This window comes from Elephas maximus, chromosome 19 (genome assembly GCF_024166365.1).
Source record: "Elephas maximus indicus isolate mEleMax1 chromosome 19, mEleMax1 primary haplotype, whole genome shotgun sequence".
NCBI classification, from domain to species: Eukaryota; Metazoa; Chordata; class Mammalia; order Proboscidea; family Elephantidae; genus Elephas; species Elephas maximus.
The window spans coordinates 36,351,239-36,927,954 of NC_064837.1; the positions used below are offsets into that span (position 1 = coordinate 36,351,239).

At 45.7% G+C, this 576,716-nt stretch overlaps 1 protein-coding gene and 1 non-coding gene across 7 annotated transcripts; both read right to left on the bottom strand.

Moving 5' to 3' along the window:
• Nucleotides 1–1,527: 1,527 nt before the first annotated feature.
• Nucleotides 1,528–472,971, bottom strand: MSI2 (musashi RNA binding protein 2). Of its 6 annotated transcripts, none has more exons than XM_049861312.1 (15): nt 472,875–472,971; nt 472,537–472,577; nt 472,143–472,224; nt 471,353–471,437; nt 467,364–467,405; nt 314,438–314,530; nt 168,804–168,852; nt 88,971–89,053; nt 68,243–68,357; nt 59,784–59,858; nt 35,940–35,963; nt 34,511–34,573; nt 11,906–12,114; nt 9,085–9,157; nt 1,528–6,673 (listed from the first exon to the last, which is right to left on the bottom strand). In XM_049861312.1, exons 1-14 carry the CDS (start codon nt 472,934–472,936, stop codon nt 9,116–9,118), a joined length of 1,065 nt encoding a protein of 354 aa, XP_049717269.1. In that variant the 5' UTR covers nt 472,937–472,971; the 3' UTR covers nt 1,528–6,673; nt 9,085–9,115. The 6 variants fall into 6 exon arrangements, with proteins under 6 accessions (XP_049717269.1, XP_049717273.1, XP_049717270.1 ...); XM_049861316.1 differs by having other exon boundaries at nt 11,906–12,060; nt 472,875–472,970; XM_049861313.1 differs by lacking the exon at nt 9,085–9,157.
• On the bottom strand, nt 139,370–139,440 carry TRNAE-UUC (transfer RNA glutamic acid (anticodon UUC)). The gene has a single exon. It is a non-coding gene; the product is annotated as a tRNA-Glu (tRNA).
• Nucleotides 472,972–576,716: the final 103,745 nt, after the last annotated feature.

Below are 576,716 nucleotides of genomic sequence, written 5' to 3' on the forward strand. Positions count from 1 at the left end.
ACTTAGGTAAGAGGCCATCTTGGACATCCTCCCCTCAACACTTCCCCAAGCATACCCAAGGCTGATAATTATGTTTGTCACTGGGCTTGAACCCTGGGGAAACATGGTGTCTTAGAAATGAGGTCTCAATTCTGCTATTCAGCAGCCATTTGACCCTGGGCAAAGTACTTACCCTCTCTGAGCATTAAAATGCAGATATTTTCACAGCTCACAAAATTAGACCTGTGCGATTTACCTGGCTTGCAGTTGGCACTCATGTTCTCCTTCTTGGAGTTAGTTGACCAATCAGAAGGAGGAGATGGGCTTTTTCAAGTTTCTGGAGAGGGATTTCTCAAGTCATCTCTCATTGGTCTTTCATTAGGGGGTGGAGTATAACAGTGATTCCCTTCTCCTCAAAAAATGTGACGGAGACACCAGACAGTGTCCATGCTTTGCCTGTGGACACACAAGAGGTGGGCCTGGAACCCAGTTCCAACCTCAGAGAAAGAGGGGTATCTTCCACTTTCTTGATGAGGCCCTTAGAATAGCAGGAATGCCTTTAAATAACGCTGGAATCAGGAGCCAGGAATTTGGAGGGGCCCAAACAAAGCTATATCCTGGGGACTACAACTTTTCCTACGACCTTGAGCAAGGTGCAAGGATAGCCCTCAGGCCCACACTTCATCCCTCACAAACCTCTTGGCCTGGCTGCTTATCTTCTGGGCTTAAAAACTCAGGAATCCCACTGACTCAGGTTGTGTCTCAGCTGTTCCTGCTACCAACACGTCTTTAGACTTATCCTCACCAAACTGTGTCTCAGTTCTTCTGTTTTCTCTGTTATTTCATGGAGAAGGTGGAAAGTATAGAAAGTGATCTATTTCTACAGCTTAAATTTTATGATTCTACAAAATTCTTTCCATTAGGCAAAACTCTGAACTCCAGAGGCCAGGCCTCCTGTTGCCACTTTCAGACCTTTCCCTTCCTCAAGGGTTATGGAATTTGGTTCGTTGTCTCCTGATCACAGGCCGAGACCGAACCTGGGGAAGCCACTTATTTCCTTCGGCACACTTTCACATCTGGTGTCTATGATCTCACAGCGCATGTGGGTTCTGAGACGCCTTCCACTGTTAATCCACCCCTTTCTTTGGCCTACTTCTCCACCTCAGTGTTGTCACTTCATAAAAAATGGTTCTGCAAGTTTCCTGGGGACAGAGAAAGGGCTTCCTTTCTGCTGGAGGCCCTGAGACCAATGCTCAGGATGAGTGGTGACAGGAGGCAGGTATGATGTGGTGATCCCCCCTAAAGCCAACAACAAAAAAAAACCAAACCCATTGCCAAGTGGAGTTGATTCCGACTCATAGCGACCCTACAGGACAGAGTCGATATGCCCCATAGCATTCCCAAGGAGTGGCTGGCGGATTTGAACTGCTGACCTTTTAGTTAGCAGTCAAGGTCTTAACCACTGTGCTAGCAGGGCTCCAATTCCAGTCTTCCCCCGCGAGTAGAAGAAAACCAAACAACTCTGTTCAAAACAGTTTATTTTATTTTATTATTATTATTTTTTTTTTTGTCAGACAAACACATTGATTTCTGGACCACAGTAGAGGATGGAAACCTTTCACAAACTTATTTATTTGAAAATACAAATATAAAATTATACTTTCCACATCTGTGATGTGAGAGACTGCCATCCACATAGTAATTTTTTACAACAGGGCTTTAAGAAAGCCACACACAAAGACCTGAAAGATGCTTGAGAGATATATATATATATAGATACATATATATGTATATATATAAAAAAAATACTCACTACCAAAGTTCTCATCAGTTTCATACTAAAGTATAAAAGTAAGGGTGAGGTCAGCCACAGTGCTAGGGAAAGTTTTACTTAGATACATTTATATCCACATGAAACGCTTAGACTTGCATCCTATTACATATGGAATTCCGAGTTTACAATACACCATGAACGGCAGATTGGCTAGCCCACGCTACGCAAGAGGACACTCACAGATTCCACACGGGATGGTACAGTATGTACAGAATACAGTAGCAGAGAGCCTTCCAGGGAGGCTCTGGAACTTTTGTCTCTCAGTCCCCATCCCCCCGCCCCTCACACCCATGGCTCCCGGAAATGAAATCCTGTCCAAGACAATACATTCTGATTATATGATAGCTGAGTGTTTGGATTAAGGTTGCACCCCCAGAGGGGTGGGTTTTATTTCTGGTTTTTTTTGTGTGTTTTAGTTTACCTAAATTTTTTTTTTTTGGTAAAAAGGAAAAAGAAAACAAACATATTACAGTATTAAAGTATTGCTTAAATTACAGTATCTCCTGTGTAGTGTCTGTGCCCAGGACTGGGCTGAGCTGATGTCTGCTTGTTTTCTGCTTAGGGTGAGGGCGAGGAAACCGCCAGGTTCTCTCTTCAGTGTGCTCGCCTGCAGCGTGCCCCTTTTCTCCACCCGCTGCCCCCCTTGCTTCCACCTTGCAAGATAGCCAGACTTATGAAGCACATTCAAGGGGAAAAAAAAGAAAAAGATCCTCCCTTCCCTCACCCGCCCCCATTTTCCTCTGTCCCTGTGTGCCATTTCCAACCGATAAAGATAAGTATGAGTTAGTGTTTCTTTTGTAAACAATTTCATATGCAATATAATACAGAAAGCATGGCTGACCCTCAATAAAAAATGTAGTAAACTATATTGCTTTATTCTTGATTATGCTGCAGTGAGTGAATGGCAGAATGAAGCAGTGTGGTGGTGGTGGTGGAGGCTAAGTCCCTAGCCCTCGTTTGCACTAAGATCAAAATAGGTTTTGTTTTTCTATTTGGAACAAAAAAAAATTTTTTTTCCCAAAATCCCCAAGTGAAAAAAAAAAAAACCCAAACAAACAAGAAAAACCCAAACAAAAACAAACCCAAAAATTGAACACCTTTCAGGTCATTAAACCAACAATTACCCAATGATTTTTATACTAGTCTAGCAAGATGTGTGTAACATTCACTGGCTGTGAACTGCTGCGTGGTGAAACGTCAGGTTGACAGCAATAGAGCCATGCTACCTTAAAGTCCAAGCTACGAGTTCAAATTAAGATGAAGATTATGAAGGATAGAAACACAAAGGCCAGTTGGGACTTCGTTTGAATCAAGCCAATGAGCGACAGGGATAGAGCGCGAGGCTGTTTGGTTTTCCCTGTGGGTGTGAGGAAGGCCACAAACCATGTCTGCGAAAGCTCCCGAGGAGGAGGCCAAAAGCTTGGTCATCTCCATTAGCTCCGCGCCCAGGTAGAACCAGGAACGGGTCCAGGAGCTAATGCCACTCACTCTCCTTTGCTTGGGAGGAGAGGAGTTCGGGGGTCCCAGGCAGATGGATCTGGAAGTCAGAAAAGTCACCCGGTGGCTATTTTATAATTCCGGGAAAAAGCCATCAGCCAGGAGGGTTTCTCCCCCAGGTGGAAGGCAAGGGTGGTTCCCATGTTCGCCATTGAGCTTAACTGAAACAAAAGACGAGGCTGAACATCAATGCTAAAATAATTTACAAAAATCTTTCAAAATGGATTTCTAGATGAGTGGGGGGACTAACGTGAACCTTAACCTAGGTAGCCACATTAAAGCATATCAGATTTCCACGAGATTTGTGCTATGGGCTACTGGGTCTCTTCAAAATGTATATAAACATCTAAAACATATTCACACAGATTATCAATTTCTTCTGAGCATTCTTAAAAAAATATTTTTTTCTCTTAGTAAAATCATTTTAATATACCATGCCTCCCTCTTTTAAAAAATAAATTAAAAAAATCCAGTTTTGCATATCTAGCGTTAGCATTTAAGGTAGTATGGCACACCCCTTCACAGTTGGGGGGGGCGGGGGATCTACATAATGCCATAGAGGAGTCTGCCGGCATTTTAACATTGTGAGACCTTGGGTTAGTTGAAACCACATCAGATCAGCGAAAAACAAAATTAAACTTGAAATTGGAAAAAAAAAAAAAAAAAAGAAAAATCAAAGGAAAAAACTGCCCCAAAATTATTAGCATTTTTTTTTTTCCATAAATAAGAGAAAGTTCTATCCTTACTGGTCCTAAATCTGAATAACTATGTCTAATTTTTTAAAACCTTAATTACATTATACCTATCAATATGTACTAGAAGAAAGAGGAGAAAAAAAGTCACTAACACTAGTACCAGGACAGCACACTTACAAGATAGCCATTTTATACATTATTAACAATGACCAACAAAGAATATTCTATGAGGTGATGGGGATGCGGAGAAAGCAAAAGGCTACTACAGTACGTCACCAATATGGACAAAACGGTAACTAAATCCCCTAGTCTAGACACTGAATTTCTGGGAATTTACTGTCTCTTTTTTATTTTTATATGTGTGTGTGTGTGTGTGTTTTTAAATAAAACTTCTATTTTGTTATTTTTTGATTCCTCGAACAAGTTTTGATATTTTAAAAGCGCCCAGCATTTTACTCAAACTGGTTGTTTGGAAATTAAAAAGAAAGAAACCTGACCAAACAACCTAACAGTTTCTTGGAAAAAAACAAAGAACACGATTTTTTTTTTTTTAATAAAATGTCATTGTGGTTTAATTAGAATGGAAAAAGGCTTTTTTTCTTTCTTTCTGAGTTAGCATTCTGGAGCCTTTTGTTTGAAGATGCTTTTTGCCCTACCATGTCTGTGAAGGTCTACATTAGTCTACTTTGTTAGTAAAATTTATAAAAATAAGAGTGCAGCAGCTCTTTATGATAAATGTCGCATTCAGTGTCTCATACTGGCTGTGCCTTAAGTACCAAATTTATAAACGTAACAATTTAAAAAATATTAAGAAAATGTCAATATCACATTTTAAAAAAGAAAAAAATATATATCCACACTACAATATGTTTTAATGCCATCTATTGAGTTGTACTTCTACAGTTGCTGTTGTCGACCTATTACCGATATTAAAAAAAAAAAAAAAGTTAAATTAAAAAATATCCTTCATCATAAGTATCTTTCCCCAACTGAGGACCATATATTATAACAGCCAATGTCAAAACATGTGCAAACAGGAAACTGTCAGTTTTTCCCACCAGTCACAGTGCAGTGATGTTTATACTTTTTATTTTTAAAATTCTGTTTACATCTATAATAAATTAAAAAAAACAAAATCTCCCATAGCCTCTCTGGTGATACTTGCAGCACTGAGGTATTAAAAAAAAAAAAGGAATATAAACCAAAAGGTTGCTTTTCTAATTTGTCAATAAAAGTGGATGGAGAAAAGATTTCATTAATGCAGGCTTATCCGCTCCTGGCCCTTGGGCCCCCAGAGCTGGGGGGTTGGGTGGGGGCTGGGGGGCAGGGGGAGAAGAGAGGCCAAGTGTCCTAGGGACCTTTGGAGGTGCTGAAATGATTGGACAATAGAAAATGATCAAATATTTAAAAATTAAGACTGACAAGAGAATGTCCCCCCACCCACCCCCACCCAAGCCAAACAGGTGTGCTTTGAAACTTTAAATATGTTAAATATTAAAATTGTAGCTTTGTCTTTTAAAAAACATCTTGGGAAAAGCAGTTTTTCATATTTTAAATAAAAATCTAACTAGACGGTAACATTTGAAGCTGTGCACAGACGAGAGGTTAATATGCTGGTATGACACGAATACAGTTCTTAGGTCTATCACACAGACAAAAGGAGCTAAACAGTGTTCTAACTTCTCCTGGGGTCGTCCTGGCAGCTGGGTGTTCTTCAGTCTCAATAACTGACCGGGTCATCGTCCCTTCCCCTCCTCCTTCCACAGAGCATCAAACTGCCTGGGACGGACTCCCTCACAAAAATATTTTTGATTCTCTCTTTCTTAATAGTTTCTATGTAGTTAATGGAATTGTATTTACAACATTTCTTTTTTAGAATTCACAATTTCAAAAAACCTTATAATATCACCTCTTTCAACAGAAAAAAAGCACTTATAGAAAAGGAGGACACTCAAAACGTTGTCGTCCTTACCTTATTGCCGAAAATAGATATACTTAGGTTAACAAAGAGACATCACAAAAAGAACTGCTAGAGAGCCTGTTAATGAGCCTACTACATCTCACTTCTTCTAAAACGCAAAATAGAAAGTTTATGCCTGCCTCCCGCTCCACGCTTCTCAACTTCAATTCAGTGTGTGCTAAAGTTCCACCTGAAAATTCATACAGTTTCAGAACTGGTACCAAAATATTGAGAGTAATATTACCATCTCAGCATCCTTTAAAAGTGAGAACAGAATCAAACAAGCGAAAAAAAAAAATATATTTTTTAAAAGAAAAAAATAACTCCTTAATATAACAGTTATACTATGGTTAGCTAGATATTAAAGCTATATGACTACTGGACTAAGTCAAAATCACTACCAAATGTGATTCAAAGAGATTTAAAAGGAGAAGGGGAAGAGAGAGGGGAGAGGGGAACCATCAAGAAAAATAAAACAAAAACAAAATGAAAACCAAAATCATGGGTTATATACACATTTAAAAGCTGTTGTCTTATATTACAGCAGATTCGTGAGATGATGAGATGGAGTCCACCCTTGATCCGAAGTGAGCCATCTCTGGTTGGGATGGGGAGTGAGGCTGGTGGGGGTCCAGGTCTGATGACATCACCTAAACAAAGGGCCACTCAGAAACTTCGCCCAGTCTTGCCTGGACATCCAGGTATGCTCTGCGTGGTGGAGAAGGTCAGGTACACCCAGAAGAGGAACACAAAGTGGGGTGGGAGGAGAAAGAAGAAGTGTTAGGCCAGTATGTGATTTATTCCAACTGTTCAACTAGAGCTTTCAAAGAATGACAACGCTGGGCTGAAATCACAGCTTGGGAAATATGACAGGTAAGCCTGATTGCTGTGGACAGGGCAGCTTCCTATCTCCATGTCCACTACTTTGCTGACTTGATATAGTAACTGTGGAACTCATGATAATGGCCAGAAATGAGGTCAACAACTGGGGTTGTCCTGGGCTTTGATCACTACATTGGTGAATTGCATATTGATCGGTGATATTTTTCCTGTTTAAATTGTTTCCAAAACTTCTGCCTTTATTGGGCACCCATCAATGGCTATTAAGAACTGAAAATGTAAATTTATTAAAAAAAATCTTATTTCAAAAAATGCCAAGGATTCAAGATCCGGACTCTTAAAAACATAAGCAATTAATAATCAGCTTTGATTGTTGAAAATATAAACAAGTCTAGGACTCAGACTTGCTAACTACATCTCCATGAGTTGACTGCAAGCCTAAACACTTTCTTTATGGGTGGCACTAAATGCTGGAGGGTCACCTCTGTCGGGGACACAGTGTGTGTTTGAAGAGTCTCTTTTAATTGCTACAGTGCTGCCATGTGACTCCATTAACGCACTTAACCCGCTTTGGAAGGGGCGATGTAGCTACTTGGCCATTCTGTGGAAATTGGGTCCCAGAGTTGGATGAGGGAGGACAGGTTGCGTGCAGTCCCCTGCCCAGGAGAAGGCTGCAGTGACCTTGGAGGGGCGTGGGACTGTGGGGCGGGAAGCCCTCCATCACTCATCTTGTTCTGGGGAAAGCAGGGAGGGAGCACTGGCCGGCCCAGCCTCTAGCCTTTCTGGGGATCTGCTGCATCTGCTGATGGGTTAATCCCTCTTCATCTGGCTCCGCCAAGGAGCCATCTTTAATTCCGAGGTTCTTGGCTATACCAGTGCCCTCTTTGCAACTCAGAGGGTTCCTACTTCCCTGGGGACCCCCAAACAGAGCTTAATTAGTAGTGAGTAGCTCTCCTTCAAACCATTAGTGGCCTCTGGCTTCGGCCAGTGATCGCTGAAGTCAGTGCTCAAAGGGAAGTGGAGGTGAGGGGTGGGGACACTTTGCACGTGGTTTATTTGGTTAAGAGAGGCAGTTTTGTTAGTTGACATGATTCCTTAGCAGCAACATTAGAGAAATCTGAAAGATTTATGGAGCTCAACCCAACTGGGCTCCCTGACTGGTCCTACAGAGTCCTGGCTGACTCAGGACCTGCAGTGATCCCCCTCTATAAAAGTGGCCCCCTGTTAACTGCAAATATGAAGTGGCAAATCCATCTCTAGCCTTGCTTCTCCTATAGCCTCCTCCAACTCTCATGCCTCCACTGGGATTTGCCTAGGGTGCCACATACCCAGGCCTCAGTTGCAGCCCCTCTCTCCCAAAAAGACAGACCCATATTTCAACCCCCCAAACTCACATGAAACACAGTATGCATTTAGTGCTTTCACAATGACAATTCCCTCTCCCTTCTTGGTGTTCTTCTCAAGAATGACAGGTATCATTTTCAAATGAGAATGTGGGAAGAGGCTTCCTCACTGACTGCCCCAACCTCCTCTCTCTACTCCATCCCACCCCCTCCATATCCCCATCGAAGTGATTTAAAAAATGTTTAATTAACTTGAGCTCAGTGAAAAAGGTTAGGAAACTGGCAGGGATCCAAATCCATGTTACACAGGTGATGTCGTTAATTTAATTTGCTTTTCGTGCCGTAATCTGGATAATTGCGCAGTAGTTACAGGCAAAATGTTTTCTTTTCACTAAAAGATGGAGCCTGGCTGTTTGACAGTACAGACCCCACTGGATGAGCATCTGCAAGCCCTGGAGAGCCGAAGGAGTACAGCGACCCACTAGGTCAGCGCTCAGGATTTGTGGGGGCAGCCTGGCCCCTTCCCAGGCCTGGTGGATGCAAAACATTTCCCTGCCTCTGTCCCCCGGGGGATGGGCACAGCATGAGATCTCCTTCCAGTTTCCCACACTCCTGATTGTATTTCAAGACAGAGAAAGATGAGGGGTGAGGAAGTTAAAGAAAAAAGAATCAAAAGAACCAAATCAAGGAACAAAAAGAGAGAGAGTAACAAAAGGAGGGGGTGTTGTGATTAAAGCTGGAGAAAGGGATCAGACTAAAAGACTGGATATTTGTTTTGCTCCCATCCCCCGCAGAAGGGGTCCAGAAAGAAGAGACAGAGAGAGAAAGAGATGTCGACGTGATGAGAGAAGGACGTGTGCTTAAATGTATGACCAGTGCACATACATGTACGGACACGCCCGGCAGGGCGGAGACACACGGCAGAGACGGTAATACCTCAGAGTGAGATGGCAACGAAAGCACCTGCTCAATGGTATCCATTTGTAAAGGCCGTTGCAATCAAAGGTCCCTAAAATTGCACAATTGTTAAGGTCATCAGTGTGCTATACATGGGAACAGATTGTCATATTCTGGGAAAGGAAATTATCTCTAGGACTAGTCTGTGGTTGCCAGCATGAATATGTAATTCTGAGACACCGTGCAGTGGGGGTCAAGGACGACATCCTCCTCAGCTCCTCCCTCTCTAGTCCCTGCTTCCTCTTCCACCCCTGCCCCAAGCCTGTTGGCTTACCCAGGGGGTAAATCAAGAGCCAGATTTTGGCAGGGGGAGTGGTTGGTGGGAAAAGGAAGCTCATGCCCAAAATGATGGGGGCTGTTGCCCTGAACCCCAGATAGCAAAGATAACAAATGTCTGTGTTCACAGTCCCAACGGCTCCAGCTGGGGAGAAAGTCCTGTGCAGATACAATGTGATGTTCTGTGGTTATTTCAGAAAACCAGGACAGCGCATAGGTCAAAAGACCCAGGTTTTCAAGAACAAACAGGGTCTGTGTTTCTGCATGCTGAAAATGGAAATGAGTCGTGTTCTAAGTGATGATAGATGGTCCCCCAAATTGATGTAGCTGTAAGCTGCATGATAATACTCTGGATTTGGTACTACAGCTGATCTGAGGGGATTTGACTGGCTTAAGTGATACTGGTTTGGGAATGGAATTGAACAAGGACCCAGATTACATGAGCCAGGGCTGGCAGAAGTGTGTGTAAGTGTGGTGTGTGAGTGTGTGTGAATGTATGTGAGAATATGTATATATATGTGTTGTGTACGTATGTCAGAAAGAGAATTTATGTACATGAGAATGCGTATGTGTGTGTGTGGGTGGTGTGTGAGTGTGTATCTGTGGTGTATGTGCGGTATGTATGTGTGTTAGTGTGTATATGAGAGTATGGGGTGTGTGAATGCGAGTGTGTCAGTATGTAGTGTGAGTGTGTGTGGTTTGTGTGTGGTGTTTGTATGTGTATATATGAGAGAGGGAAAGTGTATCTGACAGTGTGTGGTATGTGTGAATGTGTGGTGTGAATTTGATGTGTGGTGTGGTATATGCACACACGTGTGTGTGTGCTGTTTGTGAGTATGTGTGTGGTTTGTGTGGGGTGTTTGGTGTGTGTATATGTGAGAGAGAGAATGTAGTGTGTTTAAGTGTGTGGTGTGTGAGTGTATGTGTGATGTGAGTGTGGTGTGTGCAGTGTATGTGTGGTATGTATGGCTGTGGTGTGTGTGATTGTGTGGTGTGTAAGCGTGGTGTGTGTGAGTGTATGCGTGGTGCGTGTGGGTGTATGCGTGGGGCGTGTGAGTGTATGCGTGGGGCGTGTGGGTGTATGCGTGGGGCGTGTGGGTGTATGCGTGGGGCGTGTGGGTGTATGCGTGGGGCGTGTGGGTGTATGCGTGGGGTGTGTGTGTGGTGTGTGGGTGCAGTGCGTGTGTATGTGTGGTGTGTGTGAGCGTGCGGTGTCTGAGTGTATGTGTGGGGTGTGTGAGTGGTGTGTGAGTGTATGTGTGAGGTGTGTGAGTGTGTGGTGTGAGTGTGTGGTGTGTGAGTGTATGTGTGGGTATAGTGTGTATGTGTGGTGTGTGAGAGTGTGTGGTGTGTGTGTGTGTGTGTGTGTGGTGTGTGGGTGTAGTGTGTGTGTATGTGTGGTGTGTGTGAGTGTGTGGTGTGTGTGAGTGTATGTGTGGTGTGCGCTTCCTACGCCAGGGCCAGGAGTCAGGCCTGGTGCCCAGCCTGTGTCTGCACTTGTTCTGTTCTCCCCAGCGCAGCCCCTAAGGCAGGCTGCCTGCTTTCTCCCAGAAGTCAACTCTGACAGGGACATGACCTGGGACAGCAGACACCCCATCTTAGCTCAAAAACAAACTGCCTCCAAAATGCTGTGTTGGGCTGGGGCAGAGGGTGCCCAATTTTCTGTTTCCAAAATGGAAGGGACAGCAAGTCAGTGGGCTCAGGCACATTCATGCTCACACACACTGGGAGGGAGAAGAACAATACAATCTGAAAACAGCATGCAAATCTGTTAAGCAAATTTCCATTGCCTGGATTAGTCAGATTATAGAACCACAGAGCATTACAAATATCAAATGCATCTGGCCTTCGGGAGGCCGCAGCTAAAGAACTCAAGTGGGAACTTACTTGGAACCTGGAAACTGTAAGAAACATTAGCAAAGGAAACCATCTGGGACAGGGCCTGTGCCCCCCTCCCCCGCCCGCCCAACCATGCATCAACACTGCCACTGGGACCCTACCGATGACGGCTGCTACCACAAGGTGGAGGGTCCCCGCTCTGAGGAAAACCACACGACAGTCTCCAGAAAGCAGGGATCAAGGAAGGGGGCTAACACTGACGACCTACTATGTGTCGGGCATATGACACATACTTTCCGTTCATGCTCACACATGAGGGAGGCATAACTATCCTCATTTTACAGCCAGGCAGGGACATGAGGTTCAGATGGGTTACTTAAGTCGGGTCACAGTCACAAGGCTGAAGGTGATGGGGTGGTGATTTGATCCCTGACCTGCCCACGTTCCTTCCACCTCATCACAAGCCCCGTGCACAGTGCCTGGCCCACAGGAGGTGCTCCGGAGATGTCTAACGGAGGAGCTAAGCTTCAGCCCCAGATGGCATAAGGAGAGCCCACTAGCTGAAGTGCTGTTGATGGGGACCCCTCACCTGCCCCCACCTGGGCATTCTTGGCACACTCGCCCCATGGGCTACCAGGAGTTGGTCGGGAAGGAGGCAGGAAGGCAGGAGAAGGCAGGTACTTACAGCTATGCCGTGGCCGAAGCCCGAGCCCGGCTGTGGGCTGGCCGCACTTATGTAATTCCCCACTCCGGAGTCCTGGCTGGCAGGGCCATAGAGATCGGCGACAGGTCCTGGGCTGTTGGCCCCCGGGAAGCCTCCGGGCCGCGCGGGGTTGGAGCCTGCCGGGGAAGCGGGCGCGCCAAAATTCGGTTGAGCACTGTAGCTATTCAGGACTGGTGTGCAGAGAATAGAGCTGGGTATGAGGCCAGAAGCCAGGCATGCACCGGTCATCACAAGCCAAACACTTGAGAAAAACAGCTGAGGCCCAACTTCTAACACTCAACCAAGGCCATGCGAGAACATCAGCAGGGACTCAAGAAGACTCAGCCCAGGCTACTACTAAGAAGCTTGGAGCTCCAAAAATAGAGAGAATAAAAAAACAATCATTCAACACACTACGGCAACCAACCGGGGGTGCTTCACTGCCCACCAAATTATCACAATAAAAATAGAGATATATATATATATATGGAAGAGAGAGAGAAAGAGAGAGTTTTTTTTTTTTTTTCACGTCTGAATTGATGCTCATGCAGTCTTTTCTAGATCTGGGCACGTTGAGACAGCATTCACATCCCATGCAAACTACAAAGGAACTAGTTTTAGACTACACATTGTGTTAATATTGATATTAAAACGAGACAGGAAACAAAGCAGTTTGTGTCCAGGAAAAAAAAAAATTCTTTGGGGAGGGGATTTTTTTTGTTTTGCTTTTTCTTTTTGGTTTGTTTTTGGATCCATTAAACGACAAATTTGTTTGGGAAGAAAGAAAAAAAGATAAAAAAGATCTCCATTCTCCACCCCCCCAAACCATTCCCCCCTCCCCTCCTGCTCTGCCCGCCCTTCCCGCCCCTCCCATTCGTTCACACCCTGCATGGAAGTCGTCAATACTGAACGTGGTCGTGGTCGGAGGATGGGATATGTCATGGAAAGTCTGGGCATCTCGACATAACAGTAATGATGGCGGCAGAGGATTCCCTTTTGGGGTGGAGCGCAGGGGATGGAGGGAGGGGATGGGGTGGGGATGGTACACCTGGAGGCTGGGGCCGAAGCTGAGGTGGAAGCCAGTGACTCTATAGGACACCCACACACTCACCTCCTGCAGTAGAAGGGAAGGGGGATTTAAACCTTTTTTTCCTTTTGTTTAAAAAAAAAAAAAAAGACAAAGAAGTATGAATGCAGAGCATACTGACTGAACCAATTCATAGCTGAAGCATACCTGACCTAAAGGTCTGCTTTCTGTTAGTCATCCTCAGAGATAAAATCCAGACTGAGAAAAAGAAAGCACGGAATACACCTTTGCTACAGAGAGATGGGACTTCATGCCCATGGATCCAGAGAGTGATGGTTTTGGGTATTGGGGGGTAGCAGGAGGAGACGCTGCTTCCTGCCCCCTCCTTCAGCCTCCCTCATAGCCCATTATCACCCCCCACCCCAAGTGAGGGTCACAACCCACCAACCAGGTGAATTCTGTCTCATTTTTTAATTTCCCCTTGGTAGCGTAGCTTTATTTTCTTCTCCAAAATGGAAAAAAAAAAGTTTTTCTTTTTTTTAATTGTCAAAGTAAATTGTTAAAGCTCGAGGTGAGTCTGGAAGCCGGCCACTTCTAGGCTACAGCTCAAGGGTCCTGAATAGCCAGACAGATAGATACATTTCCACTTCTTTGGCTCTAGGGGGCTGCTCCTCACAACAATCATTTCTCTCTTTTACCTTCCTTGGCATCTCCCCTCTGTCCTCTGACCACCTGCCTTCAAAAATGGCAGAAGGAAAGAACATCCACCAACTCCTCTCAGCTTTGGCCTTGCCCAGGGAGGGGCCTGTAGTTGGAGGCCCCAATTCCAGTGAAGCTTGAGGAGCCTTAGTGGGCTTTTACCCACCTGACACTGGGATAGGAAGGGATGGATGATGCACGCAAGCCAGGCCAAAAGAAGACTGAGACTGGGACCTGAAGATACAGAGGAGACCAAACCAAACTGTGCTTGGCTCCTGACTCAGCACAGAAAACCCAAACTCTTGTCTCTGATGTCCCTTGGGGCATGAAGCCCCAAGGTGAGACTCCTTTGAAGCTATGGCCGAAAAATGAATAAATTGGCCAACGGAAAGAGCAAGCTAAATAGAAAAAAAAAAAATTACAGCAGCCTAGAGCAAGTGAATGGCTTATTTGGGAATGTGCTGGCAGACAAAGAGGACGGGGATTTTTGAATACAGAGGATTAAACTTGTAGATAACATTTGGCCCTTTCTCACTCACGAAGGCAAATATCAAGCTGAGATATTCAAAAGGCGGTATTATCTTGGCTTCACACACTTTTTCTTCTGGGCTTGGGGAAATGGAAAGAACTCAGACAGCAGACTCCCGGTCTACTCAGGCAGCTGTACCTCCTCCCTGCATGAAATAACTAACTTGTCTGTTCCGTTTTAGGGTAATAGGGTGTGTGGGCAGTAGAAGATGGAAAGAAGTTTTTTTTTTTTTTCTCCTCTGGCTAGATAAGAATAAGGGCCTGTTGGGCAGGTCCATCTATTCAAGGGGTGGGGAGAGGGGAGGTTTTGGTCTTGGCCCCGTCTAGCAGGAAAAGCTGTCTAGACTAATCCAGCCAACAGAAGCAACCTTGGAGACAGGACCCTGTGGAAGGATGCTGACCACAGATGGTCCTGCCATAGGCTCAGTAGACAGGAGGGCTGGCAATATCACGCCCATCACTGGCAACCTCTCCCAGGCCTGTAGCTAAGAGTTGGCGAGAAGGGAATTTCATAATAAGCAGCTCCTCTTAGGGCTTTATCACCCCTTCCTGCTCGGTCATCTTCCATCAAATGACACCAAAATCACTGTGAAGAAGGCACTGTATTAGAATGTGGCTTTAAAACCCCCGAGTCTGGTTTTATTTTACGCTTGCTTGTACCAACGCCTTGAGCATCAGCTCAAAGTCACCTTGCAAATGTCTCCAAGCCACGGTGAAAGGGCAGGCAGCAGGGTACCCACTAGAGGGTGCAGTAGGCAGGTACTCAGCCCCTTGTCCCCTTTCTCAACTTCCGGGCAGTGACCCTACAGGCTCCAGGGCTGGAGCGCTGAGGAGAGGCACCTCTGGGACCCACCGTCAACACGCCTCCCTCCCTCTCTCTGTGGGCAGGAGACTCAGGCACCAGGAAGCATGGTGAAGCCCCCAAACAAGCTATCTGGAAACCCGTGCATCTTTGGGCAGACCCATAAAGAGCAACCGGCGCTGCCTGCTTAGGAAAAGGACTGGGAAAACCATTCCCCACACAAGCTTGTCAGTGGCTGTTCCTGCTGTCCAGCGGTGCGAAGGCATTAGAGACAAAGTAATTTTCTTCTCTCAGGATATCAGAGTAGCTCCACATACTGAACTCTGGCTAGCTGCACAGAGAAGGGAGTCACTGACGAAGCCCTCTCCCTCCAGGCCGGGACCTCAAGAAGAGCAGCAGGGAGAAAGCTAGAACACTCACTCTCCAGAGCCCAGTCCCTGCCCTGAGGGTGCTTTCTGTGGACACTCACCCTGCAGTTAATTCGCGATTACCTGGCCTAGTAGAGGGCACCTTCCCCCAAGGTACCCAGGCTCACTGAGAGAGGCCAGAAACGGCTCCACACTCTGGAATCAGGTCAGGAAGAGGGGAGGGGACATGGTTCTTAACAGGCAGTGGCACCCTTGCTGGAGTGTGTGGAGGGTGGGTTCTCAGCAAATGTTGTTGAATAAACGGTGCTGGATTTATAAGTTGGATATTATGATTCCAGTTCCTGAAGAGGACAATGTCTCGCAAACACCTTGAAATGTCTGCCGCAGAAACTATGAGCGTTAAGTGGCCTGGGGAGAACACTGCACTGGGGTAGCAGTTTGACGGCTCCCTGTGGTGAGCAGGCTCCCTTTATGGTCTGCTCTGGGGAGGGCCCACAGCACAGTTTAATCCTGAGCACTTTCCTCATCACCCCTCATCCTCTCCTGTCCCTGGGCATCCTCTGGGCCTTGCTGGTCCAGGCGGTGCCCAGGAAGGCAGCTGTGGTGTAGAGAAAGAGAGCACTGGACTTGGAGTCAGAAGACATGGGTGTGACCCTGGCCCCATCTGTAAAACATGAGCGATGCCATCCTTATTTAATCTGACTCCAAAGGCTGCTGGGAGAATGAAAAAAGAGCAAGTGCTCTGTAACTTGTCAAGTTCAAAACAAATACATGTGACTATTTTCGAGATCTTTGTGTATGCAAAGCCCAGCAAGGAGGTACCATATGCAGATTTAAGAAAATCTGATATAGGAAAATGCAATTCACTCGCCATTCAAATCAGCAGGTGATTTACACAAGGATCCAATTCATTTACCAGGTGCATCTAATCCTCTTGGACCTGAAGAAATGACTCCTGGGAAGGGGGGGAGGGTAAGAAAGCAAGTGTCTTCAAAGGTCACTAAGAACAGCAAGAGGAAATGCATTTGAATTAAAGTTGGAGGAATTTTAGGTTGGATAAAAGGAGGAACTTCCTGCCCATCAAGGGAATAAAATACCTGCATGGCTGACCAAAAAAAGCCAGGGAATCTTATCCTGGAGACCTTAAGAAAGGGCTGTGCCGCAAACTTAGACCTTACCTGCAGGGGCTGGACCCAAATTCAGGCACCTTCCCCCTTGGGGGTTCTCAGGACAGCCAGGTGAGTGGTCTGCCTTCTGCATACAGTGGCACATGACTCTGTCCAGCTGTGGTCAGATGGGACTGGGTTGAGATTGGGATTAGTCAATGGGGACAGGGAAGTGGTAGGAAGGGGCAGTGAGAGTCCCAACAGCCTCACTGCGGGTCTAGAAAGGTACAAAAGCCCAGAAGCTGGAAGTGACTGCTGGCAAGGACATTTCTGTATTGTCCTTAAGTGATGCCACTGAACCTGAGGCCAGGACTGTGAATGGGAGCACCCCTCAGTAGGCACCTCTGGCTCTGAGGCCTGAAAATTGGGTGTTATAAGTACTGATCCAGAGAATGGAACTGTTTACAAAATCGCTTCCAGATGAGTTCAGCCCCCCTATATGGGAGAGGCCAGGGGCTCGCTAAGTTCCAGCCCTCAACCCAACCTTTGGCTTGGTGGGTCTCACATCTTCCCAAAGGGCAGGACAGCCCTCAAGTCAATTTCAGTCACCCTCTTTGTGAACTACCCATTGCTGTCAGGTTCAACCTCAGGCTGGAGAGCCTGGTTCTTGAGAACTTCCAGGACAAAGCCTCTTCCCAGGCCAGCCAGCAAGTACTGCTCAGGAATAGGCAAACACAATGAAGGGCCCCGCCTGTCCTCCCAAAGTCCAATTCAGAAGGCAACGTGCTACCAAAACTGAATTAATTACGCCCTGAATTTCCAAGCCTAGTAGAAGGAGTTTCAGCTGATTGTTGTCATGGCCGCCGATCCCTACCCCCAGCACCTGACAGAATGGAGAGCTGAGATCTGGCAGGATCATAAGCCTCTGCAATCGCCTTTGAGGGCAGGGGCTGTGCTAATCCTTAACACTGTTTTTTTTAAAGAAACTAACTGAAAGAGAAAATTAGAGGGACTATATTGATTAGCAGGCTGATGCCAGAGAAAAAAAAAGAGGCCATGTCATTGCCCCCTAACCCTCACATCTCCTTGTCTTTATCATGCTTCTACTGCCTCGATTAAAAACTCCACAGTAGCAGAGCTTTTTCCCCATTAGCAAGGGGCTCCTCAAGGTGGGTGTGTGGATGGGCGGGGGCTCTCAGGCTTTCTGTAGAACCCTATGCTCTTGATCACATGGCCTGTTCTCAGAGCAAAGGTAACTGTCCTCTATCCCCTTCGACACTGGATGCTGCTCCACTGATGCTGGGTGCGTGATGCCCGCTGGCTGTCCACTGGGGAAAGCTGCATGGATCACTTTTAACAGCCAGTCACTCCTTGCCTCGGGGCTTGAAGACTGGCAGCTGGGCCACCAGGCTCTTCCTGGGTAACAGAGTTGGGGACTCTACTCAGAAGCCTCCTTCCTTGTGTCCTCTGAAGGTAGTGACCACTGTACATTAATGCGGATGGTCATCGGAGAAAGGTCAGCATGAGGAGAGAAACCTGTTTATGAGAAGGGAAGGAGAAACCCTCAGCTGTGACTTATTAGGGCATGCCTTGAGGATAGCAAGGTGGGATTATACTCAGATCCCTGGCTCGTGCTTTCCTTCTAGAGTTTAGCCTAAAGGTGGGAGAGACAGAGTGGGCCAGCAATTATGTCCAGCCTGGGAAAATTGTATGACACACTAAATTAAAATCAAATCAGTTCAGAGACCCAGGTGCAGGGACAATCGATTTTATATACAATGATTTTTTTTTTTTTTTTGGTAAACTCTGCTGAATTTCAGTCTATTTCAGAAAGGAAGGAGAAAAAGTACTTTAAAACTGGGGGAGGGTTAGAAAAGCAATGCAAAAGTTTCTTTTTCACGGTTTTTGTACACAAACAAATATACTATTGAAAGGCACAAACTTAGCGTAGTATCAACGTTGGCTGGCCAGTCTTCACAATATCCAGAGATGCTAACCAGAAAAAAACCAAAAAACCAAACCATTGCTGTTGAGTTCATTCTGACTCACAGCAACCCTGTAAGACAGAGTAAAACTGTCCCATAGGGTTTCCAAGGAGCGGCTGGTGGATTTGAACTGCCACCCTTTATTGGTTAGCAGCCAAGGTCTTAACCACTGCACCACCAGGGCTCCTCCAGAGATGCTGGCTCATCGTGAATACTGCATAGGACACGCAGAGAGTGTCTGCTCATTCCCTCGGCTGACACGGGAGTCAGCACCACACCAACACTTCAAATGCTGGCTATGATGGCGCTGGTCTTTTAAGATTGCAGTATCTGCTTGTTCTCTCAAAATTTAACCTGATTCAGACAGCTGTGGTTGATGCTGATGATGTCTGCTGGTTAATGCTGGGGTGTCTCAAGGAGGGAACTAACAAACAGTAGAAACTAAGACTTGTGATTATTTGTCAGAACTGTCTAAGCTTCTGGTCAAACCCTACTCTCCCAAACAAATTGCCCTCACTATTGGCCAGCTCTAACACTACCACATAATTTGTTCATGGTAAACCTGAGGATTCCAGGGCTTTGAACCGGTTCGTCCCGGTTCAAACCCCTGGAGGATTCACACTGTCATTCAAATTGTGCAAGGAAGAAGCCTCAGCACCCAGAACGGAACCATCTGAGAAATGCTTTGGGACCAGAACTATTGTTCTTTGTGTTGAGATGCAACTCCAACAGAAAACAGCTCTTTCTCTTTACATTTTGATGGTCTTTTCCTATGGGCCCTGATTTGGGCCTGTGCGGGGTGCGACTCTTCCTTATAAAGGGCCAAGTGGTTGAGTTCTTGGTTGGTTGGCTGGTTGATTCTCACCTCCTCTAGGTGGAAATTCTAGGGATGGGCCTTGAATGGGCCTGGGCCTAGTGGCCCAAGAAACTAGGCCTTTGCCACAAGGGCAAAAAAGCAACTTTTTCTGGAGCCAAGGTCAGGTTTCCATTCCTCCTAAACCCCAGAGCCCTGAGGGAACAACATTATTTGTTTTTAAGGAGGGCAGAGGACAGGGGTTCCAGGAAGGGAAAATGCCTGACCAGAGTCACTGCAGCTCTGCTCAGTGACTGGGGGTCATGGGGACTCTTGGTTGGCACTGGCGAAGGTGCCTGTCCTGTCAGTGTCAACTGTCTGCCAGGCTGCAACAGCATCACCAACAAGGTACTTCAGCAGCGGTGTTCCTTATCCGGCCCCAACGTGCATAGGCAGTTCCACAGTACCTCAGCCCTGAGCTGCCAAAATGCTTCAGAGAAGGTGAGAGGAAAACCAACTAGGGAAAGGAATGTTTCTGGCCTGGCTGAGGCAGGCGGTGTTTTAACCCTAACTTTTCCTGCTACCTCTTCCCTAAATTCATTGGTTTCAGACTCCAGGCCAACACAGGTTAGAACTAGCAAGGAGAAGCAGAGGAGGAAATCCAGAAACCACCAGAACTCAGGAAATGCTGTGCTGAACGAACCAGTAGCTGTGTACAGTGTCTCCGGTACCACTTGCCTACCTACAGGTGGGGAGGTGGGCCACCCTGGGGTGATGTCAGAGCCTTGCGACCTCAACTAGCCCTTCCCCACCTGAGAAGCCAAAGGAAGACAGGGCCTCTGAATGGCTCCCTCTTCTCTTTTGAACAGTTTGGTTGCTCCAGATTTCACGAATTTGGATCTTTCTTTGCCTCAGAGAGACCGCAAATTCAAGGAAAAGGAACCAACTGTCCAACTTTGGAGTGGACCTGTTACCCTTTCCAAATTGGGAGCTCCCTGGTAGTGAAGATATCTCTCCATCAGACTGGGGGCTCCCTGGGGGCCTGCCTTTCCCAAGGACTCTCTTGCCACACCCCAAAGAACAAGACTGTGCACAAAGCAGGTGTGTAGTATGGGTAGGGGCGGATTACCCAACAGGCAAGGTAAGCAAAGTGCTTGCCTTGTTTACCAAATTACTCACGGCAGATTAATAAGTAAGCCTGTGCTTACTTTGCTTACTGGGTCATCTGCTCCTGTCAGGGATTATAAACTTGAAAAGAGGCTTTGATTCTATAGGAAGGTGCTGTGGGGTTGGGTGAGAGATATATCCCAGCCATATCTGGAAGCAGAATATTTGATGTAAAAAAAATATGATATTGTTCACTACAGATGACTTGGTAAGCAAGGTAAGAACTGTGCTTACCTTGACTATTGGATAATCTGCCCCTGGGGGCGGGGAGGAAGCCCTGCCAACCCTGGGCCATCACTGGGGCCCCTCCAGGAAGTGCCCAGACTCAGCAGGGCACTGAGAGGACTTACCTCAATTCCGAAAGACCACTCCGTTCTATTGAGGGCTGGTCCTTAGGCAACTCGAATTCCCAAGGACCCATCAGAATTTACTGCCCAATAACATCTAATGGACAGCCTGGGGTTCCAGCATGAGGGCATAGGGTGGGGAGGATGCCCAAGGGGCAGTCCCTTGAGAACCTTACAAAAGGCTTTCTACTCCTGCAGCTAGTCTTTAGTGATTATAAAGGCACAGGAGTTTAATCCATTTTTGATGTAGGCACTAATAGCTGTGTCCTTGAAGTTCAAAGCAGGCACAGAGATGTCACTAATTAGCCAAGCACAGAGCCATTCAGTTCCCTCTCATGTTTCTAATTAGGTCTTTAATAACAAACACACTGCGACCTTAACAAAAGGCCCCCATTCGTCAGACAGGACAGGCAGGAGAGGAAGGCAGCCAGTTCCTTGTTTATGGCTGCTCCAGGCTGCTGGTTCTGTGTGCGCATGCTCTCAATCTCAGCCAGGACGGGCTGCTGAGGAGGGCGCCAGGAGAGTTGTCCATGAGGACAAAGACCCATCAGCTGGCCCTGGAAGGTGGACTGCTTGGGGTTGCTGGCTGAAGACCACGGACCAGCTCTGCCTCCACTTGTCTAAGAGGTTGGGGTGAGCTGCCTGGCTTGGCTCTATTTATCCATTTCTGAGATAGTGGAGTTGGTGACCAAGTCACAGCGATGGTGTCAGGAGCTACATCCAGAAAGAACCTGGTGGTACTTAAGTCGGTGGTTATACACTGGAATCACCTGGGGAGTCTTAAATACCATTGAGGCCTGGGTTCCACCTTCATAGATTCTGATTTGATCGGTCTGCAGCGTAGCCTGAGCCCTGGGAATTTTACATACTCCCCAGGTGATTCTGATATCAGCCAAGTTTGAGAACCACTGTGTTGGCCCCAATCTCAGGCAGATTTATCATTGATAGCAACTATTAACAGGTCCACCCTTATTAATGAATATCATCCATCAAGAAGTCAAGCCCTACAAGGTTTATTCAACCACACCCAAGGATGGGAATCTGACTGCAGATTTTAAGAATGATACATAATTCTGAAAATACATCCAACTCTATCACTGTTTTCATGCATTAAAATATGCATTTCTGACTGTTTTCAAATGTGTTCCCACCAAGTTTCCTTACCATTTGGAAGCCCTCAGCTTTCTCTTCGCTAGTTCCTCTCAGATCTTAAGGCCCTGTCATTGTTGTTCTCTTCATCTCCAAAGACAAAGGACCCAGTGCTTTGGAAATAGCAGCAATACAGAGTTTTAGAGCTAAAATGGCCCCCAAGGCCCCTCTAGCCCAAAATCCTCATTTTATAAAGGTGGAAGCTGGTCTGGAGAGGTTAAGTGCTTTGCCCCAAATCCATTCAGACCAATGTCAGACAAAGGAGGCCCAATAGAACGGAGTGGTCTTTCGGGATTGAGGTAAATCCTCTCAGTGCCCTGCTGAGTCTGGGCACTTCCTGGAGGGGTCCCACTGATGGCCCAGGGTTGGCAGGGCTTCCTCCCCTCCCCCAGGGGCAGATTATCCAATAGTCAAGATAAGCACAGCTCTTACCTTGCTTACCAAGTCATCTGTAGTGAACAATATCATATTTTTTTAATATCCACACTGACAGGCTGTGTGATTTGGGGCAAAGTCTTCTGATTCCCTACTCTTCATTCTACCCTCTTATGCAGCTTCTCTCTCTCTCTAAGATGCTTACTGTTTTTACTGGATTAATCCACAAGGCAACCCCAGCCTCACCCCCTTAAGGGGTAAGATTTATAAGGGAAGTCTCAGGATTTTCAACACTGAAGGCCAGGGAATGTGGCCTGGTAGGAGCAATCCCTGAATGCTGTCATTGCCCAGATTGTGCCCTTCAAGTCAGGTATGTGGTGAAGGAGGGCACTGAAATTGGGTCTACCTCAGTTGAAGATGGCTCAGGACCAGGCAACATTTCACTCTGTCAGTTATACATAAGGTCGCCATGAGTTGCAGTTAGCGTGATGGCAACTAACAACCACCATCATTTCAGTTGAAGGTATACAGACTAGCAAGTGCACCTGGAGCTGAACAATCAAGACTAGAAAAGTCCAACAACTTGGCCAAGGATACACAGCAAAACTAGACGACCGGTTTCCTCCAACACTGGTCATATTTTCTGGTTTTGTTGCTGTGTTCCGGTTGTTGACACTGACTAGACTATTCCGCTTGGGTCGGTGTCTAAATAACCCCTGAATCCAGGGCATTCTGGGTCCTGTGAGTGTCTGCAATGCCGAGACCCTTCCCCCTGCTAAGGCCAGGCAACCCAGCCTCTCCAGGTTACAGTCAGAAATAACTTCAGAAAAGACTGGGGAAAGCGGGGTGGGCAGCCTTTCCCTTCCCGAGGCCTCTACCACAGGCACACAGGTTTGCGTTGTTTACCACAGACCTGGACAGGCCATTTTATTAATAAGTAACCAGGAACAAAGGGCCCCTTTATTTTTAGCCTTCTCTAATTGCGTAGTAATTACTTATCTACAAAACAAATGAGCCCGGCTCAGAGTTGCCATGGTACCGGGAGCCCAGCCTCCCTGCAAGATGATTGGCTGAGGACTCGCCGCTCCCGGTTGTGGCCCCGCCCCAACCCAGCCATTGGCCCAAAGCAAAGCCCCAGCAACTGGGCGGCCAATCTCCTTTCAGACCTAGGGCGTGGTTGTGCGTCCCAGCGACCTTCCAGATGCCGTCCTCACAGCCCACAGAAAGCACTGTTGACTCACTCCAACGGAGATCTTCTGTCTTTCCCATAGAAACTCTCCCTGGCCCCACCCGCCTAGTTTCTTTTTGGCTGTGGCTAACTTCCTTCAGCTTTCTTTTAGCTAAAGGTTCCCTTGAAATAACCACCTTCAGGCTGGCTCCCTCTTACCCAGCCATCCCTCCTCTGGGCCTCCTTTGTCTGACATTGGTCTGAATGGATTCAGGGACCAGAAGCCACATCAGAAATGTCAGCCAAAGCCAGACAGGGCCATTATGTGAAGTCTGCAACAGCAGAAGCAGATGCTAAAATACATATAATGCCTCCTGAGGCTTGTGGTAAATGATTTTGGGTTATCTTCTCCCTCAAGGATCTGGGCAATAGAGCTGATAGCAGCTGGGGCTTTTTGTGGAGTGTGTGTTTTAAAGATGCAGAGCCTTGCTCAGGAGTTGCTAGGCTAGTGTGATGGAGTATCCACTACTGATAGTGATTGCGAGCGCCGACTCTGATGAGACAGACTTGGGCTCAGATCCTGTCTCTGCCACTTTAGGCAAGCTACTATCCTCTTCTGGGGATCAGTTTTTAAATCTTTAAAATGAGAATGATAATGCCCACTTCATAAGGTTGCTATGAGAGTTAAGTGGGATAAAGGATATGGACTTAGCCCAGTACTTGGCTCACATTAAGCAATAAATGTTAGCTATTATTATTAACAGAGTTCCTGGGTCATGCGGCTGCTAACCAAAGGATTGGAGGTTTGAGTCTACCCAGAGGCACCTTGGAAGAAAGGCCTGGTGATCTACTTCCAAAAAATCAGCCATTAGAAACTCTGTGGAGTATACGGTTCTATTCTGAAACACATGGGGTCGCCATGAGTCAGAATTGACTTGATGGCAATTGTTTCTTTAAATTATTATTAAAATGGAAACCCTGGTGGCATAGTGGTTAAGAGCTACAGCTGCTAACCAAAAGGTCCAGTTTGAATCCACCAGGCGCTCCTTGGAAACCCTATGGGGGCAGTTCTACTCTGTCCTATAGGGTCGCTATGAGTCGGCATTGACTTGACGACAACGTTTTTTTTTAAATTAATATATCACTATTATCACTATATTATTAAAGTTGGCTGGGAAGTGTCTCTAGCACTCTATCAACCTCTGCAAGATATCCTTTTCTTAAGGGACCTCCTAGGTGGATCTGAATTTGGAGATGCTAGTTGGAACCCTCCTATCCGTGCCATGGAGTAGCTTTCGTGGTGGCCCTCTCATCCTCTGGCAGATTGATTTCCACCAGCCAGTCAGCTGTCCAAAGGGATTATTTCCCTGCCTCCTGTTTGCAGAATCCCATGCTGGAAAGGGGAGACCTCTTAATTAATATTAATAAGTATCCAGACACAAAGGGCCCCTTTATTTTCTGCTTTCTCTAATTGCATAGTAATTACTCATCTATACAAATAATGAGGACCAGGCCGACTTTGCCTCCTGGAAGACTGACAGTATGCTGTTGTGGAAGGCAGGTGGCTCCCTGAGATATATACAAAATATCTCCCCAGGACTCACAACCCCACCTTTCATTCAGGAACATGGACCAGTCCGGAAGGGGACCGAAGACACAAGATGGTGCTGAGGACACAGGAGCCAAGGTGGGGACACCTCAGGTGGGATTAATCAGGTGTGCCTTCCTGGCAGTCTGGAGCCAGATTTTAACAGAGGAGCAAAGACAAGGACAGAGGGAAAGGGACTGGCAGAAAGGATGGGGACAATGGCTACCAGTAGCTCCAAGCTGAGGATGAATAACAGCTTGCTGGCAGAAACAAAGGGAAGTCACAGGAAAGTAATGGGTAAAACTGAAGGAGAAAAGGTAGGGTCCAGTGATGGAAAGCTTTTCTGTGTCTGGCTTCATGCTCCCCTCCCCTTGCTCCAGATCACAAACCCAGCTTCAGTCCCAAACAGGGTGTATTCTGTGGGGCCGCTGCCAGGATGACCTTGTTTAGATGTTTCTGTCCTTACTGAGCTCCGCTGCCGTAAAGAAGATGAACCTTCCAAAAATCTGACTATTATGGACCTGGCTTTCCAGGTCCCCCAGAATCTAGTCTACCTCTACCTCTTCAAACCTAGACCTCTACCACTGGCCTGTTCATTCCATTGCTGAGCTTTTATCCAAGTTCTCTCCCCTGAAATATCTTCCCACCTCCCACTGTAAGTCCTTCAAAGCCCCACTGATATCTTGTCTCCTCCACTGAGGCTCCCTGCTTGCTGAGCGCTCTCTGACGCTGAAGGAATCTAGTCCTTATCAAAGACTAGCTCTTACTTACCTGGATTAAGGTTATGTTCTATGTTCTCCCAATGAGACTGGAAGCCTGTTGAAAGGGACCATGCCATGCAGTTCTTTGGCATCTCAACCCGGCCCTCAGCATGATGCTGAGCCCAGAGTTACTGAGCTAATGGGTAAAAGTGAGGAGTCCCTGGGTGGTGCAAAGTTAATGTGCTTGGCTGCTAACAGAAAGGTTGGTGGTTTGAGTTCACCCAGAGGTGCCTTGGAAGAAAAGCCTGGTAATCTACTTCTAAAAAATCTGCCACCGAAAACCCTGTGGAGTACAGTTCTATTCTGACACACATGGGGTCACCATGAGTCGGAGTTTTTTCTTTTTTTGCGGGGGTTGGAGGGGAATGGAGGGAGGTAAGAGTGAAAGGCTCACAGCATCCCTCACTGGGCAGCTACGTATTTACATTTATTGAGTATGTACAATGTACATGAATTATTCATAACTTGACCCCCTGCTTCCAGCCCCTCCTCTCTAACCCACTCTTGACACTAGAGTCAAGGCCTGTCTTATATACAAATCTGATGTCAGTTCCTGGTTTCAGGCCTTTCAAAGGCTCCCAGTGCCCATGTGAATCCATGGTCCTTAGCATGGCACCCAAGGCCCCATGCTCGGCTCTGCCCAGCACTCCAGCTTCCTCTGCTGCTGCTCTCCCGTCACATTTTATTCTCCAGCCAGAGTGAACTGTTGGCAGGACTTCAAATTTACTGTTCTGTGATTCGGTGGCTTTGTGCATGTTGTTTCCCGGACCCCCTGGGAAGCTCCTACTTGTCCTTTAAAAGTTGAGATATTCACTCCTCTGTAAAACATTCCCTGACTTCCCAAAGCTAATCCGTCCCTCCTCTGTGCTACTTCTGTACATCGACAGGCTTCTGTTATTGTGCTTGTCACCTCATACTGTAGTTACCTGTTAGTCTCCACACAAGGCTGGGAGGTCAAGGACATGGATTATACTTGGTATTCATCTATGGCCTTCTGGGCTGCAGTGGGCATGGACATTTACTAGTTTATCACCTAGCATCATGTCCCCTCTCCCCTCTTATCAGCAGCCAGGTTTTCCTGTGGGAATACATCTTTACCCCACCATGTAAATCCATTGCACTTAGAGGGGGGACAGTCTCCCACCCTCAGTGGCTGGTTCTTGTAACCAGGCCTTAGCCAAGCAGCACAAAGCTCTGGACTTTAGCTAGAATTCTTGATTCTATGACCCACTCTTCTTCTAGACAAGGTGTTATGAGGCTGGAAGCTGTTGTAGCCATTTTTTGCCTCCATGAAGAAAACCAACATAAATAAAACATTGAAATGAGGAGGGCAGACCTAAGAGAACCATAGAAAAAGAGCCTGAACAGACCAGACACGAAGCCTAGTCTTCTATGGAGTCTCTAGTATGTGAGGCAATAAATCCCCTATAATATTAAGCGATGCTTGGAGCTGGGTTTTCTGATAGAGTCAAAAGCTCCTGATTCAAAGGCCTAGGGTACTGCCTGACACCATTAATAATAATAATAACCTGGTTAGACACTTAATAAATATCTGCTGAATTAAACTGTGGCAGATGTGTCCTGAGCCCAGCCCTGAACTCTGCATCTGAATGAGTGTGAGGTCTCCACCAGAGCCTGAGTCCTTGGCCAACACAGAGCCAGATCCTGGGGCTGCTTGGTTTCTCTCAACACATCTTCCTTCCTGCTTGTGCTGGGTGTCCAGGAGGCAGGGGATTCCTTCACAAGCAAACTGGGCTCTCCCATAGGGCTAAGCGAGGAGGCCGAACCTGGGTTCAAGTCCAGGGCTCTTCACACTTGACCAAAGCCCTGCTCCCCAGGTAACCAGCTGGGTGACTGTGGATAAGTCATGTAACCATTCTGCAGCCCAGTTCTCCCATTTAAAAACAAAACAAAAATCAAACATGTCAAATCAGGCCAAAAACTTCTGCCTTCCTGCCTGCCAGCCTCATGGCATGGGGTAGCCAATAATATATATGACAGTGTTTGAAATGTCAAAGCTCTGCAGAAATATAATGAGCCATGGTGCCCTGGCACATGCTCTTTTGATGATTTTCAGCCACATGTGGGCTCACAAGTGTTGGGGGGTTTCCCAGGCCCCACAGTGTCCCCACCCAGCCCAGTGTACAATGGGGGTCTCTCTGTTCTCCTCTCTTGTGGTCCACCTGCTCTTACAGAACGACCCAGGGCACCCCCAGACTTTCCGCTCCTACTCCAGACGGCTGAGCCTGGGCTCTGGAGCCAGGGGCAGGCTGGGATGTGTCACCCGCTGCAGAGAATTTCACTGATTTAAAAGCCCATTAACACTTCCCCACTGCATTTGCTTTAGGATTAACTTCTACTTAAATCTGGGCTTCACAGCTAGTCACTAATTGTACTAGAGTTGATTTATCAAGTACACAGTATTTCTATTACAAAATTATTGATTAGAGCTGATGTGTTTTATTCTCAACAGGGTTGGTCCAAAAGCCCTTGGAAAATGAATGAAGCTGAGGTCAGCGGCAGGCAGCTCTGTGCATTATTATAAATTTACCAGGGTGACTGAAATTCATGCAAGGCTCTTTGTGGTAAAAATCCTGGCTCTCCCAGAAGTGAAAAACTTAACGACAAACTGGAAAACAGGGTGTCCATGTCCAGAACACAAGGCAGTGGACTGAGGGATGTGTGCTCATGGAAGGTCCTTCTGGTAAGTCTGGCTGGTTGCAGCAGCTGGTTTTAACGGGTCCCAGATTTGCTCACACTCTGGGCTACTGTGCTGACTTTAGACTATGACTACAGATGTGCTGTAAACCCAGCTAGAGGGTGTTCCCATGATTGTGCCCACAGATGACTCAAGCTTTGGGTCACAGCCCCACAGGATGCTTGCTGCTGGCCCATGGGAGGCTGGCAGGGGGAAGGGGGTGAGTAGAGATGGCTGTGCTGCAGCCCTCCCCACTCTGGACGATGGATCCTGCTGGTAGAGGTCCAGGAAAGCCATCTTCAGAAACAAAAGCCAGCACACTGATCCATCTTCCTTTTTGAGCGAAGCTGACAGAGGTCATTTTCAGGCCTGAAAGCAATGCATTGTGGGAAATAGGGGCATTCAGGGGTGAAAATAGATTCTCAGGCCACTGAAGGCCACAAGTGTGATCTGCTCTTATATTCCTTGGTGCCTGGTACAAAACAAACCCTCCATAAATGATTGTTGAAAGGACCATGTGGGAACCCTAAAGGTTATGCTACAACTGACCCAAACAGCCCAAGACCCCTCCACCTTCCACCCTCCTAACACAGCCCCTAACAGAGGACCCTGGAGGCGAGGCTGGCAATATGGCCGTGGAAAGTACCTTGAAGTGGAGCAGAGAGGGCAGGCTGCTAGTCTCCTCCCCAAACATTTTCTCTTCTGGCTCAAGTGAAACGATTTATCCTCTTGCCGGATTTGAATTTTACTTTTGCTCGTTGCACCTATGGGAACTGGCGTCCTTAGGAATTCATTTTCCTAGCAGAGCCAGACCCAGGATATAGGCCAGAGGGATGTGATTTCCTGTGCTCTCTGCCTTCTTTCCCCCCTCCCTCCCCCAGCCTACAGTCAGTATGCGAGCCTGAAGCCTGACAGTTCCAGCCATTTCCCTCAGCCACTCCCCCGCCCCCTGCCCCAGAGGCCCAAGCCAGGGAGGTAGGGCTCCTCCAGAGGTGCCCTCATTCTGTCATGGCAGACTGAACTCTGCTGAGATTCACTTTGGGTGTTTCCTCATGGTGCCATGGGCTTCTGCAGCACCGAAGCTTCTCTCAGTTGAGCTACCATTTCGTTCCATCACTACGCACTCACTGGGGCCTTTATGGACTCTGTGACTTTTTCCTGGGCTCTGCCTCTCATGATAAGTAACCTACACCCTGAAGGTTCAGATCACCCTGGTCTTCTCCAGCAGCTCAAAGGGCCTGCCTGCCATGTTGGGTCAGAGAACAACCAACCACCTGACTACTTAAAGAGCAGGTTGAGGAGGTGATACCATCCCACCTGACATCAACCTTTAAAGATTAGAGACATCTCCAAAAGCTCTAAGCAGCCTCTGGCACTCCCTTATAGCTTATTGCCATGAATGTCGGGAAGGCAGTCTGTCCAAAGATGAATGACTGACCACACATGCCTCTGAGCTGAGGACAGAGGCTGTGGGACCACTCCTCCCCTGCCCTCAGAAGCCGGCCTTCCTGGAGAGATGGAGGGAAGCTGTGACCTCCTCTGTGGATGCTCTAGACCCCACTTCTCTCCCTCTCCCTTCCCCAAGAAGCAGTGCCAGTAATCTCCAGACCAGGAATGTCACCATGCTCACCTGCTCACCCCACACCCTTGGAGAGCTCTTCTAAAAGCTTCTCCTTTTCTTTCACCAGCCATAGGAACAAATGTCAGCATTCACTAGGACTAAATACATTCCCTGTCTACAGACTGAAGACCTTAGGATCTCAGTCTCACACTATGTCTCATACCCCCCTCCACCCCAAGGAGCGGACTGTATAGGCAGGGATGCTACCTGGACCTGTGAGCTGACAAAGGACTCAAGGAGGAGAGGGGCTTGGAGGAGCCATGCTGCTAGGTCTTAAGAAATAAGGAAAGATCTGCTCTGTTCAAGAACAATATGAGGAAGATAAGAACAAGGAAGAACTCTAAGACTCCTTTCAACCCCGGTTCCATTCTCTTTCATGTTGGGTGCTATCGACAGAGATCTCAGTTGGTGAGGCTACGGCTGAGGGTGGTGACCCAGTTCTGGACTGGGGGAGCAGGGAGTGTGAGAGGAGGTGGTGGTGACTGATGGCGAGAACATGGATCCAAGCCCCTTGGCAACATTGAAAACATGGAGTCCCTTCTCTTCCTGCCCCCCCCATGCTATCCTCCAGACAGCCGTGCCGAGCCATCGGAGCCCCTGTAATATCAACTCAACAATGCATGTTCTACAACTACAGCTACAGCTACCGGTACATCTACTACGTGCATGCATTTAGTTCAGTCCCACAGATACATACAATCTAAGAACAGGCAGGGAGGTGTGAAATGTTTTACTGGACAACAGGTGTTTTGGAGTTGTAACTAATAATAATAATAAAAAAAAAATCGAAAACGAAAGTGTACAAAAAGACATTTCTCGAGAGTTGGATATGAGTTTGTTTCTTGAACTGTTTCATCTGAACAAGCAAAAACATGCAAACCAGCTGGTACTAACAGGAAGCTGGACACTGAGAGAGGATTAATAGGTGTGGACAAACCTTCCCGCTGAGCGTGCTCAGAAGAGTGTTTGAGAGGAGGTGTGCAGATCCTAGTGTAAGAGAGGCGGGAAAGTATGCCTCAGAGACACTCTCACCGCAGCCCCAACCAAGCAAGAGAAAAGACAACAGAAACATAACTGCTCACACTCACCGCCACCATCAGGGAGCTCACGTTACTATACAGGAATAAAGCTGGCAAGTATAAAGTACAGTAAGGGGTCCTGGCTAGGGCTGGAGATGGGGCTAGGGGGTGGCAGGGGGCTCCAAAGCTCTAAGATTGCTACACCGACCCACCCAGAATGTCACCCAGAAATCAAATAGCCTGCAAATTCAAACCACTTCCCTCACCTCGGGGGGGATGTAGGGGGAGGCATTTGCCAAACTGGAGTTAGGTTTGGGTGAGACGTGATGGCGCTACTGGAGCTGAATGAATACGATCAAAATAAACAAACTTCTAGACTGAGCACAAGAAAAGATGGCATTTCAAACTACCAAGGTGAAGGTAAACGAAAAGTGACCACTGATAGTGAAGTTATCTAGGAGTCGGCAGGGACCTCCCCTGGTGGGGTCACCTGAGCCCTGCTCACCTCAGGTCATGGGTGAATTAGGAAAGAGTAGGCAGGCTGGCCTGGAGGAGTTGGCTGAGGTAGGTGCAGAGCTCAAGGCTCCCCTGGACCCCCTACCCTGACACCAGAGCCCTGACGCATACACGTTGCCAACCTGAGCAAAACCGAAGCTGCTTCCCACTCCTGCCCTCAGCAGGTGCTTCCTACCTCAGGAAGTGCTCCCAATAAGTAATAATGGAAGGAAAGTAAAACAAGTGGAGCCAGACAAAAATGAAAGACGAAAAAATGGCCTTCCATAGGCTGTGAACCCTAAACCAAGCCTGAGAGCCCCCAGGGGGCAGAGGCCACCCTGCATCTCTTACTTTTTGGAATCACCTACTGGGTTTATCACGGTACCAAGCCTAAGGGAGGCACTCTGCTGACTCCTTGCACCATGCGTCTCCCTGTGGGAATGCAACTGAGCTCCCATCGGCCTCCAGCGAGGCTGCTGGAGGGCATCCTTATCCCCTATAGGGGAGCTGGGGTGGGTGGGGCAGGGTGGCAGGAGTTGGTAACGGTGGAACTGGGAAGCCAGCCCTCTGATCCTTCATGGGCTGCAAGGGCAGCTGAGCTGATGCACAAATCCAAATGTGCCTGGGTGGCCCCTCTCACATACACATCAAAGAGCTCTTGCCACAGAAGGGCTACTACACAGGTCAAGAATTGGCCAGCCTGCCAGGCTCAGGAGTCCACATCGTTTTCTAGAGGGAGGGGATAGACCCTACAGGCCAAAATGGGTTAAAAGAAAGGCAAGGGTCCTCCTTCCCCAACCTGGTAACCCTGTCAAGGTCCAAAGGCAGGGAACCGTGGGGGCCGGGGTACCCTGTTTATACGAGGCAAGTATTTTCCAGCCCCGCAGTATTGTGACTTTGGGGGTCATGGTCTTGTCACTGCCCTGAGACCGAGCCGGAGCCCTCACCCCGAGGCAGCCCTGTAGCTGCAGGACTGTTTCCTTCCTGAGCCTGCACCCTGGGGGTGGGCATGTCGGAGTTGAGGATTCGCCCCTCGCACTAACCAGGCTGGTGTGGGCAGGTGGTCTGGGGAACGCTCCTGAATACAATTCACTAACAGTGCAGCGATGAGCATGGCTGACCTAAAATGGCCTGAGGGAGGCTTTGCCCTGGATGGAAATGGCTACAAATAAAACACCACTGATCCTGAAAAAAAAAAAATGTGTGGTTGAAAATGGGTCTGACCTTTGGCAGTTAGGAGTTAGAAAGGGGGGGACTCCCACCTGTCTCTGGGGTCTGGAAGGGGTCAGGGGTGGCAGGAGGGGGTACTGGTACTGAAGGTGGGGAGACTGCTCTGAGACTCGCGAAGAACCCCATGCTGCCCTTTAAACTTGCCATGACGTCAGGGAGAACCAGGGATGGGGAGAGAGGCAGGGTTAATTTCGGGTTAAAGTTTAGTTTCATAATTCAAGTTATAAAAAGAAAGAAACTGGACGGAGAAAACAACCAACAACACTCAGCAAATCTCAAGATTTTTCTTTTTATCCTTCCCCCCACCAGGCACAGGACCAAGGCTCATTGATAAGGATTCCAAAAAAGCACTCAAGTTAAAAAAACTCAACGGAACAGGGAAACACAAGGCAGCGGTGCCCCTCCCCCACCCCAGGACCTTGGAGTTCCAAGGGGCCCTGGCCAGAGGGCAGGTGGGGCCTTGGAGACTGGAGGGAAGCCAAGAATGGGCCCCCAGCTAACTGGACCCTCCTGCCAGGCTGCCCCCTCAGCTCTCTGGCAAGCTGCCCCTCAGCAGCCCACTGAGAATTCCCTGACCCCCTCCAAATAAAACCCAATGGCCGATTCAGGGAGGTGGATCCTTTGTAGCTCCAAGGCAGTGCCAGTTTGCATGGAACGGATTTTTACTGATGTTTTCTAATGGGCCTTGCTGTGCCAGTTTCTCATCACTGTGGGTCTGGGTTTTTGGCATTTGCCCTCCGGGCTTTTTATGCCCCATTTCCTGGTACCTCACCAGCAGCTCCCCCAACCCCAGCTCATCACACTAAGCTCTTCCCTGGGTGCTCTAGTGCCCTGACCACAGGGTGTGGGGAGAGCTGCAGACCATCGCCACTCAGTTTCCGGAGGAGGGGAGGCCAGAGTGGGGAGGGAGCCCAGCCTCAGCAGAAGCCCTGTTTGCCTGGGAAGGCAGAGGGTATTGGGGGGAGAGGGACCAAAGGCCTCCCTTGAGCCTGCATCCTGGGTGTGTCCCAGCTCAGTCAGACCTCACAGTGCCCTTGAGAGGTTCCACAACTCCGACAACGAGTTTGGATGTGGAGACTGAAGGACTGGGCAGCTGCCTGGGAGAGAAAGCCTCAATTCCCTTGGCAGCTGGAGGCCAGGAGCTCACTGGTTTCTGTTCAGAGAATCCTGGGGTGTGACAGGGGCTTGGGGGACAGTAGCTCATTCGCTGAGGTCAAGGGTTTGGCCAGATCAACTCAGCCACCTGGCAGAGAGGGCCTGAGGGGGCTGGCTGCTCCAAGGCCCCGGGCCTGTGGGATGGGCTTTGGGCTTCCCTCTCACCACCTCGAACCAATCTGGCTGGGTCAGGCCCATGGAAGGGGGCCTTATGAACCAGAACAAGCCAAGGAGAGAAAGGACCCCAAGTGTCCCGAAGCTGGATATCCAGTGAAGGGAAGGTCCTGAGTCAAAAGGAAATTCCGTTTTCTTTTTTAAATGAGAGATCATCTCTCTGCCTTTGGTTTGCAGCCCCACGCTGACCCCGCTAGGCACTGCCCTAGGTGCCCCGGGCTGTGGTGAGAGTAGTGCTGGACAGACGCAGCCACACAGATCCGACAGGGCCTTTACCTTCCCCTGCACACTGGGGCATGCCTGGGAGCCGCCTGGCCCGTACACCTTCCTACCTGATCCTCTTGCCGCTGCCACTGCTGCTGCCGCCACTGGTCCATAAGCTGCTGCTGGGAAGCCTGGTGAGAGAGAGAAGAGCTGGCATCAAGGTGCCATCCTCCAAAGGACCAGGCCAGACCTGTCTGCCAGGACCCCCTACACCCGCCATCCCTCCACACAAAAGACAAGAGCGGGAAGGGAGTTTCACAAGCCAGCTTTGAGGAGGGACACACATCAGTGGCTCTCAGGCTTCCGGAAGGCACAGCATCCTTAGGCATGCTGGATTCCAACTCCCTCGTCACCCCTAGAAACTGGGTCTAGAAGGCACACAAAAGCAATTTAAGATTGCCAGGAGGAGCCTTCTCTCGAGAACTGGGGCCCAGCTCCTTGCTGACCCTGCGCTGACATATGAGGATTCCCCAGGTGTTGTCCAAGGCTGGGCTGGCCTGCTGCATCCTGCAGGGGTCCCGGCTGAGTGATCAGGCCTGAGCGACAGGCAAAAAGACATGAGATGGCTTCATGACAAGGACGGGTACCCTGGCCAAGAGGTGCTCAACTCCAGCTGTTCTCCAAAGACCCTGGAGGTTTGCTTGGCCATTTGAACTCCAGGCTTTGTCAAAACTTCATGTTAAGGGCCCCAAGCCTAAGATTGAAGCATTTTGGGGGTCCTGGGTCAACACGTACACATGAAGTCAGCTATTGGGAGGGGCTGCGGGGCTAGGGGGGGATTTATGTGGGGTGAGCCCTGTGGCTTTGTTCTCTCTCCCGAGGCACAATTATGGGATTTAGATTTAGTTCTTCTACCTGAGCCCCACAGCCCAGATGAAGCCAGCTCTGGAGGGAGGGTCTTCTAGATCAAGGTTGTGCTGTCTAAGAAAACACCAGGCAGCAAGCAACGGGACAGTCAGGAGAACAAAGAAGGCTAATGAGGCTGCAGGGCATTCAGGTGGAAGAAAAGATGGGTTGTCCCTTCCTCACTTTTCTTGGCCACTAGCATGGATGTGCACACACAGACACCCCTGCATAGAGAGACAAGCACCCTCTGCTGTCCAGGCAGACACTTGGAGGACTGACCCCAAGACCTATTTCCAGTGACTGTTGTTTTAAACGATGTGCCAGAGCCAGCTGCGAACTCAAGAAACAGCCCCCAACAGAGCTGCCCAACTTCAGCCATTGAGCCTTTCAAATAAGGAATTTCTACAAGTGGGAGGAGGACATGAAGCATCAAGGGCAAGGTGCAGAGGAGGAAAGAAAGGAGAAACAGAGACAGAGAGACAGATGCAGAGAGATCCCCAAGCCCCAAACAGAGCAAACTAGAAGCCCACTAAACTATAAGACTATTGTCCTAGCTACACCAACTACTAGGGGAAAGAAGTTCAAAAGGGAATAAGCTACTCTAAAAAGGTCAGGCTAAGCTACTTAAAATGCCAATGAAAAGAGACATACTTGCATTTAAATATGGTAATAGGGCTGTTGAAGGGGGAAAAAAAGATCCAGGTGAAATCAATGTACAGGTTGTCCCTGGCTGTGGGACTTTATCTTCCCGCTCCCATGAAGCCACTCCCTTCCCCCAGGGAGCAGCAGTGAGTCCTGAGGTAGACCAAAAGAAGGGACCCCACCACCAAGTCCTCGCCCCGTTTCTTCCAGGCAGGTTCTAGGTTTCTGAAGATGTGGGTGCTGGCTGAACCGGCTAAAGAAAATAAGGAAGAAGTACAGTTATTTCTCACTGTCCCAACCCTCAGCACACCTGGCCTTCCCCCTCCAGGCACAAAGCTCAGGAGATATTTGAGGGAGGAGGAAGGCGGGGTAGGGGAAGAGGGAAGGCCAAATTATTCTTTTGTACTCTCCTGTTGTTGTTAGGTGCTGCCTAGTTGGTTCCCACTCATAACGACCCTATGCACAAAGGAACAAAAATCCTACATACAACAGAACAAAACACTGCCCAGTCCTGTGCCGTCCTCACAATCATTGCTATGTTTGAGCCCACTGTTGTAGCCACTGTGTCAATCTACCTCGTTGAGGGTCTTTCTCTTTTTTGCTGACCCTCTCCTTTACCAAGCATGATGTCCTTCTCCAGGGACTGGTCCCTCCTGATAACATACCCAAAGTACATGAGACGAAGTCTCGCCGCTTCCCTTCTAAGGAGCATTCTGGCTGTACATTTTCCAACACGGACTTGTTTGTTCTTCTGGCAGTCCATGGTGTATTCAATATTCTTCACCAAGACTTAATTCAAGGGCATCAATTCTTCAGTTTTCCTCACTGTCCAGCTTTCACGTGCATACAAGGCAACTGAAAATACTATTTATGGCTTGGATCAGGTGCACCTTAGTCCTCAAAGTGACATTTTTGCTTTTTAACACTTTAAAGAGGTCTTTTGCAGCAGGTTTGCCCAATACCATATGTAATTTTTTTTTTTTATTGTGCTTTAGACGGAAGTTTACAGAACAAATTAGTTTCTCATTAAACAATTTAGGCACATATTGTTTTGTGACATTGGTTGCCAACTCTGCGACCTGTCAACACTTTCTCCTTCTCAACCTTGGGTTCCCCGTTTCCATTCATCCAGTTTTCCTGTCCCCTCCTACCTTCTTGTCCTTGCCCCTGGGCTGGTGCGTCCACTTAGTCTTGTATATGTAGTTCAGCTATGTGTATTACTGTTTGTTTTATGCGCCTGTCTAATCTTGGCTGAAAGGTGAACCTCAAGAGTGACTTCAGTATTGAATTAAAAGGATGTCTGGGGTGTCATATGATTTCTTGACTGCTGCTTCCATGGGCCTTGATTGTGGATCCAAGTAAAATGAAATCCTTGACTTCAGTCTTTTCCATGATGTTGCTTATCAGTCCAGTTGTGAGGATTTTTGTCTTCTTTATGCTGAGGTGTAATCCGTACTGAAGGCTGCGGTCTTTGATCTTCATCAGTAAGTGCTTCGAGTCCTCTTCCTTTTCAGCAAGCAAGGTTGTGTCATCTGCCTACTGCAGGTTGTCAATGAGTTTTCCTTCAATCCTGATGCCCCATTCTTCTTCATATAGTCCAGCTTCTGAGATTATTTGCTCAGCATACAGATTGAATAAGTATGGTGAAAGGTTACAACCCTAACGCACACCTTCCCTGATTTTAAACCACGCAATATCCCCTTATTCTCTTCTAATGACCACCTCTGGGTCTATGTACGAGTTCCTCATGAGCACAATTAAGTGTTCTGGAATTTCCATTCTTTTCAATGTTATTCATAATTTGTTATGATCCACACAGTCGGATGCCTTTACATAGTCAATAAAACATAGATATACATCTTTGTGGTGTTCTCTTTCAGCCAAGATCCATCTGACATCAACAATGATAACCCTCATTGCACGTCCTCTCCTGAATCTGGCTTGAATTTCTGGCAATTCCCTGTGGAAGTACTGCTGCAACTGTTTTTGAGACGGTTGAGAGCAGTGGTTAAAGTGCTCAGCTGCTAACTGAAAGGTCTGAGGTTTGAACCCATCAGCCGCTCCATGGGAGAAAGATGTGGCAGTCTGCTTCTGTGAAGATTTACAGCCTAGGAAACCCTATGAGGCAGTTCTACTCTGACCTATAGGTTTGCTGTGAGTCGGAATTGACTCGACAGCAACGGGTGCACTCTCTTACCAGGTACTTAAAACAGGCCTCCTCGGAAGCATGGAAAGGTGGTGGTGATGGGGGAGAGGGTGATAGAACTGGGGGAGGGGGATTTAGTCAAATAAAAAAGCTCGTTAACAAAAGGTCTAATTTCTGGACAAAAAGTCTGAAAAAAACAGGAAGGAAGAAAAAAAAAAAAACAAAAAAAACACCTTATCCAAGAAGGGAAATCCATTATCCTTCATCTCAGATAAAGGCTTCTGCTGGAGACTGGGCATCAGATGCTGCCAAGGGCTGGAATTTAATCTCATCCATTACAGCGGAGGGTAAGCCTAAGCGGAGTGATGAGTATGAGGGGAGGGGACCAGGAGGACAAGGCTCACCCATCTGCACCTTACAAAGGGGATCAAGCCATCGGCCCTCACAGCAGAGGTCCCCCCAAACTGCCATCTGTGCCCCCTCCTCGGAGACATCAGGGCCACTGGCCCCAATGACCCCACCTACCTACCGGGTGTCTCCAGAGCACTTGGACATCTGGGGGGAGGGGACAGTGCTGCACTACCCTGACTCCTGATCCAGCAATTCCTGATCCCTGATCCTGACCCTGATCTCCTCCTGGTCCTCCCCAGCTCCCTGCCACCCCCTTCTGTCCTGCTAGGCCTTCCAGCCTCACTGGTCACCCAAGTATGTTCTTCTTGTGATCTGGCAGAGAGGCCCTGAGGCTTGGCTTCCCAGGGCCAGGGCCTTTTCTTGGTGGCTGGGTTTGTGGGATCTAGGAGAGGGGTGTAGGTAGGGTTGCCCCAGCTGGAGGTTGTCAGAGGCCAAAGAATCCTGGCTGTGGCTTAAAGCTGTCCTGTTTCCAGACAGACCCTTCACCAGGATGGAAGGAGGGGCCTGAGGTCAGGAGGCCCAGCACTCAAGATGCTGGTGGCAACCACCCCTCCCAGGGCTGGGCCTGGAAGGGCTGGGGTGGGCAGGGAGAAGCCTTGCAGTTTCATCCTGTGGTCCTGTTTTCAGCACTTATCCCCAGACCCAGGGGAGGTTGGGGGCCCCTGTGGCAGGCTTCCCAGCATCTGGGATCTGGGCTGCCAGGGTGAGAACACAACTGCCCCGGCAGGAGGTATGAGGAGAGAATGCAGGGAATTAGGCAGAAGGCCTGGCAGAGCTTCTTGTGGGGCTGAGGCCCAACTCCCTGGACCACGAGCGCCTGCAGCCACTCCAGCACCCACCTCCTGGTGAGGGAGATGACCATCCACCCTCTGTTGCCGGGAATGTCCCTCCTAAGCACAGCTGTCTGGCCAACACTCGGAGGAGGCAACCAGGCTCCTCCTTGTGAGGCAGTTTAACACAGTAGCTAAGCACACAAACTCTGGAGCCTGTTTGGGCTCAAATCCTGCCTCAGCTACTTACTAGCTGTGTGACTCTGAACAAACTGCTTAACCTCTCTGTGCCTTGATGTCCACATCTGTAAAGGGATGACTACACTAATACTGGATGAATATATGCAAAGTGCTCAGAGGAATACCAGGCAGTGAGTAAATGTGTGTTAGCGGTCATGTGGAGGCCTGTGAAGGCTCTGTCCGGCCACCAGCTTTGCCTTCAGGGCAGGAATCTCCCTACGAGTGGGTGCCCTGCTTCCTCCATGATGGGCCACATGGTCTGACAGCTATAAGCACACTGGTGGCCTGAATTCCTTACGGGTAACAGTGATCCATAATCCTTCATAATGTCCCAACTTCATGATATCCGTTTAGAGGTGGTAAATTGATATAGCTCAAAATCAGAACACGTGCTCTGCTCTAACAACGACTGGACCAAGTGGGCCAGCACGGCCCTGGTGGCCTACTACCTCCAGATGTTTGCAGTAAATCTGGCAGAAAGGAGACAACAAGGTTTGCTGATAAAATCTCAGTGGGTCCCCCAGCTATGGGTTGGGTCTTAGGAACTCAGCCATCAGGAAGGTATATGTTCCTCCTGTTAGGGAACCTTACATTTAAAAAGAGGGTGCCTGGGTACAAAAGAATGAAGCACTAGCAGTGGAATTCCAGGCATGCGAATTTAGTGGGGTCAGATCCAAACACCTGTTCTCAGTAGTCTGAGGCTCCTCTGCCCTTTGAGCTGGAAAACAGAAGGATCACAGGACTTGGCATTAAAGCATGGTTTGGCCCTGGGTGACCCTTGCCTCACTGTGTGACCCAGACATGGCGCTTCACTTCTCTGGGCCCTGAGTAACCCGTCTCTACTTCAAGGAGATTAGGCCAGATGATCTCCAAAGTCCCTTCGTCGCTGGCCCTGCATGAGCTGGTCTTCTTGTTGTAAGAGGAGGAGAAACCTAAGTCCCTCCATTACAGGAAGTTCCCTGCTTCTGAGGCTGGTGCTAATACAAACACAGGGTTAGTAATTGGTCCCAGTGAAAGCTGTTACCATCCCACTGACAGTGACGAGACAGGTCTCTGAGCTTTCTGGAACTGTGATACTCTATTGCTAATTAGGAGTGAATGGTGTTTTTGTGAATTATGTGATACCACACCTAGTTGCTACTGCTTTGGTGGCATATACCAGCTCCTTTCTGCCTTATCTCAGCACAGTTGTTTGTATGTACACATTTTTTTTGTCTTGCTAGATACCAAATTCTAGGGCAGGGACTCAGTCACATGTCCACTTAGGATCTAGCCGCACTGAAGATTGTCAAGGAGCATCAGCTGATGGTGGTCGGATGCCCTGGTGCAGCAGCTGAGAGCCAGGGCTGGGAGTCCCTGCTCTGGGTAAACTGCAGCTGGAAGATGTGCCCACAGGCCTAGCAGCCTCTCCATTCCCAAGATCCTCCACCCCAGGGATGGTAAACTCAAATGCCCATAGGAGTCAGGCCGGGAGCACGAATAATCCAGTGGAATGTACCAGAGCTATGGCAAGTGGGGGGACCCTGCTCTGGTTCTAACACACTGGTTCTTTACCCTGGTTGCTCACTGGAATTACCCCGAGAGGTTTAAAAAATGCTGATGTCTGGATCCCACTCCCAGGCATTCTGATTTATTTGGTCTGGAGTGCAGCCTGTGAGTTGGGACCTTTAAAAAGCACCTCAAGTGATCCCAATGAGCAGCCAGGCTGGAGGACCTCGGGTCTAAAGGCATTCATTCACATTTTAAAGAAATAAAATCGTGGTACATGTCAGCACAATCTGTAGCTCGACTAACTTGAGGAAAGAAAGGTCCTCCTGAAATACGTTGGTGAATCTCATTCTTGGGATCAGTCCCTTTGAGATTCACTCCACTGATTCAAGTCAGAGCAACCTACCCCTGCCCTGGCCCCAGCGCTGACCAACCAAATCAGGTGGGGCCCAGGTCCCTGTATCTTCAAGATCCAAACAAACCATTGCCCTTGAGTCAGTTCTGACTCATGGCAACCCCATGTGTTTCAGAGTAGAACTGTGCTCCATAGGGTTTTCAATGGCTGTGCCCTTTTGGAAGTAGATCACTAGGCTTTTCTTCCAAGGTGCCTCTGGGTGGATTCGAACTGCCAACCTTTCAGTAATAGTTGCGTGTTTAACTATTGGTGCCACCCAGGGATTGTGATATGCAGTGTGGGCAGAGAACCCCTGACTCAGAGGAATCTCTGGGGGTCTTCTCTGTTTGTAGTAAATACTGAAACGGTACTGCCCCTGGTCCTGCCTGCTATGGAGAATTCGGAGAATTGGAATCTTCTTTTGCTCCCTTTCCTTCCTGGTCAGAAGATGCTGGCCTAGGAATGGACAGCTGGGGGTGGCTCTGGCTCAGTCACTCTTGTTTCTGTCACCTTGCATGAGTCAGGGGCCCCTCTGTGCCTCTCTCAAAACAAGAGGATGGGAGGATTCTGAGGTCCCTTATGGCTCCACCAGGCTGTGATTTGGAGGGAATCTCTGTAATGTGTGTTACCAGACCTGAATGACCCATTAGGAAAGACAGTTTTCCCCGTATTGTGCCTGCTTCACAGGCTCTCTGTCCCTTCCCCAGCACGCCCTGTACCTCCCCCACCAGCAGTTTCTATAGATGGTTCAGACACTCTTGGCTCAACCCAAGTGTTGCTTTACTGAATCCAAACACTACAAAATAGAGATCCGAAAGAAGAAATTGTCACCCACAATGTAGGAAACACGTCCTAAAAGAGTTTGGAAACGCTGCCATCTGTCATTCTGGCTGGTCCAGGGCCCTCCCCGCCTCCCTAGCATGCCTGCCTGGTGGAGAGGGCTGGCTCTTTTAAAGGAAACACATAGCTCTGACTTCTGTGCAGAGAAAGAGAAGGCCACAATGGGATGCCAGTAGAAAAAGCTGGATGGCGCATTTTAGGAGTGGAAGGAAATACCCATTGCCATCGACTGGATTCTGACTCGTAGCAACCTTACAGGACAGGGCAGTACTGCCACATAGGGTTTCTAAGGCTGTAAATCTTTATGGAAGCAGACTGCCACATCTTTCTCCCACGTAGAGGCTGGTGGGTTCGAACTGCTGACCTTTTGGTTAGCAGCTGAGCACTTAACCACTGAGCCACCAGAGGGCCTAAAGAGGAAGAAAAATTGATAACCAAAGGGATGCACTTATATGATCAAACTGTAAAACTTTCCTCTGAAGGAAGCTGATGTACATCATTTGAAAAAAACCCTGAGTTCCTGGCATTCAAAACAGGTATCATATTTACGCACACCTTTTCAGGAGCAAGCTGGACATTCCCTGAGAATTCCAATAGAGACAAGCCCATGGAGACCTCCCTTACTGAGTAGAGGGCTGGAGCTGCTGTTGGCAGAGGGGAGGACTGATAAAGTGTAGGCCAGAAACTCCTCGGCCTGGGCTGCTACTGGGAAAATGACCGTCATTTGGAACCTGGCAAATATCCCTCCTGAATGGAAGACAGAGGGGCCAAATGCAAAGGTCAGGCCTGCCTGCTGGGAGGAGTAAGGGGTAGCAACTTCCAGGCCTGGCTTTTGGATCCTTCTAGTTGCTTAAGAGAGGAGAAGAGTTAGGGGTCAAGAGCCCGAAGGGTGCTATCACCTACAGCAGAGGCATGGCAGAAAAACTGCCCAAGATAATTTTTAACACAATTGCTGTGCAGCTTAATTTTTAAAAATATATGTAGCTCTTTAGACATTTCAATGGGGACAAAGGGACGGTACGCTGCACCATCAAACCTTTGTGAGTTTTTTTAAAGTTTTGTTGCCAGAGATCCTCTGTTCAGATGAAAGGGTTTGTGGAAGCATGAAAATAGAAGTCAGGGAGCACCTTTGGAAACAAGAAAACTCCCAGAAGAGGCAAGTGTAGACCCCGGGTGGGAGGCCAGGAATGGACGGTGTGCACTTTGCTGCAGGTTCCTTCTGACTACAAAGAAAGCACCCTGGGAACCAAGCAGAGCGCCAGCTGCCACCAAGTCCCTGAGGACCAGGAGTGGGTGAGGCCTGACTCCCCTCCACCCCGAGGCACTCTGCAGCTTCTGATCCTTTTCCTTATAAAGAATGGCGCCCCAGCATGAGAGTGGTCCTTGGTGTCAACCCAGCCTGTCTCCCCAGCTCAGAACGTGGGGCTGCTGGCTGTGGAAAGACTGCGGGCAGAAAGGATCCCTCTGGGAGTGGCCCCTTTCATCCACCTGCAGCCTCTCCAGGCTCACAGTTGACATTCCACAGGAATTCCCCCTGCCTTCCCTCTCTCATCAGGCATGGTTCTCCACCCAGGCTGTGCACTGAAATCCCCTGGGGAGCTTGAAAAAATACTGATGTCTGGGCCCAAACCCTAGAGATCCTCATAGAATTGGTCTGGGGTACAGTCTTGACAATGGGAACTTTAGAAGCTCCACAGAGATGGTCGAGACTGGAGGACTCCCCAAGACTGCTGCCCTGAGATACACTTCAAACTGCAGACTGAAATTAACTCCTGAGGTCATCCCGTAGTTAAACAACAGACTAGCTCACAAAATAATGTGTAACACCCCTAAGTACTGTACTCCTTTAAAAAAATCACCTATATGAGATCAAATGGTCAACAATTACTTTAAAACGAAGATGAAAATGTAAGGGGGCAGGGAAACTAGATTAATGGAAATGGAGCAACCAGAATGGAAACAATGAGAATGTTCACACATTGTGAAGAATGTAACCAATGTCACTGAACAATCTGTGTAGAAATTTGTTGAATGGGAACCTGAACTTCTGCAGTGTACTGCATTCAAGCCCTCAAGAACTTGAGACCCTTGCCCTTTCAATATTTATTGAGCACTTCCTACATGCCAAACACTGTTCTAGGCACTGGAACCAGAGCAGTGACCAAAGCACACAGTCTCTGCTCTCATGGAGCTGACATTTGCTGGCCCATGATGGGAAAGAAGCCCCATCTGTAGGACTGGGGCCCCAGGAGTCAGGCTGCATAAAAACCAACTCCTTGGAAGGAGAGAAAATAGGCGAAAGATATGGTGAACACTGGGCTAATGGGGGCTATGGCTCACTCTGCCAGGGAGAAGATGGGGAGGATTGTACCTCAGACCCCTTTAGCTTGGAGCCCCTTGCCTGTGTTTGCTTCCGGGTCTCCTCATAGCTGAGCTCAAGGGACCTGGGCCTGCTTGAAGTGGGGGGCAGCAATCAGAAGATTCAGTCCCCAGGGAACGTAGGAGGGGTCATGCTAACTACGTAATTCTTTTCTCCAAGATCAGGGAGACAAGAGCAGAGGGGACAGGTATTTCCACGACCATGATCTTAACCCAGCTCCCAGACGTCTTACCACTTCAGTTCCATTCAATTGAATTCAAATCAATTTTAAAAAATTACTGAGCTTGGCACGGGACACAGATGACTAAGACACAGGTCTTTAAAAGTCTTTTCAGTGATGATCTACCACCAGGCTGAGGGCAGGGGACAAATCCTTGCCTTTCAGGGCTCTCGAGAGTCCCACCCTTCTCTTCATCCTTGGCCCAACCATCCAAGGTGGTAGAGGCTGGGATGGCCAGGGGATCCACATCAGGAATGAATGGCTGAGGGCAGGGGACAAATTCTTGCCTTTCAGGGCTCTTGAGAGTCCCACCCTTCTCTTCATCCTTGGCCCAACCATCCAAGGTGGTGGGGGCTGGGATGGCCAGGGGATCCACATCAGGAATGAATGGCACATGGCAAGGGCATTGGATCCTGGCCCAAGGAGGACTCTGATCAGCATCATTCTCTCTCCAGCAAGACTTCAAGAGGAAGAATGGCCACATGGAGCTCATTCCTAATCCAGCCCTCACTGCCCTGGGCCAGCAGTTTGTGGTTCCTGGACAGACCAGGGACACCCATTGCACAAAGAACCAACACCTGCCTGTCTCTCTGAGACAAAGATCTTCAAAGCTAAGCAAGTCCAGACCATAGTTTCTAAGGAGATGTCAGCGAGCTACTTTAAGAGTTTCTCTTTCCATACCCCCAACTCAACTACTTCTTATAAAAACAATCGCTATTTCTGCCTTTGAGACGCCCTCCCACCTCCCACCACCGGGCATCAGGACAAACCACTGGTCTGACCTTCTGGTCCTTCTAGAGCTCACTGTTCAGATGACTTTTTACACTTCTCTCACAGCTTCAGATGTCTAATCGCCAGAGAAAGAGTCAAAATTCTGCTTCCTCCCAACAGTGTCTTGCTGAGCCATTCAAACCCTACTTTCTTTGGGCCTCTGCATATGTCGGGCCTCTGCATATGTCTGCCCTCTTCCTCAGTTTTGTTCTGTATAGGCTTTTTCAATAGCTCTGCTGCAGCAAGATTCAAAACGCCAGTTCTATGGTGTGCCCTCTCCGCGGACCAGGAAAGGAAACGCTCAAGCCTTGAGCACTCCAAGACTTTGTGCTGAAAGAGTCCAGGTTCCCGCCTTGGCACTGTCAGTAGCTCAGGGGTAAGCTAACATCTGTGAATCTCAAGTTCCCACCTCTAGAAAATGGGGCAACTCTCTCCCCTTTTGTCTCCTGAGAGGCTGTCTTGAATATTGAATGGCCAACCTCTACTGTACTGGGCACTGGCCCTTCTGCTGGTGGACCGTGGGCTGGTCAAGGAGTCTTGGGAGAGACCCCAGGCTATTACGAAAGCACTCGGGGGGCTTGACGGAACGAGTTAAAATTTTTCAACAGCTGCTGGATCATACCACTGCATGCCAGCCCTAGTTGAAAGGGTGGATGGGAGAACAGCCTTCTCTGTGCCTTAGTTTCCTCACCTATAAAAGAGCTTGGTCTAGACACTGAGAAAAATAATCATTGCCTGAACGATAATAATACCAGCTGCCATTTGGGCACTTCCCTGGCCAAGAAGCTTCCATGTACCATCTCAATGAATCCTCACTACAACACTATAAGAAAGACATTACTAGTCCATTTAACAGATAAGGAAGTCAAGGCCCAGAAATGTTTAAGGAAACAGTACGTGGCGGCGGTTTTAAGCCACAAACCCAAGTTCAAATCTCACCTCTGACACTTACTACTTGTATGACCCAAGATAAGTTACTTAACTTCTCTCTCAGCCTCATTTCCTTCCTTGTGAAAGGCACGTAGTGATACCTCCTCACAGGGCTGCTGTGAAGATTCCATGAGATGATGGTGTTGGGTTATCTGCCACTCGGTAAGTGCTCAGTAAGTAGAGTAATAACTTTTATTTCTACTTTTATTATTACTGCCCAAGGTAATATAATAACGGTCGTGGAGCTGAGAAATCCCTTTGGGGCCTTCCTATTCTAAAATCCTATTAATTTACATAACATTTCACATCCAAAGGGCTTTCAAAGATAACATTTGTAATTTGCTTGTGAGTGATAAGGGGGAGTTTTATTTGAAGTGCAAGCCCTAACTTTGGTGGGACCACATGACAACAGGAAGCAGAGGGCATGCAGGGGCACAGGGATGGCCTGGCTAGGGTGGCCAGGGCCCTGTGGCTTGGTCACCATGGGTGCAGATGCAGGTCCCCGGGGCCCTGGTGATTGGTGCTTTTTGGCTTGGCTGAGAATCTCCACGGCCCTCCTGCCCTGCTGCGCTGCCCTTGGAATCGTCCAGCTCCTCTAGGAGTGAATGGACTAGAGAGGCCTCTCTGGGCCCTTCCATCCAAGGGGAATCATGTTTGCTCCTTGGCTCCCCAAGGGTACTGTGTAAAGGCAGGGGCACATCTTTGTCATTCACCACTCTGTCCCAAGAATCTAGGGCAGGGCCAGTGACATGGCAGGTGCTTAATAACTAAGTGATGAGTGCAAAAGGGTGCAAACAGTTAAGCACTCAACTACTAACTGAAGGATTGGCAGTTCGAACCCACTCAGGGGCACCTTGGAAGAAAGGTCTGGCGATTTGCTTCTGAAAAATCACAGCCTTGAAAACCCTGTGCACTGCAGTTTTACTCTCCAACACAAGGTGTTGCCATGAGTCAGAACTGCCTTGACGGCAGCTGGTGTTTTTGGAATGCGTGAGGAATGGATAGGTGGGTGGAGGAGAGACAGACAGATACAAGAGTTGGAGGGACAAGGTGCCTCTTCCTGCTCCTGGCCTTACCTGAATCCCAGCACAGTCAAGGCTGGTACTGGAGGTCAGATGAAGAAAGCCTGGAGAGGCCCTAAGCAGGCACCACTAAGAAAGCTGCAGGGCTGGCCACAGACCCGCCCCTGCAAGACCCGGGCCAGCCGAACATTGGCTCAGACTCAGAGCGGGCAGCCAGGCCCCTGTGGGGAACAGCAGGCTGCGGTCACCCCTCCCGCTATGAGTAGGTGTGTCTGAGTAAGGTTTTCCACCTTAAATGGAGCCAGCCCTGGCCAGCTAGCGTCCAGAGCCCACTGGATCGGCTGAGAAGTATCCACCAAGTCCCATGTCAGGGAATAGCCTTCTATGGCAAGGGTGGGGTCAGCCTCCCAGGGTCACAGTGTCTGTCCAGAGCCCACTGGATTGGCTGAGCAGTATCCACCAAGACCCACGTCAGGGGCCAGCCTTCTATGGCAATGGTGGGGTCAACCTCCCAGGGTCACAGTGTCTGCCAGTGATTCCCTGGGTCTGGGAAGAAGTGGTACCGGCTTCCCAATGCCAAACCGTTGTCCAGCTGTCCTGGGCCAGGCAATGGGACAGCACCTGCCCACAGGGGACACAGAATCAACTGAGGCAGGAATGCTTGGTAAGAAAGGCAGGTGATGCTCTCGTGCCTTTACATCTGTTGTTCCTTCAACGTGGAATGCCCTTCCCTCCTCGTCTGCCTGGTGGACTTCTATTTGTACTTCAAAACCCAACTCAGATGTCACCCTTTTCTGAAAGCTCTCCTGGCTGAGTCAGTAACTTCCTCCCCTGTGCTCACTCATACTACAATGATCACACTGTCAAACCACACAGCTGTACATCTGGCTACATGGTGAATGGCCCTCCAGGTTCGGAACTCCTGGCTCACTTGCTTACATACATCCCTACGCCAGGGCAGGTCCTGCTAGCGTTCTCCATCACTGCAGAGAATGTACCCTCCCGCCTCCGAGTGAAGGAACAAGGAGCAGATGGGGTAATGCTGTTGGCTGGGGTCTCTTGAAGCCAGGGCAGCCAAACCGAGCTGGACTCCAGGAAAACGTCTCTGGGCAGGACTCTGCTCCAGCTTTTCAGACTGGCGAGGAGGAGGGTGGGAGGCACAGCTTTGCCTTCTGGTTTGTTCTGAGGGCATGAGCTGCTCCATGGGCCTGGCACTGCTTTTGCCTACAATTTCACACTCCATGAGCAATGTATGGGGCCTTTTTTTTTTTTTTTTTTTGAAGCTGCAGCCTCTGTCACTTGCTTTTGCTGATGGAAATTAAAACTGAAGGGCTTGAAGATGAGTGATTAAGCTCCTGCTGGCAGACTTAATGGGCCTTTGTGAGCCCGGTGGTGCCAGGTCCCTAAGAAAGTGTGTGTATGGGGGGTGGCGGGGGCGGGGGGAAGGACAGCAGCCCTGGGGGACTTGGGGTCTGGTGGGCACTGGGCCTCTCAGTCCACAGAGAATGAGATGCAGAAGCCACACCACAGCCTTCCTCCTGCCGCCCCGGAAGAAGCTGGCTGGGTGCCCTGCTCATTGTATGGGATCTTTCTCCTTGGACACAAATCTAGATCATGCCTGGTCTCATCTGCCCCTCTCAACAACCTGTGAGGAAGGGGAACAGGGCAAGAGTCAATAGCGCCGTTTGACAGATGGGAAGACTGAGGCTCAGAGATGGCCTTACTCTCCCCACAAGCTAGATGCAAGAGCTGTTCTCCGACTTCCAGCCCAAGAGCACAGCGTTGTGGCTTTACCAGGGGGAGCCGAGTGCTCATTTAGTCATATTCCCCTTTATTTATGCAGAGCAGCTTCAAGAGGCACAGAAAGCTGATGGAATGTGAAACCTGCAATTCCAGTCAATTCAGATTGCTCCAATTCATTTCCGCAAACATTTAGTAACTGCCTATTAGGCCCCACACTCTGCTTTCATCTGGGAACACAGCTCCTGGTTTCCACGCCGAGGGAGGCGCACGACAGGCCAGCCCGTCCAGAGCCAACTGTCGTCACTCTGTGCCCGTCTGCATGTGGGATGTGCTGCTGAATTTTACTTCTCCATCTTTTTGCAGAGCAGCAGACATGCTTTCCTGACTAAACTTGCCTTTAATATGCAAATGAGAGCATAAGCCCCTAGTACGCAGGGGCCAGGTGGTGCAGAAGTGGGCCGGCTACAGGGAGAGCTGGTTTGTGATTGAAAATCTGACTGTGGATCCAATCTGTGAGGGGGTAATCCCCAGAGACAAGGCTGAAGGGACGTTCGATTAGAGGGCTGAGGTGTGGGATGGAACAGATGTGCGGAGGGCGGGGGAGGGGTGGGAAGGGTACTGTGTGGGGAGGGACTTTCCCTTACAAGGGAGTGTTTCTATTTATAAGGCTTCAGCAGATAACTGTGGGTGCCCCTCCACATGGGTCTGCCTAATGTCCACATACCTGGGAAGCCAACCATCCTGCCTTGATATTCGGGATCAGCTTCCCTACTAGCGAGGAATAAGTCATCAGTCACTGGTTGGGCTCCATTCTAGAACCAACTGGAAGCAACTAGATGCAATGAGGACAGACAGTGCTGGTAGAGACAGAGGGTCCACCAAGCAGGAGTGTCAGGATTCCCAGCAAGGGCATTGCTGCGGCAGAGAGGTAAGGAAAGAGCCCCTTAAAAACTTAAAACCCGGAAAAAACACCATTGCCGTCAAGTCGATTCCAACTTATAGCCACCCAAAGGACACAGCAGAACTGTGCGATAGAGTTTCCAAGGGGTGCCTGGTGGATTCGAACTCTCGAACTTTTGGTTAGCAGCCGTAGGCACTTAGGCACTATGCCATCAGGCCTTCCTCAAAAACTTAGGCAGGAGTTAATAAGTAAAGAATGTCTGCCTTGAGCATTGTGCTCTTTTAAATCGCTATCTATGAGGGATCAAATTCATGACAGTAACTCGAAAGATTAGATGGGAAACTAAGGGGGCAGTGAGCTTAAGTTAACAGAAGAGGAAGAATTCAGAAAAGGAGGGTGAGAATGGTTGCACACCTTGAAGAATATAATCAATGTCACTGAATTGTACATGTAGAAATTATTGAATGGGTATATATTCTGCTGTGTATATTCTCATCATCAACAACAAAGAAAGTAAATTATTAAAACAGGAAAAAAAAGGTGGGGGAGAATTAAGCAGGAGGAAGGAGTTCTGGAATTTTAACCTCCACCCAGACAAGGGTTCGTCCTAAGCCACTGGTCCTATGATTCCACAGCAGCCCTGGAATTGCCCCTCCTGACAAGTCCACAGAGGCGGGGTAGGGGAGGCTCTTTTCTCTCTCAGAACTAGTTCAGAAAAAGCAGGATGCAGGAGAGACTAAGGCGGACGTGGTTCCTGAGTTGCACACCCAGGTCTCACCTTCCCTAAATGGGGGGCCTGACCACAAGGGTCACCGCCCCTTGGGTAGACTGGTATTCTCTGGAGGAGGGGTGGGCTAAGGGGCCCTGGAGTCATTCCTCGTGGTGGCCTAGGCTACCACTCCCACAGAACCTGAAGCCTTTAATGAGGTAGCTTTGTTGCATTTTTGAACACTTGGCAAACTGTCATAAACTGACAGAACTGCCATGTTGGGAGTGAGCTGGTTTAGCTCCTTCCCATCCAAGGCTGATTTCCTCAGTTGCCTGTTTAAGGTAAACTCCTTGAACCTCCTAAAATACTTGGGCTCTCTTCATTTTGCTTTCCACATTCAAGCGATACCCCTCAGGCTCTCTTCATTTTGCTTTCCATGTTTAAGCCATACCCCTCAGGACAAGACAATCACTAAGCCTTTGTCCTCAAGGAACAGACGCTATGACCAGAGCTTACCTTGCACCATCCCCGACTGATGATGGGCTGGCTGCACGGGTTCTCCTCCAGAGGGGACAACCGATGTCCCTGAGTTATGCCACCTCTCCTCACACTCTCCCACGTGAAACACAGAATGGTTGTCTTGTAGAGTGACTGAAAATCACCCAGCACCACAGAACCATCATCACACTGGAGCCCGAAGGGAAAACACGTGGTGCCAGCTGTAAGTCCCTGATCCAGCATCCTGGCAGGCACAGCTAATCAACCACGGCCCTCTGTTCTGCTGAGCCGGGACTTGGCCCCAAGATCATCCTTGTCAGTACCAATCGGTTAACATTAGCACCTGAGAGAAAACCTGTTTTCCATCTTGGAAGAGGCAGGAGCTCAAATTGGCGCTTCTGGAATCAGAATCCAAGCCCAGCTGGTCAGGGAAGGGTCTTCCCACCTTGGGCCCTGCAGGACCTGTAGTTTATACACACACAGCGTCCTTGAGGGTAGAGTGAGCAATGGGCCGGGGTGTGCTGGCCTGCTTCTCCTGGCTGCCCGAGTGCCCCAGGCTCAGAGATGACACTTTAGCCCAGGTTAGTGGCAGGGCAGCATTAACCCTGCTGCTCCCAGTAGAGCTGAAAAACCCCAAAGGGCTACTAGCTAGCATGAGGCAAGGGGAGAGGAATGGAGTCAAGAGAGGGTAAGACAAGAAGGAGAGGAGGTGGGTGTGATGAAAGAAGCAAACACTCTTCCGAGCTCATCCTTCCTCACTGACCCAAGCTCTATATGCCCGTTTAGATTCACTTTGGAAATCTGACTACATTGCTCCTCTACTTAAAATCCTCTAAGGGCTTATCATTATGCTTTGAGGATCAGATCGAAACTCCAAACCAGACTCACAAGGCCCACTGTGACTCGGCCCTGCCGAACTCACCAGCTTGTCCGCCCCCCCAACCCTAAGATGCTCCTGCGAGCTCTCCATATACTCAATGACTCAGAATTCCTAGGATCTGCAGTGCTCCCCTTCTCAGGCTTGTAGCAGAGATTGCTAACTGTCCCCTAATATCTGTTCTACTCTCCTTCTTTAGTATTAGAACCCATTTTTTACCTGGGCACAAGGTTACCTGAAAAAAAGACGTTTCTGAGGCTCCTTTGTACCTGAAACTGGCCACATGACTAAGTTCTGACAAATGGGATCCAAGCAGTATGTCAAATAGAACTTGTGAGAAGTGTTCTTAAAGGGAAGTGTTATCATCACCCTTTCTACCTTCCTGATGGCTGGAGCTGAAGTGGCCTTTTTTGACCATGAGGCAGAAGTCTTATGCTGAGAGGGTAGAACAAGCTAGAAGAAATTAAGACCCCCTAATACTGTGGAGCCACATCCAGGCTTCTTTTATGAGATAACAAATTCTTATTTTGTTCAGGCTGTTATTATTTTGTGTTTTCTTGCAGCCAAATTTGAAAGTACTCGATTCAGTGTCTAAACATGTCACTCCTCTACCTGGAATATGCTTCCTTCCTTTCTTCACCTAGCTAATTCTATTTGATTTTTTGAGACACAGTCTGGCTTTGCCTTCTGTAGGAAGCCATTCCTGACTGCCCCACAAGCAGGACAAGTAGCCCACCTTTGTCACTCCATAACATGGACAGCTTCCCTCCCTCTAGCTGAGCACCTGTCCCATGATGTTCAATGGGTCTGAAAATTTGTTCTTTCTCCTTCAGGTGGACTATTAGCATCTTGAAAGACTGAGTCTGATTCACGTCCAGGTATCTGGTACCTGACTCTGTGCCTTATGATCAGTAAACGAGGTGGGATGGAAGAGGAAGGATGGAGTAAGAAGTCCCAGAAACTCTCTGGCTTCACTTGTGGATCCTTTATCATTCCTTTCTCAGATAAACAGATCTACCAATAAGCAGCTCTACCAGGGTGCTGGGGAAGGAAAAACTGTTCTGGAATTCCCTTCTGAAGTAACAAGAATATCAATCCCCACCATTTCTATAATTTCTGATTTTATGTTGTTGTTGTTAGGTGTCATTGAGTCAGTTCTGACTCATAGCGACCCTATGTACAACAGAATGAAACGCTGCCTGGTCCTGTGCCATCCTCACAATTGTTGTTATGCTGGAGCCCATTGTTGCAGCCACTGTGCCAAGCCGTCTCGTTGAGGGTCTTCCTCTTTTTCACTGACCTCTAATTTCATAGCATTTAACCAATTTACAAGGCACTTTCGCATACACACATCATCCCACTTAATTCTAACAACCTGACTGTTGTTGTTAGGTGCCAGTTGATTTTCAACTCATAGTAAGCCCATGTGACAAAGTAGAACTGCCCCATAGAGCTTTCTAGGCTGTAATCTTTATGGGAGCAGATTGCCAAGTCTTTCTCCCATGGAACTGCTGAGTGGGCTCTAACCACCAACCTCTTGGTTAGCAGCCAAGTGCTTAACCACTGTGCCACCAAGGCTCCTTAACAACCCTACCAGCTAGGCACTATTACTATTCCCAGGGCTTAGAGAGGTATGTCACTTGCTCGAGGTCAAAGAGCTACTAAGTGGCCAAGTGGGACCTAGAAACAAGGTCTTCTAGCATCATGTCCTGCACCATTTCCATTATATACAGATGACTCGTCCAACCTGCACTGCTCTGGGGAGTCAGGAAAGGAAGCCACGTGCACAACCACGTCAGCCCACGTGTACGAGCATGTGCATGAGCACCCACACAGCCGGCACACAGATGTGAGGGCTCCAGATGTTCCAGTGACGTTTTCACTTGCGGGTAGGCGTGATGGTAGAGAACGGGGCATCAGGGCGACACTGCACAGCTGCTGCATGCAGATGCTCCCACTCTGCTCAAGGACAGGCCACCCCGGGCAAGTGCAGGGGATGTGAGGAAGCAGGGAGGGCTGGTGACAGGCGGCAGCCGGGGGAGTGGGCATGCTTTTAGAAACCGTGCCAGGCTGTCATTGGTCCTGGTTGTTTAGTGCGTTCACCTCCCCCGGAGCGAGAACAGGACACTGAAAGGCTAAGAGACGGCAGCACACAGCATGTCCGTGGTAAACAATTTATTTTTCTACCTCAGTTGCTTACAGGGGAAAAAATAAAACGTCATTAGGGAGAAGCACAGATGAACTATTTACAGAGATGAAGAAAATTCACAATGGCAACGACGTTGGCGAGTCAAGCATTGCTAGGATGAGTCACCAAAGCAAAGCAATTCATAGCAAAACAAAATATGCATTGGGGAGGGAGGGAGGCCATACAGAGTTTTTGAAAAAATAATACCCATGAAGAAGCCTACAGGAAAACAGAAGGAAACTAACTGGTGATTACATCAAGCATCTTTAATAAGATGGGCAAAATGGTGTACGTTGTGTCTCGAGGACAATGACATTCAAATGTATGGATTAGCTCATGTCAGATGCACCAAAGGGGGGCACGCAGGTCACTTCTCACAAACTACAGCACTGAGAAAGGAGTGACTCTTGAGGAGCCAACTGATCTGAATTCATTAATCAAAGGGAGCAGGGTGGGGGTGTTTCCAACAGGGAGTTGGGGGGTCAGGGTCATGGCTGACTGTCAGGGGTGCCAGCCCTGAGCTGAGGCTGGTCCTGGGTGGTCTGTGTTTGACTCCCATCTTACCCTGGGTGCCAAGGCCAGCGTGGGCAGGGAGGTGAGGCTGGGAAGCTGGGGACAGAGGAGGCAGCATGGATAGGTGCCCATGGCACCTGAGACGTCGTGGTGCTTCAGTGTCTCTGCCATCCCTTTCCCAAGATAGACGGGATTATTATTATGCCAACAGTTACTGAGCGACTGGCCTCAGCAGACAAAGATGATTGGTTAATGTTTATACAGTTCTCTTTCAGGTGTTTTTCGGATTAGTTTTTTAGAACAGTTTGCATGTAGGTGTATGTGTATTCATTCTGGGGACTGTCCACCCTAAGACACAAATCCCTCGAGTCATGCTTCAGCAACTGCTCTGGGCCACCAGCACTTAAAATCTTGGAGTCCCCTGAGGAAGTTCTACAAAGTTTGTGAGAAGTTTCCCTCTAGCCCGTTACATTCTGGGGACGGGGAAGGTGTTCACAATAGGTACAAGAAGCAAAATGGGGAAAGGACTTGAGAACAAAATTAAAAAAAAAAAAACAAAAAAACTGTAGGGCGAAGCAATGAGGACGTGAAGTCTTTTCCGAAAATTAAAACTGAGAAAGAACACTCATTTGAACAGGCAGCTAGACAGAGTTTCAGTGACAGTGACAGCAGCTGGGTGACCCAGGCCTGGACTGTGTTCTCTCTCTAGTAATGGTAGCAAACCCCAATTTTTTATGCCTCTCTTAAGAGCTAGTTGATAAAAATTATGTCTTGGGAAATCGGCAAATAGTCTGCAAAGTGAAATAAGAACAGAAATTAACAGATTAAACCAAAATGAGAAGTCCAGGGAGTGGGAAAAAAGAGAGGAGATAGGGGAGACCCTTGATCATGGCCATAACAATTCAAGTCCACATATGATATGGATCTGCAGGGGAGCCAGGCTGGGGTGGTGGCCCACGGTGGACTCGAAGATGGGGAGAAGGAACCATCTCCAAAGAGGCTGGTTATCCCTCAGGCTTTCTAGGAAAGAACTACCCCCTGCTTTGATGATTATCCAGAGCTATCTAGCCCTCGTTCTCAGAACAACTCATTTGTGTCACAGAATCCTGAAGGTGGGCAGAGGTGGGCATTGCTTCACATCAGAAAGGTTAGCTACAACCCCCACGTCACACAAGTTAAATGGGGATCCACTAAAAATGATGTCTGGGCTCCCAACCAGATATTCACACAGAAAGGCTATGGTGGGTGCAAAGGGGGACCCTTGAAAAGGGATCAGCCTGCATCCTCCTAAAGGGTGCCCAGGACACAAGGCTTGTGAGTGACGACAGTTAGGATGAAGTCTCGGCAGCTCTCTAAGAGCGTGGGCATTGCTCCTTTCTCTTAACTAGCTCCCTGGCACTGACCTACTGGGATGGAATCAGGAAGAGTCTGGGAGGGATGTGGGATCCACAGACATAAGAGGGACCGGAGGTGGGGAAGTGGGAGAAGTGGGCACAGTGATGACATCGAGAAGAAACACCACAGAGAAAAAGCATCAGGTGCGCTTGGTGGTGACAGGACAGCTGCGCCAATGCCATGGACTCATAAGATCCCCAGGGTGTGGGGAGAGGGAAGCGGCATGGTAATAGGAGGGATCAACGCAATCAGCCTGACAGGGATGAGGAAAGGATGTGGGCTGCACCACCTCTGGGTCCCCCCTCTGCACTCCAACTCGCTTGGCCAGATCCACACCTTACTGACATGAGACGATGTAAGAACATTACAAAGCTTCCCTGACATAATGGTCCGGTTCCTACGGCCAAAACTCCAGAAGGAGTCGGGTTTGGTTCTAGAGGGGGCATCCACTTCATGAAATCTTGACTGGAGAACTACATGGGCGTAAGCTTTATGGTCTAGAACTACTAGGCTGCTTGGGGAGTCCTCTGGAAGTCTGGGACTCCAGACCAAGCCAACGCACAAGAGACTCCTTTAGGTGGTGGGGTTGGGAGTGAGCTGGACTCTGAAACCAACCTGGCTCTTCACTAAGGGAAGTGGGAGGCTAGTTCCAGCCACTGGGCTATCCCTCCCCGACTCGAGGTCCATCCATACCCTCCGGAGAGCAGGCAGCTTCACTCTTGTGGCCACCAGTGGTCCCTTTCTGATCATCAGCGGGGACAAAGAAAAGGCTTCCAGGGTGTGAATGGGAAGGATGGGGAAATGGGAAGTTGGATGGCTGAGAGAAAACAAGATAGCTAACTCTTACGGGTCAGGGAGCCACTGTCTATAAATCTTAATGCCTGACTTCTGCCCCATTCAAACCCAGCTGATTGAGTTAGGCTGCAGGAACTGCTGATAGTGAACACAGCTGGGCCCTTGGCATGGCTACTCCATCTTGGCCCCTATTCCCAAAGCCTCAGCTTATGGCGAAGAGCCGGCATCCATGGGACTCTCTCTCATTCTGCCTAGCCTTGGCTTGGTCACTATTGAATGAGTATCTGTCTGGGGCAAACCCAGGGGCAGAGATCACTGAGACAGAACTCTCTCAGAAGATTCCTAAGCCTGCTCACGGGGCACCAAGGATAAGCTCTCAGGTGAAACAGGGGCCCTAGTGTGAGGTCCCCTTTATTGCCCCAAAATGACTCCACATAAGACCCCCCAACTCTGCCCTCCTGGGATTAGCGCCATATGAGGGAACAATGGCTAGCTGGCACTCTCAGCTGAGAGTTTTAAGTCCCTACATCTTTTGTCCCCTGGGAAGGAAGCCAGGGGTGGAAGGGACAGAAAAGCTTCCTCCCAAATTGTCACCGGCTTCTAGGTTGAGTAGGACAGGCAAGCAATGGGGGACAGGGGTGATGACACTATAGCTCTCCCAGGATGGGCAGTGCGTGCACGTGTATGTGCCCGTAAGCACGGGCCGTGCCACCACCACAATGCACCTCTCCCTTCATGCTCTAGAACAGCGCCCTCCAATGGAACTTTCCGTGATGATGGAAACTTTCTATTCTGTGCTGCCCAGTGTGGTAGCTACTAGCCACATGTGGCTACTGAGTCATTGAGATGTGGCTCACGTGACTGAGGAACTGAACTTTTAATTTTATTTCATGTTAATATAAATCTAACTTTAAGCAGCCACAGGTGGCTAGTGTTGTCCTGGGCAGCATACACTAGAGAGACAGTGGAGAGTGGTGGTTGAGAACCAGGTTGCCTGAGTCCAAATCCTGGCTCTGAACCCTGAACAGCGCTCTTAGCCTGTCTGCGTTGGGGTTCCCATATGTAAATGTGGATAATCAAATGGAGGCAATAGATTCAGCAAACTCTGAACAGTGCTTGTCAAGCTCCCATCTTTCCTTCAGTTTGAGGTGCCCACAGCCACCCCATAGCAGTCATCTGTGGGGAAGTCTTCCTGAGGGAGGCCAAGGATCCGTGCTAAGGGTCCCACCCAGGTGGAGAGACTGCCTTGGCCCCAGGGGACATGCTCATGGGAGGTCTGCCACCTACTCCTCCACCTTGACCTTCTGCTGCTGTACCTGACTTCTCATCCACACTTTCAGGAAGGTGCACAGACCCGAGACCACCCGACCTGATCCCACCCTTCACAGAAGAGAAGGCTGAGGCCCAGATGAGCTGCTGACCTGCCATGGTCACTCAGCCAGTTGGTGTTGGAGCCAGGACAAGAGCCCAGGGATTCCTTTGCTGGTTGAGATATCTGTCCCCCATAGGACATGGCTCTAAGAGTCCCGAATGCTCTGACAAACCCCAGCCAACACCTTTCCCCGCCCCAAAGCTTGGTCTGAGGGAAGTCTGGGCTACAGCTCCTCACACAACCATCACTGCCCTGCTGCTCACTAACTTCACAGCGCCCTCCTTCTAGGGCCACCTCTCTGCTCCCTCTCCTTCCTAGTTCATCTCAGACCCTGATGTTCCAGATTCCCCAGTCTAGGCATGATGACCAGCCAGGAGTGAAACTCTGCCCAAAGCTCAGCTTCCTTACAGAGCCTCCTCCCTCAGCAGAGAACCCACAGAGGATAAAACTCTGCTCCTAATGCCTCTTCTAGGAACCTTGGCTGTGCCTACCCACAAAGACCCCGATATACTCTCATCTGCACTCCAGGTCTGGTAGACCTCCTCAGGGGAACAGCAAAACCCCACAAATTGCCACTTCACACAGCATCCCTCTGCCTATCCCTACAAATCACACTCCCTTGCTGCTCTTCCAGGTGGGGCCCCAGGCCTGCCAGCTCCATTGGAGCTGGAGCAGACCAGGAGTGCAGAGCAGACCGGGAGTGAGCTGGCATCACTGTGGCTCTGCCTCAAGTTTCTGGAGCCCACACAGAGGGAGGGAGGAGCTAACACCACCCCCTGGGATGGACAGCAAACAAAACCCCAACAACATGACACCAACACACACCAGAAGGGGGTGAGAGTTGTTAGGAAGGAGCTGGAGGAGGACAGGTGGAAAGGAAGGACGGGAGACGTTAGACATCAGGCACACTGACGGAGGCGGGCAAGGGGGAGGCAGACGGTGAGAGAAAACCCTAGTTCTAGAGTCCAGTCTCCAGCGAGAAGGAACCTGTCGCGGGAAGATACGCATGAGCAGAGGGAGGCCTCCTCTTTGTGCTTTCCCTTTCCTTTAAAAGCTGCCCCTCTCAAATCCTCAGCACCGATAAATACTGCTGTTAATTGGAAACTCTAAGCTGCCCCCTGACTCTGGCGTAAGTGGAGTTGAAAGTGAGCACATAGTTGTTTCAGAAATGAATGTGTGTATGCGTTGCGTTCTATTCAGGGGACCCCCACCTCCCGTGTTTCCAAAGCCCCTGAGATAAAGACACTTACCTGGGAACTGATAGCCATAGCTGGGAGCAAATCCGGGGTAGCCGCGGCCGTAGGTTGCCACAAAGTTGGGGTAGCCTTGAACAGAGGGAGAACAGAGGGAGAAAGATCAGAGTCCCGTTAGCACAGCTGCCTCAAGTCTGGGTAACCTCCCAAGGAGGGTGGGAATGGGGAATAACTGAGTTATTTCCCATCACAAAATTGACTTGTCTCCCATGAGGGTCTTTACCCAGGGCTGTGTCACCTTCCTCCTGGGACTGGGGGCACTGCTGTCAGCTTACTGGTAATTAACCCATATTTGGGCATCCAGACCCCAAAGCCCACACACCTCCTTGAACCCACAGAGTAAATGCCACACATTAGCTCCAAACACAGGGCTGGTGCCTGGCTCTGACATTTGGAGAGCTTAGCCTGAATGTACTTTACCTTAAAGCTGTTGACAGTAGGAGATTAAAGTCCTTGTAATGCCCCCTCCCAAGGCAGGGGGACAGCAGTGCCAGTACCAGACACAGCAGGAGGTACTCAGGGGTTGCTGATTAGTGGCCAAGAAAACTTGTAGCTACCCTGTGCCCTTGGAAGACGCCCAGCCTAATGAGCCTAATGTGGCCCAGGGAAGGGAGGTCCCAGGAGCCCACGTCCACAGGGAGGACACTCTATAGGGCTGCCAGTACCTTCACAAGGCCCTCTGACAAAGGTGAGGGACTGGGTGCGTTAAAATGTGCTAAACGTGTACAATGGAGCATGGCCCAGGAGCTTTGTGCCACGTGTCTCAATGGCGCATTTCACAGCAAGCACATTTTTTCCGGGAGGCCCTGAGTACTGCAAACGGTTAATGTATTTGTGCACAAATGAACAACACCTGACCCAGTCCTATGCCCTGGTCCTGGTCCACGCCCGTGATTTGCTGCAGATCCGACTGCTGTGATCCACAGGGTTTTCAATGACCGATGTTTCAAAAGTAGATCAACAGGCCTTTCTTCCTAGTCCATCTTAGTCTGGTATCTCCACTGAAAGCTGTTCAGCATTATGGCAACACGCAAGCCTCCACTGATGGACGGGGTGGTGGTTGTGCGTGAGGTGCACTGGTTGGGAATTGAACCCAGGTCTCCTGCATGGAACGTGAGAGCCTTACCACTGAACCACCATTGCCCCCTGATGTAAACTACAGACTTCAGTTAGTAATGTATCCGTATTGGCTCATCAATTGTAACAAACCTACCTCACAAATGCAAGCTATTATAGGTGAAACAGTGTGAACAGGAACTCTACTTTCTGCACAATTGTTCTGTAAACCTAAAACTGCTCTAAAAAATAAAAGCCTATTTAAAAAAAAAAAAAAAGAATCCCACAGCCAACCTTCCAGCCCTACCACTAGTCTGACTTTCCTTTTACCACCCAGGTAGACGTTTGTGGTTGTGTTTTGCTGCTCACCATCTAATCACCCTGCTCTGTGTGTGAGTCTTGGAGATAAGCCCCTTTCCACTGTGGAGGCTGAAAAGGTCCCTCTCCTCTCTCCCTGAGCCTGGCAGCTGAGAGGCAGGCTGGGGAGCCTGAGCTTGGCCAACTGGATACCTTCCTGGGATCTGCACATGGAACCAGTGAGGCAGGAGGAGGGATGGTTTAGAATTCATTTGGAGTCATCAGCAGAGTCCAGCATCCAGCAGCAACAGTGGCCCTGACCAGGCTGTTCCTGGGCTGTCCCCTTGGCTGTGGCTGTGACCACCCAGCTCCCCTGGTTCCTGCCTGTTTTCTAAGTCTGGTTCTCCATTCTTCCTGCCAGTTCTGTGCGTTGCCCAAGACGCTTCCCATAATCTCCTTTGCTGCTTACAGTTAGCAGTCAGAGTTGTTTCCGTTGCTTGCCACCAAGAACACCGGTGGCAAGCTTCTTCCATCAGTTGATTTATGACAGTCTCCACACCTTCCAGTGGTGAGGGCGATAGCGACCTCTTTCCACACGTGCCTCTGGAGTTCTATGTTGTTGTTAGCTGCCATCCAGTCATTTGACTGACAGCAGCCCCATGTGGAACAGAATGAAGTGTTCCCCAGTCCAGCACCATCTTCATGATGGCTGGTAGGTTCAAGTTCACTGCTGTGACCACTGTGTATTTTGAGCATCTTCCAACCTAGGGGGCTCATCTTTCAGCACTATATTAGACAACATTCTGTTGTGATCCATAGGGTTTTCACTGGCTAATTTTTGGAAGTAGACTGCCAGGCCTTTCATCCTAGTCTATCTCAGCCTGGAAGCTCCGCTGAAACCTGTCCACCATGGGTGAACCTGCTGGTATTTGAAATACCGGTAACAGCTTCCAGCATCAAAGCAACATGCAAGCCACCACAGTATGACAAAATGACAGACGGGTGGGGGGGTTCTATTCCACCCCTTAAAAATGCCCCTAAACACAAGCTCTTGGGGTCTTGTCATCTCCCTACCCAGTGGATCCTCACAAGTTACCAAGCATTTTTGACGCTGTAAGTAAGGGCTAAGGAAGAGAATCATTCCTAAATTCTATCTTCAGAGTGCTCCAGTGGCATGACTCACAGCTTGCTGGTTTTCCTGCTGCCTCTTTGAAGCTCTCATGCCCCAGCGGCCCAGAGACAGGAACCCTTTCCTCACCTCCCTGTGGTTGGTGGTGCCGTGGCCTCTGCCTGTGAACAGTGGATCTGCCAGCAGACCCAGACCAGAAGCTGGCTGGACTGGCAGCCAGAAGACTTGGGTTCCAGTCCTGCCTCCGGCCCAAGGCCATGCCTATGTGGCCTCTCTCTTCTGTCTGAGGTTGAGTCTTGCCCCCTGTAGAAAGCCTAAAGGTTCCCTGCAGCACCAGCCTGCCCAGGTTCTTAACTGAGACCAGCTATGGCTCCTTTCTCTTGCTTCAGGAAAAAAAAAAAAAGCTGCCGTGGAATCTGACCTTATGTGTGTCAGTGTACAACTGCACTCCACAGAGTTTTCAGCAGCAGATTTTTCAGAAGTGGATCACCAGGCCTTTCTTCCAAGCTGCCCATGGGTGAACTCGAACCTCTCACCTTTCAATTAGCAGCTGAAATTTGCAGTCATAACGCACTGGCCAATTGAAATGTTTCCACCTCAAAAGGGTCTTGCCGCCTGCCCTCACCTGCTCCTCTGTGTGTTCATTTTCCGGCAGAGAGGAGCCTCGTTGGCAGAAGATGCCCGGGCATGACAAAATGACCCAGTGGCTTTCCAGTAACTACTAACTGAGGAGCAGGACCCAAGTGGGACACTGAGCTCCTGGGAGAAAAAAGGGAGGGAAGAGGGGCAAAGACCAGGACTCAGATGCCTTAAATGGACACACACATTGACTACTTCCTTGGGATTTATTTAAATGGTAGGGGCAGCTCAATTCTTCAAATTAATCACTTGCTATCAAATCAGATTTTTCAGAGCTAGATTTCTTATACTACTATTTCAGCAACATGGATAAGCAGATCATATGCAAACAGCCACATCACTACTGCCTATGGGGTCTTCCTAATGAAAAATGCCTCCGTTGCTTCTATTGTCAGCACTGAGGAGTCTTAAATATTTTAGTGTCAATCTGACAGCTGAAGTGTATGCCCTGGTGTCACCTTTAAGACTCTCTTGGAGATAGCCACAGGGTGGAACTCCGAGTTCCTCCCTACACTAGGGCCATCAGTGCAATGCCATTTTATCTGTTTTCTTGCTGGCATACCCGAAACCTTCCTCTTTGACAAGAAGACAGAAAAGCACGACCAAGTTCACCCCAACTTGGGGCCTCATCCCAATCTTCCTGGATGTGTCAATGTCATCTCCTGTACAACAAAGATGAGAGCATGGCCTCTGCAGGGTGGGGGATCTTATCTTCACCCCCACGCCCCCATCACTGAATATCCTCTAGGTCAGGCAGATGAAATCATAAATTTATAATACAACATTACTTCAATTTTCCTCTTCATTTACTGCTGTGAAGCCTAGCTCTGCTCTAGCGGCTCACAGCCCCAGCCACACAGGGGAAATTGGCTGGCTGCATATCAATAGCACATTATGGCAGACCCATGTGGATGCTCCATCAAGCCACATTACGGCGGGATGACCTCGCCACCACTTCCATTAGCAGCTGGGCCCCTCCCGCACTGGCCACTGCACAATTTATTTGCTCCAGTACTCTGGATGCCTGATCAATCCCACAGTAATTATCTCTTGTCACTAAGGTAAAAAACCAAGCCTCCTGCCTGGATAACCACTTTCCTTGCAGATCAGTTTTTCATCATGGGAACAAAAATCAGAATCCACAACAGAGTTTAGATTTGCCAGTCAGCTCATTTTGGGGCCCTATTTTGGTGATGCTGGTGGAACCTCAGAACTGTGGTTCTAGATCTTTGCTCTGACTTTAGAAGATGTTTGGATTCTAGATGGGTACTTGACTCATCTTTTCCCAGGCTCTGTCCTCAGCTACCCAGAGTCATGGAAATCTGCTCCCACCAGGCTCCTGACTTGAAAGAGACAAAGACTGGATCCAGGGAACTATCAGAGTGTGAACTGTCTGTTGCATGCTGAGTGAAGCAGGAAGACCACATTGGCACCACAGGGTCTGCGTCCAGATGCAATACCAAGTTGCCAAGAGCCCTCCCTAAGCAAGGATGTGAAGACCCAAGTTGACATCCTGAGTCACTGGGGCTCCTTTAGACCTCTGCTGTCCAATTCAGTAGCCACTAGCCACACGCGGCCATTTAAGTTTAGTTAAATAAAGTGAAAACTTCAGTCCTTCAGTCACATAAGCCATACCTCAAGTGCACAACAGTCACAGGTGGCTAGTGGCTGCCATATTGGCAGCACAGATATAGCATATTTCCACCAGAGCAGGAAGTTCTATTGGACTGTGCTGTTCTAGAAGGAAAATGAAGAGCTGAATTCTGAGTTTCCTCTGTCCACCAGGGAATAGTTGAACAAATGGAAACCTAGTTGGGAAAGACCCAAACAGATCTCTTGGGAAGAGAAAAATCTCAGCTGAAACTACAAATGAGTCTAGACTCATAGCTGTATGTTCCAGCTAAACTCCTTTCCATCAGCTAGTGAATGCCAACAGATGACTGTTCTAAATAGTTAATTTATTTATTGCTTTTGTTTCAGAGGGGCTTAAAGTTGGAGAACACTAGGCCATGATTTCACAGGGGGCTTCTCAGGACAAAAGGAGCCCTGGTGGTGCAACGGTTAAGTGCTCAGCTGCTAATTCAATAGTCGACAGTTCAAACCCACCAGCAACTCCGAGAGAGAAAAGGCCTGGTAATCGGCTCCTGTAAAGATTACAGTCTAGAAAACCCTATGGGGCAGTTCTACTCTGTCATATAGGGTTGCTATGAGTCGGAATCGACTCGCGGGCACACCACCACAACATCTCAGGACCAGTGTTGGTAAGAATGCCTTTAGCTGGGTAAAGAGCTTCATCTGGTCAACAGCACCTTTCCATTTCCAGGTCTGCAAGGTGAAGCTTTTCTTTTTTTTCCCCTAAATTTTGTTTATTTTGTTGTTGTTGAGAATATACATAGCAAACCATACACCAATTCAACAGTTTCTGCATGTACAATTTAGTGGCATTGACTACATTCTTTAATTTGTGTAACCAGTCTCACATTCCTTTTCTGAGCTGAGGGTGAAGCTATTCTTCCAGGCCTCAGCAATGCACTAATTCTCTACCACCGGTCTCAAACACCTGGGTAGAGCAAACGGTTTGTGCTTAACTACTCATCCGAAGGTTGGCGGTTTGAATCACCCTGTGGCACCATGAAAGAAAGGCCTGGCAATCTACTGCCATATGATTACTGCCATTGAAAACCCTATGGAGTGAACTTCTACTCTGAAACATGTGGAAATGCCATGAATTAAAATCAACTTGATAGCAAAAGAATTTTTTTTTCTTTTATATATATATAAAAAAAAATTTTTTTTATATAAAAAACTAGTTTTTACTATATAAAAAAAGCATTGTTAAATGGGTACTTAATTTTCTGTGTAAACTTTCACCAAAAATACAATAAAAAAATTAGGCAATAATAATATAAAAAAAAAACTACCAATACTAAACATTTAGATCAAGGATTCTATAGAAGAATCCTGATCAAAAGGGGAAAATTTGGAACAGAATTTGATAGTCACATGGAATCCAGACTTTTTAGAGCCACTGAGGCCGGATGACTTTCTGAAACTATTACCTTGAAGAAATCTTTAAACCTGAACCAAAACTATTCCCTGAAGTCATCTTTGAACCAAATAATTGTTTGGCCTAATTAGAAAAGAATGTCTGTATTAAGCATTATACTCCTTGAAAGAATTATCTACACGTCGTCAAACTGATAACAGTAACTCAAAAAGATAGATGAGAAGCTTAGAGGGGGCAGTGAGTTTGTATTAGTGATGGTCGAATAGTTTGGAAAAGGGTGTCAAGAAAAGTAGCACAACTTGAAGAATGTAACCAATGTCACAGAACTATACATGTGGAAGCTGTAGAAGTGATGTATGTTTTGTTGTGTATATTTTCACCTCCCCCCCCCCAAAATATAAATAAACGGGACTATTAAATTTGGAGTTTATTTTGGTATGCAACATAAGGTAAGGCCCAAACAATAATTATCTTTCAAGCAAGAGGTGATTGTCTTATAGTCAACCAGGAAATAATTCTCCTTTCTCACTGATTCTGTAATCATTCCTTTAAAATGACTATACTCTTACATATAAATATATATCTAGTTAGGCTTTTTCATCTTTACTATAAACAGGGTATATTTATACTTACCACACTGTTTTAATTACTGCACCTTTGGACTATGTTCTGATATTTGGTTAAACTAGTCTCTTCTTGTTCCTCTTTTTAAAACATTTTCTTATTTATTCTCTTGTGTTTCTTCTTTTGGGTAAGTTTTAGAATCGTTTGACCAATTTTTAAGGAACTACAATGGGATTTTTATTTGAAGCTCTGTTAAACCTAAAAAAAAATCTGAGAAAAACTAACATCTTGCCCATTTTGTAAGTATTCTCAAGGCATCTCTTTCCATTTCTTAAAGTTCCTCAAAATAACTTTACCTGCCCTTGTGATTTCCTCAGACAAGTAGATACCGTTTTTTTTAAGACCAAGAAAAGTGTTATAAATTTAAAACTAAGCCAGAAATGATTTAAACAGCAGCAAATTTGAAAATCTATAAAGAGCTTATCAAACAATATACAAGAGGGACTCTTGGCCAAACCAAATGAAAACCTATTAAAACTAGACAGATCATGTGCCTGAAAGGAATTTTACCATTAACTACCATTTATCCCATTTAATTAGTATTTTCCGGACACACAATAACTTGCACTAAAATACTGTTCTCGCCCCTTGAAATTTCTAATTATTGTTGCGACCCACACCATTACGCATCACCACTGCTTTCTCCATCTTTCATGCCATTTAAGCCGTAAGATTTTCAATTATCTACGCAGGAAGGACACAGATACCTTTAAGGAAAGGGGCATAATATGCAACTCAATTTCTTTAAAAGCCAGGAGAGATCATTTTTAGTCAGAACAAACACACTTTGTCTTTTATCATTTTTTTTCTTTGCAAATAAAGAGTAAAACAGGCTATTTAAAACATCCATTTAAATGCAAATTTTGATATCCCAAAAGAAAAATGTTAAATCATTTAAATACAGGACTACCACCCACCTTACCATTTCCTCTCCTCTCCCAAGTTTTAGAAAACGTAGCCTCAGCCCACAGGAGCTAAGCCACCAGGCATTCTTGGGTCTTGAAGAACTCCCACTCAGCAGAGAGGGGAGGCAGGGGAGTGACTTTTCCTTCTTTTGAATTGTCCAGCTGCCATCGAATGGACCCCGGGTAACAGTAACCCCATGTGTGTCAGAGTAGAACTGTACTCCATAGGGTTTTCTTGAAAACAGACCACCAAGCCTTTCTTCCGAGGCACCTCCAGCTGGCCTCAAACTGCCAACCTTTCTCTTAGCAGCCAAGTGCATTAAGCGTTTGCATCACCCAGGGACTCTTCTTTTGAATTAAAAAAATCCCAGTTGATGTTAAGTCAATTCCGACTTACGGTGACCCTACGTGTATAAGGTAGAACTGTGCTCCATGGGGTTTTCAAGGCTGTTGTCCTTTCAGAAGCAGATTACTCAGGCTTTTCTTCCAACTGCCAACTTTTCAATTAGCAGCCAAGTACCTTCACCATATCCACCACCTCTTGAACAAGAGGGTGGAACGGAGGGAAATAACATCCAGCGCCTCCTAGGAGCTAGGCACAGGATAAGATGCTCACCCAACTGGCACAACTATCTTGCAAGTGGGGATTACATCCTCATTTCCTGATGAGAAAACTGAGGCTCGGGGAGACAAGGCAGTTTGCCTGACTCGTGGGTGGCCCAGCTGGGTGTAGAGGCCTCCACAGCCCTCCCTGGCCCATGGTGACCCTGCTGTGGCCTCAGGTCTTGCCGGGACTCACCCAACATCCCCATGCCGAGCATGAATGCATCCATGGTGTAAGGCAGTCCCCGGGCCCGGCCTCTTGTCCCAGGTGGGAACATGACTTCTTTCGGCTGAGCTTTCTTACATTCTACCTGTTAAACAGAAAGGCGAACAAATGAGATGCAAATGAATTCCACGAAAATGTCAGATGCAGAACCGATCTGGTTACCGGCAAAGTTATTTTTAACCTTGCTCCTTACTCATTGTAAAAATAGCCGTGCCGAGTAAATGGTCTGCAAAATAAATATTTAAGAAAACATGCCGCTTGTGCAAATCCTGCTTTGAAAAAACCTACAAGGATGAAATTGGGTTACTGTCGAGGCCCGGGGGCGTTAGCTCAAGATAGACACACTTGGGCTAGAGCTCAGATGGAAGCTTGCGGAGAAGGCAGGAGAGTTAGGGAGGCAGACCACAACTGTTTGATGTGTCTGGAATAATAACAACAATAGCAGTAATAATAACAATAAATCCTTGGCCCTTTGCCATTGTCATGAGCTGTTGTCGAGCTGGCCCCTGATTCAGGATGATCCCAAGTACAACCGAAGGAAACAATGCCAGGCCTGCACCATCCCCATGACTGGTTGTCGATCAGATCGGTGTCATACATGGGGTTTTCACTGGCTGGTTTTGGGAGGCAGATCACCAGGCCTTTCTTCCTAGTCTGTTTTAGTCTGGGAGCTCTGCTTGCAACATGCAAGGCCCCGATGACAGACGGGTGGTGGCTGCACATGAGGTGTACTCATTGGGAATCAAACCAGGGTCTCCGGCATGGAAGGTGGGAATTCTGCCCCTGAGCCATCAAGGCTCACAAGTTACTTTCAGTTTCCTTCAGGTAATCACGTTCCTCACTTCAGGTCATCTGATTCTCTTATGAAACAGGCTGGCCAGTTAATCTTACAGACGAGAAAAGTGAGTGTCAGAGGCTTGTGCAATGTGCCTAAGGCCACAGCCCAGCAGGTCCAGGCCTAGAAACCAGACTTTTAAAATTTCTAGTCAGTGATGCTGCCACTTACACAAAACCTATACCAGCGCAGTGCTGGGTGAAGTCACCAGATTAAACACTGACTCTGTTCACCTGGATGACTGGTTTCTCATGTTGGAGCTACATCCTCAAGTGGTTGCCAATTTTCCCTGATTCCCTTCTGCCTCTAAAACGTCTTAATCTTGCTCTGCTCACACACCCTGAACTACATGAAATGCAAAACCAAAAAACCAAACGAAACCCGTTGCCATCAAATCGATTGTGACTTTTGATGACCCCATGTGTTACAGAGTAGAACTGCTCCATAGGGTTTTGTTGGCTATAATCTTTAAGGAAACAGAGCACCAGGCCTTTCTTCTGCAGTAACGACGGGTGGGTTTGAACTGCCAACCTTTATGTTAGTAGACGGATGCAAACTGTTTGCAACCATCCAGGAAAATAGTTGCTTGCTGAAGTTCCTACTCTGTTTCAGACTCTTGCTCAGGACTCACATGCTGGTACTTTGCAGATAAATTGAACAAGCATGGTTACCCAGCAATCAAGTGCATTGCTGATAAAGAGAGGATGTTGTAGGGTGAGGCAGGGATGCTTACAGCAGCAAAAAAAAAAAAAAAGGTATAAGAGTATGACAGCCTGTGATGGAGCAAAGAGAGGAATTAGGTGTCTTACTTAAAAAGCAGAGTGGGGCCATATGGTATAGAGGCAAAAACTTCACTTAGCTCAGCAGCTGCTGAGGGTATCACTATAACACAGAAAATTACCATCGTTCACGGCAAGTCTGAGATACCAAGACAAAGCTAGACTGTGTTCGGATATATACTGTTTAAAAAGGGATGTATCTGGGTTACCCATTTTGGAGATACTCTTGTCCCAGGTAGTTCAATTGAAAAATATGTTAGTGCTTAAGGTTGGTTAGTGCTTAAGCTTTAATTATCTAAAATATTAACTCCCCCTTCTTCAAAGACACCAAATAACTCCGAGAATGATAATCACAAATGCTTTTAAAAAATGGACAGATGGCACAACATTCACGACCGACAGGCTTAAAGCAAAGAGTTTTTACAGCTTATAAGGAAAGGGTGGGCACCCTGACAGAGAATGGGTAAAGGACACAAACAGGCAATTCACAAACGGCGAATAAGGAAGACATGTTTCACCCATCAGATGGGCAGTGATAAAGGACTGTCTGATGTCAGGGTTCCTGAGGGTGTGGGGAGAAGGGGTGGAAACTGGCATATATTTTTCTGGAGGGCAATCTAACAATATTTCAAAAGCTGTAAATGTATACAACCTTTGACCTAGTAATCCTACTTTTAAGAATTTACCCTGCAATGACATGTAGACAGAGCCCTGGTGGTGTAGTGGTTAAGAACTCCACTGCTAACTAAAAGGTCAGGAGTTTGAATCCACTAGCTGGTCCGTGGAAACCCTATGGGGCAGTTCTACTCTGTTCTACAGGGTCGCTATGAGTCAGAATCACTCACGAGCAATGAGTTTGTTTTTTTTTTTTTTTAGTTCAACATTACTACTTATAATAATAAAAAAAAGGAAACACCCTAAATGTCCAGGAACTGGGGACTGGCTAAGCCAAGTGTGGCTCACCCACACTGATCAGATGTTACTCAGCTATGGAAAAGCATGCTGTGTGGTTAAGGTGCTTGGCTGCAAACCAAAAGGTTGGAGGGTCGAGTCCACCCAGAAGCACCTTGGAAGAAGGGCCTGGCGATCTACTTCTGAAAAGTCTGCTACTGAAAACCCTATGAAACACAGCTCTAGTCAGAAACATTCTGGGTCACCATGAGTTGAAGTCGGCTCAATGGCAACTGGCTGGTACAAGCAAAATCTTCAGTCCCGGGCAAAACAGGACGCCTGGTCACCCTAAGCACGCTAGGGAAAAAGGCAAATCGCAGCAACTTCGTGGAAACTAAACAAGTATCTATATGGCAGGACAAAAAAAATACTAAAAAGATACAACGAGTTGTCTCAGAGTGACTTTGTTTTTTAATTTTCACCATGCATTTTGCTGTTATTGCCGTTAATTTTCCAAGTTTTCTGCTTTGAGTATTACTGCTGCAAGTAGGGAGGAAAGGTGATTTAAAAAAAAAAAAACACATTCATCAACACTGGGTCTTTTAGATTTCTCTCCTAAGCCAAGGGTGACAACTTGCTCCTGGCCTCCTGTCCCCTTGGGCCCCACTTCGGGGACTCTGAGAGCAGCCGGTGAGAAACCTCATTTGCATGGACCTGCCCAGAGCCCGGGAAGATGGGCGTGCTCTGCTCAGGCAGACAGATAATTACGGACCGCCAACACCGGGCTCCAGGATAATACTGCTAACCAGCTCACTTGCTAATAGCCCTATCGGTGACAATCTATTGCATTGTCTTATGAAAACCTGCTGCCTGTTCCTAGGCAACCTGATCAACGAAAATTTCAGGTTTATACAATTTTCATTTAGGGAACATAAAGGTTAACTGACTGTAATGGGAGTATTTTAAACAAACCCACCTACTCTTCCTCTCACTGAGCAGGGCTGGCAGCTCCTTTTCATTCTGCTCTGTCTTTGCTGCTAGTGTTTTGGGCAGCACCAACTGCGTGGGTTCTGTCAGCCACCCGCTGTGTCAACTGTGAGCGCTCCCCGAGGCCAGAGGCCATGGCGTACGCACTCTCTGGGGGACCCCAGCACATCCTGGGCACTTGAATGACAGCGGAAGGCAGCAGTCACAGCAGGGAATCTGGCTTGGAAAGGTTTCTCAGGATCGGGAGGCCTGCCCATCCAGCCCCCTGCTCCTTTAATGTCTTAGACAAAGAGAACATACAAAGGGAAAAAGAACATAGCTATTCTTGGCCTGTATCCTGAGTTCTTGCAGTGGGTCAAGGGCTTGCTGAAGATGAAAGCTATGTCCGTCACTTCATCACCCATCTGACTGGCAGGGGCCACGTCTTCCCCATCAAACTGAGTTCCCAGTGCGGGGATCAGGGACTGTCTCCACTTTGCCAGGCCCTCTATGCAGAGCGTGCGCTGACTTACATGCTCACTGGGGCCAAGGAGACCCAGTCTACTTAATTCAACAGAAGTATGCAGAGAGAAGTGCCAGGCTTTGGGGCACACGAAGATAAACAAGGCAAGCCTCTACCTCCGAGAGCTCTCCATCTATTGGAAAAGGGCAGGCTCTGACAGTCTTGTTCTTCTAACATTAGCAGAAGTACTCAAACATCAGCCTGCCCCTCATCTCTTCCGGGCCTTTTAGCCTCTGGGGCCTCTTGAGTTAGTCCACGTTTGGGTCAACCTCCCCCGCTATCCTCTCACTGGGCCCTGTGCAAGCTGGAGAGCTTGGTATGACCAACAGAGTTGGAACTAGAGCAGGTGAAAAACCAGGCTATCTTCTCAGTTCCAATCACGTATTCCAGTCATCTGGCCAGATGTGATGTTCCAGTTATCTACTACTGTGCAACAAACTACTCCAAAGCTTAGTAGCTTAGAATAATCATTTATTATTCTTTCTCATGGTCCTGTGAATTGACTGGGCTCAGCTGGGTTCTCGCTCCAGGTCTCTTATGTAGTTGCAGTCAGATGGCAGCTGAGGCTGGAGCCATTGAAAGGCTTGTCTAGCCTGGGGGTCCAAGGTGGCTTCTTAGCTCACATGGCAGTCAATGGTAGTTTGGCTGGGACTGTTGATGAGGGTGCCTCCATATAATTTCTCCATGTGGCCTGGTCTTCTTACAGCATGGTGGTTGTGTTCCAACCATGAGTATCTCAAGTAAAAAACACATCAGGGCACCAAGAAAGCGGCAAGGCTTCTTATAAGCTGGAAGTCACACGGTGTTACTTCTGCCTTATTCTAGAGGTCTAGATTCAGTGTGGGAAGGGAGCACACAAGGGCCTGCATACTGGGAGGTACGGATCACTGGGGGCCATCTTTGGAGACTAGCTAACACGTGTGACCAACGAACAGCTGTAAACTGACAGGACAGCAGAAGGGTCTCCTCCCACCCTTGGTGTTTGGCAGGCTGGGTTGTTAAGGCAGTGGGCACTGAAGGCTGTTTTCACCAGGAACAGAGGATGGGGCATGGGAACTCCCTCCCAATGCAGCCTAAGAGACTTGTCTGGTTCCCTATGGCCAACAGAAACAAAATAGAGATGGTGCTCATGGTAAACAGGCCTCTTGCTCCAGCTGTATTTCAGAACAGCCCCCTAGAAGCCCTATTTATGGTAAATACTCCCCACCACACCACCTACCCCCAAAGAAGCTCGTTCTCAAACCATTCTCCATAGGGCAGCCCTGGGTGGGGGCAGAGTTTGGAGGAAGGAACCAATCCTTGAGTCTCCTCAGTCAACAGCTCAGCAGCTTCCCACAATGACTGTCACTGCCACTGACTCAAATGGCAACTGAAAAAAGGCAGTCTGAATGGAGGGGTGAGAGATTTATCAGCAAATTCCACTTGGATTCATGCCTGTAAGAAGCCCCAGAGGCAACTCATGACCAACTGCTCATATCAGGAAGACTAAGTCTCCATTTTCAAATTTCACAGCTGGCAAAGCCACCTAGTGACCCCATTAGCAGCAAACCCACACCAGGAGTGAATGCCAAGGACATGCCAACCCTACGAGGGACTCTGGAATTTATTTGGAAACTTCATTCTTCAAATATGTTGCTTTGCTTGGCCAACAGGCCTTGGAGAAGAAGGTATGGCCCCCTTCGAAAGCCCCACAGGTATGAGGTCAGAACACTGACCTAACTGAGCCCTCTGCAACGACAGGATAATTAAGGCAGCAACATGTCCTTCAGGGAGCAAACCAGAGGGTGCTGGAGCCTGCACTGTAGCTTCTAGTGCTCTTGTGTCTGCTGCTCTTTAGGGTGGGAGGTGCATCTTCCCATCAGCCTTGGGAAGCACTTCAGCAAGGAGGTTTGGTGGTGTTCCTAACTTCCTATTTAAAAACAATTTCAAACTTACAGAGAAATTGCAAGGATAGCACAAATAACACCAGTATAGCCTTTACTCAGATTCACCTACCATTCATATTTTTTCCATTTGCTTTATCATGCGCATGTTCTCTCTCTCTGTCTATGCCTATAGGTGTATTTTTTTTTCTGAACCATCTGAAAGTTAGCTGCATCCATCATGGTATGGATTTTCTAAGAATAAGGACATTCTCTTAAATAACCTCAGTACAGTTATCAACCTCAGGACATTTTATAATGATGCAATACTTTTATCTAACCTATCTTTCATATTCCTATTTTGTTGATTGACTCAATAGCGTGCTTTATAGCATTTTATTCATCCATCCATCCACCCACCCACCCCATAGAACAGAAAACTGAGGCCAGAGACATCAGACACCCAGTCTGTGGCTGTGGACCCTGTACCTGCATGGTAGGGCTGGGACTTTAGCCACAGCACATGCCAGGGGAGTGGGTTCTGCTCTAAACCCTCTCTTGGGAGAAGAAGAAATGGGGAGCACTTGACATCAGGCGATGGGACATCTGTGGGAATGGCTTACCACTACTGGCCAGAAAACCTTGTGGCGGTAAGCACCCTGGCCATTGAGGAGAACACCACACTGGGAAACCTGAGAAGTGAAAAGGCTTTTGTTTTCCCCTGGTCTCTACACAAAGGCCCCAGTCAGCGTGCTGCCCTGGGGGCCGGATGGGAAACCAGGCCTGCCTCAGTCTGGGAAACCCGAGCCATGCTCCTCGGCCTAGATTTCCCGCCCAGGACAAGGAAACTCTGTTTGGCCTGAAGAGGCCAGTGTTGGCAGCTTCATTTCTCATCCCAAGCAGGTCATGTTAGTGACAACTGACTCCTCCAGGGCGGAGGCACCCATTCAAAGGATAACCACCCCCCCACTGTACATAGAGTAACCTTGACTGTCTGGCTGGTGGGAAGAGTGAGGGGAATGGGGGCCAGGCTTCTCAGGGCAGCCAATGCTGGGGGGAAGGCAGCCTGTGGCTTCCACAGTGAGCATCGTCCTTCCGCAGAACTTCCTTAAAGGAACAGAGGCTTTTTTGCCATGAGACGAGAAGAATTAGACGATGCCTGGCTGCTATTACTGAACATTTTGATCAAAGATTCTGTAGAAGAATTCTGATCAAAAGGGGGAAAATGTAGAACAGAACTTCAAATTCTCATGGAATCCAGGCTTTTCGGGAGTCATTGAAGCTGGATGAACCCCCGAAACTACTGCCCTAAGATAATCTTTAAACTCTAAACCAAAAATATTCCCTGAAGTCTTCTTTAAACCAAACAATAATTTGGCTTAATTAGTAAAAAAAATGTCTGTCTTGAGCATTATTCTCCTTTAAGAACTATCTTTATGGGATCAGGAGCCCTGGTGGCATAGTGGTTAAGAACTCGGCTGATAACCAAATGGTCAGCAGTTCGAATCTACCTTCTGGGGTGGTTCTACTCTGTCCTATAGGGTCACCACGAGTCTGAAATGACTAAGATGGCAAAGGGTTTGGTTTGATTTATATGGAATCAAATTGACGATAGCAACTCTAAAGATTAGATAGGAAGCTTAGGGGGCAATGAGTTTATGTTAATGGAGGAGTGACAATTTGGAAAAGGAGGGTGAGAATGGTTGCACAACTTGAAGAATGTAATCAATGTCACTGAGTTGTACATGCAGACATTGTTGAATTGGTATATTTTCAACAACAAAAATAAAATCCATTATTTAAAAAAAAAAAAAGACGACGACGACACAGAGGCCCCACCTGGTCTGTCCTGAGATCAGCATGGCCTCATTCCCTTGTCTCCAAGCAGCTCCTCCCCAACCAGGCTCTGGTGGATTCCAACCACACTGCACCTCCAGAACTCCAAGCTGATCGCCTTCTCCCGCCAGTAGGCCCTGAGTGCCTTCCCAGGAGAGGCAGTGGGGAGCTAACACACAAGTCTCAAGCTTCAGGGTCCAGAGCCCAACAGCTTCACAGACCTCTTCCCTGAGGCGGGAGGGACCTCATCTCCAGAAACCACTCTACCTCCAGCAAGGCTACGTGTCCAGTAGCCACAGCCGACTCCCTCCTCGTCAGTCCTCCCTCTGCCTCTATGTCAGTCACAGCCTCTCTGGAAACCCCGAGGGCAGGATGCCACACTGAGCTCTTGCAGGTTCAAAACCAAGCCTGAGAGGGAATGTGCCCTCAAGGAACTTGCAGGCAAACAAAAGAGCAAGAAATACAAACACAAGCAAGCTCTGTAGGGCAGGAACCGAGTCTTGATTCTACTACTCTACCTTTAGCACTGCACCTGGCACAGAGTCGAGAGGAGGACCCAGAGCAAAATGAGAATCAGGGGCCCTTGTTCAATGATTAAGAGTTTCAATACCACCACAGCAAAGCATTAAACTCAGCATGGGTCCCTTCTAAGCATAGGGCCCTGGGTGGCTGCTCAAGACAGCCGTGCGGTGAAAGTTGAGTCAAGAGGCCTGTGGAGTGATAAGGTGAGGGGATGGCAAGGACATAATCCAGCTAAGCAGAGGCGGAGGAGAGGCCTCGAGGGCCCAGTGGAGGGGGACAGAAACAGCCTCCTCGAGGCAGAACCGGACCTGTGCATTACTCTGTGTGACCTGTAGAGTCAGACAGCCCCTCCTCGGTTCTAATGTTCGTTCCGGTTCTAACGTTTCAGTTCCCTTGGCCACACAGGTCCTGCCCTCACAGCTCTTCCTGACCACCCTCTACCCAGCCCCCAAGGCCCACTCAGATGTTGTTTCTTCCACAAAGCCATCTCTGGGTCTAGCCTCTACAATTAATTGCCCCACGACTTCCAGAATTAATTTCATCCGCTGTTTCCTCTTCTCAGCATTTTGTTATAACCAATGACAGCAAAGTGGAGGAGGTCATAAACCAATAATATTAACTAAACTAATATATTAACATAAATTAATAATATTAAGCACCTACCGTATATGAGGCAAAAAGTAGCCCTGGTGGCACAATGGTTAAGTGCTCAGCTGCTAAGAGAAAGGTTAGTGGTTTGAACCCACCAGTGGCTCCATGGGAGAAAGACTTGGCAATTTGCTCCCATAAAGATTACAGCCTAGAAAACCCTATAGGGCAGTTTTATCTGTTACATGGGGTTGCTATGAGTAGAAATCAACTTCATGGCACACGGCAACAATCTTTACGGAAGCAGACTGCCACATCTTTCTCCCACGGAGCAGCTAGTGGGTTTGAACTGCTGACCTTTTGGTTAGCGGCTGAGTGCTTAACCACTGCACCACCAGGACTCTTTCCTGTAAAGATTACAGCCTAGGAAACTCTATGGGGCAGTTCTACTGTCTTATAGGGTTCTATGCGTCAGAATCAACTCAACAGCACACAACAACAATGTTAATGAGGTGGAGTCCTGGGTGGCACACATTAATGCTCTTGGCTGCTAACCAAAAGATTGGAGGTTCAAGTCCATCCTGAGGCACCTTGGAAGAAAGTCCTGGCAACCTACTTGTGAAAAATCAGCCATTGAAAGCCCTGTGGAGCACAGCTCTACTCTGACACATGTGGGGTCACCATGAGTTGGAATCGACTCAACAGCAATTGGTTTGGCTTTGGCTTATACATGAGGCAGGGGTTGGGTGTGGACACAAAATGAATATAAAAATGAATGTGAGTAGCGTGATGTAGCTCTTCCCTTTGAGGTGTTCAGAGTCTGAGCGAGGGGTGGCAAGGAGCTGGTCCCCAATACTCTCCCAGAATGTGCCCCATAAACACAGCCTTCCACCCTGCCCAGATCTAAGAGCAGGACCTTGTCTGTTACATAGAGGCCTAGCCTAGGAGCTAAGGGTCCAGGTTTAAATCCTGCTCTGCTTGCTGGCTCTCTGAGTGAGAATCAGCTGCCTAGCTCCTTGGCACCTCAGTCTTTTTATCTGTAAGAAAAGAGTTCACAGCAGTCACTCCTTTCCTTATAGGACTATACCGGAAAACTAAACCACCCGTCCTACAAAGTACTTGCCCTGGACAAAGTTCACTGAACTAAGCTGAGTCACGCCTCACCCTCCTCCATGCTGAGCCTAGGTGAGTGCATCTGCAGGTGATAAAGCCAGCTCATGCCTGTGTTGACTGAAATCCTCCTGTGTTGACTGAAATCCGGAAGACCAGGGAGCAGACAGGAGGACAGAAAGCGGCCACTTCCTGCCCTGCACACTCTTTGCAAACTGCTGCACCCTTTCTCCTTCACCTCTCCTGCCTGGTAGAGCCCCATCTCCCTGCTTTCAACAGCAAGGCGCACAGAGGGAGTGTCACAGGCTGCACTATTTGGGGAAAAAGCTGATGGTGGCAGCAGTAGCTGTTCTTTTTCTTTCTGAGAACGTGCAAGGGCATTTCAAAGTGAAATGAAATCCCAGCCTTAAGCAGGTGCCTGAGTTCTGCCCAAGGCTGGAGGCACAGTCCCAGTTTACAGTGGGCTTCACCAGAGACCCTGCCCATGGCCAATATATTCTCTCCATTTACAAGAAAGAAGGAAAAATAAAAGACACAAATTGAACATTAGCTTGGACCTTCCTGGGAAGTCAGGGCAAAGCAGCTGAGAGATGGGGTAAAAGGAAGACCCGTAAACCACCTTGAGTCCTGGCGACCCCATGGCTCTCAGAGTAGAACTGTGCTCCGTAGGATTTTCAACAGCTGATTTTTCAGAGGAAGACTGCCAGGCCTTTCTTCCAAGATGCCTTTTGATTAAAAGCCGAGAGTGTTAACTGCACCACCCAGGAATCAGGAGAATGTTCCAGGCCTCTGAAGAGTGGCAAAGAGAGCAGGGAACAGCCTCTTCAACTGGTCTCCTGTGCTCCTGCCTCGTGACCTGCACCCCAGGTGTATTTAGGGGTGCCGGTGGCAGCACGTGTGGAAAAGCCCAGGGGTGCTGGGCCCCGAGATACTGGTAGGACACTCTGCCTTCCTGATCCTCCTGCAATGATGCTGCCCAAGGGCAGATAAAGGGCAAACAAGCCAGAACCCAGGCAACTGGGGCACTGGCATGGCCAAGGCCACTTCCCCGCAGGCCAGATTACTTCGGCTCAAAGAGCTGCAGACACTCACCATCCAGTCACCCCAGGCTCCCCGCTCCACATCTACGGCCTACCCCATATACCCATCACTCGCTCCTCATTAGCAGTCTGTACACAAACGGCGGTACGTGCATGTGTGACGTGTGGGGGGCCAGGATCACTCCCTCCTCACATAAACACTAGGTTCATTTATTAAATGCCTCTCTGGCATTTCCTTTTTTGCCTTTATCCTGCTTGTTTAATATTGCATTTGACATTCTCATTTTATAAATGGCAACAGAAGCAGAATGGATGGCTAAAATTAGCTTACGAGTGAGAACGATGCTACAAATAGGATCGTGAACACAGAAGCGTAGTTAATTCCACCCACATTACACGCCCCCATGCTCTGAGCTGGCTCCTGACCCAGCTTTCTGTCTGTGGGGCTGAACAGGAGGAGCCAGAGGGAGGGTCTTTGTGCCCAGTCTTTGCGGTACCTTGCAAGGGGGCAGCGCCTACATGGTTACCCTCATCTGGGGCTGCCTCTCGGGACGGCTTGGCCCCAGCACCACAGCCCCGAGTCCCATCTCAGGCCACTCCTGCCTCCTCCCACCCAGAGGCCTCCAATAAGGGGATCAACCCCAGGTGGGTCCTGGGCTGAAGCGTGGCAGCCTCAGATTCCATCAGCATCTGCTTTTAGAAGTGGGCTTTTCAGAACCTCCCAAAAGGATGGGCGGGGGCAGATTACCCTATTAGCAAGGTAAGCATGGGCTTACACGTGATGAAACTCATGTGATTAGGAAGTAAGCATAAACAAGCCCTTGCTTACCTTGCTGAGTGGGTCACTCACCTGTCAGAGACTGTAAATCTGAATAGAGGCTCTGATTCTGTAGGAAGGTGCTGTGGGGTTGAGAGAGAGACAGATGCCAGCCAAACTAGAAGCAGAATCTTTGACATGGTGAAAAAATGTGAATTGTTCACTACAGATGACCTGGTAAGCACTGTGCTTACCTTGCCTATTGGATAATCCACCCCTGAGAGTGGGTCAGCTGAAAGAAAGGTCTGACTCAGCTTCCCTGGGGCCTAGAAAATCGAAGCTCTCGCTCCTCCTGCCCTGCTCTGGGGGTGGGAGCCTGGGTGCCTTCTCTCCTTCAGGACCAGCCAGCAGCGCTGAGAGGGCTCACCTCATACACATCCCTCCCTGTCCAGGAGACAGGGGTCCCCTCCTGCCCAGGACCTGCTCCCCTGCATGGTACAGCCTTGCCTTTCAAGCAGGCCCTTACCTTACCTTGTGATTACGTATTTGTTCAACAAAGTAATTCTAGGGATAATGCTAACTATGATGAGAATAATAATAAAAAAAAATGCTAACTATGATGAGAATAGTCAAAGTAAAAACACTGCTTCATAGAGTGTGCTATGGCCTGGCTCTGCTCCAACCCTTTTCAAGTCTTAATTCTCTTGAGGTAGGTGCCCTCGTTACCCTGTTTTACAGAAGAGGGAGCCACAGAGAAGTAACTTGCCGAAGGTCACAAAGCTAGTAAGTGGTGGGGCAGGAGCATATGCAACCTCGTAGCAGATGAGCTGCATGTGGCCCCCACTGCCAGGAAGGTCTCCCGGGTTGATACCACCCCGCTCTGACTGTCCTCTTACCCCTCCACCCTCCCACCCCCTGCCCCGCTCAGTGCTTGGGGCTCCTCCTAAGAATGAAGCAGATATACCAGAAGAATAAAGCACTGAGACCTCTGGAGGCTGCTACCCCAAAGCCCAGTGTCTGTGTGGGGCACACTCCCCGCCCCACTCTGTCTCTTCCTGACTAATAAAATGCTAGCTTAATAGTGAGCCTCTCTGATCACATGGCTAAAAGCCTTTTCTTGGCCCCTTGAGACAAGAAGTACCCTTATAGTGCCTACCTGGAGCTGGATTAGTTTAGGTCAGGAGTCTACAAACTACAGCCTGTGGGCCAAATCCTGCTTGCTGCCTTTTTTGTAAAATAAAGTTTTATTTGAACACAGCCCCAACCTTAAATACTGACGATGGCTGTGTTCACGCCACAGTGGCAGAGCTGAGTAGGTGAGTAGTTGTAACAGTAAAATTTTTACTGCCGGGCTCTTCGCAGCTTGCTGATCCTTTGTTCAGGCCAAATGGAAGTAACTAGCAGTTACCAAGAGAGTTTTCAGGAGTTCTTATTCCTTCAGGGCTATCGGATTACATGCTCTACAACGGAACAGGCAAAGACCAAAAGACCACCCAGGGCCAGGAACCAAATCAGAGCTTTATATCAGCTTCCCATTTTACAGAGGAGGAAACAGGTGCAGGTAGGTGGGGTGCTTGCTCATGGTCACAGGTAACAGGTGGTGGACCTGGGAACCAGGCTTGGGCCTGCGTGTTCCGAAGCCCACGGTGCTGCTAAACAATCCAGAGGTCCTGGCTTGGGATGAGGGCTTATACACGTCGTTCAGAGGGGTCTAGCCTTAACCAGATAGATGCTCCTCACATGTTCTTCGCTAGGGTGCCAGCGGCACCATCTATCATCCATGCTCCAAGTCCGTGCTCAGAAGGACTGGCATCCCAGCAGGGGGCATTCCTTGGCACCAGAGCTTTCTCCAGGAGACCTGATCTCTCTCTGATCACACAGGCAGCGTGCGGTGGTGCTGAGAGCACCAGACTGGTCTGGGATCTGGGGGCCAGACCACCTCGTCCAGCTCCACGCTCTCAGGCCCTCAGTCTCCTCACTCTCAGGTCCCTTCCTAACGACATCGGGTGGATGATTTATGACCCTCAACTCCCACCTTATCTATCATTCACAGTGATGCCAGGTGAGGACTTCTCAGACTCTAATGTGCTCGCAGATCCTGGGGATTTGTTAAAATGCAGATTCTGATTCAAGAGTCCGGGGTGGGATCGGAGACTCTACGTTTCTAACAAGCTCTCGGGTGATACCAGGGCTCTGGTCCATGGACCACATCTTGATTACCAAGGGTCTAGACCTCCTCTTCATTCCAATGCAATGGGAAGCCAAACTGGCACGGTTGCTTTACCCACAAGTCGCTTAGCAAATTTTTGCAAATCAGATCACCTTAAAGGAATAAGAAAAAAAGACATTCTGAAAGAAATCCTATAGTACCAGTTGCCCTTGGCTCCATTCTGACTCACAGCGACCACTTGTGTGTCGGAATAGAACTGTGCTGCATAGAGATTTTGATCGTTGATTTTTTGGAAGTAGATCACCAGGCCTTTCTTCCAAGGCATCTCTGGGTAGCTTTGAACCTCTAACCTTTTGGTTAGCAGTTGAGTGTGTTAATCATTTGCACCACCCAGGGACTCTCCCAGTCCTATAGTAGTCGTTGTATAAAGCAAATAGAAACCCTTTTGTCTTAGTCATCTACTGTTGCCATAACAGAAATACCACAAGTGGATGGCTTCAACAAACAGAAGTTTATTCTCTCACAGTCTAGTAGGCTGGAAGTCGAAATTCAGGACATCAGCTCCAGGGGAAGGCTTTCTCTGTTGGCTCTGGAGGAAGGTCCTTGTCATCAATCCTCCCTTGGTCTAGGAGCTTCTCCACGAAGGAGCTCCGGGTCCAAAAGACGCACTCTGCTCCTGGCGCTGCTTTCTTGGTGGTATGAACTCTCCCTTCTCTGCTTGCTTCCCTCTCCTTTTCTCTCTTATAAGATGAAAGGTGGTGCAGGCCCCACCCCAGGGAAACTCCCCTTACATTGGGGATCAGGGAAGGGAACTGGTAAGGGTGTTACATCCCACCCTAATCCTCCTTAACATAATTTAATCTTGCCTCATTAACCCCAGGCAGAGATTAGGATTTACAACACACAGGAAAATCACATCAGATGACAAAATGGTGGACAATCACACAATACTGGGAATCATGGCCTAGCCAAATTGATACACATATTTTGGGGGACACAATTCAATCCATGACACCTTTCTTATACTCACCAGTCATAAATCCAGATTTTTCATAAAGAGGTTTGCTTAAGTTGACAAGAGGGTAGAGTGTAAAGAATACAAGTTCAAATCCTGGCTCTGCCACTTAGAACTAACTGTCCACTGTGGCAAGTCCCTCCCCTCTCTGAGCTCTAGTGTCCTTATCCATAAAATGGGAATAAGGACCCCATGATGATGACAGAAGACCACATGTATGGTGAACAACAATTTCCTTCCGCTGAATCAGGCGTGGAGAAAGGCTCTGCTCGAGACACCCTTCCATCTGTACCCCAAGTTCTCACCCAATGAAGGTGGCACTGAGCCAGGCCTCCGAAGACACTAGAGCCGGCTCTTTGTTAATTCCCACCTCCTTTCCCCCTGGCTGCCTAGCACCAGGAGGCTGCTTTGAGATTGAGCTCCGGCGATTAATCAAGCCTATGTCCCTGCTGCTTGGGGGCTGCTGCAATCAGAGGACGCTGCAGGAGGAGTTATTAGCTGCCTCCCACACTGGGGCTCAAAAATGACCACAGAGGAGCCTCTCTCCCAAGGGCCAGGAGAGGCTCCGTGTAAGCGTTTATATGTGTTTACTGACAAAGAGCCACGCCTGCATTCCACTCTGACCTGTGCGAAGCCAGGACAGGACTGAGTCTCGGGTCGTGGGTTCAGGCCTGGGCTTGGCTGGTGTCCAGCTGCCCCCTCTGCCCCTTGCCCAACTGCCTCAGAGGCAGGGAAGGAAAAGGCTTGGAGATCCTCAGCTGACCGGGACCACTTAAGCCCAAGATTGGCCCTTCTCCCCAGCTGGGGCATCTGGTCCTGGGTGGCCTGTCTCTTCTATTAGGAGAACACGGAACCACATGGCCCCAATATGGCCGACTGGGAGTGGGGGGTAGTCGATGGCCTGGAAAGGCCTGTAGCCGGCTAGGTAACCTTTAATAAAGTCCCTTGCAGCCTGGAGAAGGGGTGTGCTGTTGTTGTTGTTAGGTGCCATCGAGGTGATTTCGACTCATAGTGACCCCCTGTGACAGAGCAGAACTGCCCCACAGGGTTTTCTAGATTGTAATCTATTTAGGGGAACAGATCGCCAGGTCTTTCTCCTGTGGAGCAGCTCAGTGGCTTTGAATCACCAACCTCTTGGTTAGCAGCTGAGTGCTTAATTGTTGTGCCACCGGGGATCCTTGGAGCAGGGGTTTAGCTCTGTGGCTATAAACATCACGTCTGGAGTATAGCTTTCCGGGCTGGAGTGCTGGTGCTGCATTTGCTGACCATGGGACCTTAGGCGATCTCCCTCTGCCTCACTATGGTTATCTCTAAAAGGGGGTTAACAGTGAGTACCCCCATCACAGTGGGTGCGGTGTGACAATCAAATGAAATGAGAGGTATAAAGTGGTTAGCAGAGTATGTAGCTACCCACTGCCACCCACTGCTGTGGAGTCGATTCTGACTCATAGTGACCCTATGGGACAGAGTAGAACTGCCCCACACAATTTCCAAGGAGCGCCTGGTGGATTCAAACTCGTCAGCCTTTTGGATAGCAGCCATAGCTCTTAACCACTATGCCACCAGAGTTTCCGGGACATTGCTAGCACTGAAAAAACGTTAGCTACTGGGGGAGAGAGAGTATGTGTGTGTGTGTGTGTGTGTATGTGGAGGGGGAGGCGTCAGGTGAGGTCTTTCTGATCATCCCGCTGCTACCACCTTGGAGGAGACCTCCTTAAGGCAGGGCCTGTATGGGGTGGGATGGGGGTTCCTATGCTCCCAGGCCCCCGAAAGCAGCTCTCCTGGTCCTCTGTCCTACTGCTGGCTCTCCTGGGTAGCAGAGAAGGATCCTTACATTTTACAAATGCCCTGGAGTTTCACCAACCAAATTCGATGGGAAATAGCTTTGGAAACTGTGATGTGCTTCACGGTCACATGGTTCCTCATTTCATCCTGTATTTGGTTCAGAAATATTTATGAAGGGCCTGCTAAGTGCCTAGCACATGAGTACTAGATTAAGAATCAGAGCCTTGGATTCAAGTCCTTCGCCACGGCTGATCAGTGGTGAGGTCTTATCTGCGCACAGGAAGAAACTGGAGCTCTGGGCACATTTGGAGGGGCACGGGCATCTGCCTGTTCCTGCCACGTGCACAGAGAGATGGCAACAGTTAAATGAGATCTGTCTTTACAGCTTCACACGCAGTCCAGTTTACAAAACACGCCTCCGTACATTCTAACAACCGTCCGGGCTCCTACTTGGCAGTCTTGGAGTTCTCAGAGTTCCGGATCTCCAATTTGAATTCTGTCCATCGCTCAGTTTAAATTCGTTTCCTTTTCTTTGGACCGCAGAAGTAGAAACCAGCACAAGAGAATCCAAAGGAATTCACAATTCAGGCTTCTCTACCAACACCCGTTAAATTCCAGCCTGCTTCAGATGGCAGGGGAAGCTGGATGTTGACGACAAGAGCTAACGTTCATTAAGCCTGTACCCTGTGCCAGGCACTGTGCCAAGCCCTTCGCTCACAGTATTTCTGTCATCCAGTCCTCAACAACCCCATGAGGTGGTACCATCACCCCATTTTACTGGATCTCAATGGGGTTCAGTGACCCACCCCAAGGTCCTCTTCCAATAACTCAAAATTCCCCCTTAGAGTGATAACTGGTGGGGCTGAGCTGGGAACCTGGACTGAACTCTCCAAAGCTGTGATCCTAACCACTATACCGCCCCCGCCCCCTGCCACCTCTTCTTTGTCTCCTTCCATTTTTGTATATTCTCTTAAAGAGCAAGCACTAGACTCAAAAGACAACAGAAACCCTCACACTATGGCAGTTACCCTTGCTGGTTACCTGCACCTGCACAGCCAACCTCCATCTGGATGGTAGAGAAGGTGGTAAACTTAAAGGGATTGGGCGAAATGGCTTCAACCTCTCTGGCTTCAAGCCAGCCCACATGTCAGCTTTCTGGGGCTAAAACTCTACCTCAACTCCCCCTGGGTCATCTGAGGGTGCATTCTCTGACCCTCTAAGCTCCAATACTTGTCGACACAGTTTATCTGACAGCCAGTAAGTTCCAGACCCATGCTCTACACTCTCCGGGCAGCCTTCGGGCATATCCCTTGGGCTCAGTTTTCCCACTGGAGCCATGAGGAGAATAAAGCCCTTCCTCACCCACCTCTCTGGCTCGTTTCAAAGCTAGTCAGTAGTGAAGGCCCCACTCCTGGGACGGAGTACTATCACCACCAGCTGCTATGGAGTCACTCCGGCTCTTGGAGACCCTGTGTGTGTCAGGATAGAACTGCGCTCTGTAGGGTTTTCAATAGCTGGCTCTTCAGAAGTAGGTCACCAGGCCTTTCTTCCGAGGTGCCTGTGGGTGAACTAAAGCCTTCAACCTTCAGTTAGTCGCTGAGTGTGTTCATCGTTTGTACCACCCAGGGATTCCCCTTGGTATATACCCCAAAAGAGTGAAAAACTACTATTTAAAAACTTCCACACAAACGTTCATAGCACCACTATTCACAATAGCCAAAAGTTGGAAACAACCCAAATGCCCATCAACAGATGAAGAGATAAATGAATTGCGGTATATCCATACAATGGAGTATTATTCAGCCATAATATTGTAGCACTGATACATGTGATAACATGGATGAACCTCAGAAACACGCTGAGTGAAAGAAACCAGACACAGAGTGTCACATACTGCGTGAATCCATTTATATGAAATGTCCACATGAGGCAAGCTGACCCCGACAGAACACAGACTAGTGGCTGCTTAGGGCTAGGGGGAGAGGAGGCAGGAGAGTAGTTACTTAATGGGTAAAAAAAAAAAAAAGAAGAAAAAAACCAAACCCAGTGCCGTCGAGTTGATTCCGACTCATAGCGACCCTAAAGGACAGAGTAGAACCGCCCCACAGAGTTTCCAAGGAGCGCCTGGAGGATTCGAACTGCTGACCATTTGGTTAGTAGCTATAGCACTTAACCACTGCACCACCAGGGTTTCGCCATTTAATGGGTAAGGGGTTTTATTTTGGGGTGATGCAAATATTTTCCAACTAGATAGAGGTGGTGGCTATACAACACTGTGAATGTACTACACACCACTGAATTGTTCACTTTAAGGTGGTTAAGTTTTACGCTCTGTGAATTTCACCTCAATTTGGGCGGGGCGGGGCAGGGGACAAAAAGCACTGATTTAAGAGGAAAAAAATGAGTGAAGGGCCACAGGTATGCATTCCAGACAACACACAGCACGGTCTCTTGCCAGTCTGCACCAGGCCTTTCCTGATGAACCGTTAAGTCCCCGCAGGACAGGAATGGTGTTTGCCAGCATCTATGCCGCCCAGGCAGTCTTCCCTGGAGTCTGTCAATAGCAGGCCTCTGGAGGCAGACTTCCTTTCACGCTCCCTGTCTCTCTGCTTTTAAACAATAACAAGCAGTAACCTACCCAAAGAGACAGGTGCCAACTGGAAGGCACCTGTATTTGGGGGCAGAAAAAGCCTAGGAGGTGACCTGGGGGATTCCTATATGCTTAAACTCCCCTGTGCCATTTTAACGCCTGAGCTGACATCTCCAACATACTGCATGCAAAGAAACAGTATTTCCATTTCAGATGCATATGACGGTGAGGAACAATATGAACAATATTATTTTTGTGCCCTGGGAAAAAATTAGCAAGTCAAATGTTGAATCAGGCCCGTAGCACCACACGCTAAGCAGATTGCTTTGATCTTATCTACACTAAAAGCTCTATTATTGAATTTAAAGTCGGTGAACACATATCAGACCAGTATACAATGCACATCTGAATGCATATTTCAGAAGCAAGGAGTGTTTTGACAAAAGGAAGAAAATATCAAAGTTAGGGCTTCGATTGAAACGCAAATTTCCCCTCCCTCTTCCCTTGGGGCTGGAGGTTCTGTTGGCCAACGAAAATGTTTTGGCTCCAAATGACCTGGCGGTGGTTCCAAAAACATCTGTTGAGCTCCCATTTTCTGGAACCAACAAGGAAGTGGTTTGTCACCCCTTACTCAATTAGAAGAAAGGAGTTTGAGGCTTCCAGGGCGGTGTGTATGTTCTAGACATGGTATGGCGCCCTCTGGTGGTCATTTTTCTAAGCCTCCTCCCTCACTCCAAACTTCAGATAATCCAACAGCCATCTCTCCTGAGGCTGCTGGCGCAGGAAATGGAACTTTAAAGAGGCAAAGGAACTTTAAAGGGCCGCTGATCATGAGGGTAGAAACTATCTACCTTCATGGCAAAGGGGACTGTTAATTATCCAGCAGGGCACAAAGATAGAAATAATTTAGTGCCACAAACTTCACATCTAGGATGCCCCTCAAAAGCCAAACACCAAAAGCATACCCTAAGCCAGGGGTCAGCCAATGATGACATACAGACAAACCTACCTCTCCCCCTACCATCTATTTATGTACAGCCGTGAGCTGAGAATGGTTTTTACATTCTTAAGTGGTTGAAATCACAAGAAAATACTTTGTGACAAGTGAAAATTATATGAAGTCTAAATTACAGTGTCCATAAATAAAGTTTTATTGAAACACAGCACCATTTGTGTCTGTATTGAATTGAGAAGTTGCAATCGGTTGTATGGCCCACAACGCGGAAAATATTTACCTTTAGAGAAAAAGTTTGCCAACCCCTGTCCTTAACGGCTACCGTTCATGGCGTTGGACCCTCACAGCCTAGCCCCCGTGCCCACCCCTGTCCACCTTCAAGTACCATGACAGTGGTGGCAACAGTCTGCAAGACAAAGATGTGGGGGGCGGGGAGGGGAACATCCCATTTCAGTGCACAAGCCACCAACTTACCATTTTATTATTGATTTCATGGAAATGAATCTCACAGACTTTCTCCACAACGTCTTCATTCTCAAAAGTGACAAAGCCAAACCCTAAAGGGAAAAGGGGGGGAGGAACAGAGAGAAGAGGGGTGAGTTTAGTTCTGGCATGTCTGTGCGTTTCTCTTTTATGTCCTGAAGTCCCGACAGGCTGCTGATTTGGGCGTAGGTGGAGCAGACCCCCAGGGAAGGGCCTTGAGGTCCAGGCAATGATTTCTAATTTGTCCGAGCACCCTTCCAACAGAGAGGAGAAGTTAATGATTTCACCCACATGCAGCGGGCCCTGTGTGGTTTCCATGTGCCCCGAAGCAAACAAGAAATTTACTTGTCTGTTATTTCCAAGGGTCAGAGCCCTGTGGCACCCTCGGCAGAGGCGGGCCTGTGGGCTAATGGGGGCTGCAGGGATGGCTGCGGGCCGTGCTTGCCCTTTCTGCATGCTGGCCCAGCCAGCCCCCGGGTCAGCCTTCAGACGGAGGTGGTTATTTGTCCTTTTCTTCCTGAATTACTTCCTCTAATACCTCATCAGGACATCCTGAGGCCGGGAAGAAACTATTAAAAGTTTCAGGCCTCTGTAGTGCATAGGCATCCTTTTTCTACCGCTGCTTCAAAAGTGCTGCGGATTTGGGGCAGTTTAGGACTGTTTGATGCCTGCTGTCAGCCCGGCAGCTATCCACTGTATTTACTCGGCTGGAGGCCGGCTTTGCTAGACAAGGCGTACTGAAGAATTTTGGCAGGCAACCGCTACTCACCAACCTGAGTTCCTCTCCCTACCCTCCTGCCCCTTTCTTTCTTCTCCTTCCACCCCCGACAGGGTTTCCAGCAGGCTGCCCCATCTGTGACACCACTCAATAAGCCCTGCTTATTACTGCACAGATCCAAACGCAGGACCCCCCATCCCCCACCCTTCGGATGGACTCCAACCACAATTTCAGTGCTAAGAACGCACAGAACGCAAGCAGTGGTTGCAGACACCCTGACGGGGAGGTGGGAGGCCTGGGTTCAAGTTCTGCCGCTGCCTCTGACTTACGTGGAGTCCTGAGAAGTCCCTTCCCCTTTCTGAGCCTCGGGTTTTGCACCTGGAAATTAAGTGGTGAGCCTGGACGCTGGCGACCCTAAGGTCACCAGCACAATGCACGTTAGGATTCCTGAGACTCTCCTCTGCCAAGATAGGAACCTGGACAAGCACAAAGCCAGGTACGCCAAATCGGGAAATTGGAATGGCTGTTTCTGTACTGTGATAATCAGTGTTTCCTGTTCCTGGGTAAAATAGAGGTGTTGCTTCTTAAAGATTCCATGTCTAGTTCGGATCCCAGCAACCCAAGGTAAAGAGAGAGGATTCTCTCAGGTCCTTTCTGGCCCTCGGATCTCTAATTCTAATACCACAATTTCTAAGGAAACTCAGGGACCAGGCAGCAGAGATACTGAGCACCTCCAGGGCCTAGAAGATTCCTCTGAAAAGAATGTATTCATTAAAAAAGAATGCATTCGTGCGATTTCCAGTAACACAAAGGGCCAGGAGAGTCCTTGGGTGGTAAAAAATGGTTAATGTGCTCGGCTGCTAACTAAAAGGTTGGCAGTTTGAGTCCACCCAGAGACATCCTGGAAGAAAGCCCTGGCCATCTACTTCCCCAAAACCAGCCATTGAGAATGCTATGGAGCACAGTTCTGCTCTGGCACACACGGGGTCACCATGAGTCACCACTGACTCGATGGTAACTGGTTTGGTTTTGGTTTAGGGGCACCACACAAATGGTAACCGTGATACTTACTAGATGCTTACCACACACCAGATATCGGGCCAGGGTTCCACAGTATAAACACACCACAACCCAGCCCAACCCATTATAGACACATATGGTGGAATGTCAGGCTATAGGGTTAAAACTGGCAAGCTTCTCCCAGCATTATCTGGTGAAAGCTAGGTCCTAAGTTGCCTCTGTGGCCCAAAGCAGCCATCAGACCTGGTAAGATTTTGTTTGAAGTGAGGCCCAACACAAACATTTCGTCAGGTTTATATGCCTGTGACACTAGGTCCCTAAAGAGAAAGCCATCAGGCTATCCTCAGGGTCATCTCCAGCAAGGACACCGGTTCCCTCTGATGGACATTGCTGTTTCCTCGGCTCTTGGTCCCATTTATCACGTGCAGAGTTGGACAAATGCCACATCCAGAGGCAGTCCCCAGATTATTTGTCTTTAGGTTTTGGTGTGTTTGCTCCCATCTCTACCTCCAAACAGTTTTAGTTTCCCAAAGACGTCCTGGAACCTGGGGTTGGGAGGGGCCTTAAAAGCCATCAGGTGAAACCTCCCACCAGGCAGAGACCCCTGGAGCACACAGAGGGGTTAATCCCCTTCTTCCTGTTCACCTTCCAAGAGCCGGGAGCCTGACGTGCTCCTAACTGGCCCCACAAGAAGGGATTGAGATGCAGAGTCCTTCAAAGGGTCCTCAGGCAGCAGAGCAGGGAACTCATCAATACTGGCTCCAGACCCGAGCACCCAGTAGCCCTGTGGCCTTATGCACTATGGGTTCCCAGGATGAAACAGAGCTCCTGACACATAGTAGGAGTCCCTGGATGCTGCTCAGCTGCTAACCAAAAGCTTAGAAGCTTGAGCCTACCCAGAGGCACCCTGGAAGAAAGGCCTGGCAATCTCCTTCCAAAAAATCAGCCACTGAAAACCCTAAGGAGCACAGTCCTACTCCAGCACCCATGGGGTCACCAAGATTCGGAGTCGACTTGATGGCAACTGGTTAACACATAGTAGGCTGAGTAACTGTGGTTGAATATCCATATCTGTTCCTCCTGGGCGTAAGCATCTTTGCTCACCCACGTGAGTCGCTGCCTCCCCTCAAGCCTGGTTCAGTCCTTCACTTGGCATTTACAGCCTCCGCAGACGGTGCCTCTGTGCCAGGCACTGCCGGGGACACAAAGATGAACACCATGCCCTCTGCTTATTAAGCCATTCACTCTCTAACAGGCACAAGTCAGAGGGGCCCACTCAGGGACACCTAACCTCTCCATTCTCACTCCCAGCTTTGGGGACCACTCTGTGGCTTATTTGTCTCTGAAGGTTGCCCCTCTAGCCTGGGCCCAAACCCAGATACCATGCAAATCCCTAAAGAAGCCAGGACAGATAGTTTTAAGAGGGACCTCACTGCTATCTTGGAGTGTGGTCACACGCTCCTTCCTCCAGCCAGGCTGATTGCTGTGGCCAAACATGTGGCTTTGGAGAGAAGGCAAGAGAGTGTGACGGATGAGCAAAACTCAACCCTGTGATTCCAAGAGAGCATGAAACAGGTGCCAGGCCAGCAGAAGACGGCCTATTTTAAAGCCACCTTGCTGCTGAGCACATGTACTTGATCCTGGCATAGAGACCAGGGTAAGTCAAGTCAAGTCACCATGGGTGCTAAGGGGTCAGTTTACTGCCATGGAAGATGCTTTTCTGCAGCAACCCAGCTCCTGCCTAGTCAACTGTGCAAATCATTGTTGCTCCAGGCCCAGTACCATTTGGAACTCACTGCTGCCTCATTTCCCACCCTGCACCACATTCAGAAAAAGGAAGAAGGGTGACCGAGCTGCGAGACAGGAATTAAAATGCAGACTGTGGCACCAGGAAGGGCGGGGGTAGGACTCCCCGCATCATTTCAAATTCTGACTCCGACACTCTCCCTGCTGGCCCCGTCCCTAACCCCACAGGACTCAAAATGCAAGTATCACAAAAATGATTTTCCTGATTAAAGGAGATAGCCTGGGTTTCAAGCCTACGTACCCTGGATGCATAACACTTTGCAATGTCAAGGCTCATTTTCAGTATTTTAAAGAATCTATATCGTTTCAACATCCCTGTCTGTTTGGTCTGAATTGGGAAAACAAACTTGATTATGTCTAAAACATTTATTTATTCCACTTGGGGAACGCAAAGAAGCAATGACACACTTAATTACCAATAAGGGTTATTCCTTAACGTATAATCATTTTTATCTCACAGGTGCATTATCATTTATAATGAATTAGGAACTCAGTGGCAAACAACCCCAAAATAAGTTAAAAGGAGGCATGAAGGACAAAAACAACAAGGTCAGAAATTTGGGAGGGACAAAGTAATGGGTGGGAAAAGTCCTTTTTGGCATCATAGTCTTTTGAACAGCATGCTGGACCTCGAGATTCTATATGAGCCTGGAAGGCTGGGGGGCTGGAAGGGCTGATCACTTCCCTCCTCCTTTCCCAACAGGCAATCAGCAACAGAGCTCAGGAAGGCCATTAAACTGAGGTGAAGCAGTTAGGTAAGCAAAACGCACAATCAGCCTCACTTAGAATCAAGGGCCAAATGATCTCACTTACATGAAATATCTTTTGGAAACGGACAGTGGTGATGGCAGCATAACATGGGGAATGATGTCACCGAATTGTACACTTAAAAATGGTTAAAATGGCAATTTTTTGTTATATATATTTTTGACAATAAAATTAAAAAAAAAAAATGCAAGGGCCAAAAAGCGAGCTGTGTAGCCCTGGAGAGTCCCTTTACCTCTCTGGGCCTCTGTAAAAGTAGCTGGCAAAAACACAACTCACTCAGAAAATGGGCAAAGGACTTGAATAGACACTTCTCCATAGAAGATAGACAAATGGCCACAAAGCACATGAAAAGATGCTCAACATCATTAGCCATTAGGGAAATGCAAATCAGACCACAACAAGGTAGTGCTTCACACCCACTGGCTATTGGAGTCCCTGGGTAGCACAAACAGTTAAGGGCTCGACCACTAGCCCAAAGGTTGGCAGTTCGAACCCACCCAGAGATGCTAAAAGATCACAGTCTTGAGAATCGTAACAGTGCAGTTCTACTCTGCAGCCATGGGGTCACCATGAGTCACAATGCCCTCAGCAACTAACAACAGGATGGGTATTATCAGAAAAATGGAAAATAACATTGGCGAGGATGTAGAAAAATTGCAGAACTCCTGCATTGCTGGTGGGAAGGTAAAATGGTACAGTTGTGATAGAAAACAGTTTGGTAGTTCCTCAAAAAGTCAAACACAGAATTGCCATATGATCCAGCAATTCTGCTCCTAGGTATATACCCAAAAGAGGCTTGAAAGCAAGGACTCAAACAGATATTTGTACACCAATGTCCACTGCATCATTATTCACAATAGCCAAAAGGTGGAAACAACTCAAGTGTCTATCAGATGAATGGATACAATTCTACTGTATAATCATACAATGGAATATTATTCAGTCATAAAGAGAAATGAAGTTCTGATACATGCTATGACATGGATAAACCTTGAAGACATTACCCACCACCCACTGCCGTCGAGTCGATTCCAGCTCATAGCTACCCTATAGGACGGAGTAGAGCTGCCCCACAGAGTTTCCAAGGAGTGCCTGGTGGATTCGAACTGCCGAACTCTTGGTTAGCAGCCATAGCACTTAGCCACTATGTCACCAGGGTTTCCCTTGAAGACATTATGATGAGTGAAATAAGCCAGACACAAAAAGACAAATATTACATGGTCCCACTTATACGAAATATCCAGACTAGGCAAATGCATAGATACAGAAAGGAGATTAGTGGTTACCAGGGGGTGGCTGTAAGGGAGTTGGAGAGTAATTACTTAATGGATACAAAGTTTTCTGTTTGGATAATGAATGTAATTCATGCCACTGAACTGTACACTTAGTTAATGGTTAAAACAGCAAATTTTATGTTATACGTATTTTGTTATTATTGTTAAATGCCGTCAGGTTGATTTTCAACTTATAGCAACCCCGTGTGACAGAGCAGAACTGCCTCATAGGGTTTTCCAGGCTGTAACTTTACAGGAACAGATCACCAGATCTTTCTCCCTTGGAGCTGCTGGGTGGGTTCAAACCACCAACCTTTCGGTTAGCAGCCGAGCACTTAGCTGTTGTGCCACTAGGGCTCTTTATATTTTGCCACAATAAAAAATAAAGAAGCAGCAGAAGCAGGGAGAAATAGTTGGTCCTTGTCTGGTCCCTGCCGGGGCTTAGGTCTTTGACCCCAGCAGGTCCACAAGGGCTTGCACTCCATCCAGGCCCTCTGGGATGACCCTGTGACCACCCTCTTGCTCAGCTTCTCCACTTTCCCTTGGCCCTCAGGCACTACCCTGGAGCCTGAGAACTCCAGCGTTTAAACTCACTCTAGCCGGCCACTGGAAACCCTGGTGGCATAGTGGTTAAGTGCAACAGCTGCTAACCAAAAGATCAGCAGTTTGAATCCACCAGGTGCTCCTTGGAAACTCTATGGGGTGGCTCTACTCTGTCCAATAGGGTCGCTATGAGTTGGAATCGACTTGATGGCAATGGGGTTTTTTTTTTTTTGGTTTAGCCAGCCATAGAGAATGGAGAGGAACCCCAGGAACTGATAGCTGAGGAGTCACTGGGCCAAAAGTTGGGAGACAACAGCCTAGCTCCCATATGAAACCCTGCTCACCTGTCATGAGCAAAATGGCAACTGCATGGGCCCTCATAAAAGCCCCCACCTTACCTGCACCTCATGCTTCTCGAGGGTGCTGGGAGTCAGCAAAGGAGGTGCTGGGAAGGTCAGCCCCACACAAAAACGAATTCTAAAATGGCCATACCTAGGGTAGCAGTTGACAGGGAGCATGCAAAAATGATATTCTATAGCATCCTCCTGAATGAGGCTATTACTGGAAACTAGCAAGTAAGCTCTGTTTAGGAGATAAGCATTTAATAGTCAAACCTTCTTTCCCTTTTATTCAAATGAATAAAACTGAATATTCATGTGAATAATACAAGACTATAGAACACACACACAGAAGAAGAGAATAGAATTCTGAAATTCAAATACCTCAAAATTAAAATGACCTGCTTCAACAGCAGGTACTGAGGAACATCTGACAGTTAAGTTGCTAAGTTTTGTTTTTTAAGATTAGGGAGAGGGAGATGGGAATAGCCTCCTTCTAGCCTCAAACATAGTTTTCTTCTCTTACCATATAGGTCAGTGAACACTAATGGGCAGTCGCAGAGTCTAACAAGTCCTCAGTAAAAATCAATGGAAGTCACGAGTTAACACACTTGGTTAATGGGGCGGGGGGCGGGTAGGGCAGAAAAAAAACCCAGATTGTCAAATTTATTCTGAGTATCCCATGAGGAATTTAAGGTATGTGTATGCAAGTGTATTTATAACTCACACAACTTTCTTGCTAATAACCCAGTGTTGGGCGAAGCAGCAATATTCGTGGGTTTGGGCAAGGAGAACACTTTCTGGTTTCAAAATGCTTCCTCATACATCATCCTACCTGGTCCCTGAGGTAACCCCGTGAGAGGTGGTGCAGGATCCGCTGTTCTTGCTTTGCTCAACTGCTCAGCCAAGGTGAGTAAGTGACTTGTCCGCAGTGATGTGGCCCCGAAAGCAGAGCAGGGGGTGAACCCAGGAGCCATAACTCCAAACTCCTATCATGACCCCACTGCTTCTCTGCAGCAGATCGTCACGACGTGGTAAGTGTTCAAAGACTGGTGTGGTGGCCATATGACTCAGAGAGAACAAAAGGGGACCAGCCTGGGCCAGGAGGCACATGTGGTCTTCATGCTTCATCCTAAGGAGTCAACGCCAGTTAGCTGTCTGTTATCGACATTTCATCTTGGGCCACCCCCCACCCCCAATTCAGAACATTTCTGGGCTGCCTTTATGGGCTACTTGGACAGTGCAAATGATTAATGCGATTGGCTGCTAAGTGAAAGATGGGAGGTTTGAATCTCTACAGAGATGCACTGGAACAAATGCCTGGTGATCTACTTCTCAAAAAATGAGTCACTGGAAACCCCATGGAGCACAGTTCTATTCTGACATACATGGGGTTGCCATGAGTTGAAATCAACTCAATGGCAACTTGTGTTTTGGTTTCTATGGGCCACAACAGATGTGTCAAATCGGTTTCAACTGCCTGGAAGGATTTTCCTGCAAGCCTGAACGGAGAGGGCCTGAGGCCTGACCCAGGTCCACTGGCCAGAAGAGCAGAAGAGATGAGCAGTAAGCATATACTCCCGTCAGGGGATGGGGGTGGTTTCACATGCCCTGGGTTTGCCCTAAGGAAAATATAATTTGGAAGATCGATCTCTTCTAAGAAAAAACAAGCTGCCTTTCCAAAAGAAACGGCACGTTTCTGATTATTGATTGCCACTTTGGGATACTCACTGCACAATTCCCTGACATTAGTGAAATCCAGTCTGAGTTGCCGTTATTTTCCTGAGCATTTTCAGATGTTGGGTGCTGGGCAAGGAATAGGCCAACAGTCCCAGCTGTGTCTGGCTTCAGCCCTGAGGAACACCTGACAGTTAGCTTAGCTTACTGTTTAGGGCTTTAGTTACAAGTAATTTTTTCAAATGATGACGTGGACTTTGGTAAGGTAGGAATGCCACTGCCCATCTAGCTAGGGATGGGACTCCTTCAGTTATACCTAGTGTCTGGCATCCTAAAGGTGGGTATTTATTATCAGTCCACATTCTAATAACAGAAGAGTATGTTTATCCACACTTACTAAGCGCCATTTCTTTAACTCAGTCTTCGCTCTCCCTCTCTCATAGAGTATGAATGATGGAATGATTATTCCCATTTTACAGATGAAGAACTGAGGCCCAAAGGAGCCTGTGTTCCATCCACCGCAGCCCCCTTTTCCTCTGAAGGTGGACTATTCCAAATTCCATCTTTCCTGCATTCTAAGCCTGGCTCTAGAACCCTGTCACGTTTCCCTGTAAGAATATCTACAAAGTGGGAAGGAACCCCTTGTCCTAACAACCCAGCAGGCGAAGGACAAAGAGGTAACGTGGGAAAGATGTGACCGTCCATTTCAGTTCAATGCTTCCTTCCCCTGGTGCCTGATGTACTCCATTCCTTCCATATAAAGTCAGGTAAGGGGATACTGAGGCTTTTCAGTGGTAAACAATACAGGTGACATTTATAAAGAAACAGCTAGTCTGCCATGATCTATCTTTATGGGATCAAATTGATAACAGCACTCGAAAGATCAGATAGGAAACTTAGGGGGCAGTGAATTTATGGTAATGGGGGAAGAACAACTCAGAAAAGGAGGGAGAGAATGGTTGCACAACTCAAAGAATGTAATCAACGTCATTGAACTGTACATGCAGACACTATTGAATTGGTATATGTTTTGCTGTCTATATTCTCAACATCAATAATAAAGAAAAAAGAAAGAAAGAAAGAAATACAACTGGAATCTCCCCTAGTCCAGCCTTCCTAGAATGGGCACAGGGGTAGGTGACCTTTCTGAACATGTCCAGGCTCCAGCCACAGACCCGCCTGAAAGTCACCAAGCCTGATGTTAGAGACTTCTGGCAGCAAACTAGCTTTCAAATGAGTCAGCTGCCTGGAGGGATAAACAGAAGCACTCGCTTCCCTGACTTTATTAAGAACAGAGCAGGGACAGGGACACTGACCCAGGCGGTACTCAGCCCTCAGCCAGTCAGAACAAAGACTTTTGGGCTAGGGCACAGATCCACAGCAGAGACTCCCCCAGGAGCAACAAACAAGCCCATTAAGGATGCAAGCGGTCTTTGGGCACATGCTCTTAGCATGGCCTCCTTTCCTCCCCCATAGCCTTCTTCCTTTCCACCCCCAAACCGACGCACTGTCTCGTTTGGGGGGGGCCCCCTACCATGTCCCTTCCACGGTAGCATCCTAGCCCCTCCACTCTGGGATCATTCCTGCACCTGCTTCCTCGTTTACACCAGCATGTTGGCAGCTGGTTGCTGTAAACTATAATAAAATGCCTTTCCAAAAAATGAAGGAATGTGACCAGACACGCCAGACATCATGATATTAAAGCCATGTCAATTAATTTCTCCCCCTCCTTGATAAACGAGCCCCATTCCATCTCTTAATAATGAGGAGAGAAACAAGAAAAGTTGACACTTAGTTTAATTTATTTTCTCAACTTGCCTGGTCATATTTCTTTCTGCCTTGCAGAGCGCGCTGGGGCTGTGGGGAATTACAAGTGGCTCTTGCACAGCCGAGGCGCAGATCGGTGTGAATCGACATGGGCCTCTTTATTCCCACACACCACTTAATCAGGAGGGGGAAAGTGACTTCCTAAGCCAGCTCACACCTGCGCCTCTCCAGCCACACAGGGGACGAGCGGGTGGGGGGCGGGGAGGGGAGCGATCTAAGGTGTGTGGGGAATCAGATAACAGAAATGGTACTATCCGATTTCCAATCTAGTCCCGAGTAATTGCAAAAATCTGAATTCCCTAAATTAATATTAAGCTACATTGGTGGCATTTGCCAGAGGGGAGCCAATTTCTCAACTGGAAAGATGCTTTTCTCTCTGTTTCAGCCTGAGGATGCTCTGGCCAGCACCCGACCTTGAAATGTGAGGATAAACACGCTAAAAGTCAGAAGCCAACTGCGAACCAGCAAGTGTTTCATTAAGGCTTCAGTTACAAGTAATTTTTTCATATGGCCACCATAACCTCAGGATCATTTATGGAGGCTCCAACATCACAAAAATCCCTGAATGGCACAGATGGTCAAGTGCTCAACTACCAACAGAAAGGTTGCAGGTTCAGATCCACCCAGAGGTGCCTCAGAAGGCCGGCTGATCTGCTTCCAGAGAGCCACAACCTTGAAAATCCTATGGAATGCAGTTCTACTCGGCAATACATGGGGCCGCCATAAGTTGGAAATCAACTCTACAGCAACTGGATTGGTTTTCGACACCATAAAGTCTGGGGGTGAAAGCAAAGGGTGCTCTAAACCGTGTTTCCTGGTGTGGTCCTGTGGCAGAATCTTCTGGTGCACGACATACGGCTACAGAAGCAGATCTGTGGGCTCTGCCCCATCATCTCCCATTGCAGTCTCCGTGGGTGTGGCCCAGGAATCTGCATTTCTAACCAGTTGAGTTTCTGATGTTTCCCAAATGAGGAGGAGCCAAGCAGAAACCATTTAGTAAAAGAGTCTAGTAATCAATGCTGCTGAATTATACACTTAAAAATAGTTAAGATGGCAAATTTTACATTTACATGCGTTTTACCAAGAGTCCCCAGGTGGTACGAAATGGTTAAGTGCTCAGCTACTAACTGAAAAGTTGGTGGTTTGAACCCACTCCGAGGCACCCTGGAAGAAAGGCCTGGCAATCTGCTTCCAAAAGGTCATAGCCATGAAAACCCTGGGGAGCCGTTCTACTCTGACACACATGGGGTCCCCATGAGTCAGAATCGATTCAGTGGTAGCTGGTTTGTTTGTTTTGTTTTGTTTTAAATATGTTCTACCACAATTAAAAAGAGACAGAGTCTAGAATTTTTCATAGGAAGGAGAATTTCCAGGCCCCCCCTCACATGAAAGGGAAACTAAAGCAGTTTTTAAGGCGTTTCTAACACCCCTTTCTTGGAGCGCTGTAACTCTCAGCCCCAGGGATAGCCCTCATGCAAGACAGAACTAGAAGACCAGGGGCAAGACAAAGCTTCTCTCCTAGGCACAGGAAAGGATCAGAAGCCCATTCATACTAAAGTGTAAAAGATAGATCTTGCTTCCACCCCCAAAGTTATCTGTGCTTTACCAGAATAAAATCTTTATGTGAAAGCAATTAAGTGGTACTTTAAAATTCCAAACAGGCATTCAGGCAGTGGGAGAGAGGTTTTTTTTTAATTGGTGGGGGCCGCTCCTTGAGCCCATGAAATTACCTGAGTGTGTGAAGAGTCTTACAATGTAAAAGTGAGGACAGAAGAGAAGAAGACTTGATAAAACCACCTAGAAAGGAAGGTGTGGGGAGGAGGGCGGGGGGGAAAAGGAAAAGAGAGAAAGAGAAGTAGAGAGAGTAGGAGAAAGAAAGAGAGTAGTGGGGGGAGCAAAAGAGACAGAACCCTCCAGCCATCCTCAAATCATTTCTCTGAGAGAGGAATCTGCCGTGAATACTGATAGCGTGATTTGAAAGTGCCTGCGGCTGCAGGGAGACAGTATCTCATCCCAGACTCTTGTTAACCGAGAGGGAAAAAGCACCTGTGATCCAGGCCAGACAAGCCCAACCTCATTTAATTCCAAGTGCGCTCCGTAGCAGTGATTCTGTGAATGACACTTGTCAGGGCAGCAGATTAGTTCACAAACCTATTTTTTGTGTGTGGTGTTCCATCTTGGTCAGGAAAATAGTCAGTTCTTGGCGAGAGAGACACATATTACTGCTGTTAAGTGCCAATATAAACTCTGGGACGCAGTGATAAATTCACCAAATTAAATCGCTAGACAACTGGCTCGGATCAGGACCCCGGCAGAAGGTGCCAGGACTGCAGCGCACGCCCAGCGAGGGGAAGGAGCTGAGGTCGTGCGCGCAGCTGGAGCAAGGGCATGAGGACGCGCCGCATCCACGTCTGGTGTGGAAACCACGGAGCCCAGGGAGGCTTCGGCAGACTCCACCGGCAAGAGCGTGTCCATCAAGGCTTCTAAACCCCGGGGCTTTCTGAGCTCAGGGGTGATGGGGTACCAACTGGAGGCTCTTCCCAAAGAAGAAAGTATCTGGGCTGGTGCCCCTAGTCTCTCCCCTAAACAGTGGGTTTTGAATCTGTCATTTTTTTTTTTAATTCAGTTCATCCTCCCTTAGCCCCATCCATGCAGAGAGCAACTTGGAAGGTCTGAGGGAGTTTCAATCTACCTTAATGCCCCTGCTGAGGTGAGCTGGAAAAGGCTTGGACTTTGGAGCCAGGTAGGTTTGGGCTCAAATCCTGGCTCTTGCAATGACTGTGTGAGTCTGAACAGGATATTCAGCCACTCTGACCCTCAGTATCCTACTCTGTGAGACATAAATAATAAAATCTGCGTCACCAAACAGGGGAGTCCCTGAGTGACGCAACAGTTAATGTGCTTGGCTGCTAACCAAAAGGTTGGAGGCTCAAGTCCACCCAGATGTACCTCAGAAGAAAGGCCTGGCAACTTCCAAAAAGCAGCCACAGGAAACCCTATGGAGCACAGTTTGTTCTACTCTGACAAACACGGGGTCACTGTAAGTGGAAACTGACTTGATGGCAAGTGTTTCCCCTCCCCCACCAGCCAGGAGGATTTTTCTTTTCCACCAGCCAGGAGGATTGATTAAAAACATGTATCAGTGAGGGGTTCCCTAACCCCTCCAACAGATCACATTAGACTTTTAATGGTTTCTCCCCAGTCCTAACCTCTATCTGGAAACATACTTACCTTTGCCTTCTGCCCCAAGCCTCACTTATGAAAATTCCTTTGTCAGGGAGGGAAACCTCCGTGGTGCTTTATCAACAATCCCAGTGGGAACAAGATTTAGGAAAAACAGAGGTAAAATGAGTCACGTGGTCAATTCCGAAGCAATCTTGCTCCTTAAAAAGGACCCTACCGTGCACCCCTTTAGGTAAGGAAAATCATCTACAAATCCTTGAGTGCCTGCAAAATCTGAGTGTCAGACCCCACTGTGGCTGGGCAGGGTGTGGCCACAGGGGGCCCATCGCCTAGATCACAGATGCTCCCATGAGCAGCTGTCTTGTAGTCTGGGTGTGCATCTCCTCACATGAGACCTCACTGAGACTCTTGCAGCACCCACCAAGGACTGCTGACGAAAATGCAAGGACCTCTCTTCTTGAAATGCATTGGTATCCTCTGAAGAGGGGTACATAAAGGAGACAGAAGGGAAACAAACAGAAGGTGTGTTGGGCAGACACAACAAACCTGCTCCCCAAAGACAGGTGGGCAGTAGCCCTGCACCCTCACTATAGAGAGAAGACCCCCTGAAAGGCCTCAGCCTCCCCAGCAGCCTCCGCCAGCAGCCATCTCAAGATGGTTCCCCTCTAATTAAGTTCGCAGGGAACAGTTACTGGCCTCAGATAAGGTTCCAAAACTACTACTCCTTCTAAAAACCACTACTTGGAAGCAGGTTTTCAGCACTGCCACAAATTATATGACTTTTATTATGAGATACGGTTTCAGAAGAGTCCCAACTGACAGCACCCTGGCTGGGTGCCCGCTGCACCCGCCACCCTTCCATACCCCCTGCAGAGGGGTCATTTCTGCCGGCAGCAGCTCCGTGACCCCAGACAGCTGGCGGTGCTGCCAGCTCCCCTCCGTGCAGTTTGTGGGCAGGTGGCTGCCAATCGCGGTTCCTCTGCCGAGTGGTTTGCACAACACGTGCACGCTTATTCATCATGGGGTGGGGTCTGGCCTACTTTATTGTATTTTCCTGGCTATAAAGGACACACGCTGAACTGTGCTTAACATCTGGAGGCCAGATCTCTCCGAGAAGCCGACATCAGCAGCACAAGTGCCTGGGTGGGGTGGCTGAAGTCAGCCAGGAGCAGGCAGAGAGCTGGTCCCTGGCTCCCCGCAGACAAACGGCCTGGCGTGGGGAGAGGGAGAAGGAGCAAGTTCGCTCCTCAGAGAGGCCCACACACCAGCAGCATAAACGTCACCTGGGGGAGCCTGCTGGAAATGCAGAGCCTCAGGCCCCACCCCAGACCCACTGAATCTGTGTTTTGACAAGATCCTCAGGGACATTTCTCGGCAAGTTAAAATTTAAAATTTAAGTTCTGGAGCAGTGTTTCTTAACCAAGCATGCAAATCCAAATCACCTGGGGAGCTTTAACAGAACACAGATGCCCAGGCCCCATCCCCAGCATCCTGAGTTAGGTCTGGGGTAGCATCTCAGCACCTGTATTTTTAAAAATCTCTCACGTGATTCAGATGTGCAGTTAGGGCTAAGAAGCACTGGGAAAAGGGGAAAAAAAAGTACACGGTCTAATTTTTTATTTTACATCTAAAAATAATTTAAGCTCTGTTAAACCTATGGGTGAGATGATCCTGGTGCCCTCACGTGTTCATACGTCCGAGAGAGGCTTGCCTGAGAGGGTACTTTATATACTGAAGAAGGAAAAGAGAAAATGTGATGACAGGGACGTGGCCAGAGTGGCACCTCCACTTACCTGCTGCCAGCATACCACCTAGTGCCCTTTATGTGTGACCCACAAATGAAGGTACAGATTAGGTCATGTAGTTTTCAGTAAAAGAACCATCATAAAATGGAAAACTGCAAAGAAAACGTGGATGGGAGATAAACCATACCAGTTGCTGCCGAGTTGATGACAACTCACAGCAACCCCCTATGTTGGAGAAGAGAACTGTGCTCCATACCTAGGGTTTTGGAAGCCAAGATCACCAGGACTTTCTTCCAAAGTGCCTCTGGGTGGGTCTGAGCCACCAGCCTCTCGGTTAGTAGTCAAGCACTTAAGCGTTTGTGTCATCCAGGGATCCTTGACTGGGGACAATACTAATAACGTAAGCACCTGCCACCAGCAAGAAAATGGTTGAGTTGACCCTTCGTTTACTCTTAGTGAGACCCAGCCCTTCCCCATCCTGATCAGAGGGACAAGAAGCAGTCAAGCGAGTGAGAAAGAAACCACTTTTCAACAGATACTTGTGCTATAGAGAAAGTACTTGAAAACAAATGTTTGGAAAATACTTCTATCATATGTGATTTTAAGCTCTGTTAATGTGATTTTGTTGTTCAAAGGCATGTAACTGGGTCATCTACAAAAGTTCTCGTATCTGCATACTTTTAAAACCCGGAAACAGAACTGTAAAACTTGTCTTGAAAAACCCTTAAGTGAACATTTCAGAGATTTTGAACCCATTTGTTAAAAATATAAAAATGTAACACTTGATTAGTTTGCATGAAAAACTGATTGACATCAGGGAAGATGGAAATTTACCAGCTGAATTTCAACAAAATCCTTTGCATAATTGGAGGATGGGATGGAAAAATTAGTGTCATGATTTAGTCAGCACGGGAGATGAGCTTCATTCCATTGGGATCTGGTTATCTTTGGGAGGTATATTTTTCAATTATGACAGGCTTTAAAACCAGGTATCAAAATAAACTAAACTTAGAATGAAACCTTTAGAGCAGTATCACAAAGTCTTAAATCAAGAGCCTATAAGAAAAGCAGATTCAATCATATTGCTCTCAGTAAAAAATATTACTTTAACGATTAATAACTAAAACTCTAAATATTGCTTATTTCAAGTGTATCTTATCCTGTTATATTTCTACTAATGTAATGTAGGTTTTATAATTGTTGTTGTTAGGTGCCGTTGAGTCGGTTCCGACTCATAGCGACCCTATGCACAACAGAACGAAACAACCGCCCAGTCCTGCACCATCCTCAAAATCGTTGTTATGCTTGAGCTCACTGTTGCAGCCACTGTGTCAATCCACCTCGTTGAGGGTTTTATAATACCCATGATATATTAACATAGCAGCGTTACTGTCGTTGTTAGTTGTCGTGGCTTGGACTCACGGAGACCGTATGTATGTATAACCAACAGAATGAAACGTTGCCAGATGCTGCAGTATTGCCATGATCTTTGAAATGTTTGAGCCCATTGCTGCGGCTACTGTGTCAATCAACTTCAGTGAGGCTTTTCCTCATTTTTGCTGATTCTCTATTTTACAGAACATAGTAATACATGGATATCATTGAAAATTAAATAAGCTATATTGGGGAGGTGTGTGCTATTTTTTTTTCCTGAACAGTTAAAAAATTTTGGAGACTCCTGCTCTAGAGGGAGAAGGTGGGGCCATATGGCATGAATTCTAGTTCTGATATCCTTTAGCCAGAGTCTGCTAAAAGCCAGGGGATAGGGTCTCCGAGAGACGGAATCTACTCGACAGCAATGAGTTTAATTTTTCTGTTTTAGAGTGGCGTAGTAGGTACCTGGCTGATAAACCACCACCGGTGGCTGTCTGCTGGTGTAGTCCCCCTCCCTGTGCCCAAGGAAGGGCCTCTGGATGAAACGGTTATGGGAATCAAGAACTGGCCACTTTCGGAGTTTCCTGGATCCCCCAGCTTGGAAGCCCAGAGCACTTGGAAGGCATTTTGGGAAGTTCACCCTTCAAACTGAGACCCTGCCTCCTCCACGTCAATCACAGCAATACCAGACGTCTTCTCGATACATTTTTCATACTATTGTATCCTCATTAAAATTTTATTCTATTAGCATTCCGAATCCAAACCACTAAGTACATAATTGCTAAAACATGTGTTAAGCGACAACTTATGAAATGCCGGTTTTATCATATTGTTAATTAATGGAAAGTAGGATTAATCCATTCACAGATCGTTAGGAACTTTCACCAGCTCTTCAGCTGTCAGTGGGCAACCCTGGATGGAGAGCAAGGGCCGAAGTGTTCTTTGTGCTTCACCCTCAGCCCCTCTGTGTGTTTGGGAGAAACCCAAGAGACAGTGACTCAAGGTCTATTTTTCCCAAAGCAAATTATTGTAAGAGCTGATGTCATTCGGTGAAACCTGCTCAAAAGGACCGATACGGAAGGGATCTGGGTGAGGAGGAAGAGAAAAACAACATAGTCTTTTAAGGGCAACCAGTAAGACTCAGGTGGCCACTAGATGAGTGAAACGAATGCGAGAAGGCGGTTAAAATCCTGATTCTGCTGCATCCTGGCTGTGTGATCTGGGGCAAGCCATTAACCTCCTTGACCTGGTTTCTCCACCTATAAAATAGAAGTGGAGATGCCGCCCTCAGGGTTGGCGTGAGGATTAAATGAGGTAATGCAAGCTCCTGTTATCATTACTACACGAGCTTGTAGTTTTTATATAAGGATTTCGTACCCAGTATTGCTCGGAATAAGTAGCCCACCAGCTGAGACTCAAAAATAACTTAGTTATCAATAAATATTGACTGCAGAGTCATGGGCTCTAGTGGGGTCTACCCCATGGTGCCAAAGCCAAGTGACTTGGACTCACATTGCTCCCATCTCAAAAGGAAACCTGGGCACACAATCCCTAGGCCACAGGGGTTTATTCAAATCTCTTCCCAGCCTATCCTGGGAATTACAGAGGTATCCAGGCATGAAATGGACTAAATTTCTTCTCCTTTCCCAGTCATCCAAGCTGCTTTGGCTTGGCCCAATGGTGGTACTCCCAATTCTTCATGCTTAATAATGAAATACTTCGCTTGGCTGGGCAGCAAGCACAACCAGAGCTGGAAGCCAGGACTGGAAGAACCATAGCAGGCTGGAGGGGGAGGGGAAGGGGGGCACCAGGCCTGGGTGGTGGGGCCACATCTGGGGTTCCTGGAAGCTGGGGGGTCCAGGTAGGGCCAGTGGTCAGAAATACAGAAATAGTGGGGGCAGGAAGTCAGGAAATGCAAACACCCAGCCTCAGCCCGCAATAAACTTTTGACTGCAGCATGAGCCCTGCCCAGAGGGTGGCTGGGACAGGGCAAGGCAGATTGTTAGGGTGATAATAAATGGGTCCACCTAGGCTATAAAACCAGAGCTAAAGGAAAATCCAAAAAATAATAAATGCAGACCAGCCTCTGCCAGGCCCAAGTGGGAATAGAGAGAGTCACCTGATGGTACTTTTTTTCTGGAATATTCCTTCAAGGCCCTAAAAACCAGTTGCCACGGAGTTGATTCCAACTCATGGCGACTCAACGTGTTTCACGGCAGGACTGTGCTCCAGAGGGTTTTCAAGGGCTGATTTTTCAGAAGTAAATCACCAGGCATTTCTTCTGAGGTGCCTGTGGGTAGACTTGAACCTCCAACCTTTTGGTTAGTAGATGAGCGTGTTAACTGTAGTTGGTAACGTAAAGGTTTCCTATCGTGAGGCCTTCTGACATGTCATTCTCTCATTTTTGGTTGTGACTAGAATGAACCTGGGCCTTGAGTTTAGACATGGGCTACAATTCCGGTTCCACAACTGATCAGCTGTGTGATGTCCCTCGGTGCCTCAGTTTTCTCAGTCATAAAATGGGGATAAATAATATCCACCTCATAGGGTTGTGGAGAATTTAAATGGCACGATGCATGCGAAGCTTAGCACAGTTCCTAGCCCTAACCAGGTGCTCAAGCATTACTGCCCCCTAGAGATCTGTTTTTCTTATACTGACTTACACCACTCACTTAATAAGGAGCCCTGATGGTGTAGCGGTTAAGAACTAAGGCCGCTAACTAAAAGGACAGCAGTTCGAATCCACCAGGCGCTCCTTAGAAACTCTATGGGGCAGTTCTACTCTGTCTTATAGGGTCCCTATGAGTCAGAATAGACTCGGTGGCAGTGGGTTTTGGTTTGGTGGTACAGTGGTGTGGTTTGGTTTGGTTAAGTGGGGCAGTTCTACTCTGTCACACAGGGTCACTACGAGTCGAAATTGACTCCACGGCACCTAACTGACTTAATAATTTGACCCTGTAGGATGAGAGCTCCTGAAGATGGCTGCTGCCCAGCGGAAGCTGCGAGTATTCCTGTAACTCTAGCAACACCTTCCTCACTGATCAACATGGAGGAGAAGGATCCTTGGGAGGGGTTGGCCTGACACCTGGCACAACACTGCCCAGAGTGGGCGCTGGGCATATGTCAAGGATGGGCAAGGAGGCAAGGCCTGGATCTTCACAGGAGAAACCGCCTCTTCTTTCATCAGATGAGGTCCAGGTCCTCTCCGTGTGCTCTGGAGAAGGCAGCTGAGAGACCATGGAGCTTCCCCCGACTCAAGAATCAGTGCACAGTGAGGCTGTGGCCGTTCAGCTGCTTGGCTGTGGAGACCAGCGCCTTCAATTTATTTGTGTCTGGGGCCTTAAGGAACCTCAGCTGTCATCCCTTCCTTAGTTTATTACCAGATTTCTAAAATATTACATTCTTTATTATATCCAAATTCACTTTATTGCACTTGACAATACAGATAATCACATACCATATGCCCTAATGTTTTGAAACCAATGCATGTTGACAGCGGTTTTTATTCGTGATGCATAATTCCATCCCGCGCTCACAATAAGGCATCTGAACACCCAGGCTGGTGTTAAGACTTTTGCCAAATAACAGATGAACAATGCAGCAAGTTTCCCAGACACTGTCCCTTTCTTGCCATTCTCCACTGACAATGGGAAAAAAATGCACCTGAGCTGAAAAGACGGGTTTATCGAAGAGGAGCAAAAAAGCCGCCACCGCCACCACCCACCATTCACCGGAGGGTTTATAACGACTTATTGTGTTCCACGCTTATGAAACTTGATACTGAAAAGAAGGCTTGGTCTTGAGCCAAACAGCAACTAATCATGCCAACCCATACTGAGAACAGCACAAAATGCCCCAAAGCTCTCATCAGGGGTCTCTCTTGTTGTTCCTCTTGTTTTGCTACAAGCAAATATTTGTCACTTCTCTATCTTGGTGAGACCCTCCCTCTCTTGTCCCCTCTCCTCATCCCCTGGGCATCCTCTCTGTTTCCAATTAGCCCCAAGCTCCTGGCAACATGAACACAGCCGGGGAGGATTCCGGAGCGAAGTCTTCTGCCCTTTCTCAAGCAGAAAGGCCAGGAGGGCAGGAAGCGGCTCCGCAGCTCCTTCACGGAGTTCCGGGGGAGGCTGCCGCCAGAAGAGCCCCGCGCTGTGCGGGCGGCAGAAGCAAAGGGTGGATAATGCAAAGATGATCCTCCAGCTTGGCAGAGGTGCCTGGAACAAAACAAAGCCATTTCACACGTCCCCTACCTTAGCGCTTTCACTCGCTTCAGAGAAGCACTCAAACAACTGTAAACCCATTAGATCATGTCAGACGCGGTGGGAGAGAATCAGCTCAGATTTACAGATGCTTAAAGCTTTAATGTATAGATATTCGTCTTCCCTGAAGACAGACGAGGGGACCAGGGTAGTGGTGTAGGACGGAAGAGGAAGAGACCACAGCTTTTTCACAATCATTCTCCCAGATAATGGGATTTCTCAACAATGGGAGGAGAGTGGAGGGAAGGAAAGCCATGCCTTAACTTGGCTGAACACTTGGCTATTTTTCCAAAGCTTTGCTTGGGGGTCACATGGTGGGGGGGGGATGTAATCATCAACAATGCCCCTGGAGTAGCCTGCTGGGAGCAGAAGCAATGGGGACCTACCAAGAACAGGCAGGAACATAAGATGCAGAAACACTCACCTACCTACAAAAGAGGCCAAATGAATCGAGGCATCTTATTTCATGTAACTGCTGTGCTCCTGAGCAGCTTAAATTATAACTCTTTTTCATAAATAAAAAACTACTTTCTCTCCAGGCTTACATTATGACTCCAAGAAGGGCTTTCTCATTATTTCTTAATCACCTTTAGCAGGCAGGGTCTCCTCCTACTATCTTCAAAGGTTCTTCCCCCTTTTTTTTCCTTTTCCCTTGCATGTCTATCATGTATCAAGTACCCAAAAAAACCCAAAAACCAAACCTAGTGCCATTGAGTTGATTCCGACTCATAGCGACCCTAGAGGACAGAGTAGAACTGCCCCATAGAGTTTCCAAGGAGTACCTGGCAGATTTGAACTGCCGACCCTTTGGTTAGCAGCTGTAGCACTTAACCACTATGCCACCGGGGTTTCCATGTATCAAGTACAGTAGTAAATAATTGATAACTAAACCAAGATATGGAGTCCCTGGGTGGTGTAAACAGTTAACCTGCTTGGCTGCTAACAGAAAGGTTGGCGGTTCAAGCCCACACAGTGGTGCCTTGAAAGCAAGCCTTGGAGATCCACTTCCAAAAAATTAGCCATTGAAAACCCTATGGAGCACAACTGTACCTGACATATATGAGGTTGCCATGAGTGGGAATCAACTTGACACAACTGGTTTTTTTTTTTAAACCAGGGAGACCAGATTACAAATATATATTCATAAAGAATCCTCCTGAAATACTGGTTGGTCTCCAAAGGGTCAACTCTGGAAATAAGATGCTCTGGGCTAGGCTGGGCTTTCATAAAGGAGCCCTGTGGCACAGTAGTTAAAGCAATCGGCTGCTACCTGAAAGCCCGGCAGTTCCAAAAACCACCAGCGGCTCCTGGGGAGAAAGATGTGGTAGTCTGCTTCCACAGAGATTTATAGCCTCCGAAAACCTGTGGGGTCACTGTAAGTCAGAATCAACTTGATGGCAGTGGGTTTGGTGTTTTGGGCTTTCTACAAGTGGACCCACCTGTGTTTTACAAAGTGCCCACCACGCACCCTATTCCCTGGTCCCATCTCCCGGCTGCACCAATGCCATTCTCCTGGGGAAAGGGACAGGACCCCTCATGAGGGCATAACAGTTGGGTAGCTCTTGGTGTCACTAAGTTCTTCCTCATCTAAGGATCAATTTTTCTCTTAGTAACTTCACGCATGGCCATTTACAGGCAGAGAGGAACCAGTCCTGCCCCTGCTCCCAGGGGCAGACCTTCAAGATCTAATGGCTGCCATCTTGTTCCTCCTCAATTTAGTCTCTTCTGGTTCCTCCTAAATTTCTTCCATAATGCTATTTGCAATCTCCTCTGATATAATTTACCCTGCCAACGTCCCTCCTAAAATGGGACGCCTGGAATGGAGTAAGTCTTCCACATGTAGTCTGAGCAATGCAGAGTACTACCACAGAACTGCACTCCTATTTATGCAGTCCAAGGTGGCTGGCTTTCTTTCCCCGCTCCTTTACTCCATTGCTCAAAGAAAGCTTTCGGTCAATAAAAACCCAGGACTTTGTGTAAACCATTATCAGAATCTCTCCCCTCAGCCTTCACTTGTTTTCCTTTCTTTAAAATACATACTTTGATTGTAATCTTCTGAGTACAGTATAAAAATAATAGAGATGCGTTTTAAATCCTCAGAAACCTGTGGTGCAATGGATAGCTTTTGTGTGCCCTTTCTCGCCATGGTCTTGTAACTCCCACCCCAGTGATTAGGTGGAATGGTACGAATAGGGTAATTGTGGCCCACTAAGGGGATTGGTCAGTTTTGCCACCCTGCTGGGCTTGAAATGAGCCACCCCAGAGGTGGGAAAGAGAGAATCCCACCATTAACAAGGAAGGACAGCCAAGAGTGGAGCGTGTCTTTTGGACCTGGGATTCCTGCGCCGAGAAGCTCCTGGAACCAGGAGACAGAGAGGGAGAAAGAGAGCAGTAAAACTGAAGGCAATGAGAACCGGTGGTGGAGACCTGGCCCGTGCAGCAAGAAAGCTGAGTGCCTTTGGGCAGAGGCTGAAGGCCAGGGAGATAAACCGCACAATTGTGAGTATTGTCTGTGAGTTGTGTGTGGCCAATGCAATGAATTCTTGAACTCAGCAGAGAAGTAGAGAGTACCGTGGGAGGGACGGCTGGTGTTAGAATTTGTAAAGAAGGTGGAGAGAGGGGGCATGTTGACCTCCACCTCATAGGATTCAGCCTTGGGCTTTTGATCTTGATTCTCCTTCCCTCTGGTGAAGTTAGAGAGGGTCAGATACTGCCCCTTCGCTGTTGTTACAAAAAACACTTACTCCCACAATAAACATTTATTGGACATCTGCTACATGGAAGCAGTGGAGCCTTTAGGATACAGGGGTGAATAAGACCCAGCCTCTGCCCTTAAGGGGTGAGAGAAACACACAATCCATAATCTTCTGGGTGGTCCAAACGGTTATCACACTTAGCTTCTAAATTGGCTGTTCAAGTCCACTCAGAGGCTGCTGAGAGGAAAGGCCTGGCGATCTGCTCCTGAAAAACCTGCCACTGAAAACCTTGTGGCGTACAGTTCTACTCTGATACACATGGGTCCCCATGAGTTGGAAATGAACTTGACGGCAACTGGTTTTTAAAAAATAATCTCCACAGCCAATGAGCAAAGAATGGAGGTGTTATGGCATACACTCCAAGATTGCTGTTGCCTTGTCCACCACTGCATTCCCATCTCCTTGGTTAGCGCCCAGCACACAGTAGGTGCTCAATAAATAAATTAATGTCACAGAAATGACTGGCTTTGGAAGCTGGCCTTCCAGTCAGTCTCTGCACATATAAAATGATTTTTTTTTTTTTTTTTTTTGGCAAAGACCAAATTAGTCATGACCAGAGGCAGTCAGTGCCAGCCCAAGTGTGAAGTAAAGAAAAGGTGCCTCAGGCTCCTTCCTCAGTCAGCCAGAGCCTCCATTTCCAACAGGCGTCCAGAGGCTGGTCCCGGAGAGTAGGACCCACTTAGCTGAAGGTCTGAGATGGAAAGGAGCAAGAGAACAGAAGAGGCAGGAAGCCAATTCCAGGATCCCTAGGCCTAGCCAAACAAAGCCAGCTCCCTTCTCTGGAAAAGCCCACTTGGAAAGGCTTTGATAGAAGTTCCTATTTCTCTGGGCAGCTGGCAGCTTGGCAGAGCCGTGTGGTGATTTAGAAAGGAAACTGGAGATGTGGAGTGTATGGTTTGCTCCCGCTGAACGGCCACTCAGCCAAGTCAAATTTGGTTCTCCCGCATCTACCAACAAGGCGGTGTGTTTGAGCATCTAGGGTAAATGGTGCCATGGAAACTCCAAGCCAGACAGAGTGCTGGGCTGTATCTCAAAATCACCGTCTCCCCACGAAGGAGCTATAGTTCCCTAGGGCTGCGTGGAGGAGACAGAAGCAGCCAGTAGGCAGCCAGGACAGATCTACTCCAGCTGTGATTTTCTTTTTTAAGCAGCATTTCTTTAAGGAGTTCCCGTGTGGTGCAAACAGTTAACAAACTCAGCTCCTATCTGAAAGACTGGAGTCTGAGTCCACCCAGAGGTGCCTCGGAAGAAAGGCCTGGATATTTGCTTCCAGAAAAGCAGCCATTGAAAACCTGTGGAGCACAGTTCTACTCTGACACACATGGGATCGCCGTGAGTTGGAATCACTTTGACAGCAACTTTTTTTTTTTTCCTGTCTTCGAAGGACTAGAGAGCTGTCTGCTCCATTCATCCCATAAGATTGTTAAGCCAGAAGCTCAGCTGCACTTGGTAGATGAGAGAAGACGGCAGCTAGGACAGAACTCAAGCCCAGAAAGAGACCGCCTGCTACTGCTGAGCCCAGAACATTGTGCCCTTAAAAGCACCTAGCCTCTTTCCAGTATAGCAACCTTCCAGGGGAGGTGGGATTGGACACTGGAGGCTCAAACCTGGGGAGAGGACTCAGAACAGCGTTCTCAACCTGGGAGCTGTGGACTGGTCCATGGGCTGTCCTCTTGGCCCCACCCAGCCCCATAACCATCCCGTCACCACCTCCCATCCCTCCAAAGGAAGATGTTCCTATCCAATGATATACGCCCTGGACTCACGAGGGCTTTGCCTTCTGGTTCTTAGTTCCTGGATTTCTGACAGCTAGCAGGTATAATGGACCTGCTTATTTTACTGCATTGGCTTGTAAAGCGACATAACCAAATAGTGATGGAGAAAGAAGCTAGCAGTGGTGGAGGCCTCAGCAGGGGCTGGGAACAGGGCAGCAGTTAAGTAATGCCTTGGCCATTCACTCTCTCCAGGGCACCAGCAGCCCAGCACTGCTGGGGCTGACGGAAATGGTATGAGTGCTGGGGGCTAGGGAAGCACAGACAGGCCGGGGCTGGAGATTCACGTCCCAACCTGGGATCAAAAACCCCTAGCCCACTGAGGCAGAGGCAGAGCTGCCTCCTGATGTGTTTCTTCGAGGACAAACCACTCTGCTTTCCCACCTGTGCTTCTTCATTTTATTGGGTCCTCATCATTACCATCACTGCAACCCCCATTTATCGAGCACAAACACTGAACTCAAAGTAATATACATCACCTCTAATCCTTCTAGCATGCCCTGAAGATAGGTAACATCATCCCAATTTGACAAACAAAGGAGCTGGAGGCTTGGCAAAGTGAAGTTACTTGCCCATGGCCTCTCGCTAAGTGAGAAGTCAGGCTGGGATTCAAACCCAGGTCGGTCTGTCACTAGTACCTGGACTTTCCTCTCCATCAGCCCCTGGAAGGGAAACCAGAATAAATGGAAGGCTGAGCGCTAACACAGCTCTGGATAAGCCACCATACGTCGAGGCTAAGCGACTGAGGAGTTATCTTTGTTAATGAATGTGGTGGTCTGGGATCCTCAGAGGGTCTGCAGTGAGTGACGGGTGATCAATTCCTCCCTTCACCCTTACCAGCTGTATCACCCTGGGGAACTCCCATGAGCTCCACAGGCTCAGCTTCCTCACTGAGGACGGAGATTTCATTCTGCACTGTTCGCTGCTGCTTTCCCAGTGCCCAGAACTTGTGCTGGATAAAAAGTAGTCAAATAAATGAATGAATCTAAAAAATGCAGGTCCCAACGACATCCTTCCTACCACTCTTATTAATGAGATAACGTAGTTGAGCACTTTGCACAGAGTATGGCACACACTAAGGAGCCCTAGTAGTGCAAACGGTTAAGTGCTTGGCTGCTAACCAAAAGGTTCACAGTTCAAACCCATGCAGCAGCTCCATGGGAGAGAGACCTGGTGATCTGCCTGTATAAAGATTACAGTCAAGAAAATTCCACGGGGCAGTTCTACTCTGTCACAGGGGGTTGTTATGAGCTGGAATTGACTCAACAGCACCCAACAACAACAATGGCACACACTAAGGGATCAATGAGCAGAAGTTGTTGGTTATTGTTAATATTATTCTTATTGTTAATATCATTGCTTCACAAGTTTGTTATGATGATCAGTGCATTTGTGAGTTACATTAAAAAAAAAAAAACAGTTGGCATCAAGTCAGCTCCAACTCATGGCGACCCCATGTGTGACAGAGTAGCACTGTGCGCCACAGAGTTTTCAATGGCTGGTTACTGGGAATTAGATCACCAGGTGAACTATAAAGAGTTATAGACACATAAGCCAGTGGCTTTACAGTAACTGGCAACCAATGTTGAAAAATAAGGGCAGACATTGACAAATGGTCATCGTTCACGGAGAGCCCAGCAAGAGGCCTCCCAGGAGGCTGCCCCTCATGGTTCCATTGGATAAGCGTGTCTGGGGCCTGGTCGGGGGAGCCCTTTCCATGCTCTGCCCCAGGTCACTGTGACCATTTGGGATCCTCAGGCCAAGTGGCCGGGCATGTCCATACTTGCACAGTGATTCTGGCGAGAATGCCTTCTGCTCAGGTCACTCAATGCCCGTAAGTTACAACCACCTCGGCCAGGTCCCTGCTCAGCTCTGAAAACTCTAAAAATAGAGTTCATGACAGAAACCTAAATCCAGACTCCTCTAAATCAGGGCAGTGGGGAGCAGGTGGTACCCTGACTGTGGCGCCGTGCAGACGTGAAGAGACCAGTGAGGTTCGCTCTCACCTCCAGCAAGGAGGGTTCTTTGCACAGAAGGTACCTCTTTCCCTCCAAAGTGTCAGTCTCTTTTGAGTCAATCAGCACTGGTTTAGTACCCACTTATGTGCTCCGAAGGACCTGAGGCCAAATCAGCCATGCCTCAAGGTGATAAAATGGACAGAGATAAGCACGCAGGCAAATAACTCTAATTCAGGACAGATTTCCTGAAGGAAAAGGGTAAATGATAGATTGATCTTTTTATTTTTTTTAAATTTGATTGTGGTAAAATATATGTAACATAAACTTGCCATCTTAACCGTTAAAAAATTTACTGTGGTAAAATATATATAACATAAAATGTGCCATTTTAACCATTTAAAAAAAAAGTTTATTGTAATGAGAAACTAATTTGCTCTGTAAACTTTCACCTGAAGCACGATAAAAAAATTTAATTAAGTAAAAGAATAGTTTATTGTGGTAAAACATATATAAAAAGTTTGCTAGTCTTTTTTTGTTATGTGACCCTAGTTGTTATCCCTGAAAGCACACTTCCCCTTTCCACCCTGGATTTCCCGTGTCCATTTAACCCACTCCTGTCCCTTTCTGCCTTTTCATCTCGCCTCTGGACAGGAGTCGCCCATTTAGTCTGTGTTTCTACTGGAACTAGGAAGCACACTCTTCACAAGTATCATTTTATGTCTTATAGTCCAGCCTAATCTTTGTTTGAAGAGAGTTGGCTTTGGGAATGGTTTTAGTTCTGGGTACAGAGTCTGGAGGCCACAGCTTCTAGGGTTCCGCCAGTCTAGTCAGACCATTAAGTCTAGTCTTTTAAGTGAATTTGAGTTCTGCACCACACTTTTCTCCTCATCCATCAGGGACTCTCTGTTGTGTTCCTTGTCAGGGTGGTCATTGGTGGTAGCTGGGCACCATCTAGTTCTTTGGGATTCAGGCTGAAGGAGTCTCTGGTTTATGTGGCCCTTTTTGTCTCTTGGGCTAATTTCCCTTGTGTCTTTGGTATTCTTTATTTTCCTTTGCTCCAGGTGGGTTGGGACCAACTGATGCATCTTAGCTGGCCTCTCACAAGTTTTAAGACCCCAGATGCCAGTCACCAAAGTGGGATGCAGAACATTTTGCTAATTTTTTTATGCCCATTGACCCAGATGTCCCCCAAAACCATGGTCCCCAGACCCCTGCCCCTGCTACTCTGTCCCTCAAAGTATCTGGCTGTGTTTAGGAAACTTCTTAGCTTTTGGTGTAGTCCAGTTGACTTCCCCTGTATTGTGTGTTATCCTTCCCCTCACCTAAGATAATTCTTGTCTGCTACCTAGTTAGTGAATTCCCCTCTCCCTCCCACCCCACCCTCATAACCATCAAAGGACGTCTTTTTCTGTGTTTAAACCTTTTCTGAGTTCTTTAACAGTGGTCTCATACAATTTTTCTCCTTTGCAACTGAATAGTTTCACTAAGCATAATGCCTTCCAGATTTATCCACGTTATCAGATGTTTTGCAGATTCATCGTTGTTCTTTATCGGTGTGTAGTATTCCATTGTGTGAATATACCATAATTTGTTTATCCATTCTTGCACTAATGGGTGCCTAGGTTATTCCTATCTTTTCGCTATTGTGCTGCAATGAACATGGGTGTGCATATATCTATTCGTGCGACAGCTCTTATTTCTCTTATATTCCAAGGAGTGGGATTGCTGGATCATATGGTACTTTTATTTCTAGCTTTTTAGGGTAGTGCCAAATCGATTTTCAAAGTGGTTGCACCATTTTACATTCCCACTAGCAATCTGTAAGTGTTCCAGTCTCTTCACAACCTCTCCAACATTTATTATTTTGTGTTTTTTGGATTAATGCCAGTCTTGTTGGGGTGAGATGGTATCTCACTGTAGTTTTGATTAGTATTTCTCTAATGGCTGATGATCATGAGCGTTTCCTCATGTATCTGTTAGCTGCCTGAATGTCTTCTTTGGTGAAGTGCCTGTTCATATCCTTTGCTCATTTTTAAATTGGGTTATCTTTTTGTTGTTGAAGTTTTTTTTAGTAGATTTCAGGAATTAGACCCTGATCAGATTATGTTGTAGCAACAAAAATTTTTTCGCAGTCTGTAGGTTGTCTTTTTACTCTTTTGGTGAAGTCCTTTGATGAGCGTAAGTGTTTGATTTTTAGGAGCTCCCAGTTATCTAGTTTCTCTTCTGGTGTTTGTGCATTGTTAGTTATGTTTTGTATTCTGTTTATGCCATGTATTAGGGCTCCTAGTATTGTCCCTATTTTTTTCTTCCATGATCTTCATAGTTTAAGATTTCATATTTAGGTCTTTGATTCATTTTGAGTTAGTTTTTGTGCATGGTGTGAGGTATGGGTCTTGTTTCATTTTTTGCAGATGAATATTCAGTTATATCAGCACCATTTGTTAAAGAGACTGTCTTTCCCCCACTAAATGGACTTTGGGCCTTTGTCAAATATTAGCTGTTTATAGGTGGATGAATTTATGTCTGGATTCTCAGTTCTGTTCCATTGGCCTATGTATCTGTTGTACCAGTACCAGGCTGTTTTGACTACCAGATCAGTATAATAGATTCTAAAACCAGGTAGTGTTAGGCCTCCCAATTTGTTCTTCCTCAGTAATGTTTTACTTATCCAGGGCCTCTCACTTTCCATATGAAGTTGGTGATTTGTTTCTCCAACTAAATGTCATTGGGATATGGATCGGGACTGCATTGTTATCTGTAGATGGCTTCGGTAGAACTGACATTTTCACAATGTTGAATCTTCCTATCCATGAGCAAAGTATGTTTATCCACTTATGTAGGTCTCTTTTGGTTTCTTGCAGTAGTGTTTTGTAGTTTTCTTTGTATAGGTTTTTTACGTTTCTGGTTTTTATTCCTAAATATTTTATCTTCTTGGGGACTATTGTAAATGGTATTGATTTGGTGATTTCCTCTTTGAAGTTCTCTTTGTTGGTATAAAGGAATCCAAGTGATTTTTTTTATGTTTATCTTGTATCCTGATACTTTGCTGAAATCTTCTATCAGTTTCAGTAGTTTCCTTGTGGATTCTTTGGGGTTTTCTGTGTACGAGACTATATCATCTTCGAATAGGGATACTTTTACTTCTTCCTTGCCAATTTGGATGCCTTTTATTTCTTTTTATTGCCTTATTTCTCTGGCTAGGACTTTCAGCACAATGTTAAATAAGAGTGGTGATAAAGGGCATCCTTGTCTGGTTTCCGTTCTCAAGGGGAATGTTTTCAGACTCTCTTCACATTTAGGATGATGTTGACTATTGGCTTTGTATAAAAGCTCTTTATTATGTTTAGGAATTTCCCTTATATTCCTATTTTGCTGAGAGTTTTATTATGAGTGGGTGTTAGACTTTGTCAAATGCCTTTTCTGCATCAGTTGATAAGATCACATGGTTCTTGTTTTTTGTTTCTTTTAGTCATTTTTTAAATGTACGATTCACTGACAATAATTACATTCACAATGTTGTGCAACCAACACTACTACTGATTTCCAAAACTTTTTCATCACCCCAAACAGAAACTCAGAATGGTTGCTAAAAAGCAACTCCTCAGAAGCTAGAGTCCAGAGACGGTGCCCCACAGCCCAAGGCTCCAGGCTATGCAAATTCCCCTAATCCTGGGGCTTCTGTGGCAAGTCCTCCCTCTTTTCCAGGCTGCTCATGCTGAATACCATCTTGCTTAGTGAACCCAACATTTCCGGAATAGGGTGAGGCTCAAAATAATTCTCACAGTGAGACTCACTGGGACCTAAATAGCTTTGCTGATTAAACCTCTGAGTCCTTATCTGAACCTGCCACATTCTGCCCCGGTGATGCCAAATCCTTCCCTGCTTCCCAGCAAGTTCAGAACCAAGGGTCTGATTCTGCCACACACACCTGTTAGGGTCACCTGTTCTTACTTAACTGGCTACAACCCCACTGATTTCCATTTTGGAATGGCTGATCAGCTTTCCAGCTCCCCACCACACACACCAAAGCAGAGAGGAACCCCGGTGGCTCAGTGGTTAAGTGCTCTGCTGCTAACGGAAAGGTCAGTGGTTCAAACCCACCAGTGGCTCTGTATGAGAAAAGACCTGGCAATCTGTTCTCGTAAAGATTTACAGCCTAAAGTGCAATTAAAAAAAAAAAAAAAAAGATTTACAGCCTAGGAGACCCTATGGGGCAGCTCTACTCTGTCCTATAAGGTTGCTATGCATCAGAATCAACTAGACAGCATACAACAACAACACTTATACAGATCCCTCTCTGGGGGCCTGGAGAACAAGAGCGGTCAAGGAAAGGCTGAGATGAAACGGGGGAAATGGTCACTTGCAGAGAGACGGTTTGAAATCTCCTGATTTCAGGGAATTAGAGGCACATGGTCAGCCAGGGGTGTCACTGGAGTTGGTGTCACCCAGAGCGGTAACTCATTGTGTCACCCCCCTATGCTAATTACCACAATATTGTGGCTAAAACACAAGAAAATGGAACAAAATCAGTGGCTATAAAAACACCCGCAGCCACGAAAACAACAGCATGTGCCTGCAGCCCAAGCAGACGAAATCACATGATTCAAAGCCTCATGGCAACTGAGTAATAAGGACAGTCTGACTGGTGAGCATTAGAAGGTTCAAAAAGTAAATTAGCATAGAGTTTTAGCCTTGTAGGTATATTGATACATGCAAGCTGGGCTTACAAAAAACATTTTTGTTGTTGTAACTAACTACAAAGATATTTTCATAAAAAATAATAAATTTCTGCTAAAGCACTGCACAAAGATTTTGTAGACAGTCATTTTGCTGTCACCGCCTCTGACAGTGTCACTGGTGTGGTCCGCACTCCCTGATCTCCCCTAGTGGCACCACTGTGGTCAGCTGTATAAAACATCAACTCTTCTATTTTGTAACCTACTCAGCTGGAAACAGCAAAGAAAGAGCTGACGACTATGTGTCTGGATTCACTCACAATGTATCATTATAGTAATTATTGTTATTTCACCACTGTCTTTTCGAACCATTCCCACAGGTTATTTCACTTTATCCTCACAATCATACAATGAGGCTATCTCAAAAGGGATTATTATCCCCACTTTAACCCAAGAGGAAACTGAGGTATAGGCTGTGGCCTTTGACCCTGGCCATACTGCATATCGAATGAAAATGACAAGAGAACTGGAGCATCGCCAGTCTTGCCTCTGACCAGATATCCAGAGTCCAGGGGTTTCTGAGGTAAAGGCAGGTAAACTACCACCAGGTTGAACAGAAGCAGGTCTCCCCAGGATCAGGCAGGCCACAGAGGCAGGCACCTCAGGCCCTGGGTCGGGGAGGCGCCTGCTCCCTCAGAGCAGCAACTCTCTCCTGCACAGCCTCCTTTCCTTGCCTGTGTCCTTCCCTCTCATGGTCCCGTGGCCAGGCCACTCTGTTCAGAATGTGAGAGGAGAAGGTTTAACAAGCGACAACAGCTCATCCTGGATTGATTCTCCCCTTGCTGGGGCTGGGGCAGGAAGGGAGGGCAGCAGCCTCCTTCTCCTCTTTAACGGTGACAAGCAGTAAAAGATTAGCGGCACGCTCTCAGCCTCTAGGTTCCTCAGAGATAAATGATGTCAGGACTGGGCGAAAGCTTGGTTCCTAGTTAAAGCCGCCGCCGTGGCTCTAGAAATGAAACACCGTTCAACATCCTGCCCTTGGCTCAAAAGCTCTGTGCTAGACCTGATACCTCAGAGAGGCAGGCAATTATAGCTGATGGCATGGTCCTTGCTTGGTCTTCTACAGCAAGACAGCAGACAGACACTGGCCACAGCAGGTGACAGGCCCTGAACCCACCCCGTGGCTCATGCTTTCCCCAAATCTGCAGGGGAAACCTCTACAGAGGCCGTAATTGCTACCTCAACTGCCTGTTCCCTGCCTGACCTTACCCCAGAAACCCAGCCCAGCTAACCCAGCCAAGCCTCATCTACCTGCCCACCAGACTAGCTTGTCAGGGACCCCCACCTCAGAGAGGGCCCAGCTTGGGCAGCAGTGAGGAGTGGTTTAACTCTGGCAACCTGGACACACCCATCTGAACAAAGGCAGCGGGGACTACGCTGAGTTTCCTTCTTTGCCTCAGATAGATGGTTTTTGTTTTCTTGATAAATACTCCAACCAGCAGTATGGCCTCATAATTGAGAGCACGAGAATAAATTCTCAAATCAACAGAACCCCAAGGACCATGGATGAGAGGGAGGGGAAGGGAGCTACACAGAAGGGCTTGACCTTGAGTCTCCAGCACTATCCATTTTTACCAGCCAGTGGGGGCCTAAGGCAAGGCCCCAGTTCCCCATTCGAATCCTGGCTCCCATGCTCCCTGGGAAAACTCAGAAATGATGAAAGCACAGCCTCAGAACTCACCCATAACTCTTCCACCAAAGAGAACCACTGTTAACAGTTTGGAGAATTTCTCTCCTTCCACAAATACTGCTTGACCGCCATGCCTCTCAGCCCTGGCTGCATCTCGGAATCAATTGGGGAGCCTTAAGACTGATCTCCAGGCCTCACATGCAGAGACTCTGATGTACTTGGTCTGAGGTGGGGCCTAGGAATTGGTATTCTATAAAAGCTCCCCAGGTGATTCTAACTCTAATGTGATTCATCGTGTATATAAATTTTACAGCTTTTCAGGTAATATTATATCATCAGCATTTCCATATGTCATTTGAAAACTCTCTGTAAACACCATTTTAATGGATGTGCAATAAACTACCATATGAATGTACCATAATTTCCTCTCCATTTGCACTCTGTGTTTTCCTGAGTGTGTGTCGGCACGTGGGCTGTGTCCAGACCTTTCCCCAATTCTCAAAGTAGGTCCATTTCACCCCTTTCCCAGTGGCTCCCAAAGAGTTGGGTCCCCAGAGGTTGGGCAATGAGCCCGTCCTGCTAGCAGGCTGGCTGGTGGCACACAAAGCTCAGGGATACGTGGGTTGGGCCCCTGCACTGTCATCTTGGGATCCTGTACTGCACCCGGGAATTCTTTACCAACTGGCTAACTGACCACCTCTGCCAGGAGGACCACCATGGAGAAGATACACCCAGATGGCCCTGGGTGAAAACCCACACGGCAAGACGGGCTCTGTGTTAATTAACCAGGCTCCATTTTCTCTCCTGAGATCCCCATGGAGCTCCCACAGGCTCGCTGGTTTAGGATTAAAAGTTAACCAGTTGCCGTCAAATCAGTTCTGACTCATGGCGGCCCCATACGTGTCAGGGTAGAACTGTGTTCCACAGGGTTTTCAATGGCTGATTTTTCAGAAGTAGATCACCAGGCCTTTCTTCCAAGGGACCTCTGGGTGGACTCAAACCTCCAATCTTTCAGTTAGCAGCTCAGCATATTAACCATTTGTGCCACCCAGGGACTCCTGGTTTAGGACAGTCGCTACCTTAACAGGCATTTTGAATCTTCTCATTTTGGACCAGAAACCCAGTCAGGAGCTGATTCTTCATCTTCCTATACCTGCTTCTCTTGCTTCTTCCTCAGAGATTCTTGAACTTCCTGCATCTCTCCAGAAACAGGGACCTCATCAGCCCAGGCATGCAAGGTGCATTGTCTTGGAGCCTCAGGCTCAGGTCCTAGAAGTTCAAACACTGAGATGGATCAGGTCCTGGATACAGGGGGTCATTCTAGAGGGTTCTCATGGCTCCTTTCACCACCAGAATGTTCAGCTTTTAGAGGATCTGCCAGCAAGACAGTTGACCCCAACACTGGGACAAAGATGCTTCTTTTATCAGCCTCCTTCCAGATGTTCTAGGAAGGAGCAAACACCTGGCAAGCAAACTGGAGCCCATTTCCAATTTGAAGCTACTTGTTCCCCATCAGGAAGCATCAGTCAAGGCCCCTCCATTTCCCACTCGGGTAACATCTGGCAAGTCTATGATTAGAAGCACATGCTAGCAGTTACTAACATACTTTCCAGCGAAATCTAAGCTTAGTCTCTGGAGTCCCATCTTCCCTCCTCTCTCTAATCCGATGTCCCACCCCATTCACCTCCCCATCCTAGCTTTGCCGAGCTATACTTTGAAACAGATGTTGCACCTGACCGAAGATCGCCCAGGCATGTGGCCAAAAATCTAAAAAAAAAAAAAAGAAAAAAGGCTGCACATGGAACAGTCTTCCCAAGTCCAAGATAGCTCAGTAAATATCACCCTCAGTTCCCCTTTCTCCTCCATTACCAGCCAGGCCCAGGTGTGCTCAGGTCTACCATCCTGACCTTTCCGCTCGTCAATAAACATCATCATAGCCTGTCATTCCCACTCAGCAGGCATTACAAAAACCAGGCCACAGGTATGCCCATTTTGGTTAAAATTCTAAGTCAGTTAACATGGAGGAATGTGCTGAACAGGGCCACTAGGAGTTTAACATCTCTCCTTTCCAGTAAACCTGGTTTAGTTTGAAGGCCCCTATTGGGTGAGTTTGAAGGCCCCTATTGGGTGTGTGTCGGGGGGTGGCGGGGGAATCAACTGGGCAGAAGGGAGATCAGCGGCTGGAACGAGAAGGTGTTAACCGTTAGGAGCTAAGCCATTAAGAGCCACTAAGAAAGCTCTAGAATCAGGATAATTTAACCACCTTTTTCTGGGAGGCCCTTGGGAGTCTACCTGTTACAGGCTTCTTACCCTAAATTACTAATAGCAATAGGGAGTCTTCATTATGAGTGGGGTAGGATTTGGGGCCAAGAAAGCACCCAAGAAAGGGGGCCTGAGGACCCTGTTTACTGGATTATGTCACAGTTAACATTTCCCTGGAAACTTCTCTTTACCCTTCAATAAGTTTTTTTTTTTTTTAAATACTGATTATATATATATATATATTTAATATAATCTTTATTTTGGGTGGTAATATACACAACCAAACACATATCAAACATTTACAATTTCTGCATGAACAGTTCAGTAACATTGGTCACGTACTTCGCCTTGTGTCACCATCCTAACTTTCTCTATCCATATTGTCTCCTCACTATCAATTTAGGCTCTCTGCCTTTTAAAGTTCTCATCTGTGCTTTAGACCAACTGTTGTCAGTTCACCCTCATGTAGATATTTCTTTATAAAAGCGCTATGCTCAAGTAAGTCAAACATCCTTTATTAACTAGGCTAAACTGTTGTTTAGTGATGGTTTCATGGGATAGTTTCAGTCCTCGGTAGGTTCTTAACATCAACCTCGGGTGACTGTCTCGAATCTTGTACCCACATTATAGATCATCCAACTCATACTCAAATGTCCAAAGGAGTAGGAATGTACTGAAATAATGGTTTGGAAAAAATGCCTACAGCATGGTTCATTTTACATACAACATCCGTCTGTGAACCCGAAGGCGTCCTTCTATAGTGGGAGGGCTCAGGATCTCACCCCCATCACAGGAGCAACTGAGCTCACACCACACTCCTGTATCCAGCTCCCATCCAGGTTCCTTGCCTTCATTTCAGTCTGTCTTCCATTACACTACGCTGCTGCCAGCATGGAAACATTCAGAGAAGATAGGTTTTAGAGTTAGATAAACTCAGGTCCCATCCACAGAGCCACCACTTACAGGAAGTTACTGACACTCAAGGTGGCTTGGGGTCCTTATCTATAAAATGGGGTAACAATACTTCTCTTGCAGGGTGAGAGTTAAGATTTGAAAAAAGTATTTATTGTAATGCTAAGCACATTGCAGGTGCCCGAGATTTCTTCTATCTCTTCTCTCCCCTTTCCATGATCTATTATAACTATAGACAGAGAAGACTGAGTGGCCAAACAAAAGAAGGACAAATTCATTCCACACTTTCCTGGGGGACAGCCAAGTGGATCATCTTTGAGGGGCTGGCTTCATCGATCAGGAAGACGCTCAACTTTTCAGTGCCTGAGCAGGCCATGGGAGGCGGAATCCACTTTCTGACATCTCTGTAGCCACTCTGTCATGTGAGGCATGTACAACCCGTTTGAGAGCGGGGACTAGCGGTTGCTGGTTTACTGCTGGTTAAGGCAGCTACACTTTACAGTAACCCAGCATGGACAATATTATGAATGACACTTGCAAGCTGCCAGCCTGGGGACTCATTACAGTCAAGGTACAACATGGCGGCCTGCCAAGCCCCCAGCTTTCACACTCACTATGCCAGAACATCCACACACAATTTAATTGCATTATAATTTCAAAAGTGCTTTTCAAACTGGAAAAAGGCATTCACTGATTAACCAGCGAAGAGCAAAATTGTTTATGAAATTGAATACAAAAAGCTACAGAAATGTAATTGGGTCGTTCTAGCACCTAATTTTCAAGCCATTTTCCCCACTTATTTAATCACGAGATACAAAAGGAGCGACTGAATTGACTTCATACTAATTAGATTACTCCCTGCGATACTCCGGGCCCATATTCCAACTGGTTGATAGCAATGTTTTAAACGGAAACAAAACTGCTGTGGCAGCTTGTCTGCGGACAGAACTGGTTGTTCTGAATAGACCCTTCCCTTGGTTACATGAACAAGCATTTGCCCCCCAAGATCCCAAGCTCCCTCCTACATGTAACTGTCCTTGAAGAAACACCCCCTTCCATGGTATCAATACCCTTCCATGGTATCAATAGAAGAATCCTTGGGTCCTTCTCCAACACGCTCTGGAAAAATGGGTTTGAGCATGTCCCTTCTATTAAATCCTGCCACATTGCCAGCAGGGAGCAGCTGCTACACAGGCAGGCAGAGAAAGCCACGGTGCGGCTCTCCTAATTGGCTCTACAAGGCCCTTGGTGCACCTCTTAACACTTTTCCTTTCATTGTTTCATAAGCCAACTAGTGGCCCCAGCCTGATCGGTGGCAGCCCTGTGCGCAGGCCGGGCTCCTCGGAGTTTTTTTCATGCTTCTGCCCTGAGCTTTGGGAGGGGCAGCTGTGAGATGGGCCAGATTCTACGACCTCAGTCACTGAGTGAATGAGCCATTTTTGTCTTGGAAAGCAACGCTGTACTCCATTTCAGTGCCTTGGAGTGATACCTCATTTTGCCCTTGCGTTCTGTAAACATGGGTGACTTCTGCACAGGTAAACACAGCACATATCCGGCCCCGGCCCCCGGGGCACCGCCAGCCTCCTCAAGGTGTGTTATGGACTCCCTTACACCCATCCGGAGACTTTTTTTTTTGGATACATGGCACAGCCTTCTCCTGGCTTTTTAGCTCGTTTTGAATTTTATTAGGAGAAACATAATTGATTATATAATCAAATGTAAAACGTACATTATCAAGATATCTCAGCACTTCACAGGCCATTTAATCAAGGTATCTGGGGCTGTGCCAAAAGGAATTAACTTACATTAAGCCTCAAGTACGCACTGCTCTGCGTATTTGCTTCCCCATTTAAGAAGGGTCTTGCTCCCGGAGAACGGGAGATCAGCCTCCAAGGACTGAGCCATCCACAAGCTCTGGGTCTGAAGGTTTTCTGTGCCACTTATCAACTTCTCCAAAGAGGAGAAGACCCAAAAGGCCTTATCTGCCAATGCTACAACTTCACACAGCCTCCAATCTCTCCAGTCTGTGAGAACGTCTTTGGGTGTCTGCCCACGTGTCCCAGAAACAAGCAGGCAGCAAAGGGAGGAGGAGAGGAGTTTTCGTTTCTGTTCGCTCATCATAAATTGCTACTCTCCCTGGGAAAGTAAACAGATGCTGTTTAGGAGGCAACAGGGGTGTCTCATGACTACAGCTAATTTTCACCAAACCCAGGGAGCCTGAGAGAGGAGCATGGCAAGGAGGGGGCTTCTGTCGGAACACCTCCTCCCCTTGCCACCTCTCCCCCTGCCACTCTCAAAGCCTACACAGATAAAGCCTGCTCCGTGAAGCTGCTCAAATGAACCCGCTCAACTGTCACTGCGCTTGGCCAAGGTGCCAGGCACAGTGCTAGGTCTGGGGGTATAACATGAATCACCGCCTGTCTTCAGAGACATCCCCGGGCAGACAATCCCAACAGGAAGCAAACAAGGTGGGGTGGGGCAGGAGATGACTCTGCCTGCAAGGAGGCAGGAGGCTCCCAGACAGGTACATCTCTGTGTGCGGGATGATCCCAGGAACCAAAAGGGCAGGGGGTGCATTCCAGCCAGAGATAATGGCAGGCACCCAGGCAAGGAGTTCTGCGGGAACATGGTGTGCTGTGACCTGTGGGCAAACAGCAGGCAGAATGATGTGGCTAAAGACCTGGGAGCAGTACTAAATGGCACATCAGATGCTCTGACTGCCCTGCTAAAAAATTCAGCCCTACAGAAAATGGGAACTCCATCATCATCTCTTCTCCAGAAGCATCGATCGTACCCAGGTACAGTGCCAGGCACTGCGAAGTGTCCAAGGAATCCTAACACAGCCTGGAGTATATTTTCAGGCTCTGGGTGTGTGGTCCTCAGCAAGGAACCACCTCTCTGAGTCTCAGTTTTCTCATCTGTAAAAGAGGAACACTGTGAGTGTTAAATAAGGCAATGTGTGTGACGTGCTTCAGGACAGTGCCTGGCTCCACTGGGTGCTGCATAGTTGCTGTTAAAGAACTTGGCAAAACAAGACATCCACACGTGGAATGGTAACAAACAACCCAAGGCTCCATGTTTGGCCCCAAGAGATATTTGCTCAATGACTAGAAGGCCAGGGATAAGTGCTGGGTGAGGAGGCAAGAGGGCAGCAGGGCTTCAGAACAGCATTGCTATGTGCTCGCACCATTAACTGAATGAATAAGCAAATGGAATGCCATACAGCTCAGCATCTAATCGTATACTTGAGACTACCAGTTCTTGAGATGAAGACCACACTTTATACACCTGTACACCATGCTGTGCACAGGGTGTATGCTCTATAAACATGCTAAGTGATCTCCTGTTACAACAGGGGCTCCCCAGCAATGTGGCCCCCCAGAATCCCTCCTATCTCCCAAACCAAACTTGCAAATTAGAACTCAGAGGCCAGCATGGACTTTCAATTCCCATAAGGCTCTAACCTCAGGCCTCTGACACCACATTCATCATCACCATGGCCTCCTGTGCTTACTGGCAGTTTCCAGGCCACCCTACTTATACTCACTGAGGCCCAGAAACTGGTATTAGAACTGCCCCAAGCAGTGAAAAAGCCTCTATGTCCAGAAATTCCCCAAGAGGAAGAAAAGCATCTGAGGGTCCAAAGGGCAAAGGACACAAGCCAAAGGCTGTAACAAACCATGACTTGATCATAGGTGTCTCATGATTCCTGGTCTCAAGGTGACCTTCTGGGTTGTCCCAGGTCAATGCTCCTAAGTAAATTCGCTCCTGGGCAATTCTTAATTACGGCTGCACTCAAACTCAGCCACCTGTGCCTCTCTGTTCCAGCAAGAGGCCCACATGCACGTGGCGAGGATGGCATCCAGTGGCACAGGCATCTTTGTGTTTTGGGCACGATGATATCAGCTGCACAGCAAGAGACCCGCACGGGGGGCCTGGCCATAAAGGACGTCCTATTCATTGGGCTGTGCTCAGGAAACGTGACCCATGTCTGAGGCTCATCCAGACCTGCTCTGGCTCAGGTAGGCTGCTCAGCGGAGCATAACAGGCCAGACAATGGGATCTTTGCGAACCCCTTAATCACAGCATCCTTGGGGAGGGCACAGGCCTGGGGCCTAGGAGGTGCGGGATGAAAAGAACACACAAAGCCTCCATTGTGGGGATGGGGGCCATCTGCACAGAGCAGACTTTCTCTGTGTGTGTGTGCACATATGTGTGAGGGAGAGACGCGCTAACATGTGGCTGTTACTGAGACATTCGATGCTGGAAGACCACAGTCCACGTTAGGGAGGACTAGAGATGACCTGACGTGGGTTGAACTTTATTCAGTGACACACTACTTATCAAAGCTGTGTGGTGCAGTGTGAGGGGCATGGACTTTGAGACTGGGGGTCCTGAGCTCTGTTTCCAGCTCTCCCACTGCCTGGCCTAATTGTCCTCGCGCTGACTGTCTATCTGTAAGAGGGGTCCCTGCCTCACAGGGCTGGGGCAAGCCTGGCTGAGTGGAGGTCTGTGAAGGGCCCAGCACCGTGTAAATGCTCCACAAGGGCCGGGCTGGAGGGGAAGAGAACTTTCCATGGGAATCAGCAGGAAGAACAATTAACTCACTAAAGAGAACAAGCCTGTAAGGCCTGCAGCCCCTGGTATGAGAACAGTCACTGGAATTGCACAGCAAGACTGATTTATCCATTAGTGCAGGCCCTCGGGAGCGACTCGTTAGCCACCACTTTGCCTGTCAGAGTTGGAAGGGACTACATTTCTTTAAGTTGGTGACATGAGAACAGAAGTTTTCTTTTTTTTTATGTTTTATATTTTTTAAAGATGGCCCTTCTCCACCCTCCGGACAGTTGGCCAACAACACGTGCAATACAGGATCCATTCGGGGGACCCTGGAGGTACAGGGATTCTGGGCATCACACTGGTGGGCATCATTGTCATCTGCTGTGATGGCACAGGTCTAAGCAAGGGCCGTGTCACGCAGCTCTGTATGTTCCACTCACCTAGAAAAGGGAAATCCCTGGTCCCAGGCCACAGGCAAAGTCAGGGAGGATGCGCAACTTCCCCTAGGCCAGTGCCCAGGGTGGAGGCTGGCTTGGGACCAGCAAGTGATGCCCTCTGCCAAGAGAAGACCGTTTCCTCTGGGTATAAAGAATCCATGAGAAGAGAATGTACAGGCCGGGGCTGTGTAACCTTAGCAATGTCACTAGACCGTAAGCCCTGAGGACAGGACCCACCGCTGAATCCACCACTTCTTGGGGTGCCACAGCACTTGACATACAAAAAGGGGCTCAGTTTAGTGGATGAAATAGAGAGAGAGAGAAAGAAAAAAGGAGAGAAAGGAAGGAAGGACAACAGCTGCCATTTACTGGACACTCCTATGTATCAGGCTCTCTCTATATGTTCCCTCATTTCATCCACAGCACCCACCATCTGAAGAGGATATTCTTATCCCCATTTTACAGAGGAAGAAACTAAGGCTCAGAGAGGTTAGGAAGCTTACACAGACAATAACTGGAGGGAACCAGAATTTGAATCCAAGCCTGTTAGGCTCCAAAGCTGCAAATTCAAACAATGGATGAGTAGGGGGAGGCACTGCCATCAGCTGGTGCCTAGAGGGGAACCTTCCGCTCTCTAAAATTCTGATGAATGTGATCACTCAACGAACAATAAAGCATGCAGACCCTACCCTTCTCTCAGTAATGAAACACTGTCCAGCCAGGGGCAGCAAAGGCTGCTCTCCAGGACCCCACTTTCCATAGTACCAGGTGCAGATGGCCTGTCTCTGGCCTCCCCACAGCTCTCTCCCTCCGCCTTCTGGCCCAGGCCTACTCCTAGCACAGCCTCCTACACGGGAAGGGGCCCAAGAAGATAAAAGCAGCAACTGGGCAAACAGTTCCTATTGCTTCTTGTTTGCAGGAAAGGTTTGGAGGAAAGGTCAGGTGGGGGTGGGGCGCAGGTGGGGGAGACTCTGGCCCACTGGTTCAAGGCCAGCCCACGTGGGATTTCTCAGAGTAAACTGCACAGAAATGGAAGTGCTGGGGATGGAAAACAGCAAGACCCGCCAGCAAGCGCAGAGATTTATGTGATATCTGGGGCCTGTCTAGGGTTGACAGGCCTCCGGGAACTGAGACATGGGTAAAGCAGCCACAGAAACATTTCGTTCAGGGCAGATGGGCCAGAATATCAAATTCCCCCACCTGCCACTTTGGTGGAGCCCTCCCAGAGTGCCCAGCCCCACCCATGCTGCCATCTCTCAGCTCGGGGCTGTGGTTTTCTTTCCTTGCTTGATGTCTTCTAAGTCAAGGGGTCTCTTTGTCATCACTGAAGAACAGACAGTGGATCCGTACCTGACCCCAAGATGTGCAGGTTCACCAGGCAGAGGGTGCTCATGGGGAGACCAAGGCCCCCACCACCATCTGCTTCCTCAGCCAGGTGGGCCCAGAACGTTCCACCCACACCAGCAGGGCCCAGGTGCCTCGCAGGACAGCAACTCCTGTGTTCCTCCCAGGAGGGCCTTCCCAGGAGCATGGTGGGTTTTTCTTCTTTACACCTCTTGACTCCCAGCCCACCCCGTGCCCACTGAGTTTCTCCTGCCACATTTCTACCGAGTTGCCTCCTTTTTGGGGATGCTCACAAAACTGAACCCCACAACCCATTACCTGCAGATCAGGCCACCAAAACCCACCTGCAAGGCCTGCACATGTCAGTGACAGCCACTAACTACTGAGCTCTTACCCTGCCCGTTAAGAACTGTAGAGACATCGTCTTAATTGCTCCTCACAATAACACTAGACGGTAGATGCTACTATTAGCCCATTTTACAGATGAGGAATCTGAGGTTCAGAGGAGTTAGGTAACTTGCCTAAGGTGGCTCAGCTAATAAGTGTTTGGAAGCTGGGGGTCTCTGAAGTCAGGCAGTCTTATCAGAATTCTTCTTCCCAATCACTCTTCTCCCAAAACGTGGTAGTTTGGAGTAGGTGGGAGGAAGCAGTACAGAAAGAAGTGCTTTGGACACCTTCCGTGAAGCAGAACCTCCATGAAGCAGACCGTGCAAATCCCCACTTAAGAGTCCTCCCTCGCCCCCAGCAGTTCAACGGAGGGGCTCAGGATGCCAAGGGCCCTCGTCCTCCCAAGAGTTTGGTAGAGGGGCCCAGGATACTGAAAGTCCCCCTACTCCCCAGATTTCAGTGGAAGGGCTGGGGATAATGGGAAGTACCCCACCCGCAAGAGTTCAATGGAGGGGCTCAGGGCCCTGAAAGTCTTTTCCCCTATCTCCAACCAGAGTTCAGTGGAGGGGTTCAGCACATTTCAAGTCTTCCTCCACCAGACCCCACCACCTCTAGAAAATATTTAAAAAGAGCAAAATTTCCCCTCAAAGACTACGAGAAAAGCCAGCTGGCAAGGCAAGTTATGAAGATGTCATTACGCAATGGACCGTTTCCATGTACCATAATAGGTTTTCTCATTTGCTGCTGGACCGAGAGATACCAAACAGCAATTTTAAACTATCTCCTCTGTTGTCCCATCACTAGTCTTCCAGAATCACACATGTTTCTACTTTAAAACTCGTTAACACAGTGTATTCAGAACACAAATCCAGATGGTTGAGGGGCTCTCAAAAAACCCACGGCATTTTGCAGAACTGATTTTACGACTCCACCTTTTTGTCTTCCCAGCAACCAATCATGGCTAAGGAGTTACATTGAAAAGGTAGATCGGCACAGGTCTGAGCTGCCTGCTGGCTCCTGCTTTATGAAGTCCCACCTCTACAGGGACATGGTACAGCCCGTGGAGATGCTGACCACTGGGCCATTGTGGCCAAACTCTTTCCAGAAGGCCAGGGCTTTGGGCCCTCCAGCAGACACAGGCTGGCACTGAGTGGACGCAGGAAAGGTGCACCTGGATTGAGCTGCCCGAAGAGCAGGTGCAAGAACAAAGACGGGTTCAGGGTAAGGTTTCCTTTGGGCTGCAAGGTCAACGCCTCTTTGCTTCCAACCCTGTGACAGATACAGGCCTCCCACCCCAGGTCCACTGCATTGCCTCTTTTCCTGGCATGCTCCCAAGATCTCTACAACCCATTACTTGGCAGATTAAAAAAAAAACAAAAACAAGTTGTCATTGAGTTGACTCTGACTCATGGTGATCTCATGTGCGTCAGAGAGAACTGTGCTTCACAGGGTTTTCAATGGCTGATTTTTTGGAAATAGATTGCCAGGCCTTTCTTCCCAGATGCGTGGACTCAAACTACCAACCTTTGGTCAGCAGCTAAGCACATTAACCATTTGTACTAGCCAGGGGCTCCCAGGCAACCAAGATCAGGCAACCAAAACCCACCTGCAAGGCTGGATATATCAATAACAGCCACCACCTCACTGATGACAGCACAGTTGGTCTCGCGTGGTCCCTTCAGCTTCCTTTATCCTGGATGTCAGCCTTGCCAGTGGCACTCAGTAGTCTTACATATGCACCACTGGAGTCACCTATGGCTACAGACAGGGCTGAGGTAAGCCCTGGGGACAGGAGCCAGAAATGCCCTGCTACCTGTGTGTGTCATCACCCTCCACCAAGACCTGCCCCTTCCAGCCAAGCCCCAACCTAGGGAAGCCTGTGTAAATGGGGCTGCAGCCAGTCTGGGAGGTGAGTCTGGGGGAATGACCTCATCCCAAAGGGAGGAGGGCTGGAGGGGAGGGGAGAATAAACAGTACACTGGGGCGCGTCTTCTTTTACACAACCATCCTTCTCGTTTCCTTAGCTTTACTTTCCAAACGCTGTCCTCACATGAGTGACTTGTAGCCACAAACTTTCCCACAAGGGTAGGCAGAGCAGGTAACGTCCCATTGTGCAGCTGTTGCTGATGGACGTGTCCGTCTCAGACAGTAAATAATGTCCCTTTTGTGGTGCTGACTGAGAGAGTGGGTAAAAGTTAAAATGGTGTCAAAGAAGCTCTGAGATTCTGATACATGTGAGGCAAATGAAGAAGTACCTGGAGAGTCCCGTAACTCAGGAAGCCCCAAAGAGATAGGAATCCAGCAGACTTGCCTTTGCTCACAGCAGGGTTAGTGGTTTAGAACTGGCTGAAAGCTAGTCTGGGATTTAGAAAAGTCAGGCAGAAGGGGCAAGTGACTTACAGGGGTGGCTTTCTATGGTTATGCCCCAGGAAAGATAGCTCAAGCCAGCAAGGGTCTTGTTCACCTCCATGCCACAGGCTGGGTCTCACAGGAAGGCTGGGAGTCTCTAGGCTCTCAAAGGTTTTGGGGGAGGCACAAACGCTCCTGCCCCAGCCCACTTTCTCCAGGATACGGGGCCACAACAGCAGAGCCCAAAAGGGGAAAGGACAATCTTTGCTATTTGTTGAAAAGACACTATTTATAGCTCCGATTGTTAACCGCCTTTTTAAAAAGACTGCTCTGGGGCCATTTTCAGAGTGCTGTCTTCCCTCAGATGGCTGCGTGGTGACTGGAAACAGCAGCGCTGCAGAGGCGTAATTACAGAGACGCGAAACACGCCAAGACCGCGACTGCGAGGTGGCAATGAGTTTCTCTCCTTAATCTAAGCATGTCCTTTTCCCCAGAGCCTTTATTTAAATATTTTGTCAGCTCCCCATGCCAGCAGCAGGCAAGCTCCATTTCTGAATACTCGTGGAAAAGGCGGGGGGGGGGGGGGGGGGGGGCGGGGGGGGCGGGAAGGAAGTGGGTACTAGGAGAAATGCCACTCCCCTTCCCTCAGAATAAATCATGAAACTCAGAAAGTGGGGTGGGGGAAGGCGAAGTCAGATGTAGGCCTGGAAGACACTATAGCCCTATGGGAGATGGTACTTTCGGGACGGCTGACAATCCGCTGACTTAGCTGCCTTGGCTATGGGTCTGAACATTTAGAAGAAATTTTCAGCTCCCAGGAAGAACAACTCTGCTGTTTTACCCCATTAACGCAGACCAAAGTTGGGGCTGCTTCTCCCTTATCAACAGTGCTCAGGAATCAGGGACTCTGCATTCCCAAGAGACGCCCTGTATCTCCTTGGCTCCCCTGGAGCCACTGCAAAGGTCAAGCTTGCAGTGGGAGCACACAGCTGAGGGCTGCAGGAACCAGCTGACAGCCCTGTGAGCCGGTTCCTCACCACAGGCCCTCCTGGCTGGGTTCTCCTTTGGCTAAACCGGCTCAGAGATTCCACGGGGGGCAGAAAGTGACCCAAAAGTGAGTTGGGTGGTGCTGCTGGCATTACCAAATTCATTCCAAAGCAGGTATTCGTTAGAGTCAGGAAGGAGAAGGAAATGGGGCTTGGCCCTGAGGGCAGGCACCTTAGGACTCCCTCATCAAGTCTTGGGAAAAGTCTCTAACTCCTGTTCTGTATCACTCCTGGCTTCATCTTATCCCTAAAGAGGTAGTGTGATCAAGCTCTGAAAAAATATCGGGAAGAATAAGCTGGGGGCAACTCCTTATCCCTCTCTGGAGGTGACCTCCTGCAGAGACATAAGTTCCCCTGGGCTCCCCTTGCCCAAAGTCAGCCCACAGCCAACATGGGAGGCCCACCCAGCCCAGCTTCACCCACGACTGTGGGAGTCTCCCCAATGCTGGGGTTCAGCCAGCATGCCCATTAATGAACACAGATTACAGCCTTGGAAACCCTATGGGGCAGTTCTACTCTGTCCTGTGGGGTTGCTATGAGTCAGAATTGACTCAATGGCCCACAACAACAATTTATTTCAATAGTGGGCTCCATACTCCACTTACAGAACCATGTCTGGCAAGTCCTTGCACCATTTCAAGCCTTGGTCTATCCATTGATGAAATGGCCGGACAGCTATTCTAGAAACAGCGTATGACAATGTACACTGCTGTTGTTTTGTTAGCTGCGGTGGAGTTGCCTGCTCGACTCATGGAGACCCCATGCACAACAGAACAAAACAGTGCCCAGTCCTGCACCATCCCCATGATGGGTTGCTGAGTGGACCATTGTGAGCCATATGGTTTTCATTTTTGAAAGTAGATTGCCAGGCCTTTCTTCTTAGTCCATCTTAGTCTGGAAGCACCACTGAAACCTGCTCAGCATTGTAGTAACACACAAGTCTCCACTGCAGATGGGCGGTGCCTGCGTTGGGATGTATTGGCCAGGAATCAAACCTGGGACTCCTGCATGGAAGGTGAGAATTCTACCACTGAACCATACAATGTACATTACTGAACACTAAGGGCCAGGCAGTGTACACATATAATTTGGTAGAGTAACTCTGGAAGCTAATTTAATCTCTTTTTCCCTTAATAGCACTACTGAGAGGTCCTCAAGCTATCACAACTGGACAGGTGAAAGGATTTTGTAGATGGTAAGATACCTTAAAAGATATAAGCTCAACAAATAAAAACTAAGCCCTGAATATAATGGTGTGAACCTACCCACAGGAACACATGCCTCTGCGTAGCTTTCCTCCCAGTAGTGAGTGCCGATAACAGGCCACCAGCCAGTGGGACCACGTGGGAAATCAATCCCATGGCCTTTGCCCCAGGAGGACCACATGAGCTCTAACCGACTCCAGTGACCAGCAGGCTGTGATGTTACCTGACGCCTTGACCTCCCTGCCAATACCCGCAAGGGGACGTTGTGTTCTGCTTCACAGCCCCGCATCTCTCGTCTGTCCACCTCAAGGAAGACGTACTCTTGCATTTCTAACTGATGTCTTAGGCAAATAATTAGATGTCACTGCTCCAAAGTTACATTACAACTTCCCTGCAGATCCTGGAGGAAGGGGAAATGAGTTACTGCGAACAAACCAAGCTAAATACAGTTGGTAATTGAAGAAGTGACCAAGGAAATCAGGAGGGGTAAAAAGCCAGCCAGCTAGCCCTAAATGGATTATCAATCATTTCCTTTTAGGGCAAGCTCCACTGCAACTTAATCAATTGCTATTGCTTCCCAAATTCAATAAGAAAACTGATACAGTGGGGAAGGAGGAGGAAAAACCGTTAAATGTTTACCATTACCTTCTTGATGGATACTGGACAGCATCCCACATTCAATTCCAATCCAGTTTCAAGTTTATCAGCATAAAAGAAATTTACAAGCAACAAAACTCAGAGAATGTGATACCATTACTACTAAGAGTGTAAAGCATCTAAGGTAGGGTCTCCGGGCTACACTGGGACGGGGGTATAACTGTCACCACAGGAAGTGGTGGGTCTGAGGCTGGGCAGCCTGCTCTGGCTGCAGAGAGAGGGATTCCTGGCTGGACTTAGGGATTCCAGTGGTGTGACCTTGGGCAAGTCACCTGACCTCCAGAAGCCTCAGTGTTTATTACCATAGCAATCTAGCCAAGATAAACACCATCATTCTTCCAGTTAACAAAGGCTTATCAAGTACCTATTATGTCCTAGGAATCCCTGGGTGGTGCACAGTTAAGTGCTTAGCTGCTAACCCAAAAGTTGGAGGCCATCTACTTCCAAAAGGTCACACAGCCATTGAAAACCCTATAACCTAGAGCACAGTTTTATATGGGGTCGCCATGAGTTGGAATTGACTTGATGGTAACTGGTTTGACAACAGGTACTAGGGACACCAAGATGAACAGAACATGGTCAGCTACTCTTGAGGCCCTCATAGTTACTGGGGGGTCAGGACGAGTAAACAACAGAGGTATGCTCAGAGCGTTCAGGAAGGAGGATGAGACAGCCATCTAGACTGGGGTGGGTCTATGCAGAGTCCTGGAGGGCATCAGGAGTCACTCAAAGGAAAGGTGGAGGGATTAATATGGGTGGCAGTTGAGAGAGAACTGGGTGGTCAAGACCCTGCTGGGGCACAGGAGACCCTGAGCAGATAGCCAGGTAGAGGAGGGAGTGAAAGGGTAGGCAGGGCTGGATCAAGCAGAACCTTGGAGGTCCCGTGAAGGCACCTGGATAGGAAGCCACCAAGCCTGGCACGATCGGAATCACAACTCGAAGAGATCCTTCTGGAGAGGAATGGATGAAAGTGGAGCAGGCCTGGAGGCAGGAGACCCCTCCAAGAGCTGCTACAGCTGCCAGGGAGAGTTGTGGTGGGTGCCTGAAGGAGGCATGGAGGGGGTGCAGAGGGCAGGGCAATCTAGAGCCAGCCTGTACAGCCTAGACTCTGCGGATGTGTGGGAGGCCAGCATGAGGCCCCAGATGGCTTGAGCAGCTGGTGCCATTACCCAGGAGGGGGCCGCAAGTCAGTGGGGCCTCCCTAGTGACCCCATCCTGCCTACCCACACTGCCCTGCTTCTCCCCCACCATCCACAGGATTTTAAAACACAGACCAGAAGCATAAACCTTTCCAACTTGCTCAGCAGTCGTGCCAAATCCAATGTAGGGAGGGAATATGAGATCAGAGTCCCAGGCTCACTGGGAAGTCTCAGCATGTTTGGGTAGAAGATCCCAGCAGGGGCCACAGGAGCTGCTCAGGACTCAAGAATGAAAATGACAGCGGCAGGAGGTGACGGTTTTCAGAAGGTCTCAGATGGCATGGTCCAGGGGCAACAGCCCAGGCTTTCCAAGCTTTATAGCTTGGGTTCAAATCTCAGCTCTGCCAGTTGCTAGCTATGTCCCCGCAGTCCAGTCCCCAACCATTGTTGTTGCTGTTGGCTACCACGGAGTTAGCTCTCGACTCATGGTGACCTCACGCACAGTGGAAAGACATGCTGTGCCAGCCCCGCAATCGGTTGTGGATTGGACCATTGTCATCCACAGGACTTTCACTGGCTGATTTTTGGAAGCACACTGCCAGGCCTTTCTGGTAGTCCAACTTAGCCTGGAAATGCTGCCGAAACCTCTTCAGCATCATAGCAACACACTAGCCTCCACTGATAGATGGGTGGTGGCTGTGTATAAACTGCACTGGCTGGGGATCGAACCCAGGCCTCCTTCATGGAAAGTGAGAATTCTACCACTGAACCACCAATGCCCCCGTCCCCAGACATAGGGAGTGCTTCTGGTAAGAGTTAGCTGTCGCTGTCCTCCATAGCAATAACATCCCAGCTGTAAGGCAGGCGTAGAACATTCCCTCATGCCTTTCAACACCAAGAAGGCAGGAAATAGAGCTTCTTAACACTTTGCAACCATGTGAAGACGCATGGTGACTACTTGCTGAGGAGAAGGAGAGAAGAGGAAGCAAAATCTCCAAGAAGGTGTCTCGGGACGCACACCCCCAGCCTCACCGGAGCCACTGGCAACAGATGCTGGCGGCTCTCGGTGATTACGCTGTTGCTCCTACTTGATGGCGGCGACTTCGCCAGCAGCGAGGCAGTCTCTAATGCTCCGTAAAACTATAAATTTACTTCGAGAGCACCAAGTCTAATTACCTCGCCAAGACTCTCTGCATTTTTAAGAACCATTTTTTTTTACTCCCTCCTTAAACTCTTAATCATAAGGACTCTTGTTAGCAATACTCCGCCACAGTCTTGTTTCGCCTGTTGCCATGGCAACAAAGCAGTGTTTACCAGCCTTTCCAAGCTGGTACATCTTTATTAGCACCCGGATCCCAGGAGGAGCAGGAAGCAGTGCAGAGGTTTAAAGAGCATTAATCCCCTTAAGCTTTGCAAACCTCTCTAGTTAGGGAGCACACAAGGAGGGGGGAAATTGAGGTCTCTGCCATTTTCAGGGCCCTTCTAGAATCGTTAAGCCGACATGAAGCACCAGACTGAAAAAAAAACAACAAAAAAAACCAACTTATCTCTCTGGAGCTTCACTTTAAATTTCTCCTCCACTTGAAAAAGACAAACTTGTGGCTGCTTTTGCTTCACAGGATAAGTTTGCCGTCCATCCAACACAGACAGGCCGCTGGCTGATTCTTTGCTGCCTCTCTGGCCACCTTGCTCCCTCCTGATACACACAGGACTTTGAATACCTGTTATCTCTTGGCCAGGAGGAGGGACAGCCACAAAGGCCCACCGGCTGGGCTGCCCTTGCACCCTCATCTGCTTCTCTGCGATGAGGACTCACAGACAATCCAGAGCCGATACATGTCCACTGAGTCTCAAAAACCATCTCTCGGCCTCAGCCTACCTAGGAAGGTTTTTCAAAGCTCAGCACCAGGGCAGAAGTGGGAAAGGATGAGAGAAGAAAGGCTTTCTTTGTGTGATGATTTAAAAGCAGTTCAATGTCCCGTTCCCCCTCCTACCAAATAAACGTCTCTTTCGTCTTTCATCCCAGCCTAGAAAATCAAAACCCAGGTAGAGGTCCATGAAGACCTGTGGCTGAATCTTGAAAAACTGCACAAGCGAAAGATGATACTAACATTCGTTCTGGCTTCCCAAGCAGCTTTCAACTGGGTAATCTGGAGCTGGCCAAGGCTTGGCATACTCCACCGCCCCTGGTTCAGCCCTCTGTGGTCAGGAGTCCAGTTCAATCAGGGCTGCTCAACTGACGCTCAGGAGCCATTAACAGCTGGGCCTTGTGGGGCCTCGTGCTGGAGTGGGCATGTAGACACACACAATGAGGGGCTTCATTTCCAACCCGGCAATTTCTGATCTCACTTTTGAACATACCAGACATGTTCCATTATTCCCACTGGTGTTCAAAATTCTTTAAACAACAGAAAAATTTTTTTAAGTTATTTGGATTCCCCCCTTTTTTGGGGGGGGAGTGAAGAGTTCATTCAAAAACAGTATCAACCACTCAGAAGAGAAGACTCTCCAACCCATCAGTACTAACTCGGGACAGTTTGGTCTCCTGACTCTACAAATTTGAGGCAGCCCAGCAGTCACAGGATTCCTGAGTTATTGATACTTGATGTTCCCACCTATCTTCTAAAAAGTATTTGAGGTGCTGCAGTGGTTAAGCACTTGGCTGCTAACTAGAAGGTTGGAGATTTGAACCTACCAGCTGCTCTGCTAGAGAAAGATGTGGCTGTCTGCTCCCGCCAAGATATACAGTCTTAGAAACTCTGTGGGCAGTCTACTCTGGGTCGCTATGAGTCAGGATAGATTAGATGGCAGTGGGTTTGGTTTTGGTAGGATCGTGGTCAAATACATATGAAATTGGACAATTAAAATACGAACCAGGACTGTAAAAGGTGAGCACTCACAGAAAAAAGAGAACAGTCACCCACGGCAGGGGCTCACCACAGTTGGGGAGGAAGAGGAGTGGGAGGGTGGTGCTCAGGGGGCCAGAGAATCTGAAAGCCAGTGATTGTTTCTGGTTGCGGAAAAACTGAAAACACCAAGTTTCTCTATGAACCCAAGGAAATACCAGAGATGGTCTAATCCAGGGAGCTGTAGCTGGGTGATAAGGGGTGGGACAGACACACAAGGCCAGCAAAGCCCAGCAGAGTCTCAAAAGCCAACTCCTCTGGAGATGTAGGCAAGGCCAGATTGGCGACACCTAGTGTTTGGCCTTATTACTTCAGGCCGAGGCTAGGGAGCACAATATGACAGACAAGACCAGGGCATGGATGCAGCACGGCCCCGAGCTGGAGGGTTAGGATGGAGAGCGTTGGCTGACCTCCATGCTCAGAGACAAGAAGCACGCAGAAAGTCAAGCTCAGTTTCCCAGGACCCTCTTAGAAAAGGAGTTAGGAATTACAGACCAGTGAACATGACTCTGAACTTTTTATTACACGGCCGAAACTCCCCAACATGGGTTATGTGCATTACTCCGTGGCACTGGCAGTAAAAATCTCATGACCAGAAGGTGTGAGTATCGGTCTGAGTGTCCATTGAGGAAGTGGGGGTACAGCTCCCCAGTGTGTAGCCAGTCCTGGGGTAGCACAGGGAAAGACCCGATGAAGGTCACAGGCCTGGGTCCTTGGGCCCAGGACTCAGGGCTCTTGGTCCAGGGCATTCTCCATTGCGGCACAACCCCTCTGTCTAGCAAGTGGAGTAGTGCAGTCAACCCTTATGGAAGAAGCTGAAGGATCTAAGCAAGTCAGGTTGTTGGCCTAGTCTGGGGGCCACAGCCAAATGGTGAGAGCCACCTCCCAGCCAACCCTTTCCCCCAGCAGTGGATACCAGACCTTCTAGCTTGACATCTACAGTCCCTTTAAATTCTTTCATTTCCACCTTCAGAGCCTCTCAAACAAAGGCCAACTGGGAAACGACTTGCTATTAACCTCAAAACCTGCACTTGAAAGCTAAGATTGCCATAGCAGGTGGGCGAGAGGGAGGCCAAGTTGGGTGGGGGTCGAGGGGAGGGGCTTGGTAATGTGCTTGTGTGTACAAAAGTGACCCACGGGTGCACTGGGAGACAGACTTTAAGCAGCAACCAGTTTGCTTCATGCACCTGATTTCTACCCTTGGCTGAACATCAATTTCCAATCCAATTGCTACCTCATCCCAGTCTACAGCCAATATGCCCTCTCCACCCACCTGAATGTCGCTGCTCCTCACCCAGGCCTCTCCCCTCCCCAGCAGGAGCCAGAAAGCTCACACCAGGGTAAGAGTCAGTGGTCAAGCTGATTCTCCAGCCAGGCGAGTCTGATGAGGGCCTGCCTCTCAATCAGCAGACAAATTAGGAGGAAGAATTCAGGAAGTGGCTGGGACAGGAAAGGTGAACCCTTGTATACCCAGGTTCGGCCTCAAATAAGAAGACTTTATTTAGTCTGAAAGATAATATTGCTCCCTGTGCCCCCATACCCGTTTTCAAACAGGCACCGAAATAAGGGACCTTCATTCATCTCAGTTCATGGCTTAATTGAGGAAGCTCTTGGTGCTGCACAGAAGTAAGCCATTAGGTGAGTTCCAAACCACTGTGAATAAGCCAACAAAAAATCCTTTAAAAAAATTACAGGGAGAAGGTCATTCATGTGAATAATAACCATTCTTTCTCTTTAATCAGTATAATAAACAAATTTTAATTATATCTTCCAAGACCACCTCCCTCCCACCCCATCAATTCCTACTCTTTGGTTTAATAGAAAAGTGGCTCCTAAAAATTTCTCCTGTGAGGTGAGGCCGGGGGTGGAAGACACCAGCACAGTACACTCATTCAAAACAGACTCTGAAGTGTGGATTTAATCAAGCAAGAGACAGAGGGTGTTTGTACATGTGTAGATCTCGGATGTGCAAACTGTCTGATCATGCTCTGAGTTTTCTTAAGAAAAGGAAACATCGCCTGAATCTCCTCCTTTACCAGGTTAAAATTTTTCAGTTTTCAAATATAATCAGATAAAGAGATAAAGACAAGGGGAGAGAGAGGTATTATGAAGAAAAAAGGACAGAGAATGAATTTGGATTTCTGCCTAACTTTTGATTTGGTCCCAAAAATTCCTTTTGGAAAAGAAAAGGTAAAAAGAGACTGAAACTATTTTTTTTTTCCTTAGAAAAGAGACGTCGTGTTCCTTCCCTATGACCCGCTCCCGCCCCCCCCCCCCAAATCCAAACCTTGCTATTTTAAACAATGAAAAAGCACAGTGTGTGGGGAACAGCTTGCATACAGCTGAAGCCGGCATTATTTACCTCAGGTTTCCTATATGAACTCAACTTTTCCTTCTTAAGCACTTTTACAACAAACGAGAAGAAAAAAAATAAAGGCCCAAAGGCATGCGAATCAAGGAGATCTGTGCTCTAATTGATCCTGAAGGTGATCCGGGACAATCTCCCCTAGGGGCTAGCCTTGAGGCCCATGGCTTCCCAGGGCCCTGCTGCCAGCCAAAGGCACCCCAAATCCCGGCGTTAAAACACAATTGTTGACCTCCCTCCTCCGCACTGGTAGCGCTTATTAAGTGGCACTTGTCTGTGGCATTTACTCTCAATCCTATTGAGTTTTCTCCTAATTGGCTTAGAAAAGACAACTGAGGCGGGGTGAGGGCGGGGCAGGGAGAGGAGGCCTTGTGGCTTCTTCTCATTCTGGGTGACCATGGATAGTGAAGGTGCTTCTCCTGCTCCAGTGTAAGCCGAATACTTTGATGTCAGTCAAAGGTCTCAACTAAGGGATAGTCTCCACTCTCTCTTTAAGCCCCTTTCTCTACCCAGGAGGGTCTTGGGCATTAGCTAAAATACCTCTGCCTTAGTGGTGAAGTGGTTAAGCGCTATGGCTGCTAACTAAAGGGTCGGCAGTTCGAATCCGCCAGGTGCTCCTTGGAAACTCTATGGGGCAGTTCTACTCTGTCCTACCTAAGGTCGCTATGAGTCGGAATCGACTCGATGGCACTAGGTTTGGTTTGGTTTGGACCTCCGATGCCTCACTCCCAAATGGAATTCCTGGGTTCAAATCCTGGTCTTCACCTCACACTGGCTTTGTGACCTCAGTCAAGTCACTTAACCTCCCTGAATATCAGTCACTTATTAGGTAAATTAAATGAGAAAATATTGGCAGGAGGCTCAGCAGTGCCTAAAAATGACTATTACCCATTCACTCAATTTAAAAATAGTATTCACCCAGCCCTTAATTTTTAAAGGGGAATAGTTTTACTGCTGAGGATAGGGGTGAAGGTAAAGGACAAAGAGCCATCACAACTGGGGCCACAACGGTGAAGGTCAGAAATGAAGGGAAAACAGTACCCTTTCCACACACACCCAGCCAAGACTTTCTCTCCCAGATGGCAGCCCTGCCGGGTACTGTGCAATCATATCCACTTGTTGCAAAAAGGGAGATGAGCTTGTTTTCCTACATCGTAACTCCTCCAGGGTAGGGATCAGGTGCTCATAACTGGCCAAGTCTTAGGTGGTGCCATGCACAATTAGATACTATATCCTCTTTCACATGCTGTCTCTGGAAAAGTCAGAAGCTTGGAGGCTGTGCAATGGCAGACAACTTCTAGGGCTGCAGAGAGTACCTACTATGAAGTCTAAAGACTGCTGCGGTGGGAGGTGGCCTTTTTTTTTTTTGTTTAAGGAACAGTGAGAAGAAAGCGGGGTGAAGAGGTGAACACACACAAAAACTGCTGAGTGCCTCCATGCTTCTCATTAAAAGCAACTCTTCCCTCGGGGTTAGCTTGTCTGACTCCTCCAGGTGAAGCAAATGTCATCTGACCCAGGAAACTCAGGCCTCTGCTTTGTGCTGAATTGGAGACTCATCACTTCCCCATCCCCCATACCACACCAACTCCCCGCTTCCCACACCTGAACTTATTCAGCCCTAGTGTTTACAGCTCACTACACCACAAATCTTTATTTCCTGTCACCCACTGGCCCTAGCTGTCCCCACTCCCTGTTTCTCCTAGACAAGTTAATAAGACGGAAGGCTCCCTAGAGGCCCAGAGCCAGCAAACATTATCACTTGGGAGCAAGGCAGAAATCCTGACACACCGGAAATGACTTCAAGCCTATTAATTACCCTTTCTTCTTTGGCAGATCTTTTGAAAGAAAGCTTGACAAATTGAAAGGAAGGTTAGTACTGCCTCTCTGCCCCAGTTAAGCCCCCACACCCAACCCAATAATAAATATCTGATTTCTGCTTTTTTTTTTTAACCAATTAATTTGTCAGAGTTGCAGCCACCCCAGGGAGCCCCACCTATGATTTGCACGTTTAGGGACACAAAGAGTAAGCCCCTCCTTATAGGCCAAGCCATTTAATCTGAGAGACCTGGGGAGCTGGGAGAAGCAGGGAGTGATCAGGGCCAGGGCACCCAGTGCGTATCATCCTAGGACATTCCTGACACTCCTGATGAACCCAGGCCCCGCTGCATATGCTTCCTATGCTTCCGAGTGTCAAGCACTGTAAAGTCAACCACTAAAGAACACCCTCAGGGTCTCTCCCCCATCAGGGGCATATGCAATGACAGCCCCACCCAGGCATGCCCCATGCTTGTCTCCTGGATGCAACATATTTCACAAAACCCTCTGAATGAATCGAAACCAAAAAGCACAGGGGAACTCTTCATGATGCAAAAACTCGAGCTGTTTGGGGACCAATCACTCCATCTCCAAGTTTCACTGTCTGCCAACACTGACAAATAAAATCTACTCAGGGTACCCCTGCAACATCCCCTTCCTTAATGGGGTTTATGCAAAAACAATGGGGTGGGTTCTTTGCATTCTTCAGAGATACTTATTTTTTTTGTATATCCATCTACTCCACAGAGCCACCTGAATTCTGATAGGAATTTCAAGCAGAACAACTGATTCTCTTCCTAAAATGTGTCCCCTTCACCAACACGGTCCCCCATGTTATTAGATGGCACCACTAACCCCTCAGCTGCTCAACCTGAGCAACCCAGAGTCAGCCCTAATTCTCTTTTCCATAAACCAATCTATCAGAAGAGGGAATTGGTGCTTCGGTGGTAGAACTCTCGTCTTCTGTGTCAGAGACCCAGGATCGATTCCTGATCAACGCACCTCATGTGCAGCCGCCATCCCGACTGTCGGTGGAGGCTTGTGTGTTGCTAGGATTCTGAACAGGTTTCAGGGGAGTTGCCAGGCTAAAGAAGACTAGAAAGAAAGGCCTGGCGATCTGTTTTCAGCCAGTGAAAACCCTATGGATCACAACTGTCTCATCTACATCTACAGCCGATCATGGGGATGGCACAGGACAGAGGAGCATTTCCTTCCATCATGCACGGGGTCGCTGTCAATCAGGGCTGATTCAACAGCAGCTAATAACAACAACAGTATCCTGCTGTATTGCTAGAACAGTGTCTGGAACACTGGCAAAGCCCAGTACATAGCAGCTGGGTGACTACAGCATGAAGCCCAAGAGCCTCAAGCCACAGGGTGGTCCTCCACTCATACAGTAGGGTTCACTCTGCCCCCTAGGTAGAGGCCGCATCCGTTGCCTGGGGTAACCCACAGAAAACACACAGATGGCTCAGTGCAACCCAGTCCCCACTCCCAGAAATACCAATGACTTCAAGCCAGGATCAATCCATGCTCTGACCATCTGTGGCAATGTGGGAGAAGAAGGCTTTTATGGCTATTGTCTCCTGCAGGTTCCAGGGACTTCCTTAGGGCATCCTGGATTTGAATTCCAATGCCTGGGTTTGACAGAAACAAGGCCACCCACCAGGGCCCTATTTATCTGGTGCGTTTCCACCATATCTCATTTTAAACTCTAACAAAATCCTTAAGCCATTACCCAGGAAATCATCATTAAATCATTTGTTCTTTTTTTTTTTTTTTATTAGCGTCACTGTAATTAAAGAGAATCATATTTCAGAAATCTTCAGCTGCACTTATCAAAACCCACCCTCCAACCAATCAATTAGTATTACAATAACCAAGTTCCCTTGTTGCTGCCGCTATTAGCATTTTGATTGACTGCCTGTTGAAAAGTGACTGGTAACAGAAGATTGTGTTCAGAAAGTAATGTTTCTTTATTCGTTTCCACCGAACCTTGTCTGGTTGTCTCCAGTCTCGACTCAAAAGAGACAAGACAGTTTCCAAAAGCAGTCATTTTGGTAGCAGATTATATTTTCATGAGGTGGGTGATAAATTGGGCATAATCGCCCCAGAATCACCAGCTACACCCAGGAGCCTCCTGCTGGCTGTGACCTCAGCACCCAGCAGCTACACCTTGGCTGTCAGAGCATGATGGGATGCCCGCTCCCCCCCATCATCTAGGACCATAAACACCAGGTCTTCACAAATGGCACTTCAGATGACTCAAGTAGAATAATGTCTGTGCCAGAGAAGCCAGTGGCACTGTTATTCTCAAGAAAGATCATCATTATTCCATACTCCCTTCTCTGCCAAGCACTTTGGAAACCTGTTATTCTAACATTCAGAGTTAAGTTCTCCAGTCATCATAATAATAACGAAAGCACCAGTCAGTACAGAGATGGGTTAACGAGCTCCATTATAGGGAGAGAGTGGCTGTCTTCTCTGAGTCACAGGAATTAAAGACGAGAGTTCATTAAATCACTATATTAGAATTTAAAGGACCTGCTGCTTCAGACAGCTATATTTACGGATGCCCCCCCATCACTGATGCCCTCTGCAGATGAACGGAGATCTTCAGACATACAACATAGCTGAAGTTTCAATTCTAGTCCACACTTTTACTCTAGCAAGTCAGCCAGCCTTGATGCCACCACTAAAGTGGCTTCTGCTTTGATTGTCTGGAACAGAACAGGATAGGGGGTTGGGGATGTCCACAGCTGGGAAGGGCAGTGCTCCAGGACATGAATAGGACTGTTGCTGTTGTTCGGTGCTGTTGAGTCAATACTGACTCAGGACGACCCCGTAAGACAGACTGGAACTGCCTCATATGGTTTCCTAGGTTGTAATCTTTACAGCAGCAGATAGCCAGGTCCTTTTCTCCCTTAGAGCCACTGGGTAGGTTTGAGCCTTTCCTTCAGCAACTTAACTTTTGTGCCATCAGGGCTCCTTATAAATATGATAACCAAAAATCAAACCAAACCCAGTGCCATAGAGTTGATTCTGACTCACAGGGACCCTATAGGACAGAGTAGAACTGCCCCATAGAGTTTCCAAGGAGCGCCTGGCAGATTTGAACTGCTGACCGTTTGGTTAGCAGCTGTAGCACTTAACCACTACGCCACCAGGGTTTCCATAAATATGACAGGTGGTTAAATTCCTTCCTCCCTCCCTCCCTCCCTTCCTTTCTTCCACACACCCACCCACCCATCCATCCATCCAAACCTATAGGGTCGCTATGAGTCAGAATCAACTTAACAGCAACAGGTTTGGTTTCTGGATCCACCCCAAGGCATACTCCCTGAGTGACATCTTCACTGCATGAAACATACGTTACTTTTTGCCGAACGAATGTTTCTCTGTTCCACTCGCCCACTCCCCACCCCATGGCTCAGTACACAATAGCCAGGGGCATCAAAAAGGCTACATTAGTGCTCCGTTTAAAAAATAATAAAAGCCTTCTACAATATAGGAAAAAAAATTGTGCTATACCATTCCTTTAAAATTTTTCCTTTCTCAGAACTCAGGCTCCCTTTTCTCCCCTCCCAACTCTTGTTTCTACCCTGGCTGCCAGCCAGGATTTTGTAATAGTGTCAGGTAGCAATTTCATTTTTAAAATGCTCTTATCAAGGATTTAAGGTGAAAGATAAGAACAGCACAGTAAATCATCATAAAGGAGTGCAGCGTGAGGCATAGTATTTTACAAATCAAAACAGTTAACACAATGAAAAGGCAAGGACAGGGAAACAAAGTGAGTTTCACAGTCCTCTGAAAGGGGAAGGGTAGAGGCCAAATTAACTACAAAGATCATTCTCCAGATTTCCAAGCCCTCTTCGGTAATTGCCTTGGCATATTCGCTAAGAATTCCAAGCAAAGTCCAATTTCCATTTTAAAACAGGATGTTTTTAGAAGGCACATAACGTTGTCAAACCATTACACACACTTAACTGGGGGCTTTCATCAAAGTCATCTGACCTGCAAGCATGTGTTGCTAATATCACTGCTTTATTATTTATCAAATCAATTTCTTCATGGAATGACTAATAACATAGCCACAGCTGCTCTCCTCTTTCCACCCCAGCTGCTACCGCCCTGGCAGTAGCCATATCTGCTTGGCTACCTGCAGGGCCTTACCCCCACATTTGTTAAAGAACCTTATTTTAAAAAAAGGCAAAGAGAAATGAAGCAAGGAGGCGCCATTTATGATTCAAACCACTTTGTAGAAGCTGCTTATGACCCGTTGCAGTTGAGTCAACTCGGAAACTCACAGCAACCCTAAAGGGCAGAGGAGAACTGCTCTACCGGGTTTCCAAGGAGCGGCTGGTGGGTTTGAACTGCCGACCTTTTTGTTTACAGCAGAGTTCTTAACCACGGCACAACCAGGGCTCCAGAAGCTGCTCAGACTGGAAAAAGTTATCATCACTGCTAATGACCAGTCTGTGGCACTATTTATTTTGCCAGGGCGTTTAATATGTCCTGCAATAAAGGAACCAGAAAACTAAAATAGGCAGAGGTATCAGCATTTTTGAAAGGGACCTGGTGGCACGACAGTGAAGCACTCAGCTGCTAATGAAAAGGTTGGAGGTTTAAACCCACACAGCGGCTTCGCAGAAGACAGACCTGGTGATCTGCTCCCATAAAGCTTATGCCTAGGTAACCCTATGGGGCAGTTCTACTCTGTCACATGGGGTCACTGTGAGTCAAAATCAACTCCATAGCACTTAACAACGTTTTTGACTTTATTTTTTTAAAACCAACCTAAGGCCAAGTTCACTTTAAATGTTACATACAACACATACCCACCCAACACACCCATCCGGAGCAGTGATGCAACACAAGAATAGCAACAAAGCTTGTAACGTCTGAAAACAAAGGCATTAGGATGCTGTTTATTCTAACTTTTTATATACGCTCACCATCTCTTCTGGGGCCTACCTGCAAATTCATAATAAATAAAAACATGCAATTAGATGATTTCTTATTTGCCAAGGAATGATCCAATTGTCCATTAAAAGCTAGAGTTCTAAAAATACCAAGGGGAAATTATTAGGTATTGTTGATACATGTATCTGTGTTGTAAAACAGGATTCATATGCTGGGCAAAGCACAAAGCCTCTTTTGTAAAGCTTACCTATTTCTGAAAAGGTAAGACAGCATTGGGGAGAGAGCAAATTAAACCATAATTTTCAGACCACGTTTCCTCATTGTCACTCAGAAAAATTGCCAGGTGTTTCCAGAGCAGTTTATACATAAATATACTAGCTGAATCAGGAAATCTCTTTCCAGGGCAAATGAATCAACTTAATTAAAGGGAGACTTAAGATGCCAAACCTAGTGGTTGTGAACGTGGGGAGGAAGTCTGGAAATCTATCTGCAAGTAGCACAGACCTTTCCACCTGGCCAATGAGAGGGAAATGCATAAGCATTGTAAGCACCAATACAGTTGTTGTTAGGTGCCACTGAGCTGATTTTCAACTATAACCACCCCATGTGAACTGCCCCATAGGGTGTTCTAGGCTGTAATCTCTACAGGAGCAGATCACCAGTTCTTTCTCCAGGGCAATCACTGGATGAGTTAGAGCTGCCAAACTTTTGGTTAGCAACCGAGCTGGCTAAAACACACCTTTACCTCAGTCTACAGGGCAGCTATAGGCTATAGTGCCTATAGAGCCCTGGTCGCAGAGTGGTTAAGAGCTCTGCTGCTAACCAAAAAGGTCGACAGTTTGAATCTACCAGCTGTTCCTTGGAAATTCTATGGGGCAGTTCTGCTCTGCCCTGTGGGGGTGCTATGAGTCGGAATTGACTTGATGGCAACAAGTTTGGACTTTTTTTTTTTTATATAGGGCAGTTACAAGTTTTTTTTTTTTTTTGAGGGAGAAAGAACTCATTATTTGCCAAGGAGAAAGTATAGAGCGAACGGAGCCAGGATGCTCAGTCCAAAGAGTGGAGAGCTAGGTGAGCGGACAGGGACAATTCCTTTTCCTGTAACTCTGCAACAGTTCTCTGACTAAACCCATCCACCGGTCTGCCCACCCACCCTCTCATCAAGTATGAATCAAACACCTACTATTGGCTAGCAACCTACAACAATCACCAAGAACTGACTAGTGCCTTAAAGGAAAGTTACGAGGAGCCACGTGAGCGGACAACAGATGGCACAGACCGAATCTGGGGCTCAGGAGGATCTCCCCAGGAAAGGACATTTAAGCCCTGGCCTGAAAGAGGAGTGGGAATTGGACAGGAGTGGGAGAACGCCTGATCCTGCAGCATAAGGAACAGTATGCTTGAGGCCCTGGTTGGACATTCAGAGAAATGTCTAGAGGGGGGTCGGTGTGGCTGCAGGGAGTGAGGTCAGAACAAAAGATGGAAAGGAGGCAGGGCCAGGCCTCAAAGGCTCCTGCAGACCAGAGTCGATGTTTTAGAACCGATCCTGAACAGTGATGGGAAGCCAGCAAAGCATTTTCGGTAGGGGTGACTAGATTCACAACCAGCATAACTGAATGGTGGTTATTCATGCCTCCCACTCCCCACATGGACCATGGAGGGCCACACACCCAAAGGAGACACCCCTGTCCTCCCAGAGCTAATACACCAGAGCCCACCCCAAGAAGGGGTATCCTCCACCCCACTGCTGGAGCTGCCCAGCTGAAGGTCAGGGTCAAAGACTGTGCTCCACGGGCAGTCTGCTTGCATGGGTTTTAACACTGGATGGTCCTTGGAGATCATCTAACCTAGGCACTCCCAGGCCTGGCTGCACGTCAGCATCAGCTGGGGAGCTTTTACAACTAGCAGCCGGGAGCCATTCTTCTGGTCTCCCTGGATCGATCTGGGGTGGGACCCCGGCACTGGTATGGTTCAGAAACTCCCCCAGGTGATTCTAACATGTAACCAGGGTTTAGAACCACTGATCTAGTCACAACCTCTGATGTGAAAGCAATCATTCATCCTATGGAGCGTCTAACTTATCCAGATCCTTCCTAACCAACCCTGTCTCTAAATGTGGAAACCCAAGTTGACCACAGAAGGCGAGCAGCTCTTTGGTTATGAGTAAAATCTAAATTCCAACTGGAAGAAAATACGGGGAAGAGGTGAACTTTGGGGACAGTCGCCTCTCTGGGTTACTACGCGGCTACCAACAGCATGGAAACATATTTATGGCCTAAACAGATATGGGGACATTGCAGGTTCAGTGGAGGAATTCTCACCTTCCACATGGGTGACCCAGGTTTGATTCCTGGCCAATGCACCTCGTGTGCAGCCACCACCCATCTGTAGTGGAGGCTTGCCATTTTGCTATGATGCTGAACACGTTTCGGTGGAGCTTCCAGACTAAGACCAACTAGGAAGAAAGGCTTGGTGATCTACTTCTAAAAATCAGCCGGTGAAAACCCTATAGATCACAACAGCTCAATTTACAACCAATTATGGGGATGATTATTCCGTTGTGCATGGGGTCGCCATGAGCCGGGGGCCAACTTGACGGCAGCTCACAGCAACAACAACTACGGAGATATTTCCGATGGGTTCCTGGGTCCCCCATTCCTACTCAGTGGACACAACACAGCAGCTGGTGTAGGGTGGGAGGGGGCCCTGGGTTGAGTGGTGAGAGACACACAAAACGGGGGGGCCACTGTTTCCTCTGTGTCTATTCTGGGCCCAGAATAGATGATGTCACCTCTAGCGGCAGTGCAAAGCAGAGTCATGAATCATCCATGAAGCAGCCCAGCCCTCAGAGATAATAAATCGGATGTCAGCTCTGCGTCTATTGCAGATCTGGGGCGCAGCGCCGGCTTTGCCCAGAGTCCTGGAACACAGGCACCAACGCTGAGAACATCCATGGAGAAAGAGGGCTTTCAATTATCTCCTGATATCAAGACGGGGTGGCAAGTTGAGGAAGAGATTTCGAATTTGGAGGGAGTGCTCAAAGGCACACAACTTTGATCACTCTAAAATCATGGCAGTTATTTTTATACACTGCTGGGTTTGCCAGGCAAGAGACACACATCCACACGAGTGCTGTAATTATTAATTACTGCGGTGCCCATCGGCGGCCTTACAACCAGAAACTTGCAGGGGTTACCATTTTGACCCTCAGCGGCATCAATCTAGCTCAGAAACTTACTCTAGGACTGAATTTGGCAAATGATCCTGCCTGAAAGGGTTTCTAGGACAACATAAAAGAACTGAGAAGTGTGTTTGGCAGCTTTTGAAGTTTGGTGTTGTCTTGCTATGTTTCCTTTTTTTTTTTCCAGGGTGGAGGTGGGGACGGGTATGTAAACATGGCAGGATTTGTGTTGCTATACATACGCACACTACTGATTTGGTCTCTTTTTCTTTCCTTCCTTCTTTTTCACCTGATTTTTACTTCCCTAAACAGCAGAGTTGAATGAACCAGTTGGAAACACCAAGTTCAGTGAGCATGGTTTGCATTCTTGGAGCATCCGGGGTTCAGACAGCTCCTAAGAGTGTTGGTTATTCCTCAGCTTATAAAGAAATGACTGAACCCCATAAGGCCACTGAACTAAAAATTAAACCTTAGAAAGTTTCAAGTGGCTCCGTCTACCAAAAAAATAAGAACTTTAACACCCTAAAATCACTGTTTCTGCGTAATTTCAGGGTCTTTGGCTAAACGAGACTTGGGCAAGGCATGAGCTGTGTCAGGATTTGAGGGCTGTGTTTTCAGTGCGGTAAAAAAACTCTAATTTCTCTTACACATCATTTTGCAGAGGGAGCAGCTGTGACATGGATAGGAACACGCAGAAAGAAAAGGCTATGCTCAGCTGCCTGGACTACAGGTCAACAGTGAGCAAAGGGTGACGTCCAACAGGAAGTGCTGCTTTGCCCTCCCTCCATCTCGGAAAACTTGATGTCTGCCAACAGAAGCCTGGGGCGGGGGGAGCCGCACAGGTAGGGCACCGCTTGAGGCAGGGTACCAATTAGCAGTTCCCATTGGCCATCAGTTTCCATCGCCAGCTGTGAGAGATCATTCAGCAATTTAACACCAACTGCCCTAGACGCTATTTCGCATAGATAGGCCCTGTCTGCCAATGGCCCACTCAAATGTTAACATTGTTCCTAGAGGCCAGCCTAGCCTGCACTCCCCAAGTAGTGGTAGAACAGTGTTTTTATTAGTAATAAAATAACAATAGTTATTATGATAATCATCTCATAGAGACCCTACAGGGCAGAGTAGAACTGTAATCTTTACAGAAGCAGACTGCTACATCTTTCTCCCACAGGGCGGTTGGTGGGTTTGAACCATCAACCTTTCCGTTAGCAGCTAAGGGCTTAACCACAGAGCCTCTATGGCTACTTCCTGTAAAGATTTACAGCCTGGGAAACCCTATGGGGCAGTTCTTCTCTGTCCTATAGGGTTGCTGAGTCGGAATTGACTCAAGGGCAATGGGTTTGGTTTGGTTCGATTATGACAATGATAAAACTAACATTTACACAGTCTCCCAAGGGTCAGATGCTTCACATAGATTAAACCTTACAAGTCCATCAGTTAATAACACTGACCCTATTTAACTGATGAGAAAACAGAGGTTCAGAGACATTTAATAATGTGCCCAAGATCACACCGCTGGTAAGTGGTACCGCTGGAATTTGAACCCAGCCGTGTGGCTTTATTGTTAAGCTCTCATGTCTTTGCTTCATGTCCCAGACACCTCATGAGCTTCATTAACTATGTGTTTGCCTTGACTCTTAAGCTATAAGCAATGGGGACGCAGAGGAGGGAGCTATATGTGCCAGGTCCCTCATGTTTATTAATTCCAACTTGGGTTAAGAAAATGCTTTCAGTTTTTTTTTTTTTAATTAAAAAGCACTTTGAACTCCTGAGAGGGAGGGTGGCTCTGCCTCTCAAGGCCTCCCCTTTTTGACCTCTCTCCCTTCCTGTATGAGATGAACTCTGGAAAACCAGGTTTCTTTTCAGATGGGGCCAGTTTGGCTATTCTAATTATAGCACCTTGTCTGGGAAGGGCAGAACCAACTGAGAAAATCCTAATCCATCTATTGGACTCTGTTTATGGAAAGAAAAAGACAGAGGAGACTCAGAGGTGAAGGATCCTTGGCTGCGTGTTTGTTGGTCTGCAGCTCCTCAGACCCTCTCCGAAAGGACAGAAAACCCAGACTAGGCAGGGACCACACCTCATTTGACAGAGCACTGAAGACTCCACACAAGGTACACATGCTTCTAACCCTGAGGACCCATAAAGACAACCAACTTTAAACACACTTACACATGTCTGGTGGTGACAAGAGTCATCGTGTCAGGGTGCTGGGACTGGGAGGAATTTTTTTCTTTTGAAAATTCTCTTTCATGTTTTATTATTGCTCCATTTACAATTCAAACTGGAATGAATTTTTGAAACTTTCACTAAAAAAAAAAGTAAATGTTTGAATAGGTAATAAATGCACATAGCAAAAAATTCAAAAGGTAAGAGTATGTAGTAAAAGGTTCCACCCTATTTCTGAACCTCCAGTCATATAATCCTCTTCCCAGAAGCAAGCACTCTTTTTACTTACGTATGTTTGTACCAGTGAGTATAGATAATATGTATATAAAACATTCCAGTGTTTACTTTGACCAGAGACTGTTCTCAGCTCTTTATACTAATTAACTGATTTAAGTCAGGCTAACCCGTTGTCATTATTCCTACTTTTACAGATTAAGAATCTGAGTCACAGAGAGGTTAAGTAACTTGCCCAAGGTCACACAGCAATTAAGTGGCAGAATTTAGATTCAAATTCCAGCTGTCTGGCTCCAGAAATGTGCTCTGAACCACTATGCCATTCTGCCTCTTTGCTGCCAGATTTGTGGGCTTCTTACAGGAATACTTATGTACACATAAGCATATGCATTACATGTGGAGAGGAGAGGGGGAAAATACCCACAAAACTAAATTCACTGTTTTTGGTTTGTTTGCCTGAAGAAGTTAAACCAATGGTCTTAATTAAGGGGAAGGAACAGGACTAAGGTCAGTGGAACACTCAGCAGTTGCATCTCATTTAACTCTCAGAGAGGGGGTGCATAACCTCCACAAAAACCAAACCAAACCCAACTCAAAGCGACCCTATAGAACACAGTAGAACTGCCCCACAGAGTTTCCAAGGAGTGCCTGGTGGATTCGAACTGCCGACCTTTTAGTTAGCAGCCATAGTGCTTAACTACTACACCACCAGGGTTTCCATAGCCTCCACAGGTGAGCTAAATGGGGCTCAAAGCCCTTCAGTAACTTGCCTGAAATCACACCGATGGGAAAGCCAGAATTTGAAACCAAGTATGTCCAACTATGGAAGGTCCCTGGATGGCGCAAATGCTAAAGTGCTTGACTAATAGCCGAAAGGTTTGTGGTTCAAACGCACCTAGTGGTGCCTTGGAAGAAAGTCTTGGTGATCTGCTTCCAAAAAATCAGTCACTGAAAACCCTACGGAGCACAGCCCACTTTGACGCACATGAGGTTACCATCAGTCAGAACCAACTTGATGGCAACTGGTTTCCTTACGTCTAACTCTAAAACTCAGGTTCCTTCCAATACACTGTGTAGTATACAAAGGTACAGATGGGCGAGCGTATGCCCCTGCCACCCCGATCAGCAGGGCTTGAAACAGAAGCTGAGGTCCAGAGATGCAGAAGAACTGGGGCCCTTCTAGGACCCTCACTCCCAACACGGTGGCAGCTGCCCCTAGCTTTTGGTTACCCCTGGCCCAGGCCTGGAGGCCCTCTATGGCCTCTCCCAGCTCCGTGATGCTACGAAAGGGGGTGGTTTCAATCAAGTCACCAAGCTAAAGGCTCCTTTCTCTTCAGGCCTCCGCACTCTGCCCTCACAGAGATCTTAAAACATGTTGTGAGAACCCAGAGCCTGGCCCTCTGTAGAGAATAGGGCAGAATAAAAGCCTCATTGTCCCTCTCTACAAAAGCCATTTCTGGGTCAATGAAGTTGCTGACCCTGAGCCCACTCCCTTTTTGCTTCTGAGAGTCACAGCCGGAAGGGAGGCAGGAAAGCCTATTAGCTCACTTTTGGTGCCAGGGCTTTTATTCCAAAGGAAAGAAGTTTAAGATTTATACTTTGGCTAAAGAAAATGCAGCTTATCCATGTGATCCAAATTCCCCTGGCTTTGCAGGCTCCCTCTTGCCCCGGGCGCCCCTGTCCCGCAGCCCTGTTGCTAGGGAGTTGAGAGCTTTGTATTACCCTGTGTCTACAAAGAAAGGCAGGTGAACAGAAACCAAGCTACTGTGTTGATTAATATCTCAAGAGACAGCGCCGGAATGGGCGCTTCCGGAATTTAGTTAGCTCAGGGGGAAAAAAAGAAAAAATAAAGCGCACTTCTTGCTTTCCTGTCAGAAATAAAATTAAGGCCTTGGATAGATGTTGCCAGTGCTGGGGTATCTACGGGAATCTTTAATGGCCTTGTCTACATGTTTTCAAATTCACATTCCCCTTCAACCCTGCCCTTTTAATTGGTTATTTGCGAGGTCATGTTTGCACCAATTTCTCGGGAAGGCTAATGGTGTTTATTTAACGAGAAAATAAAATGTGCAGACAGCTCTGGTGCTGGCCTCTGGAAAATGGCTCCGGGTGGCTGCAGAAGCTGGTTACCATGTGCAGCATCTCCTTCACCCTCTGTTATAGACTGAATTATGTTCCCCAAAAAAGATACGTTGAAGTCCTAACCCCTGGTGCCTGTGAATGTGCAACTTGTTTGAAAATAGGGCCTTTGAGATGTTATCAGTTAGGTTAACATCAGGCCATAAACAGTAGGGTGGACCCTAACCCCATCTGAATGGTGTTTTATGAAAGAGGTGAACAGACACAAAGACTCCACGTGACGGCACATTTACATCCCAAGAAGGCCAAGGTTTGCAGGGAGCGACAGAAGCTGGGAGAGAGACATGAACAGTTCGTATCTCAGAGCCCTCAGGAAGAATCAACATGGCCAATACCCTGATTTGGACTTCTAGCCTCCAGAACTGTGAGACAACACATTTCTGGCACAAAGCCACTCACTCTGTGGTATATGTTATAGTAGTCCTAGGAAACTAAGATACCCTCCATTGCTGTACTTGTTCCCTGCAGGCTCTGGAAGAGGTCCAGAGATGGGTAAGGTGATGGCCAAGCTTTAAAGGGAATCTGCTGGGGGGGATAGAAAGGGGATAGGTCACACAGCCTATGGGCAAAGCACAGGAAGGGAGTGAAGAGGATGGAGGCAGGTGTGCCCAGTAGTGGGTGCACACTCACCGCTTTGGAGCTAAAACACACAAGCAAGCCCATACCCCTTACAAAGCCTCAGTTTTAAAACGAGCTCAGCTAGAAGCAGAGAACCTTGAGTTCTGAGAATCCACGTTCTTCCCCACGAGGCGAGTGGCTGTCCATTTATGCCACTGTTGGACTTGGTACTTCTTCCTCACAGTAAACTGAAGCCTGCCCAACTTCAAGCGTGTGCATAACTCTTTTCCAAAGGAATCTCTTTAAGTACCCAAAGGCAGCAATTAACGTCCCTCCCCAATCCCATGCCTCTCCTCCCTCCTCTTTTATCCAGGCTGGACTGGAGGAGGCTCAATCCTAGTGAGTTTCTCCCCATCCTGGCCATTCTCTCCTGCAGCCCTGAGATGTCAATCAATGCCTTTCTTAAACAGCTGCCCCCACACCAGAGAACAGAGACTAGGATTACCACCATACCTGATCCAAACCCTCTACTTACATAACAGAGCTCAAGGGGCATGGTTGGTGACCACATGGTACTACTGACTAGCCTGGAAGCTCTGTGAGGCCAAAACCACCGGTTGCTGTTGGCGGTCTCTGACAGCTTTCATGTCAACTGGCTTCCAGGTGCATCAGGTGCAGAATTCGGATCAATACCAATAATCATCATCTCTCTCTTTACAGGTTTCCAATAAACCCCTTAACACCATCTCAGACTTGGGGGAGGGTGTGATGGGCACTTCACACCATTATCAACTATCACAAGGGCTGAGGGAGCAGACTTGAGAAGTGGGGAAAAGACAAAGGGCTTAACTCCAGCAGGGAGGACCACAGCCCATCTTGCTCCAGACCCCAAACCTGAGCAATGATATTCTGCAAGGTGCCCTCTTATCACATCAGCAGCTGGGATTCCATATACTCCTATCATGCTTCCTATCCCATCCAGCAAGCCTACCCTCCTTGCCAAACACACTTCCTCCTCCATCCCACAAAGTCACATTTACCAAATGTCAAGTCCCAACTTTCTTCCCTAGGTACACACAGAAGGCTGGAAGCTGATTAGGAGGAAGACCCATACATTATCTTTGACATCGCCTACCTACAAATGAAGCAATGCCTTTTCTCTGTCTTTTTCTTTTTTAATTTCACTTATGCCTTTGCGAAATGCTGGGAGAACAAAACGAAACTCTTTTACATGCCCTTTCTTTTTGGAAAATAGGCGCCGATAAACAAATAATTGCCGTGCAATTCTTAATCATCTTTATGTAGCGTACATAAAAAAGGCAAGCTGGACTTCGGAGGTCAATTTCAAAAGTGTCTGGCAGGTATTCAGGACGTTAAGGGCTGTTTTTTTTCTCAGAAAAGTATTATGCTCCGTCATAGCTTCAGCTATACCTTACTGGCACCACTTTAATAAATAAACTGATTGCACAAATTACTGAGACCTCAAACTTGTGCCAACCACTTTTTGGGGAATGGAGATACTGTGCAAAACTCACAGAAGCCAAACTCTTATCCCACTTGCCTCACGGGGAGTTGCCAAAAGTGCCTCTGTCTGGCTGGATCCCCACCACCACCACCCTGCCACTCCAGTCCACCAAAAAAACTCAAACCCGTTGCTGTGGGGTCAATTCTGACTCACAGAGACCCTATAGGACAAAGTAGAACTGCTCCATAGGGTTTCCAAGAAGCGGCTGGAGGATTCAAACTGCTGACCTTTTGGTTAGCAGCTGTGGCTCTTAACCACTGCGCCACCAGGGCTCCCATTCCAGCCCCATAGCTCCCAGTAAGACATAGCTACCCTATAGAGGGCTTTTGCACAGGGGGCCTGCTGGTGATGGTGCTCTCTGAAGTTCAGGAAGCCATCTGATGATGGGGTTGGTATGCAGGAGAGGTCTGTTCAGGGTCCAGGTCCTTTGGGTGGCTGTATCTCAGAGCTGTTATTCCCCTCCAAAGCCATTAGCGTTGCACTTAATAAGCGGCTGGGAACAGTTGGGCGAGGAGCCATCCATCACACTAATCTTTATTTTTCTCTCAGTGTATCCTGTTCCTTTGCCTCTGGCAATGTTCCGGAGCAAACAGGCCTGCTGGGTAATGGCAGCCACAGGGAGTAGGGAAGGAGGTGCCTCCAAGTCGCCTCCTCTGTACTCTGCCAGAAGCCATTCACTCTCCAGCTGACCCTCACACCAGGCTATCCAATGAGCTTCAAAGACACCTGACTCATTTTCCATTGGGCCCCCAACCGTCCAGCTGTCCCCCTGATGGGCCAGTTTGGATGGGACCCTGCAGTGCAGGGTTCATGAACCTGGGACCCTGGGGTCAGAGGGAGGGATAGCTGAGGTTCCCCTAGAGTGACGCCCTTTGGGGGGCTCCCTTCCCCCATAAGGAAGTGAGTGTAAGATGTATTTCTGCAGCTAACACCCACACATTCTACTTTCTCACAGAGGGCTGGAGGTTGTGGGGAGAATGGAGAGACCCCAGCAAGTCTACCCTTGCCCTCTCCCTTTGGCTCTCAACTCCCAGCCTCCAGCCAACAAAAGACAGCAAATTAGAAGGACAGCACCTTGTTGCTCTTTCCCTTCCCCTACCTCCCCAGCCCAACTCGAGGATCAATACCTAAAGCTGAATTCAAGATCTTATCAGACTTTTTTGCAAGGATACGGCAACCAACTTTTCCCCAATGATTAAATCCTTTGATGATCAACCCAATATTTTTCAGGCCACCTCTAACAACTAGCAAATGAAAAGACCAAGAAAATTGGAAGCCAGCATTCTCTCTCTTCCCTCGGGCACAAGTCATTTCATGGAAGCCATGAAATGAGATGCAGGGCAGGGCCAAGGCAGGCCCTAGTTTCTACTAGTTCAGTTCCTTGCCTGACTGTGGGAATATGCCATGAGGCACTTCAGAACCGTGTGCCTTAGCTTCTCCATCTGAAATTGGGGGCGCACTATAGTCCAGCAAGAAGGGAGAGTGTGAAGAACTAATCGTGATAAGGTGCTCAAGCCCATTAAGATCAGACTCCCCCACTTTAAACTGCTACTTAGCACTCAGCTTGCACAAGGGCTGAGAGACTGGGCTCTGGGTCAGACAGGGTGGGTTCCATCCAAACTCTCCCTGACTGGTGTGACTCTGAGCAGCTCCGTTCACCCATGACTGTTTGTCATAAAGACTGCGCAGTATGTGCAGGCACTGAGCCAAGCATTTTGTATATAAATGCTCAGAAAGTCTTGGCTGTTTCTACTTTGAGTGTTAGCATGACCTGGTTAGACAGCAACAGAACCCACCCATGGTGGGTGCTGTGATAGAATGCCCAGGTTCCCCTTCAGGAATGAAGGATTTATTCCCTAGCTGTTGGGAGAGCTGCCCAAAGATGCTCCCCCCTGCCCAGTCGGTCCCCTCCTGGATTTGCTCAGCGGAAGGGAGCAGCCTTGTCCGAGGCCACACCCCTTTCCTGGGGTGGACTGCTTGTGATGACTAATGAACACATATGTGTAAAGGCCCGCCCTCTGGCCCCAAGTGGACACTGCTCTGAAGGACCATCCTGTCTTCAGAGCCTCCCCATGGCATCACAGGTGGACTTCTCTCTCTGCCCACCCCTGCCCAGGGCACTCCCTAACAAACCTGCATCCGGAGTCTGCTGCCCAGGCAACCCCATCTGCAACAACTGCCCTTCTGCACCACTAGTTAGAAAAAAAAAAAAATAGGGACTCGATCTTGGACACCCTCTCAGATAAAAAGCTAAAAGGCAGAAACACACTTCAGGCCCTGGAGCTCATGAACTCCAGCCCCCCTTATTTCACAGAGGGGAAACCAGAGACATTCTGAGAGGTTAGAAATGATGTCCTGGGTGAGGGCTTCCATCCAGTTTGTTCTGGTTCAAACCCCTGCAGAGAATTTGCATTTCTAACAAGTTCCCAGGCAACGCTAATGGTGCTAGTTAGGGACCAATTCTGAGAACCACTAGTAGAGCAGTGGTTCTCAAATTTTATTATACATAAGAAACACTTAGGGGTCTTGTTAAAATGTAGATTCTGATTCAGTATATCTGGGATGGAAAGGCAAATTCTCAGCAGAGGTTCGAACCAGAACAAACTGGTTCAAAGCCCTGCTCGGAAGCCCTAGCCCCAGGACAAATTCCAAGGAGCAGCAGAAGCTGTCCATGGACTAGGGAGAAAGGTGGCAAGATGCCACAGGTCTCCAGTTCTACCCACTGTGAGTCAGAGACTGAATGGGGAGGACACGGATATGCCACAGACAGTAGTCCTTGGAGGGTTCACTGTTTGCTGTCCCCTGGATTCTTTCCTATGGCACTAATGAGGCCACAGTAAACCAAAACCATCAGTTGCCGGCAAGTCAACTCCAACTCATGGTGACCCCATGTGTGTCGAAGTAGAGCTGTGCTCCACAGGGTTTCCAATGGTTGATTTTTCAGAAGTAGATTTTCTGAGGCACCTCTGGGTGGACTCAAACCTCTAACCTTCTGGTCAGCAGTCGAGCGTATTAACCAATGTACCACCCAGGCACTCCACAGTGGTATCAAAGTACAGAAGCACTACGAGAAGAAGCACAGGCCGGCACTGCTGTGAACAGGAAAACAGATGTGCCGTGCAGATGCACCTGAGGACCACCCTTGTCACTATGGGGACCAGTGAGGTGCAACGGCAGGAAGTGGTCACTGAGGGGCCAGGAGCAAGAATTCTGCTCTGACCTCTGGCTTACAAGGGAAGTATGGCCAGAGGACCCTCCATGGCGGAGGAGTGGGTCCTTGAACCTGGCTGATCTGACTCTCAGAAGGCTAGGCCCAGTCCCAGGTTCCTTTTCTTCAAATATTGGCTGTCATAGCACCAAGCACAAGGAGACAGTTCTCAAAATGCCTGTGGTGAGGATGGAGTCAGCCCCCAGGCTGCCCAAAAGGGCTGGTGGAGAAGCTGGATGAGAAGTGCTGAACATGAACTTGATGACGCCTGGGGGTTAATGGCAGGGCCTCTTTAAGAAGACAGAGGGAGGCCGTGCCAGCCAGAGAGGTGTCCTCAACTTCTGCTGCTGCAGCGCTTTCCTCCTGATACGATAATGGAAAACAGGAAGCTGAGGAGGTGAGGGTAAGGTTGGGGCAAGGTGGCTGCAGGAGGATTTTATTTTCTTGTGCTTATCACCTGATTCCAAATGCACACTTCCATCAGGCCACGGATGTGTGGGCTGCTTTCTCCATATATATGATTTGTGCTTCTGTTGTGATATGTTCTTTAAAAAGAAAGTTTATGCGTCGAAATGCTCTGAATCACTGAAGTATTACCCCTGCTTAAGCACCCAGCTCAAAAAAGAAATACCTCCTCAGCTGTTTTGAAGGGTTGAAAAACATGTAGGGGCTAAAGCCCCCCACTTACACAGAAAGAAAACTGGAAGCAGGAGATTCTTGAGGCAAGAAGTCCGAGAGGAAAGGGGAGGCGGGTGTCAGGTCCTTCTGGGTGAAGCATCTTGGTAAACTTCCCTCCCGTCTTCTCTTGCCCACCCCATAAGCATCAGGCAGGGGCCCTGCAGGCTGTGTCCACTCCGGGCTGGCTTCCTGGGCGTGCACGTGTCCGGTCACACATGGCCCTATGCCTGGGTTAATGCTCTGGTGTTGCCACCTTAAAGTTCTTAAAATTTTTTTAATCACTGTGTTGTTAGGTGCCATCAAGTCAATTTCAACTCATAGCGGTCCAGCGTGAAAGAGTAGAAGTGCCCCATAGGGTTTTCTAAGCTGTAATCTTTACGGTGAAGCCTGGGTGGCACGGTGGTTAAAGCGCAAGGCTGTGAACCCAAAGGTCGACAGTTCAAACGTACCAGCTGCTCGATGGAGGAAGATGTGGCAGTCTGCCTCTGTAAAAATTTATAGCCTTGAAAACCCTACGTGGCAGTTCTACCCTGTACTGTAGGGTCACTGTGAGTCAGAATAGACTTGACAGCAATGGATTTGGTTTACTCTTTTTTCTTTTTTTTAGTTTTACTTTAGATGAAGGTTTACAGAACAAACTAGTTTCTCATTAAACAATTAGTACACACATTGTTTTATGACATTGGTTAACCACCCCACACACATCAACACTCTCCCTTCTCAACCTTGAGTTCCCTATTACCAGCTTTCCTCCTCCCTCCTGCCCTTGCCCTAGGGCTAGCGTGTCCCTTTAGTCTCCTTTTCTTTTATGGGCCTGTCCCATCTTTGGCTGAAGGGTAAACCTCAGGAATGACTTCAGTACTGAGCTGAAAGGGTGTCCGGGAGCCATACTCTCAGGGTTTCTCCAGTTTCTGGCACGCCAGCAAGTCTGGTCTTTCTTTTTGAGTTAGAATTTTGTTCTACATTTTTCTCCAACTCTGTCCGGGACCCTCTATTGTGATCCCTGTCAGAGCAGTCAGTGGTGGTAGCCGGGCACCATCTTGTTGTACTGGACTCTCAGTCTGGTGTAGGCCGTGGTAGATCCGGTCCATTAGTCCTTTGGACTAATCTTTCCCTTGTATCTTTAGTTTTCTTCATTCTTCCTTGCTCCCAAAGGGGTGAGACCAGTGGAGGATCCTAGACGGCCTCTCACAGGCTTTTAAGACCTCAGATGCTACTCAGGTTTTGGTTTAATCTTTGCGGAAGCAGGTCGCCACGTTTTTTTCCTGCTGAGCTGCTGGGTGGGTTCGAACCACCAACCTTTAGGTTAGCAGCTGAGCGCTTAACCACTGCACCTCCTTTTTTGAATGAGGGGTCCAGCATTTTCATCTTACTCTGAGTCCTGCAAATTAGGTAGCTGCTCCTGCATCCACTACAGATATCTGAACTGTGGCTGGGCAGAAGGATGAGGGCAGGCCCTGCCCGGGACTCTTCCCACTCTCCACCCCTACAATGCCCCCCAGAAATCCCAACCTGGAAGAGCGTGTGATGGTGTCCCTGCAGCCACACTGAGCACTGAGTTGTGGGATGGCCCTTCTGCACCTGACTCCAGCAATGCTTCCCTCACCCCGTTGCAGAGGGGCTGCTGCCCCATGGCTACACCCAGGGCCTCTTGGCCTTTGTCCCCTTTGGAAAAAAAGGAAGAAGCCTCACCCATAGCAAGATGAGGAAGCGTTCTTACTAACACCCTGCCTCCCCTTCCCCCTCCCACCCAGGGCTATGCCTGGTTGGCCAACATCCTGAGTTTGATCCTGGCCCTGCCTATTACTAGCTGTGTAACCCTGGAGAAGTCACCGACCCTCTCAGATTCCTTAGATGCCAAACAAACCTCTTTCCAGGCGCAGCTGTGAGGGTGAAATGTGATGATATGAGAGGAAGCTCCTAGCCCAGGCCCTGATGCAGAGCAGGTGATCAAAAACCATCTTTCATTCATTGATGTTCAAAAAGAATGACAACGGCATGGCCTGGAGCCTGCTTGGCAATCTACAGGATTATGAATTGGAACAGGGGACCCAAGGAGAGTCACTGATGCCACGTTCAAATGGGCCCAGCACGCTCTGAAAATGTTCTTTAACAAGCCCCTCCCCATCTGGAGACAGGAGAAAAAGGGCAGGATCTGAAATCACCAGTCCCTGCCCTGACCTTGGATGTTGTCAGTTACCCTTTCTGAGCTCAGGTTATCTCACTGGCAAAATGAAGGAGATGATAAAAGTAAGAGCTAATATTTATTCAAGGAGCCCTGGTGATCCAATGGTTAGGCGCTTGGGTGCTAACCCAAAGGCTAGTGGTTCAAATCCACCAGCCACTCCTTGGGAGAAAGATGTGGCAGCCTGCTTTGGTAAGGATTACAGCCTTGTCTTATAGGGCTGATATGAGTCAGAATCAATGGGACGGCAATGGGTTGACACTGATTCACAGTTGATGGTATTTTAAATGTCTCAAAGCATTGTACTCTCCGAACAAGCCTATAGGGAGGTACTACTATGATTTCCATTTTGCAGATGAATAAACTGAAAAAAAAAAAAAAAAAAAAATTTTTTTTTTTTTTGGAGGCATAAAAAAGTTAATTGACACTCCCAAAGTCACAACAACTCTCCTGGAGCTGCCCTGAAGATCAAATTAGACCGCTGCATATGGAAGCAATGCTTTGGAGACCACAAAGTCAGACCCACACAACGCAGATGATGCTCACGGATAATCACGAATTGCCTTCCACCATCACTTTTCACGACAAATACAATTGTTGTTCTACCACCCGGTTCTACTACCACAGGCATGTTCTCCTCTCCCTTCCTGACTCCCCCACTCTCCACACACACCCCCACCCCACCTCTCCTCTTTGCAACATAAACGCCACGGGATGCCATGGTTTTCCAGCAAAGTCTCAATTTCCCCATTTTGAGGATTTTAGTAAGATGGATGCATGAGAGGTCGGATTATCACCCACACTCCGGAAGACAACCCCCTCTTCTCCCACCCCTGCAAGCAAGCACACCCCCTCGGCTCCTGCTTCCCTTTCAGTCAGCCTGCCTTCTCCAAACAGGAGAGACAGACAAGTCAGCACTGGTAACTGCTTCTAATCACAGGTGACAGCAGGAATGTAAACAACACAAGAAACATCTAAATGCAATTCAAAAGGCAAGGAAACACTGCTTGCTCTCTGCCCCCTCCTCTGGGAATACCCGCTCATCACTTCCTGCCACCCTCCCCCTTTGGAAGCTTTACTCATCAACACCCCATCATTAGGAACCCCAGAAACCATGAGATTCCAGAGCCACCTCCTTTTACTCTACTACCTCCAGGGAGAATTTTCTAGATTCTTCCAATTTTTCTCAGTTTAAAGGAATAGTGGGAAATTAGACTCCTTTGGGAATCTATTGGAAGTTAGGGCTTCCTCTCCCAAGAAAAGCAAAAACATAAAACTATTTGCGTATCATTTCAGGGAGTTCACAGATCCCCAGGCTAAGACCCACTTCCAAAACGTAGATAGGAGAATATGGAATGGGGAAAATACAAAGGGGTGCAGATTTCCTCGAAACATTTAAGAGTCACCAAGGGCATTTCCGAGTCTGTCATGTCTACAATGGTTAAATGCTCGGCTGCTGACTGAAAGGCTGACAGTTCAAACCCACCAACTTGCTCGAGGAAGAAAGACCTGGTAATCTGCTTCCATAAGATTAACCAAAAAAAAAAAAAAACCAAGCTCACTGCCGTAGAGCTGATTCCAACTGACAGGGTCTCTATAGCTATACGACAGTGTAGAACTGCCCATAGAGTTTCTAAGACTAATCTTCATGAAAGCAGACTGCCATATCTTTCTCCCACAGAGTAGCTGGTGGGTCTGAACCGCTGACCTTTTGGTTAGCAGCTGAGCACTTAGTCACTGGGCCACCAAAGAAAACCCTATGGGGCAGTTCTACTCTGTCACACGGGGTTGCTATGAATTGAAATCCACTTCATGGCACCCAACAACAACATCTGTATATTTTGCACAGGCCTACAAGGCTCCTCCCCCTACCCCTTTCACTCTCTAGATTGACAATGTGCTTCTAAACCACCTCCTTCAATGCAAATTGAGAACTCAATTGAGTAATTGCTATGAATAAATTCCACCTGGATTACTAAACGCTGAAGTTACCGAGGGACTAAGAAAGCCAGGATTAGACAAAGGTATATTGGAATGTATGTGTTGGGCATAGCTGCAAAAAGGGAATGGTATTGATTGTCTAGTATTTGGATTCTCTGTGCCATGTGGCCCTCTAAGAATACAGACCTTCAGCACCTGGTCGACTCTACCTGCTTGATTCTGGAATACTCATTCTATCTTTTCTGAGTGTAACTGGGGATGGTGAAGGCAAGGAGAGGTGAAGGGGCACCCTTCATCACTGGGGTTCTTACCTCTGTGCCTGTTGGTCGTCTTATCAAACATCAGCATGGCATCCTCCACCTGCAAAACAAACCCAGGACAGAGCCTGCTTTAGGACCTTTGAGAAGATATGCAAACCATTATATGTTTGGGGGTTTCTATTATAGAAGTAAAAATGGCTCCCTAAAGAAAATCTGGAAATACAAAAATGAAGGAAAAAAACATCACTTTTCTTTCCACCTAGCACAACTACAGCTCACATCTGGCAGAGTGCCTGGGTGATGCCAACGGCTAAGTGCTGGAAAAGTTGGCAGTTCAACCCCACCCAGAGGCACCGTGGAAGAAAGGCCTGGCGATCTGCTTCCAAAAGGTCACAGCCTTGAAAACCTATGAAGCACAGTTCTACTCAGACATGCCATGGGTCGGAATCAACTTGAGGGTAACTGGTTTGGGTTTCTTTTTTTTTTTTTTTAATCTATGACTATTTTAATAGTTTATGTCATTTTGCATAAGGAATTTTTTCCTTGCCTCCCTTTTTTCCCCATATAATATTACAATATCACAAACAATTCCCAGGTTACTCCATGTGCATCCTGAATGCCATCTTGATTGCTGCAGAATTTTTCAGAGTGAGAAGTCATAGGTCACTTAATTATTCCCCTTCTGATGGATAATTTGTTCCCAGTTACAAACAATGGAACTTTAAGATCTTGATGCTAGGATCTTTTCAAAAATATCAAAAGGAGAAAATACCAAAGGCTTCCTCTCTGTCCTTCCTTCCCCAACCCCATGCTCCTAATCTTGCAACCCTTTGGGAGATATTCTAGCAATGGGAAGATTTCAGGAACCACACTCAACTCTCATGTAGCTCTCAAGAAGCTCACACTCAATGAGCCAGAACTGGCTTTGGCTGCCACTCTCTTATTTATGACCCAACTCTTTATTTGTTACACATCTTCAGTGCAGGTGTTTGTCCTAATCAGTGAGCCACTCACCTGGAGAGAGGACCAAGCTTGGCCAGGTGAGCAGCCTGGTCTTGCCATTCATTTTGTGCCCAAGGTTGGCCATAAAAATATAACCCACCCCGTGTGGTTGTGGATAGATAAAACCATCAGTCAGAGGGCTCTGGGCTTGAAGCGATTTTTGTGTGTCTGTGTAGCTGGGAAGGACAGAGCACCGTTCATTTGAGCTCAAAGGCTCACAAATGAACTCGGGGGCCTGAGCTAAGCCAGCCGAGAAAAGGAATCATAAGCTATTCATTCCTTACTCTTCCCAGACTACAATCTCAGATGGAGAGGAGGGAACAGGGAGACGCAATAAAACTAGGTTTAAAATGGGGCCTCCAGACAAATCAAATCTATTTTTCTAGATGCCATCAAATATAATAGGGGGAGAAGCAAAGTCAAGGTGAGAATGGAAAAGGGGGGTAGGCAAGCCAGACAGAAACCTCGAAGGGACTGGCAGAGCTTTAAAATTCCTTCTCAAGCCAGGGCCCCCTTTTGTTGCTAAGCAACTGAGACTGAACAAACAGGCTCCTGGGGCCGTCCCCTTCTGGTCCCCACTTCTGAAGTCAGTTACTGGCGGGGGGGTCTTGCATGGTGGCTGCTCCTCCAGCAGACGGCTGCCCTCTCTCTCCCAGGCATCAGGCTGCCAGGAGTAGGTGATGCTTGCTGGAGATGACTAGGACTGGGGTTCCTTCGTCAGGCCCCTCCCTGGATGCCCATCCCAGGACAAACCCCAGCCAGTGGGGCTTGAGAGTCCCCAGTGCACCTGCTGAGGCCACACACACAACAGCTGTTCCGCCAGTTTTGCACTAGCAAAACCACCATAAGATCAACTGGTTTGTTTGTACACAGAGTAGTCACACTTGAGCATATGGCATCTCAGAGTCAGACCCTGAGATTCGATAAGACTCAGAATGCCTGGGGTGTGTGTGGGTGGGAGAGTAAAGCGTGCTGGGTACCGTGCAGGTAAGTGTGACATCTATTTCGCACCCATCTCCACATTTTCCAAGACGTTTGCCAAGTCCTTGTTTTGAGCTGAAAATGCCTAACAGTAAGGAAAACAGCCTCCCTTCTGCATTGGCCACGCTTTGGTACTGAAACTTTAGGAAATAAATGTTTTGAACTTAAAAATTGTATTTTTTTAAAACCCCCTTTCAATGGTGCAGCACCGTCTCCCTCTTTTCTTTTCCTAAGTTTGAATGTTTTCAATATACACTCCACCCTGGTGGGCGTGGGGGAAGATCTATATATGTTTTTTTAGGGCAACCATTGTTGTAACGAATAGAACTCTTTCCACTATAGTCGGGTTGTACAATGGGACTCGCAGAGACCTCCTGAACAGACAAAGTATCAGGGCGAAAGAAAAATTCTATTAACACTTTACAAAATAAAACATCTCAGAAGTGGCTAGAGAGGAAAGAGAAAGGAAAAAAAAAAAAAAATCAATATGGATAAGTCCCGGTGCTCGGGGCGGGGGGAAACTTTTCAGTGATTGCAAAACACTTATTAATTCAGAGAAGCCACCAATCCGCTGGAAATCCGGCAGAGCAGCAAAAGCTGAAACTAGAAGAATCTGAATATACAAAGAGTGAATAGAATGAAAAACACGGCCTCACATACGGGACTGTTTCTCACGGTTCTGTGGGAATCAAACAGAAGAGGCCTGTGTGAGCCTCCATCGGGGGAAATAAGGGGCACAGTCAAGGTAACTGGCATTCAACCCCAGAGTGAGCGAACTGATAACTCACCCCCTCACTCCCTTTCTCTGTCTCTGTTTCTCTCTCTCTCGCTCACACACACACACCCACACACACACACACACCCACACGAAACCCAATTAGTTTAGCTGGCTGTGCGGAGTCACGAACTTTACGCAAGCTAGGCCTCAATCAAGGAGCCTTGGTGGCACCAAAGGTTAAGTGCTTGGCTGCTAACCAAAAGGCTGGTGGTTCAAACCCACCCAGTGGCTCTGTGGAAGAAAGACCTGGCAATCTGCTTCATAAAGATTACAGCTATGAAAACCCTATGGGGCAGTTCTACTACAGGGTCGCTATGAGCTGGAATCCATTCAAGGACACCTAACAACAACAAGGTGTCATTTTTGGTTCTGGAAGAACCCAAGGGGTTAGGGGAGCTGGAAACATGAGTTTTTCTGGTCTCAGGTAGAAAACACTATGGTGGTTGTTGTTGTTAGCTGACATCAAGCTAATTCCAACTCATGGCACCGCCATGTGTACAGAGTAGAATTACCCACAATAGGGTTTTCAAGAAACAGATCGCCAGGCCTTACTTCCAAGGTGCCTCTGAGTGGTTTGAACCACCCCTTTTCAGTTAGTAGTTCAGCGCTTAATAATTTATGCCACACAGGGACTCCAGAAAACACCATTAACCCTCATGAAATGTATCAACGAGGGATACAAATCAATACAAATAAGAGACAAATTATTTAGATTTCTAATTTAGGTCTCAAATTACATAGGTCCATGGAAGATTTACTGCATTAATGGCCCCACACCCTCCACCCTGTAACTTTACAGTTCTTCTCCCCAAAGAGCCAGAGTCTATTTTCCCACCCCCCTTTTTGAATCTAGACTTGACTTGCTATGGCCACTAAAATGAGGTGGAGAGAATAGTGCATCCATCACCAGGAGAAGGACATGCCCAGACTAGCCTGCTAGAAGATAGGAGACATGTGGAACAGAGCCAAGCTGGCAGCTAGACAACTGCAAACACATCAGCAGAGCCACTCACGGTGGACTCCAGATATGTGAAATAAACACTTATTGTATGCTACTGGGGTATCACGATATTTTGTTACACAGCATTCTGTAGCAATAGGTAACTGGTACACAGTCCCTGTTCTCAAAAAAAAAAAAAGGTTACAAATATCTCAGACATTACACATTCTCAAATAATAATAATAGTGAACAAAGGCAAGAAAAGAGCTGAAAGCAGAAAAAGTGCTGAATGTGGGCTATTAAACCATCAGGCTTCCCATTCCAAATGGAACATAGGTATTAGCGTGTGGAGGGATCTCTCCTAAATCTCATCCCAGCAGCAAGGCTGCAGACAGAGATGCTAGAAGCGCCAAGAGAAGCTGGCAACACGTTCCTCACTAAATGAGCACCACGAAGTTCAGCAATAATGAGCACTCAAGTCAGTGGGTGATGCCTCTCTAATCCTAATTTGTTTAATGAATGAGTGAACCCTCTTTATAATGAGTCAAAAGATCTATTGTGAGCCAGACATTCTTGCTGGGTGATTTTGGAAGTAGCCAGATGGTGCTGACCGTATCCAGGGGTTAGACTTTAGCCAGCACACGTCATGTGCTGGCTGAACAGGAAACCTTTAAAGCCACAATGTACCGTCGCTGGGATAAAGCGAGGTCAAGCGTTCTGTTTGTCAAGTTGACTGAAAGGGTAGGACTCCAGAGTATGCCCCAGACCACTGCCTCTTCTGCTCAGAGTTTTGCCAGTTGGGCTCCTCAAGTAATAACAGCAGGTGAATGAAGCCAAACCAATTTGGGAATGCAGAAAACTTGCTCCCAGGGAAACAAGGGAAGAGGGAAAAAGAGTTGCTGGTAATAACTCAGCAGGAGCTGGGAGGCAGCTGAGCAGGGCAGGCAGAGCCACACAAAGCCTAGGGAGGAGCAGCGGTTTTCATCCCAGGTCTGCCATACTTAAGGATCTCAGTGAGGACAAGCCACTTCCCTTCTCTAATCCCCATTTCTCATTTGCAAAAGAAGGGAATGGTATGAGATGCCATCTAAGCTCCATTTGAAAAGACTGTCTGCCTGGAATGCTAAAACGGACTCAGAGGCTACTGGGAAAACATCTGGAAGTGTCAAAGTGGCTGCTGGTCCTCTGCAAACTGTGTCCTGTGAAGATGTTCCAGGGCTTTGCTGTGGCCAACACACACCCTGAGAAATTTCCTACTCCTCCTGGGACACAACTACACACACCCACACACTAAACATAGGAAGAACAAAGCAGAAAATGGCACTTCAAAAGATTCTTCAATTATCTGGTCAAATACAGGGGGAGGGGAAAGGGAAATGCAGGAACCCAGCTCTTCAAACTCCCTCAGAACAAATGCCCTTGAATTTCTCTTCCTGCACCCACACAAACACTTCAAGTGTTAGTTTAAATAAACACCCGCAAATGCAATATCATGATACTACAGTGTGCAGGGCTTAACTGGCCTCATTATGCTCTATAAATTCGAGTCATTAAAGACACAGAGTGTGGACATGCATGATGTAGCAGGACAGCCCAGAACAGAGGAGCCCAGAGCCCCTGCTGGAGCCGAGGGCTCCCTTATCATGAGATTACCTCAGTGCAGGGATGTCACTGCTCTTCCCTCTCCTGCTGCCAGCCTGGACAAAAACAAAGCCTGCACCTGCCATAAAGCTCAACAGGGAGTCCCGGGGTGGCACAAACGGTTAGGCGCTGGACTACTAACTGAAAGGTCGGCGGTTCAAACCGACCCACAGGTGCCTCAGCAGACAGGCCTGGCAATCTGTTTCCCAAAGGTCACAGCCTTGAAAATTCTACGGAGCACAGTTCTACTCTGCACACATGTGGTCACCATGAGTCAGAATCAATGCTACGGCAACTAATAGCAACAGTGACGTCTAGCTTATCGAGAAAGAAATTTTCAGCATGTTTTCGCCTTGCAAAAAGGTGGGGCTGGTCTACCTTGAATCATTGCCCACAAAGAAGGCTGGAGGAGGGAGCGGGCTGGAAAATCCTATTAGTTCATACTAGAATCTAGATCAGTGGTTTTCAACCTTGGCTGCTCACTGGAAGCATCTGAAGAGCTTTTAGAATCCCTGATGCGGAGGCCACACCCCAGACCTGTTAAGTCAGCATTTCTGGAGATGGGAACCCAACAGAGGGTTTCTTAAAACTCCCAAGTGCAGCCAAGGCTGAGAACCACTGTTCTAAATGGCTGAATATCTCTTTCTGACTTGAGCCTTAATCACAGCATGTGTGTGTGTGTGTGTGGATGGGCCCTAAATAAACCCAGCATTAATCAGGCCTCTGGCTCTCTGAAAATCGGATGTTAATTCCCCATCAAAAGTCAAGACCCACAGGCTCCTTGCTGCATGCCTCTTTCTTGGGGCCTCCTTAGCCCTCGATACCTACAAGGGAGCCAACGTTCTCCCCTGGAAGTAGTTCAGACGGGCCAAAAACTAAACACGGGATATTCTTATGGCTGAGAAAACCGAACAAAACCATTGTTTTTCTCCCTCACCATGTTTTTCACATATATTACTATCGCTTTGATCCTCACGCCAAATCCATGAGACAAGGATTCTTATCAATTCTCTGAGCCTTACTTTCCTCATTGGTGGCTCTAGAGTTGGCAGGGGCCAGGGCCAAGACTCAGAAGCTGGTTTCAGGAATCTAAATCTCACCTTGCACAGTCCTTACCTTCCTACCTTAATCTCACGTTCTTTTCACCTCACCCCCTTCCTGCAGGAATACCAGTTTCTGAGTCACCCCCACCGCTGTCCATTGGTTCCTGGAAGATTTCAACAATGGATGCACCATTCTCCTACCTTCTCCTGTAGCTTGGCCTGCCAGGTGTCTTCTCCTTCCCTCCTAAGTCAAATTCTTCTAGTTCACATCCACCTGCAAGCTTCCTTATTTTAACACCCACCTTTACTGAACAACAACAGAAATAAATAAGGAGTTGGCTTAATTTCTCCTGAACTCTTCATAAGGAGCCCTGGTGGCACAAAAGCACAAATGGTTAAGAGCTCAGCTGCTAACCGAAAGGCTGGCGGTTTGAACCCACCCAACAGCTCTGGGGGTGGAAGAGCTGGTGATCTGCTCCTGTAAAGGTAACACCTTAGGACACCCTATGGGGGCAGTTCTGCTCTGTCACATGGGGTTGCTATGAGTTGAAATAGACTCGATGGCCCCATCATCAACAACAAACTCTTTGTAGAAGACTCCCAAGCCTTCTTATGGACAGAATATTCTACCTCCGTTGGCAGGAACCTTCTTCGTCAGCCCTATTTTTCCAACTTTAATTTTTACGGGGGTGGTCACTCCTTTTTCCCATTTAACTTAAAAAACAAAACAGTGTTTATCAGACAATAGTTATTAATTGAACAAATGAACACCTGTCCATGGGAACTGAAAGGAGTGGAGTGTCTGAACAATTCTATCCTGGAGATTTAGACATTTCACTTACATACAGGCAAAAGCATCCTGCTCAAGAGATTTTGATTTCACAAGCAAACATCAGACTCTTATGAAATGTTTACCAAATAAATGATGGTTTTAATAGCTACCATTTACCAGAGCCTAACGGGCAATTTGCAAACCTCATTTAATCATCACCTCATTTAGTGACTCTGAGGTAGATAACATCATACCCATTTTACAGATGAGGAAACTGTGGCTCAGTGAGACTAAGTGCCTTGCCTAGGATTACACAAGTAGTAAATGGTGGAACCAGGATTCAAAACCAGACGTGTCACTACGTCTTCCTACTGGTCCTCCTTAACTGTGTTATGTTTTATTTTTGAATCCCTGGGGCTTAGGATAGTGCCATTGAACCAAAAACTTGCCTTAAAATCTTACAAAAAGTTAAGAGGGGTGATTGGGTAACCAAGACGATGTATATATATTGCCTCTGGTAGGCTCAAAAGAGAACGATCTAAGAGGCAAAGGAAACAAAAGGATGTAGGGCTCTCTCCTTTTAGGTGGGTGAATTCTAGAAGCCCAGTGTTCCCCTGGCTTGTCCATGGTCACAGAGCAAGCTGGCAGCAGAGCAGGAACTGGTGGAGAGGTCCTGAAACTCAACCAAGGGCACAGCCCACGCAAGTGTTCACCCTGCAGTGAGTGCTAAGAACACGGAGTGTGTCTCCCTTCTAGAGTGTTCCGAAGGCCTAAGTGGTGCTTACGGAGTGCCTAATACACAGAACACTCTCATCCTAACAGATACTGGCACAATTCAATGGCCCCATTCCTGGCAACCCTTTGCTGAGCACACATGTACACACCCACACATCACATATGCTTGCATACACACACCAACACCTACCCACAACCCCTCTATCCCCCCACACACAATTAAACCAGGAGCCACACCCAAGGTTGTGCAATTTTCCACTGCAAATGGTCACCCCAAGGGACAGGCAGCACAGAGCTAAAGAAACAGTATGCCCTTGGGGGACAGACCCAGGAAGTCCTATTTCCAGAGTGTGGGAAGTAAGAGTCTGCCTGAGTAAGGAGTGGCTGGGGTGCGTGCTCCATGCTGGCTGTGCTCATACTTGAGCTGTGGCCAAGCCCTGGGCCCCAGCACCTCTTTGGGCCTGGAGGGTGGGGCAAGGGGCTCCCTCTGGGGATATCTGAGCTGGGGCCCAGAAAGGAGGAGTGAAGGAAGGGAGGTGGTGGGAGAGGGACATGGAGAGAGGCCAGCACACACTGTTTGAGGAGAAGCAGTTGGTTCTGGCAGGCTTGACAGCTGTCACACGGAAATGGCATCTGGCCTAACGGCCTCTTGTGTGAGGCTGCTTCGAGTGACGGCTGCTGCGCTCTGGAAACCCAGCGCCCCTTCACAGCACTGCTTGTGAGTGTGTTCGTGCGTGCATGCGTGCATGCAGTGTGCTCTGGGGGAGGGGGAGCCCAGGCAGGCTGCCTAATGCTCCCCCTAGCCTCTCCCCATCAGGCCTCACCCACCGTGAAAAAGGCCCAAACCTGCCAGTTCCAGAGGAGACAGGCAAATCATTAGTGAAGCACTGATGTGCCGTAACACTCTCTTGCGTTCCCATTAAACAAATACTAAACTGCTAATTGCCAAAATAGATCTCCATGACTCTGACCGAACGGGGGAAGGGTTTATAATTACCAAGTGTGAAAATGCACAGCCTGTAAATAACCACCTCATCTGTCCTAATGTGGGCTGATATTGATGGGCATGAAATAAACATCAGGACCAAATGGAAAAATCATCCACATCTCCTGTGGCCAATGCAATCTCGGATGGTGACAAGCGTAGCTGCAGCCATGAGCTCAGGGAAGGGAGAGGGGAGAGGGGAGAGGGGAGAAGGGAGAGGGGAGAGGGGAGAGGGGAGAGGGGAGAGGGGAGAGGGGAGAGGGGAGAGGGGAGAGGGGAGAGGGGAGAGGGGAGAGGGGAGTTTTGTAGGCTTGGAAAGTCTAGGTTCCAACTGTAATCCCTCGGGCCATGTGCATCTTCCTTCTGCCTGGAAAACAACACTGCTTGATGGTGGGACAGGGCTGGTGTACTCCACAAAAAGGCTGGAGATCTGGACTAGGGAATGTCTCACATTCATTCACTAAACTGATATTTATTAAAACCAGTTGCCATTGAGTCAACTCTGACTTATGGCGACCCCATGTGTGGCAGAGCAGAACTATACTTCACAGGGTTTTCAATGGTTGTGATCTTTTAAAAGCAGATCACCAGGCTTTTCTTGCGAGGTGCCTCTGGGTAGACTTGAACCACCAACATATTTTGGTTGGTAGCCAAGAACTTAACCATTTAGAATTTGGGTTCGGAATGACCCTCAGTTTTTCGGATACCTCCATGACACCGTGCCTCCCTTCCCACACTGGTCCCTGCTAAAATAACCGTCCCCTCTCCCCCCCAACCCCCGAACTTTGGGTGGTCAGATTCCAGAGCCTCTTTCCTCCACTGCACCTGATGGGTGGGGGGGGGGGCGGTAAGGGGACGTGCCAAGGTCACTAGGACCGTCACCACAGGCCTCCTGAGCTCCAGACCCTCTCTCTTCACCAGCCTTTGAAGGCTCCAGGCTGTGATTCTGACAAACTCAGCCGAGTCTGGGAATGAATGTCAGTCACTGGAGGAGAGAGGAAGTTCCATTTGTCTCAGAATCACACACAGATGCGGGAGTTAGAAGTGACCCCAGGATCACCTCTCCACTTCCCACCCAGTGCAGGAGTCCCTTCTCCAAGCAAGCTCCTTTGAACCCTCCCTGGAGCTTCAAAGACACAGAGCGGTTCTGCATACCACCCCCCCTCAGTGAACTGCTCAGGCCTGAATTAAGCAGCGGTAGCACTTAGATGCCGGAAATAGCAGCTTCCTCTGATCCTCAGCCCAATTCCAGTACACTGCAGAATCCTGTGAACTGTAATAGCGCCAGGCACCTGAATCGGAGTGCCAAGCATCCCCTCACCCCCAAAGTTTCTTAATGAAACTTTAATAGCATCTGAAGAAGTTCCTGCTCCTTCCCCTTCAGCAGGGCTGAGAGCCAATTTCCTCTGCCTTCTTGTCCCCAGAGTCACCCCAGCAGACCGGGGTCAAAGATCCCCAAGGGTTGCTCAGTCCTAGCCCTGACACAAAGACTGGGGCGAATTAACCAGTAAGCATAGTATGCATCTGCTTACAGTAGGCAAGGTACTAGCAGGCTTAATTGTGCCTACTTAATAATCTTACTTACTAACCTGGTTGAAGTTGTGCACTCCAGGTTAGTAAGTAAGCACAATTAAGTCCGTGAGTACCTTGCTTATTGGGTAATCCGTCCCTGTCCAAAAACCCTGTCAAAAATCAGCAAAATGAAGGAAGTTCTGAATCGAGCTATTCTTAAAGGAATTCTTCTTGGTTACTTTTAAAGTCCCAACCCACACCCACTGCTGTTGAGTCAATTCCAACTCATAGCGACCCTACAAGGTTTCCAAGGCTATAAATCTTTTTAAGCAGACTGCCACAAAATAAAACAAACAAACCCATTGCCATCGAGTCAATTCTGACTCATAGCGACCCTATAGGACAAAGTAGAACTGCCCCATAGAGTTTCCAAGGAGCACCTGGTGGATTTGAACTGCCAACCTTTTGGTTAGCAGTCATAGCTCTTAACCACTATGCCACCAGGGTTTCCAGACTGCCACAAGCATCTTCAAATACTGGCTAACAAAATGCCGCTAAGAAAAAAGTCAAAGTGTAGCAACAAGCTGAAGGATTCAGCCACTTGGCAAAGTTGTTTCTTGACGAGAAAAGATCAAAAAATCTTTGAGCTGGAAAGGACCAGGGAGGTAGAAGTACAAACCATCCACTCATTTTCCAGAGGAGTAAACTGGCTCTAAGAAATTCGATGGCTACAGGAACAGCCAGAGTGGTGGAGTAGAAAGAGCCTGGTAGTACATGTCCCAGGTTCAAATCCCAGCTCCAACATTTCTATCTACGCAGGATTTCGGGCAGAGCTTTCTGAGGCAGCGGTTTCCTTGTCTGTAAAAGGAGTGATGATCCTTTTACCAGCGCGTATCTCAGTCCCTAGCACACACTTATGCTCAACAAATGCTGTTAAAAGAGGGCTGGATGATGGAATAACAGACTTTGTATCCTTCTCTGATTGCCACAAATTCTAATTCAATGCAATCCGCTTAGGTGAGAGAGGTTTTACTTGTGTGCGTACCATTGCTGTATCTACTGTGTTGCAATGAATCGTATGCAAATAAACCATATTTTAAAAACACAAAGGGAATGGATAAACAAACCGTGGTACATCCTAGAACGGAATATTAAAAAACAAAAAACAAAAAACCAAACCCTTTGTCATCAAGTCGATTCTGACCCATTGCAACCCCACAGGACTGTGTAGAACTGCCCCATTGGGTTTCTAAGGCTGTAGTCTTTATGGAAGCAGACTGCCACATCTTTCTTGGCTGGTGGGTTCGAACCTCCAACCTCTCGGTTAGCAGGTGAATACTTAACCACTGCGCCGGCCAGGGGCCCTCTGAATGGAATACTATTTTCAATAAAAAGAAATGAACTATTGATATATACATCTTGGATGGATCTCAAGGAAATTACGCTGAGTGGAAAAAAAGTCCATCTCAAAAGGTTACAGAGAGTACAATTCCATTTTTATAACATTCTTGAAATGAGAAAATGATAATGATGAAGAACAGATCGGTGGTAGCCAGAGGTCAGGGGTGGGTGACTATTACGGGGGTAAAGTGAAGGAGCTTCTCTGTGGTGGAATAGTTTTCTATCTGATTGTGGTGATGGTTCTCGTGAATCCATACACATGATCAATTTCAAAGAAGTACATGTACACACACTCACAAACACACGTGCCTGTTAACACTGGTGCTGTACCAACATCAGCTTCCTGGCTTTAACCATATATCGGGGTTATGGAAGATCCTACCATTGTGGGAAGCTAGATGAAGGGTGTGCTGGAGCTTTCTGGGCTATTTTCATAACTTCTGTGAGTTCTAAACTATTAAAAATACACATTTTTTAATACGAAAAGAAAAGCCCACAAAGGGACTCACTATTTCAAGAAACTGTGGCAGATCAGTCTACATTTCAAACAATTATGCTGTCCCCTAATTTCTCTTGATTTGGATAAAGTGGGTTTGGATAAAGTGGGGATTAAGTAAGGTATGCTTATCCTAGAAAGGTGTGCCCTTTACCTGTCTCTTCTATGTGGCAATGACATACACTACTTTGAAATATTATTTTGCCACATAAGTATCTGTGTTGGCAGCCCCACTATCCCCATCTCTTTCCCTTCCCTGGTCCTCAAGAAATATTGTATTCAGCCCGGCATACCCACAGCACCTACGAGAACAACTAATACAAACACCCATGCTCAGTAAGTGCCTGCTGACTGGGTTTCAGATTCTGTAGGACAAAAAAAAAAAATTTGAATAGAAAAGAGTCTCAAATCCAGTGGTTTCCTTTTTTTTTTTTTTTGGTTAAGCCATTAAGGTTCCCTTTTCATTTCATTTTCAAAACCTAGATCTTACATGTTTTGAAATTATTTCCTACAGCAAACTACTCATCGATACTTTTGTGGTGCAGGAACATATTTATGAACACGTCATAACTGCCCATCAGGGCTTTGGTAAGCATGAAGTGACCAGGTGCAGAGTGAGTTGGGGTCCTCTGTCCAAAGCAAGCATACCTGGCATTTAAGTTGGCCCTTTTTTCATGATATTTGGGGGTAGGAGGGCAGGGTAACTCCAATGCCTGACAGACTTTTTGAAGCAATGAAGCCAACTTGAGATCCCTCCATTGCTTCCATAGACCCCTAGGTTGGAAACCTCTGGGTGGCTCCTTAAATCCAAATCATGACTCAGATCTGTGCAAATGTGTACTGACGGAATAACCAACACTCCTTTTGCTTCCTGGGCCACACAACTCCCTAAAGGGAAAAAAAGAAAGAGGGAAAACCCTCCTCTTAAAAAAAAAGAAAAAGTACCAATTCAAGCTGCTTCAAGACCCAGCAAGCATGTTTTCTTTCATTTATTTCTACATCAACACTCTGAAGGATAAAGATCTTTCTCATTTCAAGAGCTGTCAATTTGTTTTAGTACCATGTTTTTCATCTGTTTGAGGTAGAGAGGAATTACAAAGCAGGCAAATGAAATAATGCACTGCAATCTAACATATTTTGGCAATTCAAATTGGGACCAGGGAAAAAGGAAATTAAACAAGGATGACATGCCACAGAACACACCTGTGTATACCCCACCAGCCCACCCTGCCTTCCCTCCGCTTGCGAACTTTCCAACTTGATGAAGCCTTTGAGTCTTTACTGAAAACTGTACTATTTGCTGCACCCTAATTCTCCAAATCATTTATACATGTTGCACAACTCAACGATATTTTGCTTTCTGAAGCAGAAAAACCTCTTAGCTGCTGGTAAACTGTCAGGTGCTGTTACTTTAAATACCCTTGAGAAATAACACAGGAGCCGGCAGCATGATCCCGCAGATTTACTATCCTTCCTCATATAAATTAACAAAGACAAATGCCTGCCACATGCCAGACTGTGTGAAAAATCCTTCCCCCATCAAGCTCAAGGGTTCCATGACAATAGAACTGAAAAATAAATAAAGGAAGCCTTCATCACTTTCTCTTCGCAGTCCTCCTCTGCCAATAGTGGTGCCCAGTGAAGATTTTTGGCTCAATTACTCACATTTCTGTTTTGTTTTTAATTAAATTACCCCACAACTGCTCAGATTCATAATTTTCCCTCTTTGGGTCCAAGCTTAAAAGCCAAACCAGTTGCCGTTGATTCCAACTCACAGTGACCCCACGTGTGTCAGAATAGGACTGTGCTCCATAGGGTTGCCAATGGCTGATACTTCAGAAGTAGATCACCAGGCCTTTCTTCCAAGGTGCCTCTAAGTGGATTCAAATCTCCAAACTTTTGGTTGGCAGCCAAGTGCATTAACTGTTGCCTCACCCAGGGATTCCTCTTTGGCTTCAGGGCTGGGGATTTTCTAAGAGAATCACGGGAACCTCCAGGACCAAGATGTCTCAGCCCACCTCAGGCTGCTGTGTGGCACCCAGGAAACCGCCCTGAGCCATCACAGGTGAACCACAAGGACCTGGTCAGAAGCTCTAAGAGCCCAGAGGATCAGGTTCCTTTGAACTATTAAAGGAGTCCCACCCCAAGTTGGACTCCAACGTGTACTGTCTTTTGCAGAATCCCATCTGCTTGTGGACACTGTTGGACTCTAGATTGATCAAGGGCATCACCGTTCTTCAGCCAATAACCCATGTGTCTACAAGTACTTTTTGCCAGGCAGTGACAAATTACTCAATAAGCAAGGTACACACAGGCTTACTTGTGTTTACTTACTAATCTAGAGCACAATTTCGCCTGTTTTACACCTTGGACGTAGTGAAACTTATGTGAAACGGGGCACTACAGGTTAGTAAATAAGCACAAGCAAGCCCGTGGTACTTTGCTTACTGGTTATTCTACTCCTGTTGTCAGGGCACCTGGACCTAGGGCTGGCTTTGCTCATGAGGTACATCTAGGCAGTACTGAAGAGTGGAAAAGGCTGGACGTTCTCGAGCCAGCCTCTCTGGACTCAGATTCTGCTCTACCACTGACTAGCCTTGTGACCTTGCTCGGGTAACTCAACCTCTCTGTGTGTGCCTCAGTTCTTTACCTCTAGGTTGGTACCTACCTCACAGTGCTGCTATGACCATTACCAGCTGCTGCAGAGTCGATTCCAACTCTTGGTGACCCCACGTGTGTCAGAGTACAACTATGTTCCATAGGGTTTACAATGGCCGTTTTTTCAGAAGTAGATTGTCAGGCCTTTCTTCCGAGGTGCCTCTGGGTGGACTGAACCACCAACCTTTTAGTTAGCAGCTGAGTGTGTTAACTATCTGCACCCCCTGCCCCCAGGGGTGCTGGTACAAGGGAAGTTAACTTATTGCAGCATCCTGGCACCTACAAAGACCTAAATACTTGTCATCCATTATTATTATCACCTCAGTGAGTTGGTACGGAGAAAGGTCTAGTATTGTTCATTAGACTCAAGACCATCCCTGTATCTATGGTGAGGGTGTCGACACCAAGTGAAATTACAGCTGGCAGAGAGGTTGGCTTTACCTGAGCAACAGTACCAAGGATGAGGTGACACGCTTGTGCTGGCCACTTTCCCTAATATCCTTCCCCACACATGGCCATGGCCATGTTCTGCCATGAGACTTCAGAAACACAGAAGTCCAGCCAACAGAGATAAAGACCAGGCTCATTCTAGTATGAGATGGTTTCTGCTACTTGTAATCAAGTCTTAACTAATATTGTTCTGCCTCTAAGTTCTGTGGTGAGGTCTTCCTTTGGGCCTGAGTCTGAATTCCAACACTGGTGCCGACCCCTCTTTGCTGCCTGCACAGGAAGGAGCTCTAGCCCTCACTGAAGAGGCTGCTTTAGCCAGATATCAGCAGGTGACACCTGCCAATCTCCCATCCTAGGCCAGTTACTGTCCTAACAACTAGGCTGAATGAACTCCTTTCATTCGACAAATGCAGAGCCCCCGATTTAAAAAGAAATGTTTGTTAGAGCCAGTGGTACTCCGCTTAGGATAAATAAATTCATTTAAAACAATCATTTAATCAACACATATGCACTAAATGTCTGCCATATGAGGCACAAAGATTTTAAAAGTAAGGAAGACTTGATTCCGGCTCTTGAGGTCCACGGGGACAGAGAGGCAGTCTCCGCACACTATGTGAAGACGGCTGCAGAGCGAGGCACACGCTGCAGGGCACACGGCACTCTTGTAAAGCTGGCTTTACTCATTCATTCATCTACTCAAGGGCTCTGAAAATGCACAGAAGACAGTAACTCTGCTAGGGGGGCAGAACATTCCTTGTGGAAATGGCAAAAGGGCGCCACGGGAAAGCCGTCAGACAGGCAGACAGCAGACCCAGACAGTTCTGGGTCAAATGTAAGCCAAGGGCTGTTGTTCTTGTTGTTGTTGTGTGCCACTGATTGGATTCCAACTCACAGCGGCCCATTAGGACAGAGCATAAATACCCCATAGGGTTCCCTAGGCTGTAATCTTTATGGGAGCAGATCACCAGGGTTTTTCTCCACAGACCTGCTGGTGGGTTTGAACCACCAACCTTTCAGTCAGCAGCTGAGTGCTGAACCACTGCATCACCAGGGCTCCTTAAGCAAAGGGCACAATGCAGGGAAAGTCTAAGCTGACACCTGTGTGGCCCAGCACAGGCGAGCCCTGAGGGGTGGGCCTCTCCTGAAGGTGAGGTCCTGGCTTTTCAGAAAGGAAGCACAGGAAGGACACAGGAGGAAGTCAGAGACACCCACATTTCAGGTCTTTGCTGAAATCCCTCTCTGCAAATAGGATGGGGAGACCCACCATTGCCGGGCTGAGTGGAGGGATCATGGCCTTAATCCCCTGCTGTCCACGGTCACACAGCCTGTCAGAGGCACAGCTGGGGTTGGGAGGCTTCCCCAGCTTAGGAAATAGCATCAGCACAGAGGAGAGAACAAGGCAGAAAGGAGCTTGTGTCCTCAAGGCCAAGCCAGACTCAAGGAGCAGCCATCACCGAGTAAATGACAGTGGTTCTGAGCAGACAAGACTCTGTCCCAGGGTCTGGAAGCTGAGGACCCCAAATAGAGAGGCACGCTGGGAGGAGGGTTGACTATTCCAGTTTCATGAGCTTCTCCTCAGTCTCTGGGTGGTGGGTATGGGGGGGTTGGGTCTACTCAATATATTTGACTGGATGGATTACCTCTTATTTTATTATATTCACCTTTCATTATAGTCCCTTCTCATTTGAGCTTAACTTATGTTCTCTGCTCCGGGTATCATTACCTTCATGCCTATGTGACCAGGGTGTGTTCCTGTTGGAAGGTAAGCTCCCTGAGGGCCGGGGTCACATCTTCTCCACCCTTCGGAGCTTGGGGATTCAGTGGGCCATGCTGGCCCACCGACTTCTGCAACTAGAATGGGGGTCGATGGGAAATCACAAGTAGTTCCACCCCTGCCTGGACATGGTGGAGACGTCCTCCAAAGGGTCAAGGCTGATCAATATCCCAGAGCCTCTGGTCATGGAACACAAATGGAATCCCAAGGACAAAAGCATCCAACTACTGGATGCAACGGCATCACTGCCCCCCCAGCCCCCCCGCCCCCGCTCCCAGAGTGAGATGGAGAGAGGCTGAAGCAGGAAGAGAGCTGACCCTGGGGGATCCACGCTGCCTGCTCCTAATCCCAGTTTATGGGCTGAGCGCTAAAGCCAGAAAGCACGAATGTGCCATAAACCTATTTTCTAAAGGTATTTCCGGATGCATGTTACCCATCCCAGTCAAATCTAGCAGCCTTCAGAAATTGGATGGCCTTTAAAATCAATAAGCAGGACATGGGAGCTCACATTATTTATGACCTCATACCAATGGAGCCAAGTGCTTATTAGCATCTTGCTATGAAATTTCAGGGTAGCAAGAAAAAAGACATACGCAACAATGAAGAACAGTGGTGAATCTGCGAAACATCTCACAACATGGATAAATCTGGAGGGCATTATGCTGAAGTGAAATAAGTCAGTCACACAATGACAAATATTGTATGAGACCACTATTTTAAGAATTCAAGAAAAGGTTTACACAAAGAAAAAAAAAAAACGCTTTGATGGTTATGAGGGTGAGGAGGGAGAGGGATGCAAAATCACTTACTGGATAGAAGACAAGTGTCAACCTTGGTGAAAGGAAACACAATGCACAATACAGGGGAAATCAGCACAATTGGACCAAAGCAAAAGCACAGAAGTTTCCTAGACACAACCAAACACCTGAGGGATCAAGGTGCTGGGGCTGGGGACCGGGGCTGGAGGCTGGGGACCAGAGTCTTGGACGACATCTAGGTCAACTGGCATAATATAGTTCGTAAAGAAAATATTCTACATCCTACTTTGGTAAGTAATATCTGGAGTCTTAAAAGCTTGAAAGTGGTCACCTAAAATACATCTCTTGGTCCCATCCCATCAGGAGCAAAGGCAAGTGAAAACCAAAGCACAAGAAAAATACTAGACCAAAGGACTAAATGACCACATGAACCAGAGACTCCACCAGCCTGAACTAGGTGCTACCAGCACTGACTGCTCAGACAGGGATCCCAACAGAAAGTCCTGGACAGAATGGAAGAAAAATGTAGAACAGAATTTAAATTCACAAGAAAAGACCAGACTTACTGGTCTGACAGAGACCGGAGGAAGCCCCGAGACTATGGCTCCCAGACACTCTGCTATCTCAGAACTGAAAGCACTCCTGAAGCCTACTTCTCGGACAAAGATTAAACAGGCCTATGAAACAAAAAATAACACATATAGGGAACCGGCTTCTTAGTTCAATCAAATATATGAGAACAAATGGGCAACTCCTGCCCAAAAGCAAGACGAGAAGGCAAGAAGAGACAGTGAGTGGATGAATGGACACAGGAAACCCCAGGTAGAAAGGGGGAGTGTGCTGTCACCTTGTGAGGACTGCAATCGATATCACAAAACAATATATGTATAAATTTTTTTTTTTTTTTTTTACTGTGCTTTTGATGAAGGTTTACAGAGAAAATTAGCTTCTCATTAAACAATTTATATACATATTGTTTTGTGACATTGGTTGCCAATCCCACAACGTGTTGATGCTCCCCCCTTCTCCACTTTGGGCTCCCCATTACCAGCTTTATTGTCCCCTCCTGTCTTCTAGTCCTTATCCCTGGACTGGTGTGCCCATTTAATCTCGTTTTGTTTTATGGGCCTGTCTAATCTTTGGCTGAAGGGTGAACCTCAAGAGTGACCTCAGTACTGAGTTAAAAGGGTGTCTGAGGGCCATACTCTCAGGGTTTCTCCAGTGTCTGTCAAGCCAGTAAATCTGATCTTTTTCTTTAAGTTAGAATTTTGCTCTGTCCGGGACCCTCTATTGTGACATCTGTCGGAGCAGTCAGTGGTGGTAGCTGGGCACCATCTACTTGTGCTGGACTCATTCCGGTGGAGGCTGTGGTAGTTGTGGTCCATTAGTATGTACATAAATTTTTGAATGAGAGATTAACTTGAGCCACCTAAAGCACAATAAAATTAGAAGGAAAAAAAAAAAAGATACAATGGAGAATACACAATAATATAAAAATCCTTAAAAGCACTTTGTACCTACAGGAACATCCTTAATGACGAAGAGAGAGGTAAATGTAAAAAAAAAAAAAGGAAAGGAGAAATGTTCGAGGATGGGGCCACCATTCCCAGCATTCCCCCCACGTTGCCTCATCAACAGGGTGCCCCAGGGGTCCAGTCACCCTCCCCAGCCAAGGCAACCTGGCCAGCCCCCAGAAGACAGCCCCCAGAAGAGGCTGCAAGTCTCACGGGACTGAGAACGAGGAGGGAAATGATAGAGAAGCCACATGGGACAGAGTGGCAGTGTGACAAACAGCCCAATTTAAGAATGAATCAACAAACACGGGCCAGGCCCAGTGCATGCCATGGACGCACTGTCTCTGCCTGCTCCCATGTACCACAATCCAGTTGAAGGGGCAAGAAGAAATAGAATTGAAACCCCAATGCCGTTGAGTCGATTCTGACTCAAAGTGACCCTCTAGGGCACAGCAGAACTGCCCCATAGGGTTTCCAAGGCTGTAGATCTTTACGGAAATACTCTGCCCTATCTTTCCCCTGGGGATCAGTTGGTGGGTTTCAACTGCCAACCCTTCAGTTAGCAGCCAAGCACTTAACCACGGTGCCACCAGGGCTCCTCAGAAATTTAAAACCAAATGACAAAATGTGTACATCTGTACAATGGAGTATTACTCAGCCATAAAGAGAAATGAAGTCCTGATACATGTTACAACACGGATGAACACTGAAAACACCACGCTGAGTGAAATAAGTCAGACATACAAGCACAGATATTGTATGATTCGTCTTATGTGAAATATCAAGAACAGGCAAGTGTATAGAGACCAAAGTTTATTAGTGGTTACCAGGAGCAGGAGGCAGGGGGGAAAGAGAGAGTCATTGCTTAGAAGGCACTGAGCTTCTGTGAAGGGTGATGTACAAATCTGGAAACGGACAGTGGTGATGGATGCACAACATGGTGAATGTAATTAATGTCACTGAATTACACATGTAAAAAAGGTTGAAATGCCAAATGGTTTGTTACATATACATTTTGCTACAGTTAAAAAAAGAAAATACCAAATGGCAAAAACAGTGGTTGATCATGGCCAAATGAGGTGCTGAGACAACAGAAGTGGAGAAATTGTCATCTGGCCAAAAATATGCAGGCACTGCTTCCCAGCAGAAGACAGAATGAAGCCAGGCCTTGATGGATGGGAAAGTTTTGAGAAAGCAGAGAGGACCTTGGGAAGGTGTTCCCACGGTGGGGACAACTGAATTAACGTTGGTGGGACTGCATGTGGCTGGCAATACCTTGGGTCTAGGGGTAAAGGAGCAGCAAGAGAAAGCAACCCCAGGGCAGCAAGGCTGCCCAGCTTCACGTCCGTACGACTCAATATTCCTTCCTTTGTGGGCTGGATAATGCCAGCAGAAGAGTGATCCTACACAGCCCTCTCCCCTCACTCCTCCTTTCCGCTCGAGAGAGAAATATTGAAGAGAAACACTCTCCAGACAGCTGAAGTTTCCCCCTCGCTAGCCTGATTTAGTTATTTATCAGAACACTTCAGAGAGGTTATTTTCAGACTTCCCCATGAAGTAGAAATACTTAGCACTTCCAATTCATCTCCCAAGCAGTTTTCAAATGTCAGCTCATTAATCCTCCACACCCCCCAAAAGCCAGGGTTTGCCCCACCTCCTAGAATGGGAAGACAGAGGCAGGGCTTCCCTAGGATCTGACCAAGTCGATGTCTGGTTCAGACTCAGGTGTACCTCTCACCCAGACTCCCTGAGCTGTTTTCCATGAAAGGCAATGGCTCTGTGCTAAGGGGCCCAGGGACGGCCCTGGGGCCTCTGACCAATGCCATGTGTTCCAGAACACAGAGAACTCTTCTCCTTCAGCACTTAGCCAGCCAGGTGTGGACAGACCCCTCACAGAACATCAGCTGTCCTCAGCAGGTGCCCTGCATCCCTGTTCAGTCTCCTCGCTCACCACTCCTGCTGGCTCATTGGCATATCTGTACACTGGGGACTGTACTCTGTATTCTGTGGCACAAAAATCCTACAGGTCTGGCACCAAAAACATCACTTTCTGGAACAAAAACAGTCTATTGAAGAAGCCTTAAGAAGAGCCTGTGTCCCCTGGTGTGGTTTTTCTTCTCTCCCTAAAGGAAGCATCTCCGGACTTCTCCGCCAGCAGCATCAAACCCTTCAACCTCTACTGAGGATCTTGAACTTTGGCCCTCAAATGGATTTTGCATTCATCACTTTTAAATGAGATTTAAAGTTTCTGTCATTGGAATCTTCATGTTAGTAGTCACTCACGTAACAAACGGGTTGATTTTCCTGGGGGCAGGGCAAGGAAGAATGGACTGTCAGGGCTGAGACCTTGCATTCCGTGCACTGCAGGGGCTTGAAGCCTGGGGTGGCGTCAGTGACTGGGGAGAGGCAGCAGATGACAGCCTGGGCAGTAGGCTGACTCAAATCCATGCAGAATTGCCTGCCCAGCCCACCAGACGTTCCCTTCCCAGAGCTGCTGGCCAGTAACTGTCCACAGGGGAGGGAATTGGGGATGACACACTCAGGGTGGCTCTTCCTTCATGTTCACACCCCCCCACCCCACCCCACTCCTATATATAGCCACTGCCTCCCAGCTGAAGGAGTTCCAAAGGGCAATTCCCACTCCAACGATGCTAGATATTCCATAACCCATAAATGACCCTTTATCTGGTGTCAGCTAGAGTTTAAAGGGTGTGGTGGTTTAATTACCTTTGTGTGTGGCCTTTCTAGCCATGGTCTTGTAACTGCTACCCAGGTGACTGGACAGGACTGTATGATACAGTAGTTGTGGCCCACCAAGGGGATTGGTCAGTTTTGCTTTAAAACAGAGCCTATTTCACATCAGAGAGGAGGTTCCTACCACTGCCAAGGAAGAACAGCCAGGAGCCGAGAGTGCATCCTTTGGGATCCCTGTTCTGAGAAGCTGCTGGAAGCAGGAGAGAGAGAGAGAAAGAAAGAGCAAGCTGTAACCCTGAGGATGGTGTAAAGCAGTAGCAGGAGAGACCCAGCAGCAGGAGACGGTGGAGTGGGCTTCCTGGACTTCGGGGAGAGGCCGAGGGCCAGGGAGAGGCATGCTTGTGAGCACAGCTGGGAAGAGGCTGTCCTGATGTAAGAACTGTATCCTGAGTGTTCCTGAGCCTCTTCCTTAGTGTTGTTGGTCAGATGCTGTAGAGTCGGTTCTGACTCAGCAACCCTACACAACGACAGAACAAAACACTGCCCGGGCCTACGCCACCCTTACAATCGTTATGCTTGAGCTCATTGGTGCATCCACTGTGTCAATCCACATCGTTGAGGGTCTTCCTCTTTTCCGCTGACCCTGTGCTTTGACAAGCATGATGGCCTTCTCCAGGGACTGACAACATGTCCAAAGTATGTAAGATGCAGTCTCGCTATTCTTGCTTCTAAGGAGCACTCTGGTTGTACTTCTTTCTCCCAAGACAGATTTGTTCATTCTTTTGGCAGTCCGTGGTATATTCAATATTCTTCAGCAACACCACAATTCAAAGGCGTCAATTCTTCCTCGGTCTTCCTTATTCATTGTCCAGCTCTCACATGCATAGGATATGGCTGAAAATACCATGGCTTGGGTCAGGTGCACCTTAGTCTTCAAGGTGACATCTCTGCTTTTCAACCACTTTAAAGAAGTCCTTTGCAGCAGATTTACCCAATGCAACGCGTCTTTTGATTTCTTGACTCCTGCTTCCACGGGTGTTGATTGTGGATCCAAGTAAAATGAAATCCTTGACAACTTCAATCTTTTCTCCATTTATTATGATGTTGCTCATTGGTCCAGCTGTGAGGATCTTTGTTTTCTTTATGTTGAGGTGCAATCCATACTGAAAGCTGTAGTCTCTGATCTTCATTAGTAAGTGCTTCAAGTCTTCCTCACTTTCAGCAAGCAAGGTTGTGTCATCGGCATAACGGAGCTTGTTAATGAGACTTCCTCCAATCCTGATGCCCCGTTCTTCTTCAAACAGGCCAGCTTCTCAGATTATTTGTTCAGCATACAGATTGAATAGGTACGGTGAAAGGATACAACCCTGACGCACACCTTTCCTGACTTTAAAACAATCAGTATCCCCTTGTTCTGTCTGAACAACTGCCTCTTGATCTATGTAAAGGTTCCTCATGAGCACAATTAAGTGTTCTGGAATTCCCATTCTTCGCAGTGTTATCCATAGTTTGCTATGATCCACACAGTCGAATGCCTTTCCATAGTCAATAAAACACAGGTAAACATCCTTCTGGTATTCTCTGCTTTCAGCCAGGATCCATCTGACATCAGCAATGATATCCCTGGTTCTATGTCCTCTTCTGAAACCAGCCTGAATTTCTGAAAGGTCCCTGTTGATATACAGTTGCATCCGTTTTTAAATGATTTTCAGCAAAATTTTGCTTGTGTGTGATATTAATGATCTTGTTCTATAATTTCTGCATTTGGTTGGATCACCCTTCTTGGGAATAGGCATAAATATGGATCTTTTCCAGTCAGTTGGCCAGGAAGCTGTCTTCCATACTTCTTAGCATAGACGAGTGAGCACCTCCAGTACTGCATCTGTTTGTTGAAACATCTCAGTTGATATTCCGTCAATTCCTGGAGCCTTGGTTTTCACCAATGCCTTCAGAGCAGCTTGGACTTCTTCCTTCAGTACCATCAGTTCCTGATGATACACCACCTCTTGAAATGGTTGAACATCGACTAAATCTTTTTGGTATAATGACTCTGTGTATTCCTTCCATCTTCTTTTGATGCTTCCTGCATTGTTTAATATTTTCCCCAAAGAGTCCTTCACTATTGCAACTCGAGGCTTGAATTTTTTCTTCAGTTCTTTCAGCTTGAGAAACGCTGAACGTGTCCTTCCCTTTTCGTTTTCCATCTCCAGCTCTTTGCACATGTCATTATAATACTTTACTTTGTCTTCTCAAGCCACCCTTTGAAATCTTCTGTTCAGTTCTTTCACTTCATCATTTCTTCCTTATGCTCTAGCTGCTTGATGTTCATGAGCAAGTTTCAGAGTCTCCTCTGACATCCACCTTGGTCTTTTCTTTCTTTCCTGTCTTTTCAATGACCTCTTGCTTTCTTCATGTATGATGTCCTTGATGTCATTCCACAACTCGTCTGGTCTTCAGTCACTAGTGTTCAATGCATCAAATCTATTCTTCAGACGGTCTCTAAATTCAGGTGGGATATACTCAAGGTCATATTTTGGCTCTGGTGGACTTGCTCTGATTTTCTTCAGTTTCAGCTTGAACTTGCATATAAGCAATTGATGGTCTGTTCCATAGTTGGCCCCTGGCCTTGTTCTGACAGATGATATTGAGCTTTTCCATCCTCTCTTTCCACAGATGTAGTTAATTTTATGCACCAACCACTAAGGCCAAAGATGAAGAAATAGAAGATTTTTATCAGCTGCTGCAGTCTGAAATTGACTGAACATGCAGTCAAAATGCATTGATAATTACTGATGATTGGAATGTGAAAGTTGGTAACAAAGAAGAAGGATCAGTAGTCGGAAAATATGGCCTTGGTGACAGAAACCCTGCCGGAGATCGAATGACAGAATTTTGCAAGACCAACGACTTCTTCATTGCAAATACCTTCTTTCACCAACATAAACGGTGACTATACACACGGACCTTGCCAGATGGAACACACAAGAATCAAATTGACTACACCTCTGGAAAGAGACAATGGAAAAGTTCAATATCCTTAGTGTTACTACCCTAGTAAACCCCATAACCGTGAGTGTGGTCTGTGAGTTCTGTGTGGCCACTGCAATGAATAATTGAACCCAGCTGAGAAGTAGAGAGTGCTGTGGAGGGATGGCAGGTGTAAGAATTGGTAAGGCTGGCACAGACAGAAGGGGTGTCTGACCTCCACCTCACAGGAATCAGCCTTGGGCTATTGACCTTGGTTCTCCTTCCCCCTTCTGAAATTAGAGGAGATCAGATACTGCCCCCAAGCCATTCTGACAAAGGGTTTCATGCTGCTGGCAGAGAAGTCCAGAGACATTTCCTTTAGGGAGAGTAGAAAAGCCACACCACAGGCTTGTTCCCATGTCTAATGTACAGCAAAGATTAAATAAAATGCAACCTAAGTCATACAGCAAAGATGAAATAAGATGCAACCTAAGTCTCAGAAGAAGGATCAGTAGTTGGAAAATATGGCCTTGATGACTGAAATGATGCCAGAGATGGCATGACAGAATTTGCAAGACCGATGACCTATTTATTGGAAATACCTTTTTCAACAACATAAATGGCACCTACGCATGTGGACCTCACCAGATGGAATACACAGGAATCATATCGACTACATCTGTGGAAAGAGATGATGGAGAAGATCAAAATCATCAGCCAGAACAAAGCCAGGGGCCAACTGTGGAAGAGACCATCAGTTGCTCATATGCAAGTTCAAGGTGAAGCTGAAGAAAATTAAAACAAGTTCACGAGAGCCAAAATATGACCTTGAGTATATCCCACCTGAATTTAGTGACTACCTCAAGAACAGATTTGATGCACTGAACACTAATGGCCAAAGGCCAGAAGAGTTGTGGAAGGACATCATACGTGACGATAGCAAAAGGTCATTAAAAAGACAGGAAAGAAAGAAAGGACAAAGATGGATGTCAGAAAAGACTCTGAAACTTGCTCTTGAACGCAGAGTAGCTAACGTGAAAGAAGAAACGATGAAGTAAGAGAGCTGAACAGAAAATTTCAAAGGGCGGCTCTAGAAGACAAAGTATTATAACGAAATGTAAAGAGCTGAAGTTAGAAAACTAAAAAGGAAGAACACGCTCTTCATTTATCAAGCTGAAAGAACTGAAGAAAAAATTCAAGCCTTGAGTTGTAATACTGAAGGATTCTATAGGGCCACTATGAGTTGGAATCGACTCGACAGCAAAGGTTTTTTTTTTTGGTCGGGGGGTGGGGAGGAGTAAAATATTGAACGATCCAGGAAGCACCAAAAGAAGATGGAAACTATACACAGGGTGACTGTACCAAAAAGAATTGGTGGACATTCAACCATTTTAGGAGGTAGCATATGGTCAAGAGCTGATGGTATTGAAGGAAGAAGTCCAAGCTACACTGAGGCCACTGGCAAAAAACAAGGTTCCAGGAAGTGATGGCATACCAACTGAGATGTTTCAACAAACAGATGCCACACTGGAAGCACTCACTCATCTATGCTAAGAAATTTAGAAGACAGTTACCTGGCCAAATGACTGGAAGACATCTATATGTGTGCCCATTCCAAAGAAAGATGATCCAACAGAATGTGGAAATTATCAAATAATATTATTAATATCACACAAAAGTAAAATTTTGCTGGAGATAATTAAAAAATGGTTGCAGCAGTACATTGGCAGAGAACTGTCAGAAACTCAAGTTAGATTCATAAGAGGACGTGGAACAAGGGATATCACTGCTGGTGTCAGATGGATTCTGGCTGAAAGCAGAGAATACCAGGAAGATGTTTCCTTGTGTTTTATTGACTATGCAAAGGCATTTGATTCTGTGGATCATAACCAAATATGCACAACATCACGAAGAATGGGAATTCCAGAGCACTTAATTGTGCTCATGAGGAACTTGTACATAGACTAAGGGACAGTCATTTGAACAAAACAAGGGGTTACTGAGTGGATTAAAATCAGGAAAGGTGTGCATCAAGACTGTATCCTTTCACAATACTTATTCAATCTGTATGCTAAGCAAAAAATTCCAGAAGCTGGACTATGTGAAGAAGGATAAGGCATCAGGACTAGAGGAAGAATCATTAATATTCTGCGTTATGCAGATGACATAACCTTGCTTGCTGAAAGTGAAGAGGTCTTGAAGCACTTACTGATCAAGATCAAGGACTACAGCCTTTGGTATGGATTGCACCTCAACATAAAGAAAACAAAAATCCTCACAACTGGACCAATAAGCAACATGATGATAAACGGAGAAAAGGCTGACATTGTTAAGGACTTCATTTTACTTGGATCCACAATCAACGCCCATGAAAGCAGCAGTCAAGAAATCAAACGATGTGTTGCATTGGGCAAATCTGTTGCAAAAGACCTCTTTAAAGCATTAAAAAGGAAAGATTTCACTTTGAAGACTAAGGTGCGCCTGACTCAAGCCATGGTGTTTTCAATGGTTTCATATGCATGCAAAAGGTGAAAAATGAATAAGGAAGACTGAAGAAAAATTGACGTCTCTGAATTGTGGTGTTGGCAAAAAATATTGAATATACCATGGACTGCCAGAAGAGTGAACAAATCTGTCTTGGAGGAAGTACAGCCAGAATGCGTCTTAGATGGGAGGATGGCGAGACTTCGTCTCACGTATTTTGGCGATGTTATCAGGAGGGACCAGTCTCTGAAGAAGGACATCATGCATGGTAAAGGAGAGGGTCAGCAAAAAAGAGGAATCCATCTCCTCAAAGAGACGGATTGACACAGTGACTGTTAACAATGGGCTCAAGCATAGTAAGGATTATGAGATGGCACAGGACCGTTGTACGTGGGTTCTGCTGTGAGTCAAAACCAACTCGACGAGGCCTAACAACAACCACCTCAGTCTTATTGCTTGATAAACAAACACACCAGATGGACACCTCCAAATGGTCACTGTCTCCTTCAAAGAAGTTACCATGGAAGACCCTGTCTTTATTTCACTTCAACTTGGAATTGTTTTTTGAGGTCTTTTGGGGGAATTCCCTTCTAGTCAGCTCCCACGTCATGTAAGACAACTAGTCTTATTATTTTATGGCTCTACTGCATTTTGGTCCAAAAACAGCACAATCAATCTTGGCCACAAGTCATTTGGAGCTAAGGCTGGTGAAGGTTTCCAAAAATCACATACACTTTCAAAGGCCAAAGATTTATCTCCAGTGAGGATATTCAGAAGAAAATGCCACAGAGTCTGAATATGAGTTCATAGAGAAAGCTTTGCAAACATTTAGAGCAAATGTGGTATCTTTGGAGTAAGTACACAAGCTCCCACTTTGAAGAGTACACATTGCATTTGTATGAAAAAGCCCTGGTCTTAATGCTTCTAGTCATTATGCGGGAGTGTGTGGGAGAAGGGGAGGGAAATACACCACACAGAAACACAGACTGACAGAAACTGATAGAGATTAAGACTGATTGATTATAAAAGAACCTTGGAGATTTAAAAAAAAAAAAAAGGAGAAATAAGGAAAGATTTTCCATAGCCTAATAGCAAATAAGAGTCCTGGTGGCAGAGTGGCTGCTAACCAAAAAGCTGGCAGTTTGAATCCACCAGCCACTCCATGGAAACCCTATGGGGCAGTTCTATTCTGTCCCATAGGGTCACTACGAGTTGGAATCAACTCAAAGCAAATGGTTTGGTTTGTGGGTTTTTTTTTTTTTTTTTTTGAATACCAAATAAATTATAGGTTCAACTGTAAGAAAACATTCACCATCTCAATGTACAACAAAATTAGCATCTTCAAGATGTGTCTACGAAGCACTAGGAAGGTTTGTGCCGGAGGCCTGGTGCTATAATGGTTAAGTGCTTGGCTGATAACTGAAAGGCTGGCGGTTCCAACCCAGTCAGCGGCTGCACAAAAGAAAGACCTAGTGACCTGTTTCTGTAAAGATTAAACCCAAAGCCAAACCTGTTCCCATCGAGTTGGTTCTAACTCACAGGGACCTATAGAAAAGAGTAGAACTGCCCCATATGGTTTCCAAGGGTGTAATCTTTAGGGAAACAAACTGCCATATCTTTCCCTTTTGGATCAACTGGTGGGTTGGAACCACCGACCTTTCCTCAGCAGCTGAGTGCTTAACCACTGTACCATCAGGGCTCCTCTGTAAAGATGACACACAGCCTAGAAAACCCTATGCAGTAGTTTTACTCTGTTACATAGGGTCAGTAGAGTCAAAAACTGACTCAATGGCACCTACAACAACAAAGGAAGGTTTATGAGGCTAGGCTGAGCTCATACTTGCTTGAAAGTCACCCTACAAATGTCCCCTTGCCACAACACACACATCATTTCCACGTACTTCTTAGCTCTCAGAAATCTGTTTGCAAGGAAATTGAAGTCCTTCCCCCCAGAACTCCCAGCCTGCCCCCTCTCTCCCCATAAGCTGTACATGGAGGAGGACACAGGAAGGCTTTCCTCTCAACAGGCATGCAAAACAAGCTCCCCTTTTGCTCAACCCTAATCCAACAGGCTACACACACCCAGATGTTCCAGCAGCTCTAGAAAACAAGGGAGAGCTCCTTGGCTCACACAGCCTTCTCCACCAGGCAGCCTTCTCCCCTCTCCTCCAAATAGCCAGGGACCACTTCTTCAGGGAAAATGGCTGCTTCTCAGGGGTGGTGAAATGACCACTAACATTCCCAGGGAATTATGAGAAAACCAACGCGAGGGTACCCGCAGCCAAAGAAAAAAATGATGTTTATCCTCTTGTGAGACATCTGGAAAATGAAAGAGGCCACAAGCCATCTTTATCACATCTCTGTGCATACAAATACACAACGGAAAATTACAGATTCCTCTCATCTACCAAATGAGCCATAATAACCCCACAGGTTTTCCCCGAATCCTTAAGACACTCCGCCTCACACTGTTTATCATGTGGGAGGCAAGTCGAGGCCCCTTGAAACGTCAAGGAAGACGCACCTGCACCTTTCAAAGGGAAGGAGCTGCAGCACTGAAGCTCTGAGTGCTGCTAATTACCCAGCCAGGGTCTCGCCCTGGACAGAACTCAGTGAGGATGTCTCAAAAGAAAAGGTCCCGCCTCCATTTTCGTGGAGATATCTAAGGCTTGCCCACTGTCCTTTTGTAAATGCCTGCTGGGTAAGTGTGAAGATAAGAGGAATATTACATTGTGATGTTTCCTCATGCATGAAAGTCTATTTTAAAGAGAGTCTGGAGGAAGGGAGGGGGGCCAGCAGGAAGGAGGGCGAGGCTCACGGAGAGGAGGTAAAAAGGCTGGCTGCTTTATTTAGAGAAGTCTTAGCTACAGAATAAAACTGTGCGTTACCTGCAAAGGAAAACTCATTAAAGTTTCTCTTTAGCTCCAGAGAAAGACATCTATAGCCACAGAATTTCAGAGAAACTGCTTTTACTTACTACATGGTTGTCCCCTTGTCCCCTCACCCCACCCCAACTTACAAACTAGCTCCTGAATAAATACACGGACCGCCCCTACACCCAAACCAAGATGTTACCCAACCATACTAAATAAGTACCAAGATACCTTTTCCCTTAAATTCCATTCTCTCTGGGTTTTACCTCCCTGTGCAAAACTGCACAGCCTACAAAGATGTACAGATTTCTGTTTAAGGAGCTCCAGTGAGGCATTCCTTTGGAAAGCAAGGAATACTTCCATATACTAGGGAATGACAGTTTAGCTTGTTAAATTGTTCAGTCAATCTGGACTATCCCACCCTCTTTTTTGTTTAATAGGGAAATACATCCAGGAAACCCTAGAGCTAACCCCAAATCCCAGCCTCCCATTATGTCCTTCTTGCTCCCGGGGTTTCTGGGTACCACACGTTCTGCTCCCCCACTGTAACTTTCACTGGCTTCCCTTCCTTCTCCCACCCATAAGTCTGGTTGTCATGCACCCTGTCCTATCTGCCATCCCACTCTCTCCCTCCATGCTCTTCTCCAAGTAAGAACGTGGCTTCCATGGTCACCCATCTCTCCATGGTCCCCTCTCATGCTCATCCCCACAGCACCAGCCTCACCTCTCTGTCTGACATGGTTTCCTTCTATGTGGACATTCTGGGACGTCAAAACCTGATACGTCTTAACACTGAGCTAGCATCTCCCCCCCACCCTAACTCCATTTCCACCAGCGGACTACCATGTCCACAGGCTGAAAGTTTCATGCCCCCTTTGGCTATTCCCTCTTCTAAGCTACCCTGCCCCATTCTGTCATTTCTTCCTTTGATGTGACCTCCCTGCCCTGCCCTCTTATTTTTTCTACATCCCTCTTAGTTTCAGAAGGTCCCCAGGTGGTACAAACTAACATAAAGGTGATAGTTCAAACCCACCAGTAGTGCTGCAAAAGAAAGGCCGGGTGCTCAAATTCTCGTAAAAAAAACCAGACTTAATGGTCTAACTGAGACTAGAGGGACCCTGGAGGTCATGGTCCCTGGACCTTCCATCAGCCCAAGACTGGAACTATTCCTGAAGCCAACTCTTCAAACAGGGATTGGACTGGACTATAATACAGAAAATGATACTGGTGAGGAGTGAGCTTCTTGGCTCAAGTAGACACATGAGACTACGTGGGCAGCTCCTGTCTGGAGGCGAGCTGAGTAGACTGTGGGGGACAGGAGCTGGCTGAATGGACATGTGGAATACAGGGTGGAGAGTGGGAGTGTGCTGTCTCATTAGGGGGATAGCAGCTAGGAGTACACAGCAAGGTGTATAAAGTTTTTGTATGACAGACTGACTTCATTTGTAAACTTTCACTTAAAGCACAATAAATTATAAAAAAGAAAGGCAGGCCTGGCAACCTGCTTCCATGAAGATTACAAGCAAGAAAACCCTGTGGAGCAGCTCTACTCTGTAACACATGGGGTCGCCATGAGTCAGGACAGACTTGATGCCAGTGAGTTAGTTTGGTTTTGGTTCCAGGTTTCAGAACCTCATCACTGCAAGTCTATTCCTAACACAAGAAGACTTCCTTCCTGAGTTTACTAACTACCCCTCTAACCTAGCAGCTGGGTGACTTGTCCTGAAGGACCACATCAGACCTTCCCTGTCTCCTACTGCCCACAGGAACTATCAGTGCGCTCACAGCCCGATACACCCTGGCCCAACCCTCCCTTCCAGCCTTGGGACTCTCTGTCACCCACAGATGCACACACCTAAGCCCAGTCCACTGGTCAGTTCATACTCTGCTGAATTCCTTCCAGCCCCTTTGCTTATGGGGAACATGCCTTTGCCCAACCTACAAATAGGAAGAACAGAAGTGAGACCATGAGGAAATTCATGAGAAGAATCCAGGGGTGGGGAGGACTGGCTCCAGTGGCCATCCTCTGGAGGCCATGAGAGCTGGACATGTGGATGTGGGACCTCTCAGCAAGGAGGGAGGGGACTGTTCAGGAAGAAATAGGATTGAGAGGGCAACTACCCTAGATTGGCTACATTTCTAGTGTCATGAAGGAGAAGGATCAGCGAAGGAGAAACCAAAGACTGTGGGAAATCTAAGCGGTCAGAGTTTAGGTCATGGGAAGAGACATTCCAGAAAGACCTCCCTCCCTAAACCGTAGGTACCTTGTGAGCAGAAATTGTGTCTGATACCTTCTCTGCCCCTCACCCCAGAGCAAAGGTGTAATGACTAGTTTCTGACTGACAGATGAAGGGCAGCTCTGGGGACAAGAGCGATCGCTCTGGGACTTTAAAGACCAGGTCTCTTTTGTTGACATGCAGAGTGACCTTGGGCTAGGTGACAAATGTACCATGCTTAATCTGTTAAAGAAGACAGCCTGCAAAACATTTTCTTTTTTTTAATACATGCATTACATGTACATTAGATAAACTGCTAATGAACCTAAGTAAGAAAATATAAATCACCACCGTTAATGTTTTGGTGTTTATTTTTCCAAACCTTTTCCTGGCAATCTGTTTATATGTGTGTATGTAATATAACATTCGTAAAAAAAAAAGAATTAAATGGGGAACACAGTGAAGAATACTTATTCAAGTAATTCATCAGCTCCTTATGCCCTGGATTTTTGAGATTTCGTCCCCAAGTATATTACCAGCATTTGGTAGCCAGTATAACAGAACTCCCAGGTGATTTTCTTTGACTCCTTAGACTCCCATCAGTCGCTAAGCCACCTCTGAACTGTGATTTATATGACAGCTTGGGAAAAAGCCAGTTGGGGACAATCAGTGGAACAGACGGAGACAGGCCCGCAAATGTGCATGAATTAAAAGGAAAACTCCATTGTAATAGGACAAGATTCTAATCACTACACCTAATTACAAAGAGGAGTAAATCACTGAAAAAAATTAATAAATAAATTAAGTGTCTCATACAGAACAAACAAAGCAATTAGTCATAAACAGAAGCTCAGGGCTTGGTGAGCAAGCCAGAGCCCAGATCCAAGCCACCAGCTGCACACCTGCTCCCCAGGCCACATCAGGGCTCCGGAGACTTGGGCCGAAAGGTCAGTGTGAAGCCAGGGTTATGTAATGGTGCTAGGGCAGGGTAGATGACTGGATCATCACATGTGCACACCAGTACACATGCACACCCACACACACACCTGCACATACATACAGCCTCATCAGAACCCTTTGACCCAGCAGTGATCCAGCATGGTGCTGTAAGGCCTAAGTCTGGAGCCCAGGCTGCCCGGGTTGGCAATATAATGGCTTTTGGGACTGGTGATCTATGACATGGCAGAGCCACCATCTTCATTCTCTGTCCCCGTCCCTCACATTAATAATAGCAATGCAGCTAATCATTGTCACACAATGACTGTATACCCAGCACCATGCTAGGCATTTCACAAATGGTGTTGTTTGTGCTGTTGAGTAGATTCCAACTCACAGCAATAACAGAGGACAGAGCAGAACTGCCCCATAGCATTTCCTAGGCTGTAATCTTTACAGGGGCAGACTGCCAGGTCTTTTCTCCCACAGAATCGCTGGGTGGGTTCAAACCAGCAACCTTTCCATTAGTAGCTGAGTGCTTAATCACTGTGCCACCAGGGCTCCTTTCACGAACATTACCTGGTTTACCTGTCACATAATCCTCTATAGGAAATACTATTATCTTCATCTCCGTTCATAAACGAGGAAAGTGAAGTCTGGAGGGTTGACCAATTAGGCTAAACTCACACTGCTTGTGAGGAGCAGAGCCCAGATTTAAACCCCTCAGTGGACTTCAAAGCCCATGCTCTTAAATTCTGTGCCATGCTGCCTGTAAACCAGGAAAAAATGACACCCATCTCATAAACTGTGGTAAGGAATGGGATGTCAAGTGTGAAGTGCTTGGTCCACGTAGAATATGTGTGATAAATGTTAGCTGATTCTGGGCCCTTTTCCTCTTCACTGCCCCATCCATCCTCTCTCTCTTGGGGTCTCCCCCAGAGGAACTTGGCACAATTCCTAATCCACGGCAGGCTCTTATAGGACTCCCACTTTGCATCTGCCCCGGAAGAGCAGGATGTGGGAATCTCTTGCTCCTCAAACCCAGGACCCTTCTAGAAACTGGCCATGCAGCCTGGAGTTGAGCTCTGAGGGACTGAACTTACCAACTGCCTACCTCTATGCTAAGTTCTAAAATTTACAGAAGACCCTAATAAAGGATTGCCTTACAGCGCCATGCAGTGACCCTAGTTACCTGATAAAGGGACAGAAAATCTGATAATGGGACCTCCCTGGAAAATCCAATACATGTGATGACTATGCCTATATATGGGCAGGCTTTCCTTAAAGGTCTGTGGAACAAAACCTCTAGGTCAATGTCATTACCAAAAGCCAAACTCGGGCTAACCACAGCAGTAGTGGGTGAAGATGAATCAGCAAATGCGCATGCTATTCGTGCAGTCGTTCCAGAGACCTTTTCTGCGCACACCAGAATCTGATTTAGGAACTGAGAAACACAGAGGACTTTGAAAGATCAATCTAACAGCACTCTGTGGATGGACTGATCGGGGCTGGGCAGCTCTGTGAGAGATGACGTGGGCCTGGCCTGGGGCAGTCAGATGGACAGAGGAGGATGGAGGAGAGTGAGTCAGGCCTTTGTGGATGGAGCGTCCTATCCTCAATCTGACCTAGATGATACAACAAGAACTTCTAGCTGAGCATGTGGCAGTAAACACATCAAAGCATGTTTGCGTTTGACAAGTCTGGTTCGACACAGCAAATGTTCTCGTGGCTATCCTCTGCCGGCCCTCTAGACAAAGCCCAGAAGTGGCCAATTCGGACACCAGCAGGGGAGTTTCAAGGGCTCGGGCCCCAGGTCACAGAGACTTGGCTTCACATCTGACACTCACGAGCCATACTGTCACCTTAGTAGCGACAAACAAGTTACTTAACTCTCTGAGCCCCAGTTACTAGAATGTCCTTTAAAAGGGAATGAGATTAAATGAGATGGTGCCTATACACCATTTACGTACTTGGGAACACAGAATAGCATTAGCTTCTCCTGATCTTCTTCTTCTAATATAATACTGGTTAGTCTTCTTATTTAAAGGCTACAGTGAAGTTGTCCTTAACTGAACACACTCGCCTGCAGAACCTGACAGACCAGAGCTCAAGGTAAAGCCTGGTCATTACACACACCACACATACCAGGTGGCCTTTTCCACCTAACCACGGCTGTCAAACACTGGCTGCTCTACCAAGACGGCACCTGCCCACCTTCCTCTTCCAGAGCCCACTCCTCCTCCTGGCCCACTCCACCTGGCTCCTACCCCAATTTACTGCCCACAGAAGTAGGGGAAAAAAAATGCAACTTCCCTCATACAGTGCTGAAAAGAGATCTGAGCCATAGAGCCCATTAGTCCCTCTCTCCCTCAAATGTCACCTGGTCAAGCTAATTGGTACTGCCATCTTTCCCCTTTGCCCATATCCTTCAGACAGCTTGGAGAGTGGAAAGAACTCAGGGTTTAGCAGCTAAAGATCAGGGCTCAGATTTGTTGTTGTTGTTGTGTGCCTTCGATTCCAAAACACAGTGACCCTATAGGACAGAGCAGAACTGCCCCATAGGGTTTCCTAGGCTGTAATCTTTATGGGAGCAGATCGCCAGGTCTTTTCTCCCTCAGAGCAGCTCGTGTGGGTTAGAACCCCCAACCTTTCAATTAGCACCTGAGCACTTAACCACTGCAGCACCAGGACTCCTATGGACTCAAATTATCATTTAGTAATTGAGTTAACTCAGGCAAAAGGCTTTACCTCTGGGGCTTTGCTTTTCTACTTTGTAAAATGGTGATAACAACACCTCCTAAGCTCCTCAGTTTGTTGGAAGGTGACCACGTGAGGCACACTGTGCTTTTCACGTATGGCCCAATACCTCCCCCATCACCCACCACACAGGCTATCTATAATCTTGATAGTCCTCCAGTCAAGAGGTGAAGTCTATCTCCCTTCCCTTTAATCTAATTGAGCTTGTGAGTCTCTTGTGCAGTGTGACTTCCAAAAGGTCAGAAAAGATGAAGCCACTTCTGCCTTGTTTGCTGGAATATCTGTGCTGTCTGACTGTCCTGAGGCCGCTATGATGTGAGGAAGCCCAAACCAGCTCATGCAGAAAGATCCCAGGGAGAAGTCCTGAGACTACACAAAGAGAAAGACGCTTGGCCAGGTCCCTACTGCTCTAGCTCCAGCCACCGTTTGACTGCAACTACATGAGAAACCCCCAACTAGACCTGTTCAGCTGAACCTTTCCTACTTCCTAAGGCACAGAAACCATGAAAGATAATATAATGATTTTCGTTATTTTAAGCCAACTTTTGGGGTGATTTGTTATATAGCAATAGATAACCAGAATAGCACATACATGAAAACATGCTATAGACTGATGGGTATTAAATATGACAGTTGCTATAATAAGTTTTATAATTATTTCCTCTTCAAGTCTGCCCTTGATTTTCATGTTAACTGGATTTTGTCCTCAGAAAAACGTTTGTAGGGGATGGCGGAAGGAGAATGCATATAGATTTACCCCTAGCCTCTGAGAAAGAAACACAACTGTCACCAAAGAAGGTCCCTAAGTGGCACACACATTTTACACTTGGCTACTAACCTAAAGGTTGGCAGCTCAAACTCACCCAGCGGTGCTGTGGAAGAAAGGCCTGGTGATCTGCTTACATTAAAATTACAGCCAAGAAAGCTCTATGGAGCAGTTCTACTATGTAACACAAGGTGTATGAGTCAGAATCGATGGCACTGGGTTTGGTATTTTTTTGGGAGGGGGGTCACCAAATGAAATTATTCTGTCAACGTGCAAAATGACATCTCAATTCACCTGGTAACATCCTTCAGAAAAAAAGATTCCATAACTCATTGAAAAGTGACTAGGAACCAGAGGACCGATCCTTCCCCCTTCCAAACCCAAGGTAACTCGATGCAAAGAACAGATCCTCAAAAACTTGACATCCTGAAGCCTGTGGAGAAGTTGAGTTCCCTGCACCGCACAAGAAGAATCCATCTCAAGGAAATGGAATAGTGTCTGGTTGCCTCCATGAGCAACTCCCTCCTATGCCATGTGACAAGAACTAGATGGTGCCCGGCTACTATTACTGAACATTTTGATCAAAGATTCTATACAAGAATCCTGATCAAAAGACAGAAAAAATGGAACATAATTTCAAATTTTCAATAGAATCCAGACTTTCTGGAGCCACTGAGGCTGGATGAACCCCCTCTAAAACTATTTAATCTTTAAACCTTAAACATCAAACCAAAACAATCCCTTAAAGTCTTATTTGAACCTAACAATAGTTTAGCTTAATTAGTAAAGTATGTCTGCCTTGAGCATTGTGCTCTTTTAAAGAATTATCTCTGTGGGATCAAAATGACAACGGCAACTAGAAAGGTTAGATGAGAAGCTTGGGGGAAGTGAGTTTATGTTAATGGTGGTAGGATAATTTGGAAAAGGATAGTGAGAATAAGAATGTAATCAATGTCACTGAAATGTACATGTAGAAATTGTTGAAATGATGTATCTTTTGCTGTGTATATTTTCACCACAAAAAAAAGAAGAAGAGCCTACCTCATCTCCCCACAGGGAAAGATAAAAATCATTCCAGGTTTGCATAAGAACACAGGTACTAGCCTGGTCTTCCACCTCATACCCTGAAACAGGAGTGGGGGAGATGCTCTCCACCAACCACAAAATGAGTGTGCCTGGGGTGGCCAGGTGCCTCACAGTTCAAACCACAGCTTTCAGGCTCTCATCACTGTAGTCCTGTGAGCAAATTGAGATCGTAAGGCCGTCAGCAGCCTAGGCGCTCATCATCTTGACAGATACTTAGCTACTCATTTAAAAACAAGCAAGAGAACAAGCGTCAGCTGTATTTTTTAATTACTCCTGGATACGATTGGGAATGCTTTGGCATAATTGGGGTATTGAGATTTTTTTTTCCCCCCTTTGAAGGCCTTGTTGCAGCAAGAAAAATACTGTTTATTCTAATTAAAGCCAACCCTTCTTTTAAATCATCTTAACAACAGAAATGCAAAGGCTGATGGACATTTATTTTTCAGCGGGCAGGGTATCAGGGCCAGCTCTACTACGAATGTCTTTGGACATGAACTTTCTTACTTTGGGTCTCAGTTCTCTCATTTACAAAATGGAAAATGTGAGGAAAATTCCATGTGTTCTCTTTGGTTCTAAGGTAATGTGAGGCCATTGCTCCAACTTCCTGTCACCCCAGCCCAGTGGGGCACAACATATCACGAGCCAGCTCTCCTGGTATGGAAGTAAATCAGGGCATGTGGTGTCCAAACCCATCACCGGTCACCATGAGAACACCAGGGCTGATGCTATAATCAACTTGTCTGGGAAGTGCACTGACTTCCAACCATACATGTTCACACAAATCCCCCGGTGACCTTGTTAAATGCAGAGTCCCAGGCCACTCCAGAGAGCATTATTCAGTAGCTCTGGGATGGGGCCCAGGAATCTGCATTTTGGGTAAGTGCTCAAGGTTACCCCTGATCAGGTACTTAGAAGGCCATACTTTAAAGACTTAATTTCAAATCCTTTCCTCCTGACTTCCCAATCACATAACCTTGCGCAAGTTTCTCTACTTCTGTGAACCTCTCTGTTCCCAAGAAAGTACAGCTTTCAGGGCTGTGGGGGAGGCGGGGGGTTTGAGGAGAAAACGCTGCAAAGCACCTGGTCTACTTCCTGCCACCCACAGCTGCCTGACAAAGACCTGTTCCCTTTCTTTTCTCTAAAAGTGGGGCAACTCAGAGTGGCTTTTCAGATAAACACAAGAGTGTTTAACAACCTCTTTAAAGAAGACAAGTTTGGCAGAGAAAGCTACATTAAAAAAGCACCCAATGAAAACACTTTGGTCATTTAAAATAACCACATATCTCTTAGTTAAGAGAAAAGGTGAGGGTGAAAGCTGAATTTAGCCACCAACTAAACAAACTGTAACTATACACCTGGTAGTTAGATATTACAAAAAAAAAAAAACCAAAGGAGGATTATGGTCCCCTATCAAACGGCATTCCTAAAAGCCTTCTGGTGTCCACCCCCTTCAGGTGTCCACCCCCTTCAGGTGTTGAGCTGTCCTCCTGCTCCCACCTCCAGCCCCTCAGACTTGACTCAACCCCCTCGGAAATATGAAAGCCCTGAGGGGCCCAGGGGGGCGGGGGGGGGGGCTGCTCCAGGCGCTCCTGCCTCCCAGCTGCCTCACTCTGTGCTCCTCAGGAAACAGAAGCAGAGGCAAAGTGGTTCACCTGAGCGTGGTCATGTGCAGCCACACACCTGGGCTAGCCACAGCTGGGTTCTGGGACCAAACGGCTGCCAGCGCACATCAGCTCTCCTCCTCCATTTGTCAAAACAATTAGGTTCTCCAAGGTGGCAGCAACAGCACGGCCCAGAAAATTGAATCGGTAAATGAGCCCATTCCTCAGCCTCATAGACAGCACAACAGGGCTGAAGCCAGGAGACCCAACTGTGGGAACAAGGAACTGGGCTGGAAGGGGGACAAAACCAGAGCCAAAACCACTGCTGTTGAGTCAATTCCGACTCCTGTGACCCCACGTGTTACAGGGTACAACTGCTCTATAGGTTTTTCTTGGCTGTAATCTTTATGGAAGCAGATCGCCAGGCCTTGCTGCCTCAGTCCTGCTGGGTGGGTTCAAACCACCAACATTCAGTTTAGTAGCCAAGCGTTTAGTTGTCTGCACCACCCAGGGACCTTGGTCATTAAAAACTTGTGGCAGAAACATCATAAAACCTGGAATCACTACACAGCTGGGGATGAGGTCTTAGTCTCCAGGAAATCAGCAGGACAGGCGGCCAACCCTGAGCTCAGGAGGAGGGGAGTTTGGCCGTTCACCAGTGACTGACAAACCGGTCCTCCCACACCTCTACGCTGCTCCATTAACTACCCGCATTATGCTGAAATGACACAAGTGACAATAATTAAGCCCAGATCTCTGTGGATCGTTCGCAGTGATAATTCCACCTTTGTAATTCAGCTTCAGATAAACCCCTTTTGTTCTGCCTTATAACACAGATTCTAGTATCATTCAAGTATATTAACTGTAGCCTATTACTGTCACAAAAAATGCTCCCTGAGCCATAGCAAAAGACTCCCCAGACAAAACTTTATGTCATGTTAATCCAAGCTTTAATAACTATGAGGATATATAACTGTATTCTAATTGTGCTCTGCATTTCCGCATACAAAAACAGGAGACATCAAAAATGACAGTGGCAGATCTCTTCAAATAGGAAAGCATTAATTCCTCACGCCGGGATGCTGGGGTGAAGGGATGCGTGTTTGCATGGGGAAAGCAGCAACATGGAGCTTCTGTGGGTGGGGAAGGCCTCGAGGCTGCTGTGAGATGCTGGAAATCAATGCTGCTGAAGGCTGGGTTGTGGAAGGTGGCCAAAAGCAGGTATGGAGACTGGGGAGTGGAACTGGAGACGTGCTTAAGAAAAGACAGGCAGAGGTTTGGGGGGAAACAAGAAGCCAAGTGGAGCTGTCCAAGGCCGCTGTGAGAATCCCCAGATTCCTGATCTCGGTTGGACGCTAACTCACTGGGTGACCTCGGCCAGGTCATTCCCCCCCGCCCCCCCCCCCCCCAGCTGGACTTCCCTTTCTTTCTGAAAAGAGAGCATCAGGTCAGACCCAAGTGCAGATGGGTGTGGCTCACTCCCTGCTTCCTCTAAGCCTCTCCCTGAGGCTTACCCATACCCCAGTAACCGGCTGCCATTGAGTCGATTCTGACTTATGGTGACCCCATGTGTGTTAGAGTACAACTATGGTTTTTAATGGCTGATTTTTCACACATAGATCTTGAGTCCTTTCTTGCAAGGTGCCTATGGGTGGACTCGAACTTCCAACCTTTTGGATAGCAGCTGAGTGTTTTAACCATTTGCACCACCCAGGGACTCCTACCCTGACTCAATGACTTGAAGTTGCAGCCTACCCAGGTGCTCGTGATTTTCTACCCTGGTCCTTTTAAATGGTTCTGACCACCTTCTAGAGTCCCTGAGTGGTACAAATGGTTAAGCGCTGGGCTACTAACCGAAAGGCTGGCAGTTTGAACCCATCCAGAGAACCCTGGCAGAAAGGCCTGATGATCTATTTCCAAAAGGTCACAGTCTTGAAAACCACAAGAAAAACAGTTCTACTCTGCACACATGGGGTCACCATGAGCAGGAATCAACTCAGTGGGAACTAGTGATGGTAGTGGATCATCTTTCAACAAGTTATGCAATTTACTTATCTAACTTGTTGTTTATCACGCATCTCCCTCTACTTGAATTAAGCCTACAAAGGACCAGGATTTGTGTCTGTTCTGTTTACTGAAGTATCCCCAGTGCTCAGGACAGTACCTGGCATATAGCAGGTGCTCAGTCAGTGTTGGCTCAACAGCTTGAGTGGTGCTACCATGGACCAGTGGTGTGACCCTGGACAAGTGTCTCCAACTCACTGAGCCTCAGTTTCCTCAACTGCCAAAAGAGGCAGATACTTATGTTCTAGCATTACTGAGAGGATTAAACTAAAGAACCCATGTAAAACAGCCTGGCATGGTGCCTTGCACCATGGAGACACTCAAAGCATGCTATTTTGTGGAGAAAAAGAAAATTCCCTATAAGGTAAAGGATGCCATTTTCATTGCTCAAAACAAAGGTAGGTCCTCATTTAGTCACTGATGTCATTACCATCACAACGCACCTTTTTTCTAGAGCCTTCTCCCCACCCTCTGCTGCTCCAGTCCCCACTCCACTCCAGGTCCACAGTCTGTTGCCGAGCACCAAAAGAAGGATAAAAACAGCATCAAGCTCTTGTAGGCATCTCCACTCCTGCAGATTTCTGGGCATGGGAGTCAGAAGCCCAAGTGGAATTTGGGCAAATCATTAAACCTGCTGGCCTTAAGAGTTACCTGTTCTCTATAAAGTCCCCAAAAACCAAACTTGTTGCCATCAAGTAGATTTCGACTCATAGCAATTTTATAGAACAGAGTAGAACTGCCCCATAGGGTTTCCAAGGCTGTAAATTTTTTTTTTTTTTTTTTTGCTTTTTATATTTTTACTGTGCTTTAAGTGAAAGTTTACAAATCAAGTCAGTCTCTCATACAAAACCTTATATACACCTTGTAGTTGCTCTCCCCCAATGCAACAGCACACTCCTTCCCTCCACTCTCTATTTTCCTGTCCATTCGGCCAGCTTCTGTCCCCCTCTGCCCTCTCATATCTTCTCCAGACAGGAGCTGCCCACATAGTCTCATGTGTCTATTGATCCAAGAAGCCCATTCCTCACCAGTATCATTTTCTGTCTTATAGTCCAGTCCAATCCCTGTCTAAAGAGTTGGCTTTGGGAATGGTTCCTGTCTTGGGCTAACAGAAGGTCTGGGTACCAGGACCTCCGGGGTCCCTCCAGTCTCAGTCAGACCATTAAGTCTGGTCTTTTTATGAAAATTTGGGATCTGCATCCCACTGTTCTCCTGCTCCTTCAGGGATTCTCTGTTGTGCTCCCTGTCATGGCAGTCATCAGTAGTAGCCAGGCGCCATCTAGTTCTTCTGGTCTCAGGCTGATGTAGTCTCTGATTTATGTGGCCCATTGCGACTCTCTTGGACTCATACTTACCTTGTGACTTTGGTGTTCTTCATTCTCCTTTACTCCATGTGGGCCGAGACCAGTTGTTGCATCTTAGATGGCCGCTTGCTAGCATTTAAAATCCCAGACGCCATTCTCCAAAATGGGATGCAGAATGTTTTCTTAATAGATTTTATTATGCCAATTGACCTAAATGTCCCCTGAAACCATGGTCCCCAAACCCCCGCCCCTACTACACTGGCCTTTGAAGCATTCAGTTTATTCAGGAAACTTCTTTGCTTTTGGTTTAGTCCAGTTGTGTTGACCTATCCTGTAGTGTGTGCTGTCTTTCCCTTCACCTAAATTAGTTCTTTTCTATTGTCTAAATAATGAATCCCCCTCTCCCTCCTTCCCCCTCTCATAACCATCAAAGAATATTTTCTTCTCTGTTTAAACTATTTTTCGAGTTCTTATAATAGTAGTCTCAGAATATTTGTCCTTTTGCAACTAATTTCACTCAGCATAATGCCTTCCAGTTTCCTCCATGTTATGAAATGTTTCACAGATTCATTGTTGTTCTTTATTGATGCACAGTATTCCACTGTGTGAATATACCATAATTTATTTATCCATTCATCTGTTGATAGGCACCTTGGTTGCTTCCATCTTTTTGCTATTGTAAATGGTGCTGCAATGAACATGGGTGTGCATACATCTGTTCGTGTGACGGCTCTTACTACTCTAGGATATATTCCATGGAGTGGGATTGCTGGACTGTATAGCAGTTCTATTTCTAGCTTTTTAAGGAAGCACCAAATCAATTTCCAAAGTGATTGTACCATTTTACATTCCTACCAGTGGTGTGTAAGTTTTCTAGTCTCTCTATAACTTCTCTAACGTTTTATTATTTTCTGTTTTTTGGATTAATGCCAGCCTTGTTGGAGTGAGATGGAATCTCATTGTAGTTTTGATTTGCATTTCTCTAATGGCTAATGATCGTGAGCATTTCCTCATGTATCTGTTAGCTACCTGAATGTCTTCTTTAGTGAAATGCCTGTTTATATCCTTTGCCCATTTTTTAATTGGGTTATTTGTCTTTTTGTAGTTGAGTTTTTGCAGTATCATGTAGATTTTAAAGATCAGCCACTGATGAGAAATGTCACAGCTAAAAACTTTTTCCCAGTCTGTAGGTAATCTTTTTACTCTTTTGGTGAAGTCTTTGGATGAGTATAGGTGTTTGACTTTTAGGAGCTCCCAGTTATCTAATTTCTCTTTTGCTGTTTGTGCAGTTCTAGTAATGTTTTGTATCTTGTTTATGCCATGTATTAGGGCTCCTAGTGTTGTCCCTGTTTTTTCTTCCATGATCTTCATCATTTTAGATTTTATATTTAGGTCTTTGATCCATTTTGAGTTGGTTTTTGTGCATGGTGTGAAGTATGGGTCATTTCATTTTTTTTTTTTTTGCAGATGGATATCCAGTTATGTCACCACCCTATATTAAAGACATTTAACAGACTTTGGGCCTTTGTCAAATATCAGCTGCTTATATATGGATGGATTTTTTTTATGTCTGGATTCTCAATTCTGTTCCATTGGTCTACGTATCTGTTGTTGTACCAGTACCAGGCTGTTTTGGCTACCATGGCAGTTTAATGTGTTCTAAAATCAGGTATACTGAGGCCTCCCACTTTGTTCTTCTTTTTCAGCAATGCTTTACTTATCCGGGGCCTCCTTCCCTTGTGTATGAAGCTGGTGATTTGTTTCTCCGTCTCATTAAAAAATGTCACTGGTATTTGGATCGGGATTGCATTGTATCTATAGATAGCTTTGGGCAGAATAGACGTTTTTACAATGTTGAGTCGCTCTATCCATGAGCAAGGTATGTTTTTCCACTTATGTAGGTCTCTCTTGGTTTCTTACAGTAGTGTCTTGTAGTTTTCTCTGTATAGGTCTTTTACATCTCTGGTTAGATTTATTCCTAAGTACTTTATCTTCTTAGGGGCTATTGTAAATGGTATTGATTTAGTGATTTCTTCTTCGTCGCTCTCTTTGTTAATGTAGAGGAATCCAACTGATTTATGTATGTTTATTTTGTATTCTGATACTCTGCTGAACTCTTCTATTAGTTTCAGTAGTTTTCTTGAGGATTCTTTAGGTTCTTCTGCGTATAAGATCATGTCATCTGCAAACAGAGATTCTTTTACTTCTTCTTTGCCAATTTGGATGCGCTTTATTTCTTTATCTAGCCTAATAAGCTCTGGCTAGCACCTCCAGCACAATGTTGAATAAGAGTGGTGATAAAGGGCATCCTTGTCTGGTTCTTGTCCTCAGTGGGAATGGTTTCAGTCTCTCTCCATTTAGGATGATACTGGCTGTTGGCTTTGTATAAATGCCCTTTACAATGCTTAGGAATTTTTCTTCAATTCCTATTTTGCTGAGAGTTTTTATCATGAATTGGTGTTAGTCTCTGTCAAATGCCTTTTCCGCAGCAACTGATAAGATCATGTAGTTCTTGTCTTTTTTTTTTTTTTTTTTATGCGATGGATTACATTGTTTTTCTAATGTTGAACCATCCCTGCATACCTGGTATGAATCCCACGTTGTCGTGGTGAATTATTTTTTTGATGTTGTTGAGTTCTATTGGCTAGAATTTTGTTGAGGATTTTTGCGTCTAAGTTCATGAGGGATATTGGTCTGTAATTTTCTTCTTTTGTGGAGTCTTTACCTGGTTTTGGTATCAGGGTTATACTGGCTTCATAGAATAAGTTTGGGAGTATTCTATCCTGTTCTATGCTCTGAAATACCTTTAGTAGTAGTGGTGTTAACTCTTCTCTGAAAGTTTGGTAGAATTCTCCAGTGAGCCAAGGCTGTAAATCTTTAAGGCAGCAGACTGCCATATCTTTCTCCTGCAGAGCGGCTGGTGGTTTCAAACCATCGACCCTTCCCTTATCAGCCAAGTGCTTAACCACTGCGCCACCGGGGCTCCTCTGTCTATATAAAGTCAGAATACTGTATTTTAATGGGTCTGGGGATGAGGTGTAAGGATGAAAACAAAATGAACATACTCTGATAGGAAAAGTTGTTAATCTCTGGAACTCAACCTCACTGAGACTTGGTTTCCTTATCTGTAAAAAGGAGTACTATAATAACCCTCACCATATCGCACAGGGTAGTCCTAAGGAATGTGCAAGGGGAGGCTTTGCTATTTGGAAAGCAGTCAGAGGCAGAGTCGTGAGGGGCCAAGAGCACCAATTACTGGCTAGGAGACTCAGCCTGGATCTCCAGCTCCCAGACTCAAGCAAACCATGTCACTTCTCCAAAACAGCCAATGTCTCCATCTGCAAAACCGAGACGAAAACTTTCACTGCTCCATCAGCCTCACAGTGCTGGGGTGAGGCTGAGACGGGTACTGGAGAGCCTGCCAATCACTTTCATATCCAAACGTAAAGGATGTGGAAAAAAAACCCCAAGAGTAGGAGCTGTAGGGCCAACTTCCTCACTGCGGTCTGGGCAGTTGATGAAGGTTTTAGTAATAATGACAACAGGCAGATTAAAAGATCCGATCTCTAACACCTTTTTCCCCTAAGGAGACAAGGTTCTTCAATCAGTTCAAGGCTGTACCCCTCCCAGCTGGGGATCTTAAATGCCTTCACCTGGTGGGAGGGAGGTAGAAGGCAAAGCAGCAGAAATACCATCAGGCATGTTATGACCCAAAACGCAGGCAATGCAATTGGTGCCTTTCGCCAAGAGGGTACCAATCCCTTAACTGAGATATATATAAACAGCCATTCTCTTTATTGATAATTTCACTGCCCTTAACCAAACCAAAAAACAAAACCCGTTGCTGTCAAGTCAATTCCAGCTCACAGCGACCCTACAGGACAGAGTAGAACTGCCCCATAGGGTTTTCAATGAGCAGCTGGTGGATTCGAGCTGCCGATTTTTTGGTTAACAACTGAGCTCTCAACCACTGCACCACCAGGGCTCTTGCTGCCCTTAACAAGCAAAGAAAAAAGAACCAGAAAGGCAGGTGAGGACACTGGTTTCACTCATCTCTTCTTTTTTTTTTTTTTGCTTTAAATCAACTACGCAATAAAATGGGCTTCAAACCACCAGGTTTTCACATGAGACAAATCAGAAATTCCCAAGGTAAAAGCCATCACTCCTTCCACCTTTCTTCAGACAGATACAAATGACATAAACACTCGAAGCTCCCACTCCCAAAACAAGTGTGGAAGAAAGATGGAGGCTGTCGTGTCTCTAGAGCGCCTGTGGGACTTCAGAGCCCATTGCCTGGATGGGACTAGAGTCTGGAAATCTATCTTACATTTCCTCCTTTTAAACAGTAGCCCGAGTTTCCTCAGCAGCAACAGAGTCTACAAAACCAAACCAAACCAGACCAAACCAAACCCAGTGCTGTCGAGTTGATTCCAACTCATACTGACCCTACAGGACAGAGCAGAACTGCTCCATAGGGTCTGCAAGGCTGTAAATCTTTATGGAAGCAAACTGCCATATCATTCTCCCACAGGAGAAGCTGGTGGGTTTGAACCGCTGACCTTTCAGTTAGCAGTGGAGTGCTTTAAGCACTGCATCACCAAGGCTCCACAGGGTCTATAGTGCACTTCATTTCTCTACCCATTCTGTGCTGGCTGGTCCCAGTTTAACTAATTTTCAGTTCCCCAAAGTGGAAAACTGAAGGAAACGGAGAAAGGACAAATGTATTCCAATTGGGTTGCCTCCTTCCAACCAGAAACCAGCCAGGGGCATGTCAGACACGTGGGAAAAAAGACACCGCTTACCAGCACTGGGTTTGGCTTTTTTGGTTTTTACCAAGTTGCAGCCATAACTTCTTCAATACCTATCAAAAACTAGTTTTTCCCTTGCCCAACCAGCATTGGCTGCCAAAGATTTAGATATCTGTTTCAGAACCCTCAGAATTGATTAGGTCAAATGCTACCAGGTTTTTATTTCCTGATTTCTTGACCTTAAAGGGCCCGGGAAAACTAACTCAATACAGTAATGCCACAGTGAAAATACATGTGGGGAAGAAAAGCACTCAGTCATTTACTTTGTCCTGATTTTTACTTGTCCATCACCTTCAATGTCTCCCAAACCCTTCCCCCACTTTTCATGGGGCTTACCGAGACCCAGGTAACAGAACAGGTGCTTCGCTTTCCTAGAGCACTGTTGAGACATACAAATGAATGAAGGACTTAAGCAGTTCAGAACATTATAAATTAGAAACTATCTTTTTCATTTTTGTTAATATGTGAACTCCAGGCAGCAAACCTGGTTTTGGTGGTGGTAGGGGTGAGGGTGGGGGGAGTTTTAATCCAACTGGTTTAGGTGGTAGGGAGCAAATTACGAACCCAATACAGAACTTAGGGAGAGAAACATAAATTTAAACAAAGAGCAAAATGATGACTTTCAGAGCAGTGCTCATCTTCCTTCTGGCCAGCGTTGGGAATTCATCATCCAGAGAGAACAACTGAGGCAAAACCACCAGGCGAGAAATACTGAATGGCAGGAAAGTGGCAAATGGTGGTTTCATATTCCTATCATTATGAAGGCTTTGAAAAAGATCAACATCATCATCATCATTATGGCCCTGGCCTTCTTCCTGCTGGCATGCTCTGTGTTTCCTGAATTGGAAGTGAGGACTGACAGGCACTGGTCTCCCTTCCTGCTTGCCAGGACAAGAAACATGGGTCCCGGTGCCCCCTCCCCTCCCACACACAGACTGCAGCCGACATCTCTGATGGACCGAGGCCCAAGTCCACCCTGCCTGATCTTATGCCCTCCTACCAAGCCCCCCTAAGAGTGGCCCAGTCCCTCTGGTGGCTGGAGCTCTGGGTCTGGAGATGTGCTGAGCCTACGTTCAATTTATTTGTGGCCTGTTATCAGCTTCAAGTGTCTAACCCCAGGCTGGCTGCCTCTTTGCCCTAAGTGTTCTCCCGGGCTGCTTTCCCAGCACCTCAGCTAGTTTCAAAATTACTTTTGGTGCCAAGTTCAACGCTCCACTGAATTGCGGCTATGTGGGATGTGACAATTTTAAGAGCTGACACGCTAGAATCTCAGGGTTCCTTTACCCATTCACTGCACAGCCTTCCTCCCACTCCTCTGCTTGGCTCCCTCTGTGCCTGGGCATGCCCCAAGAGAGGCCTCTCACCAGGTCTTTCGATGGGAAAGGATATATGAAGAAGCAGGATGACTCCCTCAGTAGGGGCATCAGAATCAACTGGCCAGAGTGCGTGTTGTGTTTCCCAGGGACGCTTCCATCAGGGTGGGTCCTTTATCCTTGCCCCATGACTGCTATGAGCTGTGAGCAGGTGGGCCCTAGAGGGGCACTGTGGCACTACTCGTCCGCCCACCCTCCCACTCTGGAGCCCTGGCGAGGTGCTTGGCGGATGCTGCTAGCCGTCTACCTCGGCTCCACAGTGTCTGAGCCATTCTAAGTAACCAGTTCCAAAGACTTAGCTGCAGCCACTGGCTAAGGGAAAAAAAACAGAGGGGGAAAGGGAGGGGTAGAGTGCGTGGAGAAGGGAAAGATCCCCCCAGAAGGCATTTGAACCACTCAGAACAATCTGGAAGATTAGAGTTGGGCAATGGGGCCAGACCCAAATGTTTAACTTAACCAAAGTTCTTTCAAGAGGTGCTCTACTTCTGCTGCACAGAAACGAAATGTCAGGGCATCTCACCAAGACCACCTTCACTTCTGGGCCTAGGATATCTTGAAATATAAGCTACGATGTTCCATTCCAAATGTATCCCCTTTGGCAAGGATAAGCCATTTGTTTTGGGAGCCCGGACTCACGTGTGAACACAGCCCACCCCATGGGCCTGTCCTAAAGGCAACCACAAGCCCTTCCTGGGTGACTAGGGGTGGCTTTCACAGGCTGAGGTCTATCTTTGGTGTGAGAAATTTAAAAAAACGGTCCTAAACTCTCCAGGCTCTAATTAAAGGGAGTCTGCAGAACTCTTGCCAGAAGAGATCTAAGAAAATGAAAACATGGTACATGCCAAAGACAAGCATTTTGGCATGGTGGCTACCCCAAGACACCTGGCAAACTTCATCAGATTTTAACAAAGGATATCTAAACACATTAGGCTAAAGAGAGCAGAGGAGAGGCCCCCTATGGTGCTAAACAGGAAGGCCTGTTGCTAAAAATTCTAAGCAAGCAAAAGAAGGAAGAATTCACATTTACTGACTGCTAACTTAAAAAAAAAAAAAAAAAATTTTTTTTTTTTTTTTTTAAAGTCTTTTACATACATCATTTCATTGATATCTCTACCACGACCCTTCTGGATAGGGTTGATTATACCCATTTTGCAAATGAGGACATTAAAACTCAGGGAAATTAAATACTTTGCCCCTGGAGAGCTGGGGTTCAAACCCAGGCTGCCTCCAAGGCCCATGATCTTTCTGCCACAGCAGGCTTCCGTTAGGTACATTTTCATCTCCCAGAAGTGGCAGCTAAGAGGGCTTTCCCAAAGATGATCTTACGTCTTCTGAGTCTTCCATTAGATAAACTCGGCAGAATTTAAAGCAAACAATTCATTCTTAAGGTTCCACCACTCGAAAATTCCAACCATCCTCTTTTCACCCTTCTGTTTGCCTCAATTCCTTCTCCTTTGAATAATAATACAAAATGGTACACTTTGCAGTGCCCACTTGGGCTGCCATCCATGAAGCTACCTGTAAGATCTACTTCTTGCTTGCTTCCGTCCTGTTTCTCTTTTTTTCCTAATGTTGTTATTCCCAAGGCCTGTTTCTTAGCAACAGTTTTACCATCTGCAGAATGGAACAGTCACAGGGCAGAGTCAACAGCCTTCTGGGCTCCTCCTCCAGCTGGGTTAATGGCCTCACCTCCCCTGGGCACTCCAAGGTCACCACACAATTAGAACAGCAGGTGCTTGCTGGTAACAGGGATAAGGACCACATGATGGCTGGGGTCACCAGGGTCTAGCACTGAGCCGGGCACACAGTGGGCTCTTTAATGATGATGAGCGTGCATAAATAAAATGACAAACAGCTGCATGCTCTAGGGAAGCAGTAAGGGAAAGATGATTCAAAGGATGACGAAGAGGAACCAATGCTGACTGCATCCTACCAGGTGCAAGGACCACAGTGGTTCTGGGAACGTGATACCAATGGGCCACACAGGACAGGCATGGACAAGGGCTCTGTCCACAGAGGGCCTGGCTGTGCCAGCAGCCTGCCTAGCCAAACTGGAACTCTAAGGCTGGAGCTCAGAACCCAGAGCCATTTGGCTCAAGCTCAGAGGCTGCCGCTTCTCAGCCTGTACCCACATCTCTGCCAAACCTGCTCTTCTCTTCCACCCTTCCCTCTCTTCCTCTACTTCCACAAGCTCCTGAGAGCATCTTTCCTGGACACTGCAGTCCCCTTCCCCCTCACTGCTTGTCTCCCCTCTCCCAGGGGCACATGTCCCCCAAGAGATGCCCTCAGACCGGCGGCCAACCCCATACCCCTGGTCTTGCACAGACTCGTGGAACTGGGAAGCTGGAATGACCCTCTGAGGTCCCGCCCAACTCCCTCCTTTGACAGATAAGGGCTACCTGGGCCCCAGGAGCAGTTGGCAGCAGAACTGGGACCAGAACCCAAGGCTCTTAATGATCCTTAATGACTCTGATGACACATTACTAAACCCGAAGGGGCTGCATCTCTGCACAAGATTGGCGCGTTCCAGCCTCGGGCCACTGCCTGGCTCCTGGCAGTGTGTCCCCTCTCAGCCAGAGAGGCAATGCGTGGGAAACGCACTTTGAAGCTCTCTGCCAACACATCCAATTTTCCCTCTTGCCATGTCTGCACACCACCGGCTCCAACGTGTCATCATTTCACATGGTCTGAACACATTTGTAAGCTGTGTTTCTGACTTTGAAAGGCGCAAGGCACACATCACTCCCTCACCCCACAAAAAAGAAAGAAACAAACAAACAAAGGGAATAACAAACAAGCCCCTAGTACACACGTCAGCTCCAAAGGCCCCAAGGGGTAGGTGGAGAGTGTTAAATACTAGGTAGGAAAAAAGGATTTGCCCATGGAGAGGAAATTTCAACCCTTTACTGATTATCTTCCATTATTTAACTGAGCTTCCGCAGATGCTGAAAGGAGGCGGATGTTTAGGATGTATGGAAATATCATTTCCTCCTGGGACAAGGAGGAGGGTGTGTTATATACAAATGAGTTTTCCCCCGGTTGTTTTCTCCAGCAATCTCAGTATCACCCTTAGGAGGAATGAGTCAACCTCGGAGCAGCAGGATGGTCGTGACAAATGAAGGCACCCTGGGCTGCTGCCCTGGGCTTCAAGTGGGTCTTCCTGCCTCCAGCTGTCCCTTTCTCATTCCTCCCACACACGATGCCATTTGCGCATCCCACACACATTTCCTGGGGACTTCCGCGGGCCTGAGGAGCCCTGGTGGTGCAATGGTTACGCGCTCAGCTGCTAACTCAAAAGGTAGAGTTCGAACCCACCCAGAAGCTCTGAGGGAAAAAGACCTGGCAATCTGCTTCCGTAAAGATTACAGCCAAGAAAACCCTATGGGGAAGTTCTGCTCTGTCACATGGGGTGGTCATGAGTTGAAAGTGACTTGATGGCACCTAACAACAACAACAACCAGGGGCTTAAGCTCTCCAGGTGGTACAAATGGTTTGTGCTTGTCTACTAACCAAAAGGTTGGTGGTTTGAATCTACCCAGTGGTGCCATGGAAGAAAGGCCTGGCAATTTGCTGCCATAAAAATTACAGCCAAGAAAACCTTATGGAATAGTTCTACTCTGTTACACATGGGGTCGCCATGAGTTGAGACAGACTGGATGGTAATGGGTTTGCTTTTTGTTTTGTCATCACGGGCCTAGCACAGAGCTAGGCACTGGGAGGCACTCACAGAATAATGACTTGGACAGGCACGAACAGAGCTATCAAGCGTTGGGCTGGGTGCAGAGAGCGGGCATCAGGTGCTATCGGAGCAGAGGGAGGAGACACAGCCAACTGCATTCGGGGTTGGGTGGGTAGGCTGCAGATGTCTATAGGCTGAGGGGCTTATCAGGAGCCCTGGTGGCACAACAGTTAAGTGCTCAGCTGCTAACCAAAAGGTTGACGGTTTGAACCCACCCAGGAGCTGCTCAGAAGAAAGGTCTGGAAATCCGTTCCTGTGAAGATCACAGTCTAGAAAATCCTACAGGGCAGTTCTACTCTGTCATACGGGATCCCTATGAGTCAAAATCAACTCAACAGCAATGTAACCCATGTCACTGAACAATATGTATAGAAATTGTTAAAGGAGAACCTAACTGCCTGTGTAAACTTTCACCAACCACCAAACAAAAGCACAGTAAAATATTTTTTAAAAAAATAAGCTTGGCGGCACCAAAGAAAATGGAAGGGAAAGAGTTTGAAGGAGAGGACACAGCACGGTGAAGGAGCCACAGGAGAGAGAGTGCACATGGCACCCGGCGTGGTGCGGCGAACGCCGACCATGGGGTCTGGGAGAGGGAGGAGCGCACACCTTGAACAGCATCATCTGCTGCGTGAGGAACTTAGGCTTTGCTGGGTGGGGAAGTGATGAGGGCTGCTGAAGGGTGTCGAGCAGGGGAATGATGTGGCCAGAGCAGCCTTCTAGAATCATCCCTCCTCAGCGTGTGAAGGACAGATCATAGGAGGCCGAAGCTGAAGGTCAGGAGAAGTTTCAGTGCTCAAGGAATCATAGGTAAGTGAGGAGGGAACAAGGGTCAAGGGCCGAACAGATGAAGAGAGGCAACAACGCAAGCAACATTTTTAAGGTGCAACAGAAGGCTTTTTTAAGGTACCACAGATGTGGGAAAACAGAAGAAAGGAAGACATGGGGGTGATGCCCAGGTTTTGCCCCTCACCTGCTTGGAACACCTTGTCATTTGAAGCCCAGCACTAACTGGCTTTGCTGTCTCATGAGCTGGCACCACAGAGCACCATCTGTTCTTCTCACACACCTCCTCACACACCCTGTGATCCAGCCCCTCGTAAGCCCACATGGGCCCCTCTGGCCACATGGCCCCCTCTGCCTGCTGAGATGCAACCTACCCTTCAAGTCTAGCTCAAATGCCAGCTCCTCCTCTCTCTACCCAGTTGAATTTACCTCCCTCTTCTACAATCCCAATGCACTCTGCATGCTCCCAGTACTCTCCCTGTATTGCTGCATCTGTCACTGTCTCACCCATTAAACCCAGTTCCCTGCAGGCAAGGGCATGGCTTCGTTTATCTTTGCTGCCCTGGAGGAGCGCTGGACAAACTAAGTGCTCAATACGTCGGACAATACACTGACGTATCAGAAGACAATAGAAAGTCTAGGTAGTAGACATGAAGCTCCTCTTTCAAAGTGATTCCCATCTCTACACTCAAGACAGGCCACCACTTACATCCTCCCAACTTTGAAAGGAGAGAGCTTGGAATTTATTGCCTAAAAGGCAACTTACCCAGAAAAAAAACAAGAAGCCTATTTACAAGAGAGGACATCTGGTGGCTCATGGTGAAGTACTTCGCTGCTAAATGAAAGCTTGGCAGTTCGAGCCCATCCAGCAGCTCCACAAGAGAGAAAATCTAGTGATCTGTTCTCATACAGTTTATAGCCTAGGAAACCCTACGGGGCTGTTCTACTCCATCCTATGGGATGCCATGAGTCAGAATTGACTCAATGGCATACGACAACACCATTCACCAGAAAATAAGCTTTCCACGTGCACATATGTGGAAGATGAATTTGACAAAAGTGGGTGATATAAATTGCATATATTATTTCCATATAATGCGAGGAAATCACTTTCAAGTTCTCCGCAAGAGAGAGGTTACATAAACACCATTTCTTTCGTGATTCCAATGATCCAAACTATTTTCAGAGCTCTATTTCTGCAGTAAGAAAGCCTTGTTTTTGCTGGGTTAGGTTTTTGTTTTGTTTTGCCCTTCCCGCTAGAAAGGAGACTCAGCTCATTTGGATTAACTGAAGTGAAAAGAAAGCAATATCTCTGCTCTAATTCCACGAGGCTAGGAGAGTCCTTTATAAATTCATTTCTGGTTCTCAGACAAATGCGGGTGAACCTGTTGATTAGAGAAAGGGTATTGCCTGCGTTTTACCAGGAGGAAAGAAATTGCTCTGATGTTTCTTCACCAACTGGGCACTCAGAACACTGTTCCCACCCATATGGGTGTTCAAAGTCAGAAAGTAATTTGCATGAGCAGAGAAAACCCATTTCAGAAGCAGCAGAAGCTCTTATTGCATCCTGGGGAGGTGATTGAGTGAATGAGTCTGGTCTAGGAAACAGACCCCCAAAGGCCTTCCAGAGCTGTGACCAAGGAAGCTGAATTGCATGAGTTCATATGACACAAGCCACCACCTGTCTGTCAGTTTGCTGTACTTGGTAGCTTACGTGTTCCTACGGTGCCGGAAGCTATGCCGCCAGTATTTCACACACCAGCAGGGTCACCTGTGGTAGACAGGTTTCAGTGGGACTTCCAAACTGACTGACTTGAAAGAAAGGCCTGTTGATCTACTTCCAAAAATTAACCAGTGAAAACCCTATAGATCACAACAGAATGCTGTCTGACATAGTGCTGGAAGATGAGCCCCCCTATGCTATTGAGTCAATTCTGACTCATTAGCGACACTGTAAGATTTAGTAGAACTGCCTCGTAGGGTTTCCACGGCTGTAATCTTTACAAAGCACACCTCCACATCTTTCTCCCACAGAGTGCCACCCTTTTGGTTAGCAGCCTAGTGCTTAACCACTGTGCCACCAGGGCTCTTTCTAGGTAAAAAGGCAATCAAAATACCCAGTGGTCACAACAATGGACTCGAGCAGACCAACAATCGTGAGATGGCACAGGATGAGGCAAGGTTTCGTTGTGTTGTACGGGGGTTTGTCAAAGTCGAAGTCAATTCAGCAGCAACTAACAAAACAATGTGGCACAAGGAGTTCTGGCCTCAAGTGTGGAGTGGGCTCAGCACACAGGCTTCAGGCTTTGTTTCCAATTCCCCTGATGGCCTCCTTGCCTAGTGATACCCTTCCATGGCCAAAGGAGGAGAGCCATCACCACTTCTCAGCCTGGGCTCTTGTTTCCTTGATCCTCTTCTTGTAGTCATTGTGGCAATCTGTCTAAAAGCATGTCCGGAGGACTGCTGGTCCCACCCATCAAGTACTCGTTGTGGTCAAATTCAACTCATTTGGGGGACTCGGCATGCAGCTACAGATTCACAAAGTTCATCATCAGCATATTAAAAGCTCTGAGAAGGTCTGCAAAGAGGGAGGCCTATTTACCCAACCTTTCCCAGAATGATTTGACCATAGGCCTTTTATTCCTAGAGCAGCTCCAGGATTCCCAAGGGACATGCATTAAGACTCTTTGTTTTATTAATTTTTTTGTAAAAGAAGAAGAAATATTTAGTTTGACATTTCTGTGGGGCATTCCAGAGGAAACATACAGCAGATCACTGGACTTCCAAGTGTGATGTCCCAAAAAGTAGTCAAGGGTAGAAGTACAAGATGTGAACCTATTCACATAACGGTGATGCTGGACGTTCACGGGGAGGGAAAGAGAAGGAGCCACCGACAGAAGCAAAGAGCAGTCAGAAGGGAAAGTGGAGAGCTAGAAAGACCAGCCTCCTGAAAGGCAGACTAGTGTAGGGGTTAAGGGCTCTGGAGTCAGACAGCCTAGGTTCAAATCCCAGCTCTGCTACTTACTAGCTGGGAGGCCTTGAGAAAGTTTGTTAATGTCTCTGGGCCTCGGTTTCCCTATCTGTAACACGTCTCAGCTTCAAATCCACCCTTCTAATGCTCAGTTTTTTATCGGAAGGTGGGACCCTGCAAACCACATACATGTTGGCTTGTCAGCGGCTTCTGTTAGGGTCTGCCAATAGGGGGCGCAACAGGAGGCACTAAGGTTGGAGGAGGAAGAAAGGACTTGCTCCTTCCTGTCTGCTTCCTGGGGGTTTCTCTCAACATCACCCCAATACTGCTGCTTCATCCTGGGGACAGCAGTTTCTTCCCATAGTGGCAGCTGAATCCAGTTTGCAGTTTCTCCCAACACTTGCAGATTCAGCAACATGGTGCTCCCCTATCAAAAGATACCAGCACCAATGGTGGATATCCCCACCTTGGAGGACTAAGGTCCTTCCTTCTGCAAGCACCTATGTTTTCAGTAATTTCAACCTCTTCAGCCCTTGGGTGGTGGCTGCTTCCTGTAGATGCTACCTCTAAGGTATCTTAGAGCAGTGGTTCCGAAGTGTGGCCCCTGCAGCATCAGCATCACTTGGGAGCTTGTTAGAAGTGCAAATTCTCAGGTCCCACCCCAGACCTTCTGAATGAGCAGCTCTGGAGGTGGGCCCAACACTCTGTGTCTTAAGAGGTCCTGCAGGCGATTCTGGTGCACCTTAATGTTTGGGAACCAATGCCTTAGTATTTTCTTTTTACCTTTTAACTTGATATCCCATTAACAATTCACCTTGTACAAATAAAGGAGCCCTGGTGGCACAGTGGGTAAGCGCTATGGCTGCTAACCAAAAGGTCAGCAGTTGGAATCCACGAGCTACTCCTTGGAAGCCCTGTGGGGCAGCTCTTCTCTGTCATTATGAGTTGGAATCGATTCGACATCAACGAGTTTTTTGTTTTTTGTACCAGGAGCCCTGATGGCGCAGTGGATAAGCACTGAGCTGCTAACCGAAAGGCTGGCGATTCGAATCCACCAGCTGCTCTACCGGAGAAAGACCTGGCGATCTGCTTCTGTAAAGATTACAGTCTTGGAAATCCTATGGGGCAGTTCTACTCTGTCCTATAGGGTTGCTATGAGCTGGAAACAACTCAATGGCAATGGGTTTGAGGTGGTTTAGTATACAAATAACTGGTGTGTTTTCTGTCCCCTGACTAGACCCAGACACATAAGAAAGCGATAATAGTATCTACTTCATAATAATAATATTAACATTTATTATCATGATTATATTAGGTCACAGAAGCCAAGAGCAGAATGTAAGAGATGTTAAGGGCAAGAGAATCAAATATAAAATGACACTGGCTTAGGTATTGTTACTGTCCTTTCAGAGCAAAGGTTTAAAATTTGATTGAGAAAAAAAAAAAATACTCTAACATCCACACAAAACTGGACTCCCTTAGAAAACACTTCCTTTTTAGTCAGTTCCTACGTGGACGCCATGTAAAACTATTCCATCTATCAAGCTGTCAGAACGAACTGCTAAATCCTTAACAGTCATACTCACACCAATGTCCACATAGTCCAATGCATGGGGGGCCTGGCTCTAACTTTCTCAATGCAGGCACACCCAGCTGGCCTTCAGAGGTACTGGGCACAGCACTGCTGTCTGCAAACTGGGACTCAACGCAAGTTAGGGGCACAGAGTCTTGGGATATTAGACATGGGAGGACCCAAATCATCCAGCCCAACCCTCCCTGTCCCCATGCTTCAGAGGCAAATGCTAAGACTCTAGGGATAAAAGGACTTGTCCAAGGTTACCCAGCCACCAATGTCACAGCCAACACCAGCAGTGAGTTTCCCAACTCCCCTTGCACCCAAACTCCCTTCAACTCCATCAAACACAGGTGACATGGTTGGCCATCGCCTTCTCTCTCATGAGCACAATAATTGAACAAGCAGCAAGAAACCAAACTGTAAATGGGGAGAGGAAGACTACAAAAGTAGTACAGGGAAGGACTTGGGAAGGAGCGTGACAGTCAGCAGGCAGTTTTCTTTGCCCATCAAAATAATAAATGAAGTCAGGCATGTACTGTAGCGTGGATGCCAAAGCAACTGTGAGCCCACGGTGTTTTCAACGTCTCGGCACACAGGCGAGTCACTCCAAGACAATGCATTCTTAGTGCGTTCTTAAACAGATTCTGACTCAAACCCTGAGACGTTGGGCCTCTTCCAAGAAATGTTAGCCACTGTGAGATATCTCTTTCAGTTCTCTCTCGTAGATCTCCTCGGAATTTGCCAGATAAAGAGGCAATTTATCATGTGGCTGAAGGTTGTATGCAATACGTTATCTACCTTCCACCAGGATTTGTGCATCTGGGTAAGGCCCCTGCTTGGGCCTGATGACCCACTTGCCTCCATCCTGAGGTGCCATAGCAACATGAAATCAACAAGGAGCAAACTGTTAAATGAATAATTTACTGATTTCATAAGAACCTGTCTTGCGATTTATAGTTCTATTATCGTTCCTGCCCGTGTCTTAACTCCTCTGTATAAAAAGCTGCAATCAAGCTGAATAACATTTGAGAACCTAATAAGCATATGTAACTCTGGACTCAGGCTGATAGGCAGAGATTGATTCTGACGGCAGTTATGTCCCCTTGAGGCGAAGTCCTACCGTTGCTGTCTTCTCCTTGCCCCTTATGCAAAGGGGTAAAAAGTTAGGGAATAAATGGCCTCCCATAAGCTTTACATTTGCAAATGAAATGCTTTGCTTCCTGGGGATATTTGGAACCAACAGAGGCAGAGCTGAGTGGCATTCAGAAGCACTATGTGGAAGAAATATCACCAGCTCCGATCTACCAATTGTCACTTTAAAAATTCCCTAAAGAGACCTAGTTACTAGCAAAAGAGAAGAAGGAAAAAAAAAAAAAAAAGGAGCAAAGTATAGTTTCGATGACAGTTGTGGTATTTCAAAGACTCTTTCAATATCATCACTGACCCCCCGTTTTGGTGGTAAAAAGACATGTTGTCACTCAGCCTCAATGTAAAGGATATTTATGAAGACAATACAATGAAAGCAGACTTCTTTGCTGACTTATTTATTTGGGTGGAATATTTTGGTTCTGTGCTTTTCAGCAGAAAGGACACAGCCTTTGGAAATGCACTACCTGCCAGCTGCTGCTCTGCAGTCTCCTCAAGGAAATCAAGCCGGGAAGCAACTATTAACTACACGGAAATGCAGACTTCAACACCTTGTCACTTAGAACCCAGGTTGCCTTTATCCTGGATGCTTACCAGCCTTGGGGAGAGCCCTGCAGATATGCATAATTATGGTAAACCCAGAGAAAATGGGTCTCCATCCTCCAGGGTCTTATGTACTTACCCACCCCTTAGAGTGAGTCGCTGACATCCTGAAATGCCACCAGTTTCCCTATCAATGTCATCTCCAGCCTACAAAGCCTAAGGGTTACTGGCAAGACAGGCTCACCCCTTTCTCTTCCAATAACGCTAAGGAAGAAATCCTGAAACTGGTCTCCAGCACATTTAGGGCCAAAGTCACCTCCCCCGTAGACATTCACCTACTATGAAGAAATCGATATTCTGTGACTGGGGTGTGGGCTGGGGTGTAAAGTAACCTCATGCAAGTTACTCATGCACACTTCATGGCCCCAGGACTGGGGCAGCTTGGCCCCAAAGGGAGAATGTAGCAGTTCTGAGAACACAGGATTTTTTGTGCTAAATCTCTTGCCCTCGTCTATTTATAGTGCACCATCTCTGCAGCTGAGGACTGAAACCTAGCCAAGCACAGGCAGAGGTAGGCCTGCTAAGTCCTGCTCACGTGATCCAATCTCACAATTCTGAATATATTACTCAAGGGCTTAGATTAAGGCAGATACTCTGATGAAGGTGACAAGAAATCTCTTCTCTGGATTCAGAACTCTCGTGCTGCCGGCTGGAGCCTACACCTCAGCAAATGTCAATACCAATCCTGTTTACTGGTTGAAGGAATATTAAAGAGGTTACAAGGGCTTTTTATTTTGTTTTGTTTTTCTTTTTACTGTTTCTGCTTTTTTTTTTTTTTTTTTCATTTATTTCTTTTTTTTGTTTGTTTGTTGTTAATGGTTACACTGACTGATGCTAGCCTGAACTCTATGTCTTATGTTAACCATACCATGCCAGGCTGATAGTGGAAACAGCTCTTTCTCCTGGTGACAGAAACTTAGTGAGTTGCTGTAGGCTAACCTAATTTGTAGGACCCTGGGTGGCAAAAACAGTTTGCGACTGGCTGCTGACCTAAAGGTTGGCGGTTGGACCCATGCAGAGGCTCTTCAGAAGACAGACCTGGCAATCTGCTTCTGTAAAGATTACAGCCAAAGAAACCCTTTGGAGTGGTTCTACTCTGTAACATGTGGGGTTGCCTTGAGTCGGGAGCCTACTCGACAGCAGTTAACAACAACCATCTCACTTGTACAGGCCATGCTACCTGATGTAGGGTAGTGTGAAATGCAAAGATTCCTGGTGGCACAATAGTTAAGCACTCGGATGCTAACCAAAAGGTCGGCGGTTTGAATTCACCAGCCGCTCCATAGAAGAAAAGACCTGGAGATCTACTCCTGCAAAGATTAACAACAAAAAACCCAAACCCATTGCTGTTGAGTTGATTCTGACTCAAAGAACCCTACATCAAGTAGAACTGCCCCATAGGGTTTCCAAGGCTATAATCTTATGGAAGCAGGCTGCCACAACTTTCTTCCAGAGTGGCTGGTGGGTTGGAACCACTGACCTTTCAGTTAGCAGCCAATACCACCAGGGATCCTCTGTAAAGATTACAGCCTAGAAGACCCTCTGAAGCAGATCTACTCTGTCATACAGGGTCACTATGAGTCAAAATCGACTTGATAGCACACAACAGCGTTAAAGGAAAGGGCTTTCGAAACTGCAGTCGTTCAGACCTGAGTTTGAATACTGGCAGGACCTTAAGCACGTTACTTGACTTCTGTATGCCTCAGTTTCCCCAAGGATAAAAAACTCAGATTCCCATACCTCAGAGCTATCAAAGAGGCTCAAATGGATCATGTATGTAAAAGGCCAGGAAGGTGCCTGCCTGGCATAAAGTAGGATTCAGTAATGGAAGCTTCGATGCAGGATGGGAGGACCTTGCTAATCCAGTAACACCCCACCACAAAGAAAAAACAAGAGCCTTAGGTTCAGTGGCTTAATTAGCGCAGGGGTGCCTGAGTCTTTCACCACCGCTTTTCCTTTCCTTGAGAACCAAAGTTTCTAATCCTGCTAGTGCTGACTTGTCCTTCCTGCCTCTTTCACCTCTTTCAAAGGAAGTGTGGAATTACCCATAGTTAATAAATAAAACTGTTTGGGATTAAACCTTAAATGTAAAGATGGAGCATTTGTGTGGTTTTACCCAAAGCAGGGCTGAGAAAACAAAACCCATTCTGGAAAAGACAATATAATCAGAATTGCTGAGTCCAGAGAAGAAGGGTCAGGACCAGAAGGCCAGGGTTTGGGGGCCCTAAAGGAACTTGTGCTCCAGATAAAACCATCCTTTCCCCGCCTCCATATCCACAACCCAGGGGCGAGGAGGGCTCCAGCACTCGAAGCCCCACCCCCACTAAACGCCTTGAGACCACACGGCTAATTTCAGAGTGCCTTTTCCATCTGTCCTCCCAGCCACTCAAGACTCCCAGGTCACCCCACAGGGTCCGCAGTCCCTCTCTGAAGGCACTTCCGCCCCTTTCCTTTGGCATTTTTTTCTATATCCCTTACCCCATCAGCCACACATTTTCTTCTCCTTGTTTGGCTGGTCCTCCTTAGCCAGAATGTAAGCCCTATGAGGGCTGGGGTGTTGTCTGTTTAGTGACACACTCCGGAGTCTTGAAGGGCATTGGCACATAGCAGGCACTCAGTAAATACTGGAATGAATGAATGGACAAATGCAGAAACAAAGAGATCGAGGAGCTACTCTCTCAAAGGATTCAGCACTTGAGTCTGTTTTCTACAGAGAAGAAATCCGTATTTCAGCGATGGGAAGAGGGAACGGCACAACGAATGGGTTGGCCTCCTGCTCAAAGTCAAAACCAAGGCAAGGCTGTTGCCCCCTAGAACCCAGTACAGGATCACTCTGTTCTACTCCAGGGCAGTGTGGGGCCACACAGTGGCCTTCCTCACATCTCTGACTCAGTAACACGAGAAATCAGAAACCCAATGACACAGTGCTGGCCTCGAATGTAACAGAAAGATGACGTCAGTGGTGATCTGCGTATCTCACTTGGTTTGGGGGGCAGATGGTATTATCATGCGTGCTTCAGAGCCCGTGGCCTTTTCTTGAGAAAATGAGCTCAAGTATTTGGCAACGCATTCTAAAGGCTTCAAGTCCTGTAATTTGAAACAAACACAAGTATCAAGTAGCAAATAAAGGCTTCTCTGTCAGAGGCCGAACCTGTGTTTTTGTACTTGGAAACTATCTTGAAGCACGTGCTTAAGAGCCAAGGGGGCAGTGTGGAGTTTAGAATCGTGGGGCCATTAGGCCCCCTTTACCTTGACCTGCTGATTCTGACAATAGCTCCTTCTCTTTAGCAGAGACTTCCCAGAGCTCAAAAGATGGCCACCTGGACAGACCCTCTGCTGGCTGCTGGCCTGCAGCAAGTGGTTCCTCACCAAGGTGCCCCAGTACAGACCCTGCCCTGCTAGGAGGCTGCGTATCAGCGACGAGATGCTCCTAAAAGCCTCTCTGGGTGGGCGAGTCCTCATGAAACCAGGCTGGGCAGCAGGTCTGGGCCCTGTGTCTCTACAACTAAACCTACCCCCCAAGTTGCAGCCAGCATCCTGGGAAGGAAGAGATGGAGAACAGCCGAGAATCCTCTGCTCCAGGCTGTTCTAGGGAAAGTTGTCAAATGAACTAAACCAGGGCCTTGAGAGTCTCTTGCTTCCAAATAAATAAAAAAAAATACCAAAACTCCTTGCCATGGAGTCGATTCCAACTTATGGCAACCTCAGGTGTTTCGGCGCAGAACTGCTCCATGGGGTTTTCTTGGCTGTAATCTTTATAGAGGCAGATCACTAGGTCTTTCTTCTGTGGAGCCACTGGGTAGGTTCGAACCACCAACTTTTAGGTTAGTAGTCGAGCACAGATTGCTTGTGCCTCCCACTTACGATCACTGCCCTTTTTCAACCTTTCTGCCAGGAATTAACTGGGAGGCACAGGGACGCTAAGTCTCCAACATTTAAGGAGAGAAGCCTTCTTTCTACTGCCCCTAAAGTCTACAGGGGCTGTTTGTCCCAGACAAAAGTTCCTTTTACTTCCCCACTTTCGAGAACGTAAGTCCTGGTGGGGCAGTGGTTAAGCGCTTGGCTGCTAACCAAAAGGTCAGTGGTTCAAACCCACCAGCTGCTCCATGGGAGAAAGATGTGGCAGTCTGTTTACTTCCATAAAGATTTACAGCCTCAGAAACCCTATGGGGCAGTTCTACTCCGTTCTATAGGGCTGCTATGAGTTGGAATCGACTCGACAGCAATGGGTTGGTTTCTTCTTGTGAGCACACTAAGTAGGCCTCCTCTTGCGGCCCTCCCTGGCTGGGTGGGTTTACATCAGCACAGGAGGGGTTGGTGGGCCCCATGCCCATTTTCCCTGCAGATGCCATCTTGCTGGAAGGAGAAGAAGAAGGGATGGTTAGGGAGAGAGTCCTGGGAAATGCCTGGGGATGGGCTTCGGCTTAGCTCCTTCGGTGTTGTTTGAGCAAGGCCATCTCCGAAGTAGTGCATGGTGTCAAAAGGAAACCCATTTCTGATCAGCCGTGTCAAGCGTTTGGAGCAGCCTGGCTTTCCGTGCCAGACTGAATCCATTAGCAGTCTGTGTGTCAGGAGGAAGCCCAGCTTGTCAAGAGAAACTCCTCCGTGGGCTCCCATGCTGTGTTTATGTCTCCAGAGTTCAAATAAACAGCTCTCCGCTTCCCACCCCCAAACACACACACACACACACACTCTCTCTCTCTCTGGAGGTCATGTGGGCAGGCCTATGCATCAGAACCTGGGGATTGTCTTGAATTCTTTTCAGGAGCCTAGGTTTTGGTGGTTATTCCTCTGCCCCCACTTTGATCAAAGCCTCCATACCAAAGACCTGCTAAACCCAGTCAAGAGCCACGTGATAGCTTGCCACACAGGGATGAGACTGGGAGGGGCGGGGCGGGGAGATCCTTGTTTTTCACGTTTTAAATGGGGTGTAGTGTGAGAGCAGATAACCACTGAAACAGGGTTACCTCAGTGGGGTGTGGGAGTCAGATTTTTCCTTACTTGGCTCTAGCACATCTATGATGCCCCCCAAGTGACCTCAGATAAATGACTTAACCTCTGTGGGCCTCAGGTTTATCACCTGTAAAATGAGAACATCTTCTACGAGCTATTGTGAGGATGACATTGTTGTTGTTAGTTGCCATCGAGTCGATTCTGACTCACAGCAACCCCATGTGTGCAGAGTAGAACTATGATCCACAGTATTTTCATGGCTGTGAACTTTCAGAAGCAGATCGCCAGGCCTGTCTTCCGAGGCACTTCTGAGTGGGTTTGAACCGCCAACCTTTCGATTAGCAGCCAAGCACTTAATCATTTGTACCACCCAGGGACTTCCTTGTGAGGATGATCTAATACATCCAAAGTATTTAATTCCATGCCCAGGCTCAGCAACTCTGAGGCCCTAGTGGATGGCACAGCTGTAAGATGGAAGGAGCCTGGATCCCTCAACCACTGTGGAAGAAAAGTCAACCAGGAACGTCTGCACTGGGCTGTTAAATGAACTGAGATTTTTAGGTTTTGTTATTTCAGCAGCTAGCATGACCCTTGTTTGGGATTTGAATCCAAGCAGGTGACTCTAGAGCCCCTGCTTTTAACTACCACAAAATAATCCAGCAGTTGAAGGCTTCCAGCTTCCACCTACAAGAGAGGCCCATCCTGTCTCTCCTCCAGCTATCTCATAGGCAGGTGCCAAACCACACAAACCAAACCCGCTGCCGTTGAGTCGATTCTGACTCATAACAACCCTATAGGACAGAGCAGAACTGCCCTATAGGGTTTCCAAGGCTGTAATCTTTACAAAAGCAGACTTCCACATCTTTCTGGTGAGCTCAGACCGCCGACCTTTCAGTTAGCTGCCAGGAGCTTAACCACTGCACCACCAGGGCTCCTGAGAATGCCGGGAGGTCCCTAATGATTGGAATGCAGTGTGGATGCAGGCGATGGGCAAACCTCATCTTCACTTTGCCTCAGCTCAGGGGCCCTCAGGAAACATACAAAGCTGTTAACCAGAGGAAGCTGAGGATGCAGATCGGCCTGGAGAGCCCTATCTGTTGTGAGTAGCAGGCACTAACCGTTTGCATGACAAACCTCCTACAAGAAGATGCCTGCTAAACTGCCCTTTTGTGCCAATTAAAGATTCTCCAGAACACAAAGATTACACACCATTCTGCAACCGCTGACAACAATAAAACAATTTTAAAGGCTATTCAGACCTTCAGTTCACAGCTGACACTGTCAGGAGGGGGAGACTGCCGGTCTCCCCCGGGCTTTGTTCTTTGTTGTTGTTGAGTCTTAAGACTTAAGCAAGGATGGGTGTAGTGGGGGAGGAGGAGACTGGTAGACAGGAGGAGTTTGAAATGCATTCTTGGAGCTTTTAAAAAGGAAAAGCAAACAACTTGATGTTCTTTTCTTGTGTGCATGTGTACACACGTACACACACACACACACACACACACACTCTTACCGGCTCCTGTCTCAGAAATGACTCCCGCAGAATCCTGGCCTCCCCAGGGGTCTGACATACCCTGAGATATGGGGTTAGGGGTGGCACTAACAGACACTTTGGACACCAATTAATTGAAACTACAAGAGCGAAGGCCCAGGAGCTTTTTCCTGGTATGTTTGCTTTAAAGGCAAATTTCTAAAAGAGTGAGAGATTACCAAAAAAAAGAAAAAAAGTCTTTGGGTTTTTCAGAAATGAGAAATGCATGCAGGTTCTCAGATAAAGCAAACCAAAAACCAAACCCATTGCCATCGAGTTGATTCTGACCCATAACAACCCTACAGGACAGAGTAGAACTGCCCCATAGTTTTCAAGGAGCACCTGGTAGATTCGAACTGCCGACCTTTTGGTTAGCAGCCGTAGCACTTAACCACTATGCCATCAGGGTTTCCAGATAAAGCAGTTTATTTTAGGCAACAATATATTGCCTATCCGGGGCTGATGAGGAAGGACTGGAAGTCCCATAGACGTCCCACGAGTTTTGTTCTTTCCATTCCTGTCTTCATGCATGGGCCTGTGGGGCACCTTCCAGCACTCACCTGCCGTCCTCACTACCCACCCACCCAAGGACAAAGATTATGTTACCCGAGAAGACTGTGAGTGTTCCACTCAACTGGACCTCTAAGTGCCTTGCACACAGTTGTCAGTTGCCATCAAGTTGGCTCTGACTCATGGTAACCCCATGTACAACAACAAAGCCACCACTGGTATGTTCGAGTCCGTTGTTGCAGTTGTTGTGTAGTTTCTTCCAACCTAGAAGGCTCATCGTCCAGCACTGTATCAGACGATATTCTGTATTGCACACAGTAGATGCTCAGTAAGTGGTGATTGTGTATTTGTTGAATACGCTTAGGCAAATTTGGATCAGGCACCTCGGATGTCCATTGCTCGCACTTGTATGAGTCATATTCTCACAAAGAGCAACAAGGCATTGGGTAGAAGAAAGAACGTGGGTTCAGAATAGTGCTTCTCAACGAGGGGCAATTTTGCTTCCCAGGGGACTCCGGCATGGCTGCAGACATTTTTTATGACAATGGGGGAGGCAAGACTGCTACTGGCATCTAGTGGGTGAAGACCAGGAATGCTGCTAAACACCCTACAACACACAGGCCACCTCCCACCACAAAGAATTACCCAGCCCAAAGGTCAATAGTGTCAAGGGTAAGAAACCCAGGTTCAGAGGCTGACCTGACAGAGTTCAACAGCTCTGCCACTTACAAGCTTTGTCACTCTGAGCAGGATACTTGACTTCCATGAGCCTTTGCTTTCAGATATGTATAATGGGGATAATTATACCTACCCCACAGAAAGATTAAATGAGATGTTGAATAATGAACATGTCTAACACCAGTAAACCAAGTGCTATTACGAGTAACCAGGGACCTCAGAGAACACTATTGCTGGCTCGTTTTTTTTTTGGTCGTGGGGACGGGGGCGGGGACTGTTGCCCTGGTTGCTACAGATGAGCAAATAACCCCAACTTTGTGTGAGAACCTCTGTATCTCATCATCTGCCTCCATCCTCAACTCTTGTTCCTTGAAGCAACTTCATTCATAACAGAAACACCTTCCCACAAGAAGAAGGGAAAGGAAAAAAAAAAAAAAAAACCAAAAACCAGACAAATCATAATAAGTCTGGGTCAGCCCCCATCAGCTGGTTGTGATCAAAACCACATTCACGTTCTGTCTGCTGGGGCTAAGTGGAAGGCTTCAGACCATCTCAGAAATGCTAGCTTTCAGAGCTGCCAACACCCCACCTTGTATAAAGAGCTGCTTCCAGGGAGGCAGGGGAGAAAGCCCGTACCCCTCGCTACCCCAGGCACCAGCCCAAACTGGTGGAGTAGTAGCTGGATTCCACGGGCCCCCAGCCACCCTTCATTCTCAACCAGCCTCCTCCTGCTCTACCTTAATGGAGAAAGGAAGGTTCTGAAAAAAAAAGGCCAGTGCATGGCTTCTGCCCCTACTCTCCCCAAATAAATGATTAAAGTATTCATACTGTGGCTGCCAAGTTCCTCTGTCCAATCTGGTGGGTATTTTAATAGAGGAGGAGAATTCTCAGAGCCCCCCCCCCCCGCCCCGCTCCACCCCCAACGGAAATGCCCCATGTCAGGGAATGTTTGTTTTCATTTCCTTTTGCCGTCAATGAATTCTACTCATGGCAACCGTTTGGGGCTGGACTGGATCCACACAGAAGCTAACCAGAAGTATTTGTGCCTTGAAATAAATCTCTCTTTGGGGAATGAGTTATATATACATCCGTCAGGGGAGGGGGGAGGCTACGCACACATACTCATACACGCATATATATATATTATGCATTGCAGACAAAATACACAGGGCGAATTCCCAGACAGGCAGCCCCCAGCCTCTGAGAAGGGAATGTAATGTGCTGGTTAGCTTCAAAGGGCATTTAAAGAAAAGCAGCTTGATGGGAAAACTCAGTCGTGGACTGTGCCTGTGTGAGAGGGAAACGGGTCCATGAAAGCAAGAGCCCTGCAAGGTGCCAGGCAGTGCTCTGGGATGGGGCAGACAACCAGAAGACGAAAGCCCCCATATACTGTTTACTGTGTACCACGGATCACGTTAAGCACTTCCCATGCACTGCCTCATTTCAACCTCACGATAACGACCCAATGAAAATACGCTTATTATTTCCCTTTTTACAGATAAACAGAGTGAAGTTCAGAAAGGCTGAGGGACTTACTCAAGGTCACAGGGCTAGTAACTGGCACAGCCAGGATTCAACCCCAGGTATGGCCGGCTCCAGCCTCTGGCACAGTGGCCCCCTTCCCATCGCCTCAGTAAGGGCCAGAGGCATCTCTTACCTTCTGCCTGCTGAAACCAAACCAGCTGCTGTCAAGGCAATTCCACTCATGATGACCCCATGGGTGCAGAGCAGAACCGTGCTCCATGGGGTTTTCGAGGTTGTGACCTTTCAGAAGCAGATGCCAGGCCTTCCTTCCGAGGCATCTCTGAGTGGGTTTCAAGCACCAACCTTTCAGTTAGCAGCTGAGTGCTAAATCGTTTGCACCACCGAGGGCCTCCCTTCGCCTATTACATCTGGGTTATTTGTTTGGGGACCCCAGCGGGATCCATAGGGCTACTCCCTTGGAATAGCTATTATGAAAGCAAGCACAGTGAACTCACTACACCCCCCCTAACTCCATCGCAAAGCAGCCAGTCCCTGGAAAGAAGACAGGTGCTCCTGCCAGGCTGCATGTAAACCAAATCTTATTTTGAGTTCACCTGGGCATATTTTGGGAAACCCTGGTGGCGTAGTGGTTAAGTGCTAAAGTGCTACAGCTGCTAACCAAAAGGTGGGCAGTTCGAATCCACCAGGCGCTTCCTGGAAACTCTATGGGGCAGTTCTACTCTGTTCTATAGGGTCGCTATGAGTTGGAATCGACTTGACGACAGTGGGTTTTTGGTTTTGGGGCATATTTTAAAAGAATCCTTTTGTTGAGATGATAATCCCCCCCTAGTTTGTCTTTAATAGGAATTCATCATTTCAGCTCTCAACCTTGCTTAAAGCATGGGACACTCGCAGGTGAGAATAAGAAGCAGTGTGATGCCTTGCCTAAATTATCACAAAACCTACCCGGATACCCAGTATCCCCTACAGAACAAGGGGTTGCTGCATGGTTTAAAGTCAGGAAAGGTGTGCGTCAGGGTGTAACCTTTCACCATACCTATTCGATCTGTATGCTGAGCAAATAATCCAAGAAGCTGGACTATATGAAGAAGAACGGGGCATCAGGATTGGAGGAAGACTAACAACCTGCGTTATACAGATAACACAACCTTGCTTGCTGAAAGTGAAGAGGACTTGAAGCACTTACTAAAGAAGATCAAAGACAACAGCCTTCAGTATGGATTACACCTCAACATAAAGAAAACAAAAATCCTCACAACTGGACCAATGAGCAACATCATGATAAACGGAGAAAAGATTGAAGTTGTCAAGGATTTCATTTTACTTGGATCCACAATCAACACCCATGGAAGCAGCAGTCAAGAAATGAAAAGACACATTGCACTGGGCAAATCTGCTGCAAAGGACCTCTTTAAAGCGTCGAAAAGCAAAGATGTCACCTCGAACACTAAGGTGCGCCTGACCCAAGCCATGGTGTTTTCAATCGCCTCCTCTGCATGTGAAAGCTGGACAATGAATAAGGAAGACTGAAGAAAAACTGACGCTTTTGAATTATGGTGTTGGAGAAGAATACTGAATATACCATGGGCTGCCAAAAGAGCGAACAAATCTGTCTTGGAAGAAGTACAACCAGAATGCTCCTTAGAAGCAAGGATAGTGAGACTACGTCTTACATACTTTAGACATGTTGTCAAGAGGGATCAGTCCCTGGAGAAGAGCATCATGCTTAGTAAAGTAGAGGGTCAGCGAAAAAGAAGAAGACCCTCAATGAGATGGATTGACACAGTGGCTTAAACATGGGCTTAAACATAACAATGATTGTGAGGGTGGCTCAGGACCAGGCAGTGTTTCATTCTGTTGTACACAGGGTCACTATGAGTCGGAACCGACTTGATGGCACCTAACAACAACAACCTAGCTCTCCTGGGCACACAAACCCTCTGTCAATGAGGGCATGCCCCTAAAATGAGGGAAGCTGCATTTCAGCTCGCCTGTTCCTGTCCCCCTTGCCTCTCCTCAAGGTCTGGTGGACAAGCCCCTGCAACAGGAGGCCTCCGAGGTCCCGAGAGAGAAAGGTTCAGGACATTTCCCCTCTCCTCTTGGCCAGACACTGAGGGCTTTTTCAGGAAGCTGGTGCTCCGGGCACAAGCAGACCTTGCAGCCTTCTTCATAGTCCAGGGCTGAGAGGGTATTTGTCAGTCTGGACTCGATAAGCAAAGTGCTCAGCAACAGATCAGGTTGGGGTGGGGGGTAGGGGGTGGGGGGGTCACAGCTGCAATGCCTCCCTCGGCTGCATGCCTTGAGCTGCTCCCTGGCTCAATTTTCTTCATCTGGTAAAAACAACAAGAAGAATGCCATCTACCTCACGGGATTAGAAGCAGATCAACTGTGCTCTTTAAGGCATTTATGACAAACAGCTCATCTCTGAGCACAGCACTTGTATACAAAACCCACCAAAACCCACTGCCGTCAAATCGATTCCAACTCATAGCAACCACGTAGGGTTTCCAAGGCTGTAAATCTCTATGGAAGCAGACTGCTACATCTTTCTCCCACAGAACCACTGGTGGTTTCCAACTGCTGACCTTTCTGTTTGTAGTCGATTGCTTTAACCACTACACCGCCAGGGCTCCTTTGTACACAGAAGGTGCCCTGTAAATGCCTCAGATTGCCCGGCTGACTCTATTAGCAGAGCTGGCCTGATTCAAGAAGGCAGGGACAGAGGTCAGGTAAGTGGCCTAAGTGAGGGAGCAGATGCTGGGATCTGGGGCAACCTGCCCAAAGGGGTAGCCACCACCCAGAGGGCCACTTGTGCAGTCAGTACTGCACTCACACACATCCCATGTGAGGACACCAACCTCTGCTCCAAGCAAGCTCAGACAGAGCCGATGGAGCAGAAGGGCCATGAAAGGAGCAACAAGAGCCATTGCTTTTATGGTGGTCGCTCTGCACAGGCACTGTATTAACTCATTTATCTTCACAACAGCCTATGAGGTAGGCACTATTAGTAACCCCATCTTGCAGATGAGAAAAGGAAGGCACAGAGAGCTTAACTGACTCGCCCATGTCGCAGTGATGGGACTGGGATTTGAACCCAGGCAGTCTGGCTCTAGTGTCCATGTTCTTCACCATGTTACTCTGTGGCCTGTTCACTTAGAGGAGCTGCAGGCAGCCAGACACACGGCCGTCTCCACCTTGCTGCAGACAGCAGAGCTGATGCCGCCCCGGGGCATGCAGTCAGGTATTCCCTTGCCCACTCAACTATCCTGGCTTGGGGCCTCATTTATCCATTCCACTGCCATTCACTAACAGGAAGGTACCCCCTGCCAAGAGCTGTGCCAGGTACTGGGGATATGAAGGACATGAGGAGACACTGGCTGCCCTCAAGGTGCTTAAGGGTTACTGGTGAAGATGGACCAGGGATTACAATACAGAGTAGCGCATGCTAGCAGAGAGGGCACCCCTGGGCAGCATGAGACAGGCACACACCCCACCTTGGGGGTGAGGAAGGCTTCCTCAGGAAAGCAGCACCAAAGCTGGGTCATAAAGGATGAAAAGGCATGATGCCAGAGGAAGCAGAGAGGTAGGAAAACTGTTCAGGGCAGAGGGCATGATGCAAGAGGGTCAGTGTTGCCTGAGCAAAGAGATGCAAGGGGGCACTGGACAGGACCCAGGGGCCCTGTGCACTTCTGATGTGCACTTCAGAACCGTGAGCACAGCCGCCTGCAAAAAGAGAGAGACCGCAGATAGGTCCTGGGGTTTAAGCAAACCTTAAGCTCCTGCCTCTCGTTTGGCCCTAGTATCCTGTCAACTCTTCCCTCTCCCCCCCAAACTCCTGCTCTGGATACGGGAGGTTCAGCAGCCAGGGCCTGAAGATTAATATAGCTCTGGAGCAGAAGAGGTGCCTCCTGGGTGAGAGCCCAAACCCCGCAAGCCTTAACCCTTTCCTCGCCCCTGACCATGGTCACGCGCTCCCCATCAACCGAAACCTGCTCGGGGACCACTGACTTGGCACCCTCGTTGTCCGTGTTGAAGTGTAATGGAAAAAATTGACTGTTTGCTTGGTGCAATGGGGCATGACACTGTTTACACAGAAATAATAGCCCAACTGTGATGGATTCTAAATCTCCATTACAGTGAAAGATTTGAAGGAGTAAAAGCAGTTAGAAAAATAATTGGTTTTCTTGTTTAGTTTAAAAAATCCTTTATGCTTACAGATCATGGACTTTGCACCTCCCTTCTCAGGGGCTTGAAAAGAGAAAAGAACAGGAGTGAGAGGGGGTGAGGTAGAAAGTCCAGAGCTCCTCTTGTTTTGTTGGAAGGCTGCTTGGAGCTGACAAGCTTAGAATGTTCTGGGTTTGGAGCACCTGGTGCCCCACCTTGTGGCACACAAAGGGGCCCTGCTAGAGAAAAGGCAAAGAGGGCAGGGATGGAGGGCAGTGGGGGGACACGAACAGCAGCCCAGGCAGCCAGCCCAGAAAGCTCTGCCCCGTGCAGCTTGCAAAAGAGCCCAGGGGCTGTTAGCACTTAAAACAGCCTCTCTGCCAGGCAGAAATGAAGGTGAGAGGTGGTCCCAGGTGGCCCCTCTGTTCAGGGGCCTAATAACCCCAGGAGAAGAGCAGAATACACTAACTGATAGCCGGGCAAAGTTTAGGGCTTCTGCTTTCCAGGAAGAGAAAGGGAATGTCAGAAGGTTGTTCAAAAGATCAAAAAGAAGAAGGGGAAAGTCTGTCTAGTCTCAATGAGGGAGGTCAGCTAAGGACACCTCTCGGGCCACATTACAGAATCTCCCCAGGGCTATTCTTTACAGAAACAGCGACCAAGCCATAAAAGATGTCCAGATGAGACGAGAGACGCCAGTGTTCTGGGCAGTCGCTGTACTAAACGGATCGCGTCCCTGGCACAGATGAAAGCCCAAGGCACCTCGTCTGCCTGAACAGGGTGCGAGGGGCTGCCTGTTGCCTCTATCATCTCAGCAGCCCAGGCTTCGCCGTATCCCTTCCTCAGGAGACGTCAGTTCCACCACTCTCTGTAACAAAGGCATAAATGTTCTATGTCTTGCACGGAGCAGGTATTGTGTGCAGAGCACTGCTTGTCTCTAAGGGTTCTGTGTGCATCATCATGTTTCATCGTCACCACACTCTACAGGCTGGGACTATTACCCCATTTTATGGATAAGGAAACTGAGGCTCTGAGCAGTGGTGCCACTGGCGGGGGGGTTGGGGAGGGAGGCAGGAGGTGTGGACCGCAGCAGGTAACGCTGTCAGAGGTGGTGACACCAAAATGACTGACTATAAAATTTTTGTGTAGTGTTTCAGAAGAAATGTGTTATTTTTTATAAAACCCCCCTGTAGTTATTTATAACAACAAAAATATTTTTTTTTGTAAGCCCAGCTTATATGTATCAATATACCTACAAAGTTAAAACTCTATGCTAATTTACTTTTTGAACCTTTTAATGTGCTCTGGTCAGAGCTGTCATTATTACTCAATTACAACGATGCTTCAAGTCACGTGGTTTCATTAGCAAAGTGCTATTGTTTTCGTTGCTGCCAGTGTCTTTCTAGTCGCTGATCTTGTCAAATTTTCTGATGTTTTAGCTACAATATTGTGGTAATTAGTATTTGTGAACCTATATCAATAACTTTTTCGAGAATGAAATAGTAATTAGAGGAAAAGAAAGAGTGATATATGCGAATTATGATTTACAAGTAACGTTAGTACAAAAAAACGTTACTAAGGATTCTGTATGATCTCGTACAGGAGGGGGTGGGGGAGCCTTGACACCGTGAGTTACCGCACTGGGTGACACCAACTCTAGTGATGTCACTGGCTCCGAGAGGTTACATAACGTGTCTAAAGTCACACAGGTTGTATAAGTGGTGGCCCCGAGGATTCAAAGGCATCTCTGTCTGCCTCCAGAAGCTAAGTACTATGTTTTACAGTGCTGGGCTTGAAACAGCTACGTTAGGTAACAGATCACAGTGTCAAGGAGGTGACATTTCTTGGCTGTACCCAGAGGATACATCTAGCTCCATGACAAGGGACTGCCAGATACCCCACCCATGAGCCAAAGTGTGCGGCTCCCATCTCAAAGGAAAGGGGCAGTGTGGGCGGGGGATAAAATGTGTGTAAGTACAATGCTACCATTTTAATGAGAAAGAAACCCTACATGAGTAGGGGGAGGGCAGCATCTATGAGTGCCAAGGAGGACAGGACATAGTCAGGACCCTCTGGCACCAGTGTCCTAGATCACTTCTCCCTCTGTGTAGGAGCAGGCTCCAGGAATGCTCGGGAATGCCCACAACGAGAAAGAACAAATATTAAAGGGGAAACCAAGTACCTATCATCCTTCTATCCTTCCTTCATCTGTCATTCTATCCATTCACCCTTCCCCTTCACCACCTCCTTCTATCCATCTGGCATTACATCGCATATCCATCTATTCAGGCATCTATCAATCATCTGATCTGTCCACTTTCCATCAATCTGTCTTCCTTTCATCCACCCATCCATCCTTCATCTGTCCTTCACTCCATCCATCTGTCCACCTTCCCTCCCTTCCATTCATCTATGTACCCATCCATCCATGCAATACTTATTGAGAGCCTACCATGTCCCAGTACTGTGTCAATAATCTCCAACAGGCCAGCCAGACTCCTGACCCCAAGACTGCTGGGAGATACTGAAATGCATTTCTACATGAAAGCTCTTCCAGGAGGGGCAATGCCTGTCCTCTGGAGCTGGGATTGGGTAGATCTGTGCACTCTCATCCCAGTCTAAGCTTCTGGCTACCCGGAGGCCCTGACCACCTCTCTTCTCAACGTGAGCAGTAGAGGCTGCAGGTCCAGTCCTGGCTGGTTACGTTTCTGGAAGAAGGTATGCAGTGATTCCACAGGCAAGAAAGACATCGCTCCCTTCTCATAAGATAAAGGACTTCTCTGAAAAGAGTTAAATAGATTGGAAAGTCACAGCAGCTGATTCATGCCACCTGGTTATTAAAGAATAGGGAGTCTAGAACTCAGATGAATGAAACCGACCTTAGCTTGGTTCAGCTTAAGACCAGTATCTCAAATATGACTTTCATTTGAAAGTTGGGCCTAAATGTTGCTGACAGTTACCTTCAAAAAAGAAAATCCAATAAAGAGAAGAGGGGATGAGAGTACAGTGAGAAAAACGCAGACACTTATGAGTTTAAGACCCTATGGGACACTCCTGAATATTTTAAATATCTTGGGGGAAAAAAAAAAATCAAAACAGTTTCTCCCAACTTAAACCAGGAAGGTAGTCTCTTTCTACTCTGAAAATCCTTTGAGGCAGTTCTTTAAATTATTTACCAGCTTTTTGATTATATTTTATGGTGGGGTGGGTGGCAGGGGGGAGGGAGAGAGGAAAAGAGAGATGAGCAAGAAGTACGTGGGAGAAACCTGCTGCTGACATTTTCAATATCTGTCTGGAATATTTGAAAAGCTGGGCGTCTGTTTGAAATCGCACAGTCTCCGGCAACAATGGACCATTGCCTCCCGCATTTCTTTAGGTCATATTTGCATACAAAAGACCAGCTGCTGAGCAGCTATTATGCTACAAACCCACAGCGGGCCTGGGAGAGGCAAGGTTACCAGCGAGTGTAAAGAACCCACTGAGACCCCATTAATCTTTCAGGAATTCTCAGGCCCTGGCCTTTTGAAGGCCAAAAAAAAAAAAACCCCCAGTGGGGAGAAATTCCAGCCAGAAGTCTCCCCATGGTTGCTGCCACTAAATGTTGGGTCCAAATTGAGCAATGAATAGTGACAAAGCCTCTGCCCTCACTGGGGAAAGGGGAGGCTCCAATTCTGTGGCCACAATGGGCAACACCTAAGTGAGGTGCAGTATGTGCCAACCTGAGGACAGGCCATCTGCATACCCACATCACCCTCTGACAGTGCAAGTTCAGGAAACTGATTCCCCGTTTTTTTTTTTTGTAAGGGTAGGTTTTGGGTAAGCCACTAGGTGCCAATTTTTCAAATCAACCCTATGATTCAGAAGTCATGAACATGTTTGCCACCTAGTAAAACCAAACCCATTGCTGTAGAGTCGATTCCGACTCATGGTGACCCTGTAGGGCAGAGCAAAACTCCCCACAGAGTTTCCAAGAAGCGCCTGGTGGATTCAAAATGCCGACCTTTTGGTTAGCAACCATAGCTCTTAACCACTATGCCACCAGAGTTTCCTGCTGCCTAGGAGACTTTGGAAATCTTCTGTTGGGCTCAGAGCTTAGCAAATGTTCTCTAAAAGCCTGTGAGATTCTTTGATATTCTAGGGCCTTAAAAAAGCCAATGGTCTGCTAAGCACGGCTTGAGTTTCTGGGCAGCTCCAACCCCACAAAGGTAGAGAAAAGGAATGAGAGACAGGTGGGAGAGAAAAGGCTGGGATTCCAGGAAAAGATGGCCATACAGGCTCAAAGGAGCATGAAAAGAAAGAAAGAAAACGAAAGACGAGAGGAGAAAACGCATGGGTCATAGCCTCATCACCACTACCTACAGCACACTAGTAGTCTCTGTCCTCTATGGGTGGGACAACGCCTACCCACCTGCATGGGCTTGGGGTAAAGTGCGGATTATGGATGTAGAGTTCTTAGCATGACACCTGGCATATAATAGACCCTCACAACATGCGGGCTCCTTTCTCTCCTTCCCCCTCATTCACCCACTCCAGGGGCCTCTAAGTCCAATAATTATTTAGCATCAAGAGCAAATTATTTTATGGTAAAGAAAGAACATAGATCCAATAAACCTCAAACAAGATCAGCCCCATTTTTCCCTCTTAAAAAGGAGCCCGGGATACCTGTGCCACTGAGAAAGTCCGTAAAGTGGCCCAAGGGCTGGCTCTCATCTAAACAAAATGCTTCTGTGCTTTAATTTTAGTCTTGAAAATAAGTCCCCTAATCATGTCAAATAGAAACATCACGACTTGAAAAGGATAATAATAATGTCATACGCTTAAAACTATTCTAGTAATCCATTCCAAAAAAACTTTTTTGGTCTACCGGAAATACTAATGTGGACCAAGATACAAGCATTTCCCAGAGTGTGGATAGGATGGATATGGGGGGTGGGAAGCAAGGAAGCCATACCACTTAACGAGAGGTACCCTCACTCAAAGGGCAGGGCCAGGCATTTGGTATATAGCACCTCACACCAGGTGGGCACTGTTCAGGGGGCTAGGTCACACTAACGAGGGAGAGGGACTGTTTGCAACTCAGACCAAAGGCCGTTTGGCAAGGTCAGGCTTCTTCCTGCCAAGCTGGGCCAGGACATGCTACAGGCTGCCTGCTGGATCAATCTCATGAAAAAGGGAAACGGACAGGAACAGAGTGGCCTATAGTACCTCCCGGGGCTCCAGAAAATTGTACAAAGGGCACCGGTGTGGGAGGGGGGGCTACCTATCCCACCTCCTGCTTACAGCTAAAAAGGCTGGCCAATACCCATTCAACAAATCAGCTGTCTTCTTTCTTGCTTCCTTCCTCAGAGAAGCGGTTTAATCATGTTCTATCCCTATTTGACTACAGACTTGAGATCTGACCCTTTCAGGAATGGTGGCCTGTTGAGATGCCTCAGAAGGAAGGCCTGGCAATCTATTTCCGAAAGGTCACAGCCACTGAAAACCCTATGGAGCAGAGTCGTACTCTTTCACACACATGGGCTTGCCATGAGCAGGAACTGACTCTACCGGAACTGGTTTGGTTTTTTCCTTCTATTCCACTTCTACTTCCCAGCGAAGGCACTTCTGCTCTTCCACCTCAAGGCCACTTCTTTCCTTCCTTCCTTACTCAACTCCCCACTCTACCCCCCAAAATAATAACCAAGGAGATATAACCATTCTGAGTCAGAAACTATTTACTGAACACCATATATGTCTGTTAAACTGAACCAAACCAAACGGACAAGAGGCAAGGTAGACACCGTGGGAGTGACAAAAATAGAGGATATTCAGGACATCATCTATTCTGTATGGAGCGCTCCATCCTAAGAATTCAGTAAGTATCAAGTAAATGACAAAGAAGAGGGGTGTCCTGTTTGGATAACATGGAGGATGAGTGAACGGAACTGGTGCCGAAGGATGGGTCCAGCCTGATTAGGTAGGAAGGGGGAATCAGATCACATCAGACGTGTTGTCTGGGTCCAAGACAGACCGGAGGGTGGAGCTGAGGGTCCACACTAATGAATCCACGGAGAGGAGGAGGGAAAGGTAGTTGGACTGGACTGGGAAGGGCAGTACCGGGGAGCACACGGAAGATCTGATTACAGCATGGTCAAGTGAGTGCAGTGCTCAGGGAGAGGCAGGGTAAGCTGCAGGAAAAGGTGGCCAAAGCAGCCTGGGTGGTGGTGGTCAGGGTCTGGACAACCCAAGCATCAGCGGAATGAAGAGAGCTTGGCTGAGGGTGGGGGGAGATTTTAGAGACAAGGATTGGTGAAGGGCTTGACAGGGGGTGCCCTTTCTCAAAACGCTGAGAATTCTCTAGGTTTGACTCACACTGGAAATTCCCCCAGATCGATTTTTTTCAAGTCATTTCAAAACTATCGATCCTAATCAGACAAACGTCTTAAGCACCCTGCCCACCACCCCACCCCTACACACACAAGGCTGGAGGGTCCAGCCCCCCGTCCCCATCAGTGCAGCTCCACACTCCAGATGGAAACACATCATCCTCGGGAACTCAGCAGGCCATGGTTCCAGTGGAAGGGAGAGAGCAAAGAGACCCAAGGGTCCGTCTGGATCCTGTCTAGAGTTCACCACCAAACTGCAAGTGGGCAAAGGGGTGCTCACTGCCATGAAGCTGCAGCTCCTTCATCCTGAGAGCTGACGTGTGGGGGCTCTGTGGCCTCCACAAAAAGGCAGGCAGAGAAATATCCAAGGGGGGTCACCTGGCTACTTTCCAGCCTTCACTCTCAGTGCGAGTACACAAGGAAGGGAGGAGCACCTGGGAATGTGTGTGTTTGTGGGTGAGACCCTGAGTATGACAGGATGAAGCCGCAGCATCCCTGCAATTAACAGGGAAGGAAGACACTCAGGCTACCCAGAGGCCTTCGCTACATTACAGATTTAATGGCCCATAATGCTTTGGGGGCCCACATTCCCTCCTTGCTGTTGAATTTCAACTTGGCTTTCGCTGCACTTCCGCCTAAATTGATTGCCTTTGAGGAGGAAATGTTTTAAATGACAAGGCTCATTCCGGGGATGTCCCTGCCCTGCGCTGGAATGCTTTTTGATCAATAGGAGGAAATTCTCTCTCAAGCTTGCAGGCTCACATGGACACCTTTTTTCCGGTGTCCGCCCACACAACCCCTGCTTGGAGCTCAACCTTGGACAGGGAACGTCTTCAATCTCCAGGACGAAAAGTTTTGTCTCAGAACAGCTTGGGAACCTGCAGGACATGTGGTGGGATGTTCTGGGTGTTGGACTGGGCACAATACCCACCGCTGCAGAGGGCAAGGGAGTGCTGAGGGGTGGACATGCAGGAAGACACCCAGCCATTTCTGGTCAGTGTGTACGGCCTAACTAGGAAGGTGAATCATGTTGTTGTTGTGTTGTGCGCTGTCAAGTCGATTCCAACTCACAGTGACCCTACGTGACAGAGCAGAACTGCCCCACAGGGTTTCCTACGCTGCGATTTTTATGGGAATAGATCACCTGGTCTTTTCTCCTAAGGAGCCACTCACTAGGCGCATTCAAACTGCTGACCATTCAGTTAGCAGTCAAGTACTTAACCACTGTGCTACCAGGCTTCTAAGGTGAACCAGGAAGGGCTAAAACGGGGCTGGGGAGAGAAAGATGGCAAAAAAGTGATACAGAGCAAGAGGGAACACAGACAGTAAACAAGATGTCAGGGAGAGAAGAGGAGCTGTAAAAAGAGAGGAACAGAAGCAGATGGGAAGGAGAAGAGAAAGGAAAGGGGAAAAAGAAAAAAGAGGAGCATACGTGCACAGAGCTACCATGTCCTTCTTAAAATCTGACCTTGATGCAGGAAAGGGTTCAGTGCATGCACTGCCGTGCTGGCAGCAGGCGGGGGCCCTGGAGAAGGAGAAGGTTCCTGCTTCCTTGCTCATTCCCGTCTCTCTCCTTCCTTCCACCCCTCACACGCAGCAGGCAGCCCCTGTGCAGGCCTTCCCATAGCCGAAGGATTAAATTTTAATAAATCAGCACTCTGTTTTTCTGTACTTATTAAAATTTAAGACAATGAGTCATTGAACCTGTAAGGCTTGAGTTGACTAATTACCACAGAACAGCTGCCTGGGATGACCGTGCGCCCTGGGGGAGCAGGCAGAGTGCTGGCGGTATAGGGATCTGAGAAGAGTGGGTGACGGCTTTGCCTCCCTGTGATCCGGCTTTGCCTCCCTGTGATCCGTGCCTTTCGCTGCTTGACTGGGTCAAGGGTAGGGCACGGTCAGCTGGGGCCCTGGGCACGTGCTCCAGCAAGCACCACGGGATGGTCTGAGGGGACAGTCACCAATCCCAACCCTTCAGAGGAAACAGGCACTGAGACGAGGGGAGCCCTCAGCCCCTGCCACAGTTCCCCAGGACATTCTCATTAAACTTGCCACTGAAGCCCCCAAGAAGATGGGTGGTGGTGGTTGGTGGCTGTTGTCAAGTTGGCCCCCAACTCATGGCGACCCCATGTGACACAGTAAAACTGAGCTCCATAGGGTTTTCTTGGCTGTAATCTTTACAAAAGCAGTTTGGTAGGTCTTTCGGGGGGGGGGGGGCAGTTAGGGAGTGTCAAACCACCAACCTTGAGGTTAGCAGCCTATCACAAACTGCTTGTGCCACCCAGGCTCCTAAAAGGTGGGTACACGCTCTGAAAAGAGATTCCCAGCATTTCACAGCGCCTGTAAGTGAACATGGCATAAAAGACACACAGCTTCCCGCCTCCCCTTGTCATTCTGCCAAGCACGTTCCTTGCACTGGCCCGGCCCACCACCCAGAGCCTGTCACCTCCCTAGAACACACCCCGCCCCTTCAGCAATTAAACTTTCTGATCGCAGCCCCCACGCTCTGCTAGAAAGCCCTCCTCTCATCACAGCTCCTGACTGCCTCCTCTGTGAAGCCTAAGGAACCACTGCTCTCTTGCCTCCTGGACAGAGTACAAGTTTCCGCAGCCAAGAGCACCCTCGCCCCCAGCCCCAGGACCCACCATCCTTACCTCCCTTTTGTACACTCCAGATTAACATACCTAGCTGCTAACATAAAGCTTGGCTGTTCAAGTCCATCTAGAAGCGCCTTGGAAGAAAGGCCTGCCAAGCTACTTCTGAAAAATCAGTTGGAGTCAACTCTATGGCAAGTGGTTTTAGGCCTGAGCAAATTGCTCGTAGTTCTCCGAACGCACACGCTGTACCTACCAGCCCCAAAGGCCTTCGTACGTGCTGCTCCTTCCGTCTGGGGCCTCGTCACCCCCTTTCTGCCTGGTGGATCCCATTTGTCTTCCAAACACCTGCTCAGGCCTCACAAGCCCTGCATGCTCTCCCACTTCTGAGTTAACCCTTCCTCCTCTGTATGACCCGTCTGCCATGTCCAAGCTTCTACCACGGCACACATCATGTTGGACTTTACCTACTTGTTTTGTACAACTCTGTCTCACCATGAAGGAGCCCTGGCAGTGCAGTGGTTAAGTGCTGGGCTGCTAATCCAAAGGTCAGTGGTTCAAAGCCACCAGCTGCTCAGCGGAAGAAAAATGTGGCAGTCTGCTTCTGTAAGGATTTACAGTCTTGTAAACCCTATGGGGCAGTTCTATTCCGCCCTATAGGGTCGTTATGAGTCAGAATCTACTCAACAACAGTGGGTTTTTATCTCACCATGAGGTCCCCAAGGGTCAGGACTGTGTTTCCTATCTCCAGTACCTACCGTTGTCTGCACCTGGTACATGTGCAGTAACTGCCTACTGAACGGATAAATGAATAAACAAACATATGACATCAAGCTCAACGTGTCCTCCTCTCCGTGGGAACCACAGGAGATTTATGGACCTGGTGCCAGGGACCAAAGGTTCAGGGCCTCATACCACTCTGATGTCAGAGGAGCAAAAGCCACAGCCAATGAGCACAGCCTCTCCCTTTCCATCACCAGGCCACTTACCGCCCTTCTAGAAAGTCTGGACGTGGGCTACAGCCTTGCATGACCTCCCCATCTCCCACCACCTCTCACCTCACTCCTTTCCCACTCCAGCCCAAAAAATGAAGCAGAGAGCACTTGAAGAGAAAGTTGACAACGACCCAAGTTTAATACAAAAGCAGTCTTTAAACTATCACAAGGATGTTTAGCCCAAGTCCCAAAATACCACAAACGGTTTAACTTTTGTGCCACATAAATATTCTGAAACCCAAGTTTTGCTCCATGCTCATTAAAGGGGGAGGAAAATATTAAATAGCGTAGGCCTTTGCCACTGCTAAGCTTCTATCCAGTTCTTACAAAGCGGTAGGCATTCTTCTGAGCGATGCAGGAAAACAACCAGCATGGAGACTGGGCTAAAGTTATTTGGTGGCAATTAAAAGGAGCTGCCATAGTTACCCAAAGCAAACAACTCACCACACTCGCCAGGTGCCCGGCAACCACAAAGCAGTGATAGGCAAGGGAATTCTCAAATTATCCTCCCATGGCCTGCACAGGGCTCTCTCCCCACACAGCAAAGCCTAGCTCAAGACACAGCATTAGGAGCAATTAAGGGCCCAATTATTTTCTAGAGTTATGTGGTAGCCAACCTGAGTTATGGGCTGGGCAGCCAGACCTCTTGCTTATCACTCAGAAAGAGGGAACGTGCAAAAGATCAGAGCTGCAGGGGGGCTCCCCATCTACCTATCATCCAGTGGCTCCCAATCATGACCCTTGTGTTCCTAAAGATATCAGCAGGGAAACTTTGCCTCCTTCTAAAAGTCAATCAGAAATTACACACTGACCCAAAGTCCTTTGCGTTTGACTAAAGCATGGTAACACTGGTTGCCCTAAACCTCTGAAGGCCTTTAAGATACACACACACACGTTCACATGCATACACATGTACATACATGCATACCTAAATATAAATACACACATGCATATACATATAAATACATACATAAAGTACACACATATACACACATGTATGTCGTTGTTAGTTGCTGTTAAGTGCCGTCAAATCGGTTCCAACTCACAGTGACCCTATTTACAACAACAATAAACACTGCCCGGTCCTGCGCCGTCCTCAAAATCATTATGCTTGACCCCATTGTTGCAGCCACTGTGTCAATCCAACAATACACATACACACACGTCTCTGTCTTTGAACCTATCAAGTCAGAATTCATCTGGCTTCCCAAAATTTATTTCTTAATTGGTTTCTAAGAGGGAAAAATATTCTTTCATATAGGGCCTACAGGAGGAAAATAATTTAAAAAGGAGTAATACAGATGTTACAGAACATTCTATCACTTCTCAGCTGAGGAATCTGAAGCCCTAAAAAGGAAGTGACTTTCTAGAAAGTTTCTCATGGAGTGTTCCAGGAGATAGACAGTCCTATGAGATCCTCCTTGAGATAAGTTCAGGAAACACTGTCTCTCCCTAACCTCCTCTTGGAAAATCAGAACACGTATTAGTAGAGTGAAGGCTCCGAGAAGTTCTGCTTTTTGGGGAAGGTTCAATTCTGCAGTTGACTACAGTGCCCTTGTGCTGACCAACACCTACCTATCAAGGACTTCGGGAAACCTGGCCCTAGGAAAACATATCCAGTTTTCCATCTAGAGTCCAATTCTGCCCAGAGAAGTGGTGAATTAGAGAGGGGTGGTCAGTCTGACCACACATGAAAACTCTAAGCCAGGCAGCTCCTGTCCGGAGGCAAGATGAGAAGGCAGAGCGGGACAGGAGCTGGTTGAATGGACACGGGGAATACAGGGCGAAGAGGAGGAGTGTGCTGTCACATTTGGGGGAGAGCAGCTAGGGTTACATAGCAAGGATAAATTTTTGTATGAGAGACTGACTTGATTTGTAAACTTTCACTTAAAGCACAATAAATAAAAATTTTTAAAAATCATTAAAAAAAAAAACAAAACCTTTAAGCCATGGAATACAATGCTGCCAAACCTCTTCCCCCTCCTCTCTCCGCAGCCAGGAACTTTCCAAGTGAGATGCCAATAAAGCCACAGGACCCAGGGTGGATGGAGATGACTTGGGTGGGAAAAGAGCATGCCTTGTTTCCATCTCAAAGAGCCCTGGAAGGCTCAGATGAGCCTCCTGCCAAAGATGCTTAAATGGTTGAGAATAACCTAGAAGGTAATCATTTGCCTAAAATAAACTAAGATGATGCAGCCCTGGGAACTACGTCGACATCTGGCAGTGAAGATTTCCTGATCTGACGTCAGCAGGCCTGTGATTTAGTCCCAATTTTGCTTTTGACCATGGCCTTTGATTCGGCCCTTGACTAAGACCCTAGCTCTGGAGATCCATCTCCCAAACAGGCAATCAGCCGAGGGCCCCTTCACTCCCTCTTAGAGATATTAACAGGCTAAAAGTGCTCTAGGCTCATCCCTTCCTGTCTGTGTTTCCCACTGCACCAGGAGCTCCCCATCAAGGGCAGGAGTTGCTCTTCAACAACTTTGTATCCCTGGTAACTAGCTCAGAAATACTACTATTGCTACTGTTACTAAATGGCTGCCGCCTTTGATGCTTTCATTCTGCTGCCTGGAAATCCCTCATCCTCATAGTGTCTGCTTTAGGCAAGAGTTCTACCAGAGCCAGCTCTGTTGGGCATCTGGTCCACCTTCATATGCAATGAAAAGGCACTTAATAAAAAGCTTCCTGGGGATGCATCTACTGGACCTCTCCCCCAGTTCACCTTTAGAGCTTTGTTCAAAGAGCCCAAAGCTCTTTCAGACATCAGCTTGTGCGTAACACTCACACACGGGCGTCAGTTGGGGTGGGACTGTGTGTACGTGTGCAAACCCATGCACATGTATGTGTGAGTACATGTATGTGTGCACACATGTGTGTGTTGAGGAGGGGTCAAGTCCAAAGTTTCCCCAAGATCACACAGCAAATCAGCATGCAGCAGGTTCTGCTGAGCACTCCACACTGCCCTGTTTTTCAGAGAATACAAGCAGGAGGCCAACAATTCAAAAACCCAGTCCTGGGCTCTCCCCCATTGTTCCCGGGCTGCCCACGTTATCCTGCTGTTTCAGGTCCCCGCTCACCACATTTCTCAAGAACATCTCTGTTGGTTTTGGACTCACTATACACAAAAAACTTAAACACTCAGGGGATGTGGGGAGAGGGAACTGCTTGTTTAAAGATGATCTCTCTCTAACGGCTGTAATCTTTAATTCATAACGGTCCCATGAACCAGGCAAGCGGCAGCGGACAGGGGCTGAGAGCCGCCCCTTCCTGTCCCGTTTTAGGGTTTTTAAACACAAGCGGCTGTACAGGAAGTTGGTTTTCACAAAAGCAAGAGAGAGAAAAACACGCTAATTTATAAGCAATGGTTTCAAGCCCCCTGTTTCAAGTCTTGTTATTGCTGCCAAATGGACCTACCGTGACCACAGCTGCCTGAGTATAAGTTGGGGGGCAGGGGATTCCCTGCATTATACAGGAGGTGACCACAAAGCCATCTTTTGTGCAAAGCTACCAGAGAAAGAGAGAGTTTCATATGGGAGTAGCAATAGACAGCTGGCTGTAGTGAAAAAGAAAAGGAAGCTCTCTACACAGGCCCCAGAGCCATAGGAAGAGGCTCGAGGTAGAAACTCAGTCAACTGAACATCTCCTCTGTGCCTGAACATGTGCTAGACACTTGACAAGAGCTTGACAAGCTCAGTGGAGAAACCAGGCTCTCAGAAGTTACTTCCTGGCCTCAAGGTCATACAACTAGCAATGGCAGGATTAGGGTACAGCCAGGTCTTCTAGTTCCACTGAAGGTGCGGTGGGCTGGCAGGGCCCCCCTTAAGAGATCAGGTGTATCCCCCAAAGGGAACCCCACTAACACTCTGCTTCCTGGTTCCATAGTGCTGGACTATCCATTCTGCCGGCTTCAACTGGTAATGTGTTCAAGAACCACATGGGCTACTTGGCTGGTAAGAACCACACTAGCCCATGGCCACAGTTCACAGCCAAAGACCCAGGTTGCAGCGTATCTCAAAAAGCATGCCACTGGCAGCTCTAAGGAAAGCCAAGGCTGGCTAGGACCACTCGCTTCTCACTGCCACTGAAAATGGTGCCTGGAAGCACACGGCCACAACGTACAGATGACATCAGCTTGACCTGTGAAGGAGGGTGTCTGATTCTCCATAGTTCCTGGCTGTCTCCGTGGCCACCAAACACACGAACTAACAGTGGCTTGGGCCAAGGCTCCTTCAGCTCAATAACGTCCTTAAGGAAGTCTGCTCAAGATCCCACAGAGCTCCTTGGGGGAGACACCTCAACAGTCAGCCTTTGGGTGGCTGTTTTTTTTACTGGGGGTTACCTCCTGTGAATGGGGGTCCCCCCTGGGTATTGGCCTTGGCAGACAACAGCTGAGTAAGAGAACTCAAGGCCAGGCAGCCCTTCCTGCTCATCACAGGAGCTCATTCAACTAGTGCTTTTGGATATGAACATAAAGAGCTGGAGTCAGATACCCTCAGTGTGGATCCTGGCTCTGCCACTTCCCAGCTGTGTGACCTTGGACAAGTCACTTAACCTCTCTGTGCCTTCATTTCCTCATGTGCATGTGGAGTCCTTGGGTCGTGCAAATGGCTAAGCACTCAAGTATTAACTGAAAAGTTGGTAGTTCAAACCACAGGCACCTTGGAAAACAGGCCTGGTGATGTACTTCCAAACCATCTCAGCCTTGAAAACCCTACGGAGCAGTTCTACTCTGTAACACATGAGGTCACCACAAGTCAGAGCTGACTCAACAGCAACCAACGACAATAACAACAAGGTGGGGATAATTAATGAGCTAATAGGGAAGAGTGCCCGGACAGGACACGCACTCTACAGAGGGGGACGCCTGTGTTGCCCTTGCTGTTGACCCGATGCTGGAATCGAGCTTCTTGGTTTGCCCCTCTATGAGGCTGAGATGAACAAAGGAAATCAGGTGCCCAGTGACTCCACCACACAGCGAGTTTTAGGGATATAGCTCAAGCCCACGTTACCAGCCTCCAAATGGAGCCTGTGGTGTTCTCCACCTGGACAGCAAGAGGAGGGACAGCAAGCCTCATGGACTGTCATGAGATACCCTGAAAATCAAGAAGGATGACACTACAGGGAAGTGATTACAAGCACAGTATTGACGACCCTCAGTCAGGCCCAACTGACTGGGGTCTCAGCCAGGCCTGGTCAGACAGTTGTGTCCCACATCTGCCACGCGGACTCCTTCTCCCATGTCAGGTTAGACACTGGATCCAAATCCCAGTTCCACAACTTTTTAGCTGTGTGACTTTGGGGCAGGACAGGATCCCCTCCAATTCCTCACCAGTAAAACAGGGATAATGACAGCACTATCCAGTATAAGAAACAGGGTGGTTACGAGAAACAGGTAAGAGGATGCATGCAAAGCGCTTTACTCCGTGCCTGGCAGATTGGAGGTGTTAAATAAATGGTGGCACTTGTTATAACTGCAAAAGTGAAAGAAAGCAGGCCTACTTCTTCAAATTAGAACCATTTTAGAGATAAGCCTTTTCAAGTACAATGTCTTCCCTTTCTCTCTTTTTTTAAAGTCCAGAGGACACAGTCCATGTTTAATTACGCTAATCCACAGGGAATGAAGATGAGCATATGGACTGGGAAGATCACTGCAATAACGTGGCTGCCCCTCGAGTCTGTGATGCACAGGTCAGGGTCTCTGGACCAGAGCAGGACACACAGAGACAGGAGGCGGAAGGTCTGCTTTCTAGTCCTGGCTCTGCTGCTCATGGGAGAGGTGGCCCTGGGCAAGCCTCTCCCTCTTTGTGAGGACTGGAGAGGGTTTTCTGTGGTTTCTTCTAGCTGACAGCATGTAATCTGTTTCCTCTCTGGAGAACAGGGTCCCTATTCTCCTGGTGGAGTCCGTGGGTGGTGCAAATGGCTAATGTGCCTGGCTACTAACCAAAAGGTTAGAGGTTCAAGTCCATCCAGGCGCACCTCAGAAGAAACAGCTGGTGATCTACTTCTGAAAAATCAGCCATTGAATACCCTATGGGGCACCGTTCTACTCTGACACGCATGGGGTCATCAAGAGTCAGAGTCAACTACATGGTAACTGGTTTATCCTCCTGGTGAGGGAGAAAAAGGGCCATGGTGAAGACGGCCTGACCCTTCCGGCCACATCTGGAAGGAAACATACTTATTTCCTTCTGTGGTAAAGTTTAGGCACCAGCTGGATACATCTCCACTGAGCATCTGTGGACGTTTATAAGGTCTGAAGCTGGAAGCCCTACTATGTCTCTTAACTAGAAGCTGATGAATGAGGGTATGGCCAGAGGTGCCCATCTTCAGGGCAGATGGATTGAGGGACATGAAGGGCTACTCTTCAAGAAAGGAAAGAGAAGAGGATGTCACTCACGTAATGATCAGCAAAGCTGGGAGGGGCCAGGGCTTCTCACTGTCACAACTCCTTGCCCCAGTCGCTGACCCCCTGATGCTCTTCTTCCCCAAGGCTTCACTTTTGTGACCAGACAGCTAACTGATGGAGATGACAGATGGTATCCTGTCTCTTCCCTCCTTCTGAAAGGCCCAAGCTGCCTCTACTGGACAGCAGCTGTGAGGAGTTTTAAAGACTGTAGCTTCACAAGGATGTGAAGAAGGAAGCTGGCCAGCCTAGATGGCTGTGCCCATCACACTGTCATTCCCAAATCACATGTGTGCCTCCCTACACACCTGCATCTTCAACTTCTCACCTTCAATCTCACACAACAGCAAAGAACCAAAGCAATTTTCTCTGCTGGCCTCTGAGCAGAGGTATAAGCAGGCAAGGATGAGATTAGAAGGCTATTCTCAGTGAAGATCCAGCAACAGCTAGGAGCCCTCTGCTCTTGGAAAAAAAGGCTAACACCTGGTGCTGCAGAAATATCACAGGACGGAGTGGGATGTAGGTAACTCTACTCAGAAAATCCCTAGGAGCCAAACCTTGCGCAGATCAGCCCACCGTTTCAGAACAACCAGTTCTTTGAAGGTGCCTTCCTCAAACGCCATTACTCACATCCGCTGATTAGCCAAGGATTTCGTTTTTGCCTTGCAGGACAGGACTACCTGCCCAGGAGATGGCAGAGTCTCCTAAAACCCCTATCTTAAGTGCATGCCCACGTGCACGCACCCCCCCACCCCCAAACATGCTCAAAACCTCGTGATGGACCCTCCTGTCTTGCAGACAGTTTCAAGCATTCTTGGTTCAGGAGTGTTAGGATCTAGCTAATGGCAAAGGAAGCTCAACTGGCCCCGAACACTTTGCTCCTTCTGGATACTTATCTGCATCTTTGCACCATCCATCCTCTTGATCTGAACCCAGGTTTTTAACAACAGAGCAAGCTTCAGTTGAGTCCAAGGAGAACTTACAAAAGAGAATAGAACCACCACCACCACCCCACTTGGTAGCTGCTTAGCCCTATGTTTTATTTAAAAAAAAAAAAAAAAACTGCGCCATCCCTTCCAAGTTCCCCCTTCTTCCCAGGAAAGGGCAGAGGAAGAGGTGAAAAGTTTGGGGAAGGTAGAAAGCCTAGGAAGACAAAACAATATTATTTTCTCTGAGTATACAGGAAAGTATATAAATGTACAGAAGAAACAGTGCATGAATATTCACCAAAACGGTACACCCAAGTGGGGGAGGGGGGGTACTTGTTCAGAGACTTATGCTTCTCTATAACGTTTTAATTTTTTCCCAGAAAATGGACTTTTCGAACTACTTTTTGTAATTTAGCAGAGTTTTTTGGGTTTTTTTTTTTTTTTCTAACTGGGGAATGCCATTTCCAGTTGCCTCTTTGCCACAGAAGGAAATCAATCTTCCTCCTCCCTCTCATTTGTCGTTTTGAAGAAAGAAAAGAAAACCGTGTTCCCCTCCAATGCTGAATTTGCTGAAGGTCAAATTCTAGCGCCTATAAACTTTGATAATGTCTCTATAATTTACCATTTTTTACAGGCTCTATAGCTTTTAATAGCAAATGTGAGTAATTTTTCACTGTTCATTTGCAGCACGGGAAGGGAAAAAAATCTGTCACGTCTGATGTATCTGAGCTAAAATATTTCATTTTCCTTTGTAGTCAGTGAGTGAACTAAAAAATTGCTTCTTACAAATAGAGCCATATGTCTGTAATGGACACACAACGCATGTGTCCATGATCAAGTCTGAGGAAATACAGAGTAAAACCAAGATAGCTCCCCAAAAAGTGGTCAACAGCACCCACTAACAGAGTTTCACTTTATTAAATGTATCTATTTTTGAGAAACTGTTGGTCTATGAGATTAGAGATTTCTTGGGTCACCAACCAATTAAAAAGAAAAAAAAAAATTCCTAGTAACCCCAGTTCATTACATATGTGAGAAAATTCCAAAATCCATCACTCTGGGGCAAGGAGCCAGGACAGGAGTGGAGAAGAGCTGGAGGCAGAGATCAAACCAGAAGAAAACATAGCAGCTCCGTCCTGAAGAGAGGCCTCGTCCAGACCCTTGAGTAGGCTGGTTGAGGGCATCTGTGCACTCATACACGGTATCACTGTGTCCTCAGGTGAAACAAGAACCATGTTGGGAGGATGTGCAGGGTGGGTAAGTATTAGCACATCACAGAAAGAGCACTGTCCTCAGAATTAGATATGTGGGTTTCAACCCCAGCCAACACAACAGTGACGTCCTTGGCAATGATGAGAGACAGTGGTGGTTCAGTGGTAGAATTCTTCCCTTCTGTGCAGAAGACCCAGGTTCAATTCCTAGCCAATGCACTTCATGTGAAGCTACCACCCATCTTCCTTTTGTGCTGCTATGATGCTGAACAGATTTCAGCAGAATTTCCAGACTAAGACTCACTAGGAAGGAAGCTGTGCTGATCAGCCAATGAAAATCCTGTAGATCGCAATGGCCAGTCTGCAACCGATCATGGGGCTGGCAGAGGACTGGGAGCGTTTCATTCCGCTGTGCATGGGGTCAACATGAGTCGGGGGGAGACTCGACGGCAGCTAACTATAACAATAATGATGAGGAGGAATGCTGAACATTTACTCAGCCTTACCACATATGTGTCAGATAGCATGCTAAGCACTTTACGTGCATGATCTTGTATGATCTTACTCCAGTCCTGTGAGGGATAGCCTACCAGCAACCCCACTTTGCAGATGAGGAAGCTGAGGCTCAGAGATCTTACAAAGAGGTCAGCCCAAGGTCATGAGCTAGTAACTGGATAATGACACCATGACCATGCCCCCTTAACTCCTAGGCTTCGTTTTCTTCTCCTCACCTGGTTTTGAGGCTTCCAGAGACAACACAAACTACAGTCCTTGTAAAAACAATCAAGTGTTACCCAGAAGAAGATGAACACCCCTTCCTAGAGCAAAAAGCCCTTGGCGGTAACGTCCAGGGGAAAGTGCACCTCTGTCCCACAAAAGTTCAACGTAGGGTGGTGCTCAGAAGGCTGGCCTGGGTCTTATAGGGTCACCCTTCCCCACACCTCCCTGGCTTTACAAAACAGGGGGCCAGCATGGGGTTCTTGCTGTTAACAGCTTCGACAGCAGCAATCCACACTCCCTGCCAACCTGTTATTAACGGGGGTGAGGGAGATGGAAGGAGAAACCTGTTCCACATACCCACGGGCAGGCTCCCTGCCAAAACCCGCCACACACCAGCTTCCTGTTCATTTTGCCTCATGGATGATTTTTAAAGCTTTTTAATTGTCCTTAATAAATTACCTACACGTGCACAATTGTTACAATAGTTTCATTAATTTTTCTCAGTGCATCTAAGCTGTTTATCACAGAAGTGTTAATGGAAAACAAAAACATGTCAGGCGAGCTCTTTCTCACATACTCTGGGCGCAGGCAAATTAATGCTTATGGGATTGCTTTCCCGCATCACACACAATTAGGGACGTATTTATTTCATCCTAGCAAAGCTGCATTCAGCAAGGTCAGGGAGCGCGTGCGCAGACAGCCCTGGAGCGGCCACTGAGGAACCGGCCCTCAAACGCCTGCCTCGTGTTCAGTAACTTGTAACTTCATCTCCACGCTCCTTCAGCTGAAATCTAAACCGATCATCTTCAGTGCTAACAACTTGCCCCAGACCAGCTGGGAGGAGGCACGTCAGTAATATTTCAGATGACATGCTGGTTGGTAGTTGAGGCTTTCTACCAAGAGTAAATTGTTGGGGGTCGGGGGGAGGGACACCAATGGCCCCAAGTGACATTCTGAAAGAGCCAAGCAATGTGCTTCCAGAGCAACAAGTGGCAGGGAACGTGGACGTCGGGCTGTGCAATCAGCAGTTGATTGTCTGGCTGTGAGGGAAGTGTGGGGAAAGGGGAGAGGGGCCGCTGGGAGCTTGGCTGTAAAACCTCGGCCTGCCAAAGGCGCTCCATACACTTCCATCTGATCGAGAGCTTGACTGGACAACTGGGTCAGCAGCCTTACTCATGTGACAGCAGGAGTTCAAGCCTCAGGCAAAACACGGACGGGGCCCTCCACAACCTGTCTACTCTGTTTGGGGGTGTCCCTTCCAAAGCAGGGGTCTGTTTAAAACTGAAACTGACGCAGCTGGCCTCAAAGTTGTTAATGTTACGGTTCATCTCCTTGGAGTAAATGGATGTTTTGAATTCAGCTTTCAGGAATCAATCTAGCATCAAAGCATATTCAAGTATAGGTATACAATAAAATTCAAAACCTTTGGCGGCTCTTTAAGGCCCTGCCCCAGCCTGACCCTAGTCCTTCATCCCGGAAAGACTCATTTCTTTCCACACCAGATTATCTGTCGTCCCCCTAACACACTGTGCCTTTTGCCCATGTGGATTCCCTCTGCCAGAAATGTTCTTCCCATTTTCATCTGTCCCATCAAACTCCTATTCACTTGTCAAAGCCAACGCCTTTTGTCTCCCAGACAGAGCCACTCATAATCAATGATGTTCCTACAGCAAGCATGTGGGTGCCTCTCTTTTACAGTCTAGTGGGCATTTTAAGAATATTCCCTGAGTTGAATGGGTGGTCAACCTTTTCTCTAGCTAGTGTCCCTCAAGGTGTCAAGGCACCTCTGCTGGGGCCTAAAAAGCTCGCCTCCAGAGAAAAGCCATTTCCTATGTGCTTGGCACCACTGACATCAAGGCCACATGGGAAGATGGTGGCAGAAGACGGTGCGAGGATGGGACATTCCACTCTCCTTGCAACAGGTCCTTCATTTCTTAAAAACCTTTATTACTTCCTAGTACACTAAGAATGAATCCAAACTCCAGACCAACACTTGGGAAAGTCTGCACGATCTGGCTCCATCCACCTCTCTAACCTCCTCTCCCATAGCTTGCTTGCTCCCTTGCTTATTGTCCTCCAGCTCCAGTACCCTTCCATCTGTTTCCTGAATTCACCAAGCTCGTTCTCGCCTTGGAGACTACACCAGCTGTGCCGTCTGCCTGGGAAAGCCTGTCCTAGGACAGTTGCTTGGCTTCAGAGGCGTCTGTGTCCTGTCTATCAAAATCCATATCTTCAGACCCTGCTCCCCAGTCCCTCTCCACACTAACACTTGGCTCCATTTTCTTCTTTGCCCTGGTCATTATCTGTAAGTAGTGTGCTCACCTTTTTCTTGTTTACTACAGTTGGACTCCCTGCTTTGTTTGTAATTACAAACTTCATGAGAGCAAGGAGCTTGCTGTCTTATTCACTCTGTATCCCCATCACCCAGGACAGTGCCTGGTACATAGTAGGTGCTCCTACATACATGTCTTAGGAATGAATGAAACTCAATTAGATGTAGAACAAAGTCTGGTCCCCTAAGCGCCTAAAAAAAAGCTCTGCATTCTGGAAAAGGTAAACTACAAGGGCTATTTAAGCTGAAGGAATCCCAGGGAGCATGGAAGGACCAGGAATACTCTGGAACTGGGGGCAGACACCACCTCTGGGGAGCAGTGGTAAATACTCAGCATGAATTAACAAAAACTAGTTGCATGTTAATATATGCTGCCTCCTCCTTAAACAGCTTATGAACACTATAATTTTCTTCACTAAAACCCTGCCTAACAGAACCGACTCCCCTAATTACAGACGTTTGTATGCATTATAATCTTTATACAATTAAACCTACTTAAAAGAGTAACTGATTAAATGCCCCTTTGCCCTGTCACTAACCCATCCCTCCCCTATCCACCACCACCAAGAAAGCACAAAACAAAACAAACAACAAAAAACAAAGGTGCTGAGAAGGCCAAGTTGAGTTGTAGACAGACAAAAATCCCAGGAAATTGAAATTCGGGCTGGCATGGGACTTTGGAGCTACAGGGGGGAAAGTCAACTTTCAACTTCAAACCCTAGCATCTGACAGCTCACATCTGACTGTGATGTCAAATGAAAGGCTTGCCTGTAACTTACAGAATGTCTCATTTCAGGAGCAAACATCTTCCCTGGCACAATTCATCCCCAGACACAAAAACAAGGGTTGGTGACCAAAGGTGGCTTTTCTGGGATCATCTCCTAAAAATTTCACAAACGAATTCCTGGCCTAGGGGTATTTACCAGGAAGTCAGCGGGGGCTCCTCCGGAGCCAGGCAGGTTTAACTGATAAATCTCTTTGGGACACTGATTGTACATCCCGGGGAAAACATCCTGCGTGGAATTTTTAGGAAAAAAAGGCCCAAACATCAGCTACTCATCTATTAACAGCCCACTTTTGGGAATTCAGCATTGTAGGGAGGAAAAGGGGCACCGTGTTCTGTCAACAATGAGAGCTGAAACTGGTCCTCCTCTTTCAAGTAGTGAAAGGGCCCTGAGCACAAAGCCATGTTATCTGAACCCCTGAAAAGCAGGCACTTGAAAAGGAGAACAGGCAGGGAGGCTTAATTAAAACTGAGGAGGGGACCAGCCTCTGTGGGGCCTTCTTATCACTCTAGATGTGCCTTGAGAAGCCCTCCTTTCTGCCAGAGGCCATGTTCAGTGCCAGGCTGCCCAGCATGTGGTATCCAGAGGGCAAGCCAGGCAGTGAGGCCTTTAGACAACCAGAATCATCCTTCCTGCTCTTCCGGGACAAAGCTCCCCAGCACAGAGGCAGGAGAGCAGAGCAGGATAATTTGCATCATCTCCTGTGTCTGCAGCGAAGGCCGCTGCACAAGGTCCACTTCCACTCTGAGCCCGTCTTCCTGTCTGGGAACTGGAGGTGATAACAGAGCCTGCCTCCTAGGGCTGTTGATGGGCCCTAAAGAAGCCCTATGAATAGTTGCCGTGATTATCAGGCAAAGGATGGCTGGCCATTTGTCAGGAACTCTGTGGAGTCACTCAGGTCTTGACAATGTTTGGCCCTCAAAGGCCCCTTAAGTCCCTTCCAAGTCTTGAAACAAGACGACCATCCGTGTCTGTGGAGGGGGCAGGGGTAGGAATCAGCAAGCCCTTAGGTTCTCCCGTTTCTTTTCCTGTCTTCTTCCCTGGCTCTGCCCCTTGCCCATCCTGCCAGGAGGACAAAATCAACACCAGCTGCACTTCTTGAAGTGTCCACTAGGGCATTCGACAGAGCCACCATGGGATTTGTGGGGGTGAGTAGCATCAATAGGGTTTTTAGGTGAGGAAGAAAGGAAAATGGCGTTGGCTGAGGTTTACTAGCCCCATGCTGGGCACATCACCCTGGGTTTTCAATCCATCCTCACAACAAGCTTAGGAGGTAGTAACAATTATTAGCCCATTTTGCCTCTGAGGGAACTGGGCACTTAGCTAGTGGTGACAATGTCTAGCCTCCAAATAAGATGTATCCAGTCACAGGCCTACCCCACAAGGATGGATCAGCTTAATTCACAGAGGGGACGGGAGACATGGTTTTAATTGTCAGCTCAGTTTCTAACTTGCTCTTTGACTTTATGAAAGCCAGTTCCCCGCCTAGGCACTGAGTTCTCCCATTTCTTCTTTGTTCTGGGAATCTATGAGTCACGAGTTCTAGGTCTTTCCCACCACCAGCAGCATCTCTGCAAGGCAGCCGACAGACACCTTCCTCAGGCCTTTCTCAGGGTGGTTGGGTTTGGTTGGGCGACCAAGGAGAAATGGCTCCTGCCTGAGCCAAGTGCACCCAGCACAGCTGCCAGGAAGTCTCATTAGTCAGCACCAACAGCTGCTGCCACAGGACACGTGGCATCAATGGAGACCCACCCAAGATGTCACTGAAATTTGGGGATGGCTGGAGAATTCAAGCAACCACGGAAAAGCAGGAATCCAGAACCTTCAAGGGGCTCCCTATGGGCCCTCCTCCTTATATGCGGCTTAAGCCATAAGTCAGTCACCTGAAGCCCCGGAGGCCCCACCACAGCCTACACTCCCCACAGCCCCAGCCACAAGTCTGGTTGCATTTTCCAGTCATAAGTGGCTCCTTGGCTCCATACAAGCCTGTGACATAGTCAGCCAGGTGGACAGAGAGGCCACCAGAGGTACTGAGCTGTCCCAGATGTCCTTGACACCCCAGCCACCATGCTCCCTGTTTCCCCAGGACTGGGAAGGAGCAGGTCAGGTGGACGAGACACCTAACCTCTCTGAGGCTGGTTTAAAGAATACGAGTCTCCCCATCAATGTCTTTCTCTGACCCCTCAAATTCTGATGAGGGCAGTTTTCAGGAGCATTCTCTGGCTCTCCTGTCCTCAGGAAAAAGTCTGAGCATCAAATTTCCGGCACCGTCTGCCAGAGATATCCCAGGGCCCATGAATACTGGCTGGAGATGCCATTCTATACACCTGTCAGGAAGAAGGGGAGGGGTCTGTGGCCCCAAGCCAGTGCCGCCTTCCTCGCCTTCACCGCACCCTGTTCTCTGGGTCTTCCAGACTCTTTTCAACATCTTCTCTCAATTTTCATCCAATCTCATCTTGGGTAGCAGAACCCAGGGTTGGGGGTTGTTTCCCACGAAAAGAAACCCGCTGAAGAGAGGCCATAGAGAACAAAATGTCTGTTTCTTCTGGGAAGAAGAGGGGTAGCTAGCTGGAGAGGCTACGCAAACCCTACAGTAGCCAATGATCCCCACGCTGTTTAAGGAAAATAAACCCCAAACGAAAACCTCTCCAAGTTCTGAATCTTACCACAACTCTCCCTTTACTGAAGTTATTTGTGCTTGGAAACCAAGAAGGCAAATGTATCCAAAAGGTTCATCAGAATTGGCTGTGCTGACTTAGAATGCCATGAGCATGGCAGAGGAGTCTATTTCAAATGTGGAAAGAGTTCAAGGGAGTTGACTGGGGTACAGGGAGGTGATGTCCACTCAGATCCCTCCACCCTGGCATTCTCCCCCCGGAAGCTGCCCAGCTGTCAGCCACGGCTAATGGTGAAAGAAACCCCTGCAGTTATCAGCTCTGGCCTAAAGAGACAATTATAAAAACATTTACTACTGTTGCTGTGTACCTACTGTGTACCAAACAACAGGCTAAATATGCCCCCTGTCCTAACTAATCAACATAATGCCCTTTATGAGGCTGAAGTTATATGAATAAGATTAAACAATAGTAGAGAGAAAGGAAAGAGCTGGCTAAGAAAGAACGAAAAAGGAAGCAGCCCTGATTGGACATACCTTCTGTGCTAGGCTTCACATGGGGACTCGTTTCATAGGATCTCCTTTTACTGAAGATGAAACAGAGACACCGAGAAGTTCAAAGACTTACGAAATTACTCAGTCCTGAATCTGCAATTCAAACCCAGTTCCACCTGACTGCAAAGGTCTGTCTATATGCTGACAACACTTTTATAAATCTCTAAAAAAAACCTGTTGTTGTCTGCTGTTAGGTGCCGTCGAGTCAATTTCAACTCATAGCAACCCCATGTGACGGAGCAGAACTGCCCCATAGGGTTTCCTAGGCTGTAATCTTTATGGGGGCGAGTCACCAGGTCATTCTCCCACAGAGCTGCTAGGTGAGTTCAAACCTCCGACCTTTCGGTTAGCAGCCAAGCACTTAACCATTTGCACCTCCAGGGCTCTAAAAAACCTACTTCCCTGCAATTAACACCAGCCAGCCCACCACAGGCTGCAGGGTGAGTGACACAGGCTACAAGGAGTGGAGACACTTCCCAAGGGAGTTTGAGCAGCTTCACACCTGACTCTAGGAGCCGCAAGGCAGGCAGCCGGCTTCGCCCATACTCAAGAGCCGCAGGGCCAAAAATTAGTGCCAAATGTCTTTAAAGGAATCAGCCTTGGGCCTGGGGGGTAGGGAAGAGGGGTCTCTTTTAATGCAGACCCACTGAGTGACAGGCAAGTACCTGCACACACATCTTCTGAGGGGCACAAGGCCACCCAGAGCTGCAGGGCCCCGCCCCTCCCCTCCCAGTCAGCCATCTTGTCCACATGAATCACCAAGACCAGGCAAGAGCGTGGGTGGTTCTGCAAACCCATCCCCGTCAATGGAAACAGAACACAAAGACTCTGTCCTCCCATTAGTCGGCTAGCGGCGTCACTGCCTCCTACAAAGGACAGTGTGGCCTGAAAACATTCATCTGCTAAGCATGGTGAGGTCCCCTCCCCCAGGAAGAGCAGCAGGGGGCAGTGTTGACGGGAGAAAACCAGACAAGAGCCACAGCCCCCGGCCCAAGGTGGCCTGGCCCTGAGGCCGATTCTGAGCCCTAGACACCTATCTAGGCTTGTTTCCTGAGTAGAAGGAGAGACGGCCCAGGCCCACCTCCTCATAGCTTCCTCAGCTTTCAAATTCCAGAGATGCCAACTCTCCAGGTACAGATAAGGGTAGCTACAGCCCCTACCTCCAAAGCCCATGCCCCCTAGGCCCTCATTCCTCATCCTGAGCGGTGGGGAATTCCGGCCCAGGCCAATACGCTGAGGCCCACAAATGAACACACACACTAGATTCAGTACACGAAGTGTGTAAGCCACACAAACTGCCATTCATTAAGGGCCTGCGGCCGCCTGCCAAATTATAAATAGACTGGCTCATTTTTAAGACGATCAGCTCTTCAGCAAAGGTCCTTGGCCTTTAGCAGTGGTGTGAGTCCTGCCTCCTCTTAACCTCTTTTAGCAAGATGCTCGACAGAGAGCTCAGCTCTGACCTATCCGAGCTAGCTAAGTGTACACACCACACACACACACTTCAAACCCCGGGTACGGCTGTCTGATAAACAGGATCTGACTGATGCTAGGCCTAGAGTTACAGGGTCCAAAGGAGTCTTCAAGTCACAGGATTGACAAACACAAAGCTGTTTAAAAAGGAATGAGGGGCACGGCTTCTCACGCCCCCACAAGCGCTTGGCAGATGGACGAGGCTGGCTTTTATCAAGCTTGCTTCTCAGACCTCTATTAGCCCACAGTGGACCTGTCACCACCTCTACAGCTCCCAATTCAGAGCAAGCCCTGCCTACGCACCCTTCCAAGCACAGTTCAAACTGTCTAGCATGGTGAACACCCAATCAAAGGTGATCCGTGGTTGAAATAACCATCTAACTTAACTCTGGGGAGATAGAAGAGTGCAGACCACTCACCCTCACCACAGGCCATTATCAGGGAGACCTCGTGGTACTGAGTCTCAGCCAGAATGGACTCCCACCCCAAGCATCACAGGCCCAAGTTTTACAGTTTGGTTCTAATTACAGGAGATAGGCATCCACACACCCATTCTGTTATCTTGCATTCAATCCCATTCATGGCATTGATAACATATGAAAAACATGTATATCCTAGGGAGCCAGGCATGCTAGGATCCCTTTGATCACTGGGTTATAAACCTTCACTTTCTCTTTATTGCTTCAACTTTTCCCTCTGGCCTTCATATGCTGACTCAAATTTTAGCCCATCCCCTAAGAATTCTGGGAATCTACTCTTTGTCAGATTCTTAAGAAACGGCCCAAAGTCTGGTCCTTCTAGTCTGCTGTGAGTTGTTTTGGACAAGGACCATTTCCCCAGTACCTAGTATAGGATCTGCACATAGCCACCCTCCATAATGTCTGATGAACTAAAGTCACCTCAAGGCAGGTCTTTGTAGTACTGATGAGAAAGGCTTGAGTTGGCCCAACTCTTTTCCCAAAAACACACAATCTCTATCATTAGTCAGGGAGGCATTTCTGCTGGACTCTCTGAGTCCTCCAAGTTAGGCCAGGCCATAGTTTGGCAGAAAATCCTGCAACCCAGGTTGAGTGCAAATCCTCATCCATATCTACAAACACCTCTCAGCCTCCAAATCTATAAAATCCAGGAAATCACAAAGTCTTGATCAGAGCAACCGTAAGTGGCTGGAAAAGCTGAGATGTCCTCAGCAGCAACCGGCAGTACAGAGAGCTGTGCCTCACATCGTGACACCTAATAAAGGTGCCCTCTACTTCAGCAGGTCCTCAGTGACTCAACCCCATGAACAGATGATACAATTCTCTCTAACGAAAGAGCTAAACTCTCGGGTCCCGGACTCCAAAATGAACTGGCCTCTCCACAGAGATGACTTCTTCCATCTCCCCTGCTCCTCTGATTAAGCCCCTCGCCTCAACCCATTTCCATTTCTCTCTCTAAAATATTATATCTTTTTTAATTCTTTAGGGGGAGTTCTTTGTTTCTTTAACAGAACTGTGGCTTTCAAAATAGCCCTGACCTTCCCGCTCCTCCCTCGCTGTCACAGAGCAACAGAATACAGAAATTAAATTGATTCCCACTATCAGTACTCTGCATCTGAGTGATTATACCCAGCCACCAGGCAAGTCAGCTTTCTGTTCCATCCCCATGAACAGACACCCTGTTGCTAAATCCAATCCCACAAGCTCAGGAAGGAGGGGATATAGGAAGAGGGGGTAACTGAAGGGCACAGGTAACAATTTATGGACCCCTTGTCACTGTGGTCTTATCTCTGTGGTCAACCCCTTCCGAGAAATGGCACCCGTTACTGAGCCCCCGGGAGGGTGCCCCCCGGGACCTGACCGTTTGGGACAGGTGGCCCAGCCAGGGAGTGGAAAGAGTGCTGCAGAAAGCCCATCTTGCCCTTCATCAAGTCACCAACCAGGCGTCTCAGCTCAGGTCAACTTGCCTGCCTCAAACAACCTCTACCGGGGAAAGAGCAGAGAAGTAGAGGCTGCAGGGAAGAAATGAAGGCTACATATCCTCAGAGAGGCCCTTCCATAGCCACCCAATCTAAATTAGGTCCCCTTCTCCCTCTCATAGAACACACTGTGCTTTCCCTTCAAAGCATCTATGACAATTTGCAATTACATGTGTGTGTGTGTGATTATCTGTTTAAGGCTGGTCTCCTCCAAGAGGGCCAGGACCATGACTGCCTTCTTCCCCACAGTATCCTGCACTCACTAAACATTTATTGAATAAATAAATAGAAAAAAAGAAATGACTTCTGGTATGTTACTAGAAATAGGATACTAACTTATTTTTGGTTGGGCCTCCTTGGGAATTATTTGGTCCACGCTAGATACAGAGGATTAAAAAAAAAAAATGCCGTCAAGCTGACTCCGAATCATGGCAACCCCATCTGTGTAGAGTATAGCTGTGCCGCGTAGGGTTTTTAGTGGCTCATTTTTCAGAAGTAGATCATCAGGCCTTTCTTCTGAGGTACCCATGGGTGGACATGAACCACCAACCTTTCGATTAGTGGCTGAGCGTGTTAACCATTTGCACCAGCCAGGGATTCTAATGCAGAGAACAGAATTTGTGAACTCAGAGGACCCTTTTTTTCTCCTTACCCCATACTCATGCTTATTTTTGTCTGGGTAACAGGTTCAACAGCCAGAAAAATGTATCCTTGCCCCATAACAAAGAAAAGACAAAACCAAGGATAAAAGTTTAAAGAAAAGCTACATTGCAGTGAATACTGGAATTCTACCTGGCAGCCCAATGAAAACATTCTTCCCCTTCTCTCCCCACCCCTCATGCACATCTCCCCAGTTCGATTCCAGCCCATGGCCATGATCGGCCCAAGCTCATTATTGGCATCAAGGAGGTCTGGCTCATTGGGTCATCTTTTTGATGACTGGGGACCAAAAGCCAAGAGACTTCATTTATTTATTTCTACCTCACTCTGTTCCAAAAGAGATCTGAGGTGTCATACAAAAATACCAACAACATGATAAAAATAGATGAAGAGCTAGAGCGTGAACTCAAATACTCCAAAAGTAAAGTTAAACCCCCAAAAAACCAAACCCATTGCCATCGAGTCAATTTTGACTCATAGCGACCCTACAGGACAGAGAAGAACTGTCCCACAGTTTCCAAGGAGCACCTGGTAGATTTGAACTGCCAACCTTTTAGTTAGCAACTGTAGCACTTAACCACTACGCCACCAGGGTTTCCAAAGTAAAGTTACTACCCAAAAATACACATCATAACTGATAAAGGTCTTTGCAAGAAAGGTGAGACCCAAGTGCCTCCTGTCCCAAATTCCATTCTCGAGGGGAAGGTCAGAAATACTTCTGCTGAGATTCAAGAGACACTTTACCGACCATACAAGCGTCTCGCCTCAACCTTGGGGATTCATCAAGAACACACATACCAGGCTCCAGGCTGCAAGTGTCTCTGATGCCCTTGAATCCGATGTCAAACACCTCTCAGCTGGGGAGAGGCGAGTTATTGGAGTCAACCGAGGAGAAGGGACAGAAAGGGTAGGGGAAATGTTTTCTTCTAAAACCTGAGCACCGTCAGCACTCACCTCGGCTTGCAAAATAACCATGTCTGACCTTGGGCAGGACAGATGCTCTCCTCGGTTTCTTCCAATTCTAAAATGTTTATGATTTGATGATTCCCGTTTGTCATATTCAGAGGGGTGGTTTTATTGGAATGCCCCTGGCAATTGGAAATCTTTCGCTTCCACAGACAAACCTGGACTCCGCTTTCTAATCCTGCAGCCTCTCACTCTTCTGCCTCTCCCGTTTAGATGGGCTGCCCATACCCAGGAGCCCTCTGCCCCAATCTCTTGAATCTCTCAACTTCCATTTCCCATGCCTGTCAACACCTATCTTAGCAAAGCAAGGACCACACTGGGTCTCTCCCTCCATTTCCCCTGGTGGGTATCTATTCTCTTCTGTCTATGCATTTTAGAGACCTCAGTGCCCAGAACACAAGTACAATAGTTTCACCCCGAAAGGATGAACATAGATCCCTCTCTCTTTCACAATCTGTTCCCCGTCCTGCCATAATAGCAAATATTAACGGAGTTCATACTCAATGCCACGCTATACTGAGCCCTTTCCATTCATCCTCTCATTTAATCTTCACAACATCCCAGTAAGGTAATCACTTAACTATTATCCTTCCCAGTTTACAGATCAGCATACTGAGACTCAATGAGGTCAAGTCACTGGCCAGAGGCCACACTCTAGTACGTAGCCATGCCGGAATTCAATCTCGGGTTTATTTCATTCCAAAGTTCTTCACCACTATGCTGCAGCGTCATGTTCACCTCCACAATTCATCAGGAGCTTTCCCCATTTTAAATTAATCACCAGGCTACAGATTTTTTAGACATGCGTTTATTCCAAGAGCTAAGTCTCCACTTGCAGCATCACAGCGTAGGGAAGAAGATGGAGGTTTTGTGGTCCAGCAGACTTGGGCTCTAATCCTACTGCAGTTTCCATGAGCTCTCAGAGCTCCAGTTTCCCATGTAGCTAATAATCCATCCCCATGTCTCCTCAAGCCAAGACCTGGATATCATAAGAATGTAGCAGTTATTGGAAGAAGAAAGACTTTTCTGGGGGAAGGGACGCGCTCACCTCTACCCCTTCGTCAACTCCACATAAAACATGAATCCATCACTCAGTTCCATCTGAAGAGCAATGAAGCCATCACCAAGAATCTATCACCAAGGCCAGTAGTGAAACAGCACAGCCCTTAGGCCCTCCCTGGTCGGGGAGGCCCTTGACCACACAGAAACAATTTTCTAATTAAGCGGTGAGCATGCTGTATTGAGTTCAAGGCCAAGACTAGCTCAGGGGAAGAAGACAGTGAATCAGAGGTCTACAACAAAGGAACTGAGCTGGAGCATCAAGGGCAGATCACCTCTGGTTCCCCCAGTCCCCCACTCTCCAGTCTCCACAGAACAGCCCAAGTGACCTTTTAAAACTAAGCATGTCATTTGTCTGCTCAAAGGCTTTCCATGGCACTCAAAAGAAAATGTGAACTTCTTTCCAGGGCTCACAAGACTCTACGTGACCCGTCTGCCTCTTCTCTCCTCATCAGGCTCCATGGCACTCACCCTCCTGCTGACCCTTGAATCACCACATTCAATTCTGTCACAGGGCCTTTGCACAGCCTGCTCTCTTCCAGGAATGACCCTCCCCAGATCTCTACACATCTGGCCCCTTCTTTCATTCAGGTCTTAGCTTCAACACCAGCTTGTGAGAGAAGCCTTCCTTGACCTCCCTGTTTAAAGTAGCCCTAAGCACTCTCTCTCACATTATCCAACATCATTTTCTTCACAGCAATAGTCGCCATCTGATATTTTTGTCTTTTACTTGCTTGTCACCTGAGTGCCTTCCTCTCAACCCTCCACTAAAACGTGTGTCCTGTGAAAGCAAGAACCTTGTCCAGCCTGTATCTCTCAGTGCCTAACATAGTACCTGGCATATAATAAACACTCAATAAAAACCGATTGGCAGAGGAGAAGAAAGAGGGGGCCATTGGCATGAAGAACTGCACAAGCAAAGGACAGGAGGTCCAAATAGTACAACACAAGAAAGAAAGGTGCTTCTTTTGGGCTGATCAACTCAGATGGTAGATGCTGGAATATCATCACAGTTATCACTTTGCAGGGAGGAACCACAGACGGGAAGTCTGTGAAGGCCAGGCAGTGGGAGATGGCTCTGCATAGTGAAAAGGTCCCTGGACTCTGAATTAGGGCACCTGGTTCCAAACCACAGACTCCCTTCAAACTCAGTATGCAACCTTAGAGAAGCCACCCAAAGCCTCTGAGCCTCCCTTTCTTCATCATTCCACTGTAGGTCAAATCCTTTCCTAAAGGGAAGTGGCATGATCATGGTGCCTGGCATCTAGCGGAGGGCTCACCACTATCAGCTGAGTTGAGAAGACTGTGGATTTGCTGCAGGAGTCACGGCAAGTTGGAAGGCAGAGGACTGTGTGGTGAAAACAGTGTTTAAGGAAGATGATGGCGGTGGTCAGTGTAAGATGGATGAGAGCAGGAAGGACGTGACAGGGAATATGAGTAGCAAGCAGAAGTGAGGCATCCTGGCTTGGGATGGGGGCAGCAGGCAGGGGAGAGAAGGGGTGAGCACGGGAGCCACGCAGCAGATAAACATCAGTCTCAAAGAATGAGTCAGGAAGAGCTGTCAGTAACACCACTGTTCTCCCAGACAGGAATTCAGGGCAGGAGACTAGATTGGAGTCAGCGAGGTCAGCTGAGGTGGGTGGAGCATGAGCTGAGGGCAAGCCTGGAACATTCATATGAAAAGGTCCAGCATGTGGGGGGTGGGGGGGGGCACTGCAGGAGGGGGAGCCAGGTGCGGGGAGGGCTGGGCTGCAGGTAGAACTATGGAGGGAGAGGGATAATAGCCGGGCCATGAGTGTGAAGGGGCTCTAGACCATCTCTAGAGCTGGGACCAAGGACAAGGCCGGGAGAGCACTGCATCCAAGAAAACATGGTCTGGTGACAGGCATGGGGAGCAGCCCTTCCAACGACGGGATGTAGACTGTCTCCACCTAAGCCCACATCCAATTACGGGAAGAGCTGGACAAATGCACAGAGCAGACACCTGAGAATGGCTATACACCCAGGAACAGACCTCCTACATGAGGAGGCAGGGTACCCGGCAGGGAAAGAGGGGCTGGGGTACACATCTCCTCCAGGCCTCCAACCCTGGCAAGCCTGTAGCTCCTCTGGGCCTCGAAATCCCTCTATGTCACAGATGAGGAGACTAAGACCCCTTCTGACACTGAATTCCATGATTCTCATCCACCAGAGCCACATTAAGTGCCTGGTAATTCAATAATTCAATTAAGAAAGCTCGATTTTTTTTTAAGGCTTAATATTTAATGGAAGGGTTATGAAGTGTGGCACAGCTCGGCATGATTAATAGTTACAATTAAAGGCTGAATGTGTTGAGGGGAGAAAAGCATGGCTTAGTGGAAACACGTCTGTGCTGCAAGGGACATGGCAAGTCATACACATGGGCTGGGGAAGCCTTCATTCCACGTTCCCCAGCCCCGGCCAAGCACTGGGCAGAGCCTGTGCTGGGGGTAGGAGGGCACGTACACAGAATGATCTGGCAAGTTCATCCAGGTTAGCTGGGCACCACTGGGGGTAGAGCATCGTGCTGAGTCTACCCCCAGGCTCCCCAACGAAACAGAACCTGTTTTCTGCAGAGCCAGAACAAGGACCACCCCAACCCGTGGGCCCATCCTCTGTCTGCTGTAATCAAGTCTTCCATGAGGCAGAAAGGCGAGAAAAGCAGCGATCTAGACAAACGGGGAGACAGGTGGCTGAGCCCTGACAAACCGGGGGCAGCAGTCATTGGTTTAGGCATCTCTGTCTTCTTACAGGAGGAGACCCTCACTCCTGGATCAAAGGCACCTCTGGCCTAGTAATCCAGGCGAAGAGGAGCGTGAGGGATATGCCACACTGATTGTGCTATAACAGACCTGGTCACTAGGTAACCAAGCTCAGTCTCCTGTCCCTGCAGCTGCCTCTACCTGCAAATTCAAAGGAAGATGCAGACACCCACGGTGCAGGTACTCAAGTGGGTGATTCCATCTGTGACCCACTTATCATCTAAAAGTGGCTGCCAGCTCAGCCCCACGGAGCTGATACCACTTACATCCTACATACTGGCCATTTTGAATCACAGGACTCTGGCTTCTGTGCTTAGGAAGGGCCTGGTATTCAGAGTCGGGGGAAGAAAGGACTGATCCCTCAAGTGTAGCTGGGCCTCCAGCCTGGGACTCTGTGCCGGTCATGGGAAAGGCCAGGCCTTGGACGGATCAATCTTCACAGCAGGAGGGTCACCACGAAGGAATGCGGAAGAGACACCCAAACCAACCAAGAAGAAATAACAAGTTACTTATTTCGGCATTAGCATGAAAACATTTTCCCCTTCTTAACTGCCTAGAGAAGGCCACACCTGTTCTTGGGGGCACCAGCCTTGGGCCCACTCAGGACAACCTGCTGATTAGAAACTGGAGCTCTACAAGGGTGGGACGCCCAGTGGAAGGCAGCGTGGGCACATTTAAACATCCCTTGGAGCTTGTATGCACACAGATTTCAGCTTTTTGCCCTTCCATTAAGTAAAGGAGGTCCGTTAACACTAGAGTATCAGTGAGAGAAATTTTAACGGGTGAGCAGACAAGGCCCCTACTCTCCAGCTGAGCTACAGTTACCTGGAACTTTCCACGAAGGTAGTAGGTATCAAGAATACTGAAACACCCCCCTGAGGGCTTGATGAGAAATTAGTATTTAGTGAGCATCTACTAGGTACCAGGGGCTGTGACAGAGATTTTGGATAAATCCTCTCTTCCAAACCGGGCCACCACTCTGGGAGGTTGGGGATTATCATGCTCAGTTTTCAAAGGCAGACAACAGAGCTCAGAGGGGTTAAGTAACTTGCTCAAGGCCTAACATCTCACAAGTGCTAGATGCAAGATCCAGATCCATCTGACCTCAGAGTGTGCTTTCCAGTCAGGGTGATAACAGTGCCCAAGCGCAGCCAAAGGGGATGTGCGGGGGCTTGTTGTCCCCCCACCCCATTGGGGGTGCTGTCCCTCACTGGCTCTTCCAGGTCGCCACCTCCAATTTGCCAACAGGAGAAGGGGCTGGTATCAGTTACCATTTGACATTGAGTGGGTTTCAGCAACTGGGGCCCTTTTACCTCTGATAGTGGAATGAAGAGCTTGGTCTCCAGTAAAAGGCTTTGCAGACAAAGGCGAAGCAAATTTAGCTTGTTTGTTTGTGGGTCTTGGAGGAGCCTTCTCCATGCTCTTAAAATCATGTTGTTGTTGTTGTTAGTGGCGAACCAGCCCCCAACTCATGGTGACCCCATGCACAACAGGATGGGACCGCTGTGATCCCTGGGGTTTTCACTGGCTGGTTTTTGGAAACAGATTGCCAGGCCGTTTTTGCGAGTTCACCTTAGTCTGGAAGAGCCAGTGAAATTCGTTCAGCATCACGTAACACACAAGCCTCCGCTGAGGGACAGGCGATGGCTGCGCATATGGTACAGTGGCCCAAAATCAAATCCAGGTCTCTACATCGAAGGCAAGAGATCTACAAGTGAACCACCAATGCTCCCCTAAAATCATAACCAGAGCCAAATTCTGTAACAAAAGATGGGCAGGACAGTCAATCTGGACCCTCTAAATAGCTAAAGCCCTTAACCTTCATAGCCAGAAAACCAGAGCCCTCCTCCTGTTCTATGTTCTGACCACTCCACCCAACCACTACAGTGGCCTTGCCCCACTTTCTCCACCTTCCCTCAGCATAGCACAGCCACCTTTGGGTGAGAGGATGGGTCACAGGCCAGACACTCAGCACTGGCAGCAAACAGGCCAGGGAAATTTGCTCGGAGACCTTCAACCTTGAGGAGCAGACAGACAGATGGAAGCTGTTGAGTGCAGTCCGGGAATCTCTCACCTGGAAAGCCAAGTGAAGAGCAGGGCCCTGGTGCAGTGGTTAAGAGCTATGGCTGCTAACCAAAAAAAAAGGTCAGCAGTTCAAATCCACCAGCCGCTCCACGGAAACTCTATAGGGCAGCTCTACTCTGTCCTATAGGGTTGCTATGAGTGAAGAGCAGGAACAAGAAAAATAAATTCATTGCAAAACAAGACCTTTGCTTTCAGGGGTGTGTTAGGTAATGTTGACTTTGGGTGGATAAATGAACAAATGGACAGTTGTCCTGGATTTCTAACATAGTTAGAGCCCCAGCGTGCAGACTCTTGGGGTACAAAGAAGCGGCCACCATTCCTGTCCTTGAGGTGCATGCCCACAGAGACAGCATCAATACTGCCGTTACCAATAACGCAGAACCATGAGGAAAGAGAAAGAAGGAGTGCTTGGGTTTGGCTGAAAAAAATATTTAAAAGCAATACTAATTAATTATAATCACTGATGTGAACTGTCTGCCATTCATGCCTAATTACTATGCAGCAAAATGATGGTGTTTACCATTAAAAGTGCATCACGTTAACTTAGGAGTGAGTTTTCCTTGGTGGCAACAGAGTTTCTAATGAACGGGCAACTGTGTAGACGTTTTCATTCACAGTCATTTGCTAACAACCTCAAGACATTGGAGGGAGTCCCATTCTTATAAATAATAATGCATGTATGATGTAAATTAATATCATATTGAGTATCCACCGCATGTGAGGTTCTCTGCTAAGGATTTATAACCATTTACGTCCTTTAAGGCTCCCAATTCTGTAAGATACATTCTATGATATCACCATTTTACAGAGAAATTAACTTGCCCAAGGTCACACAGTTGGGAAGTGATGGGGCCAAGAACTGGCAGCCCAGCCTGCCTGCCTCCAGTGTGTACATTCATCACCAATATGACAACTGCAGACTGAATGCACAGAAAACAAGACTAGAAGGACATAAACACGCTAAGATGCAAAGAGTGGCTAGCTCTCGATAATGAGACTACAAATTCTTCCTGTGGCCTAGCTACATTTATGCGTTCACTAAAAAATTTTCTACAATGGACATAAATTACCGGGGGTGGGGGAGGGGGACCTTAGTGTTTCCTTGGTTTGTTTTTTAAGGAACACAGCTCCACTAGCTACCACACCCCAACCAAAAGCCAAATCAGTGGTGGGGTGGTGGGAGTCCGGACACACAGGGCACAAAAAGCCCTTGATGGTCATCTAGGGTTGCCAACCTCCAATAAGCAGCAGATGTCCTTGCTATCTGGCCCCTAACAGATGGTCCTCACTTCACCACAGCCTCCCAGGATGCCAGATGAGTCGATGAAAGCTCCAAAAACATGCAGCCGGGAAGGACAGTGGCAGCAAGAGTCACTGGGTGATGAATACAAAGATCAACCTATGAAAATGGCTCTCCCAGTCTGACAGCACACTGTCAGCTTTTCTTCCTCTTATAGGGAGGGGCGAAACTACTGAATTTAATGTCTTAGACACAACACACACAAAAACCAAAAAGCTTCCAAAACTGGAGCCAGCCTCCTCTTTCCCCATTGAACTTGGGGCAATGCTACATATATGGTGGCTGTGGGGAACCAGGCTGAAACGCACTGGGCATAGCTATGGTGTCATCTTGCAGGTCCTACCCACCTGATGTCAGGTTTGTAGATGTCTGCCCTGGGTAGCCTGAGGACATTTCTCAGATCCAGGAAGGATTAGCTCTCCACTTTAAGAAGAGCCAGCTGTTTTGGGAAAGATTTTGACGGCACTAAGGACAAGGACTATGTCTAAAGCATTGTGTTTAGTTTGGGAGTTTTCTCTTCTAGACACTCTCAAGCCCCAATGCCTGACCCATGCCTGACCCATAGAACACATCAAGACTGAGTCACAAAAATACACTGAGTTACAAATATGTTGTTACTCAGAAAAGTGGAAGGCACTCATAGGATAGGAAGAACTGAAGAAACTGGGGACATTTACTTTGGAAAAGAGACAATATGGCGAAGGGGGAGTGGGAAAAGGGAGATCTCGTAACTGTGCTTACACAATTAAGTTTCACGATGAAGTAGGAAAAACATAAGACTTGTAGTTTAAAAGACCTTGATTTGAGATCCAGGATTTTGCGATTCAGCTAACTTTGTGGAAGAGGGTTTACCTTCATTCTAAATATGAGAATAGGTAAGCAATGGTTCCCAGCCTTAGCTGCACATTAGGACTTTTAAAAATGAATGCCCAGGTATCCCACTCAATTCCCTCTTCAGATAATCCTGATACATACTCACTTGTGAGAACCACTGACATATTCTAAAGAACTGCACAAAATACATCACGTGGGAAGTGGGTAGAGCTGTTCCACCACAGGGCTCAAACAGCCAACATGAGGAATGATGTGCTTATCAAGCAGCGAGGCAGATTTTCACTCCTAGAAAGCTCTTCCTTAAGCCATTAAAAGGGAATCAAGAATGGAAGTTGAAGACTAAAAGAGTTTCCTGAACAAATCAAATCTGTCAGGAATATTGTAGAAGAGATTCCCATATGGATTAAATGGACAGATTGGACTAAATGACCTTTTTAATTCAATGTATTATTAATGACATCTTAACATTTATTAACACTCACTGTATGTCTGGGGCTTTCCATATGTTACCTCTCTCAACCGTTGGAACCATGCGATGAGGAAGGTGGTATTCATACCCTTTACTCATCCCTGGAGAGTATAAGGATCTCCAGATCACTCCCTCTACTCCAGCAATGCTGGTTTCATCTCGTCTGGTGAGGTCCCCACACACATTCTTGCTTCATTCATACCAGTTCCAACCAAGCGAAACAAGAGCTTCTCTCAACTTATTTGAACCCTTCAAGGCAATCAGACAGTATCTTTCACAGGTTCCCCACATCACCTTAGTCAAGCTATGGAAGTAATAGTTTTAGAATTCCGAAAGACTGGGTCATCTGGCTCACCCTGCTTTCCTATTGGATGGTAAGAGTTTGTTTTTTCCTGATCCCTTGCCCAAGGAGCCCTGGTGGCACAGCAGTTAAGAGCTCGGCTTCTAGCCAAAAGGCTGGTTGTTGGAACCCACCCAACCGCTCCATTTGCATAAAGATTACAGCCTGGAAAACCCTATGGGGCAGTTCTACTCTGTCACATGGGGTCACTATGAGTCAAAATTGGCAAGACAATACCTAACAACAATCCCTTCCCCAAATAGTTTTTCACCAGGCCATGCTTAACTAAAACTTTCACTCCAAACAGACCTCAATTGAAATAAGGATGCTGTAATCGCTGACCCTTTCTCAGGAGACTTTTTTTTTTTTTTTTTTAAATCAAATGCAGATGTAAAAGCTAACAGACGGTGTGGGCACCCTCCACTAAGGCTGCAGTCCCAGCCATGTGGTTCCCCAGGCCCAGCAGACACTTCCAGCATTGTACTGAAATTCGTTAATTGTGGCCCCTCCACTCTGTCTGCAGCTCCATGAGGGTGGGGACATTGCTATAGTGCCCTAACCTCAGCACCTGGTACATAACGGGCACTCAGCAACTACTTATTAAATGACAGAAATAAGTTAATATGGAGAAAAGATCGAAAACACATCCACAGTGGGGCGGGGGGTGGGGGTTGACTGCTATAAAACCTTGCAATGCTAAAACTTCGTGGTTGGAAAAAAGTCACAGACGGCACTCTGGATGTCTACTTAAGTTCAAAGTACTGCACTGGGGGCCAGGGGACACACACAAAAGCAGCAGTCAGCAGCCCGACCTGTGCTAGAGGGAAAAGATAAACAGGTAACAGGCAGAACCTTTATCTTAAAAGAGCAATACAGAATTTAAATACCGATGGCAATGCTTTCACAAGGCAGTATGTAATTGCCAAATGTATTATACAAGGAAAAAAGTCACTACTTTTGTTCAGTTATAGCCTTTCTAGCACAAAAACTGGTACGTGGCTAGAGTTAAAAGAACAATGATCAAAAATCCACTAAAAATCACAACTCAGCATACCTACTTGGAAACATTTTATCTGCCACCATTTTCATTTCAAGGAGATAACCTGAAACAGAAACCCAGCTCCTGGTCTACCGTGAAAGCCTTCTGCATGTATCACATTTGGTCAAAATAATTCAAGAGCTCCTAAATCATCAGGGAACAGTGTAAAGCATTTAAAAGTCAAGGTAAAACAGGCTCCCCAGTCTTCAATATTTCAAAAATGTTTCAAGTGACAAGTTTCAGAGGAATGCAAATTTTCAAAAAACCTGAGTACAGAATTCAGAAGCCCAAGGCTTGGGATCACATTTACACGCTTTTCACTGGTGGAAATGTAAATTAGTACCACCCTGCTGCGGGGCAGTGTGGCAATAAACAGCCTATTGTAGAATGTATTATTCTCAGTGTAAATTCTTAGAAGTGGAATTGCTGGGTCAAAAGTACAACATGAGCAGGAAAGAAATGCACTCACAAGGCAGCCATAACAGCACTCTTTATGGCACTGGATAATGATACTGAAGGAGTCCCTGGGTAGCGCAAATGGTTAAGTACTCAACTACAAGCAGAAAGTTGGCCAGTTGGAACCCATCTAGAGGCGCCTCAGAAGACAAGCCTGGCAACCTGCTTCCTAGAAAACCCTATGGAGCAGTTCTACTCTGCAACGCGTCGGGTTTCCATGAGTCAGAATCGACTTGATGGCAACTAACAATGATAATGACACTGAAAACAACCTTAAGATTCCTAACTAAGAGTTTGAATAAGTCAATCATAGTATATCAATAACATAAAACAATGGATCCATCAAATATGATCAGGGAGGGTAAACCGACATGGAAAGAGATCTCTGACATATTATTATATGAAAAAAGCAGTTTGGCAATCAACACATATTATCCCATTGATATAAAAGGGAACACAACCATATGCTCATGTATTGTGCAGACAGGCCTCTGCAAAGCTGTACCAAAACCACGCTCAGGGTTATCTCAGGGAGATGAAATACAAGGTGATTTTTTTTCTTTGTTCACTTCCATATTTAATTTTTTTCCCTTAAGCCTTTTTTCTTTTTTAATAAAATCATAACACTGTCCAAAAAAAAACTACCTTCATTTACAGATCACAGAATTCTGTGCAAAGTGTACTTCCTTCACCACTGATTGCAGCAGCTGATTCCCAACTCCAGTTCTGGAATATTACAGAACAGCCCCATGTCACCTAACTACAACCCTAGCTCTCCTCTCTTTGGAACCCTGCGTAGGGCCAAACATGAAGATAATGCAACTCTGCGGCCCAGGGAAGAGAAGCTTATATGATTTAGCCCATGATTTCCAAACCGTTTACAAGCACTTCCAGAATCTTGCTCCCACCTCCCACAGAGCCAGATCCTGCTGGATGACTAACCTCGCTTGGGGAAGGAAATGGAGCCTGGCTGAAGATCAGGTCTTGGACCTCATAAAACTGCAAAGCAGATCAGGTGTCTGTGCTTAGGCACAGCCTCAAACAAATCCTGGGAGTGTCTGCTGGGCACAGCTCCTCCCCTTTGGTTCTAAGCCACCTCATCTTCAGGTAAGGCGACACTGCAGCTCGCCCTGGGGTCATCAGGCACACAGGCACCAATGACCAAAGGCAGCCTGAGAAGCAAGGCAGGGCCAACTGACCAGCCAACCCCTATGTGGTCTTCCACCCATGTGGCAGGTGGAGACCATGGAAGACATCACCAAGCACCACCTCTAGAGTACATCAGGAGTTCCAGGGCCCCATGGGCTGTGATACTCTACAAAGTAACGCGTTCACCGTTCCCAAGCTCACAGACTCCAAGAGATGGCTCTGCACCATTCTCAAGCTCACAGACTCCAAGAGACGGCTCTGCCTTCCAACTTCAGAAGCTATCAGAAGAATTTCCAAAGAAGCCTCAGAAGAAAGGGCAAGGGGATGGTAGGGAGATCCCTACAAGTCAAGAGTCCCTACTAAGTGCCAGGCAAAGACTCCTCTGAATAACCCCCAAGGCAGATACAATTCTCACCCTCAGAAGCAAATGCTCAGAGAAGCTAAGAGGCTGGCTCAAGGGATCGGGGCCACTGGGTTGAAGAAGAGCTTCAAATGGATGTATAATTTTGATCCTCCTCCAATGAGGCTACCTTGAAGTATTGGAGGGACAGCATTTTCTCCTCCGGATTCATTTAGTCTGTCATTCTTTGGTTTGAAGAACTTAACAGAAAATGGATACTACACAGGGCTCTTTCTTTCCATGTAACAAGAAGCCTCAAGATCACCCAGGCTCGTTCAGGGTTCACATTGCCTCGACGGATCTCCGAGGAGAACTGGCCCTTGACACAGCCAGCTGGAACATCACAATGATTGCTCCTGTAGGAGATGTAGATAATAAAAATTGAATGCTACAGCATGAACTTCATACATACTTGTCCTCTTGGTTTATTCATCAGAAATAATTATCTGTGCTTGCTTTCACAAGAGCACATATTTTATATGGTACATTAAAATTTAATGGATTTTTAATAATATTGTAACTACTGCAAGAGAAAAACTGGAAAAAGCCACACTACATGTCTTTGCTGCATTTTGGTGGTTTGGCTCTAGCTCCATAAAGGAAGAAATAATTTGGTGTGGAGTGGCAGGCAGGAGGGGACTAAGAACCCTGGTGTTGAACACCGGATGGGGATGAAAAATTTTACATCTGACTGCCAGCATGGGAGATCTATCATGAGGGAGGGAAGTCGAGGAAGGGAAGATGCCATATTAACAAACTAGCCCCAAATGGTAAATTCTGCTCAATTTGACCTGACTTTGGGCAACCTGGAGTCGTTAGGACATGAAAGGAGGCTAGCAATAGTCATCTACAAAACAGACACTTCAATCATGGAAAATCACAAGCAGGTCTCATCCAATAAAACACAACTCTAAGGATGGAATAGATCTGAAATGTCATTTTGTTCAACTTTAGAGAAGAGATAGTCAAAGCTCAGGGAACGTAAATGCTGTCCAAGCTAAACAAAGAAAATTATTAGGTCTTTAAACTTCTGGGTGGGGTTTTTTGTATTATCTTGCATGCCCCAGGTTAAATCTGACTCTGATGGCCAAGAAAATGTTCTCAAGACTCCAATAATCTATTGGATTTCAGGTTTCACTTTTTTTTTTTTTTTAGCCATTTCTGAGAACTATTGTTTTTCATGAGCCACCTGATGGTTTTTATTTTGGTATGCATCACAAAAGATCACCCTGTTTTAATTTTTCAGGAAAAAAATTTCTCTCTCCCTCTGGGCCTCAAACCCACATATTTAAAGACCTCTTTACAGAATAGTGTCCTGTATAGAGGCCAGGGCTGAGTGGCTCCCTACACAGTGCCCAGTTGTCCAGGGCCCCCTAATGTGTCACCAGCACAAAGACCAGTATCTATTTCTGGGCCAGCGAAAGAGACACATGGTGTCCCGCCACCAATGATACATCTACAGTTAGGCTGACTCACCCACTCGTAAGCCTGCTGCCAAAAATAACACTTTGCCAAAATTACGCTTCCTAATCTTTGACAAAGTAATATCCAAATTAAAATGAAAAAAAAAGCTTAAATGTCAAGTAATGAGGGTGATTTATCTTGTACTGACTTATATAACGCACCACATCTCGGTCGGGCGGATTTTTCCATGACATCAATTAAGGCAGCCAGGAGGTTCAGCAATGACAATGACCAGAGAATGAGCACGGGTTTGTTAGCACTGGACTGAGAGCTTCCTCTTCCTCTTGGCAGCTTTGTGCCATTGTACCTTCATGTCCCTGAGTTTCATTTTCCTCATCTGTGACAATGGGCATAAGAATACTTACCTCACAGGGGTACTCTTAGAATTACATATTTATGTAAACTTAACAAAAGCAATTAGCACATTGCCTACTACAAAGACCCAATTAATGATACTTGTTATTGAAAACACTGAGTATTTACTATCACTAAATATGATTTGAATGGGTTGATAGTTTCTTCCAATGTTCACATATACAGCTATAATGCTAAAGCTGTGTAATAGTAGGCATTAAGTATTACACTACTGTGCAATATTAAAGCCCAAAATATTGAACATTGTGGTGGTAACTGCCTGACAGGTCTCCATATGCCACTTCACAGAGGCATGATTTTTACTTATTTTATTAAAAGGACATTGTACCTTCTTAAAAGAAAGAGTAAGAGGAGAATGAATGGGGAAGAGGGAGTAAGGGAATGGAAGGCCAACCACATTCTAGAAGGTTCTACATTTCCAGGTCTTTCCTCTTACTGTTACTTTCAGGAAAACCTTCCAATCTACTTACTGTCTTGGACATGCACCAACTCTCCCACATGACCCATGCTTACTCCCTACATAGACACTGAGCCATAACTACTACAGCTGGAGATATTGAGTCAAAGTAATCACACGACCTCTCAGTGTCAACATGCGCTTCAACAGAGGGTGAGAAGGACCGCCACAGGGCCATTAAGTGAGGACATTAAAAGCGTTGATGTAGCTGAAACACATTAACCTGTGGAGAGAGCCAGGCTATAAGCTGCAGCTCCACCGACATAATAAAAAGTAAAGAGGCCTCCATAATGGAACCAATATTACAGCCATTGATATAAATTATACCTCAGAACAGGGGAGAAGGGGGTGGGATGTAAAAATGGAACAAGTTCAAACTTCTTTTATTGTAATAGTCTCCAGTTGAGCATAATCACCAAAGCTATAGTGCGATACGACTGCCAAAACTAGACAAACATCTGTGAGATGGATTCATCTCAGAGGGGAGGCCAACAGCTTGTTATCATTAAAGCGGCAATGCTCGCTCTGCGATTGAACTGCAGGCCGCCTTGTTACTTCGTTTGCTGAGGCAATTGTACCAGATGTTGGCAACTATCTTCAGATAGATGACAGGCACCTGCTGTTGAGGAAATTAAACTCCTCGTTGGCCTTCCTGATTTGGGGGTAGGGAGGAGGGGCAACAAGGAATGACCCTTTCAGACACCCTAGGTTCAGGTAGCCTGCCAGGGGCCCTCCCACCCACTCCAACTCTGCTCCTTGTGTCCAAGACCAAAGAAGAACCTACAAGGAGCTAGAGGAATGATGGAGAAGTTTAGGAGGAATCTAATTCAGGCTAGAGGAGTACAGAGCTCTGTGTGATCCACTCCCTCAGCAGGTTGCTCTTGGTAATGGTGTCTGAGACTCTTGGAGAGATCCTAAATTTGAAACATGGCTACGGACATTAATCATCATTAAAAGGCAAACAGGTAATTTTCAAACCATGTCATGCTGACTCAGACGGAGACAAAGGCTATGAAGGGGGAAGAGCGGAGACGAGAGAGAAATACCACCCATGCCACCATGGACAAATAAAAATCTTGAGAGCCTGTAATTCATTTTTCAGAGCACCCTGAACATCAGCTGCTAGTTATTTGGTGGAAATGATTCAAAGTCAGCATGGCTGACTTAGGCCTACCTTGCTGAGAACTGGTCTAGCAGAGAAACAAGGATAAAATGTAACCACAGGCATTCTAGACCCTGGAGGTGCAACCTGGCTTCTTTTTAGCTGAGGGCGGGCAGCAGAGCTACCCAAAGACCAGCAGATGGTTCAGTCCCAGAGGGCTGATTTTTCTGCTGATGAGTTCAAATCATCTCAGCCTTGGTTAGAACGGTGGTAGTGTGGCCTCTCGGCTACCACAGGGATTATGTTTGATGAACAACATGTGCTGACTCCCGGCGGATTATACAGTAGGCAAGGTTCGCACGGTGCTTACCTGGCTTACCAGATCATCTGTAGTGACCAATTTCACATTTGTCCACCACATCAGACACTGCTTCGGATATGGCTGGTATCTGTCTCTCTCCCAACCCCGCAGCACCACCCTACAGAATTAAGGCCTCTTTTCAAATTTACAATCCCTGACAGGGACACATGACTTAGTCAGCAAGGTAAGCACAAGCTTACTTGTGCTTACTTACTAATCTGTAGTGAACAATTTCACATGGGTTTCACCACATCAAAGATGATCTGGTAAGCAAAGTAATCATTCTACTCACCTTGCCTACTGGATAATCTGCTGCTGGGAGAGTCTCTTTCCTCTTGGATTACCACAGTTGAAACATGATACCCCATACCTGTCTCTTTCTTGCTACGACCTGGGACAGAGACAGGTACCTGGGACTCAGGGGCAGAGGGAGGTCCACCCAGGACCCTGGTGAGCTGACATAATTGACCAAGGTCACAATGTTAACCTGGAGCTTCAGTTTTCTCATCTGCAGAAGGACCCGCAAAGTCCCTTCCAGATCTCCATTGCTAACAGCCCAGAACTGTTTTTCTGTTGTTGTTTGCTGTGGAGTTGATTCCAACTCATGGTGACCCCCTGTGTTACATTATAGTAGAACTGCTCCATAGGGTTTTCTTGACTGTGATCTTTACAAAAGCAGACTGCTGGACCTTTTCTTCCACAGGACTGCTGGGTGGATTTGACCCACCAACCTTTCACTTAGCAGTTGAGTACAGTTTACAACGCCTAGAGACCCCCATGTGTCTGTCAGTTTGTCGAACAGTAGGGGCTTGCGTGCTGCCATGATGCTGGAAGCTATGCCACCAGTATTCAGATACCAGCAGGGTCATCCATGGAGGACAGGTTTCAGCTGAGCTTCCAGACTAAGTCAGACTAGGAAGAAGGACCTGGCAGTCTACTTCTGAAAAGCATTAGCCAGTGAAAACCTTATGAATAGCAGTCGAACATTGTCTGATATAGTGCTGGAAGATGAGCCCCCCCGGTTGGAAGGCACTCAAAAGATGACTGGGGAAGAGCTGCCTCCCCAAAGTAGAGCTGACCTTAATGACATGGATGGAGTAAAGCTTTCGGGACCTTCATTCGCTGATGTGGTGCAACTCAAAATGAGAAGAAATACCTGCAAACATCCATTAATAATCAGAGCCTAGAATGTACGAAGTATAAATCTAGGAAAATTGGAAGTCATCAAAAATGAAATGGAATGCATAAACATCAATATCCTAGGCATTAGTGAGCTGAAATGGACTGGTATTGGCCATTCTGAATCGGACAATCATATAGTCTACCATGCTGGGAAGGACAACTTGAAGAAAAATGTTGCATTCATCATAAAAAAAGAACATTTCAAGATCTATCCTGAAGTACAACACTGTCAGTGATAGGATGATATCCATGCGCCTACAAGGAAAACCAGTTAATGCAACTATTTGAATTTACGCCCCAACCACTAGGACCAAAGATGAAGAAATAGAAGATTTTTATCAGTTGCTGCAGTCTGAAATTGATAAAACATGCAATCAAGATGCATTGATAATTACTGGCGATTGGAATGCGAAAGCTGGAAACAAAGAAGAAGGACCAGTAGTTGGAAAATATGGCCTTGGTGATAGAAACAATGCCGGAGATCGAATGATAGAATTTTGTAAGACCAATGACTTCATTGCAAATACCTTCTTTCATCAACATAAACGGTGACTATACACATGGACCTTGCCAGATGGAACACAAAGAAATCGATTGACTACATCTATGGAAAGAAATGATGGAAAAGCTCAATATTATCAGTCAGAATAAGGCCAGGGGCAGTCTGTGGAAGAGATCATCAAGTGCTTATATGCAAGTTCAAGCTGAAACTGATGAAAATCAGAGCAAGTCCACGAGAGCCAAAATATGACCTTGAGTATATCCCACCTGAATTTAGAGACCATCTGAAGAAGAGATTTAATGCACTGAACACTAGTGATCGAAGACCAGACAAGTTGTGGAAGGACATCATACATGAAGAAAGCAAGAGATCATTGAAAAGACAGGAAAGAAAGAAAAGACCAAGATGGATGTCAGAGGAAACTCTGAAACTTGCTCTCTAACGTCAAGCAGCTAAAGCAAAAGGAAGAATTGATGAAGTAAAAGAATGGAACAGAAGATTTCAAAGGGTGTCTCGAGAAGACAAAGTAAAGTATTATAATGACACGTGCAAGGAGCTGGAGATGGAAAACGAAAAGGGAAGAATACACTCGGCGTTTCTCAAGCTGAAAGAACTGAAGAAAAAATTCAAGCCTCGAGTTGCAATAGTGAAGGATTCTATGGGGAAAATATTAAATGACGCAGGTAACATCAAAAAAAGATGGAACGAATACACAGAGTCATTATTCCAAAAAGAATTAGTCGATGACAACCATTTCAAGAGATGGTATATGATCAGGAGCCGATGGTACTGAAGAAGTCCAAACTGCTCTGAAGGCACTGGCGAAAAAGAAGCCTCCAGGAATTGGTGGACTATCAATTGAGATGTTTCGACAAACAGATGTAGCATTGGAAGTGTTCACTCATCTATGCCAAGAAATATGGAAGACAGCTTCCTGGCCAACTAACTGGAAGAGATCCATATTTATGCCTATTCCCAAGAAAGGGATCCAACCAAATGTATTAATTATAGAACAATAACATTAATATCACACGCAAGCAAAATTTTGCTGAAGATCATCCAAAACCAGCTGCAGCAGTATATCAACAGGGAACTGCCAGAAATTCAGGCCGGTTTCAGAAGAGGACGTGGAACCAGGGATATCATCGCTGATGTCAGATGGATCCTGGCTGAAAGCAGAGAATACCAGAAGGATGTTTTCCTGTGTTTTATTGACTATGCAAAGGCATTCAACTGTGTGGATCATAACAAATTATGGATAACATTGCAAAGAATGGGAATTCCAGAACACTTAATTGTGCTCATGAGGAACCTTTACATAGATCAAGAGGCAGTTGTTCAGGCAGAACAAGGGGATGCTGATTGGTTTAAAGTCAGGAAAGGTGTGCGTCAGGGTTGTATTCTTTCACCATACCTATTCAATCTGTATGCTGAGCAAATAATACGAAAAACTGGACTATATGAAGAACAGGGCATCAGGATTGGAGAAAGACTCATTAACAACCTGTGTTATGCAGATGACACAACCTTGCTTGCTGAAAGTGAAGAGGACTTGAAGCACTTACTAATGAAGATCAAAGACCACAGCCTTCAGTATGGATTACACCTCAACATAAAGAAAACAAAAATCCTCACAACTGGACCAATGAGCAACATCATGATAAACAGAGAAACGACTGAAGTTGTCAAGGATTTCATTTTACTTGGATCTGCAATCAACACCCATGGAAGCAGCAGTCAAGAAATCAAAAGACCCATTGCATTGGGTAAATCTGCTGCAAAGGACCTGTTTAAAGTGTTGAAGAGTAAAGATGTCACCTTGAAGACTAAGGTGTGCCTGATCCAAGCCATGGTGTTTTCAATAGCATCATATGCATGTGAAAGCCGGACAATGAATAAGGAAGACCAAAGAAGAATTGACGCCTTTGAATTGTGGTGTTGGTGAAGAATATTGAATATACCACAGACTGTACTTCTTAGAAGAAGTACAACCAGAATGCTCTTCAGAGGCAAGGATGGCGAGACTGCGTCTTACATACTTTGGACATGTTGTCAGGAAGGATCAGTCCCTGGAGAAGGACATTATGCTTGGCAAAGTACAGGGTCACCGGAAAAGAGGAAGACCCTCAAAAAGGTGGATTGACACAGTGGCTGCAACAATGAGCTCAAGCGTAACGATTATAAGGATGGCTCAGGACCGGGCAGTGTTTTGTTCTGTTGTGCATACGGTTGCCATGAGTGAGAACCGACTTGACAGCACCTTACAAGAACAACAAGAGACCTTGAAACTGTTCCAGTCACAATGATAAGAACTAAATGGCTTGGTCCAGATGAAAAAATTTAAAAATAGACATGTTAAATCCTAACTTTCCTATGTCTACTGGTAGCCATATTTGGGGTTACGCTAATATTTAGCCATAAAACAAAATGAAACATGCCTTTATAGCCAGTAATTAAGATTGTTTCATGTCCTTAACCAATAAAAACTTCTTTGCTCTGTTAAAAAGAAAAAAAAAATACTTCAAAATTCCTAAGACAGAAATGACAAATTTTCAGAGAACCACTTACCAGAGAATACAGAAATCAAGGCATCAATTTAATTTCACACTCTACCTGCCTTGGACTAATTTGTGTAAATTACATTTCATACTAAGAACCTCAGCCCATGTGATCACAATGGAGAAATAAGCAGCTTACATCAAATTGAGTTTTTCAGGTCTAAATATATAGCTCTTTTTGGTGTGTGAATGTTTAGCTGAAATTTCAATAAAGGTTTTATATAAAAATTTTCAAGTGTTAATTTCCACATTTTCATCAACACCTCAATGTCATTGGGTTTTTACAGACATAAGGAGCACAAACTAATCCATGTGGATCTTTCTCTTCTTTTAGAAAAATGATTTTAACCAAATCCTTTGCTTATGGGTATGGGTGTTAGCAGAGTAAAGATCTGCTATATGAAGCTGAGTAAAAGTTTCCGTCTCGGCCTTCCACATTCAGGAATGTGGCCAGACAAGTGGTTCATGACGAGCAGGACTCTCCACATGTATTCGGGGGTAGAATCCTCTAGCTTGCAGCTGTCACAGCCACACGGAGCACCTGTCACCGAGCTGCAGCACCTGTGGCCCAAGAAGAAGCAAGACCCCAGGACCGCTCCTCGTCTGTCCACAACAATGCCCAGGCTCTGCCCTCTGGTCTAGGAACTTCTACGGGCTTCCCTGTGTAACTGACAAGGCCTGGCTGCACCCCTCCCTCGTCAGCCTTGTATTTGCAGCTACTCACTGAGTTTTTCAAATGGACTGAAGGGGCAGCATTAGACAAAACACGGATACATGCCCACTAGAGTCCCTGGGTGGCACAAACGGTCACGCGCTTTACTAGCCGAAAAACTTGGCAGTTCAAATTCACCCAGAGGCGTCTCAGAAGACAGGCCTGGCAATCTGCTTCCAAAAGGTCCCAGCCATGAAAATCCTATGGAGCAGTTCTACTCTGCACACATGGGGGTGCCATGAGTCAAAACTGATTGGATGGCAACTAACAGCAACATTAAAAAAACAAACCCATTGCTGTCGAGTCATTCCGACTCATAGCAACTCTACAGGACAGAGTAGAGCTGCCCCACAGGAACTGTTTCCAAGGAGTGGCTGGTGGATTTGAATTGCTGACCTTTTGGTTAGCAGCTGAGCTCTTAACTACTGCACCACCAAGGATTATTCCAAGTGATTATACCTATAAAAAAAATTTTTTTTTATGACCCCCCAAAATAAATTTATGACCAACCCTAAAAATATCCACAGTCCACAGTGATGTGATGTTGTTTTTTTCTTTGAGACTAAAGCTGGGGACTAGGAATATCTATAGCTTTGTTGTTGTTGGAAACTCTGGTGGTGTAGTGGTAGTGGTTAAGTGCTATGGCTGCTAAACAAAAGGTCGGCAGCTCGAATCCACCAGGCGCTCCTTGGAAACTCTGGAGCAGTTCTACTCTGTCCTATAGGGTCGCTATGAGTCGGAATCAACTCGATGGAAACAGGTTTGGTTTGCTTGGTTTTTGTTGTTGTTGTTGTTGTTAGGTGCTGTCGGGTTGATTTTCGACTCATAGCTACCCCATGTGAAAGAGGAGAACTGCCCCATAGGGTCTTCTAGCCTGTAATCTTTACGGAAGCAAATTGCCAGGTCTTTCTCCTGTGGAGGCACTGGGTGGGTTTGAACCTTTAACCTTTTGGTTAGCAGCCAAGTGTTTAACTGTTGTGCCACCAGGGTTCCTTATATCTCATATAGCAGGGGTCAGTAAATTACAGCCTGTGGGCCAAATCCAGCCCACTGCTTGTTTTTGTAAGTTTAAAGTCAAGTCATGCTCATTTGTTTACCTACTGTCTACGGCTGCTTAAACACTACAATCGGAGAGATCCTAGGCCCACAGAGTCTAAAATATTTGTTATCTGACCCCTTACAAAGTTTGCCAACCTCTGGTCTATATGAACATGGTGTTAGGAATGAGAACGTGAAGAAGGTGTGACTCTATGACCTTTAAGCTGGAAGGACCCAAACCCAAAAAAACCCCACTGCCAACGAGTCGATTCCAACTCATAGTGACCCTATAGGACAGAGTAGAACTGCCCCATAGAGTTTCCAAGCAGCGCCTGGTGGATTCGAACCGCAGGCGTTTTGGTAAGCTGCCACAGCACTTAACCACTACGCCACCAGAGTTTTCGGAAGGACCCAACACATATAAAAATAAATAATATTTTTCGTTTGCCTTTTTTTTTTTTAAGGTATCTAGAATTAATACATTTGACTTGGAACAATTTATACAAATTTTCACAAGTTATGGGTTTAGCAGAAAACCATCGACTTTAACTGGTCGTTTTGTCCTGGGGAATCTGTCAATCGCCTTGGGTTACCAAAAGCCCTTCACTTTTTTTTTTTTTTAGTAGAGCCTGGGTCCACTGCATCTGGGAGGCAATGATGAGACGGAATTGTAACTGAGGCACCCTGACTAATGTTCCTGGAGGTTCTCTAACACTGAATAGAGCGTCTGCTGCCCCAACTATGGGCCAAACAAACAAAAACCTGCTCTGTAGCTTCTGGGTGGGGGTGAGAGGTAACATCTGAGAAAAGAAACGTTGAACATGCCAATAATGGGAGAATCTTTAAAATCCTGGGACATGCCCTCAGCAGTTGATGTATTAGGGCAAGGTGAATGCAGCCAAGCAATCCGAGGCCTGCCTCCCTCCCTGCTCTCCAGCTGATGACAAAGTCAAACTCACCATTTCAAGGTCCATTAAAGTGGGCAATTTCCATTTGGTTCTAAGTGGGGGCAGGCAGGGCTACATGCAAGGGTATGTGGGGCCAGTCATGCTCTGGGCTTCCTCCTGCCCTCCACGCCAATACCGGCAATCTGATAGAACCCAAAATAAACATCTGCCGAGCTTCTCCAGTTTGACACTCAGGTTAGCACTGAGGCAAATGAAGAGACTGTTGTTGTGTGCCACTGAGTGGATTCCGACTCACAGCGAATCTGTAGAACAAAGTAGAACTGCCCCATAGGGTTTTTTAGGCTGAAATCTTTCCAAGAGCAGGTCGCCAGGACTTTTCCCACAGAGCTGCTTGTGGGTTCAAACAGCTGACCTTTCAGTTGGCAGCCGAGCGCTTAACCACTGTGCCACCAGGGCTATTACCTGCCTGCAAAGGTTGTCCTGAGGAGTAAACGAGATCACAGGTATAAAGCACGGGGCTTGGCACAGCAGAGCCGCTCGACAGCAGTGACTGCCACCCTCACCACCAGCAGGGATGGTGTGATGGTGAGCAGGCCTCTTGCTCCCCTCCCTGCATTTATCACCCTGCACTGCGATTCTGTGACTGGTGCCTCCGCTCCTCAACAAATTCCCACTGAGGGCAGGGACCCTGCCTCACTCATCTCTGTGACCCCAGCACGGTGCCTAATACCAAGCAGGCACTCAAAACTTGTATAGCTGGATGAGTGGACAGTTGGACGAGCATAACCACCTCCTGATCTTTCTAGAACAGGTGACAGAGACCTCCTTCGTCCCCCCAGCTGCTCCCACGATCCCCATCCAGAGTCCCAACTGGCTCGGTATTCTTACTACCAGATGCCATCAAGTTGACTCCTAGTCATGATGACCCCGTGTGTGTCAGAGGATAACTGTGCTCCATAGGGTTTTCGATGGTTGATTTTTCAGAAGTAGATCACCAGGCCTTTCTTCCAAGGCACCTCTGGGTGGACAAGAACCACCAACCTTTCACTTCACAGCCAAATGTGTTAACTGTATATACTCCCAACACCCTTGGAGCTCCTGAATGTATCGTCCAGCCCTCAGGAACTCCCCCATTAACCTGAGGGTCTCCCTTAGCTGAGAGAGACCCACCACACTGAGGAGGCTAAGAAGAATCGGTGTAAAGCACACCCAAAAAAGGCAAATAAAAACTGAAAAGCTTTTTGAGAGAGTGGCATTCAATAAAATATGACCAGACATGCCCTTGTCGAGAAGGGATATTACAACCAGAAATCCCCAGTATTCAAAAATTCCCAGTCAATGAGAAAGAAGGCAGCGATTTTTATCAGAATGGGCCTTTGGAAATAACTTGCAAGTGAATTACAGCAGCTACTTCCTATGGGAAGGAAAATTATTTTAGGCTGCTTTCCAGTCCCATGTGTTTCTATAATCCAAATCATATGCAAGAAATATTTATTGAGGGTGGAAGTTTCCCCATATGTGTTGTTAGGTGTTGAACTGTGACCATTCAAAATTTATGTTGTAAATCCTAACCTCTATGCCTGTGGTGGTAATCCCATTTGGGAAAGGGTTGTCTTTGTTATGTTAATGACAGGATTAGCATAGGGTGTGTATGAAATCTTTTTTGAGATATAAAAGAGGTTTAACAAGCAAGAAAAAGAAGCAGAGATGAGGAAGAGACAGGCCAAGACACATGAAGATTGCCCAGGAGCAGAAGCTCAGAAGAGACAAGGACCTTCCCTCCAGAGCCTACAGAAAACCTTCCCCTACAGTCGGCACCCCAAATTCGGACTTCTAGCCTCCTAAAATGTCAGGAAATAAATCTGTTTGTTAAAGCCACCTGTTTGCGCTATTTCTGTTACAGCAGCACTAGATAACTAAGACAGGTGTGCTCTAAGTGCAGACCAGGCCAGAGCACTCCGGCACTATAGCTCTATAAAACTGCCTTAAGAGAACATCTTTAATGCCCCATCTCATTTGCTTTAACCTGAATTCTCATTGCAAACAAACAAACCCCCTACAAAGATCTGCTTTCCTATGCGGACAGCCTCTGCTGCCAGGCATGTACCGAGTACTTGGGGCCACCACCATTAAGATGGTGGTTTTCAAAAGAAACTTGGCATTTATCATAGTGAGAGCATTATCTTCTCAAGAGAAGCTGACAATTTGTCCTAGTCCTCCCTTGAGAGAATCCAGTAAGATCCCATTTGCTTCCCTGCATGCTGTTTCTCCTACTACAACATGTCTTTGCCTGGAAGGAAAATATTGTGACTCTTTGCCATATTCACTTCATTAGCATGAGAGGAAAAAAAGCCAAATCCTTCCACTGGCCTCCCCCCACTGTAGCTCCAGCTGGGTTAAATCTAGCAGGATCTTAGATGCAGGGTTTCTGAGGCTTGGGATTTGTCAAAGAGCTGATGGGTGCAGAGGGCTGGGGGCAGAGAGTGGGAGGGGCTAAGAAACCAGTCCCTTAAAAACTCCAAAACATCCATTTGACACATAGGAAGTGCTTTGGGCAAATTAAGGTGCTGTGTTTACGGAAAAGGGGGTAAACCTGGTAGAAGTCAACAGTAGTTTGGGACTTCCGAAGTGGTGGGTGGGAGTGAGTGAGTGTATGTGTGTGTGTGCATATGTGTATAAGAGAGATAGAGAGAGAAAAGCAGGCAAAGAGGAAGAGGAGAGAAGTAGAGAGGGAAAGGAGAGAAGGGAGACTACAACTGAGCCCCCAAATCTCAGACAGTGGGCAAACTTGTCTCTTTTAATCTTTACAAACCCCCATAGATGATATTGAGGTCCCTGGGTGATTTATGCACTTTGCACTCAGCTGCTAACCAAAAGGTTAGACATTTGAACCCACCCAGCAGCACCACAGAAGAAAAGCCTGGCAATCTGCTCCTATAAAGATTACAGCCAAGAAAACTCTATGGAGCATAGTTCTACTCCGAAACACCTGGGCTCGCCATGAGTCGAAATCAACTTGACAGCAATGGGTTTGGTTTTTGTTTTGGTAGAAATTATATCCCCACTTAACAGACAAGAAATGAAGCTCAGGGCAGTAAAACCACCAGCCCAAAGTCGCAACAGTAATGGCAAACAGGGGCAGCTGGATCCAAATCCGGATATACCTGATTCCAAAGTCTATTATCGTCAACTTCATCACACGTAATCCAGATAACTTCCAAGAGCCTGGCAATAAATGCCAATGGTTTCCCTCTGTTCTTTTAAGAAGGCAAAATGAACCCACACACAAGTCCTCCCGGTCCGATAGCCTGATTTCTCAACCTCAGAGATGTTTGTGCTTGGGCTGAGAGCTGTTGGACCCATTTTCATTCCCCAGTCTGACTGATCACAGAGAGCAAGTCTGGGGGTAGAACTGCCTGGTGCCCACCTAGTCCTCCCACCCTGGGAAGATCCGTGGTACCTATAAGCCTGGACTTGAGAAGGCTCTCACTGGCTTCTGAAAAGGCCCTACTTGCTACTTCACACTCAGCAGGTCCTCTGCTTTTCTCAAACCCAAAGGCAGATAGAAGAACAGGTGAGAAGATTAAACACGAGGAACATGTACTTGATTTTTACCCTCCTCTCAAACCCTTCCCTTCTCTGGGGCACCTGTACATATCTACCCTCTATGCAAGACCTGCCTGAGAAGCTACCTGTTCCAGAGAAAGCCTTGTTGATGAGTACCACCCTGCCCAGATGTTCCCTTAGTCCTATTTTTTACTGTAGGGTGGAAACAACTAAATTATGCTAGGCTGCAGGGAAATAATGGGTTCCACATAAGGCAGTGTTCCAGACAACTGAATGTATTCTCTTAAAAAAACACCCAAAACCAAACCCATTGCCTTTGATTCGATTCTGACTTATAGCAACCCTATAGGACAAAGGAGAACTGCCCCCACAGAGTTTCCAAGGAGCAGCTGGTGGGTTTGATATGCCAATCTTTTGGTTAACAGCGAAGCTCTTCAACCACTGTGCCACCAGGGCTCCATTTTCTTAAAGTCCATTTTAAAAAGAAAAATCATTATTTTACCACGGGAAAATCCTTCTGATGACTGGCACAACCCTCCTTCTGATACAGAAGATTCATTTATTCTGCTACTATTTACTGAGTACCAACTATGGCCCAAAGTAGCTCTAGTGGTGCAGTGGTTAAGTGCTTTGCTGCTAACTGAAAGGTCATGGTTCAAATCCACCAGTTGCTCTGTAGAAGAAAGATGAGGCAGTCTGCTTCTGTAAAGATCACAGCCTTGGAAACCCTGTGTGGCAGTTCTACTCTGTCCTACAGGATTGCGAAACATCAGAATTGACTTGACAGCAGCAGTTTTACTACGGCCCAGAAGCTGGGTGAGTCCTGGGGCTGCAGGTAAACAAAGGTACATAAAGTAAATACATCCTAGCCCCATCGTGGTGGAGCTGACAATCTACTGAGGGCCAGGAGATAGCAGGCAATTTGCTTCTTGATAAACCATGGTTCCCTCTTTCATACCCCCATTTTAGATGCTCTCAGTTCCTGTTTTTTTGTGTATGTGTGTTTTTTAATGACACTGTTTGTAATTATTTTTATTATCTACTTGCTTGTTCTTAGCTGGTCCTCCCCAACCCCCATCCCATCCTAAAACTTAAGCTACACATGGGCAGGGATCCTATCTGTTTCATTCACTGATAAGCCCTCCATCCCAAGTGCAGTGCCCGACATTCAGAAGATACTTAGTCAAGATCTGCTGGATGAATCAATGAACAAATGAACAATGCAGAGGCTGCAGGCAATGCCTTCCGGGCCTAGAGAGGAAGGATGGATGTTTCCCTGACTAAAGAGTCCCCCACATCCTGGTGCTTTTTAAGATAGAAGGCTTTTTGTTTTTATAGGTGTTTCTCCCTTCTGCTTTACACTGAATTTATTAACATCTTCTCCCCCTTAATATTTGCTAACAATTCAAAAGCCAGAAAACCAACTTTATTAGAATCACGTGCAAAGGAAAGGAATGAAAATTTAAACGAGGATATGGAACGCTCTCCTCAGAAGCTAAATACACTCAAGAAACGATGAGTGGATCGATACGTAAAAATACATTTTAGTAAACATCAGTTAAATTATATTGGGACACACATTCTTGTAAAACAACCAGACTTAATGGTCTGACTGAGGCCAGACCTTCTGTTAGCCCAGGACAGGAACCATTCCCAAAGCCAACTCTTCAGACAGGGATTAGACTGGACAATGGGATGGAGAGGGATGCTGGTGAGGAGTGAGCTTCTTGGATCAGGTGGACACTTGAGACTATGTTGGCATCTCCTGTCTAGAGGGGAGATGAGAGGGTAGAGAGGGTTAGAAGCTGGTGAAATGGACACAAAAAGAGAGAGTGGAGGGAGGGAGCGGGCTACCTCATTAGGGGGAGAGCAATTGGGAGTATGTAGCAAGGTGTATACAAGTTTTTGTGTGAGACACTGACTTGATTTGTAAACTTTCACTTAAAGCACAATAAAAATTTTTTAAAAAATTATATTGGGACAATTTCCAAACAGTATCTCCTTAAAAAAAAAAAAAAATTTTTTTTTTTCATTATTCAAATAACTTTAAAGAGTTCATCAGCAGGGTCCAAGGAGAGGAATTCACTTTTGACCCAGATCAGTTCAACTTATCCCATCAAAGCCATAGTGACCTGAAGGTCAAGTTCACAAACTGGAAGCATCAGAGTACCTGAATTTAACTCGAGGTGCATTTTGTTGAAAACTACACGAAAGGGAATCCTCATCTTCATGCTGAGAGTATCTGGGAAGGACTTCTCACAATTTCTGTCCTCCCCAGGATGGGTAAAAGAATTGAGTGGTAAGCCCATCTTGGGGATAGCTGGGAAAGATGGAAGCGAAAAAGGGAGAGAAAGTGGGTGCATGTCTGTGTGTGTGATTGTGTGTAAGACTGAGAAAAAAGCCTTTTCACTGGCAGGGCTGCTGCCAGACAGGACTAAAGAGGCAACTCCAGAGGCCAAACTCCAGAGGTCTCAGAGGGTGAAAATAACAATAGCAACCAACCTTTATTAAGCACCTGCTCTGTTTCAGGCGTAACCCTCTTAACAATTCTATGTGGAAGGGACTATCATTACTCCCGTTCTGCACATAAAGAAACTGAGGTAGAAAAAGGTTAAGTGATCTGCCTAAGGTTACAGAGCTAGAAAATAGATGAGCTGAATTTGACTGCAGACAGTCTCAGTGTAAAAAACCCATGCCCTCATTACCAGGTGGAGACCCAGCGGCACAGTAGTTTAAGCATTTGGCTACTAACCAAAAGGTTGGCAGTTGGAATCCACCAGCCACCCCTTGGAAACCCTATGGGGCAGTTCTACTTTGTCCCATAGTATTGCTATGAGTCAGAATCTACTTGATGCAATGGATTTGGTTTTTGGTTTTATTAGCAGACAATTTTCTAAACCAGGGGTCAGCAAACTATGGCCCATGGACCAAATCCAGCAGTCTCCCAGTTTTATAAATAAAGTTATACTGGAATATAGCCAAGTCCATTTGCTTACGTATTGTTTATGACTCCTGATGTGTTATAATGGCAGAGCTGAGTAGTTGTGACAGAGCCTACCTGCCTGGACCACAACGCTGAAAACAGTTACTCTCTGGCCCTTCAGAGAAAATGTCTGCCAACCACTGTGCTAAACAGAAGTGATTCTCAACTGCTCTACCCAAGCACTTCCAACAGTCAAGTAAATTAAGGGACAACCCAGCATGACTTGGGCAGAGGTTGATGTAGCCAGCTGCAATCCTAAACTGTTTTGAAGATTCACAATTTTTCCCCAAAACAAACAAACAAAAAATTTGCATTCTATGCCATAAGGTTTGTTCTAATATAAAATGTGTTAGCCAAACAACCATCAAGGAAAAGTCACACTCCTGGAAGATGTGTCATGGTAAACCCATGGCACTACAAAGCACTGGACACACCATCCTAGACCCTGAGAAAGGTGGCCCCAGCTCAGGTGGAGTAACAAACCTAGAACTTCTCACCAGAAAGTCATATTTGCACCTTGGACCCCCTGCTATCTGGCTGAGGGATCTTGAGTATCATTTATACAGTCTCAGGTTAATTTCACAATTTTAAAGTGAGGATAATCCTACCTACCTCACAGGTCTACAGGGAGAATTGTAAGACAGTTCTGTAAGAGTCCCATAAACAGGGATCCCTGAATCTGAACACACTGAGGCTCAATTAGTTGGAATGGCAAGCTGTGACATCAAGAAATCCTTTTTGCCGAAAGACTGGACTTGCTGACCTGACAGAGTCTGGAGAAACCCTGAGAGTATGGCCCCCAGACACACTTTCGGCTCAGTAATGAAGTCACTCTGAGGTTCACCCTTCAGCCAAAGAGTGGACAGGCCCATAAAACAAAACGAGACTAAAAGGGTACATCAGCACTGGGGCAAGGACCAGAAGGCAGGGGGAACAGGAAAGCTGGCAATAGGGAACCCAAGGTTGAGAAGGGAGAGTGTTGACATGTCGTGGGTTGTTAACCAGTGTCATTAGAGAATATGTGTACTGGCTGTTTAATAAGAAGCTAGTTTGTTCTGTAAACCTTCATCTAAAGTACAATAAAAAAAGAAAAATAATAATAAAAATAAGTAAATAAATTTTTTTTTGCTTTTTTTTTTTTTTTTTTTTTACTGAAACAGATCTAATAATAAAGGAAATGTGGTGGTCTCTTTAAAAGATAAAAATCAAAAATATTTCTTCCATATTAGAGAATCTACAAGCTCCCCTCATCCTGCAAACTATTTCAGCACATAAACTCCCTGAGGCTTCCCATGCCCCTCTGCCATTACATAAGAAAGCCAAGAATAAGACCAGGACGCCTGTCTCTGATCACTCCATACTCTCATTTATTTTTCCTTAAGTGAAAGGCACCTTAAATTGTTTTTTCAACTACTAACCTGCTACTAACAATAAGCAAGTCTGAAAATATTTACCTCTACCCCCAATTAGAAAAGACCGTTAGCAACCTCAACAACCAAACTCTAATTTACAACTAATCCACTTCCACAAATTACATCTTCTACTACAGACCACCTAAAAACGACTTCCTGTAAACAAACCACTCTGCTGGGTTTTTAATCTAATTAAACCCTTATTTTGCTCTTTGGCTACAGGAAGCTCACTTTTCACTACACTGGGGCAGAATTTTTTATTTTCAAGAGGCACAGAAAGAATCCCCAAGTAGGGGTCCAAAGAAGAGCCTAAAGAGGTCCTATACCTCAAGTCAAGGATGAGCCACTCCCTGGCTGGGGAGGGTGGGGGTGGGGGGCTTCAGGTCTGTCTGTCCTGCCCTCCTCCAGCCACTCACTTATTTAACACTTACTGACCTGTCACCAGGAGCCCTGGTGGCACAGGGGTTAAGAGATTGGTTGCTAACCAAAAGGTTCGCAGTTCAAATCTACCAGATGCTCCTTGGCAACCCTATGGGGCGGTTATACTCTGCTTTACAGGGTCACTATGAGTCCGAAATCAACTCCACAGCAATTGGTTTGGTTTTGGTTTGACCTGTCCCCGGTTACTGAGTTAAATCAGGAAGGCAGATTGTGAACACACCGGAAGGAATACCTAAGTCTCCCTGGAAGTCATCAAGGAAGGTTTCCTCCCTTTCAGAGTTTTAGGCCACCTTCCCCATCTCCCCTCTGCTTAGGAAGACCAGCTCATTCTGGTTTGCAAGTCTCGAGTCCCTAACCTAACCTGACCTGACCTGACCTAACCTAACCCACTGCCATCAAGTCGATTCTGACTCATAGCGACCCTACAGGACAGAGTAGAACTGACCCATAGAGTTTCCAAGGAGCACCTGGTGGATTCAAACTGCTGACCTTTTGGTTAGCAGCTCTAGCATTTACCCAGTACACTACCAGGATTTCCTCGAGTTCCTGGACACCCCTAAGTCCAGGCATACTGGGACAGGTGGTCACCCTATCTTCACCCTTCCAGTTCCCTCTCCCTATAACCAGGAGTCTGTCAATATTTATTACATTTGCCTGCTGTGTGTTGTCTTCCATCCTCTCTTCTCTTTCATCTGTCTCCCACCCCCACCCAGTACCTGCAACAAGTAATCTTGAACCTTTCGCAGTAACCAGGCCATCACCCAGGTTCCTTCATCCTGGAAGCACCCAGGCCATACAAATAATCCATGAAGAAGAAAGGACCATCCCCTGGATTGCAAAGGGGATGTGGGTTTGAGGCAAATCAAATCCCACTTTGCCAAGAACTCAACTCAAGGAAGACAACACAAAGTGGAGAAAAATGGCAGCAATGTACACAAACTCAATCTATCAATCTCCTATTTATTTTATGCAAAGTTTTCTTGGTTCTTATTAATGCCGGCTCTCCCTCCACCATTTAATCTCTGCTTCCATTTCATTCTTTGAGGCCTGTGATTATTCTCATTCAGAATCTGGATGACTTCATTTCCGCTCAAGTACACCCAGGTCAACTTCAATAGAAAAGAAAGAGAAGGAGAAGAAAAATAATCAGCTAAAAGCTATTAAATATCAGCCATGTGCCTCATGATTGGTTTTAAAGGCAGTGGTGAGGTTAGCAACCGTCAGAGGCCCAACCATTCTGCCTCTTCCTGCATATTAACATTTTTCAGGGGCTCTCACTGTTATGGCTTCGAATGTAAATAAAGTACAGATTGGAGGCCCACTTTTAGCTAACTCACAAATACCAATCTGAACATAAAGAGCTGTAAAAATTTAGAAGGTGGTAACTTGACAAACCCGGCCTTTCTACAGAGAGATTAATTCTAGGAGGACAAAGGGGGGGGGGCGGGGGGGAAGAAAGAAAGAAAAGCATGCAGGACCCATGTAATGGGGTATCCTATTGACAGGGTGGGGGTGGATGGAATCTCCATATCAATATCCACTCCATGAAACAATGGAATTGGATTTCTATGCCAAGTCTAAATGAACTAAGCTTTCTCCTCCATAAGAACCACTCCTTGCACCCACTGGCACATGCCTGAACCATGATTTCTTGTACACTTTCGGTTCCCACTGAACTACTCCAGGGAGAGAAAGGCTTTCTTTCTTATGCTAACTATTCCATTGTAAGTGACGTCTTCAGAGGCAGCCAGGAGGACTCTGGGAAGGTAAGCTGGTGGGAGAACTTAATACCCCTCCCTGGGCTCATTAACTCCTTCCTGCTCAAGGGCTCCCCTGCCCCTGGCCTTCCTCTTCTTGGCCCAGCAGAAAAATTAAACAAAGCTAAGCCATACTGGGGAAACCCTGGTGGAGTAGTGGTTACGTGCTCCGGCTGTTAACCAAAGAGTCAGCAGTTTGAATCCACCAGGCGCTCCTTGGAAACGCTATGGGGCAGTTCTACTCTGTCCTCTAGGGTTGCTATGAGTCGGAATCGACTCGATGGCACTGGGTTTGGTTTTTTTTTTTGTTTAAGCCATACTGGATAGCACAATTAAACAGTGAAGCCGGGAAGTTTGGGCCTTGTTGCACTACCTACTACGTATATGAACACAGCTTTTGATTAGCATAATTTCAAAGTTTCCCCAGCTTGCTAGCCAGAAGGCATCCTATGTTTTCATTTGTATATTTTAAAACACTGTTAACAGAGCAATAATAATGTCTGATGCATTTGCCTAACAACTGCTGACTATATCTTATACACTAAAAGGGATATGGAAAGTTTTCCTAGAAACCCACTATTTCCGAGGATTCTTTTTTTTTTTTTTTTTAAAGCAAAAAGTGAGGATTTAGGAGAAGTGAGGTTGGTGGGGGGCTTAATCTATTTCTAACTAACTTGAACCTCCCTCCCTCCTCTGGCTGGAGCAAAATCAGTCTAGGGAGAAAAAGTTCACCAGGAAAACAAAGTTGTTTAGCAGGAAGGTTTACCTGCAAAGCACCAGGGATCATATTACTTGTGGGGACTGTTTGCTTGCGGCCACCTGGCCTAGAAGGCAAAGGCAGGCAGATGAGGCAAGATTTTTGTCTTCTAACTTTGACTTTTCTCACTGAGCAGCTCTGCCAGGAGGGGGAAGGGGAGCACAAATAAAATCCCCTCCTCCGTGTGACACACTTCCAAAGGGAGATAATGACACAAGCCAGACAGAGAATTAATAAAACATGGGGACAGTGTTGGCCTTGTTCTGGACTACTGCAGGAAGAAAATTTAAACACATAAGTAGCCTTCAATATGGCTGGCCACGGAGGGGAGAGTAAATGGACATTCTTGGTCAGCCCCACAGTTGTAATTCAAGAAAGACTGAGGAACATCAAGGCTGTCCAGAGGAAAGGCACGCAGACAACAGGTGTGGCCTGGGGAAGCAGACCATTTTCCAGTCAGTCGACCTGTACAAACCACTTCAGAAGACAAGCGTCTCATGGAGCTTTGATGCCCACAAAAGACAGCCAGGACTTTTGTTTTCCAGGCCTTGTCTGAGAGAACCACACAATGTACAGAGCTCTGTTTATCTACAACACACATTTGGAAGAGATAAAATTCTACCTTAGGATCACAGTCCACTCTGAGGAATATGTTAACTTGCTTATTTATTTTCTCACAAATCTCTTGCCTTTCAAAATTTCAAAGGCTTTATAATATTTTTACTCTAGGTATCACTCTCCACACACATACAGTATCAAAAGGAGTTATCTGAGCAGCGGCTGTGGACACCACCATCGCACCTGCACATAAAACCTGAAGCTAGAAAATAATAGGTGTAAAACGCTTCCTCAGAACATGTTCTCTGATGAGCCACCTCACAAGTGGAATAAATGAGATGATCTCGTTATATTAAAAAGTGAGTTCATTCTGGTTTTCCTTTTTTTTTTTTTCAAAAAGCTTTCAACCACCACTCTCTCCAGCTCAAGTTAACTTTTATAGGCCCACATACAACCCAAATCTGCCGCAAAGGTCTCAAAGGACTCTTTTCACCTCATTTCCACAGAGCTCCCCTCTCATGAGACCTAAAGAGCTATAACTTTCCAAACCGTTTCCTTCAAGTCCTTTTCTTCCCATCCACCACAACAAAGAGCTGGTACAGGAAAGGGTTAAAGCCCTCATGTCAAACCACAAACTCGGGCACTGGCCCAGAAGGGACATGGGAACCAGGGCAGCAGAGTGATAAAGGCCGGATTGTAGCAGCCCACTGAATTGGAAATGACTTGTAGGCCTAATGAAACAGAACTTTGGCAGTAAAACAGAATGAAAGGAATGAGACAATAAAAGGCAGGAACAAAGGGTGCAGAGTTGTTTCAGCTTAGCAAAATAAGCTCACTTTGTTGTTGGGGAAAGCCAAAGCCGATTAGGATAAACCAATGACTAAGCATAAGTCTTCCAAACTAATTACACAGTTCACCATGTGAAGTATAATTGGAAGCCTCCAAACTCGGGCTGCTTTGCTTTCACAGGAGTTACATAAAGTGAGAATTACCTAGCGAGCTCGGCACGGAGCAGTCCTATCACCCCAGCAAACAGCTGAAAGGGGCAGGACTGCTCCATCCAGGGCGAAGCGGAGAATTCATTACGTTTAAAGGCCTCTTTTTGATCTCCAAAACGCTATAAGTGAGAATTTAAGAAACCAGTACTTGAAGAAGGAGCCTAAAGGGGAGAAGGAGCAAATCCACGTCCGTACTTCCTTTGATCCCGGCGCACGTTAATTAACCAAGCTAGGCTATTCCAATGGCTGTGTGTGGAGAGAACAGTGGAGAACAGCCTGATTCATTGTCTGAGTCTCCACACACATATCTAGAGCATCAGTGACTGTCTGTATGAAATCACAAGCACAGATAACGTCCACCGGGAAACCCAAGCCGGGAAAATAAATTACCGTATATCAACATTTTCGACAAATGAACAAAACCTGCTCCCTCCGAGCAATGGGCTTCTTGGTAGTAAAGTGGGAGACGGGTTTTATAAACAGTGAAAAGAGGCCAAGAGTAGGCTGTCCAAAAACAAGTGACAATATGACCTCAAACTAGCATAGACCGTGTGATACTGGACAAGTTATTTACCTTTCTGAACGTCAGTTTCTCCATCTACACACTAGATGTGCTACATACCTTCACTTGCTTGACATCCTCGAGAAGTAAACTTTAAAAATGCATTAAAAAGTTTAGCACAAAGCACATGTAGCTTTAATTCAGAAACTCCAACACTTAGTAAAATTATCTTCAGGGTAAAATCTGAACCTCATAGTTCTGAGTCTTCAGTAGCTTAGATCTAGCACATGTAATAAACCCATTGCTGTCGAGTCAATTCTGACTCATAGCGACCCTAAAGGGCAGAGAACTGCCCCATAGGGTTTCCAAGGAGCAGCTGTTGGATTTGAACTACTGAACTTTTGGTTAGCAGCCGTAGCGCTTAACCATTACGCCACAGGGGTTTCCAGCACATGTAATAGGGAGTTGGAAATAATCTACCAGTTTTTCGGGGTCTTACTCACAGGATGAAGATTCCTGTATAGTGTATACACTTACTTACTCACAGGATGAAGATTCCTGTATAGTGAGCCACTATAAATAGTGGCATTCTCCAAATAAAGAATCCCTTTACTGTCTCTGGAGCCCTGGTGGTGCAGTAGTTAAGTGTTAACCTGCTAACCAAAAGGTCAGCAGTTTAAATCCACCAGCTGCTTCTTGGAAACCCTATGGGGGCAGTTCTACTTTGTCCTATAGGGTCCCTATGAGTTGGAATCAACTTGATGGCAATGGGTTTGGTTTTTGGTTTTACTATCTCTGTACCACAAAGTCCAGAAATTAACTCTGCCATGGCTAAAACTGTTTTGGTTATTATACCATGTTCATTACTATTGATAACATCTTGTTTTTGATTACTGCCTATAGATACCTTTTATATATGAATTTATGGATGGATGGACAGACGGATGGATAGATGGCTGGCTGGATGGATGTTGTTAGTTGCCTTCGAGTTGACTCCAACTCATGGCGACCCCCTGTGTCTCAGAGTAGAACCGCTCTATACAGTTTTCAGGAAACCCTGGTAGTGTAGCAGTTAAGTGCTACAGCTGCTAACCAAAGGGTAGGCAGTTAAAATCCACCAGGCGCTCCTTGGAAACTCTATGGGGCAGTTCTGCTCTATCCTATAGGGTCGCTATGAGTTGGAATTGACTTGACGGCAGTGGGTTTGGTTTTGGGTTCTATACAGTTTTCAAGGCTGTGATCTTTTGGAAGCAGACCATCAGGCATGCCTTCCAAGGCACCTCTGGCTGTGTCTCAACAGCCAATCTTTCCGCGAGCAGTCAAATGTTTAACCATTTTCACTACCCAGAGATAAAACCAAAAACCAAACTGGTTGCCACAGAGGCAACTCACAGTGACCCTATGGGACAGTTTTACTGCCCCATGGGGTTTCCAGGGCTATAACCTTTACGGAAGCAGACTGCCACATCTTTCTCCTGCAGAGCACAGAGCCGTTAGTGGGTTCAAACGGCCAATCTTTCGGTTGGCAGCTGAAAGCTTTAACCACTGTACCACCAGGACTCCTTCTCCGGTAGGTAAATAGGTTTAAACACTTCCTATGTTACTGATTTTTAAAGCTTGAAATCAACTTCAGGAATAATCTAGTCCATAGAATGGTAAACTATAGCCCACAGGCCAAATCTGGCCTGCCATCTGTCTTTGTGAATAAAGTTTTATTGGAATACAGCCACACTCATGCATTTACATGTTGTCTATGGTTGTTTTTGCACTACGACAACAGAAATGAGTAGTTATGACACAGACCATATGGTCCATAAAGCTGAAAATATTTGCTATCTGGCCCTTCACAAGTTTTCCATCCCTGATCTAGTGCAATTCCTTCCCTCAGATGAGAAATTGAGGCTGGTAAAGAAGCAACTTGGCAAGATGCCACTGCAGGATAGTCACACAGTCAGGCCCAGCCGGAGGGATTGGAATGCCTTCTACCTTACCTTCTCCAGGACGGTACCACAGCAGCCACCCAGGGGTGAGGACGGCCATCCCAAGTTAGCAGAATCCTTTTCCCAAAGGCCTTTCTTCATGATCTCATGTTAAATATAAACAAGTAACGACACCCCTAACCTAGGGGATCAATCTTCTGGGAGGAAGGTGGGAGACAAGCATGCAAAGGTTCGCAAGCCTCCAATTTCAGTTATTTAAAGCTACTTGGTGTGTCATTCTGTGCCCCTACACTTAGAGTAATGACACAGTTAAACTCCCTTAGCTCAGCTCCTTGATGGCAGTCTTACCCATTCTGATTGCCACCTGAAATAAACAGTTGAAATAGCTGCCACCTCAGGCAGGATGAGAAGAGGGAGAAAAGAAACAACCAAGAGGGAAACCTAAAAAAGAGGGTGGCAAACCCTGAGTGGAGGCCGTAGGAGGATGGAAAGTTCCAGACTTGGAGGAAGAGGAACCAGGGTACGAACTCTGGCTCTTGTACTGTCTTACCTGGGTGACCTTTGCTGAGACTTAACCTCTCTGACCCTTACTTCCCATCTTTGTCCAGTGGACTTGATGATACCAAACAGCACAGAACCGCTTTGCAGAGGAAATGAGGCAATATATGCCCTGGCTCCCAGCACTGTCCCTGGCTATGCTGCAGTGACACAATCTCTTCTTCTACAGCATGCTCCCCACCCCAAGTCCATCCGGTGGATCAGCAGTTGGCACGGGGCCCAGAGTTCAGGCTCTGTTATCAGACAAGCCTGGAGAAGCAGTCTACAGCCAGTGCTAACTCTCAGAGGGGGCTGTCACCTCCAGTCAAGGACTGAATCCCACTGAGACTCGGTTTAGCAAACTACAAAATGGGCACTACCACCACCAGCCTCCCAGAGAAGAATTAAATGAGATAATATAATTAAATGAGCTAATATAAGTGAATGGCCTGGCCTACTCTCTTATACCTCCTAAATAGTCACTAAATAGTCATAAATTCACAACTCAACTAAGCTGCAGTTGGTTTGAAGATAGCCCCAAACAATCTGACACAGTTGGGAATATGTGTGTGCATGTACGTGAGTACACTTCATACAAGTGCACGCACGTGTGTGTGTACGTGCATCCACGCATGCGGTCTTCTTTCAACCAGAATATAAACTACCACAGTGTATAGTCAGTTTGTCATTTTATCTGTAACCTCTTTTCATAGCAGAAACCCTGGTGGCGTAGTGGTTAAGTGCTATGGCTGCTAACCAAGAGGTCGGCAGTTCAAATCCGCCAGGCACTCCTTGGAAACTCTATGGGGGGGGCAGGTCTACTCTATCCTATAGGGTCGCTATGAGTCAGAATCGACTCGACAGCAGTGGGTTTGGTTTGGTGTTGGGTTTCTTTTCATAGCTGTCGGTTCACTCATTGCCCCAAAGGCCCAGTAGCAGAGTCTCTTCTTCTTTGATCCTGAGAGGTGGCCGGCCCTGACCAAAGGGACACAAATGTAACACTAGCCACAAGCCAAATGAGAAATCAGCTATTCTGAAGACAGGCTTCAAGAATACACAGAGCACGTGTATGACATAAGCTACTAAAACACGAGCATAGAGAGCTTTATGGTGTCGACACATTCAGAAGCCTCCTTAGTCTGTTAATAAAATACTTGATAGGTTTACACATCCTACCAGAATCCACACACGTTACTGCAAAATTAACTGAGCAGCTTCAGACTGGGCTAGTGCCAGGCCAGGGAAGATGGTTTGTGGCCGCTTCCCAGACAAAAGGACGACTGTTCTCAGGGCAGTGACAGTTGCCACTGTGGGCGTGTGGCCGAAGCATGCAGGACCTCCCACAGCCTTGTGGCTGATGCACAGAGTCATGAATTACAAGCGTTAATGAAGACAGAGAGAGAGAAAGAAGGGAGAAAGGGAAGGAGAGAGGGAGGGAGGAAAGGAAGAAACGAAGGAGGGAGGGAGGGAAGAAGGAAGGAGGGAAAAGGGAAGGAGGGAAGGAGGGAAAGATGAAGGAGTGAGACAAGAAGAGAAGGAAGGAGGGGAGGAGGAGAGGAATAGAAGAATAGAAACCAAGGCTTGGGAATTGAGAATGGGAACGCAGAGAGAGATGTACTACGTGTTGGCAAGTATAAACCTGTTTGAATACTCCAGCAGCCCATCTGGGCAGCATCAACTTCCCTGACACCCACAAATAGGCCCATGAGATTCCAAAGCAGGTTATGGCTTGAAAAAGAAATCCTACCTCATGTTTGCAAACACTATCCCAGCCTTGTTTTAAAGGCAGAACGGAAGCAAAGCAGACTCATGCTCCAGAGCCCTCCATGACACAAGCTGGACTTGTCTCCTTTAATTATGTCCCATCTCTCTGTCCAGGCAGGGTGGGGCTGGGTGAGGACACAATCCCCTGAGTAGTTTAAATTAGTCTTGAAGAGATGTACTGGAATGTACATGGTCACCAACACATTTAGCTATTCTTTAGAACCCGGCCGGAATTAATCAGCACTCAACAGGCAAAGCCAGAAAGTGCGGGGCAAGGCGTTTCAAAACCACCCTTGTAGGGCAGTGAGAGCCATTCCCAATGTGCAGCTGGGCTGGAGGATCTGGCTTCTCTTTGCTGCATGGCCTCCCATCCATGCAGAAATCAGTTAATAACAGAGACCAAAAAGTCTCCATTTTGAGGCTAAATAAAGGTCATGGTCCTAATCCCAGACAGCCAGCTCCTAGACGGACACACCTGGGGTCATAGCTGCCCATGGCCTTGGGCAAACAAGCAGAAAGCACAGAACCTGCAGACCAGCCAGGGAGTGGCAGGGCCTGTGTACCACCCATGGCAAGCAGCACAGCTGCCGTGGGAGGAAACGAGTGGCGGAGCTTCGACCAGGAGCAGTGTCTTCTCACATCCACCAGCAGCAGTCAGCCATATCAGCCCTTCGGCAGGAAGACAGAGACCTGCTGTGCTGAGGGAGACTGCCCCGCTCCACAGCTCCCAGGACATCTCCCCAACTAGTCAAGAATGCAGGAAGTGGAGAGCCCCAGGCAGTGGCCAGCTCAGCCACTCACCTGTAGTAGGCCTCTTTTAACCAGTTGCTGTTGAGGTGACTCCAACTTGTGACAATTCCATGTGTCTGAGCAGAACAGTGCTCCACAGGGTTTTTAGGGGCTGGATTCTCAGAAGTAGCTCACCAGGCCTTTCTTCGGAGGTACGTCTGGATGGACTCGAACCTCAACCTTTTGGTTAGCAGCCAAGTACGCTCACCGTTTGCACCACCCAGGGATTCTGCCAATCTCCTTGGGCCTGTCTTTTTCATGGGAGCCAGATGAGGATATCATACAAAAGCCTAAAAGGGTCAGCACCCCACAGGCTGCCCTGTTTGAGCCCTGGGGCAACAGGGCCCTCTGGGAAATGTGCCTCCTTCCAGAAGAACCCACTCTCAAAGGTACCGTCTCCCCCACCAACCAGAGAGAGGCTGAATTAAGCACAACACCACGGTTACCTGTGCCATCTGTCTGTCTGTCACACACACCCCCACCGTTTCCTGACTGATTTAGGACTCTCCGTGTAGCTCCCCACCTGTTCCAACAGCAGAGCTCATGGGATAATTTCACTGCTGTCTCACACAATTCGAGTCGGAGGATGCTGATGGGTACAGACCCAGCATCTTTCCTGCGTCTCCTTGGGCATCTGACAAGGGAGGGTTTGACTGTGAAGGGCCCCGGGGGGCGTCATCTCTCAGTGCTTTTTCCAGAAAGGCGCAGGATGAAGCCCAGCACCAACTCACAGCCCCCAGCAGCTTCTGTGGGGCTCCTGCCACATCTGAGTCACAGGCCCGCATCCCTCCCCAGCTGCTGCCACCACCAGATCCCAGCCCAGTCCCCACGTGGCCAGCAAACACCACCAAAACCGCACTAAAAGGCCATTCTATCTGCTCCTGCCGGCACATGGAAAATGTGCCGACCACAAGCTGGACTCTTCCATCCCAGCTCCTGCTGAAGTTCACTTAAAGCTTTACAGCCAAGTCCAAGGACAAGGTTTCTGAGGACACAACTGTGGCAAAGGCAGGGCCCACGGCAGCCAGACCCCACGCAGTGCTTACCTTGCCAAACTGCTCGAAATATTGCTTTACGTCTTCCACTACTGTGTTCGCAGATAATCCGCCTACAAATATTTTCTTTGTTCTTGTGACCATCTGCAAGGAATGACAACAGGAGGACACGGGTTACCAGGTTATCTGAAGCCACACTTGATAAGATGCCGAAACAAGTCACTCTCCATATTTCTCCAGGAAGGCAATTTTAGATATCTTCAAGCTGTACAGAGCCGGCCGTTAGGAGTTTAATGATACTGGAGATAGTCACTCTGGACATCCTAGGCATTCAGGCTACAATCTAACAGCTCTCATTTCATACAGGCACGTGCAAACTTCAGAGCCTTTCTACCAAAACATACAGCCTCGTTCTGATTATTTGCATAAAGAAAAAAGTCACATGTCAAAGCTTTCTTAAACCTGAGATTTGAACAAAACAGAACTAAATGCATAAAAACCTGCTGCCCAAAAAGCACCCACAAATTAGTAAGTGCAGCACTATCCAAAATAGCCAAAAGCTAGAAACAACCCGTGTGCATAACAGATGAATATCTAAACCAAATCTGGTGGCGGGGGGGGGTCGGTGGGTGGGTGGGTGTGTGGACACATACAATGGAATATTATTCAGCCATAAAGAGAGATGAAGTCTCAGTACATGCTACAAAATGGATGAGCCCTGAAACCATTATGCTGAGAGAAATAAGTCAGACACAAAAGGACAAATGCTATATAACCCCACATATATCAAATATCTAGAACAGGCAAGTGCATACAAAGTTTATTCGTGTGGTTACTAAGGGTGGGCGGGTGAAAGAGGGAAAGGAGGACTCAATGTTTAGAGGACACTGAGCTCCTGCTAAGGGTGATGGAAAAACTGGGGGACAAATAAGGATGACAGTTGACCAGCATATGAACATAATTAATGTCACTGACCTATACACGCAGAGATGGCTGAAATATCAGATGTTTTGCTTCATATATATTTGCCACAATAAAATTTTTTTAAAAAGAAAATGCATAGTGGGGACAGTGGCACAGCCTGATGAATGCAATTCACGTCAATGAACTGCACACTTGAAAATGGTTAAAATGGCAAATGTTTTATTACATGTATTTTACCACAATGAAAAAAAATTAGTAAGAAACTCACAAGCAATTAAAAAATACAGGTGGATTGTCTACACCGAGCCAGGTGAGGCTCTTGATGCTGGTACCTGTCTGGGAGCAAGATGACACTAACCTTGTACCTATCCTCCACACTCCTTTTTCATTTCTCATGATTCCCCTGGATTCAGCCCACACTCTAGTCAAGCCCAGCTAATCCCCAGACTTCCCCAGCTATGTTCACACAGCCCCTTCCCTCCTCAGAACGCTTCTGCACTCCTAAATCTCCCCCTGACAAGTTGCAACCATTCTCCAAGATCCAACTCAAATACCACTTTCTCCAAACTTCAAAATATCAACAGTCACCCCAGCCAGAAGCTACCCATCCCTCCCACCTCCAAAATCCCACTACATTGCACTTACACCCACAGCACAGCACACACACACACACACTTTCTAACTGTGCAAAAAGCACTCATAAATATGTCTTTCTTAATTCCTTCCCTAGGCTGTAAGCTCCTGATTCTTCTAGGTACCTTCTACAACCCCAAGCAGAGTGGCAGGCACAGAGAAGGCCATGCCAAATGTTTGGTGGCTGCATAAATGAATGAATGTGACCACATTTGAGAATCCCACCGGTTTCAAAGCAAACACAGAAGGAAGCTCATTGATACAAACTATTCAGAGCAAGGACCAAAAATCTTATATGGAGTAGCCAAAAATTAAACAAGGAAATAAAATTTATTCTGAAGACTGAGCTTAGGCTACATGTTATCGTTTTAACAAAAATTTCAGAATGATAAAATTCGGTGGGTGCAGGGTCTCAACAGTTTAAAAAACCAGTTGCCGTCAAGTTGATTCCAACTTGTGGCGACCCCATGTGTACAGAGGAGAACTGTGCTCCATACGGTTTTCGATGGCTGATTTTTCAGAAGTAGATCCCCAGGCCTTTCTTCCGAGGCACCTCTGGGTAGACTCAAATTGCCAACCTTCGGTTAATAGTCGAGCTTAACTGTTTGTGCCACCCAGGAATATCCTAACCTGTTAATTGCATATAATAGAAACACAATGTCACATACGTATATTACAACGCAATGCACCATGCCTCATGCAGGGGCCACAGCTGCATGGATCACTCTTATCTTCCAGGCACCTGGCACATCTGCTGACTGAATGAATGAACCAATCCTCCTCTGTACAGGAGAGAGAGCCTCAGTGGAGTGATGCCTAGAGGCACAGTGAGTTCCAATTGAAAACCCAACTTCTGTGTCTAACTCTGGGCAGGACTTGCCCCTTAGGCCTGAGCTCCCCGCTCTACACTGCCAGGTGCCGGGCCAGAACTCCAAGCTCCCACCTACCCCTGAACTCTAATGAATCCGTGAGCGTGATCACCACAATAGAGGGAGGCTCCCAGACTTCAGGGAGCTCACGGGTTAGCTTAAGAGCTCCCAGTGGGGACATATGCCACAGAGGCAGCTGGCTTACCCCAAACTAGAATATCCTTGTTATGGACTTCCTGTATTGCTTGAAAAGGGCATCACCCTAGCAAATCCACATAGCGCCTGTCGCCTACTTCCTGTTTCCTGTGACAGCTGTGCCATGGTCTGCCGATGTGTTTAAAGCTGTGATTTTTCGTCGCTTTTCAGATGAATGAGAGGTTAAATGACATAATGTATGTGAGGACACTATGAAGGCCCCACAGCACCAGCGAGCTCAAAGAATCTCTCATTAAATTTTTTTCTTACGAGTTGCTGTTGAATCTATTCTGACTCATGGCAGAGTCCCTGAGTGATGTAAAACAGGCTTGGCTGCTAACTGAAAGGTTGGAGACTGGAGTCCACCCAGAACCACCTCAGAAGAAAGGCTTGGTGATCTACTTCTGAAAAACCAGGCATTGAAAACCCCATGGAGCACAGTTCTAGTCTGCAGGCGTGGGGTTGCCATGAATCGGAACCTACTCCATGGCAACTGACACATCTCATTAACTAGTGGGCATCTTATTCTTCCTCCTTATTGTTCATCTCCCTCCTTATCCATGCCTTAAGTCTCCTGTGAATCAAGGTCACTTTCATGGTCAAACTCCATCAAGTCCTCTCTCTCCAGATTTAAATATCTCCATACGCTCACTAATGGCCAAATTTTACTAACGTAACTTTCCTAATGTATTCACTCAGTAGGTAAATTAAGTGCTTGGTGCCAGAGATTACATTCTAATAGAATATGGAATTTAACCCTCTGTGGAGATAGAATAATTAGGCTACCACCACTGGTGTCAAGTTGATACCAACTCATAGCGACCCTCAAGGACAGAGTAGAACTGCCCTATATGGTTTCCAGGGCTATAAATCTGTACTGAAGCAGACTGCCACATCTTCCTCCTGCGGAGCAGCTAGTGGGTTTAAACCACCAACCCTTCAGTTAGCCGAACACTTAACCACTGTGCCACCAGGGCGCCTTTAGCCTACCACACAAGGTTCTTATTAGGACTAAATTAAATAACATATGCCAAAGTGTCTAGCAGGGCACCTGGTAGGCGCTGAATTAATGTTCACTGTAACTGAATCCAAAGTGAGTTACTAAACCCATCCTTCAAGCTCAGAATAAATGTACAGCAACAAGACACCTTATACAAAAAGCTTATAAATCAACTTTTCCTGCCCCATTCTCTTCTACCAGAATTTCAACAGCACTTTGCTGCCTCTCTTTGTGATTTCAGATGGGCAAAGACTCCCAATAGCTTAATTTTAGATTTTTCATTCCTTCTCTAACCCTAGCCAAGTAATTAAATATCTGCAGAGAAACACTAATGTGATCTACAAGCATGTGCTGGTCAACCTCTCTACTTCAACTCTGGAGAGGCATTCTACAAAACGAACCCCACGGTCTCATTTATATTTTGGTTACAGCCTGGTAGGTAGAGAAGAGACCTTATATGTATTCCAAACGTTCACACAGACCCAGAAAATAAAACGACCAACGCGTCTTGGTTCCAGATAACAAAAGTCAACAGAACGTTCCTTCCCCAGGAACTTGTTAAATGGAAAGGTCTCCTCTTCCACCCTTTACCCTTAACAGTTGCCCTACAGTCATAAACCTGCCTAGACAAAGCCCCAAACATAGCAGCAGACACCTAGCTATAAATCTACACAGTCCCAAAAGAGCCTTCAAAATAGGCTGATTTTTTTTTTTTTTTAAAAAAAGAAAGATGAGAAATTCCAGGCTCCAGACAATGTGCCAAAATGTCCATGTTACTAAAACATCCTCCCACCCAGGAACCAGCTCAGCTCCAGTGAGGGTTCCTCCTTTCCAGCAAACGCTTTAAGGAGACTGGTTTAATCAAAGCCTTCCAAATGTGAAAAGGCCAGAGGGAAGATGTGCAACACTTGGTTAGCTGCTCACCGAGGTCTCCACTTTGGAGTGGGGAACACAGCCAGGGACAGCGGGCTCTGCACAGTGACCCCTCCTACCAGGGCCATGCTGGTGGAAATGGGAGTCATTGACTTTGGGCATCCTGATGGCACTATTGCTAAATGGCCTGTGGCCTGCTCAACCATTTGCATTCTGGGTGAGGGAGGTAGAAGGCAGAGGACCCTAGAATCATACATTCTTCTCTCCATTTCCTTTTCATCTCCTTGGCAACTGAGGAGGGTAAGAGGGACTGGTAACTGGGAAGTTAGGTCCATTCTTTCAATGGGACTAAATGAAGGTCCTCAAACTCCTACCAAGTCTATGCAAGGTGTTTATGTGTTTGAAGTAACTCTCTATTCCCACCCCTTACAGTTGTGACTTCTATTTGGCCCAGGAAACATCCAGTACCCCCTGAACTTCAACCTTCTTCTCTGACCTTGGAAAAAGGGACCCAGACAAGGTGCCCACTGTATCTATAGTCCTTTGCATTATATTTTTTAAAAAATGCTCTCCCCCCAGTGAAGAGAGCCACCTGTGCTTTCTTCCTGTTCTAGGCCCTTTGGATAACTGTTCCCTAACCCACAGCCTTCACACTGTTAAGTACTCAACCACACAGGGTGTGGGGAAGCCAGCCACTGCACATCAGCATGCTCAGATGGCCCCACTCGGATCCTCCCGTGCCTACATGTAAAGAGCCACCCATCTGTCCCAGAGAGAGCTCAGCCAAGAATCCATTAGGAAGTTGGTCTTAAATTTCCTCTGCTTAAAGTTTTTGGTGGAGGGGATGCGTGTGTGTGCATGTATGTGACTGTTTCCCACCATTAGACACACTAGTTACCCACCCAAGGGCCCTCACCGCCTAGGGGCAACTCCCTCCCCAACAAATACTCCTCCCTTCTATTTAGGGTGATTTAGGGTGTCACTCTCAGAAGTGAGCGCACGAGCGCGCCCGCGTGTGTATGTGTGTATGTGTGTGTGAGTGAGCACATACACACAAGGGGATGAGGAACAGTCAGGCTCTCAAGAATAACTGTTGCAAAGCTTTGCATCTAAACCTGTAATTTAAATACACACCATGGCTCTCCATACGCCCCTTGGCTCTGCAAAGAAAATGCCAGCACTCATTCCAGTTATGAAAATTGCTGTTTACATGTAAGAACTGGCCAACACCAGCTGCTAACTAGTGCTACAAAGAACACTCCACCTTCCTGCCTTTAACCAGAGAACTAGCTGTTTTTTTTTTTTTTTTTTTTTTTTTTTTTTTTTTAAAGAATGTGTTTCCATCTGGTCACTCTGAGTAAGGCCACTGATCTTTTTTTCTAAAATAAGATTAAGCAAAGTGTGCGTGCGTGCGTGTGTGTGTGCGTGTGTGTTGCAAGCAGAGTATGGGAGTTAGAAAAGAGAAACTACTTTTCAGAGTGAGAGCGAAGGGGAAAACTTAGCTCCAACAGCACTGGCCCAAAGATATTAATTACCATACAAGAAAAAAAAAATCTTAATCCTAAAAAATGCACGAAAAGGCAGGAAATTGCTCTAAAGAGCCCTAATTGGTATAAGAGACGGCTGGAGAAATTAAGTTAGCTCTCACCACGATCACTTTCCTGATGAGACAGTTCAAACTCCCCTTGGTGAAAACTTCTGAGCCATCCTCACTGCCCAGGAGCACAGGCTCATTCACAGATGCCCTCTCACTTGTGGGAACCCCAAGGTAGAGACAGCCCAAGAAAGATGTAAGAATGCTAGCCCTCAGCGGGATTTTACAAGCCTCCAGTCTCTCATCCCCATTTTGCAGATGGAAAAAACAAGTCTCAGAGAAATGTTTCGATGTGCTAGTTAAAGGCAAGGCAGGCATCCAGGAGAACACCTTCCCTGGGGCCCAGAAAAAAGCTCTGTCCTTTTTCCCATATAGTCAGTGACACTGCAGAAAAGCACTCCCCAAATTCAGAATCTGGGATAAAATCAGTGATATGTCTCCCATGTCACTCTGCATTTGCAAATTAAGCACCATCTTTGTATGGCAAAGACCTCTCAGGCAGAGCTGAGTCACAGAGGTCCCAAGGTTCCAACCCCCAGGACATTTCTTCCCAAGGACCTGACCTCTAAAATTCCTATTTCTCCAGGTATTTTTCCCATCTCTCCCTTTTCTCCCAAACTACTATTATGGCTGCCACCACCACCATCACCACTACCACTACCATATCTGGATCCAATGGCAAAACTCAGCTTGCAAAACCAGAACACAGGTCAGGTATGGGGAATCTTCTCCAAATGCTTCGAGGATCATAAGTGGAAAAGAGACCTACCCAGGAGAGACCCTAGGACACCACTACCGCAGTGTCACATTTTCTTGGTGACACTGGAGCCAATGTCCACGTGGAAGTGTTCCATCAATTATGGGAGAGGAGAGCGTTATGCCCACATGTTTGACAATGTGAATCTGTCCTCCCAAGGAAGTCAGGTCATGCCTGTCACTTAGGTCCCCACTAAGGCAAAGGCCTCAGGGATTAAGTCTCTTCAAAGGTAAGAAGATACATTATGGGAGGTGACAAAGTAGAACTGTAACAAGAAGCAATGCAAATGTTCCTCAAAGATTTAAGTTCGTCTGATAAAACACATCATGAAAGTAGGGCCAGGGTTTACACGTGGATAGGTATCTACCTAATAAGATCCGAGAGATTAAGAAGGGTCCCTCTTGCCCTATTAAAAGGCCCTTTTACCAGTCCCCTTCCACGCTTAGAATTCTCTGTCCTAACTCTGGATCCTCTATGGGCCAGGCCATTAGGGACTGAATTGTGTCCCCAAAAATATGTGAAGTCCTGATCCCTGTACCTGTAAACATGACCCTGTTTGGAAATATGGGGTTTCTTTTGTTATGTTAATGAGGTCGTGTCAATGTAGGTGAGTCCTACACCTAATCACCTCTAAGTGGTATCTTATAAAAACAGCAGAATAGACACAGTCATACACAGGAGAAGACAGACGCCATGTGAGGACCCATCTACAAGCCAAGGAACACCAAGGACTGCTGGCTGACACCAGAAACTGAGAGAGAGTCCCTCAGAAGGAAATGACAAGGGTGAGACCCTAATTTGGACTTTTAGCTTCCAGAATTGTGAGAAAACAAATTTCTGTTCATTAAAGTCACCTACCTGTGATATTTTTTGTCATAGCAGCACTAGACAGCTAAGACACAGGTCCTAAGCAATGCCCTTCCCACAAGTTACCTTACTTGGTCCTCACATCAATTCCATGACAGGTCCCAGCTTCCCCTCCACGATTACGGAAACCGAAGTTCAGAGAGGTTAGGTGCCCAAAGACAAAATGGATAGTCGAACACTTGCCAATCTAAAGGGGCCCATGATTCCTGGGTTATTAGCAAGTACTACCTACTATCACTCTACAGCAGGGCTTCCCTGAAGACAGTGGTGATATTATCCATCTGGGAAGTAGAGGTAAATGTATAGGAAAATGTCCCGTGCTCTTTCTATCCCCAAGGAAAAAGGTGCTTATTTGTGAGAAATGAGCTGTTTTTCCAGTAGCCCATGCGGCTGTCCACAGGCCTGGCCATCTTACAGAAATATGATCTTGTTCACCTATACCTGTTACCCGTTGCCAGTGAGTAGATTCCAACTCATAGAGACCATGCAGGATAGAAGAGAACTGTCTCACAGGGTTTCTAAGGCTGTAATCTTTATGAAAGCCAACCGTCACATCTTTCTCCCATGGAACGGCTGCTGGATTTGAACCGTCAACTTTTCGGTTAGAAGCCAAGCACTTAACCACGGAACCATCAGGACTCCCTGATCACCCACAGTCCATAAAGATACTTTAAAGGTGGTTTCTCCAGTTACTGGGATGGTTTTGAACTACCCATCCTTCCTGGCCATCCCTACTAGGACCAGAGGAGGTCAGCCGGTAACAGCAAAGTCACCTCATCCAAGTAGTATTTCCAAAAACTCCCCAGGCAGAGTGAGGAACTTCTTGCTCTGTTCCCACAGATCATTCACCTGGTCCAACCCAGGAGAGTGGATTCCTGAAGGTCGCCCAAGTTGACTCTTGATCAGTGGAGAACAGCCAGGTACAGAAAAAGTACGTACGTATGTACACACACACACACACACACACACACACACACACACTTCTTCTAATTCACTGAAGCCTCCTAGACCTTCATGTGCGACTGTGTGGTCTTCTTTCTTCTCCACAGGAAGACACAATTGGGGAAAGAGGAGAAGAAAGGGCACCATGAAGAATAAGCCCAACTCTACCCTTTTCAATTTTGAAGCAAAGATGCAGACGGGCCAGAGAGATGCCTGAGCCACAAGAGTCTAAATGCAAAAAGGGCTTCGAGGTAACCCAAGTGGCCATGATAGTGCACCGCATCTGCTCCCCACCCCCCTCCACCCCCAAGTCATCCACCATGGACCGGCGGACAAAGGTGTAGCCATAGTTTATGGTGCAGATTGCAGAAATTAATTTAACTTCAGAGGAAACTAATTACAAATATAACCCCAAATGCTTGCCAGTGCTCTCCCTCTCCATCTACAGCTATTAGCCAGAGGGCATGAGTGTTCAGGCTACAATTTGGCATTCCCTCTAAACAGCTTTAAAATTGGAAGAGAAAAAATAGTCTTCATCTATATGGGGCTGGGATATAATTTACACACAATTATACAACATCATCAGGTTACAACATTACCTCTGATTAAAACAACAGTAACTCACCTAAAGGAGAAAGTGATCTTGTAATGAAATTATCGGGAGGCTTCGGTGGGGGCAGGGACTTCCGCAGGCATCTCAGAGCCCTCAGCCTGTCTCCCTCCCAGGCTAATTTAAAAAATACTACTTCCTTTTACCCTTGGGGGAAAAGCTGCAGCTGGCAGGGGTGACCTCTCCTCAGATATGTATCAGAGAGTAATATCCGAGACAGTAGCACTGCCTCATATGGGGGCTGGGGGGAGGCAACACAGAAAGGTGAGGAGACGGAGTGTTGAGTTGGAAAGCACAGGAAATTAAGGATCGGAACCCCACGTCAGCTGATGCTGAGCAAGGTGGCTGGCCTGCATCCATTCACAGGCACCCGAGCTGCTCTACATCCACAGGTAGGTAGTTTTTCCAGCTGCTCCATTCTGCCTGGACACTCTTCGCACCCTCACCCCAACTCACTGCATAGTGAGCCACACGCCCTTTGTGGAAGGCCCCAAAGATCCCCCTTCCCCCACCCACGTTCGAGTGATTACCGATATATACATGCAATTAAAACCCATCATCTTTTACAGGAGTGGTGTTAAGCAAAATTAAATAAGGACCCTCTACTGTTGCTGGATTTGCAAGGGAGCCCAGCATAGCTGCATACAAAACAGGCTTCTCCAAACCCCCAGCAAAGGAAAGGCATCCCAAGGAGATCTTTAATAAAACTCAGGAAGAGGTGGGAAAGAAAGGGCCAGACAGGTTGCTGGGACTGGTATGAACTCGGCTCCTCCCATCTGGGCTGGTCACTCCCTCTGTGGAAGCCCGATTTGCCCACCCAGTGTGGAATTCCTCTGCAGCAGAGGATGACTCAAGGGGGATGGGGGCTAGAAATAGTGACATGATGGTCTCGGCCCCATGGCCAAACCACGGGCCCAAGATGATTCTGCCTACAGAAATGATCCAAATAAAATAACACCAACAATAACAAACAAATTTAAAATGTCTCTGTCCGGCAACCCCTTTTTGCATTCTCAAGCACATCTGTGTATACTGTTAAATAACAGACTCTGGTTTGTTGCATGAAGTCAGGTCGAGTCTCTTAGCAGTTCTGGGTCTCCCTCTTCCCCTTCTATAAAATGGGCGTAAGACCCTGGCCTAAATAATGCAAACTAAGAAAAGAAGTGTGAAGTTATAACTCAAAGGGCAAGGTCCATTGGTGCTTCCTGCAGCCTCCAACAAATGCACTATGGAAAACTCAACGGCCTGAACCTAAGCCTGTAGACACCAGCCTTCCTCAGAGCTTCTCCCCCAGCTCTAGTCCCCCTGTGCCTAGAGTTTCAGGCTGAGAAATGCCTGTGGCTCTTCTCACCAGTCTGTGGCCAGGTTAGTGGAAGTGGCCCATGTACAGGCCTCTGGATTCATGCACAGGCAACCTTGGGGATGGGTGCAGAACCTCCCTCCCTACCCTGCAATCTGCCCTTTCCCTAAATCCTTTCAGGTCATCTGGGTAGCAACCCCAGTGAGATGGTGTCTACAGAGAAGAAGTGCAAAGTGTCTGGGCACCAGAGTAAATACCCACTGCTCTACCTACCATCACTGGGGGCCTCTGTATCCTTCACCAGGATGTTTAGAAAACAAGGGGCGGACTGGGAAGCCATGTTAGAAACTGCTTGTGATGGTTAATTTTATGTATCGGCTTGGCTAGGCTATGGTATCCAGTTGTTTGGTGAAACACTAGTCTAGATCTTGCTATGAAGTATTTACATGTGATTAGCATTTAAATTAGCTGACCTTAAGTAAAACCAATTACCTTCCATAATGTGGGTGGGCCTCATCCAAACAGTTGAAGGCCTTAAGCACAAAACTGGAGGTTTCCCAGAGAAGGATTCTGATAGACATTTTGCCTGAATTTCCCTCTCCTCCCCACTGCCTGATGTACCAGTTCTGGGACACAAACCTGCTGGAATTTCTGGCCTGTCATTTGACTTAGAGATTTTGGACTTGCTAGGCTCCAATTCCTCAAAATCAATCAATCTCTGTCTTTCCATATTCATATGAGTTGGAATCGACAGATGGCAATGGGATATATGTGTGTAATATATGTATGTATATGAATATGTATACATACATATCCCATATATATACATACACATATACATGTATATATGTATGTGTATATATATCCCATTGCCATCTAGTCAATTCCAACTCTTGGCACCCTCGTGCGTTACAGAGTAGAACTGCTCCATAATGTTTTCTCTTAACTGTAATCTTTATGGAAGCAGATCGCCAGGACTTTTCTTCTGAGGTGCGGTTGGATGGGTGAACACTGCCAACCTATACTGTAACACCTGAACGCAAACCACCTGCACCACCCAGGGACTATACATACATAGGTATAGAGACATTGGTGGTTCAGTGACAGAACGCTTGCCTTCCGTGTGGGAGACCTGGGTTCGATTCCTGACCAATGCAGCTCATGGACAGCCACCATCCGTCTGTCAGCGTAAGCTTACGTGTTGCTACGATCACGAACAGATTTCAGCAGAGCTTCCAGACTTAGATGGACTAGGAAGAAAGGCCTGGTGATCTACTAATGAAAACGAGCTAATGAAAACTCTATGGGTCACAAAGGTCCAATCACGAAAATAGTGCAGGACTGGGCAGTGTTTTGTTCTGTTGTGCACGGGGTCGCCAGGAGTCAGGGGCTGACCTGACAACAGTTAACGATAACTACTGTATACAGTAAAACCTGCAGAAGCCAGAACCTGTGTAAGTGGAAAAACTGCCAGAGGAGGAAAACTCAAATATTTTCCACTAATAGAGACAGAAAAGTGGTTAAGACTGCACCCTGTCAAAGGTGAAGACTTTCGAGACCCAGAAAAACAAGGCAGTCCCGTCAAGTTCCGGCTCTTAAAAGTTTCACTGTATGTAGAAAACCGTGGTGGTGTAGTGCTTAAGTGCTAAGGCTACTAACCAAAGGGGTCGGCAGTTCGAATCAGCCAGGCGCTCCTTGGAAACTCTATGGGGCAGTTCTACTCTGTCCTATAGGGTCACTATGAGTCGGAATCAGTTCGATGGCACTGGTTTTTTTTTTTTTTTTTAATCATCTCACTAGTTTTATTCCTCTAGAGAACTCTGACTAAGACACAGTGTCGGGAGTACAGACCCTCCCCCTCTTCCCAGGTATGTTCAGTGTAAGGAAAGCGAAGTGTCAGAGGAGGCCACTGTATTTTAGGGAAGGCTGCCCAAGAGGGGACTTCTAGAACTCATCACTCGGGTAAACTGGGAGCCGCCTTCATTACCAGAGGCCCATTCTCATCAACGACAATCCGCCCCACTCTTCTTAGGAGGGGAAGGGTAAAAACGTGGCTGTCAGGCAGGTTCTAAAGCCAAGGTGTCCCATCCCCCAAGCCCTCCAGCTGATTTCAGGAGAAGAAATGGAAGCCTCAACCCTTAGCCTTGATTACCTTCGTTAACATATTTTAGATGCTCGTGGCAATCAGTTCTTGATGAGCAAGTTTCCCCTAACCCACGGAGCTGAGCTGGGCTTTGGGCTCACTTGCACTCCTAGGCCCCCGGCTGCACATTAGCATCAATTGCCCAGGGAGCTGTTAAAACTGGCTGATCCCGGACCCCACCCCCAGAGATTCGGATTTAACTGGTCCCTGGTGAGACCCGGCATCAGTATTTTTTAACTGCTCCCCAGATGACAACATGGACAGCCAGAGCTCGACAAGAAGCTGCTCTTGCCACCTTAAAGGAGAAAAGGGGGGGGGGGGTAGGGAGGAGCCTCAGCAAAAACAGGGTCTTTTTCACTACCATCATCATCATGCTGGAGGAGCCTGAGACTTGAACCACGGAATCCTGGGCTGGAATCTCAGCTCAGCTACTTCCCCAGCTGTGTCACTCTATTTTCTTTCCTTTTATTGTTGTTGTTGAGAATATACACAGCAAACATACACCAATTCAACCGTTTCTACACATACAATTCAGGGACACTGATTACATTCCTCAAGTTGTGCAACTACTCTCACACTCCTCTTCTGAGTCCTTCCTCCCCCATTAACATAAACTCACTGCCTCCTAAGGTTTCTATCTAATTTTTCCAGTTGCTGTTGTCATTGTGACCCCACAGAGGTAGTTCTTAAAAGAACATAATGCTCAAGGCAGACTTTTTTTTTTTTACTAGTTAAGCTAAACTATTGTTTGGTGTCAAAAAGACTTCAGGGGATGGTTTTGGTTTAAATTTTAAAGATTATCTGAGGGCAATAGTTTCAGGGTTTCATCCTCAGCCATGTCATTTTAGAAGACCCACTGTTATGGATTGAATTGTGTCCTCCAAAAATGTGTTGTAAATCCTAACCCCTATACCTGTGGAAGAAGCCCTGGTGGCCCAGTGGTTAAGAGCTTGGCTACTAACCAAAAGGTCAAATCCACTAGCGGCTCCCTGGAAACTCTGTGCAGTTCTACTCTGTCCTATAAGGTTGCTATGAGTCAGAACTGACTCAAGGGTGAAGGGTTTGGTTTTGGTATACCAGTGGATGTAATCCCATCAGGGAATAGGGCTTTCTTTGTTATGTTAAGAAGCAATGTAGGGATGTAGGGTGTGTCTTAAACCAATAACTTTTGAGATATAAAAGGGGCAGATTAGGCAGAGAGAGAAGCAAACACAGATGGGAAAAGGTAGTTCCCGTGCCACATGATGATTGTGGAGGAACAGAAGCTGAAAAGAGACAAAGACCTTCCCCCAGAGCTGAGAGAAAGCCTTACCCTAGAGCCAGTCCTCTGAATTCAGACTTCTAACTTCCTAAACTGTAAGAAAATTAATTTCTGTTCATTAAAACCACCCATCTAGCATGTTATCTGTTACAGCAGCACTAAGAATCTAAGACACCCACTTTACCTCTTCACCTACAAAATGAGGATAATACCTGTACGTCATGGGACTGCTCAAAGCATCAAAAGAGATACAAAGTGTGTTAACATACCTGGCACATAGTAGGTACTCAAATAATGTCTGCTGGATCCCAGGAGAGCAAGAACAAAGACCAAGACGGTAAGAGAAGAAGATAAATTGCAGAGGGGTGTCTCTGGAAGCAAGCCATATTCATTAAGCATTCTTTCCTCAACCGTGTTTTGAGGACCTACTATGTGCCCCTCACTGAGTTGGACTCAATGGATGTAAAGTCAAATGAGGCCTAGTCTCTGTTCCAAAGGGGCTGCAGTCAAGTCAAATATTGTGTTATTTGTAGCACGGTGGGGTTTTGGAGGCACAGGGAGGGGCCTGACCTGCGGCTTGAAGGTCAGCAGGCAACAGCCAGGAAAGGAAAGGGAGAAGGCCCCCCATGAGAGGCTGTAGCATCTTCAACATCTGCCTGAAAGGCTGCAAGTGGCTCTGAAAGATTACATCACAACTGGGTCCTGCAGGCCAAGCCAGGGAGGCAACAGAAAGCTCCAAAGGGTTCAACCAGGCAAGTGATCCTTCAACAGGGCTGTTAAAGAGAAAAGTGGGGCCACTGCAGAGGTCTGGGTCACCTTAATGCTTAGACGTTGGAAGAAGGAGCAAGCAGGAAAGATATGAGCTGGAAGGAAAGTGTCTTGACACCAGTCCCTGTAACCACAACATGTACGCTGGGGTCAGCTCCCCCTTTCACTGGTCCCTCCCTGATCTGGAGTTCTACTGTTGCTCAAAAGTCCCCCCAGATGGGGGAGGCATAAGGAGAGATAAGCACATTGCACCCTTGGTGGGCTGGTCTTTAGAAACATACTCAGCCATCTGTTAGGTCATAAATTTTACCTGTCAAGAAAAAAAAGAAAAAATTCCCCGCCAGGATGTGCTGGTCTAGGCCCTTCCACCCTCCATGAGTAACTTCCTTTGAGAGAAAGGGGAGACCAAAGAAGTTTTTGCATAAAGGAGAGAGACCAAGATCATCACGAGCAAATCTCCCCACCTTTAATCAAACGACTCACCCTTCGAGAGATGGAAGGTGATTTTTCTAAACCTTGGGGGGCAAAAAGAGCACTAAAGATTTGGAGATCCCAGCACCCAAGCAGGCCGAGTGATACAGTAGAAAGAGGAGGAACTCAGGAATCCCAATTCTGTCACGTGGTTCTGAGTGACCCTGGAAAGTTACTGAACTTGTTTAAGCTTCAGATTCTTCCTCTATGAAATGGGATTAAAAGAGCTAACACATCAAACATGCTTAGCAAGGGGGTTGGAATGGTAGGCATGCATTAAGTTATTCTTCCCCGTTCCCTGCCACCTTCCCTTCCCAACCGGTAACTGGGCACCAATGATTTTCACCTCAGTATGCTCATCTGTAAAATGGAGATGGAATCTGCCCTGCCTACCCTACATACTTAATCACATAAGTTTCCAGAAAAGCACTTGGAAAAGACACAAAGCACACTCCGTAAACTCAATGACTGATTATTATCCATTCTACTTCCTTATTCTCGCCTTCTATGTAAAAGACCTGGGTTCGAATTCCTGGCCAATGCACCTCATATGCAGCTATCATCTGTCTGTCAGTGGAGGCTTGTTTGCTGCTATGATGCTGAAGAGTTTCTGTCAGAGCTTCCAGACTAAGATGGACTAGAAAGGCCTGGCGATCTATTTCCAAAAATCAGCCAATGAAAACCCTATGGATCACAACGGCCTGACCTGCAACCAATCATGGGGATGTCACAGGATAGGACAGTGTTTTGTTCCATTGTGTGTGGGGTCAACTTGAGTCAGGGACCAACTGGATAGCAGCTCACAACAGCAGTAACTACTTCCCTTAGGTTTCTCAGACACCACCCTAAATCAGCCCACCTCCAACAGTGATACAGGGCAACTCTAGTTCTAAGCACTAGGGTGTTCCTGCAAAAAAAGATGCTGTTTCAATGCAAAATCCATTGCCAGTGAGTTGATTCCAAGTCATAGTGACCCTGTAAGACAGAGCAGAGCTGCCTCATAGGGTTTCCAAGGCTGCAAACTTTACAGAAGCAGACTGCTACGTCTTTCTCCCAAGCAGCAGCTGGTGAGTTAGAACCACTGACCTTTCTGTTAGTAGTCCAGTACTTTATCCACTGTGCCACCATGACTCCTCATTTCAATGCAAAGCAGTGTCTTTATCTGCCTTAACCTAAGCAGCCCCTTACCCTAAGTAGAGTAAGAGACTTAGCCACATTCCGGAGACAAAGCTGCCCACGCCTCGAGGTAATAATTCTCTGCTACACCAATATCCTAATATGTCTGTGCTCTCCTCATGCCAGTAACGTATTTCTATAAATCCTCACATAAAAGAAAACTTTATTTCCAGAGGGATAAACAGGGGGGAAAGCAAACAACAGTCGCAGCAAAAATACCACCAATCAAACAGAACTCAGTCCACCAGGCACTTCACTAAATGTGTAGAGTTACAGATGTTTTATAGCCATGATGTCTGTTCTATTTAAAACACTTACACTAGGCCAACCAAACAACGAAAAAGAGAGAAAGAGAAGATATGTTCCCTAACACACCCAGCTAACTGGTCTGGGCTGGCTGTTTATTGAGGCAAAGAGGCAGCTGGGGACCCGTAGCTGTCGGCTGAAACGTGGAGGGCTCATTTGTAGCTCACTCTAGGGGGCTGTCAAATCAGCCACGTGGCCCAGCAAATGGCACAAGGCCCTCTCTGAAGGGCACTTCTGCCTGGAAGAACAGGGTCTTCTAAGGGGAAATCGCCCAGCACCTGGCAAGCACTTAATAAAGTCCAGCTCCCCTCCCTCAAGGAAGAAAAATTTGCCCAGTTAAACCTCATCTATTTAACAATACTCATTTATTCCCTTCACAAACATTTGTTGAAGGCCTGCTATGCACAAGGCACTGGGGTAGAGACTCACAGTTAATCAGCTATAGTCCAACGCTCTCCAGAATGGACGCTTCATAAATGAGGGGTATGATCAGGATGCCCCCCAGAATGGAAGCTTCGGAAGAGAGAGCTGTGGTTAAGACGCCCTCCAGAACGAATACTTCCTGAGGGCAAGGATGCGGGCAGGACACTCTCCAGAATGGAAGATTCATAAAGGTAGGGAGAGTTGGTCTGTTTTGTTCACCACCGTATTCCTAACACCCAGAAAAATTTAGGGCACATAGTAGACCCTCAGTAAGTATGGGCAGATTGAATGAATGAGTGAATGTTCCCTGCTCTGAATTAATTAGTTAATGGATGATTCAAGGTCCCTGGGCACTTGTCTCCTTTCTTTCCCCTTAGGTAATTCCAAACACTCCTTGTTGCTAAGCTGGGCACTGGCACTAAGGAGATAAAAGGCTTCGTTCCTGTGAAGAGCAGCTGGCCAAAGTTCTGTTCAACAGCCACAGAGGACACAAAGAGAAAGTACTGCAATCGAAAGGTCCTGTCAGACTGAGTCAGACAAACCCTCCCCTACCACTTGGAACACACACACACATGCACGCGCACAGATGCACACACACAAAGCAACTGTCCCATAGCTGGTGATTTAGTAGGAGCATCTTTATAAACAAAGGACAATTGGTGACTCTGTATAAGAAACCAGTTAAAAGGTCAAGTGAAATGAGGGAGGGGCCTGAAACCACTGGCAATCACAGATTCAATGACAATTCCCATTATCTATACCACCTGGCCCCCTGATTAATCCCATTCAACATCAAACATTAATGATCACCTGGTCCCTACCAGGCCTTGGGACCCAAAACTAAAAGATTTTGTTTTCTGCCCTTAAAGATCTCATAGGAGCCTGACTAAACCATGCAATGACAGGAGTGTGCAAAAGATACAGGGGAAGATATGATGAACTCTGTCAACTGAGTAAAGGAAGGCTTCAAAGAAGAGATGACTAACTACAGTTTTGAATGCTGAACAGGAGTTTCCCAGGAAGAGAAAAGAGAGGAGTGGGCAGAATCGTAAGGACATGAAGTACCATTGCCTGTTTCAGGCACTAGAAGTTCAGCACTGCTAGAAATCAACAGAAAGGAAGGGTTTGATGAATGATAAAGACAGAGATGTGGGCAAGGTTAGATCACAATGATTCTTGTAAACTATGCCCAAGGAGACTGGGCTTCATCCTGTAGGCAAAGGGTAACCAGTCAAAGGTTTTAAGCAGGGAAATAATACCGTCAGCTTTGTGTTAAGTCATTTGGTAGAAGATAAATTTGAAGGGTTGAAACTAGAGACTGTAAGAACAGTTATGAGATTATTACAATAGTCTATGATGAAGAAACCCTGAACTAAAGCAAGGATCTTTCATATATTAAAACATGAAGAGATTTAATAGAGAGTAGAAGACAAAATTATCTGGTCTGGGTAACTGGCTAGATGCAGAGATGAGGGAGAGGAAGGTGTCTTGAATGTGCTGAGTGGTCGTGTCAATGGTGGGACCACGAACTGAGTTAGGGAATGCAAAAGTGGGTGTGCAGAGGAAAGACAGATGTGTTCAGTTGGGTATGTTATATCTGCAGAACAATTTGAATGTATTTATCCTGGAGCTCCAGAGGAAGATCAGGACAGATGACCCAGATTGGATTGACCAATGTCTAGGTAGCCACCAAAATCATGGAGTGGATGAGATGATAGGGGACATGGACAAGGACAGTTTCAGGAGGATTCCCAACATCTTCTGGAGACCCAAAGGAACACTCACAGAACTAGGAGAGAAGCAAGAGAGAACCAGAACTATTTTGCCAACTGTGGCAGTTTTAAAACACGGCCCCTTGCTTTATGCACCTTCCCTGAGTCTGAGTGGGCTTCTGACTGCTTCACCTATAAGACTACAAGTAATGCGATGTGACTTCCAAGGCTGTGTGATAAACGGTGAAGCAGCTTCCAGCTTGTTCAATGGAATATACATACTTGGAACCCTGAGCCACTGAGTAAGAAATCCAACTACCTGGAGGCCACCATATTGTAAGGAAGCCAAGATACGTGGACAGACCTGTCTGCCCATCCTTCAAGTCACCCCAGATCAGGCACCAGATAGGCAAGTGAACTAGCCTTCAGGTGATCCTAATTCCTTGCTATTAAGTTATCCCCAGATTTCAAGTCTTCCCAAGCTGAGCTCCTAAACTGAGTGAAGCAGAAACTGGCTACCTCCACTGTGCCCTGTCCAAATTCCTGACTCACAGAATTCATGAGCATAATAAAGTGGTTGCTTTAAGCTGCTAAGGGTAATAAGGGTAATAAGGGTAATTTTTTTTCTTTTTTTTTTAGTTACTCTTTATTGTAGTAAAAAATATATGCAACAAAACAATGGCCATTTCCACAATCTTCACAAGTACAGTTTCGTGACATTATGTCCATCATGTTGTTCAACCATCATCCTCGCTCATTTTGAGATCATCTGTTACACAGCAATAATAACAGTAACGCAAAAGTTAGGGTTCTTCAAATAGAAGGAAACAGTCAAAGGTGTCAAGCAGCATTGTCTTAGTCATCTAGTGCTGCTGCAATAGAAATACCACAAGTGGATGCCATTAACAAAGAGAAACTTATTCTCTCACAGTCTAGGAGAATAGAAGATTGAATTCAGGGTGCCAACACCTGGAGAAGCCTCTCCCTCTCTCTCAGCTCTGGGGTAAAGTCCTCGTCATCAATCTTCCCCTGGCCTAGGAGCTTCTCAGCACAGGGACTCCAGATCCAAAGGATGCGCTCTGCTCCTGGCATTACTTTCTTGGTGGTCCCCCTGTCTCTCTGCTCACTTCTCTCCTTTGTATCTCAAAAGAGGCTGGCTTAAGACACAACTTAATCTTGTAGATTGAATCCTGCCTCATTAACATCACAGAGGTAGGATTTATAACAAATAGGAAAATCACATCAGATGACAAAATGGTGGACAATCACGCAATACTGGGAATCATGGCCCAGCCAAGTTAACACATATTTTGGGGAAATACAATTCAATCCGTGACAACCATAAAGATATTTAGTAAAAGGAAGAGGGATGAATTCTCAGTTTCACTGGCTCAGATCCCAGCCATACACTACCATGACCAAGCTCTGTGCTTACAGGGCCAGCAACAGATGTGCAGCTTACCAGCAAACATGGAGCTGCCATGGGAGGAGCTCCCCCAGACAGGCCCATGGTGTGTCAAGCCCTGGAGTGACCTGACAGCCTCTGGTTAGCTGTGAGTATTCGTTTTGGGGAAAATCTCACTGACGGCAACCAGCACTGGAAGATTTACCCTTGAATGTGACAACTGTCTGAAGGCACACCACCATGCTAGCTGTGGTCAACTTTGCCTTTAAAAAGGAAGAAGTCAAGAGAGTCCATTTTTTTCAGGGGAGAATTAAACATCAGTGGTTCCAAGCAGGCTGATAAGCAATCTGTTGTAAGAGCCCTGTCTTGCCCTTGCCCTTGGCCAACGGCCCTCCTCCCTTCCTAGCTAAAATCTGAATTCTTTTTTTTTATTATTGTCCTAAATCTATACATAACAAAACATTTGACATGTCAACAATCACACCTGTACAGTTCAGTGACATTAAATTATGCTCATCATGTTGTTCAACCATCACCCTGATTCGTTCCCAAATATATACCATCACCCTTAACAGGAGCTTAGCGTCTTCCAGACATTGAGTCCTCCTCTCCCCCACCCCTGGTAACCACCAATAAACTTTGGTCCCTATACACCTGCCTTTCTAGATATTTCACATGAAATCTGAATTATTACTTGAACAGTTGTTCTCCAAGTGGCATCTGTATGTAGCTCAGGACAACTTGCTTCCTGCCCAAGTCTCTGGGACTCCGGACTAGCTAAGAAGAGTGGCCTTCCTCTCTGGCCACAAGCTCTGTGCCTCTAAAGGCCTGCTTTGGTCTTCTACCCTGTTTCTGCTGCTCACAGGCCTTGGCTCTCCCAAGCCTTCTCTGTGTCCCATAACTGATGAAGATGAGAGGAGTGCGTTAGAACATAGGGATTGGGCTACCTAGGACCCTGCAGAGTCGTCCGGTTGCACCAAGAGACATCTAGAGAAAAAAGTGACAGCCTAAGTAGTACAACTAACCCAGAGGAGAGACCTGATCTCATCAGACCTGTTCTTTTTCTAAAAATCACATCATGGGAAATTTGGCTTAGGTTTAACTGTCCCTTAATCAGCCTGATTTCTGAGATGCTACTTGGAATGGAACCTTGTAGCAAGAGAGATGAAAAGTAATAACCAAGACCACCATCCTCAGGGGGGTTATACTTTAAACAGGGAGACAGGACATTTGCACAGAAATCGAAAATCCTCAGCAGAGTTTTTAAGGTCCAACATTACCAGGTTCCATACAATCTTTGCAGCTTTCTCTCTCCACTCCGTGTCCTAGCCACCCTGGTCTGACCATGGCACGCACTTCCCATACACCTCCACGCCTTCATTCAAGCTGCCCATATCACAATTCACCAAACCCCTAAGCCTCAGTTCAAATGTCTATACTCAAATGTTGCCTTCTCTAGGAGGCCTTCTTTGACCACCCTATTTAAAATTACAACCCCATCCCACACCCCAGCACTGCCCAGACCTTCTCTCTGCTGGATGGAACCCCACGGCACTTATCTTCTTACATGCTCTCTGACTCACCTGCTTTGTTTACCTTTCTGTCTCCCCCTCACCAGGAAGTAAGCTTCCTGAGGTCCGGAATTTTGGGTTCTGATCACTGATGTATTTGTTGTACCTGCTTCGTAACAGGCATTCGATAAATATTTGCTGACTGAAGGAATCAGCATTCCAAAGCCCTCGCTCACCTCCACTCAGTCACCATAAACGGCTCCTTTCTCTACACCCGTACAAGAAATAAACTGCTTCTGCACAGTGGCACTTTATTTCAATTGGCTTCATATCATCATTAGCTATTTACCCATTAGGTTAAGTTCCTTGAAGGAAGAGCCCATCCATGCCTTATTCATTTTTGTATCCCCTAAAGCATTGGCGGTGCTGAAATATATAATCTATTGAATTTAACATAAAAATCAAATTGCATGGAAAATAGGCAAAGAACATACAAGCTAATATAGCTATATACCTAAGTGATTTCCGTTTCGTTCAGCACTATTTGTCAGGCTCTTTCTTTTATGCAGAATACAGTGCCAGCACCTCTGAAAATACAAAGTGAACCAGGATACAGGCTGCCACTGTCCACTAGGTAGCCGCTAGCCACATACGGTTACTTAAATTTAGATTAAGATTCAGCACCATTAACAATTCAGGTCCTCAAACCTCACTAGTCACATTTCACATGCTCCATGGCCACACGCATTGGACAACACAGAATGAACATTTCCATCGTTGCAGAAAGTTCTATAAGACAGCGCTGACATAGGCAGTCCTTGCCCTCAATATCTACCCTCTAGTGGATCACATACCACAGGTCTAAAAAGTCCCAGAAGAAAGAATATTGTCGTTGCTGTTAGTCACATCTATAGGTGGCCCTTGACTCGTGGAGACCCAGGCTACAACAGAACGAAACGCTGCCCAGTCCTGCACCATCCCCGTGACTGGTATGGATCAGACCATTATGATCCACATGGTTTTCAGTGACTGATTTTTGGAAGTAGATCACCAACCCTTTCTTCCTAGTCCATCTTAGTCTGGAAGCTCTGCCAAAACTGGTTTAGTATCATAGCAACACAACACGTGAGCCTCCACTGACTGATGGGTCATGGCTGCAGGTGAGGTACATTGGCTGGGAATTAAACCCAGATCTCTTGCATGGAAGGCGAGAATTCTCCCACTGAACCACCACTGCCCCCACAAGGATATACTGTTGTTCTTGGGCGCCATTAATCAATTCCAACTCCAAGCGGCCCCGTATGACTGAACAGAACTGCCCCATATGGTTTTCTTGGCTGTAATGTTTAATGGAAGCAGATCACTAGGCCTTTCTCCCCCGGAGCTGCTAGGTGAGTTCAAAGCACCAACCTTTTGGTTAGCAACCGAGTGCTTAACCAATGCACCATCAGGGCTTCTTTAAGGATATACTAACCCATTGCCGTCAAATAGATTCAGACTCATAGTGACCCTACAGAACAGAATAGAACTGTCCCATAAAAAGTTTCCAAGTGGCTGCTGGCGGATTCGAACTGCCGACCTTTTGGTTAGCAGCCAAATGTTTAACCACTTGTGCCACCAGGGCTCCAAGGATATACTAAACCAAACCTGTTGCTGTTGAGCTGATACGACCTTTTAGTAAGCAGTCAAGCTCTTACCCACTGTGCCATCAAGGCTGCAAGGATCTACTAGCCAGTTATACAAAAACCAGCAAAGGGCTGTGGGCACGGAAAGGAAAGAGGTGTCACTGCCTGGGGGCAAGAAAGAAAGCAAGGAAGGGATAGAGACATTTGAGCTGAGTCATAAAAATGGGTAGGTTTTTTCTAGGTAAACAAAGGGTGGGGGGTTGGAGGGGGGAAGCATTACAGAAACCTGGAAAACAAGGACCCTCCACAGTGGGGAGCAAGAGCATGGTCCCTAGAGCAGAGCTGCTTGGGGCCTTGTGTGAGATGAGACTAGAAAGGCTCGGAGTGAACCCAAAATTCCAGGTAGAGGGCTGTTCCTGACTCCCTGGGCAGTTGGAGTGGGAAGCAGAACACCAGGTCTTTTCTCCTGCAGACCCACTGGATGGGTTCAAACCACCAAGCTTTCCTTTAGCAGCCAAGCACTTAACCTAACCTATGCCTAGCACCCCTCTTAACCACAATGAGAGTCTGGGCAGCTCTGCCTCCGAAGCTACCACTTAGAAAGCAAGTTACACGCTCTCTGTTCAGGTCAGCAGACCTCTCTTCACTGTTCCCTTCCTGGCCACCCACGGTGGGTTAAAGACTTATTTATGCACTCTGGGGGCTCAGCATGGAACGGTTCTAGTCGCGGAACTGGGCCTTAACCAAGTGCTTAAGATGCAGGGCACAACTTCGTTAATGCTATTGTCGGTGGCTCCGCAAAGACTGGGATGCATTTCGGCAAACAGCTAATAATAAAAGCAGGGGGAGGGGGGAGAGAGGGTAAAAATCAACCTGGCATTTAGGGGGGATCATCCTCCTCCCCATCCCCCACCACAGGCACCTTTGTGACAACTGGCTTCTATCTACAATTAGCCTATTTTAAGCAGCCAATACCCAATATGCTAGGCCCTCTATTCAAGAGCCTTTATCTAACACGCACATACTTTGCAGAAAAGGAAAAGGAAAAAAAAAAAAAGAAAGGATTTCTAAAATGGTCAGGCCAAAAAAATGAAGAGGATTGGAGAGTGCTGTATTCAAGAACAAAGAAAACTCTGAAAACCTCCTGAAAGGACCCTGCCTGCCTCTTCCTATTAAGCAATCAAGAGCTGACAGAGCCCTGGACAAGGAGCCGCTAAGGAGTGGGAGAGGCCGAGGGGCCACACCAGGGGGCACGCTGCTCTCCACAGCGCCCAGCCTTCCCCTTATCGCCCGCCTGCAGTACGGAACGGGGCCTCTGCCTGTTTACGGAGAGGGACTGTGAGGAGAGGTGAAAGGAGGGAGAAACCAATGTGAGAAGCAACTTCCTGACAGGCCGACAGCTGACATTCTTAACTGAACACAGGATGTGCCAAGAAATTATCAGGCCTGGCTTTTCTCTCCCTGATAGATGACAAAGCAAAAAAAAAAAAGAAGAAGAAGAAGAAAAAAGAAAGGAAATGGAAAAAAAAAGAGCAGCCACATACATCTCATAAATCATGACTTTTATTGAATGCTTTGCCACATAATAGCAACAGTCAAACTGGATAAAGACACCCTTCTGTAAAGTACCAGGGAAAGACTCGACATGTCCCCCAGCCCAGGGTGGGCGGGAAGGAAAACTGAGCTTGGAGGCAGGGAAGTGTTTGGAAAAGCAGATGCAGCAAGAGAGACGGGCGATAGCTTTTCTTCATTATTCTCAACATGGGGACCCAGAAAGCAGAGATGGAGTGAACCCAGAGCAAAGACACACAGATAACAAATGCCTAAGAAAGGGTTCCGGGGTTCTACTTCTGATGGAAGAACTTGGGGGTGGATATATTTGACGAGGGGTGAAAAGTGAAACAACTATTTTGGATGGGTCTGCAGAAAATCTGAGAATGGTGAAAGCAAGAGGGGGTGTCCATGGTGGAACCCCATTTGAGGAATGGGAAAGCAGGGGTATCGGCCAGCAGTTCATCATGGGGATATTCAGCACATGAAAGAAACCCAGCCAATCACCGTAAGTAACATTTTGGGCCTAAATGCGTCTAAGAAGAATGGAGCTTCCGTTCATCTTAATACTCCATTTGTGCCACAGGCATCTGTTGTAGAGCCAGACAGAGGGATGATAAGTTTGGGGTAAAACCTCCCTCATGGTTGCTTTACACAGGAACTCTCTCCAAGTGACTCACAGTCAAAGCTTGACATGCTGACACCTAAACTTAATGACCTAAGTAAGAAATAAGTAACTAAGAATGTAAGTAAGTAAATTCCCACAATGCCTCAATCTCTGAGGTGGAATGAAGTGAGAGGTAAAAGGGCTTTGTCTTTGTTGTCATTAGCTGGCTGTGAAGCTGGCTCCAACTCATGGAGACCTTATGTACAATAGAATGAAACATTACCCGGTTCTACACCATCTTCATGATTGTTCGAGGCTGTTGTTCGAGGCTGTTGTGTCAATCCAAGTCACTGAGAGTTTGCCTCCTTTTTGCTGACCCTCTATCAAAAACGATGTCCTTTTCTAGAGTTTGGTCTTTTCCTGACAGCATTTCCAGTGTAAGCTAACTGAAGTCTCACCATCTTCACTTCCAACTATCCTATTCCCTGACATAACTCATCAAAACAAATGAGCTTGAGTGGCGCGAAAGGTTAGGCACTCGATTTCTGGCCGAAAGTTTGACGGTTGGAACACATCCAAAGATGCCTTGGAAGACAGGCCTGGCAATCTGCTTCTGAAAGGTCACAGCCTTGAAAACGCTATGGGGCAGTCTACGCTGCACACATGGAATTGCCTCGAAGGCAACTAACAACAACAAAGTGAAAAAATGCACAAAAATAAATCAATGCATTTCTTTCCAAATGCTGGCAGTTGCAGGATCCAGAGAAATAGATTTGCGGTCAAATATATTTGAGGTACTTGCGGTAAAGCTGACTACTTTCACACGGCAAGTTGCTGCCAGGATGAATGGACGCGAAGCTCTGAACACAGTAGGTCCTCCACAAACGTTTGTTGGATTGAACTGAATTTACTGTACAGGAGCCCTGTTCACCTGGCCTTGGTCCCAGATTCCCTGCCCTTTCCCCGACACAGAATTCCAACCCTGTAGCCAGCCACAGTGGCAGGGCACGAGAGGGTGATGTAACAGCACAGACGCATTTCTAAGGCGATGCCATAGAGAATTTATGCTCTGACTAAAGTCAAAGATTATCTAATAGCTGAGGTCAGGTTTAGCTTATCCCTTCCTTTTTTGACTCTACCCCAAGTACCTTAAAAAGGCACTCATGGGTCAAAATGGCCAGATGCTTCCCCTCCCATGGGGCTTGCGAGGTAGGGGAGCCAAAGGGAAGGCGGAATCTCACTCACAAGCAGGTTTTAGCACCAAACATGTCAGAGGCAAAGGAAGGGCAGGAATTCTTGATTTTGAGAAGCAATTGAGATGTCACATTTTTCTAAAAGATTCACCTTTAATGTTTAGCCAGTCAGTTGTTCATAAACAGACCACACTGCATGGGGGTTAGGAAGACCATGGTGGTCCTCTGAATTTTGCTTTCTGATGTCTAATTTACAGGTCCCCTGTGTGATGCAAAGAATTAATGTTCTCGGCTGCTAACCAAAGGGCTGGAGATCAAGTCCACCCAGAAGTATCTCAGCAAAAAGGCCTGATGATCTACTTCTGAAAAATCACCCCCTGAAAGTCCTGTGGAGCACAGCTCTACCTCACATGGGGTCACCATGAGTCGGAACTCACCTGACCGCAATTTGGTGTTTTTGTTTTGTTTTGTTTTGTTTTTAACTTATGAAGAATTAAAAATCAGACGGAAAACTAGACCACCAGTGAATTCACCTAACGGAAGTTTCTCCAACCCCAGAACATGGAATTACAGAGGTCAAAATCTCCCATGCACGTTCTTGACTCACTATACTCTATGCCTTTCAGTGACTCCGCCTAGGCCAGAAGGATCTCAGTGCCAACAGCTGGAGAAGATGATGCCTGTGTTCATGATGTGGTGGTGTGTGGTGTGGTATGGTGCTGTGTGATATAGTGTGGTATGGTATGGCATGGTGGTGTGTTATGTGGCATAGTGTGGCGTGGTGTGGTGTGACATGGTATGGTGTGGCATGGTGTGGCAGTATGTGATATGGTATGGTATGGTGTAGCATAGTGGTATGTGATATGGCATGGCGTGGTGTAGTACACTGTTGTGTAACATAGTGTGGTGTGGTACGGGGTGTGATGTGAAGTGACGTGGTGTGGTGTGGTGTGGCGGTGTGTGATGTGGTATGGCATGGCGTGGTGGGGTGTGGTGTGGTGTGGTATTGTGTAAGAAGCTAAGGCATGGTTTCACAACACATTTGTTAAGCTGAACTGAACCACTAACTAATCTTTACCGAAAACTGAGTCTAAGTGGACACTGGCAGGACCTGCCAGGAGAAAGCCATGAACTAGACTCCAGGCCTGGGCCTGCTTCCCAACTCTGCCGCCTGGCAGCTATTTGACCCTGAGCCAGATACTTCACTTTTTTGAGCTTTAGTTTCCTCATCTATGAAATGGGACAATAATCCCTGAATATTTGATAGCATTGTTGTGAGGATCAGATCAGATTATATGTGTAAATGCTTTGTCAACTGGAGGTATCAGAATCATGGACTTACCACTGACTCACCCATTATTTGCACAAACATGTGATTTTCCTATCTCAGACATCCTGCAACAGGGCCTGAGGGGGACATGGAGAGTAGGAACTCTAATTCCCTATTGGCCTCATAGCTGATCACCTGAAAAGAGAAGTCTTCTCTCAGGAGAAGGAGCCCTGGTAGCAAAGTGGTTAAGAACTCAGCTGCTAACCAAAAGGTCAGCAGTTCAAACCCACCAGCCACTCCGTGGCAGAAAGATGTGGTAGTCTGCATCCGTAAAGATTACAGCCTTGAAAACCCTATGGGGCAGTTCCACACTGTCCTACAGGGTTGCTATGAGTCATAATCAATTCGACAGCAATGGGTTTGGGTCTCTCAGGAAGATAAGGGAAACCACATATTTATCATCTAATTAAAGCAAGCAGGTGAGCACAAGTTCAAAGACAGGGCAGGCTGACTCAGCCTGCTGCTCCTGGGCTGCTAGAACAAGTATCTACAGATGGGGCTTGGTGTGCCTTCCCTGTGGGAATGAGCACCTTTCAGCTGGAAGGCCACACACGTGCTGGAGAGAAAAGAAGAAGGGAGCCACCCTTCATCTCTAAATTTATCTCTTGTGTATATGCAACTCCAGCTCCCCGTTCCCACTAGGCTGAAACTCTGGGCCCCCAAACACATTCATTCAGATTGGCCTGTGTCTTTATTTTTGCTGGACTTACTTTAAATACACTGCCTTCAACACTACTGAAAGCAGCCCTGATGGTGTCATGGTTAAGTGCTCAGCTGCTAACTGAAAGGTTGGCGGTTCAAACCCACCAGCAGCTTCATGGAAGAAAACACCTCGTATCTGCTCCCGTAAAGATTCCCCCTACAGGAAACCCTATGGAGCCATTCTGCTCTGTCATACAGGGTGGCTACAACAACAAGAACCATTACTGAACTCTAAAGTGGGGAGATGTTATCACAGTCATGTTATCACCAGTAGCAGCAGCAGCAGCAGTGTTATTAGCTAATGTTCTGGGATTCTCACTGAGTCAGACACCATTCTAAGCACATGATACATGCAGACACATTTAATTCTTATCAGGGTGATAGATAATGACTATCATTATCTTCATCTTACAGATAAAAGAAACTGAGGTGCAGAAATGCAGAGTAAAGGGTAGAACTAGAATTCGGGCCCAAGCAACATGGTCTCAAAGTCTACACTCCCAACCACTAGCCTGCACTGCCTCTTCAAACACCATGAATGGTACGTTCTATCTTCTCCACTATGGGGCGGTCCAGTGGTAGAATTCTTGCCTTCCATGCGGGAGACCCAGGTTCAATTTCCGGCCAAAGCACCTCATGCATAGCCAAAACCCATCTATCAGTGGTGGACTGCATGATGCTATGACGCTGAACAGATTTCAGCAGAGCTTCTGAACTAAGGTAGATTAGGAAGAAAGACCTGGCAATCTACTTCTGAAAATGAGCTAATCAAAACCCTATGGATCACAACAATCTGATCCAGAGCCCATCACGGGGATGGTGCAGGACCTGGCAACATTTCACTCGTTGTGCATGGGGTTGCCATGACTTGGGAGCGGACTCAACAGCAGTTAACAACAACAATAATTTTCTCCACTAAGAAGGCAACAACGTGTCTCATTTTTTTATCAAGTACGCAGCAAGTAATAGAAACAAATTGCAGGTTCAGTAATTCAATGAGAGAGGAAAAGAAAGAATGAGAATACAGGATAAGGAAGAAGGAAGGAAACAAGAGAGCAGGGAGAAGACAGATGAAGGCTAAGGCTGTGAGTTCTGGGATCAGGAATCTAGAACTGGGTTCCCGTTTTAGGCAGGTGCCAAGAATCCCGTTCTGCTTCCCAGAGAGTGGGAGGCTATACAAGTCAGAATAAGAACAACAGCAAAGATAGACACCATTTATAGAGTGTGTACCATGAGCCCAGCTTCATGCTTTGTGTACATTAATTCATTTAATTCTCCCAACAACTCTATGAATTAGGGATCATCATAATTCCCGTTTTACAGATAAGGAAACTGAGGCTCCAGATGTTAAATCACTTGCTCAAGGCCACACAGCTAACAGAGCTGACAACTAACCAATCCCATTCAAAACCCTCCCCAACATCCACGTGACTTTCTCTAACTGCATGGTACCCATCGTCCTCCAGCCACGTGGATGGATGAACAGAGCCCGGGGTGCCATTCACACCAATCCATCCACCCTCAGAAAACACAAAGCAAAGAGGGCCCATGCCCAGGAGGTGAGAAGTGCAAAGAAAGAACTGAAGATAACTCGGTGCCCAGGTGACATTCCAGATGATGAGAGACCTGTCCCTAAGATGTCATTCACGGTCAGCAGATCCTTCCACTGCCAGATAGGCACCCGAAGAAAGGCCAACCCAAGGGGTGACAGCCCTAAGTGCTTCCTCAGTAGCCAAAAAGAGCTCCCAAGTCATTGTCAAAGGCACTTCGATGGGGAAGAAAGACCTGACTAAAACATCTATTTCTCTCCCAGTCAAACCCATTCCTTCTTTCAAGTCTTTGTTCAAATCCTAGCTATTCTAAGAAGCCCTCCCTGGCTTATCAGCCCTCCTCCCCAACCCATGAACCCCTGGCCTCTACAGCCTCTCAGAAACTACATCATGTAGCACGAAATCCATCACCATTTCTACATGCCTGGAAATCGTTTTCTAGCAGGGCTTCATCACCCAGAAGGAAAAAGTAAACTCCTCTAGACATGAAGCGCATCTTTACTTTCTTAGGTTTCCTCTCCCCTCCCCCTTGCTCTATACCACACAGTGGAATGTTCTACAGGCAGTCACTCAATAAGAGTTACTGACTTACCTGAAGCTCAGGCCTGGGGAACCTTAGGATCACCTGTTGCCGGGGACTTAAAATTTGCTGATCATCACACTTCCTGCCATCTCTCTCTTAATTTTTGACCCCCTACTTATTTCTCTCTTCCTTTTCCTGTAAGTCTCATTTTCAATTTTACCATGCTGATGTTCTTGAATAAACCTCACGGTTTAGTAAAGATACCACAGAAACCCAGCCAAATCTAAATCTAGGGCTATGTAAACACCAGGCACTCAGCTGCCACACCAGGAAGCTGGCAATGACCAGGAATAAAAATAATGATGTTGTCTCCATGTGTATGAGGAATTTTTCAGAATGCTACGAGGTCCCACTAGGGATGCTGAAGATATAGAAACCAAGATGTTCATTCCAACAACATGCAAAACTTGTGTTCTGTTTGCCATCTTGCCCAAAGCACTTCTCAATGTTAATGGCACAAAGAATAAATGCTAAGTGATTTCCTTGCTAGATCAGAGATAAACATATTTCTAAATCTGGGATTTTTAGAGGGAATGATGGATTCCTCAAAAGTATGGAGAAAATAAAACCAAGAAAGAAAAAAAAAAAAAGGCATCAGGGAAAAGATACTGAGAAAGCTGAAGTTTTAGGGACAGACATCAGGATATAAATTCAAGGGCAGAATGGTAAACCTTCAATTCTCAGATTGGATCTGGTCTTGAATTTCACTGCAGTCAGGTCAAGTACTAAATTAACCATATACCACTCACTTGTGCCTATAGTTGCAAAAATGCAACGTAACTTCAAACAATATACCTTAAAATATGACAAAGTCGTTCTGCAATCCCAAGATAACATATTTCTGCATACAGCTTCTTTCTTTTTCTATTCTCACAATTATTCTCACTGTTTTGTTTTTAGTTTTTTGTTGCTGTTGTTTTTGCTTCTCTGCTAGTCTTCCCTACACAGAACTCAAGTATATTTCTTATCATTTGATCTGTTCATTAAATTGCTGAGTAGATATGATAAACAGTGTCTATTACCCATTCCAAGTGCCCTCCTGATCTGCAGAAACTGGTAGAAAAGTTGAAGATTACAATTTCAGACTCCCTTGCAGCTAAGTATAAAAGTGGAAGTGAAGTGGATTCTGTGCTTCAGGGTTTGGTTATTCTGAGGCAGTACCCTGGGTCTCCTCTGACTACTGATAGGGAATCGATTTTGCTACGAAAGATCACAGCAAACCAGCAGCAGTAGTGCTAGCTTCCTGACCAGGGCAGTGTGGCCAAGGTTCTGGGTCAGACAACTGTAGTATCAACTTCCCGATTTGCCAGGTGACTTTCTGATCAAAAAGAGATAGCAGCTACTTGGAGACCCAGATCTGTTATGTGGTTCTGACAGTTGTTCCTGAAAGCACAATCTAGAGGTTTCTCTAGATCAATAATTTCTGTAAGCATTTCAATGCCCTCAAACAAATTCCTTTCTGCTTAAGCTAGACAGGAGTGGATTCAGTTCTCTGCAACTGAAATTTGACCGAAATTTGGCCTTTGTTCTTGTTTTAAAAGGAGATCAATATCTTCATTAAAAAAAAAACACACACACACACAAAAAGCAGAACCCTGAAATTTTAGTTTTGTTTCTAACTGGATGATTGACGTGGGGCAGGGCACTTACTAATCTTTACTGGGCCTCAGTTTTCTCGTCTGCATAAGCAGGGGAAACTAGATGGTCTCCAAGGTCCCTAACGTTCTAACATTCGATGATTCTAAATCTAGTTGCTCTTTACTTCTGTAATTCTGAAACATCATTTTTGCAATCAATCAATCAATAAGATCAATGTCCCTCAATAGGAAATAAAGTCCTCATCTTTATTAGATTGGTGACTTTCAAACTGTGCTGGGATCACCAGGCCTCCAGGCCAAGAAGCTTCACTTTTGCCCGGTACAGGGCGTTTCCTTTGAAGAAAGGGGCCCACAGCAGAATGGGGGTGCAGCAGGGGTGGTAAATAATATTTCTTTATGGTTTCTTCTAGCAAGGGGGGTGGTAGGTTGGGTTTCTGTATTGTTTATGTTTTTTTTACAACTGGAAGTACTCATTAGTTATGTATATAATATGCACAAAATAGGCACAGCTTGTTTTCAAATCTATTTACCTGTATGTGTACACCTGCCACTCCCCAATGAAAATATATAAATGTGTTGACTGTGATTATCTATGTGTGGTGAGATTTCAAAGATACTTATTTTCACTTTTATACTTTTTGACATTTCCAAATTTGTTATAGTAAACACATATGACTTTAACAATCAAGGAAAAGGTGTTTTACTTTTAAAATAAAAATTTCTGGGAGCACTTAAAAAAAAATCAGAACCACTATGCTAGAATAATAAAAGAATAAGAGGCATGGGGGTGGGGGTAAGAGAGAGGAGACACATGAAGTTCTGGTGACCAAACCGAACCAAACCCGTTGCCTGTCATGCCAATTCCAACCCATAGTGACCCTATACGACAGGGCAGAACTGCCCAACAAGGTTGCCACAGAGCAGCTGGTGGATTCAAACTGTCAACCTTTTGGTTAGCAGCCATGCTCTTTACCACTATGCCACCAGGGCTCCAAAGGCTATGCTTATTAACCCAATGGGGAAAAAAAGAACATTCTGAAGACTTTCCTCACTTTCTCCCCTCTTTCCACATCTGTGGATGTGGTTTCTTGGAAGAGTTACACTGAAAGTTCTGATTCAGAGAAAAACTACTGCCATCCCCAAACTTGGACAAATGTTAACCACATAAGATAGATAGGTGGACAGGTTAGTGTATGGATGGCAAGTACGTAGGTAAACAAATCCTAAAGAGAAAGGGCTGCCAAACTACACTGAAGAGGAATAGTTTAAAAAAATTAATTTAGTCCAAGTTGAGCCAAGAAACATCAGTCTTTTTAAAAATTAAGCCCAACCCTTCGGCTTTGAACATTTAAAAAATGTTTACCATAAATATGTATCACTTTTATAAAAACTAGTTAATTTCATAAAAAGGCGTTCTGATGGAGGGCTATTTAAAATGTCCATGGAAACCCTGGTGGTCTAGTGGTTAAGAGCCATGGCTGCTAACCAAAAGGTTGGCAGTTCGAATCCACCAGCCGCTCCTTGGAAACCCCATGGCAATTCTACTCAGTCCTATAGGGTCGCTATGAGTCGGAATCAGAAGGCAACAGATTTAAAATGTTCATAGTCTTTAACCCCAAAACTCCACTTCTAGGTATGTATTCTAAGGAGGCAATCAGAGATGTTGCTCTGAAACTATGTACAAGGATGTTCACCACAGTGTTGTTTATAATAATAAAAAGATTGTTAACAAGTTGTTGTCCAACAATAGGCATTGGTCAAATAAAAAAAAAAAATGAGAGTACAAACCATAAATCACAGTATCGTGTAGCCAGTAAAAACCATGCCGTAAAAAAGAGTAAACGACATGGGGAAAATATTGATGTTTTAGCAATAAAAACAGGTTACCAAGTAACATGCATGTGCATGTACATGTATGCACCACGTAAAAGGATGAGAGAAGATGCAGCAAGTTGCTAACAGCGGTTATTTCTAAAATGGTGGTGGGATTACAGGGATTTTTACTTCTTGTGGTTTTCCAAATTTTTCTCAAGTTTTTGTAATTGGAGGAGTACGGGAGAATGAATGCTCTTAATATATAAACTGCACAAGGTTCTCCTTTCTGTAAAAGTCCAAGTTGAAGTCAAAGTGCTTTTTATCACAGACCAATCTGGCAATTTTATCCCATCAACTGTCTAAATGGAACAAACATTACTCACTTCCCAAGTTGGAGGTCGGAATCGTATGTCATGCTGTTTTTTAGTTAATTAATTTGAGTCACAAGCATTTGAAATGTGACTATTTTATGGGCCTGGAATTTACATTTATGTCCTTTTTTAAAGCCCATTTAGCAAATTAGCAAGTAAACAGCAACACTCAGGAAAATTATTTAGCCTACTCTACTCATATATAAAACAGCGACTCTTACACTTGCCCTCAAAGGATTCTCATGAGGACCAAAAGAGACTGGCTTGTAAAGAACTCTGGAAAAAATTAAACGTTACATAAATGAAAGAAAAATGCTACTATTATCATTAAAACTTCTGCTTTTTTGAGACCAACGCAGGATTTATGAACTCAGGGAGGTCATGAATGGAGGCACGGAGAGATCCGTGAGTCCTGACCCTGTAGGCAAAGCTCGAGGTGACTATGGCATTGAGAAGCTCTCTGGGGAAAGGGTCCATAACTTTCCCCACGTGATCCATAACCCCAGGCAGGTTAGAAACACAGCTCAGGAAGGTAAATTGATGCAGCTGGTTTCCAACGCTTTTTATCTAATAACCAAAGCAGGCCCCACAAGGTCTCTACTTAAAACATAACCAAAACATCTTGTGGTCAACTGGCCCATCACTGAATACCCTATTGTTGTTGTTATTGTTGTTGGGTGCCACCAAGTCAACTTTGACTCATAGCGAACCCATGTGACAGGGTAGAACTGCCCTGTATAGGGTTTTCCAGGCTGCAATCTTTAAGGGAGCAGACTGCCAGGTCTCTCTCCCTTGGAGCTGCTAGGTGGATTCGAACTGCCAATCATTCGGTTAATAAAAAAAAAAAAAAAGCGCTTAACCATTGTGCCACCAGAGCTCCATACTGAATATCCCAGAGGCCTCATTTCAGAGCATAGTGCCTTAGAGCTAAACCTGACAACATACACCCCAGGACCTTGGTCTCTCTGGGCAGAAAGGAACCCCCAAAAGCAACACGTGGTAGCAGGTGGGACAGCAGCCTCAGTGAAACCCTGGAAGCCAATAGGACTATAAAAGGGCCCTTGCCCCTGCCCTCGGTTATCCACGTATTGTAAAACAGAGCAGCATTTCTTCCATTTGGAACCCAAACCAAACCAAACCCACTGCCGTCAAGTCGATTCCAACTCATGGAAAGATATATGCAAATTCCACCCCTTACTAATTCAAACTACTTCTTTTCCACAATTTCTCTGAACTTGTGAGGTTCTGCCTCAATGCTTAAGATATTTCGATTAAAAACGAAAACAATAGCAGAACAAGACGACCTTGGGCGAAAGGATACACAAAGTCCCCTTCCTTCTACTAAGCGAAAGGATACACAAAGTCCCCTTCTACTAAGCCCGGGTTTCAGGGCTACTCATACTGATGGCTTGAAATTAACTCGCTCAGTTAATAATTCAAACCCCGGCTGGGCAAGTTTTAACGTTTCAATGTTGGTTTACAATTAACTCAGCAACAGTGTTTTAAGGTGTTTGATTTTTAATTAGTCTATTGATTTACCAGTCTGGTTAATGATACTTTATGCCCGCGCCCTTTATTCTGCATTCTATTCTGAAGAAAGGAAGAGGGGGTTACTCTGTCTCCCTTCTCCTCTGAATGACTCAAGATGATGCCACCCTCCCTCCAGGGGCAGAGGATATGGGGTTAAGAACGGAAGGCATAAAGCCAGAACGCCTTATGGCCTTAAGCAAATTATGCTCACCTCTCTGCACCTCTATTTCTCCATCTGTAAAATGGGACGACACCTACTCATAGGAATGGTGTGACTATTAAATGAGAGGTCCCACAAAAAGCCCTCAGAGGTCAATAGGTAGCACGGAGAAAGTTTTCGCCCCGTACATGGCCCCTCTTTTCCCTTCCTGGGTGGCTCAGAAGCTGTCTACATTGCTAATCTGAATATTTCAATATCTTCCTTTGCACAGCCAGCAGCAGCTGGGAAGGTGGTGTGCCCCAGGGAATACTTTCTAAGAACAAAACCAGTTTGTTTTATAGAGTGAGGGTCAGTGAGGGAGAGGTTAAAAGCAGTTCACTGGCAGACTTAGGCGTGTCTATTAAATAAGATCTGTCCAACCTGCTCTGTCCCTGGAGGAAGAGACAGGCTTAGAGACGCCAAGATCCTTCTCAAGGTCACACCGCTCAGAGCGAGAGGCAAACAGGTCTCAGAATTCGTGGTCTCTGGACTGACTGCACCTCCGATTTGTTTCCTCACTATAGGCTGATGTTGCAGTGAGGAGGGGATAGCTGGTGCCCAACGGTACCTGCTGCAATTCTGTGACACAGCCAACAGGGTGGCATGACCTTAGCTTGCTGCAGGGACAACTGTGATGCCAATCTTAATAAAATAACTCAAAATGGTGAAATGCAAACAGTGCTACCAATCAATGGATCAAATGCAGCCCCAAGAACTGGCTTCACCAGTACACCAGGATTTGTATAAAGATGCAGCCCAGTCTGGAAATCACTGGTACAGAAAATCCCATGATGAGGCCAGTATGAAACTGTTTCTGCCCCACAGATTGGTGAGGAAAGGCTCACACGCCATGATGTTTCACATCCCTGTTCCTCTATACATGCTGTTCCTTCTTTCTAGAATGCTTTTCCTTTCCTTGTCTAGCTGGTAAACTCCTATTCATCCTTCAAAGCCCAGGTAAGAAAACAACTCCTCTTGAAAGCCTTCCCTGATAATCCCCTCCCCAGCTCAGACATCATTACCTGTGATCTACCCCTAGAGCTAGCTACCTCAGTACCTAATACATAATTTCAACTTGCCACTCATCTAACTACTTTCTGTGGTTCTCAAACTTTTTGGTGTCACAGTCCCTTAACACTCTTGAAAAGCAAGGACCGCCCAAAAACTTTTGTATGCATATGTTATGTCTATCAATATTTAGCATATTAGAAATGAACACCAAGATGTTTTTAAACACAGGAACACACATGTACACATTCCATTAACATCAGAACAATGATGTCACCACAGGTCATGTAGCCTCTGGAAAATTCCACTGTACAACCATAAAAGGATTAAGAGAAAAAGGCAAATACAGTCTTAGAACTGTGTAGAAAAAAGTTTTGACAACAGACTCCTTGAAAGGGTCTCAATAATGATGTCTAGGGACGCCCATACCACAATTTATGAACTGTTTCTAGGTCCCTGTTTTTTTTTGGGTGGCACAAATGGTTTGTTCTCAGCTACTAACAGAAAGGTTGGCAGTTCGAATCCACCCAGCAGCACAGTGGAAGAAAAGCCTGATGACCTACTTCCGTAAGATCACAGTCCTTGAAAACCTTACGGAGTGCAGTTCTACTCTGAAACACACGGGTCACTACGAGTTGGAATCTACTCCACGGCAACAGGTTTTTTCGGTTTCTAATTCACTGATTTGCATGTGTGTGTTTCCGTATTCTGGGAGCTGCTTAGAGCAGGTCTGTATCTTATATATATTTCTGTGTTCCCGGTGGGGAACTTCTTCTAACCTCTCCCTCACTGGCCCTCACCCTGTAAAACAAGCTATGACTCCCCCTCACTGGAGAACTTGCTGCACACTTCAGCTCCCACCTGGGCCCCTGGGACTCCACCCACCTGGAAGGAAGCAGCCCGCAGGTGCATGGTCACCTGTACTCACAGGCCTTACTTGTGGTGACCACAGCCCTTTCCCGGAGGAAGTTCTCCACAGATAATCAACTCTGGAGACAAGTACTCATGACCTTTATTTACACAAGGTTTCTCCCTGGAGAACTCAGCCTACATTCTAGACAGGGATTTAAAATCTCATTTGCTTTCCTCTGATCCCCCTTAACAAGCCTCCAGGGAGGGACCCAGGAGCTGGGTCGCACTGTTCCTAGGTTACAGGAGAAGCTGGAGGCAGCACTGAGGAAGCTGGAAGCCTGCCATGGGGCAGGCCATGGAACCCAGGGCCTCTCCAAAGCCCAGCACTCTCCCCAAACCCCACCCCCGGCTAAGGCAACGCCCAAACGGTGACAAGTCCTCCCTGAACCGCCCCTGTAAAAACGCCTCAAACTGTCTGTACTCTCCTGCCCTCTTCTCCCCACCTCCACCCACTATACACACAAAGTATTTTCCACCAGCTGCCAGTGTCTCCTTTTCTCTCCTGGTAAAACTAAAAAAAAATAAATCACAATTCAGGAAAACACACCCACGCATCTTGTTCGCCAAGCCTGAAGCCATACCCCTCAGCATGGCTTCAATTCTCCTCTACAACTGCGACAGTGGAAGAGAAGGAAATTCCATTTTTATACTAAAACGCTGCCTCCTTCTTCCCCTACCAGGCGGCCCTACCTGGGTGTGTGTTTGCAAGTCTAATTTTGATATCACTATTAGAATACACTCTCAGGCTCGGAAAACAAGCCAAGAGTTCAGAGGATCCAAGGCAAACTCGATCTGACAGCCACAGCCCTGCCGGCTGCCAAGTCTGATTGACTGGTTGGATATATTTCCATATGGGGGAGGAGAGGGAAAAACAGTGTTGTGCTACGGAGCTTAAGTATACTGTGTTGGTAACGACAGACAGCAAATAAACAGCCAACAGCCATTCAACCACGGCATCTGGCACCCAGGCGCAGGATCCTCGCAGCCGTAAACTACAGGGAATTTTAAAAGCCACCCACGCCATTGCAAAAAGGGGAGGGGGGGCAATTAGAAAGGGTTCTGCCGAGGCGTTCTCCACAATTATTCTTTAAAAATAAACAAACAAATAAGTAAATAGGATCGGCTCCTTAGCTCTCCCCACCCCCTCATTTCTCCTCTCTGCCTTCCAGTTCTAGGACAAATTAAATACTGAGGAAAGACAGGAACAAGGTCACTCAGTTCAATCTGGGGCCCTGTGCTTCTGCTTTGGCAAAGGTTTTGTTTTAAACCTGACCCTCTCCACCACCAACTAATGTTGTTAGCTGCCGTCAAGACGCCCACGCACAGCAGGATCGGCCCGTTGTGATCCACAGGGTTTTTCACTGGCTGACTTTCAGAAGTAGATCACCAGGCCCTTCTTCCTAGTCTGTCTTAGTCTGGAAGCTCAGCTAAAACCTGTTCAACATCACAGCAACACGCAAGCCACCAATGACAAAACAGGTGGTGGCTGCGTGGGAGGTGCACTGGCCAGGAATTGAACCAGGGTTTCCCCGGTAGAAGGCGAGAACTATACCACAAACTACTACGTATGTAGAAATAAACGGTGTTTTTTTCTTTCTTTCTTTTTCCCTGTCATTTCTTGTTTCTTTCAAGGGATAAAAACACAGATGGGGTGGTCAGCGTTAGTAATTATAGAATACGGCTTCATACTACGTGCTTCATACAGAAACACCTTACGGTCACAGAGTAAGGCAAGAAGTGAAGAAGGGCCTGGGTGGGGAGTCAGATAGACTCTGGCACAGATACAACCCTACCAGAGGCTTCGAACCTTGGGCAAATGAACTCACCCTCTGTCGGCCTCAGTTTTCCCAGCAGTAAAAGGAGGGTAATAATGCCCACCATTGAGAGGATCCACACATTTGTTTGACAAACACTTATTGAAACCCCACTGTGTGCAGGCCCTATAAGGAGATGCTAAGATACATCTCAAAAAATACAAGAATCAGACAAGATCAACTGCATAAAGCAACAAACAGCATCAGGAATACCGTAAGCACTCAAAACACGGAAGATAATCCGCCATGAAAACACCCTCCACCTCCTTGTCTCCAGCTCCCCTCACCCCAAACCATTTCCTCCCTCTCATGCCCTTCTTCCACTGACGCACTGAGCATTTTCTCTGCTCAAGGGCTTTGTGCAGGCCATCTCCTCTGCCGGGAGGCTCTTCCTACCCCTCTTGATCTGGTCACACTCATCCTTAAGTCACCCCTCAGAGAAGCACTCCCAGCTGCCCTCTGCTATGCGCTCTTATGTCACCCTCTGCTCTTCCTTCACAGCACTTACTACGACTTGTACTGCTGCATCAGCTGGTGGAATTATTTTAGTTACTATCCCCACACTGGAAACCCTGGTGGTGTAGTGGTTAAGTGCTACAGCTACTAACCAAAAGGTCAGCAGTTCGAATTCACCAGGCACTCCTTGGAAACCCTGTGAGGCAGCTCTACTCTGTCCTATAGGGTCGCTATGAGTCAGAATTAACTCAGTGGCAATAGGTATCCCCACGCTCTCCTATAGTTTCCTTGTAGGCAAGGACTGCCTGCCTTCACCACTGAACTCTCCCTTAAACCCACCCAGAACTCTCCCTTAGCATCCAGAAAAGCACTAAATCAAACCAAACCCATCGCCGCTGAGTCAATTCCAACTCACTGCGACTCCACAGGACAGAGTAGAACTGCCCGCATACGGTTTCCAAGGCTGTAATCTTTATGGAAGTAGACTGCCACATCTTTCTCCCATGGAGCGGCGGGCGGGTTCAAACTGCTGACCTTTCAGTTAGTAGCCAAGTGCTTAACCACCGTGTCACCAGGGCTCCTTCGGAAAAGCACTAGCAGGTACTCAGTATTTATTTGTTGGTGGAATGAATGAATGAATATGATAAGCATTTCATGGAGGTTGACCAGATAGCCTTGGAGGCGTCTTCTCTGGCTCTAAAAAACATTATTTCACTGAACTAATCGTGGCGGATTACACACTGCTATGAGGCTGGAAGCTATGCTACCAGTATTTCAAATACCAACTGGGTTACCCATGGTGCACAGGTTTCAGCAGAGCTTCCAGCCTAAGATAGACTAGGAAGAAAGGCCTGGTGATCTATATCCAAAAATTAGCCAGTGAAACCCCTATGGGTCACAGAATAGTGTCAGAGACTACAACTGATTTACTATTTTATACATGTCACTAGGAGGGAACTGATGGAGAAGGACATCATTTTTGGGTAAAGTGGAGGGTCAGAGAAGGTGAGGGAAACCCTCAATAAGAAAGACTGACACAACAGTCATAACAGTGGACTCAAACATAGCAACAATCATGGAGATGGTGCAGGACCGGGCAACGTTTCATGAGCTGCCATGAGTCAGGGCCAACTGGGCAGCAACTAACAGCAACAACCATAAGGCAAGGCATATAAAGCCACTCGTGCCTCAGTTTTCTCATCTGCAAAATGAAGTTCAGGTATACATTCAAGACCTTCGTGTTCTTTTTTATTAAGTCTCAACACAGGACACATTTCTCTGAACATGGCTGGATCTTTAGAGACAGCAAATATTTTCTTATGAAATAAAAATAAGTTAGTTGTGTATCAACCGTGAACAGACAGGAAACGCCTCAAGGTCTTAAAAACAGAGGATTTTTTTTTTTTTTTTTTTTTGAAAGTATAAATAGAGACTTTTGGGCAAAATCGGTGCCATGGGGGATAAAAGCCAGCAATGCTAAAAAAAAGAAAAATATATAAAAATACAAATAAATATCTCTCAGCAAAATATCCGGGTTAGAGCAGAAAGGACACACAGGCCCAAAGAAATCCTACTGTTTCTGCTTTTAGGATAAGACTCAGTCCCAAATGGGGGCTTTTGATTTATAGGAAATGGAGCCAGAAGTCTTTCATGCCAAACATTCAAGTTTCAGCCCTACGTTTCCAGGGTGTGTTATAGAGTCCCTGTGTGGTGTAAATAGTTAATGCACTCAGCTGCTAACCAAAAGGTTGAAGGTTCGAGTCCTCGCCTCAGAAGGCATCTCAGAAGGTCTGGCAATCAATTCTCAAAAATCAGCCGTTGAAAACTCTAAAAAAGCACAGTTCTTCTCTGACACACATGGGGTCGTCATGAGTTGGGATCAACTCAGCAGCAACTGGTTTGGGTTTGGGGATGCGATGGGGTTTTTTCTTGCAGGGTGAAGGCGTGGGAGTGGGGAAAGGGGGTCTGAGCAGAGGTGAAGGCTATTGTATGGGTGGAAAAAGGGCTTAAATGCGAGCCCATTAGAGAAGCAGAACCTTAATTTATCAATTAGATGCCATCTGTGGATTGTGTTCCTTGAAATAATTGTTGGATTTGACAATGCACTGCAGCTTTACAAAGTTTCTGCCATCCTTGATGCCGTTTAATTAAATTTCTGCACTTAACTTTGATTGCACTGAAAGCATTGACGCCTTCCACAGATTGAGCTCCCAGCCACCTGCTGTGATGGAGCAAAGGGGAAAAATATGTATTTTCTTCTTTTGTAAGTCTTGTCTTTTCTCAGCCTTCCCCAAAAGGGAATCACATCTCCTGTTGTACAGGAGGGACCAGTGTCTCCAAACCCAGCCAGCCAGGCCTTCTGCCCCCTACCACCTACGCGAGGCCGCTCTGTTCTTTTACTGTGTCTCAAAGAGCCAGTTAACAAAACAGAATCCTAGCCGGTTACCAATTGCAGAGAAGCCGGCTTAAAATAGAACACAATAATTATCACATAAAGGGACCAAGAACACAGGTTTCCAGGTGGGAGCAGCTTCTGCTTACCAACTTCCCACCTAGAAAGAAAAAGCAGGGCAACACTGGATGACTCCTGGGAGGAGGCCTGGGGCCTGGTGTCAACATTTGCTGGCTAATCTTGACAGAGCAGCCTAGGTAACACTGTCTTTTCAAAAGACACCTGGAGAAGAGTTTCTCACCTGCCTGGTTTAAAGAAAGACTTGACCCCTGCATCTGGCTTCCCGTCAGTCTTCATTTCTAAAACTTTACAATTAATAATTCATGCATTTGGGTAAACAATACCCTCTCCAGATGTTTGTTTCTTTGTTTATTTTTTAAATACAAATATTCTATGAGTGGTTATTCAAAAAAAACCAAACCTGTTGCCGTCAAGTTGATTCAGACTCATGGCAACCCCACATGTGTCTGAGCAGAACTGTGCTCCACAGAGTCTTCAATGGCTGCAACCTCTCAGAAGTAGACTGCCAGGCCTTCCTTCCAAGGTACCTCTGGTTAGATTCAAACCACCGACCTTTCGGTTAGTAGCCACGGGCTCAACCGCTTGTCCATGAAGATGAACATGTTAGTATGAACTTTGTCAAGTAGGGACTATCACGGCGGCGGGGTTGGCGGGGGGGGGGCATGTGAAGGCAGAACAGAAAAGGGAAGGATGGGGAAAAAGGAAAAGGTAGCTGGCATGAAAAATAAACTTGGCACTTTTTTTCCCCCTAGAAGCACATGGCTTCCCCAACTCAAAGCCTCAAGTTTGGAAGATTTATGGACTAAAACTTCAGGACTATAAAATAAAATTCTCGGGAAATGTAGCCACAACAGTCAATGGATCATTACAACAGCCACTTAGGCAAGCCATAAACTCACTGCACAAACAGAACTGGGTCCAGCATCCATTTCCACAATGGACATGGTAACTACAGAGAAAGTCACTTAGCCATCTCCCTTTTTTCAATCGTCTAGGGAGCTTTCATCCCAAAGCCAGAAGATCCTGTTTAGGGAATGACGCCTGCTGTTTATCCAAATACAAGCAAAGCAAAGACTTCCCATACCAAATCAGCACTATTAGAGGGCAATATTTAAATGGAATTTCAATTTGCATTTAATTTAAATGTCTGAGCCCAAAGCTGCTTCTACAAACTGAAAGTTGGCTTCCATCTTAATTCTGACAACTGGAGTCACCCTCACTTTGTTTGCAAAGATCCTGCCTCCACTGAGCCAGCACCCACACAGACCTGGGGACAAGGTGGCCGGCAGGGGTACGGGGAGGGTTAACACACTTGCTTCCAGAAGGAACAGCCCTAAGATAATTCCTAAGAACAGCTGATTACCCCAACACCAACCCTTCCCAGGAGCGCTCAGATTTTATATAGTATTTTCAGCAAAGATAATCTGCAGAGTATATAAGAAAATGTCACTCCATGTGAACGTCTAAATAAACTGTCATGGGGGGGTGTCTTTTGTTAAGCCACGTGTTCCAGAAAGTATGTTAACTGATGGCAACATATACCCACCTCATTCAGTTCAGCCGACATCCCTTCAGAAGGAGGCAGACCGGAGATATTCTAGACCTCCCCCACGCACCAAGTTAATGGTCCACGTGTTACCATCCAGAGCAAATTTTATGGACAAGTTATAAACTGTCAGAATTAAGCAGTTCACACAGAAATCTGCATTTTCATCTTAACTGTGCGGCACCTACGCACCCTGTAATTAGCCTCTGTGGAATGAATATTCAGTCGTTCGGAGGTATGAAGGGTCAATTATATCACTGAATGAAGGAAAGAGGAGACACTTGTCTCGACCTCTGGTTCTGTCTTAAATTAACTTTTAATGTGGAACAAAATGTTATATTCACTTTCCCTATATTCTAAAATTTTTCTTCTGTGGAAGCAATAAGATACTTTAAAAATTTAACAGAACCAAGGAACTGGAGAAGAATCATTCCATGGGCACAGAGCCTTGTTCTAACGTTTTCTCTTCATGGGTTTACGTGAACACTGGGAAATAGTATGGACCCAATGCTACCACATAAAACTGGTTCGGATCCTGTGGCCCTTCATAGACGGTGGAAGGTTGTCATTTGGGGACAAGGAGCAAGTCAGCACTGCAGCTGGGAAGTGGAACTCAGAAACCTGGACAGGTATCCCTCACTTAAAAAATTTTTATTTATTTATTTATTTCTCCCCCTCCATGAAGCCAAAACCAGGAGGTGAGACCTCAAACCTACAGGCTGAGTGGCCCCTCCCAGAGATGAAAAGTTCAGAGAAAAGTTAAGAAAAGGCAAAACTGTTAAGGAGTAAAAACTGCTGCTGCACCCCTGGGTCTGAAGCCATTTGTGAAGTGAAAACCAAAAACCAAACCCACTGCCGTCAAGTCGATTCCAACTCATAGCAACCCTATGGGACCGAGCAGAACTGCCCCGTAGGGTTTCCAAGGAGCACCTGGTGGATTTGAACTGCCAACCTTCTGGTTAGCAGCCGAGCTCTTAACCACTGTGAAGTGAGGCAGGGTATAAATTCCACATATGTTACAGATAAGTATGTAACAAAACACCTGCCACTTCGACATTCTTCACGTGCACAGTTCAGTGACATTAACTTACATTCATTATGTTGTTCAACCATCACCCTTAGCTGTTCCCATACCTGTTCTATCACCCTTAACAGAAGCTCAGTGTCCCCCAAACATGGAGCCCTCCTTCCCCCGTCCCTCCTGCCCACCCCTGGTAACCATGGATAAACTTTGGTCTCTATACACTTGCCTATTCTAGATATTTCATATAAGCAGGATCATACAATATCTGTCCTTCTGTGGCTGACTTATTTCACTCTGCATCATGTTTTCAAGATTCATCCATGTTGTAGCACGTATCAGCAGGACTTCACTTCTCTTTATGGTTGAGTAATAATAGCCCACCGTATGTATGTGCCACATTTTGCTTATCCACTCACCTGCTGACGGACGTTTAGGCTGTTACCACCTTTCCTGATAGCTCAGTCGTACGGGAGCCCCACAGCTTGCTCCAAATGGCTGCAGGCATCTAGCTCCTAAAGCCCCCACCATGGCAGAACACACCAATCTCTAGTGCCTCCTCATTTGTTCCAGGGGTAAAGAACTTTCAGGAAACCAGTGTCTACAGCACTTCTCTGGTGCTGAACCCTGGGACACCCCATGGGGATTTCCTAAGAGATAAACTGGAGGGCCAGGCTCTCTGAGTTGCCCACGAGGAGTTTCCCAGAATACCCTAAGTCACAAATAAAAGTGCCGAGTGACATTGCACGGAGGCAGCTTAGCACAGGAGTAGGGTAGTGACTAAGAGAACACTAACAAAGGAATTAAAAAATATATTCACTGTAAAACAAAGCAGAGTCAGGAAATTGTGGTGGGGCTCACTGAGGGCTCAGCAGGGCTTCAGCTCAAGACTGGACAACAGGGATTTCTCAAAGGTATTTGCCAGGGCCCAAAAGCTTGGGGTGTCACCAGCTGACCACAGTCGCTGGCCAGCAGATACAATTCCCCCACCCATGGCTGGGCACACAACCTGCCCTCAAACACTGTCAACATGCCACTACTAGCTTTTAGTAAGGACTCACTCACATGACCTTGGGGGAGAGAAAATACTGTTAATGCCCACTTTACAGATGAAGAAACTGAGGTTTGGGCAAGTAAGTCCCTGTCCAGAAACATAAAAGATGGTAGCTGAAGTTGAAGCCCTCATCTTACTGACTTCAACGTCCATGCTCTTAACTATCAGCTTATTCTATCTCCCTTCCAGCTCAAAAAATAACATTAAATAACCCACATTAAGTCAGAACAAAGACCTGCCACAGTGGGGATGTGAACGGCTTTTGGCTGAGAGGCTCTCCGCAGGGACCTCAGGGATTCTGGGAACTGGTGAGGGTGGGTGAGAAGCAAAACCATTCTTCTGTTCTTCCCTAGCAATGGCTGGAGAAATGAATGGGGAACTGGTGCAGGGATAGCAGGATCACCTGTTAACCTCGTCTGAAGAACAGTCCCCTTCTTGAACCCAAGCTCTGACAAATGATGGCATCGAGAGATTTTTGTGGGCAAATAAATTGCCCTGCAGAAAACCAATCTCAAAGTATTAGGAATGTCCCTCACAGGGCCTAGCCCGTCTCCTTGAATTTACCTACACTCTTCTTGAGCATATTCGCATTTCAACACGTACAACACTTTAGGTATAATCCCCAAACTGTCAGAACTGCTATGAAAAACAGCACTTCTTTTATTTGTCATAAAACTGTTTTTCTCAAACACTGTACTCCTCGTTTTCCTGAAATCACTGTGGGATCCTTTTCATCTTTTAAACTATCTGGGCCCAAAATTTGTTTGCATAATGAGGCACTGACCTAACGAATTTCCAAGGTCCCCTCCAAACTCTAATGACTAGGATCCCAGACCCCTTATTCAACTTCCTGATACTCTCCATTTTGATGTTTAACCCTCTCTCATCTCTCCTTTCCAGAAGATACTTTTACAAAAGTGATGCCTTTCTAGGGCCACTACTACCCTCTAAGGTGCCTTTGTGTTGATCAGAAAAAGATGCCTATTCCTCCAGATTGACACGCTGTCAAGCCCTGGAGCACAGTTTGGCTTTCAGCCCTTGTGCAATGAACAACCGTACATGGCAGCTTGTATCTTTCCACTGAATATTAATAAGGCCTTATTATTTAATTCTACCACAAATAACATCAAAAACAGTAGTCAACATTTATTGATTCTATGTACCAGGCACTGGGAGTAACGTCTATTTTCTTTTAAATACTACTGAAGAGACACCAAAAATATTTTTACAATATATGCACGCTCTACAGAAAAAACTAAAACAACCAACAGCCAAGAACACCATTAGCTTTGAAACTTCCATTTTGCCCTTTTCTAACCCATCCCCTTCTCTCCTTACTCAGAGGTAACTATTATCCTGAATTTTGTGTGTATTATTCCCGTTTTTCCTTGTAATGTTGCCACTCTGACTTAATTTTGCATCTGTTTAAACTAATGTGAAAGGAATCACAGTGTAAGTATCCTTCCATGATTTGCTTGTCTCTTTCAATGTTAAGTTTCTGAGTCATCCGTATTGTTGCAAGCAGCTGCAGTTATGTGGCAAGTGTCACAAGCCATTCAACACTCCTAACACTGACAACATGGATACCAACGGCTCCATTATGCAGATGAGGAAACTGAGGCTTCAGGAAGTTAAAAGATTTGCCCAAGCCACACAGGTAGTGGCACAGCTGGGACTGAAACTCACTGATGGAATCATCACACAACCATATTTACCAGGCACCGGACTAGGCAGTCGTTATGCATCAGAATTGACTCAACAGCAATGGGTTTGGTTGTTTTTGTTTTGTTTTGTGTTGTTTTGTGTTGTGTTGTGTTGTGTTTTGTTTTGTTTTGAAGACCAGGCAGTGTGGCTGGAGGGCTGAACGGGGCAGATACAGCCCTCAGGCACTTACAGTCAGGCCCGACTCTACAAAAGGTCTGTCAGGATTCAGACTGGGGTTCCTGGCTACTAGATAACGCTGTTCTCCCAACTGTTTGGGAAGCTTGAATCAGACCTGCCCTGGAGGATCCTGTGGCAGAAACACCTTTGAAGGTCAGAGCAGACCACTTCTAACTTCTGAAAGTGACCCTGGCCATTACATTCTTGTTCCAATACCACAAAAAATCAGAAAGATAAACACCCACATACAGAGACTCGCTCTGAGCCTCCAAGAAAAGGCAGACTGCCGAGTGTGAGCCTGAAACTGTAGACCCGCCTCATTAAACATGTTGCCTGCAAACACTTCACCTGGAAACATCAGCACAGCCTTCCGAAAAGCCAACTTCAGCCTGTGACTGGAACCAGCCTGGAGTAAAAGGCCTCAAGGAGTCATTCTGGTTTTACAGGTACAAAAGGCTGCCCAGGGAAAGGAAATGAAAAGAAAAAGACACCCCACCCCCCCACCTCCACCCCTGCACCGCCAAAGGTCTTCTTCTTTTTCCCATTGCCAGCAATTACTCACTGATGCTTTTCCTCAGGGACAAAAGTTCCCAAAGTCTATCACTGCGAGTCTGGTGGCACTAACAGCTACTGACCCCTTTGAGGCCAGGACTGCCAAGTTGTGACTCCCAGTAAGCTACCTCTGTGGGGACACTGACGGGCTATCCAGCAAAGAGCAGGAAAGCACAGGGGTGAGCCAGCTGACCCCAGAAAGGACACAGGGATCTACAGGACTCCTGGCTGAGTTATCAAGTCGGCTAAGGCCAAAAGGTAAAAAGGCAAACTGGCTGCAAAACAAAGACTCAGGCAAGAGAAACAGCAAAATGGCTTCGGCTCACCAAAAAAAAAAAAAAAAAACATTAATTTATTAATCTGGAGGGCAAGCCACTCTCCTCTGAGCATTTTCTCTCTGTATTTGCTGATCAAATCTTTGTGAATGAAAGCACTGGATAGAGAAAGACACATACACAAAACCCCCTCAACTGAAAAATCAAGTCCGGCAGGTCATGATTTCACCTTTAAGCGAACAGGATTCAGCCACAAAGGCCTGGAAAGGGAGCTGGTGGCCAGGATCCCACTGGCGTCATCGTTAATAAGTAAGCGGCAGCGGCCTGTGCAAAGCTCTCCTCACCCTGGCAAGCACACTGACCAGGGCTGAGCAAGCACAACCTACCGGTGCCAAGATGTTGGGGACAGAGAGGGAGACAGTGGAGGCGTCAGGGCACTGCCAAAGTGAGACTGGCTGGTTGGATCTGGCTCTGAAGCCCACAGTCCTTCACTAACCCCCTTCTCTACCACCCACTTCCCAATGGTTGTTTTTCCCACCAGTCGCGGACCCCAACTCTAAGGGTAGCCTTGGAGGGCCCTAGAGTTTAGAGCCACGCAGAAGCTGTCGCTCGGGAGGCCAGGCGCTAAGGACTGTAACAAGGGAGTAGGAACTGCAACCGCCTGGGTCTGATACTCTTGGCTGCCCAATGAGGCAGTGCTTCTTCAAGGGGAGAAAGGGAGGCCTTTGTGATAGCAAGCGAGGCTGTCCTCGGGAAGACACAGGCCATGCGCTTTGTTCTCTCAGGAAGGCCTGGCCACAGGAATCACCAGGGAGAGAGCAAAAGAGGAGCATGCTAGTGGGAACAAAATCAGCCAGCCCAGAGAACTAGGGAAGGTGCACAAAGGGGCCTCTCACCCAGTCCAAAATAACCACAGCAATTTGCACACGAATAAGCAAACACAAAACCCCAGAGCAAGGACATTCAAAACCGAAAGCAGCTGCTAATCACCTGTTTAATTTTTTTTCCCCTTAAATTAGCTGCAACTAAGAATTTGTCAAACTCTCAAGTACAATATGCAGCTTAACATTTTCATACACCTGTAAAACCACCAAGTTAAATCCCATCACAAAAGAACCCAACTTACAAAGGCAGCAGTTCAAATACAGTTCTTATCAAATACAAACAATGGAAAATGATTTAGGCAGAGAACATCAGTCATTGGAAATTAACATTTGAAAAAAAATTTTTTTTTCCATAAAAACCATCTGTGTATTGAGATGGTGCACTTTGCTAAACCACAGGCCTAATTAAGGAACTAGGAACCGAAGTCATTCCAGAGTAATGCATTAAGTTTTGTGTTGCTGGGTTTTGTGTTTTGTTTTGTCTTGCTGAAATCTTATCAATAGGAGCCTGTACGTCCTTTTCTTCTCTAAATCTAATGTGATGTCTACGTCAAATTGCTAAGAGCTGCTTGTGGCTGGCAGACAAAATACAACATGTCTTCAACTGATGTGGTTCTCCCATCCCCGCATCGACCATCCAAGGATATCTGCGGGAGAGGCCAGCCAGTATCAAGAAGATAAAATGAAGGAACATACCCACTGGGAAAGAAGTTATGCCAAGAGAGAAAAACTGGTATGTATGAGCAGCAAGGTCCAGTACTAGTACATCTTTCTAGTACATCTTTCTTTTCCCGAGTCACTCTCTCCTTCCCAAGTAAAGGATTAAAAAGACCAATTAACAGCTATTATCCAAATGGCACTTTGCGTCTTACAAAGTACAGGATGCATATCTAAGCCGAGGCACATAGCAACTCCATGACATAAAGATAAGGAAACTAAGTCTCAGAAAAGGTTAAGTGGCCTATGGGGTCACAGAGGTAGTTATAGTTAGTAAGAGGCTGACCAGAGACTGGAACCTAGCCAGGCCCTATCTGCTCCACTGCTTCTCAAAATAGCATTTCCAGAACAGGGAGGGGTTTTGCCCCAGCCCTCAGAGCAAGAGAATCATGTGGTCTGAACAAGGGTAACCAAGAATTGGCATGTGACCATTCTTGTTCATGGGTTTGTGTTTTGAGACATAGGTTTTGCTTGAGTTTGGCATGCTTCCTCAATAGAAAGGCCCCAGGTAGAGAAGAAAGAGAAAAATCAGGGACCAGAAAGCTGGGTCATAGACAACTGTTGTTTTTGTTTGCTCAGCACTCCTGTCTTTGGGGAGCTAACCCTCACGGGGCCCATGCAGCACTCATGGGGCTGTCAATCACATTGACAGGTCCTAGGGCTGGGCCTGTGACCCAAGCAAGGTCAATCAGTGGATTTCCCTGCAAGTGATATGCAGATGCTATTATAATGTGTAACTAGGATCTTGGTGGCCATCTTCCCCAGCTCATGGGGAAAGTTGACTTGTGAAAGGGAGTGAATGAAGCCAGACCACAGCAGGAAGGAAAGAGAGATGAGGGACAGAAAAGGCCATGATGACATCACTGAGCATATGGAAGCAACTGTGACAAAGCCAGGAAAGCTGCTAGACTTTATCATCACACACACACAAAAAAAATTGCCATTGAGTCAATTCCAACTCATAGTAACCCTACAGGACAGAGTAGAACTGCCCCCGTGGAGTTTCCAAGGAGCAGCTGGTGGATTCAAACTGCCGACCTTTTGGTTAGCAGCCAAGCTCCTAACCACTACACCAATGGACCAATAAATACCTTTTTCTCCTTGAGCTCATTTGAGTTGGGTCATTTGAAACCAAAACGATCCTGACTTATGACACAGAAGACAATGTTAAATACACTGGCCACAGACTCCAGATTTCACAGACCATCTCTATTTTCAATACTCAGTTTTGTTGCCCCATAAAACTACTGCCATTCTTGCTTCTAGAGACTGTTCTCTGTTCCGCAGCTGTAGCGATCTTCTTCAACAGTTAATGCTATTTCATCAGTCTCTGGCTCAAATGTTCCCAGTGATGTCCCATCACAAGCTCCTTTTCATGGGCTTCAAGGTTGCTCATATCTGATCCCTGCCTCCTCCTTTAAACTCATCTCCCGTCCTCTGTCCATCATTCCCACTGTGCTCCCATCGCTCTGTTTCTTGCTGGTTCACATTCATCAGGCTTGTTCCTACCCCAAGACACCTGCATTCGCTGTTCCTTCACCCCAAGCTTTGATGGCTTGTGCACTCATTCATTCAGGTCTCCATCCAAATGCCACCTCCTAGGGAGGCATTCCTAACCTCTCCCGGGGTCATTTATATTCACTTATCCTACTTTTTCAAGAGTAATTACTGCTACCTAGAATCATAGTTTATATATATATTTTTTTTTGTTTATTGGCTCTCAAATTAAAGTTGGTGGTTTGCTGGTAGAATTCTCTCCTTCCATGTGAGAGATCCGGGTCAATTCTCAGCCAATGTTCCTCACACACAGTTACCATCAGACTGTCCGTGGAGGCTTGTGTGTTGCTATGATGCCGAACAGGCTTCAGCGGAGCTTCCAGACTAAGATGGACTAGGGAGAAATGCCTGGCAATTTACTTCAGAAAAATCAACCAATGAAAACCTTATGAACCACACAGTATAATTCACAACCAATCATGGGGATGGCACAGGACCAGGTAGCATTATATTCTATTTTGTATGGAGTCGTCATGAACCAGGGGCCAACCTGGCAGCAAACAATTAGCAAGTTAAGTTCTCCAAGGAGACTGGCCTCAATCATCTTGTTCCCTTCTGTATCCCCAGTGCCTAGTCTCTCTGCCACTATTTATTGAATAAACAAAACCCCAGTATTATGGCACCCAAACAAAATCTCTCAGCTACTCAAAGAAAAAGCAGCATGGATTCCTACCTAGGCCATTCTATATCCTCAGGCCTTCCACCCCAAATCTGAGTTCACCAGAGTTATGCCACAGGCCAGGGGTTGGCAAATCACATCCCGCGGGCCAGATCTGGCCTGCTGTCTGTTTTTAATACAACCAGCAAACTAAGAATGGTTTTTACAAATGAACATTTGCAGTGGATTTAATGATAGGAAATAACAGCTTTGAGCCTCAATTAGGCAAAATGTTAACCCTCCTCCAAAATCCATTCTCCTTATTAGTAAATCTGTATTACAAAAAATTGTACTCAATTATCATTGTTACATATTGCATTTCATCCGTAAAAAATTAATGTAAATTTCTTTTCTCTCTTGTTAAGTATCTGCTTAATATCCTCAATTTTGCCTCTTGGTCCACAAAGCCTAAAATATTTGCTATCTGGCCCCTTTATAAAAAATATTTTGGTGATCTCTGCTATAGACTCATTACTCATGAAGGAGAGAATGGGAATTTAAAAGGCCTGTCCACCCCCAGCACCATCCAGGCCTAAATGTTAATGAGGTAAACACAGGACCACGTCCTAAGTTGCTCTAAACATCCTGGGGGAACCCCTGGGTGGTACAAACTGTTAACGTGCTTGGCACTCAGAGGTGCCTCGAAAGAACGGCCTAGTGATCAACTTCCAAAAAATCAGCCACTGAAAACTGTTGGAGCGCAGTTCTACTCTGACACACATGGGGTTGCCATGAGTTAGAATCAACTCAATGGCAACTGGTTTTTTTTTTAATGTCCTGGAACTCAGGAAAAAAATAATCTCCAATCTACTGAAAACTCCTAAATTCAAAGAAAGACCCTCCAAAGGAAATAGAATTCTGGTTCAGCAAATACCCCTATAGGAGAAATGACCACATCACTTGCCCCACCCTCCATCTCCACCCAGTCCCTAAATAAATAACTAGGGAAACAACAGTCCATGTTTTCCCTTAGTATCCAGGAGGCTCTCCTCTATTTGTTCCTAGCTGAACTATGCAGACAGGCACGGAGTATGCCATTAACCAAAAGCTCCAAGGATTCTCCAGGAAAGATGTCCTTAGTACAACACCAAGAAAGCCCAGCAGTACCTTGGAACCACATCAAATCAATCAACAAGTCTCCCTCCAATGTGGAAGGCTCTGCCACCCCTGCTTCAACTCCACCCACAGTTTGTCCAAAGACGACTTAAACTGGGAGTAACAGCAAAGGGTATAAAGCCCACTCAAATCTTAGCCAGCACAAGTCTTAAGAATGGTCTGGGGAAACACAAGAGCCCAAAGTCTACTGGAGTTGCCAGAATCCTAAGGGAGAGAATCGTGTCCTTCCCTGGAAGAGAGCACATTTCAGGAGCTGTCTGGGGAAAGATGGGCCAGTGGGCTGTTGATATTCAAATCATCATTAAATGAGTCAACTTTCCAGAAATAAAAGGCGTCACAGTGAGAAATGCTCCATCTTGACTTTTCTTTTTGGCTTCAGCAGAATAAAGCTGCAGAGCAGAGAACCAATTAATTTTTAAGCATTTCTTTAAAATTACAAGAGCCGCCCTCACGAAGTCCAGTCATTACTAATTTCCTGCCTTCCACACCCTGATCCTTAACACCACCCTGTAAAATTGCTCTGTGCCCACGAGGGCTGAGGATACCAGAGGGGCCTCCTGACCAGAGCAAACAGGAGCCTGAGTGACTCCATCCAAATTAAACCCATGTGAGAGACCAAGAAGCATCAACACATGAAAACTACTCCTTCAAAATCTATAACCCAGCCCCGTTACAGTCTTTGCAAAATACAGTTATTCCAGGATTAGTTGACATTTATTCCCCTGACCCTGCCCTTTGGCTCTCATCCAAGGTAGCTCAATACCCAAAACCAAACCCATTGCTGTCGAGTGGATTCCAACTCAGAGTGACCCTATAGGACAGAGTAGAACTGCCCCCATACGATTTTCAAGGCTATAAACTTGATGAAAGGAGCCCTGGTGGTGCAGTAGTTAAGCATGCAGCTGCTAACCAAAAGGTGGGCAATTCCAACCCACCAGCAGCTTCAAAGAAGAAAGATGTGGCAGTTTGCTTCAGTAAAGATGACAACCTCGAAACCCTCTGAGGCAGTTCTATCCTGTCCTATATGGCTGTTATGAGTTGGAATTGACCCGGCAGCAATGCATCTGGTTTTTTGGTCAATCTTGACAGATGCAGACTGCCACATCTTTTTCCTGCAGAATGGCTGGTGGGTTCAAACCTACGACTTTTCAGTTAGCAGTCAAGCACTTAACCACTGTGCCACCAGGGCTCCAAACCTCAATACCTCCTCCTAAAACTGCGGGCCAAGCCAACAGGGCCCGTCCTGCGGGCACGTTTGGGTCCAACCAAACCTGTTCGCATTAGGAACAAGGGTGCGATCCACCCACCCGCGAGACTCCCTCTTCATCTGTCTCCCTTCTCTCTTCCACCAAAGTCTTAAAGTATTCTTTTCTCCCCTACTCCCTGTCTAAAACAAAGAGGAGTAAATTTTTAGTCATCTATTCAAACTTTTAGGAGTCCTTGGGGTAAGATGGTTAAGATCTTGGCTACTAACCAAAAGGTTAGCAGTTGGAATCCGCCCAAAGGCCTAGCAATCTGCTTCTGAAAATTCAGCCACTGAAAACCTTGTGAAGCACAGTTCTACCTGGACACGTATGGGCTCACTATGAGTTGGAATTGACTCCACAGCAAATGGCCTTTATTCAGACTTTTAAATTCTGAAAATCAAAGGAATAAGTAGGAAGGCTGACCACAGATTTCTCTATCTTGGAGAAACACCAAAGTGGCCCTGGGTCCCAAAAGAGAGATTGGTGGCCCAAGACTTCACGCCCTGGTGGATCTCAGAGAGCAGTCGTTTGTGACTTAACATCCAGATTTGTTCATATGTCAAATATTTGCTGAGTGCTTACGATTGTTTAGGCACTGTTCTTGGTGTCGGGAACACACAGTAAACAAAAAGACAAGAAAGTCCTATCTCTGTGGGACCTCGTGTCTCCTATGCCATATGGATTTGAAAGAGATGAAAGGAATGAGAAAATGGGTCCACATTACACTTTTCCCTCAGAGTTTCTTCATACAATAGATGTTTCCATCCGTTCATCGTCTCTCTCACCCGTCCAGTCCATTCATTCATTCAAAGGGTATACGTGAAACACCAACCTTTGGTCAGGCACTGTTACAGGTTAGAAGGCGCAGCTACACCTGTTTCAACTCCACCCCCCGCAGTTTGTCCAAGGATGGATTAAACAGGAAAGGTTAAAACGCACTCAAATCTTGGCCAGCAAATGGTCTGGGGAAACACGGGAGCCCAGATTCTACTTGAGTTGCCAGCATAGTAAGGAAGAGAAATGTGTCCTTCCCTAGGTGACGGCTCCAGAATTCCTATATAGAAGGGGCTGGGAGCAGCAATTTTCTACATAGGAAGGAGTGGGGCTGGGATTTGTCCTGTAGCAATATGAGCACTGTTTTTGCTTACCCCAGTAACCAAACCCAGTTTTTGCTTAGATGGTGTATTTATTGCAGCGACTAGGAGGTACTGACGTAAAGTAGGGAGGGGAACAAAGCCCCAGTCTCAGTCCTGTACTATAATAGGACCTGGGCCTATGGAAATGAGTAAAATGTGGCTGGTGCTCTTGCTGAAATTATACTCGCTCAGGAGAAAGGCATGGGTGTGTTGATTTTTCTCCACATGACCTTCCAGAGCCATGATCTGCTCTTTTTCTCCCTGCTCTGAGCCTTGCAAGTCTGATCTCTGCATCTCCTGGGCTCACTGACCCTCTGGGCTTCAAGTTGGGTTTGTCCAATGAAGACACTGTCAGGAGAAGGTAGGAAGAAAGGGGCTGGGGCAGTTACAGCCTCAGTCTTCTCTGTGTGGGGAAAGCTCTTTTTCCTCCTGCCACAGCTCCTATCAGGGGGCCCTCTCCACAGCTGCATTCTAGTAACTGCTCCCTCCTCCCACCCCTGTGGACAAAGGGGTGGTAACTCCTTAGCACTGCTGATAATCCCTGGATGCTTCCTCATTTCTTGTTGAACCCTTAATACTGTTTACACCTAATTCAGTCTTTTCAGTTGACCCCTTCACTGTGGTACCTGTTTCCAAAAGTGTCATGGTCATGGACAGATGGTCAGAGGTGGTCATAGCCAACCAGGCACAGGAGAGGAAGGGAGAAGGATTAGGTGAGGTTCAAGGGCAAGGTGATACTTAAGCCAAATGGCAGGTTTTCATCAAACAAGATGGAGGCAAGAGCATTTCTGGCCAGCAAGCTTCATCAGCAAAGGCGCAGATGCATACACTGCCAGCAAGATCAGTACGGCTTGGTAAAGTGGAAATGACAAGTGATGATGTTTGAGAAGAGGGAGGGCGGGATAACAGAGTGCCTTATAGGCAACGCTATGTTACTTGGACTTTATCCTGAAGCAATGGGCAGTCTCCAAAGGCCAGTCATACGGCGATTCCATCCAATACCTTGTGTGTTTCCAGAAATATCCCTCCCCTTGACAAATTGAAAATTGTCATCTGTTTAGGACAAATAAACATAATTCCTAAAACAGCTATTCCAGAGCACTCTCAGTAGACTCTAATGCAAAAAAATAAAAGCTATCAGACCATGAAATATGGCTCACAGTCATATCCTTCTATGAATACACACACACACACCCCTCTAGCACTGTGAACAACAGGCTTTGGAGTGTTAACAACCTCAGGTGAAAATACATCAGTCATTAACAACAGATTCTGAGAAGATTATAACCTCAAGAACTATCATTGGAACACATAAATTACTTAATATAAAATGGTTCCATATGGTTCGTTTATAATTCACGTGGCATCAGTCGGCAAGAATCCATTCAAATGACATCTACTAGAGTCATCACTAGATGTGCTTTTACTTCTCCAAAAGGGGAGCAAAGAAGAGGGTATTCAAGAATTTTTCAGGTACTACCAGATTCTAGAATATTCTTGGACGAAAAAAATTATTTCTTGGCTTTCCAGCCCTTCTTTGAGTTTTCAGGGATCTCTATTTCTGAAAATTGGCTTTAAAAGGTTCCCAATAGAATAATTCTTAAAGTTCATCAGCTTGATAAGTTCACTGCGACCAGTATTAACTTTGTTATTCCTGGTTGTGAGCAAACAGGTTGTAACAGAAGTATACATGTATTTCAACTTGATGGTTGTAATAAAACTGATAAAAGCTCACCTGCTAGATTAGTCTATGTAGGTATTCATATTTGTTATTTGCGACACAGTGCTCCAACACAAATGTACGCAGTTCACACTTCTAAAGCAAATTATTCAAACGTTTTCCTTTTCCTCTTCTTTCTATCTTCCTCCCCCAGGATACAAAATGGACTCAGATGTTGAACACTTTCCAGTATTCTTTTAATCACTGTCAGGATCGCTCATAAATGTTAATTAGGAAGAAGATTTAACTGTTACTCCCCACCTGTGCCAAATGCAGAACCTCCGAGCTTCCTATGCTCTTCCTGTGAGCGCTCATTCTGGAGGTTCGTTCCCTGGTCCTCCACACCAACGCGCTCAGGCACACGCGCTCCGAGAATCCCCAGGCAACCAGGGCGCCATAGAGCCATGATCACCAGAGGGCAGGGGGTGATGGGCAGAGGTGAATCCCAACAGTGGAAGAGGGGAGGGCTCACAGACAACAGTCTGAAGCCCTCATCCCAGTTCCCTAGCCCCAGGACAGAGGAAAAGAGGTAAGCATTCAGGAACCCCAATGAAGGGCCAGCTCAAGACTGCTCTTACTCCAGAAACTTCAAGAAGGCTTCTCTGTGCCCCTCAAATATCTCCTCAGTCTGCTGGCTAGGACTTGAAGCCTTTGAACTAGAAATAAAGCCTTCTAGTTCACAATTTGAGATAAAAGGCTTGCAGGCAGCACATGGGAGGGTTAACACGCTGGCAATAAGGAGTGTCAGGGATGTCAGATCTTTCCACTGCAAATAGTGGGAGAAAGTTAAGAAGCCAGATTCCTTTGGGAGGGGATGTAACCTGGGGGGAGGGGGACATGACACAGGACACCAAGTTACCATTCCTCCACAGCTCATCTTCTCCGGGTAGGAAAGTATCCTGAACATTTGAATTCCTGAGGCTGGGCAGTGGCCCCTAGTCCAAAAGGGGCAGCTCAGGCGTCCATCACTATCTGCCTCCTTCATCTCAGCTCCCTCGTCTAAGAATCTGCACACTAGGTGCTGCAAGCGTTATCTAAGCAGTTGTACCAGTAAAGTACCAAGGCATGCAAATAACTTAGCATCTAAGAAGGTAAAGCAGATTCTAGATTCTTTCTACAATAATGTCACCTCCACCCCCTTCCATTGCAAAGCATGCATTCATGAGTACGGGGATTGGGTACACACCTACGGGAGGGGTTCTGCAAATAAACTATGAGCTCCAAGAAGGCAGGAATCAAATGCACTTGTCTTGTTCACTGCTGTAGCCTCACAGCTAGCCCAGAGCCTGGCAAGGAGCTGGGCCTGTGAATGTTGGTTCAGCAAAGAAATAAACAAACGGCTGGACATATGGAAACCCAATGTCCTGAAAAAGACTGAAAGATTGCCTAGACAACTTGAGGAGGAATTGACATCAACATCAATTCCAGCAAATTCCACTGAACCAGGTGATGTGGAGAACCTAGGGACAAACCTACTCTGCCAGGAAAGAAACCCAGAACAGAAATTTCCTGCTTCCAAAGGGGTATCACGTGTAGAAAACTAAGAGATGACCTCATCAAACATCCTATTAACAACTGAGAAGATAGAACCCATACCCAATGCTGTCGAGACGATTTCAACTCACACTGACCCTACAGGACAGAGTAGAATTGCCCCATAGGGATTCCAAGGAGTAAATGGTGGATTTGAACTGCCAACCTCTGACCCACTGTGCCACCAGGGCTCCAGAAGACAGAACAACTCCCAAAAAAGAGCCATGAGTTGTGACACATGAAAAGCAGGACAGAAAACTATATATCTGAGCTACAAGGACACCTACCCAATTTTTTTTTTTCTTGCACACATAACAGGGTTGGAAGACAACCATTCCTATGGGAGGGATGGTTGGTGAACAGTTTCCTTTTCTTCATTTAGAATTTGAAAAGTGCTGCTATAAAGTTGCATTATTATTTAAAGTAAGAATGGTTAGGATCATGTTTAAAGACCATTCTAGAAGAAAGGTTTCATAACTCAATTTTGATACAATGGTACACAGTAGAGTGCTCGGTTAATTCACACTTCCTTTCTAGAGTGCAAACCCAGCCCCAGAACACCCGGCATCCTTATCATCTATGGCAAATATAAGAACAAATGGGAAGGGCCAGGACTGTCAAAGCTCATTTCCAGGAACAATGGTGAATAGGAGTATTGACTGTTGGCGGCTTAATTAAGAAATCTGCTACAATAAAATGCTGGCAAATTTTCCATTTGGAACTCCATGACAACAATATAAGCATAACTGGTATGCATTTAATATGGCTAAGATGTGGATAAGTGGTCTGCTGATAACTGAAAGGCTGACAGTTCAAACCCACCAGCAGCTCCATGGGAGAAAGATGTGGCAATCTGCTTCTGTAAAGATGACAGACTTGGAGCCGTATGGGGCAGTTCTACTCTGTCCTATAGGGCCGCTATGAATTGGAATTGACTCAATGGCAATGGGTTTTATAGGATTGAGCAAACTGGTAAATGAGTTGATGTTGAGAGGCAAGCTCTCACTGTAGAACGTAAGCCACCAAAACCAGCTACTGTGGAGATGATTCCACAAATTCTTAATGTACTTGGCTGCTAACTGAAATGTTTGTGGTTCTGTTCAACACAGAGGTGCCTTGGAAGAAAGGCCTGGCAATCTACTTCCAAAAAATCAGCCATTGAAAACCCTATGGAGCATAGTTCTACTCTGACACACATGGGGTCACCATGACTCACTGTAGAAGGGCAACACAAGTATGGAATGGGGAAGGCAAGAGAGAACTGTGTAGATGGACTAGAAAAGGAGGTATGGTACAAACTCACGGTTTCTAAAATACATATGTGCATTATCCATGTACATGTCCACCTGTATGTGTGTGTATATATATTTACACTCATATATTTCCTAGTTCTGTCCACTCAAAGGGCCTAGAAGCAAATGCACCCCAGTAACAATGAACACACCTAGGACTCAAATCTTGGTCTTTAAATCCATTCTCCACTAAAAGAAACCAGTTCCTTAGAGAAATGGCTAACTCTCCAGGGGCAACATATGTATAAAGTGGGCCTGGAACACCTAGTTATGCCAGAAAGAAAGTGCTCAAAAAAATGATGGGGCTATGTCAAAAGCAGCTAGAATGAAGAGTTTCCCACTGTCCACATCTGGGACAACTGGATCACCAAAATAAGTACAGTATGAAGAGTTCTGGTGACACAGTGGTTAAGCACTCGGCTGCTAACCAAAAGGTCGGCAGTTTGAACCCACCAGCCGCTCTGGGGGATAAAAAATGTGGCAGTCTGCATCTACTTCCATAAAGATTTACAGCCTTGGAAACCCTATGGGGCAGTTCTACTCTGTCCTATAGGGTCGCTACGAGTCAGAATAGAACCAACGGCAGCAGGTTGAGTGAATTATTAAGCACAGAAAAAACAGTAATAACAAATGGATAAAAGAACCTATAGGGGAGAAAGAAAGGCTCTTGCTTACAGCAGAATGCCAAGTGCCAACTGGTAAATGTGGAAAGAGTGCCCAAAAACCCAGTGCCGTCGAGTCGGTTCCGACTCATAGAAAGAGTACAGGAGACAGAAAATCATTTTGCGACCACATAGTAAAGATGACATCAGGCAAGAATCGTCAGTGAATGCTACTCTAAAGGGAAATTCTGATGAGGGGCAGGATATTCGCATGGTCTTAAAACCGTCTCCCTGAAGACTGCTTATTAGTTGCAAAGGAAAACATAACCATCCAGTAGTGAAATCAAATGACACCTTGACCAGGTGATCAAAATTAACATCACCCAAGAGCCTCCAGATGCGATACCCTGAGAGGGACACAAACATACTCATGTAGTATTCTGGCCAGGGACATATAACATGAACCTAATTATGAGGAAATATTAGACAAGGATGTTGTACTGAGTCTAACTGAGACCGGAGGGACCCTGACGGTCATGGTCCCTGGACCCTTTGATAGCCGAAGATTGGAACCATTCTTGAAACCAACTCTATAGACAGGGATTGGCCTGGGCTGTAAGATAGGCAAAGATGCTGGTGAAGAGTGAACTTCATGGCTCAGGTAGACACATGAGACTATGTGGGCGACTCCTGTCTGGAGGCGAGATGAGAAGGCAGAGGCAGACAGGAACTGGTTGAATGGACATGGGGAATACAGGGTGGAGAGGAGGAAGGTGCTGTCTCATTAAGGGGAGAGCAGCCGGAAGTGCGTGGCAGGGCGTGTATGGCTTTTTGTATGAGAGACTGACTTGATTTGTAAACTTCCACCTAAAGCACAATAAAAAAAATAAAAAATAAATAAAAAAAAGAATGTTGTACTGAGAAGAAAAAAAAGAGGAGGTCATAAATGTCAATGTCCTAAAAGGTAAAGAAAGGCTGTAGAAAGTTCCCAGATTAAAGGAGACTAAACAGGCATAACAAGCTAAATGTAATACCTGCCTCTGGATTATACCCTGTATTTGAGGGGGAAAAACCCTACAAAGGACATTACTTAGACAATTGACAAAACTGGAGTAGGGATGATGGATTACATAAAAGTACTGTATCAGTGTTAAACGGCGTGACGTTTATACTGTGGTTATGTAAGGGAATAGCCCCATTCTTAGAACACTGAAGTATTTAAGGGTAAAGGGCCACGATGTATACTACAAGTACTCCTAAGAAGTTGGGGGAGGGAGTAAATGTGTCTACACAGACAGAAGGCAACTGACACAGTGTGTGGGGCAAAACACTGACGAAGGACTGATGTGGGTCAAGGATGTATGGGTGTTATTTGTACTTATTCTTAAAACTTTATTACAGTTTTAGATTATTTCCAAATAAAAAGTAAGAAAGAAAGAGAGGAAGAATGGAAGAGAAAGAGAAAGAGAAAAGGGAGGGAAGGGAAGGGAAGCGAAAGGGGGAAGAAAAGGAAGGAGAGAGGGAGGCAAGGAGAGAAAGAAAGAGAAAAATGAGAATTTGGTCTATAAGTCTGGAGACTGGATGCTACCAACTGAGTAACTTACGCATCTCTGATAACCTCATCCATCTCCACTTGCCTCCATTTCCTCATCTGTAAAATGGGGTCAAGCTGGCTGAACTTTTACCTATCTTGCAGATTTTGCAGAAAGATAAAGTAACAAAGACAGTAACTTTTATACTGATCACAGTTTCTGAGGGAAGACACCAGGACCTGTATCTCTTTTTCATCTGGTACCAGATATTGCAAGATAATATTGAACTTTTGCAAATTCGGGTGACCTCAAAAAAAAAAAAAAATCGAAGTCGCAGAACTCTTTTAACTGACATTATTATTTCCCTAAACACAATCCCCAAAGTAATCAGTCTTCTATGATCATTTCAAAATATGTGTGTGTGTCTAAGTAAGAACAGCAATGGCAAAAGAATGAGCAACACACTAGAATAAAAAAAAAAAAAATAGCTGTTCTTTGGAATAATGCAATTATAACCCATTTTCTTCCTTGTATTTTTCAAATACCGTATAGTGTTGGTTTGTGTTTTAATTTTTAAAGGTTACCTTTATGGTCATTGAAACCTTACCAAAAATCTTTTTAAAATTCACTTAATTTTCACAGAATGACATCATGCCATCAGGTGCCGGTAACCTCCAGAAGGAGGAGAATGCAACTATTTGAGCTGACTAAGCGGTTCCTGCATACACAATGAAGGATGGGTGTTCTAAATCTGGTTGACCAAGGTTTTCATCTGATACCCTGCCAATTCCCTGGTCCAGACTGACATCTCCTCCCTCTGATCAAGGAAAAAAAGTCATTTTCCAACCCTATTGCCTTATTAAAATACCCCTAAATTAATGCCTGGACATTTCTTCACCATAAGTTAAATTATCAGCCGTGGCCCATTTCACCTGAACTTTACCCTAGAGAGCTCCCAATGACAATACCCACAAATGACAATACACAAAAGGGCTTTGTGTTCCATCCCAGGTTTGGAGAAAGATCAAGAGCTCAGGGATGGCCCGTCAGTGTATTCAACTAGGAAGGTAAACAGAGTTTCAAAACCACCTCTTACTGCTGATGTAAGGATAGGATACCCTGTCCCAACTGGGTGTTTTGCCAGCATCCCCTCAGATCCACATCAAATATAATTTTCAAACCAATTAGCTCAAAAAGCATCACAACCACAGTAGTATCTCCCACATTCTCATTACAGGGCCATCCTATTCAATTCCTAATGAGAGGAGAGACAAAGGCAGTAGATGCAATAGGGTCTACTTCAAAAATTCTTTTTCTTTTAGAAAACAGATCCTCTTTTGTTCTGGTTAAACACCAATTACTCTGCACTCTCGAACATGCAAATCAGCCAAAAATAGGGCACTATGTAGCTCACTCCAGTTCCACCACAAGTTCGAATGAAGAAAAGAGAAAGAAGACAGAGGGGGAGAGGGTAAGAAGAAAAGGGAGAGGAAGAAAAGAAAGGGGAGAGGAAGAAAAGGGAGCGGAGAGGGAAAAGATGAGAGAGAGAGACAAATCCCTAGGGGTCTTCAATTCCAAGTACTTTGTGCTCAGACAAAGCTCTTTTCAAAGGGCTTTTTGTATTTATCTGTGGCAGTACCCACAAGCGGTGATTTTGCCATTATCCCAAAAAATAAAGCAAGAAAAGAAAAAGCACGTTAAAGTGTACAATCTAAGCAAGAAAAGCAAAAGTGGCCAACAAAGCTATTTACCCACAGCTCCCACTTGCTACAAACATTCTCCCAAAAAGTAATGTTGTCGGGCTAATGTACCAGGGAAATAAACAGTAGAGACATGAAGACAGAGTCCAGCAGAGAGACCGACAGGCTGATGTCCACAATGCATCCTGGGCTTAGCCGGTGCAGGGTTCTCAGCCAGAAGGTGAGCGCGTGAGGACCAACCCAGGAAGCACCCAACTCTACCTCTGACAGTCACTGGATGGTGTTTTGTTCCATTTTGTTTTGCTGTTCATTTTTCTTAAGCTTAACTCATTTCAACCTTCTTAATACATTATTACTGTTTTTTATTAAAACAAAGAACACACTGACGGGTACGTGGAATAGTACAATCCTAGCTCCTCTCAGCCCCAAGAAAGTCTAAGGCACTACCTCTCAGATTTTCTCTCTCTCTCTCTCTCACACACACACACACACACACATACATACATACATATATATCACCCAGGAGCTTGCTGCCAGGCAGAACCTGATTCCAAGGTTTGGGGTGAGGTCTGAGCTTCTGTATTTCTAAGAAGCTCCCAGGTGATGCTGATGATGCTGGTCCAGGAACCACAGTGACCTGCAAGGGTCACCTTCCCAGCTTCTACTCCTGGCTTTTTAGACTCTGTCCTGACTTTACCTCCTGCCCTGGCCCACATTGGCCCCGTTCTGAGTAGGAAGCTCCTCTGTGTTCCCACAGTGTTTATGTTCTAGAAGTTGTTGTTAGGTGCCATCAAGTCACTTTTGATTCACAGCAATCCCATGTTACAGTAGAACTTCCCCATAGGGTTTTCTTGGCAGTAATCTGTACAGGAGCAGATCGCCAGGTCTTTCTCCCATGGAGCTGCTGGGAAGATTCCAACTGCCAGCCCTTCAGGTACTAGCCAAGTACTTTAATCATTGCACCACTAGGGATCCTTTCTAAAAGAAGAGGGCTGGGAAAACATCACTCCGAGACTGGAACTTCACTCCCACCAGGTCTCGAACTTCACATTTCCCCGAGGCAGTGCCTGACTATCCCTACAGTGTACCCACCAATTCTTTACTCCCACCTAGGCAGCCTCCGGGACAGAGTGGGATGAAATTCAAGGTCCTGAGACAGATCATTAAAGCGTAATGGCAACTTCAGTCTCAGAGCTGAACCTGTATCCCTGGACAAGCAAGGCTCCCTCTGGGTACAATCACCGGGACAACTGCCAAGTGCTTCTAGCCAAGGCGGTGCAGCCCAGGGCAGTAACAGTGACCAGAGGCTGGGCTCACCCACTAGAAGACTCAGGTGTGCTGATGAGAACGTTAGGTACACTGAAATCTCTGTGGAGAGTGCACATGCTCATTCTCCAGGGTCCAATTCTAAGCCCACCTCAGAGACAGAAGGACACATATCCAATCTCCACTTCCAATCAAAACAAAAATGTCTACCTGTCAACACTTCCCACTACACATTCCTCCCCACAAAAGATGTTTTCATGCCGCCCACCCCATTTCCTAGAATGCTGGGAAGACATCTGTGGTAGAATGATCCAACCACAATGAGGGGGAGCCCCTATATTGTCTCTCTCTGGTCCTGCCCTCCTTACAGTGAAGGCTGCCAAACAAGGCATGAATGTCATTCTGTTTCTCCTGCCCTACCCCTTGTCCCAAGGGAACAAAAGAAAGGAACTAACATTCACTGCATATCTTGTATGTGCCAGGACCGTTCCACTGCATTTCATCTCATTTTATCCTCAAAAGAACCCTGGGGTATTGACACTTTATCTCCATTTCACAGATGGGGAGATGGAGGCTCCAAGAGGTGAATGGTTTGTAGGGTTGTCAAGTTATAGCACAGTGGCTAAGTCAATGCAGTGTAGTGGTTATTTGAGTATAGGACCTTGAGGCAGACTCTGCGGGTGGATAATGGTTCCATTATTTATTAGTTGCATGAATTTAGGTCTCCTGAAGCCTCACAAAATGGGGTAAGGATGATACCTCTCTCATAGGATTGTTATGAAGACTAAATGAGATATAATGGATTTAAAGTGAGCTCAGTACATGGCAAACGGTCAAGAAACGTTACTGCTCGATAAACGAGAATGAAGAACGCCAAAGACATGTAGTAAAGATGAGCCCAAGAGACAGAAACGGCCACATAAACCAGAAACCCCATTAGCCTGAGACCAGAAGAACTACATGGCGCCTGGCTACCCCCAATCATGCCCTGACAGGGAACACAACAGAGAATCCCTGATGGAGCAGAAGAACAGTAGGGTGCAGATCTCAAATTCTTTTAAAAAGACCAGGCTTAATGGTCTGACTGAGTCTGGAGGGACCCTTACGGTCATGGTCCCCAGACCCTTTGTTAGCCCAAGACTGGAACCATTCCCAAAGCCAACTCTCCACACAGGGATTGGACTGGACTATAAGATAGACAATGGTACAGGTGAGAAGCGAGCGTCTTGGCTCAAGTAGCCGTGAGACAATGTGGGCAACTCCTATCTGGTGGTGAGATGCAAAGGAAGAGGGGGACAGGAGCTGGTTGAATGGACATGGGGAACACAGGGTAGAGAGGAGAAATGTGCTGTCTCATTGGGAGGAGAGCAGCTAAGAGGAGTACATAGCACGATGTGTATAACATTCTGTATGAGAGATTGACTTGATTTGTAAACTTTCACCTAAAGCACAATAAATAAGTAAAAAAAAAAAAAAAAAGAAAGAAATGTTACTGCTCAAGGTCAACGAGGTAGGAAAAGCTGGGCCCATCCATAAACCTAGGTTTGTTTGGTTCAACACCCTTGTGTTTGTCACAAGACTACCCAGTCACAGGCAGTCCCATAACTTTAAAGGAACTGAATCCATTTCCTTTTGCTGAAGGATTCTTGAATTAGTACCACACAGGGGCATGGGACCTTGGGGGATCGTTCTCACATAGTTGGGAAAAGCACTTTCCAGGAGATCATGGCCTAGAACACACACTGAGCACAGACACATGGGAAGTTAGAAAAGGTTCGAGAGTCATCAGGCCCAACGTTCTCAACTGGCAATGGAGAACCACTGGAACATGGAAGTAGTGCCACCAATGACTAAGCATGGGTAAGGCAACTGTTAACATCCTCAAAGCTTTATATAAAAGATCCTTCCTTGGAGGGAAAATATCCACAAGAGTAAAAGATAGGCTCACTAGCATCATGATGGGGACCAGATTCTTCAAGATGGTGACTAGCGGGTGTAAAGAGGAAAGGCTAAGAAATGTGAGAAGCAAGAGGAACCTCACTCAACACCCCTCCACCACAAATCATAATGCACAAGAGCAGGGTGAGTCCAGACCAGCATCAAAACCAAAGGCAGAAGGAAGGAGAAAGGCAGGAGCAAGGCACACCAAATCGTCCAGTTCTTAAACTAGAAGAGAAATAATCACACATAAGTAGAGGCAAAACCTAAAGCCTGGTCAATGTGGATTAAATATAAGCAAATGGAAGTGGCTTTTACTTTTTTAAGTGTGCGTGTAAGATGAAACACTTGGAAAACTAGTTGGCTTATAAGATGATCCTAAATCAATCTATGAGACAATGACCTAAATATGCCGACACCCTGGAGGTTGCCCAAAAGCAAAGCCACTGCTCTGCGTAGTCGGCTGGTGCTGGGCTTGCAGCCTGCCTTTCCCAGGAGCTCTAGGGTGATGGACAGTTCTAAGGAATACCCTATAATCTGCATTTATGCCATTTGTCTCTTTGAGATATAAAATACAGATATTTGCATCATTTATTTTAACATCCATGATTTTCTTCTGAAAGCCACAAAGAGAAAGTCTGGTCCCCGAACTTCCCCTCCCTTTCCCCCCTCTTCTTTAGAAGCTTGAAATCTTAAGCCTGACACCCATGACAAGCCAAATTGATCTGGAAAGGATCATCAGAGGCCAGTTGCATTGAAAGAACAAATAAAGGATTTTTCCTTGCAAAGGAGACAAGGAAGACAAAGGGACACTGAAGGGCGGATCCCTTTTACTGGCCACCTCTTGGAGGTGGGGGGGGCGGCAGGGAGTGGGGAATTGAACTGCTCATCCCGCATTATCTGCTTTGTGGTGGATCTCAATTGTATACCCTGAAACCACAGCCATGAATATAAAAGCCACACCAGGGGCCAAAATGAGGAAGAGAGGCTATGGCACCAATAAGCAGCTTCTGTGGGTCAGTGAATTAGTGCCAGCCTGTTCCTCAGGGCACAGGCCTGTCTGTGAGTTATGCAGCTTTCAGGGTTCCCAAGCAGCTGGGACGCAACAAGTCTGTGCAGGGGGTTTGCCAGGCTACGTATTCGTTATTTATGCTTTCACCGACACCTGAACAGAAATATGGGAGTGGAATGGCCACGCGCCCCATATTTCACTGCCGATGAACTCCAGAGGCACTAATGGGGCCGCGTGACCAGTACATCTCTGCTGCCTTTCCCAGGAGCCTCTTCTGTTTGCCGAATGATAATGGCCACCGAGACTACACGCCCCACGTACAGCACACCGCATGTACATCACCCCGGTTCTCTCAGCCCCCTCTAGGGTGGGTTTTATCATCCCCCTTGTCAGAGAAGCAAAACGAGACCAGGGCTACACTGATGATAAGTGGAGAGGCGGCCAGGATTCCACCCAGTGCTTCAGGACACCAGGGTCTGGACTCAGGCATCTTTGCGCCCACCCTCCCCACCCTGCCCTGCCTCAATTAGCTTCTGGTCTAGCTGCTCCAACATTCTTTCTTCAATCACCCATGCACCATACATTTATTAAGCACCTACTATGTGCCACCACCACCCATGTGTCAGTCTGTTGTACTGTGGTAGCTTTATTGTTGCTATGATGCTAGAAATTATGTCAGCAGCATTTTAAATACCAGCAGGGTCACACATGGTAGACAGGTTTCAAGAGGGATTCCAGATTAAGACAGACTAGGAAGAAAGGCCTGGCAATCAATCTACTTCTGAAAATTAGCTCATGAAAACCTTATGGATCACAACAGAATACAGACAATATTGTCCAATATAGACATATCATCTGGAAAGACCAATCACTAGAAAAGAACATCATGTCTGGTCAAGTAGAGAACCAATGAAAAGAAGAGAAACCCTGGATGAGATGGACTGACACAGTGGCCTCGACAATGGAACTAAACATAGCAACAAAGCACGAAGATGACGTGCAGTTCTGTCATGCAAAAGGTCACCATGAGTTGGAGCTGACTCAACGACAACTAATAACTATGTGCAGAGCAGCACTGCAGACGCTGAGGACACAGAGCAAACAAGACAGGTAGGGTTCTTCTCCTGAAGCCTACCTTCTAACACAGAGATGGGTCACCATATCAAATTAAATGAAAACGATTTTAAGCATCACAGCTCCTAAGTACAGAAAGACTGTTCCCTCACCAGTGTGGGCAACAGGTGGTAAGACAGGATCCAAATTCTTCTTCATTCTTCTTAATTCAAGACCTGCAGAGCCCTCCCACATGTACTTTCTGGAGAAGTCCCAGCACAATAATAAAGGCAGAGCGTATTTTCAGAATGCTTGTCATAGAAATTGCTCCCTCAAACAGTCACACCCTGTAGCCCCCTACAATCCTGCAAGGAAAGGGCTCTCTCCTTAGTTCCTCCCCCTCCCCCATTTCCACCAGACATGCGTTCTGGGAAGGTGATTTTCCCATCTTTCTACTTAAGTGGAAATACTGCTGATTCCCAGAGCTAATAATACCCCAAAACGTGAAGGGGATAAAGTTTAGCTTCAGCAACTTCTTCTAGCTCCAGTGCTGGACCCCTCACACTCGCCAGGCTACAATGACTCCCTAGGCCTGCCCCATGCTCCTAACTTTCCCATCGTCATCAAAACTTCCTGGGCCATCTCTAACATCTTCCACACTTTGCTTGCCAAAGGTTCACCATCTAACCCAGTCAATTTCTCTTCCTGACCAACTTTAACTTAAACATAAAAGCCAGTTGTCACTGAGTCAATTCCTACTCACAGTGGCCCCATGTGCATCAGAGCAAAATTATGCGCCATAGGGTTTTTAAAGACTGATTTTTTGGAATTAGATCACCAGGCCTTTCTCTGAGAAGCCTCTGGGTCTTGAACCTCCACCTTTTGGTTAGCAGACGAGCACGTTAACCATTTGCATCACTCAGGGACTCCAACTTAAGTGTAGTCATCTTTTAAAAGTCTTCTAAGAACAATGTCCAGAGTGAACAAACATAGAAACCACATGATTCCAAAGGAGTGAGTGTGGGACTTTGGAAAGCTGCTCTGATAGAAACAAAACCAGGGTCTTTAACAAAAATAACAGGACTTTGCGGTCTATGAAAGATTTGTACAAGCATTATCACGTTAATTTTCACAACTATGAGGTACATGATATTATCCACATTTTATAGATAAGAAACTGAAGCTCAGAATTTAAATAATTTGTCCATGTGAAAAAACTGAGACTCAAATCCAAGCCCTCTAACTTTAAGCTACATCCTCCTTCCTCTCCACCCTATGCTGTCTTGTGTGTATGAAAATAAATCCTCACACATCTTGTCCTTGGCAGTGAAGTGTATTTAAAATATACCTACATTTTACATCAAAATGATGGAATATTATGCAGTGATTAAAAATTATGTTTTTGCAATTCATCTAATACTACGTGAAAATAATTACAATGTACTATCAAATGAAAAAAAGCAAAATACCCCCCAAAAAACATATACACACATACCCATATACACGCACCACAGTATAATTCCAATATATTTTACAGTTTTTAAATATATACGTACATACAAAAATGACAATGCACTAAAACATTAAACTGTCTTATCTCTAAATAGTGGACTATTTTTTTTTTTTTAACACTTTTCTATATTTTTTAAATTTTCTGTCAGGGGCATGTATTCATTTTCTAATTAGACGAAAATACAGTCCTAATAACCATTACTTCTGAATACAAAGGAGCCACCGTTTTGGTTTTGGCAGTAGAGCAGTTCACGATATAAAGTGGTACCCACCAACCCAAGTCACTGCCTAGCCAAAGACTCCAGTAGTAGTACCAACACCAGCCACATGTTGCCAAGGTGGAAACACCAAGGGAACAGCCTCCAGGGATTCTCACCACTCCTGAGTACTGTGGCTAGCTGGCAACAGGGAGACAACTGCCTTCCCCAGAGACAGAGACCCAGCCACTGAGACGCCCGGCTGAAGACTGAGGAAAGGAAGTGAAGAATATGGGGTGGGGAGTGGGAGCTGAAGGTAAAATGAGTCTCAAAGACAACAAGATGATTTTAAGCTCTGAGTATTAGCATGGGCGGGCCTCACCAATGACGACAAGCAGCTGAACTGGACATAATGACCCTAAAGGAGTTTCTGGCATCAATCCTAGAATGCAGCATTAGAAAAATGCACTTTGTGGCCCCAGAAAAGGTTAGAGTTGGTCTTAGGAATCCTGTCCTGGCTAATCACTGACTTCTGTTTAACCTAGGTATGGCTTAACTAACCTTGCTTAGCCTCAGCTTTCTCATCTAAAAATCTTGGTTAAAGTGCTGAGTCTGGAAGAAAGTTTTAAGAGATGACAGAAAGCATGGTTGTAGCCTGGAAGATAATTTTGAGAACCAACAGAAATCACAGTTATTAAGCTCTCAGGGGAGGCAGCTACAATGTGAGGAGTCTCTGGCAGCTTCTAGAGAGTTCCACATGGTGTGGAACTGAGGTCTCCAGCCACAACCATGTGAGTGAACCTGGAAGCAGGTCTTCCAGTCCCAGTCAACCCTTCAGATGACTACAGCCTCAAACAATGTCTGGACTACAACCTCATCAGAGACCCTGAGCCAGAACCACTCAGATAAGCCACTTCCAATTCCTGGTCCTCAGTTACTGTGTTAGATAATAGACATTTGTTGTTTTAAGCTGCTAAGTTTTGGAGTAGTTTGTGGCTCAGCAACAGATAATAAAGATTTGGGTTCCTAGTACATAACAGTTCAAGACGTGGTTCCTATTACATTTCTCAATATATGAGTTCTACCGTATTTCTTCAATTTCGGTATGTTAAAAAAAATGCACAAAGCAATAGCTTTTTTGGAAAAAAAATGCTACCATATTTACACATAAATTGTAAGACATATTCAGATTTTACAAGCATTAAAATGTGAACAAATACGTGTCCGAATGGAGGAAATGTAGCATACATGTATATATTTCTTGGTAGACAGTATAAGATAGGTTTGGTTCAAAGTCCCCTATTTGTAACCCAGGTTAACTAACTACTGCCCAAATTCTCAACTCTGCCACCACCAACCCAAAGAAAATAGTATAATTTCTCAAAATTTTCTCCTAAAGAAAAGGAGTAAGAGAGGTAAACAGCTGGACGAAGAGACATTGGAAAGTAGAAAGATTTCCAAATGTTGATTTCCCCTTCCAAAGCTATTCTTCCCAGTCTTCCCCATCAGAGGAAAAGGCTCCTCCTAATTGCTCAGGTCAAAAGCCTTAGAGTCATGCTTGGTTTTCCTTCATCCTCACCTCCAACTTTCTGTTGTTGTTGTTGTTGGGTGCAGCCAGGTCAATTTCGACTCACAGCAACCCATGTGACAGAGTAGAACTGCCCATAGAGTTTTCTAGGCTGTAGTCTTTATGACAGCAGATTGTGAAGTCTTTCTCCTGTACAGCCACTGGATGGGTTTTCGAATCGCCAATCTTTCGGTTCATAGCCAAGCACTTAACCATTGCGCCACCGGGGCTCCTTTCCCACGTCCTAGTCTACGGCAAATCCCAAAGGTTCAACCTTCAAAACATATCTGGAATCCATCCACTTCTCACCATCTCCTCCCCGCTCCCACCCTGGTCTTTAGATGAACACAGCAGCCCCCTAACTGTCTCTGCTTTCACTTCTGCTCCTCTACAGGGTCACTACGCCACACAGCAGGTGGTGGTCCTTCTTGGTCCTCTCTTGTCAGTCCTCTGCTCAACACCCTAACATGGCCTCCCTTGTACTCAGAGTAAATGCCCGAGTCCTTACTAGTGTCTCATGGGATCTGGTCCCCTGCCTGTCCAGCCCTGGCTCCTGCCACACAGGCCTCAAGCTTCTGCCTCCAGGCCTTTGCCATGACTGCACCCTCAGCCTAGAGCACTGTACCTGGAAAGCACTCCAAAAGCTTTCTGCCCAAATGGTACCTCCTGGCAAGGCCTCCCCTGACAATCCTACCTAAAATAGCACTCTCCTCCCCATTTCCATCTATGCCCTTCCTCAGCTTTATTTTTTCGTAGCACTTATCACTAACTGACATACTACACGTGTACGTGTTCCTGTTTCACTGTCAGGGCTTCGTTAAGTTCGCTGCCACATCCCCAGTGCTTATAGAGCACCTGGGACATACGTTTTTCAGGAGTCAGCAAACTTTTTCTGTAAAGGGTCAAGATAGTAAGTAGTCTCACCTTTGCATCCTGTCTTCGTTTCCTAGTGCCGTCATAACAAAAAAAAAATACCACAAGTGGGTGGCTTTAAAGAGCCCATTATCCTGTTGCTATGGAATTGGTTCCAACTCATAGTGACTCTATAGGACAGAACAGAACTGTCCCATAGGGTTTCCAAGGAGCAACTGGTAGATTCAAACAGCCAGCCTTTTGGTTAACAGTGGAGTTCTTAACCACTGTGCCACCAGGGCTCTGCATTAAAGAAGAGGCATTTATTTCCTCACAGTTCTCAAGGTTAAATGTCCAAATCAGGGTCTCAGCCGTGTCAATTCCTTCTGTGAGCCTATCTCCTAGTTTCTGGTGACTTCTAGCAATCCTTGGTGTTCCTCTGCTGCTCTGAGGTGCATCTGTGGCATTTTCCCCTGTTATCTGTGTCTATTTGGCTCTTTGTATAAGATAACCACTCAAAAGTGGTGATTAGGTTTAGGATCTGCTCTATTCTGAGTCGTGTGTCATTAACGTAACAAAAGAAATATGACCTGTTCTAAACACATCACATTTACAGGTACAGGGGTTAGGATTTCAACTTATCTTTTTGGAGGGACATAATTGAATTCATAACACATCCCTTAAAATCTCTGCTGCAACTACTCCACTCTGCTGTTATAGCACAAAAGTACCTATAGACAATACAAAAACAAAGTAGCATGGTGAGTTCTAATAAAACTATATTTACAAAAATAGGTGGTGGGCCGGATATGGCCTATGGGCCATATTTGTTGACCTCTACATATTTAATTAATCAATTAATGTATTAAAAATATGTGCATTTGTCTCAAATATAAGACTGTTTTCCATCTTTAAGCTGGACAGTACAAGGGAAGATAGATTGAAAACATATACTCTGAGAGCTCTTGGTGGAATTCAGCAAGAATTCTCTCTTGGTAAAATGGTTAAGGAAAACCAAAATGGACAATAGGCTATCCCACTGTGTTCTGAGGGTTTTCAACACAGAAGGCATACTCCCACCCAGTAAGAGCTGGCTGATTCAAAGGCAGGGTGATGGGTTTATTTCTTTCAAAGCCTCTTGAGGACTGCGAGGCCAGGCTAGGTCTAGAATTCTAGCATGCGGCACCATTGCTAGAATGGCATCAACCAGTTATTACACTATTCACTTCAGAATAAAATCTACCAATTCATGCTTGCTGACTTCTCAAGGAAATGGCAGATGGGGGGGGCGAGGGGAAAGACACCAACAAAGCAAAAATATGTCCAGAGAAAAATACCCTGGCACTGATGGGTTCTTGTACAAAAGAATCATCTTGCAAATAAATATCTGCAACTCTGGCAGCCAGGCTAATAGACGAAGATTATGCTTATTTTAAATTAACCACCAAGAATAAAGGATAACTACAGGGCACTGTTCTTAAGAAAAAAAAAAAATTCACATGCTCAAGTCTTTGTCCTTTAATTGCTGCTAAATTCATAGTTCAATGTCTCCTACCAGCCTTAGCTTGTTTCTATTCCCAAACCTTTTTGCTCCAGCTCAGTCCACCGGAGGAAGCATTTTAATGAGATCTTGGGGACTGCTACTTTCAAAGGCGTTACCCAGCTGCCCTGCCAGTCCTCAGCCGACCCCTAAAGCCAAACCCCCTTTGAGCATTCACCTTCCATGGCCACCACAGACAGCCCTCCAGGGGAAGCTGCAAGGCTTGCAATTTTTAATCACCACCTACCCAGATGGCAGGGGACCCTGATGGGCTGTTTCATTTCATCCAACTCTCAGATTTTACCAGCATTCTGCCACTGTCAAAGAATAGGGAAGAAACAGGAATCAAAAACCCTTCCATTTGAGGATGCTTTTCACTTTCTAAAGCCACTCTCACTTCAGTTATCTTATTTCAAACTTGGATGGAACACTTAAGGTAGCAGAGTAGGGGCTTACAATCCCCATTCATCCATCTGTTCAGCAAATATCTACTGAGTGCCCACAGTGCGCTGGGGGGAGAACAGGAGCAGCTGAGTTCCTGCCCCCCTGGAGCTGGCAGTGGAATGGAACAGATCCCCTGGTACCATAGGGAAACTGAGGCACGGGGAGCAAAGTGACCTTCCAAAGGTGACAGACTGGAGGGAGGCCTCAGAGCCAAGTTATACAGATAGATTTGGGCCAGGCAAGGCACATGGCAGCTCCAGACAGGCACTTCATCTTTCTCTTCATCTTCTGGAAAAGGATGTCAAACCTCGAAGGCGCATCTTTTTATTTTTTCCTCTTTCTTATTAAAAAAATTAAAAGGTACAAATCATACCTTGGCTGACAACACCAACCAAAAAAATTGGCCTGATATATCAAGAATTAATCTGTAACGAAATCAGAGAGTTGGAGGAGCAAGAGAGAAGAGGTTAAACACTATTACAAAATTTCAAAGCAGATGGAATAACTAATGCCAGAAAGTAATATTATTTACTAATAATAGATAGAACTTATCTATCAATAGTTCAATACATCAAAAGAACTTATCTAGCTATTGGAAACCCTGGTGGCGCAGCGGTTAAGAGCTACAGCTGCTAACCAAAAGGTCAGCAGTTCAAATCCACCAGATGCTCCTTGGAAACCATATGGGGCAGTTCTACTGTCCTGTAGGGTCACTATGAGTCAGAATCAACTCGATGGCAACAGATTTTTTTCTTATATGTACTGGGCACGCTTCTTAGAGCCTTAATGTATTAATTCATCTGATCCTTATAATAACTCTGTGAGGTAGGAGACATTATCATCCCCATTTTACAGATGAGGAAACTGAGGAACAGAGAAGCTAAGTAACTTGTCCAGGGTCACGCACCCAGTAAGTAATAGAGCCAGGATTTGAACCTCAGCAGTCTGGCTCCTAAATTCATGTTCTTAAATATTGTGCTAGTCAGTCAGTCACTCTCTCTCAAAGGAGAAGAAATTTTTTTACATTCTAAGCCTTTTCTAACAGCATAAAATCTTTGTGCTTTCCCTTTATATGTGTGTGTGTATGTTTTGGGTTTTTTTTTTTTTTTTTTAATATTCTTAACCCACCTCTTTGCAAAAATACTCTGAGGTGACTACTAACAAGAGACACAAACCAATTATCTTAGTTACCTAGTGCTGCTATAACAGAAATACCACGAGCAGATGGTTTTAACAAACAAGTTTATTCTCTCACAGTTTAGGAGGCTACAAGTCCAAATTCAGGGCACCAGCTCCAGGGGAAGACTTTTTCTCTCTGCCGGCTCTGGGGGAAGGTCCTTGCCCCTGGTCTAGGAGTTTCTCAGCTCAGGGACCCCAGGTCCAAAAGACATACTCCATCCCTGGCTCTTCTTGCTTGGTGGTAATGAAGTCCCTCTCCTCTCTGCTCGATTCTTTTATATCTCAAAAGACACTGACTCAAAATACAACCTAGTCCTGTAGATTATGTACTGCCTCTAATCCTGCCTCATTAACATCATAAAAGTTAGGATTTACAACACATAGGATAATCACATCAGATCACAAAACGGTGGACAACCACACAATACTGGGGATCATGGCCTAGCCAAGTAGACACAATTCAATACATAACATCAACAATAAAATAAAAATGAAAGAAAATTGTCACAGAAAAGGGGTCTTATAAATATACTAATAAGGCCAACAGAACTGCTGCAACTCTGCTCCAAATTGGGCTATAAACTTCCGGGCAGCCCAGGTAAAAAGGGCAACAGTTCTTCAGAGAGCCAAACTTTTCATATTACTAAATTTCCATACAAATTTCTCACATGGGAATAGATTAAATAAACATTGAAGGGGTGGACAAATGTCCTCATGGACACTTTTTGAGTGACATTTTAAAACCAAGGTTGTCATTGTAAGAGCAACAGAAGGGAAGTAAATTCCATAAAGAGAGAGAGTATTTGACCTCTGGTATTGGCCAAAAATACTGAAAATACCATGGACTGTCAGGAGAACAAACAAATCAGTTGTAGAAGAAATACAACCTGAGTGTTCCTTAGAAGCAAGGATGGTGAGACTTCACTTTGCTTCCTTTGGATACACCATCAGGAAAGACCAGTCAGTAGAAAAGAATATCGTGTTTGGTAGAGAGTAAGTGAAAATGAGAGAAACCCCCAACAACACAGACTGACGCAAGAGCCACAACAATTAACTCAAACATACCAGCAACCATGAAGATGGCACAGGTCCGCGTAACATTTTGTCCTGTTGTACACAAGGTCACTGACTTAGTGAAGGCTTTCTCCCTCTGTGGACTCTGGGTAAAGGTCCTTATCCCTGCAACTCCTATTCCTTGGCTCCCTGGTGAACTTCATGTGGCTTGGCATCTCTCTTCCCCCATCTCTGCTTGGTCCCTTACTTGTTTAATCTCTTTCATATCTCAAAAGAGACTGACTTAAAACACACTGTACACTGTCTCATTAACATAACAAAGAAAACTCATTCCCAAATGGGATTGTAACTATAGGTATAGGGGTCAGGATTTACAACACATTTTGACGGAACACAATTCAATCCGTAACAGTCATTGTGAGTCAGTGCCAACCTGACGACAACAGCAAAGAAAAACAGCCTTCTAGGTGGTGCTCCTTTACTGGTGTAAAGTTACAAAGTGGAGAAAATTAGGAAAAACTTTTCTCTGTAAACAGTCAGAACCCGGGGCAACTGATATGCCTTCATAACTCTAAGACGACCCCTGAGAAACCTAGGACCACTGACATAGGTGAACGCAAAGGAAGGTTACACACCAGGCATCCACCCAGAAAAACAAAAAAACCAAACCGGTTGCTGTTGAGTCAATTCCAGCTCATAGCGAGACCCTATAGGATAGAGCAGAACTGCCCCACAGGGTTTCCAAGGCTATAATTGGGGAAGCAGGTTGCCAGATCTTCCTCCCTCGGAGTGGCTGGTGGGGTATCCCCCAGTCATGTAAAATAAGGCTCCAGGAATCACTGGGGCTTCCATACTCACATCCCTACTGCACAGATGTGTGTCTTAGAGCTTTCAGGTGCTACACAAAGGTGGCAGAAGAGACAAGACAGCCATTTGCTTGATCAGCCCCAACGTGACTTACCCATGGTGGGGACAATCTATCTACTCACTTCATATATTCCCTTTCTTGACATCTCAACTCTACTCCATTTACTCTGCCTTCAGAGAAGGTGCTGGAAACCCAAGTTCCTAACCCCCTCAGTCCTTCCCCACTCAAAGTCCTGAAAGAATCAAGAGTCCACATTCGGTTGAGCATTCACCAAGAAACCACATGGAAACATGGAAGCGAAGACTAGACAGTGTGTTCTAGGTCAATTCTTCAAGAGGTTTCATTATTTAGTTTGAACCGATTTGGGACACAAAAGAACAAAACCTCTTTGAGCTCGGAAAAGAACATAATCTAGGCCCTCATTTACCAAGAACAGAAACGAACATCTTGTTCAAGGTCATATGCACTAGAAATTTGAACTCCAGGCTCCCACCCCTACAGAATACTCCTTCTACCACTATGCTGCTCCCTTGAATGCAGATATAATGAAACCCAAGTAGTTTTCAAATCATCCACCCTCTACCATACTCTAGTAGGATATAGCCAAGGGCTCCTACAACCTATGGATGAGGGACACCTGACAGATAAAACTCTGACTCACGCAGATAGCCTTTACCTCTTTGCATGTTAGGAATTAATTAAAGGCTAATGAATTAGCACCTGGGAGGTACAAACAGATAACACACTTGGTTGCTAACCAAAAGATTTAAGGTTCAAGTCCACCCAGAGGCACCTCAGAAGAGAGGTCTGGTGATCTACGTCTGAAAAATCAGTACTGAAAACCCTATTGAGCACAGTTCTGTTCTGACACACATGGGGTCAGCATTAGAGTTAACTGAACAGCAACTGATTTATTTATTTATTTATTTCCGGTTAAAAGTGGGGAGAAGGGCAATAGAGAGAGACCTGCATGCTGTATTTAACACTCACTAAACACAGAGCCTCAGTAAACAGCGGCAGTTCTGAACACTCAGGCTCACGGCGCTCCTTTGCACTGGACGCCTTCTGTCCAGTTTGCTGACTGAAAGAAGTTGGAAACTCTACCACCCGCCCTCCCAAGTCATTATTCAACAACAAACGGGGGCTATATTTAGAACTTTTTCCATGAAGGCACCATAGGCAGAGGCCACCAACCTCTGATACACAGAAAGGTTAAATAAGGCTATCGGACCCAAAAAAAAAAAAAAAAAACTTTAATAGGCAAGTTCCATTTCATATTCATCTGTCCAACACAGCTTCTAATTTTATAAACGGACCTTAAAATTAACAGGAGGACAGGCAGCTTTTCCCAGGAGCCTCTGTGTTCGTTCTGCAAAATTACGTAACTCGGAAAGCGAGGGCTCTGATTTGATTACGCTTCAAGCAGCCTGCTGGCTGAGACGAATTCATTGGGCCCATCAGCTCTTCAGGAGGGACTTGCTGGGGCTCCAACACAGGAGAGGGTGAGCGGGGGAGGGAGGCAGGACAAACCCCTCTTCTCTAACTCATGTAAATACGTCTTTGAGGAGAAAACCTCTGTACACACCCTCAGTGACCCCCTATGCCCACAAGCACACCCCCGGTGAAACCCCACCACAGGTTTCTGGCCCACCCAGATAGGTAAGAACTTTCATATTTCTGAGCTTTGATTTACCATGCTGTTGGCCCTTAATGGCAGTTTATACATACCTCCCACACAGCGGTATTGTTAGGAGGAATCAAATAATTTACTGTTGGGGCATTCTGAGTTTGGAGTTCAGAGCATGTGCTTGGGAATGCGAAATCTCACCATTTCCCTTTTCTGAAAATTTATTTACTGCCTTTTATAACCAGGCCAAAGGAAATACAGCTTTTTCCAACTGTAGTTGGAGGTGCTGAAAACCTCTGCTAATAATCCTATTTCTACAAAACGGAGAGTTATTTTGCAGGAAGAAATTCAAATAAGTCCCCGGAATGAGCTCTCCTTGCAAGAGGAAATAACAACATTCCAAGTGTCCTACAAGTTATCTCATTACTGGGGTGCCAAAGACCCGGATGTCTTCCCTTCCCCTCTGCCTACACGAAATTCGCTTTCTTAATCATTCACAAATTTTAGAATGAGTTTGTATTCCTATCAGACAACCCCGAAGCCTAGCAAGTGAGAAATCAGCAAGTGATCGAAAATGTATTCACATGATTTGGCAAAATATATCAAGCACACACATACACAATCTTTGACCCAGCAACAGTACTTACAGCAATGTCGCCTCAGGAAATAATCAAATAGGTTTTTTAAAAAGGAGGGGGATATTCAAGGATGTTCACTGTCACACTACTTATACAGGCAAAGCTGAACCACCCGGGTGTCCAACCACAGAGGATTAGTTAAATTAGGTTATATGGCGTATTCTGCTGCCACTGAAAATGTTGATGTTGACATGTGTACCCAGGATTAAAAAGGCATTCAGGGCAAGTTAGAAAACTTTGTATAATGTGATCCAATTTTGTTTTTTTAAATAAGAGAAATATCTGCAAGCGTATGTCTAAATTTACATCGGAATGCCTAGAAGGACAGAAACATAGGAGACAACTAAGCCAGCTGGGTGGACGAGACAGATGATAGCTAGCTAGCTCTCTTCTCTCTTTCTCTCCTTATCTAACTAGTTAGCTAGATGGAAGATAGGTAGACAGATAGATGATAGACAGACAGACAGACAGATAGCAGAAACCAGTATCTGGGGAGATTTTATCCTCAAGAAGCTGTATTACTTTTGGTCCCGGTGCATTTTGCTTTTAGAACATAAACAATGCTGCAGAGAACAGACAGTTGAAAATTAAATAAAAAGAAAAAATATTGTCCCTTCCACCCCAGAACAGCAGAGACGACTTTGCACATTGTATTCTAAGGAGCGGGGAGAGGACAAGGTTTACCCATTCCTAGGAAAAGCAGCTCACGTTTCCCAGGTGGGAAGGGAAAGAACTAACAAGTAAGGCTGGGTTCAGGTGCCTGGAGGTGAGCTTCCGGGTACATAGCACTCAAGGGCAACTTTCTTGTCCAGAACAGGTCCCCAGTTAACTCAGCTTTACCTACAATCTAGGGCCTCTCCAACAAACCCATCAGCCAATTCCCTAGGGGGGAATCTCAGAGTCAGCTCAGTTTTTGTGATGCGACCGAAAATGCAGCCACCACTTAAACTGCTGGAATAGACACAAACAAACCTCAATTTTGTCTGCGGGAAGCTCACAGAGTAGGAGCAAAGGACAGGCAGCCCCATGTACTGCACTCCCCATTGACGTCACAGAGAACACTAGTGTTGAGAAGTCCACTTCCTGATCTAAAAGTCTGTCTGCTAGCAATTCACAAGTCACATGGTCAGCCGGCGAGCTAACCAGCCAAGGTCCTGGGCTGAGAACCCCAGCAGAACATCTCAGAGCTCCTCCCTAGGCACCTCCCTCTCTGACCACTTGGCCTGCAACAGGAAGCAACAGAAGCAGCACCCACTGATGGAGGTATCAGATTTGGTCCCTGCAACGCCCACCGGCTGTGTGGCCTGAGGCAAGTGACTCTACCTCTCTGGGCCTCAGGTTTCTCATCTAGAAAGTAAAAGGGCTGAACAAGATATCACTAAGACACCTATCATTTTGATGGACTGTTTCTGTAAGTTAATGAGCTCTATTTGGCACTCAATAAAAAACTCAATGACCACTGAGACCTTTTTTCTTCTTTTAACCTCACATCCAATCAATTTATTACCCTATCAGAAATGCTCTTGGGATGGGTGGTAATATTCTAACTCCATGATAGCAAGAGAACACAAACACTGCAAGAAGGGCCAGATACAGTCATTCCAATTGTTTCCACAGTCTTCTACGATTTTGTCTGAACTGCTAAGTACAGCACCTTCCTTTCTTCATTGAGGCAGTAGAGCCAGTAGCTAAAAATTAGGCTGCCTGGATTCAAACCCCACCTCGCCACACTGGACTGTACAATTCTGGGCAAATTACTTAACCTGCAACTGCCTCACTTTCCCCACTTATAAACAGAGGTAAATAAGTACCTTGTTGTTACTTGCTGCTGAGTCAGTTCTGACTCATGGCCACCCCGTGTGTGCAGGGTAGAACTGCTCCATAGGGTTTTCAAGGCTCTGACCTTTTGGAAGCAGGCTACCAGGCCTGCCTTCCAGATCCTCTGGGTGGATTCAAAATGCCAACTTCTTAGTTAGTAGTGGAGCGCTTAATCGTTTGTACCATCCAGGACTCCCTTTGTAAAAAGGAAATAAGTGAAAACAAGTTCAGCATTTAGAACAGACCCTGGCGCACAGTGGGCACTTTGTAAATATTAATAAATACTAGCTATTATTATTCACTCATCCAATAAACTCTTGCAGGGTAACATTTTACAGTGCCAGTTACTCTTTAAGGCTCTACAGAAACATAAAAATATTGAATAGGATATACCTGTGCCCTCAAGTCCTTACTATCTAGAGGGAAGAGGCAGACTTGACCTATAATGATTACAATAGATGCCTAGATCCCTCACCCAAAGCCCTTGAGCCAGATGAGTTTGGATTCCTATGTTTCTGATTTCACACAGGTAACAGGTGCGTATTCTGTATATTATATGCCACTTCCCCACGGGACTCAGAGTGGCACCTCGAACACCAGTTTCTCCAGCTAAACACACACAGAGGACACAAAGTAGGATCAATAAGGACTACAAAGAGTCACAAGAAAGTTCCAGTCAGATTTTGCAGTCAAATGAGTTGCAAAAGAGCTTTTCAGTTTTCAGAGCTCTTTGGATATCAGAATTGTAGATAAGGGCCTGCAGATTTGCATGTAATACGGCAGCCCTGGTGGCGCAGTGGTTAAGCACTCACTTGGCTGCTAACCGAAAGAATGGCAATTCCAACCCACCAGCCACTATGCAGGAGAAAGATATGGCAGCCTGCTTCCATAAAGATTATAACCTTAGAAACCCCAAGGGACAGTTCTACGCCGTCCTATAGGGTCCCTGTGAGTTGGGAATTGACTTGAAGAATGACAGGTAACGGGTAGACCTGATGTACCAAATAGTAACGAGGTGTTGGAGAATCCAAAGGAAGAAGAAGCAAAAGCCCAATGGGTGTGGGAAGAAAGGCTCACAAAATAGACACAGTTGAAGCTGAACCTTGAAGGAGAAACGGGAGCCTCACTGAACTAGGCAGGTGGACATCTCTGGCCTAGGGACCACAGATGCGAAGGCAGGGAGGCGAGAACCAGCAACATGAGATGTGTGCAGAAGCAGCAAGAGAGGCTGACAAATTAGACCTGAGTCAGACCCTAAGCAGCCTGTAATGCATGCAGAGGAATTTACGCCTGGTATTTACCCTAAGCCACAGGGAGACCTTAAAGAATTTGAAGCAGTAGAAAGTATGACCAGGTTTGCATTTTCATAAAATCCCCCCAGGTGGCTGCCTGGTAAATGGACAGAAAGGGGAAGAGGGGGCCGAGGCACCCAGTTGGGAGGCTATACCAATCATGGGGAAAGAGAGCATGCTAGCTAGGCAGTGGAGGAGGTAAAGGAGAGGGACAGCCCCCGCGAGCCAGCCTGGAGCAGACTTGACCTATATCGGGGCTGAGCAAGGTAATCAGAGCCAGTAGACAGCCCACACTTACCCTGGTCAAGGTCTCACAGAGACCTCTTTGCCGGAGGCCACTTTCTGATGTACCAAGTAACAAAGTGACTATTTTAGCAGCACAAAAACTTGAGCTGTGACAGCTCTCCTTCTTACTCCCTTTCTTTTCCCTCCTCTAAGTTGCTGTTGTTGTTAGGTGCCATCAAGTCAGCTCTAACTCATAGTGACCCTATGTACAATGGAACGAAACACTGCCCGGCCCTGTGCTATCCTTCCAATCATTGTTATGTTTGGGCCCACTGCTGCAGCCGCAGTGTCAATCCATCTCATTGAGGGTCTTCCTCTTTTTTGCTGACCCTCTGTTTTACCAAGCATGATGTCCTTCTCCAGGAACTGGTCCCTCCTGATAACACGTCCAACGTAGGTGAGATGAAGTTTCGCCATCCTCTCTTCTAAGGAGCATTCCAACTTAAGACAGGTTTGTTTGTTCTTCTGGCACTCCACAGTATATTCAATATTCTTCACCAATACCATAGTTCAAAGGCATCAATTCTTCAGTCTTCCTTTTTCATCGTCCAGTTTTCACACGCATATGAGACAACTGAAAATACCACGGCTTGGGTCAGGTGCACCTTAGTCCCTTCTGCTTTTTAACATTTTAAAGAGGCTTTTTGCAGCAGATTTGCCCAGTGCAATATGTTGTTTGATTTCTTGGCTGCTGCTTCCCTGGGTGTTGATTGAGGATCCAAGTAAAATGAAATCCGTGACAACTTTAATATTTTATCCATTTATCATGATGTTGCTTATTGGTCCAGTTCTAAGGATTTTTGTTTTCTTCATGTAATCCATACTGAAGGCTCCTCCAGTTTACAAGAAGGAAAAAAAAAAAGTTGCCATTGAGTCAATTCCAACTCATGGAGACCACGGGCACACGTGTCAGAACAGAACTGTGCTCCGCAAGGTTTTCAATCACTGGTTTTTTAAGTAGAGCACCAGGCCGTTCTTCTGAGACACTTCTGCATGGACTCAACCCTCCAATCTCCCAGTTAGCAGCTGAGTGTGTTAGCTGTTTATACCACTCAGGGACTCCATCAGGTTACAAGGCGGCTGACAAAGTACACCGGCCAGGGGCACTGGACCCAAGGCAATCCCAGACCCAGTGGTTCCAAGAAAGCAAGTTCGAGAAGACCTAGCAGTGGGTCACACTCTGTGGGGAAGACACCTGTCCCCATCTTTCTGAGCCGTGGGGCCAACATGAGATCTCCACCAAGAAGGGTTACTGAGAGAAAATGTAAGAGGAGATGGTCCAGGCTGGAATGGAATTACACTCTTTTCACTCGTACAAATGACCTGCAACTACCCATTTCTGAAATGGTCTCTGTTAGTGGTGGTGTTGGGTATGAAATGTTCACTATGCCCTATTAAACAGAAAGCTAGAATATTACTCAGCCATAAAGAGAAATAAAATCCTGATACACGCTACAACACAGATGAACCTTGAGAACATTATGCTGAATGAAATAAGTCAATCACAAAAGGGCAAATATTGTGTGATCCCAATTATATGACATACCTAAAATAGGCAAATGGACATATGGGATCACCGTGAGACCTGACTCAACAGCAATGCTTTTGGTTTTAGTTTTTATAGAGACTTAAGTTTACTAAAAGGAGCCCTGGTTGTGCAGTGGTTAACCATCCAGCTGTTAACCGAAAGCTTGGCAGTTCGAACCCACCAGAGGCTCCACAGGAGAAAGACATGGCAGTCTGCTTCCATAAAGATTCTATAGCCTTGGAAACTCTATGGGGCAGTACTACTCTGACCTACAGAATTTCTGAGTCAGAATCTACTCGACAGCAGTGAGTTGAGTTCTTGAAGTTTATTAGTGGTCCCCAGGGGTGAGGGAACAGGAAAGGGAAAGAAGGCTCACTGCTTAGGTGACACCGAGCTCCTGTTAACAGTGACGGAAACTTTTGCAAACAGATAATGGTAATGGTTGAACAACACGATGAAGGTAATTAATGTCACTGAATTATACACATGAAGAATGTTAAAATGGCAAATGTTTTGTTACATAGCTATTTACCACATTTAAAAAAAAGAAAAAAGCCAAACTGCAATAAAACATTAGCATGAAGCCAGGGCAGAAGGGAAGAAGTTACTTTCTGGATGGCAAGATAGAGACACATGTCCACAGGCTAGCAAGAGCAACGAGCTGGGCTGCAGACTCCCCCATCCTACCTGTGATTCCTCCAGAATGTAAGCCAAGGGCTCAAAAGGATGTGTCGATGAATCCACAGGCTCCACTGTCAGTCGGGGGAGGAGAACTTGACTGATCAAGATGGACTGTGACTAGTAGGATCACTTAGAGATTCAGAAGACGCCACTGGCCACCCCCTGCTTGCAAGCCTCAGGGTCCACCCATGAGACCTCGAGGTACTTAAAGACGGGGACTACCCTGTTCCTTTTACTGTCACTTAAGAACACCCAAACATAACAGCTAAAAAATAATTATCTGGTAAATCGAGCCATCACCAAAAAGAAAAGCATTTCACAAGAACCCATGGGAAGGATACTCCTCATTGGGCAGGAACATGGGAGAATGGTAAATAAATGATAAATTCACGTAAAAATTCCAAGCCTAGAAATCATTTCACAATAGCAAGCGTTTATGTGACAAACAGCCACCCTGCGGTCCACCTGGAAGACCTCTCCTAACCCCCACAGAGGCAGGTAGTTCGTCTGCTCTGCTTCCTCTTGCTCCTCCCATCCTGGCAACTGGGGCAGAAGTCCCTCCCATTGAGGCCCTCAATACAGCCTGACCAGAACGGCGCACGCCATGCAGGCACCACAGCTCCTCTGGCAGCTTGAACCCTGGCACGGCCAGGGCAAGAAAGGACACCCATCACAAGGAGGGTATACACCCCAGGAGGGGGCTACCAAGGCCTCCAGTGGAGCTGGGAGCCCAGGTCTCTCGGATCAGCCACCAGTGTCCAGCCAGCCTTCACATTTCCCTTGACAATTGGCTCAGCTCAGCCAACCTCAGAGGAGAAGGGAAAACCCAAAGGGCTTCTCGGACACAACTCTCCAGAAGTCCCTGAGAATATGTCAAAACCCTCAGAAAAGTCTGCCTCCCAGTTTTTCTTTTCCAGTTACCTGAAGAATTTGGGGCCTGGATCTTTGCAGAATCTATGTGTGTCACCCAGATTAGGAAACAGATCTACACCTAATACAAGAGGGTGGTAGCCAGGGAGAAGATCTAGGGATCAGCTAGTTCTTTTAATTTCTGATTTTTCATTAGGGATATTTTCAAACACTCACAAAAGTAAAGAATAATACAATGAACCCTCTGTACCCAAGGGAGTCCCTGGGTGATAAAAATGACTAATGTGCTTAGCTGCTAATCAAAAGGTTGGAAGTTCATGTCCACCCAGAGGCACCTCGGAAGAAAGTCCTGGTGATGTACTTTCAAAAAATCAGCCATTGAAAACCCCATGGAGCACAGTTCCACTCTGACCCATATGGGGTCGCCATGAGTCAGAGTCAACTCATCACCAACTGTTACTGGTACTGTACCCATTATCTGACATTAATCATTATCAACGCATGACCCACCTAGTTTCATCTCTGCCCTCACCACTCACCTTCCAGAATACACCCCCCCCCCCCCCAGCTGTTCCAGCCTGCTGCTTCTTTCCCAACCTGTTTCTAGCCAACACAACACACACTTCTGAAGGGGGCTTGGCTCACTGCCATGCATCCCTGGTATTTTCCCCTGGTCACCCTGCAAGTGTCCAAGAATCTTGAGACCTGCAACCACCACAACTAGGTTTTCAGCTTGATGACAGTGGGTGAGGTCAGAAGGAGGAGAGGCCTGGATCAGTGACCAAGTGCTCCAAGTTCTATCTGCTGTCAACTCTTTTGCAGAAAAGAGAGAAAACCCAAGGCTTTTTCCTTAAATGCATTCCTCATGTGCCACACCTCACTCCAACAGCTAAGCCTGAACCTACAGCCGGTGACCACGCTGGTGGCTCCACTGAATGGTGTGTGGTTTGTTGTTTACATTTGATTAAGGACTGGTTTATGTTTCCTTGGGGAGATTTTATTCCCATGCTGTTATTTTGCCCCTAAAATTTACAGTGCCTGGATTCTTTCCCTGTTTGAGTCAACCCACTCCCCTCTCTTCCTAGTCTGCTAATGGCCAGGAATACTTTCCATTGTCATTGACTTCAATTTCCACTTTGATGACGGGAACAAATATTTTTCTGGCGCTTTCCTGAAACAAGAATAAATTTTTCCACTCAAGTTCTTCTAACTGGACTGTGAGGACCAAGCCCTGATCAAATGGTGCAGAGGACACCTGAAGAGACAAGACAAGGTACATCTGCTTCCTGCCCTTGGGACCTCAGGGGTTGGCAGCAGCTCCTGGCTTCATGGCAGCAGCGCACTGGAAGGTTCTCTCACTCAGCTTTCACAGATACTTACTGAGTTCTGGTCAAAGTGCTATAGGTAACAACTATGAACAAGACAGACCCTGCTCCTGCCCTCAGGGAGCTTAAAACCCCAAAGTGGGACAAAGTGTCCCAGCCCAATAAAAAGGATCTTTGGAGGCTGTTTCCCAAGACTGAATGAAGAATAACAACAACCAACAGCCCACCCTTCCTTCTATGACCACAGCTCCCTCTCCAGCTCACCACCTCCTTAGCACAAATGTGACGGCTCCTCAGGTGAGCAGACACAAGCCAGGAGACAAATCAGCTCCCTTCTGCTGCAGAGAAATGTCTGTGCCTTGTCCAGGAAAAGCTCAGCATGCCCTCTGGTGTGGCAGAGACTAGGGCTATTTCCATAACAAATATTTTTTTGGACTGAGTGCTAGAATGCTGGGATATCACAGGTGGGCAGGGCGAGGGGCTTCCTTTGATCGCTGTTTCTGCTTCTCTAATTCTCGTCTAATGTTCTGAGTCACCTTGCCAAGCGAGGCGAATGGCGGTTCTCAAAGTGTTTATAATTACCATCCCTATCTGCTTGGTGGTGCACAGTAATAACTGAGAGATTAGGCCTGGAAGCCACGGGCAGGAGGCTCAACGACAACACAGCAGTCTCGGGGAGCTGAAATAAGCAGCTCCTGGGGTCACTTTTCCCAGCCTGTCTGGCTAAACCACATTCAGGGGGTTTAGGAGTACGTAGCGTCCGTGGGAAAGGAGCCCTGGTAGCATCATGATTAAGCGCTCAGCTGCTAACCGAAAGGTTGGAGGTTCAAACCCACTAAGCAGCTCTGCAGGAGAAACCCCTGGTCATCTGCCTCTGTAAACACTATAGCCAAGAAGACCCTATGAGGCAGTTCTACTCTGTCATGTATGGTTGCTATGAGCTGGGGCACCCAAAAACAAAAAAGCTCAAGGGAAGCAGCTAGAACCCCCAGGCCGTAAATCCATCGCTCCCTTTACAGCCCAGAGTAAGAGAACCAAGGGAATGTTCTTACGTCCTCTCCACCTTGGGCCAGGTAGGCAGTGCGGTCAAGGGGACTGGGTGAGGGTGGAAGGGGTAAGGAGAGATAAGGACACCCAGATGAAGGAGGGCGGTATGTCAGCAAGTGGCCTCGGGGAGGCTAGATGTCCTTTCCATCCTGGGAAATGGCTGTGGGCCCCCTCTGGCCACAAAGGCCTTGATGCCGCCACCTCTCTTCCTTCTCCCTCCCTGGACTGCCCTTAGAGGGACCCCCTTGCTGGACCACAAAGACAGCAAGTCCACTTAGGATTTCTTTCTCTCTGCACAAGATAGGTTTTAGAGACACGACACTCTTAAGTCTGCCTGTTTAAATGAGAAGAAAGCAGAAAGGCAAGTTTAGGACTCAGAATTTCAGAAGAATTATTCATCCCCTTTGGGCATCACTTAGCTCTTTGATGAGGCTCTAAGGGCAGGAACCTCTGACCCTCTTCAACTGTCTTAAAATATTACCTCCAAGCGCTTTGCAAACCACGAGAAACATCTGACGGTATCTGTCCCTCAGGGACTCTCCAAACAGCCCTGGCATACCTAACAATCCCCAGTCTTACCTTTCTACAAATTGGCTTGCACCTGAAAGAGGCGAGCTACCACCTCTGACCTGGATGAAAGTCCCTACATTAACACTAAGTAAAAATAACTCTCCCCCCACCCAAAAGAGCCAAAAAGCAGGCTGCTCCTCTGCCCACAATACAGCCAAACACCATATAGATCATTCTCCACCCAAAGACAGCTTTCCAGCCCTCTCAAGAGAGACACTCCAAGCAAGTATTGAACAAGTAGGCAGGCTGCAAGTGTTCACAATTGCCCTCGAGTCTCAGAGAGTAATTGTGTTTCTTTCGATTGGAACTCAGTTCAGCAGTGAGTGTCCAGAAAACTCGCAGACGGCAGCCCGGCGACCACTCAAAGGAAAAAAGCGCACGGAAGCTGAGAGGCAGAGGACGCAGAGGCAAGGGCCTGGCAGGGAGGGGAAGAGGCTGGCACTGAGAAACCACAATGAGGCTTGAGAGCTGCAGCAGGCTGACCTCCCTCTGAAGGGAGGCACCTGCAGAGATGGGGGCCGGGAGAAGCGGGCCAGGCACCACTCGGGCTGGAGTCCCAGCTCTGCCACCCAACTAGCGGGGCGGCTGGAAAAGAGCAGCTGAGATGCTCTCATCAGAAAATGGGGGTTGTCTTGGTTTCCTAGTGTGGCTGTAACAGAAACACCACAAGTGTGTGGCTTTAAAGAACAGAAACGTATTTTCTCACAGCTCAGGAGGTTAGAAGCCCGAATTCTGGGCATCAGCACTAGAAGAAGGCTCTCTTTCTGTCGGGTCTAGGGGGAAATTCTTGTCTCTTTCAGCTTCCGAAGTCCAGGTGTTTCTCTCCCTCAGTTCCTTGGCAATCTGCATATGGGATGCCCCCACCTATGCTTCCTCCAGGGTCTAATCTGCTTTTCCATAACTCAGAAGTGATTAGGTTTAGGACACACCCTACACTGATATGGCCTCATTAACAAAGAAAACTCTATTCCCAAAAGGGATTACTTCCTCAGGTATCCTCGTTGCCTTTGAGTCAATTTGCATGGACCGCACAGGGTTTCTGAGGCTATAAACCTCAGTGGAAGCAGACTGCCACATCTTTCCCCTGCGGGGCCACTGATGGTTTCAAACCACCAACCTTTCAGTTACCAGTCAATCGCTTTAACCACTGAGCCACTAGGGCTCCTTCTCCACAGATATGGAGGTTAGAAGTCCAACACCTATTTTGCAGGGGACACAATTCAATCTACAACAGGGGTTTTAAAAACCCTACTCGACAGAGTTTTGTTTTGTTTAGGATCAAACTGAGCAAACATGATCAAAGCACTCTGCACGATACCAAACATAAAGCAAGTTCTCATTAAACAGTAGCTACCATATTTGATTGCATCCACAGTCCAATCCCATGGACTGTAAGATTCACCATTCTGACACAGGGACATCAATGACATTCAAGTGCAAATGTGAAAGTAAATGTGTCTTGAGCTGAGGAAACTGGGTAGTCCCGGTGGGAATCAGGATGTTCCTGTCCCGTGTGTGCCACAGAACCTCTTGTGACCCCGAGATAGCCACCTCACCCCTCTGGGCCTTGGTTTCTCGGCGTGAAGTGAAAGGGTAGACTAGATAACCATTCAGCCCTAAGAAAGCCTAATGAGGGTCCCAGATCAGCAGTGACAGTGCAGGCTTGGCCCTTGTCGCACCATCTCTGACCACGTTCTTCACGGCCGTCTAAGGAGTTATCTCAGCTGCCCAGAATCAGAAGGTCCCCGTTCTACATCATCACCAGCTGCTCCCCCTTATCAGCTTAGAAGGTAAGATCAAGGCCACGCCTCCCCATGCCCTCTTTGCTGTGGGCACAAACAGTGACCCTTCAGGGCCGCACTGACCCCAAGGCCGAGTGCCAAGGCTGGCCCCGGAACCCTGTGTGCCCATACGAAGTGAAGTGGCAGAGAACTGTTTCCTCAGCCAGCCTCCCTGCTTCTCTCCTTCCACAGCTCCATAACCTACATTATGAAATTTACTTTTAACAAATCAGCCACTGAATCCTAAGGAGCACAGATGTTGCCGTGCATCTTCCTTGCACTTAAAAGCAAAACAATACAAGAAAAAAAACATGGGGGGGAGGGTACTTGCAACTCAAACACTCCCTTCCACGAAGACCTGGATTCAGGGAAGCACTTAAGTCCTTAGGAGTATAGCTACCTTTTCTCCTTCACCTCCTGCTACCCAAGACCCCCAGACACCTTTTCAGACCCTAGTTTCAGACAGGAGGTCCCCATGCCCTCTTCTGTCAAGCTTCTTATGAATAGTTCCTGTGCGCCAACCCCAGTACATCATGCACATTGGTGGCCCAGTCTGGGTACTTTCATGATAACAGTGCCACCCTCTTTAAAAGGAGCCGTGGTGGCACAACAGTGAAGCGCTTGGTTGCTAACCAAAAGGCTGGCAGTTTGAACCCACCCAACAGTTCCACAGGAGAAAGACCTGGTGATCTGCTCCCATAAAGATTACAGCCTAGAAAACCCTATGGGGCAGTTCTACTCTATCACATGGTGTCACTGTGAGTCAGAATCAACTCAATGGCACACAGCAACATAAACAGGTGAAGAAAATTAAAACCAGAGCTGTTCCTCAAGGCCAGGGCATGAGGCAGAAGGAAGGGGTGACCACAGAAGTAAGGCAACAGCCCTCAGATTATCTTTCAGAACACTGTCCCCTGAGGAAAACCCAGACACAGCCAGTGAGGAGCCTGGAATGGGGGAAAGTCCTCAATAAAAGAACACCAAGAGGGGATGACCACCCGTGAACAGTGAAAAGACCTCACTGACTTCCTACCTCATCTTTAAAAGTCTTTCTGCCCCATTTCTAGACACTCTCCCCCCTTGCTCACCTTCCACATCCTCCTCAAGGCATCTTTCTGGAGAGGTCCAATCTGAGTCCCCTGCCCTCAATACACACTATCTTCCTCTCTGTGTTTACCAGCTACATATATGGCCTTAGAAAATTAAGTCCATATCTCGGAGTCTTGACTTCTTTATCTGTGATATAAATTCATTTCTGTCCTATCTACTCCATGTGCCAAAACTATAAAGTGTGAGACAATGTTATAGGGTAGTTATTTCTAAATTATGCTAATAATGCTGAGATTGTTGATACTCTAAGCATTAAGTCTTCTTTGTGTATATATTCTGCCTCTCTGATGGTACTATAATTTCCCCAAGGACAGAGGTTACGTCTCATCCTTTTTTCAAAATGCTTAAAACAGGATTCTCTACACATCATAATCTTAGTTGATGGTATAGACTAAAGAGATGGTAACTAGAGAGCAAGTACACTGCCACCTCCATCCCCTGGCCTGGAAAGACATGGCTAATCGAGTATGCAGTCTCACCCACTGATTAGCAGTACTCCAGCAAGCAAGCCATTTCCAATTCATCACAGATAGCAAAGGAGATAAGACGGTTTGCCGTCCTAGTCTAGATAGTATACACATGACCTCTGACGTACACAGAGCCTAACTACTGACATGCACACTCTGACGATACAGCCACTACATGGATGGCTTCTGAGCACTCCGGTGAGCAGGGGAGACAAAGAGCCTGATTCTAACTACCTAGGTCCCTTTTTTTGCTGCTTCAAAGCCTTTAGAGGAGATTGTTGCTGCTATCCTCATGTAATTATTTTTACTGACACCTCACTTGTGGAGAAAGTCATAACGACCCTACCTACGTGACAGAGTAGAACTGTCCCATGGGGTTTCCTAGGTTGCAATTCTTACAGGAGCAGATCATCAGGTCTTTTCTCCGGTGGAGCTGCTGGGTGGCTTCAAACTGCTGACCTTTCAGTGAGCAGGCGACTGCTTAACCACTGTACCACTGGGGATCCACTGGGGATCCTTTGAGAAGATTAGCAGGATGTAAATTATTAAATTATGATTCCCAATGTCATATCACTAACAAGCAGTTTATAATCTCTGACACAGGAGAATGGGAATGAGGGACAGTATTTGGGATGAATCTTTAACACTGGGCCCCAAGCCCCTGCTCAGTTCCTATTCCCACTTCTCAATTATTCATGTGATCAGACTGACCTCCCTCCCCCCTCCCTTCATGTCCATCCAAAAACAAATGGTAGGGTGAGTACACATAGGACAGGTTACCCAATAAGCAAGATACACACATGGGCTTGTTTGTTTACTTACTCATCTGTAGTGCACCATTTCACCTGTTTTTCACCATGTCAAAGATGTAGTGAAACCATGTGAAATGGTGCACTACAGATGAGCAAGTAAACACAATTAAGCCTGTGCCATACCTCATTTACAGTAAACCAGTGCTATGGTGCTTTCTGGTTAATCTGCCCCTGCATGATAAAGGACGAGAAACATTCTTTTCCAAATTCAAATGTAGGAATGACCCTGGGCCTCAGTTTCCGGGCCTTGTAAAATGAGAAACTCGCTGAGATAACTCCTCAGGCCCCCACTCAGCTCCAAGAGGTTCAGAGGTTGTAAATTTATGACTTGCATTATCCACTGCTTTGTACTCTCCAAATAGATTTCCCTTCCCATTAACGTGTGCAGCCCAGGGTTGACAATACAACAGGACATGGAGTTGGATTGCGAGAGGCAGGTAACAAGGCCACAGTGTATTCACCTGATGCCTGTGCTTTGACGAACACCTCTATTCTTCGGCAGGGCCTCGAATATCCCAGAATAATAATGGAGATGACAAATGACGATTTCAAAGCCTGCTCCTGTTTACTGTCTAGCGGCCCCTCCACATCCCTGTGTCTCTATCCATGTATCCGGTATACGCCCTCCGCCATAGCAAAGACCTAATTTAGACAGAGGCAAATTAGCTCTGTGGGGTGAAATGCATTAACCGAGTCTCCCAAACAGCACAAATCTAATTAACTGAAAATCAAAATTGCAAAGCTGCCGAAAAAGATTTCCACAGAAGTAGTCTCCCAAGGACTGAAGGAAAGTTGTGGGCCATGTGACCTGCCTAATCCAAGTCTCACTGCTAAACTGGGATAAACGCTGTTTGAGTGTTTGGGTCTGTTTGCTTTTTGACTAGTGTTTGTTTTCTCCAGGTCACCTTTATCACCAGTGGGCTTTAGAGAGCTGAGCTGGTACGCACAACGGCCGTGAAAAGCCTCCTTTCTGAGGAATGGGTGCAACCTTCAAGAACCTTTGGTGCTACTAGAGGTGAGAATCCCATTTCCAAAACCCCTGGCTGCAAACTCCTCTGGACTCCTGCAGTCTGCCCACCCACCCCACCCCCTCTGAGGCTCATGTCCACCCCATCCCATCACCCAAGAAATGTTGGCAGATCAGTGGGATCAATGCCTCCCACCTGGGGTCCCTTACATGGTTGAGTCACATTCAAGTCAAAGCCTTCCTCTGTGATGGGCAGGCTCACTTGGGCTGGGTGTTATCCTTCACTCTCCTGAGCTGCCCCAGGCGAAGACAGCAGGACAATCACTGGGGTAGGACAGGTCTCCTTTTGGCTTCAAAGCCACGAACTCCAGTTCTTCATTAAGAGAGGCCAGAAGACACATTCCATACCTTCTTCCCCACATCACATCCCGGCTTCCACCTCTGTGGTGGCTTCCCACTGCCCAAGCCAGTGGTTCTCAACATTACTTGAAGAGGTTTCAAAGGCTAGAATGCCCAGGCCACACCCCCAGCCCAGGCCACACCCCTGACAGAGTAAATCAGGACTTCTCTGGGAAGAGCTACAAGAATCAATCAGTATTCCTCCCCAGATGGTTCCAAGACAGAATCACCACTCTAGACTAGCAGTTCTCAAAGTTAAACATGCTCATCGATTCCTCAAGGATCTTGTCAAAATGCAGAAAATGACTGAGCAGGACTGAGGTAGGGCCTGAGATTCAGCACCTCAGTCTCCCAGGTGATGTTGCTGGTTCACAGACCACAGCAGGGGTTGCATGGCTTTAGAATAAAAGCCCAAGTTCTTTGGCTTGGCACTCAAGGCCCCAAAAATTTGACTCCTCTCTTTTCCCTTTTCCATCTCTTGCACTGCCCAACCTACACACGCCAAAATGTGTGCAGGTCCCCAAATGCCCAGTGCTATTACTCCCTTTGGTGGGAAATCTCTTCCCAAAACTACTCCAGCTCCCTAGAAAACTACCACCCATTTTCCAAGCCACAGTCCGGGCACCTCCTCTTTCAGGAAGTTTCTCTGACCTGCCCCAGCAGGCCAATCACTTTTGGCCACCCTCTGTGCCTCCAGGGTTCTCCTTTCCCTGTCCTGCAATTACCTGCTCATCTGACTCCCAACTTTGTGAGCTCTTCAAGGCCAGACACCCTGTCTCATCAGAATCTGTGTCTCTAGCACCCCATACAGTGCCTTGCAGGTGGAAGGCACCATGAAGGTGAAGCACATTGACTTGAAGGACAGTGGACCTCAACTTGGGAGCAGTCACTTCCCAGGCCAACTCCTCTGCCTGCACCGGGGTCCACAGCAGCCTCTCATCTCCCCTACTCTAGTTTCCCTTTAGGCAGCCAAGAATAGTCACTGTTTTGAGCTGGGTTTTGTTTTTATTGTGTTTGTGGTTCTTTTTTTTTTTTTAAGCCACCATATTGAAATGCAAACTGCCAGGTGTTAAAAATGCTGCCCCCAGCCATACGGGGCAGCTGGTTTCTGCAGACTAGCATTTATCACATTTGCAGTAAATACACAAAAGATCCTCAATTCAATACCAGGAAGAGAAAGTAATTCTTTTGTCAAAAGGCAATGGTAACTGAATGCCAGGCAGGGAGTGAAGGCAGATTTGGACTGTTGCTTTACCAGCCAAACAATGTGGGATGTGCTTTATGCTGGGAAAGGAGACCAAAGACAGTCAGATGACTTATTCTGAACATCTACTCTAAGGAGCCCTGGTGGCCCAGTGGTTAAATGCTTGGCTGCTAACCGAATGGGTGGTGTCAAACCCACCAAGCAGTTCTACAGGAGGAAGACCTGGCGATCTGCTCCTGTGAAAATTACAGCATGGTAACCCAATGGGGCAATTCTACCCCATCATATGGCGTCACTATGAATTGGAATCCACTGGACAGCACACAACAACAACTCTCTAATACCCAGCACCTTCTGCCCAGTGCGGTGCTAAAGAAAGGCTGAGGAAAGCAAGCGTGTGACAACAGAAACGTAATACCCATCTTTGCAAAAGGGAAATCTTAACCCCTCTTTGGAACTGTGATGGTGTTCTGGAAGCCTGTGTTCTAAAGAAGGAGGATCCAAACAGGCCCATAAATTCATACCAAATATAAAATATTGAAATCCTTCCTGTTAAAGAGCAGAAAGGGGTGAGCTGTACTGAAAGTTATGGTGCCTTCCAACCCTGTAAAGCACAGCGCAGGCATCTTTGTAGAATTTCTTTTTCTTTTTTTCCTTCTCACACGAAGCCTGAAATATGAAAGGGTCACTTTCTATTTGGGGTCGATTTATACTCCGAAGACTGCAGGGTTTGCTCTTTTGAAGGTTATGAGGCTAGCCAGCCTTGAAACCCCAGCACAGTGTTTTATCCTTCGTCAGACGCCTCCCTAAAGGCTCCTTCCCAGCCTGGGCCCCCGGGGAGTCTGCAGCCTTGGGATCTGGCAGTCACTACCCACCATCACCTCTCAAACACCACCACACCAGGCTTTCAACACTTGGTGGTTTTAAAAAAGAAACGTCGGGAAGGGAGTGCAGAAGATAGGTGAGAATTATCATGCAACCCAATGGAGGCCAACATAGGCGCTTACCTTCTTGCAAGGGGGCATTGGTGGTTCAGTTGTAAAATTCTTGCTCCCATGCAGGAGACCTGGGTTCGATTCCCAGACAATGCACCTCATGTGCAGCCACCCTTCTGTCAGTAGAGGCTTGCATGATGCTATGATGCTGAAGAGGTTTCAGTGGAGCTTCTAGACTAAGACAGTCTAGGAGAAAAGGCCTGGCTGTCTACTTTCAAAAGGCAGCCAATGAAAACCCCATAGACCACGCTGGTCTGATCTGCAACTGATAATGGGGTTGGCCCATGACTGGACAGCATTTCATTCAATTGTGCACAGGGTCCCCACAAAACCAGGGCTAACTCGACAGCAGCTAACAACCACCACCACCTTCTTGCAAAGTTGCCTTCAAACACCAAGCAAACTATGACAGGGTGTAGCTCTCCCCAACATAGCACTCTCTACCCCTCTCTGATGGCAGCCAGGGGCCCCTTCAGCAGCAGGGCTCTGCCCCCACTGAGGGTGCAGCTACCACTTCAGTGGCTCCACCTCCCTCCTTGACTCAGCAATCACCCTTCCGGGTTTGAGTGTGGCAGCTTGTCTCTCGAGAAGGCAGATACCACAGACGCTATTAAAACTTCTCTCCTCCCCACCTCCCTTGAGCCAGGTGTGTTACATCACCAACCATCAGTATTTAGGGCCCCTTTCATGTGACCTCTCCAAGAACCCCCTAGAACAATGAGGAGCCTCTTCCTGCATGTGGAGCTGCTGTGATTTCTCTGTTTTATCTATTATCCTGTACAAAACAGGATTTCAAGATCCAGGGAACCCTGCTCCTAGCAAAGAAGTACCTCCATCCCCAAGCTGTTCCAGGAGGGCCTTCCCATTAAAATCCATTACTGTCAAGCCCATTTGGACTCACAGCAACCCTATAAGACAGAGTAGAACTGCCCTCTACGTTTCTGAGGCTGTGATCTTTACAGGAGCAGACTGCCACATCTTTCTCCCGAGGAGTGGCTGGTGGGTTCGAACTGCCCACCTTTAACCACTGTGTCACAAGGGCTCCTTGTAAGAAGGGCCCTTTATCATCTCCTGAGAGGCTGCCACAGATGGGATGCTTCACACACACCCAAGGACAGGTCTCAGTGGCCAAACCCACCTGCATTTCAATGAGCACCAAAAGCTCGCTGGCACAAGCCACCTGCAAGCCTGGTTTTTCTCAGACGCCACGAGTAATAGTAACAATGGCTGCACTTACCAGCATCTACTGTGTGTTTGACATACGTTACATATGAACTCAGTCGAACTCCTGCAGCGACAGTGTCAAGTAGGTATCAGCAGTCTCTTAAAAATTATTTTTCATGATTCCTTTTATATTGATAAGAACACTGAGGCTGACAAAGAAAAAGCAACTTGCCCAGGGTCCCCAGAGAGGAAGGGACAGAACAGGATTTAAACTCAGGTCAGTCTGACTCCAAGCCTTTCCAGAGTGGTGCCACAACACCTACAATGGCTCCTGGGCCTCTCCTTGTCCAGTCCCCATCTGCTAGACAAGGGGGACAGGGGCAAGCGGGGTACTCATTAGTATCTCCATTTCACTGGTAGAGAAACTGAGGCCTCAAACCTTCATCAGTGGTGGAGGATGAGAGGGGAGACAAGTCCCTTCCTGGGCTTCAAATACAAGAGGACGAGGTATCCACAGACCCGCCTCCCCACCGAGCCCTGCTCTCAGACAAGTCTTTCCCCAGGTGCTCAGAGTCCCAGCTCCATCTGGAAGATGGATGACGCACCCAGTCACCCCAGGAACAATGCCTCAGCAGACAGCCCAGGAATTCCTAGCCCAGGATGCAGAAATGGGATGCAGGTCCAGGCAGGCCTCCTGGCCCGGGAAGGAGGATACAAACAGTGCTGCCCAGAGTCTGGCTTGGCCTCGAACACCCTAACTTCCAGGCCAGCCTGGACAAAACAAACATACCAATGCTAGTTGGGTCACTCATAATAGCCAAAACCCTACACTCTCCCGACCCCTCCGCCTCCATCATCACCACCTGCCAGGAGACAGACTGAAGCCCGTGGACAGAGAGTGACTCTGCCTGTGTCTCACGGCAGGCCAGGCTGCTTCTCAAATCTATTGATTACTAATAGCTCTTAACCCTGGCCTCAAGAACCCTTCTGCCGCCTGAGTCGTGACTTCTCTCTCCTCTGCTCTGGCTGTCATCCACTGGAGACTCCCCAGGCACAACGCTCCCTGCCTCCCCTTCCCCAACTGCTTCTTCCCTAGCTCAGATCTCGGGTAACTGGCAAGGAGATCATCTGGGGCCAACACTTGCTTCTCTGAAAAGGAATTCCCCACAAGGACAATAAAGTCACAAGGACTAAGTCCAATTTTATTCGTGCAAACATTTCCTAAGATTTACAGCATACACCTTTCTTTCAATACTACACATACACACACACACACTGTGTGTGGCATGCACACAGTCCCCTGCATATATTCGTGTTTTATTACAGACTTTTCCCCATGGAAGGGATCTATAACAAGTAGCTGATATTGAGTTTAAAGCCACTTACTCTGCAAACCCGTTCTGGAAGCTAACTGGTGGCAGAGGGGAATATGAGCTGTCAGAAGGCAATTTAGAATAAAACCAGCACCCAGGGGCATGACCCAAGAAACAGGAGGGGCTTGCTCTGAACACAGCCTTCAGCTCATAGGTAAGAGGGAAGCAGTCACAAGTTCCCTAGCCCCGAACTTGAGGCTAAAATTCCCTATGATGATTCAGTCCAGTAGAACAGATGATCTATAAAATTACTTATGTTCAAAGAATCTCTGTGCCACACACTGTAACTTATTACAAAAGAGTATGAGAGTTTCTTTTCAAAGGCTCTCTCCACTACATGGAAAACCTGGGTTGACATTCCCAAGAACACACAGTCTTAGTCTACAGTATCATACAGGCTAATCACTAGGATATGATTCCACCCCCACCCCCACCCCGACACTAATGAAAATACAGGCAGCCCTCACCTGGGACACCTGCCAGGTAAGAGCTCCGTGACTTTCGACAAGTAACTTTTAACTTGGCTCTAGGCTTCAGTCTCCTCAATGGTACCAGGGAACAAACAAAATGATCCAACTGTACTCCAGCCCGTCATCACTGAAATTTTTTCCTACTGGAACGTTAACTGATTAACAATGAAACCCACCAGAAAAAAAAAGCTCATTCTTCAGGGCAATTTGGAGGTGGGAACTAGGGAGGCCATGCCCTTCTCAGGAGCCAGGGATGGAGAGGGTGGTGGCAGTAACAAAGGAAAGGTGAAGAGGATGAGTCCCTGGGGGGTCACAACAAGGAAGAAAAGGAGGGTCTGCTAGGAAGCCTGAGGGCTTAACCCATATAAGGCCCAAGGAATTCCCTAAATTCTATGTCCATCTTCACCCCATCTAACAAAGTTGCAGCCAGCTGCATGGAGGCGACCGTTCCTCCCCCCACCTCCCACCTTGCCACCCAACCCCACCCCCCATGAAACCATTTGGAGCTGCCCAACTCCTACTGCGTATCAGCTGAAGGTTCAGGGAGACTCAGGCCTCAAAAGAAATTGCCTTCTTTCAGCTTTTATGGGCTGCTCTGAGAGCTGAAGCACTATTTATCACACTGTTTCCATGGGAATCCTTATTCCCACCCAGCTCCCAACAACCAACTCATAAAGGACCTTTCAGAAAGAAGACAACCCATTTTTCAGTTTGGGGAGGATTAAAAAGCCATGCGAACCCTTATGGCTGTGGGGAAGTATAGGGCTACCCATACCAGGCGAAAGTCAATGATAACGGTATGACAAGGTAAGGGAAAAACTGGGGTCAGAAATAATATAGGCCTCCTAAAGCAATATACCTATATAATTTAAGAGGGCAGGAATTGGAGGTAGCCCAGTCTCAGTCTGAATCCCAACCATTAAGAAGGCACACAATAAAAAACGTGCCTATTGAACTTAGGGTAAGTCTGCTCAGCTCTAGGCTTCGGTTTCCTCATCATTAACATGGAACAACTAAAACTACTTAACAGGATTTAAATAGGAATTAAATTTTATGAAAATGCACATATGAAAGAGCTTGGTACTTAGAAGGAAACCAGTATTTGTAACCTTCTATTGTGTGCTAGGAATGTTACATTCCTTGTCTCATTCAATCCTTGAGAAAACCTTGGAAAATAATAATGAGGATGATGGTAACAGCAGTAGCTAACATTGTCTGATTTCCTCTGGCTTACAATTGCTACATGCCAAGCACATTATCTCATTTAATCCTCACAACCACCGAGGGAGGTAGATACTATTCCTCCTCTGTTAGAAATGGCCAACTTATGGTTCAACAGCTAATAAATCGTGGAGCCAGGACTCCACCTCAGGTCTGTCTGACCACAAAGTCCCTGTGAATACAGCCGCAGTCATTCATTCTTCACATGTGTACAAGCATCTTCTGTATCAGGCTCTGTGTAAGGCACTTGGAACGTAGCACTGAACAAGACAGTCACTGTCCCTGCTCTCATACAGCTTATGGTCCAACAGTGAGAAAAAAAGAAATAAGCAATTACTATGAGTGCTTTGACAGAGGCTATCTCAGCTGTTAAGAAAACAGAGAAGAAACCTGAGGATTTCAGAAATGTTGGAAATCCCAAGGAATAAACAGGTATCAGAAGCTCAAACTGTTCCTCAAAACCTGGGCAAGCTTATTTCTCAGACTCAGTCCTCCTAAAAATGTAGTATAGACTCCCTTGTTAAAGGAGCCCCAGTGAATCCTTTTGAGAATCAAGTAAGTACTTTGCCCATCAGTTTGTTTGTTTTTTTATACGACATGGGGGGTACTGTTACTTCATATTTGGGTAAAGTGAGTCACAGTTGTGAACACTGAAGACTATTCAAGCTGGCAGCAGAGCACTTGAACAGTGATGAGCAAAAACAGAAGGCTGTGTGTATACATCTAACTGTACCACAAGGTACCCCGATCCCTGGTAATATGAGGGATATATGAGGGTCCACAGAATATCCTTCCTGCCCACCCATTTGGCACAAAAAGCAGTGCCACTTGCATCTTCCAATGTCATTCTCATTTGAAACAGACACGGAACCTAGACCAGAACCCCAGGATCTATAGCTGGGAGCGGAGGAAGCGGGGTGAGGCATGGTGTCTACGAACAACACACAAAGAGGTGGCCAGGACTGTGGTTCTCACTCAGCCACTTCAGGCCGTCTGTGTGGTGAAACCGCAGCTGAGTTTAACTTTCTAACAAGCAGATCTCACTGAGAATAACACTCTTTCTCTCTCATTAGTTGGCAAAAAGGGTCCTTCTCCATAGGCAGCCAGTGAACTCCAAGCTCCAGAGGCCTGCGGGTGGCAAGCGACAGAATGAAACACAAGAAGCAGCCAGATAAGCTCTACTTCATCCACCAAAGGAACAGTGACCCGACCCAGCCTCCCAAGGGTCCATGGTGTGCTCCCCAGCCCTCCAGGAAGGCAGGAGCCAGGCTTCTCTCTGTATCAGTGGCTAGAATGAAGGCTCCACCAGGGCAGGGATCCTTGTCAGTTTTGCTATAAGCAACATCATAATAAACAGAGAAAAGATTGAAGTTGTCAAGGATTTCATTTTACTTGGATCCACAATCAACACCCATGGAAGCAGCAGTCAAGAAATCAAAAGACCCATTGCATTGGGCAAATCTGCTGCAAAGGACCTCTTTAAAGTGTTGAAAAGCAAAGATGTCACCTTGAAGACTAAGGTGCGCCTGACCCAAGCCATGGTATTTTCAATCGCATCATATGCATGTGAAAGCTGGACAATGAATAAGGAAGACCGAAGAAGAACTGACGTCTTTGAATGGTGGTGTTGGCGAAAAATATTGAATATTCCATGGACTGCCAAAAGAACGAACAAATCTGTCTTAGAAGAAGTACAACTAGAATGCTCCTTAGAAGCAAGGATGGTGAGACTGCATCTTAGACACTTTGGACATGTCATCAGGAGGGATCAGTACCTGGAGAAGGGCATCATGCTTGGCAGAGTAGAGAGTCAGCAAAAAAGAGGAAGACCCTCAATGAGGCGGACTGACACAGTGGCTGCAGCAATGAGCTCAAGCATAACAATGATTGTAAGGATGGCTTAGGACCGGGCAGTGTTTCGTTCTGTTGTGCATGGGGTCGCTATGAGTCGGAACTGACTCAACGGCACCTAACAACAACAACAATGTCCTAGGGGCATGTAGCAGACATTCAGTAAGTACCTGTTGAAGGAACGAGCCTATCTAGACCTTAGAACAGTATCGGCATCGTATTCTGGCCTCTCAAAATGTAGACAGAACAGAGGGTTCAAAAATACTTTTCCAGTTGAAAGTGGTGGTTTATATAGAGCCTTTCACACTGCCTTGCGGGTCTTGCTCCGATCCAGTTGCCCTTGAGTGGACTCAGATTCATGCCCCTTGTGTGTCAGGGCAGAACTGTGTTCCATAGGGTTTCAGTGGCTGAGTTTTTGGAATTAGATTGGCAGGCCTTTCTACTGAGGTACCTCTGGGTAGACTGGAACCTCTGACCTTTCAGTTAGCAGCTGAGCTCATTAACCATTTGTACCACCCAGGGACTCCGTAGGTCTTGCTACTATCTATAAATTGCTGGAAGAAGGGGTCAAGGAAAAGCCAACTAAATGGTACAAAAGGAACAGAATATGCAACCCTCGCCCAACCACCAGGGCTCCAAGGAATCAATAGTTATGGCCTTCAGCAAGTCTATTTTAACCTGTGTGTCAGATTCCTCATCTATAAAACGGAAATACATCCTCACCAGGTTTTTGTGAGGGTTATATACAATACAAAGTCTTTTCTTTTCCAATTCTGAGCCAAGCCGCACACCAGCTAACAATGAGGAGGGTCTGACGTCTAGGGCACAGAGCTGACTGCCCCAAACCTTGTCAGCAGCAATGCACAATGATCAACGTGTGTTTTCACTACATTAGCCAAATCTCTCTGCCCAGGCTGCTGAAGGCCTCACTGGAGCTGCAGCGATTCTTTTCCCAGAAGATTAATTTATTAACTCTTCCTGAAAGCTGTTTGTTTGGAAGAAGAATGCGCACCCAGCTCCAGGTGAGCCTGTGTTGCTAAGGAAAATAGGCCTCAGAAAACAATACTGCTCTTACCTTTATCCTCAACACTGGAGGCCCCAGAGACGCCTGGCTTTCTCTAAGCCCTGGCTGAAAGGCTCAACCCTGCCAGGTGAGCTCAGGTTTCAACCTCTGAGGAATGAGAAGGCATCACTAGACAGACACAAAGTCCCTTCTGGGGCTTCCACTATGGGATTCTGGGCCGTGCCACCCACCAGAAATCTTAGTCCTGGATCCTAATTGGGGGATGCAATCCTAATTGAGGCGTGTCCCTGGGTGGTACAAACAGCTACTGCACTCAGCTACTAACCAAAAGGCTGGGGGTTCAAGTCCTCACAAAGGCACTTTAGAACAAACATCTGGTGATCTACTTCCAAAAAATCAGCCACTGAAAACCATATGGTGCACAGTTTTATTCTGACACACGTGGGGTTATCACCATCGGTCGCAACCGACTCGAGGGCAACTAGTTTTACTGCTTTTTCCTAGAGGCTAAACTGTTTAGAACCCCCTTCTCAAGGATCTGGTTTTCCTCTGAATAACATACTCCTGCCTTAATTACCTCTTCAGTATCTATCCTTCCCATTAGAATGTAAGCTCCTTGTGGACAGGGACCTGGCTGGTGGTGTTTCTACTGTATCCTGAGTGCCCGATAAAACACCTGGCACACAGAAGGTGCTCAATAATTGTTAAACTGAATTGGGATCCCCCCTTTTTTTTTTTTAAGGATGAGCTCCAAGGAGTCCTTTGAGACTATATGCAAAACCTTCTGTGTGTGCGTGCTTGTTGTGGTTGTAAATGTTCGTGTACATAACCATTTCTTGTAGGAAAAATTCCACAGGTTTCATCCTATCTTCCAAGAGGTGTTGATCAAAATAAGCTTAAGACTACTGATACATGGTTCATCCAAGATGAACTCTGGATGACCTCTTAAGAATTATCCCTTAGCTTGATAATCAGTGAGTCCTAATATGGCCTCCAACTATCTTTCTGGCCTCTTCCCTTCGGATAATGCACTCCCTCCCTCCTGGACTGCCTTCCCTCCTCCATTTATTTGGATACTCCTAACTCTGAGAGGTCCTCCTGAAAGCCGCCAGCAAGAGCCTGCACTCCTGTCCACTTCTTTTGGCAGCTAATCAGGTGCTGCCTTGTATGACACCCATCACTCTAGTAGACTGTGACTAACATCTTGAGTATTTACATTCTAGAATCCCAAGTTTGGAAGCTTCCTGAAGACAGGAACTCAAGTGCCCATCATGTTATAAGCTCAGTAAATAAATGTGCTGATGCAATCTGAGAGAGTAGTGTAATGAAATAAATTGCAGAGCCCACGCATGTATTAGTAAAGACTCTTTCTTGTATAACAAGAAATTTTAAAACACCCACTATTCTACCACACAAACAAAATCAACTAGTATTATTTCTCCCTGTTCCTTCCCAATTCTTGTCCCTCACTATTAATACTGGTTGCACTCATTATATAAATGCAACACTAGCATCTGGTGTTTTTCCCCCTTCACACTGTTATTTCTAAATATGCTTTCGCTTGGGCCTAAAAGCCTCTATTTTGTCCTGCCATTCTTCTCATGGGGTGACAACCAACCCAGCACGTGTGGAGCTGTGCACATCCATTCTTCGGTAACAGAACTTTTTTTTTTTTTTTCCATAGACAGCTTCTCTGTCACAGGTGTTAAAGCCGATTTTCTTTCTCATTTTCCAGAACATCAAAGGTATATTTTCATATGAAAGCTCCTAACTGCACATGTAGTAAAAAAAAAAAAAAAAAAAGACTGCCCTTGCCTCAAAGCCTCAGAGTTGGAACTCCCGTGGCATGACCCTCCTGGCCAATAGGTCCCTCCTACAGATTCAAAAACTGCCCTGTGAAAGCCTAAAGGGAGCTCCTGTGCTCCACCAACCCTACCCCAGCCTTCCCAGGCCTCTGGTCAAGCCTCTTAGAGTCTGGCCCCTTTTCTGTCTTCTCTCTGCACTAGACATGTATTGTTTGCTCCTCCTCCTCCACCTCACCAACAGCCAGCCAGTCCTACCTCCAGGGCTGTTGTCTGCCTGGGACCATCTGATCTGCCGTTGCTTCCCCAAAGGCACCCCCTTGCCCAGGATCTGCTGCCACCAAATACCCCAGGGGCACTGTCTGAACTCTCATTTATTTGCCTATTTACATTAAAGGGAACAACACGCTCCCATTAAATGAGGAAAAAGCCCGCTTGCTGTTATCCAGGGGCTTTTAATAAAGTTAAAGGGTCAGCAGGACCAAGCATCAGCTGGATTCTCCAAACATAATACACACAACCCAAGAAAAGTGTCACAAGATAACAGATGCTCCCAAAACTCACTATAAATGAAAAAATACATCTGGCTCTATTCAAGGCAAGAAAATAGCATTAAGGAGGATGCATCCTACCAAAGCAGCCATCTTTCTGCCATTTTAAAGGAAGTGTGTTCTAGGATCTGCCTTCCCTTCCCTGAAAAGTATGATGTTCAATCTCAACAGTGATCAGGGAAATGCAAATTAAAACCACAATGAGACACCAATAGATTGGCAAAAAATTAAAAAGCCTGATAATACCAGCTGTTGGTGAGGATGTGGAGCAACGAAAACTCTTACATACTACTGATGGGACCCGTGCAACTGTGCAGCAAATGCTTTAGAATACAGTTTAGCATCATCTAGTGAAGGAGCCCTGGTGGCCCCATGGTTAAGCATTGGGCTGCTACCTAAAGGTTAGCGGTTCAAACCCACCCAGCAGCTCTGTAGGAAAAAGACCTGGCAATCTGCCCTTGTAAAAATTATAGCCTAGAAAACCCTATGGGGCAGTTCTAGTCTATCACAGGGGGTTGCTATGAGTCAAAATCAACTCAACGCACCTAACGACAGTGAACTGGAAGGTGTATGTACCCTATGACTCAGCAATTCCACTTCTGGATACACATTCCAATAAACTCTGGCACATATATACTGGGAAATACATACAAGAACAGTCACAACATCACTGTGTGAAGAAGTCATTTTTTAAAAATCAACATTTCAAATGTCCATTAAAAGCAGAAAGCACAAACAGTGATACATTCATACAAACATTACACAGCACTGAAAATAAATGAACTACAGCTACACAGATCACCATGAATGAGTGCCACAAACATAAAGCTGAATGAAAGCAAGTATTCCTTAAAGAAAGGTTGGAAAGCATGTACACCTAAACATGGTGGGTGGGCAAGGGGTAAAATTAAGAAGAAACACACAGAAATGTCAAAGGTATTGGTAACATTCTATTGCTCAACCATGTGGAGAAAGATAGGTGTTTGTTTTATTATTCAGAACTTACACACATTTTACAAATTTTTGTAGATACCAGTACTTTATATGTGGGTAAAAGTAAAAAACTAAACTCAACTCCCGTTGACCTCCTCTCTTCTCAGTACTATCACTTTTCCTCTGGGGCCTCTCAGTCTCTCTGAAGAAATATACTTGCTAAGAGCGCTTCAGGAGTTACTAGCACCCTCTTCCCTTGAGAGAAGTCAAACTTCTATCTGAGAGACACAAAACCAAAAAGGAAATGCATCTATTTCTAGCTCTAGAAAAGTCTCTGCCTCCACAGCACATTGCTAACTGAGGTTGTAGCAACACAGATGATGCTTCTGGGATGTTTTCCCTCATCAAGAAAGCCTCCACCTCCTGAGCATTCCACATTGCCATGCCTCACCCTGAAAAGAAATGAGAGCTTTCGCAGAGCTCCCCACAAGCCAACCAGTCAGAAACAGACTGTCCCCTTCCCTGCACTCACCTCCCTCATTAAGACAAATGCTTGATCTTAATGGCAGCACTCACAACTGCCTCCACAATTTCTCTCACTGAGCTAAGCATTGCCAGTGGAAATGGGTTCTATCTTCAGAAGGAAAAAGTGAGCAAAGGACTCACTCGCTTGTGAATGCCAACAAATTCCTATTCCTTTTCTTCTCAACTCACTCATCAATCTAGCATAATTCTTCCTGTATCCCCATCTTCCCCTCTGATCCAGGTGCCCTAAGAGCTAATGGTAGCCTGATGTTGTCCCGCCCCCTCTAAAACCGCTCACCTTTTCCACCTCGCCCCCCACTCCCTACCCTCCACCTATCTGGTTTGACTTATTCGCAGTCCACTTGAGGGCACTTTCTAGACCTCAAATCATCTTCTTGAACTCCCAAGAGTCAACATCTACAACACAATCCCTGCTTCCACCTAAGCCAACTGATCTGAGATTCAGTTTCCACCCTTTTTTCTCCCAACTTACTCACTTACCACACATCACAACTCTAGCTCCTGAAATTCTAATGCTGCATCTGTTGTTCAAGGAAGTTCATCCCAGGTATTAAGCAAATAAAGACGCCTCTCACTGAAAAATACAAAGCTATGTCATAAATCTTTTCCTTCTCCAACCTATATCTACTTATCTTCCCTCCTCATCTAAATATACATTTACTGTGTTCTGAATCAACTCACCTGATCTAATTTAATAATACAAGTAACAACAACAATAATAATAATAATGCATACCAACTGCATGTTTAAGGAGCTCTGGTGGTGCAATGGTTAAGTGCTCAGCTGCAAACCAAAAGGTTGGCACTTAGAGCCCACCCAATAGTTCCACAGAAGGCCTAGCAACCTGCTTCCATAAAGATTACAACCAAGAAAACCCCATGGGGAAGTTCTACTTTGTCACATGGGGTCGCTATGAGTTGGAATTGACTCAATGGCACCCAACAACAACTACATGTTTACAATGTACCTAGCACTGTGCTGGTCAACATGGGAGTACACAAAAAAGAGCAAGACATGGTCCCCATATGCAGAGCCATGCAAAGGTATTTTGTTAATTAAAAAAAGCAATACTGCAAAATAATATATATCTCATTATACCTCCTCCTCACTTACTATCTCATTACCCTATATTTTGCATTTATGACAATAGTAAAAAAATCTACTATCCAACTATTTTGCACATTAATGATGTACATCTGGCAGTACCGAATGCCAAGGTGCAAGGCAAGAGTAACACTGGCTGTGATGGTTAAGGTTATGTGTCAACTTGGCTGGGCCATGATTCTCAGTGGCTTGGCAGTTATGTAATGATGTAATTTGGAAGTTGTGTAATGACGTAATCATCCTCCATTTTGTGACCTGATGTGGTCATCATCCATTTCCACTTAATACTCATTTCACATAACGACCTGGTCTTTGGAACCTAACCAGGTCAATAAGTGAGGAGAGGGTGTAAATCATAATACATGTTTGCAGCATACACAGAAAAAATATAGAGGAATATATTCTAATACATTAGCAGGGGGTAGGAGACAGGTCTACAGGGGGCTTTCACTTTGGACGTTATAAGTTATCTAACGTTAATTTTTTATTTTGACCATGCATCATTTATACGATGGGAGAAAACATTTTTAAAGGTTTTAAAAGAGAGAACAAGACAAAATTCCAACTCACAAGATGCTTACAATCTGGCTTCTAAGGTAAAACTTAACACACACGAAATGGGAGCGAACAGATACCATAAAGAAATCCAACTACCTGGTCATCACAGGAGAATGACACAGCCTATCCCAAGAAGCCAGTTGTCCATCTTGGGCAATGAACGCCAATGAAATGAGAAGGAGAAGTGAGCTGGCCAGAAGTCTTTAGAAGGGATTTGCTATGGGCCATGGATGAAGAAGGGCAGGGATGCACAGCATGAAGGAAGAAAGCCAGGCGTGAGGGGCTCCCTGAATCTCCTCAGGCCTAAGTTCCCCACTTTTCCAAAGGAGCTCCAGTACTTACTAGCACCATTTTCCCTTGAGAGCAGTCAAACTACTATCTGGGAGACACAAAATGGAATAATTTACCCTCCCTACGGTAGGCAATTTTAACTGCAGGAAAAATAAATATAATCTCAACCAAGCCAAAAGGAATAGCCCAAATATAATCTTTTTTTAACTTCCATTTTGAAATAATTTTAGAATTACAGAAGAATTCCAAAGACACTTTAGACAATGCCCCTATACCCTTCACCGACCTTCCCTTAATGCTAAGATCTGGCTTAACCATGGTGCTGTTGTTGCTGAATGCCATCGAGTCGATTCTGACTCGCAGTGACCCCATGTGACAGAGTAGAACTGCCTCATAGGGTTTTCTTGGCTATGGTCTTTACAGAAACAGATCACCACATCTTTCTCCCATGGAGCCACTGGGTGAGTATGAACCACCAACCTTTCAGTTAACAGCCCAGCACTTAACCACTACACCACCAGGGCTCCTTTAACCATGGAACATTTATCAAACCAAGAAATTAACACTGGCTCAACATTATTAACAAAACTACTGACTTTATTTGGATTTCACCAGTTATTCCACTAATGTTCTTTTTCTGTTCCAGGATCCAATCCAGGATACCACATTGCATTTAATATAACTTGTTTTTAAATAAGAAAACATTTTAGGATTATTTATTTTTCCTTGGTAAGAAAATGTCCTGGCACTCACGGCAAAGACTTATTCCTTCTCATCAAAGAAAGCCGTCTTTGACACAATCTGCCTGCCTCCAAAGGGAACAGAATTCGATCTACAATGAGATAAAAATCCAGACAGTGACCAAACCTCTTAACCCTCCATAAGCAGCCACAACCCTGGCCTCTCTCCTCGGCAACTAACTGGTATTTAAAAGTAATTTATGTTAATTGCAATCGGGCATATATGAACATTACAAAGCAAGCTGGCTTCAAACAAAAAGGCCCAAGAGCGGAGCCTAACAAAAAATTAATTTTGTAAAAGACCTATTTCTATTCCAACTTGTTTTTAAATATATGTTCTGAGTCACACACCATTAACCATCTCAATTTATTAATAATCTCAGGGCAACCAACTACCACAGATCATACAGTGATGAAATCTTACATAAAAAAGAAAATGAAATGTCTACACACAAACATTAAGCAGGTAGTCAGCTGTGATGACCAAAGAGGATTTTTTTTAGCCAGCACGCGGGGTAGGCAGCGGAAGAAGGCTGCGTAAACTGGTAACTCAAAAGCAGTAATAGTGTGTCTTAAACTTGGCAAAGAAAATTTCTTTCCTCCAAGAATAAGGTTATTTTGGAAACAACAGGTTCAAAAAAACTTCTTTGGAATTCCTTCCTCCCCACCCCCGACAAAGGTTTGTGATGCGAGAAGGCCCCCCAATTCTCAAAGACCCTTCTTTTAGCTGAGGAAATGACGGTACTCTTTTGGCATTTTAAAGCAAGAACAAATACTTTAGCTATAAAATCCACTTTGTAGATTGAATCAGCAAGACAGCTGTTTACACAGAAACCCTTTCCTCTCTCCCTCCAAGCCCCTGTGATTCCTATCAGTAGTAAAACATTGGCCAGAACAAAGAAAAATGGAGTTTCAAAAACAGAGAGAGGCAGCAAGAGCACACCCTCACACCCTAATGCCAACTTCGCCCACCTCTCTAATGACACTTCTCAACTTATCCCACTTGTAAAAGAAAAAGAAATGTCCGCAAAGCAGACCAACTTTGTGCTGCAAAGCCAGAAACGGCATTCTTATTTGTGTAAAAAGCTCAGTGTGTGCAACACAGTTCATCTTTCATAAGCCCCAGGCTTTGAAGTTTGTTCTTTTTAGCCACAGGGAACGAGGATGACTCACCAGCACCCTTCTCTCGCCCTCTCCTCTCCAACTGTGACCCATCTCCCAGAGCAAACAGGGTGCCCAGACCACCAGGTGCTGGATTCCCAGGTGCTGAGCAAAAGGTACACTAATTCTCCTGAGTGAGAGAGGCTTGGGGACGTAGGGGGCACAGGAAGACACATGGCCATCCCTCACGGAAACACAGAACTGAGAACCGTGTCTGCCCTGGATATGCGAGCACCTTCCCAGTTCCTTCCCTTTCACACTTGAAGGCCCAAATCAAAGGTCACTTCCTCTGAGAAGCCTTCCCTGACTCTCCACACACTGACTTCCTCCTCGGTGCTCTTGTAACACCTTTAGCATCCTCTGCCATCTACCCTGCTGATGACCTGCCTCGTTTCCCCAACAGGTTACACACTCAAGGGCACAGGGAGTCCTTTCCTCGTCTGTGTAACACAAGCACCATGCTCTGCATCAGCCCAGAGCAGATCAACAAATGTTTGTTCAATGAATGAACACAACGAAACTGCCCCCAGAAACTACACTACTAAATGCTAATTACCACTAGCTACATGAATAACGAATGAAGAAATGAACTAACAAAAGTCTCCTTGTTCGCCAAGTTGCCAAGTCCTCTGGGAGCACAAAAGGGGGATCAACTGACTTGAAGCTGTAGTGGGATGGTTCAAAGACGAGATGACTCGTCTTGAAGGAGTGGCAAGAGGCAGGGGAGGGGAAAACCAACACAGCTGGAAGAGCCCTGATATTTTACCAGTCAAGATCTGGACGACTTGAACTCACTTCTCTTTCACCTTCCACAGCCCCCTGGAGCTGATCTTGGTGTGGTGGACTCAAAACAGCAGCAGGAGAGCAAAGAGTTCCCCAAGGATGAACTCAACTTTGCCCTCTTCCACCATTCTCACCCCCAACGGTGCCACCAACTTGATCTACTCATCACCTAAGAGATACAATGTTTAAAAATTGAAGCCCGATTTATACAAAGCCAACAGCCAACATCATCCTAAATGGAGAGAATCTGAGAGCATTCACCTTGAGATTGGGAACCAGACAAGGATGCCCTTTATCACCACTCTTATTCAACATTGTGCTAGAGGTCCTAGCCAGAGCAATTCGGCTAGATAAAGAAATAAAGGGCATCCAGATTGGTAAGGAAGAATTAAAAGTATTGTTATTTGCAGATGACATGATCTCATACACAAAAAACCCTGAAGAATCCTCAAGAAAACTACTGAAACTAATAGAAGAGTTCAACAGAGTATCAGGATACAAGATAAACATACAAAAATCAGTTGGATTCCCCTACACCAACAAAAAGGACATCAAGGAGGAAATCATCAAATCAGTACCATTTACAGTAGCCCCCAAGAAGATAAAATACTTAGCAACAAATCTTACCAGAGATGTAAAAGACCTATACAAAGAAAATTACATGACGCTACTGCAAAAAAACAAAAGGAACCTACGTAAGTGAGAAAACATACCTAGCTCAAGGATAGGAAGACTTAACGTTGTAAAAATGTCCATTCTACCAAAAGCGATCTATAGATTTAATGCAATTCCGATCCAAATTCCAATGACATTTTCTAATGAGATGGAGAAACAAATCACCAACTTCATATGGAAGGAAAAGAGTCCCTGGATAATTAAAGCATTACTGAAAAAGAACAACAAAGTGGGAGGCCTCACTCTATCTGATTTTAGAACCTATTATACCGCCACAGTAGTTAAAACCACCTGATATACAGACCAATGGAACAGAATTGAGAATCCAGACATAAATCCATCCACATATGAGCAGCTGATATTTGACAAAGGCCCAAAGTCAGTTAAATGGGGAAAAGATAGTCTGTTTAACGGATGGTGCTGGCATAACTGCATATCCACGCACAAAAAAATGAAACAAGACCCATACCTCACACCATGCACAAAAGCTAACTCAAAATGGATCAAAGACCTAAACATAAAATCTAAAACGATAAAGATTATGGAAGAAAAAATAGGGACAACACTAGGAGCCCTAATACATGGCATAAACAGTATACAAAACATTACTAACAATGCACAAATACCAGAAGAGAAACTAGATAACTGGAGGCTCCTAAAAATCGAACACCTATGCTCATCCAAAGACTTCATCAAAAAAGTAAAAAGAATACCTAAAGACTGGGAAAAAGTTTTTAGCTATGACATTTCTGATCAGCACCTGATCTCTAAAATTTACATGATACTGCAAAAACTCAACTACAAAAAGACAAATAACCCAATTGAAAAATGGGCAAAAGATATGAACAGGCACTTCACTAAAGAAGACATTCAGGTAACTATCAGATTCATGAGGAAATGCTCACAATCATCAGCCGTTACAGAAATGCAAATCAAAACTACAATGAGATTCCATCTCACTCCAACTAGGCTGGCATTAATCCAAAAAACACAAAATAATAAATGTTGGAGAGGTTGTGGAGAGACTGGAACACTCATACACTGCTGGTGGGAATGTAAAATAGTACAACCACTTTGGAAATTGATTTGGCACTTCCCTAAAATGCTAGAAATAGAACTAATAGATCCAGCAATCCTGCTCCTTGGAATATATCCTAGAGAAATAAGAGCCTTCACATGAACAGATGTATGCACACCCATGTTCACTGCAGCACTGTTTACAATAGCAAAAAGATGGAAGCAACCAAGGTGCCCATCAACAGATGAATGGATAAATAAATTAGGGTATATTCACACAATGGAATACTATGCATCGATAAAGAATAGTGAAACATTTCATAATATGGAGAAACCTGGAAGGCATTATGCTGAGTGAAATTAGTCAGTTGCAAAGGGACAAATATTGTATAAGACCACTATTATAAGAACTCGTGAAACTGTTTAAACATAGAAGAAAATATTCTTTGATGGTTACAAGATGGGGGAGGGAACAAGGGAATGAGAGGGGTTTTTACTAATTAGATAGTAGGTAAGAACTATTTTAGGTGAAGGGAAAGACAACCCACAACACAGGTGAGGTCAGCACAACTGGACTAAAACAAAAGCAATGAAGTTTCCTGAATAAACTGAACACTTCGAAGGCCAGCGTAGCAGGGGTGGGGCTTTGGGAACCAACGTTTCAAGGGACATCTAAGTCAACTGGCATAATAAAATCTATTAAGATAACATTCTGCATACCACTTTGGAGAGTGGCGTCTGGGGTCTTAAACGCTAGCAAGCAGCCATCTAAGATGCATCAATTGGTCTCGACCTACCTGGAGCAAAGGAGAATGAAGAACACCAAAGACACAAGGTAATTATGAGCCCAAGAGACAGAAAGGGCCAGATAAACCAGCAACTACATCAGCCTGAGACCAGAAGAACTAGATGGTGCCCCGGTACAACCGATGACTGCTCTGACAGGGAACACAACAGAGAACCCCTGAGGAAGCAGGACAGCAGTGGGATACAGATCTCAAGTTCTCCTAAAAAGACCAGACTTAATGGTCTGACAGAGACTAGAAGGACCCTGGCGGTCATGGTTCCCAGACCTTCTGTTAGCCCAAGACAGAAACCATTCCCAAAGCCAACTCTTCAGACAGGAGCTAGACTGGACAATGGGATAGAAAATGATACTAGTGAAGAGTGAGCTTCTTGGATCAAGTAGACACACGAGACTATGTTGGCATCTCCTGTCTGGAGGGGAGATGGGAGGGCAGAGGGGGTCAGAAGCTGGCCAATTGGACACGAAAAGAGATAGTGGAGGGGAGGTGTATGCTACCTCATTAGGGAAAGACAAATCAGGAGTATATAGCAAGGTGTGTATAAATTTTTGTATGAGAGACTGACCTGATTTGTAAACTTTCACTTAAAGCACAGTAAAAATTAAAAAAAGAAAAATTCAAAGCCCAGATGCTCAAACAGCGTCCAACCAAAGTGTGGTACCACAGCAAACACCCAAGCAGGATTTATGACAGAGGAAGCAGGAATTCCTTCCCACTAGCTGGAATACAAAGGTCAAACGGATATTCAATCTGTCGCTGGTCAGAGCCAGTTATTCCCATGCCTAGGATTCACTGTATCTGTCGACAATCAAACAGGTCCAGGGAATGTGAAATGGTGCAGCCACTGTGGAAAACAGTCGATTTACCATACGACCCAGCAATTCCACTCCTAAGTTTATCTCAAGAAAAATGAAAACATGTCCACACAGAAACTGGTACACAAATGTTCAGAGCAGCATTACTCACAACAGTCAAAAGGTAAAAACAACCCAAATGTTCACCAACTGACGAGTGGATTGAAAAAATATATATGGTATATCCATACAATGGAATATTAAGTCATAAAAAGGAACGAAGTACTGATACATGCTACAACATAGATAAACCTTGATAACATTATGCTAAATGAAAGAACCTAGTCACAGAAGACCACATACTATATGATTCTACTCATTTGAAAGTCCAGAATTGGGAAATCCAGAGAGACAGAAAGCAGATAGATCAGTAGTGCTTAGGACTGGGGGTGGGGGACAGGGGTGGAGGGAGAAGGGTCAGGGGAGTAATGGCCAAAGGATGCAGGGTTTTTTTAGTCAGTAAAAAGGATCTAAAGTTGACTTTCGTGATGGCTGCACATAACCTGTGAATATACTAAAACTATTGAAATGTACACTTTAGATGGGCAAAAGATATGGTATGTTAATTATATCTCAATAAAGCTACTTAAAAATTTAATAAAATTAAAAAGGTCCACTTCAGAGAGCCTTCATTAGGGTCATCTGCAGCCCCCCAGCTCCCCGCACCATCCCACACCACTGGGGAAGGCAGAACCACAGAGCTTCATAAACACGTCTGAGGGTGGCCTGGGAACTTTTTTCAGTTTCTTTCTGAACAAGCCTCAGAAAAAGTAAACATTCATCAGCATATTCATGTACAACGTCTAACATCCCCATAGTTCTTCCAAAAAAAAAAGGCACTGATTATATATTCAGAAGATGTGCTATATATCCAGGAGAAAAATTATGATCAGATACTTGAGCCTTCTCTAATTCTACAAATAATCAAGTAATGGCAAGGTACAGCAGAGCACGGTCCCAGCTGAAGGAGGAGGTGGAGGGGGAAGGAGTCTCCAGTCCTGCCCTCACTCCCCAGGAGGCCACAGCAAGCCTCAGCCCAGCAGCCCCACCAGCCTCCCACACTGGAATGCGTGCTGCACATACCTCATGGCCATTTCACACTCCGAGCTCCAAGCAGGACATGCCACGTGAAAGCCCTTCTCTCTCCCCAGCTTTACTGGTGACCCCAGTCCTGGAGCAAACATCACTCTTGATTCACCCAGGACTGGGCTCGAAAAGCTACAGGCACTCAATAACCGCTAACAAAGTAAACTGAATTTTTTTCTTTTTTTTTTAACTTTGCTGAGCATAAGCAGTAAACTCTTCAAATGTGCTCAGTTTATGCAGTAGAGGCCCTCTACAAAGCAAACAAAATAGTATTTTTTGGTCAGCTCATTACTTAAAAGGATCTTATTCTGAAACTTTTGGCACTGGGGATAACTCATCTCTCCTTAATGTATCTTGTTCCAGAAATCAGGGTTTTTGTAAAGTGGGGCCCACCTATGAGGGGGAAGGTCCATTTCTCAGGGAGCCACTGTGCACTTGGATTTTCTCTGCTCCCTGAAGTCTTAAGCCTCTAAGACAATTCACAGAAAGGCTGTGAGCTGTGAACAACTCCCCCCATCCTCTCCGCCTCCAAACCGGATCCTTCTAACACTCCTGGAATAACCCACCTGCTCCTAAGGGAGCCGTGGAGCCACCACTCCAGGAGAGACCAAGGTTCACAGGCCACAGCAGTCCCGGGGAGCTGATTATAGTCACAGACACCTGGGCACCCAGCAGCAAAGATTACAGGGTACTGGCTCAGCATCTCCTTACCCTCAGCAGAGTCACCAGGTGGAAGGCACAAATACGGGGTGGGGGAAACTCCTCTCTCTATCATACTCTCTTCCTGCTCTTATCCAAGCCCAGCTCTCTTAGCCAACCGGTCTCCCTCAATCCAAGCCCTACACTGCTACCAGGAGCTTTCTTTCTAAAACATACACTTGATTACGTCCTTGCTCACAAGCCTCCATGATTCCATGTCTGAGCTTGAAATTCAAAACCTCTACTGCTCTTGCACCCGAACCACCTGTCCTGTCTCTTCTCCCACCTAGACCCTGACCCCACCCTCCAGCCACCCCCGTCACCCCCACAGCTGCTCTCTCACAGCTCTGGTCTGCAAACACGTACCCCTCTGGAGGGTCCTCCCAGTCCCCCAAGCCACTGTACTTGCAGTCATTCTCCACCAATGCACCTTCTTCCTGAATTCATCCCCCTATCCTCCTGCCTCTACCTCCACTACGACATCCTCTGCTCTTCTCTCTGCAATCACGTGCTTACGTGCCAGCTTCGCCCACTAGCCCCCTTGAGGATGGTGACCATTTTGCTTTTTGTTTCCACTCTTGCATCCCCAGCTCAACCCATGAGTCCATTCAGTGAACAAAATCATCTCTATTCTGAGCTGGTTAGTGAGAACCGGATGCTAATGAGGCCACAGTCGTGAGTTCAATACCACTCAGCACCACCACACTTACTCTGCCTGCTCAAGGGGCAGCCACCGGACTGCCGGTCACAAGAGAGGCGAGGCCAGAGGGTGCAGATGGCTCAACACAATGCGGTGCTACTGCAGGGACAATTTGGGTGCCTGCCCCACTGACAGAGGGTCAGACATGTCATCTCCACATGTTTAAGAGAAAGCCGCACGGTCCATCCATCTTTCAGCAGCCCCTAATGGTACTAAGCAGGATGTTTAGCTGTTATTTCAACAAGCCTTATTAAGACCCAATTTTCTTGGGTCTTCTTTCAGATTCTGTGGCATTAAAAGCCTCGCTGCTTAATTACATTAGGAGCACCTGTATATATTATGTGCAATAAATCACCTTTAATTTACCACCACACAAGGCTATTCATCTTCTCTGGGTTATTTATTGCTCGGTATTATTGGTGCTGAATTGTCTCCTCTCGGCTGTAAGAAAGAACAGTTGGGGTAAGAAAAGCCAGAGCTGTACTGTAGAGCGCTCCAGCATTCGGAACACACATGTACACAGCAAAAGGAAAGAAAAAGAAACATATACGCGAATCTTGGCAATCTGCTCCTTGCTATTTTCCTAAAACACTCCCCAAACACTGTGATGTTTTCTTTTGCACGCATGCACACACACACACCAGTTACCCGCTGAAACATCAGGTCTACAGTGCTCGCCGGCAAATTGAGAACTGGGCGCGGGACGCTGGTGTATCTGGGAAATGGGGAATTGTGTGGGTCAGAGATTTCTTCCCTCACCCCATTGCTGCTGCAACTGTCCCCAGCCCCGCAGACAGGGAGCACTCAGGACCCAGGGGCAGAGAGGAGCTTGAGGCCAACTGCACCCACCATTCTGACCCAGGGCCCACATCAGGGCCCAAGTGGGCACAGCTGTCACCCAAGAACCAAGTAAACAGCCCCTGCTCAGATGATCCTAAGTGGAGGAGGACAGTGTGGTCACACAGGGGCCCCTCATTCTTTGAGAATCTGATCGACGCTGCTGTTGAGGAGTCACAAAGGTGTCTGCAGACTCCCTGTGTCATCAGCACCACCTGCAACGTTAGAACACAGATTCCAGGGCCCCACGGCCAAGACTCTGATAGTAACATATCCAGGGAAGGGCCCATCCCCAGGTGGTTCAAACGGTTAATGCACTCGGCTGCTAACCAAAAGGTCAGCAGTTCAAGTCCACACAGAAGTGCCTCGGCAGAAAGGCCTGGCAATCTGCTTCTGAAAAACCAGCCACTGAAAACCCTATGGCACACAGATCTACTCTGATACACGTGGGGTCATCATGAGTCAGAATCACCTTGACAGCAACTGGTGGTAGGGAAGGGCCCTCGTGGCATTCCTGCCCAGTGAAGTTTGAGAACCACGGTCATAAAATCTCAGGAGCAAGGCTTGCCATCTATTCCATAATAATGTAACCAAGAGGGACCTCCTTACCCTGTGCCATGCTCTGGGCTCTGCCCTTTATATATTTTAATTCCTCACAACAACCTCAAAGTAGGTACTATCACTCTCATCCCCATTTTACAGATGAAGAAGCTGAGGCACTGAGAGATTAAATAACTTGCCCAAGGTCCCATCTTTGACTGGTCAGGCAGTCTGGCCCCTGAGCCTGTGTTCTCAACCACTAGGCTACACTGCCTCTCTCAGCTCAAATTTCCCACACTGGCTCCAACTAGACAACAAGCTTTTGTTCTAAATAAACGGGAGGTTCAAATGGGAACCTAATTTACCGCGTAAACTTTTACAAAAAACACATTATTTTAAAAAATCATAAACAAATGAGAGGCAAAAGTCACTGAGATATCACAGGCCCTACTTTCAGCCCATAAGGCCATCCAGTTCCCCCAAGTTCAACATCTAAAACTACTGCAGAGTGACTTGCTGGCAACACCCACTTGGGTCCTGTTTCTGAGCTTCCCAGTGACCAGGTTAAACAAGCGGCTCGCTTCCTTGCTTTTATCAAAAACTAGAAAACAAGACCAGGTACACTGGGCGGCCGGGCAGCATTCCTCCAGCATGGCGGCCTAGTCGCTGGGACTAAACTACCGTCGCTATTTCCCGGCCCCCTGCTTCTCACCCAGGGAGCTCTGACGGATTTTACGGCGCACGGCTGACTTTTACAGGCACAGCAGCAACACTCAACTTTCACTGGATAATTTACCTTTAATCAAGGCCTGTGAGACACCCCGGCCGACCAGTCCCACCAGACAGCCCCTTCCAGGCTAGTCTTACAGATGACACAGGAGAGATAAAGTAGGAAAAGAAACGACAGCGTTCATACGCCATCAGGGCCGCAGCAAGTGAAACTTTTTCTTTTAATGAATTCATTTCAAATAAAAGTCCCTTTAGCACGTGCAGAAAAGCCAGTTCCTCTGAGTGAGGAAGTGGTGTGTACAGAGAAAAAGACTGCAGATCAAACTCATGACCTTGTAACCGAACTCTTTGTTATTGTTAGGTGCCAACGAGTTGATCTTGACTCACAGGAACCCACGTAACAGAGTGAATTTTCCCAGGGTTTTCTCGGCTGTTATCTTTATGGAAGCACATCGCCAGGTCTTTCTCCCACAGAACCAGTAGGTGAGTTTGAACTGCTGACCTTTCGATTAGCAGCCAAGTGCTTAACCACTGCAACACCAGGACTCCTTGGAAGGCCCAAAACACAGGACAGCCAAGAGCCCCCGAATGCAGTTCATTCTGCTAGAAGTTCCCAGCATGCAAAGCTCCACAGAGAGGCTGACCCACATGGAAATCTCCCTGTCCCTGTCCTTTTACTTAACCACAGAGAGAACAATCAGGGGCCCTGGAAATAAAATACACAGCGGCTTAGCCATTCACCTGCAGGAGGCAGGGGCCTGGACCAAGTGACTTCTCTAGGCGCCTTCCTGCTCTTGAATTCCTTGCCTATTTTCTTGTTCAGGGTATCACCACCCTGCCAGGCTCCACTCCACAATTCTGGAACATAACCTCACAACACACACCAACTTTCCCCTTCTTGTACCAAGACAGAAGCCACTTAGGGGGCTAGACCAGTGGTTCTCAATGGGCAGTGATTCTGCCCCCTAAGAGACATTTGGCAGTGTCTGGTTAACATTTCTGGTTGTCACAAATGGGGGGGGTGGCATCTAGTAAGCAGAGGCCAGGGCGCTGTTAAACATTCTACAACATCCATGACACTCCACCCCACCCTACTGCCTGTAACAAAGAGTTATCTAAGCCCAGATGTCAACAATGCCAAAGTTGAGAAACCCTGGGCTACAGCATTGGAACTCATTAAACATTAACACTCACACAATCCTCCTGCTGTCTCGGTACCTTCTATGGCCACCCCCTTCCACCACTCCTCTAAATCAAGCAAGCACTGGAAACCAGGCTGTGAGGTCTGTAAACCAAATATTGAGGTCAACCCTCGTCTGAGAGCTGAGGGTCTGCACAGTTGGGGCCAACCTCCCTCAGCCTCAGGTGCGGGCTGCCGTCCTCCAAAAGAGCTAGAGAAAAGAAGGACGGCCAGGAGAGGCTGGCACCCGGACAGTCTGGAAGTAACTGTGAGCTTAACCCTCAATTCAGACAGACACTGGGGGGCACGACTACCCTTCTAGGGCCTGGAAGCTCCAACAGCACACCATGACCCCCAGGTCCAAATCAGCAAAGTTAATGAATGGACTGGTATAAGGATTAGTAACTGTACTACCTCCTCCCTGTCCCCAACCACAGCAGCTGCCATCTGGTGCCTATCACAGCACGTCCCGCCCAGCAGACCCTCACTGCAAACTGGCCAAACACCGACCAAGTACCTACTAGATGTCAGGCATGCTGCTCAGTTCTCTGCAGAAGGTTGTATCTGTCCCCGCAGTTCTCATGTAACAGAGGATACCCATGAGGTTCGGAGAGCTTATGTAACTTGGCCAGGTCATACAGCTGGGATGAAATCCCAGAAGAGATTCCAAAGAAGAGGCTCTCTCTACCACACCACACTGCCTTGCTGCTCCCAAACATCCCACCACAGACAGAAGGAGGAAGCCCAAAATCTTTCATTCCAGAATAACAGAAATCCACCCGGGACTCCTGCTGCTGTTCCTGGTATCATTCCTGGGCTTGCTCTCCCACACCTGCTTTACCGCTGTTTTCAGAAAGGAATATTGTGATTGTGTCTGGCTCTTCTACAGGATCCCTTTAGGAAGATGGTCCAGTGCACTCCTGGCACTGCAGGGCCCTGCAGCGTGTACTCAGTGGGCTGCCATGGTGCAAGTGTGTGCCCAGGCCTCTGACCTTACTCATCACCTGCTGAAATGGAACCCATTTGACTGCTTCTAAATTACACAAGAAGGACTCAGGCCTCTGGACTCTATGGCGCCACAATGGTTTAAATGAGCACGAGCTCTAGATAGGAAAAGGCCATATTCCCAGTCCAGAGCTTTCCAATGCCCCAAGTTCCTAGCAAACTAAAAACTCCAAACCCGTTGCCACTGAGTCGATTCCAACTCATGGCAATCCCATGTATTACAGAGTAGAACTGCTTCAAAGTGTGTTCACAGAGCCCTGGTGGCACAGCAGTTAAGAGCTCAGCTGCTAATGAAAAAGTCAGCAGTTCAAATGTACCAGTTCCTCCTTGGAAACCCTATGAGGCAGTTCTACCCTGTCCTATAGAGTTGTTGAGTCAGAAACAACTCGACAGCAACAGGTGTTTTTTTTTTTTTAAATCTTTACAAAGATCACCAGGCCTTTCCTCCATGGCACCACTAAGTAGGTTTGAACCACCAACCTTTCAGTTAGCACGTGCGCCTCCCAGGGACCTTCCAATTGCCAGCAGAAAGGTAGAAAAGCACAGTGAGCCTCCTGCCTGAGCCAAAGCTCCATCTCCCACCTCTGTTTGGAAGCCCAAAGCAAATCAGAACATCAAACACCAAACAACAACCATTGAAAGGAAGCACGCGGGCAACCAAGTCACAGGAGAATCAACACCCAAGGCGATGGGAATGAGAAACCAAGTGAGGACCCCACACATGGGTGTCCCTCCATCGGAAACCATGCCTAACGTCCGCCCTCCTGTGCTCACTGCACCCCTTCCCCAAAGCTACTCCTGAAGGATTTGTGGGAGAGAAGACAGGCCAACAAACCACCTGTTACCCAAACTCAGGCACAGGTGGGCCTTCCAAACTCTCGGGCCTGTACGACACTCAGGGCAGCCCCGCGGGGCCGAGTGCTCCTTCTCTCTGGGCTGCACTCATTTCCCACACTAATACTGCAAAGAGACCTTCTTGGGCTCTTCATTAGGCCCATTTCGGCAAGGGTCCTATTATGAAGGTTTAGCATTTAAAAAAAAAAAAAAAAAGAAAGGCAGAAAGAGCTTTTTGAGACTACTTACTTGCAGAGTACTAAAAAGACCATGAATATACAGCAGATGGTGTTGCCCTTTTTTTTTTTTTTTTTAAATCCCAATGTCTACAGAAACGTGGCTTCTAAAACCTCTGTGTCATGTGAGTGAGCTGTTCTCCCCAGGCCGGCCCCTCTGGTGCCCTTGGCTCTTTGTCCCTGGGTTCGCTCTGTTCTCTTGGCATCAAATCCTAACCTACAGGACCCTGCTCTTCATAACAAGCCTAGCCCTACCTCGGCATTTTAATTAGTGGCTGCTGGTGTCTCCTCCAACGCCTGTCCTCTCCTGGAAGAACACACCTTCCCTAAGTCCGTTTGCTCACTGAAGAAAGAGGACAGGTTTACGTGGCAGTCGTTTTGCCTTAGGAAAGGAACAAATTAAGCTGCTGCCCACAGTGGGCTGGGGAATTGCTCTCCATCACAGGCGACCCTGGGGCCTTCACATTTTTTGGCGGGAAAGGTCACTGGCATGGCAGCCCCTTGTTTATAGAGCCGGATACCAATGACTCAGTCACCTCTGGAAGCACAGACAATTAGCAACAGTGGCACACCAAACTCTTTTATTGGTTGCCTCTTAAACACTCCAGAAATCTGTCCAATTCCTTGCAGAACAGCAGAAAACAAAAGTGCTCTCAGCAGGAGGGGGAAGCCAGGACTCGGTTATGAGCAATGAGGGAATCAATGATTCCAAGAGACACTGATTTAGGCCAGCAGCTCTATTAGCGACCCTCAAGGAAAATGCAAGGACACGCAGCTTCAAGGAGAAACTAAAGCTTAAAAAAAAAAAAAGCAAACACCGCAAATCACCTTCTGAGTTTTCCCCCTAAAACACTTAAAGTTTGTGCTTGGTCTTTAAAAAAAAAAAAAAAAAACTATTTGTAAGTTGTCTTTTTAATGTCAGACAAGAAACTACAGCTACCAGGTATGTTGGCCCACATGAAATTACGCTCTCAAAATCTTGGAAACAGGACAAGGAGTTATGTATCAAAAGAAAGAAAGAAGGGAGGGAGGGAAGGAAGGAAGCAAAAAGGGGAAGAGAAAGAAAAAAGAGAGACAGCAAGCAAGCTAGCTAATACTAAGAGAATGACTGTTTTCTTGCCCTCATGAGACCCCTAGGGATTAAAAACAGACTGGGTCTCACTCCCACTCCCATCCATGAAGATTGAAAAGGTATTGATTCAAGTGACAAAAAGTATCCTTCAGTAGTTTTTGCAGAAAAAAAAATAACCCCTCGTGCTTCTGAACACCTGTTCAGGAAATCAGAACTACATGACAGAAAGTGCTGGGAGCGTTTGCTAACTGATGGCCAATGAAAAAAGAAAACATTTCTAAAAATATGATGTTTGCTGGGAAGATGGGGCTCCATTTACACAGAAATTCTCAGGAAAACTTCTTTCGGGAGATGTTCCCGTAACTGGTTTTAAACATTCGGTTCTCCAACACAGAATTCAAAACAAGAACACAGAAGCTTCCCAGACACAAATGTGGGGGGCCCAGGTCTTCCACAAATGACTTTATTTGGAGGGGTCTGCTAACAGCACACGGCTATGCATACCATCCCTGGGGCTCAGTCCTGAAAAGAACCGCCCCACCGCCTTTTCCTTTTTCTGATTTTGTGAGTGTCTATGTAAGAAGGAGTAGGGACCGGAAGGATTGTGGGAACACAAGTCAATGTGAAAATGCAAAAATGATAACTTAGTCTCCTAAACAGAACCTTATTTATGCCCACTGTGAGTTTGGTCTTTATTTGTTCCATTTGGTTTTTGCTAATCAACTTACTTTAAGCTGTTGGAAGGCGACAGCAAAATACGACGAAAAGAAATGCTTTCTCCCTAGAAAGAGAAAAAAACCTGGTTTCCCTTGATCCCAATGAACTCTCCCTTGCTTGATATGGGGGCTACTCTCAAAGTTTGTTGCTATCTAACCTTGAAAATACAGTACGTGCAAGTTCCTCAAAGCACCCTCTGCACTTGGTTTAACAAGGATGTTGATGGATCCTTATCTGAATAATAAGCCAGGTCTGAGCTGACGGATGCAAGCGACTTTTAAACGTTGGAAAGAAGAAACCAGAAAAACTGAGGCCAATCTATGCACTGAAAATTTCTACCCCTTCCTCCCACAAGGCTGCCAGAAAGGGGGGAGGCTAAAGGAATATAAAAAAAATAGAAATCCAAAAATTAACCACAGCTGAGTTCTTTCAGGAGCTTCAATTAATTGTTATCAACATGTGTCCCCACAGCAGAAAATTCTAGCTGGCTGTGTTCCTTCCAAGGCCTCTAGCCCAAGATAAAGCCATCTTGAAGTGTTTCCATCCCCCTAAAGACTCCGCTGAGGTTGCTTCAAGGGCTACCTGCACCAAGGAGCCCTCCCCCAAGGGTGCCCCATGCTTCTCATCTCTATGGTAACAAAAATAAAATAAACAAAAACCACCCTACGCTGGGAGAAACAGGAGTACCACCAATTTAAAAACTTTCTTCTCCATAACTGCCTCTTAGAATATTTTAATTAAATCCTTTTTAAAAAATGGTGGTCAGACCCGCAATTCCACTCCTAGGTGTATACCCAAGAGACTTGAAAGCAAGGACTCAAACAGATACATACACCAATGTTCACTGCAGCATCAGTCACAACAGCCAGAGGTGGAAACAACCCAAGTGTCCTTCAACAGGTAGCTGGATAAACAAAATGTGGTACCTCTGTACACAGAAATATTATTCAGCCATAAAGAGAAATGAAGTTCTAATATATGCTATTACATGGATGAACCTTTAAAGATTATGCTGAACGATATGTCAGGAACAAAAGAATAAATATTGTATGATCCCATGTATGTATTATCCAGAACAGGCAAATACATAGTGACCAAAGTTTATTAGTGACTGCCAGGGGCTGGGGTAGGGGGGAATGGGGAGTTACTGCTGAAGGGGTACTGAGTTCTGTTTGAGGGGAATGTAAAACGTGTAGAAATGGAGAGTCGTGATGGTAGCACAACATGGGAAATATAACTAACCTCACTGAATCGTACCCTTAAAAGTGACTAAAATGGCAAACTTTGTTGTAGATATTTTACCACGATGAATTTTTTTTTTAATTGGGGTCAGAGTGTTTTATGTGTGATTACAATCCAACCATCTCCTCCTTCTTCCACCCTTAACCCAAACAGGCACTTAGAAAAATATTTTCCAGATTTTAAAGTCAGCTATAGCTGCCCAGCTGTAGGGAACAAACTTGTCCAGGGAAAAACACACATATACACCTCTCAAATACATAGATAGAGCACACAGGAGGGAGACACATTGGTCAAGTTCTGGGACCAGCAGCAGAACTACAAACGCTTCCAGGGATGAAGGCAAGCTTTAAGGAAAGCTGAGGTGAGAGCCACCCTGAAACCAGGGCAACCATGCTGGGGCAGGAGGCCCAGTCAGTACCAGCCATCTCAGTTGACTCTTTAATCAAAAAAGAGAAAAATTCAACAAGGATGAAAAGAAACCAATAACTCAGACATTGCTTGACTCAGCGGGCTCTTTTTTAAAATTAAAAAGGAAAATAAATCTCAAGGAGGGCTGATCTACAAAATCAGGGCAATGGACTTCCCTGTTGAGAACCTCCCCTACATATTTTCATTTGCTTCAAGTTGACTATTTTTGTTGGCACCTGGTTCCTTTAAAGATTGTTTACAAATACAAAGCAGTCCATATTTCCTAACTCAAGGATATCCTAACCAGCAACACATTCCTGCTGGGTACCACAGGAATGCCCCATGGGAGCCCGTCCCTCGGACCTGCACCCTCTGCTTGGAGTCTGGGATGCATGTACCCCCAGGCTTGGGGGAACCACCCCTCCAAGAGATGGCACTTCCGGGAAGGGCGCATGTGCCTTTTACCCATCTAATATCCTTCAGTAGGCAGTTATTTGCAGATTGAACACCAATTTTGCTGGTTCTGGGGCTGAATTTTCCCTTGCCACTTTTTCAGAGCCTGAATTGAGTTGTTTTGCTGTGTGCTGTTGTTTTGAGATTTTGGGGGATTTGGAAAAAGGCTATTTCATCCCTCTTTTTCTTTTCTTTCTCCCTCTCTCTCCTTCTGTATTTCTATCTTCCTTTCTCTCTCTCTTTCCTCCTTTCATACCAAAAAATGTATTTTCACATGCACTTTAGGTGGCTTATAAGCTTGCCATCCATCTCAAGCACATCGATAATGGATCAGGAGCCAAAATCTGTTTCTGATTAGAACAGATAAACCAAGCCCCACTGAAGTTGCCAGGTGGCAGTGGGGAGAAAAAGATACAGGCAGGCTACTTTTTAAAGGGTCAGTGATACAAGCTGATTTCTGGGTTCTGCCCACAAAGGAAGCACTTCAGCCCCTGGGGCTGCCATTACTGACTGACTCGGTGAGGCCTCTGCCCATAAACTTCCCAGCCACTCACTCTGGAGAGTTTACGTTTAGGGATTCCACCCCCCAGTGCAACAGTGCTTTCTAGAAGTCTTCATGAGCTTGAAAGGGGAAAGAAGCAGGGTGGGAGGAGGGTACACAAGCTCTCGCTGCCCCCCAAAAAAGTAAAGCCCCCACACAGAGAACACAGCTGCAGGAAGATTAAAAACATTTTATTGTTTAAAGAGTAACAGAGGGTTGTTGGACATGGACAATTTAAAATTAAATACAACCTCAAGTCACAGATGTTTACAGTTAAAGGTGAACACGTTATTTTAAAAACAAAATCTTCCCTGCCAGAGGGCTGCCTTTCACTGAGACCCAGATGCCTCCTCAATTATTAAAGTTGTTAGCTTACCACCCAACCGCCCTATGAGGAAGGCAAGCCTATTCCTTATTTTCCTAAAGAAAGAAAAAAAAAGTCTCACCATCACCCTTCTCCCTCTCCAACTAGCAAAAGTAAAATGTTTCAGAAAGCGTGAGTGATATCTTGTTGCTGAGGTAAAAGACATAATTATAAAACCTTCAGAAGGATTCCCAAGGAACATCTACCTACAGTGACAGAAACGCAAGCAAAACTAAAAGGCTAATGAAAATATTTCCCCTCTACCCACCCCTTACCTCCTCCCACCCACAAAGGAGAGAGGGCAGAAGCAGGGAAACGGCAGTGGGGGGGGGGGGCTGTCATAAAAAATTGACTTCAGACCTGGGCACTTATCTGACATAAAGCAACATCCTAAAATCCTGAAAGACAAGCCGGCCACACACACGCTTCTTTACCATCTCAGCAAGAATTATGGCTCAGGAGGCCGGCACTAATTTTAGTATCAGATTTATTATGCAGCAGGGGGCAAGAATTCTTCAGGCCTGTCCCTTGTCTCCATGTGCAAGACTAAACTGCTTTCAGGATGCATCCTTGGAGGACCAGCGAGGCTAATGCATAGAAACCTCCGGACTCCTGATATCCCAGAATCCTTGAAAAATATGGGACTCGTCCCAACTGGCTTTTTAGTCCCCTCAAAGCCCTTCCTGGGTGTTTCTAAGGGTGTCCTCTGACTAAAAGACCACCACACACACTCATTTTTTGTTTGGACGGAACCCCATTCACCCAAGCAAAAACACAAAACCCCAAATCATATAGCAATGGAACACCAACGCAATCGAAACCCAGAGCCCAAGAGGGTTAACTGCTGGTCCTCCTGCTTTGATCTCAAGGGAAATAAAGTCTCAAGGGAAGTCAAAGCAAGGACAAATTTTAAATGTTGATGTCCTCAGTCAGCCTCTTCAACCTCGCTCTACACAAAGACCTGACTGGAACGTACATCCTCGAGCTCTTTCATCTCACTCGGGCTTCTCCACCACCCGTTTCTGTGGATTCTTTTGTCTGCCCTTGGCCCTGATTTTCTCGGGATTATCCTACAGAGTGGGCCTGTCACTGGGTAGCTGTGGTAGTTGTCAGTCAACCTGGCTGCTTTACTCCAGAAGGCCCTTTTTACACAAAAGGCCTCACTGAGGCAGAATGGGTGCACCTTTGATTTTCTCACCTCGCACTTGTAAAAATGGTTCACATCCCTCCACTGAGCGCGGCTGCACTCAGGGGAAGACCAACACACAGCATACTGGGAAACAAGGCTTTTAAAGCACTGTCTGGACAGTAAGATCCTAGCTGGGAGTCTGCTTGAAGGAAGAGTGAAATGGAATGAGCTGGAACGGAACTCACCTCAGAGAACCCAGCAGTAGTGGGAGAAGAGCAATGGCAATTTGCTGGGAAGGATTTGGAGAGTAAGAGGAACATTTGGGTTGTGAAGACAGAACTAATTCACACTGCATCATATTCCAACCCACAACAGCTTTTGGAGATGGGCAGGGAAATACTGGTGGGCCAGGGGTAGAATTCTCACCTTCCATGCAGGAGACCTGGGTTCAGTTCCCTGCCGACGCACCTTATGCACACCCACCACCCATCAGTGGAGGCTTACGTGTTGTTACAATGCTGAACAGGTTTCAGCAGAGCTACTAGATGGAAATGGACTAGGAAGGAAGGCCTGGTGATCTACTTCCAAAAATCAGCCAATGAAAACCGTGTGAGTCACAACAGTCCAACCTGCAACCAGCCATGGACAAGGCACAGAACCAGGCAGTGTTTGTTCCACTGTGCATGGGGTCACCATAAGTTGGGGCCAACTCGATGGCAGCTTAAAACCACAGCAACGATAGGGAAGTATTATTATCAAGCAACCAGACAAATGAGGAAGAGAGGGCCAGATGGGCTCAGAATCGGCTGGTGATGGCACAGTAGGTGGTAGAGGTGCAGAACCGGAATCTGTATCCCTCAGGCAGTGCTCTCTACATGGCTATTCACGGGCAATGTGGCCTTCAGGCTGGTGCTTATGACATCTACTGGACCCTAACGGAGTGAGCCACATCACATTCTCCCAGTGATGAGTATACACAGACCTGTCATTGTTGTTGTTAGTTACCAAGGAGTCCATTCCAACTCATGGTGATCCCACGTGACCCCATGTGTGCAGAATATAACTGCTCCATTGGGTTTTCAGGGCTGTGACCTTTTGGAAGCAGACTGCCAGGCCTGTCTTACAAGGCGCCTCCGGGTGGGTTTGAACTGCCAGTGTTTTGGCTGGTAGTCAAGTGCTTAATCGTTTGTGCCACCCAGGGATTCCTATACATAGACTAGCAAATCAAACACCAATGAGTCTCCACACACCTCCTGTGACACTGCCAAGACCACTTCTGGGGGGATATTACACTGTAGTCTCGTAACCCTGATACACCAGGTCACACCAGGACACACATAGTGACAGACTGTGAGAGTGGCTCTCCATGGACCCCTGGCCTGGGAAGAACTCACTGTTCTCCTGGCTCCTGGATTGCAGAGTGCTCTTCCTTGAACATCCATCTGATCAGGTCACCTGTCCAGCCCAAAACTCATTAATGACTCCCTATGGCCTAAAGCTGTTGTGGTGGTGTGCCCTTGAGTCAATTCCGACTTATAGTGACCCTGTAACAGGATTTGGGGAAAAATAAAACTCAAACTTTTTTTTTTTTCTCTTCCTTTTTTATTTTTAATTATTTGCCTATGCTCTGTGTTCAGTCCCTGGAGAGGACATCATGCTTGGCAAAGCAAAGGGTCAGCAAAAAAGAGGAAGACCTTCAACAAGATGGAAAACACAGTGGCTTCAAAAAGGGTCTCAAGCATAGCAACAATTCTCGAGGATGGCACAGGATCGGGCAGTGTTTAATTCTGTTGTGCGTGGGGTCGCTAAGAGTTGGATCCGACTTGATGGCACCTGACAACAACAACGTGCTCTATGAGGTACACATTATTTTAGTATGTGTACGTCATTTGTAAATTAAGTACACAAGAACACATTCAAAAAATTTTTACCCGTAGGGGCACATCACAAAAGGTATGGCAATCCTCCACCAAAAGGGTTAAATTCAAACCCTCAAGTGAGACACATCAGGCCCTGCCTATATCTCCCGCATGCACCCACATCCCTAATCTCCAGGGAGAGGAGGGAAGCCTATGCCCACACAGATGACCAGCCACACTTGCCTCTCACCTTTAACACTTCCTACTCCCTTCAGCAAGCTATGAGTCGGAATCAACTCAACAGCCACAGGTTTGGTTTGGTTTTTACTCCCCTCAGCTAACCAAACCATCAAGCTGCCGTTCCAATTCTCAAACATCTATCAACTCCATCCATTAGTCTCCACCAACAAGAACTCAACCAAGGTGCCATCTTCCTTCACAAGGATGGCTGAACAACTTCCTAACCAATCTCCCCACATCTGCCTAGGACTCCCACAAGCCATTTTCCACACAGACTGCCAGAGTGATCTTTTCCAAACTCACAACTGATCACTTCACATCCCTTCTTAACCCCTTAAGTGGGTTCCTTAACCTTCTTAGGATAAGAATAAAACTCTGACCCCTAGCCCAGGCCAACCCCTGCCCACTTTCCCAGCCTCACCTCTCACTTGCTCCTCCTTGCTCTCTGCATGCTGGCCACCCAGGCTTCTCTGGGCATTTGGAATGTACCCTGATACTTCCCATTCCTAGTTAAGTCATATAGTCACCTTTCAAGCTCAGCTTCAAGGTTATTTCTCCAGGAAGCCTTCCCAAAACTGTACAGGAGGCCCAGGTTCCCTGTCAAATTCCCTGTAAACACCCTACACGTCTTTGCAGCACAGATCATCACTGGAATTAAACAGTCATACGGTTAAGTTGTTTAATGCGCATGGCCCCTGCCAGACTGCAAACCCCATTAGGACAGGGCCTGGATCTGCCTCATCCCAGCTGCAGCCCCAGTCCCTGGCTGTGGGCCTCACTCGGGATGGGTGCTCTGGACATTTGCTGCACAGTGAATGAGTCAATCTTTCACCCCACCCTCCTGTACACATTACATACCAGCCCATGAGAAACAAGTGGCATGCCCCCCAAAAGTCAAGCAGCTTAACTGTTCCCACAGTTCATCGGCTTGAACGATCTCTCTCCCCTCTCAAAATTCAGCTCACAGAGGTCTCCTCTGTGAAGCCTGTCCTGACTACCCCATTCTTGTTGTCCCTTCAAGCCCTGGCGGTACAGTTGTTTAGCACTCGGCTGCTGATTGAAAGGTCGGCAGTTCCAACCCACCAGCCCCTTCACAGGAGAAAGATGTGACAGTCTGCTCCAGTAAAGGTTACAGCCTTAGAAACCGTGTGGGGTATTTCTACTCTGTCCTATAGGGTCATCATGAGTCGAAATTGACTAGAGAGCAGTGGGTTTGGGTTTCGTCTTGTTTGTTTGTTTTTGGTAGACCAAGCACAGCCACTATCTACGCTCTAGTAGATTGCTTGTTTATATACCTGTCTCCCCTGCCTGACTGGAAGCGGCCAGAGGGCAGGTCCAGGGCCTGGCTCTTTGTCTCCTCAGGGCTGGAAGTGGCCAGAGGGCAGGTCCAGGGCCTGGCTCTTTGTCTCCTCAGGGCTTAAGGTGTACCCAAGGGACTTTGTTTGGCCAGTGCATGTCCTGTGGTGCTTATTTGCACAATCCCCCTTTCTCTGCTTCTCCTGCAAGTTGCCTTCCACCTTCCCTTCAAGGGAATAGTCACAGTACAGTGGCGCTATGGTTGAGCTCGGCTGCTAACCAAAAGCTTGGCAGTTCAAATCCACCAGCCACTCCTTGAAAAGCCTACGGGGGCAGTTCTACTCTTTACTATAGGGTCGCTATGAGTCAGAATTGACTCCACGGCAACGGGTTCAAGGGAATAACCATAATGCTAGCAACGATAACCCCTAAAACATTTCCTATCTATAACCCCCAGTCAGGCCTGCCCCTGAAAAGGAAGCTGAGATATAGCTAATGGCAACTGCTGGTGGCCCCTTTCCAGGAGCTGGCTGTCCACACAGTGCTCACATCCACAGGTCCACATCGGCAGTGACCGAAGAGAACACGGAGCTGCCTTGGTTAACCAGTTTCTGCTGCATGCACACAGCATGACAAACAGGTGCTACTGGGGCCCGTGACTGCTGGGGCGACTTAAAGCCACTTCACCAAGAGGAGGAGGAGGGGGTTAATGGGAGAGGAAGCAATAAAAAGACAGAACTTTGTCAGAACATTCTGAAATAGCAAATGGCCTTTGATCAGCTCTGCCTCAGTCAAATAAGGCTTTTGAATTTCAGACAGTACCAGACGTGGGTTTCCAAAAACTAATGTGGGTCTCTACATCACGGGGCTATCAGTCTTCCCCTTCTCCAGCCTCCCCTTCTCCTGTAGTGAATTGGTCAAGCTGCCACGCAGAGGGTGACCCCGGTCTCCACTTACATGAAGATGTCCTATGTGAGATCAGCTGCAGCCCCAGCTGGAGATGGCAGGCAGGCCCACCCCACCCCCTCCCCGGAGGGAGTCACAGGGAAGCCCACGCGTACACACTTAGCAATGCCAAGACCTTCTCCAACTGCAATGCCCATTTGCAGCCCGAGGCACTGCAACGCCTACCTTCCAGACCACACTTTCCAGGCAGGTCTCTCCTCCTTGACATCAAACCCCTCTCAGTAGAAAGTTCCTTCCAAATCAGAAAGCCAATCTGAGGAGCTCAAATTCTTCCTTGATGTGGCTCCTTCTGGTCCATGCCTTGGCTAAAGTTTCTCTAACCTTTGATCAAATCACTTTGTAATTGTTAACAGTAAAAGCAGCCTCTACACCGTCTTACAGGGTTGCTGTAAGTCGGAATTGACTTGATGACACTGGGTTTGGGTATATACAAAGTGCTAACCACCTCCCAGGCATGGTGCTAAGCATTTTACAAGCATTCTCATGTACTCCTTACAAGAAACCTGAAAGGGTAAGTATTATTACATTATCCCCGTCTTATAGGTCAGAAAACTGAGGACTAGCAAAGTCACGTGAACTTCCCAAGGTACTATTATTATTCCCATTTTACAGATCAGGAAATTGAGGACTAGCAAAATCAAGTAAACTTCCCAAGGTCATGCAGCTAGGAAATTATAAGGCCAGGAATAAAACCCTAAGACTGCCTGACTCCTAAGGCTATTCTCTTAAACCCTAAGCTCTGCTGCTTCCTACCACATACTCCCTTATTCTCCTTCAGTCTACATACAGGGAAACTGAGGCATGGAGTCGCAAGGAGACTTGCCCATGGTCACATTCAGCTAATCAGCACTGACCTAAGAACCAGAAGCCAGGTCTCTCCTGCTATGCCTGCAACACTCACACCCATGGTCAGCCACCCTCCTGCCCACCCCAAGCCACCCTGTCAAAAAGAAAGATCCCTAACACGACCAACCTGAGGGAAGCAGTCACTTCCTCTCCAGCGGTCCTTTCCCCTAACTGTACAATGGAGTCCACTGACGCCCTGTCCTTAGCCTTCCCGCCACCCTCCCCTAGAAGACCGAGTCAGCTCTGGTGAAGATTGAAGGCAAGGACCTAAAGTCTCAGCACAAAATGAAGTGCCTCCCTGTTACCTGGCATGAACAGGGACTTGCCTCAGGGAAATTCAAGCGTCACCCAATTTGGAAACAAAGGAAATGAGTCATACCTCCTTTAGGAAGCCAAAAAAATGGCCTTCACTTACTTAAAATGAAACTGAGGCAGAAAGCTGATCAAGGACCCACAGTAACGGTGAGAGGGTGTGAGTAGAGGAGGTAGGAAATCCTCCTCAGAACCCACACCCTCTCGTCTTGTCCCTCCCTCCAGATCCAGGAGAATCTCTTGTATTTCTTTAGGAGTCAGCCCCTCAACTCTATACTTTTTCCCTGTGGCTTTTAAACCCAGAAATTTCCACAACAAGCAGGCACGAGCAAAAAGCAGCCTCATTTGTCACAATAGTTGAAGCTCCCTCATCAAGCAACTGAGGTCTAAACTGACTCCTAATTAATATTAACCCTCCAAATCAGAGCCATGCTCAGAAAACCCTGGATGGAGACAGGGGGCAGGAGGGGAGTCGTCAATTTTCTTTTTAGTTCATCTGGAAAATTAAGAGCACCGCTGATTTGAACAAGAAATCATCAAGGAAAGCAATCACACCTCCACATGGCCCAGAGCTCAATGGACTTGGATGCGTAACCTGCCACTTCCATGCCCTGAAATTAAAATGACTGTGGCAAGAATAGCAATGATGGCATGGGGCTCCATGGGTCTCCTCCCTCATCCTTCGAAAACATGGAAACCCCTACAGAAGATTCTAGAAGAGATCGGGCATAAGAGCCCCTTTATTTGTCAAACTAAACCTGCAGAAAACTGGTAAAAGATCCTCCTAAAGTGGCCCTGCAGATGAGGATGTTCTCTGAAGATTCTTTACCCTTAAGGATAATGGAGGAGGATAGTGAAAGCAGAGAAGCAAAGGAGGGAGGGGTGCCTGGAGACCCTCAACTCCAAACTCAACACTTGTTTGCTGTTTCTGCATTAATTACAATAAACTGCTTCATAACCTAGCAATCACTTAATGGAGCAGCAAATATGGCTTTTTCCCTATAATTAGTCAATGTAATCTACTGCTATTTCTCTCCTCCCGGCCATCCCTTTTCTCCCTTCCTTTTGCACCGTCTCCCCACCTCTCCGCATTAATATTCATATACGCCCCATCCCCTGGCCCAGGATCCATTTATAATCATAATCTTGTTCCCTGTTCCTGGCAACACCTGGTGAATTCCACCCAGCAGACAGGAAGTAAAGGAGATGACATTTGGAAAGGAGCAAGGAGACCTGGACACTCAGGCTGCCAACACGTTCCCCGCCCTGACAGCCCACCTCTGAGGGTCCAGGATCTACCCCAGCTGATAACTGGGAACTGTGGTTGTCTCCCAGAGATCCGCCAAATGTATTCTCACTCACGTAATGTGAACTGCTCCCTGTCACCCAAATCATTCCAGCAACCGGTTCTACGGGAAAGTAACACTTACCCTCCATCCCAACTTCCTCCCTCCTTCCCACTGCCCTCTTAGCTGGGTATCTTTCACTTCCCTGAAGTGACTCCTTCCTTCTAAGGGTTCCCCCAAACTTCTTCCACCACCTAGTCCTGTGCTTCAGTGACCACCAAGTGTCAAAGGAACAAAGGCTTGCGGACACTACCTAAGGCTGCTGACAAAATAAGATTATTTTCCCACCCATGGAAATTCAGGTTTTGTGAAATGAAGTCCATAAAACAGCCCTTTTGCAGATGGATTAAGATACCCCTCCTGTGGTCTGCCTTTCTCAACTCTGCTCCCTAAGGAGTTACCAACTCCACCTACCCTCCTCACCAGCAACAAGAGAATACTTTGTATCTTTTCCATTTTCAAGGGAAAGAAATTAACATTTGCTCAGTGTCAACCTGCTGACAGGTGTTTCATTTATATTGCCTCATTTAAACCCCACAACTCTCTTTCCTCTTTTAACTGCAGAATTGAAGCTCAGAGAAGTTAAGACACCTTTCGAAAGTCACACAGTTAGTGACAGCGCCAAGATGCAAACCAGGTCCCTGTAACTCCAAAGCCTGTTCTCCCTCCATCAAACCACATGCTTCATTTGTAACAGCACCAGAGCTCACTTCTGAATCCAAATTACACTGCGATTCTTCTGAAGTCATACATACACACACCACACACACACACACACAAATGTATTCTTTTGTATTTATCAAATATCACAAAACAAAAAAATACATACAACAGCAGGCTGCCACACAACAATTCTCCTACTACTAAGCAAGGCAGACAATCGTCATTCTACCAAACTTGTCATGGTATTCTAGCAATACCACGATAATGCACACATCCACAGCACTGACTCTGAGCCAAACACAGTTCTAAGCACTTTATATAGTAACTCATGTAATGCTCACAACAACTCCATGAAGGAGGCATTATTATATTCTCCATTTCACCGAGGACAAAATTAAAAGCTCAGAATATTTGGATAATTGGCTCAAGGTCACACAGGTGGTAAGTGGCAAAGCAAGGACACACACTCAGAGAGGCTGGTTTCAGAATTCACACTCTTAAACACTAAGCTACACCACCTTCATAGAAAGTAATAATGATAATAAAGTGATTAATATTTGGGGTGGGAGGGGATCTACTTGGAGCTCCATTAGCCTGTATTATCAGACTCCGATCTGCATGACACCAAGTTATTAGCAAGCCGGTTTCATTATTTGTCTGCTGTTGTTAGGTGCTGTCAAGTCAATTCCAATTAATAGCGGCCCCATGTGACAGAGTAGAACTGCCCTATAGGGTTTTCTAGGCTGTCATCTTTATGGGAGTAGATCGCCAGGTCCTCTTCCTGTGGAGCCACTGAGTGGGTTCAAACCATCAACCCTTCGGTTAGCAGCCAATCACTTAACCATTGCACCACCAGGGCTCCTTATGATGTCTCTACTCTGAACAACTGTTCTGTTCAAGCTGCCCTGTCAGTATGTTTTTGAGTCAAGAGCACAGCTGCCCAAGGTGCCAGTCTCCAGGCAGTTTTTTCAAGGCCCTGCACAGGGGGATGTTTGAGGATCCTTGAGTTCAACCCGACAAAGCACTTCCCCGACACTGGGGGGCTCTGGATAGCTCTGGAAAGTGGTCATTCCCCATTAACACCATCAGTCCTTCTCCCGGAATGCCCAGGGCATCTGACCATTCTCATTCCATCACCTCTTTGCAGCCTGGTGAAGAACTCAGGTGAATGTTTCCAAACCACCTTCTATTCTAATCCACTGGGGTCATGCTGAAGAGGGGCAGCTATGAGACCTAACGCTGTGAACTCACAGGCTTTGAGCAAACAGGATGATTCGGCGATAAAGGCAATCACAACATGCTAACGTGGCAGCGTGCCAAATACCAGCCGCCCAGGCAGGACTTGGGCTCCAAAGAACTTTAATTGAATTCTTTCAGCAAGTGCAGCAGAAAAATTCATAATGAGGCCCCTGCTACCAACCACTATGTCAGTCAGTTCTATAGTTGTGTAGACTCAGTGAAAATCATTTTTAACAAGGATCTAGGATGTGTATAAATGTTAACGTGAATATGGTGTACCGCAGAAGAAAACAATAAACGAACCCGTGGATTTTTATTTTCATAGCTATTTAAGTAAGGCATTCTGCCATAATCAGCTTTACTACCCCTATTAGTACAGAAAAACAAGTTCTGAACCTGGCTCCCTAGTGAAAAATGCAAAATTTGTATAATTAAAATTATACTTGTGAAATTCAAACACACTTTAATTTCCTAAGGGCCCCCTAATCAAGTCAAAAGTTCTTACTAAAACCAATTATCTGCTTTGAAAACAGAAGAGGAAATGTATACATTTACCAGTCTTGTAGAGAATCACATTCCAGTTTTTTCCTAGGTATGATCCTCTTTTCCCCAGGTAAAAGCGAAGGTGAACCTACTGGTTGTTGATACGTGGAAGTTTAAAAATTATTTTCTTTATTGTTTGCCTTTAGCTACAAATATGACATATTTGAGAGTGATCCCAAAGGGAGGAGTACCTGGACAGTACAAACGGTTAATGCACTCGGCTACTAGCCAAAAGGCTGGAGGTTCATGTTCCACCCAGCAGTACCTCAGAAGAAAGGCCTGGCAATCTACTTGCGAGAAACCAGTCATTAAAAATCCTATGCAGCACAGTTCTACTCTGACACACGGGGGGTCACCATGAGTCGAAATCGACTCGATGGCAACTGGTTTTTGGTCGTATCCTAAAGGGAACTGAGTTGAAGGGGATTAACATCTATACACACCACTTCCCATCTACCCCACTCCACCCCAGGTCCCATCTAGCTTCTTTTCTTAAGACCTTAGAGCAGTTTTTCAAACACTTGTCTGTTACTACTTAGAATGCCTGCTCCAATGCCACAAGGAGGAATGAGATGGAAGATGCCGGCTTCATTTCAGACACAGGTTGACAACAGAGCCAAGCACTCCCAAGATCCTCCACGGTAGATCTGCAACACCCAGGTTTCCCACCTCTTTACCAGGTCATCTGCCCGAAATGTTGCAGCTTTATTTGAGTACCTGGAGATTCTTGCACAAGAGCAACACGGAAATACAGAAAACTCTCCACGGCGCTAAAATATTAAAGAAGCAGTTGTTGCAATGTTCCACGTATATCACCAAAATGAAGTACTCGGTCCAGGATCTTTTTGAAGCAAAAAGAAAACAAAACTACACCACCAAGTTTTCTCTCCCCCCTCTCTAGAACGGATTTCAGAGACAAGAACAGTGACTTTGCACACTCTCGGCTTTGGTGTTCCAAATGAGCCAGGCTCTGTCAAGGCAGCATCACATGCTACCCACCCAAGCTCCAGCAGGTACCCAGAAGGTAAAACAAAATGCCTCCCAGTTTAAAACTTTACTTTTCAGCAGATAAGAATAAATGACAGAACTTGCCACACGTGGCCTCTCTATGGTGGAGAATATCGCTGCAAACGAGCAGGGTTTCATGTTAAAACTTTCCCCGGAAGACTTAAGAAACAAAACACGTGCCTGCATAAACACAGGCAGGAGCCCACGCAGCCACGCAGAAGGAAACAGACTCAGCTGAAACCGAGTCATGGGAACCGCTCCTCTGCTAGCTCCTTGCCTCGCTCCCACCCGAGCGGTCACCTCATTAATGTCACTCAGCATCACGTTTTGCTACAGTAGGTCTTTCTGCACTCAGTTCCCGTAGGCCATCCAGGGCTGGCTCCCATTGTAAACTTCTGTTCTTTGGGAAGCTATCAAAAGCTTTCAGCAAAAAGAAAAAACTTTTATAGGGCCTCTCTCCTCACTCTTTCCCCGCCTCCTGTTTCTTCTCTTTGGCGCTTTATTCAGAATCTCTACACCCACAAATCGTGCTCTGAAAGTCGTTTACAATATGTCAGCTTAAAAAAAAAAAAAAGCTAGTGGACTGCGGTGGCCTGTCTATTTGCAATTGCCCAAATCGAGTAATTCATTTCAGAGGAGGATATAAATGAAGCCCTGAATACATTCCTACACCGCTTTCTGCCCTTCAAAACAATAAAAATGTAAAAACCCAGACAAAAGGAGGCCAGAGGTGGCAGGAAAGAGAATCTCTTGACCCTCAAGGAATTTATTCTCCTGGATCTTCTGAGGTGCTCTCTCCCCAACCTGCATCATCAAGACCATTTTATTAGATTTTTCTAAACCCTTGAAATTGTCACATAATTGAAGCAGAAACAGCAATTTAGAGCTCTGAATGGATTTCTTAAAAAGACGATTCTGTGCTTGCCAACATCCCCTCCTTGGCTGCCCCCGAACTAAATGTAAGGCCCCTGCACACAAAACCCCATTTATCTTTTAAAGCCTCCCCTGCCATAAAAGTTACACATTCCCCTAATGCCTGAGATTTCAGGACATTTGGGAGAAACTCGTCCCAGACAACAGGCTAAAAAAAGAATCCATTAGCATTAACTTGCCTGTCACAGCCAGTGACAAATAAATGAATGTGATGGTTTCAGATCAGTCACTGGCGGAACTACCCCCAGGCAGATAAAGACCAGGACAGGGAAAAAGAAGGCTCACTGGAGACCTCTCACTCAGCAGGGTCTTAGCTGTTCCCGAGCTGCTCCCCAGGACTTCACTCTTAGAGGAAGCAAAAATACAGACATCAGATACAGAAAAAAGAAATAAATTTCTAATGCCCACCAAGCATCCTCAAGATAAAGGGTGCATGCTATCTCCCCCTCGAGAGCCAGGACCCTAAAAGCAGGCCAAGCCAGTGACACAGAATTTTCCACATCTCAATTTGCTGCTCCATCTACCATCCCTAGAACGGGGCAACAGTGTCAATCAACCACAAGCTGCTAGATAAGGTCATCTTGTTATCTGAGGAGTGCCATCCTTGGGGACAGTAACAGATAAGTAAATGCTTACATTGCACCCACTACGTACATGTATGGCTCTAGGCACTGCAGACACATTAACTCATTTAGTCCCCGTAAGACTTCTACAATATCCCCATTTTACAGATGAAGAAATGGAGGCTCAAAACTGCTATATGAAGTGTCCAAAATTCCATAGCTGGCAAGTGGCACTTAACTATGCTAAACAGCCTCTCAGAAAATAGTCAAAGAGAACTTGAAACTTCCTGGCCAGACTACAGCAAATCCTTTTCTTTAGCCTGAACATTTTAGAGGCCAGGCAAAGCAAAAGAGCCTAAGATCTACCCACTCATGGTAGATGCAGCGGGGACTTAGTAGTTAAGGGAGCAAAGCCTTGGGGTTCAGACAGACTTTGGCACAAAGGCCAGCCCTGACCTTTACTAGTTCTGTGGCCCTAAGAATGTCGCTTACCCTCTCTGAGCCTCAGTTCATTTATCTGTCAAATGGAGATAATACCAACTACTGGAAAGGATTGTTGTAAGGATTAAATAAAGGAGATAAAGTATATAGAGGCTTAGTACCCTGCCTGTAACATACTAACCTGTAAGAAGCGACAGCCATTATTTTGAGTGAGGGTTTTTCTTTTTGATTATTCAAAATCTTGGAACTAAAATAAAGAAGTAGAATATACAGGCACTCACCCTGAGAATAACCCAGATAGTTGGGAGCTTGGTGCTATCTCCCCTCCCAAGAGGGGAGGCCCAGAAGGTAACTATCCCAGGCTGTACCAACCATCTCAAACTGCTGCTTCAGCATACCATGGGGTGCTCAGCCCCAAGAGCACACTTGCTCACTGCTCAAGCCACATGGGAAGGAGAGGTCATGAGTCCAAAATGTGTTCCTCACACCAGGCAGCCACTCAGCCAAAAGCAACCCCAAGCACACGCAATCCATGAAGTCAGAGATCAGGCCACTCTCTGACGTCATACAAGCAATTTGTGATTTCCAGATCAAGACGAATCAAACAACATATTGCATTGAGCAAATCTGTTGCAAGGAAGACCTCTTTAAAGTGTTAAAAACCAAAGATGTCACTCTGAGGACTAAGGTGTGCCTGACCCAAGCCACGGTACTTTCCATCACTTCATATGCACATGTAAGCTGGAGGATGAATAAGGAACACTGAAGAAGAATTGATGCCTCTGAATCATGGTACTGATGAAGAATACAGAATATATCGTGAATTGCCAAAAGAACGAACAAATTCATCTTGCAAGAAGTACAACCAGAACGCTCCTTAGAAGCCAGGATGACAAGACTTCATCTCACATACTTTGAACATGTTATCAGAACAGACTAGTCCCTGGAGAACGACATCATGCTTAGTAAAGTAGAGGGTCAGCAAAAATGAGGAAGACCCTCAACAAGATGATTAACACAGTGGCTGCAACAATGGGCTCAAACACAGCAATGACTGTGAGAATGGCCCAGGACTAGGCAGTGTTTCATCCTGTTGTACACAGCATCACTACTGAGTCAGAACCAGCTCAACAGCACCTAACAACAACAACAACGCATGGTGAGGTCAAGATCAAGGCTTAGACAAGGACAAGGTGCGAAGCTTTGAAATTTTACCTACATCGTGATTTCTTGTTAAGGAAGAAGAGGGGAAAGTAGAAGGTGGAGATAAGAGGATGACAGCACTCCTTTTAAGCTACCATACCCCGAAAAATCAGGGGTGCTACCTGGCAACAAGAACATCGCTCCAAAAGAAAGGTCTATAGCCAGGGAGAACACAATATAAATTAAGTGTAAACCACAGGTCCAGTATGGAAGTTCTCCATGAAACCGCATCAGCCCCAGTTCTATCAGTGACCCCAGCATCTACACTGGTCCTAAAGAGAACACATCCTTATGGAGCAAAGGGTCGCCCATGATTCTGCACACACACCCAACAGCTTCCCCAGCACGCATGAAGCACGAGCGCATTTGCTTTGCCTGACATTCAAGGCCTTCCAACAACCCGCCCCCCTCCCCCGCCACCTTCCAGGCCTCATCCCAGACCACTCTCCAGCACACCCCCCTTGCTTCTGCTGCACAGCCTGCCCTTCCTAGTCTCACGCCGCACTGCTGCCTCCTTCCTACCTGTTCTTCAGGAACTGTGGCAAAGACCACCTCCTCCAACAGGCTCTTAGTTCTTCCTTCCTGTAAATGCCGTCTCTACCTCTCTTAGTGTGCTTATCCCATCCTCTCCCGTGTCACAGCTGGCCCCCGTCCTTTCAACCTGGAGGTCAGATCCCTGAAGACAAGGCCTCTGTCTCCTTGTCATTTTCCATTTTGTCTATCTAAAAATAATCATAGAGTTGTAGAACATATAAAAGTGCAGGATTAAGAGCTATGGGTTTTGCTTTTTTTTAATTAGAATTATATGCTTGTGCCCTCTGAGTTTATCATCCGGTGGGGGCAATAAGGCATGAAGCTAAATAACCACAAACCTCAGAATTAAGTGCCTAACAGAGTCTCCAGTACTGAGAAGAAACTCAGTAAGTAATTACTGAACTACTATAAGCAGCAGCTGGAGGTATTAAAAAATATGGTCCATCCTCACCTCAATCATCATTCTTACCCTGCTTTGGTTTTCATACCTGATAGCATGTTACCTATTTGGCTATTTGCTCACTGCTTATTTGGGCCCCTAGAGTGAAAGCTCCCTGAGGGCAGGGACTTTATCTTACCCTCTACACTATCCCCAGAGCCTCACACAGTGCCCGGCATGCAGTAGGTACTCTTGCTCAATAACATTTAGCGAGTTAATGAGTGAGTGCTTTGCACAATGCCTAACAGATCTATTTGCCCAGTGAATTTTTGCTAGTATTATTATTGAGCCATAATCAGAGAGAAGGCAAAATCCTGTGGAAATTCAGAGAAAGTAGCAGTATTTTCAAGAGGGAGCAAGGACAGCTTCATGGAAAAGGTACTGGTTAAGCTGGTCTTTGGCAGAGGGGTCTGAGTTGAATAGCAGAGAAGAGAAGGACAGTACAGAGCTGGGGATGGCAGGCGGTTCAGGGAAGGGCGAAAGCTCAGCTTTAAGGCAACAAAAGGTAGCAGAGTAGGAGATAAGCTAGAAAAATACCCTCCCCCCTCCCCCTGCCCAAATACAGTTCTTGAAGGACTTTTAACTACCAGGATAAGAAGTTCAGACTTTGTTCAGCAGGCATCAAGAAGTCACAGAGGGTTTCCTGAATCCCTCCCCGCAAAAGAGGGTATGCACACACAGCCAGCAAATAGTATCTATTAAACGAACTCTTGTTGAATGAACAAGGTCACTGAGTAGCCCGAGCAGTCTGCGATCGGCTGCTAACCTGAAGGTGGGCAGTTTGAACCCACCCAGCGGCGCCACAGAAGAAAGGCCTGGGGATCTGCTTCTGTAAAGATTACAGTCAAGAAAGCCCTATGGAGCAGTTCTACACTATAAGTCGGAATCACCTCGACAGCAACAGGTTTGGTTCTTTTTTGTTCGTTGAAGGAACACACCAGATCAGATGAGAGGAGAGAGATGATAAACTACATCTCCTTTGTGTGTTCTGGGGGCTTTCGGCCGGAGAAGGCTCGGGTCTAAAAACACGAAATAGGACACCAAGAATGGATGCTGCCTCGGGGCAACCAAGGTGGGCAGCTGGCTCCTCGGAGTGTGTCTTCCTCCTCCTACAAAATACTCAACATAGAACACGGGAGCACAGCATCTTAGTAGGCTGCCCTCTCACTGAAATGGAAACATGTGAGGAAAGGCTAAATCCACAAAAGGACATTTGTAGGACGAGGGGCCCCTCCCCCATGAGCGGACACCTGCTGCTGACTCCAAGAGCAGGAGGAGTGGCACTCACCAACAAGAAAGAAGCTAAGCCGCTAATCCTCCAAGTTCCTTGCTGCTGCTGAAAGGGGCTGCAGACACACCACCACATCCTTGTGAGAACGAGAAACCCACCGGCAGGTTTGTTAGCCGTGGCTGCCGAGATGACAGCTGCAGATCGTCCAAGATGGCAGGACACTCGAGTGACTGGACCCACGGCGGCAAGGCAAGGCCAGATGCCGAAAGCTCACCCCTCGCCCTTGAGAAGCTGCCAAGAAACCACTCCCCCAGAACAGGAGGTACTCGTGTAAAAAGCTCAAGCTGCCACTGCACCCTCCCTCCAGGAGGCATGCTTAGCAGAGAACCTTCCAGGGCCTTGGAGCCATGTCACAGAGAGCAAGTTGGGAACAAGAAAACCTGGCTTCTCGCTCAAACCGGCCACAACTTAATTGTGTGGCCTGGGGCAATCCGACAAGACTTCATTGGATCCAGCTGTCTCAGAGGTGAAAGAGCAGACTGGATTTAATTCCTTAATTTGAAGTTATGAAACGCCTATCAGCAGCAGCTCCCTGCCATCAAGGAGTTTACCTTCTAATCCAGATTTTTCTTAGGTCTTTATTCTATAAAAATAATACCAGCATGCTGTGCTCCTTTAGAAAATCACCTATATGAGACCAAATGTTCAACAGTTACTTTAAAACAAAGATGAGAATGTAAGGGGGCAGGGAAACTAGATTAATGCAAACAGAACAACCAGAATGGAAACAATGAGAATGATCACGTATTGTGAAGAATGTAACCAATGTCACTGAACAACTTGTATAGAAACTGTTGAATGGGAACCTAAACTGCTGTGTAAACCTTCACCGACACAAGAAAATATTATTATTAAAAAAAAAAATAGCAGCAGACATTTGCTAGAGGCTGTCCCTGGGTGGTGCAAACAGTTAAGCACTCAGCTACTAACCCAAAGGTTGGCGGTTCAAACCCACCCAAAAGTGCCTTGGAAGAAAGGCCTGGTGATCTGCTTCTGAAAGTTATAGCCATGAAAATTCCATGAAGCAGTTCTACTCTGTACACATCAGGTCTCCATGAGTCAGAATCAACTTATTGGCAACTGGTCTCAAGTGGTTTTCTATTTGTCTGTTTGTCTTTTACCTTGTGCCAGGCTCTTGGCAAAGAATTTTGCATTCAGCTTCAAAACAACTCCATGAGGTGGGTACTATTATCATACCCATTTTATAGAAGAGGAAACTGGGGTTTGAAAGGGCTTAGGTGACTTGCCCATGACTACCCAGCTTCAGCTGAAGGTAGCTGGAGTTAGGTTAAAGGAATGAAATCTCCCTTGGTCTGGTCTCTAAGGCTTGCAGAGGAAAACGGAAACTTGGGGAAGTGGGCAAGTCTGTATAATACATACGGATAATTAGGAAAGACATGTTGAGTTACATCCAGACTTCGCTCTTGCCGCGTGGCACTAGGGAGTCTCTCAGCTTCTCCACTCAAGAAAAAGACCCACAAGCTTGAGCAAAACCCTTCCAAGCAGCTGTTTCTGCCCAAAGGGACCAAAGAAATGACATGACATGATTGACCTCTATCATCTTCCCCTCTCCAATGGCTTCAAATTAAGTCATCTTTTTTAGAGTAGCACAGCCATTTTAATTTTTAAAAAGACAGGGGCGGAAACTTTTACATCTTTCACAGAATGAAATAATCATCAGGAGAAATAGAAAGATACGAAATGGACCTAGTCTCCTGATCAAAATGTACTTCACTAGTGAATGCCCACTAGTCTCCAAAAGTAGCCACCCCTGGTGGTACAATAGTTAAGCGTTTGGCTGCTAACCAAAAGGTCAGCAGTTCGAATTCACCAGCCACTCCTCAGAAACCCTACGGGGCAGTACTAAAACCCTACGGGGCAGTTCTACTCTTTCCTACAGGGTCGCTATGAGTTGGAATCGACTCGAGGGCAATGGGTTGTTTTATCGTTTAGCCTCCAAAGAGTCACTCCTCAACTAGTTAATAAAACCCCACTGTACTACACTTGAGATGTGAGCATTTACATTGCAAAGGCGGATAAATGAACTTCAGGATTCAAAACCCTTCCCTCGGTCGCTCATTAAAATTCTGGTCAAAACAGATTTTTATTTATATGATCCATTAAGGAATATTATGACAGAACCAATATGAAATCTGTTCTTCACCACTGCAGATTTTCTTTCGTATTTACAGTTTCTGTCCACTCCTCTTGTTTTAACACCTCCACGGAATATTTCTCTGGCAAGTGTTAGCAAGGAGGGACAGCCAAGAAAGCGGAGAAATGAATTTCAGCTGAAATGCACGCTGACATATCATCTACAGGCTCCTCACCAAGTCCTTGAGGACAGGCACGGTTCCCCCTGCCACTGGGATCCTAACACGTACACAGGCAAGTTTTCTTGGACGGACAGAATAGTAAAAAAAAAAAAGGGCTTGACTGAAAAGTCTACACTCCTGCCAGCCTGTTTTTGACCCCCAACACTAACTTCAGTCTGAAATCCCGGGGCCAGGCTAAAAACCTCCTGGAGAATAACCATAGACAGAGAGGGCACTTCCTCTCCACCCTGCCCAACTCCCAACCACCACACACCTCATCAATTACCAGGTTGCCTCACTGGGGTTGAGTAACCCCAGAACTATCTGAAAGGATGCCCTGAGGGGTCAGATGGAGAGATACTACAAGACAGTCTCACACAATGGGATGATATCATAGGAGGAGGGTGAATCACCAGCCCAAATAACATGGAACTTAACAGTCCTGAGAGTCTGGCTGTGGTTCTGTTCCTCACAGCCTGCTGACCTTTCTGAGTCTATGTCCTCTCCACAACAGAGTGACACCCCCACAGGATAGTATGCCTGTAAAAGGTCCAGTTCCAGAGCCAGGTGGAGGGGTGTCATGGACCACTTCCCAACCTATTTGCATCTCAGTTTTCTCATCTATAAAATGGGGATAGTAGTAGTACCTAACACAAATAAAGCCCTTCAAACCATGCCTGGCACATAAATTCATTTAGTTTCATTCATTACTCCTTGACCTCTCACAGGACTGGCGTAAGAACCTAACAAAAATACCACTAAAAATGCCGGGGAACACTCATATGGTATTTATTAAGCATATTATTATCTTTGTTAATCTATTTAATCCACAGAAAAATGCTAAGAGATGGGAACCAAAGTTCTGGGACATTAAACAGTTTGTTCATATTCACACAGGTGAAGCTGGATCTAAACTTAGGCTGTCAGATTTGCTAACAACAATAACAATGATGATTAAACCAACAATAATAATATTGAGGAAGAAGAGTTACGAGGTCCTCACCAGGTACCAGGATCTCTTATTCTTCACAATAATCCCCAGAAGGAGCTACTATCATCATCCCCATTTTGCAGATGAGGAAACTGAGACTGAGAGAAGTAAATCTGCTCAGAAAAGGCAATCAGATGCAGCAAAGCAAGGATTCAGATGAAGACAATGGATGGAAAACTCCTTTGTAAAGTGAAGTGTCATTAAAAATAAGATAGTGTTATTAAATCCCTAGAACTTCAGGGAAAGATGCCCTTCCCTGACTGGTTTAACGTAACTCACAATCAAGAGTCAGACAATGCACCTATAGACAAACCAGACTCACGGCTACAGGGCAGGTGGGGGGACACATTTTGAGAAGTTTGAGAAACATTCTGTCCCATTTTCAAGTTGAATGCATCACTGAAAAACCAAATGCCACAGGGTATTAAAGTGAAATATTGTTTTCCTGCTTTAAAATGGGGGTGGGGGGTTGCTAAGGAATAGCAAGGGGGAAAAGAAAAAGGAGTCATCCATGGTTTGACCAAATCAGGGATTCTTCCAATTTCCCTTTAGGGTAATCTGACCCTAGTTGTGGGAGATCAAATGACCAACCTGGAAATTTAAAGATTCATACTTATAGAAGAAAGAGCAATTCCACCAAATCTGGCAAATACTGCTGGTTCTCAGAAGCCTTCTGCTATGTGAAGGATCACACACAGTTTGGAAAGCAACATTTAAACAGTCAAGACAGTCCCGAAGTTTATGCTAAATGCAGAAATAATCTTAACTTCTTTGGTTCATTAATTCCTATTATTTCCTTTAAACATTAGAAAAATGCCTTAAAATAGCTCACTACATTTACTTGGAGATTTGTATTTCTTTGGCAGGGAGAAAGGAATGAAGGAAGGAAGGGACTGGAGACAGACCTCTGCTGATGTCTCTGAGCCCGTCTCCTCTTCCATAACAGAGTGATACTCCCACAGGATAGCACACCAGGAAAGGATCCAGTTCTAGAGCCAGGCTGCAGACGACTTCTCAGCCCATTTGTGCCTCAGTCTACTCATCTATAAAATCGGGATAGTACTAGTACCAAATACACGTACTAGACATGGCAGGCTACAGACCTGAAATTCTCAAAATATTATCCACAACAGCCAACTTTTTCTTTATTAATGTACAAAACCAGTCCTCCTTTTATGCTACTGACAGGTTCCACTTCTGAGAGACTGTGCTTAAAGAAACAATTTCTTAAAGCCACAAGCCTTTTTCCTTTATGACCCAGTCAGAAGTTTCAACTTTTCCCGTTTCACTAAAATAGGGCCAATACCACAAGATGCAGAAAAAGTGTCTCTTCAATGTTACATTAAAAAAAAAACAAACTCATTGCCATCAAGTAGATTCCGACTCATAGTGACCCTATAGGACAGAGTAGAGGGTTTCCAAGGAGCAGCTGATGGATTTGAACTGCTGACCTTTTGGTTAGCAGCCAAGCTCTTAACCACTGTTCCACCAGGGCTCCTAAATGTTATATAGGGAAAAAGAAAGTATAATTTAAAAAATGTAAATTTAACACATAAACCATAGCCCTTTACATTTAACCTTAGGCTAGGTGTGGCTGTGTTCTTACATCGACATCAGGCAAGCTCAGAGAAAACTGTGTTAGTTACACACTTCTAAAAAAGTGAAGACCTATCTTAACGCTTTAAGCAAGTCTTGTAGTACCACTCCTGCAAGGTTACAACATTTTCAAAAACTTATCCACCCAGGAATCAGCACTTGTACAAATAAGCACAGTTGGTTTCAAGTGTGCCCAGATTTATCCAACCAACCTGAAACCAAGACAGCCACTGTATCCTCTCTCAGATTTAGGGGTTTACAGGCCTACAATGTTGTTTTTTCCAAGAAAGGACAAGTTGCTTACTTAAACTTAACTCCTGTCCATAAACTCCAAGTTGTAAGGCCTCAAAAGAGTACCCTCCAAAAAAAGTCACAAAGAAAATATTCAACTTTTCCTAATACGATCTCGGCAATGCTCAGAAAAGAAATATAAGCGCTTGCATAAATATCACACCAACAGAGCTATGTCCTCCCACTAAGGAAGAGACGTGTCCCAGCCCCCAGTCGATGCCCAGAACCCACCTCGGGATAGCTAACTCGGAGACACACAGTTATCTCAGAAAGCCGGTCGCCTGGACTTCCACAGCCACATGCTGATATCCTGAAGGAACAGCGTGCACCAGGTTTAAACGGTTCACTGCCAAGCCCCTGTTTGAAACTTGAAATCCTTGGCAACCATCTCTGAGTGCTAAAATCCTATTGTTGCCTCTCCTACTTACCTTGGGTTGTGCTCGGCGAGGAAATGCAACTTTGGGGTCAATCTGGGGGAAAGTGGAAAAACAGTAGTCAATGCAATATTTTAAGAAAGAAATCATGATGAACCACCTAATTATTAATCACTCATTTCTCAGGCTTATAATCCAGCTGTTTTTGCAACTTCTCCGGCAATTCAGAAGTTCCTTATACTTTGAGCTGAACTTTAACTGTCCCTCCCGAAATGTAACAAACAGAGCTAGCGTTTCTGAAATGTCCTACCGTGTATTTCAATGTGCAATGCTCTGAATAAACGAGATCTCATGTGTTCTTACTTAGGCAAGGGCTTCTCTTCCAGTGGTACCTGCACCTAATTGTGATGCATGGCTGGGAGAAAAGATGGGACCATCATCATAATTGAAAAACAATCATAGCCTGCAAATTAAGCGTTAAGTATCTTCCAGCAATAGGTAACTGTATGGTATTTCTTCTTCATAACTAAACACAACACAGGAGGGTGGGGGATCCTAAAAACATTTAAAAAACAATAACATCTAAAAATTCCCCAAAGACATCCAACACACTGGATAGGTGTCTGCTAGAACTAATTCACTCATTTTAGCAAAAGTCAAGTTGCCTAGGATTAATCAAAAAGAGAAATGGTTCTGGAGTTATACCCAAAAGAACACACACACACAAAAACCATTGCCACTGAGTTGATTCCAACTCGTCATGATCCTATAAGACAGAGTAGAACTGCCCCGTAGGGTTTCCAAAAGAGTGGCTGGTGGATTCGAACCGCCGACCTTTTAGTTAGCAGCTGACCTCTTAACCATTGTGCCACCAAAAGAACACAGCCTGACTTGGTTCTTGAAAAATAATATAATAAAAGGAAGCACGGGAGCTAAATCTATCTGGATTTAAAAACCACGTTGAGGTGGGAAGGGATCTATGAACAACCTAAACCCAAATTAGGAAAGAAACACTATCACGGGGAAAAGATTAAAAAAAAAAAAAAAACTCTTTTCTGAAAAAAAAGAAGAATCTAGTGTAATAATTAGGGTACTTCCCCCAACCCACTGTGATCCGAATGGAAAAATCTCCTATACTCCCAGATCAGACACTGGCAGAGCACATGATTCTCAATCAGAGGCTGGCTTTAAAACTCAAAAAAAAAAAAGAAAGAAAAAAATCCCCACAAAAGCATTTGAATCTAACAGGCCGGTGTGAGGGCAAAAACAGTTATTGAATGGATAACATTGCTGGTTTTCATTAGATTTCTAAATGTCACAAATCTCTGGGTAAAACTCAACTGAGGGAATGGCATGAATATTGCTACAAGTTATTTATTTATAGGCTCTGGCTTTCATATTAAAATTTTCCCCTTTTAAAATGTAAATCTGAACCTTGTTTTCAGTTCTGCCAAGGCGGGGAGGGAGTGATGCTTTGGGGAAAAGCACAGGGTTGGTTGGAGGGGGGGACACACCACAGACAGTTTTATTTGTTCCCGGACTTCCATCCAGTAGGACATACAAGGATTTACCGCTTTAAGAAGACGGCTTAAAGACTTAATAAAAGTCTGCAGCATGTTTCCTACTTTTAAGCATCACCTGAGAAATGAGAGATTACTTTTTAAAAAACTAAAATAGATTAAAAAAATCTTGGATCTAGGAAACTACCCTTCCATAAATATTAACATTATTGCATCTACAGGTGTGTTCAGCACTGACTAGAGCTTGTCTACAAGAGAAATACAAGAGGTGTGGATTTTCCATTCTGTTGACCAAACGTGAGACAGGTATGTCTTTTTATAAACACCTCCCAAAGTATTTTTTTTTTTTTTAGCTGAGCAGCACACAATTGCAACCATCAAAGTCACCTTGTTTGTGGGGTAAAAGGTGAATAACATAACCTGTAGAAGGAGAGGCCAGGAGCTGATGGGCTAGGAGACCATGAAGCGAGCCAGGCACTAAAAATGATCTAAAATTACAAAATTAAAAGCCAGTTCAGAACTCCTGTACTGCTTGTTGCAGCGTACAGGCATTATACCAGAATTGGTGTTCTCTGGAGTGCAAAGTTAATATCCCGAGATCTCTAAGGGAGACGAAGGGTCAAGGGAAGTATGGCAAATCCCAACCTTTTGCACATCCCTGTCAACTATTTAAAAACAAACAAACAAAAAAGACTACCAAAAATTAAAACATTAGTTAGTTAGGTACAGCTCTACTTACTGTATCTACAAGTCCTCTAGGAAAAGACTAGGGTACTATTTTGGATGTGAATGGCCGTTACCTAAACAAAGCTTTTAAGGTAACGGTAAACAAGATCCTCGTTTCCATGTCAATAAACCAACAGCTTCTGCCTCCTGCACTGAACGTTGAAACAAAGTCAAAAGCTAGGTTATACTAAATAATAACCACCAAAACATGTCTACAAACAATTGGGGAGGGGGGTGCAGTCTTTGCATCTGACGCTGGGGGACATGACCCACCAGCCACCACAGAAATCAAATACTGTTTCTCCCATGGGGGTGGGTGCACAATAAATTCCTGAAATTGCCTCAAAATGTTTTTCCTCTTTAGTTTTACTAGTTTTTAAAAATGTCTAGCCAAGAAGTCACAGAGAAAAAAATTCTTCAGACATCCATTAGCACCCTACAAATGATTATCCCTGAAATTAAATTATCTAAAAGTACAAAAAGGCTGGGCTGCAAGCTAGGACAAGTCCAGCACAATTAATAAAGCAACTAAGAAAGTGTATGCGGTTTTTTTCCCCTTGGGATCTTTTTTTTTTGGAGGGGGGGACACCTGACCTCCTTGATCATAGAAAAGAGGTTAAATTTGCAAAACCAATTCAAGTGCACCAAAGGTTGCCAGAGTTTTTGTTTTTTTCTTTTCTTTCATTCAATATTAGAGCTGAAAGGAGCTTGGAAGATCACCTCAGTCCTTTATTTTTACAGAAAAGGTATCTGAGGCCCAGAGGCAGGGAGCAACTTGCCCAAGGTCACAGAGCAAGTTAGGAATGAGCAACTGGAACTAGAACCTGACTCCTGCCTGGTCCCACTACCCCACCACAGACAAATTAAGCCCCACGCAGCCCAGCATCACATCTCAATGTCACCTCAGAGTCCCTGCTTTGGGCAGATGTATAAAAAAATTGCAGGGAAATTCTAACAAGCATAAAATGAAAGGAGGAGAGTCACAAAGCCAACACAGAGCTAAATAAAACCTTACAACTCCTCTTCTCACCCCCCACCCATTAAATTCATCCTCAACTAATAAACTGTAATATACCGACACTCTCCCCTTCTTCTTCTAGAGACTTTCCCTTTCTCTACTCCAGATTTAGAAACCTTCAAATTCTATAAAGTACCCACACTTAAATTTAAAAATCTGAGAAAGAAAAAAGGTGGGAAAATCACTTTGAAACCCAAGGCCTTATCAGCCTTAGATTTCACACCATCTGGAGTCACCCACTGAATGCCCAGTTTGGCTCTGGGAGGGATCTCTTTCCCTTCTTAAACCTCACTCCAAATGAAAATGCCCCAAGGGGAACCTGTTGCCAAGACCAGTGATTAGCACCCCCTCCTCTCCTTCCCTTCCCCTCCTGTCCCCAACCATGAATCAGGCTGTGCCTTCCAAAAGTCAGTTCTCACAGCCACAGTTGCTATCCTGTGCTGTGCTCGACTGACAAAGAAAAGTTGCATTTGCTCTCCGGTGGAGTTTCTCGGCATGGTCCTTGGCTGGGAAGATAGCCCCTCCTCAAGCCGTCCATACCCCCGCCCCCAAAGCCTCCACTTGGCAGCACTGCAAGCTGCAGTGGGGCAGGCTCTAGAAAGAACACCCCAAACTCAGCCATCACAGCAAACTTTTTAGCCAACTCGCAAGCTCTGCCTACAAGTACCCAGTTCCCAACATAAAAGCAAAAGAAGGCGCTGTCCCTTTAAATGAGGCTGTCAATGCCCAGATCGTTCTTGAAAAGGGGCGAACAACAACAACAACCACAAGCAACATACCGTCTTGGAATCTAACTCATGGTGGGGCTGACCTAATACTTTATCTACACTTGCTGGGTCTGCAAACGTGACGAAACCGAAGCCTCTGAAATGAGACAAAGGGGGAGAAAAACAAACAAGAAAATGTGACAACGTTAAAAGCAACAAGGAGTGAGACCTAAGGCAAAATGAGGAGCAAAAGTTGCCCCCCATGCACCCCCCCACTACCCACGACCGCCCCCCAATTCCCCTCCTGCCTGCAACCCTCCACCTCGCCAGAGAAAATATCAAGGTTAATGGGGGAAGTAGAACGGGGGAGGCGGGTGGAGGTAACTTGGAAAATGCTGGTGTCTCCACTCTTTCGCCACCTCAGTTTCCTCTCCCCCTCCTCTCCTTCCCTTTCTTAACGCTTTGTTTTATTCCGAAGTAAGCCCAGCACTTAGAAGATGAGCTTCACCCACCTTTCTAAGAGGGGGCTTAAGAGTATGGGGAACTGGGGGTACAGGGGAAGCATACATTAAAACAGAAACTCCGCGGAAGAGTGAGTGACGCTAAATACCATTTTAAACAGGAGAAAAAGCAGCGAAGGAAAGATGATTTAAAGCGGAGACATGGGCATCTATGTATCGAGAGTTCAGCCCCAATTAACAATAACCTTTAGCGTTACGGGAGTGGGATAGAGCGGCATTCGAAGCCATCCAACACACTGAGTCCCATTCTAAATCCGCTCGGCTACTTCGAAGACACCTCCAAAAATAAAACTTAAACTTTGTTCTAAAATAAGGGCAAAATCCAGAAGGGAATGGCTTACCTGGAGCGTTTCGTAGTGGGGTCTCTCATGACCATACATTCTCTAATTTCTCCAAATTTGCTAAAATAGTCTCTAAGGCTATCTGTAGAGAGAGAAGGGGGGGGGGAGAAGGTGTGGGGAAAAAAAACCAATGCAAATTTGATCAAGGACAAAAACCAAAAGTAGTTTTCTGTTGTTATTCTGTTTCGCATTTGCATTTCTTGCACACGCGGGGGAAATTTGGCAACAGAGGTCGCATAGAGGGCTCGGAAAGGATTTGCTATTTAAAAAAATAACCTTGCACAGGAGAAGTGGGGAGCCAGCGGCGGGGGGGGGGCTCCTACACCGGGATAACAAAGAGCAATAAAGAAGCCAAGAAGGGGGGGACCCAGGCGTCCCCCCCTCCCTGCCTTACCTGGTGAGGTCTGCCAGCTCAGTCCACCGATAAACATTTTACTGGAGGGAGAAAACATAACAGAAGTGAGCACCGATGTCAGATCGGCCATTTTGACGTGTAACTTACAAAAGCTAAAAGGAAAGCGGGGGGAGCGAGCGAGCGCGAGCCGGGAGGTGGGGTGGGGGAGAAGGTGACGGCGAAACGCCATCCAAAGGTGTGTAACTTCCACGGGGATGGGGGGGCGCGCGGGAGGGCCGGGGGGGCGCGGGAGATGCCCGGCTCCGCGCACCGCCGTCCCCGCCGCTGCAAGGAGAGCCAGCCCGAGGCGGCGCGGTGGGCAGCGGCTGGAAACTTACCCGGGGTCGTGCTGGGAGTCGTTGGCGCTGCCCGAGGTGCCTTGGCTCCCATTTGCCTCCATATCTGAGCCCCCCCGCCCCCCCACCCCCAAAGACCGAGCCCCACAGCGATCGGAGCGGAGCGGCGGCCGGCTCCGAGCCCCGAGGTCTCCGCTCCCTCCTCCCCCTCCTCCGCCCCCCCGCCCGGGCTCCCCGAAGCTCTCCGCGAGCCGAGCCGGGGCAGCGGCGAGAGCCGTCACACGTGGGCTCGGCTCGGCTCCGCCAGGCCGCCTCGCACACCCCCCGTCCCCGCCCCCGCCCCCCCCGGCCCATCCCCACCTCCCCCTCCGCCTCCCCACCCCCATCTCCTCCTCCTCCTCTCCCTCCTCCCGGCGCACGTGGGGCGGAGTTCGAGAACGTCGTGTAACCAATGCCGGTGACGTCACGCACCCCGGTGCGGCCCCCGCCTGCCCGCGCGCGCACGCTCTGCCCCCCGCGGCCGAACCCCCGGGGCGGCGCGCGAGCCCCGCGGCCAGAGGGGCCCCGCCTCTGGGCCGGCGCTGCGCGGGTCTAGGGGCGCGCACCCCGACTTCCCTGGGTCACATGGGCCGCGGGGGGCGGGCAGATCGGGGGAGGGGGAGGCCGAGTAGCTGGCGGCGGCTCTTTATCCGGCCGGGGGAGGGAACGCCCCCACCCCCTCTAACTCGGCCTGTCCATTCAAGTTCGCCGGCCCCGGCGGCAGGGATTCGGGGATGGCACCAGCAGCTCGCCCGGCTCTGCGCGCTGTTTCCAGCCACGGCGCAGAAATTTAGGTCAAGGACGTCGGGAGCAAACCCAAACCCTACTGCTCCTCGGCGGCCCCCTAGACACCCCCGCTCCAGGATCGGAGGTTTTCAGGATTTCAGAGACCCTCCCGCACAGACACCAGCGACAAGTTTTATTTTCCTGTCGCGCTGGAAGTTCTCTCTGCCTCTCCTTCCATACCGGCTCGTCTGCCGCCGTTCCCCGCCCTTCCCCGGCAGAGGTACGAATCCGTGCCCGGGAAAGGTTATTTTGGAACTTTGAGAAACTGACGCGATTGCAGTGGTGAGAAAGTGCCGAAGAAAAGGTTTCCGCGTTAATCATATGACGTTTAAAAAATATAATAAAAAAGGCTTATAGGTGTCACGGTTAAATGAATGGATTTCAAAGGAAACTTTTGTACATAGTGAGAAATAGTTTGGGAGCGTCTCTGGGATGGCTGAGAAGCTTGGTTATTTCAGGAAACCCCTCTCCAACCCGTTGGTTATATGTTGTTTTATTTCTCCAGTTACTCAGACTTTCTGTACCGAGATAATAAAAAGCATGAGATTGAAAGAGCACAAGACCCCCCACGACCAGAGGAAGGAGTAGGGTAACAGATGGCTTCAGACAGACTAGCCGAGCACCTCCTCCCTCAGGAGCACTGTGGTGTACCACAGGTCCTAGCACACAGTAGGTGCTTAGGAAGTGCTGGCTTCGTTCCTTCCAGCACTGAAAACTCCAAAAGACAGTGTCCTCTTTGCTCCAATGGCCTCGCACGCTTCCCAGAGGACTCCGGGGTGGCCAAATTCTGGATTCAATTTATGGGATACTTAAAACAGTAAGGATACAATTATCCTTATTGTTTTAAATTATTACAGTAAACTGAGTTAACGTGGCATGAGGGCAACATAAAGTTGTGGTTCATCAAATACCCAGATTAATGTTAAGCATGAATTGATTGCCAGTTACCACTTTTCCATTAATTTTCATAGGATTAGGGAACAATGGCATATGCTCAACACCAAAACTGTAGCAAATCATGGTGGGTCTTAGAAAACAGGAGTATTTGGAAAATCCCAACACCAGCCTTAGCCTTGGGTGGCAAGACCCTTAATCTCCCTGCCCCCTGGATGGACATAACTCCTCCCTGCCACAGTTGGTGGGGTGGGGGGAGGAGTTAAAGTGAACAGATGTTGTAAAAAGCCCCCTTTTCATTGCAAACCTAAATGGGTCATGATTACTATCAATCATTACTTAGTTTAATTTCTAGAAGACACCTGAAGGCCTTAAACCACAAATCCAAGCATTTCCCAGCCTTTCAAGCTGCTTCTCAAATCATCTGGGGTCCTGTGTTGAAGAGCCAGTTGCTATTTTGCTAATTGTTTATTATGATTATTCTCAACAACAAAATACAGACAACAGAGTTAATTGGGTTGTGTTTTGGATTTTTACAATAGAGTCACAGGCCATCAGAAGTCGGAGTGCCTTTTCTGAGCCAACCCCATTTTATTTACATCAGGTTCCCAGAGAAGCCAAGTTCACTGGGCTACACACACCCCCATCAGTCAATACCTAAGTGGGGCTCTGGCCCTCAGTCCAATGCCCTTTGACTCTGCTGCCTGCATATCTGTTCTGTCCTTCACGAAGCAAGTGGGAAGGGAGGTGCCCTTCTTCCATGTTGTGGAGATACAAATGCTGACACAGAACTGAATTAAAACCCTGAGAGGGGTCCAGTGCAGGAGTTACAAAGTCAATGGTTGAGAGAAAACTAGATCTTAAGTTCCCATTACTACATTGTTTCTTACTTAATGCCTTTTAATTCACATACAGTACAATTTACTCTTCTATAATTCTGTGAGTTTTGACAAATGCGTAGAGTCGTGTAACCACCACCATAATCAAGATGCAGAATAGTTTTCATCTTTCCAAAAAATTCCTTCATGCTATCCCTTTGGGCTATATTATTTATAATACCAAAAACCAAACCAAACCCATTGCCACCCAGTCAATTGCAACTCATAGCAACCCTGTAGGACAGAGTAGAACTACCCCATAAGGTCTCTGAGGCTGAAATCTTTATGGAAGCAGACTGCCACATCTTTCTCCTTCAGAGCAGCTGTTGGGTTCAAACCACTGACCTTTCAGTTGGCAGCCGAGCGCTTTAACTGCTGCACCACCAGGATGGGTTTAAATACCACCTATATGCTGATGCCATACAAATTAAAATCTCCAGCCCTGACCTCATTACACAGCCCCAGGAGCTCATGGTCAATTTCCTAGTCAACCTTTCTGCTTAGATTGCCAAGCTGTTGTTAGCAGCTGTAGAGTTGGCCCCCAACTCATCGCCATCTGTCTTATGGCAACCCTATGGACATCAGAAGGAAATGCTGCTTGGTCCTATACCATCCCCATGATCCACTGCAGATTGGACTGTTGTGATCCACAGGATTTTCATTAGCTAATTTTCAGGAGCAGATCACCAGGCCTTTCTTCCTAGTCTGTCTTGGTCTGGAAACTACTGAAAACTGTGCAGCATCCTAGCAACACTCAAGCTTCCAGTAACAGATGGGTAGTAGATATGTTTAGGATACATTGTCTAAGAATCTAACGCAGGTCTTCCACATGGAGGGTGAGAATTCTACCTGAATTACCACTGCTCCAAAACTTCCCATAGGTACCCCAAACTCAAATATGTCCAAACCCAGTCACAATCTCTTTCCTTCTAAAATTGATCCTCCTTTAAGATTCCCTCTGTTGGCAAACAGGACGGCAGCCAACCGAGACAACAAGGTTGAAATATCTCCCCTGCGCTTTCTTGTGTACAATCCACCGTGAGTGCCTGTGGGTTTTATCTCTAGGTATCTCTCAAATCCATCATTCCTGCTACCACATCCCAGATCTACCTGAGTCCCTGCAATAACCTCCTAAATAGTCTTCCTACCCCATATCCACTCTTACCCCACTTGTGTGCCTGGAAAGCCTTCCTTTACCTCTCTGTCCGGGTCAAATTCACCTTGGTATACACTATTCTCTGCCAGAATGTCCTTGGTGTACCTTATCATTTGTGATCATTTGCTTTATTGCCCATTTCCTCCAACAAGGTATAAGCTGTCTGAGAGTAGAGACTATGCGTCCATTTCTGCTAACCACATACTACCAGTTCCTAGCACAGTAACCACTGGAGCATGGTTGGCCTCAAAAATATTTATTACAGGAATGAATGAATAAAGGTCAACATCTAATTTCACTCTAGGATTTTTTACATTCATGTTCATAAGTCAAATTGGCTGCAATTTCCCCGTCTCATATTGCCTTTATTTATACTGGCCTCATAAATTGGTAAGTGTTCCTTCACTTTCCATTTTCTAGAACTGTGTGTTTAAGAATGGAATTATGTGTTCCTTGAATGTTTGGTAGAGCTTGCTGATAAAATGTCTGAGTCTGGGGTAGACATTTTACAGGTTGATTTTTAACTACTGATTGCATTTCTTTAGTGGTTATAGATCACTTCAGATTTTCTTTCTATTTCTTCTTGAGTCCATTTTTACACATTATATTTTTCAAGGAAATTGTCCATACCATCTTGGTTTTCAAATTTATTGCTAAAGCATTGTTTATCGTTTCCTCTTAATACATTTTAATCTCTGGTGTGTTTCCAACTTTCGCGAAATCTGTCTTAGGGGAAGTACAGCCGGAATGCTCCTTAGAAGCAAGGATGGCGAGACTGCGTCTTACATACTTTGGACATGTTGTCAGGAGGGATCAGTCCCTGGAGAAGGGCATCATGCTTTGCAGAGTACAGGGTCAGCGGAAAAGAGGAAGACCCTCAACAGTGGCTGCAGCAATGAGCTCAAGCATAACAACGATTGTAAGGATGGCGCAGGACCAGGCAATGTTTCATTCTGTTGTGCATAGGGTCGCTAGGAGTCGGAACCGACTCGATGGCACCTAGCAACAACAATTGGTGTGTTTATCTATAATATTCTTTTTTTTTTTTTTAATGTATCTTATCTCTTTCCTAGATTTGGTTGTGCCAGGGATTTTTTTTTTTTAAATAGTCTTTAAAGACTCAGCTTTTAGTTTTAATACTTTCTAGTTCCTTTTCTGTTCTATTAGTTTTTGCTTTTACATTTTTTATTATGTTACTTATTATTATATTATATCCTTATATATCAAAGAATATAATATGTAAATATACATTATATATTATTATTATATGTTTTATATATTGCCTCGCTTCTACTCTATTTGGAGTCCTGGCGATGCACTGGTTAAGAGCTCAGTTGCTAACCAAAAAGGTCAGCAGTTCAAATCCACCAGCTATTCCTTGGAAACCCTATGGAGCAGTTCTACTCTGTTCTATAGGGTCATCATGAGTTGGAATCGACTCGACGGCAACAGGTTTGTTTGTTTTTCGTTTTCTACTCTATTTAGGTTTGCTCTGTTGCTCTTTTTTTTAATTTCTTGAATTATTAGCTTAGGTAATTAATTTTCAGCCTTCTGTTTTCTGATTTTAACATGTAAGGCTACAGGTTTCACTCTATATAGCACTAAAAACTACATTTTACAAGTAATCTATATTTTTATTATCATCCAGGTCAAAGAGTGTTTAGATTTTGAATATAAATTCTCTTTTTGACCCCGTACACAAGTACATTTTAAAATTTCCAAACATAAGGGTTTTTTTATTATCTTTTAGTTATTAATTTTTAATTTAACTATATTATAGTCAGAGAAGGTAGTCTATGGGAAGCAAATTCTTTGTTATTTATTGAGACTTACTTTGGTACATGCTCAATTTTTATAAATCTTCCATGCAGTTTTGAAAAGATTGTGTATCCCTTAATTGTTAACTGTAGCATTCTATATGGGTCCATTAGATCAAACTTGCTAATGGTGTTGATCAGATTTTCTATACCCTTACTAATATTTTGTCTGCTTGACCTATCACTTTTTATAGAGGTATGTTTAAAATCTCCCCTTATATGACTAGATTTGCCAATTTCTCCTACAAATCTCTCAAATTTTATTCTCTATATTTAGAAAATATGTTATCAGGTACATCAAAAAGGGATGTTGAAATCTCCCACTATGACTGCATTTTTCTATTATTTTATTTCTCTTACTTTTTGCTTTATATATTTTAAGGCTATGTTATTAGGTGCATACAAGGTTAGATTTACTATATTTTCCTAATGGATTGTTCCTTTTATATGTACTCAAATGACTTTTGTCCCTAATGCTTTTTGATTTAAAATCTACTTTGTCTGAGATAAATATAAGAACTCCATTTCTCTTTTTGTTAGCATTTTTCTGGTATATCTTTTTTTTATCCATTTAAATTCAACCTTTCTATATCCTTAAGTTTTAGCTGAGTCTTGTTCATTTATTTACGTTGTTAATTCTAACTGGCAAAATGAGTCCTTTACATTTACTGTGATTGCTGTTTTTTTTTTTTTTTTGCCTTTATGGCACAAAAATGTATTAATCACAATCTCTGGTACAGCACATTGTCATCATTGGGTATATTCATGGCCCTACTCTATTTTATTTCATTTTAGTATTTTTTGATGGCATGAACAGTTGTAAACCTACTATTCAATCATATAACTAAAACAGTGATGAATGACCTACAACTACCTATGGGCTCCTTCCCTATCCCTTTTCCCATCTGAAGTGACCACCAATCTGAATCTTATATTTATTATTCCTTTACTTTTCAAAAATAGTTTCAGCACACATACATATCAATGACTAAATAAACTGTTTACTCAACATGGTGTCACTGAGATTCAGCCAGTTGCTGCATCTGGTTGTAGTTCACTCTTTTTTCATAGTTGTATAATATTCCATTGTGCAGCAATGCCATAATTTAAATTGTCCATTCCATTCTCCTGTCTGTGAGCTGTTTCTAGGTTTTTGTTGTTATGAATATTTCTGGTGCACATGGCAAGAATTTCTCTTTGGAATGATTTCTGGGCGGTAGGGTGTGTGAATATAAAACTTTACAAGGTAATGCCAAGCTGTTTTCCAAAATGATATTCCAATTTGTATTCCCATTAGCAGTGGGTAAAAGAGCCTGATATGATATTTTGGGATGTATGTCTTCCATCTTATTTTACAGTTTTTGTTTACTTCGCTTTCTGTAAACATTTTTATTTGTTTACTTTTTTATCTTCTATTGAATTGATCGAGAATTCTTCATTCCCTTTTTCTTCTTTTATTTATTTGGAAGTCATAAATTCCATTTCTATACTCAAAAGACTGGAAACCAGAGACACAGAGGCTTGTACACCGATGTTCATTGCAGCACCACTCACAATAGCTAAAAGGTAGAAACAGCCGCAATGCTCATCAACAGATGAATAAACAAAATGTTGTACATACATACAATGGAATGCTACTCAGCCAGTAGGAGAAATGAAGTCTTGATACATGCTACGATATGGCTGGAGCTGGAAGATATTATGCTGAGTGAAACAAGTTAATTACAAAAGGACAAGTATTGTATGACCTCACTTACATAAAAATACAAGAAAAGACAAAAGTAAAGAGAACAAAGTTTATTAGTGGTTACCAGGGACAGGAGGGAGGGGGAAAAGGGAGTTACGGTGATGGAAATATCACACTGATTAAGGGTAGGATTGCACAGCTGATTATTTTAATTGCTGTCAATAAACTGTATGCTGTAAAAAGTTTTAAAAATTTTTTTTACAAAAGAGTACATATGGTGTCATGGTGAAATAAGTTCCTTTATGTGGCCTTTTGCCTTGACTCTTTGAAAAAACAGCTTGAAAAAATTTTCCCTTAAGCCCTTTGCCCTAGTTTTCTACCCTAGAGGGTTTGTTACTTTTGTCCAGGTTGATCAACGTTTCCTGGTAAGCTGTAAAAAACTTGGTTTGATACTTTTTGTCTGGCCCTGGGTTGCAGCCTGCCCTGTGATCAGTATGCACCTTGCAGGGATTGGTCCATAAAAAAAAAGTATATGCACCTTGCAGGGATTGGTCAATAGACTATGCAAATGAAGTATCTGTAGCCTGTTATGCAAATGAAGTGTCTGTGGACTACCGAAAGGGGATTGGTCAGTTTGTGCCCCCCCCCGCCCTGGGAGAGGCCACTCCTTGAAATTGTCAAGGAGTTGTATAGCTAAGCAGCCAGTCCCAGAGAGGTTTTTTTCAGACAGAAAGGAGGAAGAGAAGTAGCAGGAAGAAACAGAAAGAAGAGAGAAGCAGACAGAGAGATGGCAAGGAGCCTCCTAAAAGAGCTGTAACATGGGTCAAAGGCTATAACCCTGAAGGTAGAGATAGGTTCGGAAGGGGCCCTGCAGCAGAGTTGGTGATGACAGACTACAAGGCCAAGAGGAGGCTGTCCTGAGGAGGCTGAGAAGAGCCTTTCCTCAGGGGGCCAAGAGGAGGCCTGTCCTCTGGGAGCTGTCCTCCCAAGAGGACCTAAAAGAACTGTCCTGCCCTGAAGAAGGGAGACTGCCTACACGCTTCCTGATTCTGATCCTGAGTTTTAGCCTGTTGATCCAGAGTTATACACTGTTACTTCCTTAATAAACCACTTAACTGTAAAAAAAAAAAAAAATCCATTTCTATTCTTTTAGTGATTACCCTTAAATTTTTAACATGTGCACTTGATCTAAAATTAATCAAATCTCCCTAAAACTATAAAATGAGCTTAGGACAATTCAAATGTAATCACTTCCTCCTTTTTACATGTTATTGGTGTTCGTTTCACATACTCTGGACATGTTATCAGGAGCGACCAGCCTCTAGAGAAGGACACCATGCTTGGTAGAGTGGAGGGTCAGTGAAAAAAGGAAGAACCTCAGTGAGATGGACTGACATGGTGGCACAATGGGCTCAAACATAGCAATGATTGTGAGAATGGTGCAGGGCTGGTCATTGTTTCATTCTGTTGTACAAGGGTCTCTATGAGCAGGAACCATTTGGACGGCATCTAACAACAACAACTTTTGTTATTTTAGCTCTATCTGGTTTTATATCCCTAAGTTTTACCATTATTGTAATTTTAGTTTTATGAAGTCAATTCATTGTTTAGTTTTGCCCATGTTTACCAATTTGTTCACCTTTGCTTCTTTCACACTACTACTTCCTTCTAGGTACCAGCCTTTTTCCCTGAAACAGGTTCTTTATTCTTTCAGGAAAGGTATGTAAATAATATCCTCTCTCTATTAATATAAAAATGTCTTATTTAATGAAAACATCCCCCCTGAGAACAGGAAGTAGACAAGGATGCCCTTTATCATCACTCCTACTTAACATTGTGCTGGAAGTCCTAGCTAGAGCAATAAGACAAGAAAAAGAAATAAAGGGCATCCAAATCAGTAAGGAAGAAGTAAAACTATCCCTGTTCGCAGATGATATGATACTGTACATAGAGAACTAAAAAAAACCCACAAGAAAACTGCTGGAACTAATAGAAAGATTTGGCAGAGTAGCATGATACAAGATAAACATACAAAAATCAGTTGAATTCCTACACACCAATAAAGAGAACTATGAAAAGTAAATCAGGAATGTAAAACCATTTACAATGTTGTTTTTAGGTGCCACTGAGTTGCTTCTGACCCATAGCAACCCCATGTATTACAGAACGAAACACTGCCTGGTCTGGTGGCATTGTTATGATTGTTGTTATAATTGAGCACATTGTTGCAGCCCCTGTGTCAATCTATCTCATTGAGGGTCTTCCTCTTTTTCGCTGACCCTCTACTTTACCAAGCATGATGTCCTTCTCCAGGGACTGATCGCTCCTAATAACATGTCCAAAATATGTGAGACAAAGTCTTGCCATCCTTGCTTCTAGGGAGCATTCTAGCTGTACTTCTTCTAAGACAGATTTGTTCATTCTTTTGGCAGTCCATGGTATATTCCATAGTCTTTGCCAACACTGTAATTCAAAGGCATTAATTCTTTCATCTTCCTTGCTTGTTGCCCAGCTTTCACATGTATATGAGGCACTTGAAAACACCATGGCTTGAGTGAGGCACGCCTTAGTCCTTAAAGTGACATCCTGGTTTACAATCCCTAAAAAAATAAAATACTTAGGAATGAATCTAACCAGGTACATAAAAGACCTATACAAAGAAAACAAGACACTACTCCAAGAAACCAAAAGAGACCTAAAAACATTTATTGTGATTGTTGTTAATGAGATGGAAAAACTAATCATTAACTTTATATGGAAAGGGAAGAGGCCCCAGATAAGTAAAGCATTATTGAAGAAGAAGAGCAAAGTAGGAGGCCTCACACTACCTGACCTCAGAATCAGTAGTCAAAATAGCCTGGTAGTGGTATAGCAACAGACACATTGACCAATGGAACAGAATCGAGAACCCAGATGTAAATCCGTTCATCTACAGTCACCTGATCTTTGACAAAGGCCCAAAGTCTATTAAATGGGGAAAAGACAATCTTTTTTAACAAGTAGTGCTGACAAAACTGGATGTCCATCTGTAAAAAAATGAAACAGGACTCATACCTCACACCATATACAAAAACTAATTCAAAATGGATCAAAGACCTAAATACAAAACCAAAACCTGTAAAGATGGAAGAAAAAAATAGGGTCATTACATGTTGCCGTCGAGTGGACTTTGCCTATAGGACAGAGCAGAACTGGTTTCCAAGGAGCAATTGGTGGATTCAAACTGCCAACCTTTTTGTTAGCAGCCAAGCTCTTAACCACTGTGCCACCAGGACTCCAACACTAGGGGCCCTAAAATACAGCATAAATAGGATACAAACCATAACTAACCATGCACAAACATCAGAAGATAAGCTAGATAACTGGGATCTTCTAAAAATTTAACACTTATGCTCATCACTGGGTTTTGGGGATGCTCATCAAAAGACTTTACCAGAAAAGTAAAAAGAGAACTTACAGACCAGAAAAAAAAATTGGCTATGACACATCTGACAAAGGTCTAATCTCTAAAATCTACAGGAAAATCCAACACCTCTACAATAAAAGTACAAATAATCCAATTAAAAAATGAACAAAAATATGAACAGACACTTCACCAAAGAAGACATTCAGGCGGCTAGCAGACATGTGAGGAAGTGCTCGTGATCACTAGCCACTAGAGAAATGCAAATCAAAATTTCAATGAGATACCATCTCACCCTGACATTAGTGGCACTAATTGCAGAAAAAAAAAAAAAAACAGAAAGTACGAAAGGACACATACTGTATGAGACGACTATTATAAAAACTCCAGGAAAGGTTTATGCACAAAAAGACACAATCTTCGATGGTTATTAGGGAGGGGAGAGGTGGAGAGGGAAAAACACTAACCAGACAACAGATAAGTGGTAACTCTGGTGACGGGGGAGCCCTGGTGTTGCTGTGGTTAAGAGGTACAGCTGCTAACCAAGAGGTTGGCATTCAAATCCACCAGTCGACCCTTGGAAACCCTATGGGGCAGTTCTGCTCTGTCCTATAGGGTGGTTATAAGTCAGAATTGACATGACAGCAACAGGTTTTTCTTTTCTTTTTTTGTTTTGGTGAAGGGTAAGACGGTACACAATGTTGGGTAAGTCAGCACAACTTGACCAAGGCAAAGTCATAGCAGCTTCATAGACATACCCAAACTCCCTGAGGGACCAAGTTACTGACCCGGCCGAGGGCTGGGGACCATGGTTTCAGGAGACATCTAGCTCAATTTGCATAATATAGTTTACAGAATGTTCTATATTCTACTTTGGTTAGTAGTGTCTGGGGTCTTGAAAGCTTGTGAGTGGCCATCTAAGATACATGTACTGGTCCCACCCCATCTGGAGCAAGGAAAAATAAAGAAAACCAAAGACACAAGGGAAAGATTAGTCCAAAGGACTAATAGATCACAATTTTTTTTACCACAGCCTCCACCAGACTGAGTCCAGCACAACTAGATGGTGCCTGGCTACAACCACCATCTGCACTGACAGAAATCACAATAGAGGATCTCTGACAGACATGGAGAAAAATGTAGAACAAAATTCAAACTTAAAAAAAAAAAACCCAACCAGACTTACTGGTCTGACAGAGACAAGAGAAACCCCAAGAGTATGGCCCCTGCACACGTTTTTAACTCAGTGTTGAAGTCACTCCTGAGGTTCACCCTTCAGCCAAAGATTAGACAGGCCTATAAACCAAACAATAACACATGTAGTTCAACCATGTATGGGAAACTAAATGGGCACATAAGCTCATGGGCAAGGATAAGAAGGCAGGAAGGGACAGGAAAGCTGGATGAATGGAAATGAGGAACCAAGGTTAAGAAGGAGAGAGTGTGTTGACATGTTGCAGGGCTGGCAACCAATATCACAAAAAATATGCGTATTACTTAATGAGAAACAAATTTACTCCGTAAACTTTCACCTAGAGCACACACACACACAAAGTCTTATTTCACCCTCAATCTTGAATAATAATTTCTCTGGGTGTAGTATTCTAGATTGACAGTTATTTCCCCTCAGCAGTTTTTAAAAATACGGCATTTCTTCTTGTTTCTCTATTTGCTGTTGAGACATTTGTTGATCAATTTAATAATAATTCCTTTGTAAGTATTTATTTTCTCTTGGGTTTTAAGATTTTTCACTGTCTTTGGTTTCCTGCTCTGTTCAAGTATGAATTTCTTTATATTTATGTGGTACAAAACTCATGGGACATTCAAAATCTTGGGATTCATGTTTTCCAACAAATCTAGAAAACTTTGCAGCCATCATTTGTATAAATCATGCCTCCCTCCCATTCTCTCTGTTCTCTTTTTCTGGTGCTCATATGAGACGTATAATGTACCCTCTCCTTCTACCTAACATACTCTGAATCTTTTTCTCAGACTTCCCTTCACTTTATCTTTCTGTGCTGCTTCCTGGGAAATTTCCTCTCATCTATTTCTAGTTCTTTTTTCAGCTGAGCCTAATCTGCTGTTTAACTCATCCACTAAGCTTTTTGTTTCAATGACTATATATTTCATTTTTAGAAGTTCTCTTACAAATCTGCTTTTTTCATAGTGCTGTTCTTTTCTCACAGTTTCAACTTTTCTTTTATGTCTTTAATAATTTTAAACTTACTTATTTTATAGTCTGATATTTCTGTTATCTGAGGTTCTTTGTCCTCTTGTGTCCACTGTACCTTGCTTGTGGAGGATTGTATCCATGTGTGTTTTCTAGTCTTGGCATGGGGTCTGCCTTTTTAAATTCTTAGCTTTGGGATCCCTGGACCATATTGTTAGTGTAAATTCCAGCCCCAGATTCATATGAAAGCAGGACTGCAGTCTCAAATTCTCAGTGAAGACTTTTTTTTTCTCACCTACAACCCTATGCCAAGACAGGCAAATTTTCTTTTTCTCTGTGCCATTGGGGAGACTTCTCTTTTTTTTCCTGGTGAATTTTTTCTCTAATGATGTAGCCTTCTGAAGGTTCTAGCTTTACATGAGGGGATCTCAGTTCCATCTTCCCATTTTTAATTGTTCCATTTTGATGCTCAAATCTCAGACTCCCAAAGCCAGCAAATCTGCCCAAGAGCAGCCCAACCTCAGCTCACTAGTTTACTATTCGGTCACATCCCTCTTGCTAGGGCCCTGGAGCCTTCCCTTACTCTTCCATGAGCTCATTTCAGTGGGTGTTTTTTACATTTTGACCAGTATTTATGGCTGTTTTGTAGTGGGAAGATTGTCAAGTTGTTTAGTCTGCCATATTGCCAAAAATGGAACTAGCTTCCATTTCATTTTTAAAATCTTTCATTTCAAATTTTTAATACCTTCCATTGCAGATGCATTTCTTCTTAGAATATTGTGGTATCTAAAGCTCCAGTTCTTCTTCTGAGTAGTCCTTTAGGGGTTAGGTAGCGCTGGAATTGTCTCATGACGTAAACAGAGGTTAATTCAGCTGTACAATGTAAATCACCTGGGGAACTTTAAAAAATACTGATGCTTGGTCCCACCTCAAGGGATTCTGACTTAACAGGTCTGGGAGACAGTCTGGGCAGCAGGCTTTTTTAAAGCTCCCAGGTGATTAGAATGTGCAGCCAAAGTTGAATAGTATTATTTAAAAATATACTGGTGAAAAAAAATAAATAAACATAATGATGCCTGGACTCCATCCCCAGAATTTCCGACTTATTTTGCCCGGGGAGGTGTCCAGGTATTTTTTTTTTTTTTTAATTCCGCCAATGACTGTAGTGAGGATTGTGAACCTATGATTAAACCAGGCATGCCGAGTCAGAAGGAAAGAGTTAAAATGATGTTAGGGCTGGGAGCATCAGAAATAACCTAGACCAGCAGTTCCTACTGTCTGTACAACAGTCCGTCAGTCTCCCAGGGAGCTTTTTACTTACACAGATTCCTGGAGATTCCGATCTGGTCAATTGAACATAAGGCCCATGAGTCTGAGTGTGTGTGTGCGCGCGCACGTGTGTGTGTGTGCGTGTGTGTGTGTGTGTGTGTGTGTATTTAAATTCCCCAGGGAACAGTGATGGGTACCCAAGTTTGGCAACCACTTAGCTAGCCCATTTTGTTTTACAAAGGAGGAAAATATCCCTGAGACAAGTTCGCCCCACTTCTAAGGTTGCTCAGCTGATTAAGAAGAAAACTGGCTCCTACCTTCTAGTCTACATCTCGGAAATTTTAAAGAAGCAGATTTTGGATTTGTGTGCAGTGCCTTCAGGAATGTGGGGCTTTACCATTTTGCTCCGTGTATAGATGGCACAGCAGAGGGGCCATAAAAAGGTCTGCTGCCTTCCATGGGGGGTCTTACTAGAAGCTGGGTGACTTTCAGTAGGTCAGCCACCATCAGTCTCAACAGCCCAAATGTAAATAGCAGATCATGGTGGTTTTAAAATATGTCTGCAAATTCTTAAATATTCCTCTAAGAGGTGGCGTCTAGTTCCTCCCCGCTTGAGCGTGGACAGGAGCCCTGGTGGCTCAGTGGTTAAGCACTTGGCTGCTAACTGAAAGGCCAACAGATCAAAGCCACCAGCTGCACCATGGGAGGAAGAGGTGACAGTCTACTTCTGTAAAGATTTACAGCCTTGGAAACCCTATGGGGCAATTCTACTCTGTTCTATACAGTCACTATGAGTCAGAATATACACAACGGCAACAGGTTTTGAGTGGGGACTGTACTTAGTAACTGGCTTCTAGTGAACAGAATGTGGAGAAAATGATGGTGGGTAAATTCCAAGCCTGGGTCATAAAAGACATTGTGGCTTCTGCCTTGCTCTCTCTTGGATGACTTGCTCTGGGGAAACCAGTTGCCATGTTAGGAGGACACTCAAGCAGCTCCATGGAGAGGCCTGTGTGGAGAATGGAGATTTCCTTCAACAACCCAAACTAACTTGCCAGCAATGGGAGTGAGACATCTCAGAAGCAGATCCCCTGCTCCAGTCAAGCCTTCAGGTGACTGCAGCACCAGCCAACTTCACGGACCTCATGAGATACTCTGATACAGGACCACCCAGCTAAGCCACTCCCGCTTCCTGACCCTCAGCACTGTGTGAGTTAACAAATGCTTGTTGTTTGAAGCTACTAAGTTTTGGGATCATTTGTTACACAGCATAAATAACTAGTACAGGGATACTTCAAAATTCACAACTAGCATTGCTTACTTTATAGGCTTGCAGTGAGGATTCACATGGTAACATTTGTAGAGTGCTTTAGTTAGACTCTGACCAAATGAGCTGCACATTAGATATGAAGTAGCAATCTCGTATTATTAATGTTATCAGATTGCAACACATTTCATGTTCAATTACCTGGAACGCTCTTTCTGGAGCATCACTTTGCTCATCTCCTTATTCCCTTTGCACACTTATAGAAGGTCATTGTCAAGATATAAAAGTATTATATGATATAAACGTCTTGCCTCAGTTACTAACAACCATGAGCATGTTTTCAAATTGCAAAAGCAAGATTAATTTAAACTTGCTCTTTTTCACACAATGCTTTGTTTACTTTTTGGTATTGCATTTCACTGCCACACTGGGCGCCTCTCTTGTTAAAGAGCCTGTTCACTTATCTGTCTCCCCTAGTCTCACAAGCCTGACTTTTAAGAGCAGACAAGGCAGACTTTGCACCAAAAAAAGCAAACCATATTTTTACTAGAAAATATTTAGTGAAATGTTTTTTTTTTAATTCGGGAAAATTTCACCAAGGATAAATTCCACGTCTAAAAGTAATGGGCTCTTTGTATTGCCCTTACATAAACCAAAAGCTGCTTTCTTTCCTCAAGAACTGAGTTTGGAGCATACTCTTAAACCTGGGGTTAGTTTGTTTTCTTCTAAGAAACAGAAAATAAGCGTTTGAGTACGGATCCTAAGTTGTTCCTTTCTCTGGATATGTGTAATATAGGAAAGCCAGGGGGGTATCTTTCTAACAGCCTCATAGCTGGAGATGTAAGATATGTGAAAAACATAACACATGAAAAAAGGGGTAGGGCCTTGTTAGAGAGGAAAGTGGGAGGTTGAGAGAGTGAAATTTTTTTTTTTTCAACCACCTTTTACTGATCTAACATACAAATATCTTTATGTATACTGGGTTCACACCTAAATTGTTTCATATCTTTGTTGTTGTATGCCCTTGAGTCGATTTCTACTCCAAACCACCCTATACAGCAGAGTAGAACTGCCCCATAGGGTTTCTTTATGGGAGCAGATCACCAGGTCTTTTTCCCATAGAGCTGCTAGGTAGGTTCGAACCTGCCAACTCTTTGTGTTAGCAGCCAAGCGCTTAACCATTACACCACCAGGGCTCCTTTTCATATCTTTAGAAACATGAAGACCCATTTTATTTAAATAATAGAGAAAATTTATTTTTTTTGTTTGTTTTATATCTTTTCCAAATTAGGGAGGGAGATGCAAAAATCTCCCTAATGGGGGAGGGGGGAAGGTAGGAACCCAAAACATGTGCCTAAACAAATTTTTTTCCTTTTTACTTTTTCATATTTGACACAGCTAGAAATCTAGGGTTGTGGTGAAGGGTTTTGCTCCCTCTGATCCCCCTCTTCCTCCTTCCTTCACTCTAGCTCAGAATGATCACACCCAACCGGGCAAATGCTGTCTACACATCTAGCTAAACAAGAAGGGGCCAGTCTCCCAATCAATCAATGCCATTTAGTGAGTGACCACAGCAAAGGACCCTTCTAGGTACAGTAGAGACAGAAGTTGGAAATCTTTAATCTCCAGGAGTTGCAAGAGGTGACAGTAGCTTGGGGTTGGGAGTAAGGCTGGCTCCGGCCCCTCCAGGCGTCAGCTTCCTGCAGGGGGCCACCCTGTGCCAGTCTGGTTAGCTCAGTCCCCAGCCATGGTTCTATTCTGGTATCATTGTGGCTGTGGGAGGCATAAAGGAGCCCTGGTGGCACAACAGTTAACTGCTCAGCTGCTATCTGAAAGGTTAGCAGTTCAAACCTACCCAGCCGTTCCACAGGAGAAAGACCTGGTGATCTGCTTCTAGACAACCCTACAGGGCAGTTCTACCCCATCACATGGGATCAACTTGAGTTTGGAATCTCTTTGAGGGCATCCAACAACAACATGGGAGGCATAAGAGATAAGCTTCAGGAATTAAACAGAAAATTTATTCTTTTTAAAAATATCCCAGGGCTGCTCTCCCTTGTACATTAAAGCTGTTTAACTGCTGTTTATCATTCTGTCAGCGTTATTCTTATACAAGTAGGTAAATATTTTATTAAACATTTTTACTTCTTGGCAGTTACGGAGCCCTTAGCCTTCTAGCGCTGTCTGGGAGGGTGGGAGAACAGTGGGCTCCTTGAAAACTCGATGTTAATAGAGCTAACAGCGCAAAGGCTGCCGTCCGTCAGATTCTTTCCACCTGGAAACCATTTTCTCCTCGGGCCTCTCAGGCGTAATCTTCCGTTTCTTCTTTTTTAATCAGTCACCAGGTTAGTCTTGATGAAAGGTGCCAGGGCCCCCAGAAGAAAATGGCTACCCCTTTTAACTCCACCTGCAAATGGTTGACATGGTGCCACCATCACCTTACTTTACACCTCTACACCCACTTTGGAACTTGCCCCTTCTCCACCATGACCTGGCTTGGGGAGCAGAAATCTAAATGTCACAGCTGGAAATAGGCAGGGGCCCCTCCACTCAGGCCCTCTCACTCACCCTACAAGTCGATGTCTGTGAACTTCAAACATTCCAATAGTCATTTCCACCGCCTGGCCTCATAGCCCCATCAGCTTGCCAATTTGCCGGCAACAAGCTCATAGCTCAGAACAACAAATGACTAATTCCTTTAGGACACTGTTAGGTCTGCTCTTTAAAGATTTTTTTCTTTTTATTGTTTACGAAATATTACCTACGTAACAGCACAAGAGCTGTATTACCTGTGTAAACTGCTGGAGGTGGCCAAAGCAGCAATAAGTAGCATGAGTGTCCTGTCAGCTCATCCTACATTTAGGCCTTCAGGAAGCCGAAAGAACAAAATCTGTTTGTGTGTGAGAAATTCCGTGTTTGGAGGACAATGGGCATGAGCGCCCTCTTCTGGTGGAGAGAGGGAATACCTACTTGCGCCCACACATTTTGGTTCCCTCTACTGGCCGAGCAAAGGGAAGCTGTTTCTCACCTCAGGGCCCCGGTATCACCACATCCTGAGACCGAAGCCCCACAAATCCAGAAATTTCCTGGAGTTGAAGCCAAGACCCACCACAATAGCCCATACTGCAATTTCCACAATTACCAATCAGCTAATTCCAAGTGGCTGAAAAAGCTAATTAAAGGAAAGGAAAGAGCAACGGGAGAAAGCGCAGTCATCTCTGAAGGGGGGATTCAAATAGGTCAAAATCAAATTGATTTAGCCAAACATGGTATTGACACGTATACAGAGAGGGGAAAAAAGAGGAAAAGATTAGATGTGAGGACAATAGAGGATAGACTGTAGAGCAAATTGCTGAGCAAGATGTTCGTGCTAAAAATAACACTGCTTGGAGAGGGTACAGAAGTAAGAGTGTGACTGTGTCCACGGGTGGGAGGAACAAGAGGTTCTGCGTATAAACACCCAGAATCAGAGCCAGATCAACAAGAGGACCATAATCCAAGAGGAGTAGGAATGAACAGAAGGATAATTCGAAGTGAACCAGAAAGTTATTTTCATCACCATCTTCTTCCTTTTGTGGATCTGATGATGCTGGAGGGCCCCTGAACAGTAGCTGGCCACACTTCTGGGTGCTCAGTAGGTCCCCAAGACCCCGTCACCCACTCCACAAAAGCCACATGAAAAAGGAGGGCATGGCCTGGTTTTGTATCCTCTAGTCTGGGTCACACATAAGCATGAACATCCAGAAAAATCAATTTCCCAAGTGGCTGATGGGGAGGCCTGGCTTAACAGAAGGCGTTCATGAGAAAGACCCAGGGGGTTAGCTGATCACAGGCTTGATGCGAACCTGCAGTGCAAGGAGGCTGTTGAGAACCCTAATGCAATCTTCAGCTCTATTAATAGAACGGCACAGTGTAGAAGGAGGCAAGCAATAATCCCAGTGCGTGCTGTCGGGTCAGGCCACATGCAGTTTTATGCTGAGTCCTGCGAGCTATATTGTAAGAGAGGCATTGGCAAATTCAAGCCTGTTCAGAAGAACTTGAAAATGGTTGGACGTCGGGATTTAGACAGCATCGAGATCGGCCTTACAGTCCTTGTACAATTGGGAATATCAGAACAATAATTGCACTGACTGCACAGAGTCTCCATAGCGAGGGCCAGGAATCATGTTGTCAATGTTTACTTCACCACTGTGAGCTTTGGGGTTTCCTCTCTATATGATGGGGATAATACTTTGTACATAATCTTTCTCGAAGTGTAGTTTGAAGGATCACATCTGCTCAGTTCGACTGAGTGCCTGGCTCTGTGCCAGGCACCAAGGGCACAAATAGGGATCCCATGAAGTATCTGTCTTTGAGGAGCTCGAAGTCTAGTTGGAGAGACAGGCCCATAAACAGGTACTTTGCATATAATGTGACAGGTGGTGATAGATACATGCATTGATTTGAAATGAGATGCCACTAATTGCTGATAGGGAAAGAATGATGAGAGAAAACAGAGTCCTTGTGGAAGATGAACTTTCAAGTGTAGAAGGAGCAAAAGGAATCACTGGAGGTAAAAAAAAAAAAAAAGGAGAGACCATCACTGAGAAGAGCCAGGAAAGTTCACTTAGAGCCAGGAAAGTTCAGAGTCACAAAAGACAATTGAAGGACCTCAACAGTGTCAGATGCCATCAAGAAGTCAAGGAAGAGGAGGAGGAAACATCTCCAGACCATTCACTGGATGTGCACATTAGGAGTTCATCCCTGATGATCAAGAAAGAAGTTCCAGTAAAATGATAGAGACAGAGAGGGACTTCAGGGACCAAGAAAATAGTAGACAGCAGTAGAAGTGACCACTCATTTAGGAAGTTTGTGGAAGGATGTGTTTATTGGGCAGCTACTACATAGCTGGCATGGTGCTATACACTAAGAAGTCTGAAAAGGATAAGATTTTGTAAGAGTTCACCTCAATATTGGTTGGCGAGCAAAGACTGACATCTACATGTCCATGAGGTCATAGTGGAAGACATTTTATTAATTGTTCAACTGAGTGATGCAGACAAAATGGCGGTTTACAAGGCCAGTGGGTCTGAGCCAGGATGGTATTCCTTCTGCTCACTTATAAATGCCAGAAGAAAAATGGCTTTAGTGCTCTCAGAAACCCTGGTGGCGTAGTGGTTAAAAGCTACAGCTACTAACCAAGAGGTCGGCAGTTTGAATCCACCAGGAGCTCCCTGGAAATCATGGGGGACAGTTCTACTCTGTACTATAGGGTCACTGTAGGGTTGCTATGATTCGGAATCGACTCGACAGCAACGAGTTTGGTTTGGTTTTGGGTTAGTACTCTCCAAACATGGTCAGCACCACTCTATTCCTCCCCTTTCCCTTGTTGCCTGGGAAGTTTCTTTTCCCAGAAGTGTTAAGAAACACCGATCTTGTCTTAACATTCTTCATGTTTGCTTCCACTTTGCTATTTACCAGTGAAATTAATATTACTCTTTACCCTGCTCACATTCTAGATCCAATATCCTTTTTTTTTTTTTTTCATCAGTGGGTTTGTGTTTGGTTGATTAGTTATTCATGTATAACATAAGATGACAAGAGCTGTTATACAGGGAAATGACTGTGGAGATTGTAGGCGTACAAGCTCTGGGGTGACTTTTTTGTGTGGGGGTGGGTGGGTAGGCAGGTTAGTAAGGCATTTGGATTGCTTGCGGATGGTTAAAACTCTCCATTTACCAAACTGGGGTCTGAAGCAAAATTGTTGTTGCGTGTCATCAAGTCATTTCTGACTCATAGCAACCCTATAGAAAGAGTAGAACTGCCTCGCCTCTTAAAAAAAAAAAAAATTTTTTTTTTTTTTTTTTTTGTCTCTTAGGCCCTAATATTTACGGAGCAGATGGCCAGGTCTTTTCACCACCGAGCTACTGGTGGGTTTGTACCACTGACCTTTCTGTTAGCAGCCAAGCGCTTAAGCATTGTGCCACCAGGGCTCCTTTAGCAAAAAAAAAAAAAAAAAAAAAACCCATTGCCATGGAGTCGATTCCAACTCATAGCGACCCTATAGGACAGATTAGAATTGCCTCAAAGGGTTTCCAAGGAGCGCCTGGTGGGCTGGAACTGCTGACCTTTTGGTTAGCAGCCAAATTCTTAATCACTACACCACGAGGGATTCTACTGAAGCAAAATAGCCAGGGATTAAAGTAAGTGGGAGGAGCCCTGGTGGCGCAGTGTTTAAGTGCTCGGCTGCGCACACAACGGTTGGCAGTTTGAACCCACCAGCCACCCCTGTGAGAGAAAGATGTGGCAATCTGCTTTCATAAAGATTTATAGCCCTGGCTTGGTGGTCTGACTGGGACTTGGGGGACCCCAGAGGTCATGGTCCCCGGGCCCTCTGTTGGCTCAGGACTGGAGCCGTTCCGAAGGCCACCTCTGCAGGCGGGGATTGGAGTGGACTACAGGACAGGAAGTGATCCTGGTGAGGACTGGCTTCTTGGCTTGGGTGGACTCCTGAGACTGTGTGGGCGGCTCCTGTCTGGAGGCGGGGTGGGGGTGGAGGAGGACGTGAGCTGGTTGAGTGGTCCTGGGGAATACAGGGTGGAGACAAGGAGTGTGCTGTTTCACTGGGGAGAGAGCAGCTGGGAGTACATGGCAGGGTGTGTGTGAATTTTTGTGTGAGAGAACTGACTTGATTTGTGGACTTTTACTTAGAGCACAGTGAAAAAAAAAAAGATTTATGCCTTGGAAACCCTGTGGGGCAGTTCTACTCTGTTCTACAGTGTCGCTATGAGTCGGAATTGCACTGCACACAATGGTTTGAAAGTGAACGGTGTTGCCTGCACATCTTCTGGGCCTCTTTGGTCTCCATCGTGAGCCCTCATCCTGTTTCCGGATCTGTCCTGTTCAGTCACTCAGTCATTTAACTTCTCCGTATCATGTCCAATGTAGCTTTTTTTTTTTTTTTAATTTTTTTTCCAATGTGGCTTTTGTAAGCTGGCTTCTTTCAGCCATTGAATTTATGCAAAGGGAATCTGCCTTACAGACTAGCTCTTCTTCTGTTTGCCCTCCAGACAATGTTTCCCTCACAGCAGCCAAAAAACAAACAAGCCATTTGCTGTCAAGTTGATTCTCAGCGACACCATGTGCTCCACAGGATTTTCAAGGCTGTGATCTTTTGGAAGTAAAGTGCCAGGCCTTTGTTCTGAGGCACCTCTGGGTGGATTTGAACCTCCAACCTTTGGGTTAATAGTTGAGCGTTTAGTTGATTGTGCTACCCTGGCATCCCTCACAGTTGCCAGAGAGGTCTTTATAGGATGCAAGTCAGGCCCTGACTCTCCCCTCCAGTGGCTTCCTGCTGCACTCGAAATCAGGTGAGCCCCTTTGCTGTGTGCTCTAAAAGCCCCTCCGTGATCTGATCTTTGCCTGCTTTTCCAACCTCATATCCAGCCACCATCCCCTACTGTTCTCAACAAAAGGAGCCATTTTTTTCCTCAGGCTCTGCGTATGCTGCTCCTTCTGCCTGGGATGTTCTTTTTCTACTCGCTGTATGGGCATCTCCTTACCATTCTTCAAATCTTAGTTCAAATACTACTTCCTTGCAAAAGTCTTTCCTGGCCAACCTCTCTAAAGTTTTCTCCCCACCCATTGCTTTCTAATCGTCACCTTATTTATTTCCTTCAGAGAGCCCGGCACCATCTGAAATTATCTTGTTTCTCTCTTTTTGTAACTGGAAAATGACCTGGAAACTCCATCGGGGCAGAGCCTCATCTGTTTTGTTCATTGGTGTGCCTCCAACACCCAGAAACAGTGCTGGAACATGGTAGGAGAACAAAATGTATTTGCTGAATAAATGAACTTTGAATTTCTACAATTCTCTTCTAAAGGGCAGCTCTATTTTAAGAAAACCCAACATTAAAAAAAAAAATCAGTTTACAAAAGAGATGCTTTAAAGAGGTGATTATTTAAATTACAAGGTGGATGGATCCCTCAAGGTAGGAAATTTTCTCCCTGTCTTCAACTGTCCATAAAGTCTAGGGGGAAGAGAAGCTTCATATCAAAATTTGAAATATTCCCCATCTATCCCCAAACTGGAAACCCTGGTGGCGTAGTGGTTAAGAATTTGGCTGCTAACCTAAAGGCTGGCAGTTCCAATCCACCAGGTGCTCCTTGGAAACCCTATGGGACAGTTCTGCTGTGCCCTACAGGGTTGCTATGAGTCAGAATCCACTCGACGGCAACGGGTTTGGCTTTTTTTTTTTTGGTTTTTATCCTCAAATTATTTTCTATCACATTATCCTATTTTACCTTGTTCTTAGCACTTCTCACTATCTGAAGTCATTGTGCTAATTTAATTTCCTTGCTAGCTGTCTGCTTGCCCACTCCATGAGAATGTGAAATACAGGAGAGTAGAGAGCTTGTCCATCTGCACTCGCCTAGCACAACGCCCAGCACAAAGTAAGTGCTCAGTAAACATCTGTTTAGTAAGTAAATTTTAAATGCTTAGAAACAGACAGTGGAGTACCTGGGTGGTGCAAATGGTTAAGTGCTCGACTACTACCTGAAGGGTTGACGGTTTAAACCCACCCAGAGGTGCCTTGGAAGGCAAGCCTGGCAATCTGCTTCTGAAAGGTCATAGCTTTGAAAACCTATGGACCAGTTCTACTCTATGCAAGTGGGGTTGCCATGAGTTGGAATCCACTCAAGGACAACTAACAACAACATGAATAGACGAGGAAACAATTAAGATGAACATGAGATGCAATGAAACAAACACACATGCTCACAAAAAAATCTAGCTGCAGAGAATTTTCAGGAAGATGGCTACGACTTTAAAGATGGGAGAGCCGACCGCGAGGTGGTTGCAGACATGAATTAGATCACGTTTGCAACCCCCCTCCACGCCCATTTTTCAAAACTTATAACAGAGTTTAACAAGGAAGGCTGTGATTCAGGCCCAGGGGCCAGGACACGTAGGACCCTGCAGGAGACCAGGATCAGAACCCAAAGCTGGACCTTAAGGGCAGGCAGGCTGTGCTGAGACGTCTCAAGTCACCAGCAGTAACCATTCCCTGAGGTTAACTCCGGGGCAGCCAAGATCGTCCTGTGACTGGCGTGGGAGGGCTCTGCGTTCTTCCGCTGAACTTAAGCCTGCAGATGAAGATGATCTTGGTTTAACCCAATTCGAATCAGCAACTGTTTGGTGGGCACCCACCATGTAAGCAACACTGTGCTAGATGCGGCGGGTGTTGGAGAAGGTGAGAGACGGGACCTATGCTGACAGGTGGGTCAGATGAGTGAATAAATGCACTTAAACAGGACAGAGGTACTAAGTGGCAGGGGAAAGGAGGGCCAGCTGCCTCGAACTTACAGACCAAGGAGAAGCTGAATGACTTCCCAGAGGAGCCATTGCTTGAAGTGGCTGTCAAGGAGGACCTTCGAGAAACAGGGAAGCCAGGGTACGTTCAGGGATTCCAGAGAACGCCATTATCAGGAGGCAGGTAGGGACTGCAGGTAAGTGTGAGTGGAGTGATTTATTCCCCAAAATTCCAGTAAAGTCCCTCAGAACCAATCCCTAAAGTCAATGCTGGAGCCATGCATTGGAGTGAAGGAGAGTGGCTCTCCCAGTGAAAACTAGAGAGCCCTTTGATCAGTTTTACCAGAAGGGGGAGGACAGCTGGCAAGGAACCCACAGAGGGCGCTGCCGAGAATGATGGAAGATTAGTCCTGAAAGGTGGCTGGGGCATGTTGTGCTTGAACAAAATAATAAATGACCCTTGGGAGGTATGGAAACCCTGGTGGCATAGTGCTTAAGAGTTCAGCTGCTAACTAAAAGGCCGGCAGTTCGGATCCACCAGGCACTCCTTGGAAACCCTATGGCTCAGTTCTACTCTGTCCTATAGGGTCACTATGAGTTGGAATCGACTCGATGGCAACAGGCTTGGATTTTTTTGGTTTGGGGGAGGTATGAGGTGGGGTGGGTAGAGGGTAATTATAAAAGCGATAAGATTATCTTTTGTTTGGACATAAACAAACACTAAAACAATTGCCTGCTTGCCCACTCCATGAGAATGTAAAATCCAGGAGAGTAGAAAGCTTGTCTATCTTGTTCACTCCCCACACCTAGCACAATTTTTTGTTTGGACATGGACAAACGGATACTAAAACAATCAAGCTAAGAATAGCCGGGATAGTTCTGATAAAGAAAAGTGATGAGGATCTAAAACCCTACCAGGTGTTAATATAAATTGTAAAACCTCAATAATTAGAGCAGGGTGATACTGGCACCTAGTTATACAGACAGACCAATGGAACAGGTAAAAGTTCAGAAATCGGCCCAAACCATTCCAGACTTCCGTGTCATCATATAAAAGAATGAGGACATTTTATAAACTGGTATTATAAAATATAAAATGATATTATATGTAAAATGCAGGAAGTACTCACAAAGGTACTGAGAAAGTAAATCCTAGGCAGTGTTTTGAACATGGGAAGCCCTTGACCAAGAGTTGCATGCTTAGGGACACAGACCTGCTGAGGTCAGGGTTGTGTGTCTGATTCCTTTATGGGTCTACTCATATCACACAGAGATGGCCTTGGGTCCACCTCAGACATTGCACCCATGGCCTAGGACACCCATCTTGCAAATACAGCCATCCCATCTGTGGTAGATTTACTACTAATAAGGCTCTAGTTCTCAAAACAGTGGGGAGATGGTGCTGGGAATAACAGGGGCCCTCAGGGAAAAATGAAGTTGGACCCTTATCTCATACCAGGAAGAATTCCGCATGGATCAAAGATGTAAATGTAAAACACACAAGTACTAGAAGGAACCATGGGAGAATTCTTCTTTAACCTCTAAGAGTTAGCAAGTTTTTTTTTAAGCTGTGTCTTTGTAGCCCCTGAGTGGCGCAACCGGCTCAGCGATTGACTACTAGCCAAAAGGTTGGCAGTTCGAAACCACCCAGACTTGGAAGACAGACCCGGTGATCTTCTACCAAAAGGTCACAGCCTTGAAAACCTTATGAAGCAGTTCTATTCTACACACATGGAGTTGCCATGAGTTGAAATAGACTCGACAGTAGCTAATGACAATAACTGTGACTTTGGGTCGGTCCTTTAATCTCTCAGTGCCTTTCTCATGGGGGATGTTATGAGGCTTGTATGAGTTAATACACACAAAGTGCTTAGAATAATGTCTGGCACATACAAAGGATTCAATAAGTGATGACCACCATCATCACCACCAAGGCCACCATCATCACAAAAAAGAACGAGGACATATAAACTGGTATGGAAAAATTATCAAGATATATTGTTAAATGAAACAAAAAGGCAAGATACAGAGCAAAGCAGTGTGTACAAAATGCTAACCTTGGTTTTAGAAGGGGAGGGCTAGGAAAGATATACACACACATATCTACATATGTCTGTAGGTGTATATTTAAAAGCACATGCACACACACATACACACACGTATCTTTGGTCAGGGCTGCTGCCAAAAGTCACAATTCCAGGGGCACCATTCCCCTGTCTTCTTTGTCGATGATGTACCAGGAGTTCAATACAAATGGTGTACCTGGAAGTTGTGCGGCACAATGGCCATGCTAACTTGGCTGCATATGCATAGTGTATCTCTGGAAGAATACAAAGAACATAACTTTGGTTTTCTGTGGGGAAAAGACCTAGCAGAGGCATAGTTGGGGGGGAGGGCGGGGGGGGCCATTCCCTCAGACCCAAGTCCAAGGAGGCGCCAGATGAGGTGTGGAATGACATTCTGAGGCACCACGAATATGAAAGGCACCTGACTAAGGCAGCCAGACAAGAGGGGGGAAGGCGTTTTCTGCTGACTGCATCCCCACTATCAACGTCTATTCATCTTGAAATTGGGGAGGAAGGATTGCCCTGGAATTGGAGGGAGGCACAGTTTAGAGATTGTCCCTGCATACTTGTTACCCTCATTAGTCTCTGAGACTTAGGTGGCCTGGAGCAGAGATGGGAAGGGGATTTTTCACAATACAGCTATTGTGCTTTTTCAAATTGGAACTATGTAAACGTGCTATGGAATACTCCTTGCTCCCTCCACAAATAATGAATAGAATTGTTTAAAATAAATAAATACACATATATAAAAATAATATATGACCATGTTAGAGAATCGGGGAGATACAGAAAAGCATGAAAGAACGAATTACAATTGAACACGATTTTCCAGTCTCTGATTATCTCTGTGTGTCTGTTTTGATGGAGTGTCTTAAAAGGCAGCATCATGTAGGGCAAGGGTGGGCAAACTGCAGCCCACCAGCCAAATCTGGCCCCCCACTTGTTTTTGTAAGTTAAGTTTTATTGGAACACAGTCACATAGTCAGTTATATATTGCTTATGAATATTTTCCTGCTACAATAGCATACTTGAGTAGTTATGATAGAGACAGGATGGTCAGCAAAGCTGAAAAGATTTGCTATCTGGCCCCTTCCTGGAAAAGTTTGCAAAACCCTGGTGTAGGGAAAGAGCATGGGTTTTGGGAGTGGGCTGAGTCTAGGGTTCAAGCCTCAGCTCCACTGCCGCCCAGCTGGTGGGGGGAAGACTAGCTATATATAATGTATATAAAACGTCATTCCCAGGACCTGGCCCTTGATGAGTGCTTCATAATTTGCATCTACAGTGAAAGCTGTGAAAGTCGGAAGTTGATGGGACTGCCTTGTTTTTCTGGGTCTTCCAAATTTTCCGCCTTTGGCAGGGTGCAATCTTACCACTTACCTATCGCTTGTTTTAGTGGAAAATATATGAGTTTTCTTTCTTTGACAGGCTTCCCTCTTACTCAGTTTCCAGCTTTTGCAGGTTTTACTGTATTTATTTTAAAAAACAACATTAAGGCCATACTGTATATTACTGCAAACCAGATATAAAATTTTGATTCCTACTTTTATTTTAACCAACATTATATCACAAGTAATTTTCTACATCATTACAATTATTCACAAACATTATTATTTTCTTTCTCTCTTTTAGCATTTTATTATGGAAATTTTCAATTCTACAAAAAAGTAGAGAATAGGAAAATAAACTAAAAAAAACAGTTGCTGCCGAGCAACTCCGACTCTGGGTGACCCCATATATGTTAGAGTACAGCTGTGCTCCATAGTTTTCAATGGCTGATTCTTTCAGAATCAGGTTGCCAGGCTTCTCTTTGGAGGAATCTCTTGGTAGACTCAAACCTCCACCTTTTGGTTAACAGCCAAGCAGGTTAACCGTTTGCACCACCCAGGATAATAAACACCCATATACATCACCTAAATAACTACTGTTAACATTTGGCCATCTGACTTCATTTATTTTTTTTCCTTGCTGAAGTATTTTAAAGTAAATTGCAAACATCATGACATTTTAGTTCTAAATGCTTCCATATGCATTAAAAGATTTTACCTACATAACTTCAAAATTAACAGTAATTTCTCAATATTATCTAATATCCGGTTGATATTCACATTTCCCCATTGCCCCCAAAACGTCTTTTTACAGATAGTTTATTCAAACCAGGATCCAAGCATGAGCCAGGCATTCAACTGTGTCTCATGTCTCTTTTAGCTATAACAGCGACTCACCCTCACCCCTTCTTTTTTTTTTAACCTCGCCTTATTAATGAGAACAGGTTAAGTATTATATTGAATGTACTGTAACTTGTATACATTTCCAAGTCTCAGTCTCCTCCCTATTGAAAAATAAATAAGGGCTTTTAGGAGAATAAAATGAAACATATATTGTAATGTTCTTAACCCTATCAGACCCAACGTTCTAATTTTTTAACAAATATTTTATAACAGCCTCTTTTACTGTACTGAAATGGAATTTATAGATAATACATCAGCAAACATAATTCCTAAAAAATAAGAAAAGCAAACCAATGTCTGAAGAATATAAGGGTAATTAAATATATACACATTTGTATTTCAATATCTGAATGCCCTGGCATGATTCCATTAGGAGACAATGAAGGAGTAAGATGTTAGCAAAAGGAGCCTGTTGCACCCCAACATTACTGGCATGAATCAAAAAAGAAAGAAAAAAAAAAAAGAAAATATCAAATGTTGGAGAGGCTGTGGGGAGATTGGAACACTGATGCACTGCTGGTGGGAATGCAAAATGGTACAATCATTTTGTAAAATAATATGGCGCTTCTTTAAAAAGCTAGAAATGGAAATACCATATGATCCAGCTATCGCACTTCTAGGAATATATCCTAGAGATACAAGAGCCCTCACATGAATAGACATATACACACCCATGTTTACTGCAGCATTATTCACAATAGCAAACAGATGGAAACAACTTAACTGCCCATCAGCAGATGAATGGTTAAACAAACTATGGAATACTACACAATGATAAAGTACAATGATGAATCTGTGAAATACCTCACAACATGGATGAATCTGGAGTGCATTATGCTGAGTGAAATAAGTCAATCACAAAAGTATAAATACTGTATGGGACCATGATTATAAAAAGTCCAGAAAAGGTTTACACACAGAAAGAAAGAAACAATCTTTGATGGTTACTAGGGAGGAAAGCGGTGGAGAGGGAAAAACACTAACTAGACAATAAATAAGTGGTAACTTTGGTGAAGGGTAAGACAGTACACAACATGGGGGAAGTCAGCACAACTTGACGAAGGTAAGTAAGGTCATGGAACCTTCATAGACACATCCAAACTCCCTGAGGGACTGAATTACTGGGCTGAGTGCTGGGGACCATGGTCTTGGGGGACATCTAGCTCAATTGGCATAAGATAGTTTATAAAGAAGATGTTTTGCATACTACTTGTGGTGAGTAGCATCTGGGGTCTTAAAAGCTTGTGAGTGGCCACCTAAGATACTCTGCTGGTCCCACCCCATGTGGAACAAGGAAGAATGAAGAAAACCAAAGACATAAGGGAAAGATTAGCCCAAAGGGCTAATGGACCCCATCTACCACAGCCTCTACCAGACTGAATCCAGCACAAATAGATGGTGCCCGGCTACCACCACTGACTTCTCTGACAGGAATCACAATAGAGGGTTGCGGACAGAGCAGAAGAAAAATGTAGAACAAAATTCTAACTCACAAAAAACGACCAGACTTACTGGTCTGACAGAGACTGGAGAAACCCTGAGAGTATGGCCCCTGGACACCCTTTAACTCAGTACTAAAGTCACCCCTGAGGTGACTTTAGCCAAAGATTAGATAGGTCCGTAAGACAAAATGAGACTGAACGGGCACACCGGACCGGGGGCAAGGACAAGAAGGCAGGAGGGGACAGGAAAGCTCATAATGAGGAACCCAAGATAGAGAAAGGAAGTGTTGGCATGTCATGGGATTGGCAACCAATGTCACAAAACAATATGTGTATTAATTGATTAATGAGAAACTAATTTGCTCTGTAAACCTTTCAGATAAAGCACAATAAAATTAATCAATTAAGCACAATTTTAAAAAATCCCATTGGCTTGTGCAAATGGTTATGCGCTTGACTACTAACTGAAAGATTGGTGGTTTGAACCCAACCAGAGGCACCTCAGAAGACAGGGCTGACGAACTGCTTCCAAAAGGTCATAGATTTGAAAACCCCCTGGAGCAGTTCTGCTCTACACACATGGGGTCGCCATGAGTGGGAATGGACTCGAAGGCAATGAACAACAACAACAAAGACACTAGCAGCTAGCTATAATGGATATATTTGTTTGGATTTAGAACTTAAGGAAATCAAAGAGTATAAGTACAGGTGTTCACACAATGAAACTAATGTTAGCATAAGTGATAACAAACAAGATTTGTTTGCATATGATAAGAAACGGAGGGATATGATCTTAATTGAAGTAGGAATGGCATGCCAAGACAAATGAAAGACTATCAAAGCAGAGAGAATGAAGAAGAAGATATTCTCGCAAATGAACTGGGCCTTATCAAGAACTGTACTATTGAAAGAATTCCCTATGTTATGACACAGGATAAGGTACGATAAAATTTGATTAAAAAAAAAAAAAACACACACACATATCCTATCTTGAAATCTCATTACACTTCAAGACAGACATTTTAGTCTCTCAATTTTCAGGGGAGACTTTTAAAAGTCATGTGAGACACATGAAAATTATTCTTTGGGCAGAACTCTCATATATGTTGTAGGAGTCTAGCACCCCTGGTTCCCCACTAAATGTCAGTAATGGCGTCTACTCATAAAGACAACCAAAAACACTCCTTCAAATTTTCGAAACCTCCCTGAAGAAGAGTACCACCCGCTTTGAGAACCACAGATACATGCGAAAGCAATTTCAAAAGTTGAAAGCACTTTTCAAATGCACAGTGTAATTAATATATAAAACTGCGGTGGATTTTCAGTGGCTACTGTATATCGACAGTATTTAAATGAAGTATAAAACATGAGTGTTCTTTTATAAAACCAGTTTCCATTTCTGGAAATATAACAAGTGAGGTACTTGAGTCGATATACTTACTGAAAACAACTAAAACTTCTGGATTAAAAATAATTTCTTGAGAGCATTAGTGATTTAGTAAATAAGTCTGTGTCTTTGCAATTGAGATGATGAAAAAGCTCAATATCGTCAGTCAGAACAAGACCAGGGGCTGACTGCAGAACAGACCATCAATTGCTCATATGCAAGTTCAAGTTGAAACTGAAGAAAATTAGAACAAGTCGACGAGAGCCAAAGTACAACCTTGAGTATATCCCACCTGAATTTAGAGACTACCTCAAGAATAGATTCGACATGTTGAACAACAATGACTGAAGACCAGACGAGTTGTAGAATGACATCAAGGACATCAGTTGTGAAGACAGTAAGAGGTCATTAAAAAGGCAAGATGGTAAGAAAAGACCAAAATGGATATCAGAAGAGACTCTGAAACTTGCCCTTGAAAGTCAAGTAGCTAAAGCGAAAGGAAGAAATGATGAAGTAAAAAATTGAACAGAAGATTTCAAAGGGCAGCTTGAAAAGACAAAGTAGAGTATTATAATGATATGTGCAAAGAGCTAGAGGTAGAAAACCAAAAGGAAAGAACATGCTTTGCATTTCTCAAGCTGGAAGAGCTGAAGAAAAAACTCAAGCCTCAAGTTGCAATAGTGAAGGATTCCATGCGGGAAAATATTAAATGACGCAGGAAGCATTGAAAGAAGATGGAAGGAATACACAGTCATTATACCAAAAAGAATTGGTTGATGTTCATCCATTTCAAGAGGTAGCATATGATCAGGAACCAGTGGTACTAAAGGAAGAAATCCAAGCTGCACAGATGGCATTGGTAAAAAAAAAAAAAGGCTTTGGGAATTGACAATATCAGTTGAGATGTTTCAACAAACAGACGCAGCACTGGAAGCATTTACTCGTCTATGCCAAGAAAGTTGGACGACAGCTACCTGCCCAACTGACTGCAAGAGATCCATATTTATACCTATTCCCAAGAAAGGTGATCCAACCAAATGCAGAAATTATTGAACAATATCACGTGCAAGTAAAATTTTGCTGAAGAACATCCAAAAGTGGCTGCAGCATTATATCCACAGGAACTGCTAGAAATTCAGGCTGGATTCAGAAGAGGACATGGAACCAGGGATATCATTGCTGATGTCAGACAGATCCTGGCTAAAATCAGAGGATACCAGAAAGATGTTTACCTGTGTTTTATTGACTATGCTAAGGCATTTGACAGTGTGGATCATAACAAATTATGGAAAATATTGCAAAGAATGGGAATTCCAGAACACTTAATTGTGCTCATGAGGAACCTGTACATAGATCAAGGAGCAGTTGTTTGGACAGAACAAGGGGATACTGCATGGTTTAAAGTCAGGAAAGGTGTGTGTCAGGGCTGCATCCTTTCACCATACCTATTCAATCTGTATGCTGAGCAAATAACCCGAGAAGTTGGATTATATGAAGAAGAAAGAGGCATCAGGATTGGAGGAAGACTCATTAACAACCTGCATTATGCAGAGGACACAACCTTGCTTGCTGAAAGTAAAGAGGACTTGAAGCACTTATTAATGAAGATCAAAGACCACAGCCTTCAGTATGGATTACACCTCAACATAAAACAAAAATCCTCACAACTGGACCAATAAGCAACGTCATGATAAACGGAGAAAAGATTGAAGTTGCCAAAGACTTCATTTTGCTTGGATCCAGGATCAAAACCCATGGAAGCAGCAGTCAAGAAATCAAAAGACACGTTGCATTGGGCAAATCTGCTGCAAAAGACCTCTTTAAAGTGTTGAAAAGCAAGGATGTCACCTTGAGAACTAAAGTGCACCTGACCCAAGCCTAGGTGTTTTCAATCGCCTCATCTGCATGTGAAAGCTGGACAATGAATAAGGAAGACAGAGGAACTGACGCCTTTGAATTGTGATGTTGGAGAAGAATACTGAATATACCATGTACTGTCAAAAGAAGGAACAAATCTGTCTTGGAAGAAGTACAACCAGAATGCTCTTTAGAAGCAAGAATGTGGAGACTACATCTTGCATACTTTGAGCATGTTATCAGGAGGGATCAGTGCCTGCAGAAGGACATCATGCTTGGTAAAGTACAGGGTCAGCGAAAAAGAGGAGGACCCTCAACAAGATGGATTGACACAGTGGCTGCAACAGTGGGCTCAAGCATAACGACAATTGTGACCATGGCACAGGACTGGGCAGTGTTTTGTTCTGTAGTACATAGGGTTGCTATGAGTTGGAAACAACTCAATGGCACCTAACAACAAAACAACAGCAACAACAACTGCAATTAATAGGATTTCTTATAGATAGCATAGTGTTGGAGCTTCCTTTTTATCCCCAGTTTGAAATCCTCTGCCTTTTAATTGGAATGTTCAGACCACTTATATTTAGTGTAATTATGAATAATAATTTACCATCTTTCTATTTGTTTCATCTTTTCTCTGTTCCTTTGACCTTTTTTCCTGCCTTCATCTGAATGGTATGAGTATTTTTTATGATTTTCATCCCCGCTATTGTTTTATTAGCTATACCTCTTTGTTTCATTTATTTATTTTTGGTAGTTGCTTTGGAAGTTTTAACATACAACTTTAAACAATTCTGTGTTTAAATAGTAGTAATTGACTTCACATTTAGTGTAAGAAACTTACAATAGTTTACTTCCATATCCCTTTTCCCATCTTGTGCTATTTTTTTTCATACTTTTTACTTATATAAGGAGTCCTGATGGCACAGTGGTTAAAGCACTCAGCTGCTAACTGAAAGACCAGTGGTTTGAATTCAGCAGCTGCTCCTTGGGGGAAAGATGTGGCAGTTTGCATCCATAAAGATTTAAAGCCTTGGAAACCCTATGGAGCAGTTTTACTCTGTCTTATAGTGTTGTTGTGAGTCAGAATCAACTTGATGGCAGTGGGTTTGGTTTACTTATATATATGCTATAAATCTCACAATGCATTATTATTATTTTGCTTTAAATAATCATCTTTTCAAAGGATTCAAAAATGAGGAAAAAACTTATTTTTTCTACATATTTGCCATTTCTAGCAGTCTTTATTCTTTTGTACAGATAAAAATTTCTATCAGGTATCATTTTTTTCTGCCTAAAGAACCTTTAATATTTCTTGTAGTGCAAGTTTGCTTGTGATGATTTCTCTCAGCTGTCTTATATCTAAAAAAAAGTATTTTTCATTTTTGAAAGATATTTTTCTGGCTATAAAATTTTAGATGGATAGCTTTTTTTTTCCTTTCAGTTATTTACAAGTGTTGTTCCATTTACTTTGGCATGTATAGTCCCAGATGCTATTCTTACCCTTGTTCCTCTGTATGTAAAGCTTCTTTCTCTCACCAGCCGCTTATAATTTTTTTCTCTTTATCACTGCTCTTCTGCAATTTGAGTATTATGTACTGTGATGTGGTTGTCTTTACGTTATGCTGCAGACGTTCATTGAACTTATTGAATCTATAGGTTTATAGTTCATTTCTAAATTTAGAAAAAATTCATCCACCATTTATTCAAATATTTTCCCCAGCCGCCTTCTTTTTCAGAGACTCCAATTGCATATATGTTAGGCCTCTTAGTATTGTTTCATAGGTCTCTGCTACTTTTTTTCATGTTTTTCCGAACTTTTTTTCCCCTACATCCTTCATTTTGGATACTTTCTGTTGTTATGCCTTCAAGTTTACTGATTTTTTTTTTCTTTTACAGTCTTTAATCTGCTATAATTTTCATTCAACATATTTATTCTTTTTTTAAAATTTTATTGTGCTTTAGATGAAAGTTTACAGTACAAATTAGTTTCTTATTCAAAAGTTTATAAACTGTTTTGTGACATTGGTTGCAATCCCTGCAGTGTATCAGCATTCTCTCTGCCTTTCCCGTTACACCTGGGATTCCCCATGTCCATTTGTCCAGGCTTTCTGTCCCTTCCTGCCTTCTCGTCTTTGCTTTTGGGCAGGTGTTGCCCATTTGGTCTCGTATAATTGAACTAAGAAACATGTTTCTCACATGTGTTATTGTTTGTTTTGTAGACCTGTCTAATCTTTGGCTGAAAGATGGACTTTGGAAGTGGCTTCTGTTCTGAGTTAACAGGGTGTCCGGGGGCCATAGTCTCAGGGGTTCCTGCACTCTCTGTCAGACCAGTAAGTCTGGTCTTTTTTTTTTTTGTGAATTTGAATTTTTTCCCACTCTGCCCGGGGCCCTCTATTGTGATCCCTGTCAGAGTAGTTGGTGGTAGTAGCTGAGCACCATCTAGTTCTTCTGGGCTCAGGCTGGTGGAGGCTGTAGCTCATGTGGTCCATTAGTCCTTTGGACTAATATTTTCCTTGTGTCCTTAGTTTTCTTCATTCTCCTTTGCTCTGGATGGGATGGGACCAATAGATGTATCTTAGATGGCCACTCAAAAGCTTTTAAGACCCCAGATGCTACTCACCAAGGTAAGATGTAGGACATTTTCTTTATGAACCATGTTATGCCAATTGACCTAGATGACCCCCAAGACCATAGTCCCCAACCATCAGCCCCAGTACCATTCACAACGTTCTTTATTTAAGATATTTTATTTTTTATTTCTAGAAGTTTCATTTGGTTCTCTTTTTATATATTCCATTCTCTCCTCATTATGTACATGTTTTCCTCCACATTTTTGAATATACAGAGCATATTTATGATCACTGTTTTATGTCCTTCTCTGATAATTCCATCATCTCTGTCATTTCTAGTTCTATTTCTATTAATTAGTTTTTTTTGTTCCAATAGTTGGTCATGTTTCCTTCTTCCTTGCACGTCTGGTAATTCCTTATTGGATGCCAGACATCATGAATTTTATGTTGTTAGGTGCTGTACTTTGTTGTATTCTTTTAAAAAGTGTTGGACTTTTTCTGACATTCAGTTCCTCGGGGTCAGTTAAATTCTTTTGAGACTTGCTTTTAGCTTTATTAAGGTGCATCCAGAGCAGCCTTTAGTAAAGGTTGGTTTATCCCCACTGCTAAAGCAATGGTTATATGAAAGTATAGTGGCCTAGAATAATCAAGACACTCTTAAAAGAAAAGAATTAGTTAGGGTGGCTTGTCCTACCAGATATCAAGACTTATTATAAAGCCATTATACTTAAGAGAGTATGGTATTGACACAGAGTTGGAAAAGCAGACTAGGAAAAAACAGAGAAACCTCTTTCCAAAAAAGACCCACACAAATGTGAACACTGAATGTATGACAGAGATGTCACCTTAAAATACCAGGGAAATACTGAACCTTTCAATAAATGATGCTGGGATAATTGGTTATAGCAACTAATGTGAAAAGCAAAATTATAAAGCTCTTAGAAGATAATAGGAGAACATATAAATGTCTTCGGAGGTAGGAAAGATTTCTTAAATAGGACCCACAATAAAACAGAAAACAAAGGGAAAGATTGATAAATTAGCCTTTATTATAATTTAAAACTTCTGTAAATCAAGAGTAAAGAGGGAAAAAGGCAAGCTACAAACTGGAAAAACATGTTTTCACATATATAACTGTTAAAGAACTCGTATCCTGGACATACAAATAACTGTTATGAATTTATAAGAAAAAGACAAATAATCCAAAGGAAAAATGAGTTCAAGCGCCTTCAAGAGGCACTTAACAGAAGAAAAAATTTGAATGACCAATAAACATATGAAAAGAGGCTCAACCTCTGATTAAAATCACGAGAGAGCTCGTTAGATACACACATGATTGGCAAGAATTAAGCCTGGCCATAACACCCACGGAGGTTGTGGAGCCATGGGAACACTCATCTACTCACCCACTGTGGATGGGAGTGTAAACTGATAAAAAGCACTTTGGGAAAAGTTCATTATCAAGTAAAGTTGAATATTTATACACACCTTGTTGTTATTAGCTGCCGTCAAGTTGAGTCCAACTCACAGCAACCTCATGTGTGCAGAGTAGAATGGCTCCATAGGGTTTTCAAGGTTGTGACTTTTTTGGAAGCAGTTCCCCAGGCCAGTCTTTTGAGGTGCCTCAGGATGGGCTTGAACCACCAACCTTTTGGTTAGTAGTTGAGTGCTTAATTGTTTGTACCACCCAGGGAACTTGTACACACCTTACAACCCAACAATTCCACTCTTAGGTATCGATCCTAGGGAAACTTTCCCACAGGCCTGTCAGGAGAAATGTAAGGAGCAGTCAGAGCAGCGTTACTGGTAACAACCAAATGTCCATGAACACTGGAATGGATACACCAAAAACCAAAACCAAACCCGCTGCCCTCGAGTTGATTCCGACTCATAGCGACCCTATAGGACAGAGTAGAACTGCCCCATAGAGTTTCCAAGGAGCGCCTGGTGGATTCGAACTGCCGACCTCTTGTTAGCAGCTGTAGCACTTAACCACTGTGCCACCAGGGTTTCCAGAATGGATATAGACACAGGTATAAGTATAGATAGAGATATAGATGATATAGATGTAGATATAGCTACAGATACTGATATAGAAAGGTGCCCTGGTGGTGCGGTGGTTAAGCACTCAGCTACTAACCAAAAGTTCAGCTGTTCAAACCCACCAGCTGCTCCGTGGGAGAAAGATGTGGTAGTCTGCCTCCGTAAAGATTTACAGCCTTGGAAACTCTATGGGGCAGTTCTACTCTGTCCTATATGGTTGCTATGAGTCAGAACTGACTCATCAGTGACAGGTAATGAGTAATAGATATAGACACAGATTTACAGAGGGGTATATTCATACAATGGAACATGACATAGAATTGAAAAGGAGTGAATGACAACTCCACTCATCAACATAGAAGAATCTCGAAATATAACGTTGAAGCAAAAGATGCTAGACAGAAATGAATACATATACTGTAATATAATTCAATTTCTATGAATTTCAAAAAAAGCTGAAACTAAACTGTATTCTTTTGGAATGGAAGCACAATTGGTAACACTATAAAGTAAAACAAGGGAATGACGATCACAAACTGTTGGGATAATGGTTACCTCTGTTGGGAGAGAGAGGGTTGCAATTGGGGAGGAGCACAAATTCACATGCTATAGTGCTGGGCTGCTAACTGAAAGGTCGGCGGTTCAAACCCACCACCTGCTCCTGTAAAGATTTCAGCCTAGGAAACCCTCTGGGGCAGTTCTATCCTGTCCTATATGGTCATTATGGGTCAGAATCAACTCACCAGCACACAACAACAACATTTTTTTTTGATAGTGAAAATAAGTGTATATATATTTATCATAATAAAAAAGAGAAGTCCTAACTAAACTGAATAGAGGCATATAACCCAATAATTCTTGTATCAGCTGAGCAATGAGGGCTACATAAATGTAAGCATATAAGAGTACGTACATCTAAGGCAAGGTGTTTTTCACTCTCTTCCTTTGCCCATCCTGGGTCTTAAGACACATCTCGAGAGAGACATATTAACACTAAGAGAGTCATGGATTACCTTGAGGACTCAGCCCAAGCCAGTCATCCGCCACTTGGGTGTGCCCAATGTCATGGCAGTTACCACAGAAAGCCTGGTCTTGAGGATGACAACAACAACCACAGAGGTTATTCAGGTCCTGGGATACATTTCATCCCAGGCTGATAAAGCCCTTGAAGGCAAAATTAAATCTGATGTCACCCCTCAGATGACAAACACTGTTGCAGCCTTTCCAGCAGAGTGAGTTCAGACACTGAGGTCCTCTCTCCCTGGGGGTTGTAGTCACCTTCTTCAGCTTGGTTAATGGTGCCCCAGTGACCTTTGAGAGTGTCTGAGCCTCCAGGCTAATGCAGCCCTTGGAGAAAATGGAGTCACTCACACAGTTGTTCAAACAAGCTGTGGGCTCAACCCATCCTTGGGTTTAACTCCTTGGCATCATTGCCCTCCCCAGCCAGTTTCAGAAAGAACTTTGCCCTTTCTCCTTTCATGTTAAGGTCAGACTTTAGAATCAGCATGTAAGTTGATAAGCTCCCTAACATTCTTTTAAAGGAATTTAACAGCTGACATTAAGATAATCACAAAAGATTGTATATTTTATCTCCCCATTGGTGAGAACTATTCACCACTTTCAGGCAGGTGAGGAGGGAGAACATTGTCATTCAGGATGGATGCAGGAAGTATGTAAATACTGTTTAGCATCCTGGCCCATAGTCAGTTCACCCTCTTCCACAATGAAAGGTGACCATTACACTCAGTGTTTATATCATTGAGGTCACACTTCCCCTCCTGAGATGGAGACAAAAAAGAAAAAAAAAAAAGTTTTCTTCCTTGACAAATTTGAATCTGTAATAAAACAGAATTTAAATCTTTGGTGAAAAATTCATGTTTACCTAAAAGAAGAAATAATGGCTTTCATTATATCTCGTCTCCCTTTTACCAAGTTCTGGGATCTGGTTTTCTGGACTGGAGCTTCCAGAAACCCTGAAACTCTGCTTTCAGCAGCCAGTTTGCCTGCTGGTTCCCCCCTGAGCATCCCCCACCTCCATGGTTTACACCCCTCCCCACTAGTTTCTCTTTGGCTCCTCCAAATATGGCTGGGAGGAGGGCTAAGGTAAGGGAATAAAAGGCCTGACCCAACAGATACTCACAGGGTCAGACAGTGGTGCTATTTGGGGCAGATGCCTAGAGCTGACATTTCTTTCATGGGGTCCTCAAGGACCCCTAAAACTGCATCTCTTGACCCAAGAAGTAGGACTCTTAGGCCAACTGCTTATGAACCCCCTCAGTCAGGCACTGGCAGGATTACCTCCACCCCTTTCTGCTGAGGTCTCTTTCTCTGGGGTATGAAGGCCTGCGGACAGCACCCTTGTAAAAAAAGCCTACCCTTCCTAGAGTTCTATGATGGCCTTTGTAGAAGTACAATGATTCCTCAAGCGCAGTGGTTTGTCAGCTGCCACAGGTTGCCTCTGCCAGCCCCTCACCTGAAGAATTTTAAGTGTGAGTTAAGGCTCCAGGCCCTGTGTCCTCCCAATCACACATCTGGAGCTCTCTTAGTGGGTGGTCAGCATAGAGCTTCTCTCTTTAGACTTAGGCAACACGAGGACATGTCCTACTTTCCCCCCAAGAGGAGAGTGGGACTTTCATCACACTCTCTCCAAGAAAATCCAATTTCCAACATCTGGTCTTTCTTCTTCAGCTTTCTTCCCAACCCACCCCACCACTTCCACTTAAAAAAAATAAAAAATCAATTACCCTTTTTTTAAATTGAAGTATAAATTACTTACAGTAAAATTTGCCCTTTTCATGTAGAGTTCTATATGAGTTTTGACGAATGCATATAGCAGTATAACCACCACCACAATCAAGATACAGAGCAGCTCCATCACCCAACAAAATTCCCTTCCCTCCCTTTGTAGTTAACTTCCCCTCCCCTCTCCCAGTTCCAGCAAACAACTTATCTGTACTCTATCCCTAAAGTTTTGCTTTTTCCAAAATGTCATATTAATGGATCCATCAACATGTAGCCATTGAGTTTGGCTTATTTCACTTAATATAAGGTTTTTGAGAGTCATCCATGTTGTTGGGAGGATTAGTAATACTTTCCTTTTTATTGTTGAGTAGTATTCTACTCCGCCTTGTGTCTGTCAGTTTGTCGTACCGTGGGGTCTTGTGTGTGTGTTGCTGTGATACTGGGAGCTATGCCTCCGGTATTCAAATACCAGCAGGGTCACCCATGGTAGACAGGTTTCGGCTGAGCTTCCAGACTAAGACAGACTAGAAAGAAGGACCCTGCAATCTACTTCTGAAAAGAATTAGCCAGTGAAAAACTTATGAATAGCCGTGGAACGTTGTTTGATATAGTGCTGGAAGATGAGCCCCTCAGGTTGGAAGGCATTCAAAAGACGACTGGGAAAGAGCTACCTCCTCAAAGTAGAGTCGACTTTAATGACATGGATGGAGCCAAGCTTTTGGGACCTTCATTTGTTGATGTGGCATGACTCAAAATGAGAAGCAGCAGCTGCAAACATCGGTTAATAATCAGAACCTGGAATGTACAAAGTATGAATCTGGGAAAATTGGAAATCGTCAAAAATGAAATGGAACATATAAAAATTGATATCCTAAGCATTAGTGAGCTAAAATGGACTGGTGTTGGTCATTTTGAATCAGACAAACATATAGTCTACTATGCCAGGAATGACAACTTGAAGAGGAATGGTGTTGCAGTCATTGTCAAAAAGAACATTTCAAGATCTCTCCTGAAGTACAACACTGTCAGTGATAGGATAACAGCCACACGCTTACAAGGAAGATCAGTTAATAAGACAATTATTCAAATTTACACACCAACCACTAAGGCCAAAGATGAAGAAATTGAAGATTTTTACCAACTTCTGCAGTCTGAAATTTATCGAACATGTAATCAGGATGCACTGATAATCACTGGTGATTGGAATGTGAAAGTTGGAAACGAAGTAGGATCAGTAACTGGAAAATATGGCCTTGGTGATAGAAAAGATGCTGGAAATCAAGTGATTGAATTTTGCAAGACCAACAACTTCTCCATTGCAAATACCTTTTTTCACCAACATAAACGGCGACTATATACATGGACTTCACCAGATGGAATACACGGGAATCAAAGCGACTGCAACTGTGGAAAAAGATGTTGGAAAAGCTCAATATCATTAGTCAGAACAAGGCCAGGGGCTGAGTGCGGATCAGACCATCAATTACTCATATGCCAATTCAAATTGAAACCGAAGAAAATTAGAACAAGTCCACGAGAGCTGAAGTACGACCTTGAGTATGTCACACCTGAATTTAGAGACCATCTCAAGATCAGATTTGACCCATTGAACAGTAATGACTGAAGACCATACATGAAGAAAGCAAAAGGTCATTAAAAAGACAGGAGAGAAAGAAAAGACCTAAATGGATATCAGAAGAGACTCTGAAACTTGCTGTTAAATGTCAAGTAGCTAAAACAAAAAGAAAAAATGATGAAGTAAAAGAGCTGAACAGAAGATTTCAAAGGGTGGCTCGAGAAGAAAAAGTAAAGTATTACGATCACATGTGCAAAAAGCTGGAGATAAATAAACCAAAAGGGAAGAACACGCTCTGCATTTCTCAAACTGAAAGAACTGCATAAAAAAATTCAAGCCTCAAGTTGCAATGCTGAAGGATTCTGTGGGGAAATATTAAATGACGCAGGATGCATCAAAAGAAGATAGAAGGAATACACAGAGTCACTATACCAAAAAGAACTGGTTGACGTTCAACCATGTATGATCAGGAACCAATGGTACTGAAAGAAGAAGTCCAAGCTGCACTGAAGGCACTGGTGAAAAACAAACCAAAAAAAAAAAAAAAAAACCAAACCCAGTGCCGTCGAGTTGATTTCCAACTCCTAGTTTTTTAGTGAGCCTATAGGAGAGAGTAAAACTGCCCTCATAGAATTTCCAAGGAGCGTCTGGTGGATTTGAACTGCTGACCCTTTGGTTAGCAGCTGTAGCACTTAACCACTATGCCCCCAGGGTTTCCAGTGAAAAACAAAACAAGGCTCCAGGAATTGATAGAGTACAAATTAAAATGTTTCAACAAACGAATGCAGCAATAGAAGTGCTCCGTCATCTATGCCAAGAAATTTGGAAGACAGCTACCTGGCCAACTGACTGGAAGAGATCTATATTTATGCCTATCTCCAACAAAGTTGACCCAACCGAATTCGGAAATTATCAAACAATATCATTAATATCACATGCCAGTAAAATTTTGCTGAAGATCATTCAAAAGCGGCTGCAACAGTATATCAACGGAGAACTGCCAGAAATTCAACCCGAATTTAGAAGAGGAGGTGGAGCCAGGGATATCATAGCTGATGTCAGATGGATCCCAGCTGAAAGCCAAGAATACCAGAAAGATGTTTTCCTGTGTTTTATTGACTATGCTAAGGCATTTGGCTATGTGGATCATAACAAATTATGGATAACATTGTGAAGAATGGGAATTCCAGAGCACTTAATTGTGCTCATGAGGAATCTGTACACAGATTAAGAAGCAGTCGTTCGAGCAGAACAAGGAGATAGTGCATGATTTAAAGTCAGGAAAGGTGTGCGTCAGGGCTGCATCCTTTCACCATACCTACTCAATCTGTATGCTGAGCAAATAATCCGAGAAGTTGGGCTGTATGAAGAAGAACGGGGCATTAGGATTGGAGGAAGACTCATTAACAATCTACATTATGCAGATGGCAAAACCTTGCTTGCTGACAGTGAAGAGGACTTGAAGCACTTACTGATGAAGATCAAAGACAACAGCCTTCAGTACGGATTACACCTCAACATAAAGAAAACAAAAATCCTCACGACTGAGCCGATAAGCAACATCATGATAGACAGAGAAGAAATTGAGGTTGTCAAGGATTTCATTTTTCTTGGATCCACAATCAACATCCATGGAAGCAGCAGTCAAGAAATCAAAAGATGCATTGCATTGGGTAAATCTGCTGCAAAAGACCTCTTTAAAGTGTTGAAAAGCAAGGATGTCACCTTGAGAACTAAAGTGCCCCTGACCCAAGCCGTGGTGTTTTCAATTGCCTCATCTGCATGCGAAAGCTGGACAATGAATAAGGAAGACTGAAGAAGAATTGACGCCTTTGAATTGTGGTGTTGGAGAATACTGAATATACCATGTACTGCCAAAAGAAGGAACAAATCTGTCTTGGAAGAAGTACAACCAGAATGCTCCTTAGACGCAAGGATGGCGAGACTATGTTGCATATACTTTGGGCATGTTATCAGAAGGGACCCGTCTCTGGAGAAGGACTTCATGCTTGGTAAAGTAGAGGGTCAGCAAAAAAAAGGAAGACCCTCAATGAGATGGATTGCCACAGTGGCTGCAACAATGTGTTCAAGCATAACAACAATTGTGAGGGTGGCGCAGGACTGGGTAGTGTTTCTTTCTGTTGTGCATACGACCACTATGAGTCAGAACCCACTTGATGGCACCTAAGAACAACAACAGCATTCTTTTGTATGAATGTACCACAGTTTTGTTTATTTGCCAACTGGCTTTTGGGTCATTTCTTGTTTTGGGCAATTATGCGTAAAGTCACTATAAATCTTTGTATATAGGTTTTTGTGTGGACATAAGTTTTCATCTCATTCGGGTAAATACCTAGGAGTGGGAATGAGTGATAATATTATAAGAAACTGCCAGTGTGAAAGTTCCAGCTGTCTCATATCTTCTCCAGCGCTTGGTGTTGTCTTTTTTAAATTTTAGCCAGTCTGATAGGCACGTAGTGGTATCTAGTAGTTTTAATTTATATTTTCCTAATAATAATGAGGGCCCTAGTAGCCTAGTGGTTAAGAACTTGGCTGCTAACCAAAAGTTCAGCTGTTCGATTCCACCAGCTGCTCCTTAGGAACCCTATAGGGCAGTATTACTCTGTCCTATGGGGTTGCTATGTGTCAGAATCAACTCACTTGCAATGGGTTAATAATAATGATGTTGAGCATCTTTTCATGTGCTTATTTGTCACCTGTATATCATCTTTGGTGAATTGTCAATTCAAATCTTTTGCCCATTTTTTAATTGCATTGTTTGTTTTCTTATCTTTGAGATTTGAGAGCTTTTTTTTTTTTTAGTGTATTCTGGATACAAGTTCTTTATCAGATATATGTTGTGAAAAAATTTTCTCCCAGACTGTGGCTTGTCTTTTCATTCTCTTATTAGTATCTTTCAAAGAGCAGACGTTTTCAACTTTGATGAAGTCCCCTACATCAGTTTTTTTTTTTTTAATAAATCACGCTTTTGGTATTATAAGTACAGACTCTTTGCCCAACCCAAGATCGCAATGATTTTCTCCTACATTTTCTTCTAGAAGTTTTGTAGTATTAGGTTTACATTCAAGTGCATGGGCCATTTTGAGTTAGTTTTTGTGTATGGTGCAAAGTATAGATCAAGGCTCATTCCGCATATGGGTGCCCAGTGATTTCAGGACCATTTGTGAAAAACCTATCCTTTCTCCACTGACTTGCCTTGTACTTTTGTTGGAAATCAATTGACCATATATGCAGGGGAGCATTTCTGGACTCTTACTTTGGTTCTACCAATCTGTGTCTGTCCTTTTGACAATAACATGCTGTCCCAGTTGCTCTAGCTTTTTAGTCAGCCTTGAAATCAGGCAGTGTGAGAGCCCCAGTTTGGTTTGTTCTTTAAAAAATAATTTTTTTGTTTGTTCTAGGTCATTTGTCTTTCCATATAAATTTTAGAATCAGCTTGTCAACTTCTACAAAAGTCCGTGCTGATATTTCGATTGTGATTGCATCGAATCTATAGATCAACTTGGGAAGAATTGTTCCTAACAATATTGACTCTTCTAATCCATGAACCATCCATTTATTTAGATCTGCTTTTTTTATTTCATCAGTGTTTTGTTTTTTTCCAAATGTAACTCTTGTACCTATTTTATTAGATTTATATTAAATATTTGATGTTTTTGATGCCATTATAAGTGGTACCTTTTTTTAAAACCTAACTTTTAATAGTTTGTTGTTAGTATGTAGAAATACAATTGATTTTTGTTTTTTGACCTTCTTTCTTGAAACTTTGATAAACTTACTTTATTAGTGCGAGTACCTTTTTTATTTTTTGTAGATCCTTTGAGATTTTCTGCATAATTATGTCATCTTTGAATAGAGACGATTTTATTTCTCTCTTTTCTTGCCTTATCACACTGGCTAGAACCTCGAGTAAGATGTTGAATAGAAGTGGTGAGAGCGTATATCCTTGCCTTGTTCTCCCTCTTAGGGATTAGGATTTTCTCACTAAAAAAAAAAAAAATGAGAAGGAAGCATTTCATTCTTCCCTCCCCCAAAGGAAGAGAAAACTTCTGTCTCACTGACAACTTTATCCAAAGAAATCTAATTCCAATTTCTGGCTTTTACAACTTTACTACCTTTGAAATAGGTAAGGGGCTTAAAAAACCAAAAAAAACACCAAATTTATTGCCACTAATTCATTTCTGACTCATGGCAGCCCCATGTGTGACAGAGTAGAACTGCTCCATAGGGTTTTCTTGACTGTAATCTTCATGGAAGCAGATGGCCAGGTCTTTCTTCTGAGTCTGCTGGATAGGTTTAAACCACCAACCTTTAGATTAGCAGCAAGCACAAAGCATTTGCACCACCCAGGGACCTTTATGGTGAGGGGCTAGGAGGTCACAAAACCATTTCCAGGATGTCTCCTTGTAAGTTCTACATATGTGTTCTAGCACTTCTCTTTGGAATGAGGAAATACTTACCATCTATTATTTTTTCTCAGCATTTTGGGGCCTTGGCCAAAACCAAGACAACCTTTCACAGACACCATTATTTCTTTTCTTTCACAAATAAGGGAAGTTAGGCTCAGAAAGCTTAAATAACTTGTGCAAGGTCATATAGGTAGGAAGATTTGAACTCAGCTCCGCCAGCTCAGAGAGGCTAGACTAGACTAGACCACACCAGTCCAGCTAAAAAAATTCAGGCTGCATTTACCACTCCCCAAACTCACATGTAAAACCCAGAGGGCTAAGAGATTTCTAAATTTAATCTGGCCATTCTAGAACACCATTCTATGGCATACTGAAGGAGATAATGTGGCATTTGTCCTTCAAATTGCTATGGAATGATAATTGTCCTACCCTAAAGCAGGTGCTGGGGCCAGAAGCTGAGAGACTATAATTATCAGCACTGGTCCCCTCAGGCCTCCCTCGAATAATCTAATCAGGAAATCACACTGACAATATGGACTCTGTTTCCATTAAGAAATTTGACCATGTGTCTCTAGGTCAAGGAGTCCAAGCCAATTTGCTTCCTTGACCACTTCAGAAACCCCAGGCCTGGAGATCACTTCTTGGTGATAAAAGAGAGGCAGGTCCTAAGGAAAAGTTTAGGATTAAAACTTATCCCACTAAAATCACATTCTGACTGGAAAACCATTGCTGTCGTTTACACTCCTTAGGCAGGTAAAGAAAGCTTTTGTGTAAGTTTTCAAAAAATGGAATAGTCCCGGGAGCTGAAAAGTTCAAGTCAAAATGATGGGTCTTTGCTGTGGAGTCGGGGTGTGGTTGCTGGCCAGGTCATTTCCTGAGAAACCTCTCCTGCCTTGATGCAGTCTTTGTCAAGTCCCACCTGCATTATCATGGTTGGTTGTTATTGTTATCCAACGTCAAGTTGGCCTGTTGTTGTTAACTGCCATCAAGTCAGTCTGTTGTTAGCTGCCTTCAAGTTAGCCCCCGACTCATGATGACCCCGTGCACAATAGAACAAAACACTGCCCAGCCCTGTGCCATCCCCATAATGGGTTTCAAGTCAGACCATTGTGATCCATAGGGTTTTCACCGGCTGATTTTTGGAAGTAGATTACCCAGGCCTTTCTTCCTAGTCCATCTTAGTCTGGAAGCTCTGTCTGCTGAAACCTGTTCAGCATCATAGCAACATGCAAGCCTCCACTGGACAAATGGGTGGTGGCTGCACATGAGGTGCATTGGTTGGGAATCGAACCCAGCTCTCCTGCATGGAGAGCGAGAATTCTACCACTGAACCACTAATGCCTCCTATCACAGTCTATCACCTCCTAACTATCTCCAGTTTTACCCATTTCCACTCTGTCTTCCACACCCAACAGGGTAAACTTTCTACCATGTCACCCTGAGTATGGTATTCCTTTCTTTAAAATCTCTCAGTGGTTCTTAATTGTCTACTGCAGAGAGACCATGTTCTGGTACACAACATTCAAAAGCACGTCCATGATCTGACGTTCAATTACTTTGTTTCCTGCATTCCCTTCTGGTGACTGTGCCCAGGTAGGGCATAGGCATGGTGGTCTCACTCACGCAGCAGGCAGCACGGTCTCTGGTGCCTAGGAGGTGCTCAGTAAATATTTGTTGAATGGGCTACTCTGGCTTCGGCCTACCTATCCAGCTCCAGCTCTCGCTACTTCCCCAAATGCCCTGTATTCTAGCCAAACCAAGTCTCCAAGTTAGCCAGCCCATGTGTCTGAGCTTCTGTACTCATTTGTCCCTTGGTTTAGAATGTCTCCTGATCCACTTGTCGACCTGGGTACACTTGGATGCATCCTTTAAGACTCAGCTCAAGTGCATGCTCTCTTTTGGGACCCCTAGGTACTCATTTCCTGGTGTGCCCCTTAGCACATTGCTCAGCCCTTTTTGGCCTCACTTAGCACATTGTCCCATGATCACTTATGACATCCCTGTTTCTCCTACTGAACCATGGGATCCTTGAGGAAAGAGACTAAGTAGATCATCTTTAGGTCCTTGGGTGGCAGAAATGGTCTACACTTGGCTGTGAGTCGGAATCGAGTCTGTGGCACTGGGTTTGGTTTTTTGGTTTTGACCAACCAAAAGGTTGGCAGTCAACCTACCCAGTGGAGCCACGGAAGAGAAGGCCTGATGATCCGCTTCCATAAACATTACAGCCAAGAAAATCCTATGGGGCCACCATTAGTCGGGGGCCGACTCAGTGGCAGCTAACAACAAGAGCTCATCTTTACCCCGCCACACCCTCCATTGTGCCTGGCATATTGTAGGTGATGTTGAGGGGTAATGAACAAAAGGGTCACAAAATAATTTGTCTGAAGGGAGGGCAAGAGTGGTTGCCCAACTTGGAGAATATAATCAGTGTCACTGAATCACACATGTAGAAACTGTTGAACTGGTCTGTGTTTGGCTGTGTGTATTTTCAACAACAACAAAAATAAAATAATTTAAACGTTTTTGTCCTGAAGGATCAACCTGGGGAGTCTTTCATTCCTTCCCCCCTTTCCTGCTTCCTACCTTTCTCCCTTCCTTCCCCACAGGAGGAAATGAACTAAATTAAACTGGAAATTGAGGGCAGCTGTCTCTGAATCTCTCAGCGTCTGTCTATTAGCTGTGGTGAAAGGCAAAGGAGCCCTGGTGGCGCAGTGGTTAAAGGGCTCGGCTGCCAACCAAAAGGTCAGCGGTTTGAACCCACCAGCTGCTTCACGGGAAAAAGTTGTGGCTGTTTGCTTCCATAAAGATTTACAGCCTTGGAAACCCTATGGGGGCAGTTTTACTCTGTCCTATAGGGTTGCTATGAGTCGGAATTGACTTGACAGCAGTGGGTTTGGTTTTTTTGGTTTGGTGGTGAAGGAGTCAGAAATTGAAGCAAGTGGAAAGGGCGGGAAATTGTAACAACATAATGGACTCCAAGGGCACCTCTCTTCCTGAAGGATCCTGCCATGCTCTTACTGACTGGTCCGAAAGTAAATGTTAACCATCATTTCGCGACCGGGAAGAGAGGAGCCCCAGTGTCCTCTGGGTGCTGCATTTGACGAAAGTGTAACCCCTCCCACCAAGCCTGAGTCACTGAGGACCAACCCAGGAAAATGAAGTTCCAATTTGCCTTCACATCATTTCCCCTTTATCACTTCAGCGTCTTTTGCCCACTCATGTCAGGAGGAATATTCCATTATGACTCTTCCTAATAGTGTTTGTCTCTTCAGTCTGATCAGAATGTGCTGCGCGGTCTGTGCTCTGTTCAGCTCCTTGGTTTCTGTGTGTGTCCCCACCTCTGTATTTGTTGTGTTGGGGTGTCTCCTTCTAGTTCTTTCTGGCTAACATCACCCTCCTGTCCCTGATGTACAGGAAGACTGGTCACTCAGGAGAGCCCAGCTGTAGAGATAAGGAGAACATCGTTTTTTCCTAGCTATTTCTCAAACTGTGAGGCACTTTCAACCAGGGATTTGAAGGGTCAGTAAGGAAAGGGAGAAATCTAGAAACAGATAGGGCCCAAAACCAGAAGAGAAAGGAAATAATATTGCTTTGTGCATCAGTTAAGTGATCTCACTTAACTGTGTCTTTCCTGTGGACTGGTATCACCGTTTCCATTGACAGGTGAGGAAACCGAGATGTGGACACTTCCCAAAGATTACTCAGCTGGTTGGTGCCAGAGCTGAGACCCATGCTCAGATCTGTTCGCTCGAGAGTCTGGGCTCTTTCCTTCCCCCTCACCCCTCCAGCCCTGGCTGTGGGAGTGGGCTGCCCACTGGGCAGAGGGGAAGGGGAGGCAGCAGACCCTTTTGGGTATCCAAAGGGATATATGAACATAGATCTGATTAAGTTTAGCGTCCAGGTCCAAAGGGGTCCAATCTGGCCCTGGGATTTCTTGGTGCTTTTTCACTATCAGGCTCATTGCCCATCAGGCCCAGATATGTTAGAGCTGGGGACAAAGGGAACCAAAAAAGCCCCCAGAAGAGGGGTTGGTGAGGAGTTGGCAAAGGCTAGGCTCCAAGGCTCCAAGTCCCAGAAACGGAGGTAGAAATCAAACCATCAGATGGGACGCTGCAGTAGGGGTTGGAGAAAGGCCGCAGTTTGGGGGGCCCAGGCACATGGAATAGAGGCTAAACACCATCTCCAGGAGATGAACCTCCTAATGCCTGCCGAGCTTCATCAGGATGAAGCTCTGTGGCATCTACTTTTCATTCTCCACTTATGTTTTGGTGCCTCTGCTTCACTGGTGCTATAAATTATGCACACTTCCCTGTGGTAGTTCCGTGCTGGCCCATTGCAGCGTGTGCTCACCTGCACAAAGCCACAGATTGATTCCAATAGTTATTCATTTATTCAGCAAAGATTTGAGGGGCTACCACAGGCTGGGTGCTGGGGATAACCATGACCAGATGAATAGCACAATCCCTGCTAGAGGGGGGACACAGGAACACATAAACCAAAATAACCAAACCCGTTGCCGTCAAGTCGATTCCAACTCACAGCGACCCTATAGGGCAGATTAGAACTGCCCCATGGAGTTGCCAAGGACCGCATGGTAGATTCGAATTGTCAACCTTTTGGTTAGCAGCCGTAGCTGTTAACCACTACACCACTAGGCTTTCCCAGGAACACAAAGGTATGTGAATAATTGCGATTGGTGACATCATCAAGATGTGACTGAGGTACCATGGAAGGCATGTTCTCCTTTTGGGAATGGAGGTAGGAGAAAGCATCATAAAGGAGAGGGTATTTTTGGTGGGCCATGAAAGATAGCAGTTGGGCAGTTGGAAGATGATGGAATGGGCTTTTCAGGCAGAACAAATGGCAGAAAGAAAACCACAGAGGTGAGAAAGTGAGTGGCATGTTTGGAGAGCAGTGGGAAGCTGGGTAGGTGGGGCTCAGGATGGCAATGCTAGGCCTAGTCAACCTAGAGAGCTAAATGTTGAATGAATGCACCTGATGGTGCAGCAAGAGTTAAAACGTAGAAGGGTGGAACTAAGAACAATGATAAATTATTTTTATGGTCATGAGTTTTGACATGATAACTCTTCCGGTCAACAAAAATTGGTATAAAAAACGGCAAGCCTGTTCTTCTCAAATGTTAAATCCCTCCGTTTGGGTAGGCTGCTGAGACCACCAAACTTCAGGATGGCCTCCGTGAGGTACAGGTCCTCCACTGTGAGTTACAGGCCATTTCTATGAGGTACAGACCGTCTCTGTGAGGTACAGCCTACTCCTGTGAAATACAGGTTCTCCTCTGTGAGGTATAGACCACCTTTGTGAGGTATAGATCATCTCTGTGATGTACACATTGCCTCTATTAGATATGGGCTGCCTCTGTGAGGCACAGGCCACCCTCTGTGATGTACAGGCCTCCCTCTATGAGGCAGAGGTCCTCCTCTGTGAGGTACAGCTTGCCCTTCTTAGGTATGGGCTGCCCCTGTGAGGTATACAGGCCTCCCTCTGTGAGGCAGAGGTCCCCTCTGTGAGGTACAGCTTGCCCTTCCTAGGTATGGGCTGCCTCCATGAGGTATACAGGCCACCCTCTGTGATGTACAGGCCTCCCTCTGTGAGGCAGAGGTCCTCCTCTGTGAGGTACAGCTTGCCCTTCCTAGGTATGGGCTGCCTCTGTGAGGTATACAGGCCACCCTCTGTGATGTACAGGCCTCCCTCTGTGAGGCAGAGGTCCTCCTCTGTGAGGTACAGCTTGCCCTTCCTAGGTATGGGCTGCCTCTGTGAGGTATACAGGCCACCCTCTGTGATGTACACGCCTCCCTCTGTGAGGCAGAGGTCCTCCTCTGTGAGGTACAGCTTGCCCTTCCAAAGTATGGGCTGCCTGCGTGAGGTATACAGGTAGGGGCAAACTGCTTTCACTTGTGACATCGCATGTGCTCAATTTTATATATCTCATTTGCACTGCTTATTTGTAGATTAGGGAGTAATACAAAATGAAATAAGCTAACAAGGTCCTGGGATTATTTTTTCTAAGCCTCAGACCTGTAGCTCACAGAGGAGGACCTGTACCTCACACAGACCATCCTCAAGTTTGGTGGTCTCACCAGTTCTGTTGGTGGCCTAGTGTAAGGACAATATCTGTGCTCTTCCCAGATACCCATTGGAACATTTCTGAGGTGTAACTTACACTCCAGAGCTTCCCTGTGGGGTCAGGCTGGAGCAACCCTCTGCAGGACCTTGTCTGAGACTTCACCCTTGCTTGGCCTCCTCCCCAGCCTCACCCTACCTTCTTGCCTCAGGCCCCTACTAGTCTCCCTTGAGAGCATTTCTTTAGTAAATAACTTGCACATAAAACTTCCTCTTAGGATCTTCTTCCGGAAAACCTAACTTAAGACACTTAGCTTAGAGAGCATGGGGGAGAAGGTTGCAACCGTATGTTGGCACCAGCTAGGGACACCTTATGACTTTCCTGTTGGGAAAAAATGAAAATACAGGACACCCAGTTACACATATGAATTTCAGATAAACAATGAATAGTTTTTAGTATAAGTAAGCTCCATGCAATATTTGGGATATTAACCCATTGCTGTTGGGTCATGTCTGATTCCTAGCAGCCCTATAGGACAGAGTAAAACTGCTCCATAGGATTTCCAAGGCTGTAATCTTTGTGGAATCTTTAGGGATTACAGTCTTGGAAATCCTATGGGGCAGTTTTACTCTGTCCTATAGGGTTGCTAGGAAACAGACATGACCCAATGGCAATGGGTAAGCAGATCACCACATCTTTCTTCTGCGGAGCAGCTAGTGGATTTGAACCGCTGACCATTTGGTTAGCGGCCAAGTGCTTAACCACTGCACCACCAAGGCTCCTTACTTGGAACATATTTTATATTAAAAATGTATTTATTGTGTGTTGGGTCTATGAAGGTAAACATGTCCAGGGCTGTTTCCAAGGGTTGCCAGATAAAATACAGAATTCCCAGTTAAATTTGAATTTCACATAAACGATGAATAATTTTTCAGTATCATTATATAAATATATTTTTAGTATATATACTAAAAAATTATACTTTTTTTATCTGAGATTCAGATTTAGCTGGGAATCCTTTATTCTACCTGGCAACCCTTAGAAAGGACGCTGGGCACTCTCGCCTTCATGGACTCATTCCTCCATTAAAAAAAAACTAAAATCATATTTATGACTGTTGGTATAAAGATGAATATAATTCAGGCTGGAGTCATTATTAGATAGTAGACCCATTTTTTTCTTCTGATAAAAAATATTAAAATCAAAATGTTTTCGTGGGTCCCTAAAACTATTGTAGGAACTCTGGTGGTACAGTGGGTAAGTACCCAGATGCTTACTGAAAGGCCAGCAGTTGGAACCCACCTGCCACTCCATGGGAGAAAGATGTAGCAGTCTGCTTCCATAAAGGTTACAGTCTTGGAAACTCTATGGGGCAGTTCTACCCTGTCCCATAGGGTCGCTGTAAGTCAGAGCCGATGTGAGGGCAAAAGGTTAAAAGTATTGTGGGTCCCAGGCATTGTGACTACTGTGCCTAATGGATAAGTTGGTGTTGGTGCCAACTTTTGAAGAATCTTGAGTGCCATGCTTAGGCATTTGGACTTTCTTCATCAACCATTGTTCAACTAAGAGCTATGTGGTCAGATCTGTGTTTCAGAAAGCTAGCCCTAGAGTTGAGAGTGAAGAGAAGAGACCAAAAAAAAAAAAAGTGGAATTTTTAGAACAGGGAAGAGATTGTCACCATGATTGAAGAGAGATATTTGTAGCGTCTTGACAAGGGCGGCTTACAAGCTCATTAATTTGGTGGTCACATACTATAATGCTCATCAAGTCTCCGTCATACAAAGGAGTGGCCTGGGGCACAGGTAGGTCTGAATAATGGACTTAACCAAACGAGTCAGAGCCCCTGCTGGGCTCACCGCAGACCACCTCCTCACAACAGCAGGCAGCAACCCATCACTCAGAAAACCATGGACTGGGCCGGTATCAGGTGAAGCATTGAGAGATGCTCCAGGCTACAGGTTCAAGGCTCACCACATGCCTTTATAAAAAGTTTTATTGGAACATAGTCAAGCCTGTTCAGTTCCATATTGTCCATGGTTGCTTTTGCTCAGAGTTGAGTAATTGTAACAGAGACCGAATGTCCTGCAAAGACTAAAATATGTACTACCTGGCCCTTTGCAGAAGGTTTGCCAGTTCTGCTCCAGGATATGGGGGAGAATCACAGAATGGGATTTTGTGAAAAACTGAGTATGTGTAACTTAAAACAAAATAAAACAAACAAACCCCCCCACAGAAACCCCTGTCCCTCAGTCTTTACTGAGTGCATGTAGTATGGGCTGTGTGTCCCTTTCCCCATGCACATCAATTAAAACACAAAACAAAAACTCTACAAATTATCTCCCAGCAGATGGAAAATGGCTTATCTTTTCGGTTATTGGGGAAATGCATGCAGGAAACTTGTCCAGATGGTGTGTGTGAATTCAAATGAAAAGCCCACCCCACAAGATAAGGGTGTGTTCCCAGTGGGAGTCACACAGGATTTGGGGGGAAATATTTGGGGAGAAGTGTGGTGAGGTTGTTCAGAAATTCCTGCTTGCCCTTTTGCAATCATTTAAATAATCCGCGGTGCTCCATGGATAATTTACCTGACCTAATTAAAAATCAGATTGCTATTTGAACTGAGAAAAATGGTACTTTCAACTCTTTTAGAGAGAAGAAAAGAATAAACATTATCAAGACCATCTCTTAGAAGATTAGGACAAAAAAATCCATGAGGAGAAGCTTCAAAGCTGGTTTTTGTTTTCCCCAGCTTTGAAATACATAGACAGTCCTGATAATTTTATCTTCCTCGAAATATAGCAAAGAAAGTCTATTTACTACTCCTGGCCAATTCCATATACAAATTAAAAAACAAAAACAAACAAAAAAACACAAAGCACTTTCAAGGAATCCTCCTGTGATTCTTAAATCCATCATTTCTCTTCCTGTGGCGAGGGCTTTATGCGACAGATCAATGCAATTTGAAAGTTTTGGAGGGATTTTGTTTTTCCTACCTCGCTATTTGATGAGTTCTCAGATGGCCATCTACAGAACAGCTTACACGCTGTCTCTTGAAGATCTCAGGGAGGCTTCAGATGAGCTGACAGGTTGGGAGATGGTTAGCAGAGATATAAATATATTTTATCTAGTTTCTTTAAGTCAGCTTTGAAAGTTAGCTCAAACACACTACTTAGCGAATTCATGAAAAATCCTTTTTTAACTCCAAGAATGATATTTCCATGTCTCGTCATCACATTTCGTGGGAGAGTTGCATTCTGAAGCAATCATCTTTCCAGTAAAAAAAAAAAAGAAAGAAAGAAAAGCCTTTCTAGGCACACACTGTGCCACAAAAAGCACACGGAAAGATGGGCCGGTTCTCCTTCAGTGTATTTCTGAATATGTTGGTTTTAAAATGGAATAAGATACTCCAATGTTCCTAATCAGAATTTTTTTTCAGGCAGCTAGATAGATGGGTTGTTCTGTGGCTATAAAAATCATCCACTCTTGGTAGAACATACATTTTTAAGTGATTTTGCTAATAGAAAGGATGAGTATATATAATTCATTCTTTTTTTTTTTTCCTTCAACAAATCACGTCTTGAGCACTCATATGGGCCAGAGCTTGTGCTAGGCTGAGGGATACAGAGATGAAAGATGTGGCTTTTGCCATTAAGTTGCTCACACTGAAAAAAAAGAAAAAGCAACAATTACAATACAATACATAAGCCCTCTCCTTGAAGTTACCCTTTGTTACAGATGGCATGCATCAACAAGATTGATTCCTTGACTGGTTGACTGATGAATACCGAAGCCTCATTCCTAAAAAGGACATTATCAATGTAGCTAATCAAATAGTATAGCAAAAGAACAAATGGACAGATTAGGTAGAAGTTAGCTAAATCTCCTACTTTCTGCCAAGGAGGACAAATTTCTATCTCAACTCTTCCACGAGGAGCAGATGAAGCATACTGATAGAGCTATGATAGCTTCCTTTTCCAGGCTGCAGATATTAGATAATCTGCCTTTACCCTGCCACTGCCACTTTTCTTTGATCAGGGATCCAATAAACATGGAAAGACATTATTACTCCCTAAAAATTTAGGGGTAGGGGGCAAAGGAATATGACAGATGCTGACGGGCTGCCGGTTGCCAAAGCCCTGGTAATGAGATATCTGTATGTACAGTTCAGACATGCCTGAATTCCCTGCATCAGTTAGGATGCTTTGGGCTGCAAGTAACAGAATATCCAATTAAAATGGCTTCAACAATAGGGGTTTATTTTCATTAAACCAGTTGCCCTCAAGTTGATGTGGATTCATGGGGTGGTTGATGGTACAGCAATAGTTAACTGATACACCGTCCATTGCGGAGGTGACTTGAGCCTCTTTGCAACTCATTCTCATTTTGAGAGAAAGTGCCTTAAATACCAGGCAGCTGGGCACACCACTTTCTCTGTTTCAGAACAGCATGTGGCGATCATTCACTCTAAAAGTTTCACAGGTGACAGTGGAGTTTCTAATGCCCTTATGAAGTTCACAGATCCTAAGAACAGTTCAAGCTTCCAACCTGGATTAATTTCCTAGTGCCAGTCAACCATTCTGTTAAATCCATTCGTGGCTTCCTAATTAGGATCAAGGGCTGAATGTAAAGAGATAGATCCTTAAGTTGAGGATAAGGTGCTCTTCAGGGAAAATACTCTCAGCTCATGATATCAGGAAATCCTTTGCTCTTCTAAGGCTCTGAGATGCATCTTGCTGTTAAGACTCTAGACATCCTCCTAGCACCAGACTTTTCAAGCCATCTCAGAAATATTGATCCCAGTCTAAACGAAGATATGATGCCTCACCAGGTGATAGGATCAGCATCTCCCATGGGTGAGCTAGTAACACTCCCTTCTTCACCATGCAATAGTAACCCAAATGCCCCAATATATCCATCACTGGGTGCATGAGCATCCCATTGTTGCCACACACTTATTTTACCTTTTCTAGCCCACCAAGCTTTTCTCCTATTCTTCATGCCAGGCCCTTCCCCAGGGGGAAGGTGGTCCCTAACTTATACACCTCAGAATGAGCATAAACATTGGGAAATAGGGTGAACCTTGATCAGAAAATTACACAATCCAGCCTAAAGTTGTTTTTAGAGCTTTTGTTCTACCTCCTAGTTTGTTGAGTGGTGTCTGGGGCCTCGAAGGCTTGTGAACGGCCACCCAAGGCACAACAGTTCATCACTCTTCACCTGGAGCAGCAGAAGTGGATGGGCACCCTTGAACTGAAGGAAATGAACTACAGGTTTGATTGTCTCCATAGACTACTGCCTCCATTGCCATGAGACCGAAGGGAAAGGATGGAGCCCTGTTACCACTGCTGAACATTGTGATCAAGGATCTAACAGACGGGTCCTGATCAGAGGGAGGAAAAAGTGTGGTGCAGAGCTTCAAACTCATATGGAAACCAGACTTACTGGATTCATTGAGATTGGAAGAACCCCTGAATCTAATGTCTGGAAATAATCTTTGAACCTTGAACCAAAACTGTCCCATGAAGCCATTGTTAAACTAAACAACAGTTTAGCCCAATTAATAGAGACTGTTTCTCTGGAGCATAGCACTCTTATGAAGAATCACCTATATGAGTTTGAATTGAGAACAGTTTACCTAAAGCACAGACAAGAACTTTAAGGGAAAGAGAGCTTAAATTAATGGTGATGAAACAATACGGGCAGAGACATTGAGAATGCTGACATAATGCGGGTGTGTGACCCGTGTTACAGAGCTGTTCGTGTAGAAATTCTGACTGTATATGTGTTTGGTTGTATATATTGTCACCAACAATAAATAAAATATGTATATTTAAAAAAACAACCCAGCACCCAGGATTATTTGGAAATGCTGTCCAACCAGACCAGCCAACCACTTGCTTCCCAAACTTCTCTTAGAAAAAAGCATCAAAAACACACATACACACAAAAGAAAGAAAGAAGGAAAATTACACTGTCCCTCTTTTAAAATGACCTTCCAAGAGAAGCAAAACCAAAACCAAACCCATTGCTGTCGAGTCGATTCCAACTGATAGTGACCCTATAGGACAGAGCAGAACTGCCCCGTAGAGTCTCCAAGGAGCGCCTGGTAGATTCGAACTGCTGACCTTTTGGTTAGCAGCCAAGCTCTTAACTACTATGCCACCAGGGTTTCCCCAAGAGAAGCAAGAGACAATAAATTACCTTTTGAGAAGTGAATCAGCTGCTTTGAGTGAATCAGCTGCTTTGGTCCAGAGCAACTTTTTTCATCATTAAATATTACCCAAATTATAGCCTGGAGTTCACACCTCTGATATAAAAGTTCAGGTAGGAAAAACATCAGCTGATAGTTGCGTGATTTTTCTTGTTATGTCCAGGCCTGGACCATGAAATTCAGGGAGTTCCCTTCTGCTCCCTTCTGCATTTGTTACCCTCCTTTTTCCCCTAGAGTTCTGCTTAAAAATCTGAACGGTTAGACTTATGCTGGTGTTAGGTTTGGGGATGATTTCTCCCCCTTGTGAAAGAGGCCTTTTAAAAGGTTTTGCTCTCTCCCAGGGAGATGGCTGGGAATTGCCTGCGTTTCCTGCAGGAGGTGCCCAATCTGCCAAACTTGGATGTGTGAAGCAGAGAATGGCATTGGATCCCAGACTCCCAGATAATGGGAACCCTGTTCTGCTGAACACACCCCTGAGATGTGGCTCTAGCTAGAAGCTGAGCATTGCTGTACAAAGGTGAGATTGAGGATAACCTCCTCCCAAAATTCAGAAAACCGATTATTCAGGCCAATAATTCAGAGGGTATGGAGTGCTTAAAAGGGAAGCTGTAATTTTTATGCCCAGTTTGGAGGTGGGAGTTAAGCACTAACAGTTTTTCTTCCTTTTTTAAAGCGTGGGAAGATTTTGGGATGGAGGATTCTTACGTGATAAGTCAGGCAGACTCCAAGAGTAACACTCAGAAGCCTCTGGCTAAAAATGGAGTTGAATGAAAATACCCCTAGTGAAGGCACACTCTTTCATACACTTCTGCTGTGATGCAGGAGGGCTACTACCAGGCCTCTTACAGCAGGATCCTACAGTAAAATCAGCAAGGGGTTTGGAGCTCTGAGTTTGAAATCCAGCTCTGCACCCCTTACTGGCTGTGCTCTTCTGGAAACGTGACCTAAGCTTGGCATTCTTGAATCCACTATTGCCTTCCAACCTAGAGCGCTCGCCTTCCAGCACTGTATCAGACGATCTTCTGTTGTGGTCCATAGGGTTTTCACTGGCTAATTTTTGGAAGTAAGTTGCCAGGCCTTTCTTCCTAGTCTGTCTTAGTCTGGAAGCTCCACTGAAACCTGTCCACCATGGGTGACCCTGAAGGTATTTTAAATTCTGGTAGTGTAGCTTCCAGCATCACAGCAACATGCAAGCCACCACAGTAAGACAAACTGACACATGGGCAGTGGGATGCATTGTTAGGTAAAATAAATTTTGGTCACAAATACAACAGCTAAGACTATGCTTGACTAGTTTATCAGTCTGGATTGACTGGCTTATGTGGGATAACGAAGGACTTTGAAATCTCAGAGGCTTACAAGATTTACTCTTGCTCTCATAACTGGTCCACTGTAAGATAGCTACAGCTCTTCTCCTTGTCCTCACCACTTTGGGACACAGGCCGTTGGAGTATCTCCTACCTGGCACATTGCTGGGCTCATGGCAGAGGAAAAGAGAACGTGATAGAATAATACAGTGGTTCTCAAGGCTTCTGCTTAGAAGTGCTACATGTTTTCATCGGCGAATCAAGTCCATGGTCAAGCAAATATTTGCGTGTAATAGAAAACCCCAAACTTAGGGAAGTTTGTTTGTCTTATAAAGTAATCCCTGAGATAGACAATCTAGGGCTCACAGGGAAGCCCCACAGTCACTGGAGAGCCACATCCTTCTGTCTTCCTGTCCTATCATCCTAAAAACAAACAAGCAAAAAAAAAAATCATTGCCGTAGAGTTGATTTTGACTCATAGCAACCCTACGGAACAGAGTAGAACTGCCCCATAGGGTTTCCAAGGAGCGCCTGGTGGATTTGAACTGCTGACCCTTTGGTTAGCAGCCATAGCTCTTAACCACTACACCGCCAGGGTTTCCGCTATCATCCTAGTCAGCAGCAATTTTCAAATAATAAAAGAGAAATGGGTATCCTCTTATGGATGGAAGGAAAGGCAAGATCCACTTTAAGTGGAAAGTATAACAAACAGAACCCTTAGTTGAGCACATGAGAAAGAATGAATAGGAACCTGACCCAACCAGTCAAAGTAAAGGAACAGAAAAAGAGGAAACGACAATGGAAAACAAATAATAAACATAAAATGGAAGCAATGAAAGTACGCACATTAACTTTTACAGTAAGTGGGTCCTCAGTGAGGAGGCTGGGGGACGGAGCTGCAGTTCACAGGGATGTGGACACATTTGTTGTGAAAACCACCAAGATTTGGGGGTCACTTCATCTTCCTGTTTCCTGAGGTCTCTGTTGGATTCATTTGTTGATTTGGCACAGCCTTTCTCGAGTATTTTTCCACAGATGGGGATGTGAGTGGTACTCTCTGACTTGCATATCTGCAGGATCTTTTGTTCTGTGCCTCTCTGGAGACTTCTTAAGCGTGCTTATTAATCTTTGGCGAAAGTTGTCATTGGTCTCCACTAGCAGCTGTATTTCATTTGGCCCTAATTCTGTTGGTTTTGACTTATCTTCTCAGGAGGGCTCAAGAACCCAGTCCACCCAATTTATCTCCTCTCAAACCTTTTGGGGGCCCAAGAGACCAGGCCACTATATATAGATGGAACCTTCCTCTCCCCACCAATCCTCTGATTTCTGAAGGCTAAAGCTCTCTCCAAGACCTTTGGGGGTTGCTCCTCACTCTCCTCCTCTCTCTTAGCCCTGGAAGAGAAAGCCCTCCTCCATTTCACCAAAGCCCAAAGCCTCACCTCCAGCTGACTCTCCACCTCCCCAGAGAACACTGGCTCAGGGATGCAGATGGACACAGCTGGGCATGGCAGGGTGACCACCTCGTTCTGGTTGCCATCTGTTCAAGAAACATTTCAGAACAGAGAAGTGCTTTATGCCTTCAAGGTCCACATATAGGCAAGGCCCAAATGTCCCATGGATCCTACAAAAAGATGAATCAGTAACCGTTTACGCTTCTTGAGGTACTTGCTGAGAAATATGATTGGTGCTCCGCCCCACCCCACCGCCCCCCTGCCCCATGGCAGAGCCGGTAGACTCCCTAGGTACCAGCCACCAGCCTGTGCCTTTGCATTCAGTTCCTTTCCCTTCTTTGGAAAGTAGGAACATAAGGTGACCCCACAGCCCACCAGGAAGGTGCCTAGTCAGCCTGAAGGGGAGGCCCAGCCTGGGCAGACTCTAGCTTGGCCTTCAGCCTCTTGTGGCAATTAGTGAAAGATTCCAGTGTCTCAGGTGCTGGGGGCTGAGACTGGAAACACATTTTAAATGGCTGCACACAGCAGCCCTTGTTAGACACGGCTCTGGGCAGGCTGACTATGCATACACAGTCGACGAGGGAGAGAGGCCCTTGTTTTTAAGTCGCCAACATAGGGCTGAGTTGCATTTTTAGGCGAATACAGGCAGCATCGTCCTGTGGTACTGACTTTTTAGTGCCATGCTCAATAAAGTATCTAACAGATGTGGGGCCACTGCAATGACACATGGCCTGTGGGTCATACTTTAAATTCCAGTACCAAGAGTCAAGGTGAAATGTGCCTTAGAAGTCCTGCAATAACGCAACTAAACACTGTAATTATATAACTCTAGATTCAGATCCCAAAATAGTCTCAGCACCACTCCCCTTCCCACTGTATAATATCATTAGGGGACACTGGAGGGCGCTTCCAAGTTCTGCTAGTGTCGCTCCTCAAATGCTATCCCTTAATCCTAATTCAAAATCTCTGCTCGCCTGAAGTGCCCCCTGACACAGCAAGAGGTCTCCAGGAGCTTCCTGATGATCCTTCTTTCAAATAAAGAGCTGCTTGTGCCTGGGCTGCCTCCTAGTCAGAAAGGAGCCCAGGGCTTCTTGGCTCTGGCCTCTTTCCCAGCAATTAATCTGGAACCCCCCAGATAGGGAAAGGGGGACTCTGCAAGCGGATCAGCAGACGGAGTGCAGAAGCCTGCTACCAAGGCAGACAGGGTGGAGGTTAAGAGCCTGGGCTGGGGATCCGTTTTCTATGCCGTGTCTACTAGTTTACTAGGACTGCCGTAACAAAATCCCACAAACTGGGTGGCTTATAAGGACAGAAATCTATTGTCTCATAGAGTTTGAGTTTGAGAGCCCAAAGTGAGGGTGTCTAACAGGTTGAGTGAGACCTTCTGAGGGCTCTGATGGAGAATCTGTTCCATGTCTTTCTCCTAGCTTCCGGTGACAGTCACCCTTGGCTAGTAGATGCGTTTTCACATGGCCATCCTTCCTCTGTCTGTTTCTCTGTCTCTTCTGTGCTTTTAGAGGATACCACTCTGATTAGATTAGAATTCACCTGACTCTAATATGACCTCGTATTAACTGATAACATCTTCAAAGACGTTTCCAGATAAGGTCACTTTCATAGGTACCAGGAGTTAGGACTTCAATGTATCTTCTTTGAGACACACAATTCAATCCATAAAACTGTGTAATAAATTATCAGAAATTTAGTGGCTTAAAACAATACATGTTTATTATCCTTGTTTCCACTGGTCAGGACTTCAGGTGTGGGTTAGCTAGGCCTTCTTCCCAGGGTCTCAAATAAGGCTGCAATCAAGATGTTGGCTGAGCCATATTCTCATCGGAAGGCTTGACTAGGAAAGAATTTGCCAGATTTCATTTCCTTATGCTGTATGACTTCACACTGGCTGTCAGTTGGAGGCCACCCTTAGGTCCTAGCAGCTACCCACAGTTCCCTGCCATGTGCCCTCCCCCCCCGCCCCGGGCAGTTCACATCATGGCTCTTTGCTGTTCAAGGCCAGCAGGAGAATCTCTAGTCTGCTGAGGCAGTCTTATATAAGGTAAAATAATCATAGGCATGCCCTCGCATGGCCTTCCCCTATAACAACATAACTTACTCAAGGAGTGACAACTTATCACCTTTGCCGTATTCAAGGCACTCAAGGGTGTGATTCATTGGAGGTTACCTTCAGGTGTGTCCACCACAAATAGCAAACTGCCTGGGTTTGTATCTTACCTCCTCCACTTATTACCTATGTGACCTTGGGCAAATTACTTAACCTCTCGGGCCCAGATTCCTCCTTTATGACATGAGGTAAATATACCTATAGGATTCTTGTGAAGATCAATAAAATATTCCATCACTAATGTTCAGCACAGTGCCTGGTATATAGCAAGCACTCAACAAATGATGATGGTGCTTTGTGATTAATGAATATTAATATTATTGGCACTGTGAGACTCTCAGGTCTGTCAAGCAAAAATGTAACTCTAACTACAGCTACATCCACCCTGGTTACAAAACTCTGTGAAGGCCAGATCTGGGCTTTTGGCTGCTCTAGAAATCTCAAGAGAGTGTCTTTAACCCTGGGCAGGACCTGGAGTAAGATGGGAAGCCAAGCAGCAATGCAGCCTCCCAGACCCTGGAAAACTGTGAGGTGATAAGCATGCTCAGAAGACACAGGGTGCTTCAGCAGGAGGTTTTATTCATCTGTTGTAAGCCCTGGGGCAGCTGAGTTTTGAGACCTCACGGGGCAGGCCATATTGGACCTCTCTTCCAGGTTGGCTATGGGTTGGTGCCTCACCTACAGGATGCCTTCCTATATCTTAACCAACCCTGCACCTACAACTGTATTATCTGTTCACACAGAATAACAAGAGCCATTGTTTACTATTACCAGAGTCACACAAATCCCATGAGAAGAATAAAATAGTAAGTAAAATACATATTCAACATCCCTATCACTGCAAGAACAACCAAAATACACATACCAATACAATTAAACCAAAACCTACACGCCCTGAAACACAGAAGCCAAAGATAACCACTGTTATAATAACCTACAGCAATAATAACAACAGCAATAACCCATGATGAGTTTCCCAAGTTTAACAATCATACTCTGATCTGGGCACTAGCTCATGGAGGGATGGGCTCTCCCAGGTGGACCCATCCCTGAGTCATGCATCATGGGAGTGCAGTTGCCCTAGTAACCTACTGTGTTTGATGCCTCGTTTGTGCAACGTTGTTCTAAAGGATCTCAGAGACTTAAACCAATGTTAGCGTCTCAACTCCATGGTGCCCCCTTGCCAGGAACATATACTGGACACTTAGTACATCTTAACTTTTGAAAATTTTGGAAACTTGAGGTTATTTCCTAGAGAGGTACAAATATTTTTCTAATTATCTCCATTTTTTGAAATAACAGCTGTACAACTACTAGAACTTGAGGGAGTGACAGTTTTGAGACTCATAGGCTTGAAGAAATTGAAAACAAAAAACAACCATCTTGATTTATTTCAAAGAAGGAAGTGACACTGATAATATCCAAGAGAATTGGATGGAGGATATTTATCTGTTCTTTTGGAATCTGTAGGAGGCTCCATTGTGTGAAGGGGCAAGGGTCTGTGATCTACTTAGCTTTCCATTTTTGGAAATTTCCTCCAGAGGATTTTTGTTAGCTCCTTAAAATCCCTTGCTTATGAGGCATGGAGTAAGAAACCAAATAAGACAAGGATGCAGAGTTGAGGGCTGACGCCATGTTTCTGACTGGAGAACCACTTTTCTCCTTTCATTCAACAAATACTATGGAGTACTTGCCATGTTTCAGGTCATGTGCTAATATTGGGGATAGAACCATGAAGCCATGATGGAAACAAACATGGTAACTATTTCGCAAGTTCACTATCAGATGGGACAGACAGGCAGGTAGACTTGGGGTCACACAGAAGACTAGACAAGCACAGGAGAAGGACATTCAATCCAGCTTGGAAGAAGGCTTTCCAGAGCAACTAAGTGGAGACCTGGAGGATGAACAGCAGTTAAGGGTGGAGCCTGAGGCAGTATTCCTGGCAGAGAGAACAAACAGTGAGTATTTCCAAGAGAAATATTATACACAAATATATAAGGGAAAGACTTATACAAGAAGGGTCACAGCTTTATACACAATGGCCCCAAATTGGAACAGACCAAATGTCCATCTACAGGGAATGGATAAACCAAATGAACTGTGTTATACAAGTAAAGGATGGAATAGTACTCACCAACAAAAAGGAAAACTACTAATACTTGCAATAACGTGGCTGAATATAAAATATATATATAATACATATACATAAAATTCCAAAAATATGAAATTCAAGAACAGACAAAATGGATCTATAGCATTCAAAATAAGAACAGTAGTTGCCTCTGTGTGGGTAAAGAGGAAGGGACTAAAAAGGGGCATAAGGGAAATTTTGAGGGTGATAAAAATGCTCTTTATCTTCATCAGGATGATGGTGAATACATTTGTCAAAAGGCATCATGAATATACTTGGCATTGGGGCATTTATTGCATGTAAATTATGGCTCAATAAAGTACATTTTTTGGACAAATATTATATAATCACACTTTTATAAAAAGATATGAGTAAGTATACATGTAGAAATCAATGTTCATTGGTGGTTACCAAGGACGGGAGGGGAAGGGAGGGGGAATCACTCTCTAGATAGCAGACACTTGTTATTTTTGGTGATGGGAAAGGCAATACTGAATGTGGGTGAAGTGTGCACAACTTGGCCAAGGTAAATGATGACACTAAGAAGTACAAAAGAATAAGAGACGGTTTTGGTAAATGCTGTAACGTATGCAATTTTGTAACAACAGCAAAAACAACAAAAAATATGTGTGTGGTTACACAGGTAGCTATGTATGCATCTATGTGTATAGGAGGGTATATGTGTGTATATACATGTGCACGTATAGGTGTGCCTGTAGACATACGTATATCCATGTATGTGTGTGCTGCATGTGTATTCATATATATATAATAAAACACACAGGGGGAACACTTATGCGTACTTCCTAGACATAATCAAATACCTCATGGGATTGGTTTACTGGGTTTGAAGGTTTAGGATCATAGCCTTGTGGAACAGCTCAATCAATTGGCATAACATAGACCATAAAGTTCATGTTATGACATACTAATTTGGTGAGTAGTGTCTGGGGTCTTAAAAGTTTGCAAGCAGCATCTAAGATACAATTACTGGTTTCTACTCATCCAGAGCAAAAGAGAAAGAAGGAAACCAAAGACTCAAAGAAAGAACTAGTCTACAGGACTGTTAGCCTACATGAACCATACATAGCCTTATCTATCCTGAGAGCAGAAGAACTAGATGGTGCCTGGTTACCACCATTGACCGTTCTGACCAGGGATGCAATAGATGGTCCCAGACAGAATGGGAGAAAAATGTAGAACAAAACTCAAATTCTTAAAAAGTGGTCAGACTTAGTGGGGCAGTAGAGACTAGGGGAACCTCTGAGACAATTGCCCTGAGAGGTACAAATATTTTTAAACTTTGAACTTTAAACTTTGAACCAAACCCACTCCTGAAGGTCATCTTTCAGCTAAATAACAAATTGGCTCATAAAATAAAAAATATCATCCGTGAGTACTATGCTCCTTTAAAATATCATCTATATGAGTCCAAGTGGCCAACACTTATCCTAAAGCAAAGATGAGAAGGTAAGGAGGGGCAGGGAAGGTAAATTAATGGAAACGGAACAGCCAGAACGGAAATAATGAGAATGTTGACACATTGGTGAAAAATGTGAACAATGTCACTGATCAATAAGTATAAAAACCCAAATCAATAAGTATAAGTACAAAAAAAATTTTTTTTTTATATAATAGACGTTGTTAAATGGAACCTAATTTGCTATGTAAACTTCCACCAAAAACACAATAAAATATTATTATTTTTAAAAAGTACATTTCTCTATATCAACTCACATGGGTTTACCTCAATCTTTTTAATAGCTGTATAGTCTTCCATTGTATGACTGTATCACAATTTATTTAACTATTTCCCCATTGATGCAATTTAGTTTTCTTCCAAGGTTTTGCTATCACAAACAATGCTGTAGTGTATATCCTTGAAGGATAGAGTCCTAAGTGGCATTTTTCCAGCCTTCCCTCTATAAAGATGAAGAATGTGAAGTCCAGAAATGAGAAGAGCTTTCCCAAGGTCCACTGCAATTGTGTCGTATAAATTACGGTAGCAGAACCTGGAACTGAAGAGGTTTGTATTGTCACATAGAAATGTTGATGTGGGCAAAATACTGGGCTTCCAACCAGAGTGACATAAACCATTTAGACTCAATTCCACTTCTTTCTCAGTCTAACTCCTACTCACCCTGTATGGATCAATGCCTCCGAGCTGCCTTAATCCAATGCTGTGCTGAGTTAATTCTTGGGATCCCATCGTACCTTGTGCCAGGCAATGGGCTAAGCCCATGATATGCATTGTCTCATTTAACCCTCACAAATCCATAAGGTGTAGCTGTTTTTAACTCCGCGCTCATTTTATAGATGGAAGAACTGAGGCTTAGAGAGTTGAAGTAACTTGCCCAAGGTCGCTCCACTAAAAAGTGGCATATAAAGGTTTCAGACCCTGGTCCTTGATACCAAAGGCCTTACTCTTAACCATTATGCTACATTTCCTCTCAAGAATAGCACTTCACAGTGTTGTTGTGAGTTTTACATGAAGTGGTTGCCGTGTTGATTACTGGTCTCTCTTCTCCTGCTCCTTGAAGGCGGTTACTGCATCTTGATCTCTGCCTTCTTAAAGTCTGGCACATAAAAAAAAAAAAATTGTGGAGTTTAAAGGGCTTAGCACTGTGCCTGACACATAGTAAGCCCTCAATGAGTGTTAATTGTTATCATCACAGCTCAACAAACGGGGTTGAGTAAATAACCATTTGCATGAATAACTAATTACCTAAATTATTATCTTAGTGCATAAACAATGAACACAGGGACAACAGGTTGCAATTCTCTTCTGCCAAATATCTCGTTTGGAGGTAGCTGAACCATGAAGGAATCGCCAGCCCTCTTCTGTTCACACGTCTGCCTCCCCAACGGGACACGGAAGCAGGGAGAGTATCTGATTTAGTGGTAGAGCTCCCTCCGCAGCTCTGGGCAGGCACCATGATAGGCAGACGTTCAACACATTGTTTTGTGAAGGAACGAATCAGTTAGTATGGTGGTGTGTGTGTGTATGAGTGTACTGCCTCTTAAGCCCAAACTGCAAATGGAGGGAAAACCTGTTGTCGTCAACTCCAACTCATAGTGACCCTATAGGACAGAGCAGAACTACCCCATAGGGTTTCCAAGGAGTGCCTGGTGGATTCAAACTGCTGACCTTTTGGTTAGCAGCTGTAGCTCTTAACCACTATTCCACCAGGTATCCAAATGGTGGGGGCAGAAGTGGGGGCAGAAGTGGGGGTTCTTAATACAAAGCTTTGGGGTGAACACAGGCTCAAAGGTCCTAAAGGTCATGCACTCAGGGTCCTTGAACCTCTACTGTATCTTTTTATTCAGTTGCCTCATCTTTAGTAGGGAAGACCCTACAGCATGGAGGTAAAAACTTAGGTTGGGAAAAGAACCACCACCCCCTGGGCCAGGTGAGTGCTGCTTCTCTTGACCCACGTGGTCTTGGGTTCTCCTCCACACTCAGAGCCTCTGACAGTCCGTCAGCCAGCCCGGCCATTCACTCAGCCTAGCCCCGGGTCCTGGTCTGAGTGAGCCTGAGCCTCCGTTTGTATGCCTGCCACCTGCTGCCCCTGCCTCTGCCTAGTGCCTTGACTGGCTTGTGTTCCTTGGCAGGAAGCTCCTCTGCCATTTTCAGTCCTGCTGCCACCACTGCCTTACTCAGCCAAGACCTCGTCACAGACTTGGGATTTGACTCTTTCAGCTCCTCTGCCTGATTGGCTGACCCTGCCCACTCCTTGGAGTCCCTAGGTGGTGCAAACAGTTCATGCCCTCAGCTGGTAGGCAAAAGGTTGGAGGTTTGAGTCCACCCGGAGGTGCCTTAGCAGAAAAGCCTGGCAGTGCACTTCTGAACAACCAGGCACTGAAAACCCTATGAAGCACAGTTCCACTCTGACACACATGGGGTCGCCACGAGTTGGAGTTGACTTGATGTCAACTGATTTTTTTTATATCATTCACAAACGCATTGATCATCATACAACAATAATAACAACAGCAATTTCTGCTCAGTGATCCCTTAGTAATCTGTTAGTATGTGTTATGCTCTGTGCAAAGTGCTCGATTATATTATTTTATTAATAAGACAGGTAGGTTGCAGTCAATTTGATGGCAGCTGGTACCCACTAATTGCTGAGGTGGGGTGGGACGCGGGGCAAGCAGCTAGCCTTGAGAGCCTGCTGACCTAAGGTAGCACCTGCAACTGCCTCCTACAATCATGTTTTTCTTTTTCCCAGCTGGCTCGTGCCTAGTCTAGCCTAGTTCCCACAATCCTCATTTCATGTCTCTAAAAGCCTTTACTCTCATTTTGTAGTTAAGTTTTCAGTGCCTCAATTCATTTAAGCCAATTTTGGTCTCTGTTTTATGGCAATGTGTCAACTCTTAAGTGAAACTTGTTTGAAATGTCTGCCACTCTGTTACTACAGAAACAATATAACAAGAAATGCCTTTTCATACGACACTCCGTATCAAAATCAAAAAAGGCAAATTGTTCTTGAACTTAAATATATGTGCATGATTTAAAAATATAAAGAAAAAGAGATGAGAAAAATGAGCCAGATAAGAGAAATAGAGTATCAGCTCAGGATCTAACAAGGAGGAGTTTCTGAAAAAGAAGATAGAAAAAACAGGAGAGGAAATTATCAAAGAAATAATACAGGAAAATTTCTGAGAGGTGAAGGACACAAGTCCTCAGATGAAAAGAACTCAGAACAATGAATGAACTGATAGATCACCGAGGATAAAGCACGGACTCTAAAGCTTCCACTGAAGGCCAGGCTCCTTATAAAGCAGTAAGAATCAGAATGAATCAGGGTTTTCAACAGGAAAAAAAAAAAAAAGGCAATAGACAAGTAAATGCCTTCAAAGTTTTAAGGGAAAATGTTTTACGCCTAGAATTCAACGCCCAGTCCAACCATCGATCAAGTATAAAGGCAAGAATGAATAAATTTTCAAACATAAAGGATTTTGTAAAAAGGCATTTTACCCACCACACATCTTTGCCCGAGATGTTACTGGATGGTATGCTCCAGCAAAATAAGGAAGAAAAAATGAAGAACGGCAACATAAATTCCAGAAACTATGGATAAGCCCAGGAAAGCAGTGAAGGAAAGTCCTAGATGATAGCTAGGAATTCAACCAACCATCCAGACTGGAGCAGGAGGACAGGGGCCTCCAAAGGTAGACGTGGGAGAGGGAAACGGGAAAAAAAAAAAAAAAAGCTAAATAGAATGCCTGTTGGGATAGAATGTTTGGGGAAATTTGAGAATATAATGAAGTCAAATAGTGCAAGGAAAAAGAAAGCCTATTTGAAACTTTAGATCAAAGAAAAAGTATCACAAGAAAGCAAACATAAGCAGATGTATGACTAGCCAGGCAAAGAGCTATATGTGTATAGATATGTCTCAACAATGCAAACGTTGTTTATTGACTTTAGAATCAACCTATAAACGAAGCATGGAAGACTTAATTACAGTTACGAAACAGAATGAGAATGCTATCAGTCGAGACCATGGAAAAGTCAAAGTACAAATGGCAGAAACTTGGAGGCAGAATGAAGAGGGGGAGAAGAAGACTACAGCCCTAGCAGCCTCTTCTTAAAAAGCATCAGCTGGGGAGCATCAGGAGCTCTCTCAAAGTTACAATTATCATAAAAAGAACTAAAATAGTGATAGAATCATATCACTATTAAATTCGTGATATAATTACTGTGATATATACAATACGAGGCAGGGGTGGGTGAGTGGTAAAATTCTTGCCTCCCACGCAGGAGACCCCTGTTGGATTCCCGGCCAAGGCACCTCATGTGCAGCCACCATGCATCTTGTCAGTAGAGGCTTACGTGTTGCTATGATGCTAAACAGGTTTCAGTGGAGCTTTCAAACTAAGACAGCCTAGGAAGAAAGGCCTGGCGATCTACATCCAAAAATCGGCTAATGAAAACCCTATGAATCGCAGTGGTCTGATTGGCAACTGGTCATGGGGATGGTACAGGACCAGGCAACGTTTAATTCTGATATGCATGGGGTCGCCATGAGTCGGAGGCAAACTCAACAGCAGCTACCGACAACGTACGTAATAGTGATATAATTAATAGTGATATAATTGTGTTGGGCAGAAGGGAGAGGGAGACGAAGGCAGGGTGTAAGTGAGCTGGGTCCTTTTCCAATGTAGCAGAAAGCCCATGAGCAATATTTAAAATGTAAAATAAAGAAAAGCAGTATTTACTTAGGGATATGCAGATAACATTCAGAAGAAACAGCTAAAAAGGTTAGAAGTGAAGCTCTCCGGGTTGGGACTGGAAGAACAGGGGACTTTATTACTTTGACTAAAAAAGTATTTTAAAGCAAAACACAGTTATAGTCCATATATTCCATTTTTGAAGGTGTGTAAGTACATAAAAAATCTCTCAGATACGCTGGTTGGAACAGAAAGAAGCAGGCTTGAATGGCAGCCAGCTGTACTGCGCACTGATGCGGAGCCCTATGCCTGGGGCACTGAACACGCCCTGGGAGCAGAGATCCCCTCATTTGGGGCGGGGGGTTCAGTGGGTTCAGTTTTTACATATTCACTATCCCGTTCCATTCCCCAAAGACCCTGTGAGGTGGGAACATAGAGGCAGGGACAGTGTCTCCTCATTTTACAGCCCAGGACCAGGCTGGGGAGGGTGAGTAGCTTGTCAGAGTGTGGAAGGTCCAACTGGTGCAGCGGTAGTAGGAGGAAGGGTTAAACACTTGGCTGCTCACCGGAAGGTTGGTGGTTTTAACCTACCCAGCAGCCAAGCAGAAAGACCTGGCGATCTGCTATCGTCAATCTTACGGCCCAGGAAATCCTATGCGGCAGTTCTACTCTGTCATGTGGGGTCGCTATGATTGGAAAACCAACTCCAGGGCGCCCAACAACAGTCGGAGGAGGAGTCAGCAGGGGGAGGAGTTGGTAAGCTGACCTCGTGTTGAGGGTCCCTGAGTGGTGGGTTAACAGGAGCCAGGGAGCAGGGCAGGGCGTCTGCAAGGATCGCTCTTATTGCAGTTTCATTCTGTAGTGCTCCAACAAAGCTAGGACCACGGTCTCACAGCCAGAATTCAAACGCAGGCTGTCCCCTCCCCACACAACTATTTATTTTAAAATCATATTCTTTATAAAAAAAAAAAAATGTAACGATGACTTCATGAGCGTGTGTTTAAATCACCCATAATCCTCCCATGGCTGAGCACAACACTTGCGTTTTTACTGTGATTCTTTCTAGTGTTTGTCTACATTATGCAGTGAAACCCGTGAGAGCCAGAACTCAAGGGGACAGACTTGTTTTTCCGGGTTTAGAAATGTTTCCACCTTTGACAGAGTGCAGTCTTACCACTTTTCTATCACTCCTTTTAGGGGAAAGTATTTGATTTTCCCTTCTCTGACAGGTTTCTGCCTTACACAGCTTCCAGCTTTGGAAGGTTTTGCTGTACATAACCCTGGTGGCGCAATGGTTAAGCACTCGGCTGCTAACTGAAATATGGGCGGTTTAAGCCCAGTATTTGCTCTGTGAAAGAAAAGACCTGGCGGATCTTCTGTGAAGATGTCTACCTAGGAAAACCCTATGGGGCAGTTCTACTCTAGTCTCTAGATTGCTCTGAGTCAGAATTGACTGGACACCAAAAAACGACATACATAATTCTACACAGTTCTGATTCTCATGTACATAGCATTTTGTAACCATTCTACCTCTCATAAGTAGTGTGGCTTGTTTTTACATAATTATCTGTTTTAATGGCTGCATATAATGCAGAATCATTTTTAATTAACATCAGTACCCCTGGGTTAACAGTTTCATTAATAGGCCAAGTATTTATTTTTTAACCTCCATTTTACTTTTGTATAAGGTTGTTCCATTTACAGATTACTTTCTCATTAACCTCACAACTTCACAACATGTGTTATTATTCCCACTTTATAGATGGGAAAACTGAGGTCCAGAGAGATCAGGCATCTTGCCCAAAGACATACAGTCAGCAAGGATGGGGGCAGAGTGGAAACCTTTCGAGTCTTTTCTCTCCAAGTCCAGTGCTCCTTCCACCATGCTGTCCTGATGTTAGTCATCACCTGGCACATCCTCTCCTTGAACCTGGCCCCTCCCTCATCACAGAAAGGAATCATTATCACGTCATTTTACAGGTGAAGAAGCTGGGCCCAGAGAGGTTAGGCAGTGCAGGCTGACTTCAAAGTCAGGTCTCTTTCCAATAATCAGCATGATCTCCCCAGGCCCTTAACTGTTCAAGTGACTCTCTGTAAATCTCTGCCCTGAGCTGTGGCTTCCACAGCTCTCTTCCCTCAGCTGTTCTCAAGCCCTGGGAAATGGTGGCCCTCAGCTCAGGGCCTCGGTCCTCACATTCATTTTAGGTAAACCTACGGTTTGCCCCAGCCACAGGGGAGAGATACTTCCAGAGTCAGTGGGTGAGTTTTCAAAAACAAAACACAATGAGATACGACTACACACCTACTAGATAAATAAATAGATACTTGTCATTGCGTCAGCTCCAACTCTTGGCGACCTTATGCACAACAGAATAAAACATTGCCCTTGCCTGCTTCATCCTCACAATCACCAGCATGTTTGGGTCCATCTTTGTAGCTGTTGTACCAATCCATCTCACTGAAGGTCTCCTTCGGGCTTGTTTGGCCCTCCATTTCACCAAACATGATGTCCTCCTCCAGTGATTAATCCTTCCTGAGACTTATCCAAAGCAAGCAAGTTGGACAATATTCTGTTGTGATCCACAGGGTTTTCATTGGCTAATTTTTAGCAGTAGATTGCCAGGCCTTTCTTCCTAGTCTGTCTTAGTCTGGAAGCTCCACTGAAACCTGTCCACCGTGGGGGACTGTTATGGTTTGAGTTGTGTCCCCCCAAAATATGTGTTGTAAACCTTTGTACCTGTGGTTATAATCTCATTTGGGAATGGGTTTTCTTTGTAATGTTAATGAGGCAGGATTAGGGTAGAGTATATCTTTTGAGATATAAAAAGAGATGAAACAAGCAAGCAGAGAGAGAGAGAGATGGGATAAAATAGATACCAAGACACATGGAGATCTCCAAGGACCCAGGAAGTAGAAACTGAAAAGACAAGGACTTTCTTCCAGAGGCAACAGAGAGAAAAAGCCTTCCCTAGAGCTGAAGCTCTGAATTTGGACTTCTAGTCTTCTAAAGTGTGAGAAAATAAATTTCTGTTTGTTAAAGCCATCCTCTTGTGGTATTTCTGTTATAGCAGCACTAGTAACTAAGACAGTGCCCTTGCTGGTATGTGAAATACTGGTGGCATAGCTTTCAGCATCGCAGCAGCACACAATCCATCACAGTGCGACAAACTGACAGGCGGGTGGTGGCCACGGGAGTGGCTAAAATCCAAACTGGCAACACCAAATGTTGACGAGGATGTGGAGCAACAGGAACTCTCATTCATTGCTGTAGGAACACAAAATGGTATAGTCACTTTGGAAGACACTTGGTCACTTTCTTACAAAGTTAAACATAGTCTTACTACATGTTTTGGTAATCACACTCCTACCCAAATAAGTTAAAAACTTATGTCCACACTAAAACTTATAGCAGCTTTCTTCATAATTGCCAAAACTTGGAAGCAACCAAGATGTCCTTCAATGGGTAAGTGGATAAACAAACTGTGGTATATCCATCCAATGGAGTATTATTCAGCAATAAAAAGAAATAAACTATTAAGGCATGAAAAGACATGGAGGAATCTTAATACATATTGCTGAGTAAAAGATCATGCTTGGTAAAGTACAGGGTCAGCAGAAAAGAGGAAGACCCTCAACAAGATGGATTGATACAGTGGCTTCGACGATGGGCTCAAGCATAACAATGATTGTGAGGATGGTGCAGGATGGGGCAGTGTTTCGTTCTGTGGTACATAGGGTTGCTATGAGTCAGAACTGACTGAACAGCACTTAATAATAACATCAGTCAAAGAAGCCAGTCTGAGAAGGCTGCATAATATATGATTCCAACTATATACTGGAAAAGGAAAACTATACAGACAGTAAAAAAAAAAAACAAAACAGTGCTTCCCAGGGGTTTGGCAGAAAAGGGAGGAATGAATAGATGGAACACAGGGCATTTTTAGGGGAGATTAACTAGACTGTCTGATACTGTGATGGTGGGCACACGATATTATGCATTTGTCAAAATTCACAGGTTGTACAACCAACACAAAGAGTGAACCATAGTGTAAACTACCGACTTCAGTTAATAATGCTGTCGTTGCTGTTAGCTGTGGTTGAGTCAGCCCCCAACTCACAGGGACCCCCATGCACAACGGAATGAAATGCTGCCCCAGTGATTGGTTGCGGATTGGACCGTTGTGATCCATAGGGTTTTCACTGGCTGGCTTTTGGAAGTAGATGACCAGACTTTTCTTCCTAGTCCATCTTAGTGTAGAAGCTCCAGTGAAACCTGTTCAGTATCATAGCGATGCACAAAGCTCCCCTGACAGGTGGTGGCTGCGCATGAGATGTCTTGGGCAGAAATTGAACAGGGATCTTCTGCGTGGAAGGCAAGAATTCTATTACTGAACCACTAATGCCCTTATTGTTGTTGTTGTGCCATTGAGGCAATTCCAACTCATGGTGACCCCAGGTGTTACAGAATAAAGCTGCTCCATAGGATTTTTTTGGCTGTAATCTTTACAGATGATCACCGGGCCTTTTCTTCCGCGGTGCCGCAGGGTGAATTCGAGCCACCAACCTTTCAGTTAGCAGCCAAGCACAAACCATTTGCACTACCCAGGGACCTTATGCCCTTATTAGTTAATGCTATTATTAGTTAATAATATGTAGCAATATTGGCTCATCGGTTATAACAAATGTACCAAATGAATGTAAGATGTTAATATAGAGGAAAATCTGTATATTGGTGGAGGGAATATACTTGAACTCTGTACTTTCTGCTCTATTTTTCTGTAAACCTAAAACTGCTCTTAAGAAAAAAAAAGCCTATTAAAACAAGCAAACAAACAAAACAAATAATCAAAACCTTCTTCTACTCTTTCCAACTTTTGGGGAGGGGGTACAGCACTATATAAGAGTGGGTGGGGCTGTAGCCTCCCAGAAAAAAACCAAAAACCAAACCCATTGCCATCCAGTCAGTTCTGACTCATGGTGACCCCACGTGTCAGAGTAGAATTGCTCCATTTGGTTTTCTTGGTTGTAATCTTCAGGGAAGCAGATTGCCAGACCTTTCTTTGATGGAGATGCCAGGTGGCTTCAAGCCACCAACTTTTAGATTAGCAGCTGATGGAAAACCACTTGCGGCCTCCCAGAAGTCCCTGCTAATTACCTTCATCTGAGTCTAAGAGGCTGGCCTGAGCCAAACCTTTCCCTGAGAAGAAATTTTTGACTCTGTCTCTTGGATGATGAGGCGTAGGATGAGGTTTCAGCCAGGAGGCCTCATCAGCATGAACACAGCTCAGCTGAACAGGCTGTTTCCCCCTTGTGTGGGCACCTAGACAAGCCACATCCTCTCCATTGTAATCTTGGAGACCATTATGGATGGACCCGGCTGGCCTATTGCCGTTGAATCAGCAGATTGGGACCTCATGCGAGGAAGGAGGGTCACTGTAATGAAGTACATGATTTATGAGAGCTTAGTGTCCTTTTCTATCTAGGAGAATGCAGCCAATCTTGCATCCCTCCCTCAGCCTAGACACAATTGCAGGTGAAGGCAGATTCCTGAGACTGTGGAGCCTGCTACATGACCTTTGGAGTTAAAAAAGGAAAAAAAAAAAAAAAAAAGCCCTCAGGGCTCGAAAAGTCGTTGGTGGTTGTCGTGGATTGAATTGTGTCCCCCCAAAATATCTGTCAACTTGGCTAGGTCATGATTCCGTTGTACGACTGTATGACTGTCCACCATTTTATCTTCTGATGTGATTTCCCTATGTGTTGTAAATCCTATCACTATGATGTAATACGATGGATTAGCGGCAATTATACTGATGAGGTCTACAAGATTAGGTAGTGTCTTAAGCTGATCTCTTCTGAGATATAAAAGAGAGAAACAAACAGAGAGACATGGGAACCTCATACCACCAAGAAAGCAATGCTGAGAGCAGAGCGCGTCCTTTGGACCTGAGTTTCCTGCCGTGGGAAGCTCTCAGACCAGTTGAACTGATGACAAGGACCTTCCTCCAGATCTGACGGAGAGAGAAAGCCTTCCCCTGAAGCTGGCACCCTGAATTCAGACTTCTAGCCTACTGGACTGTGAGAAAATAAACTTCTCCTTGTTAAAGCCATCCACTTGTGGTATTTGTTACGGCAGCACCTGATGACTAAGACAGAGGTCATGCAGAGACTGGCTTCTAGGCTTGGAGATTTCACAGCCCATACAGTTCCAAAACATCTGGGAAGACTGACAAGGTTGACAACTTTTTATTTTGCCAAACTGACAGTTTTTTAAAACTAAAACATCATTTAAAAAAAATAATATTTTATTGTGTTTTGGAAGAACATTTACACAGCAAATTAGATCCCCATTTGACAATTTCTACACAAATTGTTCAGTGACAGTAGTTACATTTTTGACAATGTGTCAACATTCTCTTTAACTGTGGTCTGGTCGTTCTGTTTCCAGTACTCTAGTTTCCCTACCCCCTTGTATTCTCTTTCTTTGCTTTAGAGTAATTGTTGACATTCTGGAAAAAAACAAAAACAAAAAACTAACATCATTTTTTAATAAAACAAAGAGTAACTGAAGAGATACACTTTCAGAATAAAGGACAGCCCTTTAAATTGAATAAATTTAGTCTTTATGAGAAATTCACTCCTTTTCCCTGTCTCTCCACCCCCATAAGCCAAAAAAACCAAACCCAAACCCAGTGCCATCGAGTTGATCCCGACTCATAGCGACCCTACAGGACAGAGTAGAACTGCCCCATAGAGGTTCCAAGTAACACCTGGTGGATTTGAACTGCCAACCCTTTGGTTTGCAGCCGTAGCACTTAACCACTACACCACCAGGGTTTCCTCCACCCCCACAGTAATGGAAATTTGCCAAACACTAGTAACCAGTAACATCACTAAGTGTAATTGTAATTTTGCTGGTTGTTTATGTCGCTACTATTGCCATTACATTCAGTGATATACGGAAAGTACGATTTACAAATAACATTAGTACAAGAAACATTACTAAGGATTCTGTATGAGTTACCACACTGGGTGATACCAGCCCTAGTGACTCCACTGCTAGTAACAACTTCATTTTGGAACGGAGGTGACTTTTGTTGCCAGGTTTTACACACTATTCCCCCTTGAAACTATTTCTGGAAACCAGCTTCTTAAATGGTAGGATTTTTGTGCCAGACAGACCTTGGGTTCAAATCCCACCTCTGCCACTTACTGGCTGTATTGACTTTGACAAGTTACCTTCTCTGAACCTCAATTTCCTAATCTGTAAAATGGAGCAATAATCCTTATTTTTCAATTTTTTTTTTGTGTGTGTGATAATTACAAAATAAAAGAAAAAATATATATGCATACTTGGCACATAGTAGACACTAGGTTAATGTTATTTCCATGCCCTCTGATGGAAAGACAATCTCTGAGACAACTCATTCCATTTTCCTTGCACTTCTGGTTGATAAAAAATTCTTCCCCAACAACAACTTACATGTATATATACACACATATATATGTTTGTATAATAAAACAAATAGGGGTCACAGATACTGATACTTCTTACACATAACCACTCGCCACCTCATGGGATTAGTTTCTTGGTTTAAAGACTTAGGGTCATAGTCTGCTGAGACAACTCAGTCAATTGGCATAATATAGTACATAAAGTTTATGTTCTACATCCTAGTTTGGTGAGTAGTGTCTGGAGTCTTAAAAGATTGTGAGCAGCCATCTAAGATAAAATTATTGGTCTCTACTCATCCGAGAAAGAAGAAAAGCCAAGATTCAGAGAAGAACCGGTGTATGGTACTAATTGTCTACATGAACCATGGTCTCCTCTACTCTGAAACTAAAACCCAGTGCCATCGAGTCGATTCAAACTAGAAGAACTAAATGGCACCCAGCTAAACTGTCTCTACTGGACATTCTGTTTAGGGCCATAATAGATGGATCCTGATAGAAAGGGAGAAAAATGTGGAACAGAACTTCAAATTCTAAAAAAATCCAGACTTACTGAACCAGTTGAGACTGGAGGAATCCCTAAGACTATTGCCCTGAGATACTCTATAAACCTTGAACTGACAAAGTCACCTTTTAGCTAAATAACAGATTGGCTCATAAAGAATATCATCCTTGAGCACTCCTTTCTTTAAAAAAAATCATCTATATGAGACCAAATGGTCAACAATTACTCTCAAGTGTAAATGGGAAGGTTGGGGGATGGTGAGACTAGGTTAATGGGAACAGAACAATTAGAATGGACATAATGAGAACGGTGACACAATGTGAAGAATGTAACCAATATCACTGAAAAATATGTGCAGAAATTGTTGCATGGGAATTCGTTTTGCTGGGTACACTTTCACCAAAAATACAATAAAATACTTAAAAAAAAAAAAAAAAAAACTTCTTCCCTAGGTGTAGCCTAACCCTGCCTTCCTGTATATCCATTTATCAGTCTCAGACATGGAGCAGGATAGAGTCACATGGAACAAATTTCATCCTTTGTCATGTGAAGCCCTTAGTTTCCTATCAATTTTAGGCCCCCTTTCTTCTGTCCTCCAGACTCAATATCATGTCTCTGTCAATCATTCCTCAGAGAAGTCCTCATTATCCTATTTGTATTAGTCAGCTATTGCCACAATAATGCTGTGTAACAAAAACTCAATGGAAAAATTACTCAATGGCATACTGCCTTCAGCTGGGCTTGTGGGCGCATGGGGGCAGGAGCTTGACTCCAAGCTTAAGGTTGAATCCAGTTCTGCTCCATGTGTCTCTCATCTTCTTGGATTCTCCAAGACATGTTCTTCTAATGGTACAACATCTGGACCTGTTTAGTGAAGTCCTCTGTAGTCTATAAGCCGAGGAAAGCAAGTACAAAGTCCACCAGAAAGTCAAGTTCCTGAGTCCCATCTCTTGCTCTCCTTGCCAGCTGGATGATGCAAGGAGGTGACTTTAACCTCTTCAATTTCCTCGCCTGACAATGAGAAGGACCAAAGCTACTCACCAAGTAGTGATGAGGACTGCTTGAGAAGAGAGAATATTCAAGTGCTTTCTAGACTGCAAAAGACAACTCAAGTGTCGTTTGGCGCTGTTGAGTTGATTTCAACTCATAGTGGCCCCATTTGACAGAGTAGGATTGCCTCATAGGGTTTCCAAGGCTGCAATCTTTACAGGAGCAGATTGCCAGGTCTTTTTCCCACGGAGCCACTGGGTGGGTTTGAGCTGCTAACATTTTTGTGCCACAAGGTCTCCTTATTCAAGTGTTAGCAGTATTATTTACCATTTTCGTCCAAGTAGGGCTGTACTGTGGAGCACAGGGAGTTAAAGATTCAGGAACCAAAAACTCTCTCTACAGCAGAAGAAAAAGGAAAAATAATGCCCACTTCCAGAAGCACTTGAAGGACAGATTGCTTATGATGGGATTGCAATTGGGTCTCCAAGTGGGAGAAATGAGTGCCACCCTCATCAATATTACTGCCGGCTAAGTCTACATGGAACCTGATCAGGTAATTGAGGTCCCAAATTTAGTTTTTACCCAGATGCCAAGATTAATAGGAATGGCTTCAGGGAATTAACTCTTTGTAGCTTTCTAATGTGCAATGCAGTTAGGAAATCAACATGAGCATTTTAGGCCTGAACATTTGGAAGGCAAAGAAATAATGTCTGCTTTAGGAAGCCCAAATGTTAAAAAGGTCAAGGTCATAGGCTCTCTGAATAGTTATCAGCTTGGTTTGACCCCTGAGGAAATCTTTTAGATGGACTACATGAACCCTAGGCAGTCATTTTGTCATATATCTCTTACCAAAATAAAAAAAAAGGATTTAATTAATGCAAAAAAGATCCATATGTGAGTTGAGTGAATTAACTTATGCAAGCGCAGGGTTGGATCTTGTTTTTCTTTAAAATGCTGACGTTTTGTTAATTTGGCTGTGAGCCTTGCAGGGCCCTCCCTGGACACCTTCTGCAGCCATTTCTACTCTACTGTTCCGGTTCTGTGGTGGGGACAGGAAATCTCGAGAGCCTCCCAGGCCCTGCAAACTATTGTCCTTGGATAACCTTTAAATCTTAACCCAAAACTATCCCCTGAAGTCTTCTTTGAACTAAACAATATTTAAGCTTAATTAGTTAAGTATGTCTGCCTTGAGCATTGTGTTCTCTTCCAGAATTATCTACATGGGATCAAATTGACAACAGCAACTCAAAAGGTTAGATGAGAAGCTTGGAGGGCAGTGAGTTTATGTTAATGATGGTGGAATAATTTGGAAAAGGATAGCAAGAATGATTGCACAACTTGAAGAATGTAAGCAATGTCACTGAATTATACATATAGAAATTGTTGAAATGGAGTACTCTTTGCTGTGTATATTTTCATCAAAAAAAAACTTAAAAAGAACTTCCCGGGATTTCTCTTGCTCCACCAGGAAGTGGACACAGTGCCCTCTTCTGTCCCATCTCTTATTCTCCCATCCTCCTCCCCCATGAGGATTCCATCTGGGAGGGGTTAGGCCTGGGCACCTTCTCCTGCTTCCCCTCTGACTCTTTCTCTCCCCTAGCCCAGAGAGATGTTGTAGCACCCCTCTGTAGTTGGAGACAGTCTCTTTTCCACCATCATGCTGTCTTCCACATTCGTTGTTTATTCCCTGAGTCCTCCAGGGATTTGGCTTTCAAATTTCGAAAAGCCTTTTCCCTCAGTCCATTGTCTCTGCTATGAGATGCTACAGTCTTTCTGAAGCTAAGTTAGGAGCTTTCTGAACTTGGCTATAATAATCCTTCCACAAGAAAACAGACACCTCAGGCATATCATTTAGTTTTAATGAGGAAGGGCCACAGGATAAAATGAATCAAGAGCATAAACAAAAACAAAAAATTGCTTAAAATACAGCTCTTTCTCCAGTTGCCATTGAGTTCATTCTGACTCATGGCAACACTACATGGGCAGAGTAGAATCGTGCTCCATAAGATTTTCAAAGGATGATTTTTTTTTCTTCTAAATTTTATTTATTTTGTTGTTGAAGCTGAGAATATACATAGCAAAACATACACTAATTCAACAGTTTCTACATGTGCAATTCAGTGACATTGATTACATTCTTTGAGTTGTACAACCATTCTCATTCTCCTTTTCCAAATTGTTACTCCCTCGTTAATATAAACTCACTGCCCACTAAGGCTCCTATCTAATCTTTCAAGCCGCTGTTGTCAATTCAATCCCATATAGATAGTTCTTAAAAGAGCACAATGCTCAGGGCAGACCTTTTTTACTAGTTAAGCTAAACTATTGTTTGGTTTTAAGATGTCAGAGGATATTTTTGGTTTAAGGTTTAAAGATTATCTCAGGGCAATAGTTTCATGATCTCTCCACCCTTCATGGCTCCAGAAAACCTGGAGTCCTTGAGAATTTGAATTCTGTTCTGCATTTTCCCCCTTTTGATCAGGATTCTTCTATGGAATATTTGATTAAAATGTTCAGTAATTGTAGCCGGGCACCATCTAGTTCATCTGGTTTCATGGCAAAGGAGGCAGTTACTCATTGAGGCAATCAGCCACACATTCCATATCCTCCACCTATCCCTGACTCTCCTACTTGTCAGGCCTTTCTTTCAAGGTACCTTCTGGGTGGACTCAAACCTCCAACCTTTCAGTTACCAGCTCAGTGTATTAACCATTTACACAACCCAGGGTCTCAAAAATCACACTGCTACCAAGTAGTGATAGATGTGAGGAGTACTAGGAAAGAATATGCAGGGCATGCTGGGAGAACACAACCTCGTTTGGCTGGGGGAGTAAAGGCTGTCACATCCTCTCTAAATCAAATGTTATGTCAAAAACATCTATGTTGAAAAATCACAAAACTTGACCCCATCTTACACCATACACACAAATTATTTTGAGGTGGATCATTGACCTAAATGTAAAAGCTTAAGCTATAAAGCTTCTAGGAGAAAGTGTAGGAGAATATCTTTGCAACCTTGGGGTAGTTAAGAGATTTTTTTCAACAGAAAACAGTAACCCTAAAAGAAAAAAATTGATAAGTGAGGCTTTATCAAAATAATGGTCAGGTAAAGATGTGTATTGGCTGGTGGAATTAGTTTCCTGACAATAAAAAAAAAAAATCAAACACTTGACTCCCTGCCATATACCTCGATGGCCCCTCTGTATTTTCCAGTCATGATTTGGATTGCATCTTATGGTCTCCCCATAAGATTGTAGGTTTCACAGGGGCAGAGACAGAGTATGGATTCCAGAGGTCTATCACAGTACCTAGCAAATAATGGAAATAACCAGGGGCTCAAAATATTGGTTAACGCAAAAATCAGTAACTTAGAGAAGTCACAGAAACAGTTGGTCAGCAACTGACCTAGCGGAGGCAGTCCAAGGTGGCAGAACAGTCAGACACTTCACAATGTCCCTCTTACAACAAAGATCTGAAAAAACAAGTGAATAGGATGTAGATGACAACTCAGGAATCCTTAGCATCAAAGACAAGGCTGCAAAATTGGACTGAGTGCCAAGTGGAAGGAAAGACAATACAAAAACAGTTGACATGGATAATTATGGATTGGCAGCACCCTCCTAGCTGAACCTGCACAGTGCAGATATATTGAGACAAAGCAAGTAGCATTTCCAGCTGAAATCCCCATCACCTGGTGCAGTCAAGCAGCAACAACTCTGCACTCACATCCAGAGCCAGGCAGGAGTGCTTCCCATTCTGTGATATTAAGTGTATGCACCCCACCCACTGTACTCACCACCACAACCCCTCATGCCAGAGGCACGTGGGCTTGAGGAGCACCTCCTCTCCTCACCCATCCTCCCCCCTGCTCATGATTGTAGTCTGGCAGTACTCACACCCTTAAGCCAGGAGGCCACATTCTAGAATCGCCTGCCCCTTTGCTCAGCCACTCACAGTGGGGGTCCAAGGAACTGCTGCCCCCCCGCCCCGCCCCGCTCCCTCTAATCACCCATGCTGGCATCTTGCTAGCCAAGCCTGCACAGTGTGGCCATATTGAAACAAAGCAAGCAGCATTCTCAGCCAAACCCCCACCACCTGGTACAGCCAAGCAGGAACAACTCTGCACTCACTGCTTCCCACCTGGCAAAAGTCAGGTGCATGCACCCCAATCAGTGATCCACCCCAGCCTCCCACGCTGGAGGCATGTGGGCCTTTGGGGCACCCTCACCCTTCTTGCCCATCCCCCTTGCCCATCCCCTTTCCCCACATGCATTCATAGTCTGGCAGCACTCACCACCGCCTTGCCCCCTAAGTCCAAGCCCATGGTCTGGAGGTACTTGCCCCTTCACTTAGCCACTTGCTCCTGGGCACCCTTGACCCTGACCACCCAGCAATTGGCAGAGCACACGCACAACATCCAACCATGTGATCAGGGAGAATGCCCCCTGCACCCATGGCCAGGTGACCAGTCAGACAGATACATCATCTTACCAGAAACACCACCTAGATCCTCAGCAACCTCACCAAACCAGCAAGCAGAGACCAGCACTCATACATTCAGTCAATTCCTCACCCACCTGGAGACAGGAAGTGAGAGCTTCAATGTGGCCAGATTAGCAAAAAGAGTAGCACACATGCTCAACCTGCTCAGATATATCAAAACAAAAAAAATGTCCAGGATGAAGCAAACAAACATACAATAAATAAATATAATAACTTCTTGATGCCTCAAATAGAGATAATAGATAATACCAAATCACATAAAGAAGCAGGACAAGATGGCCACACAAAGTGACCATAATAAAGAATCAGAAAAACTTCTGGAGAAAGAAATGGCAATGGAACTATCCAACAAAAAATTCAAAAGATTAATCTACAGGGCTTTCCAAAAGATCAAGAAAGAGATCAAGGAAAACACAGACAAAGCAATAAAATAATTTAGGAAAACAATCCAAAAATAGAATGACAAAATGAATAGACAATTAGAAATCTTACAAAAACAACTAAAAATCCAAAAGATTAACAAAAAATTTCAGAAATAGACAACTAAATAGAAGAATATAGGAGAAGAATTGAAACAATGGGAGACAGAATCAGTGAAATTGCAGACAAAACCCTTGACACCAATTTGTTTCAGTAAAAATCAGAAGAATGAAGAAAACCTAAGAATTATGTGGGACATTATCAATAGGAAAAACTTGCATGTGATCAGAGTTCCAGAATGGGGCAGTGGCGGGGGGGGGGGGGGGGTGCATGGAAAGCACAGAGAATTGTCAAAGATTTGCTGGCAAAAAAGTCCCTAATATTGTGAAAGATGAGAAGATATCCATCCAAGAATCTCAACAAACACCATATAGGATAGACCCCAAAAGAAAGTCTCCAAAACATATCATAATCAACCTTGCCAAAGCCAAAGAAAGAATCCTGAGAGCAGCTAGGGAAAAACAAAAAGTCATCTATGAAGGGGAACCCATAATAATCTGATTACATGGCGGAAACCATACAGGCAAGAAGGCAATGGGATGACATATAGCAAACCTTGAAAGAAAAAAAACTGCTAGCCAAGAATTATATATCCAGCAAAATTGTCTCTTAAATATGATGGCAAAATTAGGACATTTCCAGATAAACAGAAATTAAGGGAATTTGTAAAAACCAGACCAAACTTACAAAAATATTAAAGGGAGCCTTTCTGGTAAAGAACCAACAGCATCAGACAACAATCTGAGATTAGGACACAGGACAGATCAGCCAGATACCACCCATATAGAGAATTCTAAAAAATAAAACAAAGCTAGAAAACTGAAAAGAGGGAACCAGAGATGTGTATATGTAAACCATGACAATGTCCAGACAAAAAAAGAGGGAATAAATGGTGTAGTTATAGAACTTTCATATGGAGAGGAAGTCAAGGCAACATCAAGAAATGAAAGACTGGTTTAAACTTAGGAAGATAAAGGTAAGTTTCAAAGAAACCACAAAGAAAGTTACTGAACATACACATAAAAGAAAAAAAAAAAAAAAAGACTGAGTAAACACAAAATCACCAATAATGAAATAAATGAAAAGAAAATCCATGAACAAAAAAACTCAGCACAAAAAATTAAGCAGGGCGAATAAACTCTCAACACCACACCAAAAAAAAAAGGCACAAGAGAATGACAGTGCTAAATTCATAGCTATTGATAATTATACTGAATGTAAATGGCTTAAATTCACCAGTAAAGAGACAGAGAGTGGCAGAATGGATAAAAAAAACACAATCTATCAATATGCTGTGTACAAGAGACACATCTCAGACTCAAAGACATAAACAAACTAAAATTCAAAGGGTGGAAAAAATATATCAAGCAAACGATAATAAAAAAGAGCAGGAGTGGCAACATTAATGTCTGATTAAAAAAATAGACTTTAAAGCAAAATCTATCATAATACATAGGGAAGCGAAGGCAATATATAATGATTAAAGGGTCAATCCACCAGGAGGATATAAACATAGTAAATATATACACACCCAATGACAGGGCTTCAAAATACATAAAACAAACTCTACCAGCATTGAAAAGAGAAATAGGCAGTTCCACAATACTAAGATTTTAACACGCCACCTTCAGCAAAGGACAGGACATCTAGAAAGAAACTCAACAAAGATACAGAAGATATAAATGTGACAATCAACCAACTTGACCTCAGAGGCATATACAGAACACCTTCCCTAACAGCAGCCAAGTATACATTCTTTTCCAACACACATGGAACATTCTCCAGAATAGGCCACATTTCAGGCCACAAAACAAGCTTTAACAAAATCCAAAATGTTGAAATACTACAAAGCATCTTCTCTGATCATAATGCCATAAAAGTAGAAATCAGTAACAGGAATAGCAAGGAAAAAAATTCAGATACATGGAAACTGAATAACATCTTGCTTAAAAACCTCTGGGTAACAGAAGAAATCAATGATGGAAACAAAAAATTCCTAAAATCAAATGAGAATGAAAACACATCCTACCAAAACCTTTCGGACACAGTAAAATCAGTGTTTAGAGGTCAGTTTATAGCAATAAAAGTACACATCAAAAAAGAAGACAGGCCAAAATCAAAACATTAACCTTACAACTCAAACAAATAGAAAGATAGCAGCAAAAGGAGCCCAAAGTCACTAGAAGAAAAGAAACAATAAAGATTAGAGCAGAAATAAATGAAATAGAGAAAAGAAAAACAATAGAAAGAATCAACAAGACCAGAACTTGATTCTTCGAAAGGATCAACAAACCATTGGCCAAAATGACAAAAGAAAAGCCTGGACAAGAAATGAGATGGGTGACATTGCAACAGAGCCAACTAAAATAAAAAAGATCATAACAGTACTATGAAAAATTGTACTCCAAAAAACTTGAAAACCTAGAGGAAACTAACACAAACTGAGGTAGAAAAACTAAACAGACCCATAACAAAAGAAGAAATTGAAGAAGCAAAAAAAAAAGAAAAATCTCTCAACAACAACAAAAACACCCTGGTCCAGATGGCTTCACTGCAGAATTCTACCAAACATTCAGAGAAGTGCTCACACCAATACTACTCAAACCATTTCAAAGCATAGAAAAGGGATGAATACTCTCAAATTCATTCCACGAAGCCAACATAACCCTGATATCAATGCCAGGCAAAGACACCACAAAAAAAGAAAATTGCAGACCAATAACCCTCACAAATATAGACGTGAAAATTCTTAACAAAATTCTAGCCAACAGCATGCGGCATCATAAGAAAAAAAAAAAATCATGGCCAAGTAGGATTTATAACAGGTATGCAAGGATGGTTCACCATTAGAAAATCAATCAACATAATCCAGCACATAAATAAAACAAAAGAATCACATAATCATCTCAATTGACACAGAAATGGCATTTGATAAAGTCCAACACCCATTCCACACCATTTTCATTTTACTTGGATCTACAATCAACACCCATGGAACCAGCAGTCAAGAAATCAAAAGACACATTGCATTGGGCAAATCGGCAGCAAAAGACCTCTTTAAAGTGTTAAAAAGCAAAGATGTCACCGTGAAACCTAAGGTGTACCTGATCCAAGCCACGGTATTTTCAATTGCCTTATATGCATGTGAAAGCTGGACAATGAAAAAGGAAGACTAAAGAAGAATTGACGCCTTTGAATTGTGGTGGCAGCGAAGAATATTGAATATACCACGAATTGCCAAAAGAGAGAACAAATCTGTCTTGGAAGAAGTACAACCAGAATGCTTCTTAGAAGCCATGATGGCAAGACTACATATCACATAGTTTGGACATGTTATCAGGAGGGATCAGTACCTGGAGAAGGACATCATGCTTGGTAAAGTACAGGGTCAGCGAAGAAGAGGAAGACCCTCAATGAAATAGATTGTCACAGTGGCTGCAACAATGGGCTCAAGCATAATAATGATTGTGAGCATGGTGCAGGACCAGGCAGTGTTTCATTATATAGTACATAGGGTTGCTATGAGTCAGAACTGACGTATGGCACCTAACAACAATAACAACAACAACAACAACAACACTCATTCCTTATAAAAACTCTCAGCAAAATAGGAATAGAAGGGAAATCCCTCAACTTAATAAAGGCGACTTATACAAAACAAACAGCCAACATCATTCTCAACAGAGAGACTGAAGGCATTCCCCTTGAGAATGGAAACCAGACAAGGATGCCTTTGTCACCACTCTTATTCAACATTAGGCTGGATGTCTTAGCTAGAGCAATAAGGCAAGAAAAAGAAATAAAGGGCATCAAAATTGGTCAGGAAGAAGTAAAGTAAAACTATCCCTATTCTCAGATGATATAATTCTATACAAAGAAAATCCCAAAGATTCCACAAGAAAGCTACTTGAACTAATAGAAGGATTAAGCGAAATAGCAGGATATGAGATAAACATACAAAAATCAGTTGGATTCCTATACACCAATAAAGAGAACTTTGAAAAGGAAATAAGGAAAACAATACCATTTACAATAGCTCCTCAAAAGATAAAATTTAGGAGTAAATCTAACCAGGGACATAAAAGACTTATACAAAGAAAACAACAAAACACTGTTGCAAGAAAAGAGACCTATATAAGTGGAAGAACATACCATGCTCATGGATAGGAAAACTCAACATTGGGAAACTGTCAATACTACTCAAAGCAACCTACAGATATAATGCAATCTCGATCCGAGAAACTCCTTGTCTGGGAGAAGATGGATGAGAACGCCTACAGAGAGAGAAAGCCTTCCCCTGGAGCTGTTTCCCTGAATTTGGACTTTTAGCCTACTTTACTGTAAGAATATAAATTTCTGTTTGTTAAAGCCATCCACTTGTGGTATTTCTGTTATAGCAGCACTAGATGACTAAGACACAAACACTAATTTATGAATGAATACCTGGGTACATAGATATGCCAAGAGGTGTTGGAGGGTATAAGGAAACACACCCACCTGCAGATACAGGTTTGTTGGTGGATATTTCTACATACATAACTGTAGGTGCTACTTATACATTACATATAGATAACGGAGCACACAAGGGCCATAATCAGGGCAGCTTCTTAGACATAACAAAACTCCCAGCGGTGTTCTTAGGCTCGAAAGTGAAGGACCATAGACCTGGGGAACATCTACATTAATTGGCACAACACAGTCCATAAAGACAAAGTTCTGCATCCTACTTTGGTGAGTAGCATCTGGAGTCTTAAAAACGTATGAGCGGCCATCTCAGATACAACTATTGGTCTCTTGGGTCCAGAGCAAAAGAGGGTGAAGAAAACCAAAAACTTAAGGGAGCAAGTACTCCAAAGGACTAATGGACCACATGGCCCACAGCCTACATGACCCTGAGACCAGAAGAGCTAGACGGTGCCTGGCTACTACTACTGACCACTCTGACTGGGGCACAGCAGAGGGTCCCAGAAAGAGCAGGAGGAAAATTGTAGAACAAAAAATCAAATTCATAAAAAAGACCAGACTTACTTGTCTGACTGAGACTGTGACCCTAAGACAGGCACCCTTCTGAACTGAAACTGAAGCCATTCCCGGAGACCACCAGTCAGCCAAACCATAGACAGGCTCATAAAATAAACAATAACTCCCAAGAGGAATGTGCTTAGAACAATCAATTATACAAGATCAAAAGGGCAACATTTGCCCAAAAGCAAAGATGAGAAGGCAGGAAGGGGTAGTAATTCAGGACTAAAGGAAACAGAGAATCTAGGTCGGAAATGGGGGGAGTACTGGCACATTGTGGGAAATGGGACCAATGTCATGGGACACTTTAGGTACAAACTATTGAAGGGGGAACAATCTGCTCTGTAAACTTTCACCTAAGGCACAATTTTTATTTTTTTAAAAAAACCTGACTTAGGGGAAACGGGATAACCTTTACTATCGTTCAAATCTACTGCTCCTCTTTGGGTTAACAATAGGAATAGAAAAAAAAAAACACAAAACACGTACATGATAGCACAACAAAAGCAATGTGCATTCCATTTTCTTCCTCCCTTCCTACAAAATTCTAAGATACCAGGACCGAGAAAAGAAAACAACCTCAGTCAGGTACTGATGGGAAATCACGTTGATTATGGAATTGTGAAGATCCACCCAAGGCTCTGGGAGCTGTGAAAAGCAGGAGTTTCTCCCAGGGAGGAATCAGGCTGCCTTTCAGGGGTTATGATGACAGAGTGTGGAATGCTCATTCAGAGCACGTAGGAAAAAATAAAAGCCAAAACTACGCTTCATCACCTGACACTGTCACCATTTCCCCCTGGCTTGGCTAAGCCCCACTCTCCGATTCTCAGACACTTAACTCATCCTTTCCCTGCACCACACTGGATGGACACCTTGAGGCATACACATCAGACTCTCCCTGCTGCCGGTAGTCTCGTTTGGGTTCAACCTGTGACCTTTCAGATTCTGTGCCTGGGCTCTGTCTTACAGCCTCTTATAGCTCTCCAGATCTTTGCTGAAGCTGTCCCATCTCCAAGCATCACTGTCCCTTTATTGGCTAACTCTTAGTCCTGTCTAGCCCTTTGTCCCAGTCCCATCTGTACAGATGACACGTGTTGCTTGCTGAAAATGAAGATGACCTAAAGCACTTACTGAAGAAGGTCAAAGACTACAGCCTTCAGTACAGATTACTCCAGAATGTGAAGAAAATAAAAATCCTCACAACGGGACCGATAAACAACATCATGATAAATGGAGAAAACATTGAACTCATGCCTCAAAAGCAAAGGGCTCCGAGTTCTAGGCATGAGACTGCCTTTGTTTGAGCCAATAACCTTGAATAAATCACTTGCCCTGGGGAGCTTGTTTGCTCTTCTGTAAAATGATGGGATGGGACAAGATCATTGAAGTGGTCTGAATATGCCCACAGACCTATTAGGCCTACACAGTATTTATTTTATTTAAGCTAGCATGTTTAAATTGGCAGTGTTTATATTAAAATTTTGATTTTTGCCTTTTCTTGCAAACTCAGGCAATTTGGTGGCCCTGGGCCCACACTCATGGATGGAACAATCAGCAGCCTCCTATAGATGGGACGCTTGTGAGTGAGTCCCTCACTCATTTAGGCTTGGAGACCCCAGTCTTGATGCCTTTTCCAGCTCCAAGACTATTGTCATTCCACTCCAGGATTTCAACTTCTCTTCCTCCTCCTCCATCCAGCCAACATCATTACCCATCCTTTATCTTGGTTCATGCCAATGAATTGAGACATTCGACATTCCTTGTATTTTAAGGCAGTAGCCACAAGCCTCCCTGATTATTTCCTAAACAATGAATCACCAGATAAGATTGAATCACCTTTAGAAATAGTGAGTGCCAGCCTCTTAACAACCATTGTCACTCTTAGGTTATACAGAATACCCTCCCAATTCTCAGCACTGCACTGGGAAGAGCAAACTCCAATTTCCACAGCACATTTCAAAGGTGATCCAACTAAATGCGGACTTTTTAAAAGTACATCAAGTGCTCCAGCAAATCCTGCCTGCATATAACCATTTCAGCAATTTCCAATACATTTCCGTCTCATAATTACGAGGACCTTGGTTACAAAACATGCTGCTGCAAACTGAAGTGAAATCAACGGAAGATTAGTATTTGTAGGAAAAATGCTCTGAGCAAGGTAGGCCTGGCATCAGCATCTCAGTGGGTTTCCATATCGTCATTTCCCGCCAACCGTTTGGCCCCAATCAGTCCACACTCAGGTCGTCGGAAAAGCCACACAGAACAAGTGCCCGACCCAAAGAGGAAACTCAATTACCCTTTAGCTGGGGCCGAGCAGATTGGCTGGTCATACTCGAGATTTTGAGCATGAAAGCAGAAGTCATTATGTTTCTGGATATTAGGGAGAAGGGACCATTATTTCCTTCCAGAAGCCTGCTATTCCTCCTACATTCCCTCTTGACAACGTTTAGAGCAGTGGTTCTCATCCCTGGCTGCACATTAGAAAGACCCAGGGAGCTTTTTAAGGAATACCAACGTCTGGACACCACTGCAAACTGATTCAATCAGGCTTTCAGGGAGGGGGCAGCTGGCATCAGAATTTTTAACAGCTCCAAGTGATCCCCAAGGTGCAGCTGGGGTTGAGAACCACTGGTTTATTGTTATGCAACTTGGCCTCCCCCACCCCCGCATCACCAGCATCAGCACCGCCTAGGAACTTGTTAGAAATGCAAATTCTTAGGCCCTATCCCAAACCTGGAAACCCTGGTGGCATAGTGGTTAAGTGCTATGGCTGCTAACCAAGAGGTCGGCAGTTCAAATCCACCAGGTGCTCCTTGGAAACTCTATGGGGCAGTTCTACTCTGTCCTATAGGTCAGAATTGACTCGACGGCAGTGGGTTTGGTTTTGGTTATCCCAAACCTACTGAATCAGAAACGGTGAGGGTGGGATCCGGCAATCTGTGTTTTAACAAGCATTCCGGAAGACTCTGATATATACTGAAGTTTAAGAACCACTGTTGTCATGGAGTCAGTCAGGCTTGGGTTTCCATCCCAGATCCACCCCTTCTAGCTTTGTGCCTGGAAGCAAGTGCTTTCCTAGTGGCCAAAGAATGAGGACTGCCTGTGCCTCTCGTCTTGCTCCTCCCACCTATCTGAGAGGACAAGCAGAAGGAACAATTATATTTGGAATGGGAAGGCATCACTTCCTATCACCTTACTGTGTGAGCTTGCCTCAAGACTCTGAAATAAACCAGGCAGAAATGACCTGCCCTCTGGCAGGTATGGAAGTTGTCAGCAGGAGGAAACAAGAGCCTGCCCACGCACCACCCTGAATCCAGAGGGCTGTGAGAATCTTCTACCTGACCCTGATGAAGCAGAGAGCCGGAGTCCAAGCCTTGCCCACCTCAGGGTGCCTGCAAACCTAGACAAGACAATGAGCATCTTGCAATATATATATGATAGCACCCTAACAGGAGTGAGTCTGTGTGCATGTGTCTGTGTGTGTGCGTGTGTGTATATGTGTGTGGGGGGGGGGGAGTGGGCTCTGGTATGTCCTGCTTTAAGCAAACCCCATCTATAAAAACCTATAGATTTACACACAAGACAAGAAACAGTCACATATTCTAATGACCTCACCTACATCTTCTGTTTTTTCTTTTGTTGTATTGTTGGGTGCCATCCCGTTGATTTCTACTCATAGCAATCCCCTGTGACACAGTAGAACTGCTCCATAGGGTTTCCTAGGCTGTGATCTTCAAAGATTGGGAGCAGATGGCCAGGTCTTTCTCCAGCACAGCCCATGGGTGTGTTCGAACCACCAAACTTTCAGGGTCAGCAGCCAAACGCTTAACCATTGCGCCACTAGGGCTCCTATTTTGTGTGTGTGTGTGTGTGTGTGTGTGCTTTAGGTGAAAGTTTACACGGTGAATTAATTTCTCATTAAACAATTAATACACAAATTGTTCTGTTACATTGATTGCCAACCTGTGATATGTCAACACTCTCCCCTACTCCACTCCAGGTCCCCTGTTTCCATTCATCCAGTTTTCCTGTCCTATCCTGCCTTCTCCTCTTTGCTTTTGGGCTGGCGCACCCATTTAGTCTCATATACGTGACTGAATGACGAAGCATGTTTCTCACGTGTGTCATTGTTTGCCCTATAGACCTGTCTAGTCTTTGGCTGAAGGGTGAACCTTGTGCATGACTTCAGAACTGAGTTAAAAGAGTGTCTGGGAGCCATTCTCTTGGGGTTCCTCTAGTGTCTGTCAGACCAGCGAGTCTGGTGTTTTTGTGTGTGTGTGGATTTGAATTTTGTTCTACATTTTTCTCCCACTCTTTCTGGGACCCTCTATTGTAATCCCTGTCAGAGCAGTGGTGGTATCCAACCACCATCTGGTTGTTCTGGGCTCAGTCCGGCAGAGGTTGTGGTAGTTGCGGCCCATTAGTCTTTTGGACTAATCTTTCCCTTGTGTCTTTGGTTTTCTTCATTCTCTTTTGCTCCAGTTGGGATGGGACCAGTAGATGTATCTTAGGGGGCTGCTTGAGAGCTTTTAAGACCCCAGACGCTACTCACTAGAGTAGGATGTGGACCATTTTCTTTATAAACTATGCTATGCCAATCAAGCTAATGTCCCCTGAGACCATGGTCCCCAGCCCTCAGCCCAGTAACTCAGTCCCTCAGGGAGTTGGGATATGTCTGTGAAGCTTCTATGACTTTGCCTTGGCCAAGTCGTGCTGACTTTTCCAGTTTTGTCTGCTGTCTTAGCCTTTACCAAAGTTACCACTTACCTACTATCTAAAAACCAAAACCAAACCCACTGCCATCGAGTTGATTCCTACTCATAGTGACCCTATAGGACAGAGTAGAACTGCCCAATAAGACTTTCCAAGGAGCACCTGGCGGATTCCAACTGCCGACTTCTTGGTTAGCAGCCGTGGCATTTAATTGCTACGCCACCAGGGTTTCCACCCAGTATGTGGTTAGTATTTTTCCCTCCTCACCCCTCCCCTTGCTCGTAACCATCAAAGATTGTTTCTTTCTGTGTGTAAACCTTTCCTGAAGTTTTTATAAAAGCGATCTCACACAGTATTTGTCCTTTTGTGATTGACCTATTTCATTCAGCATAATGCCCTCCAGATTCATCCATGTTGTGAGGTGTTTTGCTGGTTCATCCTTGTTCTTTATCATTACATAGTATTCCATTGAGTGTGCGTACCATAGTTTGTTTATTCATTCATCTGTTGATGGGCACTTGGGTTGTTTCCATCTTTTTGCTATTGTGAATAACACTGCAATGAATATGGGTGTACATATGTCTGTTTGTGTGACAGTTCTTATTTTTCTAGGATAGCTGGAACATATGGTATTTCTATTTCTAGCTTTTTAAGGAAGCACCACATCGTTTTCTGAAATGGTTGTACAATTTTGCATTTCCACCAACAGTACATTAGAGTTCCAATCTCCCCACAACCTCTCCAACATTTGTTTTTTTCCGTTTGTTTGTTTGTGTGCCAGTAATGTCAGGGTGAGATGGTTATCTCATCGTGGTGGTTTTGATTTGCATCTCTCTAATAGTTAATGAGGAGCCCTGGTTGCACAGTGGTTAAGCATTGGGCTGTTAACCAAAAGGTCAGCAGTTCAGTCCACCAGCTGCTCCTTGGAAACCCTATGGGGAAGTTCTACTCTGCCAAATAGGGTTGCTATGAGTCAAAGGCAATGGGTTTTGTTTGTTTGTTTTTGGTTTAATGTTAATAATTGCAAGCATTTCTTCACGTGTTTGTTAGCTGTCTGAATGTCTTCTTCGATGAAGTATCTGTTCATATCCTTTGCCCATTTTTTAATTGGGTTATTTGTCTTTTTGTTGAGGTGTTGAAGTTTTCTATAGATTTTAGAGATTTGACCCTTGTCAGATATGTCGTAGCCAAAACTTTTTCCCCAGTCTATAAGTTTTATTTTTACTCTTTTGGTGAAGTCTTTTGATGAGCATAAGAGTTTAATTTTTAGAAGACCACAGTTATCTAGCTTATCTTCTGGTGTTTTTGTATTGTTCATTATGGTTGTATCCTATTTATGCCACATATTATGGTCCCTAGTGTTAACCTCTTCAATAATGCTTTACTTATCTGGGGCCTCTTTCCTTTCCATATAAAGTTAATGATTACTTTTGCCCTCTCATTAAGGAATACTGTTGGTATTTGGATCAAGATTGCATAGTATTTGCAGACTGCTTTGGGTAGAAATAACATTTTCACAGCATTGAGTCTACCTATCCACGAGCATGGTATGTTTTTCTATTCATGTAGGTCTTGTTTGGTTTCCTGCAAAAGTGTTTTGTAGTTTCCTTTGTACAGGCCTTTTACATCACTGGTTAGATTTATTCCTAAGTCTTGTATTTTTTTTTTTTTTTAAGGGGCCATTATAAATGACGTTGCGTTCCTGACTTCCTTTTCGTCATTCTCTTTATTGGTGTATAGGGATCCAACTGATTTTTTCATGTTTATCTTGTATCCTGCTACTCTGCTGAATCTATTAGTTCCAGTAGTTTTCTTGTGGAGTCTTTAGGGTTCTCTATGTATGGTATCATATCGTCCATGAATACAGATAGTTTTACTTCTTCCTTACCAATTTGGATGAGCTTTATTTCTTTTTCTGGCCTTATTGCTCTAGCTAGGACTTCCGGCACAATGTTAAATAGGAGTGGTGATAAGGGCATCCTTGTCTCGTTCCCATTGTCAGAGGGAATGTTTTCAGCCTCTCTCCATTGAGAATAATGTTGGCTGTTGATTTTGTATAGATGCCTTTTATTATGTTGAGGAATTTTCTTTCTAGTCCTATTTTATTGAGTTTATTGAAGTCAATGTTGGACTGTATCAAGGCCTTTTCTGTATTGATTGAGATGATCATGTGATTATTTTCTTTCCTTTTATTTACGTGGTCAATTATGTTGATTGATTTTCTAATGTTGAACCATCCTTGCATACCTGGTATGACACCACTTGGTTGTGGTGTATTATTATTTTTAATATGATCCTGAATTCTGTTGGCTAGAATTTTGAGAATTTTTGCATCTGTGTTCATGAGAGACAGTCATCAGTAATTTTCTTTTCTTTTTTTTTGTGGTGTCTTTGCCTGGTTTTGGTGTCAGAGTTATGCTGGCTTCATAAAATGAATTCGGAAGTATCCCTTCCTTTTCTATGTTCTGAGATAATTTGAGTAGTACTGGTATGAGCTCTTCTTCGAATGTTTGCTGGAATTCTTTAGTGAAGCCATCTAGGCCAGGACTTTTTTTAGTTGGGAGTTTTTTTTTTTTTTTTTTTAATTACTTTTTCAATCTCTTCTCTTGTTATGAGTTTGTTCAGATTTTCAACCACAGTTTGTGTTAGTTAGGCAGGTTTCTAGAAATTCATCCATTTCCTCTAGGCTTTCAAATTTGTTGGAGTACATTTCTTCATAGTACTCTATTATGATCCTTTTTATTTCAGTTGGGTCTGTTGTAATGTCCCCCATTTCATTTCTTATTTGGGTTATTTATGACCTCTCCTGTTTTTCTTTTGTCAGTGTGGCCAATGGTTTTGTCAATTTTGTTGATCTTCTCAAAGACCCAGCTTTTGGGACTGGGCGTCCAGCTGGTGGGGCTCAGGAAAAAGGCAGGAAGGGAGACAAATGTAGGGACAGAGGGGGCTAGATGGAGAAGGGCAATAGGGTGTGTTAGTACTGTAGTTCCCTGCAGTTGGGCCTGCTTAGATGGGGCAGTTCTTGCCAGTATTCACCAGAGGGGTGGAGGTTTAGGAGTGTGCTCTTGTGGTTGCCAGACAAGAAAGAGCAGGTTCCTCCTTGAGTTGCAGCCAGCAAATGTAGTCTTACTTAGCTCTGGGTGTGTCCATGCCATACCTCTGTCTCCTATTGGGAATTCCGTACCGTGTAGGTGCCTTTCTGCTGGGTTGTTGGCTTTATGCCAGGATGGCCACACTGAGTCATGCTGTTTGGTCAGAAATCTCCACTCCATATCTCTAACTCTTCGATATTTTCCGTAAATTTCTTCTTCTCAGTGGTTTCCAGTCCAATACTTTATCTCTTCATTTAAGGTTCAGGGTTCCAGGATTGTTGTGTGTACCTGTTTTACTTTTTTTTTCAGGTATTTGTTGCGGCAGATGGTTTAGTGTGTCTGACTAGCCCGCCATCTTGGCTTCACCTCCCTCATGCCTTTTTTTTTTTTTTATTATTTTTTAAAAGAAGTAGGCTCCTCTGGTGAATAATGTAACTCAGTTTACAAAACATCGATTTGAGCTTAGTGTTTCAGGAGACCTAATGCCTATCACTGAAAGTGACATATATCCATGTGTGTGCATATGCATAGTGTATACATGCATACAAATGTGCACACATGCATAGATATGTGTAACCTACAGTAATCAAGATAGATGCCCTGCTCCTTAAGGTGCCATGTGGCTTCCCCCCTGTGCTGACCAAGTCTGAATTCAAGCCCTGTGATTGTACTTATTAGCTCTGTGACCCTGTGCAAGTTACTTGTCTTTCTGATCTGCTTTTTTCTCTTTTATACAATAGGGTCATCTTGAAGAGTAGACATAATGAATATTAACAAGGTTCTTGACACATGGTAATAGTTAATAGCAAATTTTCAAGGTTGTTGGACTGGTTACATGAAGTAGCAAATAAGAATGTATCTATCATGTAGGCGGTGCTGAAAATATGCTCTCTAAAAGAAGTCAAGGAACCTGAGGTTAGATATCGACATAATTTTCACAAAAAATTATAATGTGAGGGCCTCTTCCCTCCCCCTCCTTTCTCCCCTCTGGCCTTCTTGTTCTGGGATTAATTGCCTTTTTATCATCTCATTGGCAGAATGGTCCAGCTGAGGGCAGCACCAGACCCTCCCCACCCTCAAGGCAGCCTGGGCAGCTGGAGGATGAGGAGGAAGGACTGGGATATGGCAATTTCTAAGACAACAGTGCCTCCAATCAAGGCCCTCTATGAAGTCTTCCTATCAGACATGAGCCTAGTGGGGCACCAAAGGCTGTCCAGCCTCTTTAAACTTTGACATCCTTCCAAAATGTTGCATTTACAGAGTTACACTAAAAGGATTAAAAGATAATGTTTGTCCTACAACTTTGAATGTATATCCCACTCTCCTGAGTTGCTGTGGGAGGGTAAATTGATACAGCCACTGCAGAAAGCTGTTTGGCAGTATCTCCTAAAGGTGAACATAAGCACACCGTACCCAAGAGAAATGCATACGTACGTTCACCAAAAACCACATACCAGAATGTTCACAGCCCTTTATTTGGAATAGCTCCCAAACTGGAAACAGCCCAAGTGGCCATCAGCAAGAGAATGGGAAAACCAATTGTGGTATACTCATGCAATGGAATATTACACAAATAACAATAACTGCTGATACATGCCCCAAAAAAGGGTGATTTCACAGACATCACAAAAGGAGCCAAACTGAGAAAAGTATGTACGGTATTATCCCATTTGTATGAAAATCAAGAACAGACAAAACCAGTCAGTGAAGATAGAAGTCAGAATGGTGGTTACCTCTTCGGGGTTATTGCCTGGGAAGGCGCTTGAGGGACTCTTCTGGGTGCTATCAACATCTTGACCTGGGTGGCAGTTACAGGAGCGTGTGCTGTTGTTGTTGCTGGGTGCCGTCGAGTCGATGCTGACTCCTAGCAACCCCCGTGTGACGGAACAGACCTGCCCCATAGATAGGGCTTACTCGGCTGTAATCTTTACAATTGCCAGATCTTTCTTCTGCAGAGCCATTGGAAGGGTTTGAACAACTAACATTTTGATTAGCAATTGACCACATACATGTGTAAAACCCCGTGAAGCTGTATACCGAAGATTACTGCACTTTACACATATTTTACTGTATGTGTGTTATGCCTCAATAAAAATAAAAAATTATTTAGATTCTTTTGCCAGGTCCTGGAGTCCCTGGGTGGTGCAAAAGGTTAACGTGCTTGGCTGCTAACCGAAAGGTTAATAGTTTGAGTCCACCCAGGGACATCTCGGAAGAAAGGCCCGGTGATCTACTTCCGAAAAAATCACAGCCACTGAAAACCCAGGAAGCACAGTTCTACTCGGACACAACAGGGGTCACCGTGAGTTGGGATCAACTAGACTGCAAGTGGTACCTGATTCTACTGCCTATGTGAGCTATGAATGAATAAATCCCACAATTATCTTGGAAAAAGCACATTTATTTTTAGAAGCGGATTAACCAGTAAGCAATGAATGCACAGGCTTAATTGTGTTTACTTACTAATTTGTAGTGTAGAACTTCACCTGTTTTTTTTTTTTTTTTTTTCCCCAGGCTTACTTAAACAATTTTTTATTAGGACACAGGGTATACCAGGGATTTGAAAAAACAAACAAATAAAAAAAACAAACCAAAACAACTGAACAACCATACCCAAAACAAATAGAAACAAGAAATGTCCAATATCTAGATGTTATGTTGTTGTGAGGTGCTGTCAAGTCAGTTCCGACTCATGGTGACCCTAGGTACAACAGAACCAAACACTGCCCGGTCCTGCCATCCTCACAATCGTTGTTATGCTTGAGCCCATCATTGCAGCCACTGTGTCAATCCATCTCGCTGAGGGTCTTCCTCTTTTTCGTTGACCCACTACTTTACCAAGCATGATGTCCTTCTCCAGGGACAGGTCCTTCCTGATAACATGACCAAAGTATGTGAGACATAGTCTTGCCAGCCTTGCTTCTAATGAGCATTCTGGCTATATTTCTTTCTTTCAATAATTTTTATTGTGCTTTAAGTGAAAGTTTACAAATCAAGTCAGTATCTCACATAAAAACTTATATACACCTTGCTACATACTCCCAATTACTCTCCCTCTAATCAGACAGCCTGCTCTCTCCCTCCACTCTCTCTGTTCGTGTCCATTTCGCCAGCTTCTAATGCCCTCTACCCTCTCATCTCCCCTCCAGGCAGGAGATGCCAACATAGTCTCAAGTGTCCACCTGATCCAAGAAGCTCACTCCTCACCAGCATCCCTCTCCAACCCATTGTCCAGTCCAATCCATGCCTGAAGAGTTGGCTTTGGGAATAGTTTCTGTCCTGGGCCAACAGAAGGTCTGGGGGCCATGACCACCGGGGTCCTTCCAGTCTCAGTCAGACCATTAAGTTTGGTCTTTCTATGAGAATTTGGGGTCTGCATCCCACTCTTCTGTTCCCTGTCAGGGCAGTCATGGGTCGTAGCTGGGCACCATCTAGTTCTTCTTGTCTCAGGATGATGTAGTCTCTGGTTCATGTGATCCTTTCTGTCTCTTGGGTTCGTAATTACCTTGTGTCCTTGGTGTTCTTCATTCTCCTTTGATCCAGGTGGGTTGAGACCAATTGATGCATCTTAGATGGCTGCTTGCTAGCGTTTAAGACCCCAGACGCCACTCTTCAAAGTTGGATGGAGAATGTATTCTTAGTAGATTTTATTATGCCAACTGACTTAGATGTCCCCTGAGATCATGGTCCCCTAACCCCTGCCCCTGCTACACTGGCCTTTGAAGCTTTCAGTTTATTCAGGAAACTTCTTTGCTTTTGGTTTAGTCCAGTTGTGCTGACCTCCCCTGTATTGGGTGTTGGTGAAAAACAGGTGAAAAAACTGTGTACTGCAGATTAGTAAGTAAGCACAAGTAAGCCCATGCATACCTTGCTTATTGGGTAATCCGTCCCTGCTTATTTTATGTTGCATTCATTTTTTTATGTTAATGGCTTTAATTTTACATATGTACACATTTGAAATACACCACAATATTGGCAACCTGTTTTGACATTTCTTCATTATTTAATAAATCAAAAACTTCAGCAATGGATATTGGTGATGGTGGCACAACATGACTAATGTAACTGGCCTCACAGAACTGTACTTGTGAAAAAGGTTGAATTAGTAAAATGTTGCGTTATATATATATGTATATATAGTGTGTGTGTGAAAATACACAAACAAAACATACACCCATTCAACACTTTGACATGTGTGGTTCATTGACAATGGTTACATCCTTCACACAGGGTTATCATTCTCCCTATCTCTGCTTATATTGCTTCATTCCATTAACTTAGGCTCTTTGGCCCTTAAAGTTCTTGTCTGTGTGCATTATATGTATTTTTTCAGCAATTAAAAAACAACAAATAAACCAGAAGCGTAAAGAAAGGGAAATGCTTCCATCCCCTCTGGACTCCCAAGAGGCCCTGGTGTAGAGGTACGCACAGGATGACTGAATTCTGGGGGAGTCGAGATGGGCAGCGTGCTCAGGATTCCCAGTGCACAGCCTGGAGATGGTGTGGGGGCTGGCCAAGTGCCAGCATTGGGGGCACTGATGAGGCAGGAGGGGTTGGCCTCAGGGCACTGATCCCGCTTTGCCTCTGCTTAGAAATAAACCTGCCGCTGCTCCAGGGTGCACCCGTCCTTTGCATGGCTTTCAGGGT

Excerpts from the sequence above, each read along its gene's own strand:
- MSI2 (XM_049861313.1), bottom strand. The coding sequence starts at position 472,936 with ATGGAGGCAAATGGGAGCCAAGGCACCTCGGGCAGCGCCAACGACTCC. Across the intron at positions 168,853-314,437 it reads ATTTCGAGCAGTTTGGCAAG|GTGGAGGATGCCATGCTGAT; the intron begins GTAAGCACTGCG and ends TTTGTTTTGCAG. Across the intron at positions 6,674-11,905 it reads GCTTCGGCCACGGCATAGCT|AGCATACCTGGATGTCCAGG; the intron begins GTAAGTACCTGC and ends TCCACCACGCAG.